This window comes from Alligator mississippiensis, chromosome 3 (genome assembly GCF_030867095.1).
Source record: "Alligator mississippiensis isolate rAllMis1 chromosome 3, rAllMis1, whole genome shotgun sequence".
Classification (NCBI taxonomy): Eukaryota; Metazoa; Chordata; order Crocodylia; family Alligatoridae; genus Alligator; species Alligator mississippiensis.
The window spans coordinates 249,675,555-250,150,079 of record NC_081826.1 but is presented as its reverse complement, the minus strand read 5'-3'; the positions used below and the strand labels follow the sequence as shown (position 1 = coordinate 250,150,079).

General features: G+C 42.5%; 1 protein-coding gene across 3 annotated transcripts; it reads right to left on the bottom strand.

The window, feature by feature from the left end:
• Nucleotides 1–7,842: 7,842 nt before the first annotated feature.
• SSBP2 (single stranded DNA binding protein 2) lies at nt 7,843–341,113 on the bottom strand. 3 transcript variants are annotated; one of them, XM_059725067.1, is made up of 17 exons: nt 341,004–341,112; nt 252,913–252,985; nt 247,168–247,229; nt 243,715–243,799; nt 106,965–107,054; nt 76,406–76,465; nt 66,735–66,801; nt 66,451–66,521; nt 63,569–63,636; nt 58,103–58,151; nt 53,018–53,053; nt 48,013–48,067; nt 43,903–43,973; nt 41,131–41,209; nt 34,995–35,023; nt 25,698–25,796; nt 7,843–22,415 (listed from the first exon to the last, which is right to left on the bottom strand). In XM_059725067.1, exons 1-17 carry the CDS (start codon nt 341,060–341,062, stop codon nt 22,386–22,388), a joined length of 1,083 nt encoding a protein of 360 aa, XP_059581050.1. In that variant the 5' UTR covers nt 341,063–341,112; the 3' UTR covers nt 7,843–22,385. The 3 variants fall into 3 exon arrangements, with proteins under 3 accessions (XP_059581050.1, XP_059581051.1, XP_059581052.1); XM_059725068.1 differs by lacking the exon at nt 106,965–107,054 and having other exon boundaries at nt 341,004–341,113; XM_059725069.1 differs by lacking the exons at nt 106,965–107,054; nt 243,715–243,799; nt 247,168–247,229; nt 252,913–252,985; nt 341,004–341,112 and adding an exon at nt 97,728–97,823.
• Between the last annotated feature and the right edge of the window lie 133,412 nt (nt 341,114–474,525).

The window sequence follows — 474,525 nt, the reverse complement described above, 5'->3', positions numbered from 1 at the left end:
CTTTGTCACATTTATTATGTAGGCTTTCAAGATTATACCTGTAGCTGTTGTTGCTTTTCTCACACTGATAGCATTCACTTAAAATTAATTTAGACCTACTGATCAAAGATTTGGCCCATAATATATCTGTTGTCTGGTATGAGATTAGAAGCTGCAAAGATGTTGGAATCACAGACAAACATAGTCTAAATAATCTACTCACGTCTAAACCTTTCCAAATTCCACCAAGTAATATATGCTCAGAGTGAGTGATGGGTAAAGCTCTCCTAGGCTGTGTGGAAGAGTTTAAAAAAGCAGAAAATGTAACTTCTCTAGTAACTACTGTCAACAGGAAAGGCAATGACTTTAAGAACACATCTCAAAGCTCCATGTATCTTTTGGTTCCTAGGAAGGAAAGTCATTGGCAGGAAGACATGTTCTGCAGGAGCATGGGATGTTTTCCAAGAACAGATGTAGGCAACACAGGACTCCTACCAGCAGTGTGCATAGCCACAACTTTGGATATATTGGGGAGCTTTGGTAAATGGTTACTAACCTAACTAGAATGAAAATCACATATATCAGGAGTATGAACAAATGTTTCATTTGTCCCAGGACCTGTTGTCCCTGTGTTTGTCCCAAGACAGAAAAGCTGCAGGATTGCTGCATGCACACATTGCCCTTCCAATTGGGGTTTAATGAGCAGCTGAATATATCGTCACTTTTCTGCCATTGATCCAAGGATGCAGTCCCAGCATGTCCATTCAGACACACTTTGTGATGTCCTGGGACAAATGGTTAGCAGATCTTATCCTGTGAACCCCCTGGGATGAATCCAATGTCTGTTTGTAGTCTGAGAAATAAGAGTTTAAAAGCTCAACTGTAATGCACTTTCCCATCAGAAAGTGCAGATAAATAACACTATCCAGCCAAATCACAAAGCTACAATGAGAAGTATCATTAGGTCACAATACTTGGCAACTTACATTTGCTTAACAAATCTAACCCACAAAGAACCCTATTGAAGGCAATGGTTCTGTTCACAGGCTTTTAAATACAGCCTCATTCTTTATAAGATTAGGACCTTAATGCATACCCAGTATTTTGAAAATGTAAAATTACAAAATGTTGTGTAAATGTTACCTATTATTTTTAAATAGGTCATTGCAATATACGGCTTCTTGAACTATCAGTGTCATTTGCTGTGCTCCACACATGAGAGACTGTAGTTTATTTATTAGTAGAAGCAGCATTAGAATTATGGATTGGACACACAGGCTGCATCCAGATGAGTATGGATATGTGGTATGTGGCACCGCATCTGTGGGAGATCCTGGGGCCAAAAAAACCCATGCTGAAAACAGCAGGGCGGCACACATGGTGGCAGTGCATGCTGCCCCAAACCAGAGCCTGGCTAGCTGGATCCATGCTCCAGCTGCCAGCCAGGCTTCCAGCTGCAGCTGCAGCCGCAGGTGGCCCCCAGCATCCCAGGTAAGGCTGCTGGCCCCAGCCTTTCCTAGGGACCACAGCTGCTTGCCCCAGTCTCCACTACCTCACAAGATATGTTGCAGTTGTCTGGACGTGCTGGTAGGTCACGTCCCCAATGTGCAGAAACATGCGTTTCCAGGGCCACAAAAAGCAGCAGCACACATTTGTGCCACTGCTTTGTGCCCCAGGCCATGCCCCTGCACATGCATTCTGGCCAGGGCTGGATTAACACATAGGCAAACTAGGCATATGCGTGTAAGTGAAGAAGGGGCCCAGTTATGCTTATTTTACATATCATAATTAATGAGTGAAAAAGTAATATAAATATACAATATTAAGTAGGGGCCACGAGTTTGTTTGCCCAGAGCCCACTAAAGGGTTAATCCAGGTGTGACTCTGGCGGGCACCAAATTTTCCTGGGTGGAATAAGGGAGGCTGGGCAATAGCCTTACCTGGGGTCCTGGGGCTCTCCCAGGGCAGTAGCGGCACTGATCTGGCCAAATGGAGCTTGGCTGTCAGCCACAGTGTGGCTCTGGATGGCCAGGCTTCATTTCTGGCAGTGCATGCTGCTGCCATGTGCACTGAACTGTTTTTTGCTGCAGGTTTTGTTTTTTGATACTGGGACATCCTGGTATCAAATTTTGGCACCACTTTGCAGCATGGCACACAGTTGCATGTTCACCGCATGCAATTTGCAGCACCACCAACAGGTTTGAGGTGCTGCAAACTGCACCTGCGCACTCATCTGGACGTGCCCATAACATCCAAAATTAATGACAAAATATAGGATTTTTTTTCAACCTAGTCATTTGTTTGAAACAAGAGAGCATTGAGAATTAAAACAACTGACATCCTCATCTTCTTCCCTGAAAGAAGAGGAGACCTTCACATTGCTTTGTCACTCACAAAATAGATCTATAGCCTGTTCACGTTAATTTATGCAGCACATGAAGATTCAGAAAGCAGGCAGACAATTGCAATATATGCGTCTGAGGTTTTACACCTGACAGGCACCGGTCTACTGTTTCAAAATAAAATTTCAAGTATTAGATTGAAAGGATTAATTTTTTAATCATGCCAGATTGTGTAGTGTAGTAATCCATTATCTGTGCTCAACAATTGGGAGGTTACTTTATCCTGAATCAACCTGTACACCATTTGAATGCTCCTACCTCATCTACTTTCGAGCCCATCAGGCTGCAGCTCAAGCTCAGATGGCTGACCACATCACCTATGAATGCCCTTATGGCCCTCTTTCAAGCACCCCAGGTGTTACTGACATTGACCATTCCACCCATAAATGTCTTTCTGGCCCTCATGTTTCCAACAAATGAGTGTGGCGACACTTGCATCATCATTATCAAGACCATCAGGGTCTCCTGCCTTGATTTAAACAACTTCTAACATTGCTTGTATCTCCCACGATATCATCTGTTTCAGATTCCAAAATACTATATTGACAAGTCTGAGTTTCCCATCCTGCAAAAATTTGAAGGATCACTTATCTACAAACCTGTTAGTGGATTCATTAGCAGGCATCTAGTCATAAACCTGACTTTATTTCTGAGACACTTACCCAAGAGCCTTTATAATTGCTACTAAAAAATCCTTCATTCTAGGGTTGTCAATATGGTTTGATCCAAGACAAAAGCCTTTTCTATCCTGTAAGTTACAAAATATTTAAAAATCTCTAAACATAAAATAATATTTAGTGACTTTGCAATCCATGTTAAACAAGCTGGAAAACATTTAACTTTCCTTGTGTTGTATTTTCACAGAAATCTAAAAATGGTTGTATCTTGTAGATAAAGATATATCTTTTCTGCTTTCATGTATTTTAATGAACAGCAGAGTGATCATTCACATGAAGGGAAATCAGTGCTAAAGATGTTATACATATAAGAAATCTACTTGTACTCTCTGCAGATCTCATAAAACTTTGTATCTCTCTGGCATGAAACCCATAATGCATATTATTGCAAGATAACATATATCTTTCCACGAATTCAGTTCTAGAAAGTGAGCTTGTATCTAAGTTTCTCATGTTATTCTCTGGCTGCAGCTACATGTGCACTTTACTGCAGTGGGCTAATTAGCTGCGCAGTAAAGTATCACTATCTACACATGTGCCTGTATTATGGCGCAGTAACTACTTACTTTGCGGAGTAACTGTGCTGAAACACGGGTAAACGGTGACAAGAGCTGGCTGGGGAATGAGGGTACTAAAGCGTGGGGGCTGCCTTCTGCCTAAGCACACAGCTCTGCACTTTAGCACTCTCATGCCCCAGCCAGCCCCTCCACTGCCCAACTCTGCTACCTAGAGCCTGGGCCTGACCCCCCATAGCCCCTGCCAGCTGGGAGCTGCTCCGCCCCCACTCCAATTGCTGCTGTCCTAGCTGCATGTGTAGATGCTGCTCCCAGGAGCAGTTTCCTGTGGCACAAACTGCTCCAGAGTTTATCACATCGCATTAATTACATGTGTAGATGCACACTCTATTGACTAATTTTCACCCTTTAATCCTTCAAAATCAAATAAGGTACTTTTTGATGGGTTACAGGCATTTTTCATATTTTGTACAAATCAACTATGTGTATGCAGTTTAAAATAGTACATTAATCAAGAATGTGTCAGTTTAACTACCTTAGGCAAAAGTTTGTTTTACAACCTTGTGCAATTGCAAAATGTTAGAGATCAATTTCATCTTAAACTCAAACCAAACAGCAGTTTTGCAACTATAGAAAGTAAGCAAATTATAGTTAGTTACCACACAGCCTGCTCTGGCTTGGTTGCAATTTAAACAGTTCCTTGCCTCTGAAGTAATCTGGACACCAAAGAAAGATGAAAGTGATCTGGTCACCAAAGAAAGTGCTCCTCCAGGTGCTGGCCAGAACAGCCAAGGCAAAGATGGCTAGATGATGTAGCATCAGACCTATAGAAATTAAAAGTGTGGATGACTGGAGGATGAAGGCACACAATAGATAGGAATGGAGGAAGATAGTGGAGGCAGTCAAGGGTCTCTAGGGCTTATAGCCTGAGTGTAGCTGAAAACACCATACCCAATCTTTTCTTCCATCCTATTTATTATGCATTTTTTACCATCAAAGCAAGGCCAAACAACAATTTAAAGTTAAGATTTAGCCTCAGGTGTGCTCAAGGTTGTCTTTTTTCCCCAGATGTTATTTGAGTGACCGATATTAGCCATCCCTTCCACTCAGCCCTGACTAGCAGTTCAGTTATGTAGCTTCCTTTGTTCTAGCTCAGTTCCCATTTTTGTGTTTCCACTGAGCCCTCATAATTACTCACCTCTCTGCAGTACAATTCAGTGCAGCTGCCTGCAATCAATCAGTGTGTCTCCATGCTACTCTGATGTCTGGTCTGCAGGGCATGAGACCCTGCATTACTTCTATTTTTGGTTCCAGGCTTCTGGGCAATAGGATTTTTGCTATTCAGAAAAGGACATGTTAGTTGATCAGACAAACTGCTGCCACCACCAATAAATCTCTACAGCAGCTGTTGATTATCATTTTAAGCCTGTAGGAGGAGGCTGGTGAGTGAGCTCTGACAAAAGACCAGTAGGAGGCTCCAGGGGTTTTGAGACCTCTTTCAGGGGGAACATCTAGGCTAGGGACAGACATTACACATGAATCTGTTTAAGTGATCAGAAACTGGTTTAAACCTGTAACAACAGATGTTCAGTGCACATAAACCAGTTTGAAAATGGTTAAAAACGATTTGAAATAAACCTGGTTGAATGTAGTATCAGACTTAACTGATTTGGGTCAAACCGGCTTATGCAATGTCTGTCCCAGACCCCTTGCTGGTTTAAGTTAAAGCAGACTCCCCCAGCATTCTGGCATGCTCTCTGGGCTTGCAGGGCTCTCTGCTCCACAGCAGAGCTGGCCCCTCCCTTCTGCTCCCTGGCTGGAGCTTGGCAGAGACTGCAGGCATCAGCCTGGTTTCCCCCTGCTCCCTCCCTCCCCTCCCCACTCCAAGCTAAGTAGGGATTGCCCCATCCCCTCAGCCTTACACAGACACCTCTCAGGATTAGCTAGCAGGCCACATGCTGGCTATGGTCCGTGCTGTGGCAGATAGGACAAAGGCAGAATCAACAGGTAGCTGGTAATGTTCTTCTATTTTCTTAATGGGGTGATGAACACTGTTATCAATTCCCTGCTGGGCTGGTCAGAAGGTTGCAGGGAACCCCTCCCTAATCAGAGTGCCTTGGCAGGGCCTGGCTACCCCCTCTCCCACCTCAGTTTAGCACTATGGAAGGGACGGGAGGGCTACTCTAGTGCCCCTGGATTCTAGCCTGAGCCACTGCAGGCATATACCTGCATTTCTGGGATGCCTGTACATTTACAAACTGATTCAGCCTAGGCAAGTTAAAGTAACCTGCAAAGATTGAATCAATTCAGGATCAGTCTTTTTGAATGTCTGTCCCTAGCCCTAAGGAGTGAGATGGTTTTGTGGGCCACCTTCCTGGTCTCAATTCCATTTGTTTTTCCAAACCCTCCCATGGAAAGAAATAGTACTTGACAAGTGTATAACAACATTAAAGCCAAAGGACAATGCTTCCCAAAGCTTGTCCCTTTTATCAGAAATTTTTGTTTTGCCTGCTCTTCAGCTCCTTGACTTTGCTCTGTCTAGTGAGGTAATTTATTGGGCTGTCGTCATGTTCTCTGGCTGCTGCAAGTCCTTTCCTTCAGTCTCTTATTGATTTAGCTGGAATTGCTGCTACTTTGGTTGCAAAACTAATGAAGAACGTGGACACCTATTGAGGCAGCTCTCCTCTAGGTATTTACCTGGGTACCATCATCATCATAGCTCAGCAGCAACTCATAAACTCCAGTGTATGGAGAAACTGTATTACTGTCCCAAGTTCAAAGAGGCTATCTGTGGCATAGAGTATTTCTCTGTCATAGCAGAAACTGAATGCTATGCAACTGAATGCAACACCAGCCATAGCCAATGGACCTTATTTCTTTTCAGGTGTAAAGAGGGAGGTGGAATGGGATGAGCACCATATAATTAAGGTGGCTTCTGTGAGCTACATGTTGAGAACTACAATATTTCTATTTACTGATTTCAGATATTTCAAATAGCAAAAGAAAGCCCTTAAGCAGCGCACACAGCAACAACTCCTGGAAGAGTAGAATGAGTAGAAAAATGAGTAGAAGAATTATAAGAATTGTTTATTTTGAAATGTGAACTAGTGGTAAGTTAGAATGAATAAATATGTAATACTGTATTAAGTATTAAACCTTAACACTATGGCTAACAGAATTAGAAAAATGGTTACCTTTCAATAAAATTCTTTTCTAATGCAATTTAAAAGGTTTGTACAGTCAAGGGATGATTGTCACCAATGGACTTGTGGCTTTTTGCGTGGAATATATAAAAAAACAGGTGCTGTTTTGTTTTATAAATGGTTACAAAGAAAAATGAGATATATGATTTTTGCCTCCTGATAACATACATTTGTAATTGAAGCAACATGATTTTAAAAGCTTTGTACTGTATAATAGCATATCTCAGGAGTGCTCTGAAGTACAAGACACAGCAGAGTGCCTTCAGAGAAATTGTGGCAGAAGGAGTAATGCATTTATTAATAAAAGATGAGCTCTGTATCAGATGTAGATAAATCTTATGAAAAGTAAAGCCAGGAAAACTAGAGAGCAACAGTAGTTAGTCTTCAAGTTACATAGATAAACTGGAACAACATTGTTATCCAGATCTGAATGTCACCCCAAATTTGAAATTATTCTAGTAGATTTAAGGGATATTGGTTCAGTTCACTAGAGAGCCTAAAATCTAAGTTTCCTCAATGTTTAGGGGATTCTAATCTGGAATCTTGGTACAAGTTCATTCTTCAAAATACGCAATATTTAAACATATATAAATGGGATCAGAAAGTTCTACTATGCCTTGGGAAAATTACAGTAAAAATGATAAGCATGACATTATCACAAGTATAGAAAGCCTTTAAAAACTGTGTATTACTGATGGATTCAGCAGATGCAGGACACATTATTACAATGGATCTTTTGGGTGATGGGTTAGCTATTGGACATCAATTCTTTAAATAAATCAGTACATATAATAATGCCTGTTTAGTAGTAGACTCTTCCATATTATTGAAGCACATTTTTTACTTCTTGACATTAATGAGGTTCTGAGGTTAAAGTGGTTATTACTTTAGTTTTTCCTGGAAAAAAAATGTTATTTTGACACAGCTTTTGAAAGTACAACTTATTCTTGTAAAATGAAACTTTATTCTAAAATGTATCCAAAATTGCAAGACACAAGCACCATTAAACAGATAAATAGACATATATTTATGTACAGAGAGCATTAAAACACAAAACAATTGTTAATATAATTCTTATACCATTTTAATGAGTTTCCATCAATAAAACTTTACAATTTAAAGACTTCTCAGTTGCAAAACAGTTGTAAAATCATATGTATAAATTATGTTTACTACAATTCCAATAACAGAGGCAAAGTAAATACAAAAATAATCAATACTGCAAATTCAAATACAAAACCCAAAATAATGCTGCACAGGTATGTATGTACACGTGATGAATTCATGCAGCTATGCAGTGCACCAAATTAACTGCTTAGTTTAACGTATCACAAAATGGAACAACCATGTCTGCAAGCAGAAGAAAATATATTTTTTATAATAAATCATAGTGCATTTTGAAGTTAAACTTTATAAAATGATTGCTGAGTGATATATTTCTAAAATTTCTCATGTGGTCTGACATTCCCCAAGCTCCTCTCTCCCAAAATAAAATATAAATGACAAAAGTTTAAAAACCCAAACACTGGAGGATAGATTCTGTTGTCAAATCTTTACATAACTCTTACCATCTTGGTTTGTAGTCTTGGTATCAAAACTATTTGGACGTATGCATTTCCCTACTGGCATGTGTTACACCTTTTTACCAAAGTGAATCTTCCACTTTCTAATGCTATGTTCCATCAGCCCAGTCTAACAGTTCTTAGACTGTTCTGTGTTAAAAAGATACAGCTATAACTTAAGAAAATGAAAAACAAACAAACCCAAAAAACACTGACCTCCCACAAATGAGAGAGAAAAAAAAAAGAGTCAAATGGTGGATAGAGTTACTCCTTCACACCTGGAGTTTCTGTCCCTAATTGCTTTGATTACACAAACACAAATAAAATGAATGGCTTCTATGGCTTGGATGAAGTTTCTGATAATAAGTTGGGCAGGTGTAAAACCTGTATTTGCCAGCAGAGGTTGCCTTTCACAGTGCAGAAGGCTGTAGATCATTTTGGTTGGTAAAGGAAGCCAAGCATCAGATACTTTTAAAAATATTTTCACAGTCACATTTTAAAGGTATCTGCAATGCTAAAGCAGACTGCTCAGATTTCAGTTTTTGCTCTTAGTTGGTATATCATAATCAGAGCATGTAGTTACTATTGAGATTCAGGCCTCATCAAATATTAGTGGTTAAGTGTCAAAATTAGATGAGATGCAATTATATAGTCTGACACTCATGTCTCAGAAACTTGTTTAAGTGCTAAGCACGCTCAGTGTTTTCACTAGAAAGAAGTCAGTAAATGCTACATTTATGATTGCTGAAAAGACACAGAGCAGCCTACACTTCTGCTAAACAGCTGATCCTGCATTCACTGTGTTCCCAAAATTCCTACTCAGGTCAGTGATAAGTTTTAAGTCACTGGAGTTTTGTGAGAACAAGGGATGCAGAATGGAGTGTGTGTTGAGAAAACAGAATTTTAATTTCTCTATAAGAAGTCATATGGATGGGTAATAGAAAAGCTAATGCCTGCATGATGTCTTTTTGCTTTATGATCCTGTGAAGAAAAATATGGCATCTGAAATGAGAAATGTTAGCTCTGACTAATCCAGTGAGCCTCAAATGTTCGTTATGTCAGATGTTACTATATTAAATACAGCATATCTTTGATATAACAGAATAATCAAAGAAAGGGGAAGAAGTTTGCCGACTCAAAGATACATATATTAAAGGCACAGGAAATGTAGAAGGTATGGTACAAGCTTACATTTAATGTAAATTATAAATCTTTTTTTGCTACATATGGAAGATCTTTTTTATGCCCAAACTTTCTCAAGTTCTTATAATGCTGAAATAATAATAATAAAAATACATACAGGTAAGTTTAAAATTTAACACGGAAAATAAATGATTGCTAAATAATGTAATTTAGTAATTGCTACATTTCTATGCACCTTGACAGGTTGGCTGTGTCATCTTCTATGTCTATAGAATGTCAAAATGCTTTAGTAAGCACAAGGGAAGAATGTGGAATAACCAAGGCAGCTAGAAGTATATCAACTGATAGACAGAATGGATCCTGCTACTCTGATGCATCTGAAAATTAGTTAATTAACTGTTACCACCGTAACCTTTCCCATCACGAACTTGGGCCATTTCCTCTTTTCTCCAAAAATCACTGAAATTCAGAAATAGCAAGAGAAATATTCTCATTCTCATGTGAGTGTAATATTAAAATTAAGATGATTCTTGAACAGCATTTTTTGCTGGAGTTCAGTACTTGAAATATCTAACTGGTAAGCAGGGAGTATATTAGCACATAATAAATAGCTATTTCCAACTCTTCATTCATTGCTAGACAATGTGCACAATCATTTTCAATACAGAATGGCTTGCAATTCAGAAAACAAAGTGAACATATCAATACAGCTGCTCTTAGACTTATGAAATAAAATGAAATCTACTCCTGCTTGATGAAGTGATAAGCCAAGTTCAGAAGCAGACTGCATCTCAAGGCCCTGGCTGTGAGAGGTTGGGTGCATTAGGAAGCTGATAGTATGAATGATAAGCTTCACTTCTTTTCAACCTCTGCTCTTCATCAACTTGTTACAGAGGGAGCTTGTGCTACAATAATTATTATAGTGTTAAAAGACAGAACAGAGAGATAGCAGTGGAACTAGAATAAGAGGAAAATCTCAAGGTTTTTGGTTTGGTGCTGGCTCTAGGGTCCAACACTGAATATGACCTGAAGACAGTCTGTCAGCCCATGCAGTGATGGCCACCAGTAGAACTAACCCATCAAAACCCTAGGACTTCCTCATCTCCAAATCTGCATGAGAAAAAAGTATATAAGAAATACTGTGAAAAGTACTAACTGCCATTACTACTTGTGTTCTCAAAATCCTAAGTGATGAGCAGCTAAACCACTGCGCTTTAATGAAACAGCCCACTTTTTTCCCTTCTGTCAAGACTTATTTCTGAGAAATGTGGACATCTTACTATAAAAAATTAATTTAAAACAAGGATACACATTAACTTCTTAGATACAATGACCAGATTAGTCTGAACTTAAACAGCAACAAACATAATCGGCTTATTGGTACATAGCATAATGGTACCTCCATATGCCATTTAAGATGAATAAAACTTTGGCAGTCAAAGATCATTAATAGAAATACATACTTAAACTAATATTGGCATTCTTAAAAAGAGGGTAATGGCTTCCAGAAATATTCAAATAAAAATTATTAAGAAAGCATGATATAAAACAGTATGGTAGTCAGGTTACTAGATGCCAGATTGAAAATAATAGAAAATCAAATGATATTCTCACAAATTCCTACTCCTCAGAGTTTTGCTATGAGGTAAAATTTCCCCCCACACTTGTATAAAGCCACAAAACTGTGTTTTGTATGTCTGTATAGGAACCCAAACCTGGATGGATACTCTGAAATGCCCATGGAATTGATCCAGGATTACTATTATAAACTACTGGCATAATAGCGTCCCTTGTTCTCTGACGGTGTTTCTACACAAGCTCCAGGAGGGTGGGGGATGGCGCTTTAATTAAAGTGGCTCTGAGAGCCACTCCAAGTAAAGTGCCTGGAGCGTCTCGTGTACCTGTGTTCCCAGGCTTCAAAATGGCAGCAGGGGCGTTTTATCTAAGGTTCGTAGAACGAGCTTTAGATAAAGCACGCATGCCACCATTTTGAAGTGTGTGAATGCTGATACGTGAAACGCTGGAGGCTGCTGGAGCACGGTAATTACCACACTCCAGCAGATTCAATTAATAGAGTCTGCTCCGACATGCTGGAATTAGTGTGTCAGAGCAGCCTTGCTGCTCATGGATGTCTCCCCAGATGTGCATTGTGGTCAGTTGACCCATACAGTTCATAGACCTGTTGGCCACATCTCTGCCCCTTTTCTAACTTGCCACAATTTTTCCAGAGGGTAAAACTTGGCTTTACCGAAGTCATGAAAATGTCCCCTCATTGACCTCTCCATAGGGAGGCTTCCCTCCATATGAGGGATTCACAGTGTTTATGCTATGTTCTGGGCTTTCTTAGACAACTGATGACAGGTCTTTCTCAATATATAAATGCATCATCACAGTCATAATAAGGTTGCAGCTTTCTGAGATAATACCAAAACTCTCAGCGCTTGAAGTAGCTGGTAAAGAGCTGAGGAACATTTCACAAACAAGTTTTAAGGGAGGAGAACTCTTACACAGAAGATGTGTTTTCTAAAGCATTCTGCCCAGATTCAAACATAGATGTATTCTGGAAACAACCCTTTTGCAGAGTTGCAGGTAGGAAAGTAAATGACTAAATCGCTTAGAGGAGTGAAGCAATCAATGTCAGACAGCTTGTTGTTCTTTGGTCAACACAGGTGGCCTCCAGAAATGATTTAAGAAGCTGCTTTTAAAAGACAACCACAAATGAGGTCGGGAGAGATTTGCACCACAACAATTTTCTATTCTAAAACAAGGTTCTCTAGTCTGCATGATATTTATAAGACTTGTGTCTGAAAGTTTTGGACTTTCGAGTTTTTCAACTGAGTTAGTGTGAAATTGATTCTTTGTAGCAGCAATCACCTACTCGAACAAGTACTGAGAACTGGGGTAGATTGTCTAGGGACAGCAAATTTATGGAGAGCCCAGATGTTAGCAATTTTGATTTTATATTCACTTGAACGTATTTGTTCAGAGTTGTTTGGAATTAGGATTGTGCTTTCTGAATTTTCTTCATTATTTTCTCAAATTACATTCCTGCTTATTTTGAACATTATACTAGGATTTTACTTTCTTTTTAAAATTAGGTTTAAATATTGTGTTCACTCTCAATTTTGGGAAGCCATTCTCTCTCAGTGATGCCCCTAATTGTTTAATGGGAACTGCAAGGATTTTTTTTTTGTTTTGAAAAATTGGGCTTGTACTCTTTTTGCCCTGATTATGGGGGAGGAAGAATGTCTGAAAGGATTTTATTAAAGGTTTTTTTTTTTTAACCTTAGAAATATCAGGACTTTATCCTTGGTTTCATCTGGAGAGCCAGTAGGAGATATAAAGGATGTTTATTCTGAGCTCCTAACATCTTAAATGAAAGATGAAGGTGCAACATATTTAACAAAAGCTCCTTTTACTCAAAATGCTAATTAGTCATTTAAGTTAAATAGCTGTTAATTAACACAAATAAAAACAGAGTTTTAAATGATCTGAGTAACAATCCCTTTTCCTCTTAATGGCTCAGTTTTCTTGGCTCATGCCATCAGCTTTTTTACTAGTTCTCCAGTCATAAAGTATTCCTCCCTCGACAGGATTTAATTTCCAAGCACGAGTACAAACTTTCACCATTTCAGGTCTTGATTATACTCTGTAAAGTAGCAAAAATAAGGGGAAAGCTTGGGTGGGTTCGGGGGGGGGGGGAGGCAGGTCAAGGAGGTTGTTTGTTTGCTTCAAATCCACCTGAATAAGTCTTATTTAAGTCGATATTCTCTTCATAGATGAGGGATAGAAGCCCTGCTCTGGTGCAGGGGATATGTACAGAGCATGCAGGAGAAAACACCAGCTCCATATGGCATTCTTTCCATATGGCAAGAAATCTTGCAGGCTAGAACAATGGGTATGAGGTACGGTATTGCAGTCCTGTAGCCTGCCTTAGGTGGGCAAGCAGTGGTGAAGGACATTTCATCCTCAAGTAGTTCCTTCACACAGTCTGACTGTACTCAGTCTTTGTGTTATGGGGGAGGGGGCATGTTTCTCCTAAACTAGACAGTGCACACAGATGCATATCCCGCATGAAAACCTGTTAAAACTGCAGCTAGCCTTTGCTTGCTCAAGTCTAACTTCACACTCTAAAAGACACCAACCATGGTGAATTTTTCTGTATTACATTTGATTTCATGTTCCTGTTAATAGCTGATACATGCATGGTGTGCACTACATTCTGAAACCAATGAGCGTGCTTAACAAGTCTTTAACCGTATGTGAACAGCAAGTTTTGATGACAGGACAAGTACTACTGTACTATATAATACACATGGCCGTACAATCAAAAGCCACCTCTTGCTTTAAAACAGTTTACAGTATTAAGCAATGGTGACAAGGTTTCTTACACAAAACCTACAATAATTTACAGAATATGCACGATTACTGATGTTCAAATGCCAACATTAAAAAATGCATTTCCTACCCAGAGTGTCTTGTGCAATGTAAGCTGATAATAGTTTATTACACTAAGTAAATTGAATAGACCTTATGCACTAGGCATCAAGTTCTCTTTCCCCACATCAGAAGCAGATGTTGCCAGATGCTTGAAAGGGCAATCTGTATAAAGTTTTTCTTTTTTTAAAAAAGACAGACCTGCACAAAGTAGACACATCACAATGGGTTTTTTTTTTGCAAGGAGATACTTGCCACAAAAAGGAGACAAATCAAAGCTGGTCTTTGCACATTTCAAGCACTGTGATTTTCATTTCTTTAATTGCCACTAGGAGTGTATTGAAGTTTCTTGCAAGGATTCTCCTTTCTGTCCTGAAACAAAAATCTTATGAGAATTTTTTTAGAAATTGCAACTCTCCCATGCCCCAAAGCTCTGACTTCCACTTTTAAATTGTTGCTTAATGTTATACTTCAGATTTTGCCTACGAAATAATTTTTTTTAAAGAAACATCTAAAACGTGGTAAACCAAAAAAACCTCTGCGAGTTCTTGAGAAATGGGAATTACTTTACTAGTACTTTTAAATTTGAAGTTTCTTAGCAATATTGTTTAAAAGTCAAATTTCAAAAAATATCACTTTTAGTTTCCTGTAAACATTATAACATTATAAATATGTATGCATTCTCCCTATTAGACTAGTTTTCTGGAGGGAAGGGTACTCAAACTTGTCCATCCTTCATTTATAAAAGAGGTGGGGCCTGTGGAGATTACAGGTCCCAATAAGCAATGCTGTATCTTGATCAAGAGAGGGACCTCTGATTTACATTAGTAGTGTCCCACTGGGATCTGTAAGCAATTTAGCTTGTATCTCTGTATTAAAGAAGTAGCCATTTACAGAATTTTGTCCATCAGCACTGTTGATGTCTGTTAAGTAGCTTATGACTGATAATGTGCACTTCTTGAATCATGTGCATTATGAGGACAATTTTCATAAAAAGCATTCTATAATTATATTTCAATTGAATGCCTATTGTTTAGAATTGCTTTCCTCCCCAGTTTGTATGGCAAACTGCAATTTTTATTTCAGGCCATTTACAAAAATAGAAAAATAGTCTCTTGTCTGATCTGGAACCCAATCCTGTGAGATGCTAATTGCCCTGATCTGCAGAGCTGAGGACTATGAGCAGCTTCCAGGATCTTGCCCTTAAATGACACGATGGTTCTTACACACACAAAAAAAGTTTAATGCGACATTTCTGACAGATGAAATAATTTATTTACAGTTAGGGCTCTATTCACAAATGCAAACAACATTTTGCATGGATTTTGTGTAAATTGTTCTTGCAACACAGTTTGCAGCTGGCCTGCTGTAAATAGTTGGAAAGTGTAAGCTTAATGAGAGGAGAAAAAAAAGGAACAAGATTAGCCACCAGGAAGATCCAATTTGTAGGGCTAATCATTTTATCATATTTGGTGCAAACACTGTTTTGACAGAAAAGTAACTTAGCATATCCTTCTGTGCTGGGGCAGCGTAATTATTGGTGTGTGGCCCAAAAAATTAAATCCAACTTTTCATTTATTTTCAGTTCTCTTATGTTCCATTTACTGAAAAAGTGCAAAACTTGTTCAAATCACCCATGTTTTCTCCTGATGTTCCTCAGGCTACTGCCGCTACAATTTTGGTGCTACTAAAATGGAACTGAACATTCTCTTTTGCGCATACAAAAATCTGGAGGAAGCTCCCAGATCCATGTAACCTTACAGTGAGTAATGATAAATATAAGAGAATAAGGTAGCATGAGAATACCTGGAGTTCAGTGGATACCTCTTCCACTACTTACCAAGTTCTGTGAACATGCCAGGGTGTCCAATTTGTATCTTTCAGTTTTGCTTGCTTTAAAGACACAAACTTACAGAGCTAACTGGCTGCACCAGGCCATCTATTGTACATAATTATAAAATAAATAGAGTATGCATATGAAATTCATATATTTGTGTATAGAGCCCTTATAACTTCCTATAAGTTTGATAACAGGAATCTTATTTTTGAAGGTTAGGTACTGTTTAGCATAAAATCCAACTTCCTTATTCATAATGACAATGGAGTAAATCTTGTTTTGAGCTGGTTTCTCATCCAGCAAGTATTTCTTATGCTGAATCCAAATGAAACAATGAAATTTGTTTTCTCAACCTCTTTTGCACACATAAATTAGTGGCCAAAAACTGAAAGTTTCAGGTTACAAATGAAAACTGTATTTTTATTAAATGTAAAAACATGTACCCAGGAAAGGGCAAACACCTTTATACATTTTTATGGAAAGTTTTTCCTTTTCATGAGAGGCTTCCTTACATATTTTAAACTTAAATTATGAACAGTGACCAAATATGAGTTTGGATATATAGTGCAAGGCTTTTAGTTGTTTTAATAGAGGTGAATAAACAATTTGAAACAAAATGAGAGGGCAAGTTCACAGAAATGTTTTAGGTAGCACTGGATAGTTGTCTAATAAATTAAGAAACAGAAGAAAGCAAACTCCTATTCCAGACATCAACGATGTTAATGCATAAGTACACCTGGGGATTGCTAAAATTTCAGAGAAGACTCAATAATTAATATTTCAGGCTCTTGCAAATACATACACATGCATTTGAGTAGTCCCATTGTCTTCAATTAGACTGTTCAGGTGCTTAAATTAAGCACTCGCACGCCTTAAATAAAAAAAAGTTGTGCAAGTGTTCGTAGGATCAGGGTTTTTAACAAGTCTCTGAGTGGATGGTCCTTCAGTGAATTCTAAATTTATTACTGTCACTTAAGATATCAAGATTATGAAACCGAAAATGAATGAATGCATGCACTCAAGCAATGCTTGGTGGATATGAAGAGCTCATCCGATTCTCCCTTTTTCTTTCAGCTTGAAACATCATTTGGTTGACTGTAACATGCCCTTTCAATCTGCTGTGTACACATCAAGGGTAGGCACCTGCTGAATAAGATCATATGTTAAATAAACATTGGAGGTGCAGTTCGGGGTGCAATCCAGCAAACCTTTAGCTCTCACATTTATGTAAGATATATGAGTTACATAATTATATGAGTTATGTGAGACTATTATTGTGTCAGTGAGACAACTTTCATGAGCAGGGGCCTGCAAGCCCAGGCCAATATTGTTGGGGATGGGGAGAAGAGGAAGCTTCACACACTATTTAGAAGTAGCTTAAATTTGAGGACTGAATGGAATTTTTTATATCTTCTTTTATACCATGAAATACTGAGTTAGATCCTTGGTATGATAATTTGCTATTTTAATTGTTGCAAACATCAGCTTGAAGAGAAACTAATTGTCACTCTAGAAAAGGGAGTAAATGATTTTTTATTTGGAATATATGTACTTCAGCAAGAATTTCATCTTTAAAACTCTCCACACAAATCCAGACTGATTTGAAATGGGAGCTGGTCTTATAAGTATTATTACTTGGAATGATTTAAAGGAAGATATAGTTACCTACACTGACAATTTCTCGATGTATTAATTTTTACATTTGTGGTACTCTCCACTTCAAATGCATAGGGACAAATCTTGCACAGTTTAGCCAACACCTTTAACAGCAACAACAGCAAATATGAAGGATGTCTAGGAATTGGAGGAATGGACTGTAATGCTTAAAAATTATTTACTGGTCAAGGACATAGAAATCAGTGCAATAGTTGAAAATTCATTTAATCAAGTAGAGAGAAAAAAGAATAAAATGTGCAACTCTGAATATTGTAACAGCTGGTCCCTCATTAAATTACCCATCTAATTTCAAGTCCTCCTTACGTACAGTATTTCATTTGCTAATCATGAGACAGGGGAAAATTCAAATGTGTTTTAGCCACTTAATGAGGCTGTTATCCTTCTGATAAAGAGATTCCAGGTTGCTATCCATGCAGAAGAGGCCTCCTTTCACTTCTGCCTAACTTGAATTATTCTAAATAATGATCCTACAGTATTTTGCTTTAAACCGCAAAAGTGTGTGTTTGCATGTGTGGGAGGGTAGAGTGTTAGTGGATGTCTCAGGGGGCTGGCAACTGGCAATGGGATATGGTGCCCTTCTGGGCCACAGCAGAGGTTGGGTATAATTGAAAGTTGGTCACTGTGTTTCTCTGTATAATGAGCTGAGCAAGTTTTAAAATGAAAATTGGTAACTATGGCATGCAGCCAACAGTGACTAACAACTTAAAGGAGACTGAACTATTTTCTCACTTTTAAGCAGAAGTCCTTCCAGATCCAGGGTGAAGCACATTACTGGGGTGTGTGGAACTAAAAAAAATGGGTCCCAAGGGCTATTAGAGCAGCATTTTTCATGAGCTCTAAATTAATCTCAGTTCTTCCTCATAATCAGAAATTACTAGTAAAATAATGTAAATGCCTTACTTCTATATAAAAATATTAAGATACTTTAAATTGTACATTTCAGGCTACATAATATACTTGTGATTCAAGCAGCTACCTTTCTTCCTCCTTTTTTAATAAGCACAAAAGGGGCAATATTGTTTACACAAAATCTACATGTGAAAATAAGATACAGATGTGAAAGTTACTTTTCACATATTCACAAAGAAAGTGAAGTTTTGGCACTACTGAAGTCAATGACAAAACTCCAAGTGACTTCTAGAGGGCCAGGATTTTTCCTGGAATTTCTATAGAGGAAGAAAATCCATTACTCCCTGATTCTTCTATTCCATATGAGATTCCACCTCTTCTATTTTAAAATATTTAATTGAAAAAAAAATGGTAAGAAAAATATGTCCTATTCATCACACATATAAAAAGAAAACTCTTAAAATGCACTGTTAAAATTCCCTGGCTCCAGTTGAGTTCTCATTACTCCTAGTACTGGACAAGTTCTGTCTGCTCTTATCAGCAATGCTGAGGCATAAGCATAGAAACCAAAAGCAGCTACACTGCATGTAGACTTCCAGTGCATTAGAAACACAGGTAGGAAGAAAAAAAGTTAGTTCTCAAGTAATTTTTCTTGCCATGTTCATTTTTTCTTAGTATTGCAAACTCCTACAAGGACTTTGTAAGCAAGGAAAGTATGCAAGAAAACAAGCAAACAAACAAATAACCAACCCTACAGTACTTTCAAAGCTAAAGTTGTCCTTGTATTAATTGCATATTTAGCACACATAAATAATATCCTGTGTGTTTTTATTGCAAATAAATATTGTTTTTCCCACATGCATATGCATAACTTTATTCACATGTATAATAACGGATCACCTGCAAGTTCAGTCCCTATGAAAGCAAGGGGAGAGTAGTGGTGATCATTATTAGTTATGTGTGATGAAATGTGCCATTAGAACTCAAGAGATGGGTTGGATAATGAAATATAGCTACAGCCCTGATCTTGCAGAGATGTAAGCATGGGTGGATCCAGGTGGGTGTAAAGGTGGGTGTGGGAGCAGCAATCTGTGCTGCAGGGGTAGCTGTACTGCCACTCCCAGCTTCCCCCCACCTCACAGTGGGACAGGCAGACCACGCTGTGGAAACAGCAGCCAAAGACTTTATAACCCTCCCAATGCAGGTAAGAATCCCTTCCCCACTCTCAGAACCTTTTCTCTTCCCCTCTATGCTCAGCAGCATCTCCCCTCCCCTCCCATTCCCTGTTTCCTTGTCTGTTGCTGTGGCAGCAGTGCAGCAAGCAAGTTTTTCCTCCTTGCCTGATTGCCCTGGGTACTCCCTGCTAGCCTGGAAGCAGGTGCAAGGAGGCGGAATTGGTTTTGCTGCCACTGCTGCTGTCTCCAGCTGAGCCCGGCTCCTCACACAGCTCACACGTATGTTGGGTCCCATCAAAATGTATTAGGCTGGCTACCTGAGTGCAAAATGTTATTTTACATGTTTAACACACTGCAAGATCCTGCCCTGTAATTCTACCTGAAGTGATGCAGGGGCTGATCCTGCCCTCTTTGCCATTTTTTACTTGAATGACTTGAATCGTGTAGGATCTATCCTGTTATGCAAAGTTGATGACATGCTGCAAGTGGGACATGGCAGGGGAGGGAGGGTGATAAAGAATCACTATGTATCTGGAAGCATCTCATGCTATTGGAGTGAAATTATGAGAAAATATTTTGACAAAGATTTTACATTTAAAAACACAGCACTGGAAACTGAATAAAGGATGCACTTCTATTCTGTACTCTACATTGCACAATTTTATTTAATGCTCAGGTGTATTCCCTACTATAAACTAAACTGTTGCTGATAATGTAAAACTCATAAAAAGTTCTGTCATTTATGTGGTAAATATTAAGGCCACAACCCCACTTTACTTTGCCCCACTGAAATCCCTGCCACTCCTCACAGTAATAAGGTTAAATACATGTGTAAGTGTTTGCAGGATTAAGGTCTCATTTTGCATTTTGTGTAAGTAAAATTGATCATAGTGCTGCTGGGATCCTTCAAAAGAATAAAAATTGACCTGTTTTCAAAAAATAAATAATAATTATTGGGAAGAAAGTCAGTGATAACGTATGAATGCTTTCACCTAATTTAAAGTCATCTTAAAAATTATTTGTAACTAAAAATTACTTTCTCTTAAAATCTTTAAAATGTTAACAACATTTCAAGGTACCTGGTATCTAAGAAGAGTTTTGTGTTTGTATAATGCCAGCAATGGAGTAAAAACATTATATCTTTATTTATATATACATGCAGGGATTTGCTAGCCCACTGAGCCCATTACATGCAACCCTTCATTAAAATTTAAGGGCAAAAATTCTCCTTATAAATCTTCCTATGAGCACTGTACTTGATGCTCTTCTCTCCCTATGTATCTGGACCTTCCACATGCAAAGATGAGAACTTTGTTCTAAACCTGCAGAGTGAGTTTAATTCAGCCACTTTGTGCCTGAGATCCTGAACATCAGCCTTCCTAACACCATATGTACAGCTGCAATCTTTCATTTTCTTGGGAAAGGTGGGAGTCATAGGGCACTAAATTTAACATAACCTCAGGTCCTCAGAAGTTAGAGCTTCACTTTAAGGGAGTCTCCTTCAAAAGGCTTTTTTTTTTTTTTTAATGTTAAGGAAGCTGTGTCACCATTCTCCTTTTTTCCACTATCTCCACAGCTTTGAAATACAGTATACTGAACTCCTTACAGAATGGGTTCAGACCTCTGTTGACATCCTATATCTGGCAGAAAGGCTTGAGCCTTCCAATGCTCTCAGCATGGGTCATAACCATGAAATGCTCAGGTATTTTGGTTTACCTATATGATTACACATACAGAAAGATTTTGAGAAGTTCTGTTCCAGTATTTCTAGTGAAAAGTAACACATTCATGTACGGTGGAGTCCTGATTATCTGAATGGCTTGGGAGACACTAAGTATGTTAAGACAATCAGGACTATGGATAATTGGGAATCAGCTAAGAATCAGTAGAAAAGGGAGGGACGCCAGCAGTTTGTTAGAAAAGGAGGTTTCAGTAGTAAGAATTCTACTGTATTTCTACTAACTACCACCCCTACGGAAGATCATGCTAAGTAGAAAACTCATTTCCAAGGGCAGAAGCAGCCCTGACACTTTATTGCTAGATTCTATAGCAACTGGAACTCACTTACAGCAACCTTAAAGTACTCTGTATAAACCAAGAAGCTTGTATCAAATTCAGGCTTCCATTTAAAATAGATATTGCAGATAATTAGGCTTCAATTAAGGAAGAAAATAACCATCAGTGCTTCTTTTTTTAAAGGCAAAGTATAAAAAATGTCACCAAGGCTTGATGAAAAATTATTAAATTTCTCCAAAAAATTAAAATGAGCTTTCTTCTATTTCTTGAGACAGCACAGAATGTGATTCACAGGATAACTGGTATCAAACACAAGTTAATGAAAGCCCTCTTATAAGCAATTTTATTCCTATCCATAATGGCAGACATTTACAAAATCAGACAATTTATCATTTGAGTTCACCTTAAAAAATAACTTATAAAGCAGTGATATATGCAGCACAAAACAGTTCAGGAGGGGAGAGGGAAAGCAAATTTTAATAGTTAAAATGTAAACGTGAAAAAAAGATGGAATAAAAGTCCCTACTTCTTATTTCTACTTAAGATGTCATGTGATAATATTTTACAATGTCCTGCGGGTCTATATATGTATGTGTGTGTGTGTATGTCTATATAGTGCACACACAAGCACACAGGCACACATATATACATCTACCCGTACATGTACATACACAGAAAATTGTTTGCAGTTCAGTCTTGGGCAGTTCTCTTATGCCACTCTTTACAGTTGTTGGAATCATTTTTGGACCCACTTTCTTGACAAAACTGGGGAGATGGTAGGAAAAATGGTGGGTCTGATTGTGTCTGAGATCCTTTTGTTAAACTGTACACTGGGACGAGTAATTTTCTTCTGTAGTAGCTCTCTGAAGAGGGCCAACTCACTGCGGTCTTCATGAGGAGACTTGGTAATGGATCACACACTCATTGTCATGCTAGGGGAGTACTGGAAAAGAGGAATCCACATTTTAACAATTCTTTTACAGGCCACTACATTCGCTTCTGGAACAAAACAATGAATTTGAATTTCAATTCATTGCTCTTTTATTTTTATCCTTTTAAATTTGTCAGGACTGTTGTTCAGTTTGTGCTACAATAATTAATTATATATTTAAATTTCTTTCCATCTAAATTACAACAAAACTTATGAAATGAATAAGTAAATCATGAGCAGAAAATAAATGTTAGCGTTTGCTGATACTGCCTGGCTGATGCAATTATAGCAGCTCTTCCTTAAGTGCCCTAACTTGCTCTTCACTAGTCAGTGCTGGGGCTACTTAGGGTATATGCATAAGCTGATGGCAGATATGCTTGCAGAGCATGGTACCTGGGTGTTCACACCACTGGAGCTGGCATTTCACCACTTGTGGGGAAAGGTGTTGGAAAAATGCCTTATTGAAATGAAATTAGGCCTTTGGCTTAATCTTTCAGAAGTTGGTTATATCCAATATCAGTTATTATGCTTTTTCTATGAACTGAAAATCCTGCCATCACATTATATTGCCTTATTATCGTAACACATACTGAACTGCAGCCCTGTTTCAAGCTACAGTCCCCCTCAAAGTAACAGTACCTCATCACAAGTTACTGATGAGATACCACAAAGCCTCCAGTAGTCTCACTGTTTTTTTAATTGGAATTGTCTGTGAGATATAGCAAAAACATTAATTTTGCCTTTCTACGTGCTGATACATAATTAGAAATCAGCTAAAGGATAAATCTCTGGGTCTGCCTATTCTCCAGGTTCCAAAGTTTTCAGAACCAGTGTTTTGGTTGTCATACTTCTTGGCTAGGGACAGAAATTACACATAAACCATTATAAGTGATCAGAACTGATTCAACTCTATGATACAACAGAAGTTCAAGTGCACATAAACCACTTTCAAAATGGCCGAAACTGGTTTAAGATAAACCTGGATGGATGTAGTATCAGACTTAATTGATTTAGGTTAAATCGGTTTATTGAACTTGTGTCCCAGATCCCCTCCAGATTCAAGTTAACTCAGCAGTCCTCCAGCACCCCAGGATGCTTTGCACCTCCCCCATAAACACTCCCTCCCCACCCCTTTGCAGGGCAGGTGGGCTAGGCTTGGCTCAAACTGTATGCTCCAGCTAAGCAGAGAGGCGTATTCTAGTGCCACCCTCCCACCCCCCTGCAGTTTCTGGTCTGGGCCACTGCAGTCATGTGACTGCATTTCCAGAATCAAAACTGAATGTCTGTTCACTTGCTTATCAGTTCAATCTACGCAGTGTAGACTAACCTGCGAAGATTAAAATGATTCAGCCTTGGGCTTTTTGACTGCCTGTACCTAGCTCTAATGCAAATTGCTTCGAACAGACTAACCAGGGGAAACCTAGTTTGCCTGAGGTCTCGCCTTTTCTTTGTTGATCTTGTCTGTTTTGGGTCTTGCTTTTGCCAGGTGCTGCAGACTCTCACTTGGATTCGGCAAAGCTTATTCAATAAAGCCTTAAGCATGTAAGTCATTGAAAAGGACCACTCAGGTGTTTAAAGATAGGAAAAGTCTTAAAGCTTTTTGGATTACAACCAGAGTATGCAACAACAGCATACGCATTTGGGCCAGGGAATAAATTCTTTGTTTACATACAGATTAAGTACTGTACAAATTGCTGCTAATACTACTACTACTTGCATTATTTTATTAAATATACATTAATTATTTATAATTGTAATTATAATGATTCAATCATACCACAACATAGTAATAGTAATCACATTATCACTACTACTGCTGTCCTTATTTTGATTCAAACCTCCTGGTGAACTGAATGGGAATTTTGCCTGAGGAAAGAACTCAGAATTTAGCTCACTGATAATATTCTTTCTAAGTAGCCAAGAAAAGAAGTAGCAGGGGTGGTTGAGAAAGCATGAAAGAGACTCAAGAAACTAAACTCTGGCTTGTGAGTGAGACAGGCATCTTGAAGTACAGTAAGAGGTATAGCAAAATCTTCTACAAGCCAGATCAGGAATTGATTCAGGTAAAAAAACCAGTAGCTAAAACCATTAAGTATACAGGAATGTCTGAGAGAACCAATATTTTCTGTGGCATATAACTGATACTACTTGCTGCTCTTTTAATGAGCCTAGTTTAGTGGACTGGCTTCTGTCTGTTCAGTCAGATTGTTGGCATACAGTACAAGTTGAGTAAGCTGAATTTAGAGTCAAGCACTGCCATGACTATAAATCAAATCTGATGCGGTTTAGTTGCTACTCTTTTGCAAATTATGAAACATACCTCTCTAGGTGAGGACCTTTTGTTCAAAGTTATTGAACAGTGGATGGCTAAAATATAGAAAATTGATCATTCTTCATATTTGTTGAAGAAGCAAAATAAAAATTTAATCAATTTCATAAAACATGCTGAGGATTTTGGCTGTGGTATGAATTAGAAGAAACAACATTCAATCTTCATAGCAACTGGGCTAAATTCTGCAGTGGCATAATAAATGGAATTGCTCTTGGTTCTGACAGAAGTTAATTCCAGTCAGAATACAAGTTCCGAAGCTACTCAGCACTTCTGAAAAATCAGGCCATTTCTATATAGGAACCAAAATATGGATTTAGAAATCTAACTTTAGGCACCTGGATATGAAATGTTCTTCACTATTTTCTTGATTTAAAATAGTTTAGTATTGTAAACAATATTTGTTTAGCCTCAAGATCTGGCACTTTTATGAAAAGTCTTATTTGTCACATAATGAACACTAGAGGGGGAGTTTGCTTTCCTGTACTTAAAACCACATCATGGCTTTTTATAAAATCTTATAGATGTTCTGGTACTTAAGTGTGGATCATGTTTTGAAAGACATTCCTACTTTACAAAATATACTATCAAGGAAGGTGAAAAGTTGGGCAGCCACAAACTGACACATCCTACCTCAGAGACTGCTTTTGAATGACTGGCTGAATATTCATGTCTATACTGTTCCCATTTTAACTGCCAAATGCACATCCCATCATTCATTACCAAATAAGTATGTGTGTGAATCTAGGATAATACTGATGTACATCTAATTTTCATCCACTACTCATGGATTTCTGTAGTAACTCTGTCTGTTGGCTCTAAATTTACTGACGTTATTTAGCACAACAGTTTGCTCAGCAGATCCTTATTATAATATTAGGATCTAGTAAAAATATAGAGATAACACAGATGATAAGACTAGTGACTGAGTGTCTGCCAAACAGAAGAGTCAAAAAGATACTTACGCTCTCACTCTGAAAAGGGTTTAGAAAGTTTCCACCCATTTCACCGTCATCCCGGGGAGTGCCAGGCTGATTACTCATGCTCATATTACTGGGAGAGTTCTGTTAAATGAAATTTTTAAATAAAGGTTAAGTCTTATTGAAGAACTGAGTTCCTTTCTTTGCTTCACAATGCGTCTTAAAGCTGTACTTACACAACACCTTAGAATTTCTGAAGATGAAACCTTTCCAACCAAGTTCTGTGTTCTATATGTAATAGTTAATAATTTTGACCTGGAAATAACTATTTTCCCCTCTATGAAATAAAATTTCTTCTCTGCAACTCTTGTTTTCAGGTTAGGCCCAGAACCTATTGAAGACAGTGGAAAAAAATGGCAAAATCTAGATTGGCCTTTTAGGTGCCTTATTTTTAAGCTTTGGCAGCCAGGACGTACAATTTGCAAGCCCAAGAGATTGCTCTGCAAGTTTTGAACACTGGCATGCATGTATAGTTCCATACCCTTCAGGGACAAAGAGCTGGCTAACCAAGCACTTTTTCTAATCCTGCCAACTCTGACCGAACTACTGACTTGTGAGCTGAAGGCACCTCTGCTTGATAAATTCAGTTCTCGTCTCTTGTTAATCTGATGGACAAGGCCAGCATTGTGACAGTAATTAGCTTATTGACTGGGCTTGCCCAGGCTTCCCTGGTCCTGGAAGGATCCTGGCCTCTGCTGAATAACTGCAAGGACTTCATTCAGACTGTGGAGGTTTCCTCTGATGTTCTGCACTATGTGCTCAGCAGAGGCAGCCTTGCAGATCTTCAGACAAGGCCAGTAACTAGTTGCTAGAAATGCAGCTGAATTCCAGTGCTTAGTTGTAGATACACAGTGGAACTAAGCCGTGCATCTCCACTACTTCTACCAGGACCTGAATGAAGAAATTAAAGACAAGCTCATGTGAATTGAAGCCCCTGCCAAGGTGGACTCATATATTGATGTGCATATCTGGACTGACTGCAGTTTGAGTGAATGGCACTAGGAATGGGCTGGCTTGTCTAGGTATCTCCATGAAGCTCTGGCCTGCACCTGGCCAACCCTAATGGATCTTGATGGAGGTGGACATTGTACAGACTCCCTTCTCACCAGAAGGGAGGTGATGGGTTTGGGAAGGTTCATGTCTCTCATGTGGGGAGCGAGGCCATTTTGCTATTTTTTGACTTTTAAGTAAAGAGTTCCTAGAAGTTCAGGAAATTCATTCCAGTCCAAAAAAAGGGGTCAGGTTTGGGCAAGATGCACATACATCTTGGTTCAACCACTGTCTCCCCTTCTGCATTTTCCAAAAGCTGCCTACTCAATCATACTTCTAGCTCTAGGTAATGCTCTCCCATCCTGCTATGAGCAGTTTTGTTTAGTGGACCACAGTTTTTTTGGAGGCATCCAGGAATTTCATGGGTCTGGACTCTGTCAGGGCTTGCCAGTCTGTTTAATCTGGTCTCTTCACTTCTAAATATTCTAACTTGTCCTGCATGATCCAGATGTATACTGGCACACACAAAAAGTTTTAGTTCTGATGGGCCCCTGCCCCCATGTTAACTACTGAGCTCTGAAATCAGCAGTTACACACAATCACATGTTAGGCACCACGTCCGGGGTGGGGCCTGTTGCCTGTGGCCTCAGGGGACTGGTTGCCTCGATTGCCCAGTTAGGACTGGTTGGGTCTAGGGCACTGATCCAAGCTGGCTGCACATGGGGCTTATTTCCCTGCACAGAATAGGTTGCCTAATGATTTGACTGGGATTAGCAGGGTCTTGCAACCTGACCTGAGCTTGTTATAGTACTTCCCCTTTCTAGGGCAGCCTCTGGGCTCCAGGCTTCTCTGGATGGGCCTGGTGGAATGCTCGGACCAAACTGGGGGCATGCACATTTTCTGTGGGCTGTCTAAATCTCAGTGATCTTAGCAGCCAACTGCTGAGAGTCTGCACTATACTGGCTCACAGGCCAACTGCCCTCCCGCGGGGACTATAGGGTTGCTTCTGCCATTTGTGACTGGAGAGGGCCTGTGTATATTTGGGATATAGCCTGCAAGAGTCCTTCCAGGTTACTCAAGAGGGGACTGAAGGTATCCAAAAGCATGGATGCCCAGGCCAGGGAACTCCCTATGAGCAGGCTGATAAACAATCCCACCTTGGCCTGATCTGTGCGGTAGGCATGGGGGCAAAGTATGAACCAGAGGCAGCACTGATTCAGAAACCCCAGGAACTTCTTCAGGTCCTCCCTGAAGCACTCTGGGTACAGACACTTGCGCTCAAGGATATGTAGGGGAGTAGCTAGAGCAGAAGCCTCTGCCACTAGTGGTGAGTCCTGCTGTGACTACAGGATAGCAGTCTGGCTGCAGAGGAACTATATGGGCCTGTAGCACCCCATTCAACCCTTGCATGGTGCCAGCTTGGGCCCATGCTTCCTCAAGGAGGTCCAACAAGTCCTGTTTTTTCTCCTGCAGTTGGACAACAAGGTCGGGAACTGCTGAATTACCTGCTGAAGGTAGTCAACCTATTCTGAGGCCATAAGGCTTTGGGTAAGGCTGCAAGGGTAGACTGGAGTCCATATCTCCACCATATTTCACTAGGTCGCTCCCTGTGAGGAGGCTGAAAATGTGCAGACAAACAGTTAGGGATCAGGGGGTAGGCAGGCCTGCTACCTGTGGCCTCAGGGGATTGGTTACCCTGGTCACCCAGTTAGGACTGGCTGGCCCAGGGCGTTGATACAAACTTGCTACAGGTGGCGGTTGTTTCCCTGCAGCCTCAGGGGATGGACTGTCCTGATGATTTGATTGTGACTGGCTAAGCCCTGGGTCCTGATCTGAGCTCATTACACCACTATCCTTTGCCACTAATGACTGTACTTTCTGAATGTACCATCTCCAGGGAAACAACAACCTGGCTGGATCCAGAGGGATGAGGTATCTAAAATAGCTTAGTCAACAGCTTTTCCACAGTATGATAGATCAGCCTGTCATCAAGTACCTGGATAATATTTACTATGAGAATCTTGATTCCACATCAAACAGATGTGACATGTTCTAGAGAGGCTCCATGAAAAATAGGTCTATGCTGAGGCATAAAATTGAAAATTCCACTTCCATCGACTTCCTAAATATATATAAATTCCACAAGGGATTAAACATGGAGCCATGCAAAATAGCAGTAACCATGGAATGGGCTACCCAGCAAGATACATGTGAAATTCAGTGCTTCCTTGTTTTTTGCCAATTTTTAAGAGTGTTTCAATAGTAGATTCTCATAGCTAGTAGCCCTTTTCATGGCTCTGCTCGAGAAAAAGGTATATTATAAATTATTCCAGGAAGCTTAATCAGACTTTGAGGGTGTTTTTACATGTGCTTTGGGGGTGATGGTAGGGGGCGCTTTAATTAAAGTGGCTCTGAGAACCGCTGTAATTCAAGTGCCAGCAGTCTCTCATTTATCAGCATTCCTGAATTTCACAAAGGTGGTGGTTGATAAGCTTTAGTTAAAATGCCCCCACAGCCATTTTGAAACGTGGGGATGCTGATACACAAGATGTGGAGGCTGGCTGGAGCACACTAATTAGCACGCTCCAACAGACTCAGTTGAGTCTGCTCCAACACGCTGTCATTACAGCAGGTCAGAGCAGCCTCCCAGAACATCTACAGATACCCTGAGCATAGATGGCAGGAGTGGGGAGGAGTGCTACCAGGGCTCAGCCCTCCAAACTGCTGCAGTAGAAGGGAAGGGGCATGCACACTCAGAAACCCTGTGAAGCCAGGACTCCAGCTGGCCCAGGAGGCAGGTAAATTTATTTCAATCTACTTTCTTCATGACTGCCTGGGTTGTGGGGGGGAGCAGATCAAGACCCCCACATTGGAGAAGGGAGTGAATCATTTACCCCTACCCCTGCCCTACTCCCTCCTGCACTGTGGGGACTGTCCCATGACCCGGCCTGGCCCAGGCCCCATTCACCGGGGTGGGGGTGCGGCGCACATGGCCCTTAGATCTGTGCACAGGGCAAGGGTAGGCTGCAGCTGCTGGCTGGGCTCTGCTCCCTGCCTCTGTGCCTTGCTGCTGCTGTTTTGAAAGTGGTGTGGCACCATGTGTGTCCTGCCACTAGGCGGGTCAGGCAGTGAGGTGGACCAGTCCCAGCACCACTGCTCCCTGTCTGGAGTGCAGCGCAGCCACCCCCCGGTGGGAACAGCTTGGCACTGCCCCGGCCCCACCCCCAGCCTGCAACAACATCCTGCCCTGCCCCGGGCAGATCCAGGGGCACGTGCCCCCCATGCCTCCCAAGATATGTGCAGGGTGGGTGCGGAGAGTCCCAGGGGCTCCATCCCTTTTAGCCCTGTGGCACAGACTAGGCTGGCCCCACTGTGGCCCCTGGCTCTAGGCCCTCTCAAGTGCTGCAGGGCCAGAGCCAGTGCAGAGGCAGCCAGGGCCAGTGCAAGGCTAGGGGGCGGTGGTAGATTCGTTGACATGGGGGATGCCAGCACTGAGCAACAACCCTGAGCGTAGGGGAAGGGGCAGTCACATGAGCACAGTGGGCCCCAGCCCTGATTCCAATCCTGGGCCCGGCTCGGCTCGGCTCCCTCCTGATCCTTGCCTGGTCCTAGCCCCACTCCCTTCTCCACCTGGCCCTTTTCCCTCCCCCTGCCCCTTCCCCTTCCCCTGCAGAGTTGTTCACCTGGGGGGTGGTGCATGCGCATATGCATGCTTAGTACTCTCCCCGCCCGCCCCCCAAAATTCTCCCTTCACCTATGACTCTGAGAGACTTGAGAAGGTATTTACCTCTGCACCCAATCTGCTGTAACCGAAGCCCAGAAGCTAATGCATCAAGCTGGGTCACAGGATCATCTTATCCCAGCTGTCCAAATCCTTGAAATAATTGCAGCCATGTGCTTTTTGCTCCTGAGCATTATTACCCACTGAAAAGAACTATCTGGGATACAGAATTGCTCACAATCAAAGTAGCCTGGTAGAGTGGCAACACCTTCTGAAAGATGGCCCAGATCCTCATAAGAATCTGCTGTATCTCCAGATAAATCAGAATCTGAATTCATAGCGAGTCCACTGATCAGGGTTCTTCTGTTGGGACTTCATTGTTTGACCAACCAAATACCATGAACTAGAAGGCAGATGCATTCTTCTGATAGGACAAGGACTCCAAGTCCAGTCCGGTGCCTCCCTCTACCATCCTTAAATCCCAGAATTTAATTCATAACTCTATATGGAAGAGAATAATTTACAATATCCAGACAGACCATTGTGATGATCTGTTCACAAGACAACTCTGCCTACTGCCTGATCCTGATTTCCAACTATGCAGTGAGCTCCTCCTCTTCTGAGGTTTACTCTGTGTTACTGAGGGATCCGTAGAGCCACAAGTATTAAGACTGTTATGACAGACCCCTTGCTGGGCACTTTGTTTGCTCTTGGTCTTGTGTCAATTCTGGTGGCCAAATATGCTTTAAACATGTAGGTACAAAAAGAGTTCTGTAGCTGCAAGATTTCTGGACTTCTTTGTGACTTGGGTGGTTAAATTCTGTTTAGGTGCTGCATTTAGCAGTTTAAATGACTTCACAGGGAGGGAGATTGGTTTCTTTATTTCCAAAGGATCACTGTGACCCTGATTCAGCAAAATACATAAAGATATGCATGATTTTAAACAAATGAGTAGTATTTACAGGCTGAAAATTAGACACGTTTAAGTACCTTTCTGAATTAAGGCTTCTTTTAACTAGCATGTAAATGACTGGGAATAATTCATAAATCAAAGTTATGAGCTGCTAAACCACTTACCAGAGAGTATTATGCATGAACAGTAGAGTTACAGAGTTAGTTTTATTCAATAACAGCCAGATAGTTGTAAGCATCTCTGTATAGGGACTGTGTCTAGTTATTTGCACAGTACCTTGCACAACAGAGTCCTGATATATGATCTGAATCCTTAGAGGCTACCACAGTAACAACAACAGCACCAAAAAGCATTAAAGATTATTCTTTTGCTGGAAGTACTATTGTACAACTACCATTTCTTGTATAGTAACCAAAGTAAATATATTGAGCACACCATCAAGATTTAGTCTGTTTAATTAAAGAGAAAGGATGGAACCAGCTGCTTTCCACAGTTTATTTAGAGTTATACTCAGTTATTAATACATGATCATTATAAACACAAGGCTTGCTTAGCTAGGTTTACCGTGTTTAATTTTGGGCACCTTGTCAATTAAAATAATTTTAAAAGTGTTGATGAACTAACCAGAAAAAGGAATGTACATTTCCAGGGAAACTGGACAAGTCAACATAAATTACTTTTACCTAGTGCCAAATTCTGATAAAAACAGATATGAGGTGTTTTCCACCCCTACAGAAGGTATATACAAAAAGATGTTCCTGTATAGTGCATTGGCAGGAAACAATCTATCTCATCACCATTTAAGTATCATCATAAGTAATTTTATTAAATGAAACAGTAGCATCTCAACAATTTTTTAATAGAGTTCTGCATTTGGTTCAGCATGGTTTGCCATGAAACAAATACTTCATGGTAACTTAGAAGTCTGACACTAATAAATTCAAACTTCCAAGCAGTGGTTCTCATCCAGGATTTTCGTGAGTCCCTTTCAGGTGTGTGGCATCATGGGTGTTGCCACAGCCAGATGAAACTACCCTATGCGCCTCATGAGCAGCCAGATTGGGAAGAGACTGCAGTAGGAGCAGGCGCTCCTGCTGCATTAGGATCTCAACCAGGGTGCTGCTAAATTCAGAAAAGTTAAGGAGAGGTGCCTCATGTCTATAAAGGTTAGGAACCACTGTTCCAAGGTAACACCCTGTTAGCTCCACCTCTAGAATCCTCTGTTTCCCATCTCTCTGTGTAAGCAGTTCTACAATAACCCTGGAAATAGACTCAGAAGAGATCATACAGTACCAAGAGACATAAAGATGCTGGCATTTCTTCTAGGATGTGGTTGCTAGGGGATGGTGGTTCCTGCTACTAGTTTTATCGCCAGTTGACTTAAGTGAGAACCAGATTTGGCGCAGGGATTATAGCAGTTTGTTTGGCCTCTTTGCTACCAAATAAACTGCAAACTGGTAACTAGTTTGGAATAATCCAAGTTCAAATTTATGAGCTGGTAAACCATTTCACTAGCGACTGTTATGGATGTTTCACATAATTCTACTTTTACTCTAAATGTTTTCTTGTTTTAGTCTTGCATGTTTTCTTTAGAAAGTTAAAGAAAATCTTGCTATGATTTTGTCTGATTTATTTATTTGTGAAAAAAAAGTTTATGTACTCTAGGTAACACAAACTGGGTTTCTTTTAATAGTTACATAGCCAATATGTATACAAGTTATTAAGAACCAATGGTTTGCCATCTGAGAAGAAAAGAGAAACAAAACATTGTAACAAAGTAATTGAACACGGTGTTCCATTGCTTTACTTACCCTTGTGATTTAATTGTGAGTTAAATCATGAGTGTGCCTGTACATAGATAGCCATGTACAGTTAGCTTGTTAGGGGCTGATAGTAATTTAGCCATAGCGGCAGGGGAGCTGGTGCAGGCTACAAGCTGAATGAGAAATTGGGTGAAAATTCAGATAGTTAGCTCGCATGGGCTGTGGCCAGATGAGTATGGACGTTTGTTTCCCTGGTGACAAATAGCAGTGTCACACCTTGTGCCACTGCTGCTTGTTCCCGGGGAATGCCCATGCCATATGCACTGTGGTACGCAGCAGGTTACCCCAGGTGGGGTAGGGAAGGCTGGGGCCAGTAATTGTGCTGGCCCCACCAGCCTTACATGGTGTCCTGGGGACCTCCCAGGGCTGCAGCAATGACAGGAAGCCTGGCTGGCAGCTGAAGTGTGGCTCCAACTGGCCAGGCTCATTGTGGGCGGCATGCGCTGATACCACTTGCACCACCCCACTTTTTTTCGGTGTGGGGTTTTTTGACCCCAGAATCTCCTGGGGTCAAACCCCCTCCCCACCCCTGCACTGCAAGGTAGCAGCATGGGGAATGCCTCCATGTGTGGTATGTGGCGCGTCTGTGGCGTGACATACCGCATATTCACACTCGTCTGAACACAGCCATGGAGTGCTTCACTACCATCTAGCTAACTAAAGGCAGCTCAAGTACCTTTACATGAACAGTAATCCCTGCAGTGCAAAGCATTTTTTAACATAGTCCTGGTCCTCCTGGACTTGTCTGACCCATAGATACCACATTTTTTGGTGTCTTTTTCTGTTGCTTTGCCTCAAGCAGAAATTAGAACTTCCATTACAAAATAATGAAATTGTACATTAGCATTCCACATATGTAGTTTGAAATTCCAGTTAAAAAGATTTCAGCTTTCTCTAAGCAAACTTATTTTCTTCTTTTAGGACAGAGCTGGAAATTTTGTTCTAGCATTTCAAATGAATAAAAATGAGCTCTGCAATTCAGAATGAAACAGTTGTTTAATCAATTTCTATGTAGATGAAAAGCACAATAGTGCAGGGTGATCTTTTTAGTGATGTTCATTAATTAGTTTTAACCATTTGTATTTGCAAAGGTTCAAGAAATAATACAAGGTATTTTCTATGAAACTAATTCTTCCGCTTACACTTGCAATGAATAATTTTATTGATTCCTAATTTGAATCAACCCCTAAATTAATAAGCATCATAGAAATAGTAGAATTTTTTATGTAAAACACTGCACACTGAAACACAATATTATTTTTGTAGTTCCAAATGGCTGAAGGTTGAATAACATTCATTTTCAATATACTCTTTAATGGTTGAATGTTCAGAACACTGCTTCTTTTATAATTACTTTTTAATCTAGCTTTTAGGGAATTAAAGTAGCGATTACAATATTAACGTTGCCTCATAAAAGCAAGAAAAGCTATCACACAATGCATAAAAGTTATATCCTAATGACATTTTCCCCAATTTACCTCTCCTTACCTTTAACTAGATTTATGACAACTGTATTCATTTGTCTTGTCAATATGTAAAACTATAATATAATTAGTTAGGTTATTACATGGCTATATATTAGCCACATACAAGGATGATCATAATTCGGTTAAGGAAAATACATAAACAAATCCATTTCATAGTGTCTACTGATTATCGGCATTGTTTTAACCTTCCAACTAATGCTAAGTCTGTCTAAAATCCCCAAAGAGTTGATAGGCATGTAATGCCCATTTAATTTGCAATCACTAATGTAAAAATGTAACAAAAATTAGGAGAGATTTTACATACGAGTAGGATACAATGCTAAAAATTAAAATATTTTACATACTCACTTTGGAAATACTGTCCATGTCTCCTGAGCCTGAAGTTAAAATAAACAGACATTTAGTTAGGAATGGACTGCATTAATCTAAGACAAGTGTGGGCAATTATTTGGCTGGTGGCCCACTTACTGAATTTTGGTCAGCTGTTGAGGGATTCAGGGGCACACCTCTTGTCAAACTGTTAAATCCCACACCTTGACAGGTGCCCTGCCCCCTGGCTGCTATTTTGGAACTAAAAGTCCGGTTCCTGACCTTTGCCACTGAAAGTCCCTCCCCTCACCCTACAAGTACTCCTTTTGGAAGGGGGAAAGGTTATGGTCTTGGAACCAGAAGTTTCACCCTTGCACATGGTCCGTGACATAAGAAGGCCTGCCCACCAGACACCAAACCCTGCCCCCCTCACCACCATGTTGGCCACCATATTGGTCCCAGAATCCCCTGCCCACATTACATGGTCCCTGACATTAGAAGGTCCACTGCCCCTCTAGAGGGCCCACACTCATGGTGCATTGCCCACCCCTGGGGCCCCAGAAGTTCTGTTCCCTAGGCCACAAGGCACAGGCATGACCTATTAGGTAGTGAGGAGTTGTAACTCCTCTGTCAACCTGCCCCATCATCCTCGGCCAATCAGTGGGAATTTCAGGGGTTTTGGACCTCCCAGAGAATGGTGCCAAACCAATTAAGTTGAGGTCCACACACATAACATCTTTTAAAAGATATCATTTTAACAAATTATAGATCAAAAACAAATCATATACTAAAAATGTATTTCAAAAAAATATTTTTAAGGTGCTAGTGCCAGCAACACAAGCAGCAGAGGGAGAGGAGGGCAGGGGGTGGGTTTAGGGGCTGGGTCTCTCCTTAGTCCTGCAGGCACCAATCCCACTACATGCCTCAGCCCCCACTGTGCTCCATTACTGGCTGCAGTCCCAGGAGCTGGAGCCAGAGGTGGAGCTGCTGCAGCCAACACTACCCAAAGTGGAGGGAGGAGGGCAGAGAGTGCCATGGGATGGAAAGAATCACTTATTGGTCTGGATCCAGCCTGTACACCATATTTTGCCCACCCCAACCTAAGAGTTTATCATTTTCCAAATTTTAAAAATAAGCATTGGTGCAATAAGCTAACACACAGTGATATTTGAGAGCTTCCTTTCCCCCTGAGTCTCTCTCAGTATAATACTCCAGCCAATACAATACACATACTTGACCCTTCTGTGGTTGTGCATGCAATTTGCTTGTAGAAAAACTCTTTCCCCTTTTTTAGGTCTATGTAAGAGCTACAGGCAGTCACAGTTTCTGTGGTCTGGAAAAATGCAGGCACAGCTATTAGGGGAGTGTGAAACAGGTGATATCTGAAGATTCGATGCTGATATGGAGAATCAGCGATTCAGCCATAGACACAGTTTTTTTCTAAATACCTCAAGGTATCAGGCATGACTCATGATGTTGGGACGGATGGAGCATCCCACAGGAGCACGGGGGAGCTCCCCCATGTGCTCGATGGTGAAACTGGAAGTGGACCAGAAGTACTCCTGGTGGACCCAGAAATGGACCAGAAGTGCTTCTGGTCCACTTCCAGGTCTGCTTCCAAGCGCACTGGAAACCCTGCCATGCTCCTGTGGGATTTCATAGACATTAGGGCTGGAAGGGACCTCAGAAGATCATCGAGTCCAGCCCCTTGCCCAAAGGGCAGGAAGTCAGCTGGGGTCACAGGATCCCAGCAAGATAAGCATCCAGTTTGCTCTTGAAGGTGTTCAATGTAGGTGCTTGAACCACCTCCGGTGGCAGGCTGTTCCAGACCTTGGGGGCTCGGACAGTAAAGAAATTCTTCCTTATGTCCAGCCTGAAATGGTCTTGTAGTAGTTTATGACCATTCGACCTAGTCATCATCCCTTGGGGCGCTCTGGTGAACAAACGTTCCTCCAGATACTGGTGGTCACCCCTGATAAACTTATAGGTGGCCATCAGATCACCCCTGAGCCTGTGCTTTTTCAGGCTAAAGAGCCCCAGGGCTCTCAGCCTGTCGTCGTAGGGTCTGCTTCCCTGACCTCTGATCATGCGCGTGGCTCTTCTCTGGACTCTCTCAAGCTTCTCCACATCCTTTTTGAATTGTGGAGCCCAAAACTGGACGCAGTACTCCAGCTGCGGCCTCACTAAGGCTGAGTACAAGGGGAGAATGATGTCCCGGGATTTGCTTAAGAAGCATCTATGGATGCAAGCCAGCGTTTTGGTCGCTTTACTAGCCGCAGCATCGCATTGCAGGCTAGTAATGGGATGCTTCATCCGCCCCAGCATCTCAGCATTCATGAGCTTCTTCTTCATCGTAAGGGTGGCCAAGGGAGGTGGTGCTCTCCCTTACCTTGGGGTTTTTTTTAGAGAGGGCTGGATAGGCATCTGGCTGGAGTCATCTGCACTCTTTCCTCCCAAGGCAGGGGGTCAGACTCGATGATCTGTTGAGGTCCCTTCTGACCCTATCATCTATGAATCTGTGAATCTGTGCAGTGCCTGGTACCTTGAGGTACGTAGAAAAAACATTTAAAGCGGTGGCTATGTCCGAATCATCAAATCTTTCTGAATTCATTTGGAGGGTTCCAATTCGATTCGGAGAGATTGAAGTGTCTCCTGATTTGATTCGGATTTGGAAATTAGGCTGCCAAATCAGGCCGAATTGAACCAGCAACCGAAGCTTCGCACTGCCCTAACAGCTATCTCTGTATGCTCCTAGCATATTCATTAGTCCAAGACTATTGGGAGGAGGGACAGCCACAGAATTGGTCTGTACAGTGTTCTGAATTCTTAAGATGAAGCAGCCTAACCAACATCTAGGCAGACTGAAAGGCTCAAGAACTGAGAGGTACAACTACCCCTAGGAGATATAATGCTGCATGGCTCCCTACTTACATCAGTGCTTACATGGCATGGTCAAATCTAGGTGTGTATGTGCATGCCTGTGAAAATGCAGTTTTAATTGGAGAACAAACAGAAAACATCTAAAGAAATGTGATTTCCATGACAGAAAAAATAGCCACCACTCTTGTTAGACATTCTCTTAAAGGTTACTAATGGGTGTCCTCAAGAATTGATCTTGGGATCGATTTTATTTACTATAGTCATTAATGATCTTGACACAAAAGATAAGTGTGCATTAATAAAATGCACTGATGACATAAAGATGGGGGAGAAGTGGAATATCATTCAGGGTAACAGGATGACTTTGAGGGCTGGAGTAATAAAAACAGGAGGAAATTTAATACTGAGAAGTGCAAGGTCACGCACTTAGGGACTAATAAAAGAATTTCTGCTACACATTGGGTACTCATTAATTGAAAATGACAAAAGAAGGGAAAGCCCTGGGTATATTAGTTGACCAGAAAACAATTATAATTCAACTGTGTGAGTCTGACATGACTTTTTCATTATTAATGTGAACCTTGAATATATCAGGACAGATATTTCTAGTAGAGATTGGGAAGTGTTAATACTATTGTACAAAATACTAGTAAGACCTCATGGGGAGGGTTATGGGATGATCAGGGAATGAGATGATCAGGGAATTTACAAGAGAAGAGCTTGGCTTGTTTAGTCTAGGGAAATGAAGGCTGAGAGGTAACCTCTTGTTCTTTATAAAAGCTAGGGAGGGAAAAGACAAGGCAAAAGACAATGCTGACACAAGAATAAATATAAACTGACTAAGAATGTTTCTAAGCTGGAAATTAGACGAAGATTCATAATCATCAGAGCAAATAAGATTCTAGAACAGCTTTCCACTAATAAAGGAAATTTATCAGTTTATGAAAAGAGATATAAGATTTGGTTACGCATTATAAAACTGGGCAAGACTTGAAGGTCTGTCATGTAATAATTTTCTTAAAAGAACTAATGGAGTATTTAAAAATAAAATTTATATAAGAAAAATCTGTCATGACTGATTGGAATGCATTTGATAATGTTTACTGAAGAAAATATCTAACCATATGCTAAGCAGATATAAAGCTCTTTCACAACTGTTTCAATTGTAATTAATCTTACAACTAGGAAGTTATTTTCAGTCTATGATATATCATTGCAAAAAAGTGATACTTAATAACTTTAATTGACTTGGAAATAATGTGCATTCATTTTAATTAAAAATGCAACCAATTTATAAAAAAAATATGCAAAGGATTTATTGAAAAATTGCAAAATGGCCTTATTCAAAGTAATTTAGAAATTTCAGGAAAATGCTTCCCTGGATAAAAGATTCTTCAGAATTTGCTTTGTTGTGATATATTTTAAATTACATCAAATAAGTCTGACAAGAAAGTTTTGGTGAATTCTTTTCTAAGCTTAAAACTTTTTCACCTTCTCATCTCACTATGGCCTTTCCCACTCTCATCCTCATTCACATTCTTCTATCTTGTTTTCCAGGCTTTAAATTCTGGACTGGATTCAGGCCTCAGCTATGCTAACATCCTTTCCATTACATTTGGGGGTAGATTCTTAAGGGGATAGGTCTCAAGATAGATTGTTGAATACACAGGTGACAATGTAACAAAATCTGGGATTGGATGTAGGGGGAAAAGTGAGAGCTCTTACTTGCATCTTACCCACTTTATCACTGTCTAGAGTGGAGAAATAGGGCCAGCTGCTCTGTTATTGTATGCCCCATATACGTATTTAAGCTGATCTGGGCTTTTCAGAAGCTCCTGTAAGCTGCCTCACCCTCCCTATGCTTAATTGTAGAAAAAGGCAAGGATTTGTTAGGATGATATCTTTTATTGGACCAACTGTATAGCTGGGACAGAGTTGGACAAGCTTTCAAATGCATCAGGTCAAGTCTTCAAGACGTCAGAAATTCCTGTTCATCAGGTCTGTGTTCCTGCGACTTACACTGCCCTTCAAATGACACTTTCCCTAATTTTGCTTCACTTTTTACACTGAATAGATATTATAATGTGTTCACTAGACCATCCTGATTTCAAAAGAGAAAAATATGGTGAATGCATTTTAAAAGACCTCTGAAAGTTACCTATATGTAAGTTCTACATATAAAAGTGTTATAGCTTTGAAGACAGGAGTAACCATGCAAGAGAGTACATATTTGGTTTGTATTTTTCTGATTGGTTCATTAAAAGGCAGCTGTTTGAATCTTATCACAGCACGGAATATTAAAAGTACTGCTTACGAGATATATAAATGGGTATAGTGCAAGTCAGACAGTTGAACCTGTGGGAGAAATATAGTTTATGATCTGGATAGCAACATATGTAGTTGTGTATTTCCTTTTGTACCATACACCCTCAAATAAAGATACACCTTGCTTTAAGAAAGGCAGAATGAAGAAAAAATATGTTTCCAGAGTTATGGCTGCATAGAACAGGGATAAAGCCTAATCAACTCCCTTACTCTCATTTTTCTGTTCGGGCAAAAGCTACAGTTTTGACCCTTTCACAGCTGAACTGTCAGCAACTCTTGACTGTTCATCCAAAGGCTGAAACTGTAGTTACTGCAAAGGACAGATCTAAGATTTTGAAAAGTGCTAAAATAGTATATTTGGCTATGGAACAAGAGAAGAGACACCAGGAGTAGCTAACAGCAACACTGCCAAAGAACGGGTAGATTAGTTGAACATCAGCACCACTAGAAAAGATGAAAAAGGGTTAACATCTGCAGAGTGAAGAGCAATTAGCAGGAAGCTGGTAGACTATAATCAGCCATGATGTCAACTAACTTTCTTATGTGTTGCCTGACTAGAAATGCCACTGGTGCTGGGCAGTTGGTTTTAAACTTTGGGTGGAGCGGGACACAAGCTGGGGGTCTGACTGCACCACTTCACCCCTCCCACCCTTCTCTCCCCTGACTCCAGATCTGCATCTGCTGGACTCTGCTAGAAAAATGACTTCCCCACTTAAGATTCCCACACCAATTTTGGAATGTTAATTTTGGGGGAAAGGTTTGTGTGGTATACAAGTAAATATGGTATTTCTTTTCTCAGAGACATCTTAATAGATCTTGATATGTAATCATTTTCAAACTTTTGATAGATGTAAAGCAAGTATTTCAAATTTTGAAATACTTTTCATGTACAATTGTCATTTAATTTATAGCTGTGGGTATTGTGGTATTTTTATAAAAATCCATTATTCATCAGATTTGTTATTCTTACCTAAAGAGCCATTCATATGATGTGAATCCATTCCACCCAAACCACTCATAGGGCCATCTGACCCTGGGCCCAAAGGAAACTGCAAAAGGATCATGGTTAGGATTATTGATGGGTATACATCATATAATCTAAGAAGCACACATTATAAGCAAAAACCAAATACACCCAAATTGGAGAAATTCTTTCTACTTCTACATCTCTGCATGCATTGTTTCCTTGTGATTGTAATTAACATTGTTTTTACTTATTTTTTCCATGATTTATCTCAATTACTGTGTTTTGCTCTGACCTCTGGAGAAGTTAATCTGTGTACAGAAGGCCAGAACATGGCCAGTGAATCAGAAGTGCTCAGCACTGACCTAACAAAGTTAATGGAAATTTTAGTAATTACTTCAATGAGCCCAGAGTTAGGGCAGAGTTAGATCAGTTTTCAAAATTTCTATTCTGACAACCACAGCAGATAACATCATATTGTTTCTGCAATACTACTAGGTTATGACAGTTCAGCATCTGGAGTACAGCTCAGTGACCTAAATCTTGGTCACTGAATTGAAAACAAAGATATTCACTACATTATTAATAAGAATCCAAGAATGTCAGTAAATGTATTGCACTTCAACTGTTACTTGATGTTCGACGACCTATTTTTCAAATGCGTCTCACCATAGTCTCTAACTATTCATAAATGACAACAAAACAAAACATAAGCACCAGAAAGAGAAAAAAGTTCTATTTGGAAATCTAAGTTTTCAGCAGTCTTTGTATTGCTGCTGTTTTGGCTAGAATAATTACTGGCAACATTGTGCAGGGCTGTCTAACTGGTGGCCTGCAAGGGGCTAATGTATAGCCTGTTGGCTCCTGGCTACCACTACCCTCACTGTTTTTGATGCAGTGGCTGCTGGGGGCTCCAAGCTCTCCCTCCCTCCCTGGCTTCCACTTCCTGTCCCCACTCCCAGCAGTGAGACAATGTAATGGTGGGGACCTGGGCTGCCCATTCAGTGGGATACACAGATGTACACCTGGGCTGGCCATGCTGTGTGTGCAGTGGGGAGGGGGAGGGGGGGGGAGACTTGAGCTGCCTGTGCTATGCACGTGGGTGGGGGTTGGGGACCCGGCTTGCCTATGCTGCACATGTAGCAGAGGGACAGCTGGGCTGCCTGTCCTGAACATCGGGGGGAGGGCACATGGGCTGCATTTGAGGGGACCTGGGCTGCTTGTGCTGCGTGCAAGGTCAGGGGGGAGGGAGAAGAGGCCTGGGTTGCCTATGCTGCACACATGGCAGGGGGAGACCTGAGTTGGTTGCCTATGCTGTGTTTATGGCACAGGGACTTGGGGTACCTCAGCTGCACATGTGGCAGAGGGAGCTGTGCAGCAGCTGAAGAGGGAGCTGCCTGCACAATGCACCTGGCTGGGAGCAAGGTGAGGCTACACACATGGAAGGGGAGGGGTGAGGGGGAAGCCAGGTTGCTTGGAGGTAGCAGGTCACCTGGAGGTAAGCTGACCTGAACAGGTCTGTGGCCCATGTGGCATGTGGCTCCTGACCACTGAGTACTTGGACAGTCCTGGCATAGTGAATAAGGTTCATTTTAAACTGTCTTAACTAGGCTTAATATAATTTTCACCCCAGTTAGATGAAAAGGGCAGGCCTCATTCATTATAAAGCTATTGATATTATCCATCTACAGAACTGGTAAGACATCATTTCACTGGGTTACACTCAAAAGCTCTCTTCATATTCTTCAGGGGTACAAACATTTTTCTCCTAAAAAGAATCACTTCTGTAGAAAGTAATAGGAGCTACCAGAGCTGTTTAGAGATGATATGCTGCTGGATGCCAGCTCCGTACACTGCAATGTGACAAATTGAGGGTATGAACAGGTGTTCATTTTCAGTGCTGGAAATTTCTAAGGGTCTCCCTAACCTGGGGGACATGTGGGGACCATTCAAATTCCTCCCAGCCCCAGGAAAACTTGAGCTGCTGCTGCTCCTTACACCTTCTTCAGACAGGGGTACCCCCATTTGGGAAGGGTGCCGGGGAAGCTGTAGTTGGACTCCCTCAATGCTTACGTGGAGTCCAGCTGCCACAGCTCTCTGAGTTTTCTTCAGACTTGGGTCTCTTGATCTCAGGAACACTATGGGGGTGGGGAAGGGGGGGCAGTGGCAGCTCAAATCTTTTGATTGGGGGAGTTGAGCTGCTGGGAAAATGTCTCCCTTACCTTTGGTCCCCAGTTTGGGGAAGGCACATGGGAAGCTGCTGCTCAATTCCTCCCAATCAGGGAGGAGACAAGCTTATAGGTATCCATTCTTAGTAAGAAAATTCTCTCTCAGGGAATTCTCGCAGATCGGTCATGTTTTCTCTGGGAGAAACTGAATGAATACCTGTAAGCTGGCAATTTCTACCAAGAGAGCAGTGATTTTCCCAGTAGAAATGTAACACCTGTATGTGGCCTAAGTCATGTCCCTAACATCTACCTTTGCCTGTCTGTCTGTCTACCTTAGTCATCTACCTACATTACACAGACAAATTTTAAAGTGTTTTCTTTTCAGAAAAACTGGTGTTAAGGACTGCTTTATATGTATTACATGATTGATGCAAAGTATTTCAGATGCATAAAAACATTCCAATTGACATGAATTTTTATGAGAAACAACTGATGTATAACCATTCAAACTGGGGAACTTAAGTATAAATCAGATATAATGGAGGTCTGGTGATTTGGGTAAAACAAGACAGTACAGTGCAGAAAAAATATGTAATAGATTCATAGTTACGTTAGGTCTGTTAGGTCCAGGTGGTACTGCATTCATTAAAGTGTACATGTTGTCTCCAGAGTTGGTTGAATCTGAAACAGATATTATTTAAGTGCCAAGACATGTCTTTAGATAAAGCTCATCTAATTCATTTTCTTCTTATCTTTTCAACATTTCTTCTAAATCTGAGCCACTGTTACACAGTGACGTTATGGAAAATTTCATTGTTGTCTCTATGTATTCCTATTCATGCTACACAGCTATGAAAAGAAATAACTGACTGTAAGGAATATTTTGTATATATCACATAATTGATTTGAAATAGTTCATAAATATAAAGCATTCCAGTAGATATGAGTTTTTAGGATGAGAATCAAGTGATGTGTGACCACCCAAACTGGAGAACTCAAGTATGAATCAGATATAATGGAGGTCTAAGTGGCTGAAATGACTACTTCTAGATTCTAGACTTAGGCATTAGATGTTTTAAACATCTGTAAATCTGCAACTACTGACTTCCTGAAGCACATGTTATTGTTGTTCCAAGAACCCCCAGAATTATTTTACTTCCATTCAGTTGTCTTTATGAAAAGAGAATTCCTTGCTTAAAAATTTCTATGTTGCTGGTCCCACAGTGGAAATCAATAGATAGCTCTCCTTATTATGTGGACAATAATAGCCAATGACAAGTTCTAATATGCATGCAGATGATCTAGCTAAACTTTGTATCCTGTTTGGTCCCCTGGTTTTCAGACTTCCAGAGCTGAAATCCAGATTTTAACTTACAAGATGCACAGAATTCAAGCTATGTAATATTTTGACTGAATAAAGGGCTCAAAGTCAAGATCTTTGAAAAGAATCAGTGTGTATGAAGCTTTCCTTTATGGTGCCTTATTTGCCAGGGTAAGCCCATATGAAATGGTTAACATTCCTCATAGATATTTTTCAGGAAAAAGGCTGCAGAAAAGGTTGTAGCCAGAGATGCAAATTAAGGAGATGTTTTCTAAAGAATACTGCCATTGAGAACATTTGTTTATGGGTATGCTATCCAAGAATAAACAATCAGCTGAGATGGGAATGACTTTAGAAAAGTTTCAGTAAATCACCTAGTGAAGAACACGTTTTCAGAAAGTCAGCCAACAATACAAAGACATTATGGGCAGAACTCTATTTTACTTTATGCACCTAAATGGCAATTTTCCAGCAGCATAAGGGGCATTTTTGCCACTGTGCAATTCTATTACCTGTATAGCATGGATGCGTAAGTATCCACACAGCTTCTGACCATGTGCAGTAGGTATGCACTAGCTGAGTAGGTCAGTGGCTACATACCCATGTATGTGGGCTTATGTAAGTCGTAAAACTCCACATTGAGCAGGTATTATGATGGAGGAGGAGGACGGGAGTCCTCCTATGTTTTAGTCTCATTAACTAAATGGTTAGAGCACTTGTCCAAGAGACCTAGGACAAGGACCCTGTCACCCAAAGAAGGTTTAAATCTGCACTGCTGTAATCACTAGGCCACAGGTTAGGCATTACCTTCTCCAGCTCCCCTTTTGAAGCAGACCCCCTGGGCAACCAAGAAAGGGAGATCTGTGGGGCCAGGAGGAAAAGAATAAGCTAGAGGTACATGGCTCAATGAGAGGGCTACTATTCTTGAAGGAACCAGGTTCTTTCTTCTAGCCTGTGCTATTGCTTCCAATGAGGCAGAAATTTACCCACTGTTCTCCATCCATTTTTTCCAATTAATCTTAAATACAAAGTGCCGAAGCTCAGATTTAAGAGGAGGGCTGGATAACAGCTAACAACTAAATAACCAGTGGCAAGTCAACAAGACAACTTCAAGTCATCTTTGTTTAAAGGTATAATATGGAGGAGCAGGATTCTATGATCACTCCACGGAGATAGCACTGTCCTTCCTGGGAAAGCGCTCTAACTATTCAGATATTGAAACTAGAACATGGGAAGGCTAGCTCTTCCCCTCATTTTTTTTATGACTTATGCTCAAGTACATAGATATTTATCTGTGTATTCATGTAGTTTACCGTGTATGCTCTGTAGGTATATGGATGCTTGTGCATCCACATTAAATGCGTAACAGAATTGCAAACTATACATAAGTACAAAAATGCCACTTATGCAGCTGGAAACTGCCATTTGGATGCATGTAGTAAAAGAGGATTTTGCCAAATGTCTATCATAGCTGTAGAATGAGTGGAGAAATGGGCAGATTGCCACTGTTCATTATTCCTCCACAAAGACTACCCCTTTCTTTGTCCAAGAGACAATTACAAAAGAGATAAATGAGTTTTGAGATTAATTCCCTACTCAATGGTATATCCACTTTTCCAGACACTGTGAAATGAATTTTTCTTAAATAGAAAGGTCACAGGAGGAGAGCACATGCTAGAATCAAGTGCCTTGGTACAGGGAATGCATTGTGCGCTTAAGCCAAAAATGCTGACAAATGCTTCAAGGGGATAAAGTCAAGTCCAATGTCTATTCCTTTCACGGACCCCACCTTTTATGCATCTTTCTAAGCAGTAGCTACACTTGGTGACATGATAAATCCCTTGTTTGCAGGGAATAATATCACCGTATTGTCTGAAAGGAAGGAACTATTCCCTAATATTTAATATTTTTGCATAAACTCTATTACTGAAAATTACCATATAGGAGGAAGGTTTTCAGGGGCGGCAGAAGATGCCAAATAGGAACAAGTTCTTCAACTACCACAACCTTCTGAAACAGATGCCACTGCTCTCCTCAAGGATTAGAGCTCCATTTCCTACTGGTTCTTGTGCAAACACTTATGCAGTTAGATCCAGTGGGACATTAACAGCTGGAAAGCTTCTTTTCAGAGACCAGATTGCTTGTTTGATAGATTTTTCTGGGAGATGATGGCTGAAAATAGAGGCCCCTAAAGCATCACAAATTCTTCCCCATCTCCCCATCTCAAAGAACAATTAACTAGGGAAAATGTTGCCAGCTTATATATGCCACAACCCCTTTCTTGACTCTACTTAGATGTGAATGTCATTTGCAGGGGCCTGTTTTTCTATCAGGAGAAATTTTTAACATTTAACTATCAGAACATATTTATCCAATTCTCAGCTGGCTAGTGGATGTGTTTTTCTCTTTATCCCAGGTTGTATTTGCCAGTCATGTACTGAGTAAGGATTTTCCATCATTAGTGGGAAAATTTCAAGGGAAGATCTGCTTCTCACTCCTGAAAATAATATCTCTTATTTCTGTGTCACTAGTACTGTAAGGGAGATTGGAATGAAGATAAAAAGCATTTTGGAGATGAAAAATTTCTTAGGAACAGAGAGCAATGATTTTTTAGGTGCTAAAAAGGACATAAAATGGGATGTTGGCCAAAGGAGTTTTTATCAGTAAAGGTTTCCCAGAGGAAAGTCAAGATACGAGGCCATAAGCACTCAAATCCTGCTTACCAGATCCCTGATGCTGCTCACAGAAGGACAGAAAGTACTGTATGTATTCAGGCATTAAACTCTCTTCCTTCAAGACAGGAACTTTTGCATAGGCTTCATGAATGGAAATGTGCAGCTAACAAGGAGCTAGCTGGCTAAGCTAAAGCCATGAGACCCTTCTTCAAGGACCCACTGGAAGCCTCTTCTGTTAGATGCTTTTGAGGCACTCTCACAGGATAAAAGATGTGGCCTGAACAACACTAGCCAAAAGATGTGGCCTGAACAACACTAGCCAAAACAAAGTGTGTTCCATTTTATCTCTTTTTTTCTTTCTGTTGCTAATGGTGACCAGAAAAATGGATCTTGAGAGCTCTGGAAGGAACAAATAAAATAGAATACCCATCTTGCTGCTTCTCTCCAGCAAAGCAAAAGGAAAACAGGAAAGAGAAAGAAAAAAGAAAGAGAGGTACAAAAATGGTGCAAAAATGTTTACATGCAAAAAAGGTGAACTTTTAATTGGCTTTTGCTTGCTGAAATGTGCACGAGAAGGATGAATACATTGCTCTTCACTGGTAGCAAATGGCTTAGTTTTCTACACCAGGAATAAACTATTTGCTTATTACTAACCCCCCCCCCCCCCAAATCCAGAACATTACTGGGACTGTCTTTAAATTATTTTCTTAATAGATTTGGATACCTGCTGGACTAGGCATGATGGGTGTTCCTGGAGGCCCTCCACCCCCTGGAGGACCCTGAAAGGGTAGAAAATATTCAGTTAGTATGAAAGGAAAAATGTCAAACTAGAGCAAAGATAATCCAAGAGAGAAAAAAACATATCACAAAAGTTGCAGTTGTATTGCTGAAAAGGAATACATTTCCATAGCACAAAACAAAGATGTTCTCCAGTAGACATGTTCTGAAAAGGTAATGAATCTACCTAAGGGCAGATTAAATCCATGATGTGCCATGGACATACTGACTCACACCGAGACTTACTATGTGCAGATCCATGGATGCAGGGAGAAACACTGAACAAGAAATGTTTATCCTGTTGTTCTCCATCAAGAGGTGTACTTGGTACAGAGTCTTGTGCTTTTACTGCATAGCTCAGTGATTCTTAATCAGGATGACACAGCACCCTGGAATGCTGTGTGATCCTTTTAAGGGTGCCACAGGGTGCTGTACAATATTAGCACTGTTAGGTGAGCAGACAGACACCTACAATGATTCACAAGATAAACCCAGAGATTTCAAATAGAAATCCATAGTGTCAAAAACATTCAGACCTGTTGCCGTTTTTCTGAGTTCTTTTCTGCAGAAGAATTGCTCCATTATTTTTCCATACTCCAAAACAGTGAAAGCTAAAAGCTGACATTTTCCCAAGGGATGCATTGAGTCTTAAGGGGGTGTGCTGCGGTTGAGAACCACTGAAACAGATGAGTCCCTGAACCTCTTCCTGCTACCATCAGGTTTCACACTGGCATTACTCCCCCTCAGTGGACAGTGATGGAGCAGATTTCTCACTGTGGCACTGGCAGAATAACTTACTCCCTACTGGCCAGAGTGTCTGAGAATCACATGGGAACAGATAAGGTGGTCAGGGTGAGACACACCACTGCAAAGAAGTCTCTCTCCTCAGAGTCTAAGATTGAAACTGTGATTGCTTCAAGTCCTCGTAACCTTAAACTGAGTCATACTATTTCATATTACATACACTTTTTGCAATGAAAATAATGGAGGATTAATGACAGTGTCAGAGTAACATTGGACCCATATATCTTGAGTACAGATACATACATTATACGTATTAGTTTAAAAATAGGAGTTAATCTTGTTGCTGAAGACTTTTCTTAAAAAAACAAAAAACATCTCATTTTCCCCGTTCATTTCCTGTATTTCTGTGTTGTAAATTTGTTTATGACAACAAACCCTTTAAACAGACTGCACTGATTATTAAGCAAGCTGTTCTTGTTGTATCCTTAAAAAAATACTCCAATTATTTAAACAACTTAATTGTATAACATGATCAGCAGCAAAGCTTCTTGCCTACCACATCTGCCACTACAGTAATATCTTGAAGAAATATAGAAAGCCTATTGGTTATTGATGTGATTAAAATATTCCAATATGCAATAAAAATTTCACCCTAAATTTTCCATAATATGAAAATGCTATATATTAATGATACAAGAAGACACTTTTCACTGTTGTGCGGTTTTTTCCAAATAAAAATAGCGGATTTACTATTCCAAACAGCATCATTTTATTTCAATATTAATGATGTTCACTACATCATACAGCATATGCACTATCAAGATCTGATTGCTCCTGTTATAATATAATATTTGTTATAATATGAAAAACATATTTTGGGAAAGAGGAGGAAAGTTTTGGAATTAGAATAGAAACCACACTTGTTTGGCTTATAAAACACAGTACGAACTATGGAATATTAGGCAGCAGTGCACTAATAAACAATTTCCAGATACAGTATATCCTGTATATAAAATCAGTAACACTGATTTTTGGATTAATGCCTCTAGTTGTAAATTAATGAAAATTGATCATGTAAGTGTAGTCTGAATACATGTATCTTACCTGTCAAGACAGGGGTGTCAAATATATGGCCTGCAGGCTGGATTCAACCCATGGAGCCATAAGATCTGGCCTGTGGGCTGGACTGACCACATGTAGCATGTGGCCTGACCTTGCACCATGCATACTGCAAGTGGCACAGAAGGTTAGCTGGTCCAGGGTAGGTGCTGCTTATAGCACGCATCCTGGCCCCCTGTGCTGAATGCAGTGCCAGGTCCAGCCTATGCACTGTGGGCAATGTGTGCTCCATTCCAGCCCCAGGAGCTATGTGCACAAGCCCCGTAGCTGGTGTGTCCTGCCTGCAGCATATGAGACTGGACTAGCTACACATCCTGGACACAGCCTAGAGAGCTGGCACAGGGCAGATGTAGTGCCCCAATGGCCCTAGAGCCAGCATGCTGGGCCATTCTGGTGGGGCACCACATGGAGTGCACACCCCATACCAGCCTCATGCACCAAATGCACCATGAACTATCCCCAAGGCTTGCGGTGCATGCAGCACAGGGGTTGGACTCAGTACTGCCTGCAGCACAGGAAGTCCAGGTTTGGTGTGCAGGCTGCATGCGGCATTCCAGACTGACCCCCTGGGAGACTGGCAAGTGCTGAGTGCAGTCTGTGGGCTGGATCTGGGACCCTGGCTGCTCCACAGGGGATTGGCCCCTGTTTGGCCTGCACACCAGCTCAGGGACAGCAATTCATCCCAAGGGGTCATATGAGTTTGACACCTGTGCATTAAGACTATGACCCTGCAGTCCACTCACTCACTTACTCACTCCCTCACATACTTCTGGGCTGTTACAAAGCTAACAGTATAATGTACCAACTACCAGTCTTTATCTTTCACTTTGTAGCATTCTGGATGGGGACTGGGGTGGTGTGGGCACTAAGACTCATAGTTAACAGCCCAAAGGTCACAAATTCAGGGCCACAGCAGAAGTGCTCACAGCATGGCCTGTCAGTTTGCAAACAAAATCTGCAAATTCTGCTTAAACACCTTGTCACAATGACACAAAAAATGAAAGAAAGGTTCATTGGACAAGACTACTGAGTACTTCTGAGCGGTGTAAGTAATTAAGCCTGCTTCACTACAGATGTCACAGATGCATAAGGAGAAAAGGAAACATTAGATCATCTCTTGATTAATGGCCATTAATTCTCACCCAGTTACCCTTCTACTGAGTCCAGTAACTTGTGTGTGTTTGGCAAAAACACGAAGAAATGGAGAAACCATTACTTAGTAGCTCATTTCAGTGGCTAATTACCCCCATTGTTATAAGTTTGTGACTGCTCTAAAATTTGAATTTTGTCTGATTTCAGCTTCTAGCCTTTGTTTTTGCAATGCCTTTCTACTCTAGCTTAAAGAGCTCTTCCTGTGAAGGTACTCTCACAGTGTAATCAAGTCATCTTCCAGTCTTCTTTCTGATAAACTGAACAGCTTGTGATCTCTAAGTATTTCACTGTACGGCTTTTTCTTCACTCTCAAATAATTTGAGTGTCTCTTTGCTGCACCCTCACCAATTTTTCAATTTAAAATTTGAGTTCTGATTTTCTAGCATATTGTTCAAATTCAGTTTTTAAAAGGAAGGTAGAAGATAAGGAGAAAACACTCATATTAGCAAATATAATAGTGCTTGACTGGAGGGAAACATCTCACTGTAATTGTCTTGTACAGTACCTTTTACTGTACAATGTCACAAATGTGATCATTAGAACTGGACACAGCATTGCAGTATCAATCTCATCAATATCAGATGTAGAGTACAGGTAAAATAATCTCTTGCTCACCGCTCCCTTTGTTATATATGCAAGGATATTATGCTTTTCTGTTGCAGCCATCTACACTTACTGCCCTCTGAATAGATCTGGGCATAGAATTGGATCCTAAGCTAAGACCTTGATTTAATTTTTTGTTTCTTTACATTTCTAAAGGTATAGAAAACCTCATCTCTCTCTGAGGTGCTAGAAACCCTTGGCATTTATTTAAAAACAGAACTCAGAAGGTAAACACAAGTCCTGCAGAAAACTCCTTCCAATAGCATCAATAATTAGCCAGTATTTACAGCAAAACGATAAAAAACATAGACTGTAAATTTTGTAGTAAAAGGATGAGATTTGTTGCCTGGCCTGGAGATCAACATATTTAGGTCAATTCAGGCAAATAGACAGGTGAGTCAATTCTAATGTCCTCAGCCTATCATAACTTCACTTCATTACTAAGGAACACAAAGCATTCAAACAGCATTCTTGGAAAATTACATAATCAGACAAAAAATCCACAAGACAAAGAACAGAGTTCCATCCTTGAGGTCTGTGCCTTTTCTGGTGCAGTTCAGTCACAGGAAACACATCAGTGTATGTTCCTATTGGTCTACAGGAAACGATTCTGTTGATAGATTAAATGTTTCCTAAACAGAGCATATTGTAGATTATTATATCTCTATGACAGCTATATTATTTAGCCCTTTGGGTTCTTTAGGATGAAAGACAGACATAGAATGTTACTATTAAATGTAATATAATTAATTTTAAAGAATTTGCTAAGCAAAAATTACTATGCCAATTTCAGGAGCAATCCAATTGCAAAATAAAGTGTATGCCTGCCAAAAAAAAATAAGTCTGTGTGGAAAAAATGTTTTCAGATCTCCAGGAGGTAATTATAGCACCAGAGAATATAAACATCCCAAAACACATTAGTTGTGAGTATCCTTTTAAGAGATATTCTACGCATCTTTGGGAAGTTTAAGCCTTCCTAATTTTTAGAAATCTTTTTTTTTCATAATTTCACGAATGCAAACACACTATTGAGTCACCAAGAAAAGGCTGTGTTTTCTCCTTTATTATTGAAGACAATATATCGCATTGGTTACAGAAACATATGCTGAAGTAAAACACAACACTCAGGGCAATTCCAACCAGACTGATAACTGTTCTAGTAATGAACATCAACATATGCACTGTATATGGCAGACAAAACAACTAAACACAGATCAGATGTTCACTTCTCAACCAATACACAAGGGCTCTTCTTAACATCTGGACAACTATTTCTTTGCCTGAATAAAATGTAGCAACAATTCTAATGAGCAAACACACACAATTGTACTTACTACGTAATTCCCAGGAGATGCTGAAGAATATGGTATCTAGAATATGAAGAAAAATAAAATAGTTATTTCTTCATTAAGATGGAGGAATGGAGTCCACACCAAAATTTAAGTTCTGATTTTTAAGCATATGTGTAACTTCAATTTTAGAGGGGCAGTAGAATATAGGAACAAAATACTGATGTTTACAAATATAATGTTGTTTGACTGACAGGAAACATTTATTCTACAGTAAAGGGTTCAGTGTGCAAGAGGCAAGACTTTTTTGTGGGGTGGTTATCTTTTACTGGTCCAACGACATGTTTCGGATAGACTTTTGATAAGCTTTTGAATGCTGTGCATTCTTCTCCAGGTGAATTGAAGAAGAATGCATTGCATTAGAAAGCTTGTCTAGGTCTATTCCAGCTATTCAGTTGGTTCAATAAAAGATATTAATCACAAAAATCCCTGGCTCTCACAATTTTCCTGGCCCATCCTGGCTATAACAGCATTCCAATGTTACCAGAGGGACTTTAATACCAAATACTTCAATTTAAAAATTACTGCCTCCACTGTTACACAGCACGAATATTTGTTCTGTGCTTGTAAGGAAAAAAAATCAGATAATGTATCAGAAATTGGAGGCTTCTTGGACCCTAATCCTGTAAACTTTACATGGTTAGTTACAGTATGTGTACTTTTGCTAATGAGTGATCCCACTGAGGTCAAAAGGAATAGAATAATGTATGTGTGTATATAGATAGATAGATAGATAGATAGATAGATAGATAGATAGATAGATAGATAGATAGATCTGTAACCCACAGCACTGCCATGTACAGATACATGACTCAGCTCAGGCTAATGTGGATACTGATCAGGGGTTGGTAACCTATGGCCCATGGGCTGGATCTGGCCCGTGGTAGCCCAAAGAATTAGTAAGATGCTCCAGCCATGGTGGCAGAGGAGGCCCCCAGGGTTCTAGAGCCTGCCATATTCAGTTTATTCTCTCCCATGCAGCAGAGGAGGCGTCCCAGGGTTCTAGTGCCTACCTTATTTTATTTCCTTCACATCATCATTTGTTCACCAGGGGATGCAAGGCTGTGGCCTGAGGTAGGGACTGGGTCATAAGCAGCAGCTCTCCATGGCAAAAAGGTTGTCAACCCCTGTATAGCAAGGCACTTACAGGTGGCAAAGAGGGGCTAATGAGAAACTCACATGACCAGAAGAGGGCACAGGCTCGAACTATATAAGCCTAGAGCAGGGGTAGGCAATGTTTTTGGGTGGAGTGCCAAAAACACCTGCCATCTTGACTCATAAGATGTTGGTGTGCCAGGGCAGATGGTGTTGGAGCCACAAGGTGTCTGATCCTTGTAGCAGCACAGGCCTGACCCCTTCCCCATTGTCTGCCCAGAGGAACGCAAGCCAAGAGAAGTGCCTTCACGTGCCACAGTCCGATACCCATGCCAGGGGTTGCCTATGCCTGGTTTAGAGCCTGCACCAGTCTGGTAGTCTTGCCCTGGTAGCTATGGAGTGAGGAGCTCCTGACATCAGAGCAGGAGGACTCCTGAACTGACAGTGGCTCTGAATGAGAACCTCTGCAATGCAGGGAACCGAAGAACTACCTAGGACAGAGAAGGACTTCGGGTGTGTGGGCAGGTGCCCCTGTTTTATGTTAAGCCTAGAGAAAGCTTAAGTGCCTGCCAGAGGGCAGGTGTTCATTAAGCTGTACTAGCAGTTTAGCTTGCAGCCCTGCAAGGGTAGGCAAGACATACTTAGAGTGCCAGCAGCCGAGCAGGGGCTGAGAGTGGGGTCCAGGCCTGGAAAGGACTGGGAGCATCATCAGAGGGTTCAGGGACAAGCAGGGTTGAAAGAGAGTGAGGCCCAAGAAGATATAAAGATAGGCAGAGTACAGGAGGAAGGGACTGACGGACAGATGGACCAGAGGGCCAATGGGCCTAGGGACAGAGAAAGGGCCAGATGAGGGTCCACGAGTCTGAGAGGGGTTGTAAGCTGAACTGTGGGGCCCACGTGCCCAGAGAGAGGGGCTGCGCAGGAGATCGGGGGTCTGTGAGCCCAGAGAGAGGGTCTGAGAAGGAGACTGGGGGTCTCAGGGCCAAAAGGGGCCAAGTATGTGAATTGAATGTCATAGTGATAACATCCATGAGGGTTTGGGGTGTGGTGTAGGGGAGGAACAGAGCCACACAATTTCCCCTTGAGGCTACAGGTGCCCTACAGGTGCATAGTCAGGCCGAGAGGGACCTATCAGATCTGAGGGCTGGACTGAAACTAGTGGGGAATAGGAGAGACCCAGTGGGGAATTGTTAGGATTAAGGCTCACTCTAAGGCCTATGGGCAGTCTCCCTTAATCAACCTTTAATAATAAGAACAAGGCTTGGTGGGCAAGCAATCTACGGAGAGTGACATTAGAGTCTGAGCTTGGCAGAAGCTGCAAGACCACCAGAGAGCATTATGGCTGCCCTAGGGCCACGAGCCTGTCATGCCCTATTACAGATGTTTTCAGTGCAAAAACTAGCTAATTCAGGCCTAGCTCAGGTATCTGCATTGTGCCATATAGAGCCTGAATTGCTTGCAGGATCAAGATCTTAATTAGCAGCTTCTGCACTATCAGTTATAGCACTTGCTCATACTACTACAAGCTTCATGCTTCACCTGCACAAACCACAACAAACTAGGGTAACACGTCAGTAAGTTGCAAAGTTATAAATGTTTCAGCCCCAGTACAGGGAGGAACTTAAACTAGGGGTGTCAAAGATATGGTCTGTGGGCCAGATCTAGCCTGGAAATCTCCATTATCTGGCCCCCAGTGCTATCCCTGGGTCTGATAGTTGACCCAAATGGGGTTTCATATATTTCATAGACATCAGGGCTGGAAGGGACTTCGATCAGTGAGGGGTGTGCTGGACAAGCTCTAGCTGCAGGGCCTGGAATGCATGCTGCATGCAGTGCCCACTCTGGCTGGTCTGGGATCCATGCTACATGTGGTGCGTGCTTCTGCTGGTCTGGGACTGTACTGCACATGGCATCCCAATGCTGCATGTGGTTTTCTGGTGGGTGCCTCATATGGCACCTGTTCCAGACTGATCAGAATAGGCAGTGTGTGTAGCATACATCAGAAACTGACTGGAATGTGTGCTGCATGTGGCACAGTCACACACTCGCAGGGGTAGGTGCTGTGTGTACTGCAGATCCTGGACTTGCTGAAATGGTTGCCAAGTGTGGTATGCATCCCAGACCAGCTGAAATGGGTGTGGCATGCAGTGCAGGTCCCGGAGCAGGCACTGGATCTGGCATGTGGTGGGGTGGGAGGGGGTGCTCCATGGGATGCATGGGTTGGCCCCAGCCTGTTCAACTGGTTCACAGGGCAAGATAAGTTTAACACCTCTATCTTAAACACAAAGCTAAACTAAGTAAACAAGGTTCACATGGTATCCTGAAAAAGAACAGACTTAAATATCTTTTTAGGTCCGTAAAATGAAGCAAGGCTATAAAGTGGAATAGTTGTATTCTCTCTCTCTCAGTCTGACCTTAGGAAATATCATGATATTCACTATCTGAACTCCAGAAACGACCTTTCTTTTTAAAAGGAGAATGTGAATGTTCCAATTAAATATCATTATCCAGCTTATACAGATCTGTTACAGATGCTATTTTGTGGGAAGTAACTTAGTTTTCTTCTTTATAAAAAGGCATTTCAGAGACCTTCTCTATGTGACTGAGCAGCAGCTCAGGAAGATGGTGTTGAGAAGTTTAAAACTAGAACATCACTTGGCTAAAACAAGGATTTAATTAACTTAATATAAATGTGTCTAATGCAGGAGGTCTCAAGCATTTTCATAATGCGGGCTACATCTTTCCCGTTCATGATTTACCTGGCCATTGAAACATACATTTGCACTCACTAGAAATAATTTTATGGAAATATACAATAAGAAGAGTGTTTAAACCATTTCTAGCTTTTTAAAGTATAATTCAACAGAAAAAGGAAGAGAATCAACACTTTGTGGCCAGCCAGCACTCCATGGAGTGGCAGCAAGATCATAGGCAGCTCATTAACCATAGCTTGAAGAAACACTGAATTTCTGAGCACCAAGCAGCTCTTAAAAATTAAACTGGAAGTGAAGTTACCATGGCTCCGGCAGAGAATACAAAAAGTGCTAGAGGCCATTTGGGAGATACTTTCAAAATTTAAGTCTTCATTTCAAAAATACTTTCCCTCCTATTTAGTCCAGAATTAACTGCAAATCCACCAACAGAATCCCCTGACCTTATTATAAATGCTCAGAAGGAACATATGATTCTACCAGATTACTCAAGAATTTAAGGTACATATTATGAAGGTCTTCATCATGTTTACTAAAACTAAACTCTTGAGCTCTGTATCTTTTCAAATACTGGCAGTCAGTATAGGTTATAGGCTGAATCATTCCTTAATTGTTCTTCAACTGTAGCTATTGCAACCTATTAATTTCAAGAGTGTGGGTGGCTTTTTGTGAGGGCCAGAATTCAGTTGTTAAAAATATCAAAATGGACAATGTCTTGTGAGAGATTACTCTATAATTTGATGTTAATGGGCATATAAATTAATATGCTTTTTCCCTATAAAAACTATTGAGGCAATATTATTTATGTATTTATTTGATTTCTATGACACACTTCCAACCAAAAGTGCAGGGAGGCTTGCAATCAGATAACAGAATAATTTGTAAAATAAGAATGAAGAAGGGAACAAAACAACTTAAGGCAACTAGAAAATTACAGCTTATCTTTTCAAATTGTGGTCTATAGAGGTCACAGGTCAGAAGACGCTGATTCCTATGCTACCTTGATAGTTATGTTGTATTAAAATAAGTTAATATATATATTGAACACTATTTGAACAAGTGATGTAGTTGCTGCAGGTCTGTTGTATAACTGGGAATCCAAAAGGAATCCACAATCAAAAGTAGAAGAAAGGTAAACTAGGAGATGTACTTTATAATACATTATTTCATGCTATGAAAGGGTAGAAATCACTAGCATCAGAAAGTACAATGGGAAACAAAACTGGGCATGGACTATTCTACTTGTTGAATAATCTTTACTTACAGAATTGGCATTTGTTGGGTTTGGCCAAGGTCTACCACCTCCTGGACCCCTGCAAAAAAAATGGCAGATGAGGATTTAATCAAACAAACTTTGGCTTCTGACCAGCTATGCGACCAAGAAGCTCAATGTCAACTGCTCTGTGGTGTAACTTCAGAACAATCGGTTCACTGTGTAAGCAAAAAGATGCCTTTTTGAAATTTCTGTCTTTCACCTGTGTCTTCTGGTAGCATCAAAGCATCCACTGCAGTAAAGTGTGATTTCAACTGATAAACAGACCATTTAGAGTATTAAACTAATCCAAGATTATCACTGGCCTTTAAACAGGTAATTAGATATTGTAGAAAATTGTCCTTGAATACTCTTCCTTTCTCATACCCAATTCTACCAGTTTCTAAACCGATTCATCCCGACTCAGTTCCTAAATCATGTATTATGCCATTGACAAAATTCAAGACCTGTTGGGTTCTTCATAAGTGATTGTGAAAGTGTTGTTTGGGATAAAAAGAAAGCAAGAAGAAATATAATTAATAACACATTTTAATTTTATGGAAGTATTCATATCTATTCATGTGCCACTTGCTGCTCTAGACCACTTAGCTCTGCATTCCTACTTGAAGGCAAACCTAACACCTGCTGGGATGTCTCAGTGGTTGTGTACTGAATATTTCCCAATAATCTTTTATTATAGTGTTGCTAAGATAAAGCAATTAGCTGATGGAAACTCCTTCGTTGCATGTAGGGAACCAAATGATGACCCAAGACTGCTGAGTCTTCAGTGTTTTTCTCAGTATTATTCACACAGCAACAATAAACATTCATGATGATGGTAAAGAGTCTCTCAAAACTTTTCTATTGGAATGTGTTGTTCTTTAAAACATTTAAAATATTTCCAAAACAATACTGAAAACTATGTAAAATGTTCCTTATACATTGCTGTTTGTGAAATACAATGATGCATATGCAAAGCTAGGGAAAAACATATACTACTCAACAGAAGAGGCATAGCTAGAACTGAGTGATTTTTTAAATCCGTGAATAAACATTACCCCCTCCCCCCCTGGCGGGCACATTAAAAACAAGTGTTTTAAAGAGAGTTAAATAACATGACACAAAATCTTTCAACTTGAAATGATTTTTTGGGTTGTTTTGATCCTTATGAAATGTCATTTCAAGTCGATCTGTGTCTTTTAAAATTATTTTTTTAATTTTTTGGTTCTTGTACTGACATGAAACATCATTACTCTGTATGTGGCCATCTGTGCAACATGCTTTTTGGAGGATATCTGGACTTGGACAATGACTGTAGGCAGTCTTGTGTAGTTGTGTGTATGAGGAAAAAAAAGCATTCATAGTTTCTCATGCAAGGAATTTCCTGACACAAGCAGTTCTTGCAGGCTCAAGACAAATATTCAGCAAGCCTTCCTTGGCTAGTAATTACAAGGTGAGATGTTCAGCTTCTTGCTACTTTCTGCCATGCACGATACTTAGATTTCTAGGTCCCCGTTATCTAAGAAAACTCATCACAATACTGTAGCTCTTTCCTCATCCAAAACACTGATGTGACACAGAATGTAAACATGATATTGCACAGCAGGTAATACTTGGATTAATGTAAATGCTTAAAAAGACCAATGTTCACACTGCAGTCTGCAGCATAGTGCAGCGATATTCCTGTTAGCTTTCAATAGCTGGCTCCAAGTGTTGGAAGCAGTCTAGCTAGGACAGCAAGGAGCTCAGCAGAGCATAAGCAGCAATGACCAGACTGCGTCTGATACCTGATAGCTCATTTCAAGCTCACTTGACTTGCATCTAACAAGCTGTTGAAATTTGTAAATTAAGTAGAGGTCATGGAGGAAACTTCAGGCAGAGAAAAACAAAAAAAGCTCCATGGTGCTGCTGAAGAGCTGTAGGATTACATGGAGTTAAATGTTGTTAGCATTCTTAAGAAAAATAAGATGTTTCCTGCTTCTTGTGTGGCTGCCTTAAATGGATGTGTAACTGCCTTGACACAAGGTAAACTGCATTACTTATTAATATATATATTTTAACTTTCACTACTTTTCTATTACTAAATCATATCTATTTCTTAAATAAAAAAGTCTGGATTTCTTTTTCTGTAATGGAGTCTCTTAGTTTCATAGTTGGTAGGGTAGGGTTGGAAGGGACGTGAGCAGATCATCGAGTCCGACCCCCTGCTCTGGGCAAGAATCAAACGACCCCAGCTAGGTGATTATCTAGCCTCCTTTTGAAGACCCCCAGGGTAGGAGCGAGCACCACTTCCCTTGGAAGTTGGTTCCAGATCCTAGCCGCCCTGACAGTGAAGTAGTGCCTCCTGATGTCTGCCTGAACCTACTCTCAGTCAACTTATGACCGTTATTCCTAGTTACTCCTGGAAGTGCTTGGGGAACAGGATCTCTCCTGTTCCACGCTGGTCCTCCTTGCTAAGTTTATAGATGGCCACCAGATCCCTGCTCAGCCTTCTTTTGAGGAGGCTGAACAGGTTCAGGTCCCGTAGCCTCTCCTCGAAGGGCCTGCCCTGCTGACCACTGATCATGCGAGTGGCCCTCCTCTGGACCCTCTCGATGCTGTCCACATCCCTCCTGAAGTGTAGCACCCAGAACTGGATGCAGTACTCCAACTGCAGCCTGACCAATGTCGCATAGAGGGGGAGGATCACCTCCTTGGACCTGCTTGTGATGCATCTGTGGATGCATGACAAGTTGCGGTTAGCCTTACTGATTGCGTCCTCACATTGGTGGCCCATGTTCATCTTGGAATCAGTAGTGACTCCAAGATTCTTTTCTGCCTCTGTGCTGATGAGAAGGGAGTTCCCCAGCCTGTAGGTATGCCGCTGGTTCTTCCTCCCTAGGTGCAGTACCTTGCACTTGTCAATACTGAAACCCATTCTAGTCTCATCCGCTCACCCCTGTAACCTGTCCAGATCTAGTTGTAGCTTGTCCCTCCCTTCTAGCGTGCCCACTTCTCCCCACATCTTAGCATCATCCGCAAATTTGAACAAGGTGCTTTTCACCCCCTTGTCCAAGTCACTGATCAAGATGTTGAACAGTGCAGATCCAAGGACTGAGCCCTGGGGAACCCCACTGCCCACATCCCTCCAGGTCGAAAATGACCCATCCACCATCACTCTCTCGGTGTGGTCCTCCAGCCAATTTACAACCCATGTGACTGTGCAGGCATCATCACTTAATTTTTTCATGAGAATGGGGTGAGAGACAGTGTCGAAGGCCTTCCTAAAGTCCAGAAAGACTACGTCCACTGTGATACCTGCGTCCAAGGATTTTGTGACCTGGTCATAGAGGGCAACCAGGTAGGTCTGACAGGACCTGCCTGTAATGAACCCATGTTGGTTGCCCCTATGCATAATCTCCCCTGCTGGTCCCTCACAGATGTGCTCCTGGATAATTTTCCCAAAGAGCTTTCCCAGGACTGAGGTAAGACTAACAGGTCTATAGTTTCCTGGGTCCTCCTTCCTTCCTTTTTTGAAAATGGGGATCACGTTGGCCCTTTTCCAGTCCTCTGGCACCTCGCCAGAGCACCTCCAGTGCTCGTTAAGTTGTGCCAGGGGTCCCGCAATGACCTCTGCCAATTCCCTCAGCACCCTGGGGTGGAGATCATCTGGACCTGCTGATTTGAATATGTCCAGAACCACCAGAAGTTCCCTGACTAGGTCCTCTCTGACCCTAGGCCTGGCGGTGCCTCTCCTGAGTCCGTCCAGAATCCCGGTGGGGGGGGATGTCCTGGTTCCTGCTCAGAAAAATGGAGGCAAAGAATTTGTTAAAGAGGTCAGTTTTATTGTCTGGTGCGACCACCAGATTTCCAAGCATGTCCTGCAGGGGCCCCACGCTACCCAGTACCTTCTTCCCTGAGGACTATTTTTGGAATGTATTATTTGTGCTGTATCCATGCTTGATTTCAAGCACTTAGCTATTTTCTTTATATTATTTTATTTTAAAGAAGGGATGATGTTACATTGAATATATTTCAGGTGGCTCCAAGAACAATATAATATATTTGTAATAGCATAACACCAACTCTGGATTGTATTTGATATTCCTTGCTTCAAGAATTTAAGACCTGCCTGAAGATGAGAAGACCTTAAACAAGGGCAGTGTAGATTTTCTATCACTTGAAATCTTAAAATCACGACTGGATGTCTCTAAAAGATATATTCTAGCTCAAGTTTTTCAACCTTTTTAGGTTTGCAACCTTTGATTTGAAATAAAAAACATTACTGACCCACTTAAAAGTACTATAAAATTAAGAGTAAAAATGCAGCTATGATAAGATAACAGGTCTACATAATTTATATATGTTTCTTTGTAAACCTCTTGAAAACTCGATCCTGAGACATAAGAAGCAGAAGGAAGCAATGGAAGAAGACTTGCTTCGTTTTAAATTGTAATAACATTTTCAATGTCTTGCATCTCATTCTTACACCTCTGTTATACAGAAAATGATTATAATAGTCCCTTCTGGCTTAACGTCTTTGAATTTATGCAGGTGTAAGTCTAAACAATCAATGTGTGGGACACATTAGGTCTTTCCTGGCTTGTCAGCCATAATATCATCTTGAAGAAAGTGTAGGACCCATCAAAAACACCAAAGATTCCAAGTTTGTGCCTTTACTATGTTGAATCCTTAGCTTTAACTTATTCTATCCCAGAAAAAACTGAAATTGTTTGATATATGAAGTTACTCTGCAGGCTTAGAAAATGTGAGCTGTCTACAGGGATCAAGAAAAAACTTGGTGAACAAAATCTAGAGGCAGTATAAACTGGTGTAATCATTTTACACCACCTTATATCAATTGATAATCTAGCCCAAGAAGCCTTTTTATGCCAAACAGTATGCCAAAGTATCTCAGACCTGGTTGTCCACTCCATTATACTGGTTTTATCTGGTTATAGTGAAGTCACAATAGTGTCTCAACACAAAATAAAGAAAGTTGTAACAGTGCAGAATTAGGACATTCCTTTTTTAATGTTCACCCATTTTTTATTTAAAAACAATGGCTTCCTTCTGTCCAAACTATGCACTTGCTTACTTTTGCATCACACCTACGCTGTTTTTAACAAAGTTCTTGTGTGAGAGAATTCATGGCAAACAGATTTACTGTTCAGTCAGTGAAATAAACATACAATTCTTAATAAATATACAAAAAAATCTAGAGAGCTTGTACCAACAAAATATCCCACTACTTTGACCTTAACCTGTAAAAAATCCAACATTTGAACACACTTAGATTGAGAAAAGAAGAGACTGTAACAGTTGCTTTGCAGAAGAGTGAGAACATTGTAGTGTTTCCTTGTTTTAACACAACTGTTAATATGACTCAATTAATGCACATTCTCCCTCATCCTACATACGTGTAACAGTTATTATCTTTTCTTTAAAAAGGAAATGGTTATTTTTGTAAAGGTTTGAGTAGTTTATTATTTTGCTTACATGTTCATTCCAGGCATCCCAGGGCCACCTAAAGCATTCAGTGGGGGTCTCATTGCACCTCCATAGTTCTGCAATGATAACCAAGGGTCAGACTACCACAAAACAAAAAAACAAAACCAAAGAGGAGGGGGGAAAGAAAGGACAGTGGGTTAATGACTTCCCTACACAACTGTTGATTGGATAGCCCAGTGTAATTCATTCTTTCAGGAGCTCCCATTCTTGATTAAAAATACATATTTCCAATGTAAAATATGTATACCTAATACACTGCTTATTTAAAGAGTTCTTAAAATACAAGTAGTAGCCATACGTGAAATGCCAATTGTTCCACGAAGATATGGAAGTAAAAGTCAAAGGTCAATGAGAAACAAATTCAATAATTTGCTCAACATTCAAACCAAGACAGCTCATCCCAAGGAAGAAAAATTTATTTTTCTGGCGTGTCCACAGTATGGAATTCAGGAAACTTTTACAGGAAGATGTTACAATATATTATTTCATTTCTATAATACACAAAATAACTACTACATTTCTTTTGTAACCAATTTAAGACAACAGACATGAATATTATTTAGCTACTAGGATGATGAATGTCATAGAAAATATCTATAAAAGTTATCCAAAACTGTATTATATAAAAACCAAAGAGTGTGCTCAAGTAATATTTAGATTAGGACACAAGAAGGCAAAAGGCTAGAATTGTATTTTTTACTTGAAAGACTAAAATAGTTCCTTCTTTACACTTAAAATGTGTGTAAATAGAACAACCTGTCTCACCTCACATTCATTATTCACTCTATCATCTGTACTAGTTCTGCTTTTTTCTGATCTATTCAGGGAAATATGGAATAAAGTATTCCTAACAAGAGTGTATTCAAAGGAGGTGGGATAGGCAATTACTTACCAAAGAGATTTAGACAATTATGTCACCATAAGAGGCACTAGAGATAGTATAACTGGATTACCCAACTTTAGAGTTCTGTATATCATTCAATTCCAGAAATCCTTGTTCTAGGATATCTGAGCATCAGGATCATTTAAACCTGGGAGTAACTGAGTAACTGCTGGCTTACCTGGTTAGTTAGAAATATGGACATGCCCCAAGGGTTTTGCCAGTTTACCTACTCTGATAGAGGTAAACCATCAAAACTCTCCAAGTGTAGACAAGACCTCAGGCAACGTCACACTGTGACAATGCAAGTTAACTTCTAATGTGCCCACAAAGGCACACAGTCAGCTTGCCCTTCAGGTTCTTAAAACTGATTGCTCATAAGACAAATGAGAAGATGAAATATGAGCATGGATCTGTAGAAGAGACTAATCTGGAAAACTCAAGTAAGTTATAGGTGAATTCTCTATTTCCCCTCCAATTTTTCTCCTATCCAAAGCCCTGATGATTAAAGCATGGAAAGAAGAATCCAACAAGGAATTAATAATGGGGTTTTAAAGAGAATAAAAACTGAAAATCATGCCTGTGAAAACTGATATCAGACTTGCCTGCCATGTGCAGTTACTAATGCTTGCATATAGTGTCTGCTTAACTTCATGTGGCATCCCTTCAAAGCTTAAGTTTCCACCCTTAAAAAGGTAAGTTGTAGAAAGACTTAAGTGTTGCAGAAAAACCAGCATATGAATTTAAATACATTTTTTGTTGGTTATACATACAGAATCGATTTCTTCCAGAAAGTCTGAAAACTGGAAAGGCAATCCTGAAAAGGTTTAAAAGGAAGAGCTACCCAGTAATTCAAAACTAAACTCAGATCCCATAGGATAAAACAAGTCAGTAGGGTGACTATCTGAAAGAAGGAATCACAGAATACAAGGATGAAGGTACCCCAAATATCTCTTTAGCATATGAGATGAGGACAAAATAGCTATAACATACATCTAAACAAACACATATCCGAAAAGTAAGTGAAAAAACACCAAAGTTCTCCAACTTTGGGTTTTTTTCTCTTTCTTTTCGTATATTTGTATACTTGAGTTAGGCAGAAAAAGCTAAATAATGTGTCATGGGCAATCCATTGGACTATTTTGGTATGTATCAGACTAACACTGATTTCCACTTTAGTCATTTTTGCAAGTGGAAGATTTATAGTTTTTTACTTAGTTTTTACTTTAATAAAGAGAAAGAACCTGTATATAACTATAACAGCAGAAGGAAGGCTAATACATATGTGCAGGCTGGCTGCACTTCTTCCATAGGAGATCTGGAGAAAGTCTGACAATTTGTATATAAAGATTAGTAATAGTGTAAAATTAAAATATTTCTGGCATACAAAAAATAATTAGAGTGGGGAATTTGTGGTCCTAAAATTAAAATTTAATTGATTTTAATTAAAATTAAAATACTTTAGAAAAAATAATTTGCTTTGTTTTGTCTTTGCTACATAGATTATGAATACTCTTGCTGTACTGTGGGGTTACATTTCCCTCCAAAAATATGATCAATTAGACTGGGATTTTCAAAGAAGCCAAAGAGAGTTAGCTGCTTGATCTTTAGGCTCCTTTTCGGATCCTAGCCTTAGATGGTAATATCCACTAAAAGTAGGATAAGCTTAACTTTTCTGAAACTTTGAGAGTTATACAAGCACAAAACAGGTAAGACTTTATATTTCAATTACAATTGCATAATTTAAGATAAATTAAATAGATCTTTGAAAATAAATTTCCTTACAGCTTCAGACTTTGTCAGTTTTCAAACCAGAATTAATTTTTATGGCAGAGAGAAAATCCATTCAAGAATGGGATTAAAAGGAAAATTGTTGACATATTTTAATTTTAATTCAATACTATCTTTATATGTAATATATAAAGAGACACACACACACACACACACACACACACACACACACACACACACACACACACACATACAGTACCTGTGGTCCTAAGGGAACCATTCCTCTTGGAGGAGTCATTCTCTGCATTGGCCCAGCCATGTTTGGATGTCCTGAAAAAAGAAGTATTTCTAACAACTGTGGAGTATTTAGATACTTTCTTAATGATCACTAACAAATTGCTACCTCATAGCTTTGAAAGCTGTTATATAACTGTAGTACAATTTATAAGAGGTACAAGTCTCACATCACAGAGTTTTTTTCTAAAAAAACAGAAGGGTGATATTCTATACATACATTTAACACCTAGCATACAGGCACTTCACCTTGTTGCCGTGTTGGGTCCATCCCACTAGGCAATAATGGCTGACTTCCTGGGACACCACCAAGTGCCTATAGATGTAAAAAGCATATGAAGAGGGGATATAACTCATGTTTTAAACAATATTTTGCTTTTTTCTGATTTTTTTTCTATTACTCAAGTAACAGGAAGCCTTTAATTCTGCTATAGACATAGGGCCATATCATGCAATTAGATTACAGAGACAGACCCCACCCTGTACATGGATGTATAGGTGGATCCATGATTTTAAAAGGTGTGTGTGTCCAGGGGGAGGGTGGGGGTTTGCAGAAGCAGCAACCAGCACTGCAGGGGTGGCTGCATTCCCTACTGCCAGTTTCCCCTCTCACGCCACTGGGATGGAGCAGCCAGAGACTTCTTTTTAGACCTCAATCAGGTAAGAATCAGCTTCTCCCCCCACCCATGCTCTTGGCATCCCAACCTTTCCCTTTCATGTTTAGCAGTATCTCCCTTACCCTTCCATTCCCCCTCTTGCCCTCTCTAGCTGTGGTTGCGTAGGGAGCTGGGCTCAGTCAGGGGCAGCAGCAGTAGTAAGCTGGTTCCCCCTTCCTGTGTCTGCTCCTGGCTGGTAGGGAACACCCAGGGGGAGGGGACCTGACAGGGATGGGGAGCCTGGTCACTACCATTGCTGCTGTCCCCAGCTGAACTCAGCCCCCCATGCAGCCTAGCTGGAATGGGGGGAGGAGAAGGAGCATCAGAGCTGTTCTTGCTCCACTCCAACTAGGCTGCCCAGCGAGATGGGCTCAGCTGGGGATAGCAGGAGTAGTGGCAGCCAGGTTCCATTCTGTGCTCAGTCCCCCTGAGTGTGCAAGATGCTACACCTCAGGAAGAAAAATCAAAAAGACAAATACAAAATAGGTGACACCTGGCTGGATGGCAGCCCTATGGAGAAGAATCTGGGAATCTTGGTAGATCACAGACTCAACGTGAGTCTGCAGTGTGATGCAGGTGCACAAAAGGCAAATGAGGTTTTGGGATGCAATAATTGAAGCATTAGGTGGCAAGATGCAGGAGGTCATAGGGCCTCTTTACTTGCCACTGGCTAAGCCTCATTTAGCATATTATGCACAGTGTTGTTCTCCACATTTTACAAAGGATGTGGAGAAGTTAGAGAGGGTCCAGAGGTGAGCAATAAAGATAACAAAGGCCTTGGAAGCACATCATATGAGGAGAGGCTGAAGGAGCTAGGCAAGTTCAGCTTATGGAAAAGATGCTTAAGAGGGGACATAGCAGAGACTGATAGCAGTCTTCAAATACTTGAAGGGCTGCAATGGAGAAGAGGAAAAATACTTTTCCCTCTTGCTGTACGGTGTAGGATATAGGTGTTGGCTTGAAATTGCAGCAAAGTAGGCTTGGCATGGATATCAGGAGTATTTCTCCTGATTTCCTGTAACAGGATATCACTGTTCTTCACTGTTTGAACAATGAGGCAGTGGAAAAGACAGCCAACAAAGGTTGCGAACTTTCCACTGCTGGAGGTGTTCAGTGTTCAAGAAGCGATTGGGTAGCCACTAGTTGGGGATGATCTGGGCATATCTATGCCTATATATTCTACTATGGGAATTTCCCATGCTTTTAGGTGTTGTCTCATTTGGCTGGGAGGAAATTCTAATCTCCCCCTCACTGCCTTTGCTGCTACACGTCAGGGTTTTTTTACGCCTTCTCAGAGGCATTGGGTGTTGGCTGCAGCTAAGGTTGGGGACTGATGGGTATGTGCCAGTGCTCCTGCTCGCACTTAAACCTGGAGGTTCCTGGCTAGACAGTCTTGCTTCTCCACTCAGGATCAGATCAACTTCCATATTTGGGTTCAGGAAGGAATTTTATGCCATGGTCAGATTGGTATGGACTGTAGGGGGATTTTGTCTTCCTCTGTATCAAGAAATGTGACCCTCTACCTGGGCTCTCTTAAGCATGCATTAACAACCTTTTACAGAAGAAGGACATTGGCTGCCATGCGCCCCCTGCTTTACCTGTAGCACGTGAGAGTGTTATATCTTGTATTGTGTCAGGGTTGACTGTAGTTTTACTAAGAGATTAGATTATGGATTTGTATAGCATGGTCTGGATAGGGATGATCCTGCCTTAGGTAGACAGCTGGACTAGTTGACCTATGGAGGTCTAGGCTTACTTTTCTGTGGTTTTTTGATTTCCTGCCAGTGTGGGAGCTGGCACAGGGAGGGGGAACCTACCTGCCACCACTGTTGTTTCAAGCCAAGCTCAGCTCCCCAAACAGCTGCTCCCTGCAACCCTGGACGGACAGGGAGCAGTACTACCTGGGATAGTGGCAATGCCAGGCAAGTCTCCCTTTCCTTTGCCCAGAGGGGGCACATCTACATGAGAGGTTTACCGCGCAGTAGACTATTAGCTGTGCAGTAAACATCTCCGTGTCTACACATGGTCTCCTATTAGGCTGGAGAAAACTAAAACCCCACAGCAGTGCACATATAGGATGCTGCCCCGGCTGGCTGGGGCACAAAGGTTCTCCAGTGCAGGGACTGCCTGTCAGCTAGCCCTGCACTGAAGCACCCTTGTGCCCTAACCAGCCCCTCCACCACATATTGAGCCAGGGGGAAGCAGCCCTGGGCTAGCAGACGGACCCACGGGGCCCTCTGCCTCCAGAGTTTACTGCTCTCGAGTTTATTGTTTCACATCAATTGCATGTGTAGATGTGCCCATGCATAAGTAAAGGGGATGAAGAGAGATTGGAAGTGGAGGGGAAGTGCTATTGAGCATAGAGGGGAGGTGCTGACAGTGTGGAGGGTGAGTGGGGGGATTCTTACTTAATTGAGGACTTAAAGTCCCTGTCTGCTGTTCCCATGGTATGGTCTGCCTGCTCTGAAGTTTTGAGGTGGGGGGCTGGGAACAGGGGGTGCAACCACTCCTAAAGCACTGGTTGCTACTCCCCCACCCCCTTAGGATGGGCATGTACTAAGTTCAAAACCTGTATTTTAACATAATTCACTTTTTTTCTCCATTGGCTTTTGAGCATGTTATGTTATCTATTTCTTGATTCAAGGACTAGTTTTTTCTCTGTTTCTCCATGTTTCAGTTTGACATCCTTCTTTACTTGGCTAGAAGGGTGGCTTTGTGATCTTCTCTAAGGATGAGCCATAATTCAGCCAGTGGCATAGTATTCAAAATGCAGGCTCAGATGAAGGGGATATTTTAGCATCTATCTTCCCTTATCATTCACAGGCATTAACTCAAAGATAAGCTCATTATCCATCTACACAGGAAACAAGGGTTTCTAAGCTTAGTCCCAAATCTTGCCCTTAAGCATGAAGATATAATGCATTGTTACTTTACCACTGGCCTGAACTTAGCATATTATTTTTAAATCTCCAAGTTATTATCTGTCCTTTGAGTTTGTTTTAAGAGAATAAGGTTTAACATTTATTTCTCTAGCTTTTTACAATAATACCTGCAGTACAGTTATTCTTCAACAAGCTTAACTGTAACTGGAATTTTGTGGATGGATGTTCTTTCAAAAGCCCAAAAATAATTTAGTCATAATAAAAATGTTATCTGGGGTAAGTAAGTTTGGTATGATGAAATGGATTGGTTCAGGTAATACTTGCATTGTTTAATAAAAGAACTAATCCTTTTAGGTTGACTGGAAAGTAATGTCATAGGATAGGAATGTTTATTACTCAGCATGATGTGTCAGTATGTTTATATCTGAAGGTAGTCTAAAGGAGAGGTTTAATTGCCCAAGAGTCAGAAACTCAGAATTTAGCTTTTCTCTTTTCCCTTTTGACTAAACATTTTGACTATAGGATATTTCATTATATAATTCATGGAACACAGAATTTGCTCTTGCATTGTTTCAGTCAATGAGAATGTTGTTATTTACTTTGGTGATTCAGGATATGTAGAAAAAAGTTATATTGATATGCAGAAAAAAGTGATATCCTGCACACAGAAACACAAAACGAATCACAGAAACGTCAAATTCTAGTGAAACTGGATCTAGTCATCCCTGCCAGAGATGACAGGTAGCAAATATGGAATCAGGAGGAAAGTCCCAATGCAGGTTATCCAGTCTGAAGAGTTGATTCGTGAACTATCTGGAATGTGTATGGGTTTATGAAGGAGTGCAGCTCCTCTCCAGTATATCTTATTATATTCCTGTTGAAAAATATGTTGCATTTCCATGTATAAGTAAGTAAATATAATACCCTAATGCAATGCACGTGCTCAGGGGGCAGAGTTATAACTACTGTGGGAATTTTAACTCTGATTTTACTGACTTTTTTATAATGAAAATTTCAACCTTAAAGTTGTGTTACAATAATTTATTACTTCCATGTGCTGTCAATATATACAGTAACTTACTGAAGGAGAAAGGGAAGCAGTGTTGCCAAAAGCAGTAAATTATGAAAGCAGCATAACATAAATGAATTGCAAGGACAGTAATTCACTGCTATTACGTTATTGCTTGAAACTGAAAATAATGTAAAATGTGCAGACAAAAATAGCTTCCAAAACTAAAACTACAGGTTGGCAGTAGTTTTTTATAGCATTCACAGCATACAGATTTTATCTGCCAGTATTTACACATTTAAAAATGCAGAAAGTAAAAAAAGACTAAGTGAAAGTCAGATGTTGGTATATTATTGAATAATGTATTACTGAAAGGTACCACAGGCAGAAACATATTTTGTGCTCAATTACAGGATACTTAAAACAAATGTTTAACTAAAGCAGCAATAACAACTTTTATAGTACACTATCCCTTCCATGCAAGGATGTGAGAGTACTTAATAGGGCTGTGCGAAGCTTCAGTCCCTGATCAATTTAGTGGAGATTTGGCCCAATTCGGCAGCTGAATCTCTGAATCTGAACTGAATCAGGAGATCCTTTAATCTCTCCAAATTGAATTGGAACCCCCGAAATCAATTTGGAGAGAGTCGGAGAGATTTGGACATAGACACAGCTTTAAATGTTTTTTCTATATCATAGATTTCATAGACATTAGGGCTGGAAGGGACCTCGGAAGATCATCGAGTCCAGCCCCCTGCCCAAAGGGCAGGAAGTCAGCCGGGTTCATAGGATCCCAGCAAGATGAGCATCCAGTTTGCTCTTGAAGGTGTTCAATGTGGGCGCTTGAACCACCTCCAGTGGCAGGCTGTTCCAGACCTTGGGGGCTCGGACAGTAAAGAAATTCTTCCTTATGTCCAGCCTGAAACGGTCTTGTAGTAGTTTATGACCATTTGACCTAGTCGTCATCCCTTGGGGCGCTCTGGTGAACAAACGTTCCCCCAGATACTGGTGGTCACCCCTGATAAACTTGCAGGTGGCCATCAGATCACCCCTGAGCCTGCGCTTTTCCAGGCTAAAGAGCCCCAGGGCTCTCAGCCTGTCATCGTAGGGTCTGCTTCCTTGATCTCTGATCATGCACGTGGCTCTTCTCTGGACTCTCTCAAGCTTCTCCACATCCTTTTTGAATTGTGGAGCCCAAAACTGGACGCAGTACTCCAGCTGTGGCCTCACTAAGGCTGAGTACAAGGGGAGAATGACGTCCCGGGATTTGCTTGAGAAGCATCTATGGATGCAAGCCAGCGTTTTGGTCGCTTTACTAGCCGCAGCATCGCTTTGCAGGCTCATGTTCATCTTGTGGTCAATGATGACCCCCAAGTCTCTTTCTTGCGTAGTGTTGGCCAACAAAGCACTGCTGAGCCTATAAGGATACTGCGGGTTTTTCTTCCCAAGGTGGAGAACCTTGCATTTATCGGCGTTGAACACCATCAGATTCTCGTTCACCCACTTGCTGAGCCTGTCCAGGTCAGCCTGGATCACCCGCCTGTCTTCTGGTGTGGATGCTTTGCCCCAAAGTTTGGTGTCATCAGCGAACTTGGCCAGTCCGCTTCTGACTCCAGTGTCCACATCATTAATGAAGATGTTGAACAGTATGGGTCCAAGGACAGAGCCTTGGGGGACACCACTGGTCACAGGACACCACGATGAGTGACTTCCATCAATTACTACCCTCTGGGTCCAACCCTGGAGCCAGTTTTCCAGCCAGTGGATCGTGGAGGACCCAAGGCGACAATTGGCCAGTTTCTCTAAGAGGTGATTATGGGAAACCAGGTCAAAGGCTTTTTTGAAGTCAAGATATATGACATCAATATCTTCTCCCTTGTCCAGGTGATAGGTCACCTGGTCGTAGAAGGAAATGAGATTGGTCAAGCAAGACCTACCCGCAACAAACCTGTGCTGGCTATCCCTTAAGATGTTGGCGTTGGCCACTCCATTAAGGATGGCCTCTTTGATAAACTTTTCTAAGATCTTCCCCAGGATAGAAGTCAGGCTAATGGGCCTATAGTTAGCCGGATCCACTTTCCTCCCTTTCTTGAAGATAGGCACCACATTGGCCTTCTTCCAGTCTTCGGGCACTACACCAGAGCGCCAAGAATTTTCAAAGATCCGCGCTAGAGGCTGGGCTATGATGCTCGCCAGCTCCTTGAGTACCCTGGGGTGAAGATTGTCAGGGCCGGCTGACTTGAAGGTATCCAGCTTCTCAAGATGTTCCTTCACGAAGTCAGCATCAATGGAGGGCAGGGGATCACCCTCATCCAGACTTCCCTGTCCCGTAGCGGGCATGGGCGTCCCATGGGACTGATGAAAGACCGACGCAAAGTACCTATTTAATAGGTTGGCTTTTTCCTGGGCGTCAGTTGTCAGTTGCCCCATCTGGTTCAGCAGGGGTCCAACGTTGCCCTTGCTTTTCCTTCAGCTCCCCACATATCTGAAAAAGGACTTTTTATTGTCCTTGATGCTCAAAGCTAGTTGGAGTTCAGTTGCAGCCTTGGCTTTCCTGGTCTGCTCCCTACAGGACCGGACCAGTGCAGAATAATCCTCCTTGGAGGTGACTCCCATCCTCCATCCTTTGTAGGCCTTTCTTTTTAGCCTCAGGAGGTCTCCTAGGTCCCTGGAGAGCCAGGGGGGCTGCTGTGCCCTCTTGCTGCCTTTCCTCCGAGATGGAATAGACTTAGTTTGTGCATTGAGGATCGCTCCCTTGAGGAGCAACCACTCTTCTTGAACTCCCCTCTCCCTGTGGTCATGGTCCCTTAGGGCCTTACTGACAAGCCTCCTGAGCTTGTCAAAGTCGGCTTTCCTGAAGTAAAGGACTTCCGTGTTGCTGACTGACTTGCCAGCTTTTCAGCGGATGGTGAAAGTGATCAGCTCGTGGTCGCTGTCACCCAGCTTCCCATCGATCACTAGGTCGCCGACTAGGTCATCCCCAGTAGCCAGCACCAGGTCGAGCAGCGCTTTGCCTCTCGTTGGCCCATAGACTTCTTGAGTCAGGTAGAGGTCATCCAAGCACGAGAGGAAGCTCTGCGACCGCTCAGATTTTGCTGAGTGATCCTCCCACGAGATGTCCAGGTAATTGAAGTCACCCATGACAACCATGGTCCTCGAGCATGCCGCCTCAGCCAGTTCCCGGGCAAACTCCTGGTCAAGCTCAGGACTTTGGGTGGGAGGTCTGTAGTAGACTCCCACCATTGTGTCCCCTGTGCCATGTTCCCCACGGATTTTAACCCAGAGGGTCTCCAGCTGTCCACCCTGGTCACCAATATTGGCTTGCAGGGACGTGTAGCTTTCCTTAACATAGAGAGCTACACCCCCGCCCCTTTTCTCTATACGATCCCTCCTGTACAGGGTATAGCCATCTATCCCCGGGTCCAGTCATGGGTGGAGTCCCACCAGGTCTCCGTTATCCCTATGACATCATAATTATTTGCATTGAGCAGGAGGATGAGTTCCTCCTGCTTATTCCCCAAGCTCCTGGCATTTGTGTACAGGCAAGCAAGTGCCCCCTGGGGGGCTCCTTCCTTGCCCACAGATTTTGCCAGGGCTGGGACAGGGGTGGTCTCCCTTAAGTGCCTTGACCTGCTGGCTTTGCAAGGATTGCTCAGCGGGCCAGCAGTGACAGTAGTGCCCCCGTCCCCCAGCGGGCTTAGTTTAAAGTCCGGTGGAGCAGGTCAGCCAGTCTGGCTGAGAAGAGCCTCCTCCCTAGGGGAGAGAGGTGGAGGCCATCTGTTCCCAGCAGCTCGCTGCCTTTCTCGCCAAAGAGCAGGCTGTGGTCATGAAAGCCAAAGCCTTCCCGACGACACCAGCACTGCAGTCTTTGCTTGACCACGTGGATCCTCCTCTCCCTCCTCGGCCCATAGCCTGAGACTGGGAGGATCTACAAGAACACCACCTGTGCCCCCAGACCCTTTAGCCCCGCTCCCAAATCCCTGTAGCGCCTCATGACCTGGCTGGGAGCGCTCTGAGCCGTGTCATTGGTGCCCACATGAATTAGGAGCATGGGATAGTGGTCTGTGGGTTTGAGGAGCTCTGGGATCCTCTCTGCAATGTCCCGGATGCGGGCCCCCGGGAAGCAGCAGACTTCCCGGGCTAAGGGGTCAGAGTGGCAGATTGCCCCCTCAGTCCCCCTCAGGAGAGAGTCTCCCACAATAAACACCCTACGTTTTGTCTTGGGGAGAGCAGGGGTGGGAGCTGCAGTTGGGTCCATGTTGCCTGCGGGAGCCGGCAACTCAGCAGGCTCTGCTGGAGCGGCAAGAGGTGCATACCTGTTGCTCAGCTCTGGCAGGGCAGGGGCCTTGGTGCGGCGGGCCTTAGGGCCCTTGACCACCGTGGTCCATGCCCCTGCCTGGACAGAGCGGGAGGTCCCGGAGTCCTCCTTTGGCGTGGAGGAAGACTGTAGTCTACCCTCCATCTCCCAGGGGAGAAGGGCCTGGCAGTAGGAGTCGATCTCCTGCTCGCAGTCCCTGATGGTACGCAGTCTCTGGACTGCCCTAGGTAGTCCAGAAGGCTGGACTACCTAGGTACCAGAAGGCTTGTGAATGTTGAGATGCTGGGGCAGATGGAGCATCCCACAGCAGCATGGGGCGGGGGGTCTCAGTGCGCTTGGCAGCAGACACAGAAGTGGACCAGAAGCACTTCCAGTCCACTTCCGGGTCCGTCAGGGAGTGCACTGGGGGACTCCCCAGGCTCCCCTGGCTTGATGACTGGTGCCTCCTGGATCTGGAGGGGCACACAGGGTTCCCCTGTAGCCGAACGCTGAGCCAGGGGAGCATGGGGGGTGGCTCCCCAACAGACCCAGAAGTGGACCAGAACTACTTTCAGTCCATTTCTGGGTTTCCTGACAAGCATGCAGAGGGAGGGGCCCCCATGCTCCTGTGGGATGCTCCATCTGCCCCAGCATCGTAGCGTTCATGAGCCATACCTGGTACCTCAAGGTATGTAGAAAAAACATTTAAAGCTGTGTCTATGTCTGAATCACTGCTTCACCAAATCAGCATTGAAACTTTAGATTCGGATTCGGCCGAATTGAATCAGGGACAGTGATTAGAATCAACGAATTGAATCACTGTCTCCGATTTGGGCTGAATCCAAATTGAATACGGCCTGCTTTGCACACCCCTAGTACTTAATAAGCTTTAAGTAAACTTCATGCTATCTCTATGAAATAACACCAACATACCTATTTGACAGCTGGGCAAAATAGAGCAGGCAAAGGTTAGTCCTAAGTCATGTAAGTTAGTAGAAAGTAGAATGTTCCTCACTCTAACCACTGCACCATATTTCTGGAATACAAATAATATGTCCTTGATATAAGGCTCTTACCTGATTGGGTATTCTTAAAGGTGGCCTTGGACCTCCAGGGTATCGAGGGGACATAAAAGGCTATAAAAAAAGGGAAAATAACTGAAAAGCTCAATTTAACTTATAAATATTTTATCAATTCATAACATATATGGTCTGTATGAAGACCAACTCTCAAGAGTCCACCTTACAGATATTAACAACACGTAGAAGATTATTCTGAACCACCTAGCAAAACAATATCTATTTTAACTCTTTTATGAAGATTAGTCCCAAGAAGTATTTTTAAACATTTTGATGTAGATATTGTGCAAGCAGGATATGAAGAACTCTACAATATACATATAAATGAATGAACCATTAAGACAATATAATCATAAGGAAGCCCTTCAGCTGGGATAAGACAGAAAGTTAAAGAATGTGTGAAATGTATAAAGAAAAAGGTCCTGAAAGAGGTGGACATCAATAAGAGCAGAATAATGCAATACCTCAAATAATTTACTTTCACTTTTTTAATATCACAAAATGCATATAGTATCAAAAATCCTATATATATATAAATTATATATCATTCACATCACAAGAAATCTGGATACCCTTGCCAACACCATAATGCAAGGTGCTGTGGAGGGAAAGAGAAAAAGAAGTAGACCCAAGAAGAGCTGGGGAACCAATATCAAGGGCTGGATGGGACTTCAACTGAGAGTGCAAAAAGGTAGCCAAACAGGGTGGAGTACAAGAGGGTTGTTACAGCATCTAAGGTGCCCCAATAGTTGTAGTGGCCTTGGGACTGACTTGACTTGACTATATAGCATCAGAAGGTTTAGCTTTTGTATTTGATCATGTAAGTATTCATAAGTATGAAGACTTATTTGAGGATTTCCTAAACCTTATTCCCTTCTCCTGACACCAAATGGATTACAACCCATCAGCTCCACACATTCAACCCCATCCAACAGACCCTTGCTCTCTCATAGTTTCAGCTTCCAGCAGACCTCAGCTGCCAGAAGCCAACAGAGGAGAAACGCAGGCTTTCAAACAGCCAAGGAAGAAATCAGTAATCGATAAGTCAAAAGTCAGTCTTTTAAACTGGATCCAGCTACAAATGGGGATCCAAATCTAGTATCAAAATTCAGATCTGCCATTCCTAGTGGTTACATCTCCAAACACAAAGTAGCTGAAAACTTCATCAGCTATAACTTTCAAGTTGTCTCAGACTATAACTGCATGTTGAATACAATGAATTATTACAAGATAGAAAGCAGGAATCATAATAGTGAAATCTAGATAAAAAGAAATCTAGATAAAAAAAGAAGAGGAGAAAATGTTAAAGTAGTCACTTGATAAAAGATTAAGAACCAAATACACCCTTCAAATCGTGAGCATCTGGACAAAAAGAAAGCTGATTTCTTTAAGTCAGGACAAAATACTTCCTAGTACAAGGCTTTCATTCATGGCTTTTTACCCCAAATAGTAACATCACCAAATAATGAATCACTGAGAAATAAAAATACTGTGCACCAGGATCATGTGAAAACACAACTGTGTGGTACAGGCAGTCCTCGACTTACAACGTTTAGAGTTACAACGTTTTACATTTACAATGTTATAAACTGACACCGTTTCTACTTTATGACATTAGTTTCAACTTTACAATGCTTGATCTGATGCAACGCCACGCCAGCAAACAAGTTTGCTGTGTCCTTCATCTCCCTGGAGAACATCTGTCCAAACTTCCTTGGACACTTTCGTTAAGAAAGCAGACCAGACTTCAGAAAAATCTGCAGCCAAGACTCCCGAGAAGACTCCAGCCAAGAGCCCTTCAAAAAGTCCAGCAAAGTCACCTCAAAGATGTCCTTCCAAATCAATATGATTGCTATTTACAATATAAATACACTAATGTAGCTATATTACTCATCTATAATTGATCGAGTACAAAATTCTGGGGTATTTTTGGTGAAAGTAGGGTATTGGGCCTTGGTTCAGGAACCAATCCTCCCTTTATAACATTGCTTCTTATAAGAAAATTGGTTCCAAGTTACAACGTTTTGACCTCAGACTCGGATTTCAGGAACCAATTGTGTCGTAAGTCTGAGGACTGCCTGTATTAATCTAACGGCACCACAGGTCAACCCATACCATTGTCTCACCCAGAAACCACAGGGAAAGTGGAAAAGATGACAGAAGAGCATCTGTGAAACTTCTGAAGACAGACCTCTTAACAGATGAGCAAATAGAAAGAAAAAACCCCAAAACTACCTTTCCTATCAAAGCTAAGGGCCACAGGCACTTCACGAATACCCCAGAGCTAACAATGTCAAAGGCTTTTAACAGAGGAAAAATAAACAAGATGCTTGGATTTGCCAACTGTATTGTCAGGGAGCCAGAGCCTCAAATGTATTTATAAGGTTGTCTTGCTCAGAAAAGGACAAGACTGGTTAATAGGTAGTAAAAATTGTGATTATTTAACGGGCCAGATATAAAGCGGACCAGTAAATTCAGTAAATATTTTTAATTTTTTAAGACTGATGAAAGTGCTGTACTTCTGAATTTTATGAGCAGTCTCTGAAGAAATACATTTTAATGTAAGAAAATTGTTTGCAGAATATCTACTGTTTTCATACACACATTCCAAAGAGAATGGAAACCCATATATTATCTTTGATATACTAAATGTACTCATAATGCTTCACAAAGGGTTCTCCTTTTCATTAAGTCATTCAGATATATTTAAAATTAATTTAAATAATTTTACGTAGTCTTTTGTATAGTACTTAAATTTAATAAAGTGTTGCCTTTCTCCCTAGGGTCCAATTGCTGCAAAATGAAAGAACATAATATCCTGGAACAAAAAGGTGTTTTCCCTTTTCATCCTTCTGAGAAAGGACTATATACTATTTTACTTTTCAAAACAGTGCTGATATGGGGGGTGGGCTTTATTTAAAAACATATAGCTATGGTTCATTCAGTCAGTATGCTGCTTTCAGTTCCTGATTGTGAAAAACTGTATTCAGTTATACTATCTTTGTGGAGCATGTCCATGGATGGATCTAATATTTTGACAAGGGAGGTGCAAATGGTGTGCTGCATCATCACATATAACACAACACATTTTTCTGCTGCTAAAAAGAAATTAGGAGCTTTACTAATATGGTAGGGACCTAGGGCTATATTATTCCATTTAAGATTGAAGTAAAAATAAATATAACTTTATAGGAATGTGCATTAATTTAGTATATGCAATTTGCTATATTCTGTATTAAAAACACTACAAACTAAGCAAAAATATTCAAAAGATGTTTCTTTAGTCCTGTAGTCATTAGATTTAAATGTTCATCACTTTCAGATTCATAAAACAAAATCAAGCCTTCTTCAGCATCTTAACAGTGCATCCAAAGCTTCGCTGAAAGTTATTTCCACAACTGAGTTAATGTTCACCTCAGTTAACGTTTCCACATTTGAGTTAATGTTTTTAGCTAGAGTTAAAAACAGTCTACAGGGCTGTGAAATAGGAGCTATATTACCAGGGGCAGCTAAATTCATAAATGAAATATTAAGACCATTAAAAAAAGGAAAGAGGGTCATTAACACCTGCAGAATGAAGATCTTAGAAGGAATCAGGCAGATTATAATGAGCCAAGGAGACTCCCTTACTGCTGTCTGAACAGAAATGCTGCTGCTTCTGGGCAGTTTGTTTTAAATTTTAGGTGGACCAAGAATCAAAGCGGGGTACAATTGCAGCCCTCCAGAAATAGCCCCTAAATATAGCTATTTTTCTGCAATTTCTTCCGGAAATAGCTAGATTCCAGGTCTATTTATAAAAGACCAAGTTTAAACTGGTTAACAAAGAGGACCTAGGCAGAATTTAGACACCAGAGTTCCAAAAAACTATTCAGAAAAACTATTTGGCAGCAAAATTGAGTAGGCCCCTACACCTTAGACTACAAAGTCCCTGGACACCTGTGCTTAGGCATCTGATCATGTGTAGAAGCAATCCAGTTTGGATACCTAGGCACCTAACTCCCATTTAAATTTGACTGTGTTCCAGAATGGAAATGGAGCAACACCTAAATTCTAAGTCCCTGAAGGAGCCAATCTATTAGGTGTCTTCAGTACACACCAAACACACACATACAACACTAAATTAGTTGAGTACAAAGGACAGCAACATAGTCTCTCTCACTGAAAAACTTCCTGGCCTTGGGACCCAACCTTTTTCATAAGATTCTGCGGAAGTCACTATCTTGGTAAGCGGGAGATGTGGGTTTTAAGTCCGGTGGCTGAGAAAGACCTAGAACCCAATTTTCCCACTTCCTGGCTAAATGCTCTATGCTATTATGAAAAATACTAGCAACTTGCCCATTAAAAATGATGGGGCAGGTTGGTGGGGACAGAGCCCAGTGTTCAGCCCTATGCCCCCATTTCCCCCATGCTAGTCTGGCCCCACTCCCTTCAGGCCTGACTCTGTCCCCCCCAACAGTTTGGGTTCAGGGCCAGGGCCGCTCCCGCTCCTTCCCCTCCTCTGCTGCAGGCCCAACCCCATTGCCTTCTGCCCCCATTGCGGTGGCCCTGCCCCTACTTTGGGGCCTGGTCCACTCCACTCACTTTGGCTGTTCCCCCTCCCCCCCCCAATCTCTCCCCCACGGCTGCTTTGGGTCTAGGCCCGCTTCCCCCTGTGGCCACCACTGTGCCCATGACACTGCCACCCCACACCTGTGGGCCTGGCAGTGGCCACAGGCCCAGGCCCAGTGGTGGCTGTGGGCCCAGCAGCAGCGGCAGGCACAGGCCCAGTGGCGGTGGTGGTGGGCCCAGGCCTGGGCCTAGAGGTGGGCGCAGGCTCTGTGGCAGGCGTGGGCATGGGCCTGGCAGGGTGGCTGTGGGTGCAGGTCTGGTGCAGCAGCTGCAGGCTTGGGGGGCGGTGGCTTTGGGATGGTGGCTGTGGCTACTGGTAACTGCCCCATCCCTCCTCCCTGCCATCTGTCCCTGCTGGCTCTTGTTGCGGGGCGAGGGGGTGCTCTGGCCCCTGGCTCCAGCCCCTCTGTTATGGCTGGGCTCTGATCCCTGCCGTCCCCCTCTGCCTCCAAGGAGTGTGTGGGGGGCCAGGCCCACTCCACCGGCCTGCCCCCACCTCCGGCCCCTCAGTCCCCTCTGTTATGGCAGCACTCTGCCATCTGTCCTGTCCATCTAGAGCACTCTGATTGGCTGCCAAGACACGAATAAAGCGTTATGGAGAGACAGACAGACAGACAAAGGCTTTTATAATATTAGAATAGGCAACACCACCACCAGTCATTTAAGTGCTTCTCAGAACAAGTACTAGGCCAGTGGTTCTTAACCAGGGACCACAAGACTCCTTCAAGGGTGCCATGGTGCAATTGGGAAAGGCTGTAACATAAGCACACTTTCCTGCCTGCATTACAGTTCTGGGATAACCCTAAAACAGGCAGGAATCTCTGATCTTGCTGTCACAACCCAATGATTTTAGTGCCTCGGCACGATGGAATTTTCCCGCCACATGACAGCCTCTTGCACAGCAAAAGTTTTCTGCTGCAACAGAAAACCCCGGTGCAAGAGAGTTCCCGCCATTTGAATGCAAATTTGTGTCCCACTATTGGCCAGTTCTAAATTATTCCTACATGGCGGCTAGTAATTGGCTTGCTAGCCGTTTAAAATTTTGTGTGACTTCCGCCCAAGTCGGAGAACTTTGAGCACGCTGCAGAGTGCTAAAGATATCTGACTTGCGGCTAAGCTGATCGATAGACTGATCACCTATCGATTCTTTTCCCCGTCGCCGAGCGCAATCCTTCGACGTAACCTTTCCCTGCCAGCTTAATTTGTGGACGGATTCGCTGGCCTGAGCCCTGCCAGCTTGAGCAACTCTTGGAGTTGTTTAAGCGACCAAACCACCTGCGTCACAGCTACAAGCGGCGTAAGTAAAGTTTTTGCAACCAATAAGCTTTGTCTGCCTCTCCATTCACCAGCCTGCCCAAGCGATCGAGTAATTTCTAAATCATCTCGAGTCGGCTCCGGCCGTCCGAGACACTTGCCACATCCCTTTCTGGTCTGACCCTGCTTGTCTTTTAAAATACAGATGGGCAGGGCACATGGAACTGTCCTATGTGCCTCTGTTTCCAGGAAAAGTGTGAGGTTCTGGACAGGGAATGTTGCTCACCCCATGTGTACCTGTGTTGGCTTGCTCTGAGCTCAGTGTTGGATGGATCAACCAGATAGCATAGCTCCCTGGAGTGCTGCTCTGAAAAGCACCTGCTTCACTGGGTGGTGGAGGCATACAAGTTCTGAGGATCAGCAGCTCAGGCCTTTATCTGCCCCCCACATCCTTCTTCCCTTACCCCTCCCCTTCCACCACAACGGACTTAGCAGTCTGACACTGCTCTTCAAGCTGCCAGGCTGCGTACTGGAAATTGGATCAGTATTGGCCAATATGCCTCCTTAAAAATCGGCTATTGGTATCAGCCCAAAAATTCTTTATCAGTGCACCCCTAGCAGAGAGTGCCACTAAAGGCAAAGTTGTGCCTTAAGAAGTTGGAGAACCACTGCACTAGGCACTCTGAATCTTGAGTCAAGTGAGGTGCATAATGTGCAACCATAATTCAGATGCCTAAGCTCCACAAGGGCAGAAACAGAAACACAGCCAGGAGGCCTACAGACATTTAGGCAGCCTGTTGGGGAGGTGCTCTAAATCATGGTGCTTTACACAAAACACAATGAGTTACAGTGCCACTGAACCCAACAGACATTTGCCTGTTGGGTTGGGGGCAGAGGGGAGAGGGTGGAGGTTTGAGTCTGCCTGCACTGTGACCATCCTTTTTAGAGAACTGATGGCAGGCTTTTGCTGAAGCCCAGGAACAAAAGCTGTAGAAATACAGGCCACTGGTTGATGCCCTGAAGGAGAAGGGATATGATATGGCAGTGCAGGTGCTGATCATTGGGGCACATGAAGCATGGGGACCAAGCAATGGGAACATTCTGCGAGCTTGCAGAGTACCCTACTGCTACACAAAACTGATGTGATGCCTCAAGGTATCCAATATTATCCAATGGTTAAGGGACATCTATGTCAAGCACATCACAGGCCATTGTTGATATGAAGATAATGGACTGAGACCCCTCACTGGAAGTGAGGGTGAGGTGTCAGAGCTCCTTTCCCCTTTTACCCCAGGCCATAGACCTATACAAGCTTTGAATATTTTCCACCTTTGAATATTCTCTACCTTACCAATTGTAAACCACACGCTAAAAACATTATTTAAGAATATCTTACCACCTTATACACAACTCTGTATCGATGCAGTTACCATGCAAAGAGTTTTTCTATCATAGCATGGCACTGGAGCTTCTTAACCCCTTTGCTCCAGACTAGCATAAGCTGCAAGACTCACTGCATGTTTTAGATCACATCAACATGTACCACCTATATATATATATATATATATATATATATATATATATATATATATATGGTATATATACATGTACCACACACACACACACACACACACACACACACACACACACTATAATAAAACTACCACATGCAGGGTCCTATATTTTCTTCCAACTTACAAAATCATGTAAATAACCATAATTTTTAACATTTTCTGAAATGACAATTTTGGATGCTTCTCTGAAATGATGCAGCTAAGTCTCAATTGTTTAAATTGTCTCTGCAAATCTGATGATTTTGTATGCAAAGTAGGCATAAAGGCTGACTGTAATTTGACAGCCTATATCAGTATTCTTAATGATTAGACAGTTTGCTACACAGAATGATTCTGCTGGCCTTGGTTGGCTTGATGTCGCTGTGTTTTAAAGGAAGCTTTATATACTGTAAATTACTACATATCTCCTTCCAGTATAGGCATGGAAATATTTAATCTGTCTCCTATTCTTTAAGAAGTTCAATTTAAACTGGGATGGAAAGGATTAAGAAATATGCTAAATTTCAAACAGCTTTTCTAATTCTTGATGTTCTTTGGACAGAAATATTTAGATCTTGCACATATACTATATACATCTGCCATGATCTAACCTCAACATGACAGAATTAATCTATTGGGAAAGATTATATAGTTGATATAATGGTGAGTATTTATTACCAAAAAATTAGCACTGCAGTATTATAGACACTTGTCAGGTATTTATGTTCAATTACTGTTCATCAAGAGACTTGAAATCCTTTTAGAGCACTACCTCATACTTTAAAGTGACCACAAAGGTTTAGCACCAAGGAAAAACTTTGCTTTTTAATTTTGATGTTATTTATTAAAAAAAAAAAAAATCCATTGTTTAACTGAAAATACAGAATCTTTAATGCAGAAGATTAGAAACATTATATAATCTCAAAAATACTGATCTTCTCATGTTGCTATCATTATTAACACTGACACAAGGGGCTTTGTTTTCCCTTTGATATTAACATGAAACTCTTTTACCAGCACTAGGAATTGTATATCTGATGGTTTGGAAGTCAGAAAAGAATTCTGACAGCTCGTTAACTTCCAAGGAAGAACAACTCAGGAAAGAAAGTACATACTGGTGTGGCTGGTGTTTTAGTAGGTCTTTTTCAGTTAAAATATCTCTGCCACCTACCTGGCACTGAATACTAGTCTTGCTTTGGACTTAGAACTGTTGGAACCTAAGAAGACTTGTAGAGACCTGGAATCAAAACTCATAGAAGAGGTGATATTTTTTATTAGACCAACTGGATATTTACAAACAAATTATTTTATTTATTTGCAAGCTTTTGGGCGCACACACCCTTCATCAGGCATAGGAGAGAGCAGAGATTATAAAAATTCTCCTAGGTAAAAATGAAAATTCATATTTCACAGGAGAGGTGAAGGTGTGGTAAAGTCTCCTGTTTGGAATAGTTCTTTTTGTCCAGGTTAGGCACAGAAAAAAGGTTGAAAAAGTCTTTTTACCTTATAGAGAACTGGATACCTTGGCTAAGTACAGACAGTCAAAAAGCCTGAGGCTGAATCGATTCAGTCTTTACAGGTTAGTTTAAGCCATGCCCGGCAGCAGAGTCTAATCTCCAAAACAGATTCAGCCGAAATGAAACAGGACAGTGATCCGAAACACCAAAATGAATCACTGTCCTCTAAACCAGCTGAATCTGAAACCAAATCAAAACACAACCGTTTTGCACAGCCCTAGTGTTTAATCCCCTCTCCCTGGCTCCCCAGCTGGGCTTTGCCTGGGGAGGCAGTCCTCCCCCACCCCCTGGTAGACTGGGTTGTATTCCCAGCCAGGCTTGTCCCCCGCACCCTCTTGTCAGCCACTCATAACTGCTCTAGCAAGGGAGCAGAAGGGCGGGGCCAGTCCTGCTCTTTGAAGCAGACAGCACAGCACAGCCCAGGGCTGAAAAGCATGCTGGGATGCTGGGGGACTCTGATTTAACTTGAATCAGGAAGGGGTCTGGGACAGAAGTTTCATAAACTGGTTTGACCCAAATCTGTTAAGTCTGATACTACATTCATCAGATTTAGCTTAAATCAGTTTCAGACATTTTGAAACTAGCTCATCACATTCCATTGTGATACATAATGGATGATCTAGTCTGGACTTTTTTCATTACAGAAAGAAGCCAGTTTTCTCCATGAATCATCACTGATCATGAATCACTGATCATGAATCATTTTTTTGGGCACCTCTCAACTGCACTGTAGCAAATGTTATCTATAATAATGGGTTCATAGTAGGTGCACTTGAGGAAAAAAGGTCATATAGCTTTTAAATGTTTTTTGAAGGCAAAGAGAGGAAGGAGATGGTGTTGGAGATGAAAGATGTTTCTCTGGAGCTCTCTTTATGCAAGGGATGTAGGATACTCATGGATACCTGGAAATAACATGTAATAGATTTTGAAAAATAGTACCTATGATGTGACAGCCTGCATAAAAGAATCCTTAGTTGTCACATTTTACTATACAACCTCTCATGAGGGGGATGTGATTGTGGTAAATGGATTTGAATATAATGGCCCTATGCTCTAATGATTTTTACTACTTGATGCTGGCAACCAGTGCAGTTTAGAGCAGCCCCAAAATGCAGGTTATTTCTCAACTAGAGCTCAGAAGCTGACCCACAATTTAACTGAAATATTTAAAAAAAAGAAACCAAAACCAAAATCCAAACGCACACCCATGCTCGAACAGGTCAACATCTTATTTACTTTTTTAAACTATATGATGCAGAACTTGCAGCAAACTTTGGTGCTATCTATGTTGTAATTCCCACTCTAGATACAAAATTTAATAATCTGACAGCACAAATAACAAATCTGGAAAGTCATCATGGCATTGAGACCAAAGCAACACAACCAGAACCTTTTGCTAAATCATGAGAAGGAACTAGAACAAATCAATTGGCTTCATATAGTCATTATACAAAAGAAAATATTAAAAAACAGAAAAAGAACTGTGGAGAAGATAACGAGGACTAGAAATGCTAGATTTATTGAGCTCCCTGACTTGGTTCACGCAAATGATCTTAGAGTGTCTTTAATGTTTTGCAACAGGACCTTACAGAAGATCCCAACTATAATTGAATATATAGGATTAAAAAAACACCTGGAGAGGGTGCAGGAAGAAGCATTCTTATTCTGTTACAGCAGTCCATGATAAAAATTTCTAGCAGCTACTGAGCAAAAGATATTCTATTAAAAAAAGACCTGTAAAATTTCATTCTTCTTATTTTAAAGCCCAGGACACAAAAGCAGAAAAGAAGAGAATATGTCCCTATTAGAAACATCTTTCAAGAAGCATCAATACTTTTCCTGCTTCTTTCTGGTATAGATATTCAGAAAAAGTGATAATGATTCAGTATGACTTCTTGACAAATTACAAAAGTGGATCTACAAATAATATCCAACAGGATGTGGATGACGCAAAGACCTTGAGACTAGCATTTTTCACAGCCTAATGTTACTATTTTTGTTTGTTTTCTGTTATTCTTTTGCATGATTTTTAAAAATTCTTATGCATGCTTAATTTAGAATGTAAAATCTTTAAGATTTCTTGTGCCTTAAACTCAAAATGGTTATCAATTCTTACAGATTATAATCCTGTAAACATGGCTCTCAAGAAAGCTCTTCTTATTTAAACCAATCACCTTTCCAAATATTGGTATTAGAGAGTGATAGTTTTTAAGCAGAGTTAAATTAATATTTGGACTGCAGGATTCACAGTTCCTTTTCAGTCATGTTTTAATATTTGGTGACAAAAAACTTCAAAATTTCCAATAATCTATATTTATATGCCTAAATAAAAATGGCCTAATCTTAAAAAATGATGGCTTTCCATCATCTACTGAAGCTAAGAGGAGCTACAAGTACACAGCATTTCTGAAACGTACACCACTTCTATGTAAAAGCCTCAGTTTGGATTTAAGGGTCCAACATTAGGATTTAGATTAGAAAACAGTGATAAAAAAATCACTCTCCTTGAAGGAAACTACCATGTTATACTTGGTTTTGAAAAAGCAACTCAATGCATAATCTCTGTCTTTGAAACACTGGATTTTGCCTATGAAGGAAGGAGCTAAATATAGGACTTCCTATATTACAGCACATTGTTTAAATGTTAACATCTGGAAATCTGATGAGAAAGATTTTAAAGTAAATTTGAACTTTTACATATGCATTTACTTTCTGAAATGCATTTGGTATTTGGGCTGTGTTCTTGATATAATTAACTGCAACAAATAAGTGTTAGCCAGTCCAGGCGAATCCCTTGGAGTTACCTGGTCTATGCTAGAGTTTAAATATGTGTTTTATTTAATCTTTTATCTTTTATTTCAGAGTTTGTCTACCCAGGACATTTACTACAAAGTAACTAGGATGTGCATTTATAGAAGTACTCTGTATTGTGGCAGTGGATAAATGTAATGATATATCATTAAAAAAAGGGGAAAATGAGACTTACCATTTTGGAATACACACCAGCTGAATCCATGTAACTATTTTATCTGTCTATTCCTACACTGGTATGAGTGGATTAAACTGCTGCAACTTTACATCTGAATGAAACAGTTTAAAGTTACAACCAGTTTAGCTTGACCTACTCTGGGTTAAATGCAGATAAAACAGTTGCATTGGTTCAGACTGATCCACAATAAACCAACATAACTACAAACTATTATAAATACTGAATATCTCCACACCATGGTTCCCCATGTGGATGGTCATAGGGCATATCTACACAAGATGCTTTACTGTGCAGCAAACTAATTTATTGCACAGTAAAGCATCACCATCTATATGTGCACATCAATTAGGGCACAGTAGACTAATATATTGTGGGGCTGAATAGTCCCGTCAGATACAAGTGGTATCCATCAGTGTAGTAAATTACTGTGCTTAAACACAAGTCTAGACAGTGACATCTGGATTAGTTACTGGAGTATATTCAGTTGCATTAATTGCATGTGTAGCCACACCTACTAAGTGTGAGGTAATTTACTCCATTTTGAGTAAAAATAAGCTACTTTACATTTACTGTCCACACCTGTCATTAGTGCAAAGCAGGTTGTCTGTGAAAATGTATACCCTCACTTACTTTTTGGTAACTTCCCCCTGTAGCCAAACCCATAGTCTGAACGCATCCAAGGAAGGAGCATAATCTACCATACGAGCAGGACTGAAAAAACTGAAACTGTTGTCTCCATAAATGTTAAGTCAGGATTGTCCATCATTCTGAAAGAGTCCAACGGAGAGCAACAAAAGTGACTAGAAGCTTGGGAGCTATGACTTATGAGGAAAGGCTGAAAGAACAAGGATTATTTAGTTTGGAGAGGAAAAGACTGAGGGGGGATTTATTAACAGTCTTCAAATACTTGAAGGGCAATTATAGAGAGGACTGGGACAGACTTTTCTCTGTGGCTATTGGGGTCAGGAACACGAGTGAGGGCCTCCAGCTACAGCGGTGGAAATTTAGATTGGAGATTAGGAGGAACTTTCTATGAGAGTGGTCACGCATTGGCAAAGGCTACCCAGAGACTTTGTGGAATCTCCATCCCTGGAAATTTTCAAGAACAGGTTAGAAAGACACTTGACTGAGATGGTTTAGTTAAGGATGATACTGCACTGAGCAGGGGGCTGGATTAAATGACCATGTATGGTACTTTCCATCTCAACTTCCTATAATCCTATTTTATGACTGAAATTTTTGTTTCCCCTGAATAAAAAGGTTTAAGATAGTGCTGCCTAGGAACGCATCATGGCAGAATAGATGGGAACTGTGCTGATTCAGCACTTTCCCTCCGAAACTGCAGTTACCAAAGCTTATAAGGAAAAAGTATGTTAATTTGCACCTGTCAGGTGTATGACGCACACGTATCTGCTAGGAGAACAGAAGAAATTGCACATTTACCATAGAGCTGAATTGTGGGGTTCACTATGAAATTATACATGTCGGCAGAGTACTGTATTTACTCAAATCTAAGATGAGTTTTTTTCCCCACTCAGTGTAGGAGGAAAAACCCTTGATTTAGATTTGAATATGGGCCAAGCAAGTGGTTGCTGTGGTTCCAGATAGGGCCAGGGTGGCTCATGTGGCAGGTAGGGGGTGCATAGGGGGAAGCAAGGGAGAAGGGGATGTGTGGTGCAGGGGGGAGATCAGGGGATGAGATTCATGATGCCAAGGGGAGCACAGGGAAGGGGCATGAGATGCAGAGGGGAGTGCAGAGGAAAGGGTGGTGGGGGAAGGGACATGAAGAGCATAAGGAAGGAATGTAGGGAAGGAGGTATGCAGTGCAGGGGGAGGGCAGGGGAAAGTGTGCATGGTGTTGGGAAGGGCAGTGGGGGGAACGCAGGAGAAGGGATGAGTAGAGCAAGGGGAATGCAGGAAAAGGGCATGGGGAAAGGGGCACTCAGTGCAGGTGGAGCATGGGGAAAGGGATGCACAGAGCAGGAGGTAGCACAGGGAAGGGTTTTGAAGAGCAATGGGGGGAGTTTCTGAGGCTTCTTCCCCAACCCCAACTCAAGTTGAAGGCTGGAACCTGGAGCCAGAACTGCCACTATTGCCTGGCCCAGTAGATGCTCTATGCCTCCAGCAGAGACAGAACAGCTGCAAAGGTAAGGGGGTGGCAGGCACCAGAGGGGGACAAGTAGAAAGACAGGGAAGGCTTGAAGGGGACAGATGGCAAAGGGGCAGGCATGGGGAGGAGCAAGTGGTGAGAAAGGGAGGACAAGGGGCATGTAGTAGGCCTACATGCCCCTCTCCCCCACCACACACTTTCCCTGCCACCACTTTTCCTATGGCAATGGTGGGGAGGGATGAATTTAAGATGACCCTCCGATAACTAGATTATAGACATGGAAAATTTAAAAATATATATAATTTTCCATGTTTAGAATCTAGTAACTGGGGACTGTCTTAAATTCAGGGTTGTCTTGAATTTGGGTAAATATGGATGCCTGAAGGACCAGAGAAATGCATTACTATACTATCAGGTAGAAGGTATCATTCTTCATGGGATTGCATGGACAAAGAAGATGAACTGTGGATCAGTCTAAACAGTAGCTGCAGGAGGCGCTCTGTAAATTTCTCTAGTATTTTCTATATTCTCTAGCATTTTCACTGGAAGAAATCAAATGAAAATTTATTTTTAACAGTGTGCGCATTAAAACAAAACTCTATTTTAAGTTTTAAGTTGTAAAAAATTACAAAAATTATGTTACAGATGCAGGAATCCAGTTAAAAATCCTCTGTGCTAAACATCTTGTGTGGCTGAGGGCACTTCTGGTGTCAGGTTTATCTACACTAGGAAATGCCAGAGTGATATAATTTGTTAAATAACATGATGTGAAGCATAACTTAGTATTCAGTGTAGACAGGGACTGGCATGTTTAAATCAAAGTTAACCTGAAATGACTTTAATTACTTTTGTAGGATTCATCTGTCATTCACACAAATGAAGGTTGTGTGACAAATCCCGACAGTGTGGGGACACGGTCAGGAAGGCCAACCGTACCTTGTCATGCATCCACAGATGCATCTCAAGCAGGCCAAGGAGGTGATCCTCCCCCTCTACACGGCACTGGTCAGGCCGCAGTTGGAGTACTGCATCCACTTCTGGGCGCCGCACTTCAGGAGGGATGTGGACAACATGGAAAGGGTTCAGAGGAGGGCCACTCACATGATCAGAGGGCAGCAGGGCAGGCCCTACGAGGAGAGGCTACAGGACCTGAACCTGTTCAGTCTCCACAAGAGAAGGCTGAGGGGGGATCAAGTGGCCATTTACAAACTAGTTAGGGGGGACCAGCAGGTATTGGGAGAGTCCCTGTTCCCCCGAGCACTCCCAGGGGTGACTAGAAATAACGGTCACAAGCTGGCAGAGGGTAGATTCAGGGCTACATATCAGGAGGCGCTACTTCACTGTCAGGGCAGCTAGGATCTGGAACCAACTTCCAAGCGAAGTGGAGCTGGCTCCTACCCTGGGGGTCTTTAAGAGGAGGCTAGATGAACACCTTGCCGGGGTCATTTGACCCCAGTACTCTTTCCTGCCATGGCAGGGGGTCGGACTTCATGATCTGCTCAAATCCCTTCCAACTCTACCAACTATGAAATTATGAAACTATGAAATTGAGTACTACTTGTCATCAGAAGCTCCAAAATGCAACTACAACCTTAATTTAGGTAAATATCAGGGTAATGGAGCCGGTATACCAAGATTGTTCAAACTACTAAGTCATAAGTCAGTGTGGAGTCTAAGAATGACTGAATCCCAGAAGTCATACATTCGAATCCCTAACATTGTGAGAAGACACATAATCTAGGTCAAAAAATACTTAGACTTTTCTCTCCTTTTAGATCTTTAAATTCAATTGTCCAGTCCCATATTCTCTGTCTTAGTCTTCCTTCTCAGTCACTTCCTTCAAGTTCACATTGTTTTGCTAACTTAGGCATATCCCATTCCTGTTTAAAAGTTTGAAACTGTTTAACTATTTACATTCCAAATATAGGGAAAAGACTTTATGCTGCAAAGAGCATAGAGTAACTGTAATTAAATGAGTACAGAAAAAATTATAAGGATGTAGCATTTTTCATGAATCCCTTTTATAAATTCATAATATGATTTTCAGGTGGGTTTTTTAAATTTCTATTAGTAGAAGAGCTTTTATTATCGATGGGATGCTTCTTGAGCTTACCGAAAGAAAGCAATGGGCTATAAAATAGCCAAATTAATTTACTAGAGATAGTTTACAACTCACATACTTTCATTTATTTAGTTTCCTCTCTGTGCTTGGTGGACATTTCCATCAGCAATCACTGTCACCACAATGTATAAGATACTCTTGATTAACACATTTTAATTCTAACAAGGACTAAACAATTAATTTATCTCTGAGAATGACATGCTTGTGTTATCACTTTCTGTTTATGAACATAAATATGTAGTTATCTTTTATAAAGGTTCACATAATCTATTGTTAATGCTTAATAAAAATACTTGCCATTCAATTACACTTGAACAATAAACAAAAAAACTAGAGAAGTATCTCCTTTACTTTTTGGAAAATATTTGAAGGTTGTATTTTGGGTTAGACTGTGAATATTCAGGAACTCTACAAATGAAAGTTAAATAGCTTTTTATACGAATAGTATAAGAACTTTTACATAAAGTTGTTTGTGCTGGAGTTTCTGTATACACAAGTGACAATACCTGTCTGAATTTTGGCCTTCTCTTGTAATTAAATCTTTATTTCCATAAACAGGAATACTTCTCTGCTTCAGATGTGGTTTGTACAGCAGTCTAATACAGACTTGCATTCCATAAGATTAAGAGTGAAAATAATGAGAGGCTTGATCAGGATTAGAGTGTAAAATGCAACATTTAAAATAAGACTCAGATTACTATAACTACCTTCCCAGACTTCAGTGTTTCTACCATGTCAGTCTCTAAGATCAATAGGCAAAACAAATAATTGCTTTTCCATTTAAGTGGCTGCCTTATTTGCACCAAAGAATTATTGGACCTGTACCACAGTAAGACAGAACATTACAGTACTCTGATTACATACCTGGGACTCTGCATTAAAAAGTAAACAAAACATCTTTACACTTAGGCAAACTTCTCCCTGGCATCTTAAAAACATGATCTACTGCTAGTACCCAGGTTACTTCACCCAGGAATTTGAGAGGGTAACACTGATTTCAGTAATAGATGACCTGCGGGAACATACTGTTATCCTATCTCCTTCCTTTGCAGCAAATAGTAGTATTTCTCAGTTTAAAAGATTCAGCAAGTCAGAGGAACAGGGTAAATTATGTGCATGATAATTTATGAAGATCTCTTAAGCACTGCAGTTTTAAAGGTGCTATGAAATATATGTATTTTAAATTGGTTGAATGCTTTTGGCTTTAATTTTTATTAAATGAAAATATTACATAAAATAAAACTAATAATTCCAAATCACATTTAAGCTGGAGCTATAAGGTCAGGAAGTATCAGATGAACATTTTTTAACCTATGCTCCTAAAATTAAGACATTTTTGACACAGCGCATTAAACCTGTTATTTCTGAAACACGTACAAGCTTCATTTCTAGGAAGAATGTCAGAAGGTGTAAAGCTAAGAGATTTGTGGGATTAAGAACTGTTATTGCTATCATAGTTCTCAAATGTATTATTATTATTATTATTAAGCTAAGAGCAGAATCATCATCAAAATAATTTTGACATATGAAAAGACTCACGGCTAATGGAAAGAATCACTTTATGCCAACAAGTAGGTCCGAAGCTAAAGAAAATTGTAATGCACTCCTTACCATGCTTCAGAAGTAACAGAGTGCCAATACTGTTGTGCAGTTAATATGCTTCGCTTTACCGGGCTTGCATACAAGTGACATACATATTTTTCTCTGGTTAAGATTCAAAAGGCCAGAATAGATATCCCAGGGAAAGATTTAACCAAAACCCTATTTTGCCACCTCCTCTGCCTCTTCAGATATTGTTAAAGTGCTTGTCACATAAGTGTCTTCCCTTCCCCCAGGCTGTTCCACAACTAGCAATGGGTTTGTGGCTGCTTGAGCCTGTATTTGCAGTGGGGAGAGTGTGGGTTTAGAGCTTATTTAGTTACTCAAGCTGAGAAGTTTTAATTTGTTCTAACAGTTACGAGCAGTTAAAACCATTACCACAACTGCAGGATGGCATTATCAAAGCCAGCAGATGTCAGGCACCTTTATTTTTTAAAGTTGACTTTATTTCTGTTATTTAGAAAAAAAGAGTGAAGAAACAAAAAGGGAGGCAGAAATACAAAACTATTTTTTGGACCTTTTCAATGTTAATCTCCTCCCCTTACTGACTAATGATGAGTTTTTATTTATAGTTCCATATATAAAATCTTTTAAATTTAAGTTATAAGAATAAATACACAAAAGTCCTGATTCTGCAAAGAAATACGTAAATGCATACTTTTATATAAATAAGTAGCCTTAGCGGGCTCAAGTCTTTGCAATGCTAGGAACTGTATCTTCAACTAATGGTATAAAACTTTTTGAATTATACAGAATATGCAGTGAAACCATCAAAATAAGGCCCAGGAGAAAAAACACTTTCATATTTTAAAATATTCCTTATACCTATTACAACCTCAGTGCCACCTATGAGTTATGTTCAGGCCTTTGGTTATAATTTCATTTGATTACAACTGTGTTCAGCAATCCATGAGACTTTTTGCTAGAGCTTTTAAGATAAATTTGTACCTCTTCTACAAGGGGAATCTTTATGATTTCTCCTAGCACAATGGTTTTTGGCTGACTTCAATGGAACTCCACATAGGAAAGATATGTGACTGTTTGTACAGTCATGCTCTGGGTCTATAGTTGCATATTTTAGTACAAAATACAGTATAATTACTTTTGATTTTCGCAAATAAAACTTTGGAGTTTAGAGTTGCTTTATTAATAAGCATTTATTTGTTCTTCTAAATAAAGTCAAAGATCTCCACTATCATTCAATACTTCGTCCATGCCCTAATTGAATGTATGCAATAATTAGTCAATGCCTTTCAACCTTTACCTGCCGCCAGGAATGCAGACTGCAAATTCTACATCATGGAGACGAGAGGTTTTCTAACTACCACCCATAAAGTGTTTCCTGTGAGCAATTTTTGTAATTGTTGTCAGGAAGGATAAGCAGACAGGCAAACTGTGAGAGTGAGGAAAGCACAAAGATCAGTAGTGAAAGATAAGTGACTAAGCAGGATGCTGCCATTGTTAAACTGTGTGCAGTTGTTTGGAGGGAAAAAAAGGATGGTGGATAATAAAGGCAATGGACTAGAAAATCAGGAAACTACATGGGGCTTAGAAGGAATGTAGTAGTAGACTTACGGTTTAAAACACAACTTTAAAAAAGCAGAATGAACTTAAATACTTAGTGAGTCCAGATGCTTGGCCTTGCTAAAGTCATTTTATGTCACTTGAACAGCACACAGTGAGCTTAAATCAGCCTTGAAGGAGCATCTGAGAATTACCCTTGTAGGCTCTCTCTCCTGACCCCTTCCTAGGGAATAGAAGGCTAGTCAAAATCAGCTGGTGGTGGGATATGATATTACATAGGTAGGAGGTGGGAACACAATGGGCTCTACTAGTCCCCTGGTCATCTTAAAGGTTCCTAGCAGACTGTTCTAGTAGACTGTACTGGCTGGTGTAATTTAGAGTGACTGCCGTATGTGCTGTACCTTGCAGACTAACTTATTTCACCACCAGCTGTTCCCAGAATGAGGGGAGATATAACTGTATTTACATGACATTACTTTATAGATCGATTGGTCTTTTAAAACAATACACATTTTATATCCTTCCATGGAAGCTTACAAAGCTGTTTCTTCCTTAAACCTACATTGTATGGCTTTGTTTTAAAATGCAAGGAGATTTACTTTGAATTTACGGGTTTATTTAAGGTTACTTCTGCTACCTATTATTTAAATTCAGCTTTTTCTGATAATTAGTGATGTTATGAAGGAAAAGAAATGGAAGCTTCTATAGCTCATCTGTCTTACTGTAATAAGGTTCTACTAGAGCATTAGGTCAGCTCTGCAAAAGCACAACAGAGCTAAAAATAATACATCAGCATAATATGGCTAGAACTAATACAGAGAATAGACAACTGCCACTAGATGGCATAATAACCTTACCTTATTCTGTACTCTTTTTTTTCCTTTTGCTTTTATATAAGAGAAATGTGTAACATTTGTCTTTCAAACATGCTGTCAACACATTTTTCCCATGAATATCCAAGTATTTGCCGTTACCACAAGTTGGTAAATGTAGCACACTCCAAGATAACTTTTATATATATTATATAGTTTCTTCAACATTTTTAGTGGTATGTTCAACCAGAATGAAGCTTAAAAAAATCTAGTGTGAAATAGTAATTTCAAAGTTAAATGTTCTTTTTCATTTTTAATCAATTTTACTTGCAGTTACAAAAAAATGTAATTGCTGGTACACTTTGGTTAAAAAATCTAACCAAGAAAAAGAAATGGAACTGTTCTTGCCAAAACTCTGTCAGGACTTCATGAGTTAACTATTCAGCACTTATTTCCCAGGTGAGTTAGGTATGAACTCTGTTTTGATACCTGCTTTAGTGCCTTAAAAATATGGTTATTTTATATATGTGAAGATATAGCAATGTTTTGGTCAGCCCAGGACTAAGAAAGTAGCAGGGGAGAAACTGACTAAACAAGTTTTTAAATGTTTTTCATAACTGCATTGCAAAATTAAACAAACTGGATCATATTAGCAGACAGCAAAAAATGGTATAGCATCTTTGCCTCCAAGGGAAATATGATTTCCACTGGACTAAAGTCTGAACCCTTAGATTTACCTATATCACAATTAAAATTAAAAGATAACTGAAAGGAAATAGACCCCAAGAAGCTCACACTGTTCACTATTTTTAAATTTAAAATATATGTTATCATGTCCTAGAAACATCCCTTTTTACCTGTATTTATTTATTTAATAGAATTGATACAACAAGCAAGAAGCACGTAGGACTACTTTAAAAATGTAAAACTTATATTTGTGTTATGCCAATGTTATTAGCTGATTAGCTATATACGTGTATATATAAGAATGTAAGTGCAGGTATACATATATGTGTGTGTGCATATACATATATATGTATGTTTGTGTGCCTGTATAGGTACACATGAATGTATGTATGTACGTATGTGAATATATAAAATAATGTGTATTTTTTCCAGATGGCTGCATTATTGACTGAGAGTAGAATTAGGTTAATGCTAAACACATGTGAAAATCTCCCATACATATATTAAATAAAACTTTAACAGCAATATTGCACCATGTTATTACCTGTAAAACAGTGTTTGCAATCCAAGCTTTATATTCCACTGGCACTTTTGAATTCAAGAGCAAAGCTCCTTTTGGCTACAACAGGACCAGGATCATATGAAAATCTGCCTGTTGAGGTTGCATGTATGCCTCCAATTTTCAGACCTGAAAGTAAATTAAGTAGCTGTAGCCTACTTTTGTCCTTAAAACTTTTCACATTTTCCTGTAGATTCTGCACAACTAGACTCTACTAGAATTATTTCAGCTGGAGAGCCACTTAATGAGTTTTGGGGACCTGGCAAAGGCCACATCCACCTCTCTCTGTCTCTCTCTCCTCTTCTGCCTCTCTTCTCTTCTTTCTCTGTCTGTCTGTCTCTTTCCTTGCTGTCTCTCTTTCTCTTCTCTCTTGTCTCTTCCCTCTCTTTTCTCTTCTCTCCTCTTTTCTCTTTCTCTCTCTCCAGACCCCAGCAGGAACTGTAGTTTGTCAGGATTCTCGAAGCTGAACTGTGGACCTAGACAGGGGCTTCTGCTATAGCAGGCAGGCACTGGTGTCAGCTATGGGTACAGCCAGCAGGTTCTGGAGCCCTGATGTGGAATCAGCTGGTGTTGCCCACAGCTGCCACTGATGCCTGCCCAGTGCTTCAGAACCTCCTGCCTGGGTCCACAGCTGACGATGCCAGCAGGTTCTGGGTTGGGGCTCCAGGACAGAGCTTCCACTGTGTTGGGAGGGTGGCGGTGTCAACTGTGGATGCCGTTGGCAGGTTCTGTATTGGAGCTCCTAAACCTACCAGTGGCATCCCCAGCTGACGCTGCCACCTGCATGCTGCAACAGAAACCCCATCCAGGTCCATGGCTGATGCTGCCACATCAAGGGCTGATGCTCCTGAGCAGAAGCAGTTCTGCCCTTCTGCCCACCTGGCACCACATGGTGGCTGGAGCAACCAGCCGCCCATGGGCCAGATCCAATGAGCTGGTAGCCATCCAGCCATGGGTCAGATTAAATCTCAGTGGGCCAGATCTGGCCCAGAGGCCATATTTTGCCCACCTCTACTCTAGTCCTTAGCCTGCATCCAGCCTGTACCTGTCAGCCTGGCAGGATGGAGTGGTAGGGAAACAGACCTTCGCCCCTCCTCCCCCCAGTCTGGGTCTTAGCTGGAGGGACTTAGCCCTCCCTGAAATGTGGCATCTCCCCTTCTCCCACGCCCAGCCCAGCAAGACGGCAATCTGGGAAAGCCCCAGTCCCACCCCCAACACCAGCTTCTCTATGAGGTAAGGGGGGAAAACGCGCCCCTCAGCATGGCCCCCCAGGAGAGGTCTGCATGGCTTGGAGTGGGGAAGCCCTTGTAGAGGCGCTTTCCCCCCCTGCCTGCAGTCCAACGAAACAGGTTGGAAAAGCCCCGGCCCTACATTCTTGCCAGTCACTGGCCTCTCTGAAGGGTGTGTGTGGGGGGTGTGTTATTCCATGCTTCTCAGAGAGCCTGGCAGCTGGAGACGGGGTGGGAGAAGGGATTTTGCAGCCTGACTTGCTGGTCCTTGGGCGGAAGGAAAAGCCCCCTGCAGGGGCTTCCCTCCCCATGCTGTGCAGACCCCTGCTGGGTGAGGTTGGTGCCAGGTCCAGGGGTACGTTCTTTCCACCTCCCTGTCTTTCAGAGGCATGCAGCTGCCCCGGGGGGGGGGGGGGGGGAGGCAGGGCTGGAGAGAGAGGGCTGTACCTTCCCTGAGGCTAACAGCAGGGGGTAGGGACATGTGTTCATCAGCCAATCAGGCATGAGCTGCATATTGGCCGGGTTTGGTTGCCTTGCACAGTGTCTGGAATGACGGGAAGCACACATGAGCACCCCCAGGCATCTGGTCAGTGCAGGCTTCTGCCTGCTTTGGTCAACAGAACACAACATCAGTCCCATTCATTATCAGTTCAATCTAAACAGCTTGGAAAAACTTGCAAAGATTTAATTGATTCTGCCTTGGGCTTTTTGAACCCCTGTACTTAGCCTTGTAGTCTAAGGTATTCTGGTAATGCATAAATTTTGGAGAAGAAGCAATCTGATGGCATATTTCAGAATACAGAGATTATTTTTGGGTTTGTTTACAGTCACCTTATCCCTGTGGAATACTAGATAAGGAAATATATAGGCCTTAAATAACTGTATGGTTCCTACTGACTTTTTTCACAGTTTAAGCTCACTAGTTCTTGTGTAATCCCCAGTGGACATGGAAAGTGGTTTAGAAGCTTTTTCTTTGCTGTAACCTGTTATACATTTGAAGGCTAATATCATACAAATTTGAAGTCAAATTCCCCTCAATCTTGTCTTCTTAAAATTAAACAAATCCAGTTCTTCCAATTTTCCCATAAATCATGTTTTCCATGGCCATGTACAGGTATTGCATTTCTACTGGGAGTATTACCACTCTCCCAATAGTAACTAGAAGGATACAAGCATTCATTCAATTTCTCCTGGAGGAAATATACCTCCTCCAGAAGAAAGATCTTCCAGCTTGACACTTATCTTTGGGTGCCCTATCCCCAATCCTGGGGGGGTCCCTGGTGTGGGGAATGGGTGGGGAGCACTGAATTATTCCATATTCTGCCCAGTCTGATGCAGGGTTGTGGATTGTGTGGCTCTACAAAGGTCATGGGGGGGGGGGTGCTAAATGACTTCCTCCTGCACAGCAAGTTCAAAGCTGGCACCCTGTGCGTGAGGCTTCAGGCACTGGTTTTCACCATGTCATGTGGTAGGGAGCTGATGGCTCTCTCCACACAACACCTACAAAGCTGCATGCTCATATCCCTGCATGTGGAGCTGCAGGCACCAGCTCTGACTGGTGCCAATTGACTCCCCCACTCTATGGCACTTGCAGAACCACATTTCCCAGGGGACACCCCAATCTGGAGAATGGGTGAAATGCTGTCATTTCAGAACTAATAAATAATAGGCAATTAAATTCAGGTCTCTCAAGTTGCAGGCCAACTCTCAGACCACTGGACTATTATTGTTCTCTGAGTTCATATCTCTAAAGAGGTCAGACTACTAGCAAAAGTACTGAACATAAAATGTCAAATTAATCCAGCTGCAGTTGTACATGCTCATCATTTCTGAAAGTCATGACTTCACATGTGCCATACTGGGCAGTCAGATCCCATAACTACTAGTAATCTATGAAAAAACTGGTTTAACTATATTGGTCTAATATTACACACAATGTCAATTTTAGTGGATGGGATTACAACATGGCTTTCCTAGGTGACATTCAAGGACTTTCAGCACAAGACCATCCTCCTTTTTCTTTGTAGAATTCCCTATATTCAGCTTCTGCAACAAATGAAGCACATAACCTATAAAGACCAGATTCCTTTACTACAGTACCCCAATCCACATCCATCCTGTACAATGAACAAGAAAGGGGTGTTATGGAAAAACATGCTTGTGACTACATAATAAAAATGCGTATCATAACACATCCACTCCAAGAAATAAATTTAAGGTTGCTAGGCAAGCTAATGATCATAGTTTCTGTTTTCTTGACTTTGCAACTTTAATTCTCTTTTAACTTAGTTTTTTTGTATTTATGTTCTGTTTAAAAATATATACATGACTTTAACTACATCCCACTACAGCATTAGAGGATTTACACCCTGAATGTTAAACATTGGAGCATAAAACTCCATTACTTGACCATATAACACTACAGTACCCTATAACAGTACAATAGCTGACATCAGGAGTTAGCTGTTATGTTTTGTAGACTAGGCACTAGCAACTGATGCATAACATACTGTGTTATGCTACAGAAGTTGCATCTGCATAAGCATCCTATTTTGCAAACAGCAGAGTCAAGTTCTTAGTTTTGGCACAATCTTTCTGAGAAGCCATGTAGTTAATAGGCTGAAACCTGGTCCACCACATCAAAGATCTGGATTCTATTTCCACCTGGTATAACTTGTCAGTGAAGAATAAAGGTTTGATCAATAATGAGGATGATGATGAGCATAGGATTATTTGTACCACTCAGAAGTGAGAATGGCTTCTTGGTTCCCAGCATAGTCCACTTTCCCCAAGAAAAAAGGGTGTTTTGATGGAAAGCAGCTGTAGCAACAAGATGATCCATTTTGTCTGTTCTGCTCAAAGGTTTAATTTTGAGTGGTATGCTGAAATAAGGCAGAAGAACAGCACCAGTGCCCAGTGCTGATGGAATGTGACTTAGCAAGTCTGATTCAGCAAACCAAAGACAGGAAAAATGATTTTGACAGCTTATTTCTCAGACACAATTGAATGTATTTCGTGAGTGCAGCAAAAGGCTTCTCCATGATTCTAGGATGATCTTGCCAAATCTCAAGTTCCTGCTGCAAACCATGGAGGTGACAGAACTCTACAAATATGGTATTTGTTATTATAATAGGAAGTGTTAGGCAACTAAACACAGAGATAACTGTTGCTGTACCTATCACACTTCTCAGGAATTTTCATAATCAGGATCCAGGAAGTCAGCTGCAGGGAATTTGGGTGAGTGTAGAATGATGCCCTTTTCTGTGCAAAATAATGAGGAATTAACAGAAGGAGGATTGGAGATATGAATATCAATACTGACAGGTCCTGTAAGATCTGTTTTATTTTCTATTCATGATCACTCTTGGGATCAGTCGCATTCGAAAAAAGGCATACTGGAACTGATCACCAGGTCAGGAGAAAAGGCATCTGTCAGGCACTTAGAAATTCCAGCATTTGAGTTTCTCCTTTGTGAAGGATCCTCTTTTTTGTGGCAAAACATGATTCTGGGCTTGATACTGGAGGCCTACATTTCTGTTGATGTGTCCTTCAATTTATTCTTTTCCTGGAAGATGGATTGCCACTAGTAAGAACTGATTTTCGAAGCACCTTAACTTGAGGTCAATTGCTTCTTGACAAAGGCCAGAACATGCCCTCTCTAGCATAGGCAGATCTAGGATTTAACAAAATGGAAGATGCAGATGGTGTGGCACATCATCACATATAACATAACATATTTGTCTTCACTTAAAGAGAAGCTAGAAGTCTTATTAATATACTAGGGGCCTAGCACTATATTATTCAGTTAAGGCCAAAGCAAAAGCAAATATAACTTTATTGGAATATGCAATAATTTCCTAGATTCTTCATCAGCGACTTGGACGAGGGAGTGAAATGTACTGTCTTCATCAGCGACTTGGACGAGGGAGTGAAATGTACTCTGTCCAAGTTTGCAGATGACACAAAGCTATGGGGAGAAGTGGACACGCAGGAAGGCAGGGAACAGCTGCAGGCAGACCTGGACAGGTTAGACAAGCGCGCAGAAAACAACAGAATGCAGTTCAACAAGGAGAAATGCAAAGTGCTGCACCTAGGGAGGAAAAATGTCCAGCACACCTACAGCCTAGGGAATAACCTGCTGGGTGGCACAGAAGTGGAAAGGGATCTTGGAGTCCTAGTGGACTCTAAGATGAACATGAGTCGGCAGTGTGACGAAGCCATCAGAAAAGCTAATGGCACTTTATCGTGCATCAGCAGATGCATGACGAATAGGTCCAAGGAGGTGATACCTCCCCTCTATCGGGCGCTGGTCAGACCGCAGTTGGAGTACTGCGTGCAATTCTGGGCGCCGCAATTCAAGAGGGATGCGGATAACCTGGAGAGGGTCCAGAGAAGGGCCGCTCGTATGGTTAAGGGCTTGCAGACTAAGCCCTACGAGGAGAGACTAGAGAAACTGGACCTTTTCAGCCTCCGCAAGAGAAGGTTGAGAGGTGACCTTGTGGCTGCCTATAAGTTCATCACGGGAGCACAGAAGGGAATTGGTGAGTATTTATTCACCAAGGCGCCCCCGGGGGTTACAAGAAATAATGGCCACAAGCTAGCAGAGAACAGATTTAGACTGGACATTAGGAGGAACTTCTTCACAGTTCGAGTGGCCAAGGTCTGGAACGGGCTCCCAAGGGAGGTGGTGCTCTTCCCTGCCCTGGGGGTCTTCAAGAGGAGGTTAGATAAGCATCTAGCTGGGGTCATCTAGACCCAGCACTCTTTCCTGCCTATGCAGGGGGTCGGACTCGATGATCTATTGAGGTCCCTTCCGACCCTAACATCTATGAATCTATGAATCTAGATGACATATAAAGTTTAAGCTGAGTAGAAAGACATATAAGCTGAGTAGAAACAGTTAAAAGATATTGCTTCATTAGTCCTTTAGTCATTATAGTTAAATGTCCATCTCTTATTCAGATTTGTAAAACACAATATAGTCTTCTTGAGTGTCTTGACAATGCATCCAGTACTTCACTGTCAGTCATTCCCACACCTGAGTTAATGTCCACCTGAGTTAATATTACTATATATGAGTTAAGGTTTTTAGCTAAAGTTTAAAACAGTTTGTAGGGCTTTGAAAGAGGAGAGAGAAGAAAGGATATGATGATGAATAATAATGAATACTGGCACTCAAGACCATTAAAAAGGAGAGAGGGTTGTTAATACCTGTGGAGTGAGGAGACATTGGCAGGACCTAGGTAGATTACAATGAGCCATGAGGTCAATCGACTCCCTCAGCGTTGCCTGAATAGAAATGTCACAGCTCCTCCCAGGATCTCTGGATCTGCCACTACTCTCTGGTAATTAATATAATGCATTACCTTGTGTTCATGTTTGCTTGACCTTCCAAATATAGATTTGATACTACTTTGAGAGCTCTTGAATTCCTATGAGTGCCCATTACACAGCTCATATTTTTTATACACTAATATGTAAAGGTGTCTAGCTTGATCTCATACTATAATCCATGCAGGTGAGACTGTTCACTAGAAAGGTACTCCTTTGTATTCTCTGACAGCGTCCACCAAAATATGAGCCAACACTCTCCTGAGAACTGGCTCATCCAGATTACTGAACCAAGGACAGTAAAAATCTTTCAGCCAGCAACGTACTGGACTCATTTTAGGCTTTTCATGTTGTAATGATATATGATGACATGGGACTCAACAGTTTTAAGAAGAGGGGTAAATGGTGCTCCCTGGAGGAGTCCAAACTAATTGGTTTAAGCAGACTAGTTCTTAGAAACTGTCTTCTGGAAGTAAAACAGAGATATTGTTAAACTGATGGTAGTTCTGATTTATGTTATTACCTATTTGGGGTGAAAATGGATTTTCCTCAGTTTATTTTCAATCCCAGATCTTGGGAAAAAAAGAGCAGATGGACAGCTGTACTGGCTGAAGTTTCAGATATGACCACAGGCAGACAAGGTTCCTTGGGTGAATTTGATATCTTTTATTAGACCAACCCAAATAGTTGGAGAAAAGTTATTAAGCAAGCTTTTGGGTTCAAAAACCCTTCGTCAGGCTAAGGAAGTTTCAGTAGTTGGTGTGTGCTCTTCCTGGATGGAATGAAAAGTAAAGAAGCTAGCTGCTGGGCTGGGGAGTCAATTGCCAGGCAGATATGACCACAGTCAGTCAGTCAGTCAGTCAGTCAGTCAGTCAGTCAGTCAGTCAGATATTGATAAACATGGATCATTGCCCTTTGGAGATGTGAGGTTAGTACTGTGAGGCTCTTTGCAAAGATCACAGATGTTGAGGCCTTTTCAAGGGAGAGAGAGATGCTTCCCGTGCATTGGCACAGTAAGATTGAAGAAATCCAAACAATCCTGTACCTTAAGAGAAGGAATCATGTAGGCTGTTAACATTCTGAACTTCCACTTTTTCCTGAGTTGTTCCATCTTTTCAGTCTATTAACATCAGTCTTTTCTGGTCTATAATAGATATTAATTCTCCTGTTCTTTCAGATACTGAGAAATGTAGTGAGTAAACCTTTCCTTGAAACTGCACATACTTGTTTTATGTATACATCTTTTTCCTCCTAATTGCCTGTATGGAAAACTGAAAATCCACTTTGTATTTTAATTCTTTGGATTTAGGGCCATAGTATCTAGTCATAATAGGACAAGCTGATTTAGCTATATATTGTTCAAAATGAAGACTATAACATTTAATTTCTTCTTGTACTTTACAGCCAGTTAGCTAAACAGATTTTTTCATCAACGTAATTTCTGCCAGGTTCTGGGCATTTTGTGAATGATACTTGCAAATTGGGTATTTTACCTGAAATATCCCTTTGACCGCTATACTGAAAATCTTCACTTAGATTCTGAGTACGCATGGAAAAAAATGCCACTATGTACTTGGGGACAGTTTCAGGATGTTTCTAACTCTGCTCATGGCTATGAATCCTCCAAATATAATCCAACCTCCCCCCATGAGCTTGCGAAGAAGAACTCCATGCAAGTGTCTACCATCACTCAGGTAACACAGAATAAAAACACAAACTGAATACTCTCAATGGCTTTTCAGATAGCAAGGTAAAATATTCTGCCACAACCACCATTTTGAGAGGTGAGCAAGTATCTTTTCAGACACACCTGTTGCTCCCTTCCTTAGTCCTTCAGTAGGAGAAGAGAATGAAGATCTTTCCCATATTCTCCTGTCTTTCAGAATTTGCTTTCATGGGAAAAAAGATTCCAATCATGATCTATTCCTACACCCCAGTCCTGGACCCCTGCCGTACTCATTTTCCACTAGGAGACCAAATATTTAAAATAAAAATTTCCTCTGCTGTGGCTCACATTAAGGAATTACTCCAAACCAAGATCTACATTTAGTTCCATCAGCTATATGGAAATATGGGAAGAGCTGGCATGCTGGGAAAAAGGGAACAGATTCTCATGGCAACTGTATCTATGTTGCACCTTGAGAGAAGGCAAAACAAGCACTAATTCCTTAGTTTGTTGTTACGTATGAGAGATCAGATTTTCAAAGGTATTTAGATACTTAAAATGCAGACTGGTACTTAGCTGAAACTAGGCCCCTAAATGCCTTTACAAATCTAGCCCTCTAGCATCATCTTAAATAAAGACATGAACACCACCAGAAGAACAGCCATCCAATTCTAACATTTTATCACGTGAGGTTATTCTAAAACTATATTAAACAACGGTCAAGCCTTCACCACAAAATAGCACAAATCTTTATCCCTGAAGTTGTACTGTATTATGACAACTAATTCTTATTAGTCAGAGATGTCTCACTTTTCTTTTTTTCCATGTCTGTTAAAATTTGAATTTTCTGTTGAAAATTTGAGTATTAACTTTCGAATACTGTATATATTATATGCAGCACGGTGTAGAACAGGACCCTTTTACAGAGCTTCAGACAGTATCACTGAGGCTTTTTCTATGTCCTAAAATGCCTGTAATCATAATTTTTCTGAATACCTGAAAAAAACCCGGTGGTACAGGACCTACTGGCATGCCATCTCCTGGGGGAATGTTTCCTAGCACTGGACTGGGAGCTGCTGCAGCACTCTGAAAAGAACAAAGGAAAAATAAACCTTTGTCATTGCATAATAGGCATAAAACCAAAACACGGCTGTGACCAAAATGCAGAAAGTAAACTCTCTGGATATGGTATAATTTGTATTGTTTCCTCAAAAGGTAAACTGTAGTTCAGTAGTGTTTAATTTAATTCTATACCAGTGAAATTGTTAATTTAAGTTCAGAAATATATGTCATTTAAGGAGAAAGTTGCCAGAAATTGCACAGGCTGATATATGTATTATATATATTTATGTATATATGTACAGCACACAAATACATGAAAATTAGGTATGTATACAACAAACACACATTATGCATAGTATAAAGGGACTCATTTATATAAGCTATTAACAATTTTCAATGACTTTCATAAATTCAGAAGACTTAATATTTAAATTATGTTTTTTTGACCAGGATTCTTTTACAAATAGTATAGCAAAGACTACTCATGATTCTACAAGTTCCAAAAATAACCATCATGACAGATTAAAAGAATTCAGTTACATTTTTGGACAGGCAAAGAAGAAAGTATTTCTAAGAAGTGAATCAGAGGATGAAATTAGTTACCTTTGCAAATCTTTCAAATGGAATAAGCACATAAGGAATACAGCTCCTGGCAATTTACAAGCAGGAGATCATCACAAAAATGGAAACCAAACTGTTATTGTTATCACATACTGGAACCTCATTTACTTTTAGTTTCTAGAAGGCTGGGCAATGTGGCACCCTATAGACTAACTCATTCAGAGAGGCATGAGCTTTTGTACGCAACAGCCTAGTTTGTTAGATGCTATGAATGGACTTGCAAGGAGCAGGGTTACTGGACTTTGTTGAGTATGTTTTCAGCAGAGACTCTGGATTCCTATTCCATTCTATACACTGGCTTTTTTAAACCTTATATCCCTCAATGGGTTAACTGTTTTGTTTATCCCTTTTGTTCTCTTCAACTCACCTTTCCCTGTCTCAGCAATGCCCTCTCCTTTCTTTCTCTTTTCCTTTTGTATCTAAATGACAATATTTCTTCCTATTTAGTGCCATTGTTCTCTGCAAGTCCATTCATAGCATCTGACAAAGTAGGCTGCAGACCACAAAAGCTCATGCCTCACTGAATGAGTTAATCTTTCAAGTTGCCTATACAGGTGCTCAGTAGTGAGGGTGGAGGGGGCGGTATTAATTAGAGCAGTTCCTGGACAGCTGCTCTAATTAAGATGGCTCACCATCATGATTATTAAGCATTTCAAAATGGCCATGAGATACTTTATCTAAAGTTTGTGCGATGAGGTTTAGAAAAAACACTCCTGCAGCCATTTTAAAATGTATGGGGGCTTAATATATGTGACGGTAAGGTGATGCTGGAGCAGTCTGATTAGAACATTTTAATTAGAGCGTTCCAATTACAGCATGGAGCAGACTCGATTAATCATGTCTGCTCTGACGTGTTCTAATTAGAACATGAACAAGCATGTCTATAGGTAGCATAAGATACTGACACTGCCCTGCCTTCTGCCTGACTTCAGACTAACACCGCTAACTATCTCTCTCCCTACTTTTAGTTTCTAGCTGCTTTCTTTCCTGCAGTAGATTTTGTTAGCAAAAAGGGCCAAATCACCTAGGATATGTCCCATTTGTCCCAGGAGAAAGCTTTTTGTCCTGAGATTATACAAGTGTATGTATCCACTGTCCCACTTTAAGTTCCTCTGAAGTATGCTGGATAAAATACAGTAGCACTTCTTCCCCAGATACCCTATTTTACATTTCTTTCAAACATGTTTATCCTGAACTCCATATGTTCAGCAGAGCTGATGATACAATACTTTAACCTTGAAATTGGTCACAAAATCAGCCATATATGCCTGAGCTAGCAATGGCATTTGGCTCATAATGCATTTTTGTGCAAGATTAGCCCAAGCTAAAGGAGCTATTCTATAGACCCACAGTTGATAAGGATGAATTATTTACTAGTAACTGTTCTTGAAGAGTCACTTCTGTGCATTCATGGTTGTGATAGCTGAAGCCTCTAGCATCAATTGGCAGAACTTAATAGAAAAGTTGTGTCTGTTTGGCTCTTTAAGGACATCATTGGTCCTGTTCATAGAAAGCATGTACCATTTGGTACATCTCAGTTCTTTCTCCATTCTTGCAGGGTCCTGAAATACAATGTATTCTAAGGCAGAAAAGAAAGCTAGTGGGTGCTATGCATGGAAAAAGGAAGTCTTGATGAATAAATTACTACTAGGATTCTCTTTGTTCTAATGGTCTCAGCATTTCCACTTATGAGATACTGACAAGCAGTGCCCCTTCCCCAGCAGATGGCAGCTAAAGGACCGAGGAGGGGCCAGGAGTTTAACACAAAATGGACCTGCCAAACCAAGGATCAAACTGTAATATCAATAAATAATGCCTAGTAAAAGTATGAATAGAACTCTATGTTGCTGCTTCACAAATCTCTACAATATGGATAAACTAGCTGCAGAGGTAGCTGTGGCCATAGGAACGAATGTCTTTCATTCTATAGGTACTGGCTTTCTGGCTAAGGAATGACAACACCAGAGTTCAAATCAACAATGTTAAGTGTATATACATTAGTGAGATGTTGAAAAGAGCCACCAACGGAGCTTCAAGCTGAGAAGGAGTACTTAAAGAGTGTTTAGATCTTAAAGAGTCTCCCAAAATGAATGAATAAATATATCTTTTTTTTTTGTCCTTGGACCCTTTTTGTGGACCTCACTGTTTCCTCAGCTGGGGAGAGGGGAGGGCAGAGACCTGGGTTACTGGTCCCTGACCTACAGCCACCACCATCAGTCATTTAGGTTCCTCCCCCCAGAAGCAGAAATAGGCATTCTGGATTATAAGTAAATAGAAGTGCCTGTTTTACAGCATGATCCAGCCACCTCAACTGTAGAGAGGTACAGGCTTTCAGACACACCCCTGCACTTACGCATTTCCTACTGGCTTTGCTTCAGCACCTCTTAACTTTCTTGGTTGCTCTTTAGTGGGAACCTAAAGAGTGCCTAAATAAAGTTAAACTAGGTCTTCCTTCTGGGGCTAAGTTTCAGATATTTCAGTGCGTTAAGCAGAAGTGCCTACATGACCAAGCTGGATCTGGCCCAGAGTGAATACTACAACATAGACTGGGAAAATACTAAAAGGAATAAATCAGTCTAGATATATGTCTCTATTATCAGTAACACCTTACTAACGTAATTTAATAAATTGATATCTAATGATGAAATTTTACATCATGGAGTCCAAATATTTATATAAAGCTTGATAAAAGATACGTTTGGTCTCCATTGCTCCATCCATCAGTAGCGGAAAGACCCAACTTAATTATACAATGATTCCTCAAGCAGAGCTTGGGTACACACATGAGTGAGCTCCTAGTCAGCTTTCTGGGCCTCTCTAGACCAGTTCTGAAGAAAAACAACATACAGAATAAAAATAATTTCTACATGTGAAGGCACCCAATATTTTTTTGTGGATTTTGGATATATTGTTTGCTATGGAAGTAAAGAGGCTCTAGTTCTCTAGAATAGGAGAGGTTGAAAAGAAATAATTATTATATTGCTGTGTTGGGTGTGTGGAGGCAGTTTGCTTTTAGGGTGCAGACAGAAGTGACAATTTTCGCCCTATCTGGTCACAGGAAGTGGTCTATAGCCATGTCTAAACACAAGTGCACAGCTGCAGACTGATTAAAAAATGGCTAGTTGGGCAAAAATCTGAATCCTCATTGCATGAGGGGTCAAATGAAGATGTTTCAAAACAGAATGTCTTCTGTAACTTCTTTCTGAGCTGCCTCCCAGCCTTAAGCTGTTTTCAGAATGGGAGGGAGGAAAAGGAGCAGAGAGAGTTTGGTCCGGGAGTTTTTCAGCTGTGCTGGAGGGTAAGGTGGGTGTATTGGAGCCCGCCCACCAATACACCCACTCTACCCTCCAGTGCTGACTAGAGAACCCCTAGAATGAGCTCCCTCTCCTCCTTTTCCCCCCTCCCATTCTGAATCAAGGACAGGCTGGGAGAGAGAAGGGGCTGTTGCAAGGGGAAACCGGTTGCAGGCTCACAGCCATAAACTAGATTACCCTTCCTCCTGGAACCAATAGTGAACTTCTGTTTGGTCTGGGGGATCGCTGTAGCTCAGAACACTTCCTGCAATGCATTTTGAGTTAGAGAGGGACTAAATGCACTTCTGTCTGTGCCCCAAGTTCTCCTGTGCATGTAATGGATCATAGGGCTTGTACAACTTGCTCTGAACTTTACTTTGTGTTCCAGCAGCTGCCTTTGGAGAGCCACTGGAGAATGACAGAAAGAACTTAGCAATGCTATTGTATGCTAAGACATGGTGATGTGAAAAAGGGAATTTGTTTGGTGACAGTGAAAGGGGGAAGAAAGCAAAAACTTATATAATCTTGTGCAACATTTTTTACTAGCAATGAATCAAAGATGAGATATTTATTCTTAATTTTAGTAGTTTCAGGAGTCAGGTGTTGGCTATGGGGCTCTTTGCTTCGTGCTGTTTAAAACAAGTGTAATTGAGTTAATTAACTAATTAAATTATTTAACTTTAATAAAGTTACTGTCCTCTGTGATTTGATTATAGACCATAACATTTCTGAGTGGAGTTCAGTGTTGGTTTTAACCTAGAAAGCCCTAAATGATTTTGGATTTGGCTACTCAAGGGACTGTCTGTCTCTCTGTACAATACTACCTCAGTTTAAAAGGAACAGGGGTGCTGGAATGGTATTCTTTGAGAGGCTTTTGGCTCTGAAACTTGATTCTCAATCATGTCTGGTGACAGTAACATTTATTAAGCTAACACAAAAGTTTTTTTTCATGCTTTTGAAATGAAAAGGGAAATAGAGTGGGTTTTAAGCTTGGGTTATCACTATGATGGTGGCCAGTTTTGTCATTGTTCTCGTATATTATAATTAAGTATGTTGCTTATTTACACTAAGATTATTGTGAGGATATTATTTAAATAATTGTGAAACACCTAGAGCCAGTGTGAGGCTCTGGAAAAAAATAAGATACATAAAGTGCATGACAGAAATTATTATTTAAAGACCATGGCAATGGAACTGCAACATTGGAAATAAAATACACTGTAATTGTTTTAATTAAGAGTTCTAGTTTTTTGTATGCAATTGTTTTTGGCATATTATATTTCTAGTCTTCAAAATACAAAGAAATGTACTGTTAAAATATGCTATGTGGATCAATAAACAAATAAAAATAGGTTGCACTGAAATATTCTGATTTAACCCATTACTGATTAATTATCCAGAGTTCTTTTTCACAACCCCATGTCTAACAGTAGCTTATTTCTGTGTGTACTGCAAGCTGCACATCATTCATATTTTCACTTAGTTGACACCTTAAATATTTGCAATTTTCTCTCCCTGCATTCCCTAAAAAAATGAAACCTTAGAATTGAAATTGTTTAATTTCTTCATAAAATATTTCACCTCTTTAAAAATAGAAACTTTTATTTTGATTTTATATTAAGATATCTTTTTACAATTAATAATATGACTTACTAGTCAGATAATATAATTTAATTAGTTGGATCTATTCAGGCATTCTCAGACAACGAAATAATCATGCAAATAAGTGAAGAATGAACCACAAGCCTATCATCAGTAGCTATTGAGGCCATTTGTTTATACTTTTTTTTTTTTTTTACCAAAATAGTTTTAGTCATTAAGTAAACAAGAAAACAACGACTAATGAATTACTTCAATAATTTACTGTGCAAAAATATTTGAATCTTATTTAATAATCTACACAAATGCACCTTTGAAGCTGTTACTTTTTTTGCAGTTTTTACAACATGTTCACAGTGTCTGGAAGACAAGTCTGTGAGTCTGAATCAAAGTACAGTAAAAGTGCTGTTTTCTGGCACGAGTGGTAAATGGGGGGTTGCCAGGTATATAAAAATTCCGGTTACCTGAGGCCAGCGGTTTTCAGCTGGACTCAGAGAGGGGCCAGGGAGATGGGGAGCAGCCGCGTCAGCTGGATGTGGAGCGGCACCACAGCAGGGTGGATGTTTCAGCCAGATGCGGAGCGGTGGCAGAACAGGGTGGCGGGTGGTGGCAGTGGCCGCCATATGTGAGCTTCCCCCATCATCTGCCCCGCATTTGGCCAGCTGGCCAGAAATTCCGATTAATAGAGTATTCTGTTTACTAGAATGCTAGATAACAGAGCTTTTACTGTATTTCTATAAAGGAAATGACTGGACTTCAGTTAATCCATAACTATTCTAATCCGATTTATTAATCAATATGCCTATCCAATTTTGGATTTACACCATAATAATTTACATTTGTTTTTCTATACCAAAGTTTGTCTTGGAACTGATTTAAAATAGCAGGCTGTTAATTTACCAAGAGTTTTTAAACCCCAAGGAAATTTTACAAAGAAGTAGCTTTGCTTTCACTTAGGTGGAATTCTTTCAGAAGAAGATACAGAGACTGTGACATCATAAATAATAACATTGCTTACTTACTGCATGGTATAACACAATTTAACAAAAAAATATTTTAAAAGCTTGTAGCCTGGAGGTAATAATTTGTCTTGTATTTCCACAGGACAGTGCTTAATCCAAGTAGGGTTGAGTAGCTCATAAAAATGTTACACTGACAGCCTCCTAAAAGCACCTCAAGATCTCAGACGAAAGGACACTGACTACGATGCAGGGCTTGGATAAATCAGAATGTAATGCAGAAGAAAAGCAGGGATTTGTAGAATTCAACAAGAGGCAAATATTTCTTTAATCACTGGCTTTCTTTTTCTTATAAACAAAGTCACTTTGTCACGTGTTCTCACTAACAGGCGCTCTATTACATAATCAAAACAAGATAATGTTATAAATGGTTGAAAATTACCTCCTCTATTATGTACTGTGCTTACATTAATAGGAATAGTTCTTGTTTCATTAGGTGTTGTTTTCACAGTTGATACAATTAGCTTGGGTTTCTGAAGGCCACGCACTAGATGCTTTGAATAGAACGTACTGAAAACAGCATCTGTTTATGTTGGTTGAAGAGGGAAACAGGCGTTTTCTCTGTAACAGCCTCTCTCAAACATTTTTGTCAATGCAGAACACAGATGTATTTAATTCAGTCTTACACAATTCTATTCACAACTTTGCCAGAATGGAGTAAATTCTTTTGATGGGTGAGTAAAATATTAATTCCTTGTTCTTTTAGGATGGCAAAGGTGATCATGTTAATTTTATGTTTGGGCTGGTAAGTTTTCAAGATGAGTTTTTAAGGGCAGGTTATTTGGACTACTGGGGCATGGGCACAGAAGCCAATTATTGTAAGGGAAAAGGGAATAGTATATAGAGCATAGTAGCCACTCCTTAGTAATTGCCTGTATGCACATACTTTTGCAGGGTAAATGATAGTTAGCCTGGGTTGTAGCAGGTAGCATGGAGCACTTACTTCCCTCCAAATCCCCTTTTCCTTCACCATACCTTGTTAGTGTGCTGATGCTCTAGAATGATAACTTAGGGTTTCTATACACGTGCTCTGGGGTGGAGCAGGGTGGGTGTGGGGAGAGCACTTTAATTAGAGCAGCTCCGAGAGCTCTCTCAGAGTCGCTCTAATTAAATTGCCTACAGCTTCATAGGCAGGCAAGTTTCTTTGGGTAGATGAGGTATCTTTTATTAGACCAAGTAAATGGTTGGAAAAAAGTCATTGCAAGCTTTCAGGCAAAAACACCCTTTGTCAGGCATGCCCGAAAGCTTTCAAAGAACTTTCTTCCAACTACAGCAAAAGCTGCACTATCCAGCACCTTACAAGTCAGCATGCTCTATTAACCGGCATGCCGGCTTGTAAGGGGAAAGCGAAACTGGAAGTGCCCATCGTGGCACTTCCAGTTTTGCTGAGCCCCCACGGCTTGAGGCAAAGCAGCCTGCATGGTTCCCCCCTTCCTGTCCCTTGGGGCCTGCACCAGATTGTAAGCCGCTGCCAGCCTGGTCCCTGCGCTGGCTCTGGGCTCGCCCGTAGGCGCTGTGCATGGCGGCAGCAGCTGTGGCCCCCCCACTTGCCACGCCGGGCAGTGTTTGCTGCTGCTGCCAGCCCGGAGCTTGCATGCTGGGCAGCTCAGAGGCAGCGGTGGCAAACACTGCCCAGTGTGGCATGCTGGGGGGCTACAGCTGCCATGCGCAGCCCTGATAGGTGAGCCGGGAGCTAGCATGGGGCCCAGGCTGGCAGCAGGGTGAGTTACAAGCTAGTGCTGAGCACAGGAAAAGTGGCCTCTGCCCCACCCTATGCCCAGCACCCCGCGCTGCAGTGCCTGCACTCCGCCTGGTGCTGCCTGTGCCTGCTGAAAACAAAATGACGGCAGGGGGTACATGGCAGGATGCCCTGCTTGTGTCCTTGCCCCGCACCCAAAGCCCCTGCCCCCCGGCCCCTTGCCCCTCACCCTGTAGCTGTCAGCAGCTACCCAGAACCTTGGCTAGCTGCAAACATCTGCTGCCTCTCGGCCCCGGCCCCAACCTGTGCCTGCTCAGGACAGCCCCACATGGGCAGTGAGTGGCTGCAGCAGGGAGCGCTGGCCACGGGGCAGGGTAGGGGCCGCTTTTCCCCGTACTCAGCACCAGCTCGTTCCCTGTCACGGAGCAGGGTGTCCGGACTACACGCTGCCCCCTCAACTGTACTGCGGGGCTGGGGGGCTCTGGGAGTAAGCGGGTGCACAGGTCCACACTGGTATCCTGGGGCCAGTGCCAGTGGGCTGCAGAGCAGGGCAGCAGTACAGGGTCCTGGCTGGCAGGGGCTCGATTGAGCTGGGCCAGTTCCCCCCTCTCCCTGCTGGTGCATTCAACCCGGCTCCACAGACCCCTGCCAGCCTGAGCCCCGCTCTGGGCCCCACCGGCGCTGGCCCTGAGACACTGGTCCCAAGATGGTGACCAGGGGGCGGGGCACCTGTCAAGGGGTGGGGCTACCCATGAGGCCCTCGACAGCTTGCCATAACTGGGTAAGTGGCCCTCCACCCAAAATAATTGCCTGCCCCTGCTTTAAAGGGATCTGAAGTTTCTGGAAAGACCCAATTTCTTTCAGTGGCATCTTAACTACAGTCAGGGTTTCCCTGATTTGGGGATTTCTCTAGCTATCTGGATACTAGGTATAGCTGTGTTCTCCTGCACTCCTCATTACCTCTTAACAGACATCATATAAGGAGAGGGACCAAATTTTTTTGAGACAAATTTTTGCTGGAACCTGAAACAAGTAGAAATTCACATCAGCAGCTGACTGGTTGAGACTGCCTCATTAAAGATGCCAGATATTTAACTTTCCTTTAGTATTGGTAGGGGAGTAATTACCAGTACTAACACTAGTGGGAACTAACAATCGGAAATGTACTGGTGTCATACATTTTTCTGCCCATAAGCCACTGTGGTAAAAAGGTGCTGTGCTAGTAAAAGCAATCCAATATACATGTACTTTAAAAAATTAGAAATTGCAGTAATGCTATAGGTAAAATTTCTAGTGCAGATGTAGCTAAAGAAAATTCTCATGAAGATTTCTAACCTTTTTTCACATGAATTGGATGAGCTGGGAAAGAAAGTAACTTCCAAGAAAAAACCTGGCAGCAATCCAGATTAATATATTCTATATAATAATATCCTGATGCCAAGGTCAAGAAGAAGAGCTGCATGATTTTTACAGTTCACAGAACATTAGTGTTTCAGCAGCATCTACTGAAACTATTCTGTGGAATAAGAACGGCTACTATTCATGTTTCTTTTGCAAAAGCTCTAATCACTTTAATGATAAACCTGAAAGCTTTTCTTTGATTCCACAAAAATTTCAAATCTGATTTAGAATGAGAATTAGAAAAGGCTGTTTAGATACTTTGAACAAACTTAAGCAATGCCCAATATATATATTTTTCTTTTTTTCTCTCTGAAGCAAGATTCAGAAGGAAGCTAGGTCCAGAGTTCAAAGAAATCAGTAAGTTCCTTTCCTTTGTGTTCCAGGGAATTTAATCAGGGCCATGGCTTATAACTGGGGTCAGGAACCTATGGCCTGTGGGCTGGATTCAACCTGTGGAAACTCTGAGTCCAGCCTGAGAATTTAGGGCTTTAGCAGTGGGGGACATCTTCCATGGGATCTCTCCCCCGGTCACTGCAGGGATGAAGGAGCACTGTAGGTGTTCTCCTCACATGGCTGAGGCGGCAAGTAATAGTGGAGGCAGGATCCTAATGCCTGCCAGCTAATCTCCAACCTGGGATGGGTCATTCTGGCTTGTCATGTTTACACTCTGTGCATGAATGTGTGTATGTGCATGTATGTGGATTACAAGTGGAACTGATAGCACCATATATTACTAGCTGCCCAATACTTCCCATTATAAGATTTTATTTTTAGCGGGTTATACTTTACCCATTTGGCTGAAATTTTCCAAGCCTAGTGACTACCCTCAGTTCACTTTTTATTTAACTGAAATTTTCAGTCAGAATGGTACATCTACTTTTTAAATATTATTCATGTTTGGGATGCTGTTTTGCAAAGTTAAAAAAATGACAGTGGCCTTTTCTTTGAGAAGATCTAAAATCTTCATGCTTTTGAAGAAGGACCTGAAATTTGGCAGGATAATCAATAAGCCAAGGATATGCCTTCAGCTATTTCATTCAAAATTTCAACAAATTTGGTTATGATATTGAAAACATGAGATTTGCACGCAGAGACCTAAGGCCAGATTCTGTGTCTGTGTGCAAGCCTATTAGACACTGGTTAATTTCCTAAAAACAGTTAAGCCAAGATGACTTTTTAGGGACCTGAGCAAAGCGAGTAGGATTGCACTAAGACTTATAGGGTATTTATACATGTGGTCTGGGAGTGGGAGGGTGCTTTAATTAGAGTGGCTCCAAGAGCTGCTCTAATTAAAATGCCTGGAGCTTCACGTGTATCAGCATCCCTTCACTGAAAACTGGTGGCAGAGATGCTTTAACTAAAGCATGTTGAACTAGCTTTAGTTAAAGCACTCTCACTGCTATTTTGCAGTAATTATAGCACTTCAAAGCAGGCTTCCTGCACATGTATAGGAGCCCAGAGATGCTAAATAGGTGGAATAGGTGGAATACAATCTGGCCCTTAGAATTTAGCAGATATTTCAAAGTCTGTTTTTACTTAGCACACCCCATTCCCTTATAACTTTTATACATGAACTGATTGCCCGTGCAGAAGTCCTGCAAAGTGACAAGAGTATGCTTCACTCCAGAGGTACAGAAGGACTTTCCCTCTAGCTACTGTTCCCAGCTACCTGGAGCTTCACTGAGGTTAGGAATTAAATTTGAATTTTCTTAGACCTATGGTATACATCTGCATGGCAAGACCCCATGGTTTGGGGGATCAGATCCCAATAGCTGCCTTCCAGCTCGTGATGGCATGTGGAGCCTGGGATCATTATCCTAGACTCCACCTGCACTGACAAGTTCAAGTCATATACCTGGGCTGTTGGTACCTGGTTTTGAACTTGTTGAGTGGGGGAGCCAGTCAGCTCCTTCTGCTTGGCACTTGCAAAACGTGCATGCCTCTATGGGGACTGGGGTAGCCCAGCATTTGGAACCAGGCTGGGGGTCTGCAAATGTCAGGCATGGGGAGCCAACCTACCTCTGCCCAGCACTTGTAGACCTGTGTTTGGTAGCCTTGTATATAATAGAGCTTTGAATTTGACAAGCTGAGGGACCCAATCATTTCTCCCCTTCTGGTATTTATTTATTTGATTTATATGCTGCCCTTCCAACAAGGCTCAGGGGGACTTACAATAAGAGAAACAGAATACTTATAAAACAGGAAAATGACAGAACTTAAATAGAACTTAGAATATCAACATAAGACAGAGATCCTCTAAACAATATTTCAGCCCTGCGTTGCTTATTAAACCCCTACCCAAGCAGGAAGCCCTTATAGTGCTTCAAGAATATGTCCAGGTTCTGGCTATGGCAGGCCTAAAGAGGCAGTAGTATGTGTATAGATTCATAGATTCGTAGATGCTAGGGTCGGAAGGGACCTCAATAGATCGAGTCCGACCCCCTGCATAGGCAGGAAAGAGTGCTGGGTCTAGATGACCCCAGCTAGATGCTTATCTAACCTCCTCTTGAAGACCCCCAGGGCAGGGAAGAGCACCACCTCCCTTGGGAGCCCGTTCCAGACCTTGGCCACTCGAACTGTGAAGAAGTTCCTCCTAATGTCCAGTCTAAATCTGTTCTCTGCTAGCTTGTGGCCATTATTTCTTGTAACCCCCGGGGGTGCCTTGGTGAATAAATACTCACCAATTCCCTTCTGTGCCCCTGTGATGAACTTACAGGCAGCCACAAGGTCGCCTCCCAACCTTCTCTTGCAGAGGCTGAAGAGGTTCAGGTGCCCCAGTCTCTCCTCATAGGGCTTGACCTGCAAGCCCTTAACCATACGAGTGGCCCTTCTCTGGACCCTCTCCAGGTTATCCACATCCCTCTTGAAGTGCGGCACCCAAAACCGCACGCAGTATTCCAACTGAGGTCTGACCAGCGCCCGATAGAGGGGAAGTATCACTTCCTTGGATCTGTTGTTCATGCATCTGCTGATGCACAATAAAGTGCCATTAGCTTTTCTGATGGCTTTGTCACACTGCCGACTCATGTTCATCTTGGAGTACACTAGGACTCCAAGATCCCTTTCTGCTTCCATTCCACCAAGCAGGTCATTTCCTAGGCAGTAGGTATGCTGGATATTTTTCCTCCCTAGGTGCAGCACTTTGCATTTCTCCTTGTTGAAATGCTTTCTGTTGTTTTCTGCCCATATGTCCATGTATGCTAGATGTGGAGTTGCTGAAGACAATTAGCTTTTCTAAGCCATCAGAAGCAATGTTAATTTTAAGAGCAAAGACCTACAAAAACATAAAAGTGGTCAAACACCTATCCATACTCAGTAAACTCACTTTCCTAAGCTTTAGACTCTATTTTTGCACCAGTATAGCATACACTCCAAAACAGCTACTAGAATTAAAAAATTTCAAAAACCTTGACATTAAGTGAATTGTACTGAAACAATCATATCCCTACAATTTATCCTTTATTTATAGTATTTAGTTTTATAAACTAAATTCTATTAATAAACTTTGTATTATTTTCCTTGGCAGTCTTCCTGTTGACTGCTGAAAGTAATATAGTAGTCTTATGGAGTCTTATGCCCTTGGCTGAAATGAGGGCTAAATTGAAGTCTTATGCCCTTGGCTGAAAAGAGGGCTAAATTGTTTTTTGGATGAATGATAAATAGATCCTAATGGAGAATGCCTGAGACACTTTTACACTATTAAGTCAGTACAGCAAGTTACTGGAAGACAAACTGTAGTAACTGATAATACAGTTAATGTTTATCTTAGTATTTGCCAGAATTATTTATTCTATATAAGAAGGCAGAGGCTGAAGAAAATATATAAGTCTTATATCCGTATTCAGTACGCTATAGGTATATTCAAAGACCCAGCAAAATGTTGTGACTAAAACATAATTCATTCCTAAAGCTCAAGAATTAATATAGGGTTGCAATTGGCATTTAACCTGGTATTAAGGATCATTTTGAAATAGTAATAAATAAATGAACAAAACAATTACTCTTTCATTGAAAAATCACTGAGATTTCTAACCTGAATGAGTTTAGGTATCTTCTTTTAATTATGACCTAAGAAGCACTAATACAACACTTCCCATGTACATAATATACAGGAGTCAAAATGTAGTAGTTGGAGCCAAATCAGAGGATTTTTCACAATAAGGATATCAAGAAAATCAACATATAAGAAGCAATATTAAACTTAACTAAGATGGACTACTCTTGTAACATGATTATGTTCCACCTTACAATTTCAACATAAATAATACACAGATCAAAAACAAACTTTTAATATCCACTGCCAAATGATCCACATATTATTTATTTGTGTTGTGGTAGTACTTCAGAGAGCAAGGAGATTCTGCAGGGAACCAGTGCCTGTTGCAGGGATGTGTGGGGAGTGGACTGCAGCACTGCCTAGGCCCTGGCCCTGCACTGTCACTGTCCCATGATCCCTGCCCTCCCTGTCCACCCGTCCTGCTCCCAGACTTCATTCCCCACCTGCCAACAGCCCCATCCCATCTGCCCAGCCAAGCACATTCTGCCCATGGGGGTCCTGGGTCAGTCTCCATGGAGACCCTGCCTGCCCACTCACTCCATTTAGCACACCTGGTGGTGGGTGCAGGGTGGCTGGGCCTAGGGTTGGATAGGATCAATTGACATCTCCCTGAACCTCCCTCACCTCTCCCCCTGCATCCCCAGCCATGTTGGTCAGGGTGAACAGCCATGAAGGGCGGGGGGGAAGCCAGGTCAGCACTCCCCACCCCGCCCTCAACAGCTCACCAAAACTCCTTAAGTGGTCCTCCAGCTCAAATAATTGCCAACCCCTGACCTGTTGCGTTGTATAGGCATATTCTAAATATTTTCCCTTGGCACTTTTGTACAAGGGCTATATTTGCAAAGGATCTTCCATTTGTGCAAGTGCAGATCAAATAATTGAACATCTTTCAAACGAATTCACCTGAAAGTGCATTTTCACACACAGCACTTCTCCTTTTACAGCAGTTGAAGATCTAGCCCACAAAGGTGGGTTCATCATCACATTATGTAAAAGATCACATTCTTTGAAAATTTGGCTCAGACGACCCAATTAATCTCTGGTGCATTTTTATGATTTAATTTGGCATTTGATATTTAGTTTTGGCTCTTTTATGAAAGTGTATTTGTGTTTAAAATCTGAAAGATGTCATTGGGAAAACAGCATTGTGATGTTCCATTTTTATTATTTCTCAGTCATTCCTGATCAAATTTACTCAATTTACAAATAGATACACAGAATTCTAATTGTTGGCCCTACATATACAACCCAAGATCTGAAAATCTATTTGAAAAATGAAACAGAGCTCTATTTTCTCCATCTCAGACAAACACCATCACCAATAATGCAGATTCTGTCATTGACCTATAGTAATAATTCCATTAGTGACAAGCCACAGCTTGGCCAGCTAGCAGGAGTAAAAAGTTATTTTTACCAAAATAAGTAAACAAGAACATAGACATTATGACTCAGGATACACTAAAGAAGAGATCTGTTGAGTAAGTACATTCTGAGAACTTACCTGCCTAAAAGACTATTTCTCTTCCAGTGTAACAAACCGTCTCACATAACACCTTCACTGCAACAGGACCTTCACTTAATGTGAAATAGTATTATAATTTGTTTTAGTCTACTGCCATGTTCGATCTGCGGTGGGGTCATTATATTTAGCTGAGATAGTGACATTCTATTATAGAATTCTTTTATAGAACTGCATCTGTGCATGACTTTGGAAATATAACTTTAAATGCAAGTACTCAACTGAAAGTATAACATAAAGGATTTATAAGGAACTCCATTGATTTTGAGAGTATCAAACATTTGTCTAAAGACTGGATTGAAATGTAATCTCATAACTAGCCAGTCTTCCCAAGGACTATTTTATAAAGTGATTAATGTAAATTATTTCTCTAAAGCATAATGTGAAGAAATCAGATATTTTAATAAAGCTTTATTTATTAATTGAAAATCTGCAGTTTTAGTAGAGAGGTGCAAAGATCAAATCCTACACAGCGAAATGTATAAAAGTGTAAAGTGGAATAATAAATTGTAGTATAAATACAGAAAAATACATACTAGAAGTCATCAAACTATTGGCTATCCTCTAATAATTTAAGAAATGTACAGCTACTCATGACTATATTTGTAAACTGACAGTATGATATATGAATCTTTGGGGTTTTTTTCTTTCTTTTTTTATTATTGCTTCTATCTTTACCTATCATTTAGTTATTATCATCATAGAGACAACAACAAAAATGCTTCCAGAACGTACTTTCCAACTGAAATAACAGGAAAGTTCCTACCATTTAATAAAGTATATCTCTCTATACAAAGCATATAAACACTAAATGCTAACTAACCACATACAGAAGTAAGTTACACATCTTACAATTTGTTAAAATGCATAAGTATCATCAGATTAAACAGTAATAACAAATGTTACTAGAGGACACAAACACATTTTTGTTACAGCTTGGAGCTGAGTTACAATGATATTTCAATGAAATGACTTCTTTCCAGAAGTGACACACTCCTCCAGATTCCCTGGAGACCACGATTGCTTCGGTCTGCTGACTTAACAACCAGAAAATACTCACTGCGATGGTTTTTTACAAGCTGCACCTCCAAATCACATCTCTGCTGAATATCTGACATCCCAAACAATGATTTTAACCCAACGTATTCTAAAACATCAGGAATTTGTTTGAATACAAATTGGAAAGGAGGGCTTACTGAGAATTTTTAGTATGCAATTTGTACAAGAACATAATTACTTCAGTTAATATATGTAATATTACAGATGAAAAAATCTCAAATCAGTGGTTTATTACTTTTGCAATTAAATGCAGGATTTGTCTGAATCAAGAAATTCTAAGTTTAAAAATAATGCTTCTGATCTACAAGGCATCAGAATAATGTACATAAACAATTATAATGTTGTCAACAGTAATCAGGGCCATGATAGATTATACAGTTTTTAAATCATAAGGCAAGAAAAGGGAAAGATTATTGTGGCATGTGTGTGTAAACTGTAGCTTGTGTTTTAAATTCAGGATACTGACTAGTTTGTGAAATAATTATTCCAAGAAATATCAGATGCTGACCCATTATAATGGCATCGTTTCTTCCATCAGGAGAGAGTCAGGAAAACATCTCAAATTAATTCCTGTACTATGGTTGTACCACCTGTTGATTTTACATATAAATGAAATTGCCCATTTTTTAAGTATGGTATATTGTATAGAACCTGCTGATTCTATGCTCCTTCTGCTCCAAGTCTGTTCTCTGTTGCTATTCTAATTGATCATTGGTTAGTAAAATCATGATAATGAAATTAAGAAGCCAATCCTGTATTATAACTGTTCCTTAATGGGTTACTTCAGTACAAAACTACTGATTACTATGCCTTAAAATTAGTAAGTGCATACGCATTTTATTGTTTGAAAAAGAGAAAGGCAATTTAATTTTCAGATAGCAATTGTATCCTATTTAGGTTCTCATACCACAGCATTATGTATAAATATCCACATGCTTTCCAAACTTAAAAATAAAGGCTATTAACATTGGTCAAGGAAAAACCATGCAAAACTAATCAACTAATCAAAATTAAACTGTTCCCCTATGCCAGAAAAGTAGGTTGAAGAAGTAAGTTTTCCATACCCACTGGACATGGGTGAGATCTGTGATTACTCTTAGTTTCTGTGGGAACAAACTCCAGCATCTTGTGCAATAACATGTACACTTCCATAGAAAGGCCTAAAGTTTCCTTTTTTGTCCAAATTGGATCTGAACTTTCTATGTAACCCGGAGCACAAGAAAACAACATATAGCTAAACACGATTAGAGGTAGAGATGAACTACAAAATTCAGATAGGTTGGAATTTCTCTCATGTTGAAAAGCAAGACTCTAAGTAAGCTTAGCTCTTTCTATATATATTCTTTAATCTTAGTAATTAAAAATCCTAACTGAAGACATACTTCCTTTCTCTTTCTCATGCTCACAAGATAACCAATTTTGCTCTAACCTAAATTTCAATATGAAAATGTGTGGTTAACCAGATTACATTTTTAAGATTTAATCCAAACAGTAATATAACAGACAGTGGCCATGTCTACACGTGTATTAATGTGCTGTAATTACGGTGCATTAAGTTTAGTACCTGTAATAACAGGTACTAACTCAATGCACTGTAATTGGTGTTACTGAGCAATAGTGCCAGCACGTTTTTTGTGTGACACTAATGCACAGTAGACTCTCTCTCTCATTTAATTAAAGTGCAAATCTATCCTGTTTTCTGCATGAAATTTTAAGCCACAGAAAAATATATTTGGGATTAGAAAAAGGAGTAAAAATGTTACTGCCACTGAATGAAATGCCTGTGACAATACATATAATTAATTTTTCAATTCCTCTTTCTATGGGGCACTTTTTTTAAAATTCCAACTCTGGCTGTGATTTTGGGACAAATGATATTTGCTTTATTTATGCAAGTAATCTTATTGGCTTTTCATGTGTCTGTAAAGTACCTAGTATATTAAAAGTGTAAATAATAATAGTTGCAAACCAAAGGTAACAGAATATTGTTTTAATGTCAGAACTAGTTCTGCACATTTTAAATCTGTTGGGACTACTCACATGAGGCTTAATTGTTCAAAGTTTGCTTACACCCACATCAAGTTTGAAGTATTTGATTGGCACTAGGAATCAAGAGTGCAAATATTTTGCAAATTATTTGCATTTTAAATAAAATCCTTTATCTACCCCGCTCAACCATCTCTGATAGATATATTTCTGTAAATATAGATATATTTACAAATATAAAATAGATATATTAAAAAATGAATGGGATTTCTTCAAACCTTCAAAATCAAAGCACATCTGGGATGATAACAAGCAAAAAAAAAATCTGTGTGAAGGAAACATGATACATAACATAACAACATAACATAACAATTACTATGAAATTATTATGAACTATATTTTGGACACAAACTATTCAACAGAAGATTATAACTTTCTGAACTTCTCAAATTTGTCATCTATGTAAGAGCACAACTAATGATGTAAGGAATTTGAAGGCACTCTACCAGAAGAAACTGACCTCTTATATAAGTTCAGGCCCCAAATCAGCAGCTGAGGGAACTACCAATATTAGAAAAAAATTACAGTAACCATAGAATTAAACAGAGATAAAATGACAAAGATAAATAAAACTTAAAAACTTCTATCACATAGGGAATAAAGGCATTGCTTTCGATGATCATTTGAGAGAAAAGGAATTCTCAGCTAGTGACCATAACATAGTATTTATAACTCCCTAAAGTTATATGCATTGACTGCCTCATCAGAAAGGTTTTCAATTTTCACTGCAAGGAAACTAGTCAGCTCCCAAAGTCACACACATATATAAAGGATATGAAACCCAAGAGTGGTGATCTCCACAGAGAACTAATACATTCCTTTTACTACAGTGAATATATCCCCATTATAACTAGGGCTTTTGATTTTATGGTTAATATGTTTTTAAATCTTTTTTAAAACATGAATGTAGATTTTAGTATCCAAACATTAAAATTGTGTGTGCGCTCTTGCATACATGCATTTATTGCCTTCCTGTTATTTTTCTTCAATAAGGCCAACAATGATGTAGGGGTGGTACAACACAGAAAAAGACACAATCTATGCTCTCTAGAGTTTATATTAAAAACATACTTTAAATATTAGGAAATAATTTCTCATGTTGACCCATGAATTCTAATGCTTCCTTGGTTTTATGATTGATAGACTAGGTCAAGAAGCTCCATAAATGCACTGCCATCCCAAGGAACAATTGCTCAAAGACCTGCTTCCTCCTTGTTCCAAAAGCTATGGGGTGGCTTTGGTCATGCTCTGGGGGAGGAGAGGAGTCTTTAATTACAGCGGTTCCAAGAGCCACTCTAATTAAAACGCCCACAGCATCTTGTGTATTCAATGTCCTGCAGTTCAAAATGGCAGCAAGGGTGCTTTAACTAAAATCACTCAACAAGCTTTAGTTAACGTGCCCCTGCCACCATTTTGAAGTGCAAAGATGTTGAATACATGAGACATGGAGGCTGCTGGAGCATGCTAAATAGCACAGTTCAGCAGATTCAGTCAAATCTGCTCTGACACGTTGTAGCATTTCTGCATGTCTACTGGCACCCATGTCTATTGCTGATAGTTTTTCCCCCAACATAAATGTAGCTCTATGGGACTTTCACATCTTGGGAGCTGAAATCAAGGTTCTAGCCGAGTGGTCTCCAACCTTTTTAAGGGAAAGATCACTTCTTGCAGTAAAGGGCAATCCAGGATCTACCTCACCCGCCCCACCCCTCTACCCCCCAGTCCTCCAGGCCAGCAGATCAGTTGGGGGAGGGGGCAGATCGAGGACCCCGTGGTGAGGGACCCTGCAGTGGGGCAGGGGTGAATGGGGCCTCAGTCAGGCTGGGCCAGTGGAGGGTCAGAGATTGGGCGCTTCGTCCAGGTGTACGGGGGGACTCCCATTGCTGCACATACCCCGGCAGAGGCCTGGGCCACGTGCCCCACCCCGATCTGTGTGTGGGGTGAGGCAGCTGCCACAGCTTGCTGGTCTTTGTGCCTCAAGCCCTGCTGCAGCCACACACAGCAGCAGCTGCCTTGCCCTGTGCACAGATCGGGGGGGGGGGCCACGGGCCTCCACCAGGTTGTGTGCAGTGGCGGGAGCTCCCCCGCCATGCACCTGGACAAGCTGCCTGGGCTCCGACCCTCCCTCAGCCTGGCCTGGAGATAGTGGACATGGAGAGGGATTGTTCCACTCACTCAGTCCAGCCCTGGTGGCAGGGGGCACAGGTCAGCCCAGCCACGTGTGTCCTGCCGCTCGTAAATTCTGCCGCTCCTGGACTGCGTTCTGGCCACTCCCGATCATGGAGCCTCTGACAGTCAAGCTCAGTTTGGGGAGGCTAGCTGTCTGAGATCGTCTGTCAGGGGCTCCCTGATTGACCAGTCAATCGGGATCGACCGAGTGGTGATCACTGTTCTAGCCATTTCCTATTTCTCTCCAGCTTGTGCTCTGCCTATCTCTGTGGATAGGAGTAATGGACCCACAAATCCTGTTTTCCTGTTTTGTCCTTCCCTGGCCCTAGACCGGAAAATTGGGTAGAGGAGTAAGGAAACATTAACAGTAAACAACAAACAAACAAACAAAAACCCATCCACCACCACAACAAACCCTTCACTTATAAGGATGAACCTTTCCAATCAATCTGGTAGGTATATTACAAATATAAGGCAGCCCCTGGTCCCAGTGATAGTTTGAGTGACTTCTAAAATACACTGCTGGCTTATTATCCTTAATGTCCTCTATGTCACTGAGGACTGGCACAGTTAAAGTACAGCTCTGAGTTAGCTCCTACCTACTCTCAACATGCTGAGTGACATAAGTGGGTCAGTTTTCAGATGATCTGCCTCTATATGCATATTTATATCTACATAGCTATAAACATCTATATACATACATAGAGAGAGAGAGAGACAGAGAGAGACAGAGAGAGAGAGAAAAAGAGAGGTTGTTTATACACAAAACTATACAACCTTCATAGTGTCCTTATAACAAAGTCAAACACGCAAAAGTTAGGAAATTCTAGAATAATTGCCTGTGCAGCCTTGTGCGCATGTATTATGATCTACTTTTTAATTATATGATCACATATTACTCTTTTTCAGGACTTATGCCTCATTCATCATTCATGATACTCACTTTATGAACAGCTATTTTTTAACCTTATTGTTCAAAAGCAGGACCCCCCATGTTGTTTTTAAAGCATCCTAGCAAAACCCAAATCTGAAGACAGAATTATTTATTTCCTTGTGGGTTTTCTATGGTGCTTAGCACCCTAGCATCTGAGTTCTACACTAAGTTGTTTCAGTAACTTTAACAATACCCCATTAACATGATGGAGTGGCACTATATTCATTTTGCAGATGGAGAACCAAGACAGTGAAATTAAGGTATAAGGTGTTCTCTAATTTTGGGTGCCTACTCTTAGTCTCTTGAGATATGATATTTTTCAGAGTACTTTCTGTTTTATATAGTACTTGGTAGCTTCAAAGCAGAGTTTCCATTGACTTCAGCTGCCCCGAGAGTACTCAGCCCATCTACAAATCAGACCAGAAAATTTCAAATTGGGTACATGGAAAATGAGGAACACATTATCAGAGATCACCTATGAATAGTTTGATTTAAGTGATTTCCATATGTACTCTCTAGTATAGGCAGTCATAGAATTCAGTTATCTGGGCAGTGTCCAATTGCCTTAGTCATGATAATTTTTTCTCTTCCTGTAATCCCTGAAATACTCTCCAATTTCTGCAACAGATGAGGCAGAGGTCTTGCACATAATCTCCTTCTCCTTTACCAGACAACCCTTACTCAATCCCAGAGCAGGTCCATCCTGTGAACTAAATGAGGCAGGAATCCTGTGGGAAAAACAGCATGTGATCACATAATTAAAGATTGCATCATAACATACACAAAAGGACAATCTTGCACAATCTTAACTTCAGGATTTCTAAACTTACAAATGTTTGACTTTGCAACCTCGATAGTGTTCTGCTCTTATGATATTCATTTTAATTTTTTTTTAAAGCTGAAAAACCAAACTTTAAATTCTATCATGTGGAATCCTATTAATGTTTACAAGGATCCTCAGCAGGGCTGGGAACCTTAGGTCTACTGCATGTATACCATAGGTAACTGACTACACAGCCACTTGGCTAACAAATCTTGAATCTTTCTGCCCTGTCCTCTGTGCTGTGTCCCTCTGCTTCTCTCTCTCCTCCCACACATCCTTTTTGTTCCAATCCTAGTTTCCTTGCCTCCCTAGGCCCCTTTCCTACTCTTTATGCTTCACATCTCAACCCCAATCTCTTTACCCAATCAATCCTAGTCTCCCACTCTGAGCTTGCTGTCAGAAAGCTAATCTCCCATCTACTCATTCTCTCTATATCTAGGCTGTGTACGCACATTCAAATAACCTGGGAGAATTCTCCTAGATTTGGTCTCTGGGTAGAAAAACTGACCCAGAGCTGCTATACAAACATTTGACGGCTGAGACCCTGAAGAGTAGAGAACTTGCAGTGCTGACACTGTGAAGCCGGGGGGGGGGGGGGGGGGGGGGGAAAGATGTGCCCACATTTCAGCGAGCTCTGCAAGCTTCCTTAGTTTGCCTGGAAACAGATTGCAGTAGGGCACTGGGCAACCCTGATTGGCTGCCCAAGACTGCCTATGGTCAGCCTGCGTTTCCCTGCAGCACAATATGGGGGTTGTTAAGGAGGAGTGTTCTGGAGCAGCAGAGTCCAGCGAGTGGTACATTGTCTCCTGGGGAAGAGAGGAGAAGCTGGGGGACTATGTTCTCTTCTGAGAGAAGCCCCATTCTCCTTCACAGGGCTTCCCAGTCCCAATCTCCTTGCTGTCTACTCCAGTACCCTTGTTCTTGCAACTTCTTATCCAATCTCAGTACATCCCTTCAATCACCATTTGATTCCAGTCCCCTTGCCTTATCCATCCCAGCCTCATCTCACTCTAGCATCCAGTCCCCTTCTCTGGCATGTCTTAGTTCTTCTCCTCATCTTTTCACTCTCAATGGCACCTGAGGTCTTGTCCCAATCTACCATTTTACCCTCCTTTCAGTTCAGCTTGTTTTCCCTCTGCATTCAGATCAGATAACCTCCTCCTCCATGCTGGCTAGGTGCCAACGGGAGTTTCACTGCAAAGGCAGGTTCACTCCTTTCACTTTCAGGCCCATCCCAACCTGGTTAAGCAGGGAACAGCCATTGCATGGAAAGTCTAGATCCTTTTCCATTGCCCTCAAATGGAGAAAACATACAGAGTTGATCACTGTGTATGCACTCACACACAACAATTAAACCTGTCAAAGGCATTTGGAACATTTCATAGTGTCAACTGTACAGATGTATGTCACCTTTGAAATATTCCATAAGTGGCTGAAACACTGAAAAATAGCATGTCCTAAAGTGAAGTACTATTTTGGAGTGTTTTACTTTTCATTACATATAGATGGGGAGAGTACATGGGAGCAACATAGAGATAAGGGCTGGAGCTGGGTTGACCCTCATCCTCCCTACCAGACTCTAGGGTCCCCACTAATACCAGAGGTGGGCCCTCCAGTCTCAATCTCTCCTATGCCTCCTCTATGAGATGGAGAGGAGAGGGATTCAAGGGATTTGAGAGCCCCCAGTGCTCCTCTACCTGTCTTTAACTTTCTGCTCTGGTGCCTCCATTATCCCCTCCCTTCTACCTCTCCTCCTGTGAGTGGAGTTAGGAGCTGAAAAAGGTGTTTTGCTGTACCACTGCAGCATTTTGAAAAGTTCCAGCCTGGAATAGCACACAGGTGTGTGTGTGTCCACTGGCAGAAACATTTTTTTTATAAAGCATTTCCAAGTGTGCTTCACTTGGAAATGGTGACATCTCTGTCCACAACTTATGGATGGTTTATGCATAGTTTGTTCAGTGTGAAGAACTCTCAGAGGTTCAAGCATGCTTAGTCTTTGGATTTTTTAGTTGATGTAATGTAAGTAGTATCTACTATGATTTTTCAAAAATTTATAAGCTGAAAAAGACAGGCAGATTTTCATGAAGATGCCAAAGCATATTCCTGATACAAATGCCAACCCCCTGGCAAATTTCAAATTTCAGGGGCACTAAAAGTTTTGAACAGAAACATCATCAGATTTTTTTAAACATAGGCAAAATAAATATATTTCCTCCAAGATTTGCTCTTGGAAATGACTGATCTGTTTTGTCAGTTCTCCAAAAAATACTGACACACACACAGCATGGGAAAATTCATCCCAAACACTTAAAATCTGGCAAAGTTATAAGCAATTAAAAACAAGGCCTCATAATGGGAATTACTGTTCAATTTCCATAACAGACAATACCACCAGCTATAAAAATATATATTTATACATGTGTATTATGTGTACATTTGTGTTAAATGCAAAAACTTACACATATTTTCATTACAGGTTTATTTTTTAGGATAAAGTGTGTACGCAATATAACACAGGAACTAATTTATTTGTAAGAAACATTTTTTGCTAATGTAACAATGTAAATATCAAATAATATTGAAAAAATGTGTGAAAAACACACTTTTTGCCTTCAAGTAAGTATAACAGAAACAGCTTGACAGTAAATTGTCATCAAGAATTTCAAGACAGGACAACATACATGCTAGCCAAAAGGCCAACTATCAGGTGACAAACAGAGTTAAAAGCAAGGATTGGGAGGTAGGTATTCAGCTTAGGGCAAGAAAAAAACAAGCTAGAGATTACTAAAGTATGCTGGATGTCTTTGTGTCAGAATACATGCTTCAAGCTAATGTACTCAAGGATTGGCTGTAATAACTGCAGAATCATGAAGAACTCATGGAGATCAGGTGCAGACCAAGAAGATTGGAAAGGACAACAAAGCATCCATCTTTAAAAAAGGAAAAAAGGAGAACCCAGGAAATTAAAGACAGGTATGTCAAACTTCAATACCTTGAAAGATACTGGATCATATAATCAAATAATCAATTTGTAATTACCTAGAGCATAACAAGGTAATAAACAACAATCAACAAACATTTGCTGAGAGTAAATCATCCCTAAACAACCATTCCTTCATCTCTGACAAGACAGATGAAGAAAAGTAGGGGATGTGATATACCCTAACTTTAGCAAAGTGTATGATATGTATCTCATGACACTTCCATGAGTAACCTGAGGAAATATGGTTTAGATCAGGGGTGTCAAACTTTTTTTGCCCCTTACAATGGATCTAGACTGTAGGGAGCCTCTTAGGCCAGATCTGGACACACTTCCAGCACTAGGATAAGCAGTGGAGGCAGTGAGATAAGCACCGTCAGGGGCCTGCAGGGATTAACACAGCTATCACTTGCTCCTCTGCTACCAACACATATCTCCAAAGAGGCTCTGTATCCTGGAATATCAACAGTAGGTCCTACCCCTGCTCACCTGGCCCCCACATTTCTGTTCCCTTTGAGAGCCCCATGGGCTGGTTGATATGGCTATCTTTGGACCTTGTTACACTTTTCCCTGTGAGTTGCTCAAAAGTTGATGGGTGTTAGTGCTGCTGCTACCTTGAGTTGGGAACAGTTACACATTCAGGCCAGCAGGCACCTGGAAGACTGGAAGATAAGAATTCCCCTACTCTCCCATTCTGGGCTTCCTCCCTGTCCCCTAGGACTTTCTGGTTCACTGCCATCCCTGGCACTCCCCACTGCTTGGTGTTCCCTACTATTTACTTATGGCTGCCTGCGCTGTCTATCTCAGGGAAGCAGGCAGGGAAGGATTAACCTGGCTGCCTAGCTGCCACTGCCAATGCCACTGCTGGGCTGTTGCTCTTCTCTGGGCTGAGCCAACAGAAAAAGACGAAGTGGAAGTGGCAACAGCCAAGCGGGCAGATTCACTCTTCTCTGCCTGCTAGCCAGGACAGACAGCGTGGGAACCACAAGTAAGTGGTGCAGGGGGTTGGGATCTGAGGTGCTGGGGAGGGTGGGGGAGAGGGGTGGGAAGTGGGACTGATTTGGGCCAGTGGGGGACGGGAGCAGGTGGGGTGTTTACACTAAGGTATAGCCTAGAGCCTAAGTGTAACTCAAGCTGGTTAACATGGATCTGAGATACTTCTGCCCTTGAGTGGCATAGCATTGAGTGGCATAACAAGTGCTTAAAACTAGTTTCAGGTGTTAAGTGCGCTAGAAGCCATCCATAAGTACTGTATACAAGGCCCTTTGACAGTGCTGGCCTAGATTAAGCTATTATTAGGTGGAAGAATAACTGGTTGGATCATCATGCTCAAACAGCAGACATCACCAGCACAATATCATATTGAGAGGAAATATCAGTGGGGTTTATTGGGGGGTCTATCTTGGGCCCAGTAATGTTCAATATTTTATTAATGACTTGGAAAATTGAATTTGCTGGTGACATCAAGTTGCTGGGGGGGGGGCGGGGAAGGGGTGCAAAGGGGAGTGGACACTACAGAAGACATAATTTGAATCCCTAATGACTTCCATAAATTGTTACAATGGTCTAAATGTATAGGATGAAATTTCAGTCAGTTGCAAATGAAAAGTATCACACTAATGAAGGAACAAGAAAATGAACAAACACAAACTGTGGAATAACTAAATAAGCTATAGTACTGCAGAAAAATATTTGGAGGGTCTAGTGTATCTGAATATGGATCATCAGTGTTTTACTGTTGTAAAAAAATAGGAAAGAAGCATACTGGGATTTAAGGAGGGTCATTTGAAAACCATAGGAAGTAATTCACAAATTCTGTTTTGGGGACTACACTTTAAGAAAGAAGTATGCAAATTGGAAAATCCAGCAGAAATATGAGAGGCCTAGAAACAAGACATATGAGAGAAGGGTGGAAGATTTGGGATTAGTTAGACAAAAGACAACCAATGGGGAATATGACAGCAATTACAAAAAAGACTGTCATAAAGGCGGTAATGATCAATTATTCTCTGTGTCTACTATGAACACGAAAAGAAATGGAATGAAATTGCAATGAGAGATTTAAATTAAGAATGATGAAAAACTTTCTAATAATTAGAGTGGTTAAACACTCAAGCATATTACATAGAGAGGTTAAATACAGATTATACAAATGGTTGCTTGGGATGATATCTTCAGGACCCCCTCATCCCTATTTTTCTGTATTTTAACTAGAATTTAGTCGGAATGATCCAAACATTCTAGTACATATAAATGTACATATATGCACATATAAAAAGTGTATTTCCTTGTCTCATCTTTGAAATAAATGACTTATTTAGAGGTTCAAAACATAGGCCAAGGTCAGCTGTGCTCAGAACATCATCTGGAGGATAGGGCAAACATTTCCCAGAGCTGCTGAAATGTAGTTTGGGTGAAGTTTAGTTAGTGGAACCTCAAAGACCTATTGGCTGGTAACATCCGTTGTAGTTCATTACTTTTTACATACAAATGAGCTGACTTATTTTTTGGCCTAGGAAGGATGCAATGTGATACCCATGTGTCTTCTGGGGCACAGGTTTATTCTTTAACACAAAAACCAAATGAAACATCAAACAAAAACATTTTTCTGCCACTGTGTCCTAGTACTGGTGAAGGCTCCCCTCCTTCAATCTCTATGCTTTACTATTTATTATGACAGCCTTTCTCACTTCTGCAGCATCTCCTTTCTTTCTAGGAAACACCTGGCCAATTCTCACAGAAAGTTGGCCCCTCCAACTTTAAAAAGTATGCCCTTACAAAAGCTATCTAATTACTGGGACTTTATACCAGATAAGCATTACCAAAACAAACAACTGCCCTGGCTATACACCCTGGCTAAGTACAGACAATCAAAACTCCAGAGGCTAAATCAATTCAATCTTTAAAGTTTAGTTTACACTGAATGGACTGAACCAAGAAACAAGTGAACAGACATTCACTTTTGATTCTGGAAATGCAGCCACATGCCTGCAGTGGCTCAGACCAAAAGCTGGGGTGGTGCTAGAGCACACCTCCCAGCCTGCCAGCCACTACCAAAGGGAAGGGATGGAAACTGGGCGAGAAGCCCTCTGAGATTTCCCCCGGCCTTCCTGCTCAAGCAGAGGTGGGAGGGGGTTGGTCAAGCCCCAGCCCAGGGCCAACACACTGAGGGCAGGAGATGGGTGCTTTAAACCCCCTCCCTAGCACACATGGGACCCTGCCCAGGTCGGCCTGTGGGGAGGCACCCCTGCCAAGCTTATCTCCACTTTCTGCTCCTGGCCCAGGCCACCATGTGGGAGCAGGGTTTAAGCCTCATTCCTAGCCCGCATGGGACCCCAGCCGGGGTGTGCTGAGTGGGGGGGTGGGGCAGCCCCTACCAAGCTTTTGCCCCCCTGCTCCCTGCTTGAGGGGGGGGGGGCAGGAAAAATCCCTCTCAGGCCTTTGCCCTCTGCTCCCTGCTCAAAGGGAGGGGGCAGTCCCTGCCAGACATATGCCCTCCTCACTCCCTGCTCGAGGGGAGGGTGGGGCAACCCCTGCAAGGCTTCTTCCCCCTGCTCCCTGCTCGAGGGGGGACAGCCCCTGCCAGGCTTTTGCCCCCCTGCTCCCCACTCAAGTGAAGAGCATGGTCAGGCACCAGCCCGCTGAGGCTGGGGGGGAAGGGGTTTAACCCCCCTCCCTGACCAGCATGGGATCCCAGCCCTGGTCTGCTTGAGGTGGGGCAGCCCCTGCCAGGCTTCTGCTCCCTGCTCCTGGAGCAGAATCGCCACTCGAGAAGCCTGGCAAGAGCAGCCTTTGACAGGCTTTTGTGTGCCCTGCTCCTCGGGAAGGAGATGTAAAACGTCTTCCACCTACCACAGTGTGTTGGCCCTGTGCCATGTCCTGGACATGCTTTCTGCTCCAGTGCAGAAGCAAAACCCTGGCAGGGAATACCTACCCCCTTGAGCAGGGAGTGAGAAGACAGAAGTCTGGCAGGGGCTGCCTCCTGCAGGCAGCGGGGTTTAAACCTGCCTCAGTGTGAAAGCCCTGGGCTGGGACCCCCTTGCTTTTTGCTTGAGTGGGGAGTGAGGGTGAAGGAGTGGAGGAAAAGCTTGGCACAGGTGCCTCCCCCCCCCCAGGAAGAGCCCAGAGGGTTTAAATCCCTCTCCCTCCCTGCTTAAGCATGCAGGTCTCAGATTGTGTCTGGTGATGCCCCCCCGCCCCGCCCCGCCCCGCCCTGCCCCGCCCCACCCCGCCTCTGCTTGATCAGGGAGCAGGGGAAAAGCCTGTGAGCCGCCCCCTCCAGGCAGACTGGGGTCCAGACTAGGGTTCCCTCACCCCAAACCCCCCCCCCCCACTTCAGCCAGCTGGAGCAGTGATAGTCCTCCATCTTGGAGGCAGAGGGGTGGGGTCAACCCTGCTCGGATGGAGCAGACAGCACAGCCCAACACAGAGATGCAAAGCATCCTGGGATGCTGGGGGACTGCGAGTTTCAGTGATTCTGAAAGTGGTTTAAAGTGTACTGAACTTCTGTTGTGTAATAGATTTGAACTGGTTTCTGATCACTTAAACTGGTTTATGTGAACTAGCCCCTAATATAATGAAAGCCCCACATATTGTATTGGGGATGCTATGCTTTTACATAGCATTAAAAAGGTCTATGTAAAATAGAAAAATAAAGATTTGTACAACACAAACAACCTGGTTAAGAGGGCCATTCAACACATCAATTGTTAAAATAACTCTGGGGGTTTTTTTGGTTTTTTTACAGGCTTCCTGAATCCCTGCCTCATTACTTTCACTGCCCACCATGATAACATCATGCTCACTAAAGAATTAATGACATAAGACTTTGGATAAATAAACTATACAGCCCTAGCTATCTCAGTATAAGATTCACATCAACATAATACACAAGTGCTGACATCCTTCTGCTTTGAATCTTAAACTGGATTAAATTTGACAAAATAATACTCACTTGCACATGAAAGTAGATAAGTTGCCAGATATCAAGCTTTCATCCAAGCTGTTGTTTTGTTAAAAAGACTGAGGGAAAAGCAACATTTGTCAAGATTTCCTTTCAGCAACACTCAAGAAACAAAATTTTCAAGTTACTAGGTTCTATCATTCCTCTCTCTATGATTCTGTTTGTAAGTTTCCAGATATCTAAAAAAGTATTCTGGATGTTTAGTTTTTTTGTTTTTGGGGAGTTCAGTTGTTTTCTTAAAAATTATGGCTTCCTTGGGGTTGAGGGTCTCCAAAGATAATACTAAGTTCCTAAAGGAGACATATTATATGTTTTGTACCAATGAAAATCTGGCCATTCTGCAAATGTCAGGTAACATTTGGTAATTAAGTTCCACAGAAGTAGTACTTTATTTACTAGTTTAAACAACTCCTAGTAACCTTTCTTTATCCTTCATTAATCATTATTATGAAAAAGAACTACATTACTACAACTATTATATTAGTTTCTTTGTGAATACCTCCATAGCTATAGCAAATGTTAACCCCATTAACTTGGCTGCCTAATACCCTTCATTCTTTTTGGTTGATGTGGAATGAAGAGTTCCTGTGTTTAATTTTCCTACTGAATAATGCACTTGCACTAATGAAATGCAACAATGTAAGAACTTCCATGAAACTAATCAGGAACTCAGATTGTAAATAGCTGTGTATACAGTGGAAATTTAGAAACTTTTTAGAGAATCTGTTATCCCAAATAAGGTCTAATCCCCTAGTGCCTATTACCTATATTGAAAATTTCTGTGATTATTATTTTCATTAACATTTGGATAATCAAGGTTGCATTGATGGGTTCAACAAGGGTAACTGTCCTTCCTTTCTTCCCTCAATTATTTTTTTAAGCAAAAGTGTTTGCATAATTTAACCCCTTAGTTCAAATCATGCCTAAAATGTATCATGATAATTCAGGATGTTCTAAATGGAACAAAATGGCTGGATGGCAGGAAAGTGCATTCCTACAGCTTATAAATGGCAAATACGGTATGTCAAAAACTGCCAAAACAAATGAACTTGATAAACAAACCACAATATTCAAAGGATTTATAACGACTTTGCAGCAGACAGTTTTTTTTTGTAAAGATAAGCTTGTTGAAGTTCATAACAACAGGGATGTACAATTCCTATGCAAATAAGGTTCATCTGCTGTCTGTTGAAAATACTAGTAATCTAGTCTTGAAATTTAAGACTAGAGGTACGCTGTGTACATGATAGGTAGGGTGACCATATGGGAGAATGGGAAATCCAGGACACTCCCCTCCCCTCCCTTCCCTCTCTCTGAAGTCAGTGGAGCTGCTGCAGGCAGAGGTGGGGGTGGGTGGCATGGTACACCAGGCAAGCAGGCAGCAGCAGCACTGTACTGGTCCATGCTATGCCGATCTGACTCCCTGCTGGACTGTGCCTCATGCTCTTGTGTTTCCAGGAGAATTTTAATTCTCACCAGCCACCAGCCAACTCTCACTGGCCTTCAAAATCTTGGACTGTCCTTGATAAACCAGGACATATGGTTACCCTAACAATAGGGTAACCGTAAGCTTATTCTTTGTTTAACATTAAGCTTAATGTTAGTTTGAACTAGACAGCATGTTAAAAATAAAATATTTTTTATTTTGAACCTGGACAGCTGCATGCATAAGGATACAACTACGTGTGTGATGTATATTGAGCACTAGTACCAAATCCATATAACACAGTGAGACTTGTACACTATTGCTTTATGAAGGACATAGACTGAATGAACAAACCTGAAATTTATATAGTAAAAAGCAGTTTCAGGTGTACGGTAGTAACTGTATAAAAGAGGGGGAAAAAACCTAGATATCCATTTACATTGTACAGAATTTGGACTAAGTTTTCAACTTTTCAGATAGCTGTGGCAGCACTGTTATAAATTTAGACGTTATAAAAATGTATCTATAGGTCTTCCAATTGTATTTTAAAATTCTTCTTTACAAACAGGATAGCATGCAATTTATCATGACAGTTACATATGTGCATTTGATAAGGCACCATAAAAGCCAATCCAAATTTTCATCATTTTACTCACTATAATAATTTTTTTTTAATGTTTTCATCTTCCTTTCTTTAACAGTACTGGGGCTCATTTCCTGTAAAACTTGTTAAGCGAGCTAAATTCCAAATATATGGGTTACTTTCAGTGCAAAGAGTTTATACGTAAAATATAGTATGCAGCTTTCTTTCTGCTGGTGCAGAGTTTCACTACAAAAGGTACAAGAGAGATGGTCAAGTTCTTTCCCATTTTAAACTCATCTAACCAGTGCTTCTGTCAGTTCAGTAAGAAACAATAATAGCAGGGGAACTACAGTGAATATATTCAGTGCCCAAAACTTGGTGTAGTTTTCTGTACCTGTAGCAAAATTCCTCATTGATTTCCATGCATTTAATGGACACAGCTCAGATTCCAGAGAGGTGAATCAACAGCAACGATCCTTACATATGCCCACAAAATTAAAATACTGTCTGAAGATTGGGAATGGGATTTCTTGGCTGACTGGCTCATTTTTAAGGTCAGCCAAGGAGAGTAATACACGGGAAGTCTTCTAGTATTGCTGGAAAAGAAGATAATATAGCTCTGATTTACCTTTAACCTAAAAATTTAATAAAAAAATAGTATAAATTTGCCACACAGGGCATGAAATGTTGAAAGTCCCTAATGTATAGATTATAATGCTACAAAGTAATTCTTAAAATTGCTTGTGTGTCACAACATCTTGTAACCACTAGTTCAGTTCAAACAAATGTTTTGCACAGGCAAGCTTTTTTCTTTTTTACATTGTTGGTTTTGGCTGAGGCACAGTTACAACAGGAAATAAAAATTACATTACTCAGGAAGGAAGCTAATGAGTTTCCCCTCCCCCAAATGCCATTAGACACTTCCTGAATAAAGGAGAAGCACATTAATAAGGAGAAAGATGGTACATAAGAAACCAAAAACAGAGCTTGCTGTTTGATTAAAATTATATGGAGTCATAGTTGTTTGAGATGGAAAAAGTATATTATAAGGTCAGTTGGTTTGCAACAGTGTTCTTACAATATACTTTTCAGTGCTTTGTCCATTCTGCTTCAAAATAACTCAAGCAATGATGCTTTCCTCACTTCCTCTTTAAAATTATTCCAAACTATAAAACATCTACTTGTAAGGAGTTTTTCCTGATCATTAGTTTTAGGTTTTCTCTTTTCATTTGCTTCATTATTTCTTATTTAATCTAAACAGATTTACTCTAAACAGATGAAATCTAATAAAGGCAGAATTTTAGATTGGGTATTGGGGTAATGAGGAATCAAAAAAGTGTATAAAACTCAGAGTTTCAAAGATCATGGAAACAAAATAATTTTGCCATGTAATTTGCATTCAGCATGGCACAGCCTTTATAAAATGCTGGAAAACTTTCAGTGCAGCTCATTTAAATATCTTATACCTATACCATTACTTACATAGTGAATATTAAAAATTATCTCAGAATCACCTAATGTTGTACATAGCTGTAACCACTTATTTCTTATCTCTGCTACTTTCATCTTCCCTATACCTCTTACCTTCTGATAATTTAGTCACTACATCCAATCTAATTTTAGGCACTAATTCTGGAAGGTCTCCAGCAAAAACCTTTGAATTCAATGGCACTACTCATATAAGATATTTCCAGACATGCCGCTGCCCATTACCCACCTCCCATCCTAGCCCCTCCTCATTCCTTGCTCCAATCTTCCCACCTTTCCCTTTCATATCCTCCTTATCCAGTCTACCTTCCCAAATGTAATATGATATTCCAGAAGAGGACTCAAACATTGGAAAAGTATTCTGTATCAACTTCTTACTGAAAAAGGGGGAGGACTGCCCCTCACTCTGCTTTTGATGCATTCTATAGACACTGCACCAGGCAGAAGTTTCAGATTTTTTTTTAAAGTAGTTAAAGAAAGGATGCTAGCTGTTAACCAGTTTCTTCAAGTGATATGTTGGTGCTCTTTTTGCCATACCTTCTCTAGTTAAAAAGCTGAGAAATATTTTACATTTCATAAAGTTAGGTTTAATTTCAAATTATACCTTAAAAACTGAAAAAAAGAAAACAGAACAGTTATTAAGAACAAGAAATGTATTTAACTTATGTCATTGAAATTTTAGAACTCTTTCTTGATGTTCTAATGCATACAGTATGTTATTGTTAATATTATCAAATAGGGCCATTCCATAATCACATGAAGACATTTCAGAGTGTGTTTCATGCTGGGATCTCAACATTACACCAGTAGCTCACACACTTGGCTTTTAGTCTTCAGAGGAAATTAAGACAGGGCAATATGCCAACATGACACACTGCCTGTTGTGTCTTATTGCTTAATTATATAGCCTTATTTTTAAAGAGAAATCATACTGTGTTTCTACTATCTTTAAACAACAACAATTTGTTATTTAACGTGCATTGCTTAAATTCCTATGCATCTCACTGTAGCAAAACAATACATTATAGACGCTAATGTCAAATATTCAAATGCAAGGCAAAAAATCTGCTTTTTAATTTTGTTTTTCAATATGTTTATCAGTGCAAAAGTACAGCTGTCGTTCTAAGCCAAAACCAATAGCTTCTAGCTACAAATTATTGTGAACATACCTAAAGACTATTTTGGATAATAAAACAAGCTTAAATTATTGAAGGGAATTTTTCTACTAAATAGAAAGGCACAAGTTTGGAAGGAGGACAGATCTACTAGTCAGTTTCAACAATACTTTGTTTGAAATGGTCCTACCTAAGTGTGAGCCTTTAAGCTAGATTGCCTATAGACATGAAAGTGTGGATGAAAAGAATCAATAAATAATTCTGTAGCAAAATCAAATTTGCATACATGCACTGAGTCTTTCATTTCTTCTTCTTTGTCCAAGTTAAATGTTTGTAAATTCTGAAAATCTAATAATTGGCTAATTAAAGAGAGGAAGGGAAATGATATATCTGAATTTGCTACCATCATTGCACTGATATATGACATTAATGTAACTGTACCATGAGTAATAATGGCAATTTTATGTTTAAAACTAGGCACTGGGCTGTGTGAAATCTTGCCAAGTGTTTCATTTCAAAGCTGTTTTGATGCATTTCAAGCTTGAAACAGTGAAATCAAAATGAAATAAAAAGCTTCAAAGCAGCTTCAAAATGAAATGAGGGCACTCAAAATGTTTTGAACGTTTCGAAACATTTCGAGTCTTGAAGCAGCCCAGTGGCAGGAGACAGGGGAGAGCCAGGGCTATGCTCCGAGTGGCTCCGCAGCCCCATGGAGCTCAGCCCAGTGGCGGGAGATGGAGCGCAGCCCTGGCTCTTCCCACTTCCCGTTGCCGGGCTGAACTCCATGGGGCTGTGGAGCTGCCTGGAGAGCAGCCCAGCGATGGGAGGCAAGGAGAGCCAGGGCTTAGCTCCGACCAGCTCCGCCAGCCCCATGGAGCTCAGCCCGGTGGCGGGAGGCAGGGAGAGTCAGGGCTGTGCTTTGCCTCCTGCAGCTGGGCTGAGCTCCATGAGGCTGCAGAACCACTCAGAGCGCAGCCCTGGATCTCCCTTGCCTCCCGCCACCAGACCGGATGACAGGAGGCTGCTGCTGCTGCCTGGGACCAATGGCAGAATCAATCTTCCCCGGTGCTGGGTGCAGGCTGCACCCAGTGCCAGTCCAGCTGGCAGAACCAGCCTCCTGTCATCCATCACAGATTCAGTGGCCCACACCCCTGGGAGGAGTCTGGCATAGTCCCGCAGCCCTTTCAGGGGTGCAGGCCCCTGGATCTGCGCTGGATGACAGGAGGTCACCACTGCCAGCAAGTGTCATGAGTTTTCCATTTTGAAGTTTGAGGTGCAGTTTCCAAGAAATCTCTGCACCTATCTCCTTGAAACCTGGCAGGCTTCATGCCCTCCGAAGGGGTTACCATCCCTGCAATTTTCATCCAAATCAGGCAAGAAATGACAAAGTTTTAGACATTTTCATGATTCCCCATTATACCCGTCAAAACGTTGAAACAGTGAAATAGTTTCAGTGAAACTAACCAGGACAGTGCTTCAAAATTAAACGAAATGACAAAACACAACATTATCCCTTTGAAATGGCGGAACAGATGTCAAAATGAAACAATGGTGAAATGGTGGTGTTTTGCACAGCCCTATTAGGCACCTATATAATGGCTACAAAATTCACATTTCATGAAGAATTGAAAAATGTATCTGTTTTGTGTTCATAAAAACCTATTTACACATTAAGTCAAGTTTTTATTTTGTGCATGTTGCTTATTATTAATTATCTCCCATATTAAGTATAGAATCATAGAATAGGGTTGGAAGGAACTATGACGGTTATCTAGTTCAATCTCCACATAGGTATATAATAGTACTTATATACTTTCCTAAATATACTTCCATATAATTATTACATCTATAACTTTAGATATTTGTATATTACCATAACAAGTGGCGAACTGTTAATTTCCAGAAGTGAATTATCAAAATGTTAATGAGCATGTTACAATTCTATCATTTCTAAAAGTAAAATAATTAAATAATTCCACCTTTTTCCACTTGTGGTGAAGCACCTTTGATGCCTGCCACTTGAAGGGTGACAGCAGACAGCAGGGCAAGTGGCAGGTGTGGGCTAGCCTTGATGAGAAGGTCACATGGCCACAGGCTAGGCCACGTGATTGGTGGAGAGAACTGAGCTGCCTTCATTTTCGCTCAGACATCAGGGTGAGCCAGCTGTCTGTTGCTGGTAGCTGGAGCAACAAGACACAGCTAAGCTGCTGTTCATGGAACAGCTTGGAGGTAAGGGAGGAACCTTGAGGATGGCAGGAGATTCCTATGGGCCCAGTGGGGCCCACTGCCCCAGGAAGAAAGCTTTGGCTTAGTGTGAACAAGGCCCAGCCTAAGAAGAGGCTAACAGCTTATAGGCCTACAGAAGGAGTCAGGCAAGCCACAAGTAGATCTGGCAGGGGTGAAGCCAGGGACTCTACGGTGAGACCCAGGAGGGACCCCTTTGGGGTACGGTGGTCAGTAGCTGCTAGGCTGACTTTCTGATACCTCGCACTGGTCAATGCATGAGAGCTAGGGCTAGAAGGTCAAAGGGCAGTTATGCCCAATGTAAGGGGCAGGCCAGGGCAAAGGTGATCTCTCTGGTACCCTGAGTGGCCTGGAGACGCGGCCAGAGCCTGTATGGGCTGACGGTCCCTTCAATGGAATGGACACCAGAGCCAAAGAGGGTGGGGGTCAGCCAGCATGCTGGCAGGTATAATATCAGAATGGGGTCAGAGTGAGAGCTGGGCCCAATGGGAGGGAAAGTCCAAGTACATCAGCTGGGTGCCCTAATGAGGGACTAGACCAGGGCAGGCAGGCCTGCTTGGTCCTAGGCATGACAGAAAACTGCACCCTGCCAGGGAAGGGTGGTCTGGTAGGGCTGTTTGTGGCAGAACAGTTTCCCAGAAATGCCAGGCCAGTTACCTCCCCAGTGAAAGGTGGTAGGGGTGCCTGATAACCCCAGCCCCCAGCATCCAGTGAGTCATAATGACCAGAGGATAGTGGGGCCAGGCACACCCAGAGAGGGGCACCTGAGCCTGTGGAGGTGTAAGACCCTGGTAGTAGTGGGGCCAGATATGACTACTGAGAGGCACCTGAGCCTGTGGGGGTATAATACCCTGACCTATGTGGTCACACAAGGGTGCACGGCAGGTTGGGTGTAGCTCAGTGAGGAGCAGCATGTAAGAGGCCCAGTGAGAGAGAGGGGTGGTATGAATGAGGCCCAATGGGGTGGAGTGCAAGGACAAATGAATGAGGCCAAGCAAGGGGCTGAGTTTGACCCCGCCACGAGCTGGAGCATAGAACAGCTCAAGGATGCCATCTGTGAGGCATAGGACGTGATAAAGGAAGGTCGGAGTAGTGTGTAAACCACTAGACATCGGGGTCTTAAATGGGCAGCCTCTTGTTTATTGTAACACTATTTTACTTTACATCAAAGGCATGGCAGGCAAGATCACGCAGCTTGCGCTAGACAGGCGAGCGGTCCAGTATTGTGACCGGGCCTGGGAGATTGCCCACTGTCACACCACTACTGAAATAACCAAAACCCAATAAAATGAATCAAATATTAGTGAAGGGTGACAACCTCTGCACTTCTTAAACAGTTTCTGTTTTCTGTATGCCCTTATTTCAAAGGATTATGTCTAGGTCAGGAAACCAAGGTAAATGGGATGGAAATCTTATAAGTGAGCATCTCTTATGTGATATGTTACCTATTCATAAGAGTTGGTGGATAGGGGAGAAAGAAGGGTCTGTCATTGTAGAACCAAGATGGTGGGGAGTTTCTCAGGTTTCACCTGATTGTTGATCAAGAGGAAAACAGGGAGATGCCTGCCAAGGGTAGACATACGTGAAAGGGGCTTTACAGCGGTTCAGGGAGAAATAAAGAACCAGGAGCGCTGATGCAAGGACCAAAAGGGACTGTTTGAGAACAGAGAAAAATTAAAGGAGCTATGGGTATAAAATATTTGGCAAAAACTAGTTAAGTCTGAAAAGAAAATGGGATAGTTTATTTAACTGCATTGTGTTAAGGTTTAAAAAAAACAAATGTCAAAAGGAGACAGTATTTAAATTGGTGAAAGGTATGTAAAGTATAGCAGAAGGGAAAACCAAGAGACTGCTTTGAGGTAAACTGAGGCAGTGGGCATCTGAGATGGGGGTCAGGTAATGTGATCCTTATACCACCTTCTCTTCCAAAATATTGTGCTCCTGTTTTTACATCATCATTTTAATAGAAATCTCTTACTCTTGTATTTGGTGAGGTTTCCAAATACACTAGAAATATTAACTATCTTAGGGATGCCAACAACAGCCAGTACGAACACTTCATAAAATAAACAAATTTTTTGGAAAAGAATGGATATGTTTATAACTTTAAGGATCAATATTTCTCATACACTGTGAATCATCTTTTTACTATATCCCTAGCCTTTCATTGAGCAACTCCCTTGCCATCAAAACTACAACAAAACCCCTTTGAATTCAGTGATGATTTCAGCAAAATAGGCCTGATCTTGAAGAAAAAAAAATTATATAAAGAACACCTTTCAGAAATGTTGATCACTAACAAACCCCATTGAACTCTAGGGTATTTGTAGGTGCTAAACAACTATGAAAATTAAGCTACCAGGACTCAAATAAGAGTCACAGAATAAATCATGAAGATAGTACTGTCTGGACTGTATTTAGTCATGAATTATGTTTGAATGGACAGAAAGTTACTTTTTTTTTTTTTTATCTCAAAACATTTCTGAAACTTCTCTTTGTCTCAAACTGACAGGAAAGTCTAGACTGTCATTTCAAACCAAGCTAGGAGGACAGAGAATCTTTAACCATTATTGAAAATGATTTTCAGGTTAGCCTTGTATTTCTTACTCTGTCTCAAGGGCAGACTCACCTCCACTACAGCATTTCAACTACTTTATAAAGCATAAACAAGACATTTATGTAGCATTAAATCACTGGTTTAGATTCAAATGAATCAGCAAAAAACCTTTCAACTAAGTTTCTTGCTTGAAAATAGGTGTAACAGTAACTGAGTAATTGCAATGTCTCAAAATTAGGACTAACTACTATAATCAAAACTTTAAAATAACATTACCATAATAGGAAATAAACACTTCTAGAAATAGCACTTGGCTCCCTTTCAGAGTTGCTGTAAAACTAAATACATTGAAAGATTGTGTGGCACTGACATATTGATAGGCGATCATAGCCTATAAGTACCTAAGATGCAAAAATAAAAATCAATTAAAATGTCAATCAACAAATAGAACAGTCAAGTCTTTTTTGAAATATCAGGAGAGCGTTTGAAACAGAATAATCAAATCTATACTCAGGAGTCATCTTGTCCCAATATATATTTTTAACAAAAACAACTCTATTGTTTTTAACAGTGCTTGTATTTGATGTTGTTTTTGCCCAAGATAAAATAATAAATGCATTAATATAATCCAGAGGAATACATGTTTTTTACTTTCAAAAGAGTTAGACCAAGGAGGGTACAATTTCTCTAGAGAGCAAGAAAAATTTGTGTACTCTGTCAACTACTTTTCTCGTAGCAGTACAAAAAGAAACATTAAGTGTTGAACTTTATTTAGCTGTTTTACAAACAAATAATGCTAGTGATCACAGAGACAGACGCATTCAAATATGCACCACAGATAAAAAATAAAATTATTTTATGCAATAAAGAAAAATATAATAAGTATTTTTCCAATGTTCTCATGGAGAGAGAAGAGAGAAATATGTTCATAATATATACAAATACATAGAGGGTTGAGTATGTAGGACCCAAATGGGAACTAACAAAGAAAATACAGAAGTGAGCCATTTAAAAAACTAAACCTTAACAGGGATTTGAAAGAGACCAATAATTTCCCTCCAGAAGTCATAAAACCATCAACTAAAACTCACTTTATATCATTTGTATTATTTTTTGCTAACTTAACTTATACTGAAGTACAGCACTCTTATATCAAAATAAACCTAATAATGAATAACTAAACAACTCAGGGTTTCTCAGGTTTCAAGCTTTCTGGGTTCTACTCTCCACACAGACAAGGCCTAAAATAAACAGGCACAATTCCACATTATCATAGTTTCACTGAAATCCATGACAATTTACATTAGTAGAGGATCAGCTCACATGTTTTCCCCATTTCAGAAATAAGTTTAAAAAGGTCCAAGTGTAACTCAACATTCTCTATTCTACAAGTTCGCTTCTTGGTCTAACTTTTCTTCTAGCTTAAATGGATGATGATCTGTCTGTAAAGGACTTCTTTAGACCTGTAAAGCAGTAGTGCTTGTCCGTAGTGGTTTCCTAAAAGATTCCAAAAGGTCTCTTTTCTCAACAGGCTCCTGCTTTTCAAGTAAGCTTTAAAGATTCTATTTGTTTCAAAGACACTTATTTGAAACCTTTGTTGTTAGGAAAAATAAAATCCCTTTACCACGTAATGTAAAACCACAAAAGCCTATCTTCAGTTGGATGGACAGACATCTGGTCATCCTACACTACAAGAGCCTTTCCACTCTTCAGGATTTCCTCTTTAGAACCAGTCAAAAGATAAAGGTCCTCACTGTAAGTATTAATGGATCTTTAAAACCCACAGAGACGTCACCAGATTTCTGACAAAGAACCCGCAAAGTTGCCTGATGTGGGGGGCCTAACAGATGAGTTTAATGGATTATGATGAAAATGTGAAAAGCTGAGAGACGGTTTTACTAAACTGCAGTTCAGGTTGACCACTGCTACAGCATAATCTGATGCTTTTTCTTATGTTCTGAAAGAAGGACTAGGTACACTGAAACGTATCCAGTCCTCACAGATGAATAAACTAATGTGTCATTATTCAGACCAATTTATTAAAAGCACACAATTTGAATCACATCTAGGTTTAGATGGTTTCTGTAGGTGTAAATCAGAATTCAGGGCTCAACTTGAGACACTGTGGTAAGAACTGACATTGTAAAGATTTTCAGAGTATCTTACATGTAGTGCCATATTTTGATGCATCAAAATCTACTAACTAGTTTTAAAATTATTACCTCTTCTAGATGTTTTGAAACACAAAATTTTATAAAATAATGGCTGGACATTTAAAAGGAATTATTTCTAGCCAAAAAGTGGTCAGCAGGACTTGCTTACTTTTAATTGACATTTATAAAAAAGAGAGGTTTCCCATCAGCTCTTCAGAGACTTAATCATCCCAGTCATATATTTTGTACAGATTACTTTTTGCCAAAATATACCATGGCTTCAGTTATGAGAGAGAGAAAAAAAAATCAAATTTGCTTAAATCCAAGATGAGTTCCCCTCCATTCAATCTGAGGGAAAGCCTTGTCTTGGACTTGAGTATCAGTGTGGGGCAGATGGCGGCTGTGGCTGTGGGTTTGGCCCTAACCCAGGGCCAGAGCCAGAGCCAGAGCCAGAGCTGCTGCTTGCTTTGGGCAAGGCCAGGGCTAGAGCTGCTGCTGCTTCGAGTCAGCTGCTTGGGTCTTGGGCCAGCAGTGCAGGTCAAGCAGCACTAAGGGCAGGGATTGAATGGCAGTGTGTGTTGAGGATTTGGCATTAGCACAAATTGGGGATTGGTTCGGAGTGTGGATTTGAGGGCTGGCTGCAGTATGGTGACAAAGTGGGTCAGGTATCAGGTTGCAACACAGGTCAGGGATAAAGCAGCAACATGGGTGGGGATTGGCGGTGTCACAAGTACAGAATTGGGGGGGGGAGGGGGAAGCAACCAGGAGGGGAGGGGGAAGCCAGACCCTGTGGGGGGCAAGTGGCAGAAGGGGTAGGTATCAGGGGGGCAGGCCCTAGTGGGGGCAAGTGACAAGAGGGGAAGGCAAGGGAGCAAGGTATGGGGGGGCAAGAGGCAGGGGTCGGGCTGCTGACCCTCCTGCTGCTTGCCTCCCCACTTCTGGCTCCCCGCCGCTACTTCCCCTGTAGCTTGCTCCCCTGCCACTTTCTCTGCCATAGTGAGAGGGAGAGGGGGGGAGGGGGCATGGGGGAAATTAAGGCAACCCGTCAATAATTAGATTCTACACATAGAAAATTAGAACAAATTTTTAATTTGTATTCAATATGTCAATGTAATTGATGTACTGAAAATGAAGCAAGGGCTGTACAATGATACTGACTAGTCTCAAACGCTATAGTGAATGTAGGATCCACTATGTCACTTTTGTGAGTCAAGATACTTTTTTAGTGAAAGTAGCTGTCTTCTTCAGCACAAGTGAAAAAGGCGCGGTAATACAGGTAAAAGAAATACAGCATGTTTCAGTGGTTTTTTAGGTAATTTGTATTACACAAGTAAAGTTCTGAAAAAGGAAGGTTATCCATCACAGAATGTGAGAAAATATACTGAATAGATAGGTACATAAAAAGAACTCTTTTTGGTACATAAAATAATTCTGGGTAGGGCTGTCCCAGTCTGACAGCCAGCATCTAAACTTAAAGACAGTTAAGAGCTGTTTGATACTTTGATGTTACTTCATAAAAAGCACATTTTTGGTTTAAAAAAAAACCCTCTGAAACTTCATTTATTTCAAAGACTGAACACTACCAACTTTGAGAAGGTGAACAGGTCCAGGGAAGTAAAAGATCTGATGTAAGACTGTCCAGGAAGGACTCAGCGCTTTCAAAGATGCCCATCAGACTTCACTGCAAAAGCACTTTTCTTTCCAGTCCATTTTGGCTTAGAGTGAAGTAGAGAAAGGAAGAGGCATAAACTTCCAGCAGTCTGTAATTTTTAAAACCTCAGTGGTATCAAAACTCAACATTCAGATATACTACGCATATGGCTTTAAAGCCATCACAAATACAGCATTATGTGAGAAAGGAAAAGAGGAGTAGAAGATGGAATTGAAAATATTCAGATGCTGTAATGTGCTATACTGATTTCTCAGGTTTCAAGATTTCTGAGTTTCTTAGGGTTTCTTCCTCCAACTATTCATATGTGATCTTTCTAAACAAAATTGTATCACGGTACAAAGTTACCTTCTATGATTAAAGCTTTCCCACTGTAGTTCCACTTACCAGCCATTGCTTATAGTCTCTCAGGGTGTGTCCTGACAAGCGTGGATGTGTTGTTTCCAGCACCTCAAAGTTGTTTGAGGTGCTGCAAACCACGTGGTGTAGGTACAAGCACCGGAGGATCCTGGTGTCTATAAAACACGTGCTGAAAAACGCAACGTGGCACACACGGCAGCAGTATGCGCTGCCAGAAAGGAAGCCTGGTCAGCCAGAGCTGTGCTCTGGCTACCAGCCAGGCTCTGAGCAGTCAGCTCGGCACTACTGCTGCCCTGGGAGGCTCCAGGACCCCAGGTAAGGCTGCTAGGGCCAGCACAAGTGCTGCCTCCAGCCTCTCCTTCACCTTGGTAACTTTGCTGTGCACAGGAGCACATGTGCAGGGGCATGCCTGGGGACAGACAGCAACAGCACATATTTGCAACATATTTGTGCTGCTGTTTGTCTCATGGGAAATGCATGCCCCTGCATGTACGTACTCATCACGATGCACTTTCAGGTTGCAGGCTGTTGGATGAGTGATATATGGACATAAGTTTGAATAATCTTATCCTTTATCAATATAGATCATGACAGATAAATCCTCCATACATAGGTGCCAACTTTTATTTTTGCTGGAGGGGTGGGTGCAGGCTAAGATGATGCCGCCTCATCACCAATATAGCCAGAGCAGAGCCAGGTGGAGCCCGTGGTGGGTACAGAGGAAGAAAAGGGCTTCCTGCCCTGCTGCCCTTCCCCCAGGAGGCCCATGCCAGCCACGCCACTATAGCGAGTCATCCCCTGCCTGCCTGGCAGCAGCAGGGGGCACAACTGCAAGCCACTGCCCCCATGGCTGCCAGGCAGGCAGGGGATGCCTTGCCATAGTGGTGCGGCTGGTGCAGTGCTTCTAGGGGGAGAGCAGCAGGGCAGGGAGTCCCAAGTCTGCAGTAGGCAGCCTGCATCCACCTCTGTATTGTGCACAAATCTGGGGGACACATGATTTCCATGTCCCCGATCCCAGGAGTGAATGCAGCAGCAGGGAACCAGCCAAACCCTGCTTCCTGGACAAGCTGCCTGGGACTCTGTCTCTCTCCTGGCCTTGGGCTCCATGTACTGTCCTGGCTGGGTAGTATTGCCAGATCCAGCCCCTGCCTCACTCCCTCTCCCACCATGGAGGCCTTAATCTGCCCCCCTATACTTGTGGGCAGCTGAGGGAGCTGTTCACCACCAATGCCTGGGACTATTCCTGGCTACATGCATGTGTGTGCATACACACACGTATGTGGTACCCCCAGTGCCCTGCACCCCACAGCCCTTTGTAGGCTGGAACTCTGCCAGCTGTCCCAGGGTCATGCAGCCAGGGACCAGGACTTGATATACTGCAGCCCAGGACTGTAACATTTCAGGACCGTCCTGCCCAGTTAGGGATAGATGGTCACCATACCTTCTTCCTGAGGGGGAGCCAGGGCCCTCAAGCCCCCACATACTTGATGCCTAAGCCTCCATAGTTATTTATATAAAATTTCAGTCCTTACTTCATTACTACTTACAAAAGGAGTCATACAAGAATTTCCACTGAAAAAGGATTGTGCGCTTAGTTAAAATACTAAATACTAAAAAGCTCATTAAAGTCCACCAACTGAAAGAGTGTTCCTGATTGGTAAAGTCTATCTTCAACTGACTTAGTAAATGACAAGTGATGCTATGATGTTCTAGAAAGAAAATAATAAATTCCTGGAAGTGAAAGTGTCATGGAATTAATCTGCATATCAGATTCAGACTGACCTGAAACAAAATGCGAGACACAGAAACAAGTAACATTTCTAATCTCAAGAGAGTCAGAGAAAAGAGCACTGTTGGTTGGCCATATTTTTCTTGCATAAATTGTAAGTGATAAATATCACAAAGCAAATTAAAAACCTTCGCTATAAATAACAAAGTATTGTAATGATGTTCTAACACTGCATAAAGTGACAAATATTACCAACCGTACACAATTAATTTTGTAACAGACACACAGCTGGTATTTTCTCTTTGGCCAGGATGACCCCAAAACCAGCAAATACCTCATTACATTTTTATATTGTCTAAAACTCTGAAGAATAAAATGTTTGAAGCAATAAACAAAAACCAATAACACTATTTTAATTTAGTGATTAATCTAGGATACATTCATTTTTATTTAGTCAAAGTGGGTATATAACAGTAGCAAATCAGAATGGTACTGTTATAATCACTTTACACAGGTGTTAACAAATATACATGTATAAGGTAGAGGATAATGAGACCCAGAATTTTTAGATCCCCAACAATATATCTTTTCCTTTTTATTTAGGCTCCAAGCTGGCAGAATGCTTAAATACAAGTTTAATTTTAAGCACATAGGGCATCTATATATGTGCTTGTTTAACGAGCTTTAGTTAAAGCACCTCCGCCAACATTTTGAAATACGGGGATGCTGAATACATGTGATGTGGAGGCTGTGCACTAATTAGCACGCTCCAGCAGACTTGAAGCAGACTCAATTAATTGAATCTGCTTCGATGTGTGCTAATTAGCACACGTTGGAGCAAAGGCCTGTCACTTTTATATAGGTGCCCATAATTAAAAGGCCTTTGCTGAACACATGAAATTGAACATTTACAAAACAAGTACTGACAATAGACTTCAAAGAACAAATACCATTTTTTGGCAATTTAGAAATGCATAGAAATGCATGATGCATTGTTTGCTCATACTACATAGAAGTTTACATATGCAAAACGAACACCTTCAATGGAGATTCTACCAGCCCTTCTAGATTGCAAAATACTACCAATGACAACCTACACGTCATGAGTGTCCTGGTAGTAGTTGTAAAAGAGCTATTTAAACAATTAGAATAAAATCAATTAATGTTATCATTTTATCATTCTTTGTGACAGATCTCTTAAACAAGGGGGGGGAGGGGGTGTTTGCTTTTTAAATATATTTGTAATCCCGATCTCTCCAGGTAAGAAACATATGAAGAGTATGGAAAAAAAGAAAATAGAATGTATTTAAATCTATTAAACATAATTTGGCTAACCACTGAAAACACAAATTTGCAGAGACTTAAGTATAAAGTTAAAAGGATATGCATGAGTCAACGTATCTTCCTACAGGAACAGATTTTGAAAAGTATCTGAAACACCAGTGATTACAAATCACTAGTAAACTAAGTATAACCAAAGCTTTCCACAACACGTTAGAATAGGTCTGTCCAAACCTAAGAGCAAACTTTTTTTTTTTTTTTTACAGATGTATGTGATAATGCTTCATTTTATATCTGACTTTCCCTACATCATATATGGATCCCCACTAGTGGCAGGAGTCACACACACGCACACAGAAAATAAAATATATTAATTGGGCATTTCAGTAAAATTTGGAGAGAATTTCCCAAGTCAGCAATTCTACTTTGCACCATCTGTATACTTTACTTTGGAAAGGATGCAGAAACAATTCTTAAGTCCCAACAGATGAGCAAAGATTAAAAAGAAATATGGGCCATTAGGATTTTTTAAATTAAATGCCCAATCTCAAGCCAATTGAATCAAGTCGTCTGAGTACCTGAAACTGTTTAATTTTAGCTCCTGCAGCAAAAAGATAGATTAGAGGAACCAGGAAAAAAAAGATTAATACTGTGTTGCCAAACTAATAGATAAACAAGGAAAAAGAGAAGTCAATAACTGATCAGTTCTTTGCAGAATTGGAATCTTCCAATCTACCTGTCCATTGTCACAGCTCAGATTAAACAGAGCACACGTTCCAACAAATTTTAGGTTTCCAATTTCACATTTAAAACTCCCACTGGTCTATTTTTTTCTGCTTAATCTTTGCTCACTGATGAAACTTGGGATTTGGTATTCCACTATTTCAGAAATTATTTATTACTTCTAATTTATCAGCAAGGTTGGGGAGCCAGTCCCCATAACTCTAACTAGCAATTTTCACACTCATTTAACTTCCTGTGCCTCAGTTCTCCCTACATTAAATGTGGACAATAAGACTTAGGTACCTCTCGACGATTGTTACATTGGTAAACTGCTTTGAGCTCTGTAAGTATTGTTATTCTCCTTTTCATTACTGTAAAAGCTGATTTCAGGATAGGAACCCTCCCTAATATCTGTCTTCCTTAGTCTAGCAGCTTCTGCATTTTAATTTTCAGCTCTTGAGAGCATCCAGCTCTTTGGACTTCTTATGCCAAATAACAGTCTAACTCAGGGGTCAGCAACATTTTTGAGCAGAGTGCCAAAAAACATGCACAACCTCAACTTGTAAAATGTTGACATGCCAGGGGTGGACAGTGGGGGAGCTGCAAGGGGCCCCACCCTTGTGGCAGTGCAGCCCCAGTCCCTTTCCCGAGGTGCAGGTGCCAAGCAAAATACTTTTGCGTGCCACAATCTGGCATGCATGCTCGGCGTTTCCTACCCTTGGTTTAACTCCTATTGATAGTAGAGGTAGCTGAAAACAAAGACTACTAAGGCTGGCTTTTTTGATCAAGAGAATTTCTCATGGAAGTCATTACTTGATTAGAAATCAAAGGTGTTCCTGGACAATCTATCAGGCTAATGAACTGTGATGCTGCAGCACAACTGGAATTCTTAATGGGGTTTACAAGCCCCCAAAATGTAGCCTTTTTCTATAATGAACTGTAACACAAAGATAACAGCAATCAGTTGTTCTGTGAAACGATGGCACAATATAGATATTAAAAAACCCCACCTAAAAATAACTATATAATTTCATAGCTATAAAGCCTCATGCTGCGCTATGAAAAAGAATTGATGAAACAAAGATACGAAGAGGAAGAGTCAAAGGAATTTGAAGGAAGAGTGGTAAAAAGAACTAAATATTATGTACTATTTTACAGGCCCGTCTCTTGGTATATCCTATTCATATGGTTTTTCAGTCTGCAATGATGTTGGAGATGTTTTTATAGAATTGCTAGCAGAATGTGGATCAGTACAATCCTTTTAACTTGTCTGCTCACAAGAAGATTCTATTCCTGAAAGTTCTAATATGCCACTATATAATATAGTATCTATTTTGTATGAGCATGAGTAACTACAAAGTTCAAGTGATATTACACACAAAAATGACCCTAAACCAAATTTCTAAAAATATTAATCAACTAACATTGGTCTATTAAAAAAGGTTAACATTTATTTTGAGATAACTATATCTCTCTCTATATATAAAAACACACACGTACATGCCTTTATTCACCTAACCAAAGGCTGACCCAATCACTGCTGAATAAAATAACTCCTGCCCATCATTTGTAGCTTCAAAAATACAAAAGAAAGTGTTGTCATGGAAACCAGTCTATCCCAAAGGTATACCACATTTTGCTAGGTCCAAATTAAACTTGTATCCAGGTTTCTCTTCATAACAGAGACAGCTTAAATCTTGGCCGCATGTCATAATGAGTTTAATTTTCTTTATAACCAAAGACTGTCCCAGAATGTAGTTTATAATCTTTAGAATGATTACATTTGAACTACACATTGTGTAAAAACATAGAGTTTCAAAATATTCATGTACATATGAAAACTGTATGACAATTTATGATATGAGACAAAAAATAAGGTCTGATCACTTCTAGTTTTTGAACATCTCACAAAAATAAGAATATTATCTCTGAAAATTTGGCTTCATTTCATCATCATTGTCTAACAGATACACTTTTCTTCATTTCTTGCCCTAAAATGTAGTATATTCACTATATGCTTTTACATATTTATTGATTCCAACATCTTTACATATATAAACAAAAAAGTGATTTAATAGCCATAATATTTTCACAGAAGTGTTGACTGTGAGTATATTACATTTATAAACAAATCATATCTATGGACAATTATGGGCAAATTAGAAGGAAAAAAGCAGTGGATTGGATGCGATAACCTCCTGAGGTTCTCTTTCAACCCTACTATGATTCTAGGGTAATGATTATTTACTTGTCATTGGGATCTTACTACATTGTGTGCTGCAGGAGTACATGCAAGCATATGGTCTCTGTAGAGCTTGCTAAAATAAGATAAAAAACATGTATAACAAATCATAGTAAGGAAGGTAGAATAAGGAAAACAGTACCCATATCAACTGGTTCCACTGTTTAGTTATGTGCATAACTAGACTGTCATTTTATCCTATATAGTATTTTGCACAAATATGTTCTTTTACCAGAATGTCCTAAATCCTTAGTGTTTTCAACATTAAGGCTCACCGGGCTTATGAAATCATATTTTTTTTTCCCCATCATTTTATAGATGGATGACCTGAAGCATAAATAAATTAATTATCTTCCCAAAAATCACAAACTTAGTCAGTGACAAAGCTGCAAATAGAACAGAAAAGTCCCTGCAGAAGGTGTCCTCTGGCTGCTAGATAAGCCTCCTTCTGGTAATTTGCATACTTCAGTGCACAAAAATAATTTGGAATTTTATTTTTACTTTACCACAGACTTAAAATGTACTGTATGGGAGTTCACTATGGGATCTAAGCTGAAAAATTCCTGCTTCAAATACCTTTGAAGTTGAGTAAGCTTGAGAACTCACAGGCCTGCTCAAAATCTTGCAGGATCAAACCCAATAAGAAAACTTTACTATACTTTGGATTCCTTTAAGAATATATGCTGCTTGCAGACTTGAGGGGATGGGGGAAACCCAATAAACCTGATGCTTTATTTTAAACTTGGGGTGCTCCCGTGCTGAGCACAGCACATGCCCAAAAGAGGAATTGTGTTAGTTGTACCCGGCTTTCCCAACATCTGTATAGATTGGGTGCTTTAGTGGGTTTTTTTGGCACTCTTATGTAATAGCTTATTCAACCAGCTATTATATAAAAGCACCATAAAGCCCTGTTGAAGTGCCTAATCTATGCAGATGCTGAGGAGCTGGGTCAAAGTAATGCACTTCTGCTTCTGGTAAAATATCCACCCCCCCTCCCGGTGTGTCAGCACCCAAAGAGATTATATAAAGGTTTAATGCTGATAGTAATGATGATTTTGTTGATGATATAAAAGTAGAATAACTTTCAAGTTCTTTCAGATCTTTCCTTTAAAGTAAAGTATAATGTCTAATGTAAGCTATTTAAAAAAAATTCTTAAAGAGAAAAAATGGAGTTGCCATACAAAATTAAGAACACAGACCCAGTCCATATTAAGCATGGAAAACTACTTGATACAGTGGAATTTTTGCTGTAGAGATGTCATTACGTTAATCCTCTGCTAAAGGTACATGACTATCATCTAAAAAAAAAATCAGGTCAAAATAATTAATTTAGTTCTGCATCTATCATTTTTATTCTTGAGGTCTTGCTTCCCAGACTAAAAAAATAAGTAAAAAAGACAATTACTGTAAGTATTTTCTAAATATAGTTTACTTTTTTCTCCTAGTAATTATTGAATAGCTATAAAGAGAATCATAAACATTCTCATTCACTGCCCTTTGAAAGACAATATCTTAGGAAGGAACACACTCTTCAGATTTGTTTTCTCTCTGATGATGTATGTAGCACTGTGACATGAAATCAAACTGATATGTTTCCATTAATATTCCACATTGTAATAAATAAGAGTTCAAAATGATGTTAAGTAGGGAAAACAGAGCAGTCACAAACAGCGAGGGCCTCAACTATAACGGCAGTTTCCTGAAACTTCCAGCCCTTTGCTCTAGCAACACCTTTTCTATATAAGTTTAAGTTATTTGGGAATAGACTTGGAAAATGGATTAATTTGACACTGCTGTGCTCTGTGTCCTCAGACAAAGTAGAGAAAGAAAGCCTGGAAGGAACTTTGGCTTTGTACTTTCTTATGGTCCTTTTTGTTAATACACTATTAGTTCTATGCTGATGAAGTCTGTTCGGGTCAACTGAAGAATCTCATACTTATTAAAAGAACTGTTTGTCAAAGGAGTGATCTTAGCAGGGCATCTATTTCTTAAATGGTCATTGATCTATTGATATGAGGCAAGCACCTTTTGCCAGCATAGACTGTGACTACCCTGTACTGATATATAAACCAATCTTTTCCATCATAGAGGTGGCCTTTGTCCAGGACTCTTAAGGAAGCAGAACTACATCCTATGTGACAGCCTATGGTTTTGTTATAGTATTTCTCATTTAAATATGTTCATGTTATATAAAAAGTTGGAATTCAAATTCTAACAAATCTATAACAAGGACACAAGAAGAAGAATATATAGTTGCATGCCTCAGTTTCCTTAACTAGCTCATATGGGGGAGAGGGAAGAAGGGGATAAGAGAGACTAGAACCAGAGCCATCTTGCTTACATGAAAAAAGGCACACCCAACAACAGAGAACTGTGGGCTATTGCCTTATTGCCACCACAACAAGGTGGGCTTGGTAAACATCCTTCGAACGTGGCACCCAAGAGGCTTGAAGAAAACAGAGAGAAGCATGCCTCAAACAGTGGATGGGGAGCAAAAAGCTGGGAAGTGTGCTCCCGCGTGACTAAAGAAGTAAACAACTGAGCTAATTAAGGGGTGCTGATAGGCTGTACAGACTGGACTGGGGACAGAGGTACTGCTGAACCCTTTGGAGAAGACAAGGACTTTGATGGCTATACTGGACTACAGGCATTCAATGACTGCCTTAATTGAAGAGGAGCTGTCTGCTTTGCTACTTGGGACTTTAGGATGTACTCCTTTCCCCTTTGAAAAAGTAAAATCCCTGTCTCACAAGCCAAATTGGAAGGCAGCTCCCTGAAGGAGTGCTATGGGTAACCAGGGAGGGTCAGGGACTGAACTGCTAGGTATGTAAGTGGAATGGAGTCAGGGATTGACATCACCCTAGAAGCCACACTTAGGTTGATTTCAAGGAGTACTCAGAGAGACTGGATAAAGCCAAGAGTCCCAAGCAAGTATTGGGGGAATTTGTGACAACCTGGCATGCTGAAAATATGTTTATTTCAAGGTCTTTCTCTTGCTACAAGTCTGAGGGGAGTCCATTGATCATGCCAAGTACATATATGTGTACTCAACTGCATGAAGGAACCATTAATATTTTTAACTTTGTAGGATTAGAAAATCATTGCCAAAAGTGATGGATGAACAGACCGAAACAAATCTTTTACCTATCCACAAGATGTATAACTGCAGTAGTTATTTTATTTGAGAGGAAAGAATTTTTGTGTTTGAGATCTTTTATTGGACCAACTGCGTGGTTGGGATAGATGAGCTTTTGTCATTCACAAGATGCTTCTGAGAGAGAAGACACAGCAGACCTAAGAAGGAGATGCAACAAAATGTTGTGTAAAACTCTATATGTAAAAAACCCCCAGGATATAAGAAAAATTATCAGGTAGCCAGCAGAAAGGAGAGATGCTGTAGAAACCTGACAAAGGAAGAACAGGATCATTCAGGGGGGGTCTTTATAATCAGGATGATCCATTATAATCTACTTGATACTTGCTAATTTCTGCACTTCACAGGTAATAGCCCAAATTTTTGCCTTTAGCAGATTTTCTGGACCAAAATGGCTACAACATTATTTATTTTAATGACTGGTAGAGCACTTAGAATGCCAGGGGGGATACAGTGGACATAATATACCTGGAGTTTAGTAAGACTTCTGACAGTCCCACATGGCATTCTCATAAATTAACTGGATAGAATTACTGTGCAAACATCATTGGCTGAATAACTGTAAGCAAAGGGTAACAAAATGGATCAATAGCAGGAAGTCTCAAATGAGGTTCTATTCTTGGTCTCCAACATTTTATAATGATTTAGATACAGGAATAAGGAACATATTGATCAAGTTGTTTATTTGCAAACGGCATAAAACTGGGAGGGCTGCAAATAACTTGGGGATAATATTAAAGGACTTATAAATTAAAGAACAGGTTTATAGAAAACAAAATGAAATTTGTCAAAGATAAATGTAAGGCAGTATACCAATTGAGGAAAAACTAAATGTAAAATTACTGCCCTGGGTGGGAGGTGTCATATTGAATGAAATAGTTTGAATGTTTGTAATGGTTGCCCATTAGCCAGTTTCAGGAAGAAGATAAGATTTATCTCCTTATCTAAGTCATTGTTTTTGGACTATAAGCAAAAAGTCCTGACTTTGTTTAAAGTCTTAACTTCTGAATTTTATCTTTAGAAGTCTTTTACAAAGAGCAAATATCCTGAGTTCCGAGAGATCAAACCCTAGAGCCTTTTGACCAAATTGGTAAGAAAAGTTCACTTGCAGTGATATGGAAGTTCCCCAAGAGTAATTTAAAATGATCAACAAAAGAAACTAATTACTAAGCAAAAGAATCTGTTGAGTAAGATCCGAGCCCAAATTTGGGAGTAATGACAGGTTTGAGTAGGAGTGGCCCAAGATGGCAGCTCGCTCAATAAAAACTGTAACTTACTGTCCCAATTTGGAGGTAACTTCACTTGCAGAACAACGAAGGAAGAATCGCAAGTGTAGGCCGGATCAGATTGATCACCTGAACCAACCTCTCCGTGAACACGAATCTCTTAGCTCACACTGAAGCTGCAGAGCGCCCGAAAGGGACTGAAAGAAGGGGACTTAGTCCTATCAGTATTGAGGCCAGCCCATTGAATTGTATTGCTGAGGCGAGCCCATTGAACCGTACTACTGAGGCCAACCCATTAAATTGTACTACTGAGGAATGAAACCATTTTTTGGTATTTGGCTTCTCGGAATTCTAGGATTGTAAGTATATTATGAAAAATAACAGTATTGATTCAAATTTAACTTTTAGTTGTAATTGTAGTTGTTTTTGTAATACTAATTCTTATAGCATTGTTTGGGAAGGAAGTGCATTCGGAGCATTGTTTCTGATATATGTAATTATTGTGTTCTTAATGTTTGTGGTATTTCTAAGCTAAGCAGTGTTATATACGTAGCAAAGAGTTTTAAAATAAAATTGTGTTGTATGAATTAAGTGTGTAATCATTGTGAAATCGTGCAATCAACTAACTACTCCCCCAGCCAGTGCATCAAAACGAATCAGTAAATTGTGTGGGATTCTCTATTCCATAACCCACTAGAGACAGGAGGGTGTAACAGGAGCCAGCATTATACCAGTGTAACAGGGGTTTTCACCCGTTACTGAGGAGAGGACACGAGGCAGGAGCACAGGGCTACGTCCTTTTAACCGCAGGGCTAGGTCCTTTTAAAGCAAGGGCTTTTGGGACATCTTTACATGTGCTCCAGAGTTGGGGGGGGGCGGGGAGGAGGGGGCTTTAATTAGAGCAGCTCCGAGAGCTACTCTAATTAAAGTTCCTACAGCATCTTGTGTATTCAGTGGCCTGGGCTTCAAAATGGTGGCAGGGGTGGTTTACTTAAAGCTCGTTCAACAAGTCATCTGGGAAAAATATTTATGGAACCTTGAAACAGAGTCTCGGGGTTGGGTGCGTAGACACAACCCCATCACAACAGATAAGGCTGTGAAGCTGACAGAAGCCTTTTGCACAGCAGAAGACAGTTCCAAAAGGGAGCGAGGGACCCAAAGCGAAGGAAGCCAGGGAAATAAGCTGTGAGAAATAGAGACAGGACCATAAACTGGGGACAAGATGGGAAGGAACGGGTTGGACCAGTGTTATACATATGGGAAGCTGAGGCATTTCACAAAGTTTTGCTCAGAGCCAGGAAGGGTGCAGCAACTCATACAAGAGGACAGGGCTGTCCCTGGGGGGAGGGGCAAATTGGGGCAACCGCCCTGGGCCCTGCGCTTTGGGGGGCCCCCGCAGAGCTCGGTGGAGAGGTCACAGATGCCGTGTTTGAAGTTTAGCCCACCCTCCTGCCTGGTGGGTTGGATGTCTCTTTGCCTGTTCTGGCCAGAAGTTCCAGCTGCCACCCCTCCCACCACATCCCGTGTGCCTGGGCTTGCACTCCCTGGCATAAGTGTGCTGTGGAATGGTGAGGGGAGCCCCCACACAGGCTGCTTTGCCCCGGGGTCCCACACTCTGCTGGGATCATCTCTGCAAGAAGATCTTCAGGACCCAGAGACCCCAAAAGGATGAACAAATGGACTGTACCTATGAGAAGGAAATGAGGAAAAAGACCAGCAGTCAGACTAGACGGGCTTCCTGCCTGACTGCAAAAGTGATGACAACCAATTGTAAAGAGTGGTAGTGGGTTCAGTGTGCACCCAGACTGTAACAGGGAGCCTGAAGCTCTCTGTTCCTTTAAGGGAAGAAGCAGCTTAGCCCAGGGGCACTGCAGGCTAGGCAGGGCACCGCAGCTGCAGGTCCCCAGGGCAACAGGCTAATGGAGCAATCAGCAGGCACCTACCGGTGTTCTGCTAACCGGATGTAGGCAGGGTCCTGCGAGCTCATAGGCCCAAGGCTGAGACTGACTCAGGGGGGCTTCTGTCCCCGGCAGCTGCAGGGGAAGGAGCGCCTGCCCAGGAGAGCCATCCAGGGATGTCTGACTGGCTGTTTTGCTGCCTGCAACAACAGTGGAGCCCAGGATGCTTTAAAAGTGAGTGAAGGGGTACCACCTTAAAGGGGCAGGGGGTATTGCCAATGTTATTTATGTTATAGTCCACGGGCTGTGTTTATACCAGTGGTTTGGGTTGGGACAATAGGGGAGGTTTATGGAGGTCCCATAAGTGCCCCAGGGGCAGGCTCAAAGGGCCAGTGAGTATTGAGCCCATAGTGAAGCCCAGCAGATAGTGCAAGGCACAAAGACAGAGGCCTGGTGCCCAGCGGCCCAGTGATGGAAAGGACAAACAAAAGTTAGCACCTCAGAGCCAGGTCTGATTCAGTGGGCCCGGGCTAGAGAGCCTAGTGAGATTAAAGGGGCGGAAGCTGAAGTTCCAGAGGGAAAAACATTCTTGTAACACCTGTGAGGCATGGAGCATGGTAAAGGGAGGATTTGGAGCCATGCAACTGGCCCTTAAGGCTTTGGGTGCCCTGCCAGGCACAGTTGACCACAGAGGCCCAGCGAGGGGCCTGGGACCATAGAGGCCCAGCAAGGGGCTGGGGATCAGGAAGGACTAGTAGGGTGACAGGGACCCTAGTGGGGGTTCAGCAGAACTGGGGCCACACCCAGGTCCATTACACCCACATGAGCGCGCATATTCCACAATTGAAAAGAAGTGCTTGGCCGTCAAATGGGCCATAGAGACATTGTGATACTATCTGTTAGGCTGACAATTCATGATAATGACAAATCATGCCCCATTGCGGTGGTTTAACCACATGCAATTAGAAAACATGAGGCTTATGTAATGGTTATTTTAGCCTGAAGCTTTACTGTTTTATGACTAAGCACCATGCTGGGAAACAAAATTTTAAATGTGGATTTTTTTCCAAGAGGTATGAAGAGGGCATGTCAGACAGACAGACATCTCCCTGAGCAGGAAAAAAGGAGGGGAAATGTGTAACATGGGGTTTCACCCCTGTTACTGAGGAGAGGACAAGACAGGGCTGCAGCACTGGGTCCCTTTAAAACAAGGACTTTTAGAGCCAGAAAGGGGTGAAGAGCCACAGCTGAGAGTAAGCTACCGACCTGTCCCTCCTGAGGGCTGCACACTGTTAACCAGGACCTGCTGTGTGGGCCTGAGTAGACAGGGTCAGGTGACTGGGAAGTGGGGAAGGCCCTGACTGCCAGCAGGGGGAAGAAAGAGACCTAGCATGGGAGCCAGGACAGAAAGAGAGGAGACACCACATACTGGCCAGCCAGGCACTGGAGCCCACACGGAATGGACCCAAGGATGTGTGAATTGCTACGGTGGTGAGACGTGTGATTTTTTTGTTGTTATTCTCTTTTGGGCCCAGTGGGGTGAAGTTTATTTCTGGAGACTTTGTTTGATGACCTGGACGGCAGGGCAGTTCAGGAAGAAATATTTGGTGCTAACAACAAGTGGAATGGGTGCAGCAATAAGGGGTGATGTGAAGGCTGCATAGCAGAGCGCCAAAATAAATGACTCTGCTCTAAAAGTGCTTGTTTCAGGGCCTGGCACCTGCTGGGATAACAGTGGCCAGGAGCCCACCGCCTAGGCCTGGAGGTGGATTCAGTGGTCTACAGAGCTGAGAACTCTGGCTTTCAAACCCACCAGAGTCACAGGTAGCACTGTTTGTCAGGACAGAGAGGACCCTTGCAGGAAATAGGGCAGAGATCAAGGATGAGGCAGTGGCAACTAGATTTGGATCTCTGCCTCCCTCTTCCCCGCCCCCCCCAATTTCAGGTTAAGCAAGCTCTGCAAATTATTCAAGAGAGAACAATTGTTTTCTCTTCTCACAGAGGATGGCATACAAAGCAATAGACTTAAACTGCAGCAAAATGAATATATATCAAATGTTAGGAAAAACTGTGAGAATAGTAAGACGATGGAACAAGCTGCTTAGGGAAATTGTGAAATGTCTCAGGGTTGGTTTAGGAAGAGCACATTCTGCATCTGTGTAGGAGATTAGACTAGGTGACCACTGAGGTCCCTTTCAAACTTATGGGCATTTATACACATGCTCCAGGAGGTGGTGGGGGAGGGTTTAATTAGAGCCGCTTCAAGTGCCATTCTAATTAAAGCGCCTGGCGCATCACATGTATCAGTGTCCCCATGATGAAAAATAGTGGTGGGGGCACTTTAACTAATGCTCATCAAACAAGCTTTAGTTAAAATGCCCTGCTGCCATTTTTCAGTATGGGGTCACTGATACACATGACACTGGAGTCTCTGGAGCATGGTAATTACTACATTCCAGGAAACTTTTAGATGCTAGGGTCAGAAGGGACCTCACCAGATCATCGCGTCTGACCCCTTGCCTAGGTAGGAAAGAGTGCTGGGGTCAGATGACCCCAGCCAGATGCCTATCCAGCCTTCTCTTAAAGACCCCCAAGGTAGGGGAGAGCACCACCTCCCTTGGAAGCACATTTCAAATTTTGGCCACCCTTACCATGAAGAAGTTTTCCCTGATATCTAGCCTAAATCTGCTCTCTGTCAGTTTGTGACAATTGGTCCTTGTTACCCCAAGAGGCACCCTGGCGAACAGAGCATCCCTGATCCCTTGCTGCGTCCTCCTAATGAATTTGTGGGCGGCCACAAGATCACCTCTCAGCCCTCTCTTGCGGAGGCTGAAGAGGTCCAGGTCCCTCAGTCTCTTCTCACAGGGCTTGTCCTGTAAGCCCCTAACCATATGAGTGGCCCTCCTATGGACTCTCTCGAGTCTATCAACATCCTTCTTGAAGTACAGTGCCCAAAACTGGATGCAGTACTCCAACTACAGTCTGGCCAATGCCGCATAGAGGGGAAGTATCACCTCCTTGGTTCTATTTGTCATGCATCTGCTGATTCATGATGAAGTGCGGTTAGCTCTGCTGATGATTTCATCACGCTAACGACTCATGTCCACTATGACTCCGAGATCCCTTTCTGCTTCTGTGCTGCTGAGAGGGTGACTTCCCAGCCAGTAGATGTGCTGGATATTTTTACTCCCTAGGTGCAGCACTCTGCACTTGTTCTTGTTGTACTGTATCCTACTGTGTACTGCCCACTTTTCCAACCTGTCCAGGTCTGCCTGCAATCGTTTCCTACCCTCTGGAGTGTGCACTTCACCCCACAATTTAGTATTGTCTGCAAACTTGGACAGAGTACAGTTTACACCCACATCCAAGTCACTGATGACGATATTGAAGAGTACAGGTCCAACGACCGAACACTGAGGGACCCCACTACCCACATCCTTCCAGGTCGATACTGACCCCTCTCTACTACCACTCTCTGGGTGCGACCACTAAGCCAATTTGCCACCCACCAGACCGTGTAAACATTTATGTCACAGCCTCTTAATTGATTTATGAGAATGGGATGAGATACTGTATCGAAGGCCTTGCTAAAATCCAAGAAAACAACATCCACCTCTACTCCTGCATCTAAGCCTTTTGTGACCCTGTCATAAAACAAAACCAGATTGGTCAGGCATGATCTACCTGTTAGAATCCATGCTGGTTTCCCTGCTGCATTATTTTTCCTGCTGGACTCCCACAAATATAATCATTCATAATCTTTTCAAAGACCTTTCCAAGGATAGAGGTGAGACTGAATACCCTATCTGAGAATTACTCAGATCCTCTGTCCGCATGTTCTTGAAAATAGGGACCACATTGGCCCTTTTCCAGTCCTCTGGAACCTGACCTGAACGCCACGAGCGCTCAAACAGCCATACCAGTGATTCCGATATGACACTGGCTAATTCCTTCAGTACTCTCAGGTGCAGCTCATCTGGGCCTGCTGACCTGAACACATCCAGTCCATCCAAGTGACTCTGCACCAAGGCACTGTCGACAGTTGGTGGGCTGGTGTCCCTCTGATGCCCATCTAAGAACCCATTAGGAGACTTATCTTGACCCCTGTTCAGGAACACCAAGGCAAAAACTCATTGAATAGCTCAGCCTTGTACCCCCTGTCTGTCACTAATTGCTCCTTCTTGTTCAGTAGGGGTCCTATGCTGCCTTGCACCTTCCTTTTACTCCCCACATACCTAATAAAAGACTTTTTGTTGTCTTTAATTTGTGTTGCCAGCCTCAGCTCTGTAGTTGCTTTGGCTTTTCTAACTGTCTCCCTGAAAGTGCAGGCCAAGTAGGTATACTCTTCCTTGGTAGCTTCTTCCTGCTTCCACCGCCTATATGCCTTCTTTTTTGCCTGGATTTCCTTGTTTAGCCGAGGAAGTTTTCTAGCTCCTGTCCCCACTTTTCCCTTGTACTGGGATAGTCTCCCTCCATGTCCAAAGGATCACTTTCTTTAGAAACGACCAACCTTCCGGGACTCCCATCATGCCAATACTCTTATCCTGCAGTGCATCATTGACCAGACTCCTAAGCACACTGAAGTTAGCCTTCCTAAAGTCAAGCACTTCCACCCTACTAGTTATCTTACCCACGCTACACCGTATGGTGAATTTGATTGACTGGTGGTCAATGTCCCCAAGGTGACCACGAATCTGCAGCTCCCCTACCAGGTCCTCCCCCATAGCCAACACCAAGTCCAGTAACGCATTTCCCCTAATGGGACTGTATACCTCCTGCATTAGGTGAAGGTCCTGCATGCAGGTTAAGAACCTACGTGAACGGTTGGATTTAGCTGACTGGTCCTCCCAACAGATGTCAGAGTAGTTTAGGTCCGCCATGACAACCACATCTCTAGAGTTTACGGCCTCTGAGAGCTGCCTCAAGACTTCCAAGTCTAGCTTTTCTTCTTGGTGCGGTGGTCTGTAGCAGACCCCCATCACCAAGTCCCTTTCCCCTCGACCTCCATGTATCCTAACCCACAATGCCTCAACTTTCTCCTCCTCTGATTCCATTTTGATTAGGGTAGATGTATAATGCTACTTTACACAGACAGCAACTCCACCCCCTTTCCTCCCTACTCTGTCCCTTTTGTACAACCTGTAGCCCTCAGTGTGTACCACCCAGTCATGGGTAGGGTCCCACCAGGTTTCCGTTAGTCCCATGAAATCCAAGTTATTATCTGCAAGCAGAAGTGCGAGTTCTTCCTGCTTGTTCCCTATACTCCTAGCATTAGTATAGAGCCACTTGAGCCCTCTGAATGGTGCCTTTGGTGCCCGCTCCCCCTCCCCTCCCCCCCCGGTTCTGATGCCTAAAGGGCCCCTTAGTACTTACCTGGGGTGTACTGCTGCATGTCTCGCAGTTTGTAGGTTCTAGATTCTCTCCATCTCCTGCCTCCCCATCCCCCATCATACTTAGTTTAAAGCCTGATGTAGGATTAATCGAGTCTGCTCAAACACACTGTAATTACAGCACACTGGAGCAGCTTCAATGCATGTGTATAGGCACTCTATGATTTTATAATCTGTCAAAGCAAGCAAGCTGGGTCAATGAGCTAAAAGGACATAACATTTAGTTTATATGAATTATAACTCTTTTTAAAAGTCTCTTCCATACATGTAGTGCTTCAAATTTACATCATCATCTCAAGAATATCTTCCTTCTCAGTTAGTTAAAAATTGAAAGGCAGGTAAAAAGAACACATTTCTACTTATATTAGAAGAATTTTGCTAGGTACTTGGAATATACATACACACACACATATATATATTGTGTGTGTGTCTCTAGTATTCTAAGTACCAAAAAAAATTCTTCATGATAATTACAGTTATTTGAATTCCCATATATTCCAATAACTGTAATCATCACAAAAAATAACCCTAAGGACAATTCCTATTCCATATTTTCCTCCATTTCTTTAGTTATTTAAGAAACCAATGTCATTTTCAAAATGCTGCTCCACATCCTCCTAGACAAGTTCTTATTTTTTCTCCCCACAAAATGTTTAAGCACCAAAAATGTTTTAAGTTAAAAAATGAATATGAATACTAATAAATATATTAAAAAGATGAAAGCATTAAATAGCCCCTTGGGTTAGAAAACTAATGTCAAATTCTGACCTTTGTAGAAGGAATAAGAAAAAAGTTTTATAATGAGTGAATACATAAAATCGAAGTAAGTTAAATGCATTATTTAATAGCCTTAATTTAATGCATCAAAAGGTAACAAAACAAAATTTGATGGTTCAGTTGGTTTGTAATTTTGTAAGAAGAAAAGTGCCCAACTGGCTTATCCTAAGGAACTTCTAAAAATGTTACCTATGATTTTTTCTGAGTTTCCAAAAGCTCATGGAAAAAAAACCAAGAAACTTTCAGTTATTTCAGCTGAACTTATTGAAAAAGTGGTCTTCATTTTTAAATAGACTACATTAGCAATTCTTAAGAGAATTATATTATTTCAACTATGTTAGCCATTTATTTCTAGACAAAGAATTCACTGACACATGACTTTAAAACCAAACTAACAAGACATATATTTGTAAGAACATATTTTCTAACATTGCTGGTCCATAAAATCAATAAACAATTCATTTAAAATTCCATACCATAGATGCTTCCATGACATCCTGTCAGTACTGAAACCCAAGACTAAATTGCTGTTAGTGATATTATGTACATCAATGTGCTGAATGATTTAGGTTGCTCAACTCATACTGAAAGTAATTTGAAGTTTAGAGTCTTCAGTGCTTTTAATATAGTGATCAACACTTTGCAGAATCCATCTTTGTGCTAACATGGTGGAAAAAACTAGAAGTGTCATATTGTTCTGATAGTCTTGCTAATAACAACTTCAACATTATTAGGGAAATGGAAGCTATCCCAAATATGTAACAACTAAAAGAAATTATGGACCTCAGGAAGTCATCCAATCTAACCCCCTATTTAAGGAAAGATGTCTAAATAATGCCAGGCAAGTGTTTGTCTAACCAGCTCTTGAAGGATGGAGATTATCTAGAGAGTGTTCAGCTTTCAGCTGTGTGATTAGTTTGCTGGATTAACTTTCATTAGTTTTCCTATAAAAGCTAACCTCTCTAGCTGTTGTCTTTTACATCTTAATGATACTTATTTAGAAAGATCTTCCTAATTTTCAACCTAAATTTTCCCTGAATTTTAGACCAGGGGTATCAAAATCATCTGGGCCAGATGAGTGGTATAGGTCTGGGTCCACAGTCCATATCAGGCCCAGGGACCCTGTCCTGCCCGCATACATGATCCAGCCAAGGCAGCACCCTCTTGGGCAGATCTGGGGTGTCAGCCAAAGTAGGCGCCATGTGCTGCACAGCCTGGGACCAGACTGAGCAAGAGCCACGGGCAGCATAGCCTGGGACCCTGCCTAGTTGAACACTGTGAACAACAAAGCCCAGGATTGGCCTCAGCAAGCACCATGGGTGATAAAGTATGGGATCCAGCTCAAGCAAAAGCTGTGGGCAGTGCAGACCACAATTTAGATCCAACAAGCACCATGGACAGTGCAGCTTGGGATTGGCCCAAGTGAATGCCACAGGCAGTGAAGTCTGGGACCAGCCCAAGTGTGTGCTGTGGGCAGTGCATATCCTAGGCACTATGCATGGGGATGATCCCGTACATTACAAGAGGCTGTACCAAGGGCTGAATTATGGGGCTCTGTGGGACAGATCCAGCCTATGAGCTCTGTGTTGGGATGCCTATGTTTAGCCCAACTGAGTTAGTTCAATATTAATGTTCCCCAAGTGGTGCATGTTATGTATATTAGGTCTAATAGTTTTTATTAGCTAAAGCTTCATGAAAATGCACAATGCTATCACATCTTAATTTTGAAAAAAATATTGGATGATCTAAAAATCATTTTCACAAATGGCATCACTTTAGCAATAAGCAGAGTATTCTTGCAAGCCTAGAAGAAACATTCATGAGACTACTACTTTAAAAATGTTTACCTCCAGTCCATATGATGTCAAGGTTAGCCTAGACAACTGGTCCCTATTTTAATGTAATGCCACTATCATGCTGGTAACATTATTTCAGTCATACAACTTAGTGAACAAGAAGAGTTAAATTTTTATTATAATGTGTAAAGAAGAGTGGCCTGTAATAATAAAGAAAAATAAATAATGGTGAAAACACCCATTCCTTATACACCGTTTTTCATTTGTAGGCTTAAAATACTTTACAAAGGAGGCCAGTCTCATTTTACAGATAGGGAAACTAATCCAGCAAACTAATCACAGAGCTGGAAGCTGAACGTTTTTCTCTTAATTCCTGGTTCAAGTGCTGTTTAAGCTATAGTTCTCTTACTAAACACTTATTAAAAGAATTCTGGTAGAAAACATACAACTGACATATATTAACAGCTATAAAACCAAAACTAAATAAAGTTAGCCTAGTCATCAAAATCCCAGTGCCACATACACTGCCTACATATTTGCTGGCTAGTTACAACAGAATCGCTCATATATGCCTGAGCAAGTTTTGTAGGATGACTTCTTCTTAGGCAAGATGTACACTAACCAGCAAAAAAGAAACAGATTCCAGATCCATTTACTATTTTGTGAAAATAGTGGGCCTTCATAAACACACATGAATATATCAGCTCTTCAAAAAATTGGTGGTTAGAAGGGTTAGTCTGAAATTTGACAGAAGGTAGGGTAGGATGGCACCTTTAAATAATAGTTGGTTTAGAGTAGTTAGCATCTGTTGAACTAGGTTACAGTATTTCCTATGAAAGCTTATACATCTTTGAACAAGTTAGTCTCTAAGGCGCCACCCTATCTTACCTTCTATCAGCTCTTTAGAAATATCAATCATAAAAAGAGCCTGAAAAATATAACAAAAGTTAAAAGAACTCCTTGAATTTTAAAGCATATCCATGATGAAACACCTTTTACTGTATCAATGGAGGTCCCATACAGGAAGAATCTTGGGCATTGGGTTTTTTCAGTAATTAACTTAGAGCTCAGGAACGACAGCCTTCACACTCATGCAGCATAGCACCCATTCCATAACTCCCATCTTGTTTTTCAGAATCAATTTCATAAAGTAAAAGTATATAAGGCAAAATAATGTAAGGCAGCAGGCAGGGTAGATAATCACTTTACAGACTAACTGAAATAGAGATGCATAAGCTTTTGTGAGCAAGAGCTGACTTCATCAGATTACTAGCTGCTAGGCTGTGAAGAAAACCTCAAAAAAGTAAATGAAGTATAACTAATCCAAAATGTCTGAGGTTTCAGAAAAACAACAGGTCTGAAAGGTCTGAGCAATAATATATGTTGTTAACAATGTATTCATATGAATAGTTTAAGGGTTACTACTTAGTCAAAATCGTTAGTTATTTCATTTCTCATGTAAAAGAGGAGGCAAATTGCATAATTTACTTGAGTGATGTCTAATTTTGTGATCCTCATAGATGATGTTTAGAAGACATTGCCACTTTTCCCCCGCAAACAAAGAGCTGAGTTCAAGGGCCTCCAATAGAATCAAAGAACATATAAAATCATATTCTGATCATGTGCACAATCTATCCTGAGTAGCACATAATTCTGATGAGTCATATGGATGTAGCTTGTTTTATGGGTGGAACTTTGAAGAGTACCACAACCTTTCCCCTCACTTTTCTGAATCCAATATCAAATCTCTGAAAATCTTAAGTCTTTTATGGCATTGTAGCAGGTAAGGAATATGAATAATATATTTTTCTTTACAGATCTCTTTGTAATCCATGCAACAGTTTCAAATTAGTTCTATGTTAATTCATGATATTATAATAATATTAAGAAAAAAATATTCCTGATTATACTATTAAATGTGCTCAAGTGACGTGTATTAGAAAAGCACTATCATTCTGATCACATAGTTCTGCCAATTTAAAATCACTATTTTAAAACCAGAAAAAATAACAGGAATAAAATAATCATTGCAATAAATGAATAATGGAATCTTTTTAAAGGGCCTGTATAGGAGATTCTCCCTTCCTCAATACATGCATTTAAAAGAAAAAAGAAAGGAGGCATTGCAAGTGCTACCACAGATATGCATAATTGAAAAGGCCAGATACAGGTCTCTATACTACATACAGGCAGAAGCAGTAAGAAGTATCACCGGATCCCATTTAATCTAGCTCATTTATTTAATATGTATAAGAAGCATCTTAAAGTTCTGTTTTGTCGAGCAAGGCAAAACCTCTTCCCCATAGGGTTTTCCTGTGACCATGAATTTTAAAGTAAAAGGGGGGGGGGGGAGGGGGGAGAAGCCAAAGAAATGTTAAGAGTTATAGTTCTGGAGAATCTTGGAATAATTTTATCTAAAACCATGTCAAATATGAAGTATAGAACTGGATTTTTAACCAGTGATTAATGATTTTTAGTTCCTCAATTCTTAGGGTTCCATCTTGAAATGTCCTAATAGGATTGATCTTTGGATAGAGCCGAGTACACATCCCATGAGGCTATTTTAAGGTTCCTCATGATGGGAAGCCAAAATCTGAAGCACCCGAAGTCATTAGTCACTTGTGAAATCTATTCTCTTAATTAAAATCCCGTATTTAATTTTTCAAACAATTAGCAGATAATGCCAAGTATAGTGATCTGAGCATCAGCACTGAACTTATACATGTATATAATAGACCTGGCCAAATTATGCTTTTGTAAAATATAAAATTGTGTCTACTAAATGCCAGCATTGAACGGAAAATGAAGAATGTTTTAATTCTGACCATTTATCCAATGGGTGCTACTAGTTTATATCAGGTATAGCAAAGTAGCAGCCGCAAAGAGAGTTAATACTGAAAAAATGACTTATCCCATGCTGCCTTGCCACTTATTCAATAAAAACAATGAAGAAAGGAGAAAGTAAAGTGAGAGAATTCTCTGTGGAAAAAGTGATATAAAATAAAATTAGATACCATCTACCCATACCATCATGGGTAGGTATAATCCTAACCCTAACCTTAACCCTCCCATTTAAATTCCCCTCCTGCTTACCTATCATTTATTAAATGGTTTATATTTCACTTATCTCCCTCTTCTTTTTCAACCTCCAACTTTTGTCTCTATCCCTGTTTTGCACTGCCCCCACTTTTTGGCCCCAGGCCAAAATAATATGGTCAACTCTGTAATTAAAATGTCCTTTAGGCATGAAATGTCCTTCCACCATCTTTCCAATACTGAGTAACAGAGAACAGATGCCAATGATTTTGCAGAATACAAACTAACTTTAAAAAAAAAAAAAAAAAGACTGAACCCCAGACCCCGTTCCTCCTCTTAAGATGTCTAAGTAGCTGTTATGCCACATTTAAACATCTAAGCCTCAAATGTCATCTTATTTCAATCCATTCAGGAGACATGAAATTGCTAAGATGCCCATATTCCTTTTGTATATCCATTTTGGCCTGAAAAAATCCTTAGGCAACTAGACTTGGGATACTGCTTACGTTCAGAAAGGATTCAAAATGGTAGTCTACATATCTACTTAAGCTTTGCTATGATCCCATCCCACAAATAGCATTGGGAGAAGAGAGCAGATGCCAGAACCCAGGACTCCCTTCCTACCTATCAGGAGAGCATCTCACTGGCCTACAGAATCAGGCTCTATCTTAAATAAACTGAACTGCCATTTGTAAGAATGAGACACCTATGCATCTCTTTGGGTGGAACAGTATTACATTCCAGAGACAAGAAGCATACTTTTTAGACTAGCAATGGTAAAAGTAGGGCTTTAGAGGGATTAGAGGGAAGTTACATTTTACACTTAGACCATACTAAAGGCACATAAAATGCAAGTGTTCATGCATTAAATCTGGAAAACTCATGCTACGTGTCCTCTCAGTTTCTCAAGTTCATACCACCACATCAGGTGAGAGTTAAATCTGTGCCATTGCTACCCAGTTCATGTTAGGGTAACTTCAGTCTGTGTCACAGAGATAAAATGCAAAATTTGCAGTTCTCCAGCATCCTAGGATGCACCGCTTTGATACCACCCATTTCTGCTATGTGGACAATTTTTCCACCTTCCTGAAATCTACCACCTGCAGATGGTGGTACTGCCCAAGAGCAGGCATAGTCCTACCAGTGCCAGGATGGCAACTGCAGTGGTGGGAACATGGAAGTGGAGAGGTATGGGATGATCTGTGGCTTCCCTCCTCCAGCCCCAGTGTTCCTGTCCTGAGGCAGGCAATGTGGGGAGAGGTCTGTGCTGCAGGGAGCTGCCTCCACCAATCTGATCCCAGCCCTACAACTCAATTCCAGCCCACCTCCAGAGAGGGTTGCACCTTTTACTTGGAGCTTGCGAAGGCCACAGAAAAGTTCAATTAACCTCTGTTACTTGAGGTTAACTGACATTTTCCCACACTGCCTGGCTCATTTCCCCCAAGCAGAGAAGGAACTCCCTGCAGCCCCATGCTCCAGCAGCTCCATGCTGGTAGCAAAGCCATCAGGGTTTAGCATGGGAGCAGCACACGGCTATAGAGTAGCATGCTTTCCTGACTCCCTGTGGCTCCATGTTTCCACTGCACTAAACCCTGGGCTGGGATTGGGTTGGCAGGAGCTAGTAGAGGCCTCCTTGCAGCATAGCCCACCCCAGATGAAAATGCAGAGGGAAGCCACAGGCCAACATCATCATGTCTCTCTGCCTCCTAGCTCCATGCTCCCACTGCTGCAAGTGCAACCACCTGCTCCCCAACACAGAGATAGAACCCAGGTCTCCTAGCTCCTAGCCACATCCCTGCTCACTCACCCTCTAGCAGCAAGTGGAAGCTGTACAGGTCAGGGATGGTAGTAACCCCTAACACGTGACTGCTCAGGGTGTGTCCTAACTTGCACACAACCTAACGCACTACAGATTGAGTATGGCCTAAGGCAGGGGTGGGCAATTATTATGGGCAGAGGGTCACTTACTGAGTTTTAGCGAGCCATTGAGGGCCGCATGACAGGCAGCCAGGGGCAGATAACTATTAATTTTCTAAATTTTTTAGGGGCCCCGTGGGCTGGATAGAATGGCCTGGCAGGCCACATCTGGCCCACGGGCCACATTTTGCCCACCCCTGGCCCAAGGGGAACGTGTAACAGCCACAGAAGCAATAATCAGGCCCTAAGATTTCAGCTTTTTATGACTACAAATTTCCAAATGTGAGTCCATGTAGTGCTATTTAGACAAAAGGACAGATCTACAGCTCTATTGCCTTCTGAAGTAAGATGAAAACTGACCACATTCTTATCAGTTTTCTTCTTGTAACAGTGTTGGAAGCACTAAGACCAATAACAGTCACCTCCATGTTAACTGATGTTACTGAGTTAACTGAGCAACAACAAAGAAAAATACTGGAACTACTCACTGTGAACAACTCAACTAGTGGAGATGCCTCCTCAGAACAGGCTGGGGTAAAGGTTACATTTGAAAAAAATAGACACCTTTTTAATAGCCAGGATTGGGGGGGGGGGGAGAGGGGGGAGAAGGGGGGGAGGGGGAAGAACACACATAATGTCTCTTATATAAGACAGAAGTGGCAGTAGGAGAGATATCACATTTCAAACACTGGAGAGTCAGAGGGCCAGGTTCAAGGGCTAAAACCAGACTTAAAAAATAGGGACCTACATTGTACGCTGCACTTCACTCAGCTGCTGACTAACCCTGGGAGTGGCAAAATGCTTTAAGTGCTGCGATTTCCCTCAGCACCTAAAAGTTTTACTGCTGTGCATCCATAGAAGCGCTTTATTTTTGGCAGGACTGAATAGATTGGTGTGCAGGTGAGACCTAAGCCCAACTGAGATCCAGAAACAAGAAGTCTTTTGCCTAAATCCCCTGTGGGGTTCAATCTAGCAGAGGCTATCAAAGCATACTTAATACATCTCAACAGGATTTGGCTCTCTCCTAATTGTAGTTATGGCCACCATGTTAGTTTAACAGGCAGTAGCTACTGATGGTCCAGTGATATTCCCTTTATATAAGTACCTGAATTAGGGACCAGAATCAAGACCACCTCCCAGGTGAAGTCTCTGATCACTGGGCTACAGAGTATTTCATCCTCTTGTCTAAACAGAAGCACAGCTTCAACAGGAGGTCTGGAAGAGTTCATCTATCCTGCTGGTTAGGGCATTTTCCTGGAAGGTGGGAAATGCTTCTCTGCTGGCACTAAGGAAGGAATTGAACTTGGGTCTCTGACTTTTTGGTCAAGTGCTCTAATCAACAGAATGCTGTATCGGGGGGGCATCTTTTGTTTCATTTTAAAAGACCCCTTCTCAGGTCTTTCAGCGAGTTCAGGGCTGTGGAGACAGAGAGACAGAGATGTGTCCCAGCAGCCCTGAGATGTCTGGGGGTCAGGACATAAGACTTGGCATTTCTCAACTTGCTGCTTGCTGAATATGCTTGCTATAAGCAGCTGCCAGCTCAGTGTGTGCTGGCCATCTTGGATCCAATTCTAAACTGCACAATTTCTCCCAATGCATTGTACAGGAAGTCTAGGTACCTTACTATGGGTTTGAAATCCATCAAGGGGCCAGGTGCGAAAATGCATCTAAATTCTTGATTGGATGTGGCCCAGACTTTGTGAAAGATGGAGTCTAAGAAGAGGTCAGCATCCTAACCAGAATACACATCTTCTCCCTAATTCCTATGTAGAAGTTGTGTAGAGAAGAGGAAGGAGAATAGTGCCTGAGTTTCTCAGTTTAGTGTTTCCTATGTACAGCAGGACCTCTGTCTTTCATATAGGCCTCTAGCTATTAGATGTCAGGTAACTTTTTCAAGCCCTTTAAACTGGACATGGCTTGGATGACTCTGGCTACAATCAGTGCAGTGTATTTTATTCTTTTGCTTCAAAGTTACTGGAAGATGCTAGAAATATGTCAGCAGTTTTTAAAGCTCTCACAGCCTGATCACCTGGCAGATGGATATCCTATTGCTATGGCAACTCCTATCTTGTATATTTAAATATCTTTGTACATGAGGAATATGACATTTCTAAGAACTCTCACAAGTTTGGTGTGCAAAGCCCACATATTATTATTAAATACGGTATGGTAACAGCTGGAAACTATAACCAGGTTGGACTACATACAAACTTAAAAATGAGTTTACAGTCTAAAAGACAAAACATAACTAGGGGATAAACTGGGTTGCTATATAGGATGGGAGTCCTGAGGTAACAATAATATTAGGTTGCAAATTATTCTTAATGAAGAGCAGTAACCACAACTTGTCACCTGCTTTGGCATTATCAAGCTATTACTATATGCCTTAAGGAACAGGTAAGTTTTGAAGGACTATTGAAAGAATATAACATGATAGCTTCAGACTTTAAAACTGAACTTTTCCCACCTGATCAAAAGAACTAATGAAGTGGTACCGGAAAGCACAGCGGGCAAAAATAAATAAAATGAGGGAGTTGGTCTTAGGAAAGATAGATTCGATGGGGCTAAAGCACTGAGGGCTTTGGAAATAAAGATAGGAAGTTTGTGTTTGGATGAGGAGCAGTCAGAAGAGGAACTAACTGAGGAATGGCATGAAGGACAGGGAGGGACATCTACACTACTCTTGGGGAGTATTTTCATTGCTTCTAATAATGACAATGGATGTTCCTAAACATTTTAGTCCATGAAGTTATATCTCCCAGTACTCTGTATAAATTCTGAAACTGAATTAAGCTTTTGCGTGCCTTGTTCTAACAAATCAAAGAACCAAAAAAATAAATCATTCAAATATCCAAACCTATTCTTGCTGGCAGTTTCATTTTTCCCCACACAGGTATAGCAACAGCTGTTCCTGAATAGTTTTAATCACTAGAGGGTTTCTTTTAGCACTGTTAGACAACATGGCCTAAATTTAAAGTGACACCAAATTAAACCTTGTTATTGTAATAATCATGGCAGTATAAAGTGGTTCAGTGCCATCTAAAGTCCGTGTCTTCTGAAATTGGATTTAATTATATCAGGGTTGTCCATGGCCAATTTATTTCAGATTCTGAACCTTGGAGGATGTTCAAATGTACACATTCAACTCTGCACATAAACAGTATTTTTAAAAAAGAAAGGGTGTGTAAAGAGCCAAATTACTATAGGAAACGAGACTACAGGACATATTAATAAAAATAAATTAGTATTTAGTTAGTATTTTCTAGCACAATTTAATATAGAAGCTTCTTGTAACACTGCTATTTTTAAGGGGTTAGCAACACTTTGAAAATAAGGTGCTACTTTCAGATATTTATAATCCTGTTGCAAAATTTTGCTCAGAGTGGTTGAGCATATTTGTTCTAAGAGAAATACAAGATGGTATCTGAAAGTTAAAAACTATTAAGAATCAGAACCTGATGTTTGCAATGGTATAAAATAGAATAAATCAATCATATTCAACAGTCCAAGATGAGGTGTCATATATCCGGTACCGGCTACTGAAAACAGCTGTAGCCAAGTCTATGTTACGTTGAACAAGAACCTAATTTAAAAAGGGTAGGGGTTTTTATTTATATTTTTAGTACAGTGTTAGAGTGAATACGTCTTTGGGCCTATTAAGTCTTTCATTTTTCCTATAAATACGTGGAAACTGGGAAGCAAGTGGGAAGTAAACACCTAACAATTCGGATATGAATAGAAGTCACCAGCTTGGTTCAGGTAAGCCATCAAGCTGCATTCAGAAGGTAAGTATGAGATTACATCTACTTGAATTCAAACTGGAAGAAAAACTCTTCGGCTTTTTCCACATTGGAAAGAGTTCAGAGGACAGCAACAAAAATTATTAGAGGCCTAGAAAATGGGATACGAGTGAAAATCAGAAGAATAGGGGTTATTCAGTCTGGAGAAGTGAAGAGTGAGGGGGATTTGATAGCAGTCTTCAAATATAAAACGGGGAGTTATAAAGAGTTGCTGATCAATTGTTCTCTATGTCCAGAGGGGACAGGACAAGAAGAAATGGCTTTAAATTGTAATGGGAGATTCAGATTAGAAATTAGGAAGAACTGAGGATGGTTAAGCACTGGAGTGAATTACCAAAGAGGCAGGGGAATCGCTGTCATTTTTTAAGTGTGGGTAAGACAAGCATTTATCTGGGATGGTTTAATAGGAATGAACCTGCTTTGAGCAGGGGATCGGATTAAATCAGGGGTCAACAGTGTAAGGCTTACAGAGCTGGAGGGCTTTGACTGTGCCTGTGTCTCTGCCTGTTCCTGTGCTAGGACCAGGTAACTGGAAGCTGTGCCAGCACCTGTGCCACAGCTGCTTACCCCAGCTCTTCACTCCCTGCCTGTGGCATAGGCAGAGCCTTCTAGCTAGTGGAGAGGTGCACAACAACTGGGAAGGAAGGGAGGGAGGCAGTGGTAACAAGGAGAAAACACAGCTTTCAGCTGCCTGGCCCCAGTGCAGCTTCCCACCAGCTGGAAGCTGTGCCTATGCCACAGCCAAGGACAAGGGGGCTAGGGGAAGTGGCTGTGACACAAGTGCAGCTTCCAGTTGCCTGGCTCCAATGTGACTGCAGGCAAAGCCTCCCACTACTGATGTGCCACCAAAGCCACATGCCCAACATCAAACAGAAGCCGGAGTTGTTCCAGCCTAGGGCTTGTTGAATGTTGCCAGCTACTGGATTAGATGACCTCTGGAGGTTCCTTCCAGCCTTATTTTGTTATTATTCTAACATCTATGCTGTTATAATTTTATAAATGTATTTAAAATGTGTTGGCATCCAGTCTACATAGGGTAAAGCACATTTACAATGGGTTAGCTAATACAGTCAACCATATATCCTTATAGTGTTTAAGGATGACAAACTTATTCACTCAAGGCTCTGTTCAATGCAGAAAATTGTACACCATTATAACTGTATAATTTCAATATACAGGGGTAACCTGATGTAGCTACTTAGGTATAACTGTTCTAGAATACAACTGTCTTTTTACAGAGATGAATTAAACATCATAAAATGACATAAAGTAACCCAAATAGGCACTCTTATACTGGAATAGGTGTATTCACAGAGGAGTTTATTTTGATATAGCAGTTTAAATTTGGTGCAACTTTCCTGTGAAGACAATCCCAAAGGTAATTTAAATATCTGCCCTGTAATTGCAAGAATAACCATCGCCAAAGTGATTCCCCACATGGCCCAAACACAATGAAATTTGAAGTAGAAGGTATTAGAAGAAAGGACACTTCTTTTCTCCAGGCCTTGTGCTCTGATTCTCACTCTCTCTCCACTGCCTCCTATGCTATTGCTCCCTGATTTTGGACCCCTTAATTCCTACATACATTTTTAGCATTAAGAGTCTGGTTCTAACTTTCCCTTCTGGTATTGTTAGTTTACCTCTGGTACCCCATTTCATACTCTGTACATTCAGCTCTCCCTCTCCAATTCATCCCTTCACTAAGGAGATTAGTTAGTCTAGGGAAATAGCTATGTTGCCTCTGCCAGCTCTATGCCAGCAAAGATCCTCTCATACAAAAGATATTTTGCTGGGACTCTGGCTAGTTTCCACAGCATAAGTGGCTTTAGGCGATTAGAAAATCTGCCCTAGAGTTTAATTCCTTCATTACGTGACAAAGAAAAATCATATAAATTACATTTAACTGCAATTGGAAGGATGCAGAAAAAATGTGCTTCATCTTTATGTGCACAGACTCTATGCATTAAGAGTGTAATCCACTAATTTGGGATCAGGAGAGGGAATGAAGAGAACTCAAGATGACTTCCTTTCCATAATGTCTCAGTGAAGCATTTTATTATGGATACTCTTTCACTCCTTGTAACTGGGGAGATGGTAACCTTGCTAAAAATATAGAGATCCTCTTTATGGCTGTACTTATTATCAAGACAGAAGAAGGGAAGGAACTAAAATGAGCTCTGGTGCAGCAGTGGGCTAAGAGTTATTTCAGTAAGAACCTCCTTATATTTTATATAGTCTTCATTTTTTATTCTGGAGCATGCCATATTATTTTTCCTGTAAGCATATTTTTAAATGTAGTAATTACAACATCAGATGAACTTTTCCCCTCTTTATTGAATGTCATCTGCTTTATTTGGATCATTCACTTCTAAAATGTTTTTCTTTTGATGTTCAATGTGTATTACATTTGTATTTCATACAGCTTTGATCCATATCACCAACTACTTTTATCTGTTTTTTCTGTACCCCCTATGACTGTGTAATTTTAATTGCGGGGGGGGGGGAGGGGGCTTAAGGGAAAATGGTATTCAAATTAAGAGATTTAGCAGAAGTGATCTTTTAAATAATTTGTTCTATTTTCACTATTTACAACAAAATTCAAGCAGCACAGATACTTAAGGAAAATGCAAACAGCTAATGCGAACGTTTCCTCTGCTGTACTTGAAACTAGTATATTACTGGTAAACTAAAAAAAAAAATTAAAACAACCCCCTCCTAAGACACAAAACCAGCTATGCTTCCAAAAATAATCAGCTGCTGTAAATATACTAGCATCAAGAAATCTCCAAGTGACTCTTTACAGATTATTGCAGACTTCAGCTAAATGCAACTTTACCAAATCAGTAAATGGACTAAATTAGCTTATTATCACTGTGAGATTACAAAGTATCTTCTGTACTCTTTGTCTATCACATTATATAGGCTTTCTACCCACAGAGTTTTTATTTTTTAAAATAATATTCATTGTTCCCTTCACAGAGTAATAAGTCCAGGTGTACCAGAGGCCATTGCCTGAATGGGAATGATCATGATAATGCTCCCATTATTTCCACCAGATCTAAGAAAAAAGGACATCTGAACCAATTTGGGGCAATCAAAATTATTGAACTCATCATATACAAGGCTGTCATCTCTTTGTTGCAGTTTGTGTTTTCCCATTCCAAAAATAATAAAGAATATTAGAATGCAGCGATCTCTACTAAGGATACAGACAAATGTACATTTTATTCACTTTAGAAGTAGAAGAGGAGCTGCTGCTGGGGAGGGTGCATGCAGCTGTTACACTGTAACTGTAAAGTCTACATGTTTCTGTATTGATACCAAGTACCTAAATCACTATAACTTTGACCTCGAATGAAGTGGGGTTAAAGTTGGAGTGTTTTAGCTACACTTATATCACTACCGAATAATGCAGATGTAACAATGGCATAGCAACTGCTTGTATTAGTATCCTTCAATATCAGTAGAATTGTTATGTCTGTTCATACCCTAACTTATACCCAGAACCCACTGCTAATGTTATTTTCTTAATAAACAGCATGAATGAATAATACTTGGCATTCTTTGCAAATCATGTAGCATTTGAGAAATGTCTATCCTCTCAAGCCAAAAATGAAGGAATCTAAAGAAACAAATGTTTTTGTTTTATTCAGGCTTTTAAGTTTTTATCAATGCCAATATAACCTATGTCAAAATGAATTAATGCATCTTCTGATGAGAGAAGATAGTACTAGAATTGTCTGGATGCTCTCAGCAGTAGCAGCATATTGCACAGGATAATACGTGGGGAAGTGTTTAGCTAATGACCCAGCAACTGATCGTTTTAAAACTGTCTCTGGTCCAGCCACAAATAGCAGAATGGACTTATTTCTGACACAGAATATTTATTATTTGTAAGATAGTATAGTATGTCACATGACTTACATGGTATATGATCTTATTAGACTCCAGTATAGCACACACAAAAGGGATGAGAACTCAGGCTATTTTCAGAAAGTTAATTTTGAATTTCTTGACTTCCATACAATTAAAATTTCAAATTTAACATTCTCTGAAGAGCTTGTGAAGAAGAAAGAGAGGATTTTCAAACTAATATAGACTAACCCTGAAGAGCAAATGCAGATTCATATATATTCATATTTTGGGGTGGAGAGAGGGACAAAAAACTCTACTGTAATGATATCCACTGGGCTTGGCAAGTTAAATTTAATATCTATCTTGCTTAATTGGAAATAAAATAAGCGGTTAAAATGTATTAAGATACGCAGGTCCACATCCAATTCATTATTAGAAATAATCAGATACCCACTGTAATTACAAAGTAGCTTAATTTTATTTTATAAACCTTAAAGCAGTGGTGGGCAATGGTACAGCCCACAGGGCCACTGGATCCAGCCTTCAAACCTGGAGGGCTTCCCCCATGCCTGGGCCAGGCAGCAAGAAGGTATTCCAGAGCCCAGTAGCTAGCTGTGTCTGTGCCACTGCTGCTTCTCCCCACCTTCCTGGCTCTGATCCAATGTGGACCAGGTAGTTTGATTTCCTTGATATCTGACCCAGCTATTCTCCTTACCCCATACTCTGCCTGACCCTCTGGATCTCTGATTTCATTTCCCAGATGGATCTTTGGGCTTCTGGCTTCCCTACACTCTGACTTGGTCCACTCCCCTTGGACCTTGGCTGCTTCTCTTGACCTGGCTGCCCATGGCCTGGCATGAAATCCTGTTCTCCAGCTGCAATATGAGTGCAGCTTCCAACCATGTGGGAGTTGCCCCAAGGCCAGGCAGCTGCAAACTGTCAGCACTGCAGCTGCTTCCCTGCAACCCCCACTTTCCAGCTGTATCATGGGAGCAGCTCTCAGCTAGTAGGGAGCTGCATATGGGTCAAGCAGCTTCCAGCTGTGCCTGTGTCAAGGCTGGAAAAAGGGAGACGGGAAGCAGACACAAGCAGCAACACTGTAGGTGTAGTTTGCAGATACGAGGTCCTGCACACCTCTGCCCCAGCCAAAAGCTGCATTCATACCACTGCTAAGGAGCAGCGGGCTAGGAAAAGCAGCAGAAGTACAGACATAGCTCCAAACTGCCTCACCCCAATATGGCCACAGGAAAAATGCCATGCTCCCCTGTCCCCCACCCACAACTGACGTGCCACTGAAACCACCTGGACCTGTACTGGACCAGAACCAGTTTGTTCTGGCCCATGGTTTGAAAAGCTTCCTAGCTCCTGCCTTGGAGAAATAAAATGAGTATTATATTTAGAGGAAGTACAGATTTGCAACCTTACAAAACTTGTATAGGTTTAAAACACTCAATGGATTTCCTTTTTGAGAAGCTTTAATATTTTGCAATGATTCCTCTGTCCTACCATATGTCAATTTTGGCAGCCATTCCAAGACAACTATTATAAATGCAGCTGATCTGACACTGGGATCTCACTAGCCATTACACCTCCTACAATCTGCAGACATGAAGTAGAATTATCTTATCATATTCAAAGAATCATTTACAGTTTTGACTTTTTACATATTTAAGTGAAAGAAACTGATTGTAATCTTTGAGTAATTTAAAGTACCACAAAGGAACTATTCCAACACCCATATATCTTTCTCAGTTTAAGGAGCCTACAATACAACCTGCAAATGAAAACAAAATTCAATAGAAAATCGAGAGAAAATCATGGCCTCACTGAAGTCAATGGAAGTTGTGATGTGGATGTCACCAAAGCCATGATTTTGCCCCGTTTCTGTATGGAGATTTTCTAGACTGAACAGCTTCTAGATGGAAAACTACATAAAGAGCAGAGATGCCTTACTGAAGGTATCATTTAATGTCTAGGCAGGATGTCACAGATCTCAATACTATTAAACACTACAGGCACTAAAGAACCAAACTGAAGCTTTAAAACACTTGTAACTGAGGTATTTTTTGTTTTTATTATTCTGTTCCTACAGGGAATCTATTTTAAACCAAACTGAATTAAAAAGTAAACTCTACAGTGGCAACAAGCTTCTTTCTAACATGAATTCATGTTTTAAAGCACAGTTTTACCTAAAATGTATAATGCATTATTTTATGGATAAAATAGTTGACTCATACCATATAGAATATGATTCATTGAGGTACTCTTAAAAAAGGCAGGCTGTATAATGAGTAACATTTTAAGAGAAACAAGATGCTTGGATCTTAGAAAAGGATGAAAATTAATATTCTACCAGAAGAGTCACTGAAATCAGCCACAAAAGAACTTTCATCCCATACAAAAAAAATACATAAAAAAAATACATACAAAAAATTATCCTCTCCCCCAACCCCCAAACTAAAGAAGATTGGTAGAGATGTTAGGAGACATCGTTAGTTATACAACTGTACAGCAAAGAAAAGAAAACCTTCTAAACACCCTGTAGGAACAGAGTTATAATCTTGTATTATCTTTTCAAAGGTATACAATTCTGATTATTTTATTAGTATCAGCTTGTGTAATCTTAGGTTATCCAATTAAAAAGATATTGTTGAACTGCATTTCAAGGGGAAAAAATCTTCATAATTAATAAGGGCCTGATTTTGCCACTGTTGCTATGCAAGTCCCCTACATACAAGTCCCTAGTTAGACTAATAAGCAGGAATGCAGGTTTTCCATTTCCCATGGAAAAAGGGAGTGAAATGTGGATTTCCCCCCTTACCAGAGCAAAATGTGGATTTCTCATTTTAGCAGAGAAACCTGTGGATTTTACATTTTTGCAAAGAGCTCTCTGCAGGCTGTCAGAGTTCCAGCCTGCAAGGGGCTGGGAGGGAGCAGAAGGTGGGTAGTCAGCCAGGGAGCACCATGTGCAGCCACAGGGGGGGAATGGGACTGGGCTGCGGGCGGCTCACCCACAGTTTCGGGAGTGAGGCCAGCTCTCCACCACTGCATACATTCCCAGGAGAGGAGGGGGGACCCGTGACCCCCAGATCTGTGCATGGGGTGGGGGCGAGTACAGGCTGCCCACTGCAGGCTTGAGCTCCTGCCCTGCTACCCTCCCCCAGGTCTCCACAGCTAGGTGGGTGTGACTCAATGCTGCAGGGCACAGTGGGACCATGCAGGAAAGCTGCTTGCCACTGTGAGCTCTGCACTGCCCAGGAGACGTGTCCCCTACTCATGCTGCTGCCCCCACTGTTGCCACACTCACAGGGTACACATCACTAGGGCAGCATGATGCTCACAGCTGCAAGCAGCTTTCCTGAGCAGCCAAGCTGTGCCCTACTGCACTGGGTTACACCCGCTGGGCTGCAGAGGCCCCAGGGGAGGGAGGTAGAGTGGGAGCCTGAGTCCATGCTCTCCCCGCGCACAGATCTGGGGGCATGGGTGCCCCGTCCCCCAGGAGTGCATGCAGCAGGGGAAGCCAATCCCCACCGCCTGAGCCCGCATCAGGCAGACAGCGAGGGGGAGGACCCAGGCTCTGTAGCCCTAGCAGGTCCCTGGCCCCATAGCCCTAGCAGCTGGGGGCCCACTCTAGCAGGGCTGGTGTGGAAGAAGGCAGGGGAACCAGCAGAGCTGGGTGGGATTGGGGGAGGACAGAAACCAGTAGGGCAGGTGGGGGAGCTGTGGGGGGGCCTTTCATTTCAATCACAGATTTTGGGGATTTTAATCAGAAAATTTGCAATTTTTTTTATCAGGGAAAACCAGGATCCCTGCTAATAAGGTAGCAAGTTTTACTAGACAGAAATCTGGGAGAAGCTTCTGCTAAGAAAACCCTTAAAATATTTGAGTATACTTGGAAGCCCAGGGGAAGCTGGAAGGCTTCACATAATATCATAAAAATAGAAGGCTACAACTTACTGCTCTTCTCCAAAGGCAAGGTCCTTCAAGTGTTCCTGTGAGTGAGTTATTTATAGAAATAAGGAACTGGGTGAAGATTTTTTTTTTTAATGGAAGTTTGTGGTGTTTGTATGTTAGCCTTACTGAAGAGGCGGGGAAGGGTTAAATCGTGAAAGCTTCCTGAAAGGATGTTACGTGAAATCATAGGCAAATCCAAGGTTTTGTGAAGGGGGTTGAAGGAGCAACAACTGGTGCTGCAAGCATGGTGGCATCTTCACTCCCAGCTCCCCCTCCCCTCCCCACACTGAGATAGGCAGACCACACTTGCAGAAGCAGTAGCTGAGATGGCCAAGGAGGGTGGAGGGGAAGGGAGAGAAAGGAGTGCCCAGAGGGTGGGACAACATTCTTACCTGGTTCAGGGACTTAAAAATAAAGTGGTTAGCCGCTGCTCCAAAAGAGGGCCACTGCACACCCTCTGGATCCACCCCTGCATGACACTGGTTGATTGAAGGTGGGCTGCATCTGCACAGCAGGGGCAATTTGCTAAAACAAAGAAGGCCATGTATATGGCTGGGAAGAATTAGAGTGGCATGGAGTAGTGATAAGCCATATATGCTTTGTTTCTCAATACTGGACAGAAACAGTGAATAAAACTAATCTGCTTGAACTCACTTTATCTGCCGACTCAACTCTGTTGCAGTAGGAGCTTACACCCCCTTGGAAGCAACAACATTGTAGAAGCTAGTGATCAAAGCAAACCTGCAGGGGTTTGTCCAGAGCCAGTTCTTTCAAATACAGGGTCTCATCCTAAATCTGCTAAAGTCAATTAAATTAGAGACCTGTGTATAAAAAAAATTGACTGTGTCCAATGAAATATAAACAACATATAAACTGAAGATGTGGACAGAAGTAACTTTTGAAACATTTCCAAGTGTAATGGGAAACATTTCCAACGGGTAATGGTTTCAGCTAGGGGACAAACATACAGCCCCTGTCATGCTTTACTTCAAAATTGCCATGGCTGTGTGCAGCCACTGCTTTCTAACCAAGGAGCACTGGAGGGGCTGGAAGATGGCTCTTGCCAGGAAGAAAAGTGCCTAAGCATGGTGGTCAGCGGGGGTCTAGTGTGGGAGTGGCAGGGGGATCAGTAGGAAGGTGCAGGGGTCTGTGGTGGTATTGGCTACAAAGGACCAACTCACGGGATCATAATAAATTCTAATTTATTGGACGGGATGTGAAGTTACCAATAAAATCATAAATGCAAACTTTGAGTTATGAGTGGTACTGGTCACCTTAATACATACACACACATGCACTCACTCATTCAAACCCATGTAGTATAGCGTGTAGTGGCTGCTGTAGTTATTGTCAGAGCACTGGTGTCAGTATATCTACTTATCCAAGGCTCTGGAGTCTGCTGTTGATGATCAGCTTCAAGGCGATGTCTTCTCCAGAAGGGGGTCGCCTGCTTGTCCTTCTGTCATGGTAGGTCAGGTGCTGGATGAGAGGGCACCACTGAGGGTCACGCTTCATTGCCTTTTATCCTCTGCTGGCAGACTTGTGTGATCCCCCAGCATCATCTTGGCTGCCCAATCCAGTTGCCTCTGTCCCACGCGGATCTTGAGTAGTACCTGACAGCTGTTAGTCACAGGGGTCTCTCTGCCTGCTGGTACCTGAAGTTTTGGGGGTCCACCCTTGACTTAATGGCTGTATTGTCATGGGTTACAGGAATAGTCCATAGGGTGAGTGCTCTGTACCAGGAATCAGTTCTTTAGCTTGATTAGCTTAAAATGAAGTTCCTTTGGCTAGGCTATTGTCTACTGATGATCATCATTCACTCGCATTCACTCAACAGATTTAATCACTTTACAATTACAATTTCAATGCAGTTTTAACAATGGTCCAGGGTGTAACTTCATTCTACAGGGAGTACATTCCTTAAGAGTTTAAAAGTATAAAATATAAAATACAAAATGCCATGGTAAAGATGAGACAGATGAAATATGAAAATGCACTGTAAGAAATATATAAAAATGAAATGTGAGGTAGTGAAGATCAAAGGCTACTGGGGACAGCAAGTGAGTTAGGTTAGCACAGGTATATTTACAGTCTTTGCAGTGGATATTTTAGTTATTTTGTTTTCTTTAGTGACACTGAGCTTAATTGATATGTAGATGTAGTTTCTAGGTTTCTCCTACAGAAAGCCACTTCAGCTTTCCGGCTTGCTCTGAGTCTTGCCATGCCCATGCCATGAGTGTACTAGGTCTCTGCCAATACTTAGAAGGAAAAGAAATGCACAAAATGGAGGGGGTGCAAGCAAGAAGGGGCTTCTGTTATATCCATGTCCAGAAGGGAAATGTACAAAGGGGACTTCCTCCTACAGTGTCAGCGGGGATTTCCCACTACAGCAATTCCAAATCTCCAGCCCCATTCTTTGAGTTTCTTGCCAGAGCGGAGACCTTGAGGGATGGGGGTGGGAAGATTAAGGCTGGAGAGCCTGGTACCAGTGGCAGCAGGTGGCCCAGACATCATTTTGCCCTCTCTGCCACCAGGATTCCAATTTTCTTGCTTCCATCCCTAATCCTGCTCCTCTCCCACTCTTGCTTGAAGGGAGAGATAGAGGATGGCACTTTGAAATAGTTTAAGTTATTTCTGTCCACACCTTCAGTTTATATGTTGTTCATATTGCATTGGACTAAGTCAATTGTTTTCAATTTGGTTCTCAGTATGGTACATTTTAATTTATATTAACTTGGTGGAAAAACTGGCTTTGGTGGTGGCAGTGGGCACAAGTAAGGGTCTGGCAGGAGGCAGGGTGTGGACCTCTTCACAGGGGCATGCGGAGGTCCCAGGATGTTTTAGCTGGTGTTCAAGATACAGCGGCACCCCAGGACTCTTGCACAGCCTGGGACTCAGCAGCTCCCCATGCACTGGAGCAAGACACCAAGTACCAGCAGCCCCCTGGGATCCAGTGGCTGGAGGAGGCAGGGGAGAGTGGAGCAGTGTGGGATTCTGAAGGACCTATGGATCCGCTGTCCCTTTACACATGCAACAAAAAGTGAAATGCTTCCAGATAGAACCTCATTTCAGGAGGTACTATTTTGGAGTGTTTCAGCCACTTTTGGAACATTTCAAAGGGTTTGTACATTTCATATTCCAAGGAATATAAAATATTTTGGTTATTATTTTTTTTCCACACCCTGACAGAGTTTCTTATGTTAGAAGGAATCGAGCACCAACTCAGTTGTATAATCATTCCTATACCAGGAAAATAACCTCTTTTATGATCCCAATTCTACATTCCTATGATTTTATTTTATTTTTTTACATGCTAGCATTCAAGGAAAGCTACATTTGCTTTTAGAAAAGAACATTTTAGTAACCGCTTCCATAATAATTGCACCAAAATGTATAAATTAGCTATCAGACATTCTTCTTATAGCCTGTTTCCAAAGTATTGGGGAAAAAACCCATTTTAACATGCTCTGGTCCTTCGCCACATACTGGAACAAATGTGTTCTACGGTCATATAATTACAGATCCACAACAACTAAAATAACTTTTGAGCATCCACATTCAGGTTCTGTGTAAATTGCCTTTTTTTCATTGATTTTCACCGAGTTATATCAATTTACCTCTGTTGAAAATCTGACCCAAGAATATTACATGGTTCAAATATCACAGAGGGAAAGATACAAAGACTGTGACAATTAAGTAGTAAATCACTAAATCTGGTGTTTGAGGGTCTTAATTTTACAGCAAGATAGAAAAATATCTTTCTTGATACCTTATATTCAAACTCTCTCTTGCCATTGTTATTTTATTGTTATGTTATGTTCCATCGTTTTTAATGATAACAGTGCTTAGTTCTTATGTAATTATATTATATCTGTAGATTTTTCCTTTTGCCTTACAAAGGAGACAAGTACTACAGGCCCATTTTACAGATGTGAAAAATGAGGTACAGACAAATGTCATGACCAGAACTAGGTCAATGACAGAGTGAGGAACAGAACCAAGAATTTGTGACCCCACTCCTCCCCAATCCAGAGTCCCATCCATACTACTTCCATCTTAAACAACTTTTGTTAAATAAGAATGTAAACAATCTACCAGCTTCTGATATGTTAGTTAAATTTTATATAAAATTGCAGTTTAATCCAATTTTGGTGGTGAACAGATCCGTCAGTCTGATTTTTGGGGCCTTTTTCCTTTTCTCTCAATTATAATTCATAATTAAAAACATGAATTTTGTGTGAGATGCCCTAGAACCTAACAGTAGCATTCTAAACTAGCCATGGCTTTGTTAATATACACGAAAGTACCATAAAGTATAAACCGCTTTCCTGTTTACTTCATACTACCTCTTGCGATCATGTATAAAATGAATATTATCACAATTTACCAAATGTACATCAAAAACATTTCAAATGTATTAAGAAAGCAAGACAGCATGATAACTGTGTTTTACCTGTTAAGGTATTTTGTACTGATGCTTTGTGCTATGTGATCTTTCTGTTGCTTTGGGCTGAAGCCCACTGTAAACAAAATGTCAAATATAATTGGGATATATATTACTAATATATCTTAATAAAGAAAATACCCAACATTTACTCAAATATAAGATGATCAACCAATAAATAGATTATATATATGGAAAAGGTATACATTTATTATAATTTCTTAGGTATAGAATCTAATTATTGGAGGTTTGCCTTGAACTTGTCTCCCGCCCACTGCAACAGCAGGGAAAATAAATCTGGGAGGGTCACAGTCAAGAGCATTTCAAGTCATGGTGATCCCACAGCTTAGCACTACTCCAGATACAAAGAATACATGTGCCATGTGCTAATTATCCCCCCACTCATAACTGCAACTGAGTGTTCTTGTCAAGTCCTGGGATCCTCAAAAAAATTATATGCAGATTCAGTATAGGATAATCTGGTCCAGCTCCACCTCATGGTGGGCAGGGCCACAATAACCATATGTGCCAGGCTGAGAGAAGGGATGACAAAGGGCTTCCACGTGAACTGTTTGGGACTCTATTTGATGATATATGCCAGACATTTAAAACTGACACATTTAAGGTGGGTTTATAATGAGAAACAGGACTCATTAGAAATGGAGGAAAAAAAGACACCACTCAGCTGTGGGAGTGAAAAGAAAGTTAAAACGTATTCAGTGTAGTGGCTCACCATGCCTTGAAAAAGAGTTGGCACTAAGCAGAACTGAGTGTAATAGGAACTCCTATATATCTTACTCAGATGGACTGAACTAAGCTATCTTAGACTTCAGGAAGGCCTTCGATACGGTATCCCACCCCATACTGGTGAACAAGTTAAGAGGCTGTGATGTGGATGACTGCACGGTCTGGTGGGTGGCGAATTGGCTAGAGGGTCGCACCCAAAGAGTCGTGGTGGATGGGTCGGTCTCGACCTGGAAGGGTGTGGGCAGTGGGGTCCCGCAGGGTTCGGTCCTTGGACCGATACTCTTTAATGTCTTCATCAGCGACTTGGACGTGGGAGTGAAATGTACTCTGTCCAAGTTTGCAGATGACACAAAGCTATGGGGAGAAGTGGACACGCCGGAGGGCAGGGAACAGCTGCAGGCAGACCTGGATAGGTTGCACAAGTGGGCAGAAAACAACAGGATGCAGTTCAACAAGGAGAAATGCAAAGTGCTGCACCTAGGGAGGAAAAATGTCCAGCACACCTACAGCCTAGGGAATGCCCTGCTGGGTGGCACAGAGGTGGAAAGGGATCTTGGAGTCCTAGTGGACTCCAAGATGAACATGAGCCGGCAGTGTGACGAAGCCATCAGAAAAGCCAATGGCACTTTATCGTGCATCAGCAGATGCATGACAAATAGGTCCAGGGAGGTGATACTTCCCCTCTATAGGGCGTTGGTCAGACCGCAGTTGGAGTACTGCGTGCAATTCTGGGCGCCACACTTCAAGAAGGATGCGGATAACCTGGAGAGGGTACAGCGAAGGGCAACTCATATGGTCAAGGGCCTGCAGACCAAGCCCTACGAGGAGAGACTAGAGAAACTGGACCTTTTCAGCCTCCGCAAGAGAAGGTTGAGAGGCGACCTTGTAGCTGCCTATAAGTTCATCACGGGGGCACAGAAGGGAATTGGTGAGGATTTATTCACCAAGGCGCCCCCGGGGGTTACAAGAAACAATGGCCACAAGCTAGTAGAGAGCAGATTTAGACTGGACATAAGGAAGAACTTCTTCACAGTTCGAGTGGCCAAGGTCTGGAACGGGTTCCCAAGGGAGGTGGTGCTCTCCCCTACCCTGGGGGTCTTCAAGAGGAGGTTAGACGAGTATCTAGCTGGGGTCGCAGGGGGTCGGACTTGATGATCTATTGAGGTCCCTTCCGACCCTAACATCTATGAATCTATGAATCTTTCTAGTAGATTCCCATAGGTATGTTTGCCCAGTATGGGCCATGTTTTTTATAGTTTTACTCGGTATTGATTGCATTTAAATCAACTTCATAGTTGGTTTCCATTAATGTATACATGCTGTTTTTGACAGAAGGTTTATGATATACAGGACATGTCTATACGAGATGCTTTACTGCACAGTAGACTAATCTAATATGCAGTAAAACATCACCATCTACACATGTGCAGGATTTACTGCACATCAGACTAATGCACCATTTGCTAGTTCCAATACATACAGGTTACTAGATAAACAGCACATTAGCTAATGCACCATAGCACGTGTGTAAACTCTGACGGGGAACAATTTGTTCCTGGTCAGCCCAGGCAGCAGGAGGCCCACTGCTGTCTGGCTAAGCCCTGATGCAGAAGGAGCTATACTAACTCTAGGGGCAGCTGTTTCTCTGCTATGTGGGGATCCTCCCAATCCCAACGTGGCAGGGAGACAGCTGCCCTTGCAAATGTCACAACTCTCCTTGCCTGGTGAAGATTGGGACTGCACTCTCCCCAGGGGCTGGCACCAGGGGGAGCCTGGAGGTCCACCTGGCTGCTGCAGTGGGGCAGAGCAGGGAAGGAGCAACCCTGGACTGGGCTGCTCCTGTCAGGTGGAATTTGCTCCCAATGAGGGCGCATGTGTAGACATGCACCTGGGAGTGCACTGAGCCTGAATTTTCTGTGCAGAAATTTAGAAGGTGTATGAACTGCATGTGCAGATGCACCCACAATGTATTTAATGAAAGTCCCTTGTATGCAAGTCTAAGAGTAAATAGGGTACTATATGGACTACAATACTATACCGTATAATATAGGGGTTAGCAACCCCTGGTACATGTGCTGAGCATACCACATGAGGCCATTTTGCTTGGCATGCCACGGCCAGCCCTGGCTCTGGATAGCTGCTGCCAGTGACAGAGCCCAGGCTGCTCCCAGCAGGGCTTGCAGCATCCCAGCTGCCTACTGCGAGCAGCTCCACAGAGCCAGGGCCAGATGCAGCTGGGAGGCTCCAAACAGCTATGCCGGGCTCCAGCATCAGCTCCACACCAGCGTGTGCAGGTGCGCCTCAGAGCAGGTGGTGGGGGAGGGGCCCGAGGCAGCACAGCCCCAGTCTCTCCCCCACTCCCGGCATGGAGGTGATGAGCCCAGCACAGCTGTTTACAGCCAGCCCGGGCTCTGGGCAGCTGCAGCAAGCAGTGGGCAGGCTGCGAACAGCTGCGCCGGGCTGCACAGCTCTGTCATCAGCTCTGTGTTGGCAGCGACTGCATGGGCACCTCCAGGCAGGCTGTGCTGCCCTACTGGTCGCCCTGAGGTGCACATGCAGTCGCCACCAGCATGGAGCTGATGATGGAGTTGTGCAGCCTGGCGCAGCTGTTTGCATCCTGCCCGCTGCTTGCTGCAGCTGCCCAGAGCCCGGACTGGCTGCAAACAGCTGAACTGGGCTCATCACCTCTGTGCTGGGAGCAGGGGAGAGACTGGAGCTGCACTGCCTCAGGACCCACCCCCACCGCCTACTGTGAGGCGTGCCTGCACGCGCCAGTGCGGAGCTAATGCTGGAGCGCAGCACAGCTGTTTGGAGCTTCCCAGCTGCAGCTGGCCCCGGCTCTGGGCAGCTGCTCTCAGCAGGCAGCTGGGACGCTGCAAGCACTGCTAGGAGTAGCCCAGGCTCCAGCAGCTACTCAGAGCTGGGGTAGCTGCTGGCAGCCACAGGGCCCAGGGTGTGAGGCAGGGGCTTTGGGTGGAGGGCAAGGGGCAGTAGGGCTGTGGGGCAAGGGCACAAGCAGGGCATCCTGCCATATACCCCTTACCCTCATTTTGTTTTTCTGCCATGCTGGCACTCCGGCACCTTCCAAAATAGGCATTGTGGTGTTTTTCGGCACTCCGGCCAAAAAACGTTCAATCAAATACAACTGAAATCAAGCCATACTGAAACTATACATACTTATTGCAATGAATCATAATAAAAATATAACTGCTTAAGTAGAGAAGCTTTCAACTTTTCTTTTAGTCTGAAAAAAGAAAGTTACAAGGGTCTATAGGAACAAACTGTAATTTTCTATGGTACAAAATTAAAGGCAATTACATTCAACAATGGATCAGCAAATGATTCTCATGTTATATTTCATCTACCATTTAAAAGAATTAAACCTGTTCATGTCAGTGTAATAACTCTTATGTAGAGCAGTGAAGGAATTTTAGGACAACTATTTTCTCGACATAAAAAGTTGTATATGTAATTCTAGGGATAAGCTGTCCATTTTAGACAGATGGAATAGGTAAAAATTATTCAGGGTATACTACTCACAGTATGTTCTTATAGTACATCTAGCAAGGAATAAGCATTTAAGTTTCTGAAGAAAGACTAATGGCCAGTGCCTGAAATTCTAGCAATAAAGTGTTTTATGGTGCTTGAAAGACACATCTCTTTCAGGTGCAGCTGGTGAACTCAGACTGGTGGGGCAGTGGAGCATCCCACGGGAGTGGGGGTGGGGGGGTGGGGAGGAGGGAGGTTTGCAGCTGGCTGGGAGTGGGGTGGAGTTTGCAGCCAGCTAGAAGTGGGGTGCAGGGAGGGGTCTGCAGCTGTTTGGGCACTCCGGCCGGTGGCAGGGAGGCTGCAACCCCCCCTTCTCCTGGTGGGCTGCAAACCCAACCCCCCACCCGCTACCAGCTGGCTGCAAACCACCACCCCCAACTCCCGTGGGACGCTCCACTGCCCCACCAGTCTGAGCTCACCAGCCACGCCTGATCTCATCTATTCCTCAACTGCAAATCTACATTTATTAAGATAATAGACAAGACTATATAACATTACCTAAACCTGAACTACGACCATTTACTAATAATCAGAGGAAAAGCAAAATCATACCTATGATTTATTTACAAAAAAATTAATGCAAAATATTAATAGCTGAGGTCGATGAACAACAGTATGCTACAACAACAACAATCCCTATGCTAAATGCCCTGTGAATTGATATTTTATACTGGAAGGAAATATCCCATAAAACATCATCAAATATGTTTCCATAGAGAAAACATTCCTGCTCTCTACCTTTCTTTAAGAACTCTGCACTCAGTCAAACTTGCTGTTTTCAACAATAAAAATTAAACTGTAGTTAAATTCAGATTCTGTACATGTAAATTGTAAGGGAGATGAAAATATTTTCTCTATTAACCACACATTTGAATACTGTTCTATATCTTATTTCATAAAGGTGTACTAGCTGCATCAAATATAAAAGATCTATTTTATAAAGGCAAGTATTTTAAAATGAACATTTTCATTTCGAAAATAAATGAAGAGGTGATGCAACAGCCTGGTCTTGGTACACTGAAGCAAGATACGCAAAATTTGGTACACTGACACTTAGTCACAAATGTGTCAAGGAATTTATTTTTTTTTAGGTCAAAATAACATGTTTCATCTTTAAAAAGGTCAGTTAAAGAGACACTACTAGCAAAAGAACACATGGTAAGGCTGATCATTTAAGGGATTAATTAAAAAACTGTGGCAGAGCAAAACTTGACATTTTTTTGTTCTCAGGAGGGCATTAAAAATGAACCCTACACTAAAATTAAATGACCATACTCCTGTATCAGAGTCCCTCAATAGTTTCTTGGTTTATGTTGTCTACACAGAGCATCTAGTTGTACGTATACAAGCCTACTTCAGCTTGGAGCATACTCAAGCCCTTAATAATTTAATAGTCTAGTCTACCACAACTACCAAAGATTGCAGTGAAGTCACTGGAAAATGAAGCTTTTCTTTCACTATTCAAAATCCAATAAATGACTACCCAAACACCTAAACATTTTAAAATGAGAATAATGTTAAACTGTCTTATAACTGTGAACATCAGACTATTTAATTTGGTGACTTATGGTTTTTGCAGTTGTAGACTATTTTGTATAACAGGTTAGCGTCCATTTTAAACATGAAAAAACAATATTGTTTCCATATTAAATATGCATGATGCAAGAACACACTCAATGTTATCAATAAGGATAAGTAGGAGCAAGTTTAATCCCCAGCTTGGAGGGAGAAAAATGTTCAGTGGCAGAATCAAAAATCTTATTTTCAAAACAAGAGAAATATGCTTCCTGTGTTAGTGTCACCAATAATAGTAATATTAGATGCTAATCTAAAATTTGCATTCTCATTTCTCTTGAAAACTCTGCTATTAAGTACTGGCTTTTTCTTCTCTTGAAGATATACAGCCTTGCATGCTCTGCATCTAAAATTAGAATCTCAGCCATTGTCTGGGTGCAGGAAGGAGGAAGCAGAGGGAAGCACTCCAGAGAGCACCTGCTGCTGCTATCTGACATTGACACAGACTTCTGAAGAATCCTTTTATTCTACCCTCTTCATCATAAGTTACTATAAACATTGTACACTGGCCAGGGACCACACTACTTCTCAATATTAGATACATGGAGAGTGTTTTCTAAATCATTTTTTTTCCTAGGAAATTATTTTCAAAATGTTTAGTAATGAAAATAACAAAATCACATATAAAGTTCATATAGTATCAACGTATGTCAGAATAAAAATAATCCATGAATTATTGTCATTCTTTTGCTGTCAAGATTTTCTTTTTGAAGTCCATATTTTTGTACTTAGGTTAAAGTCAGTAGTTACTCTTGTTATAAAATCAGTATATATCATGCAATTTGGATGCTATTAGAAGTGGTCAGAACTGAATTTCTAACATTTTGAAATTTCCAGCAAAATAGAAATTCAGAAAATATTCATTTATTAAATTAAGATTAATTTTTTATTTTGGATTTTTTTATTTCTCATTATTTCTTTACATATCAGTAGTGCTTATGAGATAAATTTGTTTCCAGTCATTTCATATGATATGATAGAACATATTTTTCTAATTAACATGCAACTTATTTTTCCTCTAAAACAACCAAAAATAAAAAAAAAAGCTCAATTTATATAGAAGGCTTACTGTTCAAGCCCCCAGGCCCTGGAATAGACTCCCCCCAGAGGTGGTGCGAGCAACTACTCTGGACATTTTTAAGGAACATTTGGATGCTTATCTTACTGGGATCCTTTGACCCTAGCTGACTTCCTGCCCCTTGGGCAGGGAGCTGGACTCGATGATCTTATGAGGTCCCTTCCAGCCCTAATGTTTATGAAATCTATTAAATCTATATTTGGTCCCCAACAATATTGACTTTAGTATTCACAGTATATACGTGCAATAACATTATCGACTCAGAACTGGTTTCATAACACTTCTTAGTTTAGTATTTTTAGCATATTAAGCACTTCGGATCTTTTCCCTTGTAATTGATTCTCCTGTGGGATTTTGTAAGGGGAAAAGCAGTTCAAGAACTTTATCTGTAGTTACCAAGTTATATTTAGGAAAAATGCTATTAAACTGAGACTGAAAATGTGGGGTCAACATATACAAAGGATCCATTTATAATCAGAGCAATATAGTAATTGGTTAAATATTTTATTTTAATTTTATTAAAGGTTATTAATGACAGCTACTAATTAATACAGGTTGAAATGTGTTCTCCTATTGTCTAGGGGAGAATTTCCAACTATCCCCTGCTTTACTGTAATAGAAAATTTTGACATGATTTGATATGACATGACCATACCATGTTATGTTTTGTAAAAGTAATAACATAAAAATAAAAGCATACAATACATTCTGAAAGGAAAATTCATTTTGATACTTTCAAAAACACAATTTTCAAAACTAAACATTTCTAAAAAATATTTTAAGGTAAAATTTCATGAAAAATTGTTAGAATTTTGTGATATGTTTTGTTTAATTGAAACAATATTTTACAATAGCCTTTTCAATTTTTTTCCCATCAGTATACTATTTATAATCAATTTTGTCACTGAAACGTAAACACTGGGATATTTATGAATCAAGATACCAACACTAGAAATGTTCTTAAGCAAACCAAATATATACATGTCAACTGGATTGACATCTGTATTAATCAAAGGGTTTTCCACTTGAAATATGGAATTTTAAAATGATTTCTCATTCACAAAATAAAAAAAAGGAAATCACTGTGCATTGTGGATCTCAAGTACTATGAAAAATTGTACTTTGCCAATTTAAACATGTTTTTTCTATAGTTAAGGTCTGAAAGAGCCTGAAACACTCTGTTATGTTATTAAAGAAAGGGTTATGCTTTCATAGTTTTAGATTTATTTCTTTAAATGCCCAGATAATCCAATAGTATTTAATTATTCTTAAAACAAACCAGATTGATGAGATTCAGCTCTTTTTAATGTACAAAGTATAGTATACCAGGCAAGAAACAAAAAATATACTGCCAATGTATCCAAGTACAGCAGCTAAATTACTTTTTTAAGTGATAACCTTCCCACGGACTTCAAAGCAAGGGTTCTATCACTGTGAAATGAATCAAGCAGTAAAGGAGTTCAAATATTCTCTTACACACGTAAATTAGAGTTCAGGCAAAAACAGGTTTTGTGGGATACAGAATAGATGATATGCATCTGAAGAATGGAGGGGTGATGGGATGCATGTGATACATTGAGCTAGAAGCAAGACTGAGGGAACTACCAGGAAAGATACAGCTGACTGAGAGGTAGAAATAATAGGATGGGAAAAGTTGTATACCAGAAGTGGGAGAGAAGAGAAGAAGAAAATAACAGAAAATTCATAACATGGGCAAAAACAGAAGAGAAGGAAGAAGGGAGAGAAACAGAGAAAAACCATCTTGCTAAAGCATAATCTTTCATCAGCCACAGATGAAGGGTGCTAACTCAAAATACAAAAAGGACAAAATAATATAGAAGAGGAAAAATCCCCCTAAATCACTTCCCATCCTAAATGGGATGCATGTACTAAGCGAGGAAGCTATTTTCTTCACTGGAAAAGAAGCACGCCTGAAGACATACCATGCAGTTGCTGATGCTTATCTGGCTCAGCAAGCTGAATGGGTGGAGTCTTGCATTAACCCTATCGCAGCCACAGCTATTGGCTGAGAACTATAGCTTTTGCCTGAAGCTGCATGTGAGGTGCTGGTAGCATCTTGATGAAGCTTGTGATGTGGAAACAAACTATATTTAAAGAAACTTACATAAAGAACTACTTATAGTAAAGAATTAACAGTCTTGCTACTGCCCTTGCAAGGGTCTGTGATGTAATCTTGTGTGCCATGAAGTCCTCCTGGAAACATGCCATACCAGGAAGTTCCTGCTGTGTGCTGCCATCCTCAAACTGCCTCCTGGGTTGCCACACTTCCTGGATACTTGTATGTTCCCAGGAGGACTTACTCTGTGGCACACAGTCAGCCATAACTCTAGAAAAATATTCTTCTCTACATTTTGCCTTTCAAAAGCAAGGTGCATATTTTATTTGAGGATGTCTTGTATGTGATATATCATGGTAAAATAGAAAGAAAGGAATGCTCAAAGGTTTAATGGAGCTTTGTCTGGACTGGTGAGTAAAAAGGATAGTGTTTCCTGTAAACGTCTTCCTTTCTGTCAAGGTTGGGAAGGGAGAAAGCATCACTTGAGCTGCTGGGCACACCAGCATAGCTTAGGTAAGCCACTGTTCCCTACATACATGAAAGAGTGTCTAAAAACCCTGTCCTACCAGCCTGAGACCCACTCTCACCTGAGTTAGCAGCTCCCACCTTCCTCCTCCTATCCTTTAATGTAGGAACAGTTGTCTGGTCTGCTGTGGGAATTAGGCCAATCATCTTTTTGGGACTAGCAAGGAAATTTTCCCTCACCCACAGATTGGCTGGGGAAAGATCTTTTTGTTCCCTTGGTGGATACCATGGGATGAGTCAAACATCATATGGCATTACGTTGTTAAAATTCCACCAGTGGAAGTATTTGTTCCACAAAGAGTGGTCATCTCTGCTAAACCACAACTGGAAATGGATTTGTGGGAAGGTTGGAGAATGGAGTTACTCCTGATATCTGTGACCACAAGAGACAGATGAAGTTTTTATGGTGGCACAAAGAATACACCTGTTTCCACTCTAAGACTGCATACTACCTTTAAGACAGAAGTGAATGGCCAAATATTTGACCTTGGCGCATGAAATCCTTGGATCTCCACACTGCATCAGACATAAGCTCTAACTACTCCTTATCCTGTCTCTGACATGGGTCAGCACCAGAAGCTACCCAGGAAGAGAGGAGCCTACTATATGCATATCTGGGGTATTCTTTCTCTGTTAGCTTTCATGCCGATTACTAATAATTAGAGATTGGATTAAGCCCTGAAACATCAGGTTGAATATACCTTTCAAAATTAATTATAACTGTTTATTAGTTACCCATATAAATGGCCAATCTGCTTCTATATCTTGCTAAATCCTTAGCCTTGACATCTTTCAGGAGCAGTAACTTCTACAGTCTAATTACATGGTGCTGGAAAAAGTATGTCCTTCTACCAGTTTTGAATTTGTCATGAACATCTCCTTTTAAGACAAGTCCAATACTATCTTTTTTGTATATTTATTACGTTCCCTCTTATTCATTAGTTTTCTGAAGTAATTAATCCCATTTTTTCTATCCCTCCTTCTAAGAGCTCTTTCATGGCCATAGTCATTCTGGTTACCTTTCTCTAAATCTCCTATTACTTCTGCAATATTTTTCTTCTGGGCTAAGTACAGACAGTCAAAAAGCCCAAAGCTGAACTGATTCAGTCTTTTCAGGTTAATCTAAAATGCAGAGATTAAATTGAAACAGAAGAGTGCAGACATTTACCTTTGATTCAGGAAATGCCAGAAGCTGAGGGGTGATGGAGCACAGCTCTCTGGCATATAACCAGCATGGGCTGTGTATTTGCTTCTTCTTCCTGCTGACCCCGAGGTCCCTGGCAGTCCACAATCACAGCAGTAGGACTCTGCAGGGTTGCTTATCACCTCCTTTTCCTGTTTCCAGGTGCCTCTGGGATTTGTAGTCCACAATTGCAGCCAATAAGTTTGAACACAAGAATCAGTCTTTTGAAAGTAATTATGTGGACATCAGTCACAGATGGATGTGAAAGGTTGATCTTTAAAAGAAAGGGATCATATACTAGAAGCATTTGAAATCCAGCTTTATCAAAAAGCAGTGAACATTCTCTTGAGAACAAAAAATTGTATTATAGGTATTGGCAATCAATTGGTATTGTTACAATCAATATAATTAAGAGAAGTAAGACAAAATATTTTTTGATATGTAGTTAGAAAAGAAGGGGACTGCTTTGAAAAAACAACTGTTCATCGTTCAGGGATTTATGAAAGGAAGTAGTAGTAGAGGAAGACCAAGAAGAGGGTGGATAAAGGACATGGAGGAGGAAATGGCACTGGGGTCAATCAGGCAACATGATTTACAATGAATGGATAACTCTGGAGAGAACCGGTTTATTGTGTGGTTGACCTTTGAATCAAGGATAATTAATGATAATGATGAAGAGCAAGAGGAGATGGAAAGGCTAAAAATATAATGCCTCTCAGAATTGTTTCATAGAAAGTAGATCTTGTCAAACACACTTGTTATCCTTGTTCATCAGAATTACACATCTGGATGAAAAATGTATACTTTACTGATAAGATTACTACTAGCAAACTGCTCAGTTTTGGTATCTACATTTCAAAAAGGATATTGATATATGACAGTTTTCAAAAGAGAGCAAGCAAAAAAATTGTGTTATTGAAAAACAAGCTGTATAAAGTGAGTTTCAAGGAGCTGAAATCATTTATTTTATCAAAGAGAATTATGAGAGAAGACTTAATCACCACCTATAGGTACCCACACATGGAAAAGATGCTTGATAATGGGAGACCTTTGACCTTGCTGACAAGGGCATAATGAGATCTAATGGGGGGAAGCTGAAGTTAGACAAATTCTACCTTGAAATATAATGGAATTTCCTAGCAGTGATGCTGATGAAACTTAGAACCAACTTGCTAGGAGAGGTGCTGGCCTCATCATTCCTTGGAAGCTTTAAAGTGAGATTGAATATTTTTATAAAGGCTATGCTTTTCTCCAAATTTTGAGAGGAATTCTCCAGTCTATGTGCATAGGGATCTGTGTATCCTACGTGTGCACTTTCTTCACGGGTCCTCAGGAGAAGGTGATTGTTTGCATTACCTTCAACATATTCCTAAGACTTTTATTATGCATTATGACTATTATTATATTCAAATCTCATGCCTAAGGGCTTCAGATGGTTTCTCTCAGAAGTCAGAAAAGAATAACTATGCATAATTTGGGTTTTCCCCCCTCCTCTAAAACATCACAATTCGGCCATGGCTGAAGAGAGAATAAAGGAAGCTCATTCAAGTGGGCTGGAAGACACCTCAGATCATTTTCTCTTGTTCAAGGTAGAATCATCTTAGTTTAAGCCATCCTGGATATAAAATTGTCTAATCTGCATTTAAGAATTTCCACTGACTGAGATTTCAGAATTCTCTAGGTAATCTGTACTAATACTTAAATATCCTCACTGTTAGAAGTTCTTCCTAGCATCCAACCTAAATGTCCCTTGTTACAGTTTTAGCCCTTTATTTCTTTTCCCTGTGGACACAGAGAATAGTTGATTGTCATGTACTTTATAATTAGCTCATATGTATTTGAAGACCCCTGCCAAATACTCATTCACTCCTCTTTTCTCCAGATTAAATAACAGCAGTTCTTCAAACCTTTTAATATATGCCAAGTTTTCACCAAGCCCTTAATAATTTTGGGTTTCTCTCCTCTACTTTCCAATTTGTCCATTTCTTTCCTAAAGGTGCCCAAAATTGGGCTCAGTTCTCCCAGGTGAGATCATGCCAATGTTCAACAGAGTAGAAGTGTCACTTCCAATGCCTTGCATGAGACTCTCATGTAAATATATCCTAGTAGGCTGGTAGGTATTTTTTTTGCAAGAATACTTTACTGTTGACTCGTATCAGCTTGCTATCCACTATTATCCTCAGGTCCTTTTCTAAAATACTGAAGCCTAGCCAGTTGATCCCCACTTTGTAGTTGTGCATTTGATTGTTCTGTCCTAAGTGCAATACTTTGCATAGATCCTTATTTACTTTCATCCAATTTATTACAGACATTTTGAATCCTAATCCTGCACTTTAAAGTATTTGCTTGCTGTCATATGTAAATTTAGCAAACTAAGCGTATGCTGAATTCCATCCTCCAAAACGATTAACAAAGCTATTGACCTAGGATAGACCACTGGGGAAATGCATTTATTATCTCTTCCTAGCTTGTGATTGAGACATTTTAACTACTTTTTGAGCACACTCTTCCAACTAGTTATGAATTCATCCCATAGAAGTTTCATCTAGATTGTATTATTAGCCTTGCTTAGCTTAGCTGAGAATGTTGCAGGAGAGTATCAAAGGCTTTACTTGTTATAGAAGGAAATCTGGTTTGTTAAGCATATCTTCTTGACAAGGAAGCATATTTTTATATTCCCATCTATGCCTGCCACTGGACAGTCCTATGATTTGCTTGCTACCCCTGCCTAACCTGAGGAAAATGCTGCTTGTAACATGTAACTTCAACCTCATTCTATTAAGAAATTGACTATTGCTAGCTGTCTGACATTCCATATCTCTTCCATGTATCTTTGCCAAGACCACACTTCCATGAAACTTCAGAAAGCTCCTGGTGGTTATAATTGTTGCAGCATGGAGAGGGGAGTACACATCCATCCATTCTTCAGTCACTAGTTTATTGGCTCTCAATAAGAGAAAATACTAACAATACAGTTTATCCAGTAAAAGATACTGCAAAAAAGCCTGGTTTCTTGGATATTTCCTGGACCATCACAGCTACAACATAATTCTAACCCTTCTACGAGAGAAAAAGCAGTTGAAGTCACCATGTCAATCACAGACTTACTTTAGTCCTATGGGTACTTGTATTTGTTAAATAAGGAAGCAGATTATCTGACTCCAAGACAGGAATGTAAAATTAGACAGTGGTGGATAGAGAGGTTTCATTTCAGAAGAGATATTTTTTAAAGATTTTCAGAAGTTGTGCTACAAGTATTCTTATTGCAAAGATGTTAGAATTTCAACATTATATCTAATCATGCATATGTAATAAAAATAAATTATATAGTTTCATAGGATCAAGTCTCTAAAGATCAAATAGCTCTCTGTAAATAGGAAATGAGAAAAATTACTTTGTTCTTACTGTTCCAGCAGTTGATTCAGAGAAAGGTACAAGGTAAGCATGTGGAGAATGCTCATGGATTTGCTGCACTTCTGGAATATTTGGCTTGGTTATAAACAAAGTTCTCCTTTAGTGTCTAACTGGTAATGCAAGAATTTAATACTACAGATTTATATTTTCCAAATCAGTTTCTTATTACATTATCTCTCTCTCTCTCTCTAAATATAGATATATAGATATATATCTATATCTAGAGAGAGAGAGAGAGAATGTAATAAGAAACTGATTTGGAAAATATAAATATATATAGAGAGAGAGAGAGAGAGAGAGAATATACAGTATATCTATATAGTAAGAAATGGATATACAGACATATAAACAAACTGATAGCCATACAGATATGTATATATAGAGTAAGAAACTGATATGTGTATATGTATATATACATACATGTGATATATATGTGCATATACATACATATATAATAAGAAATCACTTTCTTACTATATATTTGTGTGTGTATGTAGTATTTAATTTTTTGAAGAAATATATGTGTGTGTATACACACACACACATATATGTCTTCTAATAATTCAAATATTCCATCTGCCTTCTGAGTCCTAACATAATTTAATATTTCATAATGAAAAAAAACATGTGTTTGTCTTATACAAAATAAAGCCATGAACCAGGGCAGCTTGTCTAATATTTCTGTAAGAAGAGTAGGGAAGTTAAATTTAAACAGTAAATAATGGAAGTGAAAAGTATCACTGATCTTTATAGACATTCTGAGTGAGGCTAGGAGTTTCATTAAGTTCCTCTTGGTGGTAAAATTATAAATGTTATAAGCCATAAAAAGGAACCCTCAAGTGACTGCTATCCATTATTTTAAATTCTTCTATGTTAATAAGTTTTTAAATTCTCTTCCATCACTTAAAAATTGTTGAAGAAAAACACATTGATCTCTTGCATCAAGACAGTTGCACCTGTGTTTGCTTGACAAAACTCTACTTATTTTTTTGGTCAGTTCATTTCTGTCTTAGTCAATGTTAAAGAATAAAAATAACATAAGAGGTCATTACTCATTCAGGCCTCAGTAATCCTACTGACTTCAGTGTTGGGCCAGATTACCTGATGCACCACAACTTTAAATTGTACACACAGAAATAAAATAGGGCTTTCCATCATTTCCTTTTTTCTCTCTCCTTTGCTTACCTCTGAATCCAAGAGATGAAGATGACTGTGTGTGTCAAGTGTAGGGATGGGACTCAGGAAATCTGGATTCCTTATCCTTCCAACTCTGTTACAGATTTCTTTTGTCACCATGGACAAGTCTTTTAATTTCTTTATGCCTTGGTTCCCCAAGGCACAGTTAAATTTGACCAGCTACATGTGCAAAGTAATTATCACACCATAACAAGGTCCATACAGCTATAAAGTTAGAGCTGGAAAATGTGCAATAACTTTATATCTAGTTTCTATCCAGCTTTAATTTGCATGTGTAGCAAGCTCTCCACCTACACTAGGAGCTCTGCAGCTCAGGAGACTCTTAGTCCTGGCAGTACCTCATGGCTTCCAGGACAGCATCCCACAGCTGAGGGGACTTTCCATTCTGGCAGCATCTCACAGCTGCAAGACTCTCCATCCCAGCAGCTATGGAGGGCTGCCAGGACTGAGAGTCCCATCAGGTGTAGGATTCCTTGCCCTGGCAGCTGTGGGGCGCTGCCCTGGCTACAAGTCTGGTCAGCTACAGGATTTGAAGCTGTGGGAAGCTTCCTACTGGCTGATGCAGGGGGAGCCTCCATTACATTCTATCACATCTTTACCTGAACATCGAGATGGGCCCTCAGTGGTATAAATCTGGCTATGCCAGCTTCACACTTTCCAAAGATTTCTCTACAGGAGAACAGCCACTGACAATTTAAGTTGGCTTTCTGAGCTCTTGGCACCACCAGGGTATTAGAATATTTTAATGGGGATATAGTATCAAACTACAGATAGAGAGAAGGTCAAGAGCTATCAAAAGAGAATGAGAATTCTAACTAATTAATAATATTTTGGAAAAATTCAACTAGCCATACACAATCTTCAAACGCACAATGAGACATTTAGAGAAACAATTCCTTGGTACTGGAACGATGGTTTCTTGGAACAGTAATTTCAGATCACACCATATTCTCTATTTATTCTTAAGAAATAGATGGGAGTTAATTCAAAAAGTTAATTTAAACAGTTGAGCTACTATTTTAATAGTAATAACAATATAATTAAATTCAACCTTTCTGGGGAGGTACAATACCAATAACCCATGCTGTTACATTAAATTTTAGAACGGAAGATTTCAATAACATTATTTGTTTAGATAAAACAGCTAATGTTAAAAGTAAAGAAAAAAAATCTTTGGAGGTGGCATAGATACTACTTAGTAAAATAAAGCAATCAATTGTTAGTCTCAGAAATCATGTGCATCACTAGACAGAAAGGGAACCAGGAAATAGGAACTTAGTGTGGCTAATGGGGAAGGTATGCAAGACTATTCAAAGCAAACAGAAATCCTTCAGAATTTGGAAAAGCAATTCTAATGGAGTCCATAAAAAGGAGCATAAATTTCAGGAGGCAAGATGTAAAAAAAGCAAATTGGAAGGGAAGGGCTGAATGGATTTTGAAGTGTGTGAGGCTAAAACAGCACAAATAAGAACATACATCAAAAGCAGGAAGCCTGAAAAAGAACTGGTGTGTCTATTTTGGCTACTATTTAAAAATTTAGCTCTTTAGAGAGATTAAATTAAGAAACATTGAATTGTTGAACATTAGTTCCATTAGTTTACTATATTACTTATTTACATTCATTGCAGAGGGCGAAGAAAACCTTAGCCCAGATCTGCTCTTCTGCAGTGAACACGATGAAGTAGTATCAGAGATAGACGTGTCAGAAGAAGAGTCACTGCAGCAAATGGATAATTTAAAAATCAGTATTATCAGTAAATTATCAGGCCCAGCAAGTATGCACCAAAGACTTCTGAAACATCTCAATTATGAAGCAGCACAAACACATGCAATTGATTATTAATAACAACTACTGTTTTAGAGTATGGAAGTAACAAATACGTTACCTATATCGGGGGAAAAAAGTAACCTAGGACATTTTGGACAACTAAGTCTTAAATATATACTTGGAAACAGGTTTCAGTATGCTATTTTTCAGTTGAAACAATAATTAAATCACCTGGAAGTTCCTGAGATGATAGATATACAGCTTCAAGTAAGGAAAATTGCATCTCATTAATCTCTTAGATTTTGCTGAATATGTCAATAAAGTGAAGGATAAAAGAAGAACCAGTTGACATAATTTATTTAGATTTTTGGTTTATTTAGAGTTTGACAGGATCCCTCAAAAGAAGCTATTAAAGAAACGAAGAGGTACCATAAGAAAAGCAAAGCAGTCATGGATCAAAAACTGGAAATAAGGCAGAAGACTGAGAGTATAATTAAATGGCTGGTTTTCATCACGTTAAAGTTCTGGAGTAAGATGGTGAAACCTTTTGTTACAAATGAAATTTCCTTATCTTTTGAAGAGCTGTTTTCCAAGCATTCAGCATTCATCATGACTCACATGTTGGAAATGATGATTTAGATATAGCAACTCTTCAGTAGGGGTAACTATCCTTCTGCCGGACGATTTTTTGGATAGGAATTCTTCTGTGGATTGTATTATTATAAACTAAAAAGTTAAACCTTCTGAATTTGTTGAGGTATTTCTCTTGTTTGGATGAAGTTTTCTGAATCTGCATGCAAAGGAATTAAAGATTTTTTGGGCTGAATGGAAATTATCTTTTTGTTTGTTCTCTTCCCTGTACTGTACATGAAAATAAATATCCAGGGCATTAAAATAATTCAATCGCTGTCTCAAAAAACAAACATGCACACCCTGTGGGAAATAATCTTTCCTGAATCTTTTTTTTAGATCTATCTAGATTCTGAGAACTCTCTTTCTGCTGCTGATGGTGGATGAGATGAACATTTTCTCTCTTCTTATGCCTTAGATTTTTCTTTCCCCTTGGTCTCTGGCCCTGTGTGAAGATTTCAAATGTGTACATACACACCACGCGCACATACTTTTGAATTTACTTTTTAAGTACCAGGATTTATGCCTTTCTAGTAGCATCCTTCGTGGAGGACAAGGACAAACCAACCTGGAATTCTGTGGTATAGTAGTTTGGTGTTTGTTGTTTTTAGTATGACCCAGTGAGGTTGTGGATACTTGTAAATGTAGTTGGTGGTTGATATCACATATTGTTTTAAGGTTTGTTCGCATTTTCAGGAGATAGCAGAACCTGCTTGTTTTCTGCCTCTGGATTTGGTGTGAAAACAGTACCAAAGTCTCTCAGGAAAAAGAAGAAAAAAACAGTTCTTCCCATAATCTAGACAAGAGTAAAACTGACTTAACTGCTATCTGATTTGAACATTAAAACCCACAATGCAGGAATATGACAGGAAGCCAGGAAGTCAGCAGAATTTAAGTAAAGAGCTATTGTATTTAAACTGTAATCTTCTAATATAAATATATAAAAGGGTTCCAATTTTGAATCTCAAAAAAGCCTGTCACCAAAGAGCTTTAACTGTGCCCTGGTACTGATGATAATTTATATAATATTAAAATGTTTGGGCTTTCTGTACCTTGTTTTAAAAACCATTTACCCAATTAAAGACTTCCGGGATCATGGCCAGACAAGGTTCCTTGGGTGAATTTGATATCTTTTATTAGACCAACCCAAATAGTTGGAGAATAGTTATTAAGCAAGCTTTCGGGTTCAAAAACCCTTCTGGGATCATGTGTACTTTTACAGAATTATTTTTGTAATTTTTCCAAATGACATAAGCATTTCACAGACCATTTTTCAGACCACTTTATTTATTTGAAAAAAAATTTATTAGTAGTAAATTATGATTCCATCTTCCTTTCATCATATATAGTCATAAGGCCTCATTTACTCTGTAGTGTAAGGAAGCTGTTCTATTAAACTATAAAAAATCACTTTCTCCCCATAATACCCTTGGCTCTCTGCATCTACATTCCGCAGCTCTCTCCGTTTATGAGGAGTGAATATGTGCAAGGAAATGTACATAACTAGAAAACAATATTTAATACTTTTTTTCTCTTATTTAAGGAGTGATTTTGGTGGAAGGTTTAACTTTAAACTTAGGGTCTAGATTAATGGTCTCACTATTTTGCAAAACCCTGATGCTGAAACTCAGTTTAAGATTGATTTAACTATGTGACTGCCCTAATATTTCTATTTTCCCTTGACCCTTTTCTAGAATAGGCATCGTATCTACAGGAAAGGTTATACTGGAGTACTAAAATAAATCTGCCAGAATAAAACCTTAGCACAATACATAGCCAAGCATAAATTAAAGCAGCACTGAGGTTCTTCTAACTTATTTAAGGAACCAGGCCTGACCCTAACGGCTCTTTAATCAATAGAAGTAAAGGTTACATAAAGTCACATTTGCCCTTCCTTCCAGAAAATCCACTGAGCACAGTTCAGATGAAGCCCAGCATCAGGACCACAGTGTCTTTGAAGGAAAGGATCCTGGGATTTGGAACGCATATGCTAAATTCTTTTTAGTTATGAAGAGAAAGGGTATTTTTTCATTCTCTCAACTTTCATGCCTAAGCTAGAGAATTTTTCAGAATTTGTGTGCATATGACATCCTACATCCATCCAATAGTTGAAATACTAAATTGCACTTAGCATAAAAATTATAGATTTGATTCTCAACTCGTGTTTATTTCACAGAAGTGAAATTCCATTTACTTATTTACGTACAGGCATGAAAGGAGAATTAGACTCAGTTGGTCAAAATGAAAATACCATCTCTTTTATGTGGAACAGTCTGTTGCTTGCCATTTAACAGATATGCAGGGAGAAGAATGCAAGAAACTTTTCTCCTCATTGTGTGGACCTTGTCAGGGATGGGGGGGGGAATTTTCCACTGCTTTATTTTTCATTAGGAAATTTTCCATTTCTAAAAATTCACTGTTTCATAAAATTTATTAGTAACAATTAATGAATGCCAATACAATATTAGGCAAGCTTGGCAGTTTCAAAGTTGTAATTAATGTTTTTCAAGTGATTATCCCTAGGAAGTGGGTGAGAGAGTTCATATATGTTTTATTGATTTGTAAACAGAAGGGTAAATATACTCACATAATAATCCAAACCAAAAATCAAGTTATGAGTTCACATAATTGGCTGTGTGGGTCAAATCGAAACCAAAGCATGGCATATTATGCACAGTTCTTTGGGTGTGCTAAACTTGGTGTGTCAACAGTTTTCAGTGCCTTCATTTTTTATCTTAAATTTAAGCAAACTATGTAAGGGAAGTACATGCTATTGTGTACTGTCTTTACATTTTTACAGATATTCCAATATAAATAATTTCTTTCCACATAAAGCTTTGAATTTGTTTGACTATAACATTTAAACCACATTAAGTGTGCTGTATTTAATATTTTACCTAATCAAATATTTCAGTTCAAATACTTGTGGCTCTCGGGACATAAAATTAACATGGGGACACTTTTTTAGTTTTGTTTACTAAATGTAAGTCAAATAAACATGCAAAATCAGATCATGCTCTATTTAGGGCACTGGAAAATTTTCTGGACAATTTTCCAATTCAAAATTTTCTGAAAACCCACATCTCTGGACCTAGTATAGGAGGCCATGTTGACAGGTGAACGCAGGGGCAGCTTTCTCTCTCTACTTCTAAGGTCCTACATATTTTGCAGTCCTGTAGTTCTGTTCCTGTTAAACGTTGTGTTTGGCAGAATGTACACTGTTAAGCCAATCTCTCAAAAAATGATGTTTCAGTAGAAATTCTCCCCTACCATACTGGGGATTTAGGCAGAGTGACTCCAGAATTTTCCCACAAGTAATGTACCTTTGCATCTCTGCACAGCGGCGCAGAATCTAAATGGAGAAAATGTACCACACATTTTTGGGAAATGTTTCTCTTTCATAATTTAAGTGATGCAATTATTGAATTAAACAAGAAAATAATATGAAAGGTTTTACTAGAAATAGTGGGATTTAAAAGAATAAATTTGAAACTCACCATACCCTGAACAAGCTAGTCTGGATTATTTCTGATCTAATACCACACTTACGTTTAAATATTTCTCTACCTTTCACAACTGATTTCAAAAGGAAGGGTTCCAGAAATACATTTTGTCTTTCAGAGAAGGTCTTCTATTTATCACATGTAACTGTTAGTGATTCATCTGGAAAGAAAAATTGCTGAGGCAACATAAAATGGATAAAAAGATGCACTAAATGTGTAACTAAAGATTCTTCACATGGAAAGAAATCTTATAACACTTATTCTATGATTCTGACTTTTCAGGGCCACGTTGGAGATGTAGCAGACATCAGGGTACTAGATGTGTGTTCCCTAGCTTGCACAGCAGACATCAGAGGATAAGCTGCAGCTGACACAAGTTAAAGTAGCTTAGGTTACTTTAAATTATGTTGAAGGCTGAATAAGGAGTCTGGGAGAAAGATTTAGTCATACCACAGAAAGCCAAGTCTTCTTGTAGGACACTAGCCCGAGTTCACAAAAGGCCCTTTTTTCTGTACAGTGAAGAGTTGGCTTGGGAGTTGTAGGGGAGGTGGAGGGGCCCCAAACTGGAATATTTTCTTCCCATTGTAACACTAAAATCTAGACCAGATACAACAGACAGAGACAGACAGTGGTACAAAAGAAACAAGAAGAGAGGCAGCATGAGAGAAAACAAAAAAAGAGCTTATTTGAAAATGTACATTGAGTAATGGAAGCTGGCATTGTAAGATGAGCAAACACAGAAGTCAATCTTTTGATGAATGCAAGGTGATTAAGAGATGGACATAGGTAATGAGAGTCTTTGAGAGTGAAACATGCAAGATTTGACAGAGATTGTTCAGCCAACAATGACATATATTGAGAAAGATGACATGGTCAAAGTGACAAGTTGGAAAAAGGATCTTTGAAGAAGATACTTTGCATATTTATCATTTTGGATAGATATGAGTAGAAAAAGCCTGCACTTGTCAAGACCAAAGGAAAACATGTTCTTGTAATCAAGATGCAAAATGAAGAGAACATAAACCATAGCTTACCTGTGTGAACAGTTAGGAAACAGAATATGTAGAATTTTCAAGTCTCAGATATAGCCTGGATATGAGAACTTAGAGAGATCTGAATTAACGATGATGCCCAAGTTACAGGATGGTGATACTGTCCACAGTGATCAGGAACGGAAATAGCAGGGTAGGTGTATAGTGGGCACATCTACACGTGTGCTTTGATGCGCATTAGCCTATTTTTATATGCATTAACTAAATAGTAGTTTTTTTAGTGACCCTTCAATGTGCATTAAAATAGGCTAATGTGCATTAAAGCACATTAATGCACATTTGGACTTTGGACATCTGTACCTGTGCCCTGTGCTCTCTAGTTAATACACATTAAGGCACAATGGAGGTACTAGATTTAATGCACATTAACTAAAGTGCATTAATGCATGTGTAGACATACCCACAGAGAAGGTTAAGAAATCTGACTCAGTCAAACTTAGTCTGAATTAACATTTCATGAGACTGTGTCAGAGAAAAATGATGAGATTTGACTTTGGACAGAAGATAGTAAGTCTGGAGTAGAATGGTAGATCTGTGATCTAGATAATAGTTTTGTTTGTATGACTAGATAGAAAGGGCCATGCTTAAGTATGATACATACAATCTACAAGACTTAAACATAGCCTGGGTATGAGAACAAAGAAAAAGGGAGGTCTGAGCCAAAGATGAGACTCAGGTTACAGGTCTCTTTGACAATCTATCCTCACTCTGTAGAGATGGTAATCGAGGGTGCAGACAGAAGTGACAATTTTTCCTTGATCTGGCCACAGAAACCAGTCTATAGCTGTGACCAAACAGAAGTGCATGGCTTCAGACAGCTTCAAAAATGGCTGATCAAGTGAAAATTTGACCCCTCCCTGCATGAGGTATCAGAAAAAGACGTTTCAAAATGTTGTGTCTTCTGTAACTTGTCTCTGCAGATCTCCCAGCCTGTTGCTGTTTTCAAAATGAAAGAGGGGAAATGGAGCAGAGGGAGTTCAGTCTATGGGTTTTTCAGCCCCGCTGGAGGGTAGAGTGGGAGCTCCAATTCACGCACCCCACCCTTCAGCACCAGAGGGGGAGCCCCAAGTCTGAGCTCCATCCACTGCCTTTCTCCCCTCCCATTCTGAAAACAGCAAGCATTGGCACAGAGCCATGGCTATTGCTATGGGATCCTAGCTGCAGGCTTCCCAACCCCAGCTAGATTCCCCTCCCTAACCTGGAACCAACAGTGAACTTCTGTTTGGTCTGCGGTAATGGTGTAACTCAGAATTCTTGGCAGAAAACGTTCTGAGTTACACCTGGGAGCTGCACTTCTGTCTGCACCCTGAGTCTCTGCTGGTAAAGGAGAAAAGAGATGGGAACCAAGGACAAACTATATGACCCTGACAGAAAGCTGGAGAGGGAATAGGGAGGATTCAGGAAAAGACACAAATGAAAAATAATTGGAGAACCAGAAGTAGAAAACCAGGAGAGAATGGAGTCAGGGAAGCTAAGAGAAAATGAGACTCCAATAACAACATGATTCACAATATTGAAGGTGATGAGAATGATAACTGGCTTTGAGATCTGGTGACTAAAAAGAACTTGATGGAGACTTTGGCAAGAACAGTTTCAGTTTACCATAAGGAGTGGAAGCTGGACTGGAGAAGGCTTCAGTTTAGGGTGGAACTGGAAGAGAGGCAGTCCAGGCAGTAGTTGTAAAAATAAATTCAGCAAAATTAGAAATGGAAAGGAGAAAAGAGATAGCACATAAACTGGAGTGGCAATTGGTGTTAGATTTTTTTGGCATGGAAGAGACTAAACTATGTTATTTCCATGAACTGAAAGTCAGATGAAAGTCATATATTCAGGACAGGAGTAAATGAAATTGAATAAAGGGGAGATCAGTAGATGTGCTGGGATGGAATTAAAGAACGACAGCAGATAAAGAACTTACACATCTCTAGCAGGAAGAAAAGAAGAGAGAAAGCTTGAGGGGAAACAGCATGCCATTTTTTTCTTAGAAGAAACTTGTGAAATCCTGGAGGGTGAGGCAAGACATGGGGGAAGAGGGAGGAAAGGGCTTAAGGCTGAGATTGTAGGTATGGGATTCAATTAAGTTTGAGAAATGAACCTGTTTAGCTAGAAGTAGATACATATGAAAGGAGAAAAAAAGTCTTCCTCTAATACAGCAGAGGAAGTCAGTCTGATCAGAGAATTTCTACCAAATATCATGAGCAGAGAGAGTAGTTGCTGGGACTAAGATAGGGTTGAGAGCTGTTAGGGAAACAAGTGGGTGGAATGAGAAGAGCATCCGGTTTGCCTAAAAGCTGTATACCTATATATATTTAGAGAATGGAATAAATGCATTAAAAGTTGGAGCAAACAGAAGGCAGGATCTGCATTACTTGGTGTTACAATACAGAATTTGTCAGAGCTGTTCTAAATCCTCATATTGTATTTGCCAAGTCTGACCCTACTCTCAGACTCAAAAAGGCAGAAAGGATTCATGACCATGCATAAAACTGAAAATGTTAATTACCTTAAAATATTAATTATCTCCAGCAAATCTCCTTTTAACTTTGGGAATCCCAGTTTCCCAATGGCACAGATCAATTGTTTGCAGTGATGGTGGCCCATGAGATGGTTGCCAAAGTTATGGGTCTCTTGGGCTAGCAGTGAGTTTTAGCCCTACGCTGATTATAGCACATTCTAAATTCAAAGAGTGGCTTTTGGTATTGAGTATGACATAAGAGTGCATCATTCCAGCAGTGACTGTTTATAGTGTTAAGGTAGTCAGCTGTTTAAATAGATGGCCACTCCCTCCCTTGGTTATTCCTACATCACTTTGAGATGCTTGATATGAGCTCCTCAAGTTAGCATCACATTGTTCCAACTGTGGGTCTAACCTGCATATAAGTTGATCCCACATTTTCAGGTTCAATTTTAGGAAAAAGTTTTTTCCATGAAAATAATACAGTAACTATAAATAAAGACCTTGAAGTGATAAAAATCCTACAGGGGAATTTGATAACCAAAGAAATAACCTGAAGGACAAAATGCACTAAAAATACTAAACAACTATTCAAAAAAATACAGGACCTCGTATTTTTATTGCGGTCACTAAAAAAACTTCAAGTAAAATAGTCAAGAGGGTAGGGATCCTAGAACAAGACACTCTCATGTATAAGCTACAGGTTTCCAACTTCCCCATGGCTGCACACTGTGCAAGTAGCACACTACAGGCAGGTGGCTCCCCTGCCCCACTGGGAGTGGCAGCAATGCACAGCCTCCTCATCCCACCCTTGTAGCACAGGACAGGTGGCCACCAGGGCTTATCGGTAGGGACCTAGTAAATTTCTGGTGGAAGTGGGCTGCGTGGAAGCTCCTTTAATCTTGCAGGCTCCCCATGGGCCACCCCTACAGCTTGCTGTTCACTCCTGATAAGCAGGGAGGCAAAAACTGTGGTTTTAAATATGGTGCTGTTTTTGCTTCCCAGCCAGTCAGCACCAAGCAGCAGGGCCGCTGGGGCCCCTCGGTCAATCAGCGGAAGGAGGCAAAAATGGCACCATATTTAGAAACATGGTTTTAGCCTCCCCACTGATCAGGAGCAAGTGGTGGGGCCCCTCCACCAATCAGCAGGGGGGAGTGGGAGAGGTGGGGAGGAGTACAGGGGCAGGAACCTGCAAGATTAAAGGAACTGCCATGCAGCCCACTTCTACTGTGAATCTGGTAGGCTCTACCCACAGGCCACATGCTGGACCCTTGTGAGCCACATGCAGCCCGTGGGCCACCAGCTGGACAGCCTTTGTATAAGTAACAGTTTTTAAACATGCCTGCTGAAATGTATGCGAGTGCAACTGTTTGCCCAGTTAGACTTGTAATTATCAGTTGCATAGTGTGAGGCAGCTCATACATTTTGAAAATTCAGTCTATAGTACTTCACTTTAATTAGGTAGGTTTGCATAGCCATGCATATATGTATATATCTATGCCTCCTGTACATGTAATACCAGCTCCACTACTAGAACTAAGCAGCTGAGTTTTAGTAAATGGAAATAAAAACATCTGAAGCATTTGAGGTATCTTAAAGAACTACAAAAAAAGGTCTCTACTTAATAATTCCAAAGGTCTATAGCTGTGTTAATCTTTCCATAAAATCTATAAATAGGATGCTTGGGACCATTCTGTCAACTTTTAATCTACAGTCTTCATCAGTAAAAACACAAGTATGACTTCACATCTCACAGCCCAAACCCAAAGGCCCTGTCACAAAATTGTTTTTCTATCCTATTACAGCATGGTATAAATTAGCATATATGTTAATTAGGACCAGATCCTGTCATCTCTAATCCTTATTTTGGTAACACTCCTACTAAAATCACCAACAGTTTTGCTTAAGTATGTAAGGTCTGATTTCATTCCAGGACATCCTATAGCTCAAAAGACATTACACATAGGGTGAGCTGAAGAGTCTGAGTATATGCTGCTTGCATATCTTATGATATATACAAACACTGAAAGCTGAGAACTCAAGTATGAAAAATAACAAGTTTTTCAGAAAGGTTAACAGAGTAGTGACATCCTTCTAAATGTTATGGTTAGTGAGTTTATTTTGATTAGTGTTATTTAATTAAGCTCTACCCAAGAACAGCATAGAAAAAAAGCATAGCAATTCAGTTCTATTAAAGCCTGAACTCATATTTTTAAATTATCTGAATAAGACAGAAAACATTTTCCACCGCTTGACACTGTATATGGGGCCCATTTCTAAACTGCCATTCTCTCACAAAGGTTTAACTAAGGCAGCTGCTGCAATACAAAAGCCCCTCGACAATATTAAACTGCAAACTGCTGAGCAACTAGAACAAAGAATATTGACAACAGTGTTTAGGTCCCAAAAGAGTACATTTAGAAGCCAAGTATCTGGAAATGAGAGTTGAACCAATTCTATGGTTCATCAAACATATGCAATAATATGTTGATTCTAGTGCAGTTACAGGCAATGAATCTGAATGCCTGTCAGGTCAGAATTAAAAATTAAAGCAGAGGTCTTGGTGTGTCAGGAATGGAAGCTGTTTTTTGAAGCAGTCAGTAATGCTAGAAGGGGTTCAGAGGGAAGGGATAACAGCATCACAAGGCCTCTCATGTGAAGAAATATGCAGGGTTGCATCTTTGCCTATAGCAGTTGTGAACCAAAAGGGAATGTTAAAGAAGTTCCAATTAAAGAAGAAAAAAAAGCATCTCTTAGTTATGAAGAAGCTTGAGAACAATGTGTTGAAGAAAGGAAGAGGAGAAACAGGAGAGAAAAAATTAGAAATTTCATATCAATAAATTTCATGTTTGGACACAGACTCTCTGGCCAGTTAGTTAGAACAACGTTTCAGTCTTGTTTCTGTCATTTCTATATATTTTACATTAAATACCCATTCACAATTAAACTGAAAAATAAAAACAAAATGCCTCATGGACTGGTATTGCCATACAAAGCTCCAACATCACAGATTCAACTTGGCTCGTGTTTATAGTGGCTAGAAGGTGATACTATCTAGCTATGGGTAATATTTGGTGGCTTATGAGAGGTAAGTTGGTTGTTACAGTCCAGGTATGACTGGACATCTGCTCACATTAAACAAAAATTGAAATACTGACATCCATACTGTTGAAAATATCAAAGAGGTAAAAAAAAAAATGGGGGTGAAGCTATAGGCAAAATGTAACAAAAAGCCTATACTTGACACTGGTAAATAGATTATTGTATTTACTCAAATACAAGGTGCTATTTTTTTCAAGAAACAGCATCTGGGGGGGAGGAGCCCTTCATCTTATATTCACATATAAAGAAACCTCATTAAATACATTGTATATCGTTAAACAGCTGCCAAAAGCAGCACATGCTCAGTAAAGGAAACTAACTATGAAGATAATTAAATGCAGCAAACACTGAGCATTACTATAAACTACATGTTGGGCAAACACACTAATGGGAACCTTTTTTTTTTTTTAGGAAAATTTTTTGTCCCCACAAGTCAAATCAGTCAAATCCATTCCAAATCCATGAGTCATTCAAGAACCATATATGGCCCTACTACTGACAAATATCCTCCACCCCCACACCTGGGGCTTCAGATGCTTCCAAATCCTTTGTCAGGCATCCTACATGCAGGCCCAAGCCTGGAGGCTTGGGGTTTAGATGTCCCCAAGTTTCACTTGCCCTCAACCACGTGGCCGCATAAGCAAACTAGGGAGGAGTCTCCCATTTCCATACAGTTGGCATAAAGCCAAGATCTTCCCACTGGAAGTGAAAGTAGGAGGCTAACAATGCCTTACCTCTGTCAAGGTACTACCCCCTGCCAAGAAAGTGGCTCTTCACTGCAACTAGGAAAGCCACCTTAGTGGTCATGCTGTTTCCCTTGCCAGGGAACCTATTGTGAGGATGTTAGTACAGCCCATCTGAACAAGATACATAGGTAGCACCCACTGTACTCAGCACCCACTGTTTTTCAAGTCATGATGAGTCACAACATTGCATACATTTTGACTTCCTTGTCACATGCACAGCTGAACAGTAACTTTCTTTCCCGTTTCCATTGAGTCCTGTTTCTTCAACAGCCTTTAGTGTCTGGCAAATATAACCAAACAGAGCTCTGAACAGTTCACCCAGAATCCCTTTGCTGCCCTCTCTCTCACCCTAGAGCATATGATTAGTGTGGCCTCACCTTCTATGAGGTGCAGCTGGACTAGACTGCCCTATGCCTCGTCTGCGTATACATTTTTGAAGGATTCCAGGACTTGTGGCAAGAACACCCAGTTCCAGTTATGAGTGGGGGCTAATTAGTATATCCTTCGTGGGCTGTATCTGGAGTTCATACACATATCGACCAGTGCTGAGTCACCATAGCTTGAATCTTCTGGGGCCCAGCCCAGTAGTAAGTCATAAGTCTTCTGGTTTTGGACTAATCGTGTATAGTTTGCACTATATGCAAGTAGGCATGTCTACACAAGACACTTATTTCAGAGTTGCCTAATTAGCTCTGCCATAAATGTCTCAACATCTACATATGCAGCCCTATTAGACCACAGGAAACTAATTAACTTATAAGCAGGTCAGTACTTGTAAATACAAGTACTATCCTATGGTGGAGTTTTTTATATGTAGACTCTGACCCAGTTAGCTGAGGCATGAGGGTGCTAAAGTGTTGGGGTTGCCTGCCAGCTAAGGACTGCACTGGAGCACCCTTGTGCCCCAGCCAGCCCCTCTGCAACACACTGAGTCGTGGTGGAGCAGCCCTGGACTGGCAGGCTGCCCCCCCTGGATCCCTTGCCAGGCAGACATGCTAAAACCCAGCTCAATGTGCTGAGGTCCCAGGCACATGTGGAAATTCAGCACTAGGGAAGAATACACTCTAGCATGATATATGCTGGAGTTTATTGTCACATTAATATGCACATGTAGACAAAGCCAGTAGGTACAAGAGTGCTGCCTAAAAATGTGCTTATGGAGTACCTGTGCTAAAATTTTCAGTAGTTTCAAAAAAGCTAAAATGCATCAATTTTGGATTAACTAATTCTATGGGTAGTTGTAAGTAATCTGCCTGTTTGCAAAGTGCAAACTATTATAGTTATATTTATTTCAAGGTCAGTGTTTCCAAATTCCCATGTGCTCAAGATGAGCAGGGTCTAACAGGAGAGGAAGGGGCTTCAGGGGGAAGATGCTGCGGGGGACAGAGGCCAAAGGGATTACCTGACCTCCCCCCAACCGGTTTTTCCCTGCTCACAGTAGAAGGGAGAGAAATTCAAAGGCAAACCTCTAATAATTAGATTGTATACTGGAAAATTATAACAAATTTATACATTTTCCATATACAGAATCTAATTGTTGGGGGTCCTCTTATATTCAGGGTTGTCTTATATTTGAATTAATGGAACGGTAATAGACAATTTTGTACTTAGGTCCACCAACTGGTTTTTGGTATTCCAATGTCATTTAAGCAAAAACTCAAACAGTTTGCAAACTTTGCTAGCTTGGAGCTTGTCACCTAAATCACCACTACTTATTTGATTTTATGTAATGTGTTACATATACCTACCTAATGGATTTAAATCTAATTGAATACCTAATGGATTTAAACTAATTGAATACCTTCAAGCAAAGAGAAATTATTAATAAATTTATATCAGACAAGCAGGGGGTCTCAAGTAGGGTTCCACAGATATATGTTCTGTCATGTTTAAAATCTTTATGAATGACTTGGATACAGCAAGATAGGGACCAAACACTTGAGATGTATGGCAAACTATTTGGATGATGGGATTACATTTTAAAGAATCTTGATAAATTGGAGAACTGGGATATAGACAAAAAATTAAATACAACTAAATAAAAGTAAGCTCCTACACATAAGGAAACAAAACTAAATGCCCAAGTACAAAACTGTGTATCTTTCTTGTTCTGAAATGGATCTAGGAATTTTGGTGGTTCACAAACTCAGTGGGTGCATCTACATGTGCAACTAGCACGTAGCAATAAACTCCAGTGCAGTTTGTGCTGCGGTTTATTGCTCCTGGGCACAGAATTTACACAAGCACCTGGGACCACAGCATGTTGAGCCTGGGTGGAGCAGCTCTGGCTGGCAGGGGACCTGGGGGTCAGCCTAGCAGCCCAGGGCTGCTCCACCCTGGCTCAACGTACTGTGGAGGGGCTCGCTGGGGCACAAGGGTGCTACAGTATGGGGCTAGCCAGAAGGCAGCCCCTGCATGGTAGCACCCTTGTGCTCCAGCCAGCCCCAGTCACCATCTATACATGCATTTTGGTGCACTAAACTACTCTGCTGTAGGACAGTACTTGTCCTGGACAGTACTATTCTACAGCACAGTTAATTAATTTACTGCACCCTTATATGGGTGCACATGTAGACAGCAATGGTTTATTGCAAAGCTAATTTATCATCTCCACAGTAAAGCACATGTGTATGTAGATGCACCCAGAATGAATCAACAGTCTGATGTTGTTTCCAAAAAAGGTAATTACATTTTGGTATATATCATCAAAAGCATTTTGTGAAAGACAAGGGAGTACCACCCTACTTGGTGTTGGTTAATGCCTCTGCTAAAGTGCTGTGTCCACTTTTGGTCACTATTTTGCAAGAAGGATACACAGAAACAGGAGAAGATACAGAGGTGAGTGACCAAAATGATCAAAGAGATGGAATAAGGAGCATAACATATGAGGAAAGGTTGGAAGAATTAGTTATGTTTTGTTTAAAGAAAAGCAGATTAAGGGGGACATGATAAAAGTTTTCAAATATATGAAAGGTTGCCATAAAGAACATGACGATATTTTTTTCCTTGTCGCAGAGGACAGAACAGATAACAATACGCCATAAATTAAAGCAAAGTAGATTTGATATATTTCAAGAAAAACATCCTGTCTTTAGAGGTGTTCAGGAAGAGGTTGGATAAGTCCGGGAGCATTTATGACCAGTGAATCCTGAATCTGTCCCCTTGTCCTTTGTGCTGGGGGGCTGGACTGGATGACCCTTCCTTCCAACACCATGAGTCTATACTATTATTTTTAAATCTTCAACTTTGGACCACAGCACTTCTTGTACAGGTACCAATAGTTAGCATTAATATTTTATGGTTAATGTTAGTAATAAACAAGGGTGATTTTAGATCACATAAGAGCCATCATTTTCAAATAAATTCACATCAAGCTTACAATTCTAGATATAAAAAAAATCTTAATTATCAGTGGTGGTTATAAAGTCTGTTTTAATACTCCTATCTCATTCATTTTAAGCACCATTTCAGTGAAAGTATAGATTTTTGAAGAGAAATGGACCTGAAAAGCAGTTGACAAGTCTAATTTGGAGCATGAGCTACTGTTTATTACAATTTATTCTCTATTAACTCAGTATATTGGAAAAAAATTGTTCAGTTTTCAACACTTACCAACACTTTTTAATGTGAAAACATGTTCAGATATACACACTAGCCCAACTAATCAAAAAGCAGCATTCAGAAGAAAAAAGAGGCTAATGTAATTATGTATTAAGTTACAGATAAAAAGGAAGCCTAAATTAACAAGTACTAAGCAGTTAACAGAAAACTATGCTAATGGACTGATACCTCTATCCATTATATATCTAGGTATAGACACAAGTCAGAAGTTTTCTGATTCCAGGTTACTGAAAATTGTGTATTTTCTGAAGCTTAGAGTGAAAGCTGTTTGTGATTTCCACTTCTTTCTGCTACTTGATCCATAAAGCAAGATAAAAGTGATTGCTCTAGAGAATGAAACATTTGCCTGGCTTTACAGAGAAGCAAGATATCAAAATGACATTAGTTGTCAAGGGAAGTCTAGGGAACCACACTTTGTTACAGCATGCAATTCTAGCAGCTAAGGAATCCTCCTGGTAAGGAAAGATACAAGGGTTAAATAAGTAGGCCATGTACTTGCTAATTCACATGGGGAAAGAAAATACTAGTTAATAAAATATTGCTAGGCTTACATTTATAGGCAACACCCAAATAAATATTTCAATATTGAAAATGAAACTTGTAACAATATATTGCAAAGACTTTTGCAATATGGTGTTTTATTTTATACCTATGCTGATTGTGTTCCACCTAAAGTCCAAGTAGAATGTGTAAAAAGGTAACTGACACATGGCAAGTAATTAAAAACTTACCATTAACTCCACAACCTTTCTTCTGATTCAGGTCTCAAGCCACAGCTGACTAAATCACACTTCCTAGCATTGCCTTAGAAGACACTATGCTGAACCACATAGCTCTGTTGGAGCACATAGTTGGTTCACAGTGTGCCAGTGTAACAGAAGACCTGCCTTGTTCCTAGAGAATCAGTTTAAGAATAAAAGCATGGGGACAGCACCTTTAAAGCAAGCTGCTAGAAAGCCAGAAGATGTAGGACTTGGGGATATAAGCACAGCTCCTGACAGAAGGGGGCAGTCTGATCCAGATAGAGCTGAACGCAGTAACTCCCTGCTGGGAGATGATGGAAAAGATGCTGGTACTTGGGGTGTTGCAAACTGGCCCCAGAGAGCTACGATGGGGATAGCCATAGCAGTTTGGTGTGGAAGCCCAAAGACATCTGGAAAAAAGAACTAGGACTGATCACAGGGAAATTGAGCCCACTGGGACTGATTGATCCCAGGGCAGCCAAGCCCACTAGAACTGACTGACTGCAGGCTAGCTGAGCCCACTGGGACCGGCTGCAGGAAATTCTATGAGTCAGTCAAGAGGAAGAGGCAGAATGAAGAAAACAAGGCACTCATCCTGGCCTGATCTAAGTAAGGTATTTGTTCCAGTCTTCCCAAGTGTAGCAGGGCACTAAGGTGCCTGTTACTTGTAGAGACAGAGTAACTACGCAGGCGCTGGTTGCTAGGGTAACCGGAGGGAACTAATGACTCGCACCTGCCTGGTCAGCTGACTGGAAGGGCAGGGCCTGGCTCCTATATAAACCACATGGCAAGGAGGGGTTCTCTGCTGGCAGCTAAGGGAGAAGAAGCTCCACTGGAGACAGTAAAGAGAAGAGGTCTGAATACTGGTGAGAGATGGAACACCCCTGGTGTGGTGGGAAGAATGTTGGAGCCAGAGGGCCGAGATATATGTTATAGCCTAGGGGCTTATGCTTTGTGTTTGCTGTTTGTAACCGGTGGTTTGGGTGAGGCAACTAGGGGGAGGAGGAGGCCTCATATGGGACCCCAGCAGTGTGGGGATCCCAGCCCCAGCGAGGGCGCAGCATTCGGGGTGCACTGACCCCAGCCCCAGAGATGGGGCAGCAAGATGCCCCAGAGAGAGGGAGCAGAGTTGAGAACCCCCAGAGAGGGTGCAGTACCAGACAGGGCTGCGGAGAGCCTGAGCACCCAGTGAGGCACAGTTGAGAGACAGGGCCACGGAGAGCCCAAGTGCCCAGTGAGGCGCAGTTGAGAGACAGGGCTGCGGAGAGCCCGAGAGCCCAGTGTGGCACAGAATGATACGGGGCCACAGAAGTCCCAGTGAGGACGAGGGGGGCTAAATTACAAGGCCCGGACGAACAACGTTGGTACCATCTGCGAGGCTTGGGCTGCGGTGTAGGGGAAGAAAGGAGCCGCAGATAGCGCCCCCTGGCATCGGGGCAGTAAATGGGCAGCCTCCCACTAATTAACATCAATTAATTAATTAACAACAAGGCATGGCAGGCGAGAAGGCAGGCGGTTGGCCCAGGAACAGGTGTGCAGACCACGTTTAGATCGGCCCAGAGCAGGCGCCTGTTACACCAAGGAACTCAAAATTGAAAGAGTTCAACCTGCCAGGCTGCTGGGAGCAGAGAGGCCATGGGACCACAAGATAAGGGTGGATCAAGAATGCACACACAGAGAAAGTTATCTAAAGTGGCTCCTCTCCTACAAAATGGAGGGCCTATTAACTAATGTCCATGCCATTAAGTCATGGCAAGCAAAAGGCAGGTAGGCACTTTGGGATGAGGGGAGGGCCAACAGGCCAGGACCAGTTGCCAGGGGGAGGAAGACTGCCTTAATGAGCCCCAGTTACAGTGACATTAAAGGGCTAATTTTTAAACTGTATATGGTGTGATTTTTGGCTAAGTTTTTTAAAGTATATTTTGTATGACATAGGCTTTTAAAATAATAGGAAGTTAATTTTGGGATAATGTAAGTAATGAATAATTTTTACCTTTATCCTATTTGGTTATTTCTGATCAACTAGTAGGGCACTGGGATAAAACATTCTTTGTCACAACAGAGGGCCAAATTTGAGCACCAGTGAAATAAAAAACCAGGACAATCAGAACACAGTGCTATCAACGGCAAATTCAACTGCACGGTGAATTAAGTTAAAACTTTTGTCCTTAGAAGAAAATAATTTCAAAGACATGGGACGTATCTACACGAGAAGCTATGTAGCTGTAGAGTCAGCAGGCATAAACCATGATCCCGACACTACTGCATAGCAGGGTTGGAAATGGCCCTTGCGCCACTGGGACTGCACAGTAACAATGGTTACTACTGAAGCAAGTATTAAATGACTGCATAGTAGATGAGTAGATGTGCCCATGAAGTTTTTATTTTTATTTTCAAATTTAAAAGGTAGACAGAATAGGAAAAAATATAAGAGGTTTGAAAAGAATTCAGCTCACAGAACATCTTGTAAGATATGTTACTAGGATCTTTTTCCACTTTAAAAATAAATGGCAGCTTTTTAAATCAATGACAATTATTTAATAGTTTTTTGTGATTTAAAAAAAATATAAATCACAAATTGGTATTTTAAGAAATGACTTTTTTAAAAGTTACTTGAAACACTCCATTATTAAGCTGATTACTCATTCTGATTCCACCATACATTAATGATCTGTTCAATGAATTACATGAACTTTAAACCAGAACAAACTTATTAAACAAATAAGTAAAATATTATAAAATTCATAACAGAATCATAGAACCATAGAAATTTAGGGCCTGGAAGGGACCTCAAAAGATCATGTAGTCTCCTCTTGATGATTTCCAAGACTTGGGACTACAGCACCTCCTTGGGAACTCTATCCCAGATTCTGGTCAACCTTACCATAAAGTTCTTCCTTACTTCCAACCTGAAACCATCCTCTTAACAGTTTATGGCCACTGCTTCTTGTCCTCTCCTGGGGCACCCTAGTGAACAGTTCTTCTCCCAGCTCCTGATATTCACCCCTTACATACTTATAGACAGCCACCAAATCCCTCCCCCCCCGCCTCAGTCTTCTCTTCCCCAAGCTGAACAGTCCCAGATTCCTTAGTCTTTCCTCATAAGTTGTGTCCTCCAGGCCCTTAATCATTCTTGTGGCCCTTTTCTGGACCCTTTTTAAGATTTGCCACATCTTTTTTGAAGAACAGAACCCAGAACTGGACACAGTACTCCAGCTGGGGTATGACCAATGCTGAGCAGAGAGGAAGTATTATTTCCTTGGCCCTATTCACGACACATCAGCTAGTGCATCCCAGCTCTATTGACTACAGCATCTCATTGGTGGCTCATGTTTATCCTTGTGATCAACCATAACCCTGAGGTCCCTTTCAGCCATTGTGCTGGCCAGGACATCTCCTTCTAACCTATACAGATGTTGCTGGTTACTTCTCTCCAGATGAAGCACTCTGCATTTATCCTTACTGAACTGCATCTGGTTGCACTCCGCCCACATCTTCAGCTTGTCCAGGTCCGTTTGGATCCACATCCTCTCCTCTAGTGTGACTGTTTTTTCCCCACAACTTAGTATCATCCACAATAGTGTATCGTGACTTCTGAATTTACAACCTGAACATTCGTATAGCATTTTTGTATGTAGTTTTTATGGACGTTCCTAGTAAAGATTAATTAGTTAGGCCTGCATTCTAAAATAGACTTTAGATATGGTACAAAAGCCTGGCTTTCCCCTTAAAAAGGTGATAAATTAGTTTGAAATTTCACATAGGTCAGTTTTCATGTTCTTTGAAATGTCTATACAGTTTGTGTTGTTTTTTTTAATCCATGAAAAGAAACTAAGCAGGAATTCTGAATTTGGGCCATGGATGAGCAGTTCTTTCCTTACTTTACCATTACACCTCCAAAAATATTATCTGTCTGCACAAAACTGATACAAAGGATGAATACTGAGCATATTTGGCATATGTGCTTTAAAAAAAAACCTGGGCTTATGGGCCATCTTAATTCCTATGCCTATTATAACTGAAACTTTATGAGCTGCATACACACAAAGCAGCCAGATGCACACCAACCTGGTCAGTTGACAAGTAAGGATGCGTTCATGGCTAACTTGCTATGGCTAGGGGCTTAGTAAATATAAAACCTCTATCACGACTTATGCTGTTATACAGATTATCTCCACAACAGAGATGTTCATGCTTACCTGCTCAGACAAGGACTCAAGAACATCTGCAAATGTAAAATGCTGAGTCATCAGCTACCTTTCCATCACCCACATTTTCCACCTCATTCTGCCCCAACCTTAAGTAATGATTAAAAATTAAAAAGCGCACAAAATTTTTTTTTGTGAAGCAATAAATATTGCCCCACATATATCTGAAACAAATTCACCTTTAAGAAAGGAAATGAAAGTTAAGCTAAGAATACATATTTTACTTTACCTCAAATAAAAACATTATTATTATTATTAAAATTACCATACATTATATGCACAGCATTTTATTTTTTTCCTCCTATTAATGCCAAAACCAACTACTTCACCAGATACCCACAGTCAGTGGTGCTACATTAAAAAAACACCCTGGTGAAGCGGTATATGTAAAATGGGTACAGAGTTCAGTTTATAAGGAACTGTCTATGCTCTACAGGAATTTTGGTTAAAATGAAAGTGTATTGGAGAAAGAGGTAGATGGTATAGGGTATAAAGAGTAGAGGGAAAAAATTGGTGATTTACTTTTCTAATTCTTTGCCTCTGTCAGTTTGTGTCAAGCAACTTATATTTTCAGCTGCTTCAGAGCAAATTATTTGTGTATTTATACAGTACTAGATTATACCTAGGTATAATGTTTTGGGTAATCTGTTTATGTAGATTTTTTTTCTCGCTGACATTATAAAATGACTGTATTATTGGATATCTCACTGTGTGAGAAAAGATAGCCATTCAGGCTACTTCATGCATCTCCCAGATCTGGAACAACAGCAGGTCACTCAGAGGGAGCTTCTTAGAACAATGGAATGTCAGAAGACTAGGGAAACAGTCTATCAGGAGAGCCAGAATTTAGAGCATTACCTCCAGAACCAGACCAAGGAGATGAAGTGCTAACTCTACATCTCAAAAATCAGTCTGAGAACTCTGGGAAGGGATCTAGAGACACGGGAACCTTGGACAGGGAAGCGAAACAGACGAATATGCTTCAAAGTAGAAAGATCCAAGTTTAACTGTGGGACCTATGGAGAAAGAAACTGGGTGCTTGGAAGAGAATCTGTGATTTGGAGGAGAAACTATGTATAAAACAGGGTGGGTCCTGAACTCCTTGGAGTCTGATCTAAGTTCAAAAGACTGCTCAAGAGCAGTGAAAAAACCTAAAAGCAAGGACATGCACATAGGTATTTATGTAAGTGTTTATTATTTTCCTTCTATCTGTGTATTTCTTCTTCTGGCTAAAGGAAAAGGCATTTATTTTCTGTGGAAGAAATTTCTTCCAGGAGAAAACCAGCCCAGGAGCTGGACTGTATAGATGTTTCTCTAGCCTCACAGAACTGGAGAGCTTCACAGGCAAGCTCTCCAGCCAAGGGCACTAGAGGGCTGCTGCCTGGGTTAACCCAGCGTTTAGGGGAGTCCATTAATTGACAGTCTGCCCTCTTCTCTGCCTGAGAAAGAGGTAGGCTGTTAAGTGGCAGTTGGCAACTGCTGAATAGAAGAAGTTGCCACAGACAGCCCTAGGAGGCTTACCCTCTGCCCTCCTCTGCCCAATGATGCTCCCCCATCCCAGCTGACTGGCAGGAGGGGGTACTCTCCTGTGTAGCCACACTCCGTGCACTCCTCTGGGGTGACTTCAGCTGAATCAGTGAAACGCAGGTTGGGGAGACTTTCCCAGAGTACCACTCCTGGTTGCCAACTTTTAAATCACTGCTTCATTGCTCAGCTGACTGGCTGGGGCAACAAGGGGGAGATGGCAGGAGCTGGCAAAGCCCTTGCCCTCTTCCTAAAACTGGGGGATATCTGGTTTGGGAAAGGAGTCAGGGAGTCCCCTGATCTCTGGGAGAAGGGGAACAATTGCTGCCCAAGGCCAGAGTGACCCCATTCTCAGAAAGCTAAACAGCCCTTCTCCCAGCTTCACTCCTCCTGGTCCCTAGGACAAGTTAAGCCATGGGAAAGTGTTCCATCTTCTGGAAGAAACTCTCCTCAGAGTGATTTAACTCTGGTGGTTCCCAGGGTATTTTCCTCCCAGAGTGGCCATTTTTGCTCTGGGAGAAAAAACCTGAACATCTGTACACTTCTGGTTTCAATCAGTAGAACAGTGATTCTCCCAGTAGAAACTGAATGTCTGTACCTAGCCTATATTTCTTAAGATATTTCTTTGTATTCTACCAAGTCCAGATTTCTGAAAAATATGAACAGACTAACAACAAATTCTGAAAACAAGCATTTACAAACGATATTGTATTATAATAAAGAGGCTCCATTTCCATGCTTCAAGTTTTCTCCCTACTCTTGAGCATTCATTGGACTTACATCAGACTTAAGCATCCTTTAGATTTTTTTGGACCAAGTCTAAAATAAACTTATTTACCAATTTCCCAACAGTTCATCTATTATGTTAGAAAACCTTTTGTTTGAAAAAGGTAGAAAAAGGCTCTCCAAATCCTTCTCCTTACAAACATACAGTTCTTAGTACAGAAATCCAACCCTAAAATCTGCTTGTACAAACTCAACAAACATTTCAAAATTTTAAAATCTGTTTGAACAAACAAAAACAAATTCAAATGTTTCAAAAGGTGAAGGACATTATTTTCTAGTGAGTGCCTGAACACTCGAGACACTCCTTTGACTTCGCTGGAGCTACGAAATGTTCAGTGCTTCTGAAAATCAACATACTTTCTTTGGGTACCAAATGTGGGACTTAGAAGCCTAACTTCAGGCACCCATATTTGGATCTTAATGCTAGGGTCAACAGGGCTCAAGTACCTACTGTTTACAATCTCCAGTTATCAGTAATTCTGCACACCTTACATATGTAAACAAATTAAAAAGACCTTTGCTATAAAAAACCAAAAGTTGCAGCAGTCTTTTAAATATAGTTCTAATATTATCTTAGCACCTGGCTGGACCACCATACTGACATCCTTTGCTCCTATTGCCAACCTTGTTCTGTGAATCAGGAGGAACTGAGTTGCACAAGAATCATACTCTCCAATAACTGGAGAACAGGAATCTTGTTAATATCATTTCCCTGCTGGTTCACCAGAACAGAATGGCTAGGATAGTTAAAAGATGTTGCACTGCCACTCAGCTAAAGACTGGTTTATTCTGTATTTTGAAAAATGGACAAGTTAAAAAAATAGCACAACAGGCCTACTAAGAAGATGCCTTCAAAAGGTGCATTTATGAAGGAGGAGGAAATGTTATGCCCGTCACTCCTAACAATACTAACAGCATTCACTTAACCTACAGAACATGGACTATATCCAGCTACCGCTGAGTGGCAGTGAAAAGACTCCTGTAGATTGGAAGCTGAAGTTTCCCTGTATTAGCAACCAAAAAAAAAAAAAAAAAGACTTAGACATTTAGGTATTTAAATACAATATTATGATCCTGAAAGCCCTGGCTCAGCTGCTACCTAATACTGCAGGCCTAAACTTCAGAGCTGCCTTACTTTTTTACCTTCTGATTCCCCATGCTCCCAACATTGTTTCTGCATAGAAGTGCCATAGTCTTTGTAAAACCAAGCAATAAGCATCTAGTTCATACATAAGTACACTTGATATTCTAAAATTAAGCAATTTTCCCAAACTCCTCTAAGGAGCTCCATCATGCTTACTTTCAGAGCTGGCCTAAGAAACACACATAGAATGGGGATCTTCATAAAATGCAGTGATATTCACTGATTTCTATTAAAATAGTGGGAGTAGTACCAGCACCTCCACTTTTTACAGTAAGACTAATGCTTAGAGCTCTTACTTGGATATGGAAGACTCAGGTACAAGTCTCTCCTAAGCCTGAGAGGATTCAAACCCACCTCCCAGGAAAGTACCCAAACCACTAGGCTATGAAATTCCCTGAATGTGGAAATTCTGGATTTCTCCTGATAAAGTTTTGCCATGATGCAGAAAGGAATGCAAGATTCATTGGGTCAGAAGAACAAGAGGATGCATGACCAGGTCACAAAGTTCTTGGATGCGGGCACATCACACAAAGAAAGAACTCATACTAAGGTCTGTCACACTTCCCGGATGAGTGCACTAGCCAGCTGACTATTGTATAAAAGATGGATGAGATTCCAGGCTGTGGATCCAAAATGGGTGGGAGGGAAGGAGTATCTCCCTGAAGCCCTAGTAAGAAACTGGATTTAAAAGACAATTTCCTGCAAGCTGAAAATCCTGCTTTTTGGTCAGCTGTGTATACTATCCCTTTCCAAAGGGTTTAATTGCTTTATGCAAAATATACACAATGTTAATTAATTGTATTATTTATGATTATAAAAAGGATATTGATCAAAATAGATAAAATTCTGAAAGTATGAAAAAAATATGGAAAACACATCTGAGGGGTCTCATATGAGATTTGCAATTTATTAACATAAAGTAATTGCATATGCCATGGTGCAGCTATCGCCAATCTAGTACCAGTATAACCCATTACCAGTTTCATGCCCAGAGCAAGCCATTCTGGGATATATTCAATGTCATTCAATCCAAACATTAAAAAATTATCCCCCTATAACAAAATGTTAAAAATCTTAAATATTATAAATTCTTAAAAATAATACATATTAGATTATTTTTACATGTCTGCTATTTTTTTTTTTAAGCTAGCATGCATTTGGATCATGTATGGAAGCCTTTTTCTGCAGCAAAGAGGGCTAGAAACTTATTTTTTTTTAAAGATGAAAGGTGATGTTCTCCCCTAGTAACATGATTCAAGAAACTCTGGCTTCAAGAAACACACCAACTATCAGGAGATTTGCAATAAAAAGCATGATAGTTTGCAATACTGATTCTTTTTCAGACAGACCTTGGGAATCATAGGCTTGCCAGCAATGAATGCTGGAAAAGAATTCAGGGACATAAAATAACTCAGCTGTCTTTTCCCTAGGAAAGGAAAGATCAGGGAAGAGAGAGAACCTGTAAAAGAAGACATGTAATGAATCCAAAGAACAGAAAGCTAAGAAACTTTTGGGAGCAAAAGGTTTTATGAACTTTTGTTTCAAAGTGTCAGGTCCATATTGCTGGGGGTACAGAGAACTAATAATGAATGAATGATTCTGAAGAATTCAAGAATTAATAGTGTTAAGCAAAGAACAAAAAATAGCTCAGTCGCAGGAGATAAGTGATCAACAGAGTGTAGAAAGAGGTCATGGCCGACAGGAGTACAGAGGTCGTGGGGTACTAATTGATTAGTACCTTCCTGTTTTGAGGCTCAGATAAACTGTGTCCCAAAAAGGGGGAAGGAAGTCCCTTCTTTCCCCCATACTCCAGCATCAAGGAAGGGAGAAAATTCCTCAGATCTTCAAGGGAAGGGTGTCATCCAGTGAGGGCAAAAAATACGTGGTTGGAAACACTGTTTATTTTGAATGATGTTTACTCTGAAAGGGAGGAGGGCAGTTACTGAATTTGCTAAATTAAGCTATCTGACTAGGAATAAGTAAACTATCCTAAAGGAGAGGAAGCCAAGACCGGCAGCTGCATCTGATCTCTGAGAGGCAAGGGTAATCCTCTGGTGATTCATCGTTCTCCACATCTACCAAAAAATCCTTCACAGCAACAAAGGGGGAAGAAAACCATGAAACAAAGAAATATTGAAATAACTGATAACGGAATTTAGAAAATGGTGAATCGACGCATATGTAATAAAATTCGGTAGAACTGTAAAAGTACAGTAAAACATACAAAACACAACAAACTGTTGGGACACAAAGAAAATTTTATAGTGGGCAATCATAGGGATCACTCCTGATCATAATTTTACTTCTTTTTCAAAAATAGAAATTTCTGCATATTTTTTCTTGGGAAATTTCATATACCAAATATCAAAGACAATCAGAAAAGATCCATTTGAACAGGAATGTTCAGAAAAGTTACAGAACAGAACTCAAGCATGAAACCTGGTCTCTAGTTTAAGAAAAAAATTTAAAGACTTTTTTAGAAATTTTTTTAGACGTTTTTTAGAACAAAAAAAGACTTTTTGTCATATTTGACAGGAACCAAGGGCAGATAAATATTAAGTTTCTAAATGTTTTAGGGACCTCGCAGGCTGGATAGAATGGCCGTATTTTGCCCACCCTTGATTTAAGTAAATTAAGTAATAAATTCTGCATTGCCTGGTATAATATCAATGTAGGAACTACTGACTTTAGGACTCAATTCTTAGAGCAGATTTGATATAGAGACACGAACGTTAACAAAGTAAAACAAGATTCTGCATGTTAGAGCAATTATTTATTGTATTAAATAATAATTTTTGTTCAAATTAAACATTTTCCCTTATTTCTCACTTTTATTGTAAAATGCATTTTTCATATTTAATGAAATGTTTAAATATGATAGTTTTATTTAACCACAGATATGCATGTTTCCTCAGGAGCTGTGCTTGGTATTCCTCCTCATTTTTCACCACCTCTCATAAAGTATTTGTTGTTTAGCCATTCTTATTAAGTATTACATGTCTTCCCCAGTTTGAGATCATCAAGATTCATCTTTCATTGAACTAGATAGCAGATGGATGTTATAGGTCTTCCGTTTTTCTGGGCACACTTTAAACAAGTCTAAAATGAGTCACTTGAAAGTATTAACCAGATAACAGAGCTTATTACAAGATCTGTGCTTGGCAGATCTGTGTAGTAATAAGGTTCTTACTTTCAATTTTACTTTTTATAAAGCTAAAGACAAGTACATTTAACAGGGAGCCTAAAAGGAACACAGATGGGATTACTGGAATACCATCATTCAACATATTCTTTAAATCACTGTAGTACTGACTTGCATATTATTGTCAGAGAGGCATCTTCTGAACAGGGTGGTGTGCTGTTTAGCTACAGAACCGAAAATCAAAAAAAATCTTTGGTTCAAGCAAGACTGAACATGAATTTGTTTTTATGGATGAAACAAAGATTCAAAAAGAAAAAATGGTTGGTGTGGTCAGCTCCACATTGCCCCAATAACTCTGGGACTAGAACCCAGGGCTAATTCCCACTTGAGCATCAGGGGAATTGAACCTATATTTCACACTTCACAGGGAAGTGCACAAACCATGGCAAGCAGAAGGCTTTTCTATAAGCCTAGACTTTGTATAAATAATTAAATATTAATTGTAGTGGGGATGGAAATTCATGCATCTAATCATCTATATCAGGGGTACGCGTACCCCTGGGGGTACTTGAAAAGGCCTTAGGGGGCACGTGCAGGCAGGTGGGGATGGAGCGCCACCATGCACCATCCTGCACTGCCGTACAGGCGCCACCCGGCTGGTCAGATGTGAGGGGCAGGGGAAGCTTGCAAGCTATGGCTGCCGCTGCTGTGTTTGGCCGTGCACCACCCTCGCCTCCCCGCCCACTCCGTGTCCAGCCGCCGGGGGTACACTGATCCAAAAAGGTTGAAAAACCCTATTCTACATGGATGTCCTAAACACAAAGCTAGAGCCAAGCTCTTTCACTTGTTCAATCACTGTTGCAGTATTCTACATAGACGAACAGCTCCTAGATGAAGGGTGGAGGGAGACTGATGTCAGATTCCCCTGCAATGCAGTTGTTTGGTTTCCCACTAGGAGCCTTGGTTCATATCCCTGTCCTGAATCAGGCAGAGTAGATTTGTTATTTTAAAGGATATATTCTGGATGATTGTCTATCCTGGCATCCCACCTCCTATGCAAGTGTACTAACCATGAAGTGATTCTCTCTCTCTGGCACAGGACTTTATGTGAAGTGAAAAAGTGCCAAGAAGAGATGCATACACTTCAAAATACACTGTATCACCTTTCTAACAAAAATATACCAGCTATATAGGAATATTCAAATAAAAATATTCATTAAAAAAATCAGAATTTCTCTTAATTGCTACTATAACTAGCAGAGAAAATGTTCACATGGCACTTGGGGAAAAAGTGGGGTAGTGTAAGAGTTTAGTTTAATATTTGTTCAGTACTGATCAATGGATTTGTACAGTACTTTAATGATTTCAAGTACCATACACAGTGGGTGCATCTAACATGTGTGCTTTATTGCAGAGTTGACTAATTAGCTCCACAGTAAAGTATCATCATCTACACATGAGGTGCTATTAGGCCACAGTAAACTAATAAACTCCACCATAGGATAATGCTTGCAAATACAAGTACTAACTTACTGCAGAGACTTTTACTGCACAGCAACACATAAACAGACACTGATCAAAGTGGCTAGGGCATGAGGGTGCTTCAGTGTAGGGGCTGCCTGTTGGCTAGCCCCATACTGTAGCACCCTTGTGCCACAGACAGCCTCTCTGCAGCATACTGAGCCAGGTGGAGCAGCTCCACCTGGCAGGCTGACTCCTCGGGCCTCCTGACAGCTGGGGCTGTGTTGCCCCAGCTCACCGTGCTGCGGTACCAGGTGCACTTCTAAACACTGCGCCTGGGCAATACACTCTGGTGCAAACTGTGCTGGAGTTTATTCAGGCACACTAATTTCACATATAGATGTGCCCAGTAAGTGCTAAGTATTAACACCAGGAGATCTTTGACTATAAAATTCAGAATATTTGTTAGCTAATTTAACAGTCCTGATGTTTTTAAGCCATTACTTAACCAGCTCCTCTTTTGTTTAAGAAACAACTTTCTACAAAGCTATGAACGCATAGTATTTACAGCATATACTATGAATTAAACAGAATGGATCAATCTGCCTTTCTTGTATTTTCCTTTACAATAGCCATGTTATTTACTTCAGAATGTCTCCATGTATATAATGTTCTATGCCTTATATAGGAATAGTATCTAACATACATACTATCTAAATTTATCTATATCCATATTTATCTAAATCCTTATGAAACATGAGTACTATTGTCATCTCATTTGATTTTAAAATACAAAAAATCAAGCAATATTTCTACAATTACTGAACTTCATTGAAAAATATCAGTTTAATTAATATTTTTTTATTAATTCCTAACCTCCACATTCTCCTAAATCTCCCATCCCTATGTTCTCTTAAGTCTCCCACCTTCCAAAAACAAAAACCAAAAAAGGCAAAAAGGAAGACCCAGAGAATTACAGATCCATCTTAATACCTGCAAAGTTACTGGAGCATATCCTAAGGAACTCCATTTGAAAGCATCTGAAGAAGGAAAGGCTGATCACAAGCAGCCAGCATAGATTTACTAAAGCTTCTGGGCTTTGCTGGTTGCTGTATGGGGCTGGGAGGAGATTCCTCCCTACCCTGCTGCTACATGCATCAAGGATTTTTTTTAAGCCTTCCTCAGAGGCATTGAGTATTGGCAGCAGCCAGGCTGGGGATTTTGACTAGGGTGTGACAGTGTTCCTTCTGGGATTTAAAATTTGGAGGTTCTGGGGCTGAGGGTCTTGCCCCTCTGCTTAGGGTTAGACTCATCACCATATTTGGCTCAGGAAGGAATTTTACCCTATGGTATGGACTGCAGGGGTTTCTGCCTTCCTGTGTAGCAGGAGGTGTGGCCCTCTTCTTAGGATCTCTTGAGCATCTCTTGAGGTTATCTGTTGTCATGCCACTGCTATATTTGTTTTATAGTTAGAATTCTTGGTATTATTTCCAAACTTTTCCCATATTTTGTTAAACAGTTTACTACCTTGAGGAGATACGTTTGGTCTCTTAAACAAAACATTAATCTATACATTCTATCAGGCATTGCTATTAACATTTCTTAACCTTTAACCTATTAAACTAAATGTTTAGTTATCTTTCTAAATAATCCAAAGGCACATCAATTGGTAACAAAGTTAATTTAAAGAAGGGAATACTACATCAAAGAGAATTTCTTAACTGTTAATGCTATTTGTCTAATATACAAGGACAGTCTTTAACTACATGGGTTTTCATGTATATCATATGTGAGTAGGAATGGGTCCCCCATAAATCTAAATTATTTCTTAGCAAAACCTAGGTTTCTTTAACTTCCTGTTAGCTTCTCAATCCAAGAATATCCCCCAATTTACCTTAACGCATACTTTAAGCTGGGAGGTTGGACATCTACTTAGAGTGGAATTGATCCAGAAGAAGAAAGGAGCCTTACTCAAATTTAAACTGAACAACTTTTATACATAAAGTGCAGTGTTTTAATACTGACTGTATGGAAAGAGATGCATGTGAACAAAAGGGCAACAGTAGTAGTACTGATTATGCAAATTACTGATTATGATGATTATCATTTAATCTTGAACTGTTCTGCAAGGGGACAGTGTCAGTCTGTGTAGCATTCTTTCCTTCCAATATCCTGGAAGTACTTTTCAAAAATAATTCTGTCAGAAGCTGAGTCTACAAAATACTGGTGTCCTTGTATTCAAAGGACCCCATGTCACTTTTGCAGATTTCTTCTAAGGAAGCATTACTTCTGAGAATAGAAGGAAGTATCACTCTTGGTAGAGATTACTTATACCATTATTAGACAAAGCCTTGTGTAGGATAAGCAGATACCTGATTATATTCTATGGCCACAGAAGCCACACCTAGCTGCAGAATTACACTTCAGAATCTCAAATTTCAATTAAAAGAATGAGGGCTGTTGGTTGTAGCCATCTTGATCTAGGGACATAGGCAGACAAGGTTATTTGTACCAATGTGATATCTTTTATTAAACCAACTAAATAGTTGGAAAAATTGTTCCTTGCAAGCTTTCAGATATAAAAGTCCTTCTTCAGGAATAGGGAGAGTCTGGTGGTGTTTCGTGTACTCTCCTGGGTGAAACAGAAACCAAAATGCAAAGTGAAGGTCTGTTGAAAATGCAAATAAATGCATGGCAGTGAGGATCAGAGGGAATGGGAAACAATAGGTGTTAGACAGGTTGGGGGGATGGCACAGGAGGGGGAATGCTGAACTGAGGATAGAACATAGCTGGTAAAATGCAGACAGGTTACCTGGGGTTATCAGATGTTAGGCAGGTTATGATGTGCCATAAATCCAATGTCTATATTTAGTCCATGATTTTTTGTATCCAGTAGATTTATGAAGTGAAGTTCATAGGTTCATCTACAAAAGGCGTTTTGTACATTCCCTTTGAGGAGTAAAACTGAGAGACTGGAGAGAGAGTGATTGTCCTGTGAGAAGTGTGCACCCACAGGTAATTGGGTATTTTTGTCTTTGATAGATTAACGGTGTTCATTCATTCTGGTGCGCAGTTGTTGTTTGGTTTCTCCTACATATTTTCCATCAAGGCATTTAGTGCACTGGACGAGATATATTCCATTTCTGGAGGCGCAGGTCTAAGATCCAGGAAAGGTGATGGTTCTGTTGTGGCGTGTAGTTATTGTGAGAGTGTTGGAGATGTGTTGGCAGGTTTTACATTTCTTGTTCTGGCATGGTCTGAGGCGGAAGGGGGGCGGGCATCTTAGACTGGTTTTCTCCATTTTAAAACCAGTCTCTGTATGCTGAACTTCTGTTCTGTTATGGGTATAGACTGGTTTCCAATCACTTATACTGGTAAAAGTGTAACACCTGTACCTGGCCATGTTATTAATGATGGATTTTATGAAAAAAGGGTATTCTTACCTTAAATGGAAAAAAAATTCTTTAAGACGGCACAGACTAAATAAAAACTCCTTTCACCACATGTGAATTAATAGATTAGACTCCTGTGGATTTTTTTGTCTGTGACAGTTAAAGGTTTTTGATATTACCTCATAAAATAGACATGTTGCATAACTGAATGCCTATTGTTAAATCCAGATATGGGGTTTGATATTATCCAAGCCTTTAAATTCAACCACAGACTAGAATTCTAATATTTATGGTAAAATCCTGGACCCACTGAAGTCAAGGACAAAATTCTCAGTGGTGCGGACTTCAGAGAGCCTTTAAAAACATTTGTATTTGACTTTTGTAGTATTATATTAGACTGAATTTTACCACCATACTATTTCCATATGCTTCAATATGAATGTAAAATGCATTTGAGAGAACTTAGATCCTAAAAGTAGATGTTATATTTCAAAAACAAGTTTACCATAGTCTAGTTGATTACATTAGGTAAAAATACAGATGAAACCAAAGGATAGTATTAATACTGTGAGAGGTCATATTCATGCCTACTGACAATCTATTTTGATTTTCGCAAAAAAAAAAAATTAAATGGAATAGCATATTACATACTATCACATTAAAGACAGCACACATCCCAGTGACAGCAAGTTAGAAAAACCTTTAAAAACAATTACCCCATTACACATCATGAGATAGAGAAGTTCATAGCAGGTAACAGCAAGTCAAGTCAAGTCAAACAACTAATTGGGCTAATGTTTAATGCACACCAGTCTCTGTAGTCAACAGCTAGCATCATTCTCTGATGCCTCTGCCTCCTCAGTCTGAATGGCCAGTACCCATTTACTACTATATTGGGGGAAGCTATTTGCACAAATCCAGGGCAGGGTATAAATTAACCCCATGAGTGCCATAGCAAGATGTTTCAATCACTTCCACTGCACCCGAAAGCAAGTAGTAGCCGTAATACATAAATGCATTTATAAACTAGCACCATTCAACAGTTTACCTCCAATTATTTTATCTTGCCAATTCAAATGTGATTACCAGAAAACAGTGTTTCTTAAATGTAGTAAAACTTTAAAAAGTAATACTATCATCCCTCAATTTTTTTTTAAAATTGCTTTAAACCTGGTTGATATGGAAGATCACATGATTGTCCTGCCTTTTACAGGATGATGAAAACAAAGGAGCATATCATATACACCACTTCTCCATTTTCCATCTTACTTTAGACCAGCCTATTCACAGTAATTTAGGGAGTCCACGCAAGTACATATTTGCTTCATACAAAAACTTAATTTGATTGTATCTTTTTTTAATGAAGACACAATGAACAACAGACAAAACAAAATGAACTATAAAACTAAATAACAAACCCAGTATAATAGATTTTATAACAATCTAAAGGTAATGCTAAAATTAATAACAATTTTTAGATGTTATTTTGATTCATCCACTGAAATCCTCTATAAATTATTGCAAAACTTAGACTGAACAGTCAACTTATGATTTTAAAGGTCTTAAGACAACCCACTTTCCATTTCCAAGTATTATATTTATTGACAGTATTTCTAACAACAAACTTCATTTTAAAATTATTTCAAAACAATTTTTAGAGTTTCTAAACTTCATTTTGGCACATTCTTTATGTTATTACTGTCTAATATCTTGCTATGATCAGACTGTGACTCTGGGGGACTCTTATCTCTCCGCATTTATTTCACTGTTCTTTCTTCCCTGCAGTCATAATCATCAGAAATGCAATCTTTCCTACAGACGGATTAAATATTTCTCAACTAAGAAGTGTTAAATGAAACCACAAATTTATCAAAATATTGTACTATTAAATAATCATGTGCTAAAAACTAAACAAGAAGCTAAGTTATAGAAAAGTGATCTACTTTTAGTAGCTTTAAAAAAAGTCTCTCAGAAGGAAAAGTCAGTTGACACAACCTCACCCGGGTGGTATTTATTTAAGTTTTATTTTTGTCATCCCTCTCTACATTTTGTTTAATTGCTCATGGAAGTGCAGGACTGGTAGCCTTGAAGAAAAATTAACACACAACAATTCCTCCGCACAACAAACAACCACTGCACAAAATGTATGCTACTCAGCCAAATAGCCTCAGTCCTAACCAGAAGGATATTTTAAAGAGTTGATACAATGTTCCTAGTCTTTTTTGCAGGGGATAACAGTTAGCACTAACTGTGGTGCTGATGGTTTTGTGGTACATTTTCCTGTTAACAAGGAATGGAATCAAGATCACCACTAATTCACATACTCTTAAGACACCAAGTCACTTGTTGATGACATTTTGGGTCATGTAGGATTCTTCAGACAACACAGAGACTAAAGGCTCAATACTTTGCAATTGCTCTGCCGATTCATTTAACTTGCCAAATTATGCAAATTAAACTATCTGTAAAGCAGTCTACTTCATATTTATTGCAGAAGATGTTGTTCCATACAAAAGTTAATTGAAATCAGCAAACAAACTGAAGAAACTCAACCTTAAAACAAACAACATAGACCAGATTTTTGGTCCTGCTACAGCCCTCCTAGGACATCTTACTATATTCTGGCTATTCCAAGTCACTGGAACAGCTTTCTCAGGCCACTGAGAAGTAAAGCAATTTCAATCATTTCTGAGACCACTTTAAGTTGTGTCAGACTAAATCAAAGAACTAGGAAATTGGCCTAAGCCTTCTTTTTCCCCTTTTTCCTCCCATGGGCCTGATAATTTGGTCTTTTTTGTTTAACTCACTTCTTAATGTCCATTATTGTGACAAGATATGTTCTTTTAAAAGGAGCAAGGACATTATGAGGATTTTACCTCCTTTAGGGATGCAAATTCCCAAAAAACAATCTAATTCTGAAGCATCAATGGAAAACAAATCAGAGTACTTGAATGAAGCAGGGTGTATAGACAGGCATACACTTCTTTGATTTACAACCCACCCAGACATAAATCATTCCTTAAAATAATCATATAAAAAATAAACAAAATTCAGTAAACTTACATAATCATGAAAGGCTTTAGCTTCACTTGAATGTTCACATGTCTCTCGTCTTTCTGGAGCTGCACAGTATAGATCCCAAAATACACTACAAGTGGAAAATAATAAGTTATGGAACCAGAAAGGAAATTATTATGTTTTATATTTCTCTCTTTATACATACACACACACATGCACGCTCACACACACTATATAAAAATTTCCTTACACCTTCATTCAAAAATCTCAGACTTCTACACTGATCGATAGAATTAATCCTCATAACGCCCCTGTATGGTAAGAAAGTATCCTCTGATAATACTTTCCCAAAGCTTCTGATACTTTGTCCCTTTAATACCACTATGCTGTAATCTAAGCACACCAGAACTGCTGGAATTTAGAATATACAAAACCATATATTTTGGCTGTTTTACAACTGGAGGGAGAGCTTCTCAAAAGTGTGCAGCAACCATTACAAGTTAATTTGTTGCCTTTGCATAATCCTGTAAAATAGAGATGTCAAACTCATCCAGCCCTGAGATAAGTGGCACGAGACTAGTCTTCAAGTCGCAGTCCAGATTGGGCCCACAGACTGGGGCCCACAGACTTTTGTCCTTTTAGTTTTGTTAGCCAGCATTAACTGAAAAATGAACAATATTCAGAAATAGTATTGAGTATTTTATCATGGCAGGAAAACTGAAGCTCTTAAACTCAAGGCTCTGGAAATCAACTTGTCTACTGTACAGGAAAACTTTTGGAAGAATAAATTAAAACAGAAGTTTATCTGTGTCCTTATGGAACTACACTGAAATTCCTTTGATTTATCTTTTGCTCATCTGCATAGCACAATACTTCATAGGTTAGGAAAATTTTACTCAGGCCAGTGAAACTCTGTTGCTGGCAATCAAAATTAAAGCTGAACGCACAGGTCATGAGACATAAGGATCAGCATTTCTTTATAGAATTTCAGAAACAAAGCTCTAAAAAGTTTGGTAGAGACTGTGCCACTTGGCACAAGTATAAAATTTCCATCCTTTCTTATATTCATGTGGAACTACTATCTCACCTCTACCTTTATCCTTTGGGCACTTGTACACCTGACACCATTAACATGTACACGTGATGAAAATGTCACTTTGTCTGGTTTATTGGCATCACAATGTATGCATGCAAGACTTGTGGGGGTTTTAAATGACTTTTCATTGTTGCAAACTATATCCAGATGTAGTTTAGTTTGCAACTTTGCAAATTGCAATGATGTAGCTGCCAGCTTGCCCCCTGGCCACAGGAGAGGCGAGAAGGTTGTGCTGAAAAAAGGATTAGGCCCCTTGTCATTACTGTCTTCAGCAGTGAGGGGCCTGATCCTTTTTTTCTTTTATTGGGGAAAAGCCTGTCCATCTTTCTTGCAGCAGGGGGGTGAGCTGCCAGAGGGCTGAGCAGCCCCTGAGCTGCGGGGAGCCCCAGTCCTTCCCTCTGAGGTGGCAGCACCTCTCGGGGCCACCCGGGCAGGCTGCTAGTGGCTGGGTGCTGCCCCAGCTCAGAGACCGCACCTGGCCAGATCCAACTGTTACCCGAGCCTGCTGGGGTTCCAACACCCTGTGCATGGTCCTCACCCCCTTCCTGCCACCTGGGACCACCCAGAAATGGGCTGGCTTCCCCTGGGGCAGAACAGGGAGGCAGCAGGAGGGTGGCTTGGTGTGCTGGCAGCTGGACAAGGTGGCGGGGATGGTGCACGGGGCACTAGAAGCCCAGGCAGACTCAGGGAAGCTTGGATTCAGTGAGCTTCCTGTGCCCCATGCACCATCCCCACCGCCAGCACACCCAGCACACCTGTGCTGCCCCAGGGGCAAGCTAGCCTGGTCCCAGTGGAGGGAAGGCAGCAAGGACAGTGCATGGGGCGCTGGAAGCCCTGGCAGGGCTGGGAAAGCGTTGGATCCAGCCAGGTGCTGCCTCCAAGCTGGGGCAGCACCCAGCCCACTAGGGCAACCCCCAGGAACACTTCTACTCTAGAGGGAAGGACCGGGGACCCCACAGCTCAGGGGCTGCTTGGCCTACCACCAGCTCACCCCCCGGCTGTGAGTAGGCACCAGCACCAAAAAAGAAAAAAAAAACAGGATCAGGCCCCTCACCAAATTGTGATGGAAAAATTTAAATGGATTAGACCTTGGAGTTTTATTCTATGTCCCACTTCAATTTAGGGGGCATAGAATAAAACCTCCCATCACATGTACAAGCGCCATTTGTTGCCAGTATTCGCCATGATTATCCATTCATAAAATATGTACACACATTAAAAGTGTGTGGAATCTTCAGTTGGTTACAATATATCATAGCTGAACAGCAATGGTTATGAATTATGTTTTCTTCCACTATCCCAACATGCTGCTTTGGGACATGATACACACAGACATACATACATGTAAGAAAGTGGGATTCTATGTGAAAAAGTATAAAGCACTTTGGTGTCATTTTTTGTTAGAGGTAATGGATAACTTTATGAAGAAATATAATCTGTAGACTTGCATGATGCCAATTTAAGATATTTCTATGGCTTAGCTTGCTGCGCTTGGCAAAATACCTGAAGTTTTTACCCTCGGCTTAAGTCCATCCCAATTACCAATGTATTTAAACACATGCTTAAGTCATATTTCAACTTCAGCAGGCTTAAACATATTCTTAAGCTTAAGTACACATTTATTTGTTAAAGTGAACCAGAGTCAAAGGCAGTAATTTCATGTCATGTTTCTATGACAGAGTAAAGAAAGTATGTCACCTCCCCCTGTATCTTTTTAAACCGCATTATTTACAATATGAAAATTATAGTTTAAATGCATGCTACTGAAAGACTCAATGTAAAGAAAGTAATTTGTCCATCTTGATGTAAAATATAATGTGCTAACACTGTAATTTTAGTAATTATCCTTGTCCCAGCAAGATTAAAAAAAAAATACTGAAAGCCAACTAAAGCAATACTCAATCATCTTTTTGTGGCCACAGGTCAGAACAGCTCGACTCCGGTGTGAGGAAACTCAGCACTGGGACCCAGCAACTGCTGCATCTGCTCCTCCCTGTTGCCAGGCAATAGCAGGGGGGAAGTTCCTCACAACTGGACCACAGCACAGCATGGTGCAAGTGAAGCCTCCCACTGAAAAAGCCCCCTGGGTCTGTAAGCAGATCCAGCCTGCAGGCCAAAGGTTCCTAACCCCTGAAATAGAGCGAAGGAGACTACAGGCAAAATACTTCATTGTGAAACTGAAAAATTAACTCTAAAGCAACATGGCTATGCTTCATGTTTGTTTTACGGGAATCAACTGTTATTGTTGGCTTCTATCATTCATTTTCCCACAAATTACTCTTGAAGATATACAATAGCTTTGTATAAAATTTCCTTTAATTCCTTTATTCCTAGTTTTAAGGCCAGTAAATACAATATACTCTTAGTCACTTTAATTTGAAAGAAAGAAAATTAGCACTTACCACCACCAAGAGTGCAAGAACCCGGGGGGTTCCCCCAACGTGATGTTTTTTTCCCATCGTATCTTAAAAAAAACACAAAAAAGAAGCCCAATAAAAAATAAATTCTGCATGTTATATTATGTATCTCTCCATTGCTAAGGAGAGATTTCAAGTGTTACCTTAAGCCTACATGTGCAAGGCTCAGAGAGAGAAAGAGAGAGAGAGATTAAAAAAACTTCAAAAATGTATAAAATTCATCTGAATCAGATTTATAAGGAAAACCAAGGAATGCTGCAGGAATAATGTTAGCAATTCAGCAGGTGGCAGTCTTTCCTCCACATCCAAATTGAACAAATGTTTCAGCACGTAAAAGCTCACTGAGCTTTGCACTAAAATTCAACAGTAGTTTGCCCAAAGTGAATGAGATGGCCAAACATAGGAATTTAGCTAGGACTGTTTCTATATCATATATGTCTTCTCCACTTACATTTGGAGTATTGTTTACTTCCTGTTCTAAACTGTGGGGAAGTATTATTATCTGAACATATGCAGCATTCTGCCCCACGAGGGGAAGTGACAGCATGTCAGGAGTGGATGAAATGTGTCCTTCTGTTGTGAACTCTTTGGATCATTTGGTATGAAAAGTGTTGATGTGTATAAATAATATCCTTAAGAAAACTGAGAATGGCTAATCATATGATTTGCAGAAGAAAATAAAAGATTTTGGTACCTAGCTTCCACTGAATTCCAAGGCCTAGTTATCCATGATTTTCAAGAAGAGATTATTTGATACAGACAAGTATTTAATGACTTGCAAGAGAAGGAGGATATATACTAGCAGTTAGGTCGCCCCTTACAAGTACAAACAGAATGTTTCTAATGTAAGTATGATGTTCTGTGTAAATGCCATTTTCTGATTGCAAAACTTATGTTTTCCCTTATTGGGTCTATTTCCTTTTGCTGCTAAAGTCAGTACTAGAAACCAATTATACAGCACTCAGAATGAAAAATAAATAATAAATAAAAACAGTTAAAAAGAACAGTTGAAAAAAACAGTTTAAAATGTGGAAATGCCACCTATATTATATCAGGCAAAATCCAAGTTAAAATAAAAGTCAAATCAACAATATAAATAAAAGACTACTCATATCCATTGCAAATAACTTGAAGAACTCAAGTTAAATATGTAGAATAGATGGTATTCTTCAGAAGTGTGGAAGTAAAGTGTTCGAGTAGATGCACGGTAAGTAACACTTGTTCCTGAACACTAGGAAGTCATTCATAAAGCTCAAAAATAATGTCTAAGTAAAGGACTTTCACAAGGGCTGTGTGCATTATGTAAATCCTTCAAAACAGGGCTTAAGGAGGACTTAATTGGTGCCTAGGGCTTCTGCTGGCTCTCTTCACTGGGAAGCATTTCATCCTAGTCAAGGCATTCAAACAGGAAGCCTAACAAGAATGAGGAAATTTTATATATAATTTATATATTTTATATATATAAAATACTTGAACTTAAGTCTGTTTGACAACACAGATTTAAGTACAAGAGGGCTTTTACGAAGAATTATTAGAAAACAAAACAATGCCAGAGAGAAGACCTCTTCAAGGACAATATCAAGAGTCCTTAAGTGAAGAATAGGTAGATTGTTAATTAGGAGCTACCGGCCTACCTACCTGAATTCAGATAAGTAAACAGGTTTATTTTTCTAGGGCTGAGACCTAATATCCAGGGACACTAAACCATTTAAAAAACCTTGTCTAGGTACGATAGGGTAGCCAAGTGGGCAACCATTCCTCTAGGAAAATAATGTGGGGTTGACTCAGCAGAAGAGCAGCTACTGCCTTTCCAGCCAGAAGCTAGGCTACATGGTTTAAGTGGCATATACCAAAACTTCCACACACAAAAAAAGTAAAACCCATGACCATAGATCTTTTGCTATTTCAGTCACTTTTCTTTATTTGTTATATGCCTTTGGGTAAAAAAAAAAGAAAAGAAAAAATTCTTGTAGTCACTGTAATTAGCTGCTAGTCACATCTCCTACAAGGACATTTCTTGCAGGAACCAACTAACTTTCAAACTAACTTGATAAAGGAGATACAGCTGGTCAACAAAGTGGTTAATCCAGAGCCTCACTGTCAGAGTGGTTGAACCAGAGAATGCTATCTTATAAAGAGGAAAAAGCAAAGCATCTTAGGAAGGTTGAACTCCAGCGGTAAGGACAGAATTTACACATAAACTGGTTTAAGTCATCAGAAACAACAGAACATATGTTCAGTGCACGTAAAACAGTTTCAAGATGGCTGAAACTGGTTTAAGATAAGACTTAACTGATTTAGGTCAAACTGGTTTATGAAACTTCTGTCCCAGACCCCTTACTGGTTCAAGTTAAATCACAGTTCCCTGGCATCCTGGCATTCTTTCCAGCCCCGGGCTGTGCCGTGCTATGCTGTCTATTCCATCAGACAAGAGTTGAGAGGGGAGGCAGGCACTGCCCCACCCATGCAAACCCTGGCTGGGGTCTGGGGCCAGGGAGGGGGATTAAACACCCCTTCCCACACTCAAACTTATTGCTGGCTACAACTGAGGACTACAAATCCCAGAAGCACCTGGAAGCAGCCCCTGTCTGTGCCTGGAAGCAGGAAGAAGTGATGACCGACCCTGCAGTCTTGCTGCTGTGATTCTGGACTGCAAATCCCAGAGACCCCTGGGGCAGCAGGAAGAGAAGCGAACAGAGTCCATGCTGGCTACATGCCAAAGAGCCATGCTCTAGTGCCCCATGGCTTCTGGCCTGAGCCACTACAGGCATGTAGCTACATTTCCTGACTCAAAAGTAAACATGTCCAGTTGTTTCTTAGTTTAATCTCTGCAGTTTAGACTAACCTGCAAAGACTGCTCAAAAAGTTCAAGGCCGAATCGATTCAATCTGTACTTAGCCCAGGGGTCTACAGCCCACCTCATGCTATAACTATGAACAACTCCAAGAGGATTTTGGACTTACTTGTTGGTGAATCTTTGTTCTAGGAAAGTTTAGTTAAGAATACAGTATCACAAAATTTGGAGAAAGTTAAACAACCAGTTAGCTTGGGACAATATTTTACATTCTACATGATCTCAGTACAGGAAAGCTTTAATTTTGCCCCATTATTTAGTTATATTCTCTTCTTCTACCGTAAACAGTATTTCTGTATCTTGTCATTTACACTCTTCTAATTTTTTGTAGTCTGCTATATCTAGCTTATCTAAGTTACACATGGAATGTTGTAAGGTTGGATTCTCAGTCCCAGAGCTGATCTAAGCTATTAGTTTTCAGCAGCCAATGGGCATTTATACACATAGTTTTTTGTCCAGCGACACGCCAGAGATCTGGTGGGTTGGAGCAGACTCAACTTTTTTTTGGTGGAAGTTTTGGTATATGCCATTTAAACCATGTAGCCCAGGCTCAGTAGGGAGAGGGAGTAGCCATTCTTCTGCTGTGTCAACCCTACATTCTTTTCCTACAGGAATGGTTGCTCACTTGGTAACCCCATCGATTTAATCGAGTCTGCTCCGCATAGGAGCTGACATGCACCAACTGCTTAGCGTGCAGTTATATAACTGGTGAAATGTGCATCAGTGTGCAGAAAATGTCAGCAGTGCGCTTTTGAACTAAAACCTCTCCAACATGTTTTAGTTCAAAAGTGCACTGCCATTTTTTCGGTGCTGACATGCATTTCACCACTTATACAGGTGCATGCAGTGCAGCGCCAGACACTTTTAAAAGCGCCTGGCACTGCGGCACAAGCATGTGTACAAATGCTCAAAGGGACTGTTCTAGTAGCTAGAGATGCTAGAACACAGGGAACCTCAAGCCACACTCTTTTCAATTGAATGTGCTCCCTAACCTGGGATCAGAAGAGAAAGTGACTTAGGAGGGGCATAAGAATCTACAACTGGCATGGCCCAATGAGATTGTAGCCCTATTGCACACGTGGATGAGTGGAAAGAGGACAAAGAACGGCAGAAAACCTGGCCTTTAATGTTTCCTTAAAAACGAGTAACACTTTGTTTACAACTGAATGTAGAAATTCAGATACAGTTGCACCAGATTCACACATAAAAAGGACTATTTTTTGTTACCTGTGATACAGAAATTGAAAGGGAAAAACTGAAACTTTTTGGCAATTGTACTGAACTGGAAACTGATGTCTAACCTAATACCTACTAGCATTCTTTTTGTCTCCTTCATCATTACTGTTTGCCAGGATTCTCTGCCCTGTTGAGTGCTGTGTATATTGGATTATTTTCCTCCTGGAAGTGTGTTCTATGTCATTTGCATTATGTCACTACTCCAGTGATATTAGCAACTTTGCCCAATATAGTTTCTTCTACAAATGCATTCAACATACTGTTTGCTTTTTCTGCACCATTAATGAAGTAGTTAAATAAGCCCAAAGATCCTTGCATTATTTAATAGATAACACACACCACTCATTATGTTACTATTTATCACTGCTTCTTTCTCACTATCCTTCAGAGAGTATTAGTCTATATTTCAGCGTTTCTAGATATTCAAATCTGAATTAATTTTGAGAGCAAGTTTTTCAGCAATGCCACAGGATGCTTTTTTAAAATCCAAATGTCCTATCTATTACATTCCCCTTCATCCACTCATTTTGTAAATCTATCAAAAAAGTAAAATAAGCAATGGTTGTCTTGCAAAATGTATCCTTCATAAATGAATACTTTTTACTGAAGCATAAATTATTCACTTTTGTATTTTTCTCTTAATTATTTTTCTATTACTCTACAGAGAAATTAGATATACCAGACAGTAACTGCCAGAAACACTGTTCTATGAACAAAAGAATTGGTAGTACCACAAATCTGCTTTTTTCCTGACTTCTGGTGCAATGCCAGTGGCCGATGATTTGTTCAAAAAGAATTGTCACTAGCACAATAATTTTGTTAGCTTTTGGGGAAGCTGACAATCAGCTTTTAGGACAGCTGATTTATAGATCTCCAATTTTCAAAGTATTACTTTGCATGCTCCTTATTTAATGGGGTTTTCCTAAGTTTTTCCTCATTTCCCAGTTGTCAACATGCTTACTTAAATATTTTCATTCATTTAAATAGGAGTTGATTGTCTAGCACTCAGTTTATTTTTCTGAGGAGAGATATAAACTGATGAGGAAACATATTTTGCCTGGATTTTCAACACCTTTTAATATTTACAAAGCCTTTTAAGAAATATTATAAAGAAAAAATAATAAATAGAAGGTAAAAGAAAAAGTTCCATCAAGAATTAAAAAGATTAAAGGAATAAGACACAAATAGGTATAATAAATATATAGTTATTTCTCCAAATGAAAAGAAAAGGTTAAATGCATGCACCAAGATCAGTGTTGGTCAATATTACATATAGCATTTATGGAGAATACCAAATGAACCTGAAAATACAAGATGTAGCATAATTGTTATGCGTTCGGAATAAGTGCATTATCGACATATGATGTAAACAGGAGCGAGTCATGCAGGTCATTCCAAAAGAGTACTAACGAACAGATGCATTCTTTATATGCTACACCTGTTTCAGAAAACAAAAGGGACATTTCTTTTGTGTGGTAATAGACAAGGACCCAGGTATGCCAAAGAAAGGTATAGAAAACCTGATCAGCAAAAACTGAACCTCAAAAGAGCTAGTGTGTGTTTTTGCCTTTTTTAAAATGTGTATTTATTTTATTTCCATATGCTATCAAAACTGAGAAAAAGATGGGAAACATACATACCTCTGATAAAAACGTCTGGGCAGATTTCTGTGCTCCTACATGGAGCAGATATTCATATACGTACAGCGCTAACCTGAAATGAATAAACAAAAAGGCATTCAATACAGAAAATGTGTTCGCTGATTTTTTTAAATGTTCTCAGCAATTAACAGATTGAACTATGTAGTACTTGAATACCAAAAAATGTGTTCTAAAAGTGTCAGATCTACTATTACCTAAAGCAGGGGTCAGCAATGTTTTTGGGCAGAGCACCAAAAACACCTGCGACCTTGACTTGTAAGTTGTAGGCATGCCAGGACGGATGGCAAGGGAGCCATGAGGGGCCCAACTGTTGTTGTGGAAGCACAACCCCGGCCCCTTCCCCACCATCCACCCCAAGGCAAGTGTGCCAAGTAAAATGCCTTTGCATGCCACTCTCTGGCACCTGTGTCAGGGGCTGCCTACCCCTGAACTGAAGTCTGAACTTTTAAACAAGAATGTGTAGGTCAATTTCAGATCTGTTGAAATAGTAGTTAACACAGTATTATTACAACTCAAATTACTTTATGCTCGGTAAGAACACAATATTTCAGTTAATTCTACTGTATATTTACCCAAACCAAACCAAATAATACTTCATATGAATAAATTATAGCAATGCTGTGTGTTTTTTACAAAGCAAACTGCTTACTTTTGGAAGGTGCTGAACTCTTTACATCAGTGTCTCCCAAACTTTGGTACCTAGGGCATGCTTTTTTCTGGATTAAAAATTAGCTGCACACATCACTTTTACACCCAAAAGGGTTATGGGGGACAGAAGGGGGGAGGAGTGTGTGTGTGTGTGTGTGTGCATACATGTGCGTATTCATACACGCACACTTTTAAAAAATATAGTGTGTTCTACTCTCATGCCAGAGGAAACCATGCCAGTGCTGAGTTGCAGTTACAAAAATTGCTCCAGAATTTTTCTGAAGTTTGCAGCTGAAAATCACTGAACCAGGTCTAAATTCAGAAAAGACCTGGAGGGGGGCCTTCAGGCTAAAAAAGTTGAAAATCACTCATGCATCCCCTCCTGCCAGCCCCAAGAGCAAATGAGGAGTAGAGGTGATGAACCAGACTGCAAAGCACGATTCCATCTATACATCTGCCCACCCACCTGTTCACAGCACAGCATGCTGCTGGGAGCTGGGGAAGGATGGCACAGGGGCTGCCTGTGGCAGGGAAGGGCAGGGGAGAGGCAGCAGCAATGGTGGCAGTTCCCAGAGGAGGAGCAACAGTTCCCACTGGGGTAGCTGTGGTAGGCACAGGGTGCTGGACAGGGGAGGAGGGCATTCACATCCTCACACAGGAGGATCTCATAGCATACTTCTATCACTGTTGCAGCACACTATTGCACCATGGCACACCCTTTGAGAATCACTAGTTTGCACCTTTGACCAATAGCTTAAGTTTACTCACAGAGCACGTAAACCTCAGTCAAGCACTGAACTCAATCCTGCATCAACTTCTGTTGTGGTTGCAACACCGTTAGATAAAAATATGAATAACTCTTAAAGCCCACTCAGTCCCTTGTCTTTCTCAGAGTGGCAATAAGGTGAGACCAAATTGAACTTCATAGTGAAAGTCAAACAGCAGCCATACACATCCTAGATTACATCAGTGGGGCTTTATGCAGGGTTTACTGCAGATAGGAATATAGTCAATGAACATCTGTCCACTAACACTTAGGGCAAAAACACCATCTCTCATAGACTAACATCTGCTAATCCCCAATTATCCAAACTGGATTAAAATTATTGACCTGGAGATGAAAGCTTTTTATCTCACTACAAACTCTCTAAGAAGCCAATTCTAGCAGCACCTTCTTTTCTAGATGAAGATCTGTTACAGATTCATTCCAATTCTCAAGAATGTACACCTCTCCTAAAAACACTGTCTGTACAGAACATGTACATGCAACACATCTGCCAAAAAGCTGAAGCCTGATTATATGCAGTCTTATGGATGTATTCCTAAAAAAAAGTTTTGTTTTAAAAAATCTCTATATATGAAGTCAATGGTGTTAATAAAAATTAATCTAGAAGGCAGAAAAGTCTACAGCTTCCCTCTACCTTTCAGAAGATGTAATAGGATGACTTCAGATACAACTGGGATGGGGCCACAGGAGGACACAAGGACACCTCCCAGCCAAAGCAGGTGACGAGCACAGGAGGTACCCAGGTAAGTGACAAGTGTCCAGACAGTCCTAGGAATCGGGCGGGGGGGGATGCACCAACAGAAGGCCTTAAATGCCTTTACACTAATGCTCAAAGTATGGGGAATAAACAGGAGGAACCTGCCCTCCAGATAGCTAGTACAAAACCAGACATAGTAGGGCTCACTGAAACCTGGTGGGATTCAACCCATGATCGGGCGGTAAACATTACGGGCTACAGACTATACAGGAGGGACGGAACAGGGAGGAAAGGCAGGGGTGTGGCGCTCTACATCAAAGAGCAATACATGTCCTCAACTAACAGGATGGGGTCAGAGGAGGGGCAGGCTGAAGTGCTCTGGGTCAACAAGGGGGTTGCAGGACTTAACGGTGGGTGTCTATTATAGACCACCCAACCAGGGGGAAGTGCTGGACCAGGAATTCTCGCGGAGGCAGTTAAGTCAAGGGATGTGGTCGTCATGGGTGATCTAAACTACCTGGACATTTGCTGGGAGAAGCAGTCAGCCAGGTCTGACCGCTCACGTAGGTTTCTTGCTGGGATACAAGACCTCCACCTAACCCAGGAGGTGCACAGTCCCACCAGAGGGAATGCCCTGTTGGACCTGGTCCTGGCCACAGTTGATGACCTGGTGAGGGGACTCAAGGTCCTCGACCACCTGGGCGATAGCAATCATCACCTACTGGAATTCACCATCCAGTGCCTTGTGTCAAGGGCCTACAGCAAGGCAGCAGCCCTTGACTTCAGAAGGGCCGACTTCAATGAGTTAAGGAGATTGGTAGGAGAGGCACTGCGGTTCTGGAGAGTAGGGGAACTAGGTGTCCAGGATGAGTGGTCGTTCCTTAAAGAGACAATCCTCCGAGCCCAAGGGGTGACAGTCCCAACGCGAGTCAAAGGGGGCAAGAGTGCTCAAAAGCCCCCTTGGCTCACCAAAGGCATTCAGGAATGTCTGAAGGCCAAAAAGGAGGTGCACATCTAGTGGAAGGGGGTGGGCTATCATCAGAGGATTATACCTCCATAGCAAGAGTATGTAGGGAGGCTATTAGGAAGGCTAAGCTGGAGATGGAACTAGGGCTAGCAACAAGGATCAAGGACAACAAAAAGTCCTTTTTTAAATACATAGGGAGCAAAAAGAAGGCACCAGGCAACATGGGGCCCCTGCAGGATACGCTTGGCAATCTGGTGGTTGCACCAGATGAAAAAGCAGACCATTTAAACAAATTCTTTGCCTCCATTTTTCTGAGTAGGGACCGGGACGTCTCCCCCACCGGGATACAGGGTGGACTCAGGAGTGACTCCGCTAGGCCTAGGGTCAGGGAGGACCAAGTTAGCGAACTTCTGGAGGGGCTGAACATGTTCAGATCAGCAGGTCCAGATGTTTTCCACCCCAGGATGCTGAGGGAATTGACAGGGGTCATCGCAGGGCCCCTGTCACAGCTTTACGAGCACTCATGGTGCTCTGGCCAGATGCCAGAAGACTGGAAGAAGGCCAATGTGGTCCCCATTTTCAAAAAAGGGAGGAGGGAGGACCCAGGCGATTATAGGCCTGTTAGTCTTACTTCGGACCTGGGGAAACTCTTTGAAAAAATTATCCAGAAGCACATCTGGGAGGGACCAGCAGAAGGGAGGATGTTCAAAGGCAACCAGCATGGGTTCATTAAGGGTAAGTCCTGTCAGACCAGCCTGACAGCCTTCTATGATCAGGTCACAAAATCATTGGACGCAGGTGTCACGGTAAATGTAGTCTTTCTGGACTTCAGGAAGGCCTTTGACACTGTCTCCCTCCTCATTCTCATTAAAAAGCTAGGTGACTGTGGCATTGATGCCTACACAGTCAGATGGGTCACAAATTGGCTAGGGGGCTGCACCCAGAGAGTGGTGGTGGATGGGTCATATTTGACCTGGAGGGAGGTGGGCAATGGAGTCCCCCAGGGCTTGGTCCTTGGGTCTGTACTGTTCAATTTCTTTATCAGCCACTTGGATGAGGGGGTGAAAAGCACCCTGTTCAAATTCGCTGATGACACCAAGATTTGGGGCGAGGTGGACAAGCTGGAAGGGAGGGACAGGATACAACTGGACCTGGACAGGTTACAGGGGTGGGCAAATGTGAATAGGATGGGATTCAATATTGACAAGTGCAGGGTAGTGCACTTGGGCAGGAAGAACCAGCAGCATACCTATAGGCTGGGGAACTCCATTCTTGAAAGCACAGTGGCAGAAAGAGATCCTAGAGTCATTATCGATTCCAAAATGAACATGGGCCGCCAATGTGAGGACGCAGTCAGCAAGGCTAACCTCACCTTGTCATGTATCCACAGGTCCATCACAAGCAGGTCCAAAGAGGTGATCCTCCCCCTCTATGCGACATTGGTCAGGCCACAGTTGGGAGTACTGTGTCCAGTTCTGGGCGCTGCACTTCAGGAGGGATGAGGCCAGCATTGGGAGGGTCCAGAGGAGGGCCACTCGCATGATTGGGGGCAGCAGGGCAGGCCCTATGAGGAGAGGCTAAGGGACCTGAACCTGTTCAGCCTTCACAAGAGAAGGCTGAGAGCGGATCTAGTGGCCATCTATAAATTTAACAGGGGGGACCAGAGGGGATTGGGTAAGACCCTGTTCCCCCAAGCACCTCCCGGAGTAACAAGGAATAATGGCCACAAGCTGATTGAGAGGAGGTTCAGCTAGACATCAGGAGGCACTACTTCACAGTCACGGTGGCCAGGATCTGGAAACAGCTTCCAAGGGAAGTGGTGCTGGCTCCTACCTTAGGGGTCTTTAAAAGTAGGCTTGATAACTACGTAGCTGGGGTCATTTGAGCTTAAACTTAGTAGGGGTCAAAAGAGCCCTGTATTCATTCCTGCCCAGGGCAGGGGGTTGGACTAGATGATCTGCTCAGGTCCCTTCCGACCCTAATTCTATTAATCTATTTAGTAATAATAGGAAATAGTTCTGACAGATCATTACAATAATTATGGTCTAAGATGCAGATAGCAGGCATGTTTGATAACCACAAAATTGCCTGACATGATAGTTAATCCTTCTAGCCAAGGGGTTGGCAATCTAGGGTCCACAGCCTGGGCCTGACCTGGCCCATAAAAATATTAGATCCGGCTCATGGCAAATCAGAGAGTTGGTAGCATTCCCCTGCCAGAGCAGCAGGCATCCCTAGGGTCCTATTCCCTGCCATGTCCAGTTTATTCCCTCCACTGCTGCTGGTGTAGGACAGCAGGTACCACCAGGGTCTTATTGTGTCCCTCATTCCATTTGCCCTCCACAGCATTGGCTAATTGCCAGAAGGTGCAGAAATTTGCAGTTTGTGAGAGGGGCTGGGGTGCTAGCCATGGCCCATTACAGCCCAAAGTTGCCAATCCCTGTCCTAACCAACCTCGGATGCTCTTAATAATGTGCTCTTAGCAGGTTCATTGCTGATTAGGTCTTATCAATTTTTATTAGAGGAGGAAGGGTCTGAATAATAAGATTAGGAACCGTAAGGTGTGTAGAAAATTGAGCACATGCTGAATGCAGGCTCCGAGTAACACAGTAACAAGCCTTTCTGAGATGAGAATAGCTGAGCATGTGCTGAATGCTTAATTTGGCTTAAGCAGTGCCTCTTACATTGAAAACAAGAAGATCTGGCAAACGGCACTAGCACTAGCCATTTGCTTGACTTAAAGGGCTGCATGTGTTACCCACAGGCATCTGAAGTGGCTTTTACTGTAATAAATAATCCATTACACATAAATATCTAAAATACAGGTGATAAGTATGGTAGTAATTATTTTTCATGGTTGTTCACACTTTGTGTACTCAGCATGCTTCACCATATCTCCAGATTTGTAAACCAGACAGAGACTTCATTTCTCCAAATATCAAAAACATGACATACCCTTTAATTTAATAAAGCATCTGACTCTTTTAAAATCTTAGCCTTGAAAGTGTGGTAATACATTTTGGTTTTGTTTTTTTAATTGAAGAAACATGTATTTTAAAAATGCTTTTACTGGCTTGCAGTAAACCTATTTTGATTAACATGACTCTCATAACACTCTAAGAAGAAAGCTCTATAAGCATTAAAATGGTCTACTAGACTATTAGCTATTCAAATATTAAGGAAGCTCATAAGATACTATGATGATGGAGCCCATTACTAGTGTCTGCAGTTTCTCATCCCAAAAATACAGATTGAAGCTGTCAACAAAAAGCTGATAGTTGTAAGAGTAGCCAAGTTCTAACACTGGAGAGATGCAAAAGGAAAAAAAGAAATCTACATAAAAATAATGAGATTAATTGTTGGACACCTAAAACAACTCTAAAACATTCCTTCATTAGTTCTGAAATATAAAAATTATTTTGTTGTTATTATTAAAATTTGATTTTAAAACACGAGACTTGTTCGTATCAAGTCTACAGCCTAAATGTAAAAGGATCCTTTGTCTCACTGCAAAAGAAAATGGGAAATCAGAAGAACCATAAGTTTATTACATATATACCTAAATTTTAAGTCAGTCAACTAACAAAAGAATCAGCAAATACTGCACTATAATATGTAACCTTCAGTATAGTCTCTTATCATCTAAAAAGATTAGCACATTTAATCTAAATACTCCAGGATAACACTCAATTGGAGCTGCAGTAGCAGGCGCACAACCCTCTGCCCTGTATGCTTCTCACTGACAACCCAAGGCTTTAATTTAACAGTTTATCCAAACAAAAAGGACAGCCATAAAAGCTCAGCCTGAATACAATGAATGTATTCTGCAAATTAGAATTGCAGATTTATATTATAATTCCACAGACTTTCTGCAGTCTACTATTATTTTCTCATTTAAATACAACTAAGTAGTAACTGAAAAGAAAATGTGGAATGCACAAATATACCTTGCCTATTTGAAAAAACAGGTTTAGATTTGGAAGTAATGAAGGATAAAATATCCCTGCTCTTAAACCTTCAAGATAATCCCAGTGGGAAAATGAGGATAGGGCCATACTGACTGAGTGACTGCATCATTTCTCTGGTAGAAAAGTGTAGGACCACATCATGGAGACAACTTCCCTAAACAGATGTCAAAAAGAGGAAAAGCATAAACTAATTTGATTGGTTCTTATTTGTACTCATACCTAATTATTATTCTGTCAGGAAGTCTTTAGGGGAGTTAACAACATTATAGGTTCATTTAGAAATAAACGTATTTGCCTCAGAGATAAAAAGAAAGATACTATTGTTTATTGCATTAGCCAGAGCAGAGAGATCAATGAAAATTGATGCTCCCAGGAAAGATAGTAAAGAAATCAAAAAGGCGCAATACAGCACAACAAGTTGGATTAATGTATGTAATGACTACAACTATGTGATAAAGAAAGACTAGACTAAGCGTATGTTAAAAATGGACATAATCCAAGTATATCAAATTTATAGACAGATATACCATATTTATTCAAATCTAAGATGAGTTTTTTTCCTCCCAATCAGCACAAGGGAGGAACCCCCTCGTCTTAGATTTGCATTAAAAGCAAGGAGGAGGATCAGGTGGCTGCTGAGCCCAGTTCGGGATAAGAGTCAGACGCATGGCAGATTCCTGGCCCCCTCCACTTGCCCTCTGCATGTTCTGACCCCCTCCCGACCTCTTTTTCCCCACTTACTGTCAGGAGCAACTCAGCTCCAGATCAGGCTGGATTTCCTTCTGGACACAGAACACATGGAAACTCTGTCCCCAGCCTGGCCAATCAGCAGCACCAACACTGCTGCATGGCTGACAGGGGCTGTGCTCCAGGGGGGAAATACCTGACAGAGGTAGAGACTGGGGGGAGTGGAGGGAGGAAGAGACAGAGACTGGGAGAGTAGAGACAGGGAAGAAGCAGAGACTGGTGGGGATCAAAGGCAGAGACTAGAGACGGCAGAAGAAGCAGAGGCTGTGGGGAGCTGGGGGTAGGATAGGGCAGGGGGCAGGAAGGCTTCAGGGGGGAGAAGTAGAGGGAACAGAGGGCAAAGTAGACTGCTTGACTCTCCCCCCACCGAGCTACCCAACCTCCCCAGCCACTGCTTTCTCTGCTGTAGCAAGTCGGGGGGCGGGGGAGGGAGACAGATGAATTTAACACAACTCTCTGATAATTAGATTCTATTTCTTGGAAATTATAACAAATTTGTAATTTTTCCATATATCGAATCCAATTATGGGGGGGGGGCGCGGGGGGCGGTCGTCTTAAATTCAGGGTCAACTTAGATTCAAGTAAATAAGGTAAAATAATTAACTTTCTGTTCCGGTGCCAAGAAAGATCATAATTTGTTAACCCTTCCATTAGAAGTGCTCAGGCACAAAGATATATTCACAAAGCATGTTGTTACTGATAACCTAGTGTAAGAAAGAAACTACCAAGGCCATGAGTTAAACCTTAAACTGTCATGCTCCTTTTCTTAGTGCTAGTAAGTTTATAAGTTGAAGAAGTATTATTAGTCAGCTAGCATTTACATCTAGTTTAAGATTTTCTGCAACAAAAACTTTAGATAAAGTTTTACTCACATATAGTATCAGTTATGATACACAGTTTCTCATGACTTTATTAATTTTAGAAACTAATGAGGAATTACACAATGGTGTCAAAGGTCTTTTGATGAACATATTCTACAAAGTTACAGTCTGTTTTTTCTGGCTACCCTGATTGCTTAAATTTTGCTAAGCTGGTATATTTTTCTGTCTGTTCTGGCTTTTCTTTTGAGAAGATATAACATATATAATATCCAAGAAGATTAAAAACCTGAAACACTACGTAAAGGGTTCCCAATTAGTCACCACCTAAAAATAACATCGGGAAACAAACAGAAATCATTCTAAACATACTGAAGGACTGACTTTTTAGATGGCTAAGGGAAGAATACTGAAAAAATATGTTAGCTTAATGAAAACCTAGCGACTTACAGTACTATATTTACTTGATTCCAAGATTAAAATTTTCCAGATGATATGGGGAAAAAAGCCCTTTGTCTTGGAGTCAAGTACAAGGTAGCGGGGAGGCAGGGGCAGGCAACTGCTTCAGGCCCAGCCCCAACTTGCCTCCCACCTGCTTCCCTTGCCTTCTCCCACCCCTGCAGCCTCTGCCCCTCCCCATGAACCCACTGCTTACTGTTACTCCAGCTCCAATCCTGTTCCAACCTGGAACTGCCCAGCCGGCAGTAGCTGTGGTTGGTGTGTGACAGCTCCAGCTGCCACCATTGCTACCAACTGAGTTGGGGCCAGAGCATGAATATGTATTGTGCCACAGGCTGGAGCAGGGCCAAAGCCTGTCAAAGCAAGGGTAAGCAAGGGTAAGCAGCTGAGGGCAGGCAGTGGGGGAGACAGTAGGAGAAAAGCAACAGTAGGGAAGGGGTACAAGACTGTATAGGGGGCAGTGGGGGAGCAGAGGCAGCAAAGGTTGCAGGGGCAAAAAAAAGCAGTGGGCAGAAATGGGGGGAAGGAAGTTGAAGCTGTGGGGGGTAGGCAGGGAGGGCAAGTGGTGGGGGAAACAGTTTGCAGGAAGCAGGGTGTAGGGGGGCAAGAGGCAGGGGTCAAGCTATTGGACCCTTCCCCCACTGTCTGCCCTCCTACCACCTGCTCTCCCCACCACTGCTTCCTTCACAGCCTGCCCCCCCCACCTACACCCTCCTGGTATTCAACCACCTTCCCCTATTGCCTCCCCCACTGCTTGTCCCCCTACTGTGTCCCCCTACACCTGCCACTTCTTTCCCCACTGCAGCAGTGACAGGGACAAATTTAAGATGACTTATAATTTTTCCATGTCTAGAATCTAATTATTTTAAGATCATTCTAAATTCAGGGCCATTTTGGATTTGGGTAAATATGGTAGGTCTATTGATTAAAATAATATAGTGAACTCCCTCCCCTTCAAATCAAGGGACAGGAATACATCTAATTTTAGATTAAAAGATTACATGAAAATCTGAAAAATCAAGGCTCTTTCTGACTCTAAAGAAGCCTAAAATCCACACTAGGATTGGAAAATGCACATCCTTCAGCGCCAATGCACTGTCAGTTAGCTCTGGAACAAACACACACTGGTAAAATGAAGTTTGGGGCAAAGGCTCAAATTCATGTTAGATAGCCTGTGTTGAAGCCCTACAAGGAGAGACTAGAGAAACTGGACCTTTTCAGCCTCCGCAAGAGAAGGTTGAGAGGCGACCTTGTGGCTGCCTTTAAGTAACTAGTAGGGTGAAAGTGCTAGACTTTAGGAAAGCTGATCTCAATGCACTCAGGCGATTAGTCAAAGAAGCACTGCAGAGTAGGAGTTTTGAAGGGATGGGAGCCCAAGAAGGGTGGCTGTGCCTAAAGGAAACAATCCTTCGGGCACAAAGCAAGACGATCCCCGAGCGAGGCAAAAAACGGGAAGGGGCCAGGAGGCTTCCATGGCTGACCAGAGAAATCCAGGGCAGCCTAAGGGCCAAAAGGGGAGCACATAAAAAGTGGAAACAAGGTGAGATCACTAAAGATGAATATACCTCCTCTACTCGTGCTTGTAGGGAGGCAGTTAGACGGGCCAAAGCTACCATGGAGCTGAGGATGGCAACCCAAGTAAAAGACAACAAGAAATTGTTTTTTAGATATATTGGGAGTAAAAGGAAGGCCCAGGGAGGAATAGGACCACTGCTAAATGGGCAGAAACAACTGGTGACAGACAGTGGGGACAAGGCTGAACTCCTCAACGAGTTCTTTGCCTCAGTGTTCCTAAGTGAGGGGCACGACAAGTCTCTCACAGGGGTTGTAGAGAGGCAGCAGCAAGGCGCCAGACTTCCATACATAGATCCTGAGGTGGTGCAGAGTCATTTGGATCAGCTGGATGCCTTTAAATCGGCAGGCCAGGATGGGCTCCATCCGAGGGTGCTGAAGGCACTGGCCGACATCATTGCAGAGCCACTGGCGGGAATATTCGAACGCTCATGGCGCACGGGCCAAGTCCCGGAGGACTGGAAAAGGGCTAACGTGGTCCCCATTTTCAAAAAGGGGAGGAAGGAGGACCCGGGCAACTATAGGCTGGTCAGTCTCACCTCCATCCTTGGTAAAGTCTTTGAAAAAATTATCAAGGCTCACATTTGTGCCTTCGATACGGTATCCCACCTCATACTGGTGAACAAGCTAAGAGGCTGTGATGTGGATGACTACACAGTCCGGTGGGTGGCGAATTGGCTAGAGGGTCGCACCCAAAGAGTCGTGGTGGATGGGTCGGTCTCGACCTGGAAGGGTGTGGGCAGTGGGGTCCCGCAGGGCTCGGTCCTTGGACCGATACTCTTTAATGTCTTCATCAGTGACTTGGACGAGGGAGTCAAATGTACTCTGTCCAAGTTTGCAGATGACACAAAGCTATGAGGAGAAGTGGACATGCCAGAGGGCAGGGAACAGCTGCAGGCAGACCTGGATAGGTTGGACAAGTGGGCAGAAAACAACAGGATGCAGTTCAACAAGGAGAAATGCAAAGTGCTGCACCTAGGGAGGAAAAATGTCCAGCACACCTACAGCCTAGGGAATGACCTGCTGGGTGGCACAGAGATGGAAAGGGATCTTGGAGTCCTAGTGGACTCCAAGATGAACATGAGCCGGCAGTGTGACGAAGCCATCAGAAAAGCCAATGGCACTTTATCATGCATCAGCAGATGCATGACGAATAGGTCCAAGGAGGTGATACTTCCCCTCTATCGGGCACTGGTCAGACCGTAGTTGGAGTACTGCGTGCAATTCTGGGCGCCACACTTCAAGAAGGATGCGGATAACCTGGAGAGGGTCCAGAGAAGGGAAACTCGTATGGTCAAAGGCCTGCAGACCAAGCCCTACGAGGAGAGACTAGAGAAACTGGATCTTTCCAGCCTCCGCAAGAGAAGGTTGAGAGGCGACCTTGTGGCTGCCTATAAGTTCATCACGGGGGCACAGAAGGGAATTGGTGAGGTTTTATTCACCAAGGTGCCCCCGAGTGTTACAAGAAATAATGGCCACAAGCTAGCAGAGAGCAGATTTAGATTGGACATTAGGAAGAACTTCTTCACAGTTCGAGTGGCCAAGGTCTGGAACGGGCTCCCAAGGGAGGTGGTGCTCTCCCCTACCCTGGGGGTCTTCAAGAGGAGGTTAGATGAGTATCTAGCTGGGGTCATCTAGACCCAGCACTCTTTCCTGCTTATGCAGGGGGTCGGACTCGATGATCTATTGAGGTCCCTTCCGACCCTAACATCTATGAATCTATAAGTTCATCACGGGGGCACAGAAGGGAATTGGTGAGTATTTATTCACCAAGGCGCCCCCAGGGGTTGCAAGAAACAATGGCCACAAGCTAGCAGAGAGCAGATTTAGATTGGACATTAGGAAGAACTTCTTCACAGTTCGAGTGGCCAAGGTCTGGAACGGGCTCCCAACGGAGTTGGTGCTCTCCCCTACCCTGGGGGTCTTCAAGAGGAGGTTAGATGAGTATCTAGCTGGGGTCATCTAGACCCAACACTCTTTCCTGCTTATGCAGGGGGTTGGACTCGATGATCTATTGAGGTCCCTTCCGACCCTAACATCTATGAATCTATGAAATAATTTATTCAGAAAATAAAAAGCAGTATGCCCTCAATAGCTGCAAATTATATCTTGTTCTCTCTTGCAACAAACAGTTGGCATTTTAAGAGGTAGCACCTTTGTTTACCTGCAAAGAGAGATTTACTCAAATTTAAACTCTTTGGGGATGTCTCCAGACAAGTGCGCACATATAGTTTAGGGAGACTCAAAGCTGAGTTGCCACAAACCACACATGGTGCCCGTGCACCCACTTGCCTTGCTGCTAATTTGCAGTGCGGTGCCAAAATTTGATGCTAGGAAATCCTGGTATCAAAAAAAGCCAGAGAAAAAGGTGGCATGGTCACATAGCAGCAGTGTTCACCTCCAGAAACAGAGCCTGGCCAGCCAGAGCCATGGTCTGGCTGCCAGCCAGGCTCTGAGTAGCCAACTTGGCGCTACTGCTGCCCTAGGAGGCCCCCTGGATCCTAGGTAAGGCGGCTGGGACCAGCACAGGTGATGGCCCCAGCCTCGCCTACCCCACCTGGGACAATTTGCTACACACTGGAGCACACATGCAGGGGCATGCCCTGGGGCACAAAACAGCTGCACAAATATGTGCTGCAGGAAATAGGTGCCCCTGAATCTGCACACTCATCTGGATGTGCCCTTTGGGCCAATCTTAAAGGTAGAAAATAGGCAATGCCACTACTAACTATAATGTTAAAACAGGCAACAGAATCAGAAAATCTGCAAATCCTATTGTTCAATGTAATTCAAGGGTTGGACTCACAAGACCCATTAACAAAAAGGCATATTCCATTTTTTTAAACCGACTGACAAAACAGTTTTGGGCAGGTGATCTATTATGATGTGGTGGATTTGAGAAAAAAGCAAGTGAAATTCTGTACAACCATGTCATAATTAAACAATATGGTTTAACTGAATATTACTTATACATAATCATAATCTACACAGTTATAAATTCTGTAAATGTGGCAGAATCAAAACCTCCAGTTACTGATACTCAGCAACATATGAGTGATATTCCATAAACTCTACTTTACTTATCTTTGGTATCTTCAACATATAGAGTTACATTATCGCTGTGAAAGGAAACTGTTGTTCCTTTTACATAAAATCTACTACAATGAATTTGTGTGATCACAAGCAGCTGTCAGTTTATGCCTTAGTGCTAGTAGATTTGTAAATCCATTGCCAGCCATAGGCACTATGATGTGAAAGTCTGATACAGGGCATAAAAAGCCAGAACATCTAAACTGTAAATATCAGAGAAACTAAAGTTTCAATTTGGGGATTTTTAATTTTTTTATAAAATTCCTTACTCAAGGGAAGTTCTCTGTGAGAAAATAACCCACCACGATTTTAATATTTATTAAACAACAATAATAAAGAGAAAACTGAAAACAATCCATAGTAGAAGTGGTAGCCTTAGAAATCTGGGAATAATTATTTGGCCAAAAAAAATATAGAAGCAGTTCAGTTAAGCAGTTGTTAACTGCACGTTTATAAGTATTAAACTATTTTTGTTTGATCTATCAAAAGAATAGCACTCATTTTAGAGATAAGCTTTGACTGGGCACATCTACATGTGCAATTAGTGTGGAATAGACTATACTCCAGCTCAAATTGAGCCAAAGTAAACTAATCCGATGTCACTGTCTACATGTGAATTTATGCACAGTAATTTACTATGCTGCCAGATACCACTCGTATCTGATGGGACTATCCAGCAGCACAGTAAATTAGTCTACTGTACCCTAATTGCTGTGCGTGTGTAGACAGTGATGCTTTACTGGGCATGTCTACATGTTCATTAATGCATCATAGTTATGGCACATTAAGCTTAGTACTTGCATAACCAAGTACTAAATCAATGCACAGTAGTGCTGGCTCATGGGTTTTTTACAGATGCTAACTGTACAGTAGCCTAATACTACTGCACAGTAGCAGACTAGCATGGATTTTGCCTGGCATGCTATTGCACAGTGTTTTTAAGTTACAGCTCACTTAGCATCTCATGTAGACGCACCCACTGGGCACATCCAGATGAGTGCACATATGTCTCTTATGGTGTCTCAAACCAGTTTGAGATGCCGCAAGAGGCATGCCGACAACGAAAAAATGTTCCCTGAGCTGCATATATCTGCAGCATGGGTTCTAAATTTGATACCTGGATTTCCAGGTATAAAAAAACCAAACAAAACACCCCGGAAAAAAGTGGAGCAGGGCACAGTTCCCCAGTGTACCCTGAGGCAAGCCAGGGCTCAGACCTCCAGAAACACTCTGGCATCTGGCCAGAGCGTTTCTATGGTGCTCCTGCTGCCCTAGCATGCCGTGTTTTCATGTGGGGGGGCAAGCAGGAGCTGTACAAAGCGGCATGACCCGGGTGCTGTCCCTGGTAAGTAGGGACTGGGGGTGGGAGGGATTGTGGGTGTGGGGGGGTAGGACTGTGGATGTGTAGGGGGACTGTGGCTATAGCAGGGTTGTGTGAGGGTGGGGGGCCTGGTCTAGAGTGTGGGTCCCTTGCAGGGCCCACAGCACCCCCTGCAGCAGCAGTGGCCATTAGGCCCTCAGGGCCCACTGCATCCAGAGCCCCCAGTGGCGCAGCTAAGCCCTGGCCACCTCAGACCCAGCACTGCCTGTCCCTCTTGTTATGGGTCCAGTCTGGCACAGCACAGTGTGGTACAGAACCATGCGCTTTCAGGGAGCACCAGGCCTGCTTGGGCTGTCACCTGGGGCCCGATGCCACTCACAGGGACCACGTATCGTGCCAAGCTGCATCCTGCCTCCATGGAACCCGCCTGACCTGATGGTATGCGGGGTTCGTAGAGGCAGGACCCAACCCCAGTGTGACATGGTCCCTGTGAGCAGCACTGGGCTGGACCCACAACAAGTGGCACAGGCAGCTCTGGGTCTAAGGTGCCAGGGCCTCACCGCGCCACTAGGGGCTCTGGCTGCATTGGGCCCTGAGGGACCGATGGCTGCTGCTGCTGTGGGGTGGGCTGTGGCCCCATGCAGAGGAGGCTGTGGCCCCTGTGGGAGGGATATATGGCCCGTGAGGGGGGGGGGTGCTGTGGCCCCTGCAGGGGGAAGCTATGGGCCCTGTGTGTGGGGGGCCGTCTGTGAGTTGTGTGGGGGGCTGCACCCTGAAGGAGGCAAGGGACCCACCCCTCCTAAACAGCCCCCCCCACAGCCCCCCATGCCCACAGTCCCCCCACAATCCACTCACAAACCCCAAACCTCCAAGCCACCCCCACAAACCCCTCACCCACATACCTGGCCCTGTGCATCAGGAGTGAGGGGACTGGGGCGGGGGCAGGCTGTGGATTGAGAGTGAGAGGCAGGGGCAGGGAACTGGCATATCAGTGCTGCTCAGCGCTGCACATGCTGGTGGGCAAAGTGGGTAGAGGCAGCTCTGATTTTTCTATGACAAAAAGCCCAAAGTAAATGACAAAGTGTACAGATATTTTGAATTTATTTTATTATGATGGCAGAGGCACTGTTAAGCTTCCAAATTGCTTTAAACTAGTAAATATATCAATAAAACGTTGCCCAACTGATCTCTGTATATGTAGCAGCATTTCATTTTAATAGTGGATGAACACTATTTTGGGTATTTTAATGAGAGAATATGAGTTTCTTATCAAAGAATTTGCAATTTTTAAACAAGGAACACTAGAATCTCTGCTGGTGAGGCAAGTGGTGAAACCCAAGCAGAGAAGTTTGTCCAGGGCCAGCATTGGGGACCCAGCTGGAGGGCAGATAAGGTGGCTAACCTCTTGGCCATTTGGGGACAAAAGTACATGCTTTGACAGTTCAAAGAGGGCCCCTACAAGGAGCACATCTTCTGGGTGATAACTGCCCAGATGGCACAGCAGGGACACCCCATCCGGGTCTGGCAGGGGTGCAGCCGTGGGGCCACAAGCCCAAGTGGGATGGATGTTGTTGCAGCTGGCAGCAGGTCACAGCCAGGCAGCAGCCCCCATTGCCAGACTACTGCAGTAGGTAGAAGGTGCAGGGGCCACTCCAGGTTAGGGCTGCTTCAGCAGTCCAGCTGGCACAAAGGGTAGTGTCCCCAGATACCAACTGGCTGGGCCTATGAAGCTCCTGAGGGCAAGCAGCCCTGAGCTGCTCACCAAGACAGGTTTTTATATTGCTGGAGTCAGCACAGGGCAGGTTTCTATACCACTGGGGCCAGCACATGTGCTGGCCCCAGCCCCTAGCTCCCCTGGCCACAGATCTGGGAAGAGCTGGGCAGGGTCATTTTGCCCCAAGTGGCACAACCTGCCCCACATCAAAGTGCATATCCAGGCACATGTACTAAGGCAAAAATTCCTGGCACAAATTTGGGGCCCTCTTATTTGAGCGGCTGCACACACACATGCCTGCATGTGTGGATGCATCCACTGTGTAGCAAATTAGTCTGCTGCACAGTAAAGCATCTTGTGTAGATGCACCCAATGTGTAACAATTATTCCATTTCAAGTACTTATTTCTATGTAAAGTCTCAACCTAAAAGACAGACTTACTCTCTAAAACAGGAGATTAAGCATTGGGACAATATTTAAAATATGATAATAAAAAAAAAACCAGAAAAAAAGTTTTCATCTTTGAAGCTTCCTGAAAGTTTTTTAGCATACTTACTTAAACTCACTTTGTTAGCTTTCAAAGTTGACCTAAGTCCCTTTTGGTAATAGTAGTAAATAGTTTATAGTCAGTGTGGAAAAGACTTACTAGAAGAGACAGGTAGGTGGTGGGACACCACACCAGAAGCCGATCGCAGCAAAAGTGAAACCACAGCAGCCGGAGCCACTGTGGGAAAAGATCAAAAAAAAAATACGCAGCTGAGCTGAGAGGAGCCAGGAACAGCTCCCACGTCCCCATGGACACACTTTATAAAAGCATGCCGGGGCTGACTGGTTGGCCAGACTCCCGGAGCTGGGATAAAGGACTCGGCAGAAGACAAGCCCGGGGAACCGGAAGCGGAGTCCCAACCATCCCGGAGGGGCCAGAGCTTTTGAGCAGTCCCAGTGAGGGGACCTGGTGGCTACCCCAGAAAGGGGTCACAGCAAGAGTGCAGGGCCAGAGAGGGCCCAAGGATCTATTCACAGGGTCATCATGGACCGAGGAAATCGACAGCAGCGACAGGAGTACAGCAGGACCCAGCGGGGCCAGGATTTGGACACAACAGACGGACAGCAGGTACCGAACCCAATGAAGAGTCAATGCACTGGGGGACAGAATGGTGCTGAGAGCAGACGCCGTGTAAGCAGAGAGAAGGGAGGAGCCGTAGGAGACGCTCGGCATAGAAGTATCACCATTAGCCTGCAGCCAAAGATCCCAAGAGACCAAGCGGTGAGAAGGTTCAGAACGTCAACCTCGACGACACAGGTGACAACATCAAGGTTGGCATTAGGTGGGGTGTAGGGGAGGCGGAGCCCCACAAAGAAGGAACAGCGGGAACGACCATGGGAAGGCACCAGGGGAGGTGGGACTAAACACTGTCCTCCCAATCCAAATATAACTATCATCAAAGATGTGGCAGGCGAGGCCCCTGGGGAACCAACCTGAAGTCACCCCAATAACCAGGCTGTTCAGCCCAAGGCGCCACAGCAAGGTTCGAGAAGAACCCACACTCGCGATGCTCAGGGGAAAGACACGGGAGATTATAGTCAGTTTCAGCAAACACTGATCTCTCATAAATAAAGACATGGAACTTTTTACACCCACCTACTGACACCAAAGCTGCTTTCTCTATTTGAACATACTGACACTCATTTTTGTTAGTGCCTGTAATTCATAAATCACTGTTCTGTTTAGAATGTATTGTTGTCAGACATTTACATCAATACCAATCTTGAAGGAATCCATGGATAATTTTGCTTTGTGCTAATTGTTATACAACTGGGTTGAAGAATTAACTTCATCCACCTTCTTAAACAGTAATAATGTCTAACACCCCCTGTCTATTGGGCATCTCTGTATAGTAGCACTCTCAGAATACTGATCTCAGCAATCTCCTATATAGTTTAGCATTTCCAGGAATTTTTGTACCCTTTCTGATTTTCCATGGCAGGCATATTTTTGGTGGCTTTAACTTAACTATGATGTATATGTATACCTTGCTGCATTACATACTGTCCAAAGTACATTCTTTCCCTTACGTGGAATTTCAATTTTTGTTCAACTGCCTGTAGCTGGCAGGTTTTGCTCTTTCTAGAGCTGCAGAAAGGCTCTAATCATTCTGTTTTGTAAGGCCAAAATGTCATTTATGTACACTTTATTACCCTTTATACTGAGGTAGTCCAACTGGCTTAATTTGTGGCCTGTGGGCTCCCACTGTCCTTACATGTTTGGCTTACCACACTTTCTTTCACAGGTCCAGGTATCACTCCCCCCAGCTATCGTTGCATCCATCAACTGCCTGCTCTTGCTCCTGCTGCCATCACCCTTCACTTCCACCTGAGTTGCTGGGGTCTTTGCCCTCACCCCCTTCCTGTTGCCGTTCTGAGGGCAGGGTGGCACAACTCTGGGCAGAAGAGGCAGCAATGGACCCATGTGGTCCACAGCTGTCCAAAAGCTGTAGAGTCCAGCTTTGTTCTATCAAAAGTGTGATATGTTTTCCTGTGAAACACATGGGTACCAACACAACATAAACAGTCTTTGAAAACAATATTTCCCCAAATGGGTATTGGAAATGACTGTGAGTGCTGTTTCTATGAGAGCAACTACCATAATCTTGTTGACTGATCCACTGTTGAAAAATATTAAGCATCATCCGTAACCCATTTTTTCCTTGTAGGTAATACAAAAAGGTCCTTTTCTAAATGCTTGTTGAATTCCTGTGGGTATATATTTCTTACTTCATTCTGATTTTGAGGTTCATGTCTTTTCTCTAAGATTTCTTTTAATAGGGTTCTGAATGCTCAAATCATATCTATAGTGGCCTTAAGTATCATTCTGGACTCAGTGGCTATGTCTACATGAGATGCTACTGCACACTGGTTAATGTGCAGTAGTGCTGGTGAATGTCTTAAGTGATACTGCTGCGCAGTAGCCTAATAATACTGCACAGTAGTGTATTAGCACTGTCTATGTAGTGACACTACAGTGCAGAATTATTTGGCTATTGCACAGTCAGCACCTCATGTAGTTGTGCCCACTGGCATATCATAGTAGCTAGAGTCAGGAGGGACCTGATCAGATCATCTAGCTTGACCCCCTGCCATAGGCAGGAATGAATGCTCGGTTCACAAGACCCCAGACAGGTGACCATCTAACCTCTTTCTGAATTTGCCCAAGGTAGGGGCGAGGACCACTTCCCTAAGAAGTTGGTTCCAGATTCTGGCCACCTATGTTGGTTGACAAATTCTAAATACCTTATCGAGGGAAGTAGCAGTCTCTCTTAAAACTTGTGTTTTGTTTTGTTTTTATCAGAGACTCTGTTAGCCCTCCAAAATTGAAAGACTGTCTCTTCAGCCTTAGATTAATCATAATTCTTCTATACCTTCACTTTCCGTTTGTACTGTCAGGTTGCAAACTTCTCTCATTTTATATTTGGAGGGAGCTCCATACTTTCCCTATTTTTGTAATAATGTGTTGAAAGTTAGCCTTGGGTGCCTGAGATAACTGGAAACTGTTAAACAGCATGTGCATCAAAATCTACCAGTGTCAGAAATAAAACTACCTTCTAAGTGGGCACATCTACATGAGATGCTAACTGCAGCAGCATAACTAAAAAGACATTTGCCAGCACTACTGCACAGTAACTCCAGTTACTGAGCGTTTATTTAGTACTTGGTCAAGTACTAAATAAATGTACAGTAACCACTGTGCAGAAGTGTCTCGTGTAGGCATGCTTATTGTTGATCTTTTCTCTGGTACCCACAGCTTGCAAATAAAGAGTAAAGCACTATTTCAAAATCTCCTAATTGCCTTTCACACTTCCAGAGAGTATCAACTGAAGTTTACCTTTTAGCTGCTCTATTCTTTCATTCTGTTATTTTCTTTCACATATTTTTATTTCTAGTATTCTGTTATTCAAAAAACTTGAAAGTGCTTCTCCTTATTCATGCCTGATAATCCCATGCATCAGGGCTTCTGCAAAGAGGCTCAGCACCCTTGGTCTATAAGATCCTCCACTCTGACCTCTCTCACACCACAGCAGCAATTTATCCTATGAGAAACTTTACCACATGCCACAGGTGCTAGCCCCCTGGAACTCAGTCCCAGTGTGTAGGGGCCAGGAGAGGGCAGTGCTGGACTCCCAGAGCCCAATCCTGGCATGTATGGCAGGGAGGGGGACAGTGCCAGGTTCCAGGGTCCAATCCAGCCACAGATGGGCTCTGGGCCACAAGGTAAGCACAACTGTTATAGACCACTTAGATAAATGGTTGCTTGCGCAAGCAAGGGACTGGGAGATCCTTTCCAGTCATTTACTACTAATTTTCCCAATTCATTTCCAACTGCCTCTGCCCAACAATCTATATACTTTTACAGTGCTCCTCCCTCAGATTTCCTTTGTTTAGGAATCTCAACTGTTTAAAAAGTACAGGTCCCAATACCACATAAAAATGATCTTTTACTCCCTAGGTGCTGTCTTTAAAGCCAAGGTGATCTGAGGTGACTTGATGCTGAAAAGCTTGTCCAACAGCTCTCCCCATTCTGTAGCTGCTCCAATAAAAAAATACTAACAAATTTCTTGCCTCTTGTATTCTTGCTAGATCCCCATGGCTGCAACAACACTCCAACCATACTGAAAAACAAACTAATTTTGAAATGGTAAAATAGACAGAGTTTAGCACTTTTATAAATGTGTAAGTTGTGATGCACACCAGGCTAACACATTTAGGGCCTCATCACACAGGACATATAATATGTGTTTTATTTAGATCATAGTAAGCATTACCAGCCCATATTAAAACTTAAAATGTGTTCTGAGCAGTCACACAGTAATGCTTACTATAATCTCAAGCCTGCTCTGGACAGGGTTGGTGTTGGCTGTGCCCTCACAACACTAACCCTGGCACTGAAGCCCCCATACTCAGAATCCACACCCACTTTGCTACATGCCTGGCATGCTGGGGTGAGCCAGGTCTCTGGCACTGGCAACAGGAAGAGGGAGACATAGGAAGCCAAACCTGAGTGTGTGCTTCTCCTGCTGTGGATCTGCACCTGCCACTGGATCTTCAGAGTGAGCCAGGTCTCTGCCTCTGGCATTCTTGAACCAGCTCTGGTGTGATGCTAGTGTCAGGAACTATTGGCTGATTTTTGGCCCGAGCCCTGGCACTGCACCAAACCAGTTCAAGACTCTAGCAAGGTCCCGGGGCTCAGACCAACAGTCAGCTGATTGTAGGTCCCAGACTCAGCCTTGCACTGGAATCCTGAACTCATATTATCTCCATGGAGTAGTCCCATGATAACTGAATATTTAATACTTAATACGATCTGGAGATGCTCCTCCTGTCACCATGCTACAATATGACCACACTGAGCACATGGTTTACTGTTTGAGTATGCAGACGTTCACATTTTAAGTACAATTAACATGTTTTAAGTGTAACATGCAACATCCCTCTTACAAAGGTGCTAAACTCTGTTTTCTGTCCTGCTTTAAAATGTGGTTGGAAAACGTTTTTACATATTTTTCAGTTGCTTAATCTAGATAGGAGCTCTATTTAAAGATTCATAGTAGCAATCCTGGTCACGTCTCTGGGACTGTATGACGTTCCGTGCTACCGGTAAGCTGAGCTAACAGCAAACTGGCTTAAAGATAATTGCCTAAAAGCAAATAAAACACAAACAAAACCCCATAACCACAAAAGCTTTCAAGTTATACATTTGTTAGATGGCTGCCAGTAGGTGAAATCTAGCTTAGCAGTTAGCATGCCATTCCTTTGTACACTTACAAAACTCCACTGGCTACATATAACAAATGGTCGTGTTGGAACACCCTACCATACTTACAGTAAACAAGCAGATATTGATTTATGTCACTACAGCTAAAAATTAATCAGACCATTATATTTTGGTGCTTACTACCCTACCATGACCCACTGGTCTGAAAAAAAGGAAACAGGAGTATGCAGAGCTCTTCAGCAAAAGGCCTTCAGCTAAACAAACATATTTTAAAAGCACGTGTAAAGACAGATGCAAATATTTTTTTTATTTAGGCTCCAATGTAAAAAAAGAAAACTGCCAAAAAACAAACAGTTAAAGCCTTACCTAGAATAAAGATGACAGAATTAAAGATGCTGCCTGACTACAATATCTAAAGCAGTAGGCAATAGAACTGGCTTTGTCATCTGCTATGTATATTGAATCTTATAGGATCATAGGACTCAGACAGCTGAGCAGAGCCAAGGAGGGATGCCCCCTCTCCTCCCAGTTCCTACTTGGCCCAGCCCCCAAGGAACCATGCGACTGGAGCCTAGTGAACAGGATGCGCAAACAGGTGCGCTTCTGGGCCCGGCGTGGGAGTTAGCGCAGGAGTTTGCACAGGAGGGCTAGCAGGAGGGCCTGAGGCCCTGCCAGTGAGCCGCAGAGTAGGTAGTCACAGAAGTAGCTGGACTACCAGCGGCACAATGCGGATGGCCACACACTGCACCCCGAGAGTCCCTTCGGAGTCTGAAGCCTCCCCCTGTGGCACTCGTGAGGTCTCCACCCAGACGAAGCCCATGGTTCTGGGTTCCACGCAGATGGAGCCTCTGGCTCTCAGCTGTGGGGGCTGTCTGGCATGTTTCCAGGCACATGGAACCAGGAGCATGACCATCTCCCTTTGCGAGGTTTGCTCCACTTTGGAGTCTCTGGGGCACCAGACAGAGGAGCTCCATGCCACAGTCCAGAGACTGTGTGCCATCAGGGATGGTGAGCAGGAGATAGACACCTACTGCCAGGCCCTTCATCCCCTGGAGGCTGAGGGTAGACCAAGATCACCTTCTAGGACAAGGGAGGACTCACAGATCTCCCATACTGTCCAGCCAGGGGGTTAGACCAAGGTAGTGAATGGCCCCAAGGCCTGCTGCACCAGGGTCCCCTCCCCTCTGGAGCTCTGCAATAAGTATGAACCTCTTGCAGCCAGAGTAGATCCTGCAGAGCTGCCAGCTCCTGCAGGCAATGGAGGCTCACTCGCAGTACCGTCCCTGCTCTCACTAAGGCCACAAGTACAGAGGTCATTGGGGGAGACTCCCTCCTGAAGGGGACTGAGGGCACAATCTGCCACCCCGAACCCTTAGCCCGGGAGGTCTCCTGCTTCCTGGGAGCCCGTATCCAGGACATAGCCAAGAGGATTCAAAAGCTCATCTGGCCCACCGACCACTACCCTATGATCCTTATCCATGTGGGCACAAATGACATGGCTCAGAGCAATCCCAGCTGGGTCATGAGAGGCTACAGGGCTTTGGGAGTGGGGCTTATGGGGTTGGGGGCCACAGGTGGTGTTTTCCTCAATTCTCCTGGTTTTGGGCTATGGGCTGAAGAGGGAGAGGAAGACTGAGGTAGTTAACCAAAGACTGCAGTGCTGGTGTCATCATGAAGGCTTCAGCTTCCACACAGTCTGCTCTTTGGTGAAAGAGGCAGTGGTCTGCTGGGAAGAGATGGCCTCCACCTCACTGCACTGGGGAGAAGGCTCTTCTCAGCCAGAATGGCTGACCTGCTCAACCAGGCTTTAAACTAAGCCTGCCAGGGGATGGGGGAACTACTGCCACACCAAGCCCACTGTGCAACTTTTGCAAATCCAGCAGGCTAAGGCACTCAAGAGAACCCACCCCTACTCCAGTCCTGGAATGATGTGTAGGGAAGACTAGGGCCTCCAATGGAACAGTTATGTGCCTGTACACCAACGCCAGGAGCTTGCGGAATAAACAGGAGGAACTGGTCCTCCTGCTAAACAAGAATGACTACAATCTCATAGGGATAACGGAGACCTGGTGGGACTCCACCTATGACTAGGCCACAGGTATAGATGGCTATACCTTGTGCAGGTGAGATCGTGTAGACAAAAGGGGTGGGGGTGTAGCTCTCTGTGTCAAGGAAAGCTATATGTCCCTGCAAGCCGACAGTAACACACAGAGTGGACAACTGGAGACTCTCTGGGTTAAAATCTGTGGTGAACATGGCACAGGGGACACAATGGTAGGAGTCTACTACAGACCTCTTAATCAGGATCAAGAGCTCAACCAGAAATTCACCAAGGAACTGGCTGAGGCTGCATGCTCCCAGTGCATGGTCGTCATGGGAGACTTCAACTACCCAGACATCTTGTGGGAAGAGCACTCGGTCAAATCTGAATGGTTGCAAAGCTTCCTCGTGTGTGGAGGAGCTCTATCTGACTCAAGAATTCTATGGACCAACAAGAGGCAAAGCGCTGCTTGACCTGGTACTGGCAATGGGGGATGATCTAGTCAGCAACCTAACGATCAAAGGGAAGCTGGGAGACAGTGACCATGAGCTGATCACTTTCACTATCCACCGTAAAGCTGGCAAGTCAGTCAGCAATTCAGAAGTCCTCAACTTCAGGAAAGCTGACTCTGACAAGTTCAGGAGGCTTGCTGAAAAGGACCTAAGGGACCACAACCTGAAGGGGAGGGGAGTTCAGGATGAGTGGTTGCTCCTCAAGGAAGCAATCCTGAAAGCACAAGCAATATTTATCCCATCTAAGAGAAAAGGCAGCAAAAGGGCACAGCAGCCCCCCTGGCTCTGCATGGAACTTGTGGACCTCCTGCGTCTAAAAAGAAAGACCTATAAAGGATGGAAGACTGGAACCACCTCAAAGGAGGAATATTCTGCACCGGTCTGGACCTGTAGGGAGTGAACCAGGAAAGCCAAGGCTGCAACTGAACTCCAACAGGCTACATGTATCAAAGACAATAAAAAGTCCTTTTTCAGATACGTGGGGAGCTGGAGGAAAAGCAAGGGTAACACTGGACCCTTGCTAAACCAAATGGGACAACTGACAACTGACACCCAGGAAAAAGCCAACCTGCTTAACGGGTAATTTGCATTGGTTTTTCATCAGCCCCAAGGGACGGCCCTGCTCAATATGGTATGGGACGGCCACGGAGAATTGTTACCTTACTGTTGGGTAGTCACCAGACACAGGTGTGTGCCTTTGCATCTGGTTGACATTCACCGGTCTTCTCTAGAGTGTCATGACCCTCTGGTCAGTCTGGTTCAGGCTCTTATTCTCTCTATTCCTGCCTGCTACAACTTTGATGTTTCTAGGTTGTAAACAAAAGGTGGGGTGATGACTTCCTCGCCCCAAACACGACTGACCACTGGTTCACGTTCCCTGAGCTCCACGTTGCAAAAAATGGAGAGGGCAACAGAAAATCCACAAAAAAATAAAAGGAAGATTTGTTTAAGCACGTCGAGTCAGGGGTAGGACGACTCCCTGTGCTTTGCCTGTCATCTCTTTCAACTCCCCGCACCTCCCAGCAAGCAGAGAGGTTTTTTTTTTTCATTGAGTACTGCTGTGCCCGGCTTAATTGGCTGCTATGCGGCAGCCAATCAATGCATTCAAAAATAAAAGTAAACTGAGGGAGAGCAGTCGTTTTTCTCTTTCTCCCTCCCTCTCCTTGGCTTCAGCTGGTTCCTCCCAGGTGCCTGGCCCGTGGCACCTCCAACAAATGGGCTCCTCTTTTTTTTTTCTCTTGATCGCTGCCACGCCCGACTTAATTGATGGTCCACAGCAGTTAATTAGTGCTCTTAACTGGAACCAAAACAAACTGATAGGAAAAGTTCATTCCTGTGCCCTCTCTCTCCATCCTCTTTTTTTTCGTTTCTTTAGTGAGGACCCCCTTTGAGCCTCCGAGACCCGATCGGTCTCCTGTCCCACTCCCGGTAACTTCAATCTTGGGCTGGGTATCGCAGATGTCCTACCTGCCCACCGTCTTCTCCTTCATCCTCTCCTTCCTTCCCCTGTTCCCTGCTCAGCCCCAGATACTGCAACTGCCACGGATCCCCACCAATCTGCCTCACCTGATGAGGTGGTAAAACCGATCTCGGGCAGACCGGGAGCTCCCGCAGTACTGTCGAGGTGGTATTCTGGCCGGACCTATGCCTGTGGCTAGGGGAACACCCCAGGTGAGTATTCCCGGTCCCTCACACCTACATCAATGTAGACCATGTGAAGGAACACCTTGAGAGGCTGGACACCTTCACGTCAGCTAGCCCAGACAGTTTACACCCCAGGGTACTTAAGGAGCTGGCAGGCATCATATCCTAGCCACTGACACGGATCTTCAAGAACTTGTGGCGCTCAGGTGAAGTGGCCAAAGACTGGAAGAAGGCCAATGTGGTGTCTATCTTCAAGGAAGGGAGGAAAGTAGGCCTATCAGCTTGACCTCTATCCCGGGTAAGATCTTGGAAAAAATTAATCAAAAAGACCATTCTTGACAAACTGGCTGATGGCAATATCCTGAGGGATAGCCAGCATGGGTTTGTTATGGGTAGGTCTTGCCTGACCAATCTCATCTCCTTCTATGACCAGGTGACCTATCACCTGGACAAGGGAGAAGAGATTGACATCATGTATCTTGATTTTAAAAAACCTTCTATCTAGTGTCCCATGATCATCTCATGGAAAAATTGGACATCTGCGACCTTAGCTATATCATAGTCAGATGGCTGGGAAATTGGCTCCGAGGTCAGACCCAGAGAGTGGTAATAGATGGAAGTAAATCATCATGGTACACCGTGACCTGTGGGGTCCCCTAAGGCTCCGTCCTTGGGCCTATACTCTTTAACATCTTTATTAATGATGTAGACACTGGTATCAGAAGTGGACTGGCCAAGTTTGCCGATGACACCAAACTTTGAGGTAAAGCGTCCACACCTGAAGATAGGCTGGTGATCCAGACTGACCTAGACAGGCTCAGCAAACCTGAGGGTGGATGAAAACCTGATGGCGTTCAACACTGAAAAATGCAAGGTATTCCACTTTGGGGAAAAAAAACCTGCAGCACACTTATAAGTTTGGCAGTGCTACGCTTGCTAGCACCACGGCCAAAAGGGACTTAGGGGTCATAACTGACCACAAGGTTAATATGGGCCACCAGTGCGATGTCCCAGCTGGAAAAGCGAGCAAAACTCTGGCTTGCATCCATAGATGCTTCTCAAGTAAATCTCAGGATGTCATCCTCCTGCTGAACTTGGCCTCGGTAAGACCAGAGCTGGAGTACTGCACCCAATTCTCAGCTCCACAATTTAAAAAGGATGTGGAGAAGCTTGAGAGAGTCCTAGCCATGCACATGATCAGAAGGCAGGAGAAAAGGCCTTATGATGAGAGGCTGAGAGCCACGGGACTCCTCAGCTTGGAAAAGCGCAGGCTCAGGAGGGACCTTGTGGCTGCCTATAAGTATATAAGTGGTGTGCATCAGGATCTGGGGGAACACCTGTTCACCAGAGCGCCCCAAGGGACAACAAGATCAAACAGTCACAAACTCCTCCAAGACCATTTCACGCTGGATATAAGGAAGAACTTTTTTACTGTCCAAACCCCCAAGGCCTGGAACAGACTGTCTCCGGAGTTGGTGCAAGCACCTACTCTGGACTCCTTTAAGAGACATTTAGATGCTTATCTTGCTGAGATCCTTTGACCCTTTGATCCTTTGACTTCCTGCCCCTGGGGCAGGGGGCTATATTCGATTATCTTCCAAGGACCATAATGACTATGAAATCTATGAAATCTATATGTTACCAACTGATGCTCTTGTATAATGTCTTTAAGTTTTCTTCTGTTTGGGGGGGGGGGGGGGGGGGGGGGGGGAAGCACCACTTTGTCCCAGGTTAGAAAGTCTTATTTGGCTAGGAAAGCCTAACAGTTTCCCAGCTGTAACTGAAATAATAGGAGATTTGGGAGAAATCGTTTTTTGGGATCCTTGTCTTTTGGAGTATTCTTCAACAAACATAATGTGTCTTATATGGTGGAGACTATTAGAAAATAATGGGGAGAGTACATATATAAAACTATTTTAATCTGGAAGGTAACACTTATCTTTTTTTAGATGGATTTTGGAACCAGTGTCAGGATGGCTAGAATTTACCATAGGATGCATGCCAAGTCTAACAGTTCCTCATTTATAAGGAGCATGACTCTGGTTAGTCCCAGAGTTTAGAGGATATTAAAGAATTTCTGCAGCTTTTCAAAGATGACCAGCATCCTGAGAACAAGGTATCTATAATCTGTACCAGGAGTTCTTGAAATACTTTAAATTTTTCCAGCACTGGAACTGTTATGGAGGTTATGGTCTTGTCTGGAGATGAGAAGGAAAGATGGTGCTAGTGTGCTTGCCCCTCTAAGTCTCTTTGGGGGCATCTACACAAGATGCTCACTGAGGAGTTGCCTAATTAGCTCCTCAGCAAAGTGTCACCAATTACATGTGCAATGCTATTACGCCAGAGTAAACTAATTAACTCCACTATAAGTTAGTACTGCCTGACACAAGTATTAGCTTATGGCGGAGTTATTTACTCTGCCACAATGCACATGTAGATGGTGACTGGGGCTGGCTGGGGCACAAGGGTACTAGAGTAAGGGCTGCCCTGATGCCTAGCCCCACACTCTAGCACCCTTGTACCCCAGCCAGTCCTCCACAGCACATTAAGCTGGGAAGGAGCAGCTCTGGGCTGGCAGGTTGACCCCCGGGGCCCTCTGCCAGCTGGGGCTGTGCCACCAGTATAAACTGCGCCAGAGTTTATTCAGGCACATTAACTGCATGTGTCTATGTGCCATCTGGTACTTAGATGCCGGAAGTCCAGACAGGACTTTTATCTCTTTCTATAAAATGGTAAGTGGCTCCACAGAGCATGAGAGCAAGGCTTCAGCATCCCCATAAGAGCCAGAATATTATTTTAAAGATGCAAGACAGACTGGGCACATATACATGTGCATTAATGTGCTGTAATAACAGCACATTAAAGTTCAATACCTGTAATAACAAGTACTAACTTAATGTGCCATTTTTGGTGCTACTGCACAGTAGCACTGGCAAATGTCTTTTAGGTGATGCTAACAACACTGTAGACTAATTCTACTGTGCATTAGTCTGGCTTGCACCATGATGAACTAATGCAGAGCAGAATTAATCTACTGTGCTTTTAGTGTCTCGTGTAGATGCGCCCACTGTTGACTAAACCAATATCAGTCTGTGGGGGGTGGTCTCTGCTTGGTCATTCTGCAGCATCCTTCATAGACCTCATGGAAAATGTCTTCTGCTCTACCCTGAGGAAGAAGTGTACTCTGGAAAAGTTGATAATAAGCATATTGTTTCTATGGATGGTGTCAATAAGCAGTGCGCTAGTGGTGACAGTTTTCAAACCAGGGCAGTCTCAGTATCAGATACAGTTCTATGAGTATCTTGATTTATGTATTAAGTACTAGGTCAATGTCAGGATAGGTGGCAGTGGAGCCCTCAGCAATTGCCCAGTACCTTCCAAGTGTGCTTCTTTCCAGTCTGCTCCTTTTTCACTCATCCTACCTCAGCACAAAGTGAGAACATGGGGATTTATCTTCAGATGTTTTCCAGCTCCTCTGTGAGAGGACAATGAACTCTTCCATGAGCATCTGCCCTGAAATTCAAAGTGGCCTCCCTTTTTTTCCCCAAGGCTTGGGGCAATGCCATTGACATGCGAGTCCTCAGTGATTCCATTGCTAAGGATGGAATATTAATGGTATGGATGGCGATACCATCTCTTTGCATAGCACTGGTTTCTCTACAGAGACCTTGGCGTTGCTTGCCTTTTCACTGGTGTACTGAACAGTGCTGATGATTCTGGGTCCAATGCCACTTGCATAGTCTGTTCTATGAGATGTTGTTTCTGACTGGCTTCTTCAGATTTTTGAATTCAGATGGAGAATTAGTTTCAAACTGGGTTATGGGACTCCCTTAATCAGAGTGGGCACCTGCCATGCCCATCCCTAGACAGGCAAGCTTTGAAAACTGATTTCCAGCATGCCATATGAAGCTTATGAATGAATGGTGGGAGGGATGCAGTTTCTGTATAGAAGAGTCAGGATGAAACAATTAAGTCTAGACAAGGTTTATTCAGCTCACAAGTATATAGTTTAAAGAGCTAACTGCTACTCTGAAAAATTTTAGATTTTTAAAAAATTTTTGGAAAAGAGTTCATAGAATCATAGAAGTAGGGTCGGAAGGGACCTTGCAGATCTTCAAGTCTGACCCCCTGCCTGGGCAGGAGGGAAACTGGGCTCAAGTAACCCCAGCCAGGTAGGCATCGAGCTGCTTCTTAAAGACCCCCAGGGTAGGAGCCAGCACCACTTCTCTTGGAAGTCAGTTCCAGATCCTAGCTGCCCTGACTGTGAAGTAGTTCTTACAGATGTCTAATCTAAACCTACTCTCCAACAACTTGTGGCTGTTATTCCTTGTTATCCCGGGGGGCGCTAGGGGAAACAAGGTCTCCCCCAAACCCTTCTGGTCCCCCTTAGTGATTTTATAGATGGTCACAAGTTCCCCCCTCAGCCTTCTCTTGTGAAGGCTGAACAGGTTCAGGTCCCGTAGCCTCTCATTGTAGGGTCTGTCCTGCTGTCCCCGGATCATGCGGGTGGCCCTCCCCTGGACCCTCTCAATGTTGTCCACATCCCTCTTGAAGTGGGGTTCCCAGAACTGGACACAGTACTCCAGCTGTGGCCTGACCAGTGTCGTGTAGAGGGGGAGGATCACCTCCTTGGCCCTACTTGAGATGCACCTGTGGATGCACAATAGGGTCTGGTTAGCCCTGCCGACCGTGACCTTGCATTGTCGGCCCATGTTCATTTTGGAGTCAATGATGATTCCAAGATCCCTTTCTGCCTCTATGCTCTCAAGAAGGGAGTTTCCCATCTTATAAGTGTGTTACCGGTTACTAATGCCCAAGTGCAGCACCCTGCACTTGTCCGTATTGAAACGCATCCTGTTTTTGTTAGCCCACCCTTGCAACCTATCCAGGTCTTGCTGCAGTCTTTCCCTCCCTACTAGCATGCCCACCTCACCCCAAATTTTGGTATCATCAGCAAATTTGAACAGGTTGCTTTTCACCCCGTCGTCCAAATCGCTGATAAAGAAATTGAATAGTGCGGGCCCAAGGACCGAGCCCTGGGGGACTCCGCTGCCCACCTCCCCCCAGGTCAAATATGACCCATCCACCACCACCCTCTGAGTATGACCCTTCAGCCAATTAGCAATCCATCTGACCATGTAGGCATCGATGCCACAGTTGCCTAGTTTTTTAATGAGGATGGGGTGAGAGACAGTGTCAAAGGCCTTGCTAAAGTCCAGAAAGACTACATCCACGGCGACACCTGCATCCAGTGCTTTTGTGACCTGATCATATAAGGCAATAAGGTTGGTCTGACATGACCTGCCTCTAATGAAACCATGCTGGTTGCCCTTGAGCATCATCCCCGATGCCGGCCCATCACAGATGTGCTCCTTGATAATCTTCTAAGAGTTTCCCCAGGATTGAGTTAAGACTGACGGGCGTATAGTTGCCCAGGTCCTCCCTCCTCACTTTCTTAAAGATGGGGACCACATTGGCTATCTTCCAATCATCTGGAACCTGGCCCGAGCACCACGAGCGCTTGTAAAGCTGTGCCAAGGGCCCAGGAATAACCCCTACTAGCTCCCTCAACACCCTAGGGTGGAGAGCATGTGGACCTGCTGACTTGAACACGTCCAGCCCCTCCAGAAGCACTCTAACCCGGTCCTCCTCAACCTTAGGGCTTGAGGCGTTCCCCTCAAGTCCGTCTTGAATCACGGTGGGGGAGTCCTGGTCCCTGCACAAGAAAATGGAGGTGAAGAATTTGTTAAAGATGTCTGCCTTCTCCTCTGGTGCAACCACCGGATTGCCCAGCGCATCTTGCAGGGGCCCCACATTTCCCGGTGCCTTCTTCTTCCTCCCTATATATTTGAAAAAGGACTTTTTATTATCTTTGATCTTGGACGCTAGTCCTAGATCTATGTCTGCCTTAGCTTTCCTAACAGCCCCCCTACAGGCCCGAGCAGTGGAGGTATACTCTTCTTTGGAGATAGCCCCGTCCTTCCACCAGGTATACACTGCCTTTTTGGCAACCAGACATTTATAATTTAAAACAACTACCAGGGCAATTTATAATTAGGTACTTCGTAGTTCTTCTAAATAATAAAAAAAGAAAGAAATGTACTGGGGACTCAAGCAACTCCAGGTTTGCGATATTAATGGATTCCTTACATAGTTTCATAGTAGCTAGGGTCAAGAGGGACCTGAACAGATCATCTAGCCTGACCCCCTGCCACACACAGGAATGAATGCTGGGTTCACAAGACCCCAGACAGATGATTGTCCAACCTCCTCTTGAATTTGCCCAAGGTAGGGGTAAGGACCACTTCCCTGGAAAGTTGGTTCCAGATTTTGCCCACCCTAACTGTAAAATATTGCCTTCTGATCTCTAACCTAAACCTATTCTCTATCAGCTTATTACCATTGTTCCTTGTCACCCCAGCTCATGCTGGGGAGAAAAGGGCTCTGCCTATTTGCTGTTGATCTCCCCCGATGAGTTTGTAGGCAGCCACCAGCTCCACCCTCAGCCTCCTCTTGCTGAGGCTGAACAGGTTCAGGTCCCTCGGTCTCTCCTCATAAGGCCTGTCCTGCTGCCCTCTCACCAAGCGGGTGGCCCTCCTCTGAACCCTCTCTAGGCTGGCCACATCCCTTTTGAAGTGCAGCACTCAGTACTGGACACAGTACTCCAAATGTGGCCTGACCAAAGTCGCATAGAGGGGGAGTATCACCTCTCTGGACTGGCTTGAGATACATCTTTGGATGCATGACAAGGTATGGCTGGCCTTGCTGGCTGCAGTCTGGCATTGGCGGCTCATGTTCATCTTGGAGTCAATAATGACTCCAAGATCCCTTTCCACCTCTGTGCTTTCAAGAAGGGAACTCGCCAGCCTGTATGTATGCTGTGGATTCCTTCTCCCAAGGTGCAGCACCCTGTATTTATCTACGTTGAACCCCATCCTATTCTCATCTGCCCACATTTGTAGTCTGTCTAAATCTATTTGCAGCCTCTCTCTCCCTTCAAGTGTGTCCACCTTGCCCCATGAATGGATTCCTTGCATGAAAGACACTGCACTCCCTCCTTGGATCAATTATTTTTATTATTTTACATAGCATTTACATATGCATATCTTTATAGCACTAAATTATAAATTATGGCATACCTTAGATTTGTTTTCATTTTAAACATGCATTTAAAACAAAGTAATCTCAACAGTGGGTTTCTAAAGTCTACTTCTTACCTGTAATGCAAATTAATGTACCAGAAATGCAGTTGCTTTTGATGGCATGTACGTTTTTAAACATACACTATTAACTTCATTGGCACTTAATAACGACGCAAGTCATGGGCCTCAGGCCATGAGCCAATGTCAAAGTGCCAAGATTCAATGTTGCTACTTGTATCCAGAGCAGAAGAAAAATCAGAAACAGTAAAACAGAAGATTTCAGCAGGCCTTAGTCAAGTTTTAAGATGCCAAGACTTGGCATCTGCTCCAGTAAGAAAGAAAAAAACAGATGGGGCTTTGGCACACGAGTTAAGCTCCCAGAAGTTGGCATTATGGCTTCCGCTCCAATAGGCTGTTATACCTCAACATTGCACATCCATTAATATAGCTGAATGAGCCTGACCCTAGCTATACAGATCTTATAGAAGCACATGAGAAAGCATTAACACCCATGGGGATTGGCACAGATAACTTGGAGAAAGAAATGAGGTAGTTAGCTTGTGACCAAAAAGGAACAGAAAGAAGAAAAAATTTTTAATATTCTAAAAACATTAAAAATTGTTTGTTGGGGAAACTGTTCATGAGTGTTGGAGTTGGCACGAAATTTAACTGGGGAGAGCTTCTTATCAGATATTTCCAGCATTTTGCCTAATGCTACCCAGTGATAATGTGTTTGTAACAAATTAAACACCTTTTATTCAGGAGGAACCCAAAGCATTATATCAACTGGAGACAAGCACTATTTTACCTACTATTGAAGTTCAATTGCCTCTTAATTTGAACAATATGTGCATTCAACTTGTTGATATTATATTTTTTTACCGAAATACCTTTCCAGTCTCCTATACAGCACATAGTACAGCAAAGTTGGATTTAAAAAAACCCCAAAAACAAAACAACAACAATGAAAACTCTTACACACATCTATAGGAAGGAAACACACATTACAAGAAAAAAAATCAAGGTACTATTTCAAGCCTACTATTTTTATATCTATATTAAAGTAACATTTGTACAGTAGATCTAATGAGAATTTATGTTGTTTTTTATGATATAAAAGCAATTTTATCCAGATTTTAATTGGGGTTGCAAGTGGCCTTCCTTCAGACTGAGTTCTGCTTATTTGGCTTGCCACTTCTAAAAGGTTGCTAGCCCCTGATCTAAGCTGTATACTTAGCATATATTGTCTCTGTCTTGCTACACTACTTCTTCTCCCCCACTTGACTTTCTTAGCGTGAAGCATACAGAATGAGATTTTGCTGCCTTGTGTTTTAGACCTATCTCAAAAGCCACCCAAACTGTGCCACTGTGTCTTCTCCATCTTTGCAAATGAAGGCAAAGGAGGAAAAGAGGCATCATTTGTTTTTGACTCACCGCAGCCAACTAGCCTGCACCCAAAATATTATTAACAGGATACATGAGATTACTTGAAAATTATACCTAAGGGTCTTAAAGCAATCCTGATGTTTACTACTAAACTCCCCTGTGCGCCTATGTACAGCACTCTTTTGAAATTAAATAGGATTGTGAATTGACCTTTCCCTCGATGCTAGGCCAAAGAATGATTCTCAGACCAAAAGGAAGATGCATCTTATGTAAAAGAAACATAAGGTACCACTATATGTAATAATAGCTGATTTTAAGGAGGTCTGAGTAGGATTTCTAATTTATAAAAAAGAAAACAAAACCTATAAATCATAAGGCAAAATATTAGTCCATAAAATATGAAGCACATGGATATAGGTCTGGTAGGAGTAAAAAAATTGAAATGGTAGAAATGTATTTTTTCTATGTTTGTTAAAAATAAAATGTTGTATTTCAGATTACTGATAAAATTCCTCAGAATGTGATAATCTCGTTTTAGTATTGTTTCCTCCTTCACTTGAAGTACTGCCAAGGAACTGTGGTCAGACCTCTAAGTTCTTACACTTCTTTGGCAACCACTGTTGTCATTGCTTATGCTCAAGACAGAATAACAAATGCAGCCTCTGATCTGTTTTAGGAATTAGGGATGGTATCAACAACATAAAAATCTTCTAGTTTACTTATAATGTATTTGTTAGCAACTACGTTAAAAGAAGACACACACAGGCATCTTTTGTTAATACGAAGTCCTATGGCAACAACCAAATGGCAACAGGGGCAGGTGCTAATGACTACCAGAAGTCTCTATGCATGAACCTACACAGAGGCAATGATTGTATGATGGTCATTTTGGACTTGGAACTGAGATAGGTGTGCTATTGGGCAAAAGAGATCTATTTAGGATCCACTCTGCTCACCCTGTATGGGGAGGGGGCTAGAAAAGGTGTCCTAAACATAGTCTGTCTCTTTTCACCTAACTGGAAAACCACAGTGTGATCCCACTGGATATCTGTGGTCCAAATCAAATAATTACATTTGCAACCTGAAATGCCCACACCCTGAAGGACAACCCTAATAGTGACAGACCAGAGTGAAGGATGGTACTCATAGCCAGAGAATTTGCATGATTTGACACTAACATTGCTGTACTTAGCGACACCAGATGTACAGGAGAGGGGCAACTCATAGAGCATAATGGTGGCTACACCTTTTTTTAGAAAGGAAGAGATGAAAAAGACAAACATATCTAAGGTGTTGATTTTGCTATTAAGACCAAGATTGTTACTAAGATGCTGGAATGAGCAGCTGGCATGAACAAGTTTCACTTGACCCTTCATCTTCAACTGACCAACAGGCAACATGCAACAATCATCAGTGCATATGCCCCAACCACTGATACAGATGACAATACAAAAAAAGAATTCTATTCTAAATGGGTACTTATACACGTGATGGGGGTTTAGTCCCCTAAACTGAAATGGTGGATTTTTAATTGTGACGATTAAAAACCCACCGTTCCAGTCAAAGGGCTTCAGCAACTGTTACAGCAAGGGGCTATGGAGGGAAGGACTGGGGCCCCCTAAAGCTCAGGTGATGCTCGGCCTGCTGGCAGCTCACCCCCGGCCATGGGAGACATGGGCAGGCACCATGGGGAGGGAAAAAAAAAAAAAAAAGGATCAGGCCCCTCATCACTTTCTGTCTTCATCCCTCCTCCCCATGGCCAGGGGGCAAGCTGTCAAAAGGCTGCAACATTACAAATAGCTACATTGAAAACTAAACTACATGGGGATGTGGTTTAGTTTGCAATGTAACAAACTCATTTAAATTGCAAAAAAACCCAACCCATATGTGTACACCATGACACAATTAAACCGCAGAAACAGGCCAATTTTGTCATATGTACAAGCCCACAGGTTGACCAAGTCCTGTTGTCTGTCCCCAAAGAAGATAAGATAATTCTTCTTGCCATTTTCAGTACTAGAGTGGGTAGGGACTCTGAGCTATAGAAAGAAATGCTTGGAAAGGGAGAGATGAGGGAAATCAATTCAAATGGAATTATTCTCCTACCATGTGTTTGGAACATGATCTAATCTTCAAACTTATTCCACCAAAGCAACAAAATGGAAGACATCATGGATACAGCTCCTCTCCGAACACTGGCACCTGACTACATCATAGTGCATACCCAGGACTGTCACAATGTTCATATCAGAGTTATGACCAGTACAGATGACTGCTGGATCATCATTTGATCCAGTCCATCATGTCTATTTGTATCACCCCAAAACTATGTAAACAAAAGAAGCAACAAAAGAAGAGGTTAAATACAGAGTGCTTGAAAGACCCTGCTAAAAGTGATCATCTCCAGCAGTGCCTCAGTGAGAAACTTTGACTTCCCTGATAATCTTGACATGACTGATCACTGGGAAACCCTCAAAAAAGGCATCCATGAGGTGTGAGAACAATCTCTAGCTTCTTCAGACACACACACACACACACACACACACACACACACACACACCCCCCCCCCCCCCAGAATTAGCTCTGTAAGAAGCTCTCATTGACAGAAAATGGTGAGCCTTCAAAGGTTGGCAGAATGACACTGACTCCAAACAGAAGCAAGATGCTTATTGTCACAGTAAGCCCAAGCCCAGAAGAAAATTTGAGAGCAAAAAAACAAGTGGTGAGAGTACAAAGCTAAAGAGATTAAAAAGTCTGCCAATAGCCTCGACATGCACAGTTTCTTCAGCACAACCAAACCTATCTATGGGCCATGCACACAAGGAGCTCTGAGGTTCAAGGATGAAACAACACTCCCTAAAGGCAGCTCTACATTAACGCACAGTAGAAAGAACTTGTTCTAAAGCTCCTGAACCAAGACTCTAATGTCAAAGACAATGCCATCAAAACCATTCCACGACAATACATTAAGCACTACCTTGCAGATCCCCAAACTTTTCAAGATGCCATGACAGCCATTAAACACACAAAGAACAACAATCATGTGGCACTGCTGGAATTCCAGTTGAAATGTATAAGCAAGATGGAAAATGCTCTCTAACCAATTATACATTATTATTATGAAAATCTAGAAACTTGAACAGATTCCCAGTGACCCAAGAGATGCCAGAATCATTACCATATTCAAGAAATAGGCAGGTAAGATTTCAGAAGTTATCACTGTTTTTCACTCCTGTCCATAGCTGCACATTCCCACATTCTCCTTGATAGACTCACTTTTGACATGGAGTAGATTCTACCTGACTGCCTGGGCGCATCTACTTGAGATGTTTACTGCGCAGTTGGCTAATCAGCTGCACAGTAAATATCTTGGCATCTAGACATGTGCCCTTATTAAGCTGGAGTAAGCTGATTTACTTTCTGGCAGCACATGTGTAGACACTGCCCTGGGTGGCTGGGGCATGAGGGTGTTTCAGGACAGGGACTGCCTGCTAGCTAGCCCTGCACTGAAGCTCCCTCATGCCCCAGCCAGCCCCTCCACAGCACACTGAGCCAGGGGGAAGCAGCCCCAGGCTGGCAGGCTGACCCTCAGTACCCTCTACCAGTCAGGTCTCTTCCGCCCTGGCTCCACATAAATAAACTGTGGTGCTTATTGCTCCAGAGTTATTTACTCCCAGGTGCATGTAAAAATGGCATGCCAAGGAGCAATAAATTCCAGAGCAATAAGCTCCACAGTTTATTCATGAGTCATAATTGCAGATGTAGACGTGCCTCTGGAGTCCTAATGTGGTTTCAGACCAGCCAAAGGTACAATAGATATGATCTTTGTTAGGTGTGCATGGATAAAGATTTTTTTGGCTGATACCAATGGTTGATTATTAACCAGGCATATTGGCTGATACCGATCCAGTAGCCAATAAGCAGCCCCACAGCTTGGAGAGCAGTGTCCAGCCAGTAGGTCGGGGGGGGGGAGGGGGGGAAGGGTGTCAGAAAGGGAAGGGGTGTGGGGGGTGGGCAGATCAAGGGTGGGAATGGGACTGCGGTAGGGGCAGGGCCAGGCACTGCCCAGCCGGGGTGGGGTCTGGGACGCAGCTGTGGGTTGCTCGTCTGGGGGTGCTGGGATTGGGGGGGGCAGTCCCTGCCACTGCACACACCCTGAGGGAATGCATGGGAGGCATGTGTCCCCCAGCTTTGTGCATGGGATGAGGGCAATCTGCCCACTTAGGGCTTGGGGCCAAGGGATGCACTGGCCTCTTCTTGGTGGGGGCCAGGGGCTGGGCTGGGGCTGGACTCAGGGCAAGCAGGGATGGGGGTGGCAGCACTGGGAAAGGGGGCTACAGCTATCCCAAAACTTCCCCATAGCCCCTGTTCCCAGCACTGCTGCCACCTGCCCCTCTCCCACCCTCCTCAAGTGCAGCCCTGGCCCAGACCCCCTGCTGGGAAGAGTCCGGTGCAGCCCCCACCCCGAGCCTGCAATGGACAACTTACCCTCACTCTGCACACAAATCCACATGTGTGCAGCATTTATTGGTCACATTATCAGCTATACTGGCCAGAAAAAGGCGATTTTTGATAATGTCAATTTTCCTTTTATCAGCGCTGATCCAATGTGGACCGATATATCAGTGCATTTCTAATCGCTGCTGCTAAACAGCTGCAGGAGTAGTGCCAAATACAAAACTAAGATCATTCCATGGCCTTCATTGACCTAAGGCATTTGATTCAATTACGAGAGGTCCTATGGAAAATCCTGATGAGATTTGGATGCCCACCAAAATCTGATAACATTATCAGACTCCATCATGATGGCTAAGTAATGGCCTGGAAATGGACTCCTCCACTATTAGAAGGATGTGTGATTGCACCAACACTTTTTTTCCATCCATATTGCAGGTATTCTGTATTTCATAGCTGACAGACTTCCATCCAGAGTCAGCATCCAACACTGCATGGATGGGACTCTCTAATATCAACAAGTTACATTCCAAATTCAACATAACTAACACCTCCATTACTGCTCTTCAATACGCTGATGTTTGAATTGTGTATGCCCACTCAATTGAAGAGCTCTATGTCAAGCTTGAACACTTCTGTGAAGTGTATAAAATGCTTAAATCCACTGGCAACTTCACAAAAACCAATTTACTTTACCAATTCATCCCAAACCAACCAGCTGCTCCTCCAAACATTACAACTATAAGGCAATCCTTGGAAAATGTTGAGTATTTTCCCTGCCTGGGTACCTACCCTTCCCAGAAAGTAAACAGATGATATTCAACACCAGATAAAATCTGCCAATACTGTTTTGGATGTCTCCAAAACTGTGTCTCGGACGATCATGACGTCAGGACCCAAACCAAACCTCCTGTCTATCAGGCTGTTGTCATCCCTACCCTGTTGTATGAGTATGAAACTTGGATGTGAAATATATCGGAAACCTCTAAAAGCTTTGGAATATTATAATCAGCCAAGTCTTCAGAACATGTTCCATATCAACTAGAATGACAGAACAATGAATGCCAGCATTCTGACTTAAGCAAACACCACTAGCCTTGAAGCCATGTTCATATGGCACCAGCTGCATTGCACAGGACATGCCATAAAGATGCCTGACAACTGGATTCCAAAACAGGTCCTATACTCCCAACTTACCAATGGTCACTGCTCTAGGGATGGGCAAAATAAGAGATTCAAAGACATCTTGAAGGCCAATCTGAAGAAATGCAACATCAGTATCTGGGAGACTCAAGAACCAAATCATCCCAATGGTCCCATGATGTATGATCGATCATTTCAAGAAACTTGCCTTAGTATGAAGGCAGATAGATGATAAAAAGAAAGGAAATGACCCTGTGACCTAACATTACCAGGGTCTACTCCTTTTCCGTGGAATTATTTGCCACATCTGCAGCCAAACATGCAGATCTCAAAATAAATATCAGTAAGTGAGAAACAATCAAAACTAAAAAAGCTTCTCTATTTAGTAATTCAGATAAAAGAGGAAGGGAGGTCATCCTAATAAAAGGAGACAGGGATAGGAATAAGTAAAAAAAGAGAACTCAACTGCATTCCACTGACTAACTCCTTAAAACTTCTGGTCTTATCACTGGGCACATCTACATGTATTATTAGTATGCTTGAATGAACTCCAGAGCTAACTGCCCTGGAGTTTATTGATCCCGGGCGTTTACATGAACCTGGGAGCACAGCATGTTGAGCTGGATTGGGGCAACCCAGCTGACAGTGGGCTCAGTGGGTCAGTCTACCAGGCTGGGACTGCACCCCCTGGCTCAACATTCTGTGGAGGAACTGGCTGGGGCACAAGGGTGCTTCACTGCAGGGCTAGCAAGCAGGCAGCCACCATACTGAAGCATTCTCATGCCCCAGCCAGCCAGGGCAGCATTTACAGGTGCACTGCTGCAGAGTTTTTTACTCCAAAGCAGGATAGGACTTGTATTTACAAGTACTATTCTGCTACAGACTAAATAGGTTTACTCCAGCCTAATAGGGGCACAAATGTAGACATACGATGTTTACTGAGCAGCTAATTAGTGAACTGCACAGTAAACATCTTGTGTAGACATGCCCACTGGGTATCTGCACTGGGGGATAGGGAGATGCGGGCTTTAAACAGGGAGGATGGTGGGACTTTAAGCTTCAAGTGTAAAACAAAAAGTGTTAAAACAATTCTGGGAAAAAACAATTTTCTTTCTGGATGAAATCTAACCTAAAAGGGTTTACAGGCTTAAATGGAGGGAGAAATGAAAAGAAGGAGCCCATCATCAAGGGGGATAGAAAAGGCTGTAAAATATCCAAATGCTATCAAGCTAATCTTAAAAAATTTCCCTCCTGGAAAAGGGGAAAAAATTAAAGTGTGAACTCAAAGGAAACAGAAGCAGCATTCATAGGCTCATGCACAAATGTTATTTATCCAGTAAAAAACAAAAATAACTAAGCACAGCTATCTGTTAGAAAACAAATCAAATTTTAGGTAGAATATAAGTTGTCCTTCTAGATGTTGTTTAAGGCTTTATTCTTTTAAGGAAAAATATATTCTGAAAGCAGCACTATTTTATTTTTAATTTCTTATAAATTACATATGTGTAATCTAATTACAAACATATTTGCACATATTCTAACAAACAACAACCTATAAAAATGTACCCTTAATATAAAGTATGACTGGTCTGGCACTGGAGACTTGATTTTTTTTCCAAACTATTCTGCAGCCTATTTACTAATGCATTAAGAATCAAATTATAGCTGTCAAAATACATGAACAGAATAAATTTGTGATATATTAGCCTTGCAATTTTTATCACATTTGCTTATTTACTCACTAATTTACAAAATTCAGTAATTTGCAACAAGTCTCCCAATCATTAATGTGAATTAGTGAGGTTCCTGTGTAAATTAATTTACAATGGTACAAATACTATTTAAACAGTTATAACAGTAGCACTTTATTGTTTCGTGAGCTCGCTAACAGATTCATATTCAATACAACAAATAATTTTCCTGGAATAAGAGCCAAAAATTAAATTTCTCCCCCAGGCCACGTACAGATAAAAGTACTGTCAAATCTGCTAATATAAATTCTTACAATCATTTGTTTTAATTATTCCTGTAAAAAAAAAATAGATATGTTTTTGTTCAGTCAATTCTGCACAGATAGAGGTTGATTTTTGAACTTTTTGAATGAGCAAGCAATTCCAAACAATTACTTCCAGTAAACAGAGCAAGCAGAGCAGTAAGCAGAGAACAGTTGCTCTGAAATAAGCAGTTTCAGTAATGGGACTGCTTTGAGAAGGCTTTTCTGGGAGTCAGTGACTTTGAGTGTCTGATTGGTGCTTGAGTGCTTGCCTAGTGCCTGGTGTGTGTGGTTTGTTTGTGTGGTTTTTGTGTGGTGTTTTATTTTTTTCTTTCCCCTCTCTGGAGTGACTAATTGAGAGGGCTTGCTCTGTGCAGTTTAGCTAATTGAGGGGTGGAGATAGGCTAGGCAGCCCTATAAAAAGACACTCCCCAGTGAGAGGGAGTCTGTCATGGGGGCAGCAGCAAGGGAGCAAGAGACGGTGTGTGTGAATGTGCATGAGAACTCAGGTGTGGGTGTCTGGTGTGTGGGTTTTTGTGGTTTGGTTTTCTTTTTTTCTTTTTCTTTCTTTGCTTTTTTTTTTGTTGTTTTTCTTTGGGGGGGAAGGGGGATTCTTTTGTTTTTGTTCATTTTCTTTACAGCTTAAGTCTCCTCCAGGGAACAAAGTAGACACAAATGGAGGCTGGGTCAGCAGTTGTGACTTATGTGGGATGTGCCATGTTTGTGTTCCTCCCCAATGATCAAGACCACTTCACCCGCACCAAATGTAAGCTGATATCTGTCCTGAAGAAAGATTCAAAGGTTGGAAGCATGGGTATCCATGCTGCATTACATCAAGAAAGAGGAAGATTGCTTGGCCAGAAGTCATGAGAAGCTGGTAGTGTAGAGATCAAAGAGAAATGATAAGTGGTAGTACGTGACTACTTGAAGGAGGGCCTCCAGAATTGAAAAGGAGTGCACTGAAGTCAGCATCTGCTTTTTAGCACTCTGTGATGGAATAGCTGAGGAAAATGCAGAGGAGAGGACATCTGCAGGCATGATGAAGAGTTCTTAGCAGTCTAGAGCAGAGGTTTCCAACCCCCAGGCCATGGCCCAGTACTGGGTCACAAAGGGTTGACTGCAGGTCCACAGGAGGATTAGCTGCTGGACCGGAAGTCTGGAAGTGACCGGCATACTGCAGACCAGCAGCCAACCCCTTTTTATACTGCTGCTCTGCAGTATGCCGGTCACTTCTGGACTGTAGTTTGCCAGTCCTCAGTTTGCTGGCCCGTGGTCACTTCCAGCCCATGGACTGGTCTGCGGTCACTTCCAGTCTGTGGTTTGCTGATCTGTGATCTAAAAAGGTTGGGTACCCCTGGTGTAGAGAGCAGGAATTGCAGGGCCCCAGGACAGGGGCTCTAGGACCACTGCAGCAAGAAGGAAGACAAGAGTGCTGGTGGTTGGTGATTTACTTCTGAGGGGAATAGAGGCACCCATTTGTCATCTGGATTTGGGGTCCCAAGAGCATGCTGTCTGCCTGGAGCCCGAATTCAGGATGTGACAGAAAGGCTGCCAAACCTCATCCACCCTTCAGACCCATGACCCTTTCCTGCTTGTCCATGTAGGCAGTGATGATACTGCCAGGAAAGACACTAAGAAGACAAAAGGTGACTGAGGCTCTTGGCAGAAGGATTAAGGAGCTTGGAGCACAAGTCACATTCTCACTGATGGTCCCTGTGGAAGGCAAGGATCCAGACAGGGACCATCATATACTAGAAGTAAACACATGTTTGAGATGATGGCGTCAACATGATGTCAGATTCTTTCACAATAGGCAGATGTTCTGGGGAGGAGGACTGCTATCAAGAGATAGGATTAATCTTACCAGAACTGAAAAGAGCATCTTTGGGCATCATCTGGCCAACCAAGTAAGGAAAGCTTTAAACTAGTTTCCACGGGGGATAGTGAACAAAACCCACCAGCAACAGAGCAAACAATTCATAGGGGAAAGGGCTGGAAAAAAACAACTCAACCACAGGAAGGGGCTAGAGAGTCACAGGACAACAACAACGAGTGCAAAAGGGAAGCAAGTAACTGGAATCCAAAATACATCCAATATACATCTGACAAATGTGAGAAGTATGGAGAATAAATAAAATGACCAGGAAGATGCAACATATAAAAAGAACTATGACCTGACTGGTATCACAGAGACTTGGTGGAGCAGCTCTTATGGCTGAAATGTCAACACTGAGGGTTACACCTAATTTCAGAAGGACAGAGTTGGGAGAAAAGGTGGCTGTGTCACCTTTTATATCAAAAATGCATACTCCTGTTCCCTTGTTTAGGAGGAAGATGACAGCAGAGCAAAATGCATTTTGGTGAATATGAAAGGTGAAAGATGCAGAACCAGTATAACAGTGGTGATTTTTATAGACCACAAAATTGGGAAGAGGGGGTAAATGAGGCACTCTTCAAAGAAGTAACACATTTATCCAAAACCTGTGGGATGGTACTGACGGAAGATTTCAATTTTCTTGACATCTGCTAGAAGAACAATACAACCAAACATAAAATGTCAACCCAGTTCCTAACTTTTGTGGAGGACAACTTTCTGTTCTCGAAGGTTGAGGATACAACTATGGGATCATCTATCTTGGGTCTTATCCTGACCAACAGGAAAGAACCAGTGGAGGAAGGGAAGGTGACAGACAACTTGGGAGGAAGTAATCATGATATGACAGAATTCCAGAGCCAGGGAAAGCATGAGGTCAGCAAAACTAGGACACTAGATTTCAAAAAGGTGGATTTCACCTGAATCAGGAAGTTAACAGGCATGTTGCCATGGGAAAACAGACTGAAGGATAAAGATGTCCAGGACAGCTGGGAACTTCTAAACGGCACAGTACTGGAAGCCCAACAAGAAACTGTTCTGACACAATGGAAGCCCTGTGTTTAAATACTTCCTCATTTGTGAAGAAATAAAGTTCTACTAATTAATTAGACTTTGCAAGTGGTTTAATATATATTAATCATGTGCCAGTATTTATGTCTTCAGAGTTTACAGTCCATAAAATATTTTAATATTAATGCTGCCTAATTTTACTGTTTCTAACAAATTTTCTGTTTTGGATTAAAGCTTCACAATATATTAAATATAGTTTTGTGTGAATAGAAATAAAATTTATATTTCAGAATAATCAGCTACAGGGCACGTCTACACGTGAAATTAATTCGACACAAAGTCCGGCACGGTTCACACCAGAGTTTATTGTTCTTGCGCGCAACATTTACATATGCACCCAGGACTGCATGTTGAATCAGGATGGAGCAGCCGCAGCTGGCAGAGGGCACGGGGGGGTCAGCTTGATAATCCAGAGCTACTCTGATCTGGTTCAATGTGCTGTGGAGGGGCTGGCTAGGGCACAACATTGTTTCAGTACAGGGCTAGCCGGCATACAGCCCCACACTGGCATCTTCGTGTCCCAGTCACTGGTCTACATGTGTGTTGTGGTGGAGTAAGTAACTTTGCCGTAGAATACTTGTTTTGGGCAGGGCTACCCTGTGGCAGTTAATAATTTTACTCCGACCTAACAGCACTGCATGTGTAGATTAGCTCTGCTTTACTGCAGAGCTAATTAGTCAGCTCTGCAGTAAACATCTTGCGTAGATGTTGTGATATGCCAATTTATGATGCTTTTTTACTCTTATCTCTTCAAATTTGGTTCACTGAAGAGACACTTTTTAAATAAAATCCCCATTAAAATAATACAAGAGTCCTAAAACCTTTATTTGCAGTGGAGTGTCTTTGGACAAGATTTGATGCATTCATAAAATTCACAGGTAAAAATGCCCCTCACTGCACCATAAGTTTCAGAAGAGCATACTGATCATCAGGAAGCCTGATTTTCTCCAATTTAAAAAAATACCCAATTTTTAGTTAAAAAATAACCCCAAATCTATTTTTCCACGATTAAAATGAAATACCACTATCTATATCTCTATATATTAGTGGTGTTTCATTTAAATCACGGAAAAATGTTGATTTGAGGTTAGTTTTTTACCCAAAGATTGGGGATTCTTTTTTAAAATCAGAGAAAACCAGGACCCCTGCTAATCATACCTTCAGTAAATGAATATGCCAAAGGGCAACTAAGCCTACAACACTACTATACATGTAAACACTCTTTTTCCACGATATGAAAAATTCTGAAATAAAACGCTTTTCTTAGGGCTAAATGATGTTTCTTTAATTCATCTTAGATATCACAGGGAAGAAAATGAAATAAAAACATGTCCTTAGAGCATGCAAAATTCACATCCCATCTAAGGAAAGATACCAAAAACAGGGGAAAAAATCCATTTCCTATAAAAAAACCACCATGCTATTTACGTGAAAGACGAAAGGAAGTCCAAATCCCACAGACAAAGTTGTGGTTACCAGAAGTAAGACTTTTTAATACGCGAATGTTTTTGAAATATTAAAATCAGATTAGTGAAACAATCTTCAAAATCAATGGGAATACCCCCAACAGCCTCTTATTTATAAATAATGCAATGACAGTATCAAGGATGTTCCTTCCCCAGTATATTCAATACCTGTAATGAGTAAGAGATCCAAATGCTATTTTGAATTTATTCTCTTTTGACTAATTAAGAAACAGGATGGCATCTTAGAAAAAGCTCCAGATTCTTACTCCATAATATAAAAAATAAAATGGAAAATGGGGATTTACATTTTTACCATTAAGAAATGTGTCAGTTTTAACTTCAAAACAGACTAATGCACAACATATGCAACTATCAAAAATACCAAAGTAAAATAAAGAAACAATATTTTTCTGTAGTATAAAAGACCCATTATTAGAGATGCTCAATCTTAATCTTTCTTCTGACCACTATTTATAAAGGTTAACAAACCGAGATCTCCAAGATCTATATAATGTTTTTGGTTGATCAAGGGACTTGGTTTGCCTCCCTAGTTCTCCAGAAAATGTCTGGTAATAATCCTACTACACAAAAATAGAAGCTAGCACAGAAAGTATCTTTCCTTCCTTAACATCTTGGAGGAAAGGCACTCAGTATGCTTATAACAATTTCTGAATTAGCCAAGACAGCAACCACTTCAGGTAGATATCAGACTTTTGAAAGTGAAAACCAAACTAAGAAAACACTTTTGGCTCCAGATGTTTTAAAGTAAGCCAGCCCTGCAGGCCCAATCCAGTGCACAGGGCTGGTCGTTTGGTGGGCCTGATCCAGTGTGCAGCACCGTGTCATCTGGGCTGCAAGGCTCCCTATGAATCTGGAAATACAGCAGTAAGGCTAGCAACAGCAGTATTAACTGGCCACCACACATTCTAAATCAATATGCTGCTTCCCCACCTGCAGACCTGTGGGAAACCCCATGGGCTAGATGCCATGGCTCGCTGGGCTATATTTGGCCCACAGACCATATCTTGACCACCCCTGTTTTAAAGGAATGTGGTAGGACAGAGGGCCCAAGTATGATCCTGTCATAATGGAACAGTTACCATATGATCATTACAGCTAATGAATAGTCCCAAAGAAAGTGTTGCACACGGAGGTTAATTTGGTCCTTGAGAGCACTAGAACTTTTTATATTCCCCAGTGTCCTGGTTAAGTCCAGAACAAACAGAAGAGATGGTACTTGGAAAGATTAAATGAAAACATAAGAGGAAATTTACCATGGTGTAGCTTTATCTGCAGTAACTGTTTCATCTATCCATTCTGTCCTACATTAAGCGGAAGCTAAAACACAGTAATTGAGAAGTAAATCACTGCAGTTTAGCTTAATTTATTTCAGGATAGAAGTATACAAAATAAACAGTTACAAAAGATTAGCTGAAATGTACTTCTAAGCAGTCAGTTCCTACTCATACTTTAAAAGTAGTGTAACTGTTCATCTGTCCTACTCATATAAAGAGATGAATGTAATCAGAGTACACTAACTTTACTCCCACAACAGGAATCCACTATTTCCCATTTTTGTGCCTTTCCAGCAGTGCAAAGGGCACTTATCCTGCAATAAGGTCTAGCCATCTATGCTTGTCAAGTATTCAAACTATTAGGAGATTTTAGAACAAGTGAAGCTGTTCTCGAAAAAAGGATCCACATCTGTAGAATGAAAAACAAAGTAACTGAAGTGCTATGGTAAATTATACTTGTGCACACGTGACTTAGCATTACAAGCTTAAAACTCCCTTTCTAGAGGTTTATTTGCTTTTTACTGAAGGAAAATAATGGGTTACCAGTTCACAGTCATTATCAAAAAGACAGAGGAAGGCAATTACTGAAAAATAAAGTGTGTGCTTTAAATTGCTAAGTTTCATATTGCATCTATCTGGTTATATTAGATAGCACAGTGAGTGATTCCTTAGGAAAAAAATTAAGTCTTTGCTAGTGAAATGTCTGGCCTGAGCCTTTTAAAATACCATCTGAAATGTAGCCAACATAGCAAAAGTCTATGTACCCTTAGAAACCTAAAAAAATCCCCCATCAGGTAGGAAATTGACCATTATGCTCTGAAATCCTCTAAAAGACATCAGGAGAAGCAACAACATGGGACCAGACAAATATTGTGGAACCTTTTTCTATTTAATATAGCTGCCATTTAGCAATTGTCAATAATATCATAAATGTGGATGATGTGTTACATAAACAGTAACAGAGACACACAGAAAATAAAATGGAAAATTCTTGTTTTTGTATGTTATAAATTGTACATATCCTTTGCACTTTAACATTTCTTTCAAATTACATACTATGACAATGTTACTACTTGATAATTGGTAATAAAAAATTAGTTTTGTGGAGGATTTGGTGGAAATTCCATGTTGAACAGAGAAAAGTAAAACACTCCAAACTTTAGGGTGCGAGAGTGGAAACCGACATATATGGACACAGGGACAAAGGGGTGTTTAAGAGCTGGAGTAAAGGAACTGAGAAAGAACTATAAAACGATACCTGGCATCATGAAGTATTTAAGGTGAAGGTAATGAAATAGAATCTGATTTTAATGTGGAAGGAGATGCAGAGGAGCTCATAAAGCAAACACTGTGGGAACAGTGCAGGAAAGATTAATTTTACTGCAGCAATTTGGGTAAACTAAAGGAGTGCCAAAAGGAAGCAGTTGCAGTAGTCTAAGGAGATGGAATTGGCAAGAGGGAATTGTAAATAAAGAAAGGATCTATGTGGAAGCAAAGAAATGTAGAAGGCTATTAAACTGAGACAGAAGGTAGGAATTCATAGACTACAATACTAGTGTTGCATGTATCTTTATGTTCCTGGCTCAATGGGTAGATTTTCCTGTGGAATTTGGAAGTCCTAGAATAGAGAGTAGTATTGATGCAACTTCTCAACGCAAGTCATACAGATACCCAGTGCTTTGAAGATTCACTCCTTGAGGGAAAAACTCTCACAAGCTATGCCTAATTCAGGAGGCTTAGCAAAACAAATGTCTTGAAATCATAGAATCATAGAAAATTAGGGTTAGAAGAGACCTCAGGAGGTCATCTAATCCAACCCACTGCTCAAAGCAGGACCAGCCCCAATTGGATCACCCCAGCCAACATTTTGTCTAGCCAGGTCTTAAAATAAGGATGGAGATTCCACCACCTTTCTGGATAACCTATTCTCCTACTCCCAATATCTAACCTAAGCTTCCCTTGCTGCAACTTGAGACCATTGCTTGAGACCATTGCTCCTTGTTCTGCCATCTGCCACCACTGAGAACAGTCTAGCTCCATCCTCTTTGGAACCCCACTACAGGCAGTTGAAGACTGCTGTTAAATCCCCTCTCAGTCTTCTTTTCTCTAGACTAAAAAAGACCAGTTCCCTCTGCCTCCCCTCAGAAGTTATGTGCTCCAGCCCCTTAATCATTTTTGCTGCCCTCCTCTGGACTCTCTCCAATGTGTCAACATCCTTTCTGTAGTGCGGGAGAGGAGAAACTGGACACAGTACTCCAGATGTGGCCTCACCAGTACCAAATAGAGGGGAGGAATAGCTTCCTTTGATCTGCTGGCAACACTCCCACTAACGTAGCCCATAATGCTTTTAGCCTTCTTAGCAGCAAGGACACACCATTGGCTCATATTCAACTTATTGTCCACTGTCATCTCCAGGTCCTTTTCTCCAGAGCTGCTGCTTAGCCAGTTAGCCCCCAGCCTGTCCTGGTACGTGGGGTTGTTCTGTCCTAAGCACAGAACTTTGCACTTGTCCTTTCTGAACCTCATGAGATTTCTTTTGGCCCAATCCTCCAATTTGTCTCTGAATCCTAGCTACCCTCCAGCTTTAAATCCTACTACTCCCTCCAGCTTGGTGTCATCTGCAAACTTGCTGAGGGTACACTCCCATCTTCTAGGTCACTGGTTGCCAACCTCAGGGCATGACCCAAATCAGGGTTGCGGGGGGTCCTCAGTAGGGGTGCAAAAGACCCGCATGCACACGCACACGGTCTGGGAGCAGTGGGCAGGGGTGGGGGGGCGAGGCCACCGCACACAAAGGGGGCAATGATGGCTCCCCTACCCCTGCCCCCAGGCCACCATTGCTGCCGCACTCTGCTCCCAGCAGCTGCTGCACCAGCAGGTCAGGAGGTCCTGTTGGTGGCCAATTTAGGATCACAGCAAAAAAAGATTGGGAACCACTGTTCTGGGTCACTGATGGAGATTTTGGACAAAACCAGCCCCAGAACTGACCCCTGGGGAACCCCACTTGATTGTGGCTACCAACTAGACATCAAGCCATTTATTACTACCCTCTGAAACCAACGATCCAGCCAGTTTTCTGTCCACCTTACAGTCCATTCATCCAACCCATACTTTCTGAGCTTGCTTGCACGAATATTGTAGGAGACTGTAACAAAAGCCTTGCTAAAGTCAAGGTATATCATGTCCACTACTCTTCCCACATCCACAGAACTAATCACCTTGTCATAGAAGACAATGAGGTTGGTCAGGCATGACTTGCCTGTGGTGAATCCATGCTGACTGTTCCTAATCACCTTCTCCTCCAAGTGCTTTGAAATGAATTATTTGAGGACCTGTTCCAGGGACTGAGGTAAGGCTGACTGGTCTGTAGTTCCCTGGATCCTCCTTCTTCCCTTTCTTAAAGATGGGCACTATATTTGTCCTTTTCCAATTATATGGGACTTCTCTCAATCACCACAAGCTTTCAAAGATAATGGCCAGCAGCTCTGCAGTCACATCAGCCAACTCCCACAGTACCCTTGGGTGCATCATGTGCAACCCCATGGACTTGTACACATCCAGCTTTTCTACACAGTCCCTAACCTGTTCTGTGGCCACTGTTGGCTGCTCATGTCCTCCCCAAACTGTGTTGCCAGGTGCACTAGTTTGTCAGCTGACCTTGCTTGTGAAGACCGAGTTGAAAAAGGCATTGAGTACTTCAGCCTTTTCCACATCATCTGTCCCTAGGTTGCCTTCCCCATTTAGTAAGGATCTCAATCATCTCGTAGTTACTGCTGTCCAAATTGCCATTCACTACTACATTGTTTACCAGTTCTTCCCTGTTTGTGAGCACCAGGTCAAGAAGAGCATGGCCCCTAATTGGCCTCTCCAGCACTTGCACCAGGAAGTTGTCCCCAACACTCTCCAAAAACTTCCTGGATTGCCTGTGCACTACTGTACTGCACTCCCAGGAGATGTCAGGGTAAATCATAGTAAGTCATATAAATTATATAAAGTCACTGCTCTGGCTACCAAAAGGAGCACTGATTGGACGAAAGAACTAAAAAGCTTGAGTCTGAATCTGCCAGAAGCCTGTATCTCTGGGCACCTATACATGAGCGCAGAAGCTAATCCAACGTGCTGGAATTCCAGCAGACTAATCAAATCTGCTGGAGTGTGGCAATTAGTGCTCCAGCAGCCTCCAGCATCTCATGTATCAGCATCCCCATGCTTAAAAATGCTTGAATTAAAGCTTGTTGAACGAGTTTTAGTTCAAGCATCCCACTGCCATTTTTAAACTCAGGGACACACATGAGACACACACGAGATGCAGTGGTGCTTTAATTAGAACAGCTCTTGGAGCCATGCTAATTAAAGTACTACCCTTCCTTAATCCCAGAGCACATGTAAAAGTACCCTCTAATATGAGGTACTAAGTAAATGCGCATCAGGCTACCCTAATGCGCAGTAGCAAAAGTGCATGTTTTTTTAATGATGCTTAATGTTCAGTAGCCTATTTTTACTGTACATTAGAGCATTAACATGGTTTTTAACATGATGCTTTAATGCACAGTAAAATAAGCTACTTCACATTAAAGCACATGTGTAGGTATGCCCCTTTTGTCCTAAATAAGTACTATCTTGCTTTGTGAAACTGGCTAGTCACTGGTCATCACTATCTCATACACAGAGAAAGCAGGGCTATGGGTGCTGAACAACTTATATGCACTGGTTAAATCTAAATGAACCACAACTATAGGTAGTCTGTAAAGACAGGAACACAGATTTATACCCCAAAGGAGGTGATGTATGGAATCATGAGACCAAAACGAAGTGACCTTGAAGAGGCCATAAAGGATGCAGAGGTACATTTAACCCAAGACAATCAACAACATACATGTATCTGGAAAAGGTACACCTTATGCAAATGTATTTTTCTCTTAGTTCTTACTGTGCTTAATTTGGATCATGTTCATACTACAGAATCTTACAGAACCAAGAAGTACTATATTAATAAGAACATCACAATTCTACTTTTATTTGGATGCAAGTCTCACAAGGATCAATCAAAAGTGCATCATTATTATTCCCTTTCTATTAAGCCTTTTTAAACTTGTAATGCTTCTTATTTCACTAGCTAAACAGAGGATGAAGCAGACATTCAGGCTGCTTACAGACATGGAAAAAAAACCCAACGCTTTACTTTAAGTTTGGTGTGCCCTTGTGCCAAGCACAGCGCATGCCCAGATGAGGCATCATGTCAACTTGCCCTACATCTGTATAGATCGCAAGCTTCACTGGGGCTCTTTGACACTTCTATCTAATAACTGACTGAATCTGCCTAATAGCTGATTCAGTTACCTATTAGATAAAAGCACCAAAAAGCCCAGCTGAAGCGTGCAATCTATAAGACACTGGGTGAGCCAAGTCAAAATTGACGTACTTCCTCTTCTGGTAAAGTGCTGTTTTGGGGGGGTTTCATGTTTGTCAGTGGCCAAAATGCTTATGCTGGAGATCCAGAGATTCATCTGACTGTATTTAATAGCATGATCTAAACTTTGATTGAGAAATAAACTGAAATTCCAGAAAATAATTTTGAATTCAGCTAATTAGTCATAGATAGATCAGGTTAGATCACCTATTTAAATGTCAGCCTTAACTGGCAATCTCAGAAAGAAAACAATTACTTACCTTTCATACGTTTCATGTCGGAGATGTATTGTACACATTTATTCTACTTCAGGTGTATACAGCTGGTGCACTGGAGTTGGAAAGCTTTCCATGGCAACACCTGTTGGAATGCCAGGTGCCTGTAACTGATAAAATATGAAGCTGCTCTAACCTTCCCTTGGTTTCTTTGCACTGGAATCTCGACTTCCATGTGGGCAGAAGAGATCATTGAATAAACATGCAAAATGTACCTCAAAGGAACAGCAGCCTTGAAAAGACAAAAACTGTTGTTTCTTCTGCGGTTGATTGCACACATCTATTCTTCTAGTGATTTCCAAGAACTATCCAAAATTGGTGGGGTTCTGATTCTACTTAAGTAGACAATTTTGCCAGAATCTGCATCAATCATAGAAAATGTGATGATAGGTGTGTTCACAGGACACCACACAGGAAGTTATCCTGTCAGAAAGTCTTTGCAGTAAGACTGGCTGTCCTTTCATTCTCTCAATGCATGAAATGAATAGGCAAGGTGCCATTCTAAAAGAAGGAAGGGCCTGATTTTTATTTACTTCCTGGAGAACCAGGAGGGGGCGGGAGGGGAGGTGGGAAGTGACACTAAAAAGGGGTGAAGAGGAGGTCCCAATAGGAGCCCAAGCAGGCTCAGTTTCAAAGTAAGAAAATGACTGATAGTTAAGAAACATGGAGGAAGAGGACAGAACCCAGATAAGCAACTGGGACAGGGCCCATCTAGACAGGCAGGACACAGCCAGGTGCTGCTGAGGGTGACGAGAACTCTGAAATCACAGACCATGGTTTGAACTAGAAGAATAAGAGGACTACAGAGCAAGAGAGACAGCCAAGCCCCAAGGTCCTCATGAGCAGTGAGCAGCCACCCTTCCCAAATCACTGTCTCATATGAACCAAGACCACGTGGCAGGCACTGGAGCAGAGGCAGGCTTTACCCAAGATGAGGTCTAGGGTGGGAAGGCCAAGCAAGGGCCCTGCCATCCTGTGACACTCTCCTCCCCTGCCCCCCCATATAAAGGCAGTGACCAGGGCTGCTGTCCCAGTCTCCACCCCACCCCACCAATTATACTACTGGGGCTCTCCACAGGTTTAGAAAATTGATGGTGGGGGAGCAGTGACATCTTTAATTGCCACTGGAAGCATGGCAATTACCCCTCCACTGTTCTCCCACAACCATAATTTTGGACTCTTAGGGACCCCCAAAGGCCAGATAACATGGCTCCAAGACCATGTGGTTCAGCACCACTTCTATTGAATCTCTTTTCAGTTAATCAATATTGGGCTTAGGAAGAATAGTTTAACTGAATTGAAACTCCTTTTGTCAAGAATTAGACCATGGTTTCATGGAGACTATGGAATACTGTAGGTGGGCGCCCACTTGTAAGGACCTCTACTTTACCTCTCTTTAGGCAGCTGTGATGGTCATGAGAAAAGTAATTCTCTCCAAAAGCTATTGGCTGAAATAGTGCCCCTATCAGAAGCATCAAGACAAAGTTCAGGTCCCACACAGATACTTGGGGAGGAGTAAAGGCTGACTTCAGAACTGAGCTAATGGCTAGCTCCAATTTTAGTTACCAAAAGCACTGGACGTGTTTTAAATCTGAACAGGTGACAGTCTCATAAGCATATCAAGTGAAGTTCAGCAAGCTGAGCAAGTACAGGGTTGCTGGTGTCAAGCTGATTACCACCTCAATGAGGTCTATTTTTTGAGGCAGATAAAGGGTTGACTTATCTTTATTTACAACCCTAGACAAATCAAAAAGATACTGAATGAGAATGAGAATCAGTCTGTACTCTTCCTGGTGTTTGGAATGGCTACAAATGAGTCAATTATCCAGATAAGGAACTATCTGTAAACAGATTCTCTTAAGGTGAGATTTCCTTACTACCCTGTACTTTGAAAACAACTTGGGGCAGAAAGCAGATGAATATATTGAAAACTAGTGAACTGCCCGTCAAAAATAATGGCGGGGGGGGAGTGCCGCGATGCCATCAGCCACCAACCCGTGCTGCTGCCACTCCACATCCAGCTGCGCGCCACATTCCCCCCCACCCCCGTTCTGCATCTAGCCCTGCACCCCTCCTCCCCAGCACTGCCACCCACCGCCCCACCACCACTCCGCATCCAGCTGTGCACCACCCCTCCTCCCCTGCTCCACGTCCCACTCTGTGACACCCCCCATCCTGCGTCCAACTGTGTGTCTGTCTGTGTGGAGCTCTCTGATTGGTTGTTTCAGTGAGCATTGTGATTGGCTGCCGAGACAACAGACAGACAGAAAGACAGACTAAGCCCTTTCTATATATAGAATGATGCCTCGCTACAAGAAATCTGAGATGCGTCCTATGGCTGGGATGAACTGATACCTGAAAGCAAGCATCTTGTAAAGCAGGGCTGTCCAGCTGAAAGCCATGTGACCCATGAGGGGTTAAATCATGACCTCTGGGCTCCCACCTGGCCTCCACCACGTGCCTCCCACCTGCCTGCATTAGATTCTCCAGGTTCCCCCTCCCTACTCCAGCTTTCGAGTTCTGCACCTGCCTCAGGGGGCGGCGAGGTGCAGCACAGCACAGCACAGCACATCACAGCACAGCACAGCACAGCACAAGATTCTCAGAGCGAGACCAGGGCCGCACAGTGCAGCAGTGGGGGAGGTCTTTGCAAGGCCATTACAGCAGTGAGGGGAACCCCCATGCAGCATGCACTGCAGTGGACTGAGAGGGCCTGTAACCTCCATTGGTGCAGCTGACAGGTCATGTGGCCCCCAGGCATTTGGGACAGCCTTGTAAATAAAAAGGGGCATCCCAGTCACCAGAGACAGTAGAAAGGAAGCCAAAGAGACTGCAAAACTATTTTCTTGATTAAATTGTTTCCAGGTTTAGGATAATCTTCAAGTCGTCTTTTCTTTAGAGTAGAGGAAGTACTAGGAGCAGAAGCCATTCCCCACAATGCTGAATGGGTACTGCTTCTAAGCCCCCAAAACACAGTAAAACCTGTACCTTTTTAGTGACTAAAAGAAGACTAGCAGGCAGGTGTAGGTGTAGGGTAGGCCTGAACTTATAGCCCAGGTGTGCACCATTTACAACACATTGGTCTGATGCTGGATTATGTTGCTATATTATGATTTCCACTGAAAAAGTGGCGCAATTTATCCCCAACTGAGGTGGAATAGGAAAGGGAGATCACAACTACCCTGACATTGCCTGATATGCTGGTCCTAAATAAAGGTCAAAAGAACTGCTGGATAGATGTCAGCTGTCATGGAGCTGAAGTAGCAGTGAAGAGGCTAAAGATCATTTCTGCAATTTTTAGACCTTTCTTTCCCTTTGACTGCTGAGATTACCTCATCGGGTGGTAAGGATGCTTAGGTTGATAGTATTGTTGAAACAGTCTATATTATCTCCTCTTTTGTGAGTAAGCATAGAGTTGCACAAAGGCACTTCAGGGAATGGTGAAAAAGTCATGAAGTGCAAGGCATAATGACCCTGGTACCAAGACGGAGGCCATACCTGAGACGAACAGGGTGATCATGTCAATGTTAGAGAATCTATAATAACAATAGGCTTGTCTGTCTGTCTGGAGCACTTTGGTTGGTTGTGTTGGCAGCCAATCACAATGCTTACTGAAACAACCAATCAGAGAGCTCTGGACAGACAGAATAAGCATGTTACTATTATAGATCCTGAGGCATTTCAAATAGATATGCAGGCAAGTCAGAGCTAGAATGAGCAGGTAAGCTCCACCAAAGGAAAAAAAAAAGTGGTGAGGGGCCCAATCCTTATTTTTTCCCCCAAAGCCTGCCCACATCCTCTGTGGCAAAGGGGTAAGGTGCCAGCAGGCCCAGGACTGCAGGCAGCCCCAGTGCTTCCCAGTGCCAGTGCGTGGGTGCTGCCAGGCGGGGTACCGCCACTGCAAAGGGAAGCACCAGGGTCCCCTGCAGCTCAGGGGGGGTATGACTCACTGGCAGCTTGCTCCCTGGCCACAGGAGATGCAGCCAGGTTCTGAGAGAAAGAAAAGAAAGATCAGAGCCCTCATCACTTCTTTTCTTTGTTTCCCCTCGGTGGAGCCTGCCTGTGCAGGCTGCCGCCAGGTCGTGCAACCCACAAGCTGCAGGGCTGGTGCTTCCCTCCATGGTGGCAGTGCCCCTGGGCCTGCCTGGGCGGTGTGCCAGTTGCATGGGTGCAGCCCCAGGTCACAGGCACACCCACTGGATCCAACAGTATACAGGATGCTGGAAGCCCGGGTATGCTCGGGGAAGCTTGGGCTTGGCAAGCTTCCAGCACCCTATGCACCATCCCCACTACCTTCCCACTGCCTGGGACCACGTGGGGACAGGCTGGCTGCCGCGGGAGAGTGGCAGGAAAGCAGCTGGCTGTGCTGGCAGCTAGAGAAGGCAGTGGGGACAGTGCACCAGGTAATGGCAGCACACCAAGCCCAAGGTTCCCCGAGCATACCCGGGCTTCCAGCACTCCGTGCATCGTCCCCGCCACCTTCTCTGGATAGTCACGTGTACAAGGGCCCTCTTATTCTATGACTATAAACAAGTCACAAGGGCAGACTTTTGACAAAATATGGATTTATATTCCTAAGCCTGTGTTTACACATGGGCAGCTTTATGTAGCCTTTTCGAGGGTGAGAAGTTTTGATTCCATTAAAGTATTCAGTCAAAGGATAGCTAAAAATCCTGTATTTAAAGAAATACTTTTGCAATAAAATTTTAATCACAAATGTTTGTGGGTTTCAGCTAGTCTATCAATATGTCATTTGATACAGGCCTTAACCATACTGGCAAAAGAGCCTTGGGTATCCTACAAGATGGGTAACATTTGAAGTCAGAAGAGTTCTGCATCGTAGATGGTATAAATATAGGATTTACTGGTTAACAAAACAAACCTAAGAATAAAAGCATTTATTTTTTAGCAAAAGAGAAGCATATTAAAAGGCAATACTATAACTGTGACACTAACTAAACTAAAACTATTTTCAAAATTAGCTTTGGGGTGGGGAATGTATAGCTGTGTATTCCTACTCTCAGATGGCAAAAAGGAAGTGAGGGAAGGTTGGGGCAGCTTCACCATTTATAGCTTCGTATAAGGGCATAAAGATATGAAGTTCCCATGCTCTACTCCAACACGTACTGCTACTGAAAGCTCTCTAGCTCCAATCCACTTGGTACACACAACTTACATGGTATTGACATGTGAAATCACTCAAGGAATTGTTATTTCCTTTCCATTTTCCTGTAGCATCTATCACTAGAAAGATTTTTGGAAGACAATGTCTCCAATGAGAAAAAAAATATATTGAAGTTTTCTTTTTTCTTAACAAAGATAATAGCATTATTTGAGAACAGGTTTACTGGTATTATCATTTACTCACATTACAATGCAGCATAATATAGATCTCTAACAGCAGTGACACAACTGCATATTTCTTTCATTGCCATCCCAAGTCTTGGCTAAAAAAAGTGAAAATTTACAGTAAAAAAGAAGTTAGGAAGATGTCCTTGCTGCCTGAAAATAAAGGACTTATCTATTTGAAGTTCTGGAACAGACCTCAAAAAATAAAGTTTTAGTAGATAATTATTGCCAGGTTGGTATATACTAGTTAGTTCATCTTCTTTCCTAAAAATGCCAGTATTCTAAATTAATTTCTAAAGGTTCTCTAATGATGTAAGTTATTTCATAATGAAAATGACTAATGGCTTATCTATCTAATGTCAGCTGCGTATCACACACAGGAGAGAGCTGAGGCATGTCCTACACACCTGAATTTGCTGATGTACTCCAGAGGCAGAAATTCAACAGTGAAGCTGTTTGGGGTTTGTCTCCAGGGCCTGCTTTCAGGGCCACCAGAAACCAAGAGTAGAAGACAAGCACTTGGAGAACCACTGGGAGAGGAGAGGTCCCAACCTACTGCTTTTCCTACTGTGAATCTATTCACTACACCTTGACAAGAAGTTTAAATAAACATCACTCACACAAAGTGCATTTTCAGTATTTGAAATTAAGTCTTAGAAACAGAATGACTACCAGAAGCCTGAACTTGCTTTCAATCTCAGGGGAATACAGACCTGTATTTCTTGAACATTACTACAAGCAGGAAGCTGCAGTAACTCAGAAACTCTCATTTTATATACAGAGAGAGAAAAAGAAAAAGAGAGAGCGCAAGCGTGCACAAACACACAAAAGCGAGAACTATATATTCTATATATAGCCCTATATATATATGATGTCCGTTTGTCTGTGTATGTGTCCGTCTGTCCATAATGGTCTTGGAGCACTAGGATTGGTTGTCTCAGCAGCCAATCACAAGGCTTACTGAAACAACCAATCAAAGTGCTCTGCACAGAGTGCTCCATGGAGTGCTGTCATAACACCTAGCTCCTTGGAGATGGCAGTGGTGCAGGGTTCTGGCATAGGGAGCTGGAGGGAATGGCAGGGACAGAGTGGAATGGCGAAGCACTGCCATGACAGCAGGGATGGAAGGGATGGAGCGGGGGGGGGACAGGGGGGGCCAAGGCTGCTCAGTCCCTTCCATCATGGTGGCACTCCACTGTCCCCTCCGGCCCTGGAGGCAGAGGCAGTGCAGGGTGCTGGCTGAGGGGGACAGAGGGGCAAGCTTCCCAACCCCTCCCCCCCCGCCCTTCTGGGAGGCGGCAGCGGCATGTGATGGTGAGTGGCAGCACTCTGTTCCCGCCCATGCCCTCCTCCCCCACCCCCCCCGTCATTCTTGACAGGCCATTTGCTTGTGTGTGTGTGTATTCATATATATGAATTGATATGCTGGGTCCTTGACTCTACAATAGTTTTAGCCTGGTCCAAATAAAAATATAAATCTGTTATTATTTTTTTTCTCTACGAGAAGCTATCAAAAGTGTTGCAATTCCAGTTTAGAAGTTGAGGAAAGATTCAAACCAGTTTAACTACCACAATATTATAATGGCTATGAAACTAAGGAAAATGCTATGCTGGGCTTTTAGAATAGTTTAATTTTCTCTTAAGTCTATTTGGAAATGTTTTAACTGTTGCCCTCCAGAAGCCAAAGCTTAGACTGTGAATCAAATATGCTAAGTGACTAGTTATAAAATTCAAGCATTGCTAACTGCTACTGCCTCAGGTAGACCTTATTCATTAACAGATCAGAAAAAGATGTTTTCTTATCAAAATGCATATTTTAGCACCATTGCCTATTAACTTTTAAAAATATGTAATTCTTGGTTCATAAAAATCATACATGCATGTTAATAAATACAGAAGAGATATTTGCTGTTTTAATTTTTGAGGACTGGATCATATACTGGGAAGAATTAAACTGTTATAGTTTCATAATACTTGTCAGTTTATCTACAATCACAAATACATAGGTATATTTTGCTATTAATCCCAGGATAGTTAAAAGGGAATGAAAAATTAAGGCTGTCAGAATGCTACCTACAGTCTGAAATTTGTTATTTTTAATCTCAAGTCCAAGGTGACTTTTGTTGTTGTTGAAAATTCCAGACAGCCAAAACACTTCAGTCATGTGTCTGGGGAAAAATTACTAATATTTTAAAACAGCAGAAAGTGCAACCATTTCTAATTATATCTAAACTCTTAAAACAAACTCTTCTCCCCCAAGTAATTTTAAGAACAAATATGCATGTAATTTTTATTGCAAAAGGTTACTAATATTTACATTTTTTACCCACTTAACAGTGTATTTGAATTAGTTCTTTATAACAACAACATTCATAAGACATTTAGACCACACATGAAGGTTGTCCAGGTCCAGGAATCTTTTAACATATAGAATTAACTGAAGGAGAGGACAGCTTTAAATGGACCCATTAATTACTTAATATAAAAAGAATGGACAAAAAAATGCCATCCCGAACCTCAGTTGCTTCAGGATTGACCTGCCGTTTTTGTGGTTTTATTATGAAATTTTCCTACATGCAACTGTAATAGAAAGAGATCTTTTTTCCTAATCTATTTGATTTGTTATTCCTATGTGTTACTTGTAAAAATAGTAAGTAAAATTTTTTGGGCCCAAGTGGTAATTTTAATTTTTAAACTGTGTCCCCTTAACCAGGCATATTCTTAGACCTGCAGATTTTACAGCAAATGTATATACAGTATAAACCATTTGGATATTTCAGTGAAGGTGAGTGATGCTTAAATCCTTTACTGTAGCTGTTAACTGTATCATAGAATTACTACTTTTAAAGTTGTAGTGAGGTGCAATTGAGGGAACAACAATGAGGTGCTTGAAAATAATTGGTTTTACTGAATGGTCTATTTTTTTCATAGCTCAGCAGGGTCTGAGGCTCACTTGTACTTGAATGGACAACTATCTCCAATTTGTTCTAAGCTTATTGATAGACGATTTAGTGATTGTGTATGGATATGTATTTTATATACATATGACTTCATATAGTTGATGCTTTTCCTAGTGGCCTAGTAACAGTACTCTGTTGTGTTGAGGAGGAAAGCTGAGTTTCATTCTTGCTCCAGTTATTTCACTCCCCAGGGCTTCAATGAATACAACAAATGAAATCACATGGACTGTGATACTGTCAGATGTAATAAGCAAAGCAAGATTTGGCCTGGTTAGGACTTGGATGGAAAACCTCCAACTGAAAACTGAAACAAAGGACTCTATGAAGCACATATTTTGTGTGTATTAGGTTGGAGCTACTATTAATGCACCCTCTGTGGAACTTTTAACACCCCCTTCCAACTTCTTTATTTCACTGCTTGTTATATTCAAGAAAATTTGACATGTAGGAAGATTATACAAAGGGAAGAAGGGATGGGTTAGTTTGTCAGTTTATTCCTGATCTCCTCTAGTTCACATGACATTTTAAAACAAAAAGCAACAAAGGAAATTCAATCTAAAAATACACCCTTCCTTCCATTAATGAAAAGTTCTGATTTGCAAATCCAAACTCAAGAAATTACCAACTAAAGTACCTACAGCACAATCATATTCATCTCTTGCATCCTTGTGTAACACTCAGCAGTATTAATCCTTTGATCACCCCTCATTCTGTATGTTTTCAGGTTCAAAACTAGTTTACACTGTTAACTCTTCAGTGCTGGTCTTACCTAAAAGTCGTATTTTGAGCTACACAAAATATTTATGAAGTCTGTAGGGTAGAGGCCCCCACTATGGTTCAGTTTCAGGCCCCTACTCTTTACTAGACAATATGAGTGTCTATATAAATACTTTGGGGTGGGAGGGTGGGACGTTTTAATTAGAGTGGCTCCCAGACAGCCACTCTAGTTAAAACGCTTGTGTCATGTGCATTCAGCATCCCACATTTCAAAATAGCTGAGGGGGCACTTGAACTAAAGCATGTTTGACAAGCTTTAATTAAAGTGGTACTGCTGCCATTTTGAAATGCGAGACACTGAATATATGTGATATTCAGCATGCTGGAGCATTCTAATTAGAATGCTCCAGCAGACTTGATTAATCTAATTAGAACATATCAGAGCACTTGTATAGGCATCCTATATTTAGCACATAACCATAATGCAATGGAGGCCTCTCACCAGCTCAACTTTCTGTGCAATTGCACAGTTTAAGCTGCCCTAACAGTGCTTCATATTTTAGGGCTTCCCATGAATATTGATAAATTTAGAGCAAGAGGACTAGTGAACTGACAATTCCAGATGGACAACTGCTGGCCTAAATCTGTGGGTGAAAAGAGGGCCACAAAAAATGTCCTGCAAAAAAAGATATAAAACACTGCTGAAATCTGGGAAACATTAAACCTATTTGTTAAAAAGGCCCAACAGGGAAGGCAGCAAGGATGGCAAGGATAAATAGGATATTGCTACTAGAAGGGAAAGGGACAGCTTCACAATAAAAATAATAGCCTTACTGTACCGTAGGTTTTTGGACTAAGAATACTGGCCACCCAATTTAATATAAAGTATCCAAACTTATATTTAGGCATTTAAATAAATGGTCTAATTTTTTAAAGTGATAGGCATCCAGCGGTTCCCAGTGACAGCTGTGGGAACTTAGAATCTCTGAAAAATCATACCACTTATTTAGGTGCTAAATTTAGGGATTTAGTTTTGAAAATGTCAGCCTACAGCATCTAATAAGAATTCTTGATACTTCTAAGGTTTAAACATCACCACTACATAACACAAGTCATTGTGACATTTTATTCAGCAAATAATACAAATGAACTACAACCCCAATTCTACTGAGCCTTAGTGATGCCTTGCCCAATTCTGACAATCTGATACAGCTACTGAAAGTTTCCTAAAAGAATACTTTGCTGAGCTACTAGGAAACTAGCAGCTCCTACATCTCCCTCTCCTGTTTTCTTGCACAGTGACATGATCCAGGCACACCTGTGCCCTGCTGGTCCCCAACTAATGGAATAGATCCTAGTGGTTGTTGGTAGGTGGTACCAGATAGAGCGGCCTTCAAAATATTCTCCTTAAAGTCAAACTGGACTGGCATCCAGCAGAGGTCCAGACTGAGATACTGCTTTGGTGGCTCAATGCTTCCTCTCCAGAGCCAAATGGATCTGGAGAATGGGCCTTTCACGTATGCACATGTTTGTAATATGATTTGCAATCATATATATGATGAAAAGGTTTAGGAGGTGAAAGAAGATGAAGATAAAGACACATAAACCCAAGTGAAATCAGAAAACAGAGTTAAATTCCCAAATTTAATGTGGCATAATTCTTTTATTTTTCCAGAATAAATTTCTACAGTGCATATTAGTGTCACCATACTTTAGTCAGGCTAATCAACCTTGTAGTAACATTGACAATCTTGCTGTTTGTTCGTAAAAGACACCAACTGTTAGAGTTTAAATCCACCAGATTATATACTTTTAAGACAACACTTACAATGAAGATATTATTCAAAAGGTCAAAATAAGAGTTGAAAAATCATATTCCATTTTATGTGGAGGCATATGATCCCCTATATTAATACATAAGAATTTAAACATTTACATCTGAATGCATCATGATTAAAGTACACCTTTTGATCTTTAATAGCATTAGACCCTGTACCTTTGGCCCAGAACATGTCATAGCAAATCAATAACAATCAATATACTTCCATACAATTAGCTGAACACTTAAAAATTTTACTTATTAATTTATAAAAAAAGGTATAAATTGAAATAGTTTAAATTTCACATGGGTTGGACCTGGAATGTGGCCCTGGAGCCAGTGTACCTGAATCCAATATGCGAGTCCCAGAGCTAGCTCGCCTGGACCAACTCAGCATGTGGCCCCAGAGCACCAGATCCAGCCTGGCATGTGGCTCTGCAGTCAGTGTACTGGGTCAGTGTGCAGGCCCCAGAGGCATGCGGAGATGGCAGCAGACTCAGGAGCAGGCTTCACTCCCTAGTTACTGCTACTCAGTTACCACAAAGGAAGATCTTTTTTTCCCCTTTGGGGTGCCCTTCAAAAACAAAGGTGTGTGTACTATATATGGGTATGTGTTGTATGCGAGAAAATATGGTACGTACATAAGGTATACTAGTAGGTTAAACATTTGAAATATTAAAGACCATTAGCAAGACAGCCAATAAATTACTTATATATTAGTGATAAGGATAGAAGAGACAATGCCTTGTTGTTCAAAAAATATTGGAAAAAGCACACACAGAATGACAAAAATGTAGATTTGCGCCAAATGTACCATTTCATGTCTCCTTTCTCCTCTTACCTTACTTCTTCTTACTGACTATGTGCTAGTTTTCAACAAAATACTACCTATACTGTTTCTATGCAAAGGTAGGAAAAGGAAGATTCTTCATGAAAATTTAGTTTCAGAAACTTTAACTTAAGAATGAAGTAATGAAGATGATCCATATATTTCAGATCAGGATCCAAACTTTCCCAAGTTTTCAACTGTTCAGACCCAAGGGAATAACTTGGCAACCTGGCAAGCATGCTCAGTGAACATTTGGCTGGAGGAGCCAAATTCTTCCCCAGCTAATACCTATCAGCCAGGGAAAAGAAACGTAAAGAGGCCACAACCTAAAAATATCTGGAACTCCCTAGCTGAAAGTCATAATGGAGTTCAGATAGAAATAAAGAACCAGTGTAGCATAATACTTTTTCCACTTAGAAATTAAAATGGGTTGGAGAGAAGGACACTAAAAATTCAAATGATAGGGGGGGACTCCTATATACCCCAATATCCCCAATGTATGTGTATTCCACAACCTTAGGGGCAGAGGGTAAAGAACACAAGAGTGCAATGGTGACAGAGGGAGAAGAACGGTGTAAAAAACAAGGGGTGCTGCAGTACAGTTATACCCTCTCCCATCCCCCCCCCAACACCCTTTAATTCCATCCAAAATTCAATGCCAAATACTGGGAGGGACAGCTGCATTTCTATTCAGGCAGTGCTGAGAGTCAACTGACTTTATGGTTCATTGCATTCTGCCTAATTCAGGCTAATCTCTCTCCACTGCACAGGAGTAACAACCCTCTATCTTTTAATGGTCTTGATGTTCCACTATTCAAACTATCCTTTCTTCTACAATTTTGCTGTCTGATAGCCATTCCTGGTAATGTCTGTGTTCTATTTTACAGCCCCACAGACTGTTTTAGGTCTAGTTAAAAAAATTAACTCAGTTATGGTAATATAAACTCAGGTGTGAAAATGACTGACTGAATTATTGGAAGCACTCTCAAGGTACTCAAAGCTAGATTATGTTTTATAAATCTGAATAAGAAACACACTTAACTATACCGACAACAGAACTAATGATGTAATATATTTTAACTATTTTTGCCTAGTTTGCTGTTTTTTAACTCTTTACATAAAATCTAGCACATTGGTGCACATTCCAATAGTTATATTTGGTTTTGCTTTAATTCTAAACTGAATACTACAGCATTAGCCCCCTAGCATATTAGTAAAACATCTAATTGCTTACTGGAAAAAAATGTATTTTATGTGGTGATATGCCATGCCACCTGCACATCAATTTTCAAAATCCCAGATGCACCCATGGGTGTTAAGGTTCTACCTTACCTTCAGATCATCCAAACATACTGCCTTTTGAAAGAGAAACCAAAAGCTCTAACCTCTTTCTACCTGTGACAGACAGACATTGCCTTGAGCACTGTCCATGAGGTATGCAGCACCTTAGAAGAAAATGAATCATCACACTGTGAATAAATCACTGCATTGCTGACTTTTTTGTCTTTCTTCATCTTTTACACTCAACCATTGCAAAGCTACCTTCCCTCAAAGAAGCTGTTACCCTGTGTTAGCCTTCTACAGACTGAAAAATGCAAATGTGCAAATGTCATTAATTCAAATCCAAAATGATGCCTTCAGTCAGCAAAATCTCCAAATCTGGGCTGTAGTCATTTTTAAAATTGTTTACAGATCTGTAATACTTAGAGTGATGCAGTCAAAACTAGGAAGACTAAAATTAGATCAACTGGCTCTGTTTTCATTTACAGGCACACATGTGCACATCACTCCTTCCCTCTATTTGCTCCATTCTTCTGAGCAGACAGAGTACTGAAATCAAAACAGAATTCCTGTACAGTTAACCACCTTGTGTACTCAAGAGAATGAAGACGGCAAGCAGAAACCTAACACAGAGGTGGCACAAAAAAAGTAAATGCAACAAACAAAATATCCTGCAACAGATTGTCAGTAATCCAGGATTTAATATATTGCATTCTTTCATTTCAGAAATACTTCTCATAATAAGTAGAAATTGCACACAGAAAAATAAGTAATAAGAAATCTTATATATCAATGGTACTTTTTACAGGGTCATATTAAAAAAGAAGAGACAGATCAGGTTGTAATCATCATTATTCTCTCTCATGCCACTTTTCACAAACATGCACACCAGTATAACTCTGTTCAGCATTATGTATAGTGCAGTATAGAATATAGCATAGCAGAATGTCACTTATTCATACTAATGCCTGAGAGAGACTTAAAATGTCCTTAGTTGCGTGAACTGACTGACATGAAAAGCATCAATAAAAGAATTGTGCTGTGAGAAAATATGCCTATATTCTAAAGGCAGACAAGGTTCCTTGGGTGAATTTGATATCTTTTATTAGACCAACCCAAATGGTTGGAGAATAGTTATTAAGCAAGCTTTCGGGTTCAAAAACCCTTCGTCAGGCTAAGGAAGTTTCAGCAGTTGGTGTGTGCTCTTCCTGGATGGAATGAAAAGTCTAAAGAGATGTGGAAGTTAAAAATTCTTGGGGTCTGGATAACATACATGGTTGTATAGGTAGGTGGTCTACAGGGTTGAAAATTACTGACAGAGGACAATCTTGTATTGAATTTGAGACTTTTGGTGTAAACATTACATTTAAACTATTATATATTTATGCTTCAAACCCTTTATTAGAAAGTGTAAATATTTTACAGAGTAACTCAAGAGGTAAGAGAAATCAGTCTTACAATTATGTCTGCAAAGTTGAGCCACATCCTGGCCCTTCATAAGCCAGATAAGTGTCCATAGACTGAGCAGCGTCTAGGATTTGTCAAGCATGTAGATCTCAAAGGTATCTCTAGGTTTTGCATTACTTCCGAAGGACAAAGAACCTGTTTTGTCCTCTGGATATTTGGTTCTTACTCACACAACCCCAAAGAAACTAAAAAACCCACACATTTTGGACCATCTCTATAATCAAGTGCAATTGTTTAAAATATTGTACAACAGATGTCATCCTAAATTGAAAGAATGAGATTTGTCTCCTCCACTGGACATATGTCACAGTGTGCAATATGTTAAGAGTGCCTTCATTTCTTTAGGCCTAAACTAAGGATTTTTTGCTGGTTTGAGGAAATTACTTGTCCTTGCTGGACAGAGTTGAAACTTTTAAGCTCTTTCATGTAACAACTATAGAAAGCTTTATAGTAAACATACACGTTGAACATACTACCTGTCAGGATGGGTAAAATATGTAGTCTCTGTAATTTCCATGCCATTTTGGAGATTTTTGGTGACGGACAGGGGGGACAAGGCTGAACTCCTCAACAAGTTCTTTGCCTCAGTGTTCCTAAGTGAGGGGCACGACAAGTCTCTCACTGGGGTTGTAGAGAGGCAGCAGCAAGGCGCCAGACTGCCATGCATAGACCCTGAGATGGTGCAGAGTCACTTGGAAGAACTGGATGCCTTTAAGTCGGCAGGCCTGGATGAGCTCCATCCGAGGGTGCTGAAGGCACCGGACGACATCATTGCACAGCCACTGCCGGGAATATTTGAACGCTCGTGGCGCATGGGCCAAGTCCCGGAGGGCTGGAAAAGGGCCAATGTGGTCCCCATTTTCAAGAAGGGGAGGAAGGAGGACCCAGGCAACTATAGGCCAGTCAGTCTCACCTCCATCCTTGGCAAAGTCTTTGAAAAAATTATCAAGGCTCACATTTGCGAGAGCCCGGCAGGACAAATTATGCTGAGGGGAAACCAGCACGGGTTCGTGGCAGGCAGATTGTGCTTGACTAATCTAGTCTCTTTTTATGACCAGGTTATGAAACGCCTGGACACAGGAGGAGGGGTGGATGTCATATACTTAGACTTCAGGAAGGCCTTCGATACGGTATCCCACCCCATACTGGTGAACAAGCTAAGAGGCTGTGACTTGGATGACTACACAGTCTGGTGGGTGGCGAATTGGCTAGAGGGTCGCACCCAGAGAGTCGTGGTGGATGGGTCGGTTTCGACCTGGAAGGGTGTGGGCAGTGGGGTCCCGCAGGGCTCGGTCCTTGGACCGATACTCTTTAAAGTCTTCATCAGCGACTTGGACGTGGGAGTGAAATGTACTCTGTCCAAGTTTGCGGATGACAAAGCTATGGGGAGAAGTGGACACGCCAGAGGGCAGGGAACAGCTGCAAGCAGACCTGGACAGGTTGGAAAAGTGGGCAGAAAGCAACAGAATGCAGTTCAACAAGGAGAAATGCAAAGTGCTGCACCTAGGGAAGAAAAATGTCCAGCACACCTTCAGCCTAGGAAATGACCTGCTGGGTGGCACGGAAGTGGAAAGGGATCTTGGAGTCCTATTGGACTCCAAGATGAACATGAGTCGGCAGTGTGACGAGAAACCATCAGAAAAGCCAATGGCACTTTATCATGCATTAGCAGATGCATGACGAACAGATCCAAGGAGGTGATACTTCCCCTCTATCGGGCGCTGGTCAGACCGCAGTTGGAGTACTGCATGCAATTCTGGGTACCGCACTTCAAGAGGGATGTGGATAACCTGGAGAGGGTGCAGAGAAGGGCCACTCATATGGTTAAGGGCTTGCAGACCAAGCCCTACAAGGAGAGACTATAGAACCTGGACCTTTTCAGCCTCCGCAAGAGAAGGTTGAGAGGTGACCTTGTGGCTGCCTATAAGTTCATCACGGGGGCACAGAAGGGAATTGGTGAGGTTTTATTCACCAAGGCGCCTCCAGGGGTAACAAGAAATAATGACCACAAGCTAGCAGAGAGCAGATTTAGACTGGACATTAGGAAGAACTTCTTCACAGTTCGAGTGGCCAAGGTTTGGAACAGGTTCCCAAGGGAGGTGGTGCTCTCCCCTACCCTGGGGGTCTTCAAGAGGAGGTTGGATATGCATCTAGCTAGGGTCATCTAGACCCAGCACTCTTTCCTGCCTATGCAGGGGGTCGGACTTGATCTATTGAGGTCCCTTCCGACCCTAACATCTATGAATCTATGAATAAGGAGTGGGCAGGAAAGCAAAGCAGCAGTGTATTGCATGTTGCTCTCATATTGAATGTTACCTCGACTATAAAAATATCTTCACCAGTTTTAATTCTTTTATATCATACAAACTTATGCAAACCAGCTTACAGAATTAAGTATATGCAGTTGCTTGTTCTACAGGCTGAGAGGTTTAGCAGGGAGAGAGAATGTAGATTATGCAAACTAAAGAACTGGAACATTCAGTTGGACTCGAAAGTGGTAACAATCCCCATTCCACAATGCTAATTTCACAAATAAAATGGTTATCTCTGCATCTGACAAACTGAGCTTCAGTCCATGAAAACTTATATTACATTACATTAACACCTGTTTGTGTATACACACACACACACACACACACACTCTCTCTCTCTCTCTCTCTCTCTCTTTGGTTACAGGTACAAATCTATCCTGCCTCCCATCTGAGAAATAATCTGGGCCATAGGAAAAGAGTGTTCATGGCTCTGGATTAATGACTGTCTTAAACCCAAGGAAAAGCTACACAGCAAATATAAATATAGCAGTGTTTCAGCTTTGATGCTACAGGGTACACAGACATTTCCATAATGGACTACACCAGTGGTACATCTAGTCTGGACTTCTGTCTCCATCAATGACCATTATCAGATACTTTAGAAGAATATGCACAAACTCCCCAAATGATGCCATAAATGCTACAGATGAAGTTTCCCCTAACCCATGAGTCTGTGGTTTACTTATCTCCTGAAACATGAGATTTAATATCACTTACAAATGTTTTATGCTTCTCATAAGAATGCTCTCATTATCCATATCAAAATGTGCAATCCTTTTTGAAACTTTAGGAAGCTCTTAGTCTTAATGAAAGTTGCTGCAGAGTTCTACAGGTTAAATTAACCAATGTGTAAAAAATCCCATTTTATCAGTTTCATACGGGTTTTTTAAATTTAATTTAATGGTTTCTTCTTACACTTGGAGAAAAGGAAAAGAAAAAAATACTTTCTGTATATGATTCACATATTTATAGAGCAGTAAATGTCCTTCAGTTGTTCTACTATTATGCCAAGCCAAATGCAGGAATGGCATATAGGGCAATGAAAGAACAAAACACAGTGCCTTCTGTCTTCTCAATACTAAATCTACATGCAGGTGCAGTACACACACACACACACACACACACACACACACACACACACACACACACACACACAATACTGCATAGCTTACAATCTTTGGGTGCCTATAGACATGCTCATTCACGTTCTAATTAGGAAACACTGGAGCAGACTTGAAGAATGCTCTGCATTCTAATTAGAATGATCCAGTGTCACCTAACCATCATGTGTATTAAGCCCCCACATGTTTCAAAATGGCTGCAGGGGCATTTAATCTAAACCTTGTCAAATGAGCTTTAGATAAAGCGTCCCATGGCCGTGCTGAAATGCACTAGGGGTTAATACACGTGACAGTGAGCCGTTTCACTTAAAGCAGCTGTCTGGGAATGGGTATAATTAAAACACCTCCCTTTCCCAAGCACGCATATAGGCAGCCTCTGGTTACATCAGATGTCCACAAGAATGCATGCCAGTTAAGGGCATCTATAAAAGTGAGGCGAGTACTTTAGAAACAAAAATGAATATTTCTAGTACAACTGTACTTCCTTCAACTTTTGATGACTATGAACCTACACTATGGATATATGAAGTTGGTTTTCATCACTTCATATAGGAGACAAAGTGTGTGTTGACCTTAGCATGTTGCAAAAACTTATCTACTTTAGCAGGTCTAGCTTTTCAAGACTGTAGCAGTGGATAAAGGAGAGGAAAATTACCAATCCATGTGGGGTGGATGACTAAGATGTCATGGGCATGGGACAGTATGCAATTTTTGGCAAATGTTTTTTGGTAAAATTGTTGTCAGAGAACCTAAAATACAGAAAAGGTATATTTCACATATTTAAAAGAAAAATTATGTGTACATGTATATCTATCCTTTTAAGCATATGTTTGGCATGCAGTCTAAAATTTGAAAAGTGCCATTATTTTAATATATAATTATTTAGCACTTTCTTTTATGAGTATGTTGCCAGATATTAATAATAGTGGAATATTGCTGAATCCAGATTTATTTTCCCCAATTTTTTTTTTACCACCATTAGATCATAATCATGACCTTATATGGCAACAAAACCCTTTCCTGTCTTTTTATGTTATGAATAGTTCCATCTAAAACTGAAAGTTGATGCTCGGCAGTTCCAAATGTATTTAAAGAAAAAAAAAATTAATAAACTGCGGGCCTGTTTGGAAAATACCTGGGAAGACTTTAAAAAGTAAACTTCTCTGTGATTGGTATTATGTATGAATATAGGTGCATCCAGCATTCCATTCTTATTTTTAGTCAGATGTACTCATTCATTTAAGAGGACACACAACATCAGTATCTTATTTTGCATTCTTGAATTATTAATGTTTCCTGCTATTGATGAATAACTTAATGACATTTATTTTCAAAGCAGGAGATAGTTTCTCTGCTGTTTCTGTTGCACTGCATTCTCAGTTTCTTTCTGAAAGAAGTTAAAAGATGTATAATAAGATTTGCAGTAGTGTTCTAAAAGTATCAGTCTCAGAAAAAGGAGTGTTGGCTTTAAGCTCCAAGATCTGGAACAGTGCAGAAAATAGAAAGTGTTTTTACAGTAAAGCTAACACAGTACATCTAATTATTAATCAGATGTATATACAAGAATAGTTAGATGTACAGTTACTGCAGTTAAAATTGACATTAAATCTGAAAGGCTACAAACTGAAGATATACTTTGTCAATACGTTGTACCTTTTTAGATCTCACTTGAAGTGTGTTAGCATTACTGTAAACATACTTTCCCATTTCCTACACTAATCCACATCTTATACTTTAAATAATTCCTTTGGCTTGCTTGGATTTTTGTTTTTCTCCTTCTTTTGCCCGCCATGTAATTCTTCCCACTACTTCCCATCACACCTGCTTATGTTTATATTGCTTTTCATGTACAGCATATATGTATCTAATATAAATTTTGCTCCTCAGGAAAGGAAGTATGGCTTTAAGTCTGTAGGATGCCTTTTACATTTATGATTAATAAATACATTTATAACAAATAATTAACAGTTGTATTAATAATCTTGACAGAAAGGGACACTTATTTGATAATGTAAAACAGTATGTATGGGGAAATTATCCCAAGTGTACCGCTACTTTATGAGGCACAAACATATCTTCTGTGAGTCACCAAAAAACACTACTGTACAACAGTAAGTGTTAGAAAGTTTATACAAAAGATACAGAAAAATCAGACAGCTTTGAATATTGTATTGATAAGGCCTTGACTCCCAATCCTAATTTCAAGACAAATTAAACAATATACACTTTTTCCAGGTGTCTAGAATAAATTAAGTTAAAGAGGTTTAGGGGACTGGCAACATGGGTCAGAACCTTTCACTTCTAAGTCAGTTTCAGATTTGACATAGAAGCCACATTCTTCCCCAACATACACCTTGTTAATTTCATTAGCTTGCCTGTAGTTTCTATTGCACAGGTACACAGGTACAGAAGACTTTAACTGCAAGCTGAGAGACATTCAGAGATCTATAACATGGATATATGATCTTGTGTACACATAACGAAAATTACCAAATTGTTGGTAGTCTCAGGACAAACAGATTCAGAAGTCAATAAGCACAGAAACTGCAATCCTTTCATCTGTAAATATGGCCCTTTCAGATAAGCTATGGTATACTGACAGAACAATGTAGGCAAGTTTGCACTGACACTATCCATGCTGTACCTATCAACTGTATCAACAAAAAGAATCAGTCTCCAAGGCTAACAATCTGGCATTTTTCATGAATACTACAACAATCTATATATTAAAAAAAAGGTTTAGGTTTCACTCAATATCTAGATAGTGTCTATCTTTCTCTAAATACTACCAGAAGTACTTAATTCTGTTACTGGGACTTTATTAGCTTCCAAACATATTAGATCAATTTTGGAGTACTTTTGCTATCAAGCAGATGCTTCCAAAACCAATGTGAGCTACCATGGTTCATATGAACATCCATAGGAATTATACATTCCTGGAAACATGGCAAGAAAAGTGGCTTGAAAAAACTTCAGCTCTTATTAGAAAATGAACAAGGTCTTAAATAAATGGGGGAAATGATAATGGAACAATATGGCAGGTCTAGAGTAACGGAAGAATGTGCTGGCTAGGGCAGAGGTTCCCAGTCACCGGGCCACAGCCCAGTACCAGGCCGTGAAGGGGTGGCTGCCAGGTCATGGCATAAGGCCCCTGCTTGGACCCTCATCTCTCCGCCTGGGCGAGGGGCTTCCACCGCCAGCAGTCACATGTGGGGTTAAAGCTGGGTGGTGGAGCAGCCCCAGAAGGGAGGCAGCTGGCTCCATATGCCCTGTTCTACTCTCATGATGATCCGCAGTATAAAAAAAAAGTTGGGAACCACTGTGCTAGGGGCTCAAATTTGAACTCAGGCAATCCTCACAAGAGTTTTAGGCTGCATTAACTCCCACCTAAAAAGTCTTCCTAAGTTAACCTAATTCTGGCTGAATATTAAACCTCTAAGCCCCAAACACCAACTATAACTTCATAATTACAAAACATCTAAATTTACAGTACATATTCCAGCCTCTGGATTAGCATCTTTTAATGTTCTTTCACAGGTGGTTCCAATGTTTAAAAAATGCTTTATTGTGTGCCCCAAAATTTTAAGCTCTTCTGTGTTAAAAAACATAGAAACTGAAGATACTAAACACAAGAAAGGAAGGATAAGTAAAACATTAGTATTATAAATGAATCTACAAGGTTCTGTTTTTTTTCAAACTGACACCAAGAATGGCAATAGGAAAGAAGTAGGTGGCACTGGAGTAGATGTCAGTGGAGCAACACAAGTTGAAAGTACTGAGTTTTGATGAGAAATTTGATGAGGGGAGAAGACACTTGGCAGGCAAATGTCATTCCTGATGCAGAGAGTAAAGGCCAGAAGAAAAGACTGAGAGGAGGAGTCACAAAAAATTAAGTTTGAAGAATAACCAAGCTAGAAGGTACAAATTTGGGAGCACAGGGCAGAGGTATAACTGAAAACCTGAGCGCCCTAGGAAACAGATGTACACAGGGCAGCATCAATGGCTGTGTTGGCAGTGGTGTACCAATGGTGGGTCTGGTAGCACATCTGCTTCTATTTTTGTGTTGCTCCACCCCGACTGCTGGTTCAGCACTGGCCTACAGATCAGCCCTACTCCCTTCATTACTCTACTGACACCAAGAAATGAAAGATCAATCTACTATCCCTGTTTTATGTTCCAAAACCTACTTGAGTTTTTCTTTTCTTTGATTTAAATATGATGTTATCCTGAGGAAACACAGATTGCAGATATATAGCACCAAAACTATGGTATAGTTACTATATTTTATTTTCTTGCATACAACGTGCGGCCCCCTGCACCAAAAACTGCGTGAAATTTCAGCAGTGAGAAATTATATGTGAGAAATACAGTAAGAGTAGTTTCTGCCAGTTACAGGAAAAGTGAAAGTAAAATCTGCATGACTCTCAGGATGCAAACAATGAGCAGGCTCTGCTCCCTAGCTGCTGCTACTCAGTTACTTACTACAAAGAAAGATTTTTCCCTTCATTCTGCCTTTCAAAAATGAGGTACATATTATATTCTGGGATGCACTATATGCGAGAAAATATGGTATAATGAATAAACATTAACATTTAGAGCTGAAAGGCAGGCTTTCTAGAATAAAAAGATTTCTGAATGGATCTTCAATACAAATGCTTCTCAAAAACAGATAGAAAGTGACAAAAGCCCAGCAAAGTTATTCTCATCTAACCTGAAAAGTTATTTACCAATTATATGCTGATATGTCTGGATGAAATTTAGAGTAGAAATCCCAAGATATAAATGAAGCCACCTATTTGAAGCCAGATCAGCTGGAACATAAAAAGGTCTTCCACAGCATGGATTTGCTTAACCAACATTGTTCATTTACACTGGATACCATGAAGTTGCCTTCAAACTGATTATGGCAGGCTCTTTTAGGTACTCTAGAAAAATACAGATCCATTATTTCACAGTAGGGAATGAATAATGGATAATAGTTTTCAATGTTTTTTGCACCAGCCTTTGCGAAACAAGGGTTAAATGAGATCAGATAGTTAATGCAATTAATTTTAGGAAGGAGCACAGGCCAAAATAAGAAAGAACACATTTAAAAATGTTACATGTACTGAAATCAACAGGACTTGATGAATTTCCCCTCAGAGTACTTTAAAAAAACTAACCAAAGCAGTCTTTTAACCACTAGAGGTTATCTACAAGAACTCAGAGGATCAGGGAAATCCCAGAGGAATAGAGAAGAGCAAACACAGAGCCAGCTTTATAAAAGGAAAAAATAAGGACCCAGGGAATTATAAACTAGTCACATTTCCTATAATTCTTGTAAAGATTCTGGAATAAATTATTGAATTATCACTCTAGAACAGGGGTGGGCAAAATACAGCCTGTGGGCCAGATCCGGCCTGCCAAATGATTTGATTCAGCCCGTGGGTGGATGGCTGTCAGCTCACTAGATCTGGGCCATGGGCAACCAGCAGCTCTGGCCACTGTATGATGCTAGGTGGGCGCGTGGGCCCGCTTCTGCTCAGCAGCATCAGACATTAACTACGGACCCCTGGGGCTTCTGCTGCAGCACACAGGTGGTGGCATCAGCTGTGGACGCCAACAGAAGGTTCAGGAGCCCAGATGCAGAATCTGCCTGTGGCGTAGGCAGCTGACCCTGCCTGAGCCTGGACTAAGAATCTGCCAGCGGCATCAGCTGTGGACCCAGGCAGGAGCTGCTGCTGTACTAGGCAGGTGATAGCATCTCTCTCTCTCTCTGTCTGTTTCTCTCTCCTTCCCTCCCCCCCCCTTCCCTCCTGCAGTTCACCAGGAACCCTGACACTAAGCTGTGGACTCAGGCAGGACCTGCTGTCTTTCCAGGTGGGCGTCAGCCATGATAGTGCCAGTAGGTTCTGACACCACAGACCACCCAGTGCAGCAGCAGCTCCTGCCTGGGTCCACCACCAAGCATCTGGGCTCTTAGTGAACTGCAGCTTCGGCCAGGTTCTGGAGGAAGGGGGAGGGAGAAAACAGGAGTGAGAGGGAAAGGGAGGGGAAGGAAGGAGAGGAGAGAGACAGACAGAGAGTGGGACAGAGAGAGAGAAAGAGACAGACAGACAGACAGACAGACAGAACAAGTGGCAGTGACAGAGATGAATGTGGCCCTTGACACACATTAAGTGGCCCTCCAGCCAAAATAACTGCCCACCCCTGCTCTAGAAGCATCTTGATAAACTAATAAGAAACAGCACACCTGGATATTTTATTCTGAGCGTAGGTTTGGGAGGTCTCTACTGCTCTGACCTGACTCAGACTATAGCTACTAAAAGTTACCCTGGTAAAGGGTGACAATAAAGCACTCATATCCTTTGGAAGCTACTTTGTACCTCTTGTTAACTTGCCTGGATGGTGCCAGAATGAATGCAGCTATATGCCAAAAGTCTTCTGCAGGCTCCAAGAGTCCCTCATGTATAAGGAGAGCAAGCTTGCAAGTAATGTAGTGTACAAGACATTCACAAGTTTATGGCATACTTGTAGAGGTATATTTATTATCAACACCTGGACCATCTTGAAGTCAGTGACCAAAGCAATGCCAAGGGTTGTACCATCTCATCAGAAGAGGATGAGAAGATTGCAATAGGAGAAAGCCAGTAATTCCCCCTGTAGTTTTCTTTCCTATAGATAATGCTGGCTAAAATCTTCTAACCTTACATACGTACATATAATAAGAATGGGATCCCTAAGAACATTCATTAAAATAAGAAATCAAATGTACAGGTTTATTATGAGATTTTTTTTTCTTGGAATATATAGTATGCTTTATTACAGTAATGCATATGCATTTTATAATTTAAGTATCATCACATATTTGCGTGTTGGCATGTACTTCAATTTCCCTACCTCTTCTCTTTTGTTGTTATACTTCTGAAAATCAAACTAAGGCTATGTTAAAAGTCCATTACTGTATTATATAGTCAAGCACTCCAAAATTAGCAAACAGATCCATTACTTATGCACTGTTTGCACAACCTTAATTTATCCCTCTTGTGCACATGCATTAAGATACCATCTTTAATTACATGATTACATACTTTTTTGCACCCTGGTCTGGGGATGAATTATAGAGACCATAAGCTATTTAATAGAGAAGTTGGAAGGGATGGGGAGAATGAGGCAGTCTTTCTACAGGAAAAGAAAGGACAGTCTCAGGGTTAAGGCAGTTCAGTACAAACCTGGGAAACTGGATTCTGTCTCAATTTCTGCCACAGAGATCCCATGGGATACAAGCCAAGTTGCTTAAACCAAACTTTTCAAAGGGGGTCAATAAGCATCTGCTTTTCCTTCCCCATGTACCCAGCTTGATACCTTGAGGTCTGACTGGAAAAGTGCTGAATGCTCATAGCTGCAACTGAAGGCAACAGGAGTTGTGCTTTAGAACTGTGAAATGTTATATGGTACTCCTAAAAATCAGGCTGAAGGTGTCTCAAAGTGGGCATTAATATCCCTGTGCCAAAATTCTCCACCTGCACAATGGAAATCACTCCACACCTTTGCTTCACAATGGCATTGTGTAAATTTATAAATATTTTTGAAAAAGACTCAGACACTAAAGTGATAAGCACCAAAGGAAAACCCTTAAAGACATTAATAGTGCAAGGTTTAGAGTAGGGTTTGAATAGGGTAAAGTAAATAAGACATGAAACCACGCATTGATTGACTGATGAGAGGAAAACAAAATACCAGATAGCTGTTCATTACTTGTGCACACTGCCCATTCTGTGTACTCATGGGGGCGGGGGGGGGGGGAATGGATATGATGTTGTAATTATACCGACTCATAATTAGGGAACTACTTAAGTTGCAGTTTTGCGGATTTCATGGAAACTGAAATCTAGGGCTGTTCACAACAAAAAAATCCTTAATAAAAATAAAATGCTGGCTCCCCAGTGGGAGCCAAAGGTCCTTGCTGCTGGGAGGAAAAGCCACCAGCTGGTGGGGCTACATGAAGGGCAGCAGACAAGATGGTGCCTACCCCCCATCATCCCTCCTCCACCAATCAGCACTGAGAGGTGGGACCACATGAAGAGCAACAAACAGTCAAGATGGTGGCTGCCCCCACACCCCCAGCCTCTCTACCGATCAGTGGTGAATGACAGGGCCACTCTGAAATTACTGCAGAATTCGAGCTATAGGCCATGATCAACACAGAAAAATTGGTAAGAACCCCCACAATTTGGGCAGATCCCTACTCATAATGTATACACATGTGATGAAGTACAAGTGACCTTAAACCTGACCTTTCCTAACCACTGAGTCAGGACTCTGAAACTCCACCAATATTCTTGTAACATCAGTTTTTGGACATAATTTCATATATATTCTTTAGTTAAAAAACACCACAGAAATTTCAACATGCAGCATTCATCCACATATGTCTTCAACAAGACTGAAACCTTTAAATACCCCCTACACATTTACTACCTGAGCTAACAAAATAATTGATAGAAATAAGAGGTTTTTATTCTCTGTGAAGGCCAGCACTAGAAAGGACTGAAGTACTTGGCCCATAGATTTCACATATATTTGCTGGCAGCAGAGGAATTATGGGATTCAGAGACCTTCCAGGCTCAGAAAGCTCTTCTGTCCTATATGCTCCAAACTGTGCTGCTGTCAGTTCTTGCTTTAACCCAGGGTTGCTCAGCCCTACAAGCCAGATCTGTCCCCTGAAGCTATGTCACCTGGTGCACAGGGCTCCCCAGAGTGCACAGGGCTTGATCCTAGCATGTGGGGGCTGGCCAAGAAGAGGCACAGGCACCAGGGAGCCCTGGAGCCTGATCCTAGCATGGGGGCACCCACACAACTTCAGATTCTAATGCCAGTCTCCTTGCCCAGTAAGTCTTGATGTTGCCCCCTCTCAACCCAGCATTTCAGTCATCCTCACCTCAGTCTCTCCTGGAAGGGAGACTACTCTGCTTCCTAGTTTCCAGTCTCCTTTGCCAGCCAGTCCCAATTCTTTCCCCAACAAATCAGCCTTTGATTTCCAACTCCAGTATTCCTCACTGGCTCTTTTCCCAGTTCTAGTTCCCATTCTCTGAGCTTCTCATTCAACATTAGTGTCTCCTTACCCTCCAACCCATTCCCCCAGTGGCCCAGGTTCTGCACTACCCTCAGCTACTTGTGACAGGTATGTCCCTCCCCACTTGATTCCCAGCTCCATTTTCCTCATCTTGTCATCGTGTCTGCAAGTACGCTCCTCATCCTGTTTTCAGTTTTCACTGCACCCACCTATTTTTGGATCCTCTTTTCCATCCATGACTCTCAAGTGAAGTCTCCTCATCCAGCCAGTTCCAGTTTTATCCTTGCCCTTCCCCCCACCACAAACTCCTAATCCAAATCTGCTCCTTGCTTTCAATTCCAGTGCTAGCCTCATTCCATCCCAGATCAGTCATTACAGAGAATGGTCAGCACTACCCTGGTAATCCTGAGCTGCAGCATGCTTGACTGCTAAATGGGGATGCCATCTACCACATACAGGTGGTGTGGCAAAATGCCATATACTCATCAGCAAGGGTCAGCAGTGATTTGGTCAGAAATAGAAGCTGTTAGGGGACGAAGCATATTCACTGAGGATGAAATATTTGGGATCTTATCTGTTAAACTGTAACAACTGCCTACTGAGCATGTGAAAACTGAATATTCAGATGTTTGTATCTAGGCCAAATTTGGGCAGATTTTCATAGAATCACAGAAAGCTAGGATTTGAAGGGACCTCAGGAGGTCTAGTCCCCTGCTCAAAGCAGGACTATCCCCAACTAGATCGCTCCAGCCAGGGCTTTATTGAGCTGGGCCTTAAACACCTTCAAGAATGGAGATTCCACCACCTCTCTAGGTAACCCATTCCAGTGCTTTACCACTCTCCTAGTGAGACAGTTTTTCCTAATATCCAACCTAAACTTCCCTTGGGTTGTTAAGCAGAAGGCACACCCCTGACTTGAAAGTACCCACTGCGGTATTTCAAGTCCCTGTTTCCAAAGTATGGGACACAAGAGGTTACCAAAGAAAATGCTGACAGAACTTTTGCAACACTAGAAATAACTTTTGACTGAAAATTTCTTCCAAAAAAAAAAAAAAAAAAAAAATCAGCCCAAGGAAAACATCTGCCATGATATCTTTCAGGCCAAGTGGCTGAAGTTTGGCAAAGTTATAAGCAAGTGAAAAAAAAGGAAAGGGAAGAGTTGGGTAAGAGCTGGCTATTCTATCACCTACCTATAATTAAGCAAAAATAAATGCTAATGCATACCAAAAAATGGCTTCTGGCTTCTGTTGATTACTACTTCCTCCAAAAAGTTTTAAATACCTACTGTATTTTGGAATTAAATCATGTTTGCTAAAGTGAACAGAAAATTTGCAACTGGCTTCAATGGAAGCAGAAGTAACCTCTTAGCATCTCTCTCAGCATTAGTTTGCTTAAGATAAAAGCTAAAAGTTAAGTTAAAAGTGAAAATGAACAAACCACACATCTTTCACAGGGACAGTCACACAGAAAAAGTATGTTTTGTAGGATGAGCCTGGTTGTGGAGGAAGGGAGGGGACACAGCACAAAGAATTAAAAAGGTATTTTAGCAAAGCATTGAATACTAAATTCTTTAGTATTTGTCACTCTTCCCCAGCACCAGGTTTCTGTTCTGGAAATGCACTTAAACATATACTTAACTTTATGTGAGCAACTCGTCTTGTTGAAGTCAAGAAGACTACTCATGTATTTAGTTATGCATGTATTTTAGTACTTTGCTGGATGGGAGCTTATGTGTCTATGACCCCATACCCACTGTACAACTTTTATAGCATAATAGGGATAAAGTAATTTATAGTTTGAAATGCTCTTTCCCTTGATATTCTTTCTGAAAGCAGACTCAGTGCAGCACATTTAAAAGCAAACAATTGAACGATGTTTGTTATTTCAACAACATTCCAATATGTGGCCCCCTTATAAAAAATGTAAAAGTTCTACATCCCTAGGTTCCCAAAACAGTAACCTTGTGACCAGCAGTTTCTTTTTACACGGTGCCCACATACTGAACACTCAAACCTGCTGAATTAAATTAGCATGTAACCTCAAATCTGGATTTTGCAACTATTGAGATCAACCTACCAATTCTGCTGTCATATTTAGATTTTAAAACTGCCCTCTGCAGCCTTAAAAATAGTTTAGGGTGGCAGAAATCATTACCATGTCAACTTCCCAGGATGCATTCCAAATGCTTGTGAAATAAGGAGCTCTAGAATGAACAGCTAATGAATGACTGAACCCAAAATCTGCCAGTGAGTCAATCTGAGGTTGACTTGAGCCAAGGGAAGCAGACTTTTGAATCTGGCTCTCAAAAAATAAAAAGTACTAATGGAACAACAGAACAATGAAAAAATGCGGGTGAACTGAATATCAGGATACCCTAAAATCATGGTCTGAAAAACAAACTCATTGACTTTGTCATGAGGAAATGTGTCTTTCTTAGTGAGACAGTCCTAACTGTAAGTTCTGTCTGGATCTAAGCTTTAATTTTTAAAAACAATTAAGCTTCCCTTCCATAAGGCTACAAAGATAACCTTTCTAATGTGAACCAATGCAATTCTGTTCTCCCCAGTTTATAAACAATGAACTCCAGAACCTCTGCCACAGACAGCAGCCAAGTCAAATGCACTGGTCAGTTTCTCTGTTATTAAACAGAAACAAGTCAAAACCAAAACAGCATTCATTTTTTTCTGCACATGCTCAAGAAAAGATTCTGAACCAAGGCAGACACTGTTAGGAAGAACAGGGAAGAGAACACCTTCTCCCTAACTTAGCAGCCATCAAACTCAGGGGAGAACAAAGACAGAAAAATCCCCATCTTCCTGCAAGCCACTAAGCTAGCAGGGATCAAACTGACAAGACACTTTCCACCCAGGCTCATACAAAAAAAGAGCAGATCAAGGACAGCAGTTCCACCTCCTCTACATCTTGGAGACTGAAGAAGAACTAGACTCCTCAATAGGGTGTTGATCCCATACAATTAAAGTCAATACAGAATTTACAATTATCTTCAATTAGTGTTGAATCAAGCCTTAGGGTAATTTATTTTGACTCTTCCATCTTTTGGATTAAGTTTCTCAACTGTAGGCTTGTACCTCTGATTAGCAGGCATCTGATCATTTTATTCTGCCAAAGCTCCCACTGAGTTCCCTAGGATGAAAGTATTCTGGAGATGACCTGGTTAAGAGGACTGCTGGAATACAAACATTTATTTGCATACATTGGAGAACTGAATAGTTTTTCGTCTGAACCTAATTTTGCCTATGATATAATGTTACCCTTTTATCCAAGTTCTCTATTACATTGTTGTTCCTTTTTATTGTTTGGCAATATTTATGTAACAAAATCTACAAATGTTTACTGTTATCCAGAAAAAAAGCATAGTTTGTAAGTAAAGGTATATAAAGAAGACACAGCTGTAGATTCTGAACTAAACACCCTCTAAATTCAAGTTATGGAGTTTTGTCGTTCAGTGCAGTAGGTGTAGGCTCCTAGTCTGAATTAATCCACCTTTGAGGCATACAAGGGAATCAAGAAGACATATCCTGTCCCAAGCAGATGATAAAAGTGGATGTTAAGAAAAATGTGGGTCCTTTTCCTCTAACAACATGGATGAGCCTTATTTGGTGTTGGCACAGCACGAATGTTAGAGGGGCTATTGTTGAATACAACTTTCCCATCCATTATTTGAGTGGAGTGGCCTGACCCTAGAATGAAGTCACTACTCTTTCACTAAGGAAAAAAAAAAGTCCTCTGATTTGTCTCTATTCGTCTTCCCATTGTAATCTTTGTTCTTCAGAGCTACTGTACTACTCTTTTTTAGTGTTTTACTTAACTGTGCTATACCTGTTTGGTATGGAGTTAAATTCAGAGGAAATATTTCTATTCGTCCACTTTAGATTTGCTATTAAGATACTTAAAATGGATGATTTGCCCCTGAGGTCAGATAAGAGGGACAAAGAGAGAATGCAAGAGAGAATTCTCGTAATCTTCACAATTGAGAACTTGCCAAAGGCTACCATAAATGATATATAAGAAGCTGTAAGATATACCTATTTTTTCGTAAAATAACTTTTTTTTAAGTAAAAGTTAATTAATGGTAGCATATATACACGTATTTCTTTAGAAAAACACTTGCTCTGGATCTGTCTATAACAGATCCATTAAACTCTTGATTAAAACAAAAAGAGCAGAAAGGAACAATGTATATATCCCCTTTTCCATATTTCAAAAATCTTCTATCTTTGTGTAGAATTCCTGTCACCAGCACTCATTTCCTTGGGCAAGAACCACATTCTGTGCAATGAGACCCAACTATGTAAACTGAGTAGTGTATTTAAGCAATAGTTTGTATTAGCCAATTGTTACAGGTGCATTTAGGTTTGTTACTAACACTGCATCTTGGATACGTAAAAACAATTTGAACTGACAGAATATATAATAAAATAATTCTGTGTTCTACAAACATTCCCAAACAGAAGTGTCTATCACTCAGTGCGTGATGTGCATGCACGCATACCCCCACCCCTTCACAGCAATCAACAACTAAAAAAAAGTGGGTACAGTAGAAGGAAAACCTTCAACGGCTGTAAGTTTCCATTACAAAACACCCTAAGCACATGCATGCATCTTGTTTCAATAGTTTATCTTACAACAGCGGTCAACATTTCAAACATAATAATTATTCTGCATTCCTATGATTAAAAAAATACTTTACATCACTTGAGTCAAAAATCCATATTATTTTCCTTCTTCTGAAATCAGCACAACTTTGTACAGAACTTGGAAAGATGTTTCTCAAAGAGAACCAAAGATTCAGGTGTCTGCCCTGGGAAGGGTACTGTAATTGTTTTAGAAATACCCCATAAGAAGGACAAAACCAAAACATTATGGAACTAGGGAAGAAAAAAGAAATGCAGTGATGACAAAGATGTTTCTAGTAAGAAACTTTAGAAGATGCAGTACAAAACAATCTGGAAGATAGCCCATATAATGACATTCCACAGCAGCAGCCAACTCTTTCTGAATTCTAAATTATGTTCATCCATAACTGAAAGCTACAAAACTACTGTTTAGTAATCATTCAGTCAGTGGTTTAAAAGTGATCCACCTAAAGTGTTATACATGCAGTAATCCATATATGAGCAATACATATTTCCAGCTGGTAGTTATAATGAATGGGAGATGAAATGCATTTAAATCGAACAGCACCATCTAGCAGGCCCCCCATAACTTCACTTAGGAGGGTAGTTATTACTTGGTGACAGCTCAGTTTGACAGGCCTGACTTAGTGCGTTAAGGATTTTATACCGCATCTTAAATTAGTAGGTGCCCTATTGGTGCAGGAGTCTGGAGAAAAAGTGAAGCAAAGAGAAAGAGAGAACACTGTAAAGTGCCAGCTTTAAAAACAAAAATAGTTCTGCTAAAACTTCATGACACAAGCCATACAGAAAGTAAAACTAAAATGACTCTTAAGACCACCATTTTTCAATTCAGATTCCTCCAGTGGTCTCCTACACAGTTTAATCATTTTACTGTCCAATTTTTGTAATTTGCAAAGCAGACAAGGACAAACGGTAGAAAGTACCAAGCACAAAAGAGCTAAAATTTTACACACAAAATTCTTCAACATAAGTCACACAAAACTACACAGGGTCTTGTGGCCCTAATATATATGATCACATTTTTTTTTTTAACCTATATCACCAGAAGCACCACCAGTTGATTAGGCTTTGGCGTTAAAGTTGTATCACAGACCCCGCTGCTGCAATGAGCATGTCTAGCCAACAACATGACCTCTACCTTTGCGTACTTCCTTATTAGAAAATTATACATGTGGTTTCCAAGTATCAAGGTACAACAGTATTTTAAGTTCCCTTTAAGCATTTCCCAAAGAGGAGCCGGGCCTGCTCCAGCTCCAGGAAGCGTAGGGGCCAGGCTCTGAATTAGGAAGTCTCTGAAATACTGCAGTGAGGAAAACTTTTAGGTGAAGGTTCACGGCAAGCTGCCTGCAGGGAAACTCCTCAGCCCCGCCTGGACTATCCATTTCCACGGGACATGATATGCTGGACCTGTGTGCACCAGACAGACACACGCAACCATCTTTTCCAGCTAAGGGGCTCAAGGGCTTCACCCCGAGTTTGTGCAGGCTGCAGCCGGCGCCAGCGCCAGCCACCTCGGCCGCGCTTCCTCCTCCCGCTTCCAGCTCCCGGCAGCCGGGCTCTTCCTCCTCCCGCTGCGCGGAGCCCCTCGGGCGGGTGGGCCGAGGCCGCGAGGCCGGCAAACTTGCGGGGACGCGGCCAACTTGCAAGCCACGTTTCCTAGGCGGCGGGAGCGAGGGGTCGCGCCTCACCTGGCCGCGCCCGGGAGGCGAGAGAGAGGGAGCCCGCTCTGCCCGGCCGGGACGCGGCCCGTGTGGCCCGGGGAGAGGAGCTGCAGGGGGGAGGGCGCCTGCTCCAGCCCCGGCCCCGGCCCCGGCCCCGCTGTCACTGCCGGAGCCGGAGCCGGCGCCTCCGCGTCTGCCCCTTCCCCGCGGAGCCGCCGCCGAACAATGCGGCGGGGCAGGGGCGGCAGCGGCTCCCGGGGAAAAGTTGAGCGCGGCGGAGTTGCGGGAGCCGCGGCCCCACACCCCACCCCACCCCACCCCCGGCCGGGCCTCTTTGTTACCAAAGTTGGTGGGAGCCGCCCCCCGCGGGCCGCGCCGTCCCGCCCCGCTCCCGCGCACTCCGCCCGGGGGGCCCCGACAGGCGCCTCGGCCCGCGCCGCCCAGTCCCCCGCCGCCCGCAGGAAAGTTACTTTGCGCAGGGGCCGCGCGGGGCAAGCGCCCGCGCCCCCGTCCCCGTCCGCGTCCGCGTCCCCGCCCCCGCGCGGCGCTGCGCTGCGGCCCGGCGGGCTGCACTCACTTCTCCCTGGCCTGGCTGTCGGACGGGACGCTGCTGTTGCTCTTGCCTTTGCCGTACATGCCTGCAGAGAGCTCCGACTGTCACGCACCTGTCAACCCATCACAGCCTCCCCGGGAACAGCCCCGTCACCATGGAGACGCCGCCACACACACACGCCATTGGCCCGCCGCGCGCCGGGCCACGCCCCCCCGCGCCCTGACTGACAGGCCGAGACCAGGACGGGCTGCTCCCTCCTCCCCCCGTACGGCTCCTCCTCCCCCCTCCCCGCTCGCGCGCTGCCTTCCCCGGCGCAAGGGGGAATTAGAAACGGTTCTAGAAGGATTTTAAACAACTGGCTGTTCCGTGCGCTCGCCGCCCGCCCCCCGCGCCTGCCGGAGAGGGAGAGCGCCGGGGAGAGAGCGAAAGTGCGGACTGGATCCGCCGCCAGCCGCACCCGGCGCCGCCAGCCGCCCCGGCCCCGGCCCCGGCCCCGCCGCCTCCAACGCGGCCCCCGCCCCGCCCCGCCCCGCCCCCACACAGCGGGCAGGCCCCAGGGCAGGGGCCGGGGGAAGGGGCGGGCTGTGGCAGTGGCTTTGGTGCCCCTGCTCAAGGCAGGTGACCCCGACCTCCCTCCAGGCTCCTACTGGTCGCACCCCCGCCACGGAAAGGTCCCCGTGGGACCCCATCTCCAGGGCCCAACTGCAGGATTTGCTGTTCAAATCTAAAGGGGGGCCCCGGGGACGCCCTTTCCGTGGAGAGGACCCTCCCCTGCTGTTGTTGCCCATGACCTTGGGTGGCCCCCCAATAGGCTCGCTGGGGAGCAGGACCCCGTAGAGGCCGGTGTCCTGTGCATGCTTGGCTTTTATCCACATGGGAGCCATCCCATGGGACGTCTAGCGCGTGACACCAAGCACTCGCGTAACCCTGCTTTGGACAGGGCCAAAGTGTTCACAGCAACTCCTGCCCCGAAGTGTTAGCAATGTAAAAACAGCGTGCCCATAATTAGTGCCGCATAAACTTTGAGGAGGGAGGTGGGATAGTCCGGACCCCTGTGCTGGTCACATAGTCCACCAGCATCCATTTGTCATCATTAGTGCCTAATGGCCCAGAGAAGCAGAAAACCCATCTTCTGGCGTCTCAGTTGCTAACAAAAAAAGCTGGGGAGGTACCACTATAGCGGAGGATTAGGAAGGTGTTAGTGGCTAAGAGGAAGAAGTGGATGAGAGGAGTACTGGGAGTCAACAGGAAGGTGTGAAATGCTTCAGGGTCACTGAATGTCTACATTAAAATGACATTCCTGTCAGTAAACTTCTCTAATGTAGACCTACTGTGTTGACATGCTATGGGATTTATGCTATTGTAACCCATTGTATTAATTTACCAGATTAACTAGTGCCTCAAAAAGTCCACTTTATATCTGCATCGGGGGGTTGTATCAATGCATATTTCTCTGATATAGGTGGCACGAAAACAGAATTACAGAATGCCATGGTGAGAATGGAAGATATGGGGAAAATTACAGGAAATCAAAATGGAAGGTAGCAGTGGAATAGAAGGGGAAAGAAGACAGCATAGGAGAAGAAAGAAACCACAGGGGTGGAGAAACAAACTGGGAAACATGAGGCCAACTGAATCTGGGGAAATGATAAAAGAGGGAAAGGGCTGGAAAGAGGGAAGTTTAAGAGGGCATGAAAATGAAGAGTGAGAAACAGAGAGGTTTGGTCTGCCTCCTTACATTTGATTAATACTGGCTGTGTAGGTCCCCTCGTGGACTACTCATGAGCAAATACTACCACATAAGCAAGGGTCACTAAAACAGGCCCAGAGAAAGGAGGGACAGGAAGGGCAGAGAATCCTTTTTCAGAAACAAAGAAATCATTTGATAGTGGAGGAGAGGGAAGTAAGTAATAAATTTCAGGTAAGAATGTAGGATATAAAACCAGCTGAGGAAAAAAGAAAAGACATTAGTATAAAGGTAGAGAAAAGGGGAGGGCCGGGGGAGAGGGGGTTGAAGCCCATACTGGTAAATGATCATTGTAATCCAGAGTATACTTCTCTAAATCTCTGATTGTTATTTGAGTGCGCTGTGATACAGCAACTGTGTGTGGCTTGTCAAAAGTATCCTCTGTTTTAGGATTGTATCCTACCACCCGTTACATAATATCTGGGTTGTTTCTGAAATTGTCAGCAATAATGAAGTTGCTATTGGACTTTATGTAGTTATTGGTTCTTCTCCTTTTTTGGAATAAAAATTATTGCTTGGTAAGTGAAAATTTTCTTTTGTTGAGTGTCTGGTTGGTTACCTGATTTCCAGTTTCAGGGTAGCAGTGTTTGGGTAGATGGTGATGTCAATGTCAAAAAATTTAATGGAAAGATTTTTTTTTTTCCAAGTGGAAGATTTTGCATCATTTCCTAACTGGTTAGATTCTGGGTTCTCCTAATTCCCTTTGGAAGTTCATCCCATAAGCAGATTTTCTCAACTGAGAATGCTTTATCCCCACTTTTACATGGTTCATTCATGGCCTTGCAAGCTGCATTATCCCAGAAAACGACAACTCTCTCAGTGATGCATACATCAAAATTTGGTCTTTGGGGCTTAATCCATTAGGGATGGAATGAACTTCCACAGTGGGAATGAACAGCTAAAATTTGAGGAAAAAGAAATGTTGCCCAGTAACATTTTTGCTGTAGCACTTCCAAATTGTAAAAGCTCCTTCTCATGGACTTGCCTTTCTAGTAGAGAAATTCAGATAATGCATTCAGAACTTTGATCAGAGATCCTTCCATGGAAAGCTTAGAAGTAGCATTATACCTGTACTTATAATAAATATACACTAGTGTATGAAAAGAACAAATAAACTCATATAACTTTGCTTCAGATTTGCCAAGTTAATGTTACAGCTGCTTGCAAGAATGCTATAATGCTGTATTATGCATTATCAGTCCAGTGCAAACAAAATATTTTCACATGGTTGCAAAAGTTTGTTTAGTAAGCAGATAAATTAACATGAAAACAGCCAAACAGTTTTATGAAGTTTTGTGTCATTAGTCCTTTTTGAAAGTGTTTATGCATGCAAATAAAATATATCTGTGCGCTTGCTCAAATCATTCGGAGCACAAACACTGTTCTTTGCAGCAGCAACTGCATCTCATGGGGCCAATATTGTAATTAATGAAATTTGAGACACATGCACTGAGACAAATCTAAGACCCAAATATCAGAAATGTAGATCCATTGTTTGTTAAAAAGGGGAGGGGTCACTTTAAGCTTTTCAGTCCAGCACTGGAAAGGAATTCACAATGTATTTTTAGTGTGTTATAAAAATCTCTTACATAATGCTGATTAATTCTTAGGTTTTAGGGAAGAGCACCGGGCTTTGTGTGTGAGACTGTTGACCAGCTAAGCCACTGAAAGGGACTGGTTTTGGTTAGATTTTTTCCCAACTTCTAGATATAGAAGATATAAAATGTTGCAATTACTTAGTTATTACAGGATTTTGCTTTTGTTTGGGCGTGTATGAATATTTTTCTGGAAACTGCATCTTATTCTTGGAAGTCTTTATCATTTTAAACATATGTTACGTTATATCATTCTGTCTGAGATACAGGATAGCTACAAACCGTTTTTTCTTTCACTGCAGCTAGTTATGTTATGGATTAATGTTAAAAATGTCTGCAGTGGCACAATACTAGTGTGGATATTACAATGGGTATGTTACTTATGTAAAATCAATTTCTTTATATGTTTATTATTATAATATGAATGATCAATTTATAGTTAATTTCTTTGTGTTGATTTTTTCAAAATCACAATTAATGTAAATGGCAAACAACAATTCCTTCCAAGACATCATAACAGGGGGTTTATTTCAGTAGATCTAGTCATGAAATGGCACTTATTTTTTAATCTTAGTTATACCTGGGCTTTTTTTTTTTTTTTAGTGCAGCTGGAAATAATTTTGGATAGCTGTCATATCTGAGAAAGGAGTATCATGGAAAGGAATAGCCTCAGTTTAGCCTTCTCAAAAGATGCTTTTAGTATTAGGTTAGCCTTAGATCCCCAAGAGCTCTTCTTCCCTGGTTGTAAATTTCATCTCTCCCTGGAGTCTGTAGCTAAGAACTTGATTCTGCAGTTTGTAATCATAGGGCCACTCTCAAGGGGAAGAGTGGCCCTAAGTCATTATTAGAGGTTGGAGATTAGAAGAAGTACATGGGTCACAAAAGTAAAGCAGAATGTCTGATTATTTCTGTTGTCCAGTGGGAGGGAAACTGAAGACTGGTAGGGATAGCACAGCTGCAGTGAGAGTGGAAGCAATAAGAGGAGGCTCAGAGATAAGGCTCATTACCTACCAGCTTGGCACACTGAGCTCCCTCCCTTCCTCCAGCGGGGCTCCAGCTCCCCACCCCCGCCCCTTATTTACTTATTTTTTTAACGCATTTCTTATGTCCTTTTGGGAAAAGTCCCCAACGTTACAGGCAGCTAGTACTGCTCAAGGTTGATCAGCCACAAGACCTGATGAAAAAAGACTCAATCTTGGGAGATGCTGAGTATCTTTTGTTAGCACTGAATGTAGCTGAGCGTCATTCAGCACCTTTCAAGACTGGGCCATATAGGAAGGGGAGGAGAGCAGCAATCCCATCCCAAGAGGCCAGTAGGGGCAGCATGCATTCAGTTTGTGTTTGTCTTCTCTCGGATTCTGACCTTGTGCATGGAACCAAGTTACAGTCATGCTTTCTTCTAACATCCCAATTGTCATCTGCCAGCAGCACAGGGGCTGCAGTTCTGCCTGGCTTTTGCAGGGAAGAGAAAAGACCTCCTGCATCTTCCTCCTACAGTTCACTCATGTAGAGGCCAGGAAGAATGATAAGCAGTTAGCACTGCTTAGCAGAAAAAAACATTTAACATTAGAAATAATAAAACATCATTCCAAAGTTGGCTCACTACTCCTTCTGGCATAGGCTTGCATGAATACCTAACACATGATCAGATCTCTACTCTGGCTTCCTATTTGCTTCTAGGTATAATTGAAGGTACTAGTGATAATCCTTAAAGCCCTGTGTGTCAGAAGGTCTGCATCTTGCTCCCTACTTCATAGTTCATGACAAAAGGGGGGGAAAAAAAACCTGTTTAGAGCATTTCAGCAGGTGGAATTGGATACATCCGGACACCCTGGTCTGGGAAAGATGGTATCTGACCTTGGTTGTTAAGTGTATGAAAGATGTCTGTTTATCACTATTATTGGCTCAATGGTCCATCTCTTACAGAACTGTGTAAGACCACAATGTGCATTTAGGTAACTGGAGAAAACTGGTATGGCAAGTGGGGATAACAGTCCTAGGTCAGGGGGGAAGAGACTAATTTGAGACTGCATCCTGCAAACGGCTCTGTGTAAACAGATCCATGCACTCATCGCTGTCATTGGCACTCCATTCTGGTGTAGTGGTCTGCTTACGGACCTTGCAAGTTTGGGGAGTTGTTAGGTCTAACTATTTCCAAGTGAAAAAACATGAGTATTGAAAAGCCTAAGTTACTTTTACTTGTGTTGCATAAAATTAAGCAGTGTATTTTTATGGAAAAAAAAGAAAGATCCTACTACGGAGCAGCAGAACATTTCTGACCAGGTCTGACACAGGCAGACTGCTGACAGCATCAACAGCCTTACCTAGCACAATAGTAATTTATTAATTTTGTCTTGAGGATTAGTCATAATGTGTCTGTAAGGATCTGCTGATGAGGTTACATATGATGGGTTGCAGGCATGGGGTTGCCCAGGTGTACCAGAGGGTAGCACTTAGACTTAGCCAATAATTTATCGTTCCTAGATAAATCATCTCTTCGGCCCCTTCATGATTTTCAAATGTATTAATCTCTGTTTATAAAAACGATTCTAAAACAAGCAGTAGCACTCCAACTGAGGATCTGGGAAAACAAATGGCCAAAGCTATCATACTGTGACAGCTTTGGCAAACCTTTACACAGTTTTATAAAACAAATAGTGGGTGATGTTCTCTTCCCTGGGTAGATTTTTACCATTAGATGTTCATACTTAATATAAGAGATGAACAAAATGGTTCCGTCTATCCACATATTTACTTAGCACATATTGGTGAATTAAATATGATCCCAGTGGTATGCCACCTCAGCCATGCTATATCAACACGTTCAAACATACAGTAGCTCTGCGGGACTTTTCTGTCTTCTGTGATGTGACAAAAGCTATAATAACCTGCGGAAGGCAGGGACCATTTCAGTCTGTATTATGGGCTTAATTGTCCAAAGAGCTAAGATCCCTGGATCCCTGAAGTCAGGGAAGATGAGGAAACTCAGCACTTTGCAGAACTGTGCTCTTTTGTTTCTGGAAACCATCATAGTACCTACAAACAGTGAAATTTTAATGTTTGCCTATCCTGATTTTAGAAACTAATGTGACATTTTCATGTACAGCTCAGAAATAGAAATATTGAAATTTTTCAAACATTTTACCACATTTGGGTCTAAGGGCTCAGGGAAAGGATGGTGATGATTCAAAACATGGCCTCGTACCAAATGGAAGCTGTGCCAGATCTGACTGATTGCAGAACAGCTGGCCAATAGTAGTGTTAAAAGTAAAAAAGAAAACCACAACTTTATTCTGTCAGAAACTAGCTTATACACACACACACACACACACACGCACATATGCACACACACTAAAAACATAGTATTTATGCAAATACTATCTCCTCTCAATAGTCAAAACAGTAGATCAGCAAATCAATATGTAAAGAATAGTGATTTAGGCATCATATCTGCAGGTCCAACAAATACTTCAAAGCAACTAAGCCGACCAGTTCAGAAATATTTAGGAGCATTTACAATTGAGAAAGAAAATAAACGCGATGCCAGGATTTTTCATGCTGTTCACGTTGATCTTCACTAAAGCATAAATATATGATACCTTTGTCTTTCTTGATTGGTATTATGCTGTGTTTTATGGCATTACTGTATGGTCTTGCATACCATATGTCCCCCAAAAAGACAAGCACCTTGTTCTTGGAAGGCAGAATGCAGAGAAAAAAATGTTTCTACAGTCATAGCAAGCTGCCTAACATAGAATAAGTCCCCCTGGAAACAAAGAGGAAGTATGGCATCCTATGAGACAGTCTAGGTGAGGCAGCAAGATCTTCCTGGTATGGCAGGACAGTAACAAAGCTAGGCCCCAGACCCTTGCAAGGGCAGTAGCAACACCTCTGTCTTGTAAACACTTCTTTCACACCACACCTTGTAAGTTCCTTTCACACCACAGGACTCATCAAGATACTAATAGATTGCATGCAGAAGCTCACACCCTCAGCTAACTCAGTGACTTTTCATCCGAAACTGACTACCTAACCCTAGAGTCAAACCCTGTTGCTTGCTGCTTTGGGGAGAAGTGGCAGCCATTATAGCATATTGTCTGCTTTCTTTTTTTCTTCCCAACTACTATTTCAGTGAAGAAAAAATAGCTTTCCAGCTCAAGACATGCACCCCAATTTTAGAGGGCCGATTTGAGGGGGAAGGTGTCCCACTCAAATGTGAGTAAATATGTTAACTCAGAACACTGAAAAACACCATTATACAGCCTTGTAAAGCCTTGTCTATATTGCAACTCTATTCTACACATACAATCATGTCAGAGGACACAGTTACAACATAGCTGTTCCATGTTCCATGTAACTAGGTAAAGCACAAGCAAGGTGGTTCCAGGAATCCACCTGCCATCACAGCTCTGATAGACCTGGGTTCTAATGAATTCCCTAACATCTCACTAGATCCAGGGGTGAGGGGGTTGGATTGAAAGATTTTGGACAGATATCCAATGTCTGTGTTGTGTCATGGCAAATACTTCCTCTGACAGATAATACAGAACAAACTATAAAGTGAGTATTACATAATTTTCAATCCCCATTTGGTTTCACCCTTAACAATGCACCCCTGGGCTTATATTTAAAATAGGTAAAGGAAAATCACATTATGTAATATATTAACAAAATAATACACTTGTAGGGATTTGGTATGGGTTTATTTTGTTTTTTGAAGTAGTAGGGTTTTTTTGTAAGAGCCTCTTATGGAAACCAGACTACTGCTTGTATACGTTGACGTTTCCATTTATAAAAAGCTAACCAAGTTAATTTTCAATATTTTTTGTTCATCTGGCAAGGAAGACATAAAAAAAGAGATTGATACCAGCCTACATATGTGTTCAAAAGCTTAGTGAATTCTTCAGGCTCTGCTGTGGGTCAGATTTCATGAAATAGCAGTAAAAATTCCTTTTTTTTTTTAAACTTGTCTCTGTGTGTTCTGAGGTGGGTTTGTAAGGTTTGAATTACTAAGTAATCACCAAGAAGTCTCCTTTTCATGAGCCTGCAGCTGGGAAATGGACAGTTTAATATTAAAGGAAACAACAAACCCTCCATCTCCTTTTTATCCCCTTCTACCCTGCTCCATCATTTTCTTTTCTTGGGCCTCTATTTTGCAAGTGCCTTAGTGTAGGCCCAGGGCAAATCACAGTGAAAATGTAGAGCTTAATTTTTTGTTAATGTTTATTGACTTTTGTAAAAATAAGAACATTACTATATGTAATTTCAAGGTAGAAAAAATCCAATTCATTATTGTATTTGCAATGATTTATTAAACCAGAAAAAACAGTTTTAAATACATCTGCAGGTTTTCCTTATAAAATCACCATGGCAGGATAAGGCATGGAAATAATCACTTCTGATTTCTAAAAAAGGAAAAATATCAAGCATTTATTAAAAATAGCTAGACAAAATTATCATAGTGGCAATAATATGGAGTATCTCCACACTTATGAAGTCTGTAAATTATAAACCTTTAAAGATACCATTGGCTTGTATTATTTATTGTGCTATCTGTGGAGATTATTCAGAAATACTCTTTCCATTTGTCCTGTGTTATTTTAGTTCTGTTACTAATTTCATTTTCAAACAAGTTGAGCAAAAAATTAAAGTTAATTGTTAGATAAAGTTTAAACACATCACAATTGTATGGAGTAAAGGCTCTTTATTTGTATTAATTCTTATCTAGGTCATTTACTAAAAATCCAGGTTGATAAGTATCTGGGCAGCTTCCTGAGATATGGTGCTGGGGCACTGTTTGGTCTTAGGAGAACAAGAAGTTAATCATTGCTTGGCTCCCCTTCCACCTACAGGAGCTTCAAACTGGAAGGACTACAAACTATCCACTTGGGTGACTACCTATAAGAAATGGACTGAACCAAAGACAAGGGGAGTATCCCATTTCTCTATTTTTGCTTATGCTAACTCAGTTAGATTTCTAGGTATACATTTTATTTTTGAATAAAAACTTTGCTGACTACTTCTGTTGTATTTTGGGTTTTTTGTATGTTTTTCCTTTACAGTGAACCAGTCACCAACTTAAGGTTCCTATTATGTGAATCAGATTATATCATTTAGAGACATAATTTAATAATCTATCCTAATCTGTTGCTTTCTGGGTCGGTGAAGCCTGGAGTACTCTGCATGAATCATAGAATCAGAAAATTAGGTTTGGAAGGGACCTCAGGAGATCTAGTCCAAACCCCTGCTCAAAGCAGAACCATTCCCAACTAGATCATCCCAGCCAAGGCTTTGCCTAGCCAGGTCCTAAAATAAAAACCTCAAAGGATGGAGATTCCACCACCTCTCTGGGTAACCTGCTCCAGTGCCTTACCCTCCTCATGTGAAAGTTTTTGCTAATATCTAACCTAAACTTCCCTTGCTGCAACTTGAGACCATTGTTCCTTGTTCTGTCATCTGCCATCACTGAGAACAGTCTAGCTCCATCCTTTTTGTAACCCCCTTCAGATAGTTGAAGACTGTTATTAAATCCCCCCTCAGTCTTCTCTTCGCTAGACTAAATAGTTTCATAGTAGCTAGGGTCAGGAGGGACCTGATCAGATCATCTAGCCTGACCCCCTGCCACAGGCAGGAATGATTGCTGGGTTCACAAGACCCCAGACAGGTGATCGTCCAACCTCTTCTTGAATTTGCCCAAGGTAAGGGTGAGGACCACTTCCCTGGGAAGTTGGTTCCAGATTTTGGCCACCCTAACTGTAAAATATTGCCTTCTGATCTCTAAACTAAATCTATTCTCCATCAGCTAATTACCATATAAGTAAGACCATTTCCCTCTGCTTCCCCTCAGAAGTCATGTACCCCAGCCCCCTAACCATTACCATTGGCCTCCATTGGACTCTCTTCAATTTTTCCACATCCTTTCTGTAGTGGGGAGCCCAAAACTGGACACAGTACTCCAGATGTGGCCTCACCAGGGCAGAATAGAAGGGAACTATTACTTCCCTTGGTCTACTGGCAACACTCCTACTAATGAAGTCCAGTATGCCGTTAGCCTTCATGACAACAAGGGCACACTGTTTGCTTATATTCAACTTATTTTCCTGCCTGACAGTTCATCTGTGTGTCTTATAGTATTATACCACTTCCCACCACCACTGTAGCAGCTAAGAAATCTGAGAGCTGCTCTAATTAAAGTGCCCCCTGCTACCCCTGAAGCATGTATAAAAATGCCCAAGGATATTTAAAAATTCATTGCTGATTTAATTTTTGATTTCTTACATCAAAGATTATGGCCTAATTTTGTGATGTTTACCTTTTTTCACTGGTGATCCATAGTGGGCCAGGGACAAAAGCTAATGTTCAGGCTTATCCATTTTCTTTACTCTTTTCTTTCCCTGTCTACTTCAAAGAATAAGTATCTTTTGAACCTGGATGCGGCTTCTTCAGTAGTTTACAATGTCCTGTGCACCAGCTTGAATCAGACATGTCTGCTTGGAGTATTTCAGAGGTAAGATTTTAAAAAGGAAGCAGCGGGAGTAGTGTGACCACCTTTTTAAAATATAAAGACAGGACACATGCCTGCCTTCCCCACCCCCCACTTGCCAGCAGCACAGCTGGAGAAAAGCTGAGAGGGGCAGGGTGGATGCAGGCTGCCTGCTGTGCACTCAGGCCTCCCTACTCTGTTGCCCTCCCCTTGGGAGCCCCATGACACCATGGCAAGGCACCCCCTGCCCGCCTGTCCATGCCGACACTGACACTCCCACTGCTGCCAGGTGACAGGCAAGGGGTGCTTTGCCATGGCGGCACAGGGCTCCCAAAGGGAGGGCAGCAGAGTAGGGAGCCCTGAGCCTGAAGTGGGCAGACCACATCTGCCCTCACCCCACATACAAATTGGGGTGGGGGGCATATGCCCTCTGCCATGCCCCTCCTCAGGGAGTCCACTCAGCAGCAGAGAGCTGTCTCTTCCCCCCCCCACCCCATGCTCTGCACCCCCAGATGAGCCGTCTGTGGTTCTGATCTGCTCCACTCCCTGGGCCCTGGACCCATGCACTGACCTGGCTGGGTGTCACCCCCAGTCCCTGCCCCACTCCCGCTCCCTCCCTTACCATGTGGACCTCAATCTGCCCTGCACATCTCCCCTATGCTCCCTTTCTCCATAGACTTACCTACAGGGAGCTGCTCTCCACGCTGCCCAGCTGTATTCTCAGTCACGTGCATATGTGCAAGTGTGCACTTGCACATGGTGCCCCCTGCATCCCACTCCCCTCAGCCTCTAGCAGACTCTTGCAAGCTGGAAGGCTGCCAGCCTGCAAGTGGAAACCTGCCATTTCCTGTGGATCCTTGCATGATGCTGTGAATCTGGGACAAATGCTGTCCCAGAGTCATGCAGCCCAGATCCAGGACTTGAGGTTCCCATTCTCAGACTGTCCCGCCCAATTAGGAATAGGTGGTTACCCTAAGCAGGGCCCCTTTTTTTTCTCCCTTCACAGTTGCTGAGGTGTAGAATGGCAGGGTAAGTGGACAGCTCTTTCTGGACTGGCCCATATACCAGCCCTCCCCATGGTGGGTTAGCATATTAAGTGACCTTCTATGCCAAGAGGTAGTGATAAATGAGTAAAAATAAGTCTTTCTAAGGAAGAGGTTTCAATCTTACAAGTCAGCCTCAGAAGTTTTGGTTCTAAAACAAGGTATAAACAATCCCCAAACTACAACTTACGCACCCATAACTGTCATTAACTAGAAAATAAATTTTAATGTATCAGGCATGAAATATCAGGCCCTTGTTGTTATCTTTCCTTGTGCAGCTGTAAACAATTTATGAGTTAAAAAAAATCTAGAAGTGCATCTTCTGTACCCTTTTTCAACAACTTTTTGAAATGCCAAAAGTTTCTTATTACTCAGTTTGCCCAGTATAAAACTCTAGCAAACAATCTGACTCTGGCATGCATGTTGAGTTCTGAATCATTTCTTCAACAGACCATTTTAATTTCCCTGTACAGAAATGCATAGTTTGTTCTTCTAAGAACATTTTTAGTTAGCCCCAGTCCTATACCATTTCCAGCATGCCTAATTCAAGAAGCTTCACAACGGGGTAGTTGGACTTTTATTGATGGATCTAATACTTTAGATTACTTTATCCCTCCCTGACTAGACTCCCGGGCAAACCTCAGATTTTAGCCATTTTCTGTTCAATATATTGAAATTTCTTGTAAGCCTGCAGCATCTGCATCTCAGACCGGAAACTGTGATAGAAGAATGTAAGAGGAGTGAGGTTTTTCTTTGAAATTATTTTATTTTGGTTCCCTGTTCTAATCCTAATAAAAATACATCAGTTTGTCCTGAATATTAATGGACTTAGGGAACTATTTTTCAATTACTACCAGCTTTCTCCCTACTTCTTCTTTAGAAAGGCACAGTTCTCATAAGAGTTAGTGCCTGATTTCTCATTGCCTTAATTGGAAGCAGGACAGGCACTTGGTCTGATTCTCCAAATATTCAATTTTCCATCATTAGTGGATGGATTGCTCCTTAGAACTGTTTTGGACTTGATTCTGCTTTTTGAATATGTTCAATTCCAATACAGATATTCCTTTATTAAAAGCTGTTAATATTAAACATAGCATTAATTTTAATGGCAATACCGGATGCATTCAAGTAAAGAAATATAAAAGAATCCATTTTAGGATATGTATCTCTTCCTTTTTGCACACTGATACTTCAAAATCAATTTTAAGAAATACACTTTTTTCCACTGAGATTTTTTTTTCTCTTTTCCTGTATTTTATGGATCTCCTTTCTCTGACTTAGGTGTTTGTAATGTCCAGGGAGACAAATTTTGAATTCAGGCTTAGAAGGTCTGATAAGGTAGTATCTTCTTGAGCAAACCTCTTACTGAAAACAGGAAGAATAAGAGTACAGGAGTAGTACTTACTCTCAAGCAGTAAAGAAATATTGGACTGGGAAACTTAGCTCCTTCCAGTGATATAACCCAGCAGTCTCCTTCCCATTAATCAAAATAGCACATGGACACTTGGAAGTGAAACCATTAAAATAAACTCTACTAAACTTTTAAAGGGTTTTCAAGGTCCCCAGATTAGATTTGGGTTAAAAAAAAAGGATTATACACATGCTAGAGTCTCACTGATGTCTTACCTCTGAATTCACTGGAATGTGGCTCTTACCACCAATATAAGTGTTGTCATTTCTTTTCTGTCATTTCAGAAGTCAATGTAAATTTTTGGAGGGATTTGGACATTTCTCTGCAGGAGTGTGAACCTTGACTCAACTGTAATGTGTTAGTTTATGAAAAACAGAAGGGGAAACCAAACATTTTAATGGCATTGTCCAAACTATGTGAATCATACAAAGGAACTTAACTAATTAAATATTTTAAATGCACTATCTCCCAATAGCGTAAGTGTCCTTTGGGTAGATATGAGAGTTAAAGAAGCCAATGGGTAGATATGAGAGTTAAAGAAGAATAAGATAAACTAATAAGCACAAGAACAGGCAATGCTTTTTATACAATTCACCATCTAAAGCTTCTGAAGCTATTTAAACATTTTGTGATAATGTAGCTTTGTGTCTTAAGATTTGTGAAAAATGTTTAATATTCAAAGAAGGCAAGATCCTCTCTAGTCTTTCCATCATTCGAGAATAAGCTGCTGGTTCTTTCCATGAAAACAAATCTTCACTCTTAACTTACAGTTTATATCTGAGCTCAAACAAGCACACTTCACACTCAAGCCTCACATTCTGATAGGGTCTAGTATCAGCATGTGTTTACAATATGTCTTTTACAATCTATTAATCTATTTGGATGTGGGTCTTTAAACCATCATTTTAAATAAGATTATAATTTGGAAAAAACATGGAGTTTATCTCCCTAAAGATCTCTCCCTAAGCTGGTATTTCAAATGTACGCTGTTTACTTTGCTAAACCAGGTGCTGGACCTGATGAGTGAGAATTTGATATGTTTGCCTCATAACAAAAGAAGCTCTAGCAGTCTAGTGGGCAGTGCAGTATTTCTGTACTTGCCTGTAGGCCTAACTGTTAATTTTGAAGTCCAGTCACTCTGTGCTCAGCTAACAACATTGTTTACCACAAAAGGTTCAGCAAAAACTACTGCTAAAATTGCTCAGTGGTCAGTCATGTTTCTTGAAATTAATTTTCAGACTGCGCAACTGCCTGCTGTGAGAAGCTTTATGATAGAATGTCTCTCCCGACTGCCACAAGTTGCCCAGGACTCTTTGATAAAAAAGGAATACGTTTTAAAATATGCACTTGCTTAGGTGCATTATTATTCTGAAGGGCCTGAAGTGATGGTCCCACTTCTTATCAGTATGGAAACAGTTATGGTCTTTCTAGCAATTTTTTGCCAAAGGAGGGCTGTCTGTGCAGGTACCAGGTACAATGGAACTCCAGGGCAATGGGGAGCTACTTGACTGCAAGTAAGAGAGTGTCTTTTCATTACCCAGAGTCTAGTGGATGAGCTGCACATGCGAACAGACTGATCAAATAAGGGTTTGGAAAGAGCAAGAGTGTTAGTGGGCAGGCTGCCAACCAAACCTTTTTCAGACTTGAAAGAACTTTCTCTGTTAGGGTGACATGAAGTAAGCAGGTTTTGTGAGGGGGGGATAAGTGGAGTTGATGGGTGAAGAATTCATCTACCAAGCCTAGAGCAAGCTATAGGGTAATACTATAACTCCAACACAGCTAGTGCTTCAGCTGTGGGACAGAACCTCAGTGGAACTGCTCTGCTTATATACTCCCATGCGAAGAGGCACTCTGGGGCTTCTCCTGGGTATGCCCCTCACACCTGTGTGAATTTCATCTTTACTGATAAAGTGCTCAACTGAGGTTCGATATATTCTTTCTACGAACAGGATTTAGCCAGTATTTAGAGAACGGATATTTCACTTTCATCAATCATGAAATGTTTTTTTAATTTTCAAATCAGTGATTGAATTCTGTGCAGAAGCTCACTATGTTCTCCTTTAAGGTGACTTTTCTTTCTTCCTGTAATATCCAATACATGAAGTCTCTTTCGGTCTCTTTCAAGTTTGGGTTTGATTTCTGTCCCATTTTTTTGTTGCAGGATATTTTGGCAAGCCATAGGGGAAAAAAAGAAACTCCAGCATATCTAGGGCTTTGTGCCTAAGTCCTCCATAATTCTTAAATATTTATAATAATAGTTGTTTTATTTATTAGTCCCTTTCTGATCTTATGAGCAATTAAAACACAAATTAAAACACAGTGAAGAGAACGCTATTAAAATTCAAACAGATAAAGCAGGCCTAATGCAAAAAATGGGGAAAAAGAAATAAAAGGGCAAAAGAAATGAGGGCAAGGTAATGAATATGAAGGAGTATTGGTATCATGAAAGACCTATAGAAAGAAGAGTTCTAGATGTTTTTCCTAAGTGGAGAGTAATATACTGAGAAAGGTTTCAAGGGCAGAAACTTCCAAGTCAGATAATTCATTAGAGCAATGGTGTGATGTGCTAATTCTGGGTGTGATAAGGATGCCCTTAAAGGATAGGTGTGGTCTGAGGACAGATGCCTACCAGGTCAAGGCTCAAGTAGGTGTCAGAGGTTGGTACTAAACCAAAACCTGTACATTTTTATTTCAAAGTTCTTGGAAAAACAATTAAAGATTATCAAAGAAAATGTTAAGAAACGAGTTTGATTTGGACCTTCCCCTAAAATGTGTACCAGACCTTTCCTGAGGTCTGAAACAACCAGGCAAGTTTTAAAGAACTATTTTTGTGCTTCTCTGTGTTTATTGATAGGCCCAGTGCAGAAATATTAAATATTGTGCCAAAGTCTTTTCCTTTGGTATTTCCATTCCATTAAAAGCCACAAAGGGATGCAAATGCTGCAAGTAAGCCTGTTCTCACAATATTTCTAGCCCAAACTTTTAAAGAAAGTAGTTTGGATAAGTTTGATTAAACTTGCAAAGGGTTGACTCAGTCCTTCATCCTTCAGTGGAAGTTAAATTGAATGATGGGGTTTAATAAAGTATACACCTTTCCTGACAAACCTGATTGCATTTTTGATAGAATTACAAAATTAGCAGATGATGAGAAAGAGTAGATGTGATATATGTGGATTTCAGTAAAGCTTTCGATACTGTCTTTTGCTTGATATTGTTCCTTTACTTGAAAAATTAATTCAAAATGGCTGGGTAAAGGTAGGTTTCATGGGGAATAAAAGCTAATTCAAAATATAACAACAGATAATGATAAAAGGTAATAGATAGACACATAGACATATTACAACTCTATTGCTTTATGTCACTGTTGAAGAGACAACTATGTTTGCCTTGTCCTGAAGAAGAATGCTGTTGTTAGGTTTTCAGGCAGCTATTCCTACTTAGTCTGGCTCTCAGCCCCATATTGTATTTAATTGCTGGGTTTCAGTCATGCATAGAGGAGGAGCAAACAAGTGTGGTTGGTTCATATTGACAGTCATGGGCTCAACAGAGAGTGGGTATGGACATGTCCCTGAGAACCTGTGTAATCTAGCTGGGTGACTGGAACCAGTTGTAGCCTACATTAAAATTGCAGGTTTCCAATAGGGCATATGTAAGACTAATCATTCTGGCTTCTGTGCTTCCTGGGATGGGGGCCTGGAGAAAGGATAGACTCCTGATCAGTTCTGCTCCATCAGTCATATGCAATATTCCATGAAGTGATAGGACAATGACTGTTTGGGACTTTACAGCATACTGACATCTGAAAAAGGAGGTGACTGCTTGCTTACTATGTGACTGTGGTGATGAATACAGAATACATATGTCCAGCTGGGAGGAGCAGAGGCCCTTTGAAGTAGTCTGTCTACCTGCTAAATGTACAGGTAAGAGTCACCTTTAAAGATAAGAGGCCATTTTGAAGACAGGCTGGAAGTGGTCTTCAAGGTATCTTGGGCCAGTTTACCCCAGGAGATCAAAGAAGAGAAGGGTGGTACTACAAATGTTTGTTCAGTATAACCTCACTATCGCACTTAGTTCTGAATGGAAAAGAAATACTGATAAACTGAAGCGCATTAGAGAACAGAAGTGAAAATAAGCAGGTACTGATGTGATTGATTTATCCATGGAAAAAATATTAGAAAGAAATAAACATGAATAGCTTGGCTAGAGATACTTGTGGAAGTTGGCAAGATAGTCCTCAAAACCTGTAAGGGTCTGAACATAAAAGCCTGCTTCTACAAGTCTAACTCAGACTCCAGAGGGAGTTTTGCTTGAGTATAGAGATGAAAGATTGGGTCCAAGTTGCAAACAGAATTATTTAATTTGGAGCAAGGTGATAGAATAAGAGAAACTGGGGGGAAAATCAATAGAAGGAAAATGTAGGAAGAAATGCAAGTTATAATTCCTGACAGTGAAATCTCCAGGACGTGTAAGCTGCAGAATAGTCACCCAAAACAAATGGAGGAAGTCTCATCTATTGGGATGCCTATATCTAGATATCTGGGCATCTGGATAAAAAAACACTTTTATTTACAAATAGATTCCCCTGGTCACCACAGAATCCTTGAACTCCATGCAGTTTACAAAGTATCAATGATGTTTGGGGCCTGCCTACGCCTGGGAAGACAGGTGGCCACTTTCCACAGATCAGGAGAAATAACCTCTGCGTCTTTTTCAGTTCTCTTCCTTCTTTCTGTCTTTCCTTCTGTTTTGTCTTTACTTTTCTTTCTCTGTGCCTTTTCTTTCATTGATAAGGGCCAGGGCTGCAGCTGCAGGAGAACTTGATTAGTGCCATGCTCCTCTGCTGAAGTCTTTTCCCAGTAGCATCAATCCCAGTCAGTTTCACTTTGCAGGTAGCACCATTGAGAAAGTGTTTCTGCAGAAGAGCGTCCTCCAGACCTCAGTTGCAGTGAAGGAGGTCAAATCCATCACCTAGTTAGGGTGGGTCTTAGGCAGGCAGGCTACTAGTTTGTTTATCTGTTCAACTGTTAATCTTTTTAAATATTGAAAGATTGAACCTAAAACTCCACTGCTTTACTGAGACCTTTTAAGCCAAGTTTCAAAAGCAATTTTTTATTGGAGGTTATAAACCCCTTTACAAAAGGAAGGCTTTTAGTTTTAATATTAAAATAAAGTGTTTAAAGTTCCTTTTTGGATTGTGAACTTAATATTAAAGTGGGATGAAAAGTGGCTTACAGTCAGCCTCTCACATGGAGCCTCCATTCTGCCAGAGTCCAACATGATATCACTTTTCTGGATTAGCCAAAAAGGTTCAGAAGTGCCAATTGTGATTAAAAACACTGGGCCTGACCCTGCTCTCTTTTTTCAGGATAAATAGTCATTGAAAGCAATGGAAGTTAAATTTAAGGAAGAGCAACAAATTCAGTCTCTTTATTTCCCAATATATTTAACTGTTTCTTGGGCTAGGGAGAGACATTCAAAAAGCCTAAACCTAAATTGATTCAATCTTTGCAGGTTAGTCTAACCTGGCTAGGCTAAAGTGGTTTGTAACTATCCATACATCCCAGAAAAGTAGGCACATGCCTGCAGTGGCTCAGGCAAGAAGCCAGGGGGTGCTAGAGCAGACCTCCCTCCCTTCCACAATGCTGAGCTGAGGGGGGTTGTGGCCAGGCCCTAGCAGCATGCTCTGATTAGAGACACTCCCCAAGCAGCCTAGCAGGGAGTTGATAACAGTGTTTATCACCCCTAACTCAGGGTTTATCACCTCATCAGAAAACAAAGCCTCTCTCCATTAGTTCAAACTCTTCTTAAACAGCTTTTCCAAGGAAGGAATGGAGGGACATTACCAGCTACCTGTTGATTAGTTCCAAAAGGCCCTAAGCTGACAGTCCTCTCTGCCTTTGTCCTGTCTCCCGCAGCATGGACTGTAGCCAGCATGTGGTATGCTAGCTAATGCTGAGAAGTGTCTGTGTAAGGCAGAAAGGAGGGGGGAATCCCTGCTTCAGCAGGGAGTGGTGAGGGGGAGAAGGGGAGCAGGAGGAAGCCAGGCAGACCCTCTACCAGAGCTGCAGCCAGGGAGCAGAGGAGAGGGGCCAGCCCAGCTCTCTGGGTTAGAAAGCCCCACTCAGCCCCGAGAGCGTAGCAGGGTGCTGGGGGACTCTGATTTAACTTAAACCAGGAAGGAGTTTGGGACACACATTGCATAAACCAGTTTGTGTGTAATGTCTGTCCCTAGCCTTGATGTTAAGAAGGGTTTCTTATATTTTGTCCATTTCAATAGAAAAGGTTTCTCTAACTTCTGTAGACATTCCAGTAGTACCCAGTACTTTGTATGACCACATAGAGCTGGGTCTTGTGGCCTCAAAGCCGTTTTGCCCTGGCATTCAGGATACACTGACTATATTCTCAGCCATATTTCCTCAAATGTGGATAAATATTAAGGGCTTTCGTAATTTTTTGCTTGTTTGCTTTTTTGTTTGCTTCAGTAGAGTTATCATAGAGAAGTAGAGCTGGAAGGGACCTGCGTAGGTCATCTAATCTAACACGCTGCCTGAGGCAGGATCATACTTATCCAAACCATCCTAAAAAGCAGGGGCAGGCAATTATTTTGGCTGGAGGGCCACTTTACAAATTTTGGCAAGCTGTTGAGGGCCACAAGGGTAGCTCTGCCCCTTGACAGATGCCCTACCCCCTGCTTGCCATCTTGGTAGTGGAAGTCCCAACCCACAACCTCTGGTCATTGTCACCGGAAGTGCCTACCATTGCCCCAGAAGTACTCATTTTGGAAAAGGTGTTTACCATAGGCAATGCATACTGCGGGCACAAGGGCTATGGGGCTTGTGGGGTGTGTGGAGGGGAAGGGTGGCTGGGGGTGTGTGTGGGGGGTGTGGATGCATGTGTGTGGTGGGGTGTGTGCAAGTAGTAGTGACCAGGGCTCCCACCAGAGACCCCTGGGTGTGTGTGGGAGGGGTGTAGTGTTTGTGTGATTGTGTGTGGGGGAGAGTGTGGTTGTGGGGTTTGCAGGGGAGGGTTTTGTGGGTCTGGTGGGGCATACATGACATGGGTCTGGTGGGCCAGTCAGCACCTGCCCCTGCCTTGTGACAACCCAAGCCCGCGCATCCTGCAGTGCCTTCCTACCACTGCCAGCAGCACGCAGCCCTAGCCTGCCCACACCTGCTACAGACTGACCCTGGCAGGAGTGGATTAGCCAGATGCACACAGCCCTGACCCGGTCCCCATGCTTGCTTCGCACTGCCCACCCATGGTGCATCCTGCCACCCCTGGGCAGGCAGCCGAGCTGCGGCAGCTCTGTGCTGGGCTACCTTTTTAGACAGCTGCTGGCCCCAGCCCCATGGTACTGGTGGGGACCCGTGCGCAGTTCCACCCCACCCTGCCCCGCGCCTGCTACAGACTCAGCTGCTCACTCTGAGCAGCTGTAGCAAGAGCAGTGCCGGTGGGGCAGAAGTGTGCTCAGCACAGGGTTTTCCGGGCAGCCCAGAGGCAGCAGTGGCAGTACAGGGCAGCCCAGTGTGGGTACCACGCAACTGTTGCAGGAAGCGCTGGGCAGTACTGAGGGGGAGGGGCCTTTTTTTCTCCACGCTGAGCACACTTCTCTTCCACCGGCACTGCTCTTGCTGCAGCTGTTCTGAGTGAGCAGGTGAATCTGCAGTAGGCGCAGGGTGGGATGGGGCTGCACACAGGTCCCCGCCAGTAGCTGCCTAAAAAGGCATGGAGCTGCCACAGCCCTGCTGCATGCCCAAGGGGCAGCAGCATGCGCTAGCATGGGTTGATGCCTGGGCCAGGCAGGATCGAGGGACCCGTTGTGGGCTGGACAAAATCCCTCTGTGAGCCGGATCAGGCTTGCAGGCCGTATTTTGCCCACCCCTGCAATAAAGCTATATGCTTTGGGGCAATAGGAGGTTGTTCAGGTTAGCAGTAGGTAATGGTGAATTGGTCATAAATGGCTAGCAGGCTAGCTAGTTTCCTCCCACTCCTGCTTACTTCAGTTTCTGGTGGGCAGGCTTACAGGAGGGTCCCACAGGCTTTCTGGGGTTGATGGGCAATAAAAAAGAGAGAGGTGGAGGATGTTTAGAGAAATGTGTTTATTAAACAAGTAACTCCAATGATATGTACAACAAACATTTAATATTTACATATGTCTATTACTGTCCTTCCCAATTGGATTGCAAACTCTTTGGGGCAGGGACTTTCTCTATCTACATGTCTGCACAGTGGCTAGTCCAGTAGAGCCCTGACCCTGATGGCAGGCTTTAAGAGTTACTACAATATAAATAATAATAACTTTACAGCATTTAAAACCTCTGGGTATTATGTAAATAATAAGGGTTAGATTCATAATAGATTAGGTGCCTAAAGCAGGGCTTAGGTAAAACTGAGTTGCTTAAGTCCAAAATTGCAGCTCAAAATATCCCTACCAAGATGGTGTCTAAACTGAGTAAGCACCTCTGATTGACTGATACCAGCACTTCTGCTTCTGACCATGCCCAGACCTACCCCAGCCTGAACAGCTTTGCATTAATCTCCTGTCCAAGCCTAATTAGAATCCAGAAACTGGTAATTTCTCTACCTAAATTGAGGGGCCCAATCCAGTAGGTGTTCCGTGAGCATATCTAACATCCCGAAGTCAGGTGTTTCATAAAACACAAATTGTGGTCACTTTCTTTTAAAGAAAGAGGAGGGAGTGGTGCCAATCTTGTATATCTTAATATAGTGATTAGAGAACTCCTCCAGGTAGTGGTAGATCTGGGCACACTTCCTTTCGTCACCTGAGAAGAGGGTCTCACTTCCCAGGGTTATGCCCTAAACCCCCTATATGTGTGAGCCCCACTTAGGATTTGGCCTGAAGGCTGCCCTCAGCTACTTGTGCTGCAAACCACATTGCTTCTTTGTGTGTTGTTGGCTACAGGAACTGGTGTGCTTTATCTATTGGTTATTAGGCTTGAATAGGACTTTGCCTTCTTTTTTTCATCATTTTCTTTTGATCATATTCAGTTTAGCATTTACAACCACAGCAGAAATAGTGCAGCACGCTGTCCTGAACGACTGCCATGCTCAAGTGCCATCCTGAGCCTCCACCCTCAGAGCTGCTGGAGTGACTAGCAGTAGAGAAAATATCTACAAAGACCCAGTGTGCACCCACCAATCCATGGCTCAGCCACCTGCAACCCACCATTTTTCTAGTTGTTTCTATTCTGCCCAGGTGCTGATGCCACACTTATTATTGAGATCTCTGTGGGTATATCTTGCCAGGCAGCAGCATGTCCTGGTAGGGCTATTCTTGAGCATACCCCACTTCCCTGTACCTCCTTGAGCGCTCCAGTGCTAGGCTGCTCTGGGGATATATTCTTATGATCATGACCACTGATGACCACTGCCTCTGGTGTGCTTGAAATTGACTGCTGGGACATCATTGGAGCAGCTGCCCAGCATATTTCTCAGGTTGGAGCATATGAGTGGGAGCAGGTGCGGGAGGCATGCACAGGAGCATACTTGCTGCAACATGTTGCTGCATGGTATAAACATACCCTAAGTGCTTAATTTTGTAGCAGTCTTATAAAGCACCACCCTAACAGACAGAAGAAAGTTAGAGGGTTAAAACAGGATATGTACAAGCATTTGATCCAGTCTCAGTGAGAAAGTTTCTTTGGTGATCTTAATTTTTCTGCCACAAATAGGAATGCCTTTAAAATATTATAGTCTTTGCAACTGGATGCTGGGGCTATGAATAGTGCTAATATTGTATGATTTATATCCCATCTTTGTCTATGAATCAGCAGTATTAAGGATGCAGTAAATCCTTGTAATTGTTGTACTCTGCCTGCTGACAATGAAGGATGGCATGCTGGGTGTCTATGCCTCTTTCTGAAGGGTGGTTTTGTGGGACACTGTTGAGCCAGTGCTTGTCATAAGACCTTTGGATTCTTGCCATCAGACTCAGGGTCAGACACCAGAGAGCTTCAGTGGTGAAGTAAAACTGGAACATAATACTGTATGTCCGAGCTATCAAGTCTGTATAGCGAGAATGTGTTATGTTGGCTAATAGAACATGACAGATAAGCGTGTTGATTTCTCAGCAGGTACAGCAGTTTGGCTATTTATTTATTTTAGATCTCATTGCATGAAGATATAGTATGTCTTATGCAAAGATAAAGTTTTTTGTTTCAACTGGAATTGAAGGCAAAAATTTCTCCATTCCAGTTCCAGTGCTAGAATATAGGAAAAAGCAGGAAAGCAATCAAAAGAAGAGTTTAGCTGAGGCTGTTTTGTGCGTATTCTGCATAAAAGGGGGGGGGGGGGGTAAAAATAACAAAGGGAATCTCAATGTTAATAGATAGACCAGTTAATAAAATCTAAATATATTTGACACTTTTAATAGTTTAAACATCTCTTAAAATTTTTATTGGCAGGATGTTCAAAGCGATGGATATTTCTGCTCTGAACCATGTAACAATGGAAAAAGCCACATTTGCACAACATTTTTTATACACCACATTTCAAGAGACAGAATTCTTTGAGTGACAGAGAGTGAAAAAATTATCTATACAGACACTTGTTCTTCACACACACACACACACACACACACACACACACACACAACTATATGCTGTTATTTTGTGTTGGGTTTGAGCTGTTGTAGGAAGCTGTCAGGGGGTGTGCAGAAAAAGTAGTATGAACAGAATATCAGAAGTAAAGGGCACTTAACTGCAGATGAGGTTCAGAAGTGCAATATTACACTAAACATGCAGAAGTGGAAGAAAATCTCCATAGCGAGGCCAAGGCATAGAGTTCATAGCAGAGGATGAAACTAAAGAACTGTTAAAAGGATGTGTGCTTAACCTTCCTGGTACGTGCCCAGGGAAGAGGCTGTCAGAGGTGGCACAAATAGCCAGCACCTATAGGACAGTGAGAAAACTAGACAGATCTCTTGGATTCCTTCTTGTCTGGATCTTTTCCCACCAGTATTAATATGCAGCCAAAATCTTGCTGATATGATAGGAACAGACTGGGCAAAATCCATAGTCACAGGACTAAGGATTATCAGATTGGAGTTTATCATCAACAAACAGGAGCAACAGAAGAGGCAGCAAAACTGGGCTTCTCCTCAGCCCAATAGCATGTGGGGCAGAAAATAAAGTCAGCTTCATTGACAGACTACTGTTCTGCCTCTGCATCTAATTTAACCTCTGTCTCTGAAAATGCACCAAAGAAAACTCTTCTAATGTTTACTGACATCCAGAAAATAGGGAGAAACAGTTAACCAATTTTGACATCTTTTCTGGGGTAAAAATTGTATTTAAAACACTGGGTTCTCATGAAAGGTCTGTAGTACTTCAAACAGGTCATTTTGGAGTGTTCTGTTTCAGTACAAATATTTTTTATGAATACACTAAACCGTATGGTAAAAAAAAGTACACTTACCACCAACAATGAGCAGTTAACTGAAACAAAATAATGGGCCAAATTCTGGCCTCATGGGTGCAGCTCCAAATCCAGCCCATTCCTGTGAGCAGAGTCTCATGAGACACGCATTACATGACAGAACAGGAAATGGTTTTTGGACAATAGTGCGGGTTATAACAAAACCATTTCTGGCATTTCTGCCACAACAAGTATTTATTATATGATCTCAGAAATGTGTGTGCATTAACATTTAGTGTTCTGTTTTGTAGGGATTGGAAGTCTTCTTTCAGGACCAGGGTTTATAAATTTGCCAGAATTTTGAGTTCTGACTAGTTTGCACTGTGTTATATTCAGACTGTATGATCTCAACAGGAGAGCACAGAAAGGGAACAGACACAGAGGATCAGAAGCAGTCAGGGAACATTAACTGCATACATGCATAATTATTGCTACAGTGACCTGATGGAAATTCTGCAAGGATTTCAGAATACTGCTATGTGCAGTGAACATGGAGAAGCAAACCTTTCTTGATCCCCTTTGTGTTTCCAGCTGCATTTTGGCAAGTTGATATGACAAATAATAATATAAAAATACTAATTCATAACAATCCCTTGTATTTGTATAGGGGCTTTCGGCAGAGTGTGGCTGGGCTCTTTGATAATGTAAAAAGCACTATAATGAAATGTAAAATCGAGTTAAATATTTCCTCATTGTGGCCAAGGCAGAAAAAATTATTAAAAAATCACAAAATGGAAGGTTAGGTACTCCCCCTGCCACAGCCCTGACTGAGGTCCTGTGTGTGTGAGCATGTAAATATATGTGCACATGTTGACTTTGTACTATTATTAAAGTATTGCAGTAAATTAAGGAGGAAAATGTCCAATGTACTTTAACTTATATTATTCCTTTAATTTAAACACCCAATATAATATATAAAACTAAATGTTGCATGACCACTTAGTGTGACTGAAGGGTCAGATTTGGGGACTGCAGGTTATGGAGTTTCAAGAAATACTGAAATTAATAAAACACAATCCACTGATCCATGGTTTTATACCAGCCTGTCTCAGTCTAAGGTCAAACTAGAAAAGTTTTCTGACAAGTGCTGTAGGTCTGACTCCCTCCCTTTCCCTGCTGCTCAATTAGATGGTTAGCTAAATAAGTACAATATAACCAATAAGATCCTCCAGAAAAATGTAAAAACTACTAATTTAGGTTAAAAGCAAAAGTTATGGTAACATAAGTGTCTTTAAGTTTTGCAATAATCCTTCCAGTACTTTTGCATCCCAAAAGGCTCCAGATGTGACCAGCCACTGCAAAATGGTAAGTTGTTTATCAGCATTCTACATTACAAACTGGCACCTGTAATTTCACTCTCACTTTGCATCAGCAGAATTAAGATATCTAGAAAAACCCTGCCAAGACAGGTTTCTGTGTATTAATGTATAAACATATATAGTAAAATGTCCTGTCTGTCACCCTCAAGGTGAGGTATACAGCATCAGATCCTCCTTCATTCCCTGCTATTTGTGTGTAGTGTGATCTGACTGCATCTTTCTGTAGGATGTTGAGGGTAGCTGTCTTAAGCAAAAACAGAAAATGAGAATGTACCTGTTACTACAGCACTGTCATTAAATACCTGATTTCTTATGATCTTTCAAAGAACCTTTTCTTGAACTGCAGAGGCCACAGGTATCTAAGCAATGGGCTCTGCATTACCCAACAACTCACTTGTTGAGAGGATTAGGAAACAATGATATTCTAAGCACTAATTTGATCCTGCAAACTTTACTTGACTGAGTAATCCCTAGTCATGGAGCAGTCCTATTGAAATTATAAGGTGATGCCTAGTGGATGCATCTACACATATTGTGCTGGAGTTTATTGCTCCTGGGCACTGTGTTTACACGTGCACGCAGGATCACAGCACATTGAACCCGGTCAGAGCAGCTTTGGCTGGCAGGAGGCCCAAGGGGTCAGGGCTGCTCCCACCTGGCTCAACATACTACAGAGGGGCTGGCTGGGACATGAGGGAGCTCCAGTGCAGGGCTAGCCTCAGGCAGCCCCCACACTGAAGCACACTAGTGTCCCAGCCAGCCAGGTCAGCATCTACAAGTGCATTGCTTTGGAGTAAAAAACTCGGCAGCAGGATAGTATTTGTATTTACTCTGCTACAGAGTGGTCTAATAGGCCACATGTGTAGATGCCGAGATGTTTACTGTGCAGCTAAGTAGTCTACTCCGCAGTAAATATCTTATGTAGACACACCCAATATAACTACAATTACTGCCAGAGTTCTTTAGAAACAAAAAATTAAAACCTCCACATATTTGCACTGATTTTCAAAGCTGGTTGCTTTTTGAACACTCCGGTTTCTCCTTGTTTATCTGGTACATTCACATTTTCACTTTTTCTAGGAAGAGGGAGATGCTTGTTGGGTTTCATGTTACTTATCATTGATTCCAGCGTCTTCACTTTGTTTTTGAGTTGTGGACTTCCACTAGTGAGGAAGTCCTACAAAATAAGCCACACTGGGTGCATCCATATGTGCACTTTAATACACATTAGCTTATTTCAGTCTGCATTAAATTGTCACTAAAAAACCCATAGGCTCCTATAGATGTGCAGCAAAGTTGCTCCGATGTGCTGTAAATCCAGTGCATTGGAGCAAATTCAATTAATCAAGTCTGCTGGAACACAAATTAATGTGCTCCAGCATCCTCCAGCATCACATGTATGTGCATCCCTGTGCTGAAAAATAGCAGTGGGGTGCTTTAAACTAAAGCTCAGTTGATACTCATACATGTAATGCTTGGGTACTTTTAATTAGTGTGGCTCGCTAATTAAAATGCCCCCCACCCCAGAGCTTGTCTATAAATACCCCATGCTATTTAGTTAATACACATTAAAATAGGCTAATGCTCATTAAGTGTCACTTAAAAACCATGCTTTTTAGTTCATGTGCATTAAGACAGGCTAATACACATTTTCCTAGTGCTTCACAATAAAGGGTGTTTATACATGTGCTCCAGGGGGTTGGGCCATTTTAGAGCAGCTCTGAGAGCCAGGGGCAATGTGTAGGGAGCTCATGCAGGTGCACGTACATCCCCTGAGTGTGGTGGTGCACCCCCTACAAAAAGGTGCCTCTGACACTGTTGGCGGCACCTGTGAGCAGTCGCTGCTCACCATCCTGCACCACTGAGAGCTGCTCTAAAGCTCCCGGAGCATCTCATGTATCAGCATCCCTGCACTTCAAAATAGTGGCAGGGTGCTTTACCTAACATTTGTTGAACAAGCTTATATTAAGCACCCCTGCCACTATTTTGAAGTGTGGGGACACTGATACAAGAGATGCAGGAGGCTGGAATACAGTGATTGCATGCTCCAGCAAACTCAGTTAAGCAAGTCTGTTCTGACATGCTGGAATTACAGCACATTGGAGCAGCCTCCCTGGTCATGTATAGGCATCTGGAGGTACTAGATTTAATGCAGATTAACTAAAGCGCATTAATGCACATATAGACATGCCCAGTGCTCTTTAGTTAATGCACATTAAGACAGGCTAGTGCACATTTTCCTAGTACCTCACAATTGAGGTACTAAATTTAATGTGCATTAACTAAAGTGCATTAATGCATGTGTAGACACATCCAGTACATTCAGAAGGTTGCTATATTTCTAGAAAGTTGCCACCTCCTTTGTAAGGCTAACTAATATGACTTGTGAGGCTAACCAATATGATTAAAAGCATGACTATAGTTATGTGAAATCTTAAAATTCTTTGCTTCTTGACTCTGCATTAGTTCACTTAACAATCAATAACAATTAAACAAGAGAATATCTTAAATAAATTCAAAGCCAAGCATCTATAAATAAAGGTGGGCAAAGAATTCCTAATTGTTACCCTTTTATACATAAGCACTCGAGTACTCTACATGTGGCCTGATCTGCTATGATTGAAGTCCCTGGAAGCTTTACCACAGACTTTAACTGTTGTAGAATCTGTGCCCCTGATTAAGTAGCATACCAACTTGGTGAAAATATTAGTCTGGACACCACTGTGCTCTATTAATGATTTGTAGCTTATATGTTACTGTTTACAATTTATTGGTACTGGAAGGGGAATGGTTGAATGACTTTGTGGTTCAGTATGTAAAATAAATTGTTGTGGGTTAGTCTAATCTTAAAAGCTCTTGGTTTTTTTTCTAATTTTTCTAAGAAAAGAATATATGGAAATGGCTCTTTGGGACCAATTCTGCCAAATACCTTCCCCCATGATAGATGCAATTTTATAGGGAAGCGCAGAATGATTCCAGGTAATGAATGTGGGCCTCATATGAATTATGTGTACTTCCATGCTACAAAGAGCAGGAGGGCAGAAAAAAATATGTGCCTTACTGAACTTTACATATTACAAGGTATATACTACAACTGTGAATTTAAACATGGTAAGATGTGTGTTATGAATCTTTATTAACTCTTTTTCCCCTCTCCCCAGCCCAATTCCTGTTAATATATAGCCATGGGGTTTTGTCTAAATTTATAGAGGATTCTGAAAATGATATATTTCCACACTAAAAGCCTGATCCAAAGGCAATTGAAGTTAATGGGAGTTTTGCTTCTGATTTCAGTGGGCTTTGGCCCCATGTCCAGGATTTCTAACTCGCCAAGTAAGAGACCTCTTCTTGCAAACTCTTTCATACACTACTCATCTCAGTACAGATTTGCAGGACTCAGCCTTTACTTTTACAGATAGAACAGGTCTTTGTGTTATAAGAGCTCAAAAGAAAAAAAAAACAACCAAAAAACATCCAGAGCCAGTAAACAACTACTTAACCCATTCCTGTAACTTAAATAAAACCAAATAGATTTGAACTGATAGCTTGATTCTGTCATCAGAAAGATATGTAAGAATTGGTTTATATCTTGTAAAAACAGTACTATGCTTGTACATGCATGTGTAGCACTGTAACTGATTTTACAAGATATATGGGAATGTGCGTCTGCTTATCTAAGGAAACAAGCAAGCTCGACATAGAAAAAAATCCACCCTCTGGCTGAGAACATGCCTTCCAAGTTTTCACTGTGTATTCTCTTCTTGAGACACACAGTCCTACATCCTGCAGTGAGAGGTGAATATATTTTTTAATTCAGAATGAAGACTTAGAACCAAATTCCACTCTTATTTACATAATTGAACCCTAATGAGACTATAAATCAGGATAAGAATATAGCTGAGGTCAATAGGGTCAGATGGGTCAAAACAAGAACAGAATTTGTCCCTTTAGCCAAAAGTCTGACCTAAAAACTAGTCAAACATAGGATCAACCCTTTTCCCCCTGCCCCTCACCTTATTATCTGAGGTTTCTATCTATGATGGGCAGAACAGGAACAGCCCTTGACTCTGAGTTCAAATTCTTTGGTTCTGGCCTATCTGTACATTCCTGAAAACAGAGTTAATAATCAAAATGCTGACTGACCTTTACACCAAAACAGCCAGCTAATAAGATCTTAAGTTGCTTGAAACTCTATTATGGATGGCCTGAAATTCAAATTTTAGTTAAAATACCTCTGATATAATGTGATAATAACATATTTTCTACACTCTGTAGTGTGACATTTTCATGTAATGAAACTTCTAATAGAGTTTGTTGCTTTTTCTGAAATATACAACCATGAGTATATTTTATATAATGTAGTTTTGTAAGGAGGCTAACACAATGCTTGCATTTTGGAGGTACAAATTGTCACGACCCAGTGAGTTTGGTGCCTCGGCACTGTGGAATTTTCTTGTCACCTGAGAGCCTCTTGCACAGCGAGGGTTTTTGCTGTATAAAGAACCCGCGTGCAGGAGAGAGAGTTCCCGCCAATTTGCAGCTGTCTTTGCAGGCTGCATTTCCCTTTGCAGCACAGAGGTGCACGGTGCAAAGAGTTCCCACCATTCGGATGTAAATTTGTGTCCCGCTATTGGCTAGTGCTAAATTATTCACACGTGGCGACCAGTAATTGGCTTGCTGGCCGTTTAAAAACTAGCGCGACCTCTGCCCAAGTCAAAGAGCTTTGAGCATGCTGCAGAGTGCCTCTTAGAGATCCGACTTGCGGCTAGCTGGTCGATAGACTGATCACCTATAGATCCTTCTTCCCGTTGCCGAACGCAGTCCCAGACGTACCCTTTTCCCGCCGGCTTGAGTTATGGACGGATTTACTGGCATTGGCCTCGCCAGCTGGAGCAACTCACAATGTTGTCCAGGCGACCGAACCGTTTCCATCGCAGCCACCCGCAACGTAAGTAAAGTTTTTTACAACCATTAAGCCTTGTCAGCCTCTCTATTCACCAGCCCGCCCTGACAAACGAGTAATTTCTGAATCACCTCGAGTCGGCTCAGCCCGCCCGAGACACAAATATGTCACAGTTTACACAACTGGGCCCAATCTGGCATGACTTGTACATTGACTTTACTGCCAATCCATTCATAGCATCTGACAAAAGTGGGCTGTTGACTTCAAAAATGCATGTTTCCCTGAACCAGCTAATTTTTAGTGCCACCCTGCCCTACCTTTTGATTAACTTCACTGGGAATTTGGGATATGCAAGGGGTGCAGATGTGGGTGTTGTATTTGAAATAGCAATATTTTTAACACCGAGAAAATGTAATTTGAATTTGCCTTTTATTCTCTTTCGTTCCCCAAGACAAAAAAACGTGTAGTGTGATGTGTATGTATAAAGGTAACACTTAGCATGCTGTTTTTTCTGTTTTATACTTTCAGTTTCTAGGAACTCATTGTCTGCAAGACAGCTGCCATTTTGTGAATTGAAGCTGATGCAGCATGTTACAGAAGAGATATGCTGTTTTGCATTTCCCATTTCTGCTGGTTCTCTGATAGACACTTTTGTCTTTCTGGCTAGTTGTTTTAATTTATGCTTGCCATCTAAATCACTTTTATTTTAGATTCTAGTCTCTCAGCAAAGTGGAACAGATAAATGCTAATACAATTGTGGTATAAGATTCTGGATCATATCCTATATTATCTACTCAGGCCACTGGTTTACACTGGAACCTTGACTAAGAAGAAACTGTAGAATCAGGTTCTCAGTTTAGTTGTAGCCAGTTCTTTTTTTTTCCTTAAAAAAGATACAGAATACTTGCCTGGAAATAAAAGTCAATTAATAGAGTCACTAAGCAGTTTTTATTGAAAAATATTAAAACAAACAGTAATATTACCATGTATAAACTTTAATATTAACCTTCAAGAGAAAAATGATTTCTGATAATGATTGGAAGCATAACATAAAGGAATGTTTTGCCTTATAAATAATGTTAATACTGAAAAGATACAAGTGGTGAGATTGCCTGATTTAATTTTGCTGACAGAAGATGTATAATAAGAATCTATGGAATATAGAATATGAGCCCATTGTCTTACAAGCAAAGCTAACATCTCAGAAACCACACAACAACAGATCCATTATTTAATTGTAAAGCTCTTTCCTCATAGGCAACATTAATTTCATATAACACCAATGTTAATTATGTGTATGTTATAGAGGCACAAACATAACATTCTTTTTAAAAAGGTGAAGAGAGCTTTAAAATAAAACAAAAATCTTTTTAAGTTTTCAAGCCTATAACAGAATTCATATGTAGATTAAAGACTTACATACCATTTAAAAACAAAAATTATTTAAAATCATTTTCCCCTCAATATATGTGACCAAACTCAAATGCAATCTTCTCTTTTCCCTTGAAAATTCCCTTTGAAAATTTGCTGTGTCTAATTTTCTTTTCTTCCTTATCTTCCCAACAAAAGCACAGTACACCAGAATATTTGAAACAGAGATAGATTTTAATGTTGGTTTATGCAAAAGACAGTATCCAAGGGAAAGAATACCAAAAGGCTTAGGAAATCAAATTCAATTTGTTGCAACTACTTAATATTTAGAATTCTCAAGTATATCAGTTAATTTCCATTGGTCATAAAGACCATATAGTGTTCCCTGACTGAATGATATTTAGTAAAACTTATGTTCAAGTACAATTTAGTAGTAGATACCCAAAGCAAATATCCATAATTTATTAGTTTAAAATATTTTCCATTAAAATTTTCTAATATTTTCTTTAAATGCACTATTCCTATAACAGTCTGGATAGTAAACTTATTGTCATAGTTACTCAAATGGAAGATGGCCCTGGACATAAGACAACTCCTAAACAATTGGATTCTACATATAGAAAATTTATAAAGTTGTTATAATTTTCCAGGTATAGAATCTAATTATTGAATGTTTGCCTTGAATTTGTTTCCCTCCTACTGCTACAGCAGGGAAAATCAGTCTGGGGGGAGTCAGGCAGCCTTTCCCCTTTTCTTACTGTCAGACCCTGCTCTTTCTGAGCACATGGAAGGGAGGAACAAATTTGAAAATAATAACCTTGAAATGAAATAGGGCTGTAGCAATTTGCATATAGTACCCATATACTTAACTCATCCAGAATCGATGCATGCTACCTTTTTTTGAAACTGCTGCAAGTTTTTGCACAGATACTCCATCAACATACTTTTGTGCAGCACTTTGGCACCTATTTATATGTAGTACAAACCATGCATTATATTATTCCAAGGCCCAAAGCTCATGATTTACTGCTTACTTCATTGGGTTGGGCCTCACCAGAGTCAACACCATTTCAAGCCACAGTGACCCCACAGCTCAACACTGCTTAGTACGTGCATGTACTCCAGATAACACCAACAAAGGGTCCATGCGCTAATTACCCCCCACTCATGACTAGGTGTTCATGTCACAAGTCCTGGGATCCTTCAAAATGTTATATGCAGAGGCGGGGCAAGGCAACCTGGTTCGTCTTCACTTTATGGAGGGTAGGACTACACTAATCATATGCGCCAGGCTGGGAGATGGAGTGACAGAGGGATTCTGGGTGAGCTGTATGCAATGTCATGGCTCACCATGATTTATAGATTTCATAGAAATTACTTGAAAAAGAGTTGGTGGCAAGAAGAACTGTGCTTAATGGGCACTAACTACCATATGACTTATTCAAATAGGCTGCACTAACTTTTTCTTGTCAGAATTGGCTCTGGTCCTCCTGATACCACCCTGGTATTGCAGTACCTTCAGGCTTGCTGCCAGTTCTCTGTGGAGGGAACACCCACTTGTTTTTTTAAGGGCCACACACACACACAAAAGGATACTTTCAGCATGTTTGCCCAATGTGGGCCATGTGTTTTATAGTCATGCTCACTGTTGACTATATTTAATCAACTTTATAGTTGTTTTCCATTGCTGAACACATGCTGCTTTTGGCAGCAGTTTAATGATAGACAATGTATTTAGTGAGAATTCCTTGTATGTGCTTATAAAAGAAGGGGCGTTTTTCCTCATGCCAGTTGTGGGGGGAAATCTCATCTTATATTTGAGTAAATATGGTAATTAAATTATTTACAGGAAGAAAGAAATGGGGCATGAGCATAACAAAAATCAGATTTAACTTTCTGCCCTAGTAAATACTTTCTACCCTTGTGGAAACATTTTAAAATGTTCTTAGCTCTGGTACATAATATAAGTCCCTCTGTTCTGCGCTCACTATTCTACATAAGAATAACACACTAGAAATTTCCAAAAATGACATAAATACATTTTGTATATCATATTACTAAAACACATAAACAAACAGACCAATCTCTACACAAAAAGAAAATTATAAATGTTGCTGAGTCGAGCATTCAAAAGTCAGGAAATGCTAAAATTAAGACTGCCAATGCAACCTTAATTCAACTTCTTTGTGCAGATGCATTATGATGCACTCTTTACTTACATAGTCACATACTGTTTTATTCCACAGTACCCTGCCTCACTCAATGCACAGGATGGAAAGATTGACAGCTAATGATTGCCTAGTCAATATTTTGTTTTATCATCATTCATCAACGAATAAGGTCACAGGCATACTTACTGCACATTATTTAAAATCTACCTAGCTCTGAAGACAGAACAAGTAATTTCCTCATGGATTTTTTTTGTGTCTCATTACTGTAGTATGGGTGCCTCACAAACATTAATAAATTACATTTTCTCAACACTCTTGAGCCTGGAGGAGTACTATTCCCATTTTACAGCTGGGAACTAAGGTGCAAAAAGATTCAGGTGAAAAATATCCACTAATTTAAATGTCCAGTTTGAGATGCCTAGGAACTTGATTTTTCTGAGAACACATTATTATATAACACTTCAAATGCTCATAGTGCAATGACAATTGAGTTCAATTACAGCTGTGAGTGCTCAGCACTTCTACAAATCACAGTTACTCAGAAAACGAGGAACAAACAAGTAAGACTAGATCTACAATACCACTTAGGCATGTTCTGCCTCACTGTCCCTGCATGTGCCAAAATATAGATCCTCAAAGCCCCTCAATTCAGCTGTCACATAACCCTGGAGAAACACCCAAGGCTAAGGTAAGGGTATATCTAAGTGCAAAGCAGCACTGCACTGAGACATTTGATGCCTACTCCATGCATGCAAATGAGCTCTGCTTATTGCTTTTAAACAAACTAACCCCTACCCCCAAGAAATTATATCGTGTTGCATCATACTGACACCCAAATGGTTCCTCAGGAGTTGGAGTCACTGGTCCACTGTATGGATCTCTGTCACTTGAGTTAACAATGGAAGTGATAGCAGGCTTAGATTGTTGTCCTCCAAGGGTGGATGCAGTTGCACTCCTCTTTGATTCCTGCTCCACACAAAGTTTAAAACCAGCTGCCTGGCAGTAGTAGCAGCATCTCTATTCAGGCAGCAGTGAGGCAGTCACTTGACTTTATAGATCATTATAATCTACCTTGTTCTTTCTAATCTTTTCATTCCATAGGTGTTAATGACCCTCTCTCTTTTTTAATGGACTTGATATTCCACTGATCAAACTATCCTTTATTCTGCAATTCTGCTGTCTGTTAGCTGCTTCTGGTAGTGCTGCTTCTATTTCACAACTCTGCAGGCTGTCTTAACTCTACCTAAAAATATTAACTCAGGGTGGAAGCCTTAACTCAGGATAAAATTAACTCAGGGGTTTAAAAAACGTTCAATGAAGCATTGGATGAATTATCAAGATGCTCAAGAAAACTAGATTTTGTTTTATGAATGTGAAGAAAGAGGTGTACATTTAATTCTAATGACTACAGGACTAATGAAACAACATAATTTGATTATTTTTTGCCTAGTTTGTTTGTTTTTATACATAATATATGATATAGCAAATTATTGCATATTCTGATATAGTTATATTTGTTTTTGCTTCAGTCTTAAACAATAATATAGCCCTGAGCCCCAGTTTATTAGTCAAGTTTCTAGTTTCTTCTCATGGGTAGATCTTCATCCTTCTGTTTCTCATCCAGGTCCACAACAGCTGGAGTAATTTGTCACATGGCAGCAGTGCTACCAGATTTGCTTATTCCTTTGGAGTGCGCTCATTTATTACAGTTATGTTTCTGGGGTCTCTGTAATTCTATCAACGTGCTGCTTGTGTCACTTGTGTTTCTATATGGAGCTCTATCTCTCCCTTCTGCAAGTCCTCACTCCCAGTGGAGCTACCTTGCAGGGCTTAGTTTCAATGGGACTGGGTTCCTCCAGCCACCAAATTGATTACACACACACACACACACACACACACACACACACACACACACACACACACACACACACACAGATTAACAGGGCATGTCTGAGCGGGCAGGGTTACTCAGCATTTCCAGGCTGACACCCTCATATACCCCAGACTCAGCACAGGAACAGAGCACATCTGAGCAGAGCTGGGTCAATAAGCATTTATAGGCTAACACCCTCATATGCCCCACACTCAGCACAGAACTTAGATCAGCAGGGCAACAATAAAATGCAGTCAGACACAATGCACACACACAAGTTATCAGACCAAGTCTGAGTGGGCAGGGTTGTTCAGCATTTCCAGGCTGCTACCCTTATGTGCCCTGAACTCAGCACAGGAACAGAGTATGTCTGAGCCAGGCCGGGTCAATCAGCATTAACAGGCTGACAGTCTCAAATCCCCCAGCTCAGCACTTCCCAATCTCTTGTCCCAATTGTCCTGGTAGTAACTCCCTTGATGAGCAAAGCCCACAGGATTTTGGGGCTTTACAGGGATCTTTGGCATAGGTAAAAGAAGCATTGCTGCAGAGCACATGGGGAGGCTGAGGAGAAGGAAGAGTAAATGAGGTTCAGAGAGAGTATGGCAACCAGCTTGACCATAAAAGTTATTTTATTGCCAGGTATATGAAACTTATAATGACATTAGTAGTAATAGCCAAACAAGGAGACACAAACAAACAAAGCAGTAACAATATTACATAGTTTCAATTGGGTATTTAGGGAAGCCTAGCTCAAGTTTGATCAGCAAAAGTCAGGTTTAGAAAGCTGTGCCTGGAGTAAGGGAGAGAGAGAGGGATTAAACCAAGTCTAAGGCTTAGAAAGTGGGCTTGAACAAAGAGAGAGAGACAGCGAGAGTTGGGATCTCACCACTCAGTGAAGCTGAACTGGTCGAGGTTCCCAGGTGTTTGTTGGAGTTTGCAGACAGGCAGAGGCCTCAGCATGACCAGTGAAGGTTTTCCAGGGAAGTGGAACTGGTGCAGTGTTTTGATTGGAGCACCAGAACAGAAACTGAAGCTTGGGTAGGGGTCTTTGTAGGGAGCCAACAGTGGCTCAAGGGAGAACGTCAGGTTTGTTTATGGGTAAATGATGGCTCATATGCTAGAGAATAGGAACCGATTGCTCCCAGCTATGGGTGGCATTACTCTGATGGAGTTCACAATGCAGACAGGCAGAATCAGTGTTTTGGGTACCAATAAAGGAGTCATTACTAGAATTGGTCTGATAAATGCTGAGGTGGGTGTGTGCAGATGTGGGTTGATTAGCATTTGGAGCAGGGATCCCCCATCATGCAGTGCTCCCCTGCTTCTCTGGTCCCAGAGTTCAGTGCAGTCCCTGCCTTGGAATCTCTGTTCTCCATTCTAAATGCTAATGGAGGTGTCTCCCTTTCCCCATCTCTGATGCAAATGAGACTAGGGAAGCTGCCTTAATCCTGTCACCTTTATCTGGAGGGATTTAGGTGTGTCTCTCACTGCATCTTCATTGCCTTTTGTAAGTCCTTCTTTTGACCAGTTCTGGTTCAGCCAGAGGTGGTGGGAGGGCGAGGAGGTCAGACAGGCTGGGTACTGCACCAAGGTTCCCCACGAACACAGAGCTGACAGGTAACAGCAGCAGGGACAGTTTGAGCATCAGTCCATGTTTCCACACAGTATCACAGGCCAAGGAAAGCTTGCAGTCAAGACCAGGGCTGCCTTCATAGATTTTTTTATCTGGTTTATCAGTAATGGCTGAATACTATGATACGTGGATAGAACCAAATTCAACCAAGTCTATCATCTCCACATTCCATCTTGAAAATCACAAGGTACATAACACCCTCAACATCACGTTTTGTGGAGAAAAAGCACCTCACAACCTGACTCCTACTTACCTTGGGGTGACCCTTGACTGCTCTCTAACCTACCATTATCACCTTTGAAAGACTACCATGAAAACAAAGCTATGTGTGAACATCATCCAAAAGCTTGCCAGCTGTTCTCTGCATTTCTGCCATAGGCCTGGTTTTCTCAACAGATGAGTACTGTGCATCTGTCTGGGCCCCAAGTTGACATACCAAACTCATTGACATACAACTTTACTCAGTAATAAAAACTATCTCTGAAACTTTGGGAGCTGGCAAGCATCATAGCCCAGCCTCTGGCAGAGATCTTTGAGAACCCCTGATGCTCTGGTGTACTGCCCGAAGACTGGAAGAAGGCCAATGTGGTGCTTATCTTCAAGAAAGGAAGGAAAGTGGATCCAGCAAACTATGGGTCCATCAGCCTGACTTCTCTCCCAGGGAAGATCTTAGAAAAGTTTATTAAAGAGGCCATCCTTAATGGACTGGCTGACGCCAACATCCTGAGGGATAGCCTGCATGGGTTTGTAGTGGGTAGGTCTTGCTGGACCAATCTCATTTCCTTTTATGACCAGGAGACCTATCACCTGGACAAGGGAGAAGAGATTGATGTCATATATCTTGACTTCAAAAAAGCCTTCGATCTGGTATCCCATGTTCACCTCTTGGCAAAGCTGGCCAATTGTGGCCTTGGGTCCACCACGATCCGCTGGCTGGGAAATTGGTTCCATGGTCAGACCCAGAGGGTAGTAATTGATGGACGTCAATCGTCATGGTGACCTGTGACCAGTGGGGTCCTCCAAGGCTCTGTCCTTGGACCCATATTGTTCAACATCTTCATTAATGATGTGGACATTGGAGTCAGAAGTGGACTGGCCAAGTTCGCCAATGACACCAAATGTTGGGGCAAAGCAGCCACACCTGAAGACAGGAGGGCTATCCAGGCTGACCTTGACAAGCTCAGCAAATGGGCAGATAAGAACCTGATGGTGTTTAACACTGAAAAATGCAAGGTTCTCCACCTTGGGAGGAAAAACCTGCAGTATCCTTATAGGCTCGGCAGTGCTATACTGGCTAGTACTATGGAAGAAAGAGACTTGGGGGTCATCATTAACCACAAGATGAACATGAGCCTACAATGTGATGCTGCGGCTAGTAAAGCGACCAAAATGCTGGCTTGCATCCATAGATACTTCTCAAGCAAATCCTGGAACGTCATTCTCCCCTTGTACTCGGCCTTGGTGAGACCGCAGCTGGAGTACTGCGTCCAGTTTTGGGCCCCACAATTCAAAAAGTATGTGGAGAAGCTTGAGAGAGTCCAGAGAAGAGATATGAGCATGATCAGAGGTCAGGAAGACAGAACTTACGACGATAGGCTGAGATCTATGAGGCTCTTTAGCCTGGAAAAGCGCAGGCTCAGGGGTGATCTGATGGCCACCTATAAGTTTATCAGGGGTGACCACCAGTATCTGGGGGAACGTTTGCACCCCAAGGGATGATGAAGTCGAATGGTTATAAACTACTGCAAGACTGTTTCAGGCTGGACATAAGGAAGAATTTTACTGTCCGAGATCCCAAGGTCTGGAATAGCCTGCCATAGGAGGTGGTTCAAGCACCTACATTGAACTCCTTCAAGAGTAAATTGGATACTTATCTTGCTGGGATCCTATGATCCCAGCTGACTTCCTGCCCTTTGGGTGGGGGGCTGGACTCGATGATCTTCCAAGGTCCCTTCCAGCCCTAATGTCTATGAAATCTATGAAATCTATTTGATATCAACTCCAGTGCAGTGACTACCAGTACTTTCAAACATGACTCCTCCCTCTATTCAATCGAATGCAGCAACACATAGAGAAATAATGTGTATCAATAATAATCTGGACCTACCCATCCACAGAGACCTTCAATATCTCCCAACTTGTCACATGATTTCATGAAAACCTTTTTTGACACAAACTGAGCACCTCCTATACCACAACACTGAAGAAACTTGGAGGAAAACTTGGGCAGAAAACACTTTCCCAAATAAATACCTTGTTTCTGTCCCAACAATGGAACAATCAGGCTTCAATCTTCCATGGAGCATATGGACAACTCTTAATAGGACACGCACTGAACATGGCCAGTGTGGCCACCTGATATACAAGTGGTGCTTAAAAACCTTGCCTGGCTACGGCTGTGGAAGCCCTGACCAAAGCATGGAGCACATAATAGCATCTTTACTCAGATATAAGTTTGAGGGTGACATCCTAGAGTTACACTTGCTTTCCAACAGGGCATTGGTCTGGTTGGGAAATTTGGAATTAAAATTGTGATGATAGCTCTTGTTCCTAAAGCCATGAGAAAGACAGACAGACAGACAGACAGACTTTTTGACTTTTAAGAGGCGTTTATTCCAGGGAGGGTGACAAATGGAGGGCAGTAAAAACCATATACAGGTTGGCCCGAAGGTCTGCACCTCAAGGACAAGGCCTGGGCTTATGGCCTGCAAGGCCTGCCCGCACACTCTAGACAGAAAGAAAGAAAGAAAGAACCCTTTAGTTCTTGGTTTCAGTCTCCATGCCCAACCACTCCCAGCTGCCCCATCACCCTTCATCTGATCTGACTGCCCATGCCTACTGTGTAAGTGGTCCCACCAATATGGGTCATGTCAGATGATGTGGGTCCCTCCCATTTGGAGAAACGAGCCCTTAGTCTGCTGCCCCGCTTTTTTTTCATTCGGGGGGGGGGGGGGTTGACACTGGGAGATCCTGGAGTCAAATCTCCCCCTCCCCACCCCTTGGCCATGCTGCTACCTTGCAGCATGAAGAAGACCTGAATGTGTGGTCTGTGGTGCTGCATGGCCATGCTCATCTGGATGCAGCCACTTAGGTTTCTTTTTACAGAGATAGCAAAAGGTACATCCTTGAAACAATGGTCCTTTACTTGTTAAATGTCAAGTCCTTGCTCTTAAACATGCCTGTGCTATTGCTTTTCAAAGTAAAGTCCACATAAATAAAGTATTTTCCCTAGTTTTGTTCTGAGGAATGGCTGAACTATTTTTGATTTTGTTTTCAAAAACGTTCAGATTTGTGGCATGAAAATTTTAGTCCACGCGGTTAACATTTGATAAAGGTATAAGTTATAAGAACATGGTTTTATACCAGAAAGTATCAGTTAGCCTTAATAATAGGTAGCTATAATGACCCCACTTGTCATACTGTAGCAACCTTTGGGAACTTTGTGGATTAAAAGGACCCACAAGGACTAGGAATGGAAACATGCAATATTTAAACTAGAACATACCACTGAGCTGTGAATGAAATATCATTTTTTGAAATCAGGGGAAATATTCAAATTTGGGGAAAAGAAGGAAATATTTCTCTGGCAAGGTGATTTAACATAGATGCTCAGCTCTTTGAAACTGTTTATAGGTTTGCAAGGTTCTTTGGGTAGATGTGATGTCTTTTATTAGACCAGCTGAGTAGGTGGAACAAAGTTCTTTGCAAGCTTTCAGGCACAAGTACTCTTCTTCAAGCATAAGGATACTCTGTTGTTGTTCTGAGATCTCCAAAGAATGAAAGAAGCTAAAAGTGTGACAGAATGTCAGTGAGAATGTAAATAGGTGGAAATTAGGAAAACAATGGGTAGAGAAGGGGGGGGGGGAACAGGGAAAAAATGGGTGAAGGAATGCTAATGGTAAGCAAGGTAATAGTAAATAGCTGGAAATTAGGAAAATGAAAGTTAGAGAGGGAGGGGAGGGGAGGGGAGGGGAGGAAAGCGGGGCAGGGGTGGGGGGAGGAAGTAAATGATAAATTCAGGCAGGTACCTGAACCGAAAACCCTGTTTATGGGTTTGATATTTTAGAATTTACCCCAGCATGATGAATTGGTGGTCAGATTACAGGTAAAGCAGTATATAGACCACTGGCATACAATTTTTTTCATTTAAAGTTATATGGGGGACATTAGGCAGAATGTTATAACTCAAGTGGAATTTGACCAAGACATAACAACTAATATTCCCCATGTGAACAGTGCTATGGAACATTTACATGATTACAGATGTCAGGACCTTGGTTACATTTCCTTAGGCAGACTGCCTCTAGATTGCCTCCTAGTGCCACTCTAGGGTACTGATTAATACAGCAAAATACCATTAATCAATTCAACCATACCATTTCTTCTGTACATTCTGCTGGCAAGTATCTCATTTAAATGAGGAGGAAATTCTGCCTTGTTTAGTATTATGAAATCTACTATCTACTTTTTTTCTGAGCAACACTTTCCAGCAAAAACCAAAAATGAATATTTTGTTTCCAGTTCAGAAAATAAATTACCATTGGCTTCTATCCTACAGCCATGGAAATCAATGATTTTAAGAAGTTTGTTGCCTGAAAGCCACATCTATTTTTATTAATTGATCTTTAATTAGTTCTTTTGTTTGATTAGCTCATCCTATGTAATAATATCCACTGTATCAATGATGGAGAAATATATACATTTGTCTCAAATCCTGTTTCCCCCCTCAAATTTGGTGATGCATTTTGGAAGCATATTCTTCCATCCTCTCTCCAACAATGAAATATATCATCTGTACTTTGCCATGCTTGCTTGGCAGAGGTAAAACAGTTTCTATCTCCCACCCCTCCTATCTTTCACTAAAAACAGTCAAATGAATTTTCACACTTCACACAATTGCAGAAGAATTACAGGCACATTGAGAACATTTGACTCAATTTGCTTCCAGGATAATATATTTTTGGTAAGAAGTAAAATTTTCAGTATATAAAATAAATCTTTGTAAATGAAACATAGCAGCATAAGGGAACATTAAATATATTCAATTTTAAGTATACATGGAAAAACATACAGAATGTCCAGTGTAATACCTGGCAACATTTGAAAGACAAACGAGAAAGAACTACTTAATACATGGCTTAATGTGCAATGCAGGGATCAAATAGCAAAATATGTGCAGATCAAAGAGGGCACAATGCAAGGCATAATCTATCTAACACTCACCTCAGTTTACTCAAAGATCTCCATGATGTGGTGCAGACTTATCTGCACCACTCTACTTGCCAGCTGTAAGGCAAAAAGCACCATAAGTTAAAAAGATCAAAGTATGTTTTGTGGTGCCCTAGATTACAGAGCCTTCTTTAATTTACTGTGGAAATCATACATAACCTGTTCTGCTCATGGTAATTGTAAGTGTAAGTCTTCTTTGTGTGGACCAGAGAAAGAAAACCAACAGGAACCAGTCTCCCGCCCCCTAAAAATACTGTGTGTAAAAATTTACCAAATTCACAGACTTTAGTTACCTTGTACACTTATTCTGAACTATATTCCAGTCTGCTTTAGAATATATTACATCCTCTATATTAATGTTTGAAAAATCAAGTGTGGAAACTAAATCTAAAAGCAGATGGCACAAACAAAAGAAATGTTTGACAGTAGTGCAATTGCACAGTGTGTGGATACCTACCACAATTCTTTCCCTTGTGTCCATTGTCTGCTGAGATCCCCCTGAAGTAATATGGATATTGACTCTCTAAGGAAATTACTATTTCCCTTTGCTAGATCAAAACTCACCACAACTTCAATTTTCTATGAAACACTAGGACAAAGTTCCTAAGGTCCAGGTCTCAAAAAACATAGCCTCAAAATTAGTGTATTAAAAAGTCTATGTCCCATAGGGAACAGTGCCTATTAAACTAATGCAATATTACATTTCAATATACATTTATATTATGACAACATTAGCCTTTGCCAGATTGTGGCAGGCCTGCTCCATGTTTCTGCTGGTCTGCTCTGCCTGCCTAAGCATACTGCACTGGGTTTTACTCTCCTGCCCTGACTTGGTGTTACTTGAGGTTCCACCAGAGGATGTTGTTCTGTGTCTTCCAAACCCTGGGTGCCTCAGCTGGTGCTTCTTCTGTGGGGCTCCTTAACTCTTCTTCACCCCACCCCTTCCCATTTGGGTGCCTTGGGATGTGCTGTGGGATGTGCTGGATAGCATCTGGATGTGCTGCGGGCACTGTCTGTTTCTCCTGGGTGGTCTGTCCCCTCCCTGTTTACCCAGCTGGTGGTACAGGTGTCTCCAATTGGAAAATGAACAACTTAACAATACTAAAACTGAAGTTCTCCCTGGGGTGTGGGTGAGCAGGGCAACAATGATCATTATGTCAGGCATCTCTTCTTTGCCTCCTCCCTTATATGTGGGGCACACCATGCAACCTTTGCATAACTTCTGCGTCGGGGCTATGACCCCAAGGGCACTCTTGATCAGCTGGCCCTTGGCCACATCTGATAGCACCCTATGGGGTGACTTCCCATGCCCTTGCTTCCCCTAGGGACTTGGCATTGTCAAACTGTGGGTCTCAGGGCTTGAAGGCATGTCAGCATGGTGGGTTCTGTAGCCCAGCTCCCTGGCTGGTTTGCTTCCCTGGTGTGACCTGCTAGTGTGTCCTGGGCCACCTCCATCTCACTCCTGCTACCCTGCATGTACTTGTGGACTGCATCTAGTAGTCTTGGTTCTGAACCCCTGGCTCCATGGGTGACTGCCCCTCCACTGGAGCCTGGACCCTTTCTTTCCTCCATCTGGTCTGTGCAGGCCACCTCTGGTTTGGGTGGACTCTGTGCCTTTAAGAGAGCTCAGACGCAGTGGGAAAACCCCTGCCACAGTCAGAGCTGCCATGCTGCCCAGTGGTCTATCAGCTTGCAGCTCTTCTGGCCTGTGCTGGCCGTGGGGAGGTATCCGGAGGCGCCGCGGGTGCTCTTTCTTCCTGCTCCCCCTTGTGCATGGCAGCCCATCTCCTTTTCTCCTGGAAGCCTTGAGGAGCTGGACCAATCCATGTTCCACTTCTGGCCATGAGGTGTTGGAGTGAATGCATGCAGGTTGGCTACCTGGAACCCAGCAGCGCGGTGAGTGCAGCATGGATCTGCCACATGTACTTGAAACTCAGTAGTACTTCATAGTTTCTTAGTGGAGTTATTTTAAACAGTTCCATGGATATTCACTGTAGCATTCACATATTCTACAAACTTCAACTGAATGAAAGCAATTATTAAAGTTTATGATTAGCCTGCATTATAAAAATCACATTTTACTGTCATTATTAAAATTACATTATTTAAATACAGTGCAATTTTAATACCAAATTATCTTTTCATTGTAAACCCTGTATTGTCAATTATAATACATTAAAATCCTAAACAATATTTTCATATTAAATTACAAACATTGCCTGTGCATTGTTTTCCAATTGCACCTTCTTGTTACAGTGTATACCTTCACAACTGAGATGTGTAATATTGCATTAAAGCACTCTTATTTGGGAAAACAATCCAAGAATTAATAAGTTGCTCTGTTCTACAAATACATTATCATTTTGGTGAATGCTGTTCATTCACCAGTGTCTTCATCTTTTTTGCTAATTTTCCAGAATCAGAACGGGGCTCTAAATACTTTCTCTGTAGACTTATACTGCTGCTTAGTCTATCAATGGTTCAATGCTGCAAATTGCATTGGGCCTGAATTCACTGGTAGCTTGTGTTAACAAGGACGGAAGGATTAATGGGAGTAAGAGGCGCTGACATTTCAGTGTTTACCTTTCTATGAAATTCACATTATGCTAGCTCAAAAAATGGTACTCATATCACATTGATACAAACATTATAAACCTGTCCGGATTGGATTATACATGGTTTTTGACTGGATGGGATTTAGCTGGGTAGTTATACTAGCTGAAATACATGCATGCAATGGATTATAATGACTATCTAATTCCACGTCTTTGTTGTGATTATGTGATAAGGGTGCTTTGAGTGTGTATCAGGCTCAACATCTAAGTTGAAACTGTATCAGAACAAGCCACCACTTCCTTTAACATAGTAGATACTCAAATTTGAAAAGTGAAGTTAACCCTCAGTTTCTTGGGAGGGAGGTGCTATAAGCACGTCAGGTACAATACAGTATTGGTTGGACTCTGAAGAGAAGAGTGTTCTGTAATCATCTTGACTCTAGCAAACATTTTGCCCAATTCATTAAAGAAAGAAGCTGCACTTCACAGTGTTTGGTTAAAAGAAAATCTTCACCATGTGAGGCATTACCAGGTGTCGCAGGGAGAAACAAAAGGGAGGACCCCAAAGGGCAAGGGGGGAACCTTGGGAACAGGAATCTGGGGAAGAACGGGGAGGAAAAAGCAAAAGTAAAAGGGAACACTCACCTGCAGCGGGACCCATGGCGAAGCCAGAACACTGGGAAAAGCCCACGCAAATCATCAGTCATGCCTTTATACAGCTGTGGCCGGCCGGCAACATCAGCAGCAATCACCGGTCGGTGGAAATAAAGTGGGCTGCCAGCAAAGAGGTGGGGGGACAGACACTGGGAGAAGCCTCAGCAGGAGGGGTCTCCCTCCAACTCCTAACGGAGGGAATGGGGCCGGAAGCGGTGTTCCCCAGTGGAGAAGGATCTGACTGCACTTGCTGTGAGCCAGAGGCTGCCGGCTGCGGTGAAGATGATACTGAACGAGGAGCAGGGGCTCCCGTTCGAAGACCAGAAGAACAGGATGGAAGAGCCCAGAGGAACTCTGATTCCAGCAGCCACTGTGGAGGAGGGGGAGGTGCTGACCCACTACCCAGCACTTGAGCAGATGGGAGGGTGGAGGGCCCCGGGGCAGCTGGAGAGATGTGCCTAGCAGAAGACAGGAGGCCAGGGCAGCACAAAATGCTGTGGAGCTCAGACCGTGGCGGTGTATCATCAATACCGCGGGTAACTGGGGGACTCAGGTTCACCGGAGGGCTTCAGGGGGCCCGAAGATATAGGAGCCAGAGCGGTGAGGGAGAGGAAGTCTGTGGAAGGCCACAGGATCCCATGACCACGTGGAGAGCCTAGGATAGCCCCATAAAAGTCTAGGGGAGTGGGTTGTGTGTGATTTGGCCTTGGGGGCTGGACGGGGGTACAGAGGGGTCCCTCAGGGTGTGTCAGGACCTCTTTTGGGGTTTTTTTGTGATCCAGTTTGTGTTTCCCACTTTTGGAGAGGTTGAGTATCAGGGCACAGGGAGGGCCTGATTGGTGTGTGAGCCTCAGGATCGGGGTTAGCATTAAGGAAAGTCAGCAGGCATGATAACCAGGGAGGAACCAGGGGCCCGGCATTCAGGAGTTAGCCACAAGAACAGCAGTGACCTGCCAAGGCTGGGTATAAGGGCAAGGTACAGGGGAGGTGGAGCCTTGCAAAAGACCTCCAGAGAGACGTTTTGCCCTCAAGGGAATCTGAGTGGTACCACCCCCCACTGTATTAAGATTCAAAGTCGTGGCAGGAAAGATTGGGGAGTACCACGTCAGGAGTGAACATCTACTCGAAGGGCCACCTGGGGTAACAAGGTGGACACCATCATATATCCGGACCAAAGCTGCCAGGGACAGGATGTTCGAGGCCAGGCAGGCACACTAGGGAATAAGAAATGAAGGAATGAGAGGAATTCTCTGAAAACAGACAATTTAGATTCATCTTTAACTCACAGGCTAGTAAAGCGACCAAAACGCTGGCTTGCATCCATAGATGCTTCTCAAGCAAATCCTGGGACGTCATTCTCCCCTTGTACTCGGCCTTAGCGAGGCCGCAGCTGGAGTACTGCATCCAGTTTTGGGCTCCACAATTCAAAAAGGATGTAGAGAAGCTTGAGAGAGTCCAGAGAAGAGCCACACGCATGATCAGAGGTCAGGGAAGCAGACCCTACGATGACAGGCTAAGAGCCCTGGGGCTCTTTAGCCTGGAAAAGCGCAGGCTCAGGGGTGATCTGATGGCCACCTACAAGTTTATCAGGGGTGACCACCAGTATCTGGGGGAACGTTTATTCACCAGAGCGCCCCAAGGGATGACGACTAGGTCGAACGGTCATAAACTACTACAAGACCGTTTCAGGCTGGACATAAGGAAGAATTTCTTTACTGTCCGAGCCCCCAAGGTCTGGAACAGCCTGCCACCGGAGGTGGTTCAAGCGCCCACATTGAACACCTTCAAGAGCAAACTGGATGCTTATCTTGCTGGGATCCTATGACCCCAGCTGACTTCCTGCCCTTTGGGCAGGGGGCTGGACTCGATGATCTTCCGAGGTCCCTTCCAGCCCTAATGTCTATGAAATCTATGAAATCTGTGAAAATCTCATGTTTTGTCCTTCCCAAAATCTGAAAGTTAGAGTTGAATTAGAATCAGAACTGTGTTTCTTAACTCAATAATAGCTTGAACAAACTTGCCCTGAAGAGCATACTAAGTTTGGATTTTTAATTCATAGTTAAAATCTACATTTTCACCTATGTTAGGGGGGTTGGATACAACCTACTACAGAAACTGTCTTGAGCTGTGAATAGAGGGATAGATCCACCACAGATATAAATCAGCAAAGTAATGGAGTGATTTAGGGGATGAAGTAAATAAGGTCTAACACAATGAATACACAGAATACCAAGGTGCTTTAACATTTGAATTAGTATATATACGACATCTGAGTAGTTATAGTACAAATGAGCAAGAGTAACAGCAAAGACTACAAATGGAAGACAACTATGACTATCAGTACTTGTTGGGATGTGTGGTAAGTAAGTTCGGTAATTAGAGCTTATTGGAAAGGTGACTTGCAACAAGTGCTGGACATTGGGAATATGAACTAATTGTAAGTTGTGCTACCTATTCAATGACATTGGGCAAAATGCTGTCCTTACTACACAACAGCCCGAGGAAGGGGAGTGTAGCTCTATGGAGTAGACATTCAAATTATTCTGCTGGAACGGAGTAAGAGTGGAGAGTGTTCAAGGGAACATAAAATAGAGTGTATGTTACAAATGCTCTAAAACCTAAATCGGTGCCATTTCTATTACAAACTAATTTCATTAATTGCATTGTCATAGGTCCTGTACATACAAACAAGAAAATAATCCTTTCTTCAAAGAATTTACAGCATATATATACATAGGGGATTTGGGGGTTGGTTGAGCCTCTGATTTGACATGCTATATCCACTAGGGATGGTGATACATGAGGGACCATATTAAGTGGGTCCCCACTGTACATTTATCCTGCTCTACTACCCCATTTTTGTAAGTAGAGGGAAAGGGGCTCTCTGTTCCCTTTTCTCAAAGCTCAGCTGTACCACCAAGCGAGAATTTAACCCAGTGTAAACAAATGGAACATCAGAACTAATGAGATTCCACTAATTGAATTTATACTTCTAAATTTATAAAGTTCTAGAAAATTGCAAAAAGTTTATCTTTATGGAAATCATCAGTAATATGGGACATCTAAGTTATAACTAAAATCTGAGCTGCTAATACAAATCTAAAGAAAATTACCTTTTTAAAGATGTATAAAGAACCTTCAACTTCTGGTAATTTAGGAGATATCCCTGACTAGCCATCAAGAAAGGCCAAATTATATACAAGATTTGACTGTCCAAAAAGAGGTATCACATTATCTGTCTTGTTCACTGCATATTATAAAGCTATCCCAAACTATAAATGCTGGGTTCTTAATCAAAGAAACTCTTTACAATAATTTTACTACAAATTTTATATAGCTGTAAGGATGTATTTCTGATGGAAGTATGATAAAACAATTTTATGAGATCAAATGTTATTTAAAATTCATATTGCTATATGTCTTTGCATTATACAAAGACTGATTTGTACTGATAAATCTTTTCATTTTCTCCCACCTTTGGTGTTGCCATAAGGTTCAATCCTGCAGTCTTTACCAAGTCCCAAATCAGACAAATGCCTATCCAACCCATGCAGCGATAGTTTGGCAATCTGATGACAAAGGAGGGGCAGGAGAATAGTCTAAGTAGTTTAAGAGTGTAAAGAGCTAGACCTGATCCTGCCTCCTTAATAGAAGTCAATGGTAGTTCTGCAAGTTTTGTAGGCCTAAATTGCTTAAGACTAGATAATGAGGGTATGACTATGAGCAAAGGGATGATAGTAAAACAGGGGAAATGTATGCTGAATATCATTAAAATCTTCCTGACAGTGAGCTCTATTATACAAAGGAATAATCTCATTGACTTCAATGGGAGAACTGCCTGAGTAAGATCTTAGTAAAGACTGCAGGACTATGGGGACTGATCCAAAACGCACTGACATCAGTGGGAGTCTTTCCACTGGCTACAAAGGGCTTTGGATCAGGCCTTGAATGAGCAGTCTAGAATCTTGATACATGGCTGAAAATAATTTAAGGACTGAAATCCTGATGACAAATTAATCTGAGCATAAACCATTTCTCAACATTTCTGTACCCTGTCTAGGGACACAGTCACATGCTGATAATACATATTGTTACGTTGGGTTAAATCTTGCTGAGGTTGGTTATAACAGCTACCTTTCTTTCAGGATAAACGTAAAGAATCCATTAAGCTCTTCTATGTAACCAGGTAGCTGCCACCACCTAAAACACAGGCACATGGCAATGCTGGAATAGAAACTGAACTATTCCCCTTGGGACTAACACAGCAAATGTAGAAGCTAGGGCATTGATCGGATTGAAACTGTGTTCGCCTGAGTGTCTGTAAGAGAAACAGGGAAAGAAACAGAGAAGCTGCAAGAGAAAGCATTAAGGAAGTACAAGGCAAGGCCACAGAAGCACTTGTAGGATAGCCATGGGAAAATGCTGAGAAAGAAGAAAATAACCACGTCACGTTGGGTTTTTTTAATTCTCTTCTCTTCAGGAAACAGGACTTTGTCTACTCCTTGTAGATGAACAGGACTGCCTCCAAGATACTGGACTCCATTATCAAACATGTCTCCTAATGGACATTTCTTCGAATTCCTCTCTTGCAGTACCTCAAACTTTGGCTAATCTCTCAGCTCAAAAACAGGTAACAGTATAAACATTTTTCTGCTTGTGCTTTCTGCATGTTGTTGAACTTCCAAATTATGTGCTGACAGGAATAACCTCATGGGTTATTTGTAGGCAAGAATTCATGTACATGTACATTAATATTGACACAAGTGTGATCATAAGCTAAAATGTTGTTAAAAATACTCTGAAGGTTAAAAATGAAATGCCTTAATAGGTAACATGCTTTTGTATTTCAGCGTATTCAAACTCAGTACCTAGGTAGTGTTTAAGAATGTATTTCACTACTTCGCACTGCTGTTCAGTTTATTGCCATTTGTTTCTATTGTCAGTCTGCCTGGCAATGACTCCTATGAAGGCTGCTGTTTCAGAGTAAAGCTTCTATCAGCTTATTGGCTGAGTCATTGACAGGGCTGCCTATAGTTTATCAATTTTCCTTTTGCTAATGTATGTGACTATAGCCAATGAGGAATAGCTGTGGAGAACTGCAGCACTCATGTGAGAACAATTTACCTAGATTAAATTAAACTGTGCTGCATTTGTTTGAGTAAGCTTATCAAAACCCCCAAGGCTTATATAGGGGCAAAATGACTATACAGTGAGCCACCATCTTAAACTTAGACAGCTCCAGCATTGGCTGGGGTGTGATAGGTGTAGAACTGCTCTCCAGCAATTTATGAATGCTACACATTGACCTAGTTACTGAAATGCTTTCTATTTGACTACTGGTATATAGGTTTAAAACAACAAGAAACTGTCTCAAACACCAGGCAGCAGAAACAAAAAAGGGTTCAAAATAAGCCAGTTCTCCAGAAATGCTTAGAAGTTATTAAAGGATAATGCCAGGACAATTGGCTTTAAAGACTTTATTTCCTCTCTAACCAAAAATTGGTCTAAACCAGGAAAGATCCAAAACACGCAGGAGATCATATAAACATTGTCAGGCCAAAAAGGAATCTTCCAACAAATCAGAGGTTTCTTATTCTGGGAACTAGACCAAGCTATAGGATCCAGCTGTTGGGGATGGGGGAATGTGGGGAGGGAGTAAATCTTCAGAAATGTAGCCTGCCTAGATTACAGTCAAGGAAGGGCAAGACTTTAGGTAAAATAAACACAATTCCAGACTGTTTTAAACTACTTGTCTCCTACATGCTTTGTTCCAACTGTTAAAGTAAACAATACTCTGATTTTAAGAGGGGTGTATGTCACTGTATGCTATTAGTTATAACCTCCCAAAGGAAATAACAGTAGGTACTGGCACTCAGGCCTGCTTGGGTGAGGAGGTGAGACTGGTTAATACACAAGTTATGTACCCCAGGCGCTGTCTAAGGATGGGTTAATTGTGGAATTCCTCCTCTTTATAGGTTAAAGCATAAGGCCTGACCTGAAGGGGAGACTCACATTTATGACCAGAAAGGACACAGAGGTGCAGCTTGCCCCACAACTATGATGTGGAGAAACTATGGTTAATTCATTTAGGATTATGATTATCTCTGCCTGTGGAATGATGACTCAAGATGGCAAAGTTTGTGGAATTTCTGACCCAAGATGACAACAATCAAAGAGATAACAACAGTAAGTGGAAAGCGTAATTTATACCAGAGACCTTTGTGTAAATTGTTTAATGGGAAAAGGTCCTTCATTTCCATTCTTGTGTCCAGGCTACTTTAACCTAATAAAGTTTTACCACAACACTATTGAGAACTTAACTGAGGAAATGTAAAAAAAAATGGAGATTGCTCATGTGATTAACCTTAAATGTAGTTCTTGAAAGTGGTTCAGTTATGAATTAAACATGAAATATGTTTAAATTCTTTGAAACATGATTATTGAACAATATTAAAATTAACTTGAGTTACTGAGGCCCCACAGATATTTAGAGACTATATTGGAAAGAATTTTTGGGGACTTACTAAGGTGTTTGCCAAAAAAAAAAAAAAAAAAAAGCATATTTTGATCTTATTGACTCGGCCACTTCATGAGAATCTTTGTCTTCTGAAAACCCCTGTAAGCACTTCCAATGGATCAAATATTAAGGGGAAACCTTATTAATTAATTCAAATGTTTTCTTTCAGATTATAGAAATTGGGCTTGGAAGCTTCTCAAGGAATTTTCAAGAAAACTATTTTAGGAAAAGAGTCTTATGTTTCTGGAAATGCTCAGAGTAACAAGCCAGGATATGAAGTTTTTTCTTAAATTAATAGGAGTTGCTGGATTTTAATGCAGAATCCTTCCTCTTATATCAGTAAATTTCATGAAAAAATATCAAAATAATATATTTATAATGCTACTGATAATTGTCATCACTTATCAAAAGTAAAAGCAAATCAAATTCATTTGGAGGAATATGCTTTTTCTAATCAGAGATAATTGAAGCAAGATTTCGAAACTCTTAGTGATGATCACATGCATAATTGCTGCAGTTGCTGTTTTTCTGTGCTTTCAGTTTGTTACATTTCAAATGAAAACTGATAGAATACACAGAAGTTACCATGAACAAGTCAACCTTTGCCAACAGTTAGTATATCATGGCATCTGAAATATTAGAGTTATATTCTGTTTTATTTACAGAAAAATGTTTCTGTGATTTAGATACCACTGAAGGGAATCATAGGTGCCTTAAAATGTCTTAGGTGTGATTTATGACCCTGTGTCCCATTGCAATCCAGTGGGATTTATATTTCTAAATAACATAGGGTGCAGACAGAAGTGACAATTTTGCCCAATCTGGCCATAGAAAGCAGTTTATAGCTGTGACCAAACACAAGTGCATGGCTGAAGACAGTTTAAAAATAGACGATCCACTAAAAATCTGACCCCTAATTGCATGATGTATCAGATAAAGAATGCAGACAGAAGTGCAGCTCCCAGGTGTAATTCAGAATGATTTCTGCAAAGCGTTTTGAGTTACACCATTACCCCAGACCAAACAGAAGTTCACTGTTGGTTCCAGGGGGGAGGAGAATCTAGCTGCCAGCTCAAAGCCTGCAGCCAGGTTCCCATAGCAATGGCTACAGCTCTGCCAGTGCTCACTTGTTTCAGAATGGGAGGGAAGAAAGGCAGTGGAGGAAGCTTGTTCTTGGGGCTTCTGAGCTGGTGCTGAAGGGTAAGATGGGTGAATTGGAGCCCCCCCCCCCCCGGGGGCTCTGATACATGCACCCTACCCTCCAGGGGGTCCTGAAACCCCCCCAGGCTGAACTTCTTCTGCTTCCTTTATCCCTTCCCATTCTGAAAACAGCAACAGGCTGGGAGCTCCACAGACAAAAGTTACAAAAGGCGCTACATTTTGAAACACTTGGGTCCCCTAGGTCCTATTGAAAATGGAGCTTAGTCATCTTAATGACTTAGGTGCTTTTGAGAATTTTACCCAAATGTTTGATTTGGTAGCTTGTGCTTGTTTGAACTTAAAGGGGTTTATTTTATGTTGGTGCTGACAGGTAAAATTCTCCTTAGTTTGGATGGCCAGAATAAGTGCTATATACAACTTAGCTTGCTTGGTTTGGGTATGGTGCTAACACCACAAAGGCTGCAGGTTCAATCCTGTTTGGACTAGATGATCTCTTGGGCCAGATACAGCTATTATACTTTTACCAGTATTGGTAGGGGTCTACCTAATTCAAGGAGGCAGCTGGCCAATTTTGTAGGCAGCTCATGGGGCCAGCTGCCATTTTCACAGGCTCAGCATGGTGTGCTCCTCCACATCTCTGACTGAAGTGCCCTTGTGTCCTACACCCATAACAGAACAGAAGTTTGGTACACACAGACTGATTTAAAAATGGTGGAACCTGGTTAAGATAGGCAGCCTGTGTACCCCACCATCCCACCTAAAGGCAAATGTTCTGTTCACCGCTGTAAACTATGCCATTTACAGAAAACTTCGTAACTTAGATTGATTCCACCTTGGGCTTCTTGACGTCTGTACCCAGCTTTGAGGATCTTTCCAGTTCTACTTCAATATGAAACTGCTAGGTAATCCTAACGTTTTGGGAGCCAGTCCAAGTATCAAAGGAGGCAGAAAAGTAGCTTAAAGCCATCTTTGCCTGATTCAGTTTTGTTTGTACTTGCAAAGCTAAGAACTAAGCCTACTGATTTGTACCCAAATGCACAAATTGAAACTTTAGGCCACTCAATGGAAATAAAGGGCCAGACCCTGTAAGTCTTAATCAGACAAAACCTGCATTGATATCAGAGGAAGTTCTGGTTTGGTTAAAGATTAGCCTGAGCAAGGACTTACATAGCATCAGTGTGGTATGCTGAAAGAAACTGACTGCCACCTTTTCATAGTCACAGCAGAGATCTCAGACAATAACTGAATGGACATGATAAGTGAGCACCCGCTATCCTTTAGAGGAGTGGTTGTCAACAAGGGGTAGGTGTACCCCTAGGGGTACTTAAAAAGGTCGTAGGAGGTATGGGGGGGCTGCTGCCTCTGTACGCACCCTGGAGGAGGCCTGGGGGGCATGTGCCCCCCCCTCCCCAATCTGTGTGTGGGGTGCAGGTGGCTGCCACTGCGTGCTGGGCTTTGCATGCCGCTGCAGCTGCCCTGGGAGTGGTGTGATGCCACATGTATCTCACTGCTTATTGTCCTGTGACCTGGCCCGGCTGTGGCCCCATTCACTCCAGCCCTGCCCCTGTCCCTGTCTGTGCTCCACTCCCTTCCTCACCACGGGGGCCTTGATCTGCCCCCCTTACGGCCCTTTCCCCTGCCCCACAGACTTACCTGATGAGGGGCGGGAGCATGTGCACATGTGTGCTCAGCCCCCCAAATAATTTTAATATACAGGGATATATGAGCTGAAACTTTGAGACAGAAGGGGTACACTTGTTAAAAAAAAAGGTTGAAAAACCCTGCTTTAGAGAGAGTCTATTCAGAACTGAATTTGGGACTATATGCAAAATTTTTCACTACTACTATGCATGTTGTGAATAAAAGAGTGTCCGGTTTCCAGTACTGTTGGTCTATCACTAGAGGCAAACACTACATTTATTTTTGATAAATGCCACTGCTGATAAAAAATACTTTGTCAAGAATTCTTATTTTGTTGCTGCAGTTATTACTTATGGTTGCTTTCAGGAGGGTTTTCTTAAACTGGTGTGCAGCAGAATGGTATTAGAAAGATACTCCAGCCCATTAATATTTTTAAACAAGGCAATCATGCTTAACAAGATGTCACAGAGGAAATGCAAACTTTACAGTCCTATATCACAAATGTGACTTTTTTTGGGGAGGGCAGCTTGGGAATCAAATAAATAAATAAGACCACATACTTTTAAAAGAACATTTTTAGCCCTTTACATTTTAGTTGTGAATACCTTTTAGCTTATGTAACCTTCAGTGAATACATGTATGTAGGAGTAAATGTTCTATCTCACTTCATTTGACCATCAGTTAGGCTTAATTCTGAAGTGTCGCATAAGCAAAAATATATGTACTCCAAGAGCCAAACTTTGCTCTTCAGTTACATGTATACAAGTTGCTTAAGGTATAATAGAAGAATTTCAACCCAGGCATTTAGGATGGCCTAATGAGTGTCTATTAACACTCCTTCATTGCACCTGGAAACGCTCACACACTAACTCCAGATATTAAAGACTTTTATAGGACAATTAGCTTCTTCCAACATTTTTAGGATGATGTCACAAACAGCTGCTCCAGATGTAAAAGTAAAAGCAATACAAGTCATAGCCTGTCTCTACCATGCCTGAGGCTAAAAGCACCATCTCTCTGATATTCTCATTTGGCTGAAATGCAGACTCCCAAACTCAGAGTTCTGATGTGCCATATCATTTTGCTTTATCTTAAGACTGAGGATTGGATAATTTCTTTCCAGTTCCTTTAAAATGGTTTGATGTCCTATACAGTCTGAACCACATTTCTTTGAGTTATAGTTCATGCAATCTCATGAACTCAATGGAGTTCCATGTTTTTTAAGCTGGAACAGAATTTGGTCTTGTAGAGGTTGCATGGAGTTTCTAACATTAAAATGAAAATTGTAGAAACTCCAGTGAGCCAATTTCCATAAATTGCAACCAGAGTATTTGAAATAAAAGTTTCTAGATAGCTAGACAAGGTATCAGTCTTTCCAAGGCTGTAGGATAACTTTAAAAAAAGAGAAGAAATAGTATTCAGTTGTTTACAAGTTTGCAGCAGCAAAATTTGGCTGAGTAGGTATGTTACAGAGGTACTGCAGATATTAAAGGCTACAGGAACTGAAAAAGAAAGTTGAATTAGAATAAATAAAGATGACTGTTTTAGTGAACAGAAGTCAAATGCATAAACCCTTGAAAAGGGTGTTGGTTGTAGTCTTGTTGGTCTAAGAACATAGGCAGACAAGGTTCTTTGGGTAAATCTGAGATCTTTTATTAGACCAACTAAAATAGTTGGAAAAATTCTTCTTTGTAAGCTTTCGGGTACAAACACCGTTCTTCGGGAGCTTGCAGATGCTCCCTCTGCCTGAAGAATGGAGCACATTGTCATATTGAATGAAATAGTTTGAATGTTTGTAAAGGTTGCCCATTAGCCAGTTTCAGGAAGAAGATAAGATTTATCTCCTTATCTAGTTCATTGTTTTGGGGACTACGTGCAAAAGGTCCTGACTTTGCTTAAAGTCTTAATTTAAATTTAATCTTTTAGAAGTTTTTTACAAAGAGAGCAAATGTCCTGAATTCTGAGAGATCAAACCCTAAGGCCTTTTGACCAGATTGGTAAGAAAAGGGCATTTGCAGTGATATGGAAGTTTCCCAAAGGTAATTTAAAATGCTCAACAAAGGCAAAAGAATCTGTTGAGTAAGATCCGAGCCCAAATTTGGGGGTAATGACAGATTGAGTAGGAGGAGCCCACTGACGGCAGCTCACTCAATAAAAACTGTAACTTACTGTCCCAATTTGGAGGTGACTATACTTGCAGAACAACGAAGGAAAAATCGCAAGTATAGCCCGGGTCAGACTGATCACCTGAAACACCCTCTCCGTGAACACGAATCTCTTAGTTCACGCTGAAGCTGCAGAGCGCCCAAAAGGGACTGAAGGAAGGGGACTTAGTCCTATCACTGCTGAGGCCAGCCTATTGAATTGTACTGCTGAGGCCATTCCATTGAACCGTACTACTGAGGAATGAAACCATATTTTGGTATTTGGCTTCTCGGAATTCTAGGATTGTAAGTATAATATGAAAAATAATAGTATTGATTCAAATTTAACTTTTAGTTGTAATTGTAGTTGTTTTTGTAACACTAATTCTTATAGTATTGTTTGGGAAGGAAGTGCATTCGGAGCATTGTTTCTGATATATGTAATTATTGCGTTCTTAATGTTTGTGGTGTTTCTTAAAGCTAAGCAGTGTTATATACGTAGCAAAGAGTTTTAAAATAAAATTGTGTTGTATGAATTAAGTGTGTAATCATTGTGAAATCGTGCAATCAGCTAACTACTCCCCCAGCCAGTGCATCAAAACGAATCAGTAAATTGTGTGGGATTTTCTCTATTCCATAACCCACTAGAGACACACATAGCTATACAGAAAGCAATACATTAGGATGAGTAAACCATCCTGGACAGGGAACTAGGAAAGAAATGAAAGTCCAGGTTGCCAATAAGCAGTAGGATTTACTGTAAAGCTCTGAATGTAATGAGGCTGTTGTAAGCTATGCTTATGGGATGTCAACAGTACTCTTGATTATATTTATTTTATGTATGAACAGCAATTTCTAGTTATTACAGTGATGAGTGCATGGGTATTCTATAAATACATACATGCTAGGGCCAAATGCAACATCACAACATGATGAAAATCTGTCACAGAATAGTAATATGTCATGACATTAAACAGTGACTGCTGTCATAGACTCACAGAAAAGTAGGGCTAGAAGGGACCTTTAGATCAGTCATAGAATCATAGAAAAGTAGTGCTGGAAAAGACCTCCAGAGGTCATCTAGTCCAATCCTCTGCCAGAGGCAGGATCATCCCTATCCAAACTATCCTATACAAATCCATGAGTCTAATCTATTAGTAAAACTCCACAGTCAATCAACCCTGACAAAACTACAAGGCATGACACCCAAACCTGTCACAGGTAAAGCAAGGGAACAATGGTGGTGATGAAATGTCATGATAGTGTTGTTAATGGAAGTCATAACTTTGCAAACAGAAGATGTGAAATGTTCTGACCTGCATTAAACATGAAGTATAGTCTGGTCTGCAGAATAAAGTGGAAAAACAGAATGTCTCAGTGGATGGGGAGAGGTGAGCAGATTATAGCAAGTTAAAATGGGGTAGAGATGTGCCACATGTCAAATACTTAGTGGTAACTGCTTTGTGTGTCCAGTTTTATGATATGATAAACAACAGATAAACCATGGTAACTTAACCTTCTTTCATTCAGATTTAATTTAGGGAATTCTGTTTCTACTGCTACCAATATAAATTCAGAGCTACGCCATGGAAGTCTTATTCCCATTGACTTAATTGAGAAGTAGGAGATAAGCCAAATGCTGTTGTACTAGAGCCTGCAAATTAGGTGGACTAGTGAACTGGCTGAAACTGGGTCGAATGCTTTTAATTTCAATATTAGGAGGGGAAATCATGTAAAACTAGGACAGGACTGAGTAATCACAGACAACAGTAAATTGGATAATCCTACAGTTCTCTCTACAATATATCCTAGGATGTTTCTATCTGAGGAAATCTCTTTTTAGTGGCATCTAGTTCCTCCCTTTCTCATGCACTGACCTATTGGGAGCAGCATCCTTGGTATGTGTCCTATGCAGTGAGAGGCCTGGCCTATATGAAAGTGGGAAAAGAGCTAAAATAAGGTAGGGGTGGAAGAAACCTACAGACAGCAGTGTGTGGGTTAGGTGAGCTTGCCCATCTAATCAAAGGTAGCTGTAGCCTGCAGAAAGCACTGCTGGGAATGGGATGAATGGTGCTGCAGAGAGCAGCACTGCATGCCAGGAGCTCAGGCCGTGGTCAGAGAAGGACAGAAAGAGCTGAGCCAAACCAAAACCTGGGACCCGACCAACCCCAAACTTTGTGCACGTTATCGCTTGGGCCAGTCTCTGAAAGACAAGCTGACATTTTGGCAGCCCCTCCTTTTTTTTCTTTTTTTTTTTTTTTGGATCATGACCTGCAGCATGAATCAGCCCCCGCAAACACATGCCATTTTTTCCTCTGCCTGTCACATTGTTGGAGGAGAAGAACAAAACAAATCAAAGGCATTTAAAACATTTTTAAGTAAAAAAAGAAATGGAAGCAGTTCCTGCTCCCTGACCTTCCCATTTGTGAGGCCCAAATCCCTTAAACTGTAGCACTGTGTCAGTGAAAGCCACTGCCCAGTGTGTGTGTGCATGTGTGAGCATGTGCACATGAGAGGGTGTGTGCATGTGAGTGGGGGTGTGTGTGTGTGTGTGTAAACGAGTGTATGTGTTAATGTGTGTGAGTGGGGTGCATGTGTGTGCATGTGAGCAAGTGTGTGTGTGCATGCGCAAGTGCGTGTGAATGAGTGCATGTGCGAGTGTGCATGTCAGTGTGAGCATGTGTGCTTGTGTGTGCATGCGTGAATGAGTGCATGTCTGAGTGTGTGTGAGTGGGGTGCATGTGTGAGTGTGAGCAAGGGTGTGTGTTTATGAATGAGTGCATGTGTGCGAGGGGAGTGTGTGTGCATGAGTGTGAGCAAGTGTGTGGGTGTGGGAATGACTGCATATGTATGTGTGTCAGTGAGTGCAAGTGTGTGGGTGGGGTATGTGTGTGCAAGCGTGAGCCAATGTGTGTGCATAAACGAGTGCATGTGTGTGTGAGATGTGTGTGTGCAAATGAGCCATTGTGTGCATGTGAATGAGTGCATGTGCGAGTGTGCGTGCCAGTGTGAGCATGTATGTGCGTAAGTGTATGAGCGTGTGCACGCATGAATGAGTGCATGTGTGTGTGGGGTGCATGCATGGGTATGCATGAGTGTGAGCAGGTGTGTGTGCATGAAGAAATGTGTGTGCGGGGGAGTGCGTGTGTGTGTGGGTGCGTGAACGAGTGCGTGCGCGATTGTGAGTGGGGTGCGTGCTCGTGTGTGCACGAACGGGTGCATGTGTCAGCGTGTGTGAGCATGTGTGTGCGCGTGAACGAGTGTGGGGGGTGCACGGGTGTGCGTGAACGAGTGGACGTGCGTGTGCGCGTGTGTCAGCATGTGTGAGCCGGTGCGTGCGTGTGGCGGGAGCAGCCGGCCCGCCCGAGGAGGCAGCGACAGCGCTCGCTCTCTGCCTCTCACTTTGTCTTGGCAGGGCACCGCCATCAGACGAAGTGGGAGGAAGAAACATTAACTCCAACAGCTGTTTCTTGACCCCGGCTGTCAGTCTGCCCGCCAATGCATTTTTGGAGAGTCCCTGCTCGGAAACAAAGAGGGAGTTTTCGGGTGCGGAGGAGCCGGGTGACCCCGGGGCGGCGGCGCGGGGCGGCGCGGCGCGGCGCGGGGCTGGGCTGGGCTGGGCCGTGCTGCGCAGGGCTGGAGCGAAGTAACTTGAAAGCTCCCCGCTCGGCTCCCTCGCCTGCAGCCTCCCCCCGCCCTCCCCGGCGCGCGCACACACATCCAGCGCCAGTGCTAAGAGCCGTAGCTAGACTACAGTAATTCCCCAGCATGGGCGGCTTGAAACTGCTCGGGCTGAATAGCATTTGCTGTTCCGTCCCCGCGGCCGCCTCCCGCCGCCCCTGCACAGAGCTGCTCTCCGCGGCTCCTGGAAGTTGTGCTGACACAGGCTCGCTGCCACAAGAAGTTTGTCAACATCCGACTTAGCCTGTGCGCGCGGTACGGCCGGCCCGGCCCGGCCCGGCCCGGCGCAGCCCCGCACCCCACCAGCCCTGCGGGTGCGTGGGGAGGCGCCGCTCCAGGGCTTGGCAGGGCCGGGGGAGGCTCCACAGCCGCTTCAGCCAGCAGGGGTGGGACAGGGGGCTCCAAGAGAAACTCCAGGCTTAGCTGGGTGAAGATTTTGTCCACTGGGTTGTTGTGGGACTGGCTCATTTATTTATTTATTTATTAAAAAAAAACAAAGCAGCATGGAAAGTGGCAAAGCTGCCTTGGCTTTTCAGAGTGTAGCAGAGGTGACATGGAAACAGTGGCATGGCAAAACCAGAGAGGTTGTGCACCCACACAGGCATTTGTTTCAGGCATCCCTTGAACAAAGAGATGTCAAGCCTATCCTTTCTTGCTTCTAGAAACGGAAGCAGTGAAAGAAAGGGTGTGAGTGCAGATGATGAGGAGGATTTTTTTCTTCTTGCAAAGGATCAGTGGCTCTGACACCTCAGTTAACCATGCAGAATAAAACTTCAGTTGAGCCCTTTCCGGGATCTTATCCAGGGGCAGGTTTGCTTCAAGTTGCTGCTATATCATTTTTAGTGGCTTTTTTTTGGAGGGGGGGCGGGGGTTGAAACTGGCTTTTTGCCCTTGGAGTTCCCCTGAGGAGTCTTAAAAGGAGGATTAACCCTTTGCATCCCTTAAAATGCCTACCGTGGACGCACAGCCCTGTGCAGTGCAGTCTGCTGGAGGAGAATAGGCCTGCTTTGCAAAGCTGTGACCCTGGGCATGCACAAAGTCACGACGCGAAGGAGTTAAGGAGAGAACAAAATGAAGCAAGTATGCAATTGGTCCAAAACTATAACCCTGTAAAACTATTAGCAACGATTCCCTTTTCTCTTTCACTTTTTATTTATTAATTGTTTTGCAGTTTCAGACATTTGTAGCTACACAGAAAGCACGTTTATATCGGTATCTCAGTATACAGAAAGCAAATCTGAGGATGTACGACTTGGTTCTGTGAACCACAGACCATTTTGGCCCCATCCAAGGAAATACATAAAGTGCATGTTTATCTTTAAACAGGTGAGCGTCCCTTTGTTTTAAGAGAGATGAGTACACCGCAGGACAGAGTCCTAAGAGATTACAGAATTCCCAGTTGAACACCCATGCTAGTTTCAGTGCCCCACCATCCCATATATTTTTAGCCTAAATGGAAAAAACCCACAAATCTACAGCTCTATCGGTATCTATAACAATGCAGCAGTGGTCCCATCTTCCTAATCATCCTTAATAAGGAAAAAAAAAAGAGAACTAGGAGGAAAAGATGAATATTGAAATGAACATGCCTGTGGGCGTATGTGTGTTGGGGAAGAAGGTCTGAGGAGGAGTATTATGAGGGATGTCTGAGGGCAACCAATTTATGAGGGACAGGAAAGGCAAGAAGGCTTTGCATGCTACACAGTAGAGAGCAAACTACTGCTCCTAACTTTTAAAATGAACTATTGTTTGGTATACTGTATATTTTAAACCAGACATAAATGAATATCCATCTATGACTGACAAAGTTGATAGAGCAATATTTGTCTTCCAGTAACAGAAAACCATTTTCCCATATTATACACTACATGGGGAATACTTGCTCCCCTCCCACAGTTTATATATCAAATACTTATTTTTGGATGATTTGAAGAGTACTATGTACTGTATACATGTTTTTCTCAGACTATTGAGGAGAAGGTTGCTTGAGGTTTGGGAGTGTTCATGTTTATGAGTAGTAGTTTTAGCAATATATTATGTGTAGTTTAAAGTGATGGCACGGGGTGCCTAGAGCATAGGATGAGCACCCATAGATATTTTTATGAATTTACAGACATACATTTTTAATAGATGGTAAACTTCATTTGCTGTTAGGGTGCCTCAAACTCATGTGTGGAGATTGCCTTTTATTTTAAAAATAAAAATTATAACTATGAATAAAACAGTGCTGAAATATTTTAAACTGACAAAGGACGCCAGAACAGAAATTAAGGAAGTCTGCTTGCTTCTGTTTTGAATATTTTATTATCAGATAGATTCCTCTCTTGCAGCTGCTAGAAAATACCATTGTAGTGGTCAAGATGATTACGCTGACCTATTTTTATTGCATCCTTTCTTGGATTTTTTTATTTGGTACTGCTGTATTTTGGGGGAAGTGGGTTATTTTAATACTTTGGCATACCCTTTGAACCTGTCGGGTAACAGTTTGGGGCGGGGCATATCTGAGACAAGCACTACAGGATACCTTTTCAATGTTGTATGACCAAGTAATTTTGATCTGCCTTTTTGTACAATCCTGATGTTCATTATTTCAAATAGAAAAATTGTTGAATGAATCAGAAACATAATGAAAGCATATGGCTGTGCACATCAGTATGTACCATTAGATACATCTGTGTAATATTTTCACATTTGTAGTTGTACAGTCTCTCTAGTTTTAATTGCCCAGCCCCTAAGTAGAATTTATTAGCATATGTGAACATTATCAGGCCTGGATTCATTCAGAATAACAATAAATTCATTATAAAATGTCAACATTAGATGCCTTGCTAAGTGGAGGTCTAATCCAGGAAATCTTCCGCGCAATGCAACCATTGAAGTTGATAGGACTTTCATACGTGGAAGGCTAATAAGAATGCGTCTGAAGCTTGGGTGTGCAGAATATACCGTGAAGTGTATTTTAATTAAAAAAAATCTTTATTTCTTAGGATTTTCCTATAACGTTCAAGGAGGATATTTTAAAATGGTATGCCAGTGACATATTTAAGAGTTTTTTAGAGTGATTTTGATTTTAAAGCTTGAGCAAAGTATATACATAAGTAAAACCTGTAATTCCCAGAACTGATCTGAAGTTCATATACTTTAATGACATTCAAGTATGGCTCTTTATTGGAACTACATGCCTAAAAAATCCCATTATTAACTAAGGCACCAGTTCAGTAAGGCACTTTGACATATATGCAACTTTCAGTTTGATTTCACTTGAACTAAAATGCTACTGGTACCCTACTCTGAGATACACAATCCTGCAAGTCTGAACAGGTCCTCAATTTGTACAGATGGCAGCTAGTGGTCTGATCGTGTTGAAGGATCTGATCCTTAGTTTTCCTAACTACATCAGCTTAGTGGTAGGGCACAGAAATGTGAGTGTAAATTTGCTTTTAGTTTATATAAGTAGCTCTTGTTAGTTTCTGTGTGTGTGACAGAGCGCTTTTGCAAGCTCAGACTAAGGGTCTTGTTACACATTGCACTTTGAGCTGCTCAACTGTTGATTGGTTTTAGTGCTAGCTCAAGTTTGGAGCCATCACAACTTAAGGCTAAAAAACTTCTCTAACTGTTCCCCACATGCACAGCTGTGACTTGCCACTAGAGGGCGGGTAAGAAGGGGCCTAACTAGGAGCTACAACTGCGAGTTTCCATTACAGAGCTGGTGAGTCAGGACAGGTTTCTATCCCTGCTTTAGGTAGGTGTGCGCTGGAGAGATATGCTGGAGGGATGTGGGAACATGAAGCTGGGAGGTGGAGAGTTAATGGGATGGAGGTAGGTAATGAAATGGGGGGTGGAAAAGAAATGCAGGTGTGGGGTGGGTGATGAAATGAAGGAAGTCAGCCACTGAAGGATAAAAATAAAAAGTAAGAAGAATTTTAAAAGAAATGAAGAGGAAGTAAATTACCAGTCTCATGTTTTAATACATTGGGATTTGGTATTGGGTATGGGAAGTGCTGGTCAGGTTTCTCAGGGTGTCTGTGAGGTGGGAGCAGTGAGGGTAGGTGCTTCTGGGGGAACAACTGCCTCTGTTCCAGGAAGGAAGCTCCAGTCCCTTACCTTGTTCCCCCCCATGGCTGCTAGACCTAACTCCCAGACCCAGCTGTGCCCTGCAACCTGATGCTGGCATGTGCTCTGCAGGCTGTTTGCATGGGGTTGTACCCCCAGGGGCATGCCCCCAGGAGCAGGAGGGGGAAATGGCTTGGTGCCAGATGCCCCCTGGGCAGTAGTGTTCAGGAAGTAGAAAGTTTGTCCACCCAGAATAGAAGGGTGAGGGAGGAGACACTGCATCCTGGGATGCTGGAAGACAACATTTTGGGCAGCTCATCTATGGGGAGTGGCCACACATTAATGGAACCTGAGCTAAATAACACAGATCAGAGATAAGGCTGCTCTGGAGTAGCATAACTTGAAACTGCCTAAAGCATGCTTAAAACTAGCGTCAGGTGTTAATGTGTGGATAATCCAGGGGTTAAGAGTTCCAGAAATCACCTAAAATTAATGTGTAACAAAGCCCTAATTTCCTTTTTGTTAGTTACACAAGTCCCATGGTTTGTTTTGTGTGTGTGTGTGTAAATTTAGTCTAAAATGAAGTAAACGAGAAAAATAGAAGTATAGAGAGTATAAGATGACCTTGATTTCTTGACTTCCATGTTGATCACTGTTGATTTGAATTTTCAAATTATATTTAATGGTAAGGCAGGTATACCAAAATTACAAACACTGCTTTACAGCTTGTAGGGGAGGTAGTAATAAATCAGAGTAAGAACAGAGATATTTGGTGCACTGTTGTTTTGTACAGGAGAACATACAATATGATGCTGAAATATTATTGAGTTTCATTAGAAATGGGTAATGCAAACAAAGATTTGGTGCAGGACTTTCATGGGCTTAGAAATAGTTGTTGCAGGGATTTTGTACACAAATATGAATAGAGAGATTTAAGGCAAAGGTGTTATGTATGCTGATGTCATTTAGTCTGTAGAGGTCAATTCTAAGGTATTTAGACAGTAAAAACTGAAGACATCAGAATTTGCCCTACAGTAAGAGATTAAAGCTTTAAAGATATTGTAAACTGTTATTTTAGTTTAAATTTAGCACTATTTTTCTTTTTTTTCCTTTTCTTGTACATTACAGATAGGTCACTGGGTAAAACCTAGCACTTCTCAAACTAGTTTTTGAGTTGTCCAATCTGAGCTGTGATCTATTCCATATTTCACATAAAGTTATTTTGTTTAGTTGCATTATGACTATAACTTTTACTTTTGTTTTTTGTGTGTCTGTTTTATCTGGGTTTTTTTTTAATCAAAGTATAATTATTTGCATTAGTAAAAGGGGATAATACCAAGTTGGTGTGGGATGGCTGTAAAGTTCTGTCTGAAAGAAGGGGTACCCCTTACAGACAACAAAACTACTGCCATTCACTGGGAAAACTCATACTGACTTTTGTGGCAAAGGTAATAGAAATAAGTAAGAGTCATAAAAAACAGGGAGAAGGACAAGATTGCAGGATAATAAAAATCACTGTCTTCCATAGAGCACAGTATGAGACCAATGTACTCATGCTTTTTTTAAATGTTCTGTGCCACTTTATTTTCTCCTTCTTTGCTGCTGCTGTTGCTGAGTGTTCCTTTGTTAGAGACATCTTGAATAGCATTCATGCCAGTTTCAACCTGAGATTACCTTGCCTGAAGTTGAAATCCATTGCTGTTTTGTAACCTGTAACCTGTTTTTACATGTTTAGCCATACAGCTAATGAAAAAATATGCTATGTTGAGAACGTTAGAAGCTTCACTGTTTGTGTGTAGCTAAAATATGTATAAGGCTAAAATTAAGATGACAGTATTGTAACAGTTAATAGATTTGAAAGCTTTTGATAAATTATAATTTCGGTGGGTTAAAATTTGTGGGTTTTTTTTTTAAAAGCTGCACGTGTGCATGGTGTTTATAATTAAGATAGACATTTCTGAACATGCAAGGAATAAATGCTGAAGAAAACTTGATATCCCACAGCTATTCTATTTGGGAGTACTCTGAGCCAATGCAGTGCTTTATTCCTAGGTGTACTGGTTTCTACTCTGCCATGAGTCATGGCAGAACATTTATATGTTACTCTGTGGACAAAAGGAAGTTTAAAATGTTCCCTTTTTATGGCATAACTTAAAAATTGTTTTGGCTTATTGCATATTAGGACATTATGTAGATAAAACACCAAATGACCATTTAGTTTGTGGCTTGCTTAAAGATTATACAGAGAGAGAGAGAATAAGTATTGGAATGGTGGATTTAAGATTTCAGTGGCTCTGAAAAGTGTGAATATATTCAGAAATTGACTCTAGAAATTATTTGACTATTGTTTTTATACTCCATTAATGGAGCAGGTCTAAACTAGATTGTGCTAAGTGTCCAGCCCTGTATCTGAAAATCCTACCAGAGTGTGGGCTTTTTGTAGGCATATGCTAGCCTTAAGAACTCTCAGACACATGCCCACAATTTTGTTGTTTGATGCATGAGATGAAAAAAGACATGTTTTGTCTTGGTCCCTATTCCTATACCCATCTTTTCTCATTGATATTAGTGCATGACAGATTGAATGCAGTAACAGCTTATGATCCAAAGGGAGCCAGAATCTGGAAATAGCTGGGGAATTCATTAGGGTAAATTCACAACACACTTCTATGATACTACCTCCAGGATCCTTTATATGGTACAGTCACCCTTCAAAGGAGTAAGGGACCTGCACATTCTACAATACTAGGGCCATGGAAAGTGAACTGAAATCATAGAATGGTAACTTCTGTCCACCAAAGGCATAGCAGGGTAGCATAGCTGGAACCCTTCTCTGTTGGAGGAGGAATGGCATGGCCGCCAAGTCTGCTAAGAAAGGTTGCTTTTTTAGTAACATTTCAGTGATTCACTGAGCTAAAACAAACTTTACTTGACATTCTATAGTAATATACCAGATTTGGATATTTTCTAGTTGAATATTGTGATACCAAGCCATTGGATGTGTACTGCTATCAGACTAGATAATAAATGTGTTCATAAATTAGCAAGGTTTCAACTGACAATGACAGAACCTAAATCAAACAAAAGTTTTATTTAAAAAATAATTGAGATTGAGAGTGTTTCACTGGAATTGACCTAGGCCTGAAAATCAGTATTACACTTCCTTTACAAAAATCTAGACAATTTATAGTACCCAAATATCAGAATATCTGCAAATAAATAAATAAGGGAACAGCTCCCCACAGCTATTTCAGTGTTTATCACTTTCTGTCTGTCTCTCATGCTTACAAAACCCAAACTTTACTTAGCTCCTTTTGTTCTGTAATTGTAATAAAAATAAATCCTGTTGAATTTTTGATAAATCTCTTAAATATAGCTCCAGTGTGCATTAGATAATGACAGAATCTGTAGGATCTCTTACAATGATGAGTTTGTGGAGAAAAAAAGAATTTTATGAACAGAATTACACTGATTGATTTGTTTGGTGTTAGGAAATGTCTTGATTTTTGTAGGATTAGATTAAATATATGTGTACCTGGGAGGCCCATGGTATACCCAGGAGCACCCCTCCCCCCTCACCAGCTGTCCAGTCGCATGCCACCATGCTCAGTGCCTCCTCCACATGGGGCTCCCAGCTGGTCCCGGGAGCTTTGCAGAGATGGAGGCACAGAGCCCACCTGAATTAAATTATGCAAAATTATGCGACTATATATGGTCATACAGTTTATGTGCAAAATTGCATGGGTGCAATTACTTGCATAATTCCCCAAGATGTAATTAGACTGCACAGTAGAGCTCTGACCCTCTGGGTTCCCCTGCGTAAAAGGGGTTAAATCCATTCTCTCTCTTTCTCTTTCTCAGGGTGTGACCCCTCACCTCCACAGCATAACAACACACAGGGTGCTTTAAGGCGCCTGCACAGAGACCTCCACTTCCCCTCACAATTGCCTTCAGTCTTCTGGGTGTCCCTTACAAACCAAAAGGAAAAAATCCCAACTGAAAGTTTTTCCCCTGCTTCGGGGTGACAGAGACAGTCTATACTCTGGGCTTTGCCCCACATGCCTGCTGCTTAAACCACCCAGAAACCAAAAGGGAAAACAGCAACAAAACTCACTCCCTCTTCTGGGGCTACTTACAGTGTCCGTTCCAGCCTTGTTTCCCTTTGGCAGGGACTGTTTTGCTCTGTCTGCAATCAGCAGGGATCTGGGTTTTCCGTTTTTCATGGAAAAATGGAGTAAACCACAGATTTTATGTTTTACCAGAGGCGGACATGGATTTCTTGTTTTACCAGAGAAACCTGCAGATTTTGCCATTTTGCAGTGAGCTCCCTGCACGCTGGCAGAGCTCCCATATGCATATACATGGCTCCAGGCAGCCTAATAGCAGCTCCAGCAGGTAAGTGGCAGGGAGAAGAGGAGGATTGAGGCCCCTGTAGGGAGGAGGGAGGAAGCTAGGTCGGGTTGGGATGCTGCCCAGCCGGGTGGTGCTTGGGGCCTGGGGCCACAATGCGTGGCTGCAGGGCCCCAGCGGGGAGCAGGATGGGGCTTCAGGTGGCTCATCTGTGGGAGGGAGAGGGCTGGTTCCCTGCTGCTGTGCGTACTCCCAGGGGTCCTGCACCTCTCGGATGTATACGTGGGGCAAGGCGCAGACAGTGAGCTTGGGCTTCTGCCCTGCTTCCATTCTCCAGGGTTTCCACAGCCCAGCAGGCATGACCTGGCACAGCAGGGAACAGTGGGGCTGTGTGGGGATTGCCTCGCCGCTGCAAGCTCTGCACTGCCCTGGCAACGCACCTCCTGCATGTGCCACTGCTTTGGGGGGCACAGCCCCACACTGCTGCTCTCACATCAGGGCTGGAGGGGAGTTGGGGGGGGGCTTTAATTTTAATCACAGATTTGGGGGCTTTTATTAGAGAATTTGTAATTTTTTTTATCAGGGAAAAACAGGATCTCTGGTGATCAGGGCTTCACTACCTCTCCAGCCTGAGGGCAAGCCTATTTACCCCCTGAGCCCTGCCTCTTCTGGCCAGCCTGGCTTATTAGCTAGCCTGAGCACAGGGGTTCATTAGTCCCAACCAACTGCCTTTGCCTGGGCCACAAAAACCCTTCCTTTAAAAGGTCCTAATTGATCCCGTTGGCTTCATAGCCCTCCCCCACCAACAGGGCAAGTCGGTTCTGTGTGTGGAAAAGACTTACCAGATGAGATGGGGAGGCAGCAGGACACTGTGCCGGAAGCCGAACGTGGCAAAAATGAAACCATGGTGAGCGGAGCTGCCGCAACAGAAGATCAAAAGAAAGAGAAATAGCTGAGCTGAGAGGAGCCGGGAACAGCTCCTGCGTCTGCATGGGCATGCTTTATAAGAGCATGCCAGGGCCAGTTGGTTGGCCTGACGCCTGGGGCCAGATAAAAGACCCAGTGGAAGACAAGCAAGGGGGACCGGAAGTAGAGTCCCCAACCAGCTCGGAAGGGCTAGAGCTCCGGAGCGGTCCCAGCAAGGGAACCCAATGGGTACCCCAGGAAGGGGTTACTACGAGAATGCAGGGCCAGAGAGGGCCCGAGGATTTACTTACAGGGTTGATGTGGACCGAAGAAGGCTGTGGCGATGACTGGAGTCCAGCAGGACTCAGCAGTATTGGGATCCAGACGCAGCTGATGGCAGGCAGGTACTGAACTCGGGGAAGAGGCGCCACACCGGGGGACGGAACAGTGTTGAGGCCGGATGCCGTATAGGCAGAGAGAAGGGGGGGCCATAGGATACCCACAAGAACAGCCCAGCCTGGACCAACGATGAACAGAATAAATACCCAGGTAAGCAACTGGGGCCAGGGCAGTACTGTGATTAGGGGGCCAGTATATACATCTTCTGGAGGCCTCAAATGCCTCTACACAAATGCTCGTAGTATGGGGAACAACCAGGAGGAACTTACCCTCCTGCTAGCTGACACCAACCCAGACATAGTCGGGCTCACTGAAACATGGTGGGACCCAACGCACGACTGGGCAGTGAATATCAAGGGCTATAGGCTGTACAGGAGGGACAGGACAGGTAGGAAAGGTGGGGGTGTGGCATTCTACATTAAAGAGGAATACACATCCTCATCTGGTAGCACAAGGTCAGATGAGGGGCACACTGAAGTGCTCTGGGTTAGAATACAAGGGAGTCGAGGAGAAAGGGACTTAATGGTGGGGGTTTACTACAGGCCACCCAACCAAGGGGAAGAGCTAGACCAGGAATTCTTAAGTCAGCTCATGGAGGTAGTTAGGTCAAAAGACATGGTCATCATGGGTGACGTGAACTTTCCAGACATCTGCTGGGAAGAGCAGTCAGCCAGGTCTGACCGCTCACGTAGGTTCCTAGCCAAGATACAGGACCTCCATCTAACTCAGGAGGTGCACAGCCCCACCAGGGGAGACACCTTGTTGGATCTGGTGCTGGCCACAGGCGATGACCTCATGAGGGGGCTGTGGGTGCTTGACCACCTGGGTGACAGCGATCATCGCCTGCTGGAATTCACCATCCAGCGGAAGGTGGCAAAATCCTGCAGCAAGACAGAAGCCCTGGACTTCAGGAGGGCGGATTTCAATGAGGTAAGAAGAATAGTTGTGGAGGTACTGAGGTCCCAGAGGGGAGGGGAGTCGGGTGTCCAAGACGAGTGGTCATTCCTTAAGGAGGTGATCCTCCAAGCCTAAAGGGAGGTAATCCCAACAAGGATCAAAGGGGGCAAGAGGGTGCAAAAGCCCCCATGGCTTACCAAAGGCATATGGGAACGTCTCCTAGTTAAAAGGGAGGCGTACACCCAGTGGAAGGGAGGGGCCATCACCAGGTAGGACTATACCTTGTTTGCTCGGGGTTGCAGGGGGGCGGTGAGGAAGGCCAAGGCGGAGGTGGAACTGGGACTAGCTACCCAGATCAAGGACAACAAGAAGTCCTTTTTTAAATACATAAACAGCAAAAAGAAGCATCTGCAAGGGGCCTCTGCAAGACACGCTAGGAAATCTGGTTGTAGCACCAGACGACAAGGCTAACCTTTTTAATGATTTCTTTGCCTCCATTTTCCTGAGCAGGGACCAGATCAGCCTGTCTGTCAGGACCCCCTCAGGCCACGGGGGAGGTGCATCTAGGCCTAGGGTCAGTGAGGATCTAGTCAGGGAACTTCTGGAGGGACTGGACATATTTAAATCAGTTGGTCCTAACGATCTCCACCCCAGAGTGCTGAGGGAATTAGCAGAGGTCATTGCAGGACACCTGGCATGGCTTTACAAGCACTCATGGTGCTCTGGTGTGGTGCCAGAGGACTGGAAAAGGGCCAATGTGGTTCTCATTTTCAAAAAAGGGAGGAAGGAGGACCAAGGAAACTATAGGCCAGTTAATCTTACCTTGATCCTGGGTAAGCTTTTTGAGAGAATTACCCTGGTGCATGTCCACGAGGGGCCAGCAGGGGAGGTTATGCTTAGGGGCAACCAACACGGGTTCATTAGAGGCAGGTCCTGTCAGACCAACCTGGTGGCCTTCTATGACCAGGTCACAAAATCCTTAGATGCAGGGGTAGCAGTTGACGTAGTCTTTCTGGACTTCAGGAAGGCCTTTGACACTGTCTCTCACCCCATTCTCATTAAAAAACTAGGGGACTGTGGCGTTGAAACCTACACAGTCAAATGGGTCACTAACTGGCTGGAGGGCTGCACCCAGAGAATGGTGGTGGATGGGTAATTTTTGACCTGGAGGGATATGGGCAGTGGGGTCCCCCAGGGCTCGGTCCTTGGACCCGCGCTGTTCAACATCTTCATCAGTGACTTGGACGAGGGGGTAAAAAGCACCCTGTTCAAATTTGCTGATGACACTAAGCTGTGGGGGGATGTGGGCACACTAGAAGGGAGGAATAGGTTGCAATTGGACCTAGACAGGTTACAGGGGTGGGCAGATGAGAACAGGATGGATTTCAACACTGATAAGTGCACGATGCTGGACCTGGGGAGGAAAAACCAGCAGCATACCTACAGGCTGGGTAACTCCCTTCTTGTCAGCGCAGAGGCAGAAAAGGATTTTGGAGTCATTATTGATGCCAAAATGAACATGGGCTGACAGCGTGGGGACATGGTCAGGAAGGCCAACCGCACCTTGTCATGCATCCACAGATGCATCTTGAGCAGGTCCAAGGAGTTGATCGTCCCCTTCTATGTGGCACTGGTCAGGCCACAGCTGGAGTACTATGTCCAGTTCTGGGCGCCGCACTTCAGGAGGGATGTGGACAGCATTGAGAGGGTCCAGAGGAGGGCCTACCTGCATGATTGGGGGCAGCAGGGCAGGCCCTGTGAGGAGAAGCTAAGAGACCTGAACCTGTTCAGCCTCCACAAGAGAAGGCTGAGGGGGGATCTAGTGGCCTGTTTCAAACCAGTCAGAGGGGACCAGCAGGCATTGGGGAGCCCCTGTTCCCCCGAGCACTACCAGGAGTGACTAGAAATAATGGTCACAAGCTGGCAGAGGATAGATTCAGACTACACATCAGGAGACACTACTTCACTGTGAGGGCGGCTAGGATCTGGAACCAACTTCCAAGCCAAGTGGTGCTGGCTCCTACCCTGGGGGTCTTTAAGAGGAGGTTAGATGAACACTTTGCTGTAGTCGTGTGACCCCAGTACTTTTTCCTGCCATGGCAGGGGGTCGGACTTGATGATCTGCTCAGGTCCCTTCCGACCCTACCAACTATGAAACTATAGGAGACGCTTGGCATAGAAACATCTCCACTAGCCTGCATTCCATAAGATCCTGAGAGACTGAGCGCCGAGAAGGGTCAAGACATCAACCTCAACGACACAGGTGACAACATCATGGTTGGCGTTAGGCGGGGTGTAGGGAAGGTGGAGCCCCACAAAGGAGGAACAGTCGGAATGACCGAGGGAAGGTACCAGGGGAGGCAGGACCAAACATCGTCCTTCCTATCAGAACATAATCATCAAAGACGTGGCAGGTGAGGCCCCTGGGGAACCAACTGAAAGTCACCCCAATAATCAAGCTGTTCAGCCTAAAGAACCTTGGCAAGGTCCGAGAAGAACCCACACATGTGATGCCCAGGGAAAAGACATGGAAGATTACAACTTAGTGCATTGGCCGGGAATGGGGAAGCAAGGCTGACCCTGGAGGCTGACGCCACAATGGAAGTCAATTTAAACCCCCAGATTGACTTGTTAGGGCAAACATTGCATGCAGTGACTAAGGTGCTAGAAGTCCAACAGCAGCAAGCAATGCAGCAACAGGATGCATTGGAATTGAACAACATTCCAGATGCATCGTATGATGCATGAGGATGATGTGGAAGCGTATATCAAATGGTTCAAGAGGACGGTGATTCAGATGGGGCTAGATAAGCTACAATGGGCCAGCCAGCTCAGATCACTGGTGGTGGTCAAGGCGCAGGCTGCATACCAGGCCCTACCGAGGGAAGACGCCTACAGCTATGACAAGGTGAAAGCAGCCATATGGCATCACCTAGAGCTCACCCCCGAGCATTCCTGCAAGTTATTCCAGGCCTAAAAAGGCAAGGAGGACCGTAAGCCCAGGAATCTGATGCAACTGTTAAATGATCTCCTGGACAAATGGGTACCCCCAGGGAAGGTAGAGTGGGCAGCCCTGGCTGACCAAATCTTACTTGAACAATTCATAAAAGATTTGGAGGACAACACCCAACTATGGGTGCGCCGGCACCTCCCTCAGACGGCCGCAGAAGCTTTAAGAATTGCGGAAGCTTTTGCAGCTTCGGAAGGAGAGCAGCCCAGAGAGAAAACTTATAGAAGCGCAGGTGCTATTCCTAAGAAGGAGAAAGCAGGGACCTTTGTGATACTCCAGACGAAGGGTCATATGTTATCAATGCAGTAAGGCTGGCCATGTTCCAAAGAATGCACCCTAGGGGCACCAGAAAAATGGAGGCCCACTGGAGAAGCTCCAGGGTTAAAGGAATGACACAAAACCAGTGAGACAATTGAGGAAATGGATTGTAGTTTTGGGTTCAGTGAGGAAATAGAGGTGTGGGACCGCCTCATGGTGATGGCATGGGTGACAGGCAAGCCACTTCAGGCCACGTTAGACACTGGCTGCTCCCAGACACTAATACAAGTGGGGATAGTCCCCAGGAGCGCTATGAAATGGTGTCACCCAGTCAGAATGCACTGTATACATGGTGAGGCAGAGCAGTTCGAAAGAGGCTTCGTTGGCGTAAGAATCGCCAATCATAAGGGCAAGTTACATGTCAGATTTGCCCCACAATTAGACTGCCAGATGATTGTGGGGCGGGATTGGCCACCCCTGCATGAAGTCTTAGAAGAAGTCTGAACGGATGAGTTGAGACACAAAGGGTGGCTTTGCGGTGAAGGGTGGGTTGCGGAAGGAGAGTTAGCTTTGTCAGGAGTGGACGATTGGGTAAGCCTCAGGACGGGCGCCGAGAGATTGCAATTCTGAACCATGCAAGAAGAAGATGACGATCTACAGAGGATTCAGAAAATGGAGGTCACCAGCATTGAGGAAGAAATCATATGGCCTGAGGCTGATGTAAGTGATGCTTATTTTTGTCACGGCGGGGTCCTTCAGGAGGGCCATGATCTCCTTAAGGCCCTCTTTCCGTGCCAATTCGGCCCAAGGGCACCCTCGATTCTCGCCCACCACGTCTTTGCTGTTTAGGATATGTTGGGAGGCTGCCTTACGACTCCCTGGGCACGGATAGCTGGGACCTCTGTCCCTGTGTGTTCCCGGACCCCCTGGGGGTCTCCCAGTATGATGGGTGCTCCCCAGGCACCCTAGCCTTATGGGCTATGCGTGGCTCCTACCAACCCCTAATACCACGCCCCAAGCCTTGCAGATGTGATAGATGTTGGTGTGTCTCGCTATACGTACACTGCCCCCTTCTCTGGGGCCTTCTCTCATAAGGCGCTCCCCTCTTCGGGGCTCACCGTGCCCACCTTGGGCTTCCTAAAATGCTGCCCCCTTCTCTGGGGCCTCCCCTAAAAGTGTCGTCCCACTCAGGGACCCTTGTTCACTTTGGGACTCTATATCGAGCCTCCGGTCTTTCAGGCCCACCGCGCTGCTTCCCCTTTTACCGGGATGCTGTGCTGCTATCCCCTTTCCCTGGGGACCACCGCAGCACCCTGCCCTTCTCTTGGGCGCACCGTGTTGCTAACCCCTTTTCCTGGGGTCCACCGCAGCACCCTGCCCTTCTCTTGGGTTTTCTGCAGCACTAGCCTGTTACCGGGCTCATCCTGCCCTTCCTGGGCTCCTCACATATTGCCCCTCTCGGGCTCGTTGTGCCTGCCTTGGGCTTCTTAATAGTGCCGCCCCCTCTTTGGGGCTCACTGTGCCCACTCTGGGCTCCCTAATAAAATTGCCCCTCTCTCTGGGACTTGTGCCCACACTGGTCTCTTTAAATGCCCCTCTCCGGGCTGGGGTCTACACACCCCACAAGTTACGCCCTTACTGGCATTGGGGTCCTCACACTCCTGTGAGCCCCCCTATGAATACTGCGCCCTCACTGGCGCTAGGGCCCCCACCCCTCTGGGGTCCCTATGAGGCCTCCTCCAACCCCTATAGCCTCACCCAAACCACCGGTGTAATAGCAACAATGCAAATGCAAAACACAAGCCTCTAGGCTACAACATAACTATAAGCCGCCTGGCTATAACTTATCATCATGGCTCAAGCCTCCAGAGCTATCATGAGCTGTACTTGCGATCAGGCTTCTACCCATAACTCGACTGAGGGAGCTCCTGCCTCTCCGGCTGCTGGCAGGGAACTGCCAGCCTGGCCTTGACTCTTGGCTTTATAGGAGCCAGGCCCTGCCCCCTACAGGCAGCTGACTCTTATTAGTTGCCCCGGAAACCCACAGCTGTACTCCCTAATCACCGCTAGGGCTCCCTATGCACTGCCAGAGCTTTTCCTCTGGCAGTTTTCCCCTCTCTAGGAGCGGGGCAGCGAGGTGCGCCGTGACAGTACATAAGGGTTTACTATATCGGATTAGGAAATGTCCCGTCTGTGGGGAATGGATCCAACAGTTAGTAGTACCTGGAAAACTTCGCAGTAGAGTATGGAGATTAACCCATGCTAGTCCTATGGAAGGTCACCTCGGGGTGGACAAGACACTGACCAGGATTGGGCAGTGGTTCTTCTGGCCGGGGATGAGGGATGATGTCACATGGTGTTATGAGGCCTGCCCAGAGTGTCAGAGGGTCCAAGAAAGACGGCCACCATGGGCGCCATTACAACCAATGCCGCTCATTAAGGTACCATTTGACTGAATAGCACTGGACATGGTGGTGCCCGGTGCTGCTCTTTGCCAGGGGCCCCAGTATATATTAGTCATAATCGACTACGGAACGCGTTAACCGGTCGCAGTACCCCTGAGGTCGGCGATGGCTCCACGAATTGCGGAGGAGTTATTAAAGTGGATATCCCAGGTGGGAGTCCTGAGGGAAATAATCACAGATCAGGGGGCAAATTTCATGTCCAGGGTTATCCAGGCCATGTGCCAGGTATTAAAGATGCAGCAACTCCGTACCTTGGTGTACCACCCACAGACCAATGGATTGGTAGAACACCTGAACAGTACAATTAAACGCCTATTGCAATGCTGCACCCAGGATAAACCATGGAGGTGGGACCTGATTCTAATACCTCTCCTTTTTGTGCTGAGGGATACCCCACAAACATCGATGAGACTGTCCCCCTTCAAATTGATATATGGCCACAAGCCGCGAGGTTTGTTACAGGAGATGAGAGAAGAATGGGAGAGTTCAGGATGATTGGAGGTCGGTGTCCGGTGACATAGGCAAGAACTGATAGCTAGAACGGCTTGCGAAGGCTAGTCGGTTCACCCAAGAGAAACTGGCTGAGGCCCAGCAGAAGCAAAGACGGGAGTATGACAAAGGGGCCCATGTTTGAGACTTCCGCGTGGGGGACAAGGTTCTTGTCTTACTCCTCACTATGGCTGACAAGTTGTTAATGCGATGGCAGAGGCCATTTGAGATTGTGAGACAGGCCAGCCCTGTGGATTATGAAGTACGCTGCCCAGGGCATAGAAAAGAGCGACAGATTTACCACATGAACTTGTTGAAGGCCTGGTGGGAACCTGAAGGGTGGATGCTAAGCCCGGAGGAACCACAGGAAGAATTGGGACCCGAGGCAGGGGAGCCACAGGAGAGGACGGACCAAAATGACCAACTAACACATGGACCACAGCTCAATGCAGAACAACGCAGCCAGTTGCGAAGGCTAGTGGCGAGGTTCAGCGAGGTATTTAACGAGAGACCTAGACGTGCCCAAGGAGTGCGACATCAGATCAATACACCAAAAAGAACCATCATGAGAGAAAGATGGAGACCCACCCCCCATCACCTGCGGGAGAAGGTATGACACGAACTACAAAAGATGCTGGCACAGGGGATCATTGTGCCTTCGCACAGCCCCTGGCGGAGCCCGATGATATTAGTACCAAAAAATGACAGGACACTCTGGATATGCATTGATTTCAGGAAGGTTAATGAGAGCGCCAGATTTGATGCCTTCTCCATGCCACATGTGGAGGAGTTACTGGAGTGGATAGGGCAGGCTCGGTATATCTCCATGACTTGATTTGGCAAAAGGGTACTGGCAAATTCTCCTGGAGGAGAGGGACAGGCAGAAAATGGCCTTTGGCATACCCTGGGGGCTGTTTGGGTTTACAAGAATGCCTTTTGGCCTACATGGAGCTGTGGCCACATTTCAATGGCTTATGGATCACATTCTTGCCCTGCACACTATGTATGCCACCTCATATATTGATGATGTGGTGACTTACTCACAAACATGGGAGCAGCACTTGTGCCATGTAGGAGCGGTATTGCAGGAAATACGCCGGGTAGGGATGACGATCAATCCAAAAAAGTGCACCTTAGAGGTATAAGAGACTAATTATCTCGGGTTCAGAGTAGGGCAAGGTATGATACACCCTCTAGCTAGTAAAATAGAAATAATAGAAAATTATCTACCTCCCCAGATGAAGTGTCAGATGCGAGATTTTCTAGGGCTTGCTAACTATTATAGAAGGTTTATTCCCCACTTTGCGGAAAAAGCCATGACACTGACAGATGCTATCAGGGGAAAAATACAGGGTCCCATTCATTGGCTTCATAAAATAAAAAAAGATTTTGAGGAAGTCAAAATGGCCTTGTGTGGCTTTGTAGTGATCATAACACCTAACTTTTCTAAAACTTTTGTCCTGCAGACAGATGCCTCCGAGACGGCCCTAGGCACTGTACTCTGCCAAGAGCAAGGAAGTGTAGAGCGCCTGATTGCCTATGCTAGCAGGAAACTAAACGCCACCAAAACCAGATATTCAACCATTGAAAGAGAGTGCCTGGCCATAAAATGGGCAGTAAATTATTTTAAGAACTATTTAATGGGGTGAGAGCATGCACCCTTATAGTGGATGAATAAATTTAGGCATGACAACGTGCAGATCACTCGGTGGGCACTGTCACTACAACCATTTAAATTTAGGGTGAGTTACTGACCAAGAATGGCTAACCGAGTTGCTGCTTTCCTATCAAGGTGCAACAAGATGGAAAAGATAAGGACTGACCGATAGAAGACACCCAGCAAGAGCAAGGGTGAACAGAAGACAGACGATGAGATGTCCCGAGGCAAATTCAATGGTGGTGGTGGGGGAGGGGGGCGTTGGTATGTGGAAAAGACTTACCAGATGAGATGGGGAGGTGGCAGGATGCCGCGCCGGAAGCCGAACATGACAAAGGTGAAACCACGCCCGGTGGAGCCGCGGTGGCAGAAGATCAAAAGAAAAATGTCCGAGCTGAGAGGAGCCGGGAATGGCTCCCGTGTCTGCATTGGCACGTTTTATAAGAGTGTGCTAGGGCTGATTGGTCAGTCGGACTCCTGGGGCTGGGATAAAAGACCCAGTGGAAGACAAGCAGGGGGGACTGGAAGTAGAGTCCCCAACTGGCCCAGAAGGGCTAGAGCTCCTGAGCAGTCCCAGCGAGGGGACCTGATGGGTACCCCAGGAAGGGGTCACTACGAGAAAGCAGGGCCAGAGAGGGCCCAAGGATTTACTTACAGGGTCGACGTGGACCGAAGAAGGCTGTGACGATGACTGGAGCCCAGCAAGACCCAGCAGTATCGGGATCCGGACACGGCTGATGGCAGGCAGGTACCGAACTTGGGGAAGAGGCACCGCACCGGGGGACAGAAGGGTTTTGAGGCCGGACACCGTATAAGCAGAGAGAAGGGGGGCTGTACGAGATGCTCAGCATAGAAACATCTCCACTAGCCTGGGTTCCATAAGATCCTGAGAGACTGAGCTCTGAGAAGGTTCAGGATATCAACCTTGACGACACAGGTGACAACATCACAGTTGGTGCTAGGCGGGGTGTAGGGGAGGTGGAGCCCCACAAAGGAGGAACAGTGGGAATGATCAAGGGAAGGTGCCAGGGGAGGCGGGACCAGACATTGTCCTTCCAACCAGAACATAATCATCAAAGATGTGGCAGGTGAGGCCCGTGGGGAACCAACCCAAAGTCACCCCAATAAACAAGCTGTTCAGCCTAAAGAGCCATGGCGAGGTTCAAGAAGAACCCACACATGCAGCACCCAGGGGAAAGACATGGAAGATTACACCATGTTACAACAATCTGCAAACTTTTTACTGACAAACAAACATGTTTACATAATGTAAATGTAACCCTTCTACCAGACCCTGGACAAAGGCTGGGTTCAAATTTAGGCTTTAAACTCAACTGTAGTAAAAAATTTTGGTTGTCAGTAAAAATTTTGCAGATTGTCAGTAATCTTTTTTTCTTGGTTGACATCCCTGCTTGACTGCAGAAATGGTTTTACTCAGTGCTGCCTCTGCCTCAGGGGTTCCCTACTCACACCACACCATGATACCTTTGACTGCACCCTGCACCATGCTGCTTTCCAGCCCACCCCTCAGCCTTAACCCCATTGTCCCCCTCCCTCTGTCCCAGCATAAATCGTCTAAGGAAGTAACACTGTCTGCCTATCTGCAACCCACCAGTGTTATAGACAGATAGGACCCAGCAGCACCACAGGGCTGGGGGTTGGGGAATGAGCTAGAGAAAGTCCCTTGATCTACAAATCCCTGATAAGAACTCCCTTCAGAGTGCTGCACTCCTGCTCAGCCACCAATTGGTGCTATTATGTTTCCAGTTTTCCCACCACACAGCTTTAATGAAGCTCCTTGTTTTTGTGGAAGCCTGAGTTTGTTTGTTTTTTACAGATTTTATGGATAGGCATTTTAACTTGGTTGTTTATTTATGGAGTGTCCATACATTTATGGACAGTTGGCAACCCTGCTAGCAGGATGCCCTCTGCCCTAGTGGTACATGGGCAAACATGGGCTTTCCACAGTTACTTTACTAGTCTCTGGCAATGTGAAAGGGAAAATTATTTGATAGGAAGCTGAAGGGGAAAAAGCCAGAGTAGAAGAAGGAAAGGAAGCATACTGGGTCAAGGAATCTGGTGATATTAGGACTGGACGTTACAGAGAAATTGTCCAGGCAAAGAGACAGGATCTGGGAAGGCACTCAAAGGAAATGTTGGGACTATGAAGGAGGATATTAAATGTATGTACACTAGCCAATTTGTATGTTTACCTATACTGGGTTACCAATAATTTATATTTTATTTTATTTTATTTTATTTTAGTGATGAATAATATTTTTGCATATATTTAGTTATATTGACAGAATATCCCTTGACTAGGAATTGACATTTTTAGCAGAAGAAAAGTATCATGGGGTGGGAGTTATATATGTGAGGAGTGGAAACAGACTGGGAGGAAAGTTAATTGGTTGACAAGTAAATGGGGGGAGTGGGATCCATGGGAAAGATTAAGACTGTGAGCCAGTGAAGGAAATTATGGGGATGAATGTTGTGGACCAGATTGACCCTGGGGCCTGATGCCACACTCTTTGTGCTAGGATTGGGCCCTAGGGCCTGGCACTGACCCCTCTTGCCCCCCACATGCCAAGATTGGGTCTCATGGGCCTGGGTCCACCCCCTGTGCCCCCTGCATGCTGGAATTGGGTCTCAAGGGCCTGGCACTGCCCTCTCCTGCCCCCTTGGATTGGGTCCTGGGGGCCTGATGCTGCCCCTGCCATGCACCAAAATTGGGTCCCATGTGCTCAGCACTGCCCTTGCTCAGCTCTACATGCTGGTGCCTGATCCAGTGTGCAGGTTCCAGGGATCCCCATGGGCATGTCCAGACGAGCACAGCCATGTGGTACAAACATGTTTGCAGCAGCACATACTGCACAGTCCAGCATTCTCTGCGCTGCAACGGTGCGTTGCCCATGCATGCGCTGCTCGGGGTTTTTTTCCGTGGTTTTTGGTTTTTTTTTACCCCTGGTCAAAATATCCAGGTATCAAAAATACCCGTAGGGAAAAAAAAACAGAGCAGTGCACACTTGGGCAGCACATGCTGCTGAAAAGCAGAGCCGAGCCACCCAGAGCCACGCTGCAGCTGCCAGCCAGGCTCTGCCCAGCAAGATCTCAGTGGCTGCAGCCCTGGGAGTCCCCCAGAACCACAGGTAAGGCTGCTAGGGCCAGAAGTTCTTCCTGAAATGGTCTTGGAGGAGTTTGTGACCGTTTGACCTTGTCATTCCTTGAGGCGCTCTGGTGAACAGGTGTTCCCCCAGATCCTAATGCACACCCCTTATATACTTATAGGCAGCCACCAGGTCCCCACTGAGCCTGCACTTTTCCAGGCTGAACAGGCCCATCGCTCTCAGCCTCTCATCATAAGGTCTGTTTTCTTGCCCTCTGATCATGCGCATGGCTCTCTTCTGGACTCTCTCAAGCTTTTCCCCAGAAGTCCTTATTGAACTGCATCCAATTTCACTCCGCCCACCTTTTCAGCTTGTCCAGGTCCACTTGGACCTGCATCCTATCTCCTAGCATGACCACTTTTCCCCATAACTTAGTTACACACTAACTTGGCCAGCGTGCTTTCCACATCCTCATCTAAATCATTGATAAAGATGTTGAATAGCATGAGGCCAAGAACTGAACCCTGCAGGACACCACTGGCTACCTCCCACCGAGACAATACAGACCCGTCCACTAATACTGTCTGGGTTCGACCTCTTAACCAGTTCCCCACCCACCTGACTGTGGACTCTGCCAGTCCACAATCCCCCAGTTTTTTTATGTGTGTCAAGGCAGACCTTATCAAAGACCTTTTTAAAATTCAAGTATATGACATCAACCATGTCTTCCGCATCTAAGTGGTTAGTTACTTGATCATAGAAGGAGACGAGGTTGGTCAGATGAGACCTGCCCGCAATGAAGCCATGTTGGCTATCCCTCAGCATCATGACTTCTGCCAGTCTCTCACAAATAGACTTCTTGATATTTTTTTCCAAAATTTTACCTGGTATCGAGGTCAAGCTGACCAGCCTATAGTTTCCCAGATCCTCCCTCCTCCCCTTCTTAAAGATTGGTACCATATTGGCTCTTTTCCAGTCTCCAAGAGATTTATCCTGCTTAATCAACCTCATTTCCTTCTCTGATGAGGTGACAGTTTTTGTGGATGGGGAAGAGCACTGGATGTGATATATATCTATTTTAGTAAGGCTTTTGACATTGCCTCCCATGATGTTCTCATCGGTAACCTAAGGAAACACAATAGACAAAACTATGGTAAGTCATGTACATGGGAAACACTCAACCTTCTCCAGAGTCTCACCATGAATCTGAATTACCAGTGCCTATGGATGTCTGAGGAGATGGGTGTTTGAAGATTGCAACATCAGATCCAAAACCAAGGTCATGGTTCGTCAAGTAGTTGTGGTCCCCACCTTGCTGTATGGAGCTGAGATGTGGCAACATATGGGAGATACCTCAAGTCACTGGAGAGGTACCATCAACACTGCCTGCAGAGGATCCTTTGAATCCAGTAGGTAGACAGATGCATCAACATTGGTGTCCTCTTACAAGCAAATGCCACAAGCACTGAGATGATGATCATCTAGCATCAACTTTTCTGGGCTGACTGTGTCACCTGGATGCCTGACTCCAGACTCCTATGGCAGGTTTTGTTCTCCCAGCCTGGTCAGGGAATACGCTTGGGACCAGGGGAAAGAGAGGGCTTTTTGGGGATGTCCTAGGGACCAACTTGTGGCGGTGCAGTATCGATATTGGCTCATGGAGGGCTGTCGCCTAGGGCTGCCCCAGGTGGAGGGGGAGTCTACTGTGAAGATCTCAGTGCTTTGGAAGCTTGTGATAATAGGGAACAGAGAGGTGGGGGCAATGTATGCAGAGTGTTACAGACTGAACCAGGGGCCCAGGACCACCCATCCTATGCAAAAGCATAGGCCTAAGCTACAGCAGAGTCTCTTGATCCCAGATGGGCCTCACTGGGCATCTTCAGACCCTCAGTCAGTCATCCTTGACTGCGGAAGTGAAAGTGGAAGTCAATCATCCTTGACTGTGAGGAATTGCTGCTGCTGCTGCTGAAGTTGCATGCATAATCGATTGGATCATTATGCTCAAAGGGTGGTTATCAATGGCCTGAAATTTAGCTGTGAGGAGGTATCAAGTGGAATACCCTTGGGGTCTGTTACTGGGAGTGGTCCTGTTCAATACCTCCATAAATTACTTTGAGTGTCAACTGAAAGCATGCTTAGTCAGTTTGCAGAGACACAAAGTGGACAGTTTAGGGGATGGAATTAGGCTTCAAAATGACCTTGATAAATTTGAGCAATGGACTGAAAATAACTGGATAGAAGTCATTAAGGAAAAGTGAAAATCACTAGATTTAGGACAAATCAAATACATAAATGCAAATTAGGGAAAGACTGGGATGATTTGGACAGAGATGATCCTGTCTTAAGTAGGGGGTTGAACTAGATGAGTTTTTGATGTCCTTTCCAGCCATAGTTTTTCTTATTCTAATATATGTAGTGAATGATGTAAGGGTTTACAAACAGAGAAAGGACATCCTAATGATTAGGGTAGTAGAATTCTGCTCTGGAGCATTAAATTCAGTCTATGTCTCTGCCACAGATTTCCTATATCATCCTGGGCATATCATTTAAACCAAACTATTCACAGGTTAATTGTGTGTTCTTTATTTTCTGGGTGCCTGGTTTGATACTTTTGAGGTTTGATTTACAGAACTGCTGAGCCTGCTCAAGTACAGCAGACATTGGTGGCAGCTGTGCTCTAAACTTAAGAAATGCTTTATAATGCCAAGTGCTTTCAAAAGCCAGGTCTAGGCATCGGTAGCTGGACAGTCCAAAACTGCTGTTTACTTTCGACCTTAATCTCTGTACTTCAGTTATCATCTGTAGAATGGGAATAATATTACCCTATAATCTCAAAGTGGTCCTGTGAAGATGAATAAATGTTTGAGAGGCATACAGACTCTACTGTAATAACTACCACAGAGAAGCCAACAGGATAATTAATAATTTTCTCTCCAGAACTGGATTTAAAGGAGAAACCTGCTTGTTAGGTGAACACCATTCACCCTGTCCACAGAATGAGGCACGGGCCCTGTGGAAAAGTAGTAGGGCTGTGCAAAACAGCACTGTTCTGTTTCGAGTTCCATTTCAACACGTCAATGGGATATTGTTTCATTTAGAGTTTTGTTTCATTTCAAAACCACGGTTGTGTTTTGTGTAATATTCAATATAATTATAAAATTGAAAAGAATAAATCAATGAATATAATAATAAAATAAAAGGGTCTAGAAGAAAGAAAAAGGTATTGTGGAATCCCATTTGCTAGGCTAGGCTAGGCTAGCAAGTAGGCAATCATTGAAATCAATGCTAGTAGTAGCCTTCGTTGTCTAATGCTCCTGAGCTGCTGGAAGACGCAGCTCAATAATTGTCAGACCTCAAGTCAGAAAGCAGCCCAGTTCAAACAATGCTGCCTTTTATGGTGTTTTTCCATCCCTTCCCCAGAGCACTGGGATTGGAAGGGACCTCAGGGAAGGATCACAGTCACTGGCCAGCTACACAGTCAGTGTCAGAGCAGTCTTTCCTGCCTCATCCCTCCTTTTCCCCCTCCCTCTGCTTACTTTCTGTTTCCCTGCAGGCAAGCCCAGCTTGAGTTTCGAAACTCGAAATGTTTCAGTTGCCCTCATTTTGTTTTGAGGCTGTTTTGAAGCCCTTCATTTCATTTCATTTTCACTGTTTTGAGCTTGAAATGAGTTGAAACAGAGTCAAAATGAAACAGCCACCAAAATTTCACACAGCCCTAAAAAATAGTATGAAATCATGTAATTAAAGATTGTACCATAATACATGCAACAAAAAGGGGTGAAATTAAAATTGCACAGGGTATCTTAAAGCAGATATTTCCCAATGTTTGAGTGCTTTACAACCTTCATAACTTTACAACCTTCATAACGCTCTTTTTAATAGTTTTTTTTTGTCTCCAATATGTATAAATGCTGATCATAATGATAACTTAAATGTTGCTCTTTGTACAGCTGCTTTATTTATGGCAAGGTCTGTCAAACCCCTGGATATCCCCCCTCCTATAAATCCAAAGAAATTATAAATATTAAAATAATTAAAATAATAAACTTTTGTGTATTTTCAACCCCTCAGCAACTCTCTTAAAATACCAAAAAGCTCTTCTTAATGAGCCCAAGTGAACAAAACACATTAGGTGTTCCTAAGGAAAGCCTCCAGAGATATGCTGTGCCAAAGAAAAACTGGAGATTTTTTTAAATGATGACATGTATATTTTTAAATGCACCAACTCCTTTTAAGAATTTTACTCAAATTCTCTTTAAAATGTTATCTTTGGAGAAGACAGAGCATGAAGAATTTAGGAGGATTTGTTTCTTTTTAGAAAAACTACAAGGGGCAAAAGAAAGATGAAGTTTAAAAATCAAGGTTATATTGAGAAGCTAATTCTAACCTTAACTGTGGAATGGCTACAGCAACTCTATAATGATAATGTTTGAGTGCAAGATTAGCGATAATGTAAAGGTATAGATAATATAAAGGTTAGGAGGTTAGTCTTGCAATGGACTATTTTTGGTAAGGTAGTTTCATATACAGTGGAAAATGCTTTTTAAAAATGTATATTTTAATTACATAACAGCAGTTGTGCAGAAAATTATTCTCAACTTGTGATGAAAGCTTTAAGATGTCCTACCATTCTATTAATTGTTCATAATAATAATATGTACCTATTGTACTGAGTACTGACACATATACTTCTGACAACTATTGTAAAAATTACTTTGGTAGTTCCATGAGATACTTATATGATGTTCTGAATCTCTTTCCTATCACTTTCTTAGTTTGACATGAGTAACAAAAATGTAGGATAAAGCTCCTCAAATATCAGGGGAAATAATTTTCTGCTAGTTCACCTTTTCCAGTCTCAATACTTAACATCACCCATGTGCCAAAAAAGATTATGTTCTGGAGTATGCAAGATACAGTATGGTTACAATTGTAACCTGTGCCAGCATGCCAGGTGTGGCGGCGAGAAACCCCCATCGGAAGCACTGCAGGTTCCCCAGTGTATAGAAAATCCTCACCAGGGCCCCCTGATAAGAAATTACCAGGCACCCCTCAGCCTCCAGCTGTGCTCCCGCTGGCAGCTGGATCATGACCTGGTGATGGAAAGAGCGCATGTGGCGGAGGCTGGGGTCTCAGCAACCCAGTGAGAGGGCCACCACCAGGGAGATAACTCTCCCCAGAGTTTGGAGCTGGGGGAGCAGGGCCCAATTGGGGATATAGGGAGGCATGGAGCTGAGGACCACCCTGCTCCCCAGCTCTTATAGTGGCTCAAGGGGGAAGTACTTGCCCTCCACCACGAACCCTCTCTTCACTACCTTTTGCGCAGTGGCCTCCAAGCCAAGGAAAAAGACCCCCTTGCCATGAAAGCGGGAGGCTGCCATGATTTTGGGGGCCCCCACTTCCTGAGCCAGGACCTGCACCCAGGTCTCAAAGTTCAGGTTCTCGCACTTGGGCAGTTGGCACTTCACCCCATGCCTGTGGGTGAGTGCCCTGGAAAAAGGGATGCCCCTACCACTAGTGCCCCACCCCCTTCAGGTCCCCCTGGCACCCCAGCCACAACTCAAGGGACCCCCATGATCTCAAAGGACTCTTCCCCCCAGCCTAGTGGAGTCCCAGGGAGGGCACCAGCAACCAGGGGGAGAGAGGGAGTAGGGCCCCCTGGCCCCTAGTCATACCCCTGTCATGGCTGCCCCAACCCTCACCTTCTCTTGCTGGATCCTGCCCACCTGAGGACCACCCCATAACTGAGTGGGTGCAGGTTCCCTCCAGGTGTAAAGGCAAGAGGAAGGCCTGGGCACAGCTGGAGCCCTCTGACATGGAGGACTCCTCTCCCCCTCCCAAGACCACCACTTGTGGGGAAGGAGCGGCTTAGCATCCAGGGGCCTCCCCAGCTGTGCCTGACACCCCACCCCTGGGAAAATCAAATGGGTGATCCTCATGGAGGAGGTTTTGGGGCTGCTAGATGGTCCTGAACAGGAGCCCATGGGGGAAGCCCTTCATTCTGCTGACCAAGGCCTACCCCCTGAAACCATGGGTGCCAAGGCTGAGGCCTGTCCAAAGGAAGGCCTGGTGGCAGAGCCTCCTCCCTCTGATCTAGGGGATACAGAGGCCCTGGGGCTCACCCCGGTGAGTTCTGAGGGAGGAGTTCCCCTTTCCCAGGACCCCGAAGCAGACGCCAGAGCCACCCCGGTTCGTGGTGCGTCTCTTCCCTCCCAGGAAAACCTTACCTGCAGCCTGCACCATAGTCCCACACTAGAGGGGGTCGCAGTGGGGTCCCCTAATCAACGGGCTGATCTCATTGGGGACCCTGCACAGACCCCCCAGGGCTCCAGTTCTACCCCATCATTTTGTGAAGGAGTCTTACCCCCACCCTTACCCCCACCCCTGCCCCAGGGGGCTGCAGAGCTCTCCCAATCCCAACCAGAGTCCGGGGTCTTAGCAGACTGGGGGGTTCAGATGATACTGGAAGAACCCTCTGATCTTTAGGACCAGGAGAAGGATGCTTGGGTACCAGCAGGCTCCATGGAGCCTGCAGACCTCTCAGTCCCAGTGGTTCTCAGGGATGAACTACTTGCATTTCTTGACTCTGACTACATCTGCTGATCCAACAGCAAGGTACAGCTAGCCTTGGACCATGGGGGAGATTTTGACAACGTCCTTACCACTGCGAGGGCGCTTGCGGGGGAAGGCAAGGGGCCCAAAAGCTGCAACACCTGGATCTATAGGTGGGCCCGCAGTTTCATAGATGCCCTCTATGCATATGGGAGGGCGCTACGTGAACCGTTGGGCCCCACACCAGGTGTTGAGATGAGTGAGGCCCCTGCTGAACCATCTACTCCACCCCCTTAACCATGAGGTCATTTAAGATCGTGACCCTCAATGTCCATGGGTGCAGGAAGGGTCTCTGGAGGTGCCAGGTGCTCTTCTTCCTTCAGGAGGGGGGGTACTCCATGGTATTCTTGTAGGAGACCCTGACGACTCCAGCCAACTGTGCGGGCCGGGGGCGAGCCGGGCCCATCTTTGCGCACGCGGGCTGTGGCCAGCAGCCCAGGCACACGGGGTCGGAGGAGACCGCGAGGAGGCAAGGCACGCACGGGCTAGAATTAGTCACAGAGGCATAATGGTTGATTGAAAGATTATTTACTTACACCCAAGATGGTCGCGGTGTAGGCTGGACAGTTTCCAGGTGCAGCTCCGCTTAAATCCTCATTGGAGGACTATGACAAATTCAGTTCTTTGGCCCCGGAGTTGTAAGGCTCCGCGGGTTTGGCAATTCTTTCCCATGGAGTTGTCGAAGCTCCGTGGGCTCTGTTCGGTTCTCAGGCCCCGGAGTTGTTAAGGCTCCGTGGGTTCGAAAATTGAGTATATAGGAAAGGGATACATCTAGGATTGTGCTCGGCGACGGGGAGAGGCCAGAGGCTGTTTAGAACTCTGTTGCCTGCTTAAGAAATGCGTTGGGTCCATGAGGATCCACAGCGCTTAGAGATCTTCACGCTCTTTAAGTGATTTCTCTCCAAGTGATTTCTCTCCAACTTGGGCGGAAGCCACCCAAGCCCTTTATATGGCCAGCAAGCCAATCGCCAGCCGCCACGCATGCATATATTAGAGTTGGCCAATAATGTGGCATGAACTCTTATACAAGTGGCGGGAACTCCTTTGCACCGTGCATCTCTGAGATGCAAAAGAAATGCACCATGCAAAGAAGATACAAATTTGGCGGGAAATTCCCCGTTGCACCGGAGTTCTCTTCCGCAGCAGAGAACTCCACCGTGCAAGGAAGCTGCAATTTAGCGGGAACATAATTTAGCATTGCCGAAGCACACACAAACAAAAACTCACAATTTTGGGTTGTGACACCAATGAATCAAATTGGTGGCTGGAATGGAGAGGCAGAGTCTTTTTTAGTCACCTCTCAGCCACCTCATCTAGGGTGGCCACCCTGCTCTCCCTGGGCTTGCAGCTGGAGGTTCTCCAGAATATTGAGGTGGTGCCGGGCCGCCTGCTGCACCTCTGGGTCCAGGTGTGGGGGCTGGTCCTGAACCTTCTGAATGTGTACGCCCCTGCGAAGGACCCGGATTTGGTGGATTTCTTTTGCCAGAGGGCCACATACATCGGCACCCTCAACCCTCATGAGTGCCTGGTCCTTGGTGGGGACTTTAACATCACCCTAGATTCGCGAGACCAGTCAGGCAAGCAGCAGAACCAGGCTGCCGTGGGTGTCCTTGGGGAGATCTTGATGGACTACTCTCTGGTGGATGTCTGGTTTGCCTGTCACCCCACTGAACCCCCGCCTTCACTTAAGTGAGGGTGGGGGAGGAGCAGGCATGCCACTCCCAGTTAGACTGGGTTTATATCTCTTTGCCAAACTTTGCTGGGGCTCACTCCTTTGGCATCCGGCCAACCTGATTCAGTGATCACCACCTTGTCTGGACCCAGGTCATGCTGGGGCCTGGGCGTCTGGGGTTGGCCTACTGGCATTTCAGTGCCAGCTTCAGGGAGGCTTCAGGGAGGCTTTCTAGGAGTTCTGGCTGGCCCGGCAGGAGCAACGGGCAGCTTTCCCCTCGGATTGGAGATGGTGGGATGTAGGGAAGGTGTACATCCGGCTTTTTTGCCATGGCTACACTTGGGGGCACACCCGGCAGAGGGAGGCGGTCTGGGAGCAGCTCAAGTGGGAAGTGCTAGACCTGGAGAGGCACCTGGCCACTGACCCAACCAACCTGTCCCTCTGCGGAGAGTGTCAAGAGAGCCAGGAAGAGCTTCGTGCTCTGCATGACCACCATGCCTGGAGTGCATTTGTCTGCTTGCACGTCCAGCTCCTTCAGGAGATGGACCACAGCTCCCACTTCTGTGCCCTGGAGAGGACACAGGGGGCCAAGAAGTACATCACCTGCCTTCTGGTGGGTGACGGCACCCATCTCATGGATCCAGGCGCGTGGGCCTTCTATGAAGAGCTCTTCTCCCTGGATCTGACTGATTCTGAGGCCTGTCAGACCCTGTGGGAGGGGCTCCCGCAGGTCAGCATGGGACCAGCTGGAAGCTCCTCTCACTCTGGCTGAGTTTTCGGCTGCCCTCTGCCCTCTGCCTGGCAACAAGGCTCCAGGCATCGATGGGTTGACCTTGGAATTCTACCGGGCTTTCTGGGACGTCCTCGGCCTGGACCTTGCTACGGTCTGGGCCGAATCTGAGGGAAGTGGGGAACTCCCCGTCATGCCAGAGGGCCATGCTGACCCTCTTGCCAAAGAAGGGAGATCCCCGCGACTTAAGGAATTGATGTCCCATGTCCCTCCTCTGCATGGACTACAAGGTGGTAGCAAAGGCCATCTCGCTGTGCCTGCGGTCTGTGCTGACGGATGTGATCCATCCCTACCAGATGTACACGGTGCCCAGGCATTCCATCTTTGACAACCTGTACCTGGTTTGGGACCTTCTGGAGCTAGCACGCTGGGAGGGCATGTCTTTTGCCCTCCTATCCCTGGACCAGGAGAAGGTGTTTGACAGAGTGGATCATGGGTACCTCACAGGCCCACTGCTGGCCTTTGGCTTTGGGCCCCACTTTGTGCGGGCTGTCCAGGTGCTGTACATCGCTGCAGAATATTTGGTCAAGATTAACTGGACCCTGACGGAGCCCATCCTGTTCAGGAGAGGGGTGCATCAAGGCTGCCCACTGTCAGGTCAGCTGTACGTCTTGGCCCTGGAGCCCTTCCTCATTCTCCTGCAGAAGTGGGTGGCGGGGTTGATGCTCTGGGAGCTGGCAGTGTATGCTGATGACATACTCCTCATGGTCCAGGACTCAGGTGACCTGGCGTGGGTGGAGGCCTGCTAGGCATTGTACTTGGCAGCCTCCTCTGCTCGGGCCAACTGGGTCAAGAGCTTTGGCCTGGCAGTGGGTGATGGGTGGCAGGTGGGCTCTCTCCCACCCATGCTCCTCAGGATCCACTGGGGTGTGGGCTCACTGCTGTACTTGGGAGTCTACCTGTCCCCCACAGACCCCTCCCCATCAGAGAACTGGCACTAGCTGGAGGCAAGGGTGGTGGAGCAGCTCCAGGCATGGGCAGGGCTCCTGTGATGTCTCTCGCTGAGTGGGAGTGCTGGTGCTGAGCCAGCTGGTCCTGTCCATGTTCTGGCACTGCTTGCACACCCTGCCTGTGCCCCCTGAGGTCCTGGTGGGACTTCAGAGACGGGCACTGGAGTTTTTCTGGCTGGGGCGGCACTGGGTCGCTGCAGAGGTCCTGAGCCTCCCCTTGAGGGAGGGCAGTCAGGGCCTGGTTTGCCTGCACAGCCAGGTCTTGGCATTCCACCTTCAGGCCCTGCAGTGACTGCTGTACAGTGTCAGCATCCACGCAGCATAGGGCCACCTGGGGCGCGCTTTCCTCCGCCACTTCTGGGGACTCCAATACGACTGGCAGCTACTTAGCCTGTGGGGCTTCTCTCTGCAGGACCTGCAAGGGCTGCTAAATTTCTACCAGGAGCTCCTCCAGGCCTGGAGGCTGGTCTCCGCCTCCAGGTCCCCCGCAACAGTTGCCCAAGGTGCCAGCCTACTCGTTGAGCCCCTCCTCTGGAACCCCCAGCTGGAGGTGTCAATGGCAGAGGCACCCCGGTTACAACAGAGGTTGATCCTGGCTGGTGTCACCTGTATTGGAGACCTCCTGGACTGTGATAGGCAGGAGTGGGTGGACCCCTCTGTGCTGGCCCGGCACATGGGTCTACCTGCGACATGTGCAACCTGCCATCTGGTCCAGCAGGTGAAATCTGCCCTACCTTGCCTTTGTTGACCAGGTGCAGTGCAATGGCAGTCCCCGCCCCCACCCCCCCATGTCCTCCAGCCCACCAGAATTTGTTGTGGGGCTGGCACCTCAACCGGCCTCACAGTGCTCCCTGCTTCACCACCTGAGCTGGCTGGAGGACAGTAGACCAGTCTGCTTTTCCACTGTCCATTGCCATCACCTCTACACGCTCATGCGCTGCACTGTCCATCATGCTGTCCTTGCATCCTACCCAGACACCAAGTGGCAGGACTTGCTCAGTGAGGGCGTGGCTGGGGCACCCCAGTGGCTGAGTCTGTACTCTACCCTCATCCCATAAGCCACTGGGGACCTCAGCTGGTGGCTCCTCCATGAAGCCATCGCCAGGGGAGTGTATGTGAAGCTTCATGGACACCCTGGTCTCCTGCCCCTTCTGTGGGCAGAGGGAGACCCTGGCACACATGACCCTTGAGTGTGCCAGGCTGCAGCTTCTCCACCTCCAGAGCCTCCTCTTCAGGTTCTGGTTGAATTTCACTCCCCACCTTTTTGTTTTTGGTCACCCCATCCTTGGCCCCACCAACTGCTGGGACCTCCTGGTCAATCTCCTCCTGGCCCTGGCCGAGTGGGCTCTGTATTTGACCACGAAGGAGGCTCTGGCCGGGAAAGTGCCCGGAGACTGTCTGTGCACATCTCTGGGCGGAGCACCAGTGGGCAGCATCCACCGGCTCCTTGGATGCCTTTGAAGACTGGTGGCTGTGGCCTGGGGGGCTCTAAGGCCACAGGCCAGGCTGTGGCCTGGGGGGCTCGGGGTCCCGCTCAGGCGCTTATTTTCACGTTTTGACCCTTTGACCCACACAATACTTCTATCCTGTTTTTTGCCTTTTTGTCCCAAGAATTCTTTTGTATCTTTCACCTATTGGCCCCACACAGTAGGAGCTATTAGTTAGCCAGGTGGGCCTTAGAGCCCACGATACTTGAAGGATGCAAATAGACAGGAGCTTCTGGGGCCCAGCCAACTGATGCCTGGGGACACTACCCCTTGTGCCAGCTGGACTGCTGCAGCAGCATCCCAAATCCATTTTTAAAAATAAACCAAAATCCATGTTCTTCTGCCATTAAAAACAAAAGACCACTCTACATACACACATATATCTAGAGAGGGACAGGGACAGAGACAGAGACAGAGAAACAGACAGAGACCAGTTGGGTAATGCTTTATTGGTATATTTACAATATTAAAGCAATTTCAAAGCCTACCAGTGTCTCTATCATCATGAAAAAATGAATTCTAAATACCTATATGTATTGATGTGTGCTTTTGGTTTTCTTCACACATGATGGGTGTGTGACCGGGGGGTGGGTGGGTGGGACGTGTTGTTTGCAGGAAGGGGGTGGGAAGGGGTGTGGGGGAAGGTGTGTGTGTGTGTGTGTGTGTGTGTGTGTGTGTGTGTGTGTGTGAAAGGATGTGGGTTGGTCTGTGGGTAGGTGTGGGGCAATTGCTGGGGGGACTGGGCATGGGGGACCTTGTGGGGGGGCTGCTCAGCAGGGGTGGGTCCCTTGGCCCCCACAGGGTTCATCCCCCCCACACAGCACATGCAATACCTCCCCCCTGACAGGGCCCTAGCTCCCCCCTGGAGGGCCACAGCCCCTTTCCCCTACAGGGCCCCAGCCCCCCCGCCCAGGGTCCCAGCTCCACCCTGGAGGGCCCCAGCCCCCCCCCCCGGGTCTCAAGCACCATGGAGGGCCACAGCCTCCCCACCCACGGCCCATAACTGACCTTTCACAGCAGCAGGGGGACCGTGCGCTGAGCTCAGCTGGGTCCTGCCAGCCCTGGGGCTGGTCCTGCAGCCTTAGAGGGACCTGGCCCAGACCGGTGTGGCATGCAGGGACCATGTGCCAGGTCCAGCTGGGCCCTGCCACCCTTGGTGCTGCTCTGCCACCTTGCCAGGCCGGGCCCATGGTGACAGAACCCAGCATGGCACGTGGGGACTGTGTGTCGGGCCCAGCTGGGTCCTGGGGCCCTTCTGCCACCCGGCCGGGCTGAGCCCATGCCAGCAAGACCTGATGCAGCATGCGGGGACCATGTGCCGGGGCCTGCTGGCCCTGGGCTGCTCATGTTGCCCAGCATGGCTGGGTGACACAAGCAGCCCGAGGGCTGGCAGGACCCGGCTGGGCTCCTCATGGTCCCCATGGGCCATGCCAGGTCCCGCCACTATCGGAATGGCCCAGCTGACTGGCAGAGCAGCCCCAAGAGTGGCAGGACCTGCTAGGCCTGGCACACAGTCCCCACGTGCCGCACTGGGTCCTGTCACCATGGGCCCTGCCCGGCTGGGCAGCAGACGGGCCCCAGGGCTGGCCGCTTGCTGCATCCCACCTCTGCCCTGCTGTTCCTGTGGGGCTGGGACCTGGCCGAGCCCCGTATGGCTCTCTAGTCTGGGTTTGCACCAGAGTGAGTCAGATGGCTCTGGGAGGTGTGGCTCCTGTGCACGCCTCCCGGAGCCGTGTGACCTGCTCCGGTGCAAAGCCAGACTAGCGAGTTGCACCAGTCTGGGCCAGGTTCCTACAAGGCTGCTTCGGCCACTCACTCCCCACAGCCCCAGGGACATCCCCCCCATACCCCCTGCCACCCCTCACACCCAGCTACCCCCATAAACTCCCCACCCCCATTCCCAACTTACCTTGGACCACACTGGGTGCAGCAGGAGCACCAAAGAGACACTCTGGCTGAAACCAGAGCATCTCTTCTGGAGGACTGACTCCTGCTGGCTCCAGGCATGGTCTGGGACCGTGCCTTGCTCTCGTCTTCTGTGGAGCAGTTTTTTAGGCCCCTGGATATTCAGGGGTCTAATTTTCTCTCCGCACTGCAAACTTGCAGCTTGGGTATCATTTTTTCATTCCCACACATGCTTCTTGTCCTGCCTCAAAGGGGTTTGAGCCGTGGCAAGAGGCATGTGCGCACTCAACTGGATGCGCCCTATGGGATTAGGCACCCCCTCACTCCCCCTTGCTGTTTGTGTCCTTTCAGTGCACTCCCTCTTGGGGTTGTCTCATCTCCCAGCACTTCCACCCACAGACAGGAGATTCCCTTACACAGGTCCTTGTTCCTGCAGCCCGAGCCTTCCTAGGTCAAACAGGGGCTACCTGCTGCAGGCCTCTGACCCAGCAACTTCTCCTAGCTCCCAACCAGCCTATACACTTTGCTGACCAACCCCCTCCCCACTTCTCCTAGGCACCTGTGTCCCAAAGTTGCACAGCTCCACACCTGGTGGGGAATCAGCTCCTCATGGGGCAACACAGGCTCTCCCCTGTCCTGGTGTCTGCTTCCTGAGCAAGTTTCAGTTCCCTTTCCCCTGGCGGGGAAGGGTGGGGGGGGGGGGCGTGTCCATCTCTGCTCCCTTTCTCCAGGATGGAGTCAGATTCTATTCTCCTGTTTTCCCACTCTTTGCCTTTTTTTATGGTATACTAACAGCCAGTCAGAGTCCTTGATTTGCAGAGGGGCTCTGGTCTCAGTTCAAATGGTCCAATAAAAAGTATGCATGGTGCACAGCATACTCTCCTGCCTGGAAAAGCTACTGCACCCCCTGCAAGCTTCTTGCTGCCCTTTCCAAAGTTCTAAGGCACAATGCATCCACTCAGCTTGCAGCCATTACACAATGATAAGCCAAATGTAATGACTGCAGGTATGTTATGTATAATAGGCAGCAGCACACACCTACTTTGCAGGCAAAATCTCCCATATACAGAACAGCTTGGGGACCACCACTTTTGCAAAGAGTTGAGTTAGCATTGAGGGAGCTCGATCATCTTGTCCCATTTATATGGATTGGTTTAAATTGCTGTTCCCCACTGATGCAGAGGATGCACATGAGGAAAGCTGGGGGGAATCTTGTGAACTGAAGTCATACCCATCTTGGCTTGTAAAAGGCTGGGGCCGCTGCTGGCAGGGGTTGTCAGTATCTCCCTTTGGGAGGACAGAGTACCAGACATTCTTAAGTCTGCAACTGTCCAGCCTTACTCAAGAAACCATTGCTTGATGTTAACTCTCTAGCCAATTATCACCATCTCCAGCCTGCCCTTTCTGGGAAAGGTCATTTAACAGGTGAGACTGCCCAACAACTCCAGGAGCATCTGGATGCCATCAAATTTTTGGATCCTTGTCAGTTTGATTTTCACCCTGGATATAGCATGGAGACTGTGCTCATGGCCATGGTCAATGATCCCCATTTGGAGATTGGCAGGGGAAATTATCCCCTGCTCATTTTACAAGATCTTTCAGCAGCCTTTGATACAGTTGATCATGGGGGGCTGATAAAATATTTACTTGATCTGGTGGGTATTCATGGGAACTTAGTTCTGCTTCTTCCTCCTTTATCAGGGAAGTCCTGGAGGGTGCATCTACATGTCCATTAATGTGCTGTAGGTAATGTACATTAAATTTAGTACCTCTGGGTGCCTATACACAAGCGCAGATGATGCTCCGACATGCTGTAATTATAGCACATCAGAGGAAACTTGATTAATCAAGTCTGCTGGTGCATGATAATTACCACACTCCAGCCATCCTTGTGTCTTGCATATCAGTGTCCTTGTGCTTCAAAGTAAGATTTAGATAAAATGTCCCTGATGCCATTTTGAAGCACGGGGATGCTGATACACAAGACGCTGTGGTCACTTGAATTAGGTACTTGAAGGCTGCTATTAAGAAGTCCCCTCTCAGTCTCATCTTCTGTAGACTAAATAAGCCCAGTTCCCTCAGTCTTTCCTCATAAGTCATGTCCCCCAGCCCCCTCATTACTTTTTGTCGCCCTCTGCTGGACTCTAATTTGTCCACATCCTGTCTGTATTGGGGGGCCCAAAACTGAACACAGTACTCCAGATGTGACCTCTCCAGTGCTGAATAGAAGGGAATAATCACTTCCCTTGACCTGTTGGCAACATGCCTACTAATGCAGCCCAGTATGCCATTAGCCTTCTTGGTAACAAGGACACACTGCTGGCTCACAATTCAGCTTATTGTCCACTGTAACCCTCAGGTCCTTTTCTGCAGAGCTGCTGCCCAGGCAGTCAGCCCCTAGCCTGTACTTGTGCATGGGATTGTTCTGTCCTAAGTGCAGGACTTTGCACTTGTCCTTGTTGAACCTCATGAGATTCCTTTTGGCCCAGTCCTCCAATTTCTCTAGATCACTCTGAATCCTAGCCCTACCCTCCAGCATATCTACTACTCTTCCCAGATTGGTGTCATCTGCAAGCTTACTGAGGGTGCACTCTATGCCATTTTCCAGGTTGTTGATGAAGACATTGAACAAAATTGGCCCCAGGACTGCTCCCTGGGGCACTCCACTTCATACCAGCTGCCAACTAGATATCCAGCCATTGATTACTATACTGAGAGCCTGCTTCTCCAGGCAGTTATCTATCCACTTTACAGCCCATTCATCCAGTCCATACTTCCTTAGCTTCCCTGCGAGAATGTTGTGGGAGACTATATCAAAAGCTTTGTTAAAATCAAGGAACAAAACATCCACTAATCTCTCCGCATCGATAGAGTCAGTCATCTCATCATAGAAGGCAATCAGGTTGGTTAGGCATCACTTGCCCCTAAGGATTGCAAAGGGTCATAAGAGAGAAGGTGAAAGCAGTACTACATGACATCGGGGGTGGGGATGGTACCCCACCCTCTAAGGGGTTCACTGGTAGGGTTCAGCCTCCCCTTATCAGTCAGGTCTTTGGGGTATTTCTGGATCTGCTGCAGCATCTTGATTTTCAGGTGGCACTGCAGTAATGGCTAGAAGCACCTTTCACCAACTTCATCTGGTAAGAAGGCCCTTTCTTTCAAATTCTATTCTGGCCACCATTATCCATGCCTTCATAGTCTCAAAGCTAGACTACTACAATGTGGGGACTGCCTTTGACTGTCTGACAGTAGTGGACCACCAGGAGGCCCAGACTTTTTAGTGCCTTATAGGTCAATATAGACCCTGAATTTCATCCAGAAAGTTTTTGGAAACCAGTGCAGAATTTGGAGGACTGGAGTTTATGTGCTCCTGGTGGTTTTGTTCTTTTGTTCGTTCTCCATTTTTATAAGTTATTTTGTTCTCTTCTTGTAAGCTGCCCTGAGCCTTTGTTTAAAAGAGTGGAATAAATATAATTATAATTCAATATAAATGTAATGAATAAAGAAATATATAACCCTCTTAGTTTAGCCAATATAGAACCATCTTGGTCCTGGTTTTCATGGTTGTAGGAGCAAAAAGATATCTCCAAAAAACACAGTTTCTTTTAAATGGTGGCAGCAGATTTTTCTTCTGAAAGGGTATTTTTTGAGAATTCCCATTCAGAGTAGCTCCAGTTGAAAAGGCTGAGATTACAAAGGCTTTGGGTATGCAATACTGATTTGGTAAGAACAGAAGGTTCTAACACCTATGAATGCCTTTATCTTTATAAAATCAGCTTTTTAAGTAAATGTTGGATAAGTACTAGAGTAGATAAAAAATCATAGTAAGATAAAACATAACTGCTCACCATCATCACAGATGCAGTTGGTGAATGACTCAGTTATTCCCTAGTGAAGGAAAGTGATACTCAGAAGAACCGAATGAAACTCAATAAAAAGCTAAACAAGCTCAGATCTGTATGAACTTGTCCTACACACACCTTCAAGAAATATTATATATTGCTGTGATCAAAAGGGTTGTTGTCTGCAGTCTCCCTCTGATAGCATCATTTTATAAGTTGCATTTATCTCGGTAATTCAAGATACAAACTTTCAAGAATATTCTTATTAACAATATCCCATCCTAGGACTTTTCTCTATCTACTTTCCCAACGTGTCTGTTTAACAAGACATTTTCTTCTTTATAATCAACTTCTTTCCAACACCTTCCATAATGTTTGCAAAATTACAGTTTACTACCCTGGGAATGGTTGTGATATCAAATACTGGGCTGTGGTATCAAGTGAATGAGTCAGGGTTGGGGGAAAGTCAGGGTGATAATGATAAGAAATGAGACACTCCCCTGTAGACAGTATCATTTTCACAAGAACTACCTTCATATCCATTCAAGCTGCTAACAGAACAGGTCTGGAGCACAGGGAGGGTATGCTACACAATTTCAAAGGGCAATGGAGCACCAGCTCCACAGATCACTCTCCTCAGTTTGCATTTCCCTGGGTAAATTCTGGCAAAGCCAGAACACTGCAGTATGCAACAGAATTAGTACAGCATTTAAGACTATTTCTTTATAAGGCTGTAGGATTATTTTTTAAGATCAGGGAAGATGGGTGTCTGAAGTAAGGCCTAGGATTTGGCTACTAATAAACTGATATTTCTGGATGTTATAATACGTAAAAAGCCTGCATGCAAATAATGAAGAACAAAGATGTAAGTGATTATGATATGGATACACATGCTCCAGTGAAAGACCAAGAGCCAATACACTCATGAAGTTTGTGTTACACTGTAACCACATGCCTTAAAATGAATTAATGAGCTTCTTAAATGGTTATTTTAATGTTTAAGTTAATGAGTTCTTACCCTTATAGGTATGGCTTATAATTACTGTAATTACAAAGCTTGCAAGCCTCATCACCCAATCATCTTGCTCCATCAAGACTTTTTCAAGATTGCTATTTCATTCCCACACACAGAAATATATTAATTTTGAGTTAAGGTTTTCACATTGCATAACTAAAATTGTAAAAGCAAAGCAAGCTGTTAAGTCATGCAACACCCGTATGTGCTCTGCTCCTTTCTCAACCTCTACCATCTCCTTCCCATTTTACACAGCTCAGATCTCACTCCTGTCATCGTGAACAACCAGCCTGCAGCTGTCACCTCAGCAGATATTTGGTTATATATTCATGTCTTGATGATTAGTGTATGGCTGGTCAAGATTTCATAAATTATATTTGAATTAGAACTCTGTATAGGTTTGGTTTTGTTGATTTTTTAAATTGGTATTTGTAAGTAAACAAGTTAGTATTGGACTGCAAATGGCAGCTAAAGGAGATAATTTCCTGTAATGGTCAGGAAAACTTGGGTGAGTGGGTGGTCTGTTGTTCATGATATTTCTAATTCTGATAGTAATACTAGTAGTAACCAGAATAAAGGTTCTTTAAAATGTTAGTTTTTTTTTTCTCCAAAATTTGTCTGTTTCTAATCAGGCTGGTGGCACAAAAATGTAGAAATGGCTCCTAAAACAGGAGTTCCATCAGAGAATCTTGGCAGAATTCAATTAGAATGTGACAAAAAAGGGGAATACTCTTTATGTGTTTAATTTTAAAAATTCAAAATGGCCTACACCTCTCAAGAACCATAACATTCAATTTGCCTAGTCTGATTGACTAGCTCAGCTAGCTATACCAGCCAGACAGGTGACTGGCCTACATCTTTCCTGTGGCAATGATCTGAAGACTGTTCAGTACCAACATATCTTAAGTGCTAGTTGCTCTGTCTCTGAACTCTGGGCTCCTGAATACTGACCTTTGGCCATGACCAATGGGATCAGACTACCCATGGTCAGATGTATAACAATAGCTAAGTGTGTATACCAGAGAAACTTGAATATATGGGGCCTGTAGTATTCTGCCAGAGAAAAGATGAAGGGTTTTCCAAAAAGGAAGCATAAGATGTTCTCTTTTTTTAAATCCTTAAAAATATTACATAGAAAATGAAGTTATGTTAAGGGACAAATTTGGAGACTAAATTCAATCAGTATAGAGATTTAAGTCCAGCCACAGGCCCTGATCTTACATCACTGAAAATAATGGGGGATTTGTCTTTGATTTCAATAATAACTCGACTGGGCCATAAATATAAATCCCAACTGTAGAGTTGTACTGAAACCTTCATGATACTGTAGTAATCTGAACATACAGATAAATTTAAGAAAGTTCAATAAATGAAATGTAGGATAGTATAAGTTACACTTTTTTACTGTTATATATCATTTATGTCAGACTTTACATCATTCCCAGTACAGTTATAGTTAAATCTGATTTGTAGCAACTTGAGCTTTATAAATGTCATCCCTTTAGCCTTTTCTGGATTGAGTTGTAGACACTCAATTTCATGAAGTACTAAATATTCTCTGGAAAAGAACATTAGTTAGAGAAGGAACATTAGTTGAGGAGCAGCCAAGGGACTTGTTGGCAATGTGTATTAATTGAGGCCTTGGATTTCTAATAAAAAAAATCTAGAGTACGTTTCTCTTGGGTCACCCTTAAAATCTTTCTAGCAATAATAATAGAATCATACTGGGCAGGTCTACACGTGTCCCCCCCCCAAAGGCACAGTTGTTACTCCACTGTCATTTAGTACTTGCTTTAGGAAGTGGTAAATGATGGTGCAGTAACAGCCATTACTGCATCGTCCCAGTGGCACATGGTTATTTTTAGCAGCTACGTTGCTGTAGTAACACATTATCATGAAGTAGCTCATTGCTATGGCAATGTAGCATTGGCATCACGGTGTGCCTGCCGATGCTATGTCGCTGTAGCAATGTACTATGTCACCGTAGTGCAGGGGTTGTCAATCAGGGGTACACGTACCCCCGGGGATACTTTGGAAGGTCCCAGGGGGTACGCAGGGGATGGCAAGGACAGACCACCCTGCGCTGCTGACTCACAGGTGCAGAGCCAGAGCGGGGTGAAAGCAGGCCCACACAGATGCCGTGCTGCCGCCGCTCACCACCTCCCACTCTGCGTTCGTCTGCCCACCACCCCTCCCCCCCGCTCTGCATCCAGCTGCTCAACACCCTCCCCAGGGGTACACTTATTAAAAAGGGGGCTGCCAGGGGTAAACTTACTAAAAGAGATTAAAAACCCCTGCTGTACTGCATTGCTATGCTGACATAGTGTCTAGTGTAGATGTGCTCACTATGTCTTACTTAAATTGTTATTTAATGATACAAGCATTCTCAACAATTAACATTAAAACATTTGGACCTATATTTTTCAGTAGAATTGTTTGTAGGAGTAATGATTACACAACTGGATTCTTAAATGGAAGGGGTGTGCGAGGCAGGCTTTCACTGGTAGGTATTGTATGGTTTAGGCCCGTTCTTGGTTGGCACCTTCCTTCCCAATGATGTCAGGGTGAGACCACTCCCTAGGGCCACCTAGATGTTCCTGGGCACTGCCCCTACTCGCCTGCCACAACTTTGATGTTAAATAGATGGGGAGGCAGTTCCTAGTCAGTGGGCCCAGCGAAGTCACTACCCTGGGTTTTTCTTCGTGGGGCTCCAAACCTCCCCTTTGCCCCACCCTTACCACATCCATGGCTTAGGAGAGTCCCGCCTTCCTTGGACCATTCCTTGGGGTGATATCTCCTCACCCTGGAGCCCACCCCAGCTTTAAATCTCCACGGGGCTGGTCCTTACTCTTCATGCCAACCCGCATGCCAACTGAACATGCTCCAGCCTGGGGTAACAATAACTCAAAGAGGCCCTTTACACCCTGTGAAGGCAACAGTCGTCTCTCGTCCTAATACAGGGGACTCTGGCCCCCTCCATGGGTCTTACCCTGTTCCACCACCTGTGGCCCCCTGCTGATGTCCTGCTCTTCCCCGCTGGTGTTCTGCCTCCTTTTGATTTGCTCCGCCGCCCAAGGCTCCCTACTGGCATCCTGGTTTTCTTTGCCAGTGTTCTGCCTCCCTCCATCTGGCTTCTCCGCCCAAGGCTCCCTGGCGGCGTCCTGGTCTTCTCCGCTAGCATTTTGCCTCTCTTTGCCTGGCTCCGCCGTCTGGAGATCCACGCTGGCATTCTGCTGCTCCTCCCTTGGCTCCCACACTCCCCACACACCAGCAGCCTTCACCTCTCCTCCTCCTCCGCTGGATATCTCCCCAGGTACCTTTTGAGCAGCCCATGCTGCTCCCAGGCTCTGCCTATGGGGATCACCAACCCACAGGCTCAGGCAGCTGCGGAGCCGCCGAGCCTCCATCGCTGTCTCTCCCCCATTGCTGCTCATCCTGGCCCCTGCGGTAAGCACCAGGACTCATTGGGCGGGATCCTGGGACATGCTAGAAGGGTGGCTTCTGCCTCCCCTCCCACATATCCCCCCCTCAAGGTGCCGCCAGGTGCTCTTCTATTATTACCTGGTATCGTAGTGATATAAGGCAATGTCATCTCTTGGATATCTGGTACCTCTTCTGGTAGGCTCCTTGAATCGCAGCCACTACGTTAGTTTTCCCTGGTCTATATTCTATAGAGAACTGGAAGGGCTGTAATGCCAAGGCCCAGCGTATTACCTTGGCATTATCAGTTTTGGCCAACTTAAGCCACTTCAAGGGGTCATGGTCAGTGACAACTGTAAATTCCCTGCCAAGCAAGTAGTATCGGAAGTATTCCATCCCCCATTTTAGGGCCAAACACTCCCTTCCTTACAAAGCACCTGCTTAACTCCCTAAAAGGCCCTTTTTTGTTTTTCTTCCAGTTTGATAACTCCGTTCCCCTTCTCTTTAATTGCTTCTGTGATAGGAGCTGTGAGTTCTGCAAGGAGAGGGATGAATCGCCTATAATAGCTAGCTAGGCCTAGAAATGCCCACATCTGCTTCTTCATTTGTGGGATCACATACCTCTGTATGGCCTCCACTTTGTCAGGCAAAGGTTTGATCTGGCCTTGTCCAACTAAGAATCCGAGGTACTTCGGGCTGTCCTGCTAGAGTTTAGGCAGCCCGGCTTGACAGTCCACCCTAAGAAATGCATGCTAGGCCAATTAGAGATGAACTGCTTCTAGATGTTGATCCCATGTTTTGGTATACACCACGATGTCATCGATATACGCAGCTGCGTATCGGTGGTGGGGCACCAATACTAAATCCATCAACCTCTGAAAGGTTGCTGCTGCCCCACTGAGGCCAAAGGGCATCCTACAAAACTCATACAGGCCCCACAGCATTCCAAATGTGGTCTTGGCTTGGTCTTCCTGCCTCAGGGGTATTTGCCAATATCCCTTGGCCAGGTCAAACGTGGATATAAATCTTGCTTGCCCTATCCTTTCCAGCAACTCTCCCACCTGTGGCATGGGAAAGGCGTCAAATTGGGTTACCGTGTTGAGTTCGCAGAAATCAATACACAACCGCAAGGTACTGTCCACTTTAGGAACCATAACTATGGGGCTATGCCAGGGGCTCCTGGACTCTTGAATAACCCCTTGTTCCAACATTTTCCTTATTTCTTCCTTGACCACTGGATACCTGTGGTATCATATATGCCTCCATTTTTCCCTTGCTATAGCCCCTTCTGGTGTCACAATCTTGTGGACCGCACCCTGAGCCTTTCCAGGGACCTCATTGAACACGTCTGAAAAATCCTGCACTATCTTCATCATTTGCTGCCTCTGCTCCATGGTGAGGTTTTGGCCTATAGAGACTCCCTTCCCTGCCGTGTCCTCTAAGGACCTCCCTAGCTCTTCCTCCTCGGGAATCAGCATAGCCAGCAGCCTCTCTGGTTCCTGCCACTGCTTAAGTAGGTTAATGTGAAAAATCTGTTTCTCTTTTATGTCCAGGCCACAACACCTCATAATCCACGGGCCCAACCCTCCGGATAATCTGGAAAGGGCAATGCCAGCAGGTAAGAAACTTACTCATAGAGCCAGGCAGTAGCACTAGAACTCTCTGCTCCACCTGCAATTCGCGTTTTTTCCTGTGTTCTTGTCATAGTTCTGCTTTTGGCGTCTCTGAGCCTCCCTAAGATTACCTCTGGCCATTTGGTTTACCTTTTGCAGCTGCTCCTTCAGCACCTGCTGGGATGGGGAATTTCCTCCTCCTTCTGGGTTCTCCCATCCTTCCCTCACGAAGTCTAATAGGGCCGGGGCCGGGGAAGTATCTGGCACTCCTGTGCGAAGTGTCCCCTTTTTCCACAATGGAAACACTTCTGTCCGGCCATTGACACTTGAGCGGGCAGCCAGTTCTCTCGGTCTCCCCTCTTTTTGCTCGGCCTAGTGCCTGCTACTGTCCCACTCTTGTCTCCCCTCTCCCGAGGTAGCTCACTTTGGGTGCAATCAAAATCCTCCGCCAGCTTCAGAGCTTCCCATGATGTCTTGGGGTGATGTCGCTGCACCTATCTCTGGGTATCCTCCTCCAGATCCACCAAGAACTGCTCCAACAAGAAGACATCCATGACTTCCTCTTGGGATAACTGTGCCGGCTGGATCCACCATTCTTGGAGATCTCCAGAGTGACATCTAGGCGGTACAGAATCTGCTCCTTTACCTGATCATAGTCTTGGGCAGCAAGCTGAGACATTGCTCTACAGGTGGCCTGGGCAGATGCCACCAACAATACCCTGACCTTCGCTGTCCATCTAGATTTGTCCAGTCCTGTGGCCATTGTGGCCCATTCAAAGCTTTCTAGGAAAGCTTTGGGATCAGTCTCCTCCGACATTTTTGGGATCCTCAAATCTACCATGCTCCAACTCATCAGCTCTTGTTGCTTCAGCATTTGATCGTCCAAGGCCATCCATCAGTTCATTTGCTGTTGTTGCTGCTGTAAGATCTGCACCACAAGGTTTAAGGTCTGCTGCACAGCATCCATTCCTGCTAGGGGTCCGGCCTGTGCCTCCATTGTCTGTCCAAGCCCTGGGGCCGGTTTGTCGTTCCTGGCCAATGCACCAATTTCTTGCTGGTAGGTATTGTATGGTTAAGGCCCCTTCTTGGTCAGCAACTTCCTACCCAATGACATCAGGGTGAGACCACTCCCTAGGGCCACCTAGATGTTCCTGGGTGCTGCCCCTACTCGCCTGCCACAACTTTGATGTTAAATAGATGGGGAGGCAGTTCCTTGTTGGTGGGCCCAGCGAGGTCACTACCCTGGGTCTTTCTTCATGGGGCTCCAAACCTCCCCTTTACCCCACCCTTATCACATCCATGGCTTAGGAGAGCCCTGCCTTCCTTGGACCATTCCTCGGGGTGATCTCTCCTCACCCCAGAGCCCGCACCAGGCAGAAGAAGGTGTTCTGGCTCCTCGCAGGAGCTAGTAGCTGATCTGCGCCGGGACTGTGGAGCTCTCTGCCCCCTGTCTCAGCTCTGGGCTCCCAGCACAGAGCTGCTCTGGCGGGGCGGGGTGGGGGGGGGGGCAGGGGATGGACTCCCACCCCTTGCTCACCTTTCAGAGATACTAGCTCTGTGCCACACAGAGCTGCTCTGGGGGATGGGCTGGCTGGGAATCCAAGCAGGGAAGCTACCATTGAGTCCTGTGCCCCACTGCCTGACAGGCTTATTGGCAGCTGCCCCACACCCAGGACAGCTCCCAGTGAATCCTCTGCTGGGCAGGGAAGCCTCACCCAGCAGGGGGCTCACTGGTAGCTGTATTTCCTAGTGGGCATGGAGCTAGGAGAGCTCTGCCCGCTTCAGGGGCAGCAGCTTCCTGGCTTGGTGCACATCAGGTTCCTTCCCAATGTGCACAGGACCAGAAGACAGTTGCCACTGTAGCTGGCAGAGCTCTCCTGGCTCTGTGCACATTAGGACTGGCTCCATGCCCCTTGCCAGCCCCAGGCTAGCATGGAGCATGGAGTTCCCCCTGGCTGCTGCAGGGGGGCGTAGCAGGGTGGAAGCAAATCTGCTCCAACAGGGAGAACATGTAGACATGCTACAGCCTAATGTGAATTAATTGCATGTGTAGATACACCCAATGTATGCTATTTAAATGCTTAGCTTCTGTACTGAAACAAAGCCTATGCACCTACCAGGAGTATGCACTTATGTCTTAAGGTAAACAGTGCCCATGAACAACAAGAGAAGCCTGCACAAAGCTTTTTGCACCTCATTCCGGCTCATTATCTTGTTCCTCCAAATACCTTTTGATTCAACTAATGGCTTTGAAACTGACAGGACTCTGTCAGTTCAGGGCCATTTTAAAAGCATTTAAATTGAAATGGATGGATCTTAGTCAGTTTAATTAAATATGAAGTTAAACGGTGTGCAGTTAGGCTTGATAGAAACATAGAAAATTAGGTTTGGAAGGGACCTCAGGAGATTATCTAGTCCAACCCCTTGCGCAAAACAGGACTGGCCCCAACTAGATCATCCCACCCAAAGCTTTGTCTAGCCAAGTCTTAAAAATCTCCAAGGATGGAGATTGCACAACCTCTCTGGGTAACCTGTTCCAGTGCTCTATTCCCCTTCTAGTGATAAAGTTTTTCCTAATATCCAAACTAACTTTCTGTAGCAGGGGCCCTGCCAAGCCACATACCCACTGGGATAGGGACAGTTGGCACATGCCACAGACAGCAGATCCCTGGCTGGGAGCGTGGCAGAACAACAAGCCTGTGATCCTAGGGCAGGCCCCACTGCGCTGCTGAACAGGCAGCTGACATGTTGCAGGTGTTCCCCAGGCCCTGCATCTGGATCAGGGCAGGGAGCAGAAGCCCAGCCCCATGTGGGTTTGGGTTGCAGCCCCAAGAGGGAGCTGGCAACCGGACACAGAGCACCACCTGAGCATCAGAGGCGACAGCTGCAGAGGTTAATAAGTCCCTTAGGGGCTCCTAACACCTGTCAGCATGTGTCAGCCATGTGGGGGTGAGCAAGGAACCTGATTGGCCCAGGCCAGCCCAGAAACCCTCACAAGAGGACACAGCAATTGCAGGACTGGGGGAATGCGCGGACAGATGAGGGCACTCACCATGTTTTCCCCAGAGGCAGGAGATCAAGAGCCTGAGACCTGGAACTCCAAAGCCCTACGAACCAACACTGGATCACGGCACTGCACAGAGTGACCAGGTACCACTAGGGGCTAAACCAGGGTTTGTGACACCCTGGCCCCATATTACCTCAGGAGTCTGCCAGGGACTGGCAGACCCACATGAACTGAGCCAGCACAGGGCAACCCCTGTGTGACTGGAACTGCCTGAAGCAAGGCAGCCAGCATGCCAATAGGGCCAGAGAAGAGCCTGTGTCTCGGTCATTTCACTTATTAATTTATTTGCCTTTTATGTGTGCCATGCCCGAAGGACCTCAGAACTAATAATCGAATCTAGTGATTGAGGCTAAAACCACACCAACTCCAGACAATCTGGTGGCTTCATTTTCTACCTACCGAGCAAGGCAGTCACACATGGCAACTGAATACTCTTACCCAGCATCAATGAGCACCCTGAGTGGAAAGGGGTGTGGTGAAGGGGAGGAAGGAACCCCACAGAAGACCCCAGCATTGATGCATGATGATCTCAGCACACTCTTGTGCTAGGCGGATATTACCTCCCTTCAACTACACCAGATTGTGGAAGGTGAGATTTGAGAGCAGGAGAGCAAGGCATGTGTTGAGTGTACAGCAAATAGGCCCCATCCCAGTGCAGCCGCTCGGCCAGGGCTGCCTCTACAACCTCCCTTGCTGCAACTTCAAAACATTGTTCCTTATTCTATTATCTGCCATCACTGAGGACAGTGTAGCTCCATCCTGTTTAGAACCACCCTTCAGGTAGTTAAAGGCTGCTATTAAATCATCTCAGTCTTCTCTTCACAGATTAAATAAGACAAGGTTCCTCAGCCTCTTCTCATAAGTCATGTTCCCCATCCCCTTAACCATTTTTGTAGCCCTCCACAACATTTTGTATCTTTCAGTGGTCTGAAAGATATGATGATGCTCTTAAGGGGTTTATTCACTTAAGTGATATACAAATAACCAACATTTGTTACATCTAAGCAATAGATGTAAAAAATGTCTTATATCTGAGTAAATATAAGCAGACAAGGGTCTTTGGGTGAATCTGATATCTTTTATTAAACCAACTTAAATAGTTGCAGAACAATTTTTAAGCAAGCTTTCGGGTTCAAAAGTCCTTTGTCGGGCTCAGGAAGTTTCAGCAGTTGATGTGTGATCTTCCTGGTTGGAATGAAAAGTAAAAAAGCCAGAGGCTGGGCTGATATGCATACAGGACAGGTCCTTGTTTGTGGATTTTAGGGAGCATGTAAAAAGTCCCCGGGTTAGGTAGTGGGGGGATCAAGGTCTATAGTTTTTCTTGTAGTCCTGTTGGAAATGATTTGATGGTATTGTTGAATTTCTTGGTGAAAAGGAGAGTAGGATCTTTTTGTAGTTCTTTGTAGTAGGTGGTGTCAGAGAGTTGTTTTTGGCTTCCTTTATGTAGTCTTCACGGTTTAGGATAACTAAACAAGGGAACCCTGGCAGACACAATGATCAGTATCCAGAATGATAAATTACAGAGCACGTTATACAAGAAACCCACAGACCAACATACATATCTGCTCAGAACCAGCAATCACCCTAAACACACCAAAAAAGCTGTGATATGTAGCCAAGCCCTCAGATACCACCAAATTTGCACTGAAGAGAACACCCGGGATTGCCACCTCACCAATCTTAAAAAGGCTTTCATCCAACAAGGACACTCCTCCAGCGAGATAGATCGCATGTTTGAAAGAGCCACCTGGATACCACGTGAAGAACTGCTGCAGTACAGAAGAAACCCCCCACAAATTGCACACCGCTGGTTATGACAAGAAATGCAAATCCTGCCAACACATCTCCACCACCCCCACAATCACTCACAACCCCCACAATAGAGCCATCAGCATTCCCGGATCTTACAGCTGCACCTCCAGAAATGTAATATATCTCATCCAATGCAACAGATGCCCAGATGGAAAATACATAGGAGAGACCAGACAACAACTGTGCACCAGAATGAACGTACACCGGAAATCTATCAAAGACAGGAATACCCAATTACCTGTGGGGACACATTTCTCACAAGAAAACCACTCTTTCTCCACTCTCTCAGTCCTGATCCTCAAAGAAAACTTACAAAAAATTTCCCAGAGACGAGCCTATGAACTCCACTTCATCAACCTCCTGGACACTAAAAATCATGGACAAAATATAGACTTTGGATTTATGACACATTATAACCTGCCTGACAGCTGACTTCCCAGGTACTTCTCCACTATTCATCCCCCTTCTTTTCTCCCCCTGCACCCAGCCTGCCTCTCATCCATTGACTCCTCAATCTACATTTTCACTGACTGCCTGTCTTGTATACATACCAGGCCCAGCCTCTGGTTTTTTTACTTTTCATTCCATCCAGGAAGAGCACACATCAACTGCTGAAACTTCCTTAGCCTGATGAAGGGTTTTTGAACCCAAAAGCTTGCTTAAAAATTGTTCTCCAACTATTTAAGTTGGTCTAAATAAAGATATCAGATTCACCCAAAGAACCTTGTCTGCCTATGTCCTTAGACCAACATGGCTACAACCTACACCTCTGAGTAAATATAAGACATTTATTTTCCTACTCAACATGGGGAAAAAATTCTCCTTATCTTACATTAACTTACAAGGAAACTTAATTCAATACATTGCCTGTCATTAAATTGCTGTCAAAAGCAGCATGTGCTCAGTAATGGAAACCAAGTATGAAGTTAATTAAATGCAGCCAGCACTGAGCATGACTATAAAACACATGGCCCATATTGGGCAAACATATCAATGAAAATCTAGCATAAAACTAGACTAGTGTAGCCCATCTGAAAAAGATACATAGTAATAGCCATTGCATATGGGTCTCCTCAGCACTGACTCTTTTTTAAGTCATGGTGAGCCACTACACTGAAGACATTTCAACTTCCTCTTCACTCCCACAGCTGAGGTATGCCTTTCTTTCCCATTTCCAATTATCCCTGCTTCTTCACCAGTTTTCAACATCTGGCAAACATCAAATAGCATCCGAAACTGTTCACCCAGAATCCCTCTATTGCCTCCTCTCTTGTCCTGGCACATATGATTAGTGTGGCCTCACCCTCCATGAGATGGAGCTGGATCAGGTTGCCCTGCATGCCCAGGACTCATGACAAGAACACCCCGTTCCAGTCATAAGTACGGGGTTTATTAGGACATGGATCCTTTGTGGGTGTGGGCGTGGGCGGTATCTGGAGTACACAGACATACTAAGCAGTGCTCAACTGTGGGGTTATCATGGCTTGGAACACTGTTGACTCTTCTGGGACCCAGCACAGTGAGCTTTTTTGTAAATCATAAGTCTTTTGACTTTTGACTAATATGCATTTTGGCTAAGGTCAAGTGGGACCTGGGGCATCTGAACTCTAAGGCTTCTGGGCCTGGGGCTTCCACATAAGATGGATGCCTGGATTTTGGGAGAAACCAAAGCCCCAGACAGACAGGCTTTGGGGGGACGCTACTTGCCCAGTGGTAGAGCCACACAGACTTGGTAATTGAGTTCAGCTCAGTCAAATTCTGGAACTTGATTATTGGGTTTTGTCAACAGAATTCATAATTGATTCAGCCTTGAATAAGATTAATGAAAAAAAAAGTTTGTACTATATATAAGTAGGTGTGTCTACATGTATGCTTTAATGTGCAGTAGCTTATTTTACTGCTCATTAAAGGGTCATGGAAAAAACAGTGCAATTAAGCTAATGCACAGTAAAATAGGCTACTGCACATTATATACCACTTATGTAGCCCGGGTGTACATGGGTTTGTACTTCCCTCTACAACTGAGGGAATTATTGTCAGGGCAGTGTACTGTAGAGGGACACAACAGCCCAGCGGCTGCCTCCGTCCTCTATAGAGTCAGGTCCAGTCAATCAATTACCTAACTATATACAGATTTATTATTACAACAAAACCATTAAAGGGTAACGACATAGATTATATATATGTGTACAAATTTACAAAACAATAAACCCTATTTTTTATATATATATATATATATATACAGATATACACATACCTTTTATTATTTAAAAGATTTAAATACAGTTATTTAAAATACAGATGAACAATAGAACAAACCAGACCAAAGGATATTGATTGGGCAACCTTATAACTCTACTCATATACAAACTATTACTTCAAATTATTCACATTAACTGTAAGGCTCAGTCCACAAATATAACTAGCAGTACTTAGACTACCTGGGTGCCCTCCAGGGCAGGGGTCCCACTTCCAAGGTACCACTATAGGAAAGGAGGTGGGGGGGGAAAAAAAGGAGAGGAAGACCCCAAAGACTCCTAAGCTCCTCCGCTATCACCCAGGAGCATCCCATGTGGTGCCCCTTTGCAACCCTTGACGGGTCCCTCCCCTGTGGGGACCTTTTCTCCAGGGTAACCTACTACTCCACAGCCCCAGAGGGTTGCCCCTTGTTCTCCAGGTCAAGCTCTGTTCCCTGCTAGGTTTTCCTGTCGCCTGACTCTGCTGCTGCCGTCCTGGCTTAGGGCCACATGCACCACTGTGTGTAGTGGGCGCTTTACCTTGTGCTAGGGGTTAGAGACCTGGACAGCCTTGTGCAGCACCAGGGTTCAGTCTGTTCCCAGACCCTCTGGGCAGTGTCGTCTGCACTGAGCTGCTATCTCGTGTCAGCAGCTGTAGACCTGAGCCACCTCAAGCAGCTCCCAGGGTCTCTCACCCTCCGTGCAGCGCCTTCTGCACTGAGCTCCCAACCTTGTTTTGGGGGTTGACGACCTGAGCTGCCCCAGGGGCTCCAAAGATCCTGCTCCGTGTACTGGCCTGTGCACTGTGTCTCTAGCTGCATGCCAGAGGTTGCAGACCTGAGCCGCCTCACGCAGCTCCCAGGGTTTGGATGCCATGCGCTATGCTGTGCACCAAGAGCCTAACCGCTGGAGTTGTGCCATGCTCCCTGCTGATAGAAGTCTTCAGGGGCTCTTCCTGGACTACTGCTTCGCCCTGCTGAGCAGATGTTCTCAGCTCTTCTAAACCCCGCTCTTCTCTCTTCTCTGTTCCTGATGCATCTGCCCCTCGTGCTGGGCACACAGCTCCTTTTATACACTCCAGGGCTTTGCCCCTGAAGTCTTCCAGACCTGACAGCTTGCAGTCTTCAGTCAGGTCCAGAGGAGCTCTTCTCCCCCCTCCCCTCAGGAAAGGGGTGTGATGTTATTTCTCTTGCTGCCTCCTGATTGGTGGATGGGCTCCACCAATCAAAACAGCAGGATCTCAGGCCTGGGGTTCAATCCAAGCTCAGTAGGTATAAAAGTGCTGCTTAAAACTGTGTTTATAGAGTAACTGTGCTAAAACTTGTAGTAGTTTCAAAAAAGCTAAAATGCATCAATTCTGGATGAACTAAGTCTATGTTATGTGTGGTTTAGTTTTCATCATATAGGGCCAAATTTATCCTGAACATAACACACTGATATTAGTGGAGTTACACTGGGGATGAATTTAGCTTTGGGATTTCATTGTTATGTTAAGAAGCTGTCAGTGTCATGTGCAGGTTAGGGAGCTGACACTGATGGGTTGGGGAAGCTATAGCATGCTACTTCACAGCATTATTAAATAAATCATTCTAGCTTCAGTGACAGTCTGCTCTTCATCCCCTTGACTTCCCAACTACCTTTGACTCTTACTGTATTATTTACTATACAAAAAATACTGCAAGTGAGAAAGGTAATAATGACTGAGACTGACCTCAAGAAATGGATAGGTTTGGGTAACCTCTGTACTTCTCAAGCGTAAATATGTTTGTCAAATTCAACAACAGCATAAGCGCAACTTCCATGAAATAATTGCAGTTACAACCGCTTATGTCAGGGGTGAATTTGGTCAATTGGGGCTAAATAGATTTAATAGATAGAAGTAAAGAAAAAACTTTAAAAAATCACTAGCTTCACATAAAAGAATTGGACTGAAACAGTCCAGTGGGTTAATTTGTTTTGAGGTTTCAATGAAGTTAATGAATTACTCAGAGGACTAAGAGTTTGCAGAATCAGGTCCCTGATATATCCTCTTCTGCACTGATTTATTCCGTTGTAAGGGTTTCAGGATCAGGAAACTAATCTGGCATAGTTCATTGGCCAGAAAGATGAAAAGGCCTTCCAGAATATCTACCTGGTGCATTCAGTGATTTCTTGATTAGAAAACAGCATATGTTCAGTCATGCTGTAGGTAGAATTCCATCTGGATGAATGAACTGTTATAATGGGGATATTTATACTTAGAAGCTAGATTTAAGAACAGTTGGACTTTTATTTAGCAGCTGGATTTGAATTTTGAATGTCTCACAAAATTTGAGTAGTGTAAATAAAATAAGTAGAAAAAATGTTATTAGCTTTGTCTAGATTAGGTTAAAAGTTGCATCATTACCATGAATTAGCTAATATGTAATAAATAACAAAGATCTGGTGAAGACATCATAGTTTGTGCTTTTAGCATATGCTAAACTGGCTAGATTAGAGACAAGGGAGGAACCTAGGCTTTCATTTGGCTACTTTAGCACATATTAAAGGCCTTGTTTACACTTGACCTTTATAAATGTCCAAATTAGTGTGTGTTAACCACCATAATTCTTCTTAAATGTTGGAATAGACAAACCAGCATTCTGGATCAGGCAAACACCACAAGTATTGAAGCCATGTTTATACAGCACCAGCTCCATTGGACAGGACATGTCATAAGGATGTCTGACAGATGACTCCCAAAACAGGTTCTATACTCCTAACTTGCCAATGGATACTGCTCTAGAGTTGAGCAAAAGAAAAGATTCAAGGACACCTTGAAGGTCAATCTGAAGAAATATGGCATTAACAACAGTATCTGGGAGACCTGAGTGCTCCAGTGGTGCTGTGATGTAACACAAGGTGTTGACCATTTTGAGCAAACTCATCTCACCATGGAAGCAAATAGGTGAGAGAGACAAAGAGAAAGAGCCGTGACACTGTGTCACCAGAATCCACTCCTTCCTTCTGGAACTGTATGCCATGTCTGCAATTGAACATACAGATTTCCAGTTGGCATCTTCAGTCATCTCTGGACTAACTGATGCTTTCCCTATCTACTGGAAGACTGTCATCCTGGTATCAAGAGACTGCCACCATGAGATAGGGTCCTTTGTTCTCATACAGTCAGCCATAATTGAAGATGTGAAATAGATATGTTTGCTCAGGTCTTCTACCCTGCAACAAGGCATGTCTATACTCCAACATCTCTGCATCTGCATTTGGGTGTGCATACCTACCTATACCCCATAACCTCTATAATTTCTATGAATGCATGGAGGCAAGTTCAGCCTGAGTTTGCCTGTTCAGAGGAAAGATATGTTTCATATTGAGGCTAGATTGTGACCCACTTGTCTATCCATCCACTCTGGTACATGCACATAGTACAGTGGAGAGTAACAGGGCTTGAATACAGTTTTCCCATAGCATTTCTACAATACCCCATACCTTTATTTTCCAGCCTTTCTACCTGCTACTCATCCAGTTTCCCAGCGATCTTTCTTCACAGAAAGCAGTATCTAGGACTCAGCCCATATTTTTCATAGAATCATAGAATGTTTAACCTTTTGTTTTCCTTATGGACTGCTTTAGACTACCTAGACACAGCTAATTTTACTCTGCTAAACTTTGGATATCCTTTTCTGGCTAGAAGAGTGTTCAAAAAATTGTAAATATATGGAGGGAATATTCCTGGGAGCATAATTTTAGCTAGCATATCAAGAAGCATACCATACTACTCAGGAGACTCGTGTAGCTGGAGATTCAGTAGAGCAGATTCCAATGCCAGCAGTGGAACGAGTACCTTACATAGCAAATACGTCAAACAATATCCCTGCCCAAAGGTCCAGTTATGAGCCCACTATGTATCCTCGCTGTGTGAAGCTCAACAAGGAGTTCAGTGAGGTCTGGTGCCTCCCATGATCCCATTCTGGTCCTGAGGAACTGATCTACAAAAAGCAAAGATTTCTTGAGAAAGAATCTCAAGATTCTTGAGATTTTTATCACACCCTTGATTGATTATGTGGCTGGGTGACCACTTAAGGCGTGATTAACTTGTTGTCAAGATTAATTTGTTAATCACGCCTTAAGTGTAATGTATAGATGGGGCCACAGTCACCAAGCATGTGTATTCTTCTTTCTTTGTTTAATAGGACACCTGAGTGAAAAAGGGGTGGTTTGTTGTTTTTTTTTTTTGCAAAATTACTATCACCTATTCAGTATAAACTAATAAACTGGGAGTATAAACTGATAAAGCTGTTGTTGGTAAAGACTGCAGAACTTTGGTCCTAATATTTTAGAAGGTTGTTTACACTGGTAGCCAGCCTGTTAGGGAAAAGGACTTCTCATCTAGGTTTTAAATTAAGCTTTAAAAGAGTACTTATCTTAGCTCATCTGCAGATGGACTATTCAGCAAGAACCAGAGTTCAAGGCAGAAAAGCAAAGATTGAGATGACCCCAGATTTTTATACTCTATTGCCTGGCTAAAATATCAAAATGCTTAGTACATAAAGTAAAAAAAAATTTTTTTTAAAGTTTTCCTAATAGGTCTTACCCTAATTAATATTCATATACCTATTTTTATGCCATATCTAAGCTATGTCTTGTCTAAACTTAGCCTTGTCTAACCACTAAATGCACTTTAAGCAATGTGGAGCAAGACCTTTTACCTAGTTTTTTTTCCATGCCATCTTTCTTGATTTTTCTAAAATAGCTCACGCCTTGTGATGTCCTCTGGCTTGATCATTTTCTTTGCCTCTATCTGCCCCCAAATTTTAGTTCAGTATATGTAAACAAATGCTATACCATATTATCATATGATATCCGGCCACTCGTCACCCCACCTGTGGGCCCCGCACAAGCTGATGTGCCCCGGGTCTCGCACACCCCTAGGGATGGCTGTGCTGGAGTTTACTGCTTTCAGGCACTGCGTCTACACATGTTCCCGGGACTGTAGCACATTGAGCTGAGTCAAAACAGTCCTGGCTGGCAGGGGGACCTGGAGTGTTTACTTGTCAGCCTGGGACTGCTTCGACCCAGTTTTTTTTTTTTAATTTAATTTGTATCCATGGCCAAATTAGTCAAAACTAATGCCAAGTCAAGTGTCCAGAACCATAAGTGGCTCTACTACTGGCAAACATCCTCCACCTGAACCTGGGGCTTCAGATGTTTCCAAAACCTTTGGCAGACATCCTACTTGCAGGCGCAAGCCCGGAGGTTTGGGGTTCAGATGCCCCCTTTTTTTGCTTGCTCTCGGAGCAAGCAAGGGAGGAAATTCCCATTTCTATAAACTGTGCTTAAAGCTGCTGCACCTCAGCTGAACCATGCCAGAAAAGCAGTTTCCCCAGGTAGTGCTTCAGAAAAACTGCCTTTTTGGGCATAGGTACATGGTATTTCCCCTGCCAGGTTAAGCAGCCACTATACTTGTCCTGAGCCTTCAAGACTGCTCTAACCCAGTTCAACATGCTGCAGAGGTGCTGGCCAGGGCACAAGGGTGCTTCAGTGAGGAGCTACCCAGCAGGCAGCCCTGTACTGAAGCACCCTCATGCCCCAGCTAGCTGCCTCAGTGTGTACACGTGCAGTGCTGTGGAGTAAAATACTCCACAGCAGGATAATACTTGTATTTACAGGTGTATTAGTTTTCTCCAGCTTAATAGCCCTGCATGTGTAGATGCCAAGATGTTTACTATGGAGCTAATTAGTCTACTCCGCAGTAAAGTCTCATGTAGACACACCCACAGACTCCCAAGAGCTCATGAAATGCCCTGTTGCTCCAGTTTTTCCACTGTGCTATCACATGCTTCAAACTGTAGGATTTTGCAATCTTAGGTGTTGTTAGGTAATGGATAACTCCAGAGCTGGGGTAGAGGTAGGGAATATTTGTGCACTTGACTGCACCTTACAACATATGCTAGATTAGGTGCTGGGGAAATGGTTGAGTCATATTGCAGGCATGCTGGTCCAGGTGAAGCAAGGATTTTTGGGGGTGATTATCTTTTTATTGGACCAATTGCATGGTGGTGATAAAGTGAGACAAGCTTTCGTATGTAAGGCATCTGTAATGAAAAATGCCTTACATTCAAGAGCTTGTCTCACTTTATCCCCACCATGCAATTGGTCCAATAAATGATAATCATCCCCAAAAATCCATGCTGGGGAAAGGGAGACAAGAAGGACCTAGCCAGCAACAAACAATGTCACTAAAGCAGTTCTGTTTTCTCATTGCACCTTGGTTTAGTTATTTTAAGGTTACTTGTTTGCATGGCATTACACTTTAAAATGTACACTTTGAAACTGGTAACAGGAAGCTGGGTCCCTTGTATTACTTATACTTCCCTTTGAGATGCTTACTTGTTCAATAAATTTATTTTTTTGTAGAACACTGGCTGTTGTCAAAGTATTCACAAATAAATAAATATCCATGTTCATACATAAAGGTATTACTGAAGTAACAAAAAAAGAAACCAAAACACAAGTCACTTGGAAACTAAAATCACATACAAATCCATGATATAAACTCCATAAACACAGATTTTAACTAAAATTGATAACAGGCAAAACTGTAACCATATATCCTAGGGACAGACAATCAAAAAGCCTGAGCCTGAATATATTCAATCTTTGCAAATTAATCTAACCTGCCTAGGTTGAACTGGTTTGCAACCACACAGACATTCCCTCTGGACTGAAGAAAAGCAGGCACATGCCTGCAGTGCCTCAGGCTAGAAGCCAGGGCGTGCTAGAACAGCATTCTCTTCCCTTCTACAGTTCTGAGTTGAGGGAGGGTGTGGTGAGACCCCGGTAGGATGATCTGATTAGGGTGTAAACCCCCACCCTTACCTGCCGCATCTCAGACTTTTCCTCACCCGCTGCTTAAGGGGTGAGAGTGTTACCAGACCCCAGCCCCTGGCTAGCACTCTGAGGCAAAGGAGGTGTGTGCAGTGCATGCATCTGTTGGTGATACTGAGTTTTTCAATCTCCTTTTCCCTGCTTCTTCATACTGTATGCAAACCTGACAGGGCTGCAAACCAGCAGATGGCTGATAAAACCACAGTGTTCATCAGCCCATCAACAAAACAAAAGCTAGTCTCATTAGTTCACCCTCTTCTTAAACAGCTTTTTCCAAGGAAAGAACAGAGGGATATTATAAGCTGACCTGTTGATTAGATCCAAAAAACCCTAAGCAGACACTGTTCTGTATGCCTGCCCCAGTAAAATTGGAGACACACACACATAGACACCTCTCAGCATTAGCTAGCATACCACATGCCTAGGGCCTGTGGGGCTGGGGTCCATGCTGTGGGAGATGGGAAGAAGGGAGGGGGGAAATCCCTGCTTGAGCAACAAGCAGCAAGGGAAGCCAGGCAGACCCCGCTGTGCCTCCAGTCTCCCCCAGAGCTCTGGCTAGGGAGCAGAGGGGTGGGCCAGCCTGTTCCTTGGAGCAGAGAGCCCAGCCCAGCTGAGGGCTGCAAAGCATCTGGGATACTGAGGGACTCTGGTTTAACTTAAACCAGGAAGGGGTGTAGGACAGAATAAACCTCTTTAACTTAAACCAGGAAGGGGTGTAGGATTGCATAAACCTCTTTGACCCAAATCAGTTAAGTCTGATACTACATTCAATGGACCCATGGGGGAGGAATAAAATACATGACACCACATACACAAGTCTTGCAAGTAAACATAATCATAAGAAAGAATAATCTTGAATAATCAATTGCTCACAAACATCACACTGCGTGGCCAGGATGTGGCACATATCAGAACCCTAATATCCCTTCCCTGCCTTGAACTCATGCCAGTATTGATAAATGTACTTTCTTTTTGCATGAATCAGTCCAACAAGCTATGAGCATACTGAGTCCATGTCCGAAGCATCACAGTTGGTATACAGGACACAGCAGGCTGCTATCATGTACACAGAATTTGCACTTCTTCATCTCAATGGTTTTGATGGCAGCACCATCTTGTCTTTGGCCTGCCAACCTGATATTCTACCACCATCTTGCAATGACTAAGCATGTAATTTAATCTTCTTTTCCTAAGACTTGTGTGACCAACAGACATTTTATGAGCCATTGTAGAAGACAGCAAGTGAGGTTTCTCTAAAAATATAGTAGACATTGACCCTGTGGCAGAGCACCTTTGGTGCCTGCCACTTTAAGAGCCAGAGCAGGCATCAGGGCAGCTGCAGGTGTGTACCAGGGTAATGAGGCAGTCACATGACTGCAGGAGGACACTGGGATTGGAGGAGGGGGCTGAGCAGCATCCATTTTAAATCCAGGCCCTCAAGGGTCTGCTGCTGGCAGCTGGAAGAATGGCACCTGGTTGAGTGACTGCTTGGAACACCTAGGAAGTAAGGGGAGGAGCTATGGGGATGGCAGGAGGCTCCTGATCCTATGTATGACTGTATATTACACCCTGCTGGGGAAGGATGGCCTGGTGGAACTGCCCATGGCAAGGTAGTTCCCCAGAAATGCCAGGCCAGTTGCTTCCCAGTGAAAGGTGGGTAGGGGTGCCTTATAACCCCAGCCCCCACAACAGAGTGGGAAGTAGAGCAGGCAGTGGGGCCAGGCATGCCTAGGGAGAGGCACCTGAGCCCACGGGGTGTAAGAACTTGAAGCCTCAGCATCGGGGTGGAGTGTTGGCTCCAGTGAGGGGGCGGAGGAAGAGAACGGGCTGCGTAGAGTAGGGCTGTGGGGGAGGCCTGAAGGTTACGTAGTAGTAGGTGCAGAGTAGGGTTGTAAGGGGCCACCTGAAGGACTTCACTAAAGTAGTTTAGTGAGTGGGCCCCAGTGAGGCAAATAAATTAGTGCCACAGCAAAAGGGTGCAGGAGAAGGTGGGCCCACTGAGGCAGAGCTGGGCCTCAGTGAGACAGCGTGCAGTGCGTGTCTAAGGATACCTGGGGCAAGCAGAGTCAAAAGCTAACAGCAGCCAGTGGGTAGCCTAATACAAAGTGTGGCAGCATAGTGACGGCAAGCTCCAGGGTGGGAGTGTGAATCCCAAGTGAGACCCTGGAGCACGGGTTGGTGTGAGGCATTGTGCAATATGGATGCTATCAGCGAGGCATGGGACACAGTATAGGGTAGGTCAGAGCTGTGTACAATGCCCTAGGCATCAGGGCATTTAATGGGCAGCCTCCTGTATTCAAAATACAGTTTATTATGCCAAGTTGTGGCGGGTGAGACAGGGCAGACTGCCTGAGACAGATGGGCAGGCTGATGTTGAGATCCAGCCCTGAGATGGCCCTCTGTCACAGACCCCCCCATTGATTATTCAAAGCACAGAAGTATTACTCGTCCTCATTACTTTGACATTATGCACTTTCCCTGTACACTCTATGTTGGCATCAATTCTCATGATTTACCCTCGTGGGTCTACCTTCTCATGATCCCCCAGGCAAGTCATTCTAGTGGGTAGAGCTGGGCTAGGAGGAGAGGGTTGCAGGGGTAAGGCTCAGAAGCCACAGGTCAGGAGCCAGAATGCCAAGCCAGGGTCAGGAGCCAGGAATCAGAAACTTTGTTAGCAAGTCTGAAGGAAAGTCTATAGGGCAAAATTCAAAAGTAAGCCAAACAGGGTCAGGAGTCAGGAAGCAGATATGCAGGGAGAATCCAGAGGCCAAAATGCAGGAGCAAACTGAAGGCAGGGTCAGGAACTAGGGAAGTTGGAGATGAGATCTGCAGGGACAGACCGAAATCCAGAAGCAAACTGAAGCCTGGGTCAGGAACCAGGGAAGTCAGAGATGAGATCTGCAGGGAGAATACAGAAGCTGAAATTTAGAAGCAAGCTGAAGGCAGGATGAGGAACCAAGGAAGTCAGAAATATTGCTGGAGCTTCTCAGAAACTGAAGACCAGTGTGTTCTATAACAAGACTTGAGTGCAAGAGCAGTGGTGGGCAAAATACAGGTTGCAACCCAAATTCGGCCCGTCGAGGGACTTTGTCTGGCCCATAGTGGGTCCCTTGCTCCTGCCTGGCTCAGGTGCTATCCAGCCCATGGCATGTCCTGGCCTCTAGGTACGCATTGGGGCTGGGGCAGATCCATGGCCAGACTCTGTTTCTTGGCACCTCTGGCAGTGGGAGCTCCTTCCACTGCTGCCAGCGGCAACCCTGGCCCTATAAAGACTGACCAGGATCCATGCGAGCAGGGCCCGAGCCCTGGGCTGAGGGTATAGCCCCAGTCCTGGCTCTGGCCCTCCCTGTGCAGGTGGTCAGGGTCCCTGCAGTGTCCATTCTGGACCTGCCTGTTCTGACCATGATGAGCAGCAGCGGCCAGGCAGAAGCTGCTGCTACACACAGGGATAACGTGGAACCTGGTGGTAGGTGTGGCCACCTTCCCCTCTTGGCTGCTTGGCCCTTCTCACTGCTACCACCTGCGCCAGGGCTGTTTTGCAACTCCTCCCCACCACCGCTGCCCTGCCAAATGTGAGGTCTGAAGGTGGCCCGGAGGCAGAGCTGGTGGTGGTGGTGGCAGTGGCAGCAGGGAGGAGCCACAGTGCAGGCTCTGGGCAGCAGCAGTGAGAAGGGCTTAGCAGCAGTGAGGGGGAGCTGGCTGTGCTTGTCACCAGGTCCAGCTTTTCTCTATGCCCAGCAGCGGCTTCTGCCCTGCTGCCACTGTTGCTCATGGCTGTGGCAGGCGAGCCCGGAGCAGACACTGAAGGGACCCTGATCCTGCATGCAGGCCAAGGCTGAGGCCATGGGGCTGGGGCCCAGCCCATGGCTGGGAAGAACCTGCTTTTGGGCACCAGGAAAAAGTGGAACCTAACAGCGTTGTGGCCACCTTTCCCTTGCCACTGCTGGAGCCTTCTTGCTGAAGCCACCTAGAGCCCACACTGGGGCTACCCTGCAGCTCCTCCCTGCCAGGCATGGGGGCCTAGGGCAGCCCCAAGGCCATGCTGGTGGCGGTGGTGGTGGGGAGGAGCCACAGGGCAGCCCTGTGGGAGCTCCGGGCAGCCACAGTGAGAAGGCCCTGGCAGCAGTGAGGGGGAGGTGGCCGCATCCACTGCCAGGTCCTGCTTTTTCCCGGAGTCCAGCAGCAGCTTCTGCCCAGCTGGTACCACTGTCTCCACATCTGGGCTACCGACAAAGAAGCCAGGCAGCAGCTCCAACCCCTCCATGGGGTAGAAGGGCAGCCCAGTGGCAGTGCTAGTAGTGGCGGTGGTCCCAGCTGAGATGCCCCTGCTGAAGCTGCCACATGCCCGTCCACACCAGCTCCCTGCCTACCTATGGCCCCATCCCACATAGGGATGTTTGGTGAATTGGTGCGGGGGAGTGGGGGAAGAGGGTGCTGACTCAGCCTACAACAGCTCCCCAAAACTCCCTATGTGACCCATGGGGCCAAAAATTGTCCACCCCTGTGCTAGAGGAATTCCTTAAATGCAGTTCCAGAACAGTCAGAGGGAAGGGACTTGGGGTTAACTGGGCCAGTGCACTTAACAAGGGCTGCAGGGCAGGAGCCTGCCTGAGCCTTATATAGGCTATAACTAGCCCAGGATGCAGCGCAGGAGCCTTACATACCTATTCCCTGCAAAACCAGTGGCTACTACTCTTCTGGTTGATGCACTGTTTGCTTTTTTAGGACAGCAAGCAGAAACATGCTATCAAAGGTTTTGTGCACCTTGGGACCCTATTTGCGGAAAGCCAGCTATTATTTCAGACCTATTTCTTCCCCCTCACTACCACTGAGAAACCCCTGTCACCAGCTGGAACCCCACATTGAGCTGGTAAGCCTCTATCTTAGTAAGATCTGCTTCTTAGCAGTCTGGAGTAATAAACTTCCAAAAGGTGATTGCAACACACTTCTGTACCAGTATGGGCTCCTTCAGTTGTGCACTGGAAAATTTGTGGTAAGCTTCATATACCCTGTAAAAATCTATTTCTTCATGTTAAAGTTCTGGAATGACTGCTGGTCATCACAGGTCTGCAAGATGATATGATCCAAATATGTTCTGCTAGTTCTGTTGTTCCAGAACTGCTGGAGTGTGCAGGGGGATGCAGTAATTGTAGCACTCATTGCACTGACCCAGTCTGGCATGAGGACTTCATTCTCATCCTCCAACTTACACATCATTCCATGTTTCATAAAGGTCCATTAAGTGTGTCTCACAGCATCCATCCCACATCATATACTAGTGATTCTCAGCCAGGATACTGTGGCACCTGGTGGGCCTTGAGATCCTTTTGGTGTGCCACACTATGTTAGCACTGTTAGGTGTGCAAACATAATTTACAAGATAAACCCAGAGATTTCAAGTAGCAGTTCATAGCATTAAAAAACATCCTGACCTGTTGTGGTATTTCTGAGTGCTCTGCAATAGAAGAACTGTAGCATTATTTTTCTGTAGTGAAAAATGAATGAAAACTAAGAGCTAGCATTTTCCAAGGGATGCTTTGAGAACCACTGACATAAATGGTTGCCCCAGATTCAAGAGAAGTTGATGCAGTATAACTTCATTAATTCAGCTTTCAAAATTCTGGAATTCTCAAAAATCCAGCACTTTAAAAAAACATACTACATTATTGCATTAAAAATATCTTCCCAATAATTCAGAAATTTCTCTGGAAGTTTGGTGCTTCTCCGACTGCCAGTCACATGTTGACATTTGTAGCGGTTGCGTGTGCTTTTCAGTATTGTAATACAGTACTGTAGGTACTTTTGTTAAATTTTGCCATGAAATGGCTTCAAAGAGAACAGTCAACACCAGCTTGTGTAGTGCTATGAAGCATAAACATAAAACTCTCACGACTGGAAAAAAAAAAAGTCGACTTACTAAGAAAGCTTGAAAAAGGCACTTCAGTGAAGAGGCTATGCGAAGCATATGACATAGGCAGATCCACTGTGTATAACTTGAAGAAAAAGAAAAATTAATTATTGAATTTTTATGCAGACAGTGACACACCTAAAACTATGACTAGCTGTAAAACATTACATATGGCATAGGTAAATGATGTCGATCAGGTATTGTTTGAGTAGTTTCAGCAACGAAACTGAAGGGGTGAAGTGAAGGGGTACCTATTTCAGGCCCAATGCTGATACACCAAGCAAAAGCATTTCATGACATCAAGCATTTCTTGGAAGAACTGGATGCCTTTAAGTTGGCAGGCCCGGATGAGCTCCATCCGAGGGTGCTGAAGGCACTGGCCGACATCATTGCAGAGCCACTGGCGGGAATATTCAAATGCTCATGGCGCACGGGCCAAGTCCCGGAGGACTGGAAAACGGCTAACGTGGTCCCCATTTTCAAAAAGGGGAGGAAGGAGGACCCGGGCAACTATAGGCCAGTCAGTCTCACCTCCATCCTTGGTAAAGTCTTTGAAAAAATTATCAAGGCTCACATTTGTGAGAGCCCAGCAGGGCAAATTATGCTGAGGGGAAACCAGCACGGGTTTGTGGCGGGCAGATCGTGCCTGACCAATCTAGTCTCTTTCTATAACCAGGTTATGAAACGCCTGGACACAGGAGGAGGGGTGGATGTTGTATACTTAGACTTCAGGAAGGCCTTCGATACGGTATCCCACCCCATACTGGTGAACAAGTTAAGAGGCTGTGACGTGGATGACTACACAGTCCGGTGGGTGGCGAACTGGCTAGAGGGTTGCACCCAAAGAGTCATGGTGGATGGGTCGGTCTCGACCTGGAAGGGTGTGGGCAGTGGGGTCCCGCAGGGCTCGGTCCTTGGACCGATACTCTTTAATGTCTTCATCAGTGACTTGGACGAGGGAGTCAAATGTACTCTGTCCAAGTTTGCAGATGATACAAAGCTATGGGGAGAAGTGGACACGCCGGAGGGCAAGGAACAGCTGCAGGCAGACCTGGATAGGTTGGACAAGTGAGCAGAAAACAACAGGATGCAGTTCAACAAGGAGAAATGCAAAGTGCTGCACCTAGGGAGGAAAAATGTCCAGCACACCTACAGCCTAGGGAATGACCTGCTGGGTGGCACAGAGGTGGAACATGAGCCAGCAGTGTGACGAAGCCATCAATAAAGCCAATGGCACTTTATCGTGCATCAGCAGATGCACGACGAATAGGTCCAAGGAGGTGATACTTCCCCTCTATCGGGCGCTGGTCAGACCGCAGTTGGAGTACTGCGTGCAATTCTGGGCGCCACACTTCAAGAAGGATGCGGATAACCTGGAGAGGGTCCAGAGAAGGGCAACTCGTATGTTCAAGGGCCTGAAGACCAAGCCCTACGAGGAGAGACTAGAGAAACTGGACCTCTTCAGCCTCCGCAAGAGAAGGTTGAGAGGCGACCTTGTGGCTGCCTATAAGTTCATCACAGGGGCACAGAAGGGAATTGGTGAGGTTTTATTCACCAAGGTGCCCCTGGGGGTTACAAGAAACAATGGCCACAAGCTAGCAGAGAGCAGATTCAGATTGGACATTAGGAAGAACTTCTTCACAGTTTGAGTGGCCAAGGTCTGGAACGGGTTCCCAAGGGAAGTGGTGCTCTCCCCTACCCTGGTGGTCTTCAAGAGGAGGTTAGATGAGTATCTAGCTGGGGTCATCTAGACCCAGCACTCTTTCCTGCTTATGCAGGGGGTCGGACTCAATGATCTATTGAGGTCCCTTCCAACCCTAACATCTATGAATCTATGAATCTATGACGACTTGAAAATTACTAAAGCCTGTAATTATTCTGAAGGCTGGCTCCATTGATTCAAGCTGGCTCCATCGATTCAAGCTTTTTCGTGGTATATGAAAATTAACAGTGTCTGGCAAAAAACTTTCTGCCGATTTGGAGGCAGCTGAGAAATTTGTTGATGAGTTTGCCAAGTTTGTTGTGGATGAAAATCTTACTGCTGAGCAAATCTATAATGCCAATGAATCAGGGCTATTTTGGCAGTTTCTTCCTTGTAACACACTTGCAGCTGGAGATGAGGATATGGCAAGTGGGCTGAAGGAGTTGAAGGAGAGGCTGACGGTGCTTGCATGTGCAAATGCAGCAAGCACGCACAAACTTAAATTAATGGTGATTAGTGAAAGTGCATGCCCTCGTGCTTTTAAGGGAGTAAAGCAATTTCCCGTCAATTACCATGGAAATAAACATGCATGGATAACTTTGCAGATAACATTAGACTGGTTTGAGAATAACTTTGCACCAGAGGCACATGTACACTGCAAGTCTAAGGGGCTAGTTGATAAGTGCAAAATAATTTTGATATTAGATAACTGCATTGCACACCCTGATGCTTCACTCTTGGTGTCGGGCAATGTATGTGCTATTTTTTTACCCCTAAACTGTACTTCTATAATACAGCTGATGGACCAGGGGATTTTACAATCACTAAAATGTAATTATAGAAAACAATTTATGCAGAAATTGCTTGTTGCCAGCAATAGAGGTGAAGGTGTTGATGCATTTAAAAAGGAATTCAACCTTAAGGATGCCATTTGGATTCTAGCGCATGTGTGGACTGACATAATAGCTGCAACACTGAAAAATGCTTGGCAAAACTTCTGTCCTGCAAGTATATTTGAGGATGATGATGATGAACTGCCACTAGACTTTCAACGTTTTTGTATTAGTGGTCAAAATAAAGTGGTTTCTGAACTTATGGAGTTTGCTAAGGGAATGACAGATAATGTTATTGCAGAAAGATTGGAAGAAGATGAAAAGTAGATGGAAATCAACCATGATGCACCTGTTGAACATCAGCTAACCGATGGCAAAATAGGTGAAATGGTTTTGAAACCTGAGCATGAGAAAGAGAAAGATAGTGAAAGTGATAATGATCATGAGATAATAAAAGAGAAAGCTTCCATAGGCTGCTGTATACAATTGCTAACAGATACGATTTCTGCTTTAGAACAACGATCGTGTGTTGATTTCCAAGAGATGATGTGTTTCTATACAGTGCTAGATAAACTTATAAAGGAAAAGCCTAGATGTATGAAGCAAGCTAGTTTGCAGGATATGGTTAGTAATAGTTCTCAGAAAAAATGCACAAAAAGCTTCCACCAGTGAAAATCATGAGCCATCCACCTCCACCACACAAGACGCTCTTTAAGATTTCCAAGGTAGGTGATTTTACCACCTCTGGGGGGAGTTTATTCCACAGTCTAGACACCCTGACTGTGAAGTTTTTCCTAGAGCTGAGCCTAAAGAAGTCTTCCAGGAGTTTGTGGCCATTACTCCTGGTTTTTCCCAAGGGTGCCTTGGTGAACAGTTGTTCACTGAGCTCTTGATGTAGTCCCCTGATGCAGCAGTAAGCTGCTACCAAGTCCCCTCTTAGCCTTCTCTTTTTTAGGCTGAAGAGGCCGAAGTCCCACAGCCTCTCTTCGTATGGTTTGCCTTGCAAGTCTCTGATCATATGCATGGTTCTTCTCTGGACTCTCTCAAGTTTTTCTATGTCCTTGTTGAAGTGCGGTGCCCAGAATTGGACACAGTACTCCAGCTGCTGTCTCACCAATGCTGAGTACAGTGGGAGAGTCACTTCCTTGGTTTTACATGACATGCATCGGTTGATGCATGCCAGAGTATTGTTTGCTCTGCTGGCTGCAGCATTGCACTGAAGGCTCATGTTCATGTGATGGTCGATTATTACCCATAGGTCCCTTTCAGTTGTGGTGCTAGTCAAATTGGCGCCACCAAGCCTGTACGTATGTTGGGGATTGTTTGCTCCCAGATGGAGCACTTTACACTTCTCAGTGTTGAACTTCATCTCATTCTGGTTCACCCAGCCTGTCCAGGTCCGCCTGAATCTGCAGCCTATCTTCAGGCATGACCATGCTCCCCCATAACTTGGTGTCATCTGCAAACTTGGCCAGTGAGTTCTTCACTCCCACATCTAAATGATTGACAAAGATGTTGAAAAGCACTGGACCAAGCACAGACCCCTGAGGGATACCACTGGCCACTTCTCGCCAGGATGGCACAGGTCCATTCATAAGAAGTCTCTGGGTCCTACCTCGTAGTGTTAACTACACACTTAACTGTCGAACAGTTAAGCCCACAATCTTCCAATTTTCCCATGAGGATATCATGGAATACTAGATTAAAGGCCTTTTGGAAATTTAGGTATATAATGTCAACCTCCTCTCCCTTGTCGAGGTGGTGAGATACCTGGTCATAGAAGGAGATAAGATTAGTAAGACAAGACCTGCCCACAATAAAGCTGTGCTGGCTGTCATGCAGAATCCTACCCTCTGCAAGCGTATTGCACATAGACTCCTTGATGAGTTTTTCCAAGATTTTCCCTGGGATAGAAGTTAGGCTGATTGGTCTATAGTTGCCCAGGTCTTCCCTCTTCCCCTTCTTGAAGATGGGCACAATGTTGGCCCTCTTCCAATCCTCAGGGATCTCCCCTGAGTGCCATGAGTTTTGGAAAAGTTTTGCCAGGGGTCCCACAATGACCTTGGCCAACTCCTTCAGCACTCTCAGGTGGAGTTCATTTGGTCCTGCTGACTTATACATGTCTAGCTTTTCTAGCTGGTCATGCACTATCTCAGTGTCAACAGTAGGAAGGCGGTCATTCCCACTGTGCCCCCGTGAGCCTTATCTAGCATGTTTTTCCCCTTTGTCCAGTGAAATACTGAAGCAAAGTGGGCATTCAGGAGTTCAGTTTTTTCCTGAGTGTCAGTTACCAGCTGTCCTGAGGTATTAAGCAGGGGCCCCACACTTTTCTTTTCCTTCTGCTCCCTACATACCTAAAGAAGGACTTATACTGCTCGGTTGGAAAGAGGAAGCAGTACTGCAAGATTTCAAAGATGCTCAGTTTGTACAGTAATACAAAAACAAAGGGGACAGAAGCTATTGTGACAACTGTAGAGGTATCTCTCTGTTGAACATCATTGGAAAAATAGTCAGTCACATCATGCTTCCTAGATTGCAATCTCTACATGAAAGAGTCTATCTTGAAACTCAATGTGGTTTATGCTTCACCACTCATGTGACACTAATCTGACGAAGGCCTTCGATACAGTCAACAGACAGGGCTTTTTTACCGTTCTGAAGAAACTAGGCTGTCCCACGAAACTATTAAACATCATTTGTTCATTACATCAAGGTCTGAAGGCAACTGTAGTGTGTGAAAACAAAGAATCAAACCCTTTTGACATCAACAACAGGGTGAAAAGGGATGTGTTTTAGCCCCCATGCTTTTAATATCTAGTTTTCATTCTTGCTTTCTTCATGCATTCAAGGACAGTAATGATGGCATTTATTTTTGAACCAGACTAAATAGAGGCTTGTTCAACATTATAAGGTTTAGAGTAAAAACCAAGGTGAAAGAACTGGTTCTGAGAGATTTCCTGTTTGTGGAGGATATGCCATTGATTGTCCACAGAGGATCTTCCCTGCAAAATCTCTTGGGCAGATTTTCTGAGTCATACAAGAGCTTTGGGATGGCAATTCGTTTGAAGACTGTAATCATGTACCAAGGTGTAGAAGAACCAATACCTGATGGATACACTGGAGGATAAATCTTTTGGTGTTGTTGACATTTTTTGCTACTTGGGTTCTATGACCAGAAGGAATCTTGACCTTTAGACTGAACTGACTAACAGAATCAGAAAAGCAGCTAAGAATTTTGGGCTATTACAGAAACATTAATTGGATAACAGCAAACAATTAGCTAAGGTGACAATGCAAACCTACAAGATGTGTGTACTGTCTTCCCTGCTTTTTGGTTCAGAAAATGTGGGCTACGTATGCTAAGCACATCAAGAGACTGAACAGCCTCCACATGAGATGTCTGCATAAGATCCTGAAATTAATGTGGGAAGACAGAATACCAAACAGAGGTACTGGAGCATGCAGGACTGACACACTTAAGAAACCACTATCAAGAAGAGAAGGCTGTGATAGATTGGCCATGTCAGGAGAATGGGAGGAGACCATATCCTCAAAAATATTTTTATAGTGAGAATGGAGATGACTCTAGAAAGCAGGCTTGCCCTTTACGGCAGTACTGAGGTGTGCAAAATCATATGAAGTTATTTAATATCAATGTAGAAAATTGAAAAGATTGTGCAGAATTTTGTCTGATTTGGAGGGAACATCTGGCACTGGATGGAGCTCAACATGAAGCAGCTTTGAACCAGAGGTTGGAAGCAAAGCAATAAATAAGAAAGCAGTATGCTATAAACTTGGGCTCCAACTCATACAACATATGGATCTGTGAAACTTATACCAAGCTGTGTTGCTCTTGAATTGGGCTTATTAGCCACAAGTGGATTAATCTGGCTTCTGACTAGACTTCTTACATGTACACCATGATTCAGAGGATTGATGGTTATCTACTCACCTAGTGGACTGGTTGTGGCTATAGGGGTGATTATGGAGACCACAGTGGAATGACAATGGATGTGCACCAAGGCTTGGCATCCTGCTGGGGCTGGGAAGGCCAGGGACCATAACCCACAAGGGACAAAACCAGGTCAAGGACCTGGAATGAAAGATGGCTGGAGCTCATAAGCTGGGCCTGGGTGCGGTGGCCTTGGGCTGAAGTAGTCCAGTAGAAAAAGGGGGCAGAAATCTGGCAAGGCCAAGACCCCAAAAGGTGCTTGAAGGTCAAAGTAGGCCAGACTACGTATTGAGGCAAGATGCCTCCAGACAATGAGAGTTAATATCTGTGAAGCATGGCTGTAACTATGGGGACACATGGATGTTATGATTATTGCCCCAAGGCTTAACTGGGGACTGCTCTGAAAGGGGAGACCCACATTGGCTGTGTCTACATGAGATGACTGTGCAGTAGCCTGATACTACTCCACAGTAGCGTTGTATGGCAAAAACTATGATGTGATGCTACTGTGCAGTAGTATTAGGCAACTGTGCAGTAGCATCACAAAGAAGGCATTTGTCAGTGCTACTGTGCAGTAACTCGGGTTACTGTGCAGTCATTTTAGTACTTGTATTGTAGCAGAAAGCCCCCTTTTCCTCTTGCCTGCATTTGCTCTCCCCTTTTTGGATATGTTTCTCTTTTTCTACCTTTTCTTCTTTCCTCTCTCT

What these genes read in the sequence shown, in the direction of transcription:
- SSBP2 (XM_059725067.1), bottom strand. Translation starts at nt 341,062, where the DNA reads ATGTACGGCAAAGGCAAGAGCAACAGCAGCGTCCCGTCCGACAGCCAG. An exon ending in CTAAAGCCTTTCATGATTAT is followed by an intron (nt 107,055 to 243,714) that starts GTAAGTTTACTG and finishes TGTTCTTTTCAG; the next exon opens with AGTGCTGCAGCAGCTCCCAG. An exon ending in ACATGGACAGTATTTCCAAA is followed by an intron (nt 25,797 to 34,994) that starts GTGAGTATGTAA and finishes TTCATTTAACAG; the next exon opens with AACTCTCCCAGTAATATGAG.